This window comes from Amblyraja radiata, chromosome 15, assembly GCF_010909765.2.
Source record: "Amblyraja radiata isolate CabotCenter1 chromosome 15, sAmbRad1.1.pri, whole genome shotgun sequence".
NCBI classification, from domain to species: Eukaryota; Metazoa; Chordata; class Chondrichthyes; order Rajiformes; family Rajidae; genus Amblyraja; species Amblyraja radiata.
Window position 1 is genome coordinate 45273365 of NC_045970.1, and position 576716 is coordinate 45850080.

General features: G+C 44.9%; 4 protein-coding genes across 5 annotated transcripts; 2 read left to right on the plus strand and 2 right to left on the minus strand.

Moving 5' to 3' along the window:
- Positions 1 to 81124: 81124 nt before the first annotated feature.
- Positions 81125 to 323162, minus strand: bicc1 (BicC family RNA binding protein 1). The gene is made up of 20 exons (XM_033034345.1): positions 322943 to 323162; positions 255600 to 255646; positions 201420 to 201489; positions 152217 to 152296; positions 149026 to 149184; positions 147853 to 147906; positions 144485 to 144679; positions 142075 to 142326; positions 128111 to 128242; positions 124441 to 124627; positions 117077 to 117276; positions 113330 to 113468; positions 109208 to 109364; positions 107570 to 107732; positions 101803 to 101842; positions 98660 to 98814; positions 96876 to 97011; positions 91309 to 91469; positions 88754 to 88853; positions 81125 to 81999 (listed from the first exon to the last, which is right to left on the minus strand). Exons 1-20 carry the CDS (start codon positions 323160 to 323162, stop codon positions 81869 to 81871), a joined length of 2778 nt encoding a protein of 925 aa, XP_032890236.1. The 3' UTR covers positions 81125 to 81868.
- Positions 323163 to 360906: 37744 nt separating this feature from the next.
- tfam (transcription factor A, mitochondrial) lies at positions 360907 to 375448 on the minus strand. Its single transcript, XM_033034346.1, has 7 exons — positions 375341 to 375448; positions 372226 to 372359; positions 371401 to 371471; positions 371050 to 371199; positions 370251 to 370346; positions 365890 to 365946; positions 360907 to 361636 (listed from the first exon to the last, which is right to left on the minus strand). Exons 1-7 carry the CDS (start codon positions 375409 to 375411, stop codon positions 361376 to 361378), a joined length of 840 nt encoding a protein of 279 aa, XP_032890237.1. The 5' UTR covers positions 375412 to 375448; the 3' UTR covers positions 360907 to 361375.
- A 7094-nt stretch (positions 375449 to 382542) lies between these two features.
- Positions 382543 to 390682, plus strand: cisd1 (CDGSH iron sulfur domain 1). The gene is made up of 3 exons (XM_033034348.1): positions 382543 to 382683; positions 386106 to 386308; positions 390265 to 390682. The coding sequence occupies exons 1-3, from the start codon at positions 382659 to 382661 to the stop codon at positions 390352 to 390354; spliced, it is 318 nt and encodes a 105-aa protein (XP_032890239.1). The 5' UTR covers positions 382543 to 382658; the 3' UTR covers positions 390355 to 390682.
- Positions 390683 to 438940: 48258 nt separating this feature from the next.
- On the plus strand, positions 438941 to 534233 carry ipmk (inositol polyphosphate multikinase). 2 transcript variants are annotated; one of them, XM_033034349.1, is made up of 6 exons: positions 438941 to 439247; positions 452935 to 453020; positions 480178 to 480274; positions 482386 to 482558; positions 502977 to 503058; positions 528672 to 534233. In XM_033034349.1, exons 1-6 carry the CDS (start codon positions 439115 to 439117, stop codon positions 529301 to 529303), a joined length of 1203 nt encoding a protein of 400 aa, XP_032890240.1. In that variant the 5' UTR covers positions 438941 to 439114; the 3' UTR covers positions 529304 to 534233. The 2 variants fall into 2 exon arrangements, with proteins under 2 accessions (XP_032890240.1, XP_032890241.1); XM_033034350.1 differs by lacking the exon at positions 438941 to 439247 and adding an exon at positions 446913 to 447031 and having other exon boundaries at positions 528672 to 529303.
- Positions 534234 to 576716: the final 42483 nt, after the last annotated feature.

The window sequence follows — 576716 nt, forward strand, 5'->3', positions numbered from 1 at the left end:
AAGGTACACAAAAATGCTGGAGAAACTCAGCGGGTGCAGCAGCATCTATGGAGCGAAGGAAATAGGTGACGTTTCGGGCCTTTGGTATGAAGAAGGGTCTCGACCCGAAACGTCACTCATCCCTTCTCTCTGGAGACGCTGCCAGTCCCCGCTGAGTTACTCCAGCATTTTGTGTAGCATCTGCAGTTCCTTCTTGCACACCAGTGGTATGGATATTGGGTGGTGGGTGTATGGAACAAGCTGCCACAGGAGGTAGTTGAGGCAGGGACTATCCCAACGTTTAAGAAGCAGTTAGACAGGTACATGGATTGGACAGGTTTGGAGGGATATGGACCAGATGCAGGCAGGTGGGACTAGTGTAGCTGGGATATGTTGGCCAGTGTGGGCAAGTTAGGCCTGTTTCCACACTGACTCTAACTCAGCAGTTCAGCCAAGGTGATGTTTTGGGTCAGATCTCTTGATGGAAGAGAGCTAGTGCAGGGGTTACTTGAACATCTTCTCTCGCTGCTCCCCCTCTGATTCCTCCTGCTGCTCACCGATTCTACCACCACGTTTTAACCCCGACTGGCTCACCTGACAACCCAGTTGTATGAATATTGATTTCTCTAACTTCAAGTAAGCCCTGCACTCCCCTCTCTCTCCACCCCTCGCCCACCCAAGTCGCACCAGCTTCTCGTTTTCACCCAGCAAACAGCTAACAATGGCCTGTTTCCTTTATCATCATAACTTTTTTTGCATATCTTTAATTCATTTGTTCTATATCTCTACATCACCATTTATATCTCCCGTTTCCCTTTCCTGTGACTTTCAGTCAGAAGGTCTTGACGTGCAACGTCACCCATTCCTTCTCTCCAGAGATGTTTCCTGTCCCGCTGAGTTACTCCAGCATTTTGTGTCTATCTTCGGTTTACTTTACTTTGCTTAGATCGGATTTCATAAAGGTACGGCTACAGGTTAAAGTTGATCAATCTCACACTGTTGATGAAGACACTAGGAAATGTTATCAACGGCACTTCGTGATGAGATAAACGGCAACCCACAGAAACTGCTGCTGTCTCGAAATCCTGCATCCTCCTTGCTTCATTTAAGAGGATAAGAAATATAAGCCTATTTTGTCCACTCAGCCCATCGTGCCTATTCTGTAATAGGCATCACTTCTGTATCTACCTTGTGTCTGAATATCCAAAAATATTTCAGCCATTAATTAATTCCTGACTGAGTCTTAAATTGAGAGAATTTGGGCCAAATCACCCATCTTTGGAATCAACTTGGGGAACCTTAGTTGGACTCCCTCCATTATAAATATACCCTGCCTTATGTAGGGTGAGCAGATCAGTACAGAATACCATAGATGTGGTTCCTGCACAGTTTTAATATTATATCCTTGCTCCTGCATTCAATTCTTCTAGAAATAACGGGTACCAAAACATTTAAAAAGACACAACTTGTTGGAGGAACCCAATGCTCCAGGCAGCAGGTTAGGAAAGAACTGCAGATGCTGGTTTAAATCGAAGGTAGACAAAATATGCTGGAGCAACTCAGCGGGACAGGCAGCATCTCTGGAGAATACGGATAGGTGACGTTTTGGGTGAGGACTGCCTCAGAGTGAAGAAGGGTACTGACTTGAAATGTCATCTGTCAATTTCCTCTACAGATGCCCAACCTGTTGAGTTCCACCAGCAATTTGTTAGGTGAAGATTCCAACATCTGCAGTTCCTTGTGGCTCCAGTAACTGTTCGGTTTTATAAAGGGGCAGCAGTGTTGCAGCCATGTGGTGAGCCTCACTGTGTCAGAGACCCTGGTTCAATCCTGACCGCCGGTGCTGTCTGTCATCGCAAGGACTTCCTTTGGGTGTTCAAGTTTTTAGTGTGTGTTAAAAGTCTGTAGAGGTTCTCCGGTTTGTTTTATGTGGAGGGAGGGGAAAACTTTTTTTTCAGTTTCTTACTTTGCCGGAGATACGATTAATTTTCGGATATAATTCTCCGGTTGTCTGCAGCCTACCATCGATGGAGCTGGAGGCCACTTCGGACTGACCTTGGGCCCCTTCGCGAGGCGTGGACTTACATTGGAGTCGATCCCTTGCTTGGGATCACTCCAACCGCGGCCTGCGGACTTTACATCAGGAGCTCGTAGTCTCGGGAGAGGCCGTGGATGTCTGGAGCTCCAACGTCGCGGAAGATTCGGTCAGCCCCGACGCAGGGTTCGATTGTCCGGCGCGGGGGAGCTGACATCCCCCCGATGCAGGAGCTGATCACCTCGACATGAGAGTCAAGATCATCCTGTCAACGGAGGGCTCGAGGCCTTCTATCACAGTGAGGAATGTGGAGGAGTCACTGTGATGGATATTTATGTTAAAATGTTTTGTGTGTTCCGTTGCTTATTATTTGTATGACTGACTTGGCAAATGAAATTCCTCGTATGTTGCAAAACATACTTGGCTAATAAAGTATTATTGTGATTGTGATTGATTCACTTAGTCTGTCCATATCCCCTGCAGCCACTTTGCAACCTCACAACACCCATTATTGCATTTCCTCTACTTTTCTAAGTTACTGAGAAAGATTGTGATTGCACCAGAACCGATCTCTGTAGCACTCCATTAGTCACAACCTTCCGAACAGAAAGTGATTTGTTTATTTTTACTCTATGTTCTCTATTTGTTAACCAAGCTGCAATCCACACCAGTATAGTCTATCCTATGCGCTCCAATATTATTTCTTTATCCCTTGTGTGGCATTATATCAAAGGCATTCTATTGGATCTCAGACCCATTTGGTTTTCAAATTTTTACAAGAGAAATATCTTACGCCTTCTTATTTTGAATGATTGTTCTCAAATAATTCCAGGAGATTTTGGTGTCTTTTTACACGAGGACTGATACAAAGTATTTGTCTAATATTTCTGTCATTTTAATTTCCCTGGTCCTCATTTTTTCTGTCTCTGTTCTTTTTATAAATAGTTTTCTTATGTCAGATCACTCTTATTATATTCTACTTTCACTTTTCTCAGGATTTTTTTTGTACTCATTTGCTGGATTCCAACATTTTTCCCAATCCTTGGGCTTAGTGCTCATTATGGCAACATAAGCATTTCCTTTGATCTAATAATAACAATAATTTTAACTGCGCATGTCACCTAGGTTGCAAGGTTTTTGTAGTGTACGGTACTGGTAAACTATATCACTGTTCATTTAATGTTACTTGTTGTCTGTTTACTTGCAAACTATGTATTTGCCCTTTAAATGTTACCAATGATCTGTTTACTGTCATCTCTTTCAAATGTAGTTTTCTGTTATCTATTTGCAACTCAAGTCTCATACGCCTGTAATATTTTATTTAATCTTAAATAGTTAATTAACATTGAACTAAATCACTTTCAATCTTTATATAAAATTCTACCTTATTGTAATTACTCCTCCCTGCAGTCCTTTAATTACAAGACTATTAATTAATTCACTCATTGCACATTACTGGATCTAAAATAACCTTGAGTTAGCTATTTCCCAACAGTGTAGACTATACAAGAAAATCATGTATTCATTCACCACACTTTTATCATGCATTGATTTCCTAATTGGTTTGCCCACTCTACCTTCAGAAAATGTAAACCATAGGCTTGCAACAAAGCACCAGGCTTCATGAATAATACACACCAATAAGTTTTTCTACCTCTTTAAATCTCTTAATGAAAAATTTAAAAATGAGTGATTCAAGGGGGCAGTCAGAACAAGAGTACACAGGTGAGTTGGGGTGGAGGATGAAATCTGAAATTAACAAATTCAATGCAGATGAAGAACAAAGGAAATTGAGAAATCAATAGAAAAATTAAAACAAGAATGCAGGGTAGGTGGGCAGGATTCAGGACAAATAGAAATAGGCATTTCATTGATATATTGGAATGAGCAGTGGAAAATCAAAATAAAATCTCCCGATCCTTGAAATCTGAACCAAACCAGGAAATACTGAGTATTGCAAGAAATGACCAAAGGGCACGATTTAAAAGTATGGATGTGATCATTTGCATGCCAGAGGAGAATTAACCAAATGGGGATATTGAAGCATTTATTGGTAATATTCTCTCAATGTCCAGAGGATGAGGAAAATGTATATGTAAACAGTAGCAAATGATGAAGAAAATATAATTCTTCCACAGAGAGCTAGATAGTGGTCTTAAAGATAGCGAAGTCAGGGGATACGGGGTACTGATTGGGGATGATCATACCAAGATCACATTGAATGGCGGTGCTGGTTCGAAGGGCCGAATGGCCTACTCCTGCACCTATTGTCTATTACCAAATGTTGAATGAAACTAGCCTGGTACATTTCCCAGAATCAGTGGCTATATCTTTGTAGAATTACATAGAATTGATAATGCAGAATCAGATAATTCAGTACAATTGATATTTATGCATCACATGTCTCCTCCCACATGTAAATTGCGTCACAAAACCCAAGACACAACAATGGGTTCTCTTACTCCTAATCCAACCACCTAAATTGCTATTAAATGTCTACAGCAACACAGGATGTAAGAATAATAGCACATGTAGAGACATTCAGCCCTTTGTGATTACGTTGAATCTTTGAGAGGATTCTTCAAATGGCTAATTCTTAAACTGTGGCCCCTGGTTCTGGACTTCACCAACATCGGGAACATGTTTCCTGCCTCTAGCGTGTCCAATCCCTTAATAATCTTATATGTTTCAATAAGATATCCTCTCATCCTTCTAAATTCCAACGTATACAAGCCCAGCCGCTCCATTCTATCAACACTGTTTCGCCATTCTGGGAATTAGCCTTGTGAACCTATGCTGCACTCCCTCAATAGCAAGAATGTCCTTCCTCAAATTTGGAGACCAATACTGCACACAATACTCCAGGTGTGGTCTCACTAGGGCCCTGTACAACTGCAGAAGGACCTCTTTACTCCTATGTCAACTCTTATGAAGGCCAACATGCCATTAGCTTTGTTCACTGCCTGCTGTACCTGCATGCTTACTTTCAGTGACTGATGAACAAGGACCCTCAGATATCTTTGTAATTTCCCTTTTCCCAACTTGACACAATTCAGATAATAATCTGTCTTCCTGTTTTTGCCACCAAAGTGAATAACCTCACATTTATCCACATTAAACTGCAACCGTCATGCATCTGCCCACTCACTCAACCTGTCCAAGTCACCCTGCATCCTCATAGCATTCTCCTCACGGTTCACAGTCACCCACCTTTGTGTCATCTGCAAATTTGCTAATGTTACTTTGAATCCTTTCATCAAAATCATTGATGTATATTGTAAATAGCTGCGGTCCCAGCACCGAGCCTTGCGGTACCCCACTAGTCACTGCCTGCCATTCTGAAAGGGACCCATTAATCCCTACTCTTTGTTTCCTGTCTGCCAACCAATTTCCTATCCATGTCAGTACCCTACTCCCAATACCATGTGCTCTAATTTTGCCCACTAATCTCCTATGTGGGACCTTATCAAATGCTTTCTGAAAGTCCAGGTACACTACATTCACTGGCTCTCCCTTGTCCATTTTCCTAGTTACATCCTCAAAAAATTCCAGAAGATTAGTCAAGCATGATTTCCCCTTCGTAAATCCAAGCTGACTCGAATGTTCAAGTAACTCCTGCACTCCCTCTCTCCATCAAAAGATCTGACCCAAAACATCACCTTGCCTGAACTGCAGAGTTATATCGTCATAACGTGATGCGGTGTGAAAATAGGCCCAACTTGATCACACTGGCCAACATATCCCAGTTACACTAGTCCCACATGCCTGCTTGGTCTACAGGCATTTCGCTGCAAATCTGTCCTATCCATGTACCAGTCTAACTGCTTATTAAATGTTGGGATCGTCCCTGTCTCAACTACCTCTTCTGGCGGCTTGTTCCATATATCCACTACCTTTTGCATGAAAAAGTTACACTTCAGATTCCTATTAAATATTTTTCCCTTCTCCATAAACGTATGTCCTCTGGTCCTCGATTCACCTACTCTGGGCAAGAGACTACCCAATCTATTCCTCTCATCATCTTATACACCTCTAAGATTGCCCCTCATCCTCCTGCGCTCCAAAGATTAGAGTCCCACCCTATTCAACCTCTGCCTATTGCGCAGACCCTCTAGTCCTGGCAACATCCTCTTAAATCTTTGTACCCTTTCCAATATCCTTCCTATATCACGGTGCCCGGAACTGAACTAATACTCTAAATGTGGCTTCACCAACATCTTATACAACTGTAACATGACCTCATGCAACATTACTCCACTTAGTGTCGACTTTTGTACTGCACCATCTGTTTCTGTTCTTCCCAATTTCCTTTCCCATTCCAGTTTTTATTGAATATGCCTCCAATGCCTTCCAGGAAATATATGTCCGATCACAACTGGCCACATTAAAAAAAAAGTTCAATGTCATATATAAATATATTAAATGAGTGTACAATGTGGTTTAATACATTGCTCTATCAGCTACAGATGTTGGCTGAATGTTGATCACCTTTAATAAAGGATGTTAGTTCAAAAGCTCACCTTGCTGGACATTTAGACAGGCACGTGTACATAAAAAGCTTAGAGGTATATGGGACAAATGCAAGCAAATGGGACTAGCAAATGGGGCATCTTGTTCGGCATTGATAAATTGGGCAGAAGGGCCTCTTTCAGTGCTGTACGACAATGACTAAGTGGAGATATAGAAGAACACTACACATCTCTGCTCTGTGCCTTTTAATAATTACATTAAATTCAAGATTTCTAGTTACCAATCCAACTGATACTGGAAACTGTTTCTCTACTTCAACAAAATCCTCCATGATTTTAACACAAGACCTCTTTTCCTCTTGACCTTCACTGCATAAAGGGAACAACTCTAGCGTTACCCCACCAAGTGGTATTCTGTTAGTGGCATCTGAGAGTGTCTTGGAGCCAAGTGCTCTGACAATATTTATGAAGTACCCTAATAAACATCAGGAAAGCTACAGATCATGTGCTGGTAAATAGGATAGGTATCGGTGGTGCTTGATGGTGTGATACTACTGAAGGCTTGGTATAATTATAAATTGTCCTTAGTTTGTGTAGGATAGTGCTAATGTACGGGGATCTTTGTTTGTCACGGACTCGATGTGCTGAAGGGCCTGTTTCTAATTTTTAACTAATTTTTCACTAATTTTTAAAAACGAAAAATACTTGACAATAAAACACTTTTGACGAATTCTGTTTAGCCCAGAATTCTGTTTAGTATAGTTGCAGGATTTTGGCTTCACTATGAAGGTATGACAACTTCTGCATTTTCATGGACATTTGTGACAGAGATTGGCGAGGACGAGACTTTTTCTCAGGGTCAACCAGGATTTTTATTTTGAGGAGGATACAGTTGCACTCATTATTGTGTTATTGGCTAACAACAAAGGATTACTGTGATAAAATTAATAAAACTATGATCTTCATTCAACCCAACTAAAAGATAGATACACCTGCCTACAGCTGAAATAATGCATCTCAGATGACTGGCTTCAGGTTTCAAATGTGCTGCCAACCTATTTTGATTATTTGCCATGTATTGACTTGAATCCTGCTTTTTGCGTCATCACATCAGTGGTGCAGAAGCAAAAAATAATCATGTTCTATTTTTATTTAAGCTTGCAGATTAAACATCTAAAACAAGTCGAGGAGATTAATTTTTTTTCTTTTTCATACCTGTGGATGCCATATTAATTTTTGAGATGATGGAATTAAGCCTGTCGCTACTTTTTAATCTTATGCACTTAATTTATTTTGAGTCAGGGAAGATGATGAACTGTCTGACTACTGAATGTGGAAGTGAATTCACACTGCATTGCCAGAGATCAATGCTGACCCATTGGGAAGTGATTTTATGTGATCTCATTACATTCTCAAGATAAATTGAATGATTTCCAATTGAATTATCTAACATTGGAATAATAGTCAATTTACTTTGTATTACACATACAGATATATCTACATGGATACAAATCTTGCATCTTAAGGATATCAAGCTCTAGGCTCATCAGTATTGCATCGGTCAAATATCCAGAACTACAAAATATCACGAATTCATATGACAAAGGATTCTGCTTGAATGCAATAACGATTCATCTGCTTAGTAACCAAAGGAATAAAGCTTTCCTTCATCTTTCATTGCAAACTGACGCAGCCTGATTTTTACAGAAATGAGGAGCACAAAGTTTAGGTGATAACTCCCCACTAAATATCTGATTGTGGGATGAAACAAAATACCAGAAAGAAACAAATAGCAAAGAAGAATAGCAGAAAAATGATACATTTAAAGGCCTCTGTTTCTCCTGAACAAGGCTGCCAAACTTGAATCAGTATGTAACTCTAAGAATTATTCCAATTTTTTTTTCTCCCTAGTATTGATGAAGCAATTATCTACATACAATTCACAACACAGTAGGCCATTTGACCCATTTGGTCTGTACTGATCTTGATGTGCCACACACATTTGCTCCTAACAGTTCTCCCCATGACCTGTGTGGGATTTCTCCGGGAGCTCCGGTTTCCTCCCACACTCCAAAGACGTACAGGTTTGTAGGTTAATTGGCTTGGTAAAATTGTAATTTGTCCCTAGTATGTGTAATGGGCCTGTCCCACTTAGGCGATTTTTTTTGGTGAACACCAATGTAGTAAACAGCTAACAGTTGAAGCTAAGATGTGTCTGTCAAAGTAACATCCCCCTTGGAAACGTTGACCTTACAGTCTTTGAGAGAAAAGGCAGGGGCAGGATAACAGCATGAGAATGCATTTGTGAGCAAAGATAGATCAAATAATAGGTAAGCTTTGCATTTTCCATATGTTAGACTGTAAATATAACACAAACATAGTTTCATGCAACCAAAAGTTTGCACCTGAATTGATGTCCCAGAATCATTATTAAATTATTATTAAATAATCATTAAATAATGTCACACTGAGTTACATTTGGATCTCCCTAGTTCTATGAATAAAGATGTTTCCTATTTTTTTATGTTCTTGAACGACGCAAGCCTAGAAATTCTATAATGTAGCATCCATTTTAATCCTCAATTATTACAGCCTGAACAGTAGTTTAAAAATGATCACCCAGTATTTAATTGTGCTTAACAAGACTTTTAGACACATTTTTGTGGTCACACATAAAGCAAGAAAATCTTTGGGGTGACTTATATGTTTGTGCAATGCACAATTAAAACCTACCATGTGAAATGCTTTATTATCTATAAAATTAGAATGTAAATCGTGCACAAGTAATCAAATCAGAACAGCATTCAAAAGGATTATCACATGATTTAAATGGTTATCAATTACTTTAAGGTGTATTTGGCAGTTCATTGGGTTAGAACACTTTGGGCTCAGCCATAGTGACTTCTAGCGAAACCATGTCTCTGGACATTAAGTCTTTTTTCACCTTATGACAAAGGGTATTTAGTTCTGGTCAGACTGCCTGTAGTGTGTTCAGCATTAGGAGCAGATGAGTGAAAGGCAAACGTAGAAACCAAAGGAGAAAATAAACAGGGATCTTGTGAGAAAGACATATGCTAAAAGCTATGCTCCTCGCTTGACATTTCCAAGATTTTCTTAGTCTGTGGAAATAGACATCTGTTATCGACCTCCAATCTCAAACTGTGCCTGGGCTGCTCTGCCTGCTGAAGTGAGGTTCACTGCTAGCCTGCACATTTCCAGGAGACAGCAACTGATGAATGCCACGTTTGCCAATTTGCAGCATAATGTTGCATTTATACAGTATGGTTGCAAAGTCATTAAGGTAGCAAGTACTGAAAAGGGCAGTTAGGAAATTTAAATTGATGAATGAAATCCTTTTTTGAAAAATAGAAAGCTAGGTTTAATAATGGGAAGCACAAAACTATGGCAATGCTGTAAAAAAACACTTGGTACATGAATGTCTTAAAATCTGATGTCCTTACCTGTCAGTAATTAATTGAAACGGCAGATGTTTTCTATTTCTTTGTTTGCTCCACGTCATTTATCAGCTGCACCAGAAGGAGTGGTGGTTCTTGGAATGTTGCCCAGATATGTTCTATTCACAAAAGGTAGTCAGTCTAATTATCACCCAATCAGTTTACTCTCAATCAACAATGTGGTCTGGCTCACCAATAATTTGCTCAATGATGCACAGATCGGATTTTAACTGGAACTACCCTCCTGCCATCAACAATCATGATTGATCAGTATTTCAGCTGGACTATCACATGGATATTGTGGCTACAAGCGATCAATTCCTCATCTATCAAAGCTCTTTCCACCATCTACAACGCAACGGTTGGGAACCACAGATACCCCACTATGGAAATATTTCCACTCATCTGTAGCTCCAACAACACTCAGAATGCATGTAGTTCAGGACAAAACAGCCAGGGTGATTGGCACGTATATACATTAAACATTAATTCCCTCCACTATAGGAATGCCACCGAAAAGTGCATTGCAGTTATTCATTGCATGTTTCTACCAGGTGGCATTGTACAGTGGCTGCCTCGCCAACAGTCTGTCTCGTCCCCTTCTCTTTTTGGTGTTTTTTAGTCTGTAGTTAAATGTTTTAGTGTATCTTTAGTTTTGTATTATGTGGGGGGTGGAGGGGGTTGGTGGAAACTTTTTTTATCTTTTTCCTCGACAGAGATGCAACTTTTTCCTTATCGTATCTCCGTCCGCACTGCGGCCTAACATCGTGGAGCTGGCGACCTCTTGCTGGGGATCAACCTTGGGAGCTCCAACCTCAGGAGCCTGCGGACTTTAACATAGTGCAACCCTGGTTAGGGACCGTCTTCTGGAGCTCCAATCCGTAGGAGGTTCGACCGCGCCGATCGCGGGTGCTTCAATCACCCTGACTGCGGATGGTTCGACTCCCTCGACCACGGGAGTAAATGGATTAAAGAAGATGAGACTTTATTGCCTTCCATCACAGTGAGGAATGTGGGGGGACTGCTGTGGTGGGTGTTTATGTTAACTTTTATGTAGTTGTGTGTTTCTTATTTGGTATGACTATGGCAAATCAAATTCCTCGTATGATTTACATACTTATTTTGTTTTCATACTTGGCTAATAAAATCAATTACAATTACAATTACTTAACTAGTCCAAAAGTACCTCACAAACTCTTCTTCTCCATTATCAAGAATGACAAAGACGTAGGCACATGAACACTGCCACATACAGGCTCCCGTCTAGGTCATGCACCATCATGATTCGGAAATATATTACCACTCCTCCATCATGACTGGATCTAAATCCTGGAGTTTGCTAACCAATGCCATTGTGTGAGTATCTCTAGAAAGACAACATCCGTTCAATATATTGTCTCACTAATACCTTTAGAAGGGCAGATAAGAATGGACAATAATGCTGGCCATGCCCACGTAATAAAAAATGAATGAATTTTAAAAAAAGCAGAATAAGGAAGTGCTATCACTGTGGTCAAACAGTGAGGGAACGTGACGATTCCTGCAATGTAAATTTATTTACAGTGAATATAGAGCAATCAAAAAGTATCTCCCAGACCTGTTCATGTATAAAATTATTGCATATAAACCCAGATAGCTACCACACATACTTAGAGGAAGGTGTAGGAAGGAACTGCAGATGCTGGTTTACACCAAAGATAGACACAAAATGCTGAAGTAACTCAACGGGACAGGCAGCATCTCTGGAGAGAAGGAATGGGTGACGTTTCGGGTCGCGACCCTTCTTCAGACCTGATGGCAAGAAGTACAATATCAAATCACAAATTGCAGGAGAAACTCTGCAGATCAGGCAACATCAGTGGAGGGAATGGACAGGTGGTTGTTTGGGTCAGGACTCTTCATCAGCTAGGTGACCCAAAGCGTCCCCTGAAGAAGGGTCCTGATCTGAAACGTTGCTTGTTCATCCCCTCCAAGATGCTGCCTGACCTGTTCCTCCAGCACTTTGTGTTTTACTCAAAGTTCCAGCATTTATACTTTCTTGTGTCTCCAAGAAGTACAGGAAGACGAGATCAGACTTTGCTGCATGGACACCCACACAGGCATGAACGATGAATGGAGACATGAATCAACGTCCATACAGCCTCCCCCCCATGCGCACACAGGTGGGCTCAAGAACGTATATCCTCTCTTCTGACTTATTTTATCCATCCATTCGAGAACATCCTCATCTGGCTCTTGAAGGGTACTTATCCATCCTGATTGTACTATGCAATGTGAAACATAATCAGTTAGGATATTCTTGGAATTACTGATACTGAAAACTCTTGAGAATAATTTGGCTCAGCTGCCAAAGCATGATTGATGAATGATAAATGATACAAACTGTAATGCATCAGGCTGCAATTTATAGAAAAAAGTATTTGCAAAGTCAAGGTTGTACTGTCACTGCACCATGTCATCCTACATCTGACTGTGGTTAATATTGTTTCAAACTAAGGTATGAAACTTTTGGCATAATGACCTTATATATTATTTAAACGTGTTGCACATCTGTTCTGTTGATAATATAACAGTAGCATCAAAGTACTCATGCTTGGTCTATAATTTAGCCTTATAAAACTTTGATCTCTACAAATTTGCATGCTGAGCGAAAAAAGTATAAATAATAGAAGACAACAAGAGTTCTTCAGAGTTACAGAGTAGAATTAGAAGAGTAGATGTGGGGCAGCACAGTGGCGCAGCAGTAGAGTTGACGCCTTGCAGCGCCAGATACTCGGTTCAAACTGAACTACGGGTTCTGTCTGTACCAAGCATGTACATTCTCCCCGTGACCGCGTGGGTTTTCTCCAAGATCTTCGGTTTCCTCCCACACTCCAGACGTACAGGTTTGTAGGTTAATTGGCTTGGTCTGAGTGTAAAATGTCCCTAGTGTGTGTAGGATAGTGTTACTGTGCGGCGATCGCTGGTTTGTGCGAACTCGGTGGGCCGAAGGGCCTGTTTCCGCGCTGAATCTCTAAACTAAACTGAACTAAACAGAATCTTTCATATGCATATCAATCAATTAGTTATATTTGCCATATACACATATGTGCAGTGAAATGAATTTGCCAGCAGGTACAATCAAAAAGGAACACGCACGACATAAAAAGATTTAACACAAACATCCACCACAGCATTCTTCACTGTGGTGGAAGGCACAAAGTACAGTTAGTCCTCCATTGTTCACCTGTGGTCGGGGCCATAAATTACTTAAATCTAGTGTCTTAAATTACATAATCTAGTGTCCTATCTTGCTGAAAATTGATGTTTGTTCAATCTAAACACATCATAATAGGTCCCATCAGGGACAAAAAATTGTCAACAAAAGAGACAAATGTTTTCAATGAAATTTCTCATAATTCATAAAGGTGATTCAAACCTTTAAACGACCAATGGCTTTTAAGACCAAAAAATTACACCATCATTTCCTTTTAACATTAAAATATTTACTAGAGGTCAGTTTAATATATAAGGTCATATGCCAAATGTTTCATACCTTTGAAATAATATTAACCACAGTCAGATAAAGAATGAAATGGTGCAGTGACAGTACAACCTTGACTTTGTAAAGTTTTTGTTTCTGTCAGCCATGAGCATCACTGAAGCCACAGTGAGTTAACCTTATCTAAATTTCAGCAGCTTGCCTCATTGGCAACACAGAAAAGGGCTCGGATTACAAACTGATTGAGGCCACAGAACAAATCCTCTTAAAACTGCTCTATCCAACCTTCCTATCCTTGCTATGACTGGAGTACTATATTATTGGCAGCTATTATTGGGGCCATTTAGAAGGATGACCCGTTAAATAAAGCTTCAAACTTGCATGATTTATCTTTTGTTTATCTTCGCACAAAATGGAATGTAGTTGGGCTCAGCTGCTATGCACTAGGAGGGTGGCGATGTTATTATGCTATGCTAGTTAGCTACAGGCTCAGGCGAATAATCCAGGGAATGAAATCCCTTCATGGCAGTATGACAATTTGAATTCAGTTTAAAAAATCTGGAAATGAAGTACCAGCATCGGTAAAAGTGATCACAAAAAAAAACCTGTCAGCATTCTATGAATGAAAAAACAAGGTGTTTTTCAAACTTGTAACAGTCACTGGTACTTTTTTCGTCCTATAGTGCAAAATAATGTTAGAGGAGGCTGTCCTCATTTTAGTTCTACTTAGACTATATTATAGAAACATAGAAAATAGGTGCAGGAGGAGGCCATTTGGCCCTTCGAGACAGCACCGCCATTCATTGTGATCATGGCTGATCGTCCTCAATCAATAACTCGTGCCTGCCTTCTCCCCATATCCCTTGATTCCACTAGCCCCTAGAGCTCTATCTAACTCTCTCTTAAAGCCATCCAGTGATTTGGCCTCCATTGCCCTCTGTGGCAGGGAATTCCACAAATTCACAGCTCTCTGGGTGAAAAGGTTTTTTCTCACGTCAGTCTTAACTGGCCTCCCCTTTATTCTAAGACCGTGGCCCCTGGTGCTGGACTCGCCCAACATTGGGAACATTTTTCCTGCATTTAGCTTGTCCAGTCCTTTTATAATTTTATATGTTTCTATAATATCCTATTCTATAAGATTCTATTATGATATGCCCTTAACATCCACATGAGATTATTAGGAGTTAAGTGGATAAGGACCGTGGATGAAGGATAAGTCTGCATATAATTGTCATATAATTTGCAGCTCCCATTGTTTCTAAGGATAGTTCAGATGCAATACCTCCCGTCTTTTTGTTGTGCATCCTGAATTGGGGAAGGTAGAGGATAGTTGGTGGCAGGCACTCTCCATGTGAGGGTGGCTGGTGGCAACCACTCTACCTTTGAATAGCTAACTGAAAGCAAGCAAGAGACTAATGTTGGGTGCCTTGGAAGGCCTGTATAGTGTACATGTGATATTTTAGTTATTTCTTTTTAATTACTTTGCAAAAATTTATAAACACCTATTTTTGCTTCTTCATTCTGGCGTATTGTGTGTCAATTAATGATAAAATAAATGAATTCAACTGATTTTAAAATAAGGATGTCGAGTAACAAAATGTGGAAAAAGTGAAGGGGTCTGAATACTTTCTGAATGCACTGTACATAGTTCTGTACACAGGTTGAGTGTTTGGAGGTTGTAGTGAAATCAGTGCATGCATGTATGATCCTTGCAACACATGTGGTAAGCTCCTTGCTGTTAGAGTTGTAATATCCATGATTAAATGAAGTTCCCATGTCATTCCGAAAGCCACAGCAACTAGGTTCTGAAGAAAGATAAAATCAAGGCAGACAGTGTAAGTCTGCAAGTAAAATAAAAATGAGAACATAACGAGGCACGAAAACTTTGGCGCCATTTAGTGGAAAACGAAAATGTTGCTTTAAGCACAAGTAGACTTCATAGGCAACAATTGGGGTTTATAACAAAGCATATGAATTATTCACATCCTTCCTTTCGTAGCCAATAATATTCATGAATTGGAAAAAATGCAAAAAAGATGCAGGCAATGAAGGCTGAACTGAGAAAACATTAGAAAGCAAAGGTACTCAAAAATGATTTATTTAAATCAGCTCCAAATAGCACAGTTAATTTGGACATAATTCAAAGGTCGAAGAATACTTCTACCCGCACCTGTTTGAGAAAGGGAAGAGCTATAAATTCGGTATTTGCAATCAAAACATGTCATGAGGGTCCATTTGCCTTGAGGCAGCTCAAAACAGCTTAACTGCCTCGGAGGTCCAGAGATAAAAGTTCCATTCTCATCTAGCATTAGTATGTTTTCTGTGTGCCAATGTGGGCTTCTCATGGCTTTCCTGGTTCCCGCCAACATGCTGGTTCATGGGTTAATTGGCTACCATTTCACCTCTACGCTGTTTAGGTCACAAGAGAATCGGTGTGGAGGGCGGAGTTGGGCGAGAAGAGAGGATAAAGTTGAGGGGTTGTGAGAGATCACTGGAAAATCTGGGAGAATGAGATTGAATAAATTCCTCTGAGAGCCACACTGGACTCTTTGGCATCATATGACAAAGTTAAAGTACATCATTGCATTTAAAATCCTAACAAGGTACTGTATTGTGACTTTAGATTGTTTTTGGACAATGCACCTATAGATGGGTTCATGCTTCAGTCAAACCTGTTGGGCACAAAAAACCTTATGTTTGATTTGACATGTAAGATTACGATCTCCAAGAATTGTTTCTGCAAAACAGTCATCAGAGAAGCTGATCGACAACTGTGGACAGTTCCATTTTAGGGAAGGATACCTAAGACAAGCAGTTCAGTCATTCACCCTAAAGGAAGGAACAAGATCAGTCTCAAGACTTGTACAGGAAAATATTTGAAACATCTTGGCATCATTCATGGAACAGAATGATAGCCAGTATTTCGAGTTATCCTTGGTTGCAGTGAACTAGACTGGGTGACTAGAGGTACACAAAAATGCTGGAGAAACTCAGCGGGTGCAGCAGCATCTATGGAGCGAAGGAAATAGGCAACGATTCGGGCCGAAACCCTTCTTCAGAAACTGGGTGACTAGTGGTAATAGGCAGAGATTGGTTTAACATGACTGCAATAATTCGCTGCTCAAAGTGATGTTCTGATCAGATTAATACATGTATTAATAGTGAAAGTTAGATTTTCATACTGCAACTTACTGGTTTTACAGTAAAAGTCAGTGAGATTTGGCCAAGTAAGTCAGCACAATGTGGTGTTTTAGTAGCCATTGCACGGAGTTTTGAGTAGCCAGGCATTGACAAAGAAGCAGAGGAAGTTGTGTCCTTGTCAACTCAAAGTGAGATTAGTTTGAATAGTTCTTTATCCACCTGTACATGCACAAAGTTCGGGGTAATAACATCTCTGTGATCTTAGATGGTTCACCAGAGTAATATCATCTAAGAGACTGTCACAACCATGGAAATGGTGAAGTCAACCATTTAAGTGAGTCCATGTCTCAATCTTTATCATAGGGAAAATTATTATTTCTTTGTAGTCATCTGTACGCCCTCAAAATTGATTGAAATTAAACCTAACGATATTTGTATGATAGCAGAAAGCCGCATTGGAGAGTTGAAATGTATTTTTCCTATATATGGATTAGCATATGACAGATAATGAAGCACATTTCACATCGAACAACTGACAGTTTTATGAAATGACATAAAGTTTCTCTTGTTCCCTCTGCATTATTGTGCTTCTAAAAGACAGAAGAGAGATCTTTATTTAAAAAAGCCTTGAAAAGGCAAATGTTCCAAGGTTACAGTAATGTCACAATGAATTGCTTGAATGCAGCATGCAGAATGCAGTATTATACTACTGATATTACTCTGGCAGAACTATTAAAGAATGTTGGCTTTGTACATGGTGGAGCTTGGTACAGCCAATGAATAGAAAAGCAGCAATTGAAGCAGAACACAGTGCAGTTTAAACAAAAAACAATTTTGACACAGTAACTGTCATCAGACCAGTGAGCAAATACAAAAGCTGGAGTGAATCAGCCCAAACAGTGGTCCTATAAAGTGCATAGTTTGTACTGGAAATCAAGTTGAATGTCTATGTACATTTGATGATCACAGCAAGAGACATTCTTGGAAAGAGTGAAGTAATTTACAATAATGAACCCAACTCTGGCATTGACACAGAGACCACTATTGTCCAAAAATCACAAGTGAACATTTAGTGAAGAGTTTACAAGTTCCTCCGTTCCAGGAATGAACATGTCAGAGACAAATGCACAATTGGAGACCAATTAAGGAAATCACAATAGATTGAAAATGCAAAGGTTGTGTTTAACTATAAAGGTGTTTACACATATTTTCATCAGAAATGGTAAGCAGGGTCATTGCCTAGACATCCTGAATTCTCTTTCCTCATTTTGAGCAATTATGAATCAGGCTTTCTTTGAAATGTTGGTTATGTCTTAGAGAACTCCTTCACTGGGAGTATGCAGAAACTAAACAAAAGCAGTTGAAACGATGCAGACTTACTCCCCTTCCGCTCAACCTGTCAAGCACCACAAGATGGACACAAAAACTGGAGTAACTCAACGGGTCAGGCAGCATCTCTGGAGAGAAGGAATGACTGACCCTTTCTTCACATCAGTGGCAGTCCATAGATCTCTCAATGGCTTATCAGCTACTTCAGCACCCGGAGAACTGAAACAAAGGCATTTTCAACCCTTTAGAATGTCCACAACGAAAATAATGCAAGTAGTTAGGTCATCATATACATATATCAGTCTGAAGAAGGGTCTTGACCCAAAACATCACCCATTCCTTCTCTCCAGAGGGATGTTGCCTGTCCCGCGGAGTTACTCCAGCATTTTGTGTCTATCTTCGATTTAAACCAGCATCTGCAGTTCTTTCCTACACGTATACATTTATAAATTCAATTGCCGTGAATTCCTTGATGTTAAAGTTTGAATAAACACTGTTGTTGGAAGCTTCCATCCTTTTACGGTTATTGAATGTAGAATGTAACTGAACTAGAGCAGCATTCAAGGTCCACTTTTAAATTACACTAGACCAAGTGCAGACCCGTTGGGTCTGTTTCCCCAACGGCGTTTTGCAGGGGGGGGGGGGGGGGGGGGGGGGCTGCGGCATCAAACTCATATTAACCAACCCCCAAACACACAGGTGGGTGGAGGGAGGGGGGATGTGAAGAGGGGAGGGAGGGGAGAGGAGGTGGAGGAAATGGGACAGATTTGGGAGGGAAAGGAGAGCGGGGTAGGGGGTGAGAGAGGGGGATGGGGAGATAGATGTGGTGGAGGGGGAGGATGGGGAGGTAGGGAAGGAGGGAGGGAGGGGGAGAGGGGTGGGGGAGAGAGGGGAAAGAGTGGAGAGGGAGGTGGAGAGGGGTAGGGGGAGTGATGGAAGAGGGACAGAGGGGTAGGAGGAAGGGGGTGGCGTAGAGAGGGAAGGGGGGTGGGGGAGAGAGGGATGGGTGGGAGAGGGGTTTCGGAGAGGGAAACATAGAACCATTGAAATTAAGTGCAGGAGTAGGCCATTCGGCCCTTCGAGCCTGCACCACCATTCAATATGATCGTGGCTGATCATCCAACTCAGTATCCTGTACCTGCCTTCTCTCCATACCCCCTGATCCCTTTAGCCACAAGGACCACATCTAACTCCCTCTTAAATACAGCCAATGAACAGGCCTCAACTACCTTCTGTGCCAGTGAATTCCAGAGATTCACCACTCTCTGTGTTAAAAATGTTTTTCTCATCTCGGTCCTAAAAGATTTACCCCTTATCCTTAAACTGTGACCCCTTGTTCTGGACTTCCCCAACATCTGGAACAATCTTCCTGCATCTAGCCTGTCCAACCCCTTAAGAATTTTGTAAGTTTCTATAAGATACCCCCTCAATCTTTTAAATTCTAGCATGTACAAGCCGAGTCTATCCAGTCTTTCGTCATATGAAAGTCCTGACATCCCAGGAATCAGTCTGGTGAACCTTCTCTGTACTCCCTCTATGGCAACGATGTATTTGAACATTGGGCATTGTGACATCACACGATGGAACGTTCACCAGGGGCTGGGGCTGGTGCTGCTTCTATGGGTGAGAAGCCAGTTTAGTTGTGAAATATTGGGGGGGGGGGGGTGGGTTAGGATTTGATTAAAAACGTGCACTTAAACACGACGACCAATGGCAAACCCGTTGGGTCTGATCCCCCAACGCAGCCGTTCCCTACCCGTAGCCCCCACTGGGGGGGGGGGGTGGGGGGCGGGCGCCTCACACACACTAACCACCCCCACACACAGAGTTGGAAAAGTGCATAAAGACCGTTCCCTACCTGTAGCCCCCAGGGGAGATTTGGTCGTCGAAGTCGGGTCCCTGCCGTCTTAAAATATCGTATCTTGAAGTCGTCGAAGTCGGGTCCGTCTCGGCAACGCGTGGGGGGGGTGGTGGGGGGGTTAGCGGTGCGGCATCACACACACGAAGCTTCGACACACACAGAGCCTTAAAAGTGTAAATGCCCGACCTCTTTTCCGTTTTTCTCTAATTTAATTAAGATGTGCAGGTGGTGTTCTTATCGAGGTTCAGGGGTGAATGACGTAAATATTTTCACACAATATGGGAACATCTCATGTTGTCTTGAAGGCTCCTCGGCCCACATCTGACTCTCTGTACTGTCACTATGGCAACGATGTCTATGAGCACTGGGCATTGTGACATCACACGATGGAACGTTCACCATTGGCTGGGGCTCCTGCATAGGCATATGTAAATGAATCCATTCCGATTGGACATATGTGAAGATTGGGCATTGTGACATCACACGATGGAACGTTCAGCAGGGGCTGGGGCTGGTGAAGGTTCTGTGGGTGTGAAGCCAGTTTAGGTTTGAAATATTGGGGGGGGGGGGGGGTTAGGATTTGATTAAAAACGTACACTTAAACACGGCGAAATGTAATGAGGAACGGATAATTAAAAAGAAAAGAGAAATCTCTACCGAAATGGAAAAGATGTCGGCGATTCAGCGTTCCCCCTTATCCTTAAACTTTGACCCCTTGTTCTGGTCTTCCCCAACATCCGGAACAATCTTCCTGCATCTAGCCTGTCCAACCCCTTAAGAATTTTAAACGTCTCTATAAGATACCCCCTCAATCTTCTAAAATCTAGCGATTACAAGGCGAGTCTATCCAGTCTTTCTTCATATGAAAGTTCTGACATAACAGGAATCAGTCTGGTGAACCTTCTCTGTACTCGCTCTCTATGGCAACGATGTCTTTGAACATTGGGCATTGTGACATCACACGATGGAACGTTCACCATTGGCTGGGGCTCCTGCATAGGCATATGTAAATGAATCCATTCCGATTGGACATATGTGAAGATTGGGCATTGTGACATCACACGATGGAACGTTCAGCAGGGGCTGGGGCTGGTGAAGGTTCTGTGGGTGTGAAGCCAGTTTAGTTTTGAAATATTGGGGGGGGGGGGGGGAAGGATTTGATTAAAAACGTGTACTTAAACACGACGGAATGTAATGAGGAGCGGATACTTAGAAAGAAAAGTGAAATCTCTACCGAAATGGAAAAGATGTCGGCGATTCTGCGTCCAGTTTCGGAGTTGCAGGGAATCAATGGAAGAAATGTGACAGCCGGACGGAGTTCCGTTTCGGAATTTTGGGCGAGAGTTTTATATATTAACTAGACCAAGTGCAGACCCGTTGGGTCTGTTTCCCCAACGGCGTTTTGCAGGGGGGGGGGGGGGAGGGGGGGGCTGCGGCATCAAACTCATATTAACCAACCCCCAAACACACAGGTGGGGGGAGGGAGGGGGGATGTGAAGAGGGGAGGGAGGGGAGAGGAGGTGGAGGAAATGGGACAGATTTGGGAGGGAAAGGAGAGCGGGGAAGGGGGTGAGAGAGGGGGATGGGGAGATAGATGTGGTGGAGGGGGAGGATGGGGAGGTAGGGAAGGAGGGAGGGAGGGGGAGAGGGGTGGGGGAGAGAGGGGAAAGAGTGGGGAGGGAGGTGGAGAGGGGTAGGGGGAGTGATGGAAGAGGGACAGAGGGGTAGGAGGAAGGGGGTGGCGTAGAGAGGGAAGGGGGGGTGGGGGAGAGAGGGATGGGTGGGAGAGGGGTGCGGAGAGGGAAACATAGAACCATTGAAATTAAGTGCAGGAGTAGGCCATTCGGCCCTTCGAGCCTGCACCACCATTCAATATGATCGTGGCTGATCATCCAACTCAGTATCCTGTACCTGCCTTCTCTCCATACCCCCTGATCCCTTTAGCCACAAGGACCACATCTAACTCCCTCTTAAATACAGCCAATGAACAGGCCTCAACTACCTTCTGTGCCAGTGAATTCCAGAGATTCACCACTCTCTGTGTTAAAAATGTTTTTCTCATCTCGGTCCTAAAAGATTTACCCCTTATCCTTAAACTGTGACCCCTTGTTCTGGACTTCCCCAACATCTGGAACAATCTTCCTGCATCTAGCCTGTCCAACCCCTTAAGAATTTTGTAAGTTTCTATAAGATACCCCCTCAATCTTTTAAATTCTAGCATGTACAAGCCGAGTCTATCCAGTCTTTCGTCATATGAAAGTCCTGACATCCCAGGAATCAGTCTGGTGAACCTTCTCTGTACTCCCTCTATGGCAACGATGTATTTGAACATTGGGCATTGTGACATCACACGATGGAACGTTCACCAGGGGCTGGGGCTGGTGCTGCTTCTATGGGTGAGAAGCCAGTTTAGTTGTGAAATATTGGGGGGGGGGGGGGGGTGGGGTAGGATTTGATTAAAAACGTGCACTTAAACACGACGACCAATGGCAAACCCGTTGGGTCTGATCCCCCAACGCAGCCGTTCCCTACCCGTAGCCCCCACTGGGGGGGGGGGGGTGGGGGGCGGGCGCCTCACACACACTAACCACCCCCACACACAGAGTTGGAAAAGTGCATAAAGACCGTTCCCTACCTGTAGCCCCCAGGGGAGATTTGGTCGTCGAAGTCGGGTCCCTGCCGTCTTAAAATATCGTATCTTGAAGTCGTCGAAGTCGGGTCCGTCTCGGCAACGCGTGGGGGGGGTGGTGGGGGTGTTAGCGGTGCGGCATCACACACACGAAGCTTCGACACACACAGAGCCTTAAAAGTGTAAATGCCCGACCTCTTTTCCGTTTTTCTCTAATTTAATTAAGATGTGCAGGTGGTGTTCTTATCGAGGTTCAGGGGTGAATGACGTAAATATTTTCACACAATATGGGAACATCTCATGTTGTCTTGAAGGCTCCTCGGCCCACATCTGACTCTCTGTACTGTCACTATGGCAACGATGTCTATGAGCATTGGGCATTGTGACATCACACGATGGAACGTTCACCATTGGCTGGGGCTCCTGCATAGGCATATGTAAATGAATCCATTCCGATTGGACATATGTGAAGATTGGGCATTGTGACATCACACGATGGAACGTTCAGCAGGGGCTGGGGCTGGTGAAGGTTCTGTGGGTGTGAAGCCAGTTTAGTTTTGAAATATTGGGGGGGGGGGGGGTTAGGATTTGATTAAAAACGTACACTTAAACACGTCGAAATGTAATGAGGAACGGATACTTAGAAAGAAAAGAGAAATCTCTACCAAAATGGAAAAGATGTCGGCGATTCAGCGTTCCCCCTTATCCTTAAACTTTGACCCCTTGTTCTGGTCTTCCCCAACATCCGGAACAATCTTCCTGCATCTAGCCTGTCCAATCCCTTAAGAATTTTAAACGTCTCTATAAGATACCCCCTCAATCTTCTAAAATCTAGCGATTACAAGGTGAGTCTATCCAGTCTTTCTTCATATGAAAGTTCTGACATAACAGGAATCAGCCTGGTGAACCTTCTCTGTACTCCCTCTCTATGGCAACGATGTCTTTGAGCATTGGGCATTGTGACATCACACGATGGAACGTTCACCATTGGCTTGGGCTCCTGCATAGGCATATGTAAATGGATCCATTCCGATTGGACATATGTGAAGATTGGGCATTGTGACATCACACGATGGAACGTTCAGCAGGGGCTGGGGCTGGTGAAGGTTCTGTGGGTGCGAAGCCAGTTTAGTTTTGAAATATTGGGGGGGGGGGGGGGAAGGATTTGATTAAAAACGTGTACTTAAACACGACGGAATGTAATGAGGAGCGGATACTTAGAAAGAAAAGTGAAATCTCTACCGAAATGGAAAAGATGTCGGCGATTCTGCGTCCAGTTTCGGAGTTGCAGGGAATCAATGGAAGAAATGTGACAGCCGGACGGAGTTCCGTTTCGGAATTTTGGGCGAGAGTTTTATATATTAACTAGACCAAGTGCAGACCCGTTGGGTCTGTTTCCCCAACGGCGTTTTGCAGGGGGGGGGAGGGGGGGCTGCGGCATCAAACTCATATTAACCAACCCCCAAACACACAGGTGGGGGGAGGGGGGGGGATGTGAAGAGGGGAGGGAGGGGAGAGGAGGTGGAGGAAATGGGACAGATTTGGGAGGGAAAGGAGAGCAGGGTAGGGGGTGAGAGAGGGGGATGGGAAGAGAGATGTGGGGGAGGGGGAGGATGGGGAGGTAGGGGAGGAGGGAGGGAGGGGGAGAGGGGTGGTGAGAGAGGGGAAAGAGTGGGGAGGGAGAGTGGAGGGGGAAGGGGGAGAGGTGGAAGAGTGGGGAGGGAGGTGGAGAGGGGTAGGGGGAGTGATGGAAGAGGGACAGAGGGGTAGGAGGAAGGTGGTGGCGTAGAGAGGGAAGGGGGGTGGGGGAGAGAGGGATGGGTGGGAGAGGGGTGCGTAGAGGGAAACATAGAACCATTGAAATTAAGTGCAGGAGTAGGCCATTCGGCCCTTCGAGCCTGCACCACCATTCAATATGATCGTGGCTGATCATCCAACTCAGTATCCTGTACCTGCCTTCTCTCCATACCCCCTGATCCCTTTAGCCACAAGGACCACATCTAACTCCCTCTTAAATACAGCCAATGAACAGGCCTCAACTACCTTCTGTGCCAGTGAATTCCAGAGATTCGCCACTCTCTGTGTGAAAAATGTTTTTCTCATCTCGGACCTAAAAGATTTACCTCTTATCCTTAAACTGTGACCCCTTGTTGTGGACTTCCCCAACATCTGGAACAATCTTCCTGCATCTAGCCTGTCCAACCCCTTAAGAATTTTGTAAGTTTCTATAAGATACCCCCTCAATCTTCTAAATTCTAGCATGTACAAGCCGAGTCTATCCAGTCTTTCGTCATATGAAAGTCCTGACATCCCTGGAATCAGTCTGGTGAACCTTCTCTGTACTCCCTCTATGGCAACAATGTATTTGAACATTGGGCATTGTGACATCACACAATGGAACGTTCACCAAGTGCTTGTGCTCCTGCAAAGGCATATGTAAATGGATCCATTCCGATTGGACATCTGTGAGCATCGGGCATTGTGACATCACACGATGGAACGTTCACCAGGGGCTGGGGCTGGTGATGCTTCTATGGGTGAGAAGTCAGTTTATTTTTGAAATATTGGGGGGGGGGGTGTTGAAGGATTTGATTAAAAATGTGTACTTAAACACGACGACCAATGGCAAACCCGTTGGGTCTGATCCCCCAACGCAGCCGTACCCTACCCGTAGCCCCCACTGGGGGGGGGGGCGGCATCACACACACTAACCACCCCCACACACAGAGTTGGAAAAGTGTATAAAGACCGTTCCCTACCTGTAGCCCCCAGGGGAGACGTGGTCGTCGAAGTCGGGTTCCGGCCGTCTTAAAATAGCGTATCTTGAAGTCGTCGAAGTCGGGTCCGTCTCGGCAACGCGGGGGGGGGGGGTGGCGGGGCGGTATCACACACAGAGCCTTAAAAGTGTAATGCCCCAATGCAGCCGTTGCCTACCCGCAGCCCCCACGGGAGACGTGGTCCTCGAAGTAGAGCCGTTCCCGAAAGGCCGTTTTTAAATGAGTGAGGGGGGGGGGGGGGGGGTGGAGGAGAAGGATTTAATGAAAAAAATGGACATAAACATAACGAAATGTAATGAGGAGTGGACAGCTGGAAGGGAAAGTGAAATGTCTACCGAAATGGCTGCTTGTATGGGTGAGAAGCCAGTTTTTATTTGAAAAACTGTGGGGGGGGGGGGGGGGGGGGGAGGAGGCATTACACTTTTGCGTTGGGGCATTACACTTTTAAGTGGTGAAAGTTCTGACATAACAGGAATCAGCCTGGTGAACCTTCTCTGTACTCCCTCTCTATGGCAACGATGTCTTTGAGCATTGGGCATTGTGACATCACACGATGGAACCTTCACCATTGGCTTGGGCTCCTGCATAGGCATATGTAAATGGATCCATTCCGATTGGACATATGTGAAGATTGGGCATTGTGACATCACACGATGGAACGTTCAGCAGGGGCTGGGGCTGGTGAAGGTTCTGTGGGTGTGAAGCCAGTTTAGTTTTGAAATATTGGGGGGGGGGGGGGGAAGGATTTGATTAAAAACGTGTACTTAAACACGACGGAATGTAATGAGGAACGGATACTTAGAAAGAAAAGTGAAATCTCTACCGAAATGGAAAAGATGTCGGCGATTCTGCGTCCAGTTTCGGAGTTGCAGGGAATCAATGGAAGAAATGTGACAGCCGGACGGAGTTCCGTTTCGGAATTTTGGGCGAGAGTTTTATATATTAATAGATAGATAGATAACAGATGGAGTGCGAGGTCATAGTTCATTTGTGGAAAAAAAGGCATATGTTCCCAACTTAAGTTAAACTTAATCAAAAGCACGAGCTTCCCATCAATGTGTCTTCTCCTGTGATCTTGGTGTTTCGATTGCTTTAGAATGTGGGAATCATGACAGCTAACTGGAAAGTGGCATCTACATGCATGGCCCAGTTTCGAGGGTTAGAAGAACTGTTCATTATTGAAGTATAGATTTTTCTGTTTACACATTCCGTGAAATTATTTCCTGAAGTCCTCAGGTCACTTGTCCTAATATCCACACTGTGGACACTGGAGAAGCATTTAGTCTGAAAGACAAGTTGTCCCTCTTCTTATTCCCCTCTGGCTATCTATGAGGAATATTATGAGATAATCTAATCCGATGAAGTAGACATCAGTCACTTGTTTAAGAAGGACCTGCAGATGCTGGAGAAACTCAGCGGGTGAGGCAGCATCTATGGAGCGAAGGCAATAGGCAACGTTTCCGGTCGAAACCCTTCTTCAGTCACTTGTTTGATTAGTGTAAACCTAAGAGAAGGTTGCAGACATAGAAAGAAGCAAGAACGCAGAGAGATGTTATATCTAGCACAGTCCAGCTTCAGCCCACAATGTAAATATCTATGGCCCTATATCTATCGGGTATAGTCTCAGGACAGGAGGTCAGCCATCTAGGATTGAGGAGATAAGACATTTTGTTAGACAAGGGGCTGTGAATCTTTGTAATTCCCTACATCAAAAGTTTGTTGATGCTCATTTATTGAATTTTAAGTTTGAAGCAGAAAGATTCTTGAGCACAAAAATAATTCATATACAGGGATGTGGTGAAAAAGTGGATAAGGTGCAGGATTTGGCATTATCAAATGGAATGACAGAATGGACTCAAGGGTCCACATAGCATGCTTCTACTTTTCATGATCTAACGAACTTGACGTACAATATATACCGTGTGCATTAGTTTAATTTATCTAGGTCAAAACAAGTACCAGCACTCTGACCTAACATTCATCTTCACACTGCTACAAGCCTTTCATTTTTCATTTCATGACTTGCACATGCAGTTAGTTATTCAACCATGTTACGGTGATTACATGAATAATACATTGATTCACTGAAGCATTTCCTTCTGACTTGCAGCCAAGATGCCATCCTTTAATACATGCTAGACCATTCCCAGTCGAACCTGGCAGTTTTGAAGCAGTCTAGAAAGTGCTAAATACTTGCACAATTGTGGCATCTGTCATATAAATCAAACAGCAAATAAATTAAATGATTTCGATGATTTTTTTAATTATTTTTTTAAATAGGGGGCTTCTTGCTGCTGGACAGATGTTCAGCTGTGAGCTTTAAGAGATGCCCATCTGAGCTTCAAAATGGCAGCTCAGATTGATGTTACGTCTGACTCGTTTACATCCACTCTGTTTGTATTACGCATGCACTCACTCATGCCCTGAGCAAAATGGCATCTGCTACAACTTGCAACACAAATGTGCAAGATAATTTTGGAACTGATTTGACCTTTAAAAACCAATAATTACAAAATAATTAGGAAAGCTAATATACTGTTATCATATACTGCTGGGGGAAATGAACGCTAAAGTAGCAAGCTTATGCTCCAGTTATTCAGGACTTTGATGAGACCACTTCTAGGGTACTGTGAAGTGTATTCAAGTTCAAGTCTACATTTATTGTCACTGCACCAATTGGTACAGCGAGATTTGGGTTGCCATACAAATAAAAAGAACAAACACACGATAGAATTTAACATGAACATCCCCACACAGCGGAACCAGCATTTCCCCCTGTGAGGGAAGGCAACAAAAGTTCAGTCATCTTCCTCTATGTTCACCCGTGGTCGGGGCCTATTGAGGCCTCCACAGTCGCCGCAACGACGGCCGATGTTCAGGCCCTCTCGCCGGATGATGGAACTCCGGCGTTGGAAGAACACTCTCCGCGACTTGGAGTTCCGAAACGGCTGTTTCCTACCGGAGACCTGAGCTAGGCTGAGCTAGGCGGAGCTCCACATGGCAATCCTCGGCGATAGATCCCAGGGCCCCGTGTTGTTAAAGTCAACGCCGCCCGCGGCTGGAAGCTCCGCAGACCACAGCTCCACGGTATTGAAGTCGGCAGTCTCAGCACTCCGGAGCTCCAACATGGCGACCCCGGTAAGGCATCGCCCGCTCCGCGATGGTACTTCAGTGCTGCGCCGCTGCTGAAGCTGAAGCTCTGGCCGGTCTCGTGAGAACCTGGATTTTTTTAAAGAAATCAAAACCCCTTTTGTATTGAACCTGTAGCGGCGTGCAGGAAGTACTTTGAACAGGGGTTCATGTTAGGCAGTCACGACTGTTACACAGTCTCGGGTTTTCCATTTGATGGTATTTGTCACTTTCACTTGTACAACCCTGGAAAAGAAAGATTCACGGGTGTCATTCTCTTGAAAATGTGAGGGGACACGACCTTTAAATTTAATATTGGTGTGAAGAGAATTTAAGAAGGGCATGTGAAAGGAATGCAAGGTGAATGGTGAATGTTTACACAAGAGCCTGATTTAAAAAATAACTTACGAGCAAGGTAGAACTGTATGTGTTTGTACTTCAGTGGAAAGTCATTATTAAATGTAGCATGACTTTTAGGCATTTAGACTTTGAACCTTCTGCAGTTTATGGGTTGTTGTTATGTGAAATTATGATAAGTTCCCTTATCCTTTTCCTGGTTGGAGAAGGAGTGTCAGCCCAGCCGAATTGTGTGTTTTACACAAGGCAGCCACCTGGAGGATGTGAAGAATATTGGGCAATGTATACACCAAGTACTTCAAGGTTTCACATTGGTTGAGGATGGACCGGGTGCGACGGGCCACAATGCACAAGTCAACTGACAAGAGGGGTAAAAGCATGCCCAACGTCGCCCTCATCCTGATGGTCACCTTTCTGTGTGGCTGCATCAGTTGGAGCGGAGAGCCAAGGCACGTGGGCACCAGCTGAGGTTCTACCTGTCCCCGGTGTTGCGAAGGATGGGTCTGGCGCAAATGCCACGCAATGTACCAGTCAGCTGGACATTGCCGCGCCATCTGTCGTTCGTGGAAAGGTTCTTCCGTACCAACACCTTTGACCACATGCCCATCGGGCAGTGGTCAGCACGGAACGCCCTGCAGACACTGCAGGGAAAGGACTCCATGGATCCGGTGGCGTGGTTCCCAGAGCAGACTGCCCAGCTTGTCTGGCAAAATGCCTCATCACCAGAACTCACCAACAAGCACCAAGAACTGGCTTGGCTGGCGGTCAGGGGATCCCTCCCAGTCAGATCCTTCCTGCACCGTCGGAACCTCACTACCAGCACACGCTGCCCTCGGGATGGCTGCTATGAAGAGGAGACGGTTACCCACTTCTTTGCAGAGTGCGGATTTGCAAAGAGAGTCTGGAGAGGTTTGCAAGGGTCCCTGTCACGGTTTATTCCAAACAGCTCCGTCACAGAGGACTCTGTGATTTACGGATTGTTCCCAGGGACGCATTCAGAGACTGACATCGAGTGCTGCTGGAAGGTCATCAACCCGGTGAGAGACGCTCTTTGGTCTGCCCGAGCTTTGTTGACCACCCAGCGGAGCGAGATGTCAGTCAGGGAATGTTGCCGACTGGCCCACTGCAGACTGCAGGAGTACGTGCTGAGGGACGCACTGAAGCTTGGTACAGCCAACGCCAAGGCTCGGTGTGGGAGGACCACAGTCTAGGGTCCTTCCGCTGCTTGACATGGGGGGCAGGGAGTGGTGGAGACGCCCCTCAAAATAACAGAAAGGATTCCACACCAGTGGGTCACATGAGTGGCAAGGGTGGGGAATAAATGTGTGAAATTTAAGAAATGTGTGTAAACTGTATTGAATGGTCGTATAGCCTCCGAAAATGTTGGATGAAATTTTTTAAAGTATTGTAAATATTTATTACCTGAATAAAGTCTATTTTGAAATTAAAAAAAAAAAACTTTATCTTTTCGATGGCTTTTCATTGAATTTACTGTAGTCTCCATTATTGTCCGTTCTTAACTTGGACTCCACCGGGTGGTGCCAGCAATGGTTGCCTCGCCAACAGTCTGTCTGTCCTTTCCTTCTTTGTGTTTTAATTGTATGTATTAAATGTATGTTTTAAGCTTTAGCTTGTTTTATGTGGGGGGCTGCGGGGGTGGGGGTTGGGCAAAACTTTATCTAATCTTTTACCTCGACGGAGATGCGATTTTCTTCTGTATAGTATCTCTGTCCGCACTCCGGCTTACATCGAGGAGTTGGTGGCCTTTGCTGGAGATCGATTTGGAGAGCTCCACTGTGGAGCTCGTGATCCCTTTGCCAGGGATCGACCTCGGAGCTCCAACCGTGGGTGCTTGCGGACAACATCACAGAGCCCGCAGTCTCTGGTCAGAGACCGACTTCGGGAACTCCATGCCGTGGGAGTTTTAACCGCCCCAACGCGGGAGTTTCGATCGCTCCAACGGGGGAACTTTGATCGCCCCAATACGGGGGCTTCGACCTCCGGCTGTGGGAGCTTCGATTGCCCCGCCGGATGGTTCGACTGCCCCGACTGCGGGAGAATAAAGAGTAAGAAGATTTGACTTTTTTGTCCTCCATCACAGTGAGGAATGTGGGGAATCCACTGTGGTGGATGTTTATGTTAACTGTTATGTAGTTGTGTGTCTTGGTGCTTTTTTTAGTATGGCTGTATGGTAAATCGAGTTTCACTGTACCTTAATTGGCACACGTGACAATAAAAGACCTTTGAACCTTTGAAGACTTATCGGGTATGCAGAGACAAAAATTGAATATGATACCTCATTTTTGTCTGTAAATATATTGTTTATGGTGGATATATTTGAATGAGCTGCCAGAGGAAGTAGTGGAGGCAGGTACAATAACAACATTTTAAAAATATTCAGACAGGTACATGGAGGGTGAAGGATTAGAGGGTTATGGGGCAAACGCCGGTAAATGTGACAACATCAGGCATCTTAGTCAGTATGAATGAGTTGGGCGGAAGAGTTTATTTCCACGTTACATAACCCAATGTCTTCTCCAGATCCATCCTGTACAGGAATATAAAGGCTTTTGTACAAGCAGAGAGGTGAGTGGAAATAATCTCACTGGTATTGCTCTTTTAAAAACCTCTCTAATTTTAAACATACAGATTAGATTAGATAAACTGCATGTATCCTCTGGATGGCATTTGATAGGAGACTCAATCTATTCCAGTTGATAACCTGCATTCATTAACCTTTTCTAAGATTATTCCACCACCTCATAAGATAATTTTCTTTCCTTGCAATGTCTGAGTGTACACTTAAGCAGTAACCGATTGATGCAAGCCTTTTGATGCCTGTAGTTTAAGATTACTTGCTGTGTGAAAAAATAATTAGTTTGCCTCAGGGTGTCAAGATGATGTAACTGAACAGATTTTTTGCTGGAAGGTTTAGGAATAACTGTGTTTTGTATGCGCATCGTAATTGTTGACGTGACCTTCAAGTTTAATCTAAATTAATTTTCGGTTCATTTAAAGTTTACACATGATTTAAAACATGAACATACGTCAATGTAATACAAAAATGCACCTCATATTTTGCTTGGGTAGTTTGCACCCCAGTAGTATGAACATTGACTTCTCTAATTTCAGGTAGTCCTTACTTTCTCCTCCCCATCTCAGCTCTCCCTCAGCCCTCTGGCTCCACCTCTTCCTTTCTTCCTCCCCCACCCTCACATAAGTCTGAAGAAGGGGTTCGACCCGAAACGTTACCTATTTCCTTCGCTCCATAGATGCTGCCTCACCCGCTGAGTTCCTCCAGCATTTTTGTCTACCTTCGATTTTCCAGCACCTGCAGTTCCTTCTTAAGCATCAATGTAATAAATGTACATCTCAAAGTAGGGTGAGTGATTAGATACAGTGGTGGAAAGTGTTGGAGTAGTGAAAGTGTTACAGTAACCCCCCCTGTAGGTATGGAACTCTTGGATTTTGAATGTATTATGCATTTTTGTTTAATTTATGGACCATATCGACCTGGGATAATGGTTACTTGCCCAAGTAATGGTTCAATATTACCACATTCTTCCCAATTTAAAATAATTTCTGATTGATGGGATGTGACGTACGTCTTGAAATTCAAGACACTAACGATCACTTTGGTTGTTGAACAGAGCACTCACACCCTGCTGCAGACTTCTGCTGCCTCAAACGCAAGAAGAAGAAGAAGACTGACCAGTCTTCACCACGAAAAAAACTAGTTCCACCTCTAATGTGTAGGAAGGAACTGCAGATGCTGGTTTACACTGAAGATAACACAAAAATGCTGGAGTAACTCAGCAGGACAGGCAGCATCTCTGGATAGAAGGAATGGGTGAAGGGTCTAGATCCGAAAGATCACCCATTCCTTCTATCCAGAGATGTTGCCTGTCCTGCTGAGTTACTCCCGCATTTTGTGTCCAGTTCCACGCTAAGGTTATTAATATATAGCATTAATATATCTACATCAATAAATAGTAGTGGTCATAATATTCTAATATCAGACATCACCACTGAAGGTTTTTGTCTAGTCTGAAATCTACTGTTTGTCATTACTCTCTGCAGTCTGTCTCTTAGCTAATTCAATACTGCCATATTACACTGTTCTATCTAATCCTGTTGCATCATTTATTTTAATAATGACAGGTGTGCTTGTGCAGCTGAGTACACTGCTCCTGCTATTTTCTTATCTTATTATATGGTAATTCTATCAAATATCTCTCGAAGGTCCATGAAATCAACCATTAGCCTGTTTGTTTTTGTCTTTAAAGGAGTCAAAGATTAATATAAGCATTTTCCCTTAAATGCAGACAAATGGGACAAGCATAGATAGAGGATCTTGGTCGGTAGGGATGTGTTGGGCCAAAGGGTCTTTTTCCATGCTGTATGACCCAATGTATTCTCTATATCCATCCTGTACTGGAATATAAAGGCTTATCAGTTATTTTATTACCGTATATCATTTATTTAATCTTTTATTTGTTCATAACAAGGTTATCTTTATCACCTTTCTCGCTCTCAGTTGTCAATAGCCACAGTCATTTCAGATGTTCATTTCTGCATGGATTCAGTGACTTACCTTCATGGATATTCAGAATGCAGGCTGCTTACTGCAAAATTCAGTGGAAAGAAATATTTCAAGGAAGAAGCTGTGAGTAAAAATAAACAGAACCAGAAAATAAGAGGTAGAGTTGCTGCCTTACAGCGTCAGAGACTCAAGTTTGATCCTGGCTACGGGTGCTTGACTGTACGGAGTTTGTACGTTCATTTGTAGGTAAATCCTGATTAAGAGGAGCTAGAGAGACCACACCACGTCAGAGCGAAAATAAAGGAATTAGTGGTTATTAGAGCATTATGACCTAAATCTCAGAAAATATTGGCTTATATATAATGTTGGTGTAAAACAAATTATTTGTGTCATTTATAGACATTGAATATAAGTAACTTTCCACTGCATGTAACAGATGGCAATTGGAATTATTTTCAAATACTACAATAATTAGATTAGATTAGATTAGATTCCTTTATTGTCATTCAGACCTTTCGGTCTGAACAACATTTCGTTGCCTGCAGTCATACATATAATAATAAATAACAAAACACACAATAAACACAAATTAACATCCACCACAGTAAGTTCACCAGGCACCTCCTCACTGTGATGGAGGCAAAAGCCTTAAAGTCTCTGTCTCTTCCCTCCTTGTTCTCCCTCTGCGCTGAGGCGATCCAGGCTTCCGTTGTTGTGACCCTGCCGGATGATGGTGAGGACTCGGTAGGGATGTGTTGGGCCAAAGGGTCTTTTTCCATGCTGTATGACCCAATGTATTCTCTATATCCATCCTGTACTGGAATATAAAGGCTTATCAGTTATTTTATTACCGTATATCATTTATTTAATCTTTTATTTGTTCACAACAAGATTATCTTTGATTTATCATCTTTCTCGTTCTCACTGTAAATATATTTAGGTCAACTTTAACATCTAACCTTTATCGTTTAATTATGCAGTGTACCAGGGGTTTAATCTGGACTCAGTGAGTGTAGATGATGAATTCAGATTAATCCAGCTGTCCCATTTACATTGGAAGCGCTCCATAACAAGGCTTCCATATTAAACAAATGCAGCTAATTTTCCTCTAAATATAGTTTAATCCGAGGAAATGTGAAGTGTAGCACTTTGGGAGGTCGAGTGTAAGTGGAATATATACAACCAATGGCGTGATCCTTAACAGCATTGATATACAGAAGAATCTTGGGGTCCAAGTCCATAACTCCCTGTGAATGGTAACACAAGAGAAAAGAGTGGCAAAGACTCCTAGTAGGCTCGCCTTCATCAACAGACAATAGACAATAGGTGCAGGAGTAGGCCATTCGGCCCTTCGAGCCGGTACCACCATTCACTGTGATCATGGCTGATCATCAGTGGGGGCATTAAGTATAGGAGTCAGGAAGTCATGATGCATAAAACTTTGGTTAGGCCGCCTTAGGAGTATTGCACGCCATTCTGGTCGCCCGATTACAGATTAGATGTGGAGGCTTTGGAAAGGATGCAGATGAGGTTTACCAGAACGATGTCTGGATTAAGGAGTATTAGCTGCGGGGTTGTGCAGACTTGGGTTATTTTCCCTCAACTGCCCGAGGGAGACCTGATAGAAGTATGTAAAGCAATGAAAGGCATAGGTAGGGTAAACAGAACCTAATTCCCAAGATGGAAATGTCTAATACTTGAGAGCAAAATTTAAAGGTGCGTGCTTGGAACGCGCTGATGGAGTATTTGGAGTATTTAAGAGCCTTTTGGATAGGTACGTAGGTATGCAGGGAATGAAGGGATATGGATAAAGCGCAGGCAGATGAGAGTTTGCCTTGACATTATGTTTGACTCAGACATTACCTCCAGACAGGAAGTGACACAGCTAGCGTCCTGGTGCTTTCGTAACAACCTGGAGCTCTTAAGACAGTGGAATTGATAGTAGACTTTAGGAGAGCTCCCCCTTCCCTCCCCCCACTCACCATCAACAACACCACAGTCACATCTGTGGAGTCTTTTAAGTTCCTGGGAACCATCATCTCCAAGGACCTTAAATGGGAGGCCACCATTGACTCCACAGTCAAAAAAGGCCCAACAGAGGATGTACTTCCAGCGGCAGCTGAGGAAGCACAATCTGCCACATGCAATGGTTGTCCAATTCTATACGGCCATCGTAGAGTTTGTCCTCACCTTTTCCATCATGGTCTGGTTTGGTTCAGCCACCAAGCACGACATCCGGAGGCTGCAGCGAATCGTCCAATCAGCTGAGAAGGTTGTTGGCTGCAACCTTCCCCCATTGATGAACTGTACACTGCAAGGGTCAGGAAGCGAGCGGGTAAGATCATCTCTGACCCCTCTCACCCTGGCCACAAACTCTTTGAAGCACTTCCCTCTGGAAGGCGACTCCGGACTGTCAAAGCCGCCACAGCCAGACATAAAAACAGCTTTTTTCCACTGTTTACCCTCCTCAAAAAACGAAAATCTGCAGCCTCATTTTGCTCTGGTATTTTATTTCATTCACATGTTCAAACTGTATGTTTTATTATTAATGTTTAATGTTTTATGTGTCATTCTTAATTGTCACTGTATGTCGTGTTGTTACTTGCGAGCGGAGCACCAAGGCAAATTCCTTGTATGTGTACATACTTGGCCAATAAACTTAATTATTCATTCATTCATTCATTATGGGCCGAAGGGTTTGTTCCTGTGTCTGTATTCTATGTTCTGTAGTTTGAACCCACGTTGGAACTCCACAATTAAAAATGCATTTCTGTAAACTTCAGATAGAAAAATCATTATGCTGTAATCGGAATACATAAGATGCAGAAGTTAGAATGGCTGAAGTTACTTGCTGCGGCAAGCATGATCCCTCAAAATACTTAATATTTTATGGACTGGTGAAACTGCAACTAATTATAGGGTCGTTAAAATACCAATAGCAAGAACAATTTACATTTATCGATAGTATCTTGTAGAGTCATAGATTTGAAACAAAATATAATATCCCGGCATGTAATTAGACAAAAATACAGCTGACACCAAGTCACAAAAGCAGAAATATTAGGACATGCGATCAAAATCCTATTCAACATACAAGACTTTTGGGATAATTGGAAAGTGAGGACATTTTAGAAGGAAATTCCAAAGCTTTAGATCTAGACAACTGAATGTTTAGCTCTCAGTGATGGTTGCGGGAATGCGCAAGTGACCGTGAGCTCTCAGATAATTGGAAAGCCAAAGGTGAAAATCCAGTGTCCTTACTGTGATGACACGGTTATATGCAGCAGTCTCTTATTCAGGATTTTCGTTTTCTGTAGTAATTCATTTGATACTCGGGCACATTCATTTCATGTCATATTTTTATCAGTTAGATGAATGCAGTTTATTTGAGTGTATGAACAGCGAAAGCTGAATTATTAACTGTTAACTAAAGAAGTGTTTGATCTTGAGCAAAGTACAAAGAGCTGGAGGAACTCAGCGAGTCAGGAAGCATCTGGGGAGGGAATGGACAGACGACGTTTCAGGTCTTCAGAGTCTTCTTCCGAGTCTGAAGTCAGAAGAACAGCCCCAAGCCGAAATGTTGTCTATCCATTCCCTCCACAGATGCTGCCTGACTTGCTGGGTTCCTCCAGCAATTTGTGTATGCTCAAGATTTCAACATCTGCATTCTCTTTTGATTAGTGTAGTGTAGGGGGCGCTGCACTGGCAGCAGCCTGTCGGCAGCGTGTCCGGTTTTTTTTCAACTTTTTAATTTTTTTAGTATGTTTAAAAGTCTGTTTTTAATGTTTCTTTGTGTGTTATGTGTGGGGGGTGGTGTGGGGGGGTGAGGGGGAAACCGTTTCGGCCGCCTCTTCCATGGAGAGGCGATTTTTTCAGGTCGCCTCCCCCGTGGCCTAACAGCAAGGATCGGCGCGGACTTTCCCGGAGATGCGCCCGGAGCTTCAGTGGCGGGCGCAGCGTGGACTCTCGGCGCGGAGCGGGTGAGACCTCGCTGGAGGGGAGCGCTCCGTTACGCTGGCCCGCGGCAGCCGGCAGCCTGAAGCCGCAGTCTGCAGAACTCCAGCTGGTGCGGCGTCTACAGCCCGGGATCCCTCGTGGAGGACCCGGGGGGAAGAAGAAGCTTCCACCGCCGGCCCGCGGCCGTCTTCTACCGCGGGTGCGGCATGGACTTACCATCTCCCCTGGAGGGGAGCTTCGACCGCCGGCCCTGCAGACTGCGGTGCTTCCGGCTGCGGCACGGCAGGTACTTTAAAACTTTGACCGCCGGCCTGCGGCTTACACCAGCCTGAAGCCGCGGTCTCTGGTTGGGAAGAGCCGATCCTGGACTCACCTTGACTTTGTCCCTTACCATCTGGACGCCCGCAGCAACGGCTGTGGAGGGTGGTGGTCCCGACCACGGGGGAAAATGGAGGAGGACTGGCCAAGCTCTGTGCCTTCCACCACAGTGATGAATGCTGTGGTGGATGTTTGTGTAAATTTTTTATTGTGGTTGTGTTCTTTATTACTGTACCGCTGCTGGCAACCCAAATTCCACCGACCTTGGTTGTGTGGCAATTAAATTATATCAATATCAAATTAGAAGAGGTAACAAGCAAAAGTGATGCAGGCCATTCACTATTAGGTAAATTTCAATGAGGTGTCCTATCATCCTTCCAAACTCCAGCAAGTACAGGCCCAGTGCTGTTAAACGCTCATCATTTCTCATCGTTAACCCAATCATTTCTGGAATAATTCTTGTAGACCTTCTATGGACCGTCTCCATCACCAGCACATCCTTCCTCTGATATGGGGGCCAAAACTGCTCACAACACTCCAAAATACGGTCTGACCAGCGCCTTATAAAAGCGTCAGCATTACATCCCTGTTTTATATTCTAGTCCTCTCAAAATAAACGCTAGTATCTTAATCTTAATATTCTAACTAATCATATTAGCCACTGAACAGAATTATTTGAAGGTAGACACAAAATGCTGGAGTAACTCAGTGGGTGAGGCAGCATCTCTGGAGAGAAGGAATGAGCAACGTTTCGGGTCGAGACCCTTCTTCAGACTGATGTCAGGGGATGGGGTGGGACAAAGATAGAATGTAGGCATAGACACTAAGACTAGTGGGATAACTGGGATGGGGAAGGGGATGGAGAGAGAAAGCAAGGGCTATCTGAAGTCAGAGAAGTTCATACCACTGGAGTGTAAACAAGCCAAGCGAAATACGAGATGCTGTTCCTCCAATTTGCGCTGGGCCTCACTCTGACAATGGAGGAGGCCCAGGACAGAAAGGTCAGATTGGGAATGGGAGGGGTAGTTGAAGTGCTGGGCTCAGGTAGGTTATGACGGACTGAGCGGAGGTGTTCAGCGAAACGATTGCCGAGCCTGCACTTGGCCTCGCCGATATGGAGAAATTGACACCTGGAACAGCGGATACAGTAGATGAGGTTGGAGGAGATGCAAGTGAACCTCTGCCTCACCTGGAAAGACTGTTTGGGTCCTTGGATGGAGTCGAGGGGGGAGGTAAAGGGACAGGTGTTGCATCTTCTGTGGTTGCGGGGGAATGTACCTGGGGATGGGGTGGTTTGGGTGGGAACAGGCGAGTTGACCAGGGAGTTTCAGAGGGAACAGTCACTGCGGAAAGCAGAAAGGGCTGAAGATGGGAAGATGTGGCCAGTAGTAGGATCCCGTTGGAGGTGGCGAAAATGTTGGAGTTTTATATGCTGTATGCGACGGCTGATGGGGCGGAAGGTGAGGACAAGGGGGACTCTGTCCTTGTTACGAATGGGGGGAGGGGGAGTAAGAGTGGAGCTGCGGGATATCGAGGAGGCCCTAGTGAGAGCCTCATCAATAATGGAAGAGGGGAACGCCCGTTCCCAAAAGAATGAGGACATCTCCGATGCCCTGGTACGGAACACCTCATCCTGGGTGCAGATGCGGTGTGGACGGAGGAATTGGGAGTAGGGGATAGAGTCTTTACAGGAAGCAGGTTGGGAAGAAGTGTAATCATGATAGCTATGAGAGTCAGTAGGTTTGTAGTAGATGTCGGTAAATAGTCTGTTTCCTGTGATGGAGACGGTGAGATCCAGAAACGGTGGGGAGATGTCGGAGATGGTCCAAGTGAATTTGAGTGCAGGATGGAAATTAGTGGTGAAATTGATGAAGTCAGTGAGTTCTGCATGGGTGCAGGAAGTAGCACCAATGCAGTTGTCAATGTAGCAGAGGTAGAGTTCGGGGATAGGGCCAGTGTACGCCTGGAACAGTGAATGTTCGACGTACCCCACAAAGAGGCAGGCCTAGCTAGGACCGATGCGAGTAGCCCGAAGGAGAAGTTGTTGAGGGGATTGTTAAGAATTATTTGGAATATCTATTTGACATTGGTGAACACAAGGTGGCATTGTTTCATTTCCATGATTCACAAGGATTCAATCCTCAAATTCCATTTTTCAGTGTTTACTAAAACCCTTGCATCTCTCAAACCCTTTTTTCTTTGGGTAGGGTGTAGAAATGTTATTTTTCATCACTGGGCATTAACAGTTTAAAACAACATCAACCCAGATGGATATATTAATAGACGACTGTCGAATTTCATTACAAGTCTCTAACAAACTATTTCACTATTTTAGTGTTTTAGAAGGAACTGCATGATGCTGGAAAATCGAAGGTACACAAATATGCTGGAGAAACTCAGCGGGTGCAGCAGCATCTATGGAGCGAAGGAAATAGGCAACGTTTCAGCCCGAAACGTTGCCTATTTCCTTCGCTCCATAGATGCTGCTGCACCCGCTGAGTTTCTCCAGCATTTTTGTGTACCTTCACTATTTTAGTGAATGTATCTCAAAGCAAAATGCAAAAAGATCTGGGTTTTTTTTGGTAAGTCAATTTCCACTTTTATAACTTCAATATCCATGGCATTTCTAAACTTGCCATTTAAAGATTTCAACTCGTAATTGACATCATGTTACTGTAACAAAGCAACTCAAATAAGATTTGAAATTTGATTCTATGATAACCAAAAACAACAAAAATAAACATGTGCAACAAAGCAATGAAACAATTTACTTTTTTAATGTTATCTTTCATCTAAACCTCCCTTTCCTTCATCTTATTCTTTTTGATTTTTAAATGATTAAAGGGCCTGTCCCACTGCGGCGACCTAATTCGCGAGTTTAGAAGAGTTTGCCCTCGGCTCATACTAGCAGCATGGTCGACACGAGGTCCTAGGAGGTCTTTGTAACTCTCCTTCATGCTCGAGAGTGCTCCCCGCGTCCTCGAGGCCTCAGCTAGGTCGCGGCGTGTTTTTCAACACTGAAAAATGCCCGGGATTAAAAAAAGGTCGCCATGGAAAAAATCGATATTTTTTTACTCGTAGGTTTAGTCGAGGTAGGTCGTAGTTGGTCGGCATGTTATTCGTAGGTAATCAAAGGCAATCAAAGGTAATCGAGGGTAGTCAAAGGTAAAGCTCGTTGAGGAAAAAAAGGTAAGTACCGACCGGTAATGCCCGCTAAACTTTATTAAAAGTTGTCTAGCTTCTTAAAAGTGTCTCCATTCCTTCTCCCCCCTTCTCTCCCCTTCTCTCTCACTCTCTCCCCCTCTCCCCCCTGTGCCAGCCGTCTTTTACCTTACTGTTCATCGCGGGTGTGAATTTCAGAGAGTGCTCCCCCGCTTTCCCTGGCCCCCGCCTTTGCGATGTGTGTGTGTGTGTGTGTGTGTGTGTGTGTGTGTGTGTGCGTGCGTGCGTGCGTGCGTGCGTGCGTGTGTGTGTGCAGACAGTTCGCCATTTCATCGCTGACGGTCGATCCAGCTCGAGGTTTTTCAGGCGAGTGCCCTCGAGCTTGAAGGTCGAAAGTCGCGTTAGTGGGCCAACTCTTCATTCATCCAGCCACGGCCGAGTCGGTCAACGAATTGCCGTTGGGAATTTGTCCCTTATTTTGACCTTTTGACCCTTATTTGGGAGTGAGAAAGTTGGCAACCCAATGTGTACAAGTGGTGGGCATAGGGATTAAGTGGTCAGCGGAGGTGGTGGAAGCAGGCACAATCACAGCATTTAAAAGATATTTAGACAGGCACATGGATAGTAAAGGAATAGAGAGTCATAGTCTAATGCAGGAAATGGGATTAGAATAGTGATAGGCATCTTGGGCGGTATGGACGAGTCAGGCCGAATGGCCTGTTTTTGGTGCTGTACCACTCCATGATTTAACATGAAACAATATTATCATCACTACGACATCAAGCATTAGTGTCTTGTGTGTCAGTGTTGACCAAAAAATTAACTGGAGCAATCAGATCAATATTGCGGCTAAAAGATTAAGTTAAAGGCTGGATAATCCATGTGAATGATTTGTATACATAATAACCAGACCCTTTCCTCCATCTATACAACTTGCAAAGGAACGTGACAAAATATGTTTCATCTGTGTATGAGAATCCAACTCCTTCAATGCTCAATATTAGGACTAAACATTGGACTTAATTGACAACCAATCTAATGCATGAACTATAATTTCTTCTTGGTTCTTGGTTCTTGGGTCCTCCAAAATATTCCAACTGGAATTTAAACTGGAGGTGGTGAAGGGAGGGATTAAGCCAGAAAGGGTATAAAGAACACACACTGTAGAATTTGACATAAAACATCCCCACACAGCAGAATCAAAGTTTCCCACTGTGAGGGAAGGCACCAAAGTCAGTCTCTTCCTCCACTGTTCCTTGTGGTCAGGGCCTCCCCAAGCCTTCCGCAGTTGCAGCTACGGGCGGCCCGATGTCCAGGACCGCTCGCCGGGGTGATACAAGTCCGACGTCGGGGCTGCGGGACGTCCTCAGCGGCGTGGACACCAGAGTTGGCCCCCTCCTACCGGAGTCGGCGGCTTCCAAAGTCCGCAGGCCGCGCCGGGTGGAGACTGCTGCTGGCGGCCCTCTGCAAGGCGCCCCAGGACTCCACGATGTTGTTCAGCGCCGCCCGCGTTGGAAGCTCTCCGCACCAGAGCTCCACGATGTTGGAGCAGCGGCCCAACGCTCCGGAGCTCCAAACGGCGACCCAGGTAGGCATCGCCCGCTCCGCGGAGACTCCAGTGCTGCGCCGCCGCTGTAGCAGCCCTGGTCCGGTCCCCGGCAGGAAAGGCCGCTCCGATCCAGCTGGTAGGCCGCGAGGTGGGGGGCGAGGACGCGACTCGGATAAATAGTCGCGTCCCCGCCAGGAAGAGACTGGGAAACGGTTTCCCCCTTACCCTGCCCCCCTCCCCCACATAGAAAAGTTAAAGTTTCCCCAACACAAAACGGCTTCCAACAGCTATAACATGTATCATGTGCAAAATACATTGGAGTAAAATTGCCACATCTCCTTCCATACTATCTCCCAAAATCATGACTTCTACGACCTAAGAGAAGGTCAGCTGTTACTCACCATCCTAACTCAAAAAATAAATCACTGCTCCTTCATATTATTGAGTCTAAATACTGGAACTGTCTACTCAACATAGAAACATAGAAAATAGGTGCAGGAGTAGGCCATTCGGCCCTTCGAGCCTGCACCGCCATTCAATATGATCATGGCTGATCATCCAACTCAGTATCCTGTACCTGCTTTCTCTCCATACCCCCTGATCCCTTTAGCCACAAGGGCCACATCTAACTCCCTCTTAAATATAGCCAATGAACTGGCCTCAACTACCTTCTGTGGCAGAGAATTCCAGAGATTCATCACTCTCTGTATGAAAAATGTTTTCCTCATCTCGGTCCTAAAAGATTTCCCCCTTATCCTCAACTTGGATGAGAAATGTCTGTGGCCATAATGTCATAAATAATAGGAGCAGAATTAGGCCATTCGTCCCATTAAGTCTACTCCACCATTCCAACATGGCTGATCTATCTCTCCCTCCTAACCCCATTCTCCTGCCTTGCCCCTATAACTCCTGACACCCATACTAATCAAGAATCTATGTATCTCTGCCTTAAAAATGTCCATTGACTTGGCCTCCACAGCCTCTGTGGCAAAGAATTCCACAGATTCACCACCCTCTGACTGAAGAAATTCCTCCTCATCTCCTTCCTAAAGACTGTCCTTTAATTCTGAGGCTATGACCTCTGGTCCTTGACTCTCCCACTAGTGGAGACATCCTCTCCACATCCACTCTATCCCAGTCTTTCACAATTCGACTGGTCCAACGGGTACGTTTTCTGATGACCTGAAGCAGTAACATCATTCGAGTTGAAGCATTTCTCTTTCCGCCGATTTTGTCAGATCAGCCAAGTGTTCCCAGCATTTTTGCTTTCGTTTCACTTTTTTTGATTTTCAACACTTCATCAGAAGGACTACTTTTCTGTCGACTTCACAGGAACCACAAGAACGTGTGCCTCGTTCATGATCATGCTGATAAAGCCTGGTGGAGGCCAACTCTACTGGGCCTAGCTGTCTAGTTCGAAGTTTCTCCTTGTTTTTTTTAAAAAGCCATTGACTGGTTGGAAACCACACCAAAGGTTATGTGTTTCAGCCAGATTTGCATTCCCAGTTGGTTCCAACAACAATGAGAAGAGGTAGGAAAATCTCAACCAGCCACGAACAAAGGCAGATCACTTACTTCCACCAGCAACCAGGTTTATTATCGTATGCAATCTTACATAGAATTCATGGAAAATTCTTGTCAGTCCAGTTGTAAAACGCTGGAAAAATAAGTGCTTTCCATGTTGACACAGTTGTGTTCATTTATTTCAGTTTCAACACTTCCATTTTCTCTCAAAATTACCCATTACATTTTGCTCAGTTACGCCTGGAAGAGAGTTGTTCCAACATTTAAAACTAGTTGCATTACAAGAAAAGTGCTCCATTGCTCTGCCTTTATTTTGTAAGATTGCATAAGTAAGACTGAAATCATAAAGAGCTTTAAGAGGCTATGAGAAGAGTGAAAAGCTGCAGGCCCTCAACAAATTCCTATCTAACCTTAAGAAGGGTCTCGACCCGAAACATCGCCTATTCCTTCGCTCCATAGATGCTGTCTAATCCGCTGAGTTTCTCCAGCTTTTTAATCTACCTTTAACTTTATTCCTTGTAACTTCCACTTATACCACCTACTTTATACATATAATGCTGGAGAAACTCAGCGGGACCGGCGGTATCTTGGAGAGAGGAATGGGTGATGTTTCGGGTCGAGACTCTTCTTCAGACTGGGCCGTCGTGAACTGAAACATCACACATGCCTTCTCTACAGAGATGCTGCCTGTCCCGCTGACTTATAGACAATAGAAAATAGACAATAGACAGTAGGTGCAGGAGTAGGCCATTCAGCCCTTTGAGCCAGCACCCCCATTTAATGTGATCGTGGCTGATCATCCCTAATCAGTACCCCGTTCCTGCCTTTTCCCCATATCCCCTGACTCCGCTATCAGTAAGAGCCCTATCTAGCTCTCTCTTGAAAGTATCCAGAGAACCGGCCTCCACCGCCCTCTGAGGCAGAGAATTCCACAAACTCACGACTCTGTGAGAAAAAGTGTTTCCTCATCACCGTTCTAAATGGCTTACCCCTTACTCCAGCATTTCGTGTCTATCTTTGGTTTAAACCAGCATCTGCAGTTCCTTCATACCCATTCCTTTTATTCAGAGATGCTGCCTGTCCCGCTGAGTTACTCCAGCATTTTGTGTCCATCTTCAGTGTAAACCAACATCTGCAGTTCCTTCCTACACATACTTTATACATATTATTTGATCAGTGCTGGGAACTACAGGGAAGTTGCATTATCACAGAGATTTAATTGGGATAGTGGATAATGCTCGTTTCAAAGAATTTCCCATCATGGTAAATTATGAATTATCACATTTTGGCAAAGAAAACAAATAATCCACAATATCTAAAATACACAGTAACATGATATAATCTCAAAAATGGCCTTCTTCCAAGCCCCACAGATAAAGCTTGGCTCTAGTTCAGTATACAGTGCCAATTTATACTGAAATGCAATAAGTCTCCAAAGGCTTAGCTCAGCTGCACTCTGATAAACTAGGTTGTCCCAATTTTTAAAATGAACTTTTGGCCCCATATAGACATAAATGATGGTGGTGAGCCAACAGGTGTTCTTTTTGCCACTGGGCAGAATACATACATTAGAAGCTTATGATGCAGCACAAGTGCCAATAGTTTGGACTTATACACGCTAGTGTACCAATATTGTGAATGAAAACAATGATGCCTTTATCCTCGGGTATACAGTGAAGCAGTGGGCGCATTGTAATAAAACTCTTCTGAGCAGGTGACTTCAGCAATGTTGCAGGTCAAGTTCTTGACAATGTTTAATTAACAACAAGCTTTGGTTAAGTCATTTTCTTCTTAACCTCTACTGAAGGGTAGAAATTCAAGCGGAATTTCAAAATAAAAGCAGCAGCTAAAAACATTTCCAAAAAGATTTTGTCAAAATGCTTCCATAAAGTCAACAGAAGAAAGTACAATAATACAATCAATTTAATCAGTTTTAGTCGTCACTTGCACATAAAGTGCAAGTGAAATGAATTTGCCTGTAAGCTACGTAGCTCTTGTAACCCAATGCCAGTGTTTGTTCCTTCTCCATATCCTTAAAAACTGGTGCCACCCCAGTGAATTTAAGAACCACTTTTTTTCCAACTGTGTGGCGTGTACAGTAGGCTACCTGGTAAGAAGTCAAGAGTATTTAATTATCAGATGCATTGACAACAACAGAACAATGAGATTCCTACTTGGGGTGCCGTAACAAGCTCATAAACATAATACACACAGATAATATGTAATAAACAGTAATTCAATAAATTAGTAACCACAATACCAGTGCAAACCAAACCTCAAATGCCTTAGTGAAACCAGAGACAGCCCATAGAGGTTCAGGGTGGTGAATCTGTAGAATTCTTTGCCATCGAAGGCTGTGGAGGCCAAGTCAGTGGATATTTTTAAGGCAGAGATAGATAGGTTCTTGATTAGTAAGTGTGTCTGGGATTAAGGGGAGAAGGCAGGAGAATGGAGTTTGAAAGGGAAAGAGAGCTCAGTCAAATGACTGAATAGCAGAGTATACTTGATGGGCCAAATGGCTTCATTCTGCATCTATAAGTTTTGAACTTATGATCTGATAGTTAGTGTTGTTCAGTGTTTGCAAATCTGATGCTTGTTGAAAATATGCTATTCTTTTAAATTTTTTATAATTTTATTTATTAGAAGTAAGTACAATACAGTGGTACCTTTTTACAGGTACCCAAAATTATGTTAACATATTACATTCTCTCTACAACTTCCTTTTTTTTTTTTTTTAAAGAGAAAAGTAAGAAGAGAATAAAGGAAAAAGAGGTTGTAGAGAGTGAAGGATAGACTAGTGAGCGTGAGTGAAAGGCAGATAAAGAAAATAGTGAAGAAAAGAAATAAGTGAGGAGGGAAAGCAGGAGGGAGTTTATTCAATCGCCACAAGGAGATGATTTTTTATGTTCTAGATCGTATTTCACCCACACCTGAAACTTTTAATTTTCACGATACTGTAGCACCACTTGAATCCAAGAAATCAATAAATGGGGACCAACTCATTAAGAATTGGTCTTGTTTGTCTATTAGGAGGAGTCTCATTTCTTCCAAATGTGCTGTGTCCAGCATATTACTGATCCACATTTTAAATGTTGGTATATTAGCATTTTTCATTTACATTTATACCAAGCCAATTAACCTACAAACATGTACGTCTTCGGAGTGTGGAAGGAAACCAGAGATTTCGAAGAAAACCCATGCAGGTCACGGGGAGAACATACAAACCGTACATAGAGTGCCCGTATTCAGGATCGAACCCGGGTCTCTGGCGCTGAAATGTAGCAACCCTAGCGCTGCGCCACCGTGTCTTGAACCTTGAAGGATAGAAATTCAAGTGGGATTTCAACATAAATGCTGCGGCAAGAAAGATTTCCAATAAGATTTTGTCGATGCTTCTGTGCAGCCTGCAGAAGAATGTTAGAGCTTGCAAACTAAATGCCAGTGCTTTTCATCCCAGCCTTCTTTCCCACCAGCATATCCATAAAACTGGTGGCATCCCTGTGAATTTTCCAATTGAGTGCCACGCAGGCTAACTGGTCATAACATGAGAGCGTAAAGGATAGGAGCAGAAGCGGGCCAAATGGTCCCTCAAACCTGGCCTCCCATTCAATATGTTCACAGCTAATCTCCTCCATGCCTCATCTCTTCTTCAATTGCATATCCCTCAATTCCCTGACATTTCAAAAAATGTATTTACTTATTTTTCAAATGCTGCATTGATCTAGCCACCACAACCCTCCAGGGTGGAGAACTCCAGACATTCACTGCACTTTGCAAGAAGAAATTCCCACGCAGCTCAGTTCTAAATGTTCCTACTCTTGTAAATATTGAATGAATTGAATTGAATTGAATACCTTTATTGTCATTCAGACCTTATGGTCTGAACGAAATTTCGTGCCTTCCATTATGCGCCGTCCATCGTGATTCTTGCGCTAATGGAAACATCTCAGCGCCAACCTAGCGGTGTTCTCAAGGAATATTTAATGGCTTATGTGTAGAAGAGCTCCGACTGCCGGCCTGTGGCCTACAACAACTTGAAGCCGCGGTCTCCGGTAAGGAGGTGGACGATTTGGGTGCTCCGGGCTGCGGGGTGTGCTTGACCTGTCCCGACGTCGGCGTTTGGACCATCCCGACCATCGTGCCGTCCGTAGCGGCGACTGTGGAGGGTCAGGGCCCTGATCACGGGTGAACAAGGGAGGAGGAGGAGGACTGTCTGAACTGTATTGCCTTCCACCACAGTGAGGAATGCTGTGGTCGATGTCTGTGTTGAATTATGTTGTGTATTATGTCCCTTTTAAATTGTAACGCTGCATGGTAAATTAATTAACTTAATTTTACTTATGGTGCATGTGACAAATATATTTGAACCTTGAACCTTGAAATGTTTCAATAAGATCACCTCTAATTCTTGTCAACCCCAAAGAATATAAATCTTATTTCTTTAGCCACTTGTGAGACAACCCTCTCATCCCAGGAATTATATGTCTTTTGGACACCTCCAATGCCAGTCCGAAGAAGGGTCCTGACCTGAAATGTCGTCTGTTTATTTCCCTCTCCACATGTGGATTTCCTCCAGAGGTTTGAAATTTGTTCCAATGCCAATGTATCCTTTCTTAAATAAAGGGTCTAGAACTGTGTGCATTGCTCCAAGTGTGACCTCGCCAGCTTCCCATGCAATTGTAACAAGACATACCAATTTCTAAACTCCAACCTTTTTGAAATCAAGGATGCCGTTTGCCTTCCTAACCACTGGCTGCATCTGCTGCTGTGCCCAAGAATACCTAGGTCCCTCTGTACTCATCTGTAACCATTCTCCATTTAGATCATAGCCTGTCTCTACTGAATTGTATTATATTAAATACCATTTGCCCAGTTTTCAGGCCTACTCCTGCACCTATTGTCTATTGTCTATAACACTTACAGAGTTATCTACCTAAATAATCCCATTGTAGGCCAACAGAACAAATGGCAAGGATAGACACCAAATGCTGGGGTAACTCAGCAGGACGGGCAGCATCTCTGGAGAGAAGGAATGGGCGACATTTCAGGTCTTGACCCAAACCGTCACCCATTCATTGTCTCCAGAGATGCTGCCTGTCCTGCCGAGTTACTCCAGCATTGTGTATCTATCTTCAGTTTAAACCAACATCTGCAGTTCCTTCCGAGAACAAATGGCAAACTTGAACTGCGCAGTTCAAGATCTCCTGTCCATTAAAATAAAGGAGCAGAGAATTCCAGATTGCACGTCTGTATAAATACACCTCCCACCATTGGGTGTCAGATGTTTTGGGCAGAAGGCAGGAGGATGTGGTTAGGAGAGAAAGATCAGCCATGATTGAATAGAATTGATGGGCCGAATGGCCTAATTCTGCTCCTATCACTTATGACCTCATGCTCTATCATCACTGTTTCCTTCAACTCTTTATTCTCTAAATTCTATCATTTTTGGCTTCCATAATCTGTTTCTCTCTTCCATCTGGTCTTGAATCTACATTGTCAGTTCTCTTTTCGCTGTGGACAAAAATGAATGATGAGAAAAACTGAGCAGCACGGCTTTTTGTGACGGCTTTTTGTGGCCTCAACCCAGAATGCGTCCAGGCTTCCAGAAGCAATGGAAAAGGATAGCTATGATTCAAAATGAAAGGCCAAACATAATGAGCCAAATGCTCCTAAAAGAACTGGTGTAGATTTTGGAGAGGGGTGGGGGGAGAATTCCTATAATTTTAAAGCTTTTGTTACTTAGATCTTAACCATTGGTGAAGGGAGGTGAATCTGTGGAATTCTTTGCCACAGAAGGCTGTGGAGGCCATGTCAATGGATATTTTTTAAGACAGAGATAGATGGTTGATTAGAACGGGGGTCAAGGGTTATGGGGTGAAGGCAGGAGAATGGGGTGAGGAGGGAGAGGTAGATCAGCCATGATTGAATGGCAGAGTAGACCTGATGGGCCGAATGGCTAAATTCTGCTCCTATCATTTATGAACATGACCATTCCCTTTCCCCTAGCATTTTCACACGTGCCTTATTTTAACTCTTCCAAATCACTCCTGTTACAGTTTTATTATGCCAAAGAGTTTCTTGTAATCAATACTTTTCAACCTTTAAAACAGCCACACCTGTATCCTTATTCTCATTAGAAAAACCAGCAATTTTCATTATGCCTGTGAAATCCATTCTTGCAAAGTAAGGAAAATGTGGTAACCTCATTTCACATACTATCCCTATATTCACCTCATCGATACATAACATAGCATACAGAAGTAATTACTTTATTAGTTATAAAGTAACTAGCCCTCAGCAGCTTTACATAATTTTGAATTATGATGACTCTCAATCTTTTCAACAACATTTGAAAATATACAATAATTTGAGGCTTTTTCCACAATTATGAGTTCTCATTCCACTTTCAACTTCATGACCTTAATGTCCTTTCAAGGTTAAATTGTCTTTGAATTGCATACACTGGCCAGATAGACTGGTGTAGCGTATAGTACTAGAGAGTATACCTGTGGTGAATCCAGGCAATATGATCTCTGTTCTACGTATATTCAGTTGTGCAATTTGTTTGTGTGTTTGCCTTTGATTGCTGTACTGCTGATTTACCAGCAGGGGGAGTTAGGAGGAGGGGGGATGGCTGCACTCAAATGATCTGGTACAGTCTAGTTTGCGTTTTTTAGTTTAGAGATACAGCGCGGAAACAGACTCTTCGGCCCACCGAGTCCGCACCGACCTGTGATCCCTGCACTCTAACACTATCCTAACACTCTAACACTATCCTACACACACTAGGGACAATTGTACATTTATACCAAGCCAATTAACCTACAAACCTGGACGTCTTTGGACGTCTTAATTCTGCTCGTTTCACTTAAGGCCTTATGACACACCCTCACACACCCCTCATTCCCTGCTCTGGTCCACATCTTCCCTCGGTCTACACTCCCAATCATAGAAACATAGAAAATAGGTGCTGGAGTTGGCCATTCTGCCTTTCGAACCAGCACCACCATTCAATATGATTATGGCTGATCATCCAAAATCAGTATCCCGTTCCGGCCTTTTCCCCACATCCCTTGATTCCCTTATCCCTAAGAGCTAAATGTAACTCTCTCTTGAAAACATCCAGAGAATTGGCCTCCACTGCCTTCTGTGGCAGAGAATTCCACAGATTCACAACTGTCTGGGTGAAAAGGTTTTTCATCATATCATGCTTAAATGACCTACCCCTTATTCTTAAACTTTGACCCCTGGTTCTGGACTCGCCCAACATCGGGAACATTCTTCCTGCATCTACCCTGTCCAATCCTCTAAGAATTTTATATATTTCCTTAAGATCCCCTCATCCTTCTAAATTCCAGCAAATACAAGCCCAGTTGACCCATTCTTTCATATGTCAATCCCGCCACCCAGGGAATTAACCTGGTGAACCTACGCTGCACTCCCTCAGTGCCAATAATGTCCTTCCTTAAATTAGGAGATGAAAATTGCACACAAAGCTCCAGATGCAGTCTCATTAGGGCCCTGTACAACTGCAGTAGGACCTCACCTGCTCCTAAACTCAAATCCTCTCACAATGAAGGCCAACATGCCATTAGGATTCTTCACTGCCTGCTGTACCTGAATGCTTACTTTAAGTGACTGATGGACAAGCATACCCAGGTCGCATTGCACCTCCTCTTCTCCTAATTTAACGCCATTCAAAAAATAATCTGCCTTCCTGTTCTTGCCACCAAAGTGGATAACCTCACATTTATCCACATTATGCTGCATCTGCCATGCTTCTGCCCACTCACCCAACCTATCCAAGTCGCCCTGCAGCCTCATTACATCATCCTCTCAGCTCACACTGCCACCCAGCTTTGTGTCAACTGCAAACTTAGAGATGTTACATTTAATTCCCTCGTCTAAATCGTTAATATATGTTGTATACAACTGGCTTCCCAGCACCGACTTTGCGGCATCCCACTAGTTACTGCCTGCCATTCTGAAAATGACCCATTAATTCCTACTCTTTGCTTCCTGTCTGCCAACCAGTTCTCTATCCATGTCAATACCCTACACCCAATACCATGTGCTCTAATTTTGCACACTAATCTCTTGTGTGGGACCTTGTCAAAGGCTTTTTGAGAGTCCAGATGCACCACATCCACTGTCTCCCTTATCCATGCATCTGCTGCCCTTTATGACTGCAGATGCATCACTGGCTGCCTGAACCCAACGGATGTGGACAGCTTGTATGCCTTGGCCGGTATTGCTCCACCAGGAATCTACAGATCAGTTGCCGGTAGAACTGAACGAAGTGGGCAAGTTGGGGACACCCGTCATTCCTGTCACTCCCATCACCCAGCCCCAAAACGGCTGAAGTCGAGGAATAGCTTCCTCCACACAGTCCAGCCACTGTCACCGTCTCCTCAAGCGACCAGACTACCCTTGTGGGAAAAGAAACGCAGTGAAAACCACCACCACGTAAAGATGCCAATCCCAACCAAGGAACAGCTAGCACCTGGTCACAGGTGTGACTGGATGACCTGGAAGTCCCTCAATCGGCTTCGTACAGGGATGGGCCGATGCAAGACCAATATGAGCAAACGGGGCTACGCAGATGCGGCAGACGCAGAATGTGAATGTGGAACATCTGTACAATCCATGCCTCACCTACTAGGATGCCCACATCTTGGTAAACAATGGTGTCTGGAAGACTAAGCGGTGGCAAACGAGAAGGCTGTCCACTGTGCAAGAGCCTGGCCCAACATCTGAAACATAAATGATGGACACGAAAGAAGAAGAAAGTCCACACTCCCTGCCCTGGATCACACTCTACCTCATTCCACCCCTACCTGCTGTAGCCCACCGCCTCCCACACCCCACACACCCTAGTCTGGTCCACACCCTCCCACACCCCACACTACATGCCCCGGACAACATCCTCCCACACACCCTACTCTGGTCCACACCATCCCACACTCCACACACCCTACTCTGGTCTGCATCTTCCCACAGTCCACACTACCTGCTCCAGTCCACAGCCTCCTACACTCCACACACCCTTCTCAAGCCTCCCACAGTCCACACCCAGCGTCCTGGCTGCACACTCCATGTAGCCTACATCCCCAGCTCACATTCCAGACTAATGAGTGAGCCAGATGCTGAATAATCAGGATTTCGCAACAACGGGATTTCAGATTTGTCACAGTATTGCTACAGTATATTTCAGGTCAATGACCTTCCATCAAAATCTATCTTGTTGAAAGTTCATTGACTTGAAAGCTTAGCTGATTGCCTCTCTGCAGATGCTGCTGCTTTGGCATCTGTAATATACCTTTAAGATCTGCTTTATACCACATGATATGACTTAATACATTGTTATGCTCAGTCAGTTTAGTTGGCGGAATGTCTTCAATAAAAAATATTCCATTGTGTAGGAAGGGACTGCAGATGCTGGTTTAAACCGAAGATAGACACAAAAAGCTGTAGTAACTCAGCGGAACAGGCAGCATGTCTCAACCCGAAACGTCACCCATTCCTTCTCTCCAGAGATGCTTTGTGTCCCGCTGAGTTACTCCAGCTTTTGGTGTCTAATGAATATTCCATTCATAGCTCTACTCTATTTGTTTATGTGAAGGAGCAATGCAAGAAACAGCTGTCTTTATCTCTTTCAGTGTTTATTTCAGATGTCCAGCATCTACATTGTTTGCATTAGAAACATGCAGTTGATGTAAATTAGTGGATATGTGGACTCGTATGTTATTTCATTGTGACCAAAAGAATATAATGCAACTATCGTGCCGGTAACTTTTGCATTTCAATGCATTTTCCAACTCTCATTTTCCAACACACACAGCATCTCTGACAATAATAATAATAATAATGGATGGGATTTATATAGCGCCTTTCTAATACTCAAGGCGCTTTACATCACATTATTCATTCACTCCTCAGTCACACTCGGTGGTGGTAAGCTACTTCTGTAGCCACAGCTGCCCTGGGGCAGATTGACAGAAGCGTGGCTGCCAATCTGCGCCTACGGCCCCTCCGACCACCACCAATCACTCACACACAGGCAAAGGTGGGTGAAGTGTCTTGCCCAAGGACACAACGACAGTATGCACTCCAAGCGGGATTCGAACCGGCTACCTTCCGGTTGCCAGCCGAACACTTAGCCCATTGTGCCATCTGTGCAGGACATTCCGCAATAGGTGCAGGACATTCGGCCCTTCGAGCCAGCACCGCCATTCAATGTGATCATGGCTGATCATCCCAATCAGTATCCCATTCCGGCCGTCTCCCGATATCCCCTGACTGCTATCTTTAAGAGCCCTATCTTGCTCTCTCTAGAAAGTATCCAGAGAACCGTCCTCCACCGCCCTCTGAGGCAGAGAATTCCACAGACTCACAACTCTCAGTGTGAAAAAGTGTTTCCTCATCTCCGTCCTAAATGGCTTACCCCTTCCTTATTCTTAAAAGGAATGGGTGACGTTTCGGGTCGGGACCCATCTTCATGACCCGAAAAGTCACCCATTCCTTCTCTCCAGGGATGCTGCCTGTCCCGCTGAGTTACTCCAGTATTTTGCGTCTATCTTCAGTTTAAACCAGCATGTGCCATTCCTTTCTACACAGAGATAACTTTCACAACAGCTTTATTTACTACAGATGAGTAATATCATGGTTAATTCAACTATCTTCATGATCGCTGGCTTTTATTTTTAATAGATCTATCAACGGCATTCCACAAAACAGCTTTAACCATTTTAATGTGCGTTAGTTCGAGCACTTGGGGATGGTTAAGAATGTTGGCATGTTTTTGAATCAAAGCTGTACCAGCTTAATCTATAGATCACTGAAAGATTAGCCAGGCCCTGAACATAAAGAGGCCACAGCTCTTCAGAACAAAACCCATATTGCGGAAACCAAAATGAGCCAGCACTTCCAACTTCCACCCACCCTCTGGCAAAGCTGTCTCCCCGAAAGGCAAAGGGGAGCCAATTCAGCAAATGAAAAATTCCTCTACAGTTCCATAAGGTAATCAAACCAGGATGCATGAGTCGTCACAGGCCTAGCAAGTGAGTGGCTTAACCCTGTCACTGGAAATGCCCTCATCGCCCAGGAACTCGCAAAGTTCACTTTTATAAAGATTATGGCAACTCCAGACTCATCACATGTTTCAACAATTTGTTCAGGAAACTGGCGACTCTTCCAGACGTGACCTTTCCTCCCACCCTCCCTATTCATTTCCAGTGAGCTTTCAACGAGATCATCTCCAATGACTTCATCATTTTAAAAACAATCATATCCTCTCCATGTTTTAGAAACATAGAAACATAGAAAATAGGTGAAGGAGTAGGCCATTCGGCCCGAGCCTGCACCGCCATTCAATATGATCATGGTTGATCATCCAACTCAGTATCCTGTACCTGCCTTCTCTTCATACCCCCTGATCCCTTTTGCCACAAGGGCCACATCTAACTCCCTCTTAAATATAGCCAATGAACTGGCCTCAACTACCTTCTGTGGCAGAGAATTCCAGAGATTCACCACTCTCTGTGTGAAAAATGTTTTCCTCATCTCGGTCCTAAAAGATTTCCCCCTTATCCTTAAACTGTGACCCCTTGTTCTGGACTTCCCCAACATCGGGAACAATCTTCCTGCATCTAGCCTGTCCAACCCCTTAAGAATTTTGTAAGTTTCTATAAGATCCCCCCTCAATCTTCTAAATTCTAGCGAGTACAAGCCGAGTCTATCCAGTCTTTCTTCATATGAAAGTCCTGACATCCCAGGAATCAGTCTGGTGAACCTTCTCTGTACTCCCTCTATGGCAAGAATGTCTTTCCTCAGATTAGGAGACCAAATTTTGCTTGGGCAGCTTACATACCAATGAGTTTTAACTCATGTCGTAGCTCAAATTCTTGGAGGCAGAACTGAGGGTCTTAAGATCTGTCCATAGAGAGCCCTGTAACTTATGCACAGTCCTTTTGTAATCCGTGACTTTAGCAAAATAGCCTGAATCCTTATGTTGTATGTTCTTGATCTCTACAATAAAAACAGGTCATGCTGGAAATATCTTGCAGCCAGGTAGCATCTATGGAGAGAACAATTGAGTTTATGAATGATGGTTTATTTTATTGCTATCCCCACAGCTGCTGACTGTGGAGATGCAACACCTGTCCCTATACATCCTCCCTCGACCCTGTCCAGGGACTCCGACAGTCCTTTCAGGTGAGGCAGAGGTTCACGTGCACCTCCTCCAACCGCATCTATTGTATCCACCACTCTATGCATGGACTCCTATATATTGATGAGACCAAGTGTAGACTGGGCAGTTGTTTTGTTGAACACCTTCGCTCAGTCTGCCTTGGCCGACATGATCTCCCGGTTGCCAAACACTTTAACTCCCCTTCCCTTTCCCATATTGACCTTTCTATCCTGGGCCACCTCTACTGTCAGAGTGAGGCCACACGCAAATTGGAGGAACAGCACCTCATATTTTGCTTGGGCGGCTTTACACCCCAATGCAATATTTGGTCCAACAGCAACTGGTAGAGATCCAAAAATCAACCCCACGTTAGTTAACCAAGTAGAAGATGAAAGGAACTTCATTTAATGAGTTGATGGAACCACTTTAATCCAACACCCTGGGAGATCATAGAAGGGCACAAAGTGAGAATGGTAGTGGAAGCGATTCCCAACACGATAGAGCTTATCCACCACTAATAGAATGCTTTAGAACTGTAAAATATTTTAACAGTAAACAGGGTGGCATGGTGGCGTAGCGGTAGAGTTGCTGTATTGTCCCTAGTGGTTGTAGGATAGTGTTAATATGCAGGGATCGCTGGTCGGTGTGGACCCGGTCGGCCAAAGGGCCTGTTTCTGCGCTGTGTCCCCAAACTAAAACTAAAACTGTGGCCTTTAAGGTTAGACTTCGACAGGCAAGTTAGAAAAATGTACGTTACTTTCTCAATGCAAGGAACACATTCATTACAGAGAGCAACAAAGTAGAGAACTATATGGCACATAACTCGTTAAGCATCCCGAAGAATGAAGGTTAAACAGAACATATGCTACTCGTGGCCATACTGGAAAAAACAAATCAAATTAAATTGAAAATTAATGACCAGAATATAAATGTGAACATTGACAACCTACCGATTATTCCATTGTGAGCATAATTATGTATGTCAGATGGTTCACCAAAGAGCCATTAGGCAAGGCAAGGCAAGGCAAGGCAATTTTATTTATATAGCACATTTCATACACGAGGCAGACTCAAAGTGCTTCACATAAAAACATGTCATACAATAAATGAAATAATAAAATGAAATAAAATAGAAGAACTAAAAGAAAAGAAAAGCAAAATTAAAAATGCATTATAAAAAGTGCAAAAGTTAATAGTGCAATGTAGTTAAGAATTAGCTGAAAGCTAAAGTAAACATAAACGTTTTCAGTCTTCTTTTAAAAGTGGTCAAAGTTGAGGCAAGTCTTAAATCTTCAGGAAGTTTATTCCAGCTATTTGTTGCATAGTAACTAAATCCTGCTTTCCCTTGTTTTGTATTTACTCTGGGAATCACTAGCAGATTGGTTTCAGAGGATCTTAGCGGTCTAGAATGCTTATATAGTGGAAGCATGTCAGTGATATACTTTGGCCCTAAACCATGTAGTGATATATAGGTGAGCAGCAGGATTTTAAAATCAATTCTCTGACATACAGGGAGCCAATGTAAGGATTTAAGAATTGGTGTAATGTGTTCACATTTTTTGGTCTTTGTTAGAACTCTAGCAACAGCGTTCTGAACAAGCTGTAGCTGCCTGACAGTTTTTTTTGGAAGACCTGCAAGGAAACCGTTACAATAATCTAGCCTACTATTAATAAAGGCATGTACAAGTTTTTCTAAGTCTTGAGCTGATATGAGTCCTCTTAATCTTGCTATGTTTTTGAGGTGATAGGAGAAAAACACACTGGATCACATGATAAACATTGGTGGAAGATCACATGATAAACATTGGTAGGTCAGATATCATGGTTAAGAAGTGAAGTTACCAATTATAGGAGGCACATGCATAATTAGGCCAAATCTATCAGGGAAAGAGTACTTCATACAATCAGTGGATTGAAAGAATATATTTAGCATGAGACCTCATAACCATGTTCAGCCTGATAAGCAGATCTATTGAAAGATTGGAGTTAACAGCGTTATTGGACATAGAGAGTACATATATATCAAGCTGAATACTTCCACAATATGGCTCAGACCTGGACTGGTATCATACTCTCTGGGAGCTGATGTTAAATAAAAATTGAACAGACTGAAAAAGTGTGCTGGTCAAAACTGCAGATACCTGTTGTACCAAAGGAGACAAAACTCTTCAGCTTTGCGGATATTTTAGCGTAACCCTCAATCAATCCATGGATGATGAACAATCAATACCCTTTGCCCATGTCACAAGGACCAGAGTCTGCACCGACTTGAAGTTGTTCCATGCATTGGCACAATTATCCATGAGTAACAAAGGACAATAAACACTCATCAATGGCTTTGCTCATCTGCCAATACACCATGAAGTCATCATTCAATGTATTTCAGATGATATTGACAGAATGTACGTGTAGATTAAAATGCTTCTTATTACAAATCAAATCATTTGATGGAAATTACTTAATCCATTAAAAATTAACTGTGCAGATGGTGTTATGGTCTGCACTGGGAGCTATTGAATAAGAGGGTGCTTCAAACCACGCAATTAACTAAACACAGTCATGTAGGATAAACTGTTCTAAGTAACATGTAGTGTGATAAAACACCATTGAATGTACCATATGAGAGCTCAGAGCGATTTTTACGGCATGAAGACTTCCTGCAAAAATTGTACTGAATAATGTCCACAATTTGGTCTTTTTAGCATGAATAATTTGTGAAAAGAATGGGGATCAAACATCACTTTCTATTTTCCATTTCCTTTATGCCCTTAGGTTCATATTTTAGTTTAGTTTAGTTTAGAGATACAGCACGGAAATAGACCCAGCAGCCCACCGAGTCCGCACTGACCAACGCCCCCTCCGCACATTAACACTATCCTACACACACTAGGGACAGTTTTAACATTTGCACCAAGCCAATTAACCTACAAACCTGTACGTCTTTGGAGTGTGGGAGGAAACCGAAGATCTTGAAGAAAACCCACGCGGTCACAGGGTGAATGTACAAACTCCATACAGGCAGCATCCGTAGCCGGGATTGAACTCGAGACTCTGGTGCTGTAAGCGCTGTAAGGCGGCAACTCTACTGCTGTGCCACTATGCCACCCATGCCGTAAATGGAATAACTTTATGGAGAATGTAAGCTGTACGAAAGAATCAAGTCCTATGAGATAGATTAAGTATAACTGTGAAGTATTCACTTGCAGTTTTTTATCTAAACTATATCAATGGATGTCGCGTTTCACGTGCTTTGTGCAATTGCAAGACGACTTAGAATGCATCTACAGCTGGTTCAGTACCATGGAAAGATCAAAATGGATCAAAGGTTGTTGAATCAAAATCAAAACTGCAAGACGTGCTATAAAGTTATAGATTATATATTAGAAGGTTTGTGTGCTGAAAACTCAAGGAAGGTTGCAGATAAGAAAATGAGAGATTAGAGATACCTTGAGATCCCAAGAATTGCATTGCAAAAGCTGCTGAGAGATTTAGAACGACAACTTGATATTGAACTAAGATATCCAAAGGAAAAGCGAGGAAAATGTTGATGATGAATAAACAGTGAAAGTCTTGCATCTGTTGTAAAAGAACAGGTCAGACCATGAGAGGAGAGGTTCGAGCACTGACACGTATAAGTTCAGAGAAGGATGCTGGAGGAAGGACATTAGTTGCGTCCTCATTATCAGCCCAGGCAACACCTGTACAGCTACAAAGAATCACTCAGTTAAACTTACAAATCTGTAAAGAATGTTAAATTAGCTTTATTCTTTTAGAACAGAATACTGTAGTGCTTCCTGACTACAGGTGCTTTCTGTACGGAGTTTGTACGTTCTCACAGTGACCACGTGGTTTTTCTCCGGGAGCTCCGGTTTTCACCCACTCTCCAAAGAAGTACAGGTTTGTAGGTTAATTGAACGGTAACATTTGTAAATTGTCCCTAGTGTGTGTAGGACAGTGTTGTTGTGCAGGGATCGCTGGTCGGTGCAGACTTGGTGGACTGAAGGGCCTGTTTCTGGGCAGCATCTCTAAACTAAACTAAACTATAACATGGTCTGATTAAGATTTGTGAATGAGTTGACTGAGTCAGGATCATGAGGAATAATAAATAGCAAAATAATGTCGTGACTGGAAGAAGAAAGCTGACTTCCGGCCTCAATTTGAAAGCATCCAAACAATTTCAAATCCTAACACTGGCACTAAAACACTAACACTCGCGTGCCACAAATATTTCTGTGCTCGAGAAATGCTTACATTCAAATATTAAGACTGAAAGTGAAAATCCCATTTAGCATGTCAAGCTGTCTGTTTCCAAATCCTATATTGAGCTATCATCTACTCCCAAAAGTTAGCTGCAGGAAAGACTTACAAACTAATCAGCAATATGGTCAGAACTGTTGTCTGTCAGCAGCATCTCTGTTCTCTGAAGCCAGCCAAGAAAACCCCTCAAATGCTAATCCTTTGTTTACTTAACCATATAACCATATAACAATTACAGCACGGAAACAGGCCATCTCGGCCCTACAAGTCCGTGCCGAACAATTTTTTTTCCCTTAGTCCCACCTGCCTGCACTCATACCATAACCCTCCATTCCCTTCTCATCCATATGCCTATCCAATTTATTCTTAAATGATACCAACGAACCTGCCGCCACCACTTCCACTGGAAGCTCATTCCACACCGCTACCACTCTCTTAGTAAAGAAGTTCCCCCTCATGTTACCCCTAAACTTCTGTCCCTTAATTCTGAAGTCATGTCCTCTTGTTTGAATCTTCCCTATTCTCAAAGGGAAAAGCTTGATCACATCAACTCTGTCTATCCCTCTCATCATTTTAAAGACCTCTATCAAGTCCCCCCTTAACCTTCTGCGCTCCAGAGAATAAAGACCTAACTTATTCAACCTATCTCTGTAACTTAGTTGTTGAAACCCAGGCAACATTCACTTAAGTAATGAAGCACTGACATCTGCAGACCAGTTGGTTATCAGGACGGAGGTATTTCTCAAGAGAAAGAACATAATTTTAACAGCAAATATTGGTCATCATTTCAGTTTTTATCAATCTGATTAGTATTCGAGAAATAGCTGTATGGCAGTTTTTTTTTCCTCTGGTAGTTTTGAGGGGAATGGATAGGGTGAATGCACAGTATTTTACCTAGGGCAGAGGAATCAAGAACCATAGGACATAGGTTTAAGGTGAGGAGGTTTTGTCAGTCTCCCTACCTGCTTCCACTACCTGCAACCTCCGGCAACCACCTGCAACCTCCGGGAACCGCACGGAAACCTTGGGTGGGGCGCAAAGTCTCCAGAGATTTCCGTTCAGGTTTCCTAAGTGGGACAGGGGCATTACAGCGACAGAGAACTGGATTCAAGAGTCAAGTCAAGAGAGTCAGGAGTATTTTATTGTCATATGTCCCGGATGGGACAATGAAATTCTTACTTGCTGCAGCACAACAGAATATGTGAATGTGTAAACATAGACTTAACGGGGGAAGAGAAAAAAAGTTCAATAAATAACAAATATCGTGCAATAATAATATAGTCTTTTGCAGTCAGAGGTCAGAGCTTATTTGTTATTGTGTTTAATAGCCTGAGGGCTGGAGGGAAGAAGCTGTTCCTGAACTGGACTCCTGACGGGTGCTGTATGTACAGAATTTGTACGTTCTCCCTGAGACCGCCTGGGTTTTCTCCAGGTGCTCTGGTTTCCTTCTACACTCCAAAAACGTATAGGTTTTGAGGTTAATTGATTTGGTAAAATTGTACATTATGCCTAGTGCTTAGGGTAGCATTAGTGTACGGGGTGATTGCTGTACGGTGCGGACTTGGTGGGCCGAAGGGCCTGTTTCCATGCTGTATGTCTAAAGTCTAAAGTTTAAAAAGTTAGTGGGGCAACTTTAAAAAGGAACCTGAGGACAACTTTTACAGTTAGAGGTTGGTGGGTATATGGAACGAGCTGCCAGAGGAGATCATAAACAATAGGAGTAGAATAAGGCCATTTGGTCCATCAAGTCTACTCCACCATTCAATCATGGTTGATCTATCTCTCCCTCCTAACCCCATTCTCCTGCCTTCTGACCCGATGACCTCTGACACCCGTACTAATCAAGAATCTATCTATCTCTGCCTTAAATATATTCACTGACTTTGCCTCCACAGCCTTCTGTGGCAAAGAATTATGTGAAAACGGGACAAAGGGAATGAAGGTCATGGAAAATGTAGAATCAGTTTCCCCGATGCAGGTTAAATGACGTTCGAGATCACAGTCCACCAGTTGCCCAAGTGGTAATGCACTCATTAGTGCTAAAATCCACCTGCAGTGGAAAATCCACTCTAATAATAATAATAATAAATTTTATTTATGGGCGCCTTTCAAGAGTCTCAAGGACACCTTACAAAATTTAGCAGGTAGAGGAAAAACATGTAAGGGGAATGAAATGAATAGTAGAGACATGACTAGTACACAAATTAAAGACAGAGACTAACTTTTGTAAGAGGCATTAAAATCTGAGACTAACTTTTGTAGGAGGCATTATTCCTAGGTTTCTTCTCTGCACATTCTCTGAAGCCTGAATTCCAGTATACAAACTAGTGTATTGTACATCATCTGTGATCTAACCAGTGACTGTAAAGTGACTCAAATAGCATCCTTGCTTTCATATTACGCAGAGAGGGATATTCAATTGCAGAGGTCAATTCTGATGCAATGCATCTTGACTGTGTTAATTCCATGGATAATGGAGACAAGATCTAAACCTCGACTTGTTTCTTCATCTGCTAATGAAAAAACAATGTATAATTTGCAATAAAAGTGCGGCACGGTGGTGCAGCGGTAAAGTTGTTGCCTTACCTGCCAGAGATCCGGGTTCGATCAACACTACTATGCTGTCTATATGGAGTCTGTACCTGTGTGGGTTTTCCCCGAGATCTTCGGTTTCCTCCCAAACTCCAAAGACTTGCAGGTTTGTAAGTTAATTGGCTTGGTATAAATGTAAATTGCCCCTAGTGTGTGTAGGATAGTGCTAGTGTGCGGGGATCACTGGTCGGTGCGGACGCGGTAGGGCCGAAGGGCCTGGTCTGCGCTGTATCTCTAAACTAAACCTAAATTTAAAAGGTTAATTGTCATTAACAACTGAATCTAATCCATAATCTAAAAGACACACACTTCAATTATATTGTTGTTGCAGAGTTGCCGAGCGCAAGAATTTACAATTAGTCATCTTTCCACAATACAATTACTGGGGTAAACAGTCTCAATCTGTGGTATTTTGCTTACATTGAAATTATGGATGTCAAAACAAGATTAGAGTTTCCGGGCAAAAACAATTTATTTACTTTTAATAGTGGATTACTTTTTGTTAAAGTCCATCATTCAAAATATATTTATGCACCAGACGTAAATGACCTTTTTGGATATAAAAAAAACTGTAGAGGACATTGAGAGTCATAGAGAATGGAAACAGCTGCTTGGGTCCAGTGTTCCACACTGCCCATTAAACACTCATTAACGTTAATTTCATTTTGCTTCTCGCAATCCCATTCAACTCTCCCTCGATTCACCTGCCGCCCAATGAAACGGGTCAATTTACACCGACCTATTAATCTATCAACCAATAACAATGCAATTTAACATGAGGGAGGAAAGCAGAGCACCTGAGGAAAATCTACACGGCCACAGGATCAGGTCATCATTCAACATAGGTTTAATTTAGTTTAGAGATACAACGCAGAAACTTCGGCCCACCAAGTCTGCGCTGACTAGCGATCCGCGCGCACTAACACTATCCTACACACTCTGGGGTCAATGTACATTTGTGTTTGTATACTCAGTATAAGTGTAAGTTGTTCCTAGTGTGTGTAGGGTAGTGTTAATGTGCGAGGATCGCTGGTCGGTGCGGACTCGGTGGGCTGAAGGGCCCGTTTCCACGCTGTATCTCTAAACTAAATTAAACTAGACTAAAAACGACAGCAGGATCTTGATCAGCTGGGCAAATGGGCTGAGAAATGGCTGATGGAGTTTAATGCAGTTAAGTGCGAGGTGTTGCATTTTGAGATGTCAAACTAGGGCAGGTCCTTCACAATGAATGATAGGGCCCTGGGGAGTGTTGTGGAACAAAGGGAAATTTTGGAGTAAAAGTGCTTACTTCCCTGAAAGTGGTGCCTCTGGTAGATAGGATGGTAAAGAAGACATTTGATACATTGGCCTTCAGCAACACATTGGTGAGGCCACAATTGAAGTACTGTGTTCAGTTTTGGTCACCTTGCTGTACGAAGGATGTTATTAAGCTGGAAAGAGTGCAGAGAAGATTTACGAGGATGTTACAAGAACTCGAGGGCCTGAGCTATAGGGAAAGGCTGGGTAGGCAACGATTTTATTCCTTGGGGAGCAGGAGGCTGAGATGTGATACAGTGTATAAAACCTTGAACGGAATAGATAGAGTGAATGCACAGACTCTTTTACCCATGGTAGGGAAATCAAGCACCTGAGGACATAGATTTAACATGAGACAGGCAATATTTAATAGGAACATGAGGGGCAACGTGTTCACTCTGGGAGTGGTAGGTATATGGAATGAGCTGCCAGAGGAGGTAGTTAAGGTAGGTGTTATAACAGTATTTAAATAACGTACAATGTTTTGAGGGATATGGGCCAAATGTGGGCAAATGGCACTAGCTTAGGTGAGGCATCTTGGTCAGCATGAATGAGTTGGGCCAAAGGGCATGTTTCCATGATGTATGACTCAATGACCGTATGACCAGGACTGCACACAGTACTTCACGCGCAGCCTATCCAACGTTTTACACCACTGTAACATGACACCCAACCCTCACACTCAATTCCTCAGCTGGTCAAGTCAAGCATACCATGGGACCCTCCTCACCACCCTGTCCACCTGTGTTTCCACCTTCAGGAAATGATGCAGTTGTACCCAAAGATCTTTCTGTTTAATGGCACTTCCCAGGGCCCTGCCATTCACTATAGTACGTGTATATGTAAATAGCTCGTTCTAAACTCCCCCCAGTCTAGTTTCAGTCAATAAAATACTGAATCAAGCACTTGAGCAACTAAACTTTATTTTGGATAACACAACACAAATTCGCCTATACAATACCTAACCACCGCGGGTTCGATCCTTGTATCTGCCTGGCCAAGCCCTTCTAGCCTCGTGCAAGCAGAGACACTACAAAATGTCACACAGTCCCAAGCGTTCTTCCAGAAGATCGACATCTGACCTCGTGGGAGCTACCTTTTATAGGTCCCCGAACCTTGAGGGGCTGAACCACATGGGGGTGGTCTTTTTATAAACCAATTAAACATATTAATAATAACAGTACATAATTGACAGTTCCAAAACCCAATAATACAATCTTGAATACATTGTATTTGAAAGAAGCTTCTAGAAAGAAGCAAACAAGAATAAAAATTGCAACATGTGCCCTGGGATTCAAACAGTTTCTCCAAGGCTCAACAGTTTGACCAATCATCAATTAACAGGATGACCATCTCGCAACATTATTTATACTATTTACAATGCCCTTGCAGCAATCCAATCGAATTGAGGTTTGTTTGCAAAACTGCTATACATTTTATCAATTTAGGAGAAACAAGGAGAACACCTGAATCCCTCACCATCCCGAATACCAGTCTGAGCCTAGACTGGCTGGTGCCATCCAAAGCCTGTAAATTTCAGCTGACAAGAGTAATAGCCCTGTCCCATGGTGCGAGCTCATTCCAAGAGCTCTCCCGAGTTTAAATAAAATCAAACTCGTAGTAAGCACGAAGAATGAACGTAGCGGTTACGTCGGAGCTCGAGGACGTCTCTTAGCGTTAACGGCAGGTACTCGGGAAGACTCGCTAACAGCAGGTAAGCACGGGATGACTCGTGAAGATTTTTCAACATGATGAAAAATGTCCACGAGAGCCCCGAACACCGACGAGTGGCCATTACCGTAAATTTCTGAGTTCGAATCAGGGCAAACTCGGGAGAACTCTTGGAATGAACTCGTAACGTGAGACACGGCTTTTAAGCAATTCTGACAGGTGCAGGGATTTTCCATTTTATGGTGTCTTTAATTTAGCCCGTATTTACATATACTGCCCCTGCATTTAACTTCTCAAATGCATCACTATAGCCACTTGCCTGAGATAAATATGGAAAAGAAAAGAAATGCTTCATCTGCCAGATCCCTCTATTTGAAAGACGTAGTTGAAAATAACACTCTCATCCAGCTACTATTCTGTTCCAAGCAAATTTCCGGACAAGCCTACAAGTATTACATTGAAATACTGCAACTGGAGCTGTTACAAACACATTAAATGTTTGTGCTAAGTTTATGGTGAATGGAGTTTACAAAACTCAGTCAGCATGAAATTCCATTCGTGCCCAACATATTAATCCCCAATTACAGATTTCTGGACAGATTGAGGAAGGTATTCATAATAAACGGATGCCAATTACAGGAACATCTGCAATATACATTAACACCACGACCAACAAATAACTCTTGAGCTCTGAATAAAGTCAACAACAAGGGGCGGCACAGTTGCTGCCTTACTTAGTGAGCCGCAGGGCCTGTTTCTGCGCTGTTACCCGTTAAACTGAAAAGCATTTCTCAGATTGGTAATAAGTTAAATGTGATGACAATATAGTAGGCTATGCAGTTTTTGGAGTTTGCCTGTTAAGGCAATGTTATATGTTATAACATATTAGATGACCCGTGGACCCGTTGGGTCCCCGTTGGGTCCCCGTTGTGATGCCAGAGATCCCCATTGTGACGATCTGAAAATGACAATCTGAAAATGGCGGCGGACCCGGCATACCTCCCCCAACTGCGCAGGCGCGGCTGACGTGCCTGGCAAGTAGGTATAAAGTAAATTAAAGTTTATAAAGGGAAATACTTAGTAAAATCGAACAAAACTTGCTACTGCACATCCCAGGCGAATGGTGAGTAAATTGGGCCTAAAATTTTCGCGCTATCGTGTCACATTTTGGCTGTATTTTGGGAACATACCTACATACATACATACATACATACATACATACATACATACATACATACATACATACATACATACATACATACATACATACAAACAAATATATATACATGCAAGATGAGAGTTTTAGTTATGTATAGATATCTTGTGTGGCGAGTCCAAGAAGAAATATATATATACTATGTGATACGACTTTTGATACATTGTTAATTTGACATATTGAACAATCATTTCTCCAGTAATTTGTGTCTTTGTTTTGTAAATCAGCTTCTACAGTTGCTTGTGTCTTCATTTAACTACTTCTGTTAGCTGGGTACTTTTGATTGATTGATTGATAGACTTTATTAATCCCCTTATTCAGGGGAAATTCTGATGTCCTTGCAGCACACTAATAAAAATACAACACAGTATTCATGAAGAAATTCAACACCAAAACATAAAAACATCCCCCCACAGTGATTCCCACTGTGGGGGAAGGCACAAAGTCCAGTCCCCATCCTCTTGTCCACCCAAAGTCGGGCCTATTGAGGCCTCCACAGTCGCCGCCACGGCGCCCGATGTTCTCGCCGGCTGATGGTACTCCGGCGTCGGGAGAACCCCCAGCGGCTTGGGGTGCCAGGAACGGCCGCCTTCCCACCGGAGCCTGCGGCTTCCAAGCCAACAGACCACGCCAGACGGAGCTCTGCACACTGGTGATCTCGGCGAGATGTAAGTTCAACGTCGCAGCTGGCCGCTCCGCAGAACCGCGGATAAATGATGTTTTTTATGAACCCATCTTCGTTATTTACATCACGTAATAGCAATGATGAATACATTTCAAAAGTATATTTAGAATCAATCACTATGTTGAGCTTTGGCCATGTTTACATCGATCATTATCCTGCCGTAAGGGACGACTTTTTAAAATTAATTTACATTCATTTTCGGGATATGGGCAATTCTAGTCAAGTTTATTGTTATCTGCACAGGTTTGATGAGGTACAGGTACAGGGAAACTCTTGCTTTGAGCAGCTTGATAGACACATAGACAACACACAAAACACAAATGATACAAGACTGGGGGAAAAAAAAGACTGCGCAAAACCAAGGCACGTCACAGTGGTGGAGTGGTAGACTTATATCGCCAGAGACCCTGGGTTCAATCCTGACCTCGGGTGCTGTCTGTACGGAGTTTGTACGTTCTCCCTGCGTTTTCCCCAAGTGCCCCGGTTTCCTCCCACACTCTGAAGAAGTGCGTGTTTGTAGGTTAATTGGCTTTGGCTTTGGTAAAAATGGTAAATTGTCCCTCGTGTGTAGGATAGAGCTAGTATACGGTGTGATCACTGGTCGGCACGGACTCGGTGAGCCGAAGGGCCTGTTTCTGCGCTGTATCTCGAAAGTCTAAAAACACGAGTGCAAAAACATAATTAGAAAACAAGTACCCGGCAGTTGTTGTGGAGGAACGGTGAGAGTTATGCCGATCGATTCAAGGACTTGATGGTTATAGGAAGCCATCTTTGCTGGTAATGTCAGCATTTATCGCCTATCTCTGATTGCCCTTGGGATGGTAGTGGTCAGCTGACCACTACAGACCTCTGTAAAGGTCCCTCAACAGGGCCGTTAGAGAGGGAGTTCCACAACATAATCCTAATAACAATGAAGGGCCAGCGATAGACTTCAGTGTGATCTTGCTGTGCCCAAATTCAGTAGCTAGGTCAAACAGCTGCCTTTTTGGCCTGTCATTATTGTTTCTATTCTGTACATATTAGTAGTAGTGCAACTAAATGGATTGCTTGGTCATTCAAAGGCTATTTAAGAGTCAACCGCATTGGTGGGTCTATAGCCCTATCAAGGCCAACGTAGAACATGGAACAGCATGGCACAGGAACAGATCCTTTGGCCCACAATATCTCTGCCAAACATGATGCCAAGACAAACTAAACTCATCTAGCCAACGCATGAACCAAATTCCTTTATTCCCTACATATCCATGCACCTATCATAAAACCTCTTAAATTCAACAGAGAGCTTTCAAGAGAGAGCTAGATAGGGCCCTTAAAAATAGCGAAGTCAGGGGATATGGAGAGAAGGCAGGAACAGGGTACTGATTGGGGATGATCAGCCATGATCACATTGAATGGCGGTGCTGGCTCGAAGGGCCAAATGGCCTACTCCTGCACCTATTGTCTATTGTAAATTCACGATTTAATCTGTCCACCACCACCCCTGGCACTGTGTTCCAGGCACTCATGCAAAAAACACATCGCCCTTAAATATTACCCCTCTCACCTTAAAGCAATGGCCGCTCCTTTTTAGTTTAGTTTAGAGATACAGTGTGGAAACAGTGTGCATCGACAGGCGATCCCCCCCACACATTAACTCCATCCTATACACACTAGGGGCAATTTACACACATATGCCAGCCAATTAATCTACAAAGTAGGTCTTTGGAGAGTGGGAGGAAAGCGAAGATCTCGGAGAAAACCCATGCGGTCACGGGGAGAACGTGCAAACTCCGTACAGACAGCACCTGTGGTGCTGGCACCACCGTGCCCTTTCTTTAACATTTGCACCCTGGGAAAACGGTTCCGACAGCCTTTCCTATCTATGCTTCTCGTAACTTTGTATATTTCAATCTGGTCCCTCCTCCAACTCTGACATTCCAGAGAAAAACAATCCATGTTTGTCCCTGTAGCTAAGTGCCCTCAAATCCAGGCAGAACTCTGGCAAACCTCTTCTGCACCTTCTCCAAAGCGTCTACATCCTTCCTGTTAATGGGGCAACCAGGCGAGGGGAAGACAGCTTTTTACTGAATAACATCAATGAATTGGATTTGGGTGATGGGGGGTTGGCTTACTCCTGCTCCTAATTCTTCGGTTCTTAGTGGAAATAAAATTTAGCCTGCTCAGACATTTGGATGTCACAAACCTTTTTCCATTGATTTAAAAGAAGTCAGGAAATTGGAGTAGTGGCCACGTTCGTAAGCGATCTGGGATGCAAGAAGAAAACTCTGCAGTGGCAAAGATCCACCAGAACAAAGAAAATGTTCTGAAATAGTGACACATCCAGACACATCCTTACATAATGACTGAACAGTTCTGGTCAGAACCCGGGGAGAACATTGTTAAGGTGAGGCTATTGTCAATTAGGAGTTCTATAGAAGGAGAGAGATACAAAAAGCTGGAGTAACTCAGCAGGACAGGCAGCATCTCTGGAGGGAAGGAATGGGTGACATTTCGGGTAGAGACCTTTCTTCAGACTATAGAAGGAGAGGTCTCTTCTATACACATTACCAGAAATCTTCCCAGAATGAGGGTTTGCATAATCCTGTAACCAAGTCTCCACAGTATTCCATTGAGGCAAGTATTGATTAGAACTGTAGTTCATTGTTTCTTAGTAATTGAATACATTTTGGGCGGCACGGTGGCGTGGAGGTAGAGCTACTACCTTGCTACCCACCTGCTACCTTACTGTGCCACCCTCAGATGTTGAAGTACTCAGCAGGTCAAGCAGCAACAGTGGAGACAGAAACAGAGTTAACTTTTCATGGCCAATAACTTTAATCAGAATTGGGAACATTCGGGGCAGCACGGTGGCACAGCGGCAGAGTTGCTGCCTTATGCCCCTGTCCCACTTAGGAAACCTGAACGGAAACCTCTGGAGACTTTGCGCCCCACCCAAGGTTTCCGTGCAGTTCCCGGAGGTTGCAGGTGGTTGCCGGAGGTTGCAGGTAGTGGAAGCAAGTAGGGAGACTGACAAAAACCTCCGGGAACCGCATGAAAACCTTGGGCGGGGTGCAAAGTCTCCAGAGGTTTCCGTTCAGGTTTCCTAAGTGGGACAGGGGCATTACAGCGCTTGCAGCGCCGGAGACCCGGGTTCGATCCTGACTACAAGTGCTGCCCGTACGGAGTTTGTACGTTCTCCCCGTGACCTGAGATATTCGGTTTCCTCCCACACTCCATAGACGTACAGGTTTGTAGGTCTTGGTGTAAATGTAAATTGTCCCGAGTGTGTGTAGGACAGTATTAATGTGTGGGGATCGCTGGTCGGTGCGGACTCGGTGGAAAATGTATGGTTGTTGGTTTTACGCTTTCTCCTTTGACTAAGAACATCGACTGAATGATGAAGAAGTAAATCTTTTTTTAGGCACTGGGATGATGGTGGTTAATTAACAGAAATATTTTCTGACCCGGGAAGAAAATACAGTGTTATATGTCAGGTTTTCCAAGAAACGATATCATCTTCTAACCTTGTGTGTGGTCTTTCGTTCATTGCCAACCCCATAAAGAGTTTTGCTGAGGGGCAACTCTACATCAAATATCAAGCATTGAACTTCACTTGTGTACCTTGCCAGGACCAACAGCATTTCAGTCTCAAGAGTCTGAAGAAGGGTCTTGATCCGAAACATTGCCCATTCCTTCTCTCCAGAGATGCTGCCTGTCCCACTGAGTTACTCCAGCATTTTGTGTCTATCTTCGGTTTAAACCAGCATCTGCAGTTCTTAAGTATTCATGATATTCAAATAGTATTTCAGTATGTTCCCATGTCAACGTATTAGTTCCTGACCAGCCAAACTTATGCACAGAGAAGCTCTGGGGTCCATGCATACCCCATTGACGTCTGCACATGGCATCTACCACAACTCTCTGAGGGTTGTCCCAGTGCTACTGCTGCCAACCTGTGTTCTTGTGAAGATGTTGCCGATACTAGGTACTTTTCTGCAGCAGCCTGACCACACTGGCATTTATTTAGAAGGTAGACACAAAACGCTGGAGTAACTCAGCGGGACAGGCAGCATCTCTGGAGAGAAGCAATGGTCGACGTTTCGGGTCAAGACACTTCTTCAGACATTGCCAGTTCTTCACAGGCATTTACTGTACGCAGATGCCGAGAAGTGTGTTCAGCTCTGGCTGAACAACTTCTAATCTTGTGTGTGGGTGTCGATAAGAAGAAGACTGGCATTTATTTAGTTTAGTTCAGTTTAGAGATACAGCGCGGAAACAGGTCCTTCGGCTCACCGAGTCCGCGCCGACCAGCGATCACCTCACCTCGTGCACTAGCACCGTCCTACACAAACCAGGGACAATTTATAATTTTTTGCCGAAGCCAATTAACCTACAAACCTGCACGCCTTTGGAGTGTGGGAGGAAACCGGAGAACCTGGAGACAACCTGCATGGTCACGGCGAGAACATACAAACTCCGTACAGATAGCACCCATGGTCAGGGTCAAACCCAGGTCTCTGGTGCTATAAGGCAGCAACCCTCCTGCTGCACCTCCGTACGGCACAATGGGGATATTGCCTATCCCTACTTGCTCAGAAACAAAGTGGTGGTGAACCTTTTTTGAATGGCAGCTGCCCTGGTAATAATGCTCTCATAGTGGGGTAGAAGATTCCAACTATACAGTGATGTAGGAACAATATATTTCCAAGAGAGAAGGAATGGGTAATAATTTGGGTTGAGTCCCTTCTTCCTTGACCCGAAACGTCACCCATTCCATCTCTCGAGGGATGCTGCCTGACCCGCTGAATTACTCCCGCACTTTGAGTCCATCTTCAGTGTAAATCAGCATCTGCAGTTCCTTCTTACACACTATATTTCCAAGTCACAATGGCATGGACTTGGAGCGAAATCTGCAAGGTGCTGGTGTTCCCATGTACCTGCTGCCATAGTCTTTCTTGGTGACAGAGGTTGTGGATAGAAACATAGAAAGGAGGTGCAGGAATTGGCCATTTGGCCCCTTTGAGCCAGCACCGCCATTCAATATGATCATGGCTGATCATCCAGAATCAGTACCCTATTCCTGCTTTTTCCCCATAATCCCTTTTTTCCGTTGGCCCGAAGAGCTCGATCTAACTCTCTCTTGAAACCATCCAGTGAATTGGCCTCCACTGCCTTCTGTGGCAGAGAATTCCACAGATTCACAACTCTCTGGGTGGAAAGGGTTTTCCTCATATCACGCCTAAAAGACCTACCCCTCATTCTTAAACTGTGATCCCAGGTTCTGGACTCCCCCAACATCGGGATCGTTTTTCCTGGATCTCGGAGTTAGAATTGGAAAAACCTAAGTGAGTAACTGCAGTGTGTTTTTAAGAATGGTTTGCTGAAGTTAAAGGGAAACAACGACTAGATGCATGTTGTTCCATTGCACTCCAAGCACACACCATTTTAGACCGGGGATATTCTTGTCAATGGTGAGCATCTACCATCCAACAAGCAGGTAAAGAAAAGTAATCGACCCAAAATATTGTAATTTTGCAGAGTTTTCTGTTCTGCATGTTTGGACCATCTTTTGGAAATGATCCACTCCAGTGGTGCAAATATGACTTGCTACTCAAGCATAACGCAAAGTACCGGAGGAACCTGGTGGGTCAGGCAGCATCTGGGGAGGGAATGAATGGATAATATTTTGGGTCAGGACCCATTATCAGCCCGAATGTCACCTGTCCATTCGCTCCATAGATGCTACCTGACCTGCTGGGTTAACATAGAAAATAGGTGCAGGAGCAGGCCATTCGAGCCATCACCGCCATTCAATATGATCAATTCAATTCAATTCAACTTTATTGTCATTGCACAAATACAAGTATAGGTACAACGAATTGCAGTTAAGCGTCTGGTCATAGTCATAGTGCAAGATAGTAGAAATAAAAATACAAATACAAAGTTGGCATACAATAAAAGTAAAAAAAAATACTGGTTAACAATGTGTGGATTGTGGATGAATTGAAACTGATACATAGGCAGATAACTGTATGCAAGTGGGAGAGTCTAAGGATGGCTAGCGTCGGGACTCCGAGTTCAGCAGTGTAATGGTGTTGTTGAAAAAGCTGTCCCTCAGCCTGCTTGTGCGAGACCTGAGGCTCCTGTACCGCCTCCCTGATGGGAGGAGGGCAAACAGTCCATGGTTAGGGTGAGAGGGGTCCTTGATGATTTTCCCGGCCCGTCTCAGACACTGTTTTCGGTGGAGGGCATCCATGGCACTGATGATTTGCTGAGCGGTTTTCACCACCCATTGCAGTGCCTTCCTGTCAGCTGTGGTGCAGCTGCTGTACCATACCGTGAAGCAGGTGGTCAGGATGCTTTTGATGGTACAGCGGTAAAAGTTGGACAGGATCTGGGGGGACAGGTGAGCTTTCTTGAGCCTCCTCAGAAAGTAAAGGCGCTGCTGCGCCTTTTTGATCAATTTGGTGGTATTGAGGGACCAGGACAGATCCTCTGAGATGTGTACCCCGAGGAATTTGTAGTTGGAGACGCGCTCCACCTCAGTCCCGTTTATGTGGATGGGGGTATGTCTGCCCCCTCTGTTCTTCCTGAAGTCAACAATTATTTATTTCGTCTTCTTAGAGTTGAGGACGAGGTTATTATTGGCACACCAGGCTGCCAGGTTCTGGACCTCCTCCCTATAGGCTGATTCGTTGTTGTCACTGATCAGTCCTACCACCGTGGTGTCATCGGCAAATTTTATGATGGTTGAGTCATGGCTGATCATCCAAAATCAGTACCCCCCCCCCCGGTTCCTGCTTTCACCCCATATACCTTGATTCCGTTAGCCATGAGCTAGATCTAACTCTCTCTTGAATACATCCAGTGAATTGGCCTCCACTGCCTCTGTGGCAGAGAATTCCACAGATTAACAACTCTCTGTGTGAAAGTGCTGGTTCCTACAGCACTTTGTGGTTTGCTCAAGATTGCAGCATCTGCAGTCTCCCGTGTCTCACTTTTTATTGCTACTTAACAGCGTGTGCCTGTTTGTTGCACTTAATTGTGGTCCTGGGGCTAGGCCTCTAAAACCCTCAACCATCTTTGAGGGAAATTTGACTCCACACAGTGGAATGTTTCCCTTGGAGTCCATCGTTCACAGTTTGCCAAGGTGTCTTAATGCCACGTTCAACTAAAGGCTGCATCGATGTCAATGGCTGTCCCCCTTAACTCAAGTCATGTGTACTTAGTGAAACCTAAACTGGAGAGTAGCACTGTTTCAAGAAGGGTCTCAACCCAGAATGACACCGATTACTAGGATGCTGCCTGTAAGGAGTTTGTACCTTCACCCTGTGACCTGTGTGGGTTTCCTCCTACACACCAAAGCCGCACAGGTTTGTAGGCTAATTGGCTTGGGTAAAACTGTAAATTGTCCCTAGTGTGTCGGATAGTGTTAGTGTGCGGGGCGATCGCTGGTCATTATAAGTGATAGGACTAGAATTGAACATGAGCATAAGATGCAAAAGGTGGCAATGATGTTCCTTCAATTTGTCCCCATGGAAGAATGTCATAAGTGATAGGAGCAGAATTAGGCCATTTGGCCCATCAAGTCTACTCCGGCATTCAATCATGGCTGATCTATCTCTCCGTCCTAACCCCATTCTCCTGCCTTCTCCCCAAAACCCCTGATGCCTGTACTAATCAAGAATCTATCTATCTCTGCCTTAAAATTCTCCACGGACTTGGCCTCCACAGATTCACCCCCCACTGACTAAAGAAATTCCTCCACATCTCTTTCCTGAAGGAAAGTCCTTTCATTCTGAGGCTATGACCTTTAGTCCTAGACTCTCCCACTAGTGGAATCATCCTCTGCACATCCACTCTATCCAAGCCTTTCACTATTCTGTATGTTTCAATGAGGTCCCCCCCTCATTCTTCTAAACTCCAGCGAGTACAGACCCAGTGCCGACAAACGCTCATCATAGGTTAACCTAATTCCTGGGATCATTGGAATGTTTCCCTTGGAGCCCATAGTTCACAGTTTGCCAAGATGCCTGCCTGCCACATTCAACTAAAGGCTGCATTGACGTCAATGGCAGTCACTCTCAACTCAGGTCATCTGTACTTAGTAAAACCTAAACCGGAGAATAGCTGAGAAGACCATGTAACATCAGATCCCCAGCCCATCCCAAAGCCCACACCTGGAGTATTGCGTACAGTTTTGGTCTCCTAATCTGAGGAAAGACATTCTTGCCATAGAGGGAGTACAGAGAAGGTTCACCAGACTGATTCCTGGGATGGCAGGACTTTCATATGAAGAAAGACCGGATAGACTCGGCTTGTACACGGTAGAATTTAGAAGATTGAGGGGGGATCTTATAGAAACTTACAAAATTCTTAAGGGGTTGGACAGGCTAGATGCAGGAAGATTATTCCAGATGTTGGGGAAGTCCAGAACTAGGGGGTCACAGTTTAAGGATAAGGGGGAAGTCTTTTAGGACCGAGATGAGAAAATCATTTTTTACACAGAGAGTGGTGAATCTGTGGAATTCTCTGCCACAGAAGGTAGTTGAGGCCAGTTCATTGGCTATATTTAAGGGGAAGTTAGATGTGGCCCTTGTGGTTAAAGGGATCAGGGGGTAAGGGATGGGATACTGAGTTGGATGATCAGCCATGATCATATCGAATGGCGGTGTAGGCTCGAATGCACCTATTTTCTATGTTTCTATGTTTCTATGAGTGTATAGAAAAAACCGATGAAAGCCAGAGACATGGACTCCCAACTGCAGGCACCTCAAAGCATTGGAAACATATCACTGGTGCTGTCTCGCAAAATCCTCCACTTGCAAGATTACAAAAACCAAAAGCAGCATCCGCTCTGAACTCAACATCCCCAGTTGCCTCCAATGGGCAGTGCGTGTGGCTAGCCACCGAGCAGCAGGCTTTCTCCGAGATCTCCGGTTTCCTTCCACACTCCAAAGACGTACTGGTTTGTAGGTGAATTGGCTGGGTGTAAATGGAAAATTGTCCCTAGTTGTAAGATAGCGTTAATGTGCCGGGATTGCTGGTCGGTGCGGACTCGGTTTGCTCAAAGGGCCTCTTTCCACACTGGATCGCTAAACTAAACTATAAATTAAACCCAGTGTTTAAGAAGGAACTGCAGATGCTGGAAAATCGAAGGTACACAAAAATGCTGGAGAAACTCAGCGGGTGCAGCAGCATCTATGGAGCGAAGGAAATAGGCAACGTTTCGGGACTTCGCTCCATAGATGCTGCTGCACCCGCTGAGTTTCTCCAGCATTTTTGTGTACCTATAAATTAAACCCATCCTGGCTCCGACATAGTTAGTAATTTTTTCATTATTCTCCTGTCCTATCCCTACATACTTTGCGATTTGTTTCCCCCTTCAAGTGTCCGTGCTTGGCTACGCGCAGATCCAAAATATATTTACACAAAGACTCTGGAGAGAGATTTATAAAATTATCTTTTAATGCAACATAAAACTGTATTGAAAATTCCCTTTGTCAAAGCTTATCTCACAAACAATATTATTTTGAGTGTAAAAAAAAATCAAAAGTCATAGAAAGGTTGCTAAATCCTTCCCCACCCCTCCCGAACCTGAAAATAAACATCTGTGCTATATTTACAGATAAATCATCACTCAAGGCACTGAGTTATTGTTAAGCTTCAGCTTCCGCTGATAATCCAACCACTTTGTCCATTTGAAAGCCATTGTGCCTCAGTGTTAAGTCTACGCAAGGTTAGCGTGGCACCTCCTCGCCGCAGCGAGACAAGCACGTATCCATCCAGTGTTTCGCCCAGAAAATTATTCCAGTCCATCTTCCACGGACTGAAAAGCCTTCACTTCTGGCGCGCACAGATACCACTGACTTTTCGAAAACTTTGAAGAGGGATTCACAACGTTGGATTTCCTCTTTGCTGCTAATAATTGAGAGAGGAAAAAACCTCCCAAAAATCACAAAACTAAATTCTATACGAAAGTGACGAAACAAGGCCTCTTCCCTTTGAGTGTGCAAATTCGTTTTCATTCAATCCAACAATTAAAACTCTATACAGACCATATGCATAATTGCCAGTTAAAATCGAAAACAATATTAAACTATTCACATATTTTTAATCACTAATTCCACTCATGCAGCAAGATGGTGTTCACCTAAAGCTGGAGACACAGGAAGCTTCACTTAGCAGTCTAAGTCCTACAAAGTGTGTATATTTATTTTCATAAATGCAATTCAGCCATCGTGGCTGCACCTCTCCCGGTTTTCAAAGCTCAGGCGAAACAAAATGATCAGGAAATGAATATCAATATAAAAGGGCAGCGGAGAAGGTCGGCACTTGGAAACTTCCTTCATTTCGGCTAAAAAGTGTCTTCACAAATCCTTCACGAATACATCAAACTTTGTGCATAGGACAGATGACAGTGCAAACAAGAAGGGACATGAACGTCGTCACAGAAAACGAGAAGGCAAATGCTGAAGCCATGGCGTGGAGACCTTGCTGGCTATAGGCTGCTTGTGAAGGCCTGGCGATGGCCTTGCTAAGGGGGAAACAAACAATCTTTTGAACTGCGAAGAAAACTGAGAACTGATCGGCTTCTCACCGGTGGTAGGAGTTATATATTTTGAAGTGAAACCATTCTACCATCGATGCTGGTTTACACCGAAGATAGACATAAAATGCTGGAGTAACGCAGCGGGACAGGCAGCATTTCTGGAGAGAAGGAATGGGTGACGTTTCGGGTCGAGACACTTCTACGGACTGAGAGGCAGGGGAGAAGGGGAGTAAGGTGTGAATACGAGAGACATCAAAGGGGATGTAGTTCAAGGAAAGTGTAGAATAGAACATTGTTAGCTCGGAGAAGGTTGCAACGACAATGCATACAGTGATAAAATGTAATCAGGGGACAGTCAGACTGGTTGGAGAACTAGGAAGGGGAGGATTGGATAGGGGGATGCTGTTCAATATATATATGTATATATATATATATGGGCTTATATTCATTGGAATTTAGAAGGATGAGAGGGTATCTTATAGAAATATATACAAATTTTAATTGTATCTTCGGCCTTCGGCCCACTGTGTCTGCGCCGACCAGCGATCCCCGCACGCCAACATTATCTTACACACACTAGGGACAATTTACAATTTTCTTGAATCCAATTCACCTACAAACCTGTATGTCTTTGGGGTGCGGGATGAAACCGGAGGTCCCGGGGCAATCCCATACAGGTCACGGGGAGAACGTACAAAGCCCGTGTGGTCAAGCACCCGTGGTCAGGATCGAACCCGGGTCTCTGGTGCTGTAAGGTGCAACTCAACCGCTGCGCCACTGTGCCGCCCGGTCCAGAGTAATGTCCAAGACTAGCCATCTCTGCCTGCAATTAAAACTGGACTGTATGTCGTGCCACACAAGGCTTTGCAATCGTGATGGCCATTTATTCCTGTCCGTTCATGTTCCTATGAGTCAACAAGAAGAATGCTCTCACACAACAAAACACTTCCATGTGGTAATAGGTGTGACATTCAAAACGGAACCACAAAAGCTCAGAGAAAAATATGCAGGCTTTTAGGATCCATCTGGTTCTGCTTCTGACATCCTCCCCAGCCAAGTACACCCACAAACCTACATACTAACTTGCTGGGTTTAAAAAAAAATGATTTCAGGAAACTGAGGGCACACGTTTGCCAATATCAACCATCTCGCTCACAAGCACAATTTACATGGGAAAGTAGCTGCAGAATTTAGTTTAGTTTAGAGATACAGTGTTGAAACAAGCCCTTCGGCCCACCGAGTCCATGCCGACCACCGGATCGCACGAGTTCTATGTTATCCCACATTTGCGTCCACTCCCTAACACACTACAGAGTAGAATTTACAATCTAGGTCAATTAACCGATAAGCCCGCACGTCTTTGGGATGTGGGAGGAAACCGGAGCACACGGAGGAAACCCACACAGTCACAGGCTGAATGTGCAAACTCCACACGGTCAGCACCCGAGGTCAGGATCGAACACAGGTCTCTGTTGCTATGAGGCAGCAGCTCGAGCAGCGATGCCACTGTGTAAGCAGTTACTTTCTCTTTCTTGTCATAGTACCTAGAGAGAACTGCTCCAGCGTGCAAACTAATGCAGTCTAGCACATGCACACCCATCTGATACTCCAACGGGCACTGTTTTTATGAGTAGATTTAGTGCACAAATTGAACTGGTGCAGGAACACACACACAACCGTGTGATATTGGCAGCATTTGTATCTAAAATTTGTTGTTACATGATGTCACGAAAATTGTCCCAGTTTAGAGACACAAGAGAGGTGGTGCAGTGGTAGAGTTGCGACCCTTACAGCACCAGAGACCCGGGTTCAATCCTGACTATGCGTGCTGTCTGTATGGACTTTGTACGTTCTCCCCGTGACCTGCGTGGGTTTTCTCTGGATGCTCCGGTTTCCTCCAAAGACACACAGGTTTGTAGGGGCTAATTTGGCTTTGGTCCTTGTAAATTGTCCCTAGTGTGTGTAGGATAGTGCCAGTGTAGGGGGATTGCTGGTCGGCTCGGACTCAGTGGGCCGAAGGGCCTGTCTCCGCGCTGTTCCTCCAAACTAAACTAAACTAAACTTCAGGCGCTGGAATCAGGAGAAGAAACAAAAATACTGGAGGAACTCGGGACGAGCAGCATCTGTGGGAGGAAAGGAATTATTGATGTTTTGGTTGAAGATAGACACAAAATGCTGGAGTAACTCAGCAGGACAGGCAGCATCTCTGGAGAGAAGGAATGGGTGACGTTTCGGATTGAGCCCCTTCTTCTGATGAAGGGTCTCATCCTGAAACGTTACCCATTTCTTCTCTCCAGAGATGCTATCTGCCCCACTGAGTTACTCCAGCATTTTGTGTCTATCTTAGATGCAAACCAGCATCTGTAGTTGTTGTTCCATTGCACTCCAAGCACACACCATTTTAGACCAGGGATATTCTTGTCAATGAAGAACATCTACCATCCAACAAGCTGGTAAGTAAAAGTAATCGACCGAAAATATTGTATGTTTTTGCAGAATTTTCTGTTCCGCATGCCTGGACCCTCTTTTGGAAATGTTTTGGGTCTTGACCCACTGAGTTGCTTCTGTTGTTTGATTCTTGTCCCAATTTAGATCTGGTTACTGAGCTGACCATAGAGACTGTAAGGATCGTGAATAAATAATAAACCAAATAAATCCCATCAGGAATTCAGCAGAGGCTTCAAAACGCCAAATCGTCAAGGATGTGGGATGTGGTTGACCAAGGAGCAGCTGAGGTGAATGGTGTAGATCCATTTGTAAGGACACAGGGCAGATGCAAGAAATGTTTGGAACGAGTGTGCTGCCAGAGGGGAGTGGAAGCCAGACCACAAAGACCATTTCCAGTTGAGGCAAATCCACACTGGAAATACAATGCACTTCAGTGACAGAACTGGCTGCAATAAAAATGTTTCGAAATGTAATGATTTCTTTACGGGTTATAGTTTGAAAAAGCAGCAACCTGAAGTGTAACATGCACGCTTAAGATGGCAGTAAAATGCAATCGGATTTAATTACTGATTGGAAGCAATGTATCCATATTTGAATTTGAGTGGACATAGTTTTCTGTCAACCAGCTATCCAAGATGCATTGGACAATATTTGGCATCACGACGACTCCAGGACGGTGCCAGTTTCACTAAGCCCCTGCCCATGCCCGCTCCATTTTAAGTAATAAAATGGATCTTTCGGAGTTTGAGGACTAGAGGAAAATAAACCCTTTTCCATGGGTCCAGAAAGTCAGGACATGTGAAGTGCAGAGGCAAGTCTCTCTCCTCAGAACTGCTTCCATTTCACACCCTGCTCACAAACTATACACACAATGCACTTAGGTTAGTGGTTCGAGTCTAATTCCGTGGTAGAACCTAACATTTCAGTGCATAATTTAAATTTTTGTTCTCTAATAAATAATATTGAGCACGAAAGCTTATGTTCATGATCATTCTCTAATCTGCGTATAGGTTGGTACCATATTTGGTGAAACAGGAAAGGCAACCAAGGAATATGCATTGATAAACCATTTCTTCCCCCCCCCCCCCCCCCCCCCTCCCCCCCCCCCCTCCCCCCCATTTGGCACGACGTTTTGCACAAAATCAAGCAGGCTTTGGTCTTTGTAATCCAACTCCTCAAATGTGGAGGGCTCTGTGCAGTGAATGATCTCCACAGGGCTATGGCCACGCACAGTTTGTGCCAGCCCTCTCGGTGGCGGTCACGGGCGACTGAGTTCCAGTTTTGGTGCTACCACCGGCCACTGATGCTGGCAACCTCGGAGTGATACTGTTGCGGCAATCGGCCACTCGCCCCGCCTTCTAGAAACGTCGAGCGGATACTTGGAGGCTCAAAGGGTTTCTGACAACTTTTGCTCAACTCTGCAAGGGAAGCACAGGAAGCACGAAGGTCAGGCTCCATTTTAACCACTTGTGTTGTACATGTGATTTACATAGCAGTTGTTATAATGCCACGTTGTTGCTCCCCTCAGCTCTACATACAGTCATGCTCATGGGCAATGCAGGCCAATGCCGACCAAGATTACCCCTTCTACACTACCCGCATCTGCTCGCGTTTGGCCCATACCCCTATAAGCTTTTCCTATCCACGTATCTGCCCGAATGCCTTTTAAATGTTGTTATAGTACCTGGGCTGAGTGGCCAATTTTTCTCTGCAGTTATGGACTTTTATGTTTCGCCAGTTCTTGAGTCTAAATTCTGAATGGGGAGATAAGCAATTCTGACAAAGTGTTTCTGTGCCACATGGAGGAGCTGGTGGATAGGTAGAAAGATGTCCACTGGACACTAAGCTCCCCAAAGGACAACTTCATAGAATTGAATTGAATTGAATTGAATAAAAGTTATTAGCCAAATATGTAGACATACAAGGAATTTGCCTTGGTGCTTCTCTCGCAAGTAACAACACGATACACAGTAGACAATTAAAAACAAAACATTATAATTTAAACATGTGAAGAATGAAATAAAATACCAGAGTGAAAAGAGGCTACAGACTTTTGGCTGTTGAGTAGAGTTACTGCTTGTGGAAAAAAGCTGTGGCGGCTTTGACAGTCCGGAGTCGCCTTCTAGAGGGAAGTGCTTCAAAGCGTTTGTAGCCAGGGTGAGACGGGTCAGAGATGATCTGACCCACTCGCTTCCTGGCCCTTGCAGTGTACAGCTCATCAATGGGGTGGAAGGTTGCAGCCAATAACCTTCTCAGCTGATCGAACGGCGCGCTGCAGCCTCCGGATGTCGTGCTTGGTGGCTGAGACAAATCAGCCCATGATGGAGAAGGTGAGGACAGACTCTATGATGGCCGTATAAAACTGGACCATCATTGCCTGTGCCAGATTATGTTTTCTCAGCTCAGCTCAAGTACATCCTCTGTTGGACCTTTTTGACTGTGGAGTCGATGGTGGCCTCTCATTTAAGATCCTTGGAGATGATGGTTCCAAGGAACTTTAAAGACTCCACAGATGTGACTGTGGTGTTGTTGATGGTGAGTGGGGGTGAGGGTGGGGGAGGGGTAGCTCTCCTAAAGTCTACAATCAATTCCACTGTCTTAAGAGCATTGAGCTCCAGGTTGTTGCGATGGCACTAGGACGCCAGCTGTGTCACTTCCTGTCTGCAGGCAAATTCCTCCCCATCCTGGGTCAGTCCAATCAGGGTTGTGTCGTCCGCAAACTTGGGATGCTTGACAGAGGAGTCTGTGGAGGTGCAGTCATTGGTGTAGAGAGAGTAGAGGAGAGGGGAGAGAACGCAGCTTTGCGGTGCTCCTATGCTGAGGGTCTGCGGGTCCGAGATGTGCTTTCCCAGCTTCACATGCTGTCTGTCAGGAAGCTGATGAGCCACTGACAGAAAGGTCCAGGCACAGTCAACTCGGAAAGTTTGGAGGGTAGTAGCTCTGGCACAATGGTGTTGAATTCTTGCTATTGAGGGAGTGCAGTGTAGGTTTACAAGGTTAATTCCCGGGATGGCGGGACTGTCATAGACTGAGGGAATGGAGCAGCTGGGCTTGTACACTCTGGAGTTTAGAAGGATGAGAGGGAATCTCATTGAAACATATAAGATTGTTAAGGGCTTGGACACATTAGAGGCAGGAAACATGTTCCCGATGTTGGGGGAGTCCAGAACCTGGGGCCACAGTTTAAGAATAAGGAGTAAGCCATTTAGAACGGAGATGAGGAAACACTTTTTCTCACAGAGAGTGGTGAGTCTGTGGAATTCTCTGCTTCAGAGGGCGGTGGAGGCAGGTTCTCTGGATGCTTTCAAGAGAGAGCTAGATAGGGCTCTTAAAAATAGTGGAGTGAGGGAATATGGGGATAAGGCAGGAACGGGGTACTGATTGGGGATGATCAGCCATGATAACACCGGAGGGCCAAAGGCCTACTCCTGCATCTATTCTCTAATGTCTATTGCAGAGCTAAAATCCACAAACAAAATCCTTGCATAGGTCCCCTGGTGGTCCAGGTGCTGGAGGATGAAATGCAGGTCTAGGTTGACTGTGCCATCCACTGATCTATTTGCCCGGTATGCAAACTGCAGGGGGTCCAGCAGGGGGTTTGTGATATTTTTCAGGTGGGCCAGCACAAGTCTTTCAAGGATCTTCATGACTACAGAGGCCAGTGTGACATGCCTGAAGTCATTAAGACCAGTAATCCTTGTCTTTTTGGGTACGGGAACAATAGTGGAGACTTTGAAGCAGGCAGGGACAGTACAGGTTTGCAGGGACCGATTGAAAATGTCTGTGTAGACTGGTGCCAGTTGTTCGGCACAGTGCTCGAGGATAGAGGGGGAAACATTGTCCGGTCCTGGAGATTTCTGGCTTTTCTGTCTCCTGAATAACTTTTCCACCTCCTCAATTGCTATTGTTAATGATGGAGAAGTGGCCAGATTGATGTTGGGCAGCAAGGAGGGGGTGGGTAGTGGACGAGGGCCCAGACTTTGCAGACTGGAGTCAGGCTGTAAGTGGGTGTGAAGTGGTGATTGGGTGAGGAGTGGGGAGGGAGGGAGGATGTTATGTTTCTGTCTATTGAACCTGTAGCAGAACTCAATCAGGTCGTTGGTCAGCTGATGATGGGCCAAGGAGCAGGGGGTTTTCCTCTTGGAGCTGGTGATTTCTTGCAAGCCCTTCCACACTGAAGAAGAGTCATTAGCTGAGAACTTGCTCCTCAACTTCTCAGAGTACCTTTCCCTTTCCTTGGCAGCTCTGATTCCTCTTCTTAGCTTGTACTTGGCCTGCCTGTAGAGGTCTGCATCCCCACTACGATAGGCCTCATCTTCAGATATCGGAGCTGTCTGAGTTCTGCTGTAAACCAGGGCTTGTCGTTGTTGAACCTGACCCGGGTCCAAGTGTGAATGCAACTGTCCTCACAATAGCTGACTTATGATGATACAGTGTCTGTGTATTCATCGAGGCTTGTGGTTGCTTCCATGAACACATTCCAATCAGTGGAGTCAAAGCAGGACTGTAACCATATAACCATATAACAATTACAGCACCGAAACAGGCCATCTCGGCCCTACAAGTCCGTGCCGAACAACTTTTTTCCCTTAGTGCCACCTGCCTGCACTCATACCATAACCCTCCATTCCCTTCTCATCCATATGCCTATCCAATTTATTTTTAAATGATACCAACGAACCTGCCTCCACCACAAATGCATTTCGTTGTCTCTGTACTGTACACTGACAATGACAATTAAAATTGAATCTGAATCTGAATCGGACTTCCACTGGAAGCTCATTCCACACCGCTACCACTCTCTGAGTAAAGAAGTTCCCCCTCATGTTACCCCTAAACTTCTGTCCCTTAATTCTGAAGTCATGTCCTCTTGTTTGAATCTTCCCTATTCTCAAAGGGAAAAGCTTGATCACGTCAACTCTGTCTATCCCTCTCATCATTTTAAAGACCTCTATCAAGTCCCCCCTTAACCTTCTGCGCTCCAGAGAATAAAGACCTAACTTATTCAACCTATCTCTGTAACTTAGTTGTTGAAACCCAGGCAACATTCTAGTAAATCTCCTCTGTACTCTCTCTATTTTGTTGACATCCTTCCTATAATTGGGCGACCAAAATTGTACACCATACTCCAGATTTGGTCTCACCAATGCCTTGTACAATTTTAACATTACATCCCAGCTTCTATACTCAATGCTCTGTTTTATAAAGGCTAGCATACCAAAAGCTTTCTTTACCACCCTATCTACATGAGATTCCACCTTCAAGGAACTATGCACGGTTATTCCCAGATCCCTCTGTTCAACTGTATTCTTCAATTCCCTACCATTTACCATGTACGTCCTATTTTGATTTGTCCTGCCAAGGTGTAGCACCTCACATTTATCAGCATTAAACTCCATCTGCCATCATTTCTTCCAAATGGCCTAAATCACTCTGTAGACTTTGGAAATCCTCTTCATTATCCACAACCCCACCTATCTTGCTATCATCTGCATACTTACTAATCCAATCTACCACACCTTCATCCAGATCATTGTTGTACATGACAAACAACAAAGGACCCAACACTGTACTGTAGGTACTGTAGGTACAAAACTGTAGGTTTTCAATGCCCTCGCTTGTCCACTTTTTCATTGTTCTGACCACATGCTTAGAAGATTTTAGTTTCTGCCTGTAGGTCGGAATAAGGCGAACTAGACAATGATCAGAGAGACCCAGAGCAACCTGGGGAACAGAGCGATATATGTTCCTAATTGTAGTATAACAATGATCGAGTGTTCTCTCCCCTCTGGTGGGGCAGGTAACAGGAAGTCTGTATTTTGGAAGGTCTCGGCTGAGGTTAGCTTTGTTAACGTCCTCCAAAACAATGACCGTGGCGTCCGGGAAGTCACTCGCTACCGTAATTACCTGGTCAGCGAGTTGCGTTTGCGCCTCACGTACGCAAGCTTGGGTGGGGGGGGATGTAAACTCCAGCGAGAATAAAAGAGGTAAATTCCCTCAGAGAATAAAAGAGTTTGCAATTTATAAAAATGATTCCAGAGTGGGATAGAAGTTAGATAGTACCGTGACGTCGCTCCACCAGTCCTGGTTGGTATAGAAGCATATTCCACCGCCTCTTGATTTTCCCGCTGCCTCCGCTTCGCGGTCCGCTCTGATGTCGTTGAAAGCCAGCCAGTTGTAGCACATTGTCCGGGGTAGACTCACACAGCCGGGTCACGGTGAAGCACAGGGCAGCGGCTCGAGAGAAGTCCTTGTTTGTTTGGCGCAGGAGTTGCAGTTCGTCCACTTTGTCGTTGAGAGAACGTAGATTTGCAAGGAATATACTCGGGAGCGGTGTGCGGAACCCTCGTCGGGCCAGTGCTCCAGAGCGCTTCCCCCCCGAGTCCTCCTCCGTCTCAAGACCTTGAACACAGCCACAGCCCTGCCGACGAGTATGTCCAAATAATCCGGCGAGTGAGAGAAATCCGGAACGATGTTTGGAGGTACCGGGTGTCTGATGTTAATGAGTACCTCGCTCATGAACGTGATCTTTGTGGGATTTTCAGACGACACAAACGAACAAACACAGACAAAACAGCAAGGAGCAGTACGCTGAGGCAGCCATTGTCGGCGCCACTGCAAACCAGTGCTCTGCCAGATGTCACTGTTACTGTGTTACCGAGCTATCATGATGGAAGTCTTTAGACTTTTACTTTCGACTTTAGAGATATAGCGCGGAAACAGGCCCTTCGGCCCACCGAGTCCGCGCCGACCAGCGATTACCCCGTACACTAGCACCATCCTACACAACCCAATTAAACCTACAAACCTGTACATCTTTGGAGTGTGGGAGGAAAGGGGTGTCAGGGGTTATGGGGAGAATGGGGTTAAGAGGGGAAGATAGATCAGCCATGATTGAATGGCAGAGAGACTTGATGGGCCGAATGGCCTAATTCTGCTCCTATCACTTATGAAACCTGAGCACCCGGAAGAAACCCACGAGGTCAGATGGAGAATGTACAAACTCTGTACATACTAGTCACGATCAAACCCAGGTCTCTGGTGCAGTAAGGCAGCAACTCTACTGCTGCACCACTGTGTAGTCCAAGACATACAAACAACATGCTGCAGATTATTATTCTCTCGAGTTTTTACTGAGCCAATGGATAATTTATCTTAAGCAGGTAGGCTTGATGGGCCAAATGGCCTAATTCTACTCCAATTCCTTATGACCTGGGCATACTGAATAATCTGGCACCAGATTATTGAGTATCTCCTCTCTACTCCATCCGTCTGAAGAAAGATTCTGATGCAGAACATTATCAACGACCAGGTTCAGGAATAGCTGCTTCCCCACAGCCATCAGGCTATTAAACTTGGCTCGGACAAAACTCTGAACATTAATAGCCCATTATCTGTTTATTTGCACTTTATCAGTTTATTTATTCATGTGTGTATATATTTATATCATGGTTATATGGACACACTGATCTGTTCTGTAGTCATGCCTACTATGTTCTGTTGTGCTGAAGCAAAGCAAGAATGTCATTGTCCTATCAGGGACACATGACAATAAACTCTCTTGAATCTTGAATCTATCCATTTCTCTCCATGGATGCGGGCTGACCGCCTGAGTTCCTCCAGAAGTCTGTTTATTCCTCAAGATTCCAGTATCTGCAATATCTTATTTCAATGGCGGGAGGTTGGCACAGCGGTAGAGTTGCGGCCTTACAGCGCCAAAGAGCCGGGTTCAGTCCTGACTACGGGTGCTGTCTGTACAGAGTTTGTACGTTCTCCCCGTGACCTGCGTGGGTTTTATCCGGGATATCCGGTCTCCTCCAACACGTATAGGTTTGTAGGTTAATTTGCTTGGTATAATTGTAAATTAGGTGTGTAGGATAGTGTTCAAGTGCGGGGATCGCTGGCCAGCCTGGACCCGGTGGGCCGAAGGGCCTGTTTCCGTGGTGTATCTTTAAACTAAACTAAACTTCCTGCAGTGCAAAGTTAGCTTTACAGGCCCATCTCTCAAGTTGAAGGAATTCAGCAAATTGGCATACATCTCTAAACTGAGCTAAAAATATCTTATTGCAATATCTCTCATTTCCGGCATCATCTGTTTTTTTTGCATCAAAATTACTGCAGATTTTGGAAGTCTGTATGAAACACACATTACACAAAAGCACAGACACTGACCTGAAATGGCAAGCAGCATTTTCCTTCTGGCACCGAATGTGGTTATCCCGAGTTCCTTCAAGTCCTGGTCAGTCAGAGTGAGGAATGTTTGGATGTCAATCTGTGGAGATATGAGAGGGACAGAGGTGAATGCCATTGAACTGGAGATAGACACAAAAATCTGGAGTAACTCAGCGGGCCAGGCAGCATCTCGGGAGTGAAGGACTAGGTGATGTTTCGTGTCGAGACCCTTCTTCAGACTTCCCATCTTTCATGCACATCTCGTCTGCACCACTGCTCCCTTCCTAAGCCATTTCACTGGATTTCCACAGAAGACGGGGAATGTTGCCGACTGGCCCGCTGCAGACTGCAGGAGTACGTGCTGAGGGACGCACTGAAGCTCTGTGCAGCCAACGCCAAGGCTCGGTGGAGGAGGACCACAGTCTAGGGTCCTTCCGCTTCTGGACATGGGGGGCAGGGTGTGGTGGAGACACCCCTCAAAATAAGGGAAGGGATTCCACGGCAGTGGGCCACATGTGTGGCAAGGGTGGGGGACAAATTTGTGAAATTTGAGCAATGTCTGTAGACTGTATTGAACAATTTGTATAGCCTCCGAAAATGTCAGATGAATTTTTTGCACGGTTCATGTATTGTATATATTTATTACCTGAATAAAGTCTATTTTGAAAAAAAAGAATTCCTTCTCTCCAGAGATACTGCCTGTCCCGCTGAGTTACTCCAGCAATGTGTGTCTATCTTTGTCCATGCCAACCAGGTTTTGCAGCTGAGCTGGTCTAATCTGCCTATGTGTGGTCCATATCCCTCGAAACAAAGTCCAAATGTCTTTTAAACGTAAATATTATACCCGCCTCCAGAAGGTCCTCTGGCAGCTCGATCCATATTCGCAACACCCCCTGCATAAATAAATTGCCCTGAAATCACTCAACCGTAAACATTCTTTCCCTCTCTATGCCCACTAGTTTTGGAATGCTGTGGGGAGCAACTGCAGATGCTGGTTTAAACCGAAGATATGCAGAATATGCTGGAGTGACTCAGCGGGACAGGCAGCATCTCTGCATAGGTTGGCGACCCGAAACGTCATCCATTCTTTCTATTCAGAGATGCCGCTTGTCCCGCTGAGTTACTCCAGCATTTTCTGACCCTCATAACTCATGCCCTTAACAATAGACAGTAGACGATAGGTGCAGGAGCAGGCCATTCGGCCCTTCGAGCCATCACATTCAATGTGATCATGGCTGATCATCCCCAATCAGTACCCTGTTCCTGCCTTTTCCCCATATCCCCTGACTCCGCTATCTTTAAGAACCCTTGAGTCCAGGTAACATCCTGGTGAATCTTTTCTGCATCCTTTCCAGCGGAATGACATTCATCCTAAAACAGGATGACCACAATACTTTGGATGTGGTCTCACCACATTTTCTTTTGGAATAGATAGGGTGAATGCTGTTTTAACCAGATTAGGGAAATTAAGAACCAGAGGACATACGTTTAAGGTGAGAGGGGAAAGATTTAATGTGAAACTGAGGGGCAAAATTTTCACAGAGGGTAGTGGGTATGTGGAACGAGCTACCAGAGGAGGTAGTTGAGGCTGGTACTATAACAACAATTAAAAGGCATGTGGACAGGTTCATGGATAGGAGAGGTTTAGAGCGATATGCGGCAAATGTTGGCAGATGGGACTGGCCTAGATGGGACGGTACGGGCAATTTGAGTTGAAAGACCCGTTTCCATGCTGTATGACGTTCTGACCAAGTTCTTGCACAACTGTAGTAGAATGTCCCAACTCCTGAGCTCAGCACACTCCCCACTGATGGCAAGTATGCCAAATAGCTTTTTCAGCACACTCTGGAGAATATGGATAGGTGACGTTTCGGGTTGTGACCTTTCTTCAGACACACCCTCCACCAAATCACATTCCTGCTATCCCACATACATTTCCTTCAATTCCTTGGCTAAAACATGAAGAAAACTATTTAATTATCATTGGGGGAAGTGTGCATATTTCACCACGGAACCGGTAACCCGCACAAAGGTTCGTCGGGCGGCATAACCGGGAGGGAGCAGGAGACGTCGTGCGCTATATGTGGGCCGGTACGCGGGTGAACCGGGTTAATGCCTCCAAATGGTGGCGCCTGCCTATGTAATATACGCAAAAAGAATTTCACTGTGCAGTTGGGGCAGCACGATGGCGCAGCGAGAGTTGCTGCCTTACAGCGCTTTCAGCGCCGGAGACCTGGGTTCGATCCCGACTATGGGTACTGTCTGTACAGAGTTTGCACCTTCTCCCCGTGGCCACGTGGCTTTTCATCGAGATCTTAATTTTTCTCTCATACTCCAAAGACGTACAGGTTTGTAGGTTAATTGGTTTGGTGTAAGTGTAAAATTGTCCTTAATGTGTGTAGAATAGTGTTAATGTGCAGGGATCGCTGGTCGGTGCGGACTCGGTGGGCCGAAGGGCCTGTTTCCGTGCAGTATCTCTAAACTAAGCTAAAAAGTGACACATAGAGCACTATTATACTATTGAACAATATTCAGTGAGGAGTGGTTGGACTAACCTCTTGTTGCTGGAAGATATCCGTATATTTGCCTAAACCGAGCTTGCTGAAGAGTTCGGGCAATTCTGAGCCTTTGAAGGAGTTATTCAGGCTGCAGCCATTACTGCCCATCATTGAAGAAATGCAGTCCATGTAGTTAGTGCTGGTCAAATAGTGCTCGGCTGAGGAGACAAAAATTAAAAGTAAGTAAGTGAGTAAGTAAGTAAGTGAGTTTATTGGCCAAGTATTCACATACAAGGAATTTGCCTTGGTGCTCCGCCCACAAGTAACAACATGACATACAGTGACAGTTATGAATGACTCAGAAAACACTAAACATTAATAATAATAAAACATTAATGATAAAACACCATTGATCAAGCATGCAAACCAACAAAATACCAGATCAAAGGGAGGCTACAGATTTTTGGCTGTTGAGTAGAGCAACTACTCGTGGATAAAAACTGTTTTTATGTCTGGCTGTGGCAGCTTTGACAATCCGGAGTCGCCTTCCAGAGGGAAGTGATTCAAATAGTTTGTGGCCAGGGTGAGAGGGGTCAGAGATGATCTTACCCGCTCGCTTCCTGGCCCTTGCAGTGTACAGTTCATCAATGGAGGGAAGGTAGCAGCCAACAACCTTCTCTGCTGATCGGACGATTCGCTGCAGCCTCCAGGTGTCGTGCTTGGTGGCTGAGCCAAACCAGACCATGATGGAGAAGGTGAGGACAGACTCTACGATGGCCGTCTAGAATTGGAACATCATTGCCTGTGGCAGATTGTACTTCCTCAGCTGCCACAGGAAGTACATGCTCTGTGCCAAATATTGCACCGGAATGAAGATCATAAACTCACCAGAAGTGAAACTGGTCTCGCTCATGGTGAATTTGGTCAACGTTTTTTTACCTCCAATCAAATGTTACATTTTCAAGCATATTTCTGTTATCTCGCAAAAATATCCAGAGCAAAAACTAAAATAGTCTAAATCCACAGGAAAAATATTTAACTTGATGCAGAATAAGACAATGTTAAATTAATGGCTTTCAGCTTGAGAACAACTGGTGCAGATAGATGTGTAGGAAGGAACTGTAGATGCTGGTTTACACCGAAAATAGACACAAATTAAGTAACTCAGTGCGACAGACAGCATCTCTGGAGAAAAAGGAATAGGTGATATTTCGGGTCGAGACCCTTCTTCAGACTGTGTCAGGGGAGTGGGAAACTGGAGATATGGACGGGTAGAAAGAGCATGTAAGGTGTGGAAAGGACAGATCAAAGCAGACAATGACCAAGGAAACGTACAATGGTCCGTTGTCGGTTGAGGGGAAGTTGACAACGAGGTAAACAAACAGTAAAATGAAACAGGAGGATAGTGAAACTAGGGTGGGGCAGGGACAGAGAGGGAGGGAGATCTTATACTGTGGCAGCTCACCACCGGTATCCTAAGAGATATGTTTACCTGAAGTCAGTGAATGGACTGCTAACCTTGTCAGTGAATAAAGTCAAGACTGCTTCTCCACATGCACTGTGTTTCTACCAGACTAGGTTTTACTTCTTGCTTAACCATATGACAATGGGCGACATTTCAGAAAAATAATAATGGAAATCCTTTGCTACTTCCACCGGTTACTGCACACCAGGGCAGCAGACAGGGCTACAGTGAATGCTTATTAATACAACATAAACAGTGGGACAATCAATTATTTTTTATCAAATAATTGCGTCCAGTATTCAAATACCATCATTGTAGTTAGCATGGATTCAGACATTGACAATGTCAGCTGGAGAATTTTGTTTAGCTTAAATTAGAGATACGGCACGTAAACAGGCCCTTCGGCCCACTGAGTTCGCACTGACCAGCGATCCCCGAACACTAGCACTATCCTACACACTAGCGACAAATTACAATCTTTACCGAAGCCAATTAAACTACAACCCTGTACGTTTTTGGAGTGTCGGAGGAAACCAGTGTACCCGGGTGAAACCCAGGTGGTCACAGGGAGAACGTACAAACTCCATACAGACAGCACCCAGAGTCAGGATCGAACCCGGGTCTCTGGCGCTGTATGGCAGCAACTTCACTGCTTCACCACCGTGCCGCCGGTGGATGTTCACTATGTTACAACTGCGGTTCTCAAGTGGAAAGGTTGAGACCCGGTAATCTGTACAAATAGTCTAGCCACTTCAAGCTGTTGAAAGGACAGACCACAGCAAGAAAAACCTGGTAAAAATGCACTTAACGGGTTCAATGTTGCCAGGAATACGTGGACCTGAGCAAATCCTGCACTGAGATACTGTTCATCAGTGAGTGGCACTCTTTCACAAGGACATAAGGAAAGATTTACCCTGCCTCAAATCAAAATATGTCTGACCGCAAGGCGGCAATAGGTGTGAAAATATTTTGTTTCTCAGCTTGGTCGACAGCAGGCCGGGCCAGATATATTGAATTTTTGCATACTTGGGGCTGGGAGTACTGAGACTCAGAAGTACTCTGTATAAAGTTAATGGCGCCAACGGAAATAAATTAAGGTGTTCTAATGAACTACCTTTCAATTTTCCAACATTACTACACGGAAATCCAACGTTTCAATTTGGCAGAGATTTGGTTTAGTTTAGAGATACAGCATGGAAACAGGTCCTTCGGCTCACCGAGTCCGTGCCGACCAGCGATCCCCGCACACTTACAGTATCCTAAACACACTAGGGACAATTTACCGTTTTTTAAAATCAAAGGCAATTACTCTACAAACCTGTACGTCTTTGGATTGTGGGAGGAAACCAGAGTACCCGGGTGAAACCCAAGAGGGAGAACGTACAAACTCCGCACAGACAGCACCCAGAGTCACGATCGAACCCGGGTCTCTGGCGCCGTAAGGCAGCAACTCTACCACTGCGCCACCAAGCCGCCCAAATCAGGAAATTAAATCAAGATATTAGAATGCTATTACATTTTCGATACACGCAATGAAGCTAATGTTTCTACCAGTTTTGGAGTTGGCATTTTACCTTTTAGACTGTTTGAAGGCACAGGTTCAGGCAGACAACATGGTGAATCATTCTTTAACACTGTTTGACGGTTTAGATTACAATGCTGGACACAAAATGCTAGAGCAATTCAGCCGATCAGGCAGCATCTCTGGAGAAAAATAACGGGTGACGTTTCAGGTCCGAACCCTTCTTCAGACTTCAGGGTCTGAAGAAGAATTCCGAACTGAAACGTCACCCATCCTTTTTCTCCAGAAAAGCTGCCTGACCCGCTGAGTTGCTCCAGCACTTTGTATCTAACTTCGGTATAAACCGGTTGCCAATTCCTTTCTACACATAGAGTACAATACTGTTGTGCTGCACAGGTAGTTCTGCTATAACACACGTCCATAACACAAATGATGAAGCGGGGAACACTACTTGCATTGTGTGGGCTGAATTGGATATAATGCAGTTTCAATCAGAAAGAGAGCTACTTATGTTACTTCGGAAAAACGACAAGCAGAAAAAAGCTGTCTTGGATTTAAACAGTATGGGGAAAAAAACTGTTTCCATTTAATCTCCCTACAGTATTCAGACACTGTCCCTTAAGAACGTAATTTGTTGGTTTCAACACATTGAAATTGACAAACAATGACCTGTTGACACATGTGCAATAGACACCTTCAGCCTAGATTTGACAGAATGGTGGAACAGTCTCAAGAATTAGAGTGGACCGCTTTTCCTCAACCATTCCTGTGTTCTGCTGATTGTGGAGCTAGGGTACAGGACATCTTGTATAGAAGATAAAGTGTTGGAGCAACTCACCAAGGCATAGATAGGTGACATTTCGGGTCGGAACCCGTCTTCAGACTGATTGTAGTAGGTTGGAGAAAGCAAAAAAAGAGGGGGGGGGGGGGGAGGAGGACAAAGCCTGGCAAGTGATAGGTGGATACAGAGAAGGGGGATTTGTTTTGCAGTTGAGTGGACAAAGGTACGAGATGAAAAAGGGACAAAAGGGAGAGAAAAAGATGTCCAGCATCTTCTTGTTGCCCAACTGCAGGTATGGTCAGGGGAAGAACATTAAACTGGGAGAAGAAAAACATGAAAACTAAAGGAAAATGGGTTGTGTAATGGGGAGAAGACAGGAGAATGGGATTGAGTGGGAAAGATAGATCAGCCAAGACTCAGTGGGCCAAATGGCCTCATTCTGCAGCTCTGACATGACAATTTGCAGTAGTTCTAACATCATAATTCGGCCATGATCAGATCCTGCTTTAAACGTTTCCATCCTTAGTTTAGTTTGGTTTAGTTTAGAGATACAACGCAGAAACAGGCCCTTCGGCCCACCAAGTCTGCACCGACCAGCGATCCCCGCACACTAACACTTTCCTAAACACACTAGGGACAATTTTACATTTATACCAAGCCAATTAACCTACAAACCTGTACGTCTTTGGAGTGTCAGATTCAGATTCAGATTCAATTTTAATTGTCATTGTCAGTGTACAGTGCAGAGACAACGAAATGCATTTAGCATCTCCCTGGAAGAGCGACATAGCAAATGATTTGAATAAATAATAATAAGTGTCCGGGGGGGGGTGATTGGCAGTCACCGAGGTACGTTGTTGAGTAGAGTGACAGCCGCCGGGAAGAAGCTGTTCCTGGACCTGCTGGTTCGGCAACGGAGAGACCTGTAGCGCCTCCCGGATGGTAAACAGTCCATGGTTGGGGTGAGAGCAGTCCTTGGCGATGCTGAGCGCCCTCCGCAGACAACGCTTGCTTTGGACAGACTCAATGGAGGGGAGCGAGGAACCGGTGATGCGTTGGGCAATTTTCACCACCCTCTGCAATGCCTTCCGGTCGGAGACAGAGCAGTTGCCATACCATACTGTGATACAGTTGGTAAGGATGCTCTCGATGGTGCAGCGGTAGAAGTTCACCAGGATCTGAGGAGACAGATGGACCTTCTTCAGTCTCCTCAGGAAGAAGAGACGCTGGTGAGCCTTCTTGATCAGAGTTGAGGTATTGTGGGTCCAAGAGAGGTCATCGGAGAAGTTGACTCCCAGGAACCTGAAGCTAGAAACACGTTCCACCTCCGTCCCGTTAATGTGGATGGGGGTGTGTGTGCCGCCCCTGGACTTCCTGAAGTCTACAATGAGCTCCTTGGTCTTCTTGGAGTTAAGGGCCAGGTTGTTGTCAGCGCACCATGCTGCTAAGTGCTGGACCTCCTCCCTGTAGGCCGACTCATCGTTGTTGCTGATAAGTTTGGAGTGTGGGAGGAAACCGAAGATCTCAGAGAAAACCCACGGGGAGAACGTCCAAACTCCGTACAGACAGCACCCGCAGTCGGGATCGAACCTGAGTCTCAGGCGCTGTAAGTCAGCAACTCTACCGCTGCGCCACTGTGCAAGCTTTGTTAATTAATCCTCATCTTCTGACTGCATCAGCCTGAACAACACATTTTAATAGCAGATGCGAAACCGTCTACACATTGGCAAGGCAATGAAATGGAACAAAACCATGAATCTAAAGAAGCTGTGAGAAGTACACGTATCGATATCTCCTCGATATTGTAGCACATTCTAAAGAGGTGAGCCCTCCGTCACAATACCTGAAATGCTTACATGGGTTATGTTTTTGCTTGGGGCTGTTGAGCGATGATGGAAATTCACCATTCCGATCCCTCCAGTTATCAGACTCGCTGCCACCTCCGATGCACTCTCGGCTGTTTGACCGCGATAGTGACGCTGGGGACGATGACTGCGAAGAGAGATTACAGTTAAATGCCGCTGACACTTCTCTTAGTTGCGCTCGAAAACCTGGGTGAATTTCTCGAAATCGCGACAGAATTCTGCCGAAACCACACCAGGCTTGGGAAAGATATCAGTTCAGTATGTTGTCACATGCACCGAGGCACAATGAAAACTTTTGTCGCGACGTCAACCAGTCGGCGGAAAGACAATACGTAATTACAATCGAGCCATTTGGACTGGGTAAGAAGACTAGAGATCGAAGCAAGATAGAACGTAGAGAACATAGAGAAATAGGTGGAGCAGGCCATTCAGCCCTTCGAGCCAGCATCGCCATTGAAAATGCTCATCCAAAATCAGGAACACCCCCCTTCATGCTTTCACCCCATATCCCTTGATTCCGTTAGCCCTAAGAGCTAAATCAAACTCTAACTCTCTCTTGACAGATGTTGGAATTGTGTGTGGCAAAAGAGGTAGAAAACTGGGAAAGCAGATATTGGAAAGGAAAAGAGAGGGATAGAGATAGAGAGGGGGAAGCTTAGAGAGAGGGAGAGTGAGAGTGAGAGTGAGAGAGAGGGGGAGAGGGGGAGAGGGAGAGGGAGAATGGAAATACAAATAAGCAACAGCTAGCAGCGGCATGAAATAAATCAGGTCGAGACAGATTTACTGTCCTGCGAAGCATGAGAATGGTTCGGGATGGCAGAACAATGGCGAAGCAACATTTTTTGTGACTGCATGATCAGCATTTGAGACAGAAACCAGTGTCGAGGGTTATAATGGAGGATGAGAAGCTGCACAGGCTGCAGCTCTGTATCCCTTCACCAAATTACACTTTAATCACTGTGTGATCAAATACATCGAGCTGCTGAGAGTAAGTGCAGAATGTAACCATCCACATTGTAGTGCCAAGAACAAGATTGATGTAAACGTCCAGGTCTAAAGTGGTATGATTTTGGCCAAATTACATTCCAGGTAATGGACATTTTTTGTGCATTTCAAGAAAATGAAAAAAAAAATTCTCTCCAGTTATTTTCTCAGGCACCGTCTCATGCGTGCGGTCCAGAGTTCAGTCTTGGGGTGAGCAAATTGTGGCTGAATCAGCTTTCCACCAAACACCATTAGTGCGTAGTGTTTCAAAGTCTAATGTGTTGCATTTGCTGGAAGACGATCACGATTCCAGACCAGAAACTTAAAAAAAGGAATCTGCTAACGGCAATAGATTGAGAGTAATTAATGCCACATGGTTCAGCTTCTCCCTGAAACAGAGTAGTCATCATTCTTTCTTTCTTGGATATTGCCATTGTTTACACAGCTCGGAGCTTACTGCATGGGTTTAAAAGCAAAGAGCTTCAGCGCTTCCACATTGAGCCAAACCTTACAGCCAAATCAAATATGAAATCTGATATAGATAACCAATCCTTTCAAAGTAAAAATATCATTATTTTTGGACTGTGGTCAGGTATGTTATTACCTGACATTGGTTAAAACTGAGCTGAAGGAATTCCATGTACAAGGCAGCGCCACAACTTGCTGCCACTTTTTCTGGCTGCAAAAGTATCTCCCAAGCATAACCATCACTTAGCGGTGGCTGAAGAGATTCCGCTTAGAGCACGTACTATTTAAACAAAAAATGCAGCGCAGTCGCAAGTTTTCACTACCTCGTACGTAGTTGCCATGGATGGTTTGTAGGGCACGTGATTGGCGTGTCTTAGTTCCTTGATTGTTTCTGCAGGCATTGATTTGGAGAACCCGAGGCCGCTCCACGTATTCGTCGGGGTCCTTACTTCAGTTACAACAGGCTTCTTCAGCATAGCTGTCAAAAAAAGATGGCATCGTCAGCAAGGAGACGTTCCAATTCATGGAGTCTTACAGCGAGGAAACCGGCCTCTTTGGCCCAACTTGCCCAAACCGACCGGCCAACATGTCCCATCTGCATTAGTCCCACCTGCCTGCGTTTGGCCCATATCCCTCTAAACCCATCCTATCCATGTACCTGTCTAAATGTTCCTTAAGCATTGCGATCATACCTGCCTCAACTACCTCCTCTGACAGCTCATTCCGTACACCCACATCCTTTGTGTGAAAAGGTTACCCCTCAGGTTCCTATTAAATCTTTCCCCCCCCACCCCCCCTCACGTTAAACCTATGTCCTCTGGTTCTTGATTCCCCTACTCTGGGCAAGAGACTCTGTGCGTTTACCCGATCTATCCCTCTCCTGATTTTGCACGCCTCTATAAGATCACTCCTCATCCTCCTGCACTCCAAGAAATAGAGTCCATGCCTGCTCAACATCTCCCTGTAGATCAGGTCCTCGGGTCCAGGCAACATCCTCATAAATAATTCACCCAAGATCATTTCATTTTGGCAATTTAATATCGACAATGCAAATGCAGCTCATCTACTTTGAGAGCCAAAGCTAAGTGGTTTTTAAGCAGCTTTTCTGCACAAGGGATGGTCAGAGTCCTACATCCCATAACACTCGCACCACAAGGCCTCCAATAGCTTAGCGGGAATTGCTTGTCTCACCACCACCATTGCAAGATAGGAAATACACAGTGTACAGTGGCACAGCGGTAGAGTTGCTGCTTTACAGCGCCAGAGGCCCAGGTTCGATCCTGACTACTGGGGCTGACTGTACAGAGTTTGTATGTTCTCCCCGTGACCTGCGTGGGTTTTCTCCGAGGTCTTCGGTTTCCTCCCACACTCCAAAGACGTACAGGTTTGTAGGTTAAATGGCTTGGTATAAATGTAAAAATTGTCTCTAGTGTAGGATAGTGTTAACCTGCGGGGATGGCTGGTCGGTGCGGACTCGGTGGGCCAAAGGTCCTGTTTGCATGCTGTATCTCTAAACTATGAACTATAAACTGTGAATCTGTGGAATTCTCTGCCACAGAAGTGAGTGGAGACCAATTCACCGGATGTTTTCAAAAGAAAGTTAGATTTAGCTCTTAGGGATAATGGAATCAAGGGATATGGGGAGAAAGCAGGAACGGGGTACTGATTTAAGATGATCAGCCATGATCATATTCTCTGCCTCAGAGGGCGGTGGAGGCAGGTTCTCTGGATGCTTTCAAGAGAGAGCTAGATAGGGCTCTTAAAAATAGCGGAGTCAGGGGATATGGGGAGAAGGCAGGAACGGGGTACTGATTGGGGATGATCAGCCATGATCACATTGAATGGCGGTGCTGGCTCGAAGGGCCGAATGGCCTGCTCCTGCACCTATTGTCTATTGTCTATTGAATGGCGGTGCTGGCTCGACGTGCCGAATGGCTCACTCCTGCACGGATTTTGTGTGTTTCTATGTAACTATACTAAGCTTAAATGGGCTGCACTGGTAAAGAATACATTTTTTTTTAATGACAAAGCTAATCATACCTCGACAACAAGCATTCCTTTTGTCAGCCCACTTTCAAATGGAGTCACTCAAAAAGATTAAATTAAAACAAGCTTGTGACTCATTAACCAGATGCAGATGAAAGAGATCAAGTTTCTGAGCTTGTTAATATGATTCACTTGCACTGGTGTCTATGTCCCAGGACTGTAGGAGAAAGCATCCCAAAATACTGTTGCAACCCTTGACCAAGAATCAAATCAAAGTTGCAGTTTTGATTTTGCCTTTCAGCAACATTTGCTTGTACAGGCACTGGGCCTGTACCGCTTGAGTTTAGAAGAATGAGGGGGGACCTCAGTGAAACATACCAAATAATGAAAGGCTTGAATAGAACGGATGTGGCGAGGATGTGTCCACTAATGGGACAGTCTAGGACTAAGGGTCATAGCCACAGAATTAAAGGACGTTCCTTTAGAAAGGAGATGAGGAGGAATTTCTTTAGACTTTCTGGCGAATCTGTGGATTTCTGTGCCACGGGAGGCTGTGGAAGAAGTAGATAGATTCTTGATTTGTACGGGTATCAGGGGTTATGGGGTGAAGGTAGGAGAATGGGGGCAGGAGGGGAGGATAAATCAGCCGTGATTGAATGGCGTAGTACACTTGATGGGCCGAAAGGCCTAATTCTGCTCCTATCACATGACCTTCTTCTTCCATGAGGAGAAATTGTAGGAACACCATTGCCACCTTTTGCATCTCATGTTCATGTTCATAAATGATAGGAGCAGAATTAGGCCATTCGGCCCTCGTCTACTCTGCCATTAAATCATGGCTGATCAATCTTTCCCTCTCAACCCCATTCTCCTGCCTTCACCCCATAACCCCTGACATCCGTCCTGTCCAAGACTACGTCAATCTCCGCTCTAAAAATATCCATCGACTTGGCCTCCACAGCCGTCTGTGGCAATAAATTCCACAGATTCACCGCCCACCATTTACAGGGCTTTCTACCACTAAACAAGTGATGGGACTTTAATTGAAATGCCACTGACGGTTTTATACGCAAACACCGTGCAAGATTCACTGCTCTCAGTTCACTTGGCATATGACTCGTGAACTCAGGAATGTGCACGGCCATTTACTGTCAAACCGTTGGTCAAAGCTGTAGATCAGTGTGGAAAAAAAAGCAATTATTTGAGGCACAAATTAGAATTCGCTTCACACCAGTCAACGGAAAAAACGGGTGCTTTAAATGTGCCATTGCAACAAAACCTTTTTTGGAAAAACAAAGACTATTCAGCATGAATGGTCAGAAAAACAAAGGCAACAGACTCAGCATGAATGGTCAGCGCTTGAGAGGCAGGCCCGCGATCCTTTGCACGAGCTGGCAGCAACCCCCCGACAAGGGTTTGGACGAGGAATCACTGTTGACAAACAGCGAGAGGTTAGAGGCGAGCGTCGCTCCACACATACCTTTGGTTGCCAACAACTTCTTCTTTTCGTAGTCAAAAGCCTGCAAATGAAAAGAAGAAACAATGAATGACTGAGCAGCTCGCTGAAACATTGCTGCAATGCACCATTTTCTCCACCATAAAACAAGAGACACAAAGTGGCGGAGTAACTCAGCGGGTCAGACAGCGTTGCTGGGGAACACGGATCAGCAACAGCATCTGCAATTCCCGTGCTTTATTTTTTCCGGGGTGTTTGGTGGTTCCAGGGAAGGGGGAATGAAGTCAGCCCTAGATAACGTTCCAATCCAAGAAGGGTCTCGACCCGAAACGTTGCTCCATAGATGCTGCCTCACGAACTGAGTTTCTCCAGCAATTTTGTCCACCTTCAGTATTCTACAGTTGGGCTACTGAAAGTTACTGTTGGGCTATTGAGAATTCTCCATCTTTTTTTAAAGTTTAATGCTCTTGTTCAATAAACTGATCAGGGAACAATGACAGATAATCTAGATGAACAATACATCATCACAAATCTCTTGTGAACTGGATCATTTAAATGCAAACAGGCCACAATGACTGAAACCAAGAAACTGGCTGCCCTTTTGATTTCCGACAGAATAAACAAATACAATTTATTCTGAGCAATGCAGACACAAGGAGTCGCAGATGGGGGAATCTTGAACAAAACACAAAGTGCTGGAGGAACTCAGCGGGTCAGGCATTTGAAGAAAGGTCCCGACCCTAAACGTTGCCTATCCATATCCTCCAGAGACGCTGCCTGGCCCGCTGAGTTACTCCAGAGCCTTGTGTTCTGCACACGATTCCAGCATCTACAGTTCCAAGTGTTTAATATTTTATTAAGCTTAACTCATTTAATTGAGGCAAGTATAACGTCTCTGTCAAGAATTCTGTGGGTAACAGCCATCCCTGGAATTAGCTGAGTAAGACCCAGACATTGGTCAAGACCTCAGCAATTGTCCTTACAGTAGAGTAGGTTACGGGAGATTTAATAAAGCTGATTTACAAGGCTGTGAACAGTTTTGACAAGGTAAGGAAAACTGTTTCCATTGGGTAGGAGGATTAGTTACAAAAAGTTGCAGATTTAAAACAGAGAAAGTAGTCGTGACAAAGATGTTGTTCACAAAAAGGAATTGTTATTCTCAGGATAGTGCTGCCTGAAGAGTGATTGAAACTGTTTGGAATCCAGATTTTAGAGATGCAGCGCGTCCCACCGAGTCCATGCCGACCAGCGATCCCGGTACGCTAGCACTATCCTACACACTGGGGACAATTTACCATTTTACTGAATCAATACTTCTGTGGGAGGAAACGGAGCACTCGGAGAAAACCCGCACGGTCACAGGGAGAACGTACAAACTCCGTACAGACAGCACCCGTAGTCAGGATTGAACCTGGGTCTCAGGCGCTGGAAGGCAGCAACTCTACTGCTGCACCACTGTACCACCCCGGTAAGTTTCATTGATAACTTTCATAATGAAAGTGAGTTATTACTTTACGCAAATAATTGAAGGACTATATATAGGATTTATAAAGTGCAACTAATTGAACTGTACTTCCAAGGGATATCACAGATGCAATGGGCTGAATGGTCTATTTCCATGCTGTACGATTCTCTGACCAGCTGGTGGTGTGAGGATTGATCGACCATGCTCTATAGGAATGAAAACAGAACCACCTTGATGTTCTGTAATCTTCCCACAACACCAACTTGCATTTGTTTAATACCTGTGACATGGTTAAAAAGTCCTAGAATGGTGCACTGGAATATTATTAACCAAAATGTGTCACAGGAGATATTAGATCAGATGGCCAATTTAAAGGGCTAAGCTTTTGAAGTATTTTAAAGAGGGGAGAAGCTAGTTGGAAAAGATGAGAGAGAGAATGGCAGTAGAAGACAACTAAATAGTGGAGACAATTTGGGATAAGAAGGGGGTCCAAATTAAAAGGAACTCACCTATCCCAGCACAGTCATAAGGCCATAAGTGATAGGAGTAGAATTAGGCCATTCGGCCCATCATTTCTGCTGCCCTTTCAATCATGGCTGATTTATCTGTCCCTCCCAACCCCATTCCTTCTCCCCATAACCACTAACACCCATACTAATCAAGAATCTATCCATCTCTGCCTTAAAAATATCCACTGACTTGGCCTCCACAGCCTTCTACGCAAAGAATTCCACAAATTCACCACCCCCTGATTAAATAAATTTCTCCTTGTCTCCTTCCTTAAACTTCACAGCGATACAGACAGGAAGATGGATGCAAAGAAGAATATCAGCAAATATCAAAGCTGAAGGTTTGCCCTGAGCCAATGTAAGTTAGTAATCAGGGGTAGACACACAATGCTGGAGTAACTCAGCGGGACAGGCAGCATCTCTGGAGAGAAGGAATAGGTGACGTTTCGGGTCGCGACCCTTCTTCAGACTGAGAGTCAGGGGAAAGGGAACCGAGAGATAGTTCAAGTTCAAGTTCAAGTGAGTTCAAGTGAGTTTATTGTCATGTGTCCCTGTATAGGACAATGAAATTCTTGCTTTGCTTAAGCACACAGAAAATAGTAGGCATTTACTACAAAACAGATAAATGTGTCCATATACCATGATATAAATATATACACACATGAATAAATAAACTGATAGTGCAAATAACAGAAAGTGGTTGGTAATAATCAGAGTTTTGTCCGAGCCAGGTTTAATAGCCTGATGGCTGAGGGGAAGTAACTATTCCTGAACCTGGTTGTTGCAGTCTTCAGGCTCCTGTACCTTCTACCTGAAGGTAGCAGGGAGATGAGTGTGTGGCCAGGATGGTGTGGGTCTTTGATGATACTGCCAGCCTTTTTGAGGCAGCGACTGCGATAAATCCCCTCGATGGAAGGAAGGTCAGAGCCGATGATGGACTGGGCAGTGTTTACTACTTTTTGTAGTCCTTTTCTTTCCAGGGCGCTCAAATTGCCGAACCAAGCCACGATGCAACCGGTCAGCATGCTCTCGACTGTGCACCTGTAGAAGTTAGAGAGAGTCTTCCTTGACAATCCGACTCTCCGTAATCTTCTCAGGAAGTAGAGGCGCTGATGTGCTTTTTTGATGATTGCATTAGTGTTCTCGGACCAGGAAAGATCTTCAGAGATGTGCACGCCCAGGAATTTGAAGCTCTTGACCCTTTCAACCATCGACCCGTTGATATAAATGGGGCTGTGGGTCCCCCTCCTACTCCTTCCAAAGTCCACAATCAGTTCCTTGGTTTTGCTGGTGTTGAGGGCCAGGTTATTGCGCTGGCACCATATGGACAGTTGCTCGATCTCTCTTCTGTACTCTGACTCATCCCCATCAGTGATACGCCCCACAATAGTGGTGTCGTCAGCGAACTTGATGATGGAGTTCGCACTGTGGTTCGCTACGCAGTCATGGGTATAGAGTGAGTACAGCAGGGGGCTGAGCACGCAGCCTTGAGGTGCTCCCGTGCTGATTGTTATTGAGGCTGACACATTTCCACCAATACGAACAGACTGTGGTCTGTGGACGAGGAAGTCAAGGATCCAGTTGCAGAGGGATGCGCAGAGACCCAGTTCTGCGAGTTTGGTAACCAGTTTGGAGGGGATGATTGTGTTAAATGCCGAGCTGTAATCAACGAATAACAGCCTGACATATGAGTTTTTGTTGTCCAAGTGGTCCAGTGCGGAGTGGAGGGCCAGCGAGATCGCATCCACCGTTGATCTGTTGTGGCGGTACGCGAACTGCAGTGGGTCCAGGTTTTTGTCGATGTAGGAGTTGATTTGCTCCATGATCAACCTCTCAAAGCACTTCATCACCACCGGCGTTAGTGCCACTGGTCGATAGTCATTGAGGCACGTCACCTTACTCTTCTTGGGCACCGGTATAATTGATGCCCTTTTAAAGCAGGTGGGGACCTCAGACCTCAGAAGTGAGAGGTTGAAAATGTCCGTAAAAACTCCCGCCAGTTGGTCCGCACAGGTTTTTAGAACACGACCGGGTATACCATCAGGACCAGGTGCTTTTCGGGGGTTCATCCCTCTGAAGGATTTCCTGACATCGGCCTCTGTGACTGAGACTGAAATGCCATCGCAGCGAATGGGGGATCGGGAAGGCACATCAGTATTCTCCCTGTCAAAGCGTGCGTAAAACGCATTGAGCTCGTCAGGGAGTGATGTTACACCGGCATTCGAGCTGCCTCCTGGTTTTACAGACGGTGATATGGAGAGATATAGAACAAATAAATGAAAGATGTGCAAAAAAGTAACGATGATAAAAGAAACAGGCCATCGCTAGCTGTGGGCTAGGTGAGAACAATTCAGGGTTATTCAGGGGTGATGGACAATGGCTACCCCTGGAATTAGATCAGACGAGGGCTTCAATCATATGACAATACGAGTGGGCAATAGAGCATCAAATGAGCACAAGATAACTAAAGGTTTACAGTAGGCGGCAGATGGAAGAAAACATGGGAACAGATTAATAATGCCCCTGTCCCACTTAGGAAACCTGAACGGAAACCTCTGGGGACTTTGCGCCCCACCCAAGGTTTCCGTGCGGTTCCCGGAGGTTTTTGTCAGTCTCCCTACCTGCTTCCACTACCTGCAACCTCCGGCAACCACCTGCAACCTCCGGGAACCGCACGGAAACCTTGGGTGGGGCGCAAAGTCTCCAGAGGTTTCCGTTCAGGTTTCCTAAGTGGGACAGGGGCATTATTATGACACGAGGAACTGCAGATGTTGGAATGCTGAGTAAAACACAAAGTGCATCAGTTGGTCAGGCAGCATCTGTGGAAGGAATGGATAGGCGATGCTTTGGGTCGGAAACCTTCGTCTCACTCGGTTCGACGTTGGGCTGGAACCCTCTGCATGCTCCAGGCCACCAGTGAGTTGTGTTGCTGTGTTCAGAATTTAAAGTAGCCTGATGGTGATGTCTTGCAACAGGTTGGAGTCTTGGACCGGCAAAACCATGAGTGACGATCTTCCATAGAGGTAGGATTGCACAAGGCACTCCACCAATCAAATGTAAAGTGATGACTAACGATATTATTGTCCTCACTGATGTATAATATGTTCATAAGTTGAAGGAGTCCACTCCGCCATTCAGTCATGGCTGATCCATTTCTCTCTCCTAACCCCATTCTCCTGCCCAGGGCCGGATTTAGATGAAGCTGTTCCACTTGTGAGGCCCACTCCGCGTTGGTTTTCAGCGCTAGCGGCGAGGCAGCGACTGGACAGCCATGGCGGCCAAATCTCCCACAATTCAAAGCGAGGGAGAAAGTGCCCAGCGCCGACCAGTTGCCGTGGCAGTGCGCATGCGCAGGGGGGGCCGATGATGTGCTGGCCGTGGTTGTGCGCATGTGCAAGGGGGAGGACGTGCAGGCCGCAGCAATGCGCATGTGCAAGGGGGAGGACGTGCAGGCCGCAGCAATGCGCATGTGCAAGGCGGCCTGCCGTGCCGGCAGATGAGGAGCGAGCGGAGCCCGGCAGCCCGGACACGGATAGCGGGGGGAGATGGAGAGAGAGAGATAGAGAGGGGGGCCCACCCAGAGTTGAACGGTAGGTGTCCTGCCTTGGCCGGAGGCCCCCCTAGACCTCGAGGCCCTAAGATTAAGCTTGTCTAGCTTATAAGTAAATTCAGCCCTGCTCCTGCCTTCTCCCTGTAACCCCTGATACCCGTACTAATCAAGAATCGGTCAATCAGATCGGTCTATCCCCCACTGGTTGCAGCTTTGTAACATTTATTTAATCTCACACCCCGAGCTCGAAGGCGCACACGATCGTACCTGGACGTTGGCGTAGGCTGACTGAGGGGCAAGTCTCAGTCGCTCCGAGTTCTGTTGGGCAGCAGCTCTTTCCGCTGCCCGCTCACTCCCAGGGGCCCGCTTGTCTGTGGTAGTGCCCTCCGTGGCACTGGAATCGGAGTCGGAAAGCATTCTGTCCGAAGTGCTGCAACACAAAACCGACAGTCAGGTTTGGTGAGGTAGAGTCATAGAGAGTTACAGCATGGAAACAGGCCCTTCGGCCCAACTTGCCCACAATAGGCAGCATGTCAAATTTACACCAGTCCCACCTGCCCGCATTTGGCCGATATCCCTCTAAACCTGTCCTATCCATGTACCTGTCCAAATGTTTCTTAAACATTGCGATAGCATTTGCCTCAACTGCCTCCTCTGGCAGCTCGTTCCATACACCCAGCACCCTTTGTGTGAAAAGGTTACCCCTCAGATTCCTATTAAATCTTTCCACCCTCACCTTAAACCTATGTCCTCTGGTTCCCAATCCCCCCTACTCTGGGCATGAAGCTTCAGTATATGTATCTACCTGATATATTCCTCTCATGATTTTATACACCTCTATAAGACCTATACACCTCTATACACCCCAGTCCAGTTTTGCTTGTTGTCGCGTGTACCAAGAAACAGTGAAAAGCTTCTTGTTGCTATCCACACAATTCAAGGTCTTTTTAATTTTGAATAATGTGTTTTAAATATCACATCTATTATCTAAGTATCTAAAAGTTCTGAAGAAAGATCTTGACCGGAAATGTCACCTATCCATGTTCTCCCGAGATGCTGCCTGACCTGCTGAGTTACTCCAACACTTTGTGTTCTTTTATGTATTAGCCAGCATCTGCAGTTCTTCGTTTCCATATTTGAAATAACATTTATGTCCAACAGTGCAGTTTGTTCCCCTCCACGGTGTCTGTAGTGTTAGCTCTCACATGTTCACAAGTTATAGGAGTAGAATTAGGCCATTCGGCCCATCAAGTCCACTCCGCCATTCAATTATGGCTGATCTCTGCCTCCTAATCCCATTTTCCTGCCTTCTCTCCATAACCCTTGACACCCGTTCCAATCAAGAATTTGTCTATCTCTGTCTTAAAAATATCCACTAATTTACCCTACACAGCTCTCCATGGCAATGAGTTCCACAGATTAACTGCCCACTGGCTAAAGAAGCTCCTCCTCACCTCCTTTCTAAAAGAGCGCCCTTTAATTCTGAGCTTCTCTAGACTCTCCCACCAGTGGAAACATCCTTTCCACATCCACTCTATCTATGCCTTTCATTATTCTGTAAGTTTCAACGAGGTCCCCCCTCAACCTTCTAAACTCCAGCGAGTAGAGGCCCAGTGCTGTTAAACGCTCGTCATATGCTAACCCACTCATTCCTGGGATCATTCTTGTAAACCCTCTCCAGAGCCAGCACATCCTTCCTCAGATATGGGGCCCAAATTTGCTCACAGTACTCCAAATGCGGCCTGACCAGCGCCTTATAGTCTCGGCATAACATCTCTGTTTTGTGTATTCCAGTCCTCTTGATATAAATGCTCGCAGATGGCACACTGCTCTGCACATCATGATCCTTCAGTTGCCTTTCTACATCCACTATCTATACCTCTCCGAGCCCTTCCGTTTACTCACTGTCGATGGCTGTTCTTGGTGCCCTGCAACAGCTCCAGAGCCTGTCGTTTTGCCACGCAGTTGGAGGGGCCGTTCAGCATCTGCTTGAGTTCGTTGCTGTTGGCAGAGTGCGAGGGGCTTCTCGGCATGCCCACTTCCACAAAGGCATCGTTGGAACCTGTAAAACCAACCGGCAAGGTGAAAAGCTAAAGTTTAATTTAACTTTGTTTAGTTTAGTTTCGAGATATGGCACGGAAACAGGCCCCTCCACCCCACTGATTCCCGTGCATTTGCACTATCCTGTTGACAATTTTACAATTTTACCAAGCTAATACACCTACAAACCTGTGCGTCTTTGGCTCCAGCGCCAGAGTCCCGGGTTCAATCCTGACTAAGGATGCTTGTCTGTACAGAGTTTGTACGTTCTCCCCGTGACCAGCTTGGGTTTTCTCCAGGTGCTCCAGTTCCCCCCCACACTCCAACGACGTACACATTTGTATGTTAATTGGCTTGGTATAAATGTAAATTGCCCCAAGTGTGTAGGATAGTGATAGTGTGCGGGGATCGCTTGTGGGCCTGGACTCGGTGGGCCGAAGGGCCTGTTTCCGCGCTGAATCTCTAAACTAAACAAAACTGTTTCCAAATGTTCAACAGAGATATGTTTGGAAGCAGTGGACAGGTCCTTGGGCAGCAGAAGGGCATCAGGAGTGTGCATTTGGCCGGACATTGTTTTTACCCCCCCCCCCCCGTTGCTGCATTTGGGATGGTCGCAGCAGCAACGTCAGGAACTGTGCGGGTGCAGAAGATATATGCGACTGCGAGAGGCAAGACCTGCTTAATCCATCCTATTGTCCCACATGAGGAGGACATCGGAGATTTAGTTCGGGCCATCGTTAAAGGTCAACCGATTAGTTAAGGGCCTGTCCCACGAGCATGCGACTGCATGCGGCAAGCGCGACCAAACCGGAAGCGAGGGCCGCACGGAGGTCGAGTGATCCCCGTAAAGGGCCTGTCCCACGAGCATGCGGCTGCATGCGGCGAGCGTGACCAAACCGGAAGCGGGGACCGCGCGGAGGTCGAGTGAAGTTCGAGCGAAGGCGTACGCCGTCAAGAAGCTGCATACGGCATCAAGACGGTGCATATGCCCATCGGGGCGGCGCGTATGGCCTCAATGCGGCTGCGGGCCGGCAAGCCGTTGCCGCGCGGAATCTTTGCACAATGTCAGTTTTTCGGAGCCCCGCGCAATGTCGGGACCAGCCCCGCACAACTCCATACGGCTCCGGCGATCGAAGTGGGACCGGCCCCGCGAGGCCGTACGGCTCAAGCAACCACGTTAGGTCGCGCTTGCCGCATGCAGTCGCTTGCTCGTGGGACAGACCCTTTACACAAGCAGAAGTGTGGCGACTGTCAAAGGGTCTGGAAGGGGATGTTAAAGTCCAAACTTGGTATCGGAAAAACCACATCATCATCCTCTAATCCGTTTATGTTTGTGTTAGAATCCAAGTACCACACAATCGCAACTGGGAATTTAAAACTTATGTTAACAGATTGCTTTCGGTTGATTTTGGCAGCATCCTGACAGAGCTCCAACCGATGGACATCTCCCAGCCTGCTCACATCCTGGTTTACAGCTTCCAGCCTCAGTTGCATCTACTCTGTGGTATGTCTGTATCTGAGACTGCTCACTGGGTGAACACGGCTTGTATCTGGCTGGGACTGGTGACATTCCTGGAGAAGCCCCACCGAAATTCTTAGGTAGACAAAAAAGGCAAATAATTCCACAGATTCACCACCCTCTGACTAAATAAATTTCTCCTCATCTCCTTCCTGAAAGTATGTCCTTTAATTCTGAGGCTATGTCCTCTAGTCCTAGACTCTCCCACTAATGGAAAAATAATCCTCTCCACATCCACTCTATCCAAGCCTTTCACTGTTATGTAAGTTTCAATGAGGTCCCCCCCCTTATTCTTCTGAACTCCAGCGAATACAGGTCCAGTGCCGACAAATGTTCATCATAGGTTAACCCACTCATTCCTGGGATCATTCTTGTAAACCTCCTCTGGACCTTCTCCAGCCAGCACATCCTTCCTCAGATATGGTGCCCAAAATTGCTCACAATATTCCAAATGCGGCCTTACCAGCGCCTGATAGAGCCTCAGCATTACATCCCTGTTTTTGTGTACAAGCACTTTTGAAATAATTGTTTGCATTGAGTTTGATTTCTTTGCTACCGATTTGACTTGCAGATGAACGTTTTGGGAATCCTGCACCAGGACTCCAAAGTCCCTTTGCAGCGATTTATGGATTCTCTCCCCATTTAGAAATGAGTCTATGCATTTATTCCTACTACCAAAATATGGTAACTCCAAACTTGTAGCATTAATTGAACACAAATTTACAATTAACCTATACAAGAAGAGATATATAAATCCTGAAAAACATCAAATAACATAAAATGTGTCTTGCCAAGCTTGGGTTACGTAAAACCCTCGATGCCCTGCAACAAGAAAGCTCACACCTGTTTCAACTGACTCAGTCCAACGTGCCCCTTCCTTCACAGCTTTAGAGTTTAGTTTAGAGCTTAAAGATACAGCACAGATACAGGCCCTTCATCCCACCAGGTCTGTGCCGACCAGCGATCCCTGCACACTCACACTTATCCTACACACACACCAGGGACAATTTACAATTATACCAAGTCAATTAGCCTGCAAACCCGTGTGTCTTTGGAGTGTGGGTGGAAACAATAGATCTCGGTGAAAACTCAAGCAGGCAACTGAGAGAATATGCAAACTTCGTACAGACAGCACCCATGATGTAGGTATGTTGCAAAGCCTACCTGAAGCGTCGTTGAAAATCTGTCGCTGCGGGTGTGCGCGATTTTGGCGCCGTTTAGAGGGGGGCGGGTTTAAAACGCGATTTTCTCTAGGCTGTTCAAATCGAAGATGTTCAGCCTAGTTAATTATTAACGAAAAATCGCTGGAAGACCCCGTCGCAAAAGCTATTATTAGTTTTAAAGGCCTCGTATAATAGTTATAGTAGTTTAAAAATCAATCTCTAAACCCGCGACCGCCAGCAACCGCAGGGTCTCATAAAGCAGACAGCTGAAGGTAAGCTGTATATTTTTACATTAAAAAGGGCTTCTAAAGATCCCTTTATACAAAGTTTAATATTGCGAGTAGCTCATTTTGGGCCCATTATATCCCGCAGTATTTTTCTGGGCATTTGGGGCACAAATCTACTGCAATGTGAACGTTCTAAACCAGCGCGTTCCACAGGGACCCACCGGAAAGCAGATTTAAATGGGCATTTATTTACAGCAATTGAACACTAAATTCCTTCCATTTGGCCTATAAATGAATGTAAATGAGATTTAAAAATCATGTTTTATTGTGAATTATTTGTGAATATTATTTGGACATTTAGGCTATTTAAAAATGTTAATCATTTATTAAGAAATGGATACATGTTTAGATCTAGTAATTGAAGTCTGAAATTAGCTACAATTAGGTAACTAACTAATTATATGCTTTAATTTCAGGTCATCCAAGTAAGATTATTTTATATTTGTTTCAGAATGCTTCAATCTATGATAACTGAAAATTTCATTCAGTTCTCTTAATTTTTAAGAAAGTTATGGGCTTTTGACTGTTCACGATCACAGCTTTTTTGTTATGTCCATAGAAAATCAATAGGGAACAAGATGCTCATTTCCGAGTATGAAAATGGCCATAACTTTTTAAATACTTGAGATATGAAAGTGAATTAGGTGTCAAATTAAACTTATTCTTATGCTTTATCTGATGGGATAAATTACAGACTTGATTTTTAAAATCTCAAAATTTTGTAACATTGCTACATGATGTGGATCGAATTGGGTTCTCTGGCGCTGTAAGGCAGCAACTCTACCGCTGCGCCATCATGCCGCCCTATACATTGCCTCTCCTGTATATTGGGCTACAAACATCGCCCCAATTAGTGGCAAACCTTGCACAATCCCCACAGAAAGAAAATGGAAATGGTGGGAATGTTTACATCTTGTCGAAGAAGCACCGGACCGATTTGAACGAGCACCAGGACATCATGGCCCCACTGGACACACTCTAGTTCTCAGTAAACCCACTATCTCTACAAGTAGCTTACCTTCCGTAGAGTTGGACTTGCTGGACATCTGCTCTTGGGCATTAATCGAACTCTCTCGAGGTACATCAGAGTGGTTATTACTCAACACTTTGTCAGCTAGACACGGCGTTGAAATTCTAGTGTAAATAGCACTGGATTGCTGTGAAAACAAAATGTGTTAAATCCTCGATCAGTTTTTCACACCAGGTGGCAAAAATACTGCAGAAATCTTCCCATACATGGTGGGTGGAGCCTGATTTATATCAGGGCTAATTCAGTGCGGACAACCAGTAGTGTTCCACATTTACAACTGTTCCTGCGTTAAAAATATTTTGCCTCTAAGTCACTTCATAAGATCATAAGATGATAAGTGATCGGAGCAGAATTAGGCCATTCGGCCCAGCTCGACTGCAGTCCGTTTGTCTTTACTTTTTTGTGTTGTTTTTTTTCGTTTTGTCTAGTTAAGTTTTTGGTTTTTAGGTTGTGTTTATGTGGGGGGGGGGGGGGTTGAAACGGGGCTTGCTGTCTCTCCCTTCGGGGGAATGCGACTTTTTTGTTGTATCCCCCTTCTCTGCCTCCGTCTGCGCTGAGGCCTAATGGCGGAGCTGGCGACCTCGAGACTCTGGAGGCAGCCAGTCAGGACTCACCCTGGGCTCGCTCCCGCGAGGGCGGCCCAGCTCGGGGCTGGAACGGCGCTCCCGTGAGGGCGGCCTGGCGAGGGGCTGAGACTCTCCCGTGAGGGGCTGTGGCGCTCCCGTCGGAGCGGCCCAGCTCGAGGGAGGAACAGCACTCCCGTCGGAGCGGCCCAGCTCGAGGGAGGAACGGCACTCACGTGAGGGCGATCCGGCTCGGGGCTGGAACGGTGCTCCGGTGGCTGGGACGGCGTTCTGGCGGCTATGACCTGAGTCGCTGGGCTGGAGGGCGGCAGCTTCGACCACCCCGGGCCGCGGTGTTTGAGCCGGCCCGTTTGCGGGGTTCGGTGAGCCGCGGGACTGTTTGTGCCATCGCCCGGTGGGGAATTGCCTCAGCGCAGATGGAGAAGAGGAGGGAAGAGACTGCAGCCCTAAGATTTTTGCCTCCACCACAGTGAGGAGGTGCTTGGAGGATACACTGTGGTGGATGTTAATTTGTGTTTAGTGTTGTTTATTATTGTATGATTGTATGTATGACTGCAGGCACGAAATTTCGTTCAGACCGTAAGGTCTGAATGACAATAAAGGAATTCAATTCAATTCAATTCAATCTAACTCTGCCTTAAAAATATCCACAGACTTGGTCTCTACAGCCTTCTGTGGCAAAGAATTCCACAGATTCACCACCCTCTGAGCTCTGACTAAATAAATCTCTCCTCATTTCCTTCCTAAAAGAACGTCCTTTAATTCTGAGGCTATGACCTCTGGTCCCAGACTCTCCCACTAGTGGGAATATCCTCTCCGCAGTCTTTCACTATTCTGTACGTATCAATGAGGTCCCCCCTCATTCTTCTAAATTTCAGCGAGTACAGGCCCAGTGCCATCAACCGCTCATCATATGAACAAAGCTATGGAGATGGAAGGCAACATAGTGGAACAGCTAATGAAGCTGAAGAAACACAGCTCCAGTAAACTGGGTACAGTTCTGACCTCTGGTGCTGGTCGGTGCGAAGATCGCCTATTCTCTGGGTGCTCTTGGGATGGTTTAATCAGGACACATGTGTAATAAAACGCACAACAGTGGATGTACTTCCTGCGGCAGCTGAGAAAGCACAATCTGCCACAGCCAATGATGGTCCAATTCTACACGACCATCGTAGAGTCTGTCCTCACCTTCTCCATCATGGTCTGGTTTGGCTCAGCAACCAAGCACGACATCCGGTGGCTGCGTCCGATCAGCTGAGAAGGTTATTGGCTGCAACCTTACTTCCATTGACGAACTGTACACAGCAAGGGCCAGGAAGCGAGCGGGCAAGATCATCTCTGACCCCTCTCACCCTGGCCACAAACCCTTTGAATTACTTCCCTCTGGAAGGCGACTCCGGACTGTCAAAGCTGCCACAGCCAGACATAAAAACAGCTATTTTCCACGAGTAGTAGGAAAAAAACAAAAATATGTAGCCTCCTTTTGCTCTGGTATTTTATTTAATTCACATGTTTAATCGATAATGTTTTGTTATTAATGTTTAATGTTTTATCTGTCATTCCTAACTGTCATTGTATGTCATGTTGTCACTTGCGGGCAGAGCACCAAGGCAAATTCCTTGTATGTGAATACTTAGCCAATAAACTTATTCATAAACTCATTTATAAACTTATAAACTTATGGTTTGGGAACAGCTCCACAAAAAATTGCAGAGAATTGTGGACACAGTCCAGACAATCACATAACTAATCTCCCTTCCATTGACTCTTTTTAGACTTCAGACTGCCTCAGCAAGGCCACCAACATAATCAAGGACCAGTCTCACCCCGGTCACTCCCGCTTCTCCCCTCTCCCAGCAGGCAAGAGGTACAAAAGTGCGAAAACGCACTCCTCCAAATTCAAGGGGCAGTTTCTTCCCAGCTGTTATCAGGCAATGGACCATCCTATCAACAACTGCAGAGTTCCGTCTAACTCACTGGAGATCCTCAATCTTTAATTGGACTTTATTGGACTTGGAGGGATATGGACCAAACGTGGGCAGGTGGGACTAGTGTAGCTGGGAGGTTTTGGTCAGTGTGGGCAAGTTGGACCCAAGGTCCTGTTTCCACACTGGATCACTCTATGACTCCAAGACTCTATTGCACTTGTACTCCACGTTATTCCCTCTATCTGTGGCTCAACTGTGATCGTAGTCCTTCCGCTGACTGGTTAGCACGCATCAAAAGCTTCTCACTGTACCTCGGTACATGTGGCAATAAACTAAACAATAAGCTAAACTAAAATCTTGCTGGTCCAACACGGAGTCAGACTTCAGAGGGCCGCACGCTGCTGAAGGTCCCAGAGGGCTGCGGCCTCTGATTTTGGATGATCGGCCATGATCATATTGAATGGCAGTGCTGGCTCGGAAGGTCAAATGGCCTACTCCTGCACCTATTTTCTATATTTTCTTTGTTTTCTATGTTCCTTCCGCTCACCATTCTCTCTGCCACCTTTCGCTCCTTCTGCTACATCAGTTCAAAGAAAGCTCACGACGTGTAAAGTGATCAACGTCTCTCCGCACGATAACCCTGCGGTAGAGCTGCTGCCTTACGGCGCCAGAGACCCGGGTTCGATCCCGACCACAGGTGCTGTCTGCATGGAGTTTGTACGTTCTCTCCATGACCTGCATGGGGTTTTTCCAGGTGCTCCGGTTTCCTCCCACACTCCAAAGACGTACAGGTTTGTGGGCTAATTGGCTTGGTAAAAATTGTAAATTATCCTTAATGTGTGTAGGATAGTCCAAGTGTACAGGGATCACTGGTCGGCTCGGAGGGCCGAATGGCCTGTGTCTCTAAAGTAAACTAAACTAAACAAAAGATGACCTGTTAAGTTCTTTGTTTCTCTTTGTTCCAGCATCTGCCGTCTCTAGTGTCTCTCATGTAAAGCTTTTAAGCCTCGAGCTGCAATTGCCTGAAGTGGGAATGTGCTGTGTTATATATTTATGAATATTTTTACTAGTGCAAATTTTATGAATAACGTATCTGTATGGGGGGGGGGGGGGGGGAGATCCCTTTTGATATCCTCTCTGCAGCCACACAATCACAAGTTGCATGTTTATTAACAATCCAAGCCAAAAAGTGAACAGTAAGTTTCACGGGTGCGTTCCCTTACCTTGACGTGGCCATTGATGCAGGAGGTTGATGGCTTGTCGTTCTCTTGTGACAAGGCACTGATCTGAATATCCATGGGTGCCAGACCAGGGGGAGGTGATGGCGGGGTCTGGCCATACCCATGCAAGCCCGAGAGCAAAATGCTGGTCAAGGTGGCCTGCGTTGTTGGAGGGATCATGAGGGGAGACACCGTAGAGAAACCTGCAAAAGTGCAATGAATAACAGCAAACCTCAGCAACAATGCAATAGATGTCCCTTTTACTTGCTCACAAGGTTACAACTCAAAGGCGGTGCTGGATAGGATAGTTCATGCGCCTCTCCTTCACGAGTCATAGTCTGAAGAAGATTCTCGACCCGAAACGTCACCCATTCCTTCACTTCAGAGATGCCGCCTGTCCCGCTGAGCTACTCCAGCTTTTTGTGTCCATCTGCAACTGATGGAACTGGACGGTCCCTGCCGATGGTTTACCATCCAAAGGGTAGCATTGAAGGCCGGCACGGTGGCCCAGCGGTAGAGTTGCTGCCTTACAACGCCAGAGACCCGGGTTCGATCCTCACTACGGCTGCCGTCTGTGGGGAGTTTGCACGTTCTCCCCGTGATCAACGTGAGGTTTCTTTGGGAGCTCCGGTTTCCTCCCACACTCCAAAGACATACAGGTTTGTAGGCTAATTTGCTTGGGTAATTGTAAATTGTCCCTAGTGTGTGTAGGATAGCGTTTGTGTGCGGGGTGATCACTGGTCAGCACGGACTCTGTGGGCCGAAGGGCCTGTTTCCGTGCTGTATTTCTACATTAAGCTAAATTAAATTGAAAACTATGGCATAAAAATGGCAATAGTCAGTGCTGGACCAGAAGACTGGGAACTTTTTAAGATCTAGCAGTAAAAGAATGAAAACCTCATAAGACACATATGTTGTATATATGTTTAAGATACTGTATAGTATATGAGGGTTTTTTCTTTTCTTTTTTATTTTTTTCTCTTTCCTGTATGGCTTTGTAAATATTTGATTAGTGTATAAATGTAAATAAGTTGTTGTACATATAGCTGCTGGCGTACATATGGTGTACATATAGCTGCTAAATTTGTATAAGATAATTACAAGCAGTTGAATAAGGGGTGGGAATTAATAAGGCAGGGAAACTACAAACTCGTTAGTTTAATGGCTATGTGTAAGAAGGAACTGCAGATGCTGGTTTAAACCAAAGATAGGCACAAAAAGCTGAAGTACCTCAACAGGACAGGCAGTATCTCTGGAGAGGAGGAATGGGTGATGTTTCAGGTCGAAACCCTTCTACAGACAGTCTGAAGTGCCAGAGAGCCGGGTTCGATCCAGGTTTGACTACGGGTGCTGTCTTTACGGAGCTGTCTATGTTCTCCCCGTGACCTGCATGGGTTTTCTTTGAGGTCTTCAGTCTCCTCCCACACTCCAAAGACATACAGGTAGTGTTAATGTGCAGGGATCGATCGCTGGTCGGTGGGCCAAAGGGCCTGTTTTCTCGTTGTATCTCTAAACTAAACTAAACCTCCCAGACCTCTACACTCCCCCAGCACATAACCTCTCCGTCTTTGAAATGAGAATGCAAGAACATAAAAAGGAGCAATGCAAGAATGCAAGCTGGAGTAAAGGGCCTGTCCCACTGTACGAGGTAATTCAAGAGTTCTCCTGAGTTTTCCCCTGAATTGAACTTGGAGAATGTCCGTAGCGGGTCCGTAGGAGTTCGCGGCTGTCTCGTAGCGGCTCGTACGAATAAAAAGTAACAATTTTTTTCAACACAAGTTTTTTTATACTCGTGGACATTTTTCACAGTGTTGAAAAAACGTCACGGGTTTACCGGATTTCCCGAGTACCTACCGTTACTCGTACGAGCCGCTACGAGACATCCATGAACTCCTACGGGCCCGCTACAGACATTCTCCGAGTTCAAATCAGGGGAAAACTCGGGAGAACTCTTGAATTACCTCGTACAGTGGGACAGGCCCTTTAGACTTCAGGCCTCCTCCACTATTATTATGATCATAAAGACTCAAGGAACTGTAGATGCTGGTTTATAAAAAGAAAGACAAAAGTGCTGGAGTAACTCAGTGGGCCAAGCAACATCTCCAAAGTTTAGTTTGGTTCAGGTTAGAGATACAGTGCGAAAACAGGCCCTTCAACCCACCGAGTCTGGGCCGACCGGCGATCCCTGCATCCTAACACTATCCGACACACACTAGGGACAATATTTTTATAATTTTACCAAGCCAGTTAACCTACAAACCTGTACTTCTTTGGAATGTGGAAGGAAACTGAAGATCCCTGAGAAAAGCCACGGGGAAAACGTACAAACACCGTACAGACAGCGGCGGTGGTCAGGATCGAACGCGGGATCATTGGCACTGTTCGGCAGCAACTCTGTCGCTGCGCCACCGTGCAGCCCTGATGGATATGGATTGGTGATATACTTCAGAGTAAATCACAGCTGGTTCTACCTCTCTCCTGCCAGCCCCCGCCTCACCCCTCGCACTCAGCTCTCCCCTTACACTCTCAGTCATGATGCGCAGAGTCTCAGCCCAAAATCTCCACCATCCCTCTCCCTCCACAGACATTGCTTGATCCACTGAATTCCTCCAGCAGCTTATTTTTTGCTCCTTAAGATCGCGCATATTTGAATCAGGTCACCTCCTAATCTTCCAAACCCCAAGGAATATAAAACTATTCAGTCTCTCTTGATAGAACAACCTTTCATCCCAGGAATGAGCTTGGTGAATCTCCTTTGTATTACCGCCATTGTTGCTAATGTCTTTCCTTTGATAAGAGGATCAAAACTCTACACAATATTTCAGGCGTGGCCTCACCAGCACCCTGTACAATTGCAATACAACCTCCAGAGATGCTGCCTGGCCTGGGAGAGTTACTCCAGCACTTTGTGTCTTTTTTTGTCAACCAGCATCTGCGGTTCCTTGTTTCTACACGATACAACCACCCTATTTAGTTTAGTTTAGTTTAGAGATACAGCGTGGAAACAGGCCCTTCGGCCCACCGAGTCTGCGCCGACCTGCAATCCCCGCCCATTAACGCTATCCCACACACCCTTGGGACAATTTGCAGCGAGCCAATTAACCTGCAAACCCGTACGTCTTTGGAATGTGTGAGGAAGCCGAAGATCTCGTAGAAAACCCACACAGGTCACGGGGAGAATGTACAAACTCGGTATAGACAGCACCTGTTGTTAGGATCGAACTCGGGTCTCCAGCGCTGTAAGGCAGTAGCTCTACGCTGCCGTGCTGCCCTACGCTGTCACAGTGTTGCCTTGCCCAAATGCCCCTGTCCCACTTAGGAAACCTGAACGGAAACGTCTGGAGACTTTGCGCCCCACCCAAGGTTTCTGCACGGTTCCCGGAGGTTTTTGTCAGTCTCCCTACCTGCTTCCACTACCTGCAACCTCCGGCAACCACCTGCAACCTCCTGCAACCTCCGGGAACCTCACGGAAACCTTGGGTGGGGCGCAAAGTCTCCAGAGGTTTCCGTTCAGGTTTCCTAAGTGGGACAGGGGCATAACTCTGTCACAGGCCATAGCTCCTGAACCGGGACATCATCTGGGCCTTGAGATGAAACAAATACACATTTAGAGTCATATTTTTGGACAACTTACACAGACAAAACACTGCCTTTTGCCTCAACCTCACAGTTTATATTTTCAAGTTAAACTCTGGGCACAGTCCACAATCCTTTGCAGCCATATGGAGGCATTTAAGCTTTTATTACCACAGGCCTTGCTGTGAAATGGTAGTCCTTTTGACACCCGAGAGAAATGGATGGGTACAGCTCAGCAAGTGGAAATGGAACTGTTTTCCAAGCTTCATGGTTTATTTTCCAGAAATCCCACTGCACAGTTGTTGAACTTACACCTCAACTACAGCAGCACATTTTGGCAGTATGTGGTTTTTCTTCTGCTGATTCAAAAACCAGCACCGGATCACTACCTCTGAAACTGGAGTAACTCTTTATCAAAGTGTCTTTACCATAGACTGTCGAGTTTAGAGGTACAGCGCAGAAACAGGCCCTTCAGCCCACCCAGTCCGTGCCGACCAACAATCACCCTGTATACTAGCACTATCCTACACACTCGGGACAATTTACAAATTTGCGGATGCCAATTAATCTACAAACCTGCACGTCTTTGGAGTGTGGGAGGAAACTGCAGCACCCGGAGAAAACCCACGCGGTCACAGGGAGAACGTACCACTCGGATACTCTCCCAATTCCTGAGCAGTCGAGATGAAGCTTCCCCAGTGTTGGGGAGATAGGGCCCAGCAGTAGAGTTGCTGCCTCACAGCGCCAGAGACCTGTGTTCGATCCTGACCTCGGGTGCTGTCTGTGCGTAGTTTATACATTCTCCCTGTGACTGCGTAGGTTTCTGCTAGTTGCTCCCGGTTTCCTCCCACATTCCAAAGATGTGCGGGTTAGTAGGCTAATCGGCCTCTTTAAATTTCCCCTTGTGTAAAGGATGCGAAAGTGGGATAACATAGAACTAGTGTGAACGGGTGATCGATGGTCAGCGTGGACTTGGTGGGCAGCAGGGCCGGTTTCCTTGCTGTCCCACAAAACTCAACTCAACTCCACTAAACTTCCAGGAAGTGGGCTTACAGGAGACGCGGCTTGGAATGGCTGCGGGACTCTGCGAGCGCACGCCGGGGGCTCTAACACCAAGACCCGGTGTGCGACCTTGCATCACCCGGCGTGGCTTTAATGGCCGCGGGACAATCGCCATCGCCCGCCGGGGGCTTTGACTTTGACTTTAACTCTGACATCGGGGGGGAGAGTGCAGGGGAGAGATAAGTTTTTTTGGCCTTCCATCACAGCAATGTGATGGATGTTTATGTAAATTATGTTGTGTCTTGGGTCTATTTGTTTTGTAATGTATGGCTGCAGAAACGACATTTCGTTTGGACCTCAAGGGGTCCAAATGACAATAAATTGAATTGTATTGTATTGTATTGTATTGTATAGGAAGTATGATCAAGATACCTGTGGGAGTCTGTGGGTATGTGGTGGTTGTTTGTGGGCTCGCCTGAGATGGAGATGAGGAGAAGACGAAGGGTCAGAGATGGACCAGGTGAAGGTGACAGCAGGGTGGAAAATGGCAGCAAAAGTGAAAGTGAAGAAAGTGGCAGCAAAAATGAAGAGAGCTTTGAGTGGTGCACGACTGCAGGAAGCAGCACCAATGCAGCACCAATGAACGTGCTGGAAAAGAGTTGTGGATGTAGGTCGGCGTGGGACCGATGCAAAGACTGTTCCTGGAATCCTTCACAAAGACAGGTGTAGCTGAGCCCCGTGCATGTCACCATAGCCACATATTTGATCACTAGAATGGACACAAAGTGCAGGAGTAAAAGACCTGTCCCACCAAACATGCGATTGCATGCGTCTAGCGCGACCAAACGTGGTCACTTGAGGCGTACGGCCTCGCGGGGCCGGTCCCACTTCGATCGGCGGAGTCGTATGGAGTTGTGCGGGGCTGGTCCCGACATCGCGCGGGGCTCCAAAAATCTTGCACTGTCCGAAAATCCCGCGCGCCAACGGCCTGTCGGCCCGCAGGCGCATTGAGGGCGTACGCAGCGTCTCGACGGGCGTAAGCAGCGTCTTGACATCGTACGCAGCGTCTTGACGGCGTACGCCTAGCGCGTGCCGTTGCGTGATGACATCACCGCCCGACGCCATGCGCCGTCCAAATTAAGTCGGCCCACCTCCTGCCCAGCTGATTGGTGAGTATGATGTCGGGACCAGCCCCGCACAACTCCATACGCCTCCGCGGTTCAAATTGGGACCGGCCCCGTGAGGCCATACGCCTCAAGAGACCACGTTTGGTCGCGCTAGATGCATGCAATCGCATGTTGGTGGGACAGGCCCTTAACTCAACAGGTCAGGCAGCATCTCTGGAGAACGTGCACAGGCAAAGATTGGTTTCGGGACCTGAAACGTCGACTCCACGTTCCCGGTTGCCAAACTTTTTTACTCCCCTGTGTTGGAAGGAACTGCAGATGCTGGTTTAAACCTAACATAGACACTAAATACTGGAGTAGCTCAGCGGGATAGGCAGCATCTCTGGAGAGAAGGAATGGGTGACATTTCGGGTCGAGACTCGAAACTTCACGGGTCTAAAGTCTGAAACGAAACGTTTCGTTTCTGAAGAAGGGTCTCGACCCGAAACGTCACGCATTTCTTCTCTCCAGAGATGCTGCCCGAGTTACTCCAGCTTTTTGTGTCTATTTTAACTCGAGGAAGAAAGATTCCAAGGGGAGTAAGGGGCGACCGTGGCTGACAAGGGACATCAGGGACAGCATAAAAATAAAAGAGAAGTACAACGTAGCAAAGATGAGGGGGAAACAAGAGGATTGGGTAATGTTTAAAGAGCAACAGAAGGTAACTAAAAAGACAATATGGGGAGAAAAGTTGAGGTACGAAGGTAAGCTAGCCAAGAATATAAAGGAGGATAGTAAAAGTTTCTTTAGGTATGTGAAGAGGAAAAATTAGTTAAGACCAAAGTTGAACCCTTGAAGACTGAAAAAGGTGAATTTATTATGGGGAACAAGGAAATGGCAGATGAGTTGAACAGGTACTTTGGATCTGTCTTCACTAAGGAGGACACAAACAATCTTCCCGATATACTAGTGGCCAGAGGATCTGGGGTGACGGAGGAACTGAAGGAAATCCACATTAGGCAGGAAATGGTGTTGGGTAGACTGATGGGACTGAAGCTGATAAATCCCCAGGGCCTGATGGTCTGCATCCCGGGGTAAGTAAGTGGCTCTAGAAATCGTGGATGCATTGGTGATAATTTTCAAATTTTTTCTCTATTCAGGATCAGTTCCTGTGGATTGGAGGGTAGCTAATGTTATCCCACTTTTTAAGAAAGGGTGCTGCCTGTCCCGCTGAGTCACTCCAGAACTTTGCTGAGTTTCTCTAACATTGTACGTCCTTCCTTGGGAAACCAGCATCTGCAGTTCCTTGTTTCTACCTGATCACTAGAATACTTTCCCAATCCCAGGGCAGGCACTGAAATGCTTTCTCAAACCTCACGGAGTTCTGACCTACGAGCTTCATATGCACAAATATGGAGTAACGCAAACCGCTTGTGTTCTGCAGTTCCTTGGCTTGCCCCAGACCACTGGCAGCTTCCGTGTTGGTCTGGACACGTGTGGCAATGTCAGAGAGCCCGTGTGTGAGGAAGCCGTCGCCAGCATGCAAGAGAATGCTTGTGCTAGAGTACCGATGGTGCGTGCAGACATGCGGTCACGGGACAAACGTGCAAACTCCAAACAGGTGTCACTTTAACCTTTTTTGACATTTTTAAGTTGACAACATTTGCAAAAACACCATCCTACCTAAACCAGCCAGGCCCAGTCCAGCAGAGGCCAGGATATCGAGCCCATGGCAGGAGAGTCCGATGGGACAGGTGATTGCCGGCAGTGTCGTTGTCAAGGCAACACCGCTATTTTGCAAACCCAGCAGACATTTTCTTGCTTCGTACATATTTACAGCATTTCTTTCCACGCTTTTCACAATCACTGACTAACAAGAGGAAAGAAGAGATCATTTTAGTTCTCACACCTTCCTTACATCGCCATCCTAGACTTATAACGTCTCGTGAATACGCGCAAAGTAACCACTACCTGTAAACCATTTGATGATACAAAGTGGTCGGCATGAATTTTAGTTCGTAGCCGGACCAAATGAGAACGTGAAATGCATTTTGGGAAGAGGGGCAGAGGATTCGATACGGATATCTGCTTCATAGAAACATAGAAAATAGGTGCAGGAGTAGGCCATTCGGCCCTTTGAGCCAGCACCGCCATTCAATATGATCATGGCTGATCATCCAAAATCAGTACCATGTTCCTGCTTTCTCCCCATATCCCTTCATTCCGTTGGCCCTAAGAGCTATATCTAACTCTCTTGAATATATCCAATGAATTGGCCTCCACTGCCTTCTGTGGCTGAGAATTCTACAGATTCACAATTCTCTGGGTGAAAACGTATTTCCTCATCTCAGTCCTAAATGGCCTACCCCTTATTCTTAAACTGTGGCCCCTGGTTCTGGACTCCCCAACATCGGGAACATTTTTCCTTGCATCTAGCCTGATCCTCGCTCATCTTTCTAAATTCCAGTGAATATAGGCCCAGACGATCCATTCCTTACAGTATACTGACCATCTGAAGAGCAAAGACTTTGGACTTGAGGATCATGGCAGGCACCACCATGTTGGGAGGCTTGGTTTAGTTTAGAGATACGGCACAGAAACGGGCCCTTCAGCCCCACTCCGACCACCCGTTCACACAAGTTCTGTTATCCCACTTTCTCATCCACTCCTGACACATTAGGGGGAAAGTTACAGAGACGAATTAACCTACAGATCCGCACGTCTTTGGGGTGTGGGAGGAAACCGGAGCACCTGGAGGAAACCCAGGTGGTCACGGGGGAGAACGTGCAGACTTCCCGCGGACAGCACCCGAGGTCAGCATTGAACCCGGATCTGCGGCGCTGTGAGGCAGCACCTCTACCAGCTGTGCCACTGTGCTGCCCCTAAACTCTAGAATGCAGGGCCTTTTTGACTATTTCTGCGGATTAAATTTAGAAGTGGAATGGGAACAATGTGCTTGTAAGAACAATTCCTAATTGTTACCCTAGTAGGGACAGCACCGGCTAGCCTACATTTTGAGGTCAAGACCGATCGGAGGCAACGATCTGAGCGCCGTACAAGTATTTGTCAGAAACGCGTCACAACACTTGGAAAATTAATTTCCTCATCAGATTACGTTCCACCGAGCGACCAGATGTGGCCTGTGGTGATGCAGGAAGAGCTTATCGGCCAAGCTCACCATCACTTTTCTTACAAGGCAGTTTGAGAAGGAGCATACCACGTTGAGAGCTGCCTGAAGTCACAGCTATCCAGCATTTCCTGCTCTGCAATCCTTTGGGAAGAGGTGTCAAGAAAAGAAGCACAGCTCAAGCAGGATGATAAATGTATCCGGTTTTCAGAGCCAGGCATTCCTAATGTTACGGGGCATCGAAACCTCACATATGGGATTTTTTATGTTAGTACGCGTCCTTGCCAATCCTGCACGCTCCTGAACACGTCCCCCATTGTGAAATTAGTTCGGGCTCTAACCAAGTTTTGAATGGTTTTTGTGATTTAAAGTCTGTTTTAATCTGCATGCTGTTAGGAATTGGGAACAAAGTATAAAAGAAGCCAGCAAGTGTGACTTGTGTCTGGAAACCTCTCTGAAAATGGCAAGTGGATGTCAACCCTGCCGTGGGGATTAGATGATGCACAAACCACCGTGCTTTTGAGGGAATAAAATATTTAGGTTAGTTTAGTTTCGTTTTAGAGGACTACCAGGCCCTTCGGCCCACCGAGTCCGCACCGACCAACGGCCCCCGTACATTAACACACACTAGGGACAATTATACACTTATACCAAGCCAATTAACCTACAAACCTGTACGCCTTTGGAGTGTGGGAAGAAACCAAAGATCTCAGAGAAAACCCATGCAGGTCACAGGGAGAAAGTACAAACTCCGTACCGACAGCACCCGTAGTCGGGATCGAACCCGGGTCTCTGGCGCTGCAAGTCCTAAGATGACGGTGATAAATATTGAAAGCTGAGGAAGCTGTGGAGTATGGCACGGACAAGACAGGGTAGGTTTGGGTGATGTGGCAAACATGATGGGCTGAACGACCTCATTCTGTGCTGTTAATGCTATGGGCAGCATGTGTGGAAATCAATACTGATTTGGCTGGTATTACATCAGAGCTACTTGGATATAAACACTGGATTGAATTTCCTGTGTGATTTAAACAACAAACACTGGAAATATTTGTCCCTAATGCAAAATCTTTCTCTCAAATTCTTGGTTTAATTCACTGATGTAGATTAAACCGTCCTCAACTCAAGATGAAATCACGGAATTTGCTCAATTGTTATTAGCAGTCGTTAAAGTTAAAATCATTTTCACATTAAAGAAATCCAATACTACAGATTTTTCAGCTATCACATGGTTTGGGATTTGTGGTCTACATGGTTTGTGGTCAAGATCATCTGGGTAAAAGGCTAAAGTAACCTTTCAGTAATTCATTTCACCCCAAAACTGAAGATGACAGATGCACTGAGGTCAGGCAGCAGCTGTGGGGGTAGAAATGAGTCGGTTTCAGGTCAAGTGCCCTCCATCAGAACAGAGTCTAAATGCCATTTGGTTTGGGATTTCCAGCAGTTGCATTTCTTATCAATTTAGTTCCACCTACTAGACTAAATCCAGCAACATCCTGCATTGTGAGTAACTTAACTGGTTTTCTGTATAGTATAGTATAATATAGTAGAGTATAGCACTTTAAATGGAACATGTACCGAGGTACAGTTAAATTCATTTTTATGTACAGTTCAGTACAAGTATCACTATACATAATCACCTGGATACATATTAGATCAGCATCTCAGATACCTATATTTCTTGTTAAAGCTATAAACATGGATCCATCTCAGTTAGACCAATATGTTTTCCTCACTTCAAAGCCTATGCACCGTTAGCTAATGTGTCTTTGGAAAAGCAAGAGGGATGGGGTTTATGAAAGTCCTTATGTAAATATAGTATGAGTTTACTGAATTGTACGATTAGTATGGGTGTCAGTGATTATGGGGAGAAGGCAGGAGAATGGGATTAGGAGGGAGAGATGGATCAGCCATGATTGAATGGTGGAATAGACTTGATGGGCCGAATGGCCTACTTCTGCTCTTATTACTTATAACCTTATGAACTGAGAATAGTACTGAATCCAGATACACAATAAAATGCCATTGAATTGAACCATTGGGTTTCCAGAGCAATGGGATATGGGTCATTACCAGGTGAGGTCATTCAGAGCCAATGGCAAGAAACATGCATTTGAACATTTGTTCTTGGTCTCCCATCTTTCTGCTCGCTTGTTTAAATGTTAGATGAGAAGAGAAAAAGATATACACAAAACTCAGTAAGAAGAACTCATCCATATTGCATACCTTGCTTGGCTGTTTGGGCTTTGGCTTGATGCTAATGAAGACGTCCAACTGCTCCATTAACTGAGTGATCCTCTGTGGCTCCACTTCAATGTCTTCCTTCATGTCAAACATCAACACAAGGGGGAGACAACCCTGGTGCACAGCATTATCAAATGGTTAAGTACATAGATATCGTATCAAGAATTCATCTCCATTTTGCACTGTTCCAATATCACGGAACAGACCAAACCTAATTAAAGTTAGTTTTATGGGGTTAGATCCACGATTCCAACACGGCACACGTCAAGCGTCCAATATCCTGAAACATTTCCGGGAACTGTTTTCATTTTCACGTATTTTCTCTCAGTTGACACAGCTGGAGGTCATTTGGCCCACCCAATCTCTACCGGCAGTCAGACCATTTAGTTTAGTTTAGTTTAACGATACAGCGCGGAAGCAGGCCCTTCGGTCCACGGAGTCCGCACCGACCAGCGATCCCCTCACATTAACACCATCCTCCACACACTAGGGATAATTTAATCACACACACAAAGCCAATTAACTTGCAAACCTGTACGTCTTTGGAGTGTGGGAGGAAACCAATGATCTCGGAGAAAACCCACGCAGGTCACGGGGAGAAAGTACAAACTCCGTACAGACATCACCCGTAGTCAGGTTCGAACCTAGGTCTCTGGCGCTGCAAGCGCTGTAAGGCAACGACTCTACCGCTGCACCATCGTGTTGTCCATCAGTCCTAATCCCTGTAACCTAGTTTCTTTCTTAGACTCGTCAGACTGCCCAGATCCTTCTGCCAGCCACTTATGGGAGCGAGAATTCACTGAGGCCACTTCACCCACCAACATATCTCTGGGACACTTGAGGAAACCAGAGGAAAGGCACATGCAGGCAATGCCCGAGACCAGAATTGAACACAGATCCCTGGAGCTGTGAAGCAGCAGGACTCACAGCTGTACCGTCCATTTCATCAGCAAATAATCATGTATGTTACTTTCTAGAAGTCGGCCATGCAAAAGCCACACTTGGAATTGGTAGATCAACCTGCCATAGTCATAGAGTCTCACAGCATGGAAACAGGCCCAACTTACTTACACCAACCACCATATATAAATAGTCACAAAAAGCTGGAGTAACTCAGCGGGTCAGACAGCATCTCTGGGGAAAATGAATAGGTGACGTTTCGCGTCGAGACAAGAAGGGTCTCTTCGGTTTAAACCAGCATCTGCAGTTCCTTCCTACACATCTCCCAAATATACTTGTCCCACCTGCCAGCGTTTGGCCCATAACCCTCAAAACCTGTAGGAAAGAACTGCAGATGCTGGTTTAAATCGAAGGTAGACACAAAATGCTGGAGTAACTTGGCAGCACCTCTGGAGTGAAGGAATGGGTGGCGTTTAGGGTCGAGGCACTTCTTCAGACTTATACCTTTCCATGTACCACCGCTCTTTGAACGGCTAATTTTGCATCGGATTTCAACGTCGCACAACGTTAGACCTGACTAGTCTATGCTAGATCTCCAAGAAAAGATTCCTAATCTTTTCAATACTCAACTAGCGATATTGAGACTGCTAGTTAATAGTAACTAGAAAGCTGAAACCATACACTCTCCAAATCGCTGGTCAAAAAAGGGGGGGGGGGTGAGTTGGCTTGCAGATGGAGTTAAAAAGTGAATAAAAGTTTTAGATAGATGTACAACATATCAACAATGATACTCACTTAAGAGTTCTCTAGATGCTAAACTTTTAATGGGATAAATGAGAAACATACTCTGGTGAACTGGTGCCATTCATGGTATCAAGAATTCTTAAAGTACTTCACAGTTAATTAAATATTTTTGACGTGTAGTCATTGCATTAAGATAGGGACCATGGCAGCTAATGTGCACACAACCAGCTCCCACCAAGAGCAGTGTGATAATGGCTGGATAATCTGTTTTCGTAGCGATGACGTCTGGGGATAAATATTGGCCAGGACCACTGGGATAACTCCCCTGCTCTGCTCCAAATGGTACCGTGCTATCTATGTGCAGGGAGGAACTGCAGACGCTAGTTTAAACTGAAGATAGATACAAAAGGTTTGGAGTCAGACAGCAACTCTGGAGAAAAGGAATAGATCACTAGGTCATAAGTGATAGGAGCAGAATTAGGCCATTCGGCCCATCAAGTCTACTCTGCCATTCAATCGTGGCTGATCTATCTCTCCCTCCTAACCCTATTCTCCTGCCTTGTCCCCGTATCCCCTGACAGCCATACTAATCAAGAATCTATCTATCTGTACTGTAAAAATATCCATTACGGCCTCCACAGCTTTCTGCGGCAAAGAATTCCACAGATTTACCACCCTCTGACTAAAGAAATTCCTCCTAATTTCCTTCCTTAATGAATGTCCTTTAATTCTATGACCTCTAGTCCTAGACTCTCCCACTAGTGGAAACATCCTCTCCACATCCTCTCTATCCAAACCCTTTACTATTCTGTTCATTTCAATGAGGTCCACCCTCATTCTTCTAAACTCCAGCAAGTATAGGCCGCTGTGCTCACTGTACAGGGCATCAGGTCGATGCCCTTCTTCAGCCTGAGAGTCAGGGGAAAGGGAAACGAGGGATATAACCATATAACAATTACAGCACGGAAACAGGCCATCTCGGCCCTTCTAGTCCGTGCCGAACACTTACTCTCCCCTAGTCCCATCTACCTGCACTCAGACCATAATCCTCCATTCCTTTCCCGTCCATATACCTATCCAATTTATTTTTAAATGATAAAATCGAACCTGCCTCCACCACTTCCACTGGAAGCTCATTCCACACAGCTACCACTCTCTGAGTAAAGAAGTTCCCCCTTATGTTACCCCTAAACTTCTGTCCCTTAATTCTCAAGTCATGTCCTCTTGTTTGAATCTTCCCTACTCTCAGTGGGAAAAGCTTATCAACGTCAACTCAGATATAGACGGTGATATAGAGAGATAAAGAACAAATGAATGAAAGATATGCACAAAGGACAAAGGACATTTATTGTCACATACACCAATTGGTGCAGTGAAATTTGAGTTACCATGCAGCACACAAATAAGATAAACACAACACTCTAGAATTTATCATCAAGCATAAAAACATCCCCCCACAGCGGTATCAACGTTTTCCACTGTGAGGGAAGGCAACAAAGTTCAGTCATCTTCCTCTTGTTCACCTGTGGTCGGCGGCCCGATGTTTCAGGCCCTTCAGGAACGGGGAACACTCTCAGCGGCCTGGAGTTCCGAATCTTCATACTGGAGACCGCGGCTTCCGAAGTCCACAGGCCGAGCTGGGAGGAGTTCCAACACTGGCGATCCTCGGCTAAAGATCCCAGGCCTTCGCGATGTTAAAGTCAGCGCCGCCCGCAGCTGGAAGCCCCGCCGACCACAGCTCCATGGTGTTGAAGTCGGCAGGCCCATCACTCCGGAGCTCCAACACGGCGATCCCGGTAAGGCATCGCCCGCTCCGCGATGGCCATTCAGTGCTGTGCCGCTGCTGAAGCTGAAGCTCCGGCAGGAAAGGCCACGCCAATCCAGATGGTAGGCCACGAGGAGGGAGGGGGAAGATGCGACTCGGAGAATAGACGCATCCTCGACCAGGTAGTGACTGAGAAGACGGTTTCCCTCTCCCCCCCCCCCCACCCCCCACATAAAAAAGACTAAAAGACCTCCAAAAATTAACTTTTAGACAGACTAAAAATAACAAAATGTATGAAAGGACGGACAGCTGCTGGTGAGGCTGCCACACTCGATGGCGCCTCCACTCAACTTGAAAAGGTAACTCGACTTGATAAAGGTAACAGGCCATTGATAGCTGTAATCTAGGTGAAAATGAGTCACCATGAGATTCAACAAGATCAGTGGATATTTTTAAGGCAGAGATAGACAAATTCTTGATTAGAACAGGTTTCAAGGGTTATGGGGAGAAGGCAGTAAAATGGGATTAGGAGGCAGAGATCGGCCGTGATTGAATGCCGGAGTGGATTTGATGGGCCGAATGGCCTAATTCTACTCCTATAACTTGTGAAGATGACTTTGAAGCTAGTACGACTTGGGTTGGGGAGGGATGTAGAGAGCGTGGGGGGGGGGGGGGGGGGGGGGGGGGGTGTGCAAGGGTTACTTGAGGTTAGTGTAATCAATATTCATACCTCTGGGTTGTAAGATGTCCTAGACCGTCTATTATATCTATGCAAGGGAGTAGTCAAACATATGCGGGTCCCCTCGGTGTTATTACACTCAACTTATGGACATTCCACACATGTGAATGTAATGGTGAGACACTCACCATGGGGCCATGGGGCCACAGGCATCTTCTGCCGTGTGAGAACTCAGTTCAGAGCAATGTGTGGGAAGGAACTGCAGATGCGGGTTTATACCAAAGATAGACACATAGTGCTGGAGTAACGCATCTCTGGAGAAAATGGATGGGTGACTTTTCGGGTCGGAACCCTCCTTCAGACCCAGTCTGAGGATACACACTTTTGTGTATCTTCCAGATGATCTGACTGTAATCCTAAGTCTGCATTCTCATCTATGCGCAGTGTCTATTTTCTGTTCAGGGCGACATCCATGCATCTTGCCGAGGAAGCTGGGTGGTTGAATTAAACACCCTGACTTAATTACGCATTGCCCTTGATTGGCTTGTATTTATTTAAACGTGTTACTGAGTGATTGCGTTCCTGACTTGCGAACCGTTCGGGTTATGAGCAATAGGAATGGATCCTTGTCATAACCTGGGGAGTCCCTGTGTAGACAAGAGAGCACGTTAGGAGGGGGACTGGGTGCTTGAATCCTTACCCTGCAATTTAATAAGATCACGGATGTCGCCCCTGGATTTTAAACATTCCAAATTCCTGGGGCGGCAGGGAGACACCGAGCGTCACCCGCGTGTCACCACATGCGTCACGACCCGACCACGACGCAACAACCTCTTTTCAGGCTGTCGCCTAAAATGTCGCCCAAGTGGGACAGACCCTTAAGTCTGCATTCTCATCTATCCACAGTAACCATCCACCCCTTTCCCAATCAGTAACTTATATACCTTTGTCTTTAAAATATTCCAAATATTCACAACTCTGAAGGAAACGGTTTTGCCTTATAAGTCTTAAATGGGTAACCTTTTTTCTACACAGTTACCTTTAGTTACAGTGTTCAAGAAGGAACTGCAGATGCTGGAAAATCGAGGGTACACAAAAATGCTGGAGAAACTCAGCGGGTGCAGCAGCATCTATGGAGCGGAGGAAATAGGTAACGTTTCGGGCCGAAACCCTTCTTCAGACCCTTCTTCTGAAGAAGGGTTTCGGCCCGAAACGTTACCATATAACCATATAACAATTACAGCATGGAAACAGGCCATCTCGGCCCTACAAGTCCGTGCCGAACAACTTTTTTCCCTTAGTCCCACCTGCCTGCACTCATACCATAACCCTCCATTCCCTTCTCATCCATATGCCTATCCAATTTATTTTTAAATGATACCAACGAACCTGCCGCCACCACTTCCACTGGAAGCTCATTCCACACCGCTACCACTCTCTGAGTAAAGAAGTTCGCCCTCCTGTTGCCCCTAAACTTCTGTCCCTTAATTCTGAAGTCATGTCCTCTTTTTTGAATCTTCCCTATTCTCAAAGGGAAAAGCTTGTCCACATCAACTCTATCTATCCCTCTCATCATTTTAAAGACCTCTATCAAGTCCCCCCTTAACCTTCTGCGCTCCAGAGAATAAAGACCTAACTTATTCAACCTATCTCTGTAACTTAGTTGTTGAAACCCAGGCAACATTCCAGTAAATCTCCTCTGTACTCTCTCTATTTTGTTGACATCCTTCCTATAATTGGGCGACCAAAATTGTACACCATACTCCAGATTTGATCTCACCAATGCCTTGTACAATTTTAACATTACATCCCAGCTTCTATACTCAATGCTCTGATTTATAAAGGCTAGCATACCAAAAGCTTTCTTTACCACCCTATCTATATGAGATTCCACCTTCAAGGAACTATGCACGGTTATTCCCAGATCCCTCTGTTCAACTCTATTATTCAATTCCCTACCATTTACCATGTACGTCCTATTTTGATTTGTCCTGCCAAGGTGTAGCACCTCACATTTATCAGCATTAAACTCCATCTGCCATCTTTCAGCCCATTTTTCCAAATGGCCTAAATCACTCTGTAGACTTTGGAAATCCTCTTCATTATCCACAACACCCCCTATCTTGGTATCATCTGCATACTTACTAATCCAATTTACCACCCCTTCATCCAGATCATTGATGTACATGACAAACAACAAAGGACCCAACACAGATCCCTGAGGCACCCCACTAGTCACCTGCCTCCAACCCGACAAACAGCCATCCACCATTACCCTCTGGCTTCTCCCATTCAGCCACTGTTGAATCCATCTTGCTATTCCTGCATTTATACCCAACAGTTGAACCTTCTTAACCAACCTTCCATGAGGAACCTTGTCAAAGGCCTTACTAAAGTCCATATAGACAACATCCACTGCTTTACCCTCGTCAATTTCCCTAGTAACCTCTTCAAGAAATTCAAGAAGATTAGTCAAACATGACCTTCCAGGCACAAATCCATGTTGACTGTTCCTAATCAGACCCTGTTTATCCAGATGCTTATATATATTATTTCTAAGTATCTTTTCCATTAATTTGCCCACCACTGAAGTCAAACTAACCGGTCTATAATTGCTAGGTTTACTCTTAGAACCCTTTTTAAACAATGGAACAACATGCGCAGTACGCCAATCCTCGGGGACTATTCCCGTTTCTAATGACATTTGAAATATTTCTGTCATAGCCCCGGCTATTTCTACACTAACTTCCCTCAATGTCCTAGGGAATATCCTGTCAGGACCTGGAGACTTATCCACTTTTATATTTTTCAAAAGTGTCAGTACTTCTTTTACTTTGAAACTCATAGTATCCATAGCTACTCTACTAGTTTCCCTTACCTCACATAATTCAATATCCTTCTCCTTGGTGAATACCGAAGAAAATAAATTGTTCAATATCTCCCCCATCTCTTTTGGCTCTGCAGATAGCTGTCCACTCTGTCTCTCCATTGGACCAATTTTATCCCTCGTTATCCTTTTGCTATTAATATAGCTGTAGAAACCCTTTGGATTTACTTTCACCTTACTTGCCAAAGCAACCTCATATCTTCTTTAGCTTTTCTAATTTCTTTCTTAAGATTCTTTTTACATTCCTCAAGCACCTCATTTACTTCATGCTGCCTATAATTATTGTAGATCTCCCTCTTTTTCCGAACAAGATATCCAATTTCCCTTGAAAACCAGGGCTCTTTCCAATTTTTACTGTTTCCTTTCAACCGAACAGGAACATAAAGATTCTGTACTCTTAAAATTTCCCCTTTAAATGTCCTCCATTTCTCTTCTACATCTTTCCCATAAAACAAAATGTCCTAGTTCACTCCTTTTAAATCATCTCGCATCTCATCAAAGTTAGCCTTTCTCCAATCAAAAATCTCAACCCTAGGTCCAGTTCTGACCTTCTCCATAATTATATTGAAACTAATGGTATTGTGATCACTGGACCCGAAGTGCTCCCCAACGCATACCTCCGCCACCTGTCCCGTCTCATTTCCTAACAGGAGGTCCAGCACTGCCCCTCCTCTAGTAGGTACCTCTATGTATTGTTGCAAAAAACTATCCTGCACACATTTTACAAACTCCAAACCATCCAGCCCATTTACAGAATGTGTTTCCCAGTCTATGTGTGGAAAGTTGAAATCTCCCACAATCACTACCTTGTGCTTACTACTAATATCTGCTATCTCCTTACATATTTGCTCTTCCAATTCTCGTTCCCCATTTGGCGGTCTATAATACACCCCTATAAGTGTTGCTACACCTTTCCCACTTCTCAGTTCCACCCAAATAGCCTCCCTAGATGAGCCCTCCAATCTATCCTGCCAAAGCACTGCTGTAATATCTTCCCTGACTAGCAATGCAACACCTCCACCTCTTGCCCCTCCAATTCTATCACACCTGAAGCAACGAAATCCTGGAATATTTAGTTTCCAATCACAGCCCTCCTGCAACCATGTTTCACTGATCGCCACAACATCATACTTCCAGGTGTCTATCCAGACTCTAAGCTCGTCCACCTTTCTTACAATGCTCCTAGCATTAAAATATGCACATTTAAGAAACCCCCCGGCTCTTATTCTCTGTTACCTATTTCCTTCGCTCCATAGATGCTGCTGCACCCGCTGAGTTTCACCAGCATTTCCCTACCTTTAGTTACAGGTTCACTTGCAAAAGAAAACGTATAAGGGGGGGGGGGGTCAATGATCTAAGGGAGGGAGGGAATGAAGATAAAGAATATTAGTCAAGAAACCGCGCTCGTCAAATTACTGGGACTAAAGACTGTAAATCTCCAGAGCCTGACAATTTACATTCTAAAAGAAGTGGCCCTGGTAATAGTGGATGTTTTGCAAAATTCTTTAGATTGTAGTGTGGTCGCGACAGATTGGAGTGGGGCAAATGAGACCCCACAGACATCAGTCACGGACAAGAACTCTAACAACTGAACCACATTCAGTGAGGAGATAGTTTCCTTCATAGGCTATATGGTACCACTGCATTTAATGTTAAGAACGCTGGAAACATTAAGAAGAAGTAACTGAAGTATTAGTACGTGAATTTACATTCCCATTGGCCATGAACAAAGAAGGATCCGGCGTGTGGGGGGGGGGGGGCGCCGTGGACCGCCGATATCGAGAACAAAGGATGACCTGGCATGGGGGGAGGGGGCGAAAATTAAGGGGCTCCACAAGTGGAATATGTTAAAACTGATTTGTGTTAAAATGGAAATACTTGGTACCTTTTTCGGTGCCCTTTAAGTGGCGCCACTTTGCATACCATGGATATGCAAAACAAAGAATATCACTGCAACTTGTCCCATTTGATAAGAAAATATCATTCATTCACTCAAAAAATGGCTTGTTGTGTTGAAGAACTTGGTTCAATGCAGAGGGAGCTATTATATATTTGGACATGTCTGGTGTCGTTAAAATTCAATCGGGGCCAACCTCATCTTCATCACTTGGCGTGCAAGTTGGCAAGTGGATCAAACGCCTCACTGTACAACCTGCCCAACTCATAATCCGCCTGGTTTCATTGGAAAGAATATTGAGAGGGCTAGGAACATAAAATTATGACTTTGGTTCCTTTACTGTAAGCCTGTTTGGTAATTCAGTCTCGATCTTGGCTGATGTCAACTTTATTCATGGGGTTTTGGTTGTTTTATTTACAATCCACATAACTTTGCCTCTCATAAACTAATCAAGCACAATTCTGAAATGTTTTTGGGCCAGAGATTTCTAGATTTCCACCTCTGGTTCCAATTCTAAGGCCGTGCCTCTCGTTTTCTTCAATCCCATGCGTTCCAGGATACCATTTCTCAATCTACCCTATAAATCCCTTGTATGACAAGTACTGTCATTCCTTCAAGCTCTTTTCTTCTATACTCAAGTGAATACATCGCTTGGCTCAGAACACATGCTCATAATTTAACCCATTCAATTTTGGAATGCTTCTGTCGACTATCCGGCACTGAACTTAATTCCTCTGAAAACAGATGAACTTAGTGCTTCATAAGACAGCAGACCAACAGCACAAGATCCATTCAAGAGAGAGTTATGGGCTTGTCCCACTTGGCAATTTTTTAGGCAGCTTCCAGCGACTGTCATAGTCGTAGCAGGTCGCCGAAAAACCGGCGACAACCTACGTCATCCTGGCGACAACCTACGACAGCACCTACGTCAGGTGCTTGGTGTCAAACCCACTGTTGCCGAATATTTTTCAACATGTTGAAAATTTAGCGGCGACCAGAAAGACGCTACGACTTTTTGCGCGACTGAGGAGACGACTCCCGGCGACCACCGGCGAACATGTGGCGACAAACTAGTCGCCTGTAGTTGCCTAAAAAATCACCTAAGTGGGACGGGCCCATTAGATAGCTCTTAGGGCTAATCAGGGAATCAAGGGATATGGGGAAAAAGCAGGAACTGGGTACTGATTCTGGATGATCATATTGAGTGGCGGTGCTGGCTCGAAGGGGCGAATGGCCTATTCCTGCACAGACTTTCTATGCATTTATCTAAATTCTCATCTCAAGCTGGAATGAGTACAGAGAAGATTTACCAGGATGTTGCTCGGACTTGAGGGCCTGAGCTGTCGGGTGAGGTTGGACAGGCGAGGACTTTATTCCTTGAAGTGCAGGAAGATGAAGGGTGATCTTACAGAGGTTTATAATATAATGAGGGGAATAGATAGCATAGGTGCACAGAGTATTTTACCTACATTCGAGAACCAGAGGACATAGTTGAAGGTGAGAGGGGAATGATTTATAATAGGAACCTGAAGGGCAACCTTCTCACACAGAGGATGGTGGGTATATGAAATGAGCTGCCGGAGGAGGTAGCTGATCCAGGTATTATAACAACATTTAAGAGACGATTGACTGGTACATGGGTAGGAAAGGCTTAGAGGATTCTGGTCCAAACATGGGATTAGTAGAGATGGGGCATCTTGGCAGAATGGGCAAGTTGGACCGAAGGGTGTGTTTCCATGCTGGATAACTCTATAACTAAATAGTTTTATACGCATGACCACACGCATTCAGTGATAATGCAAAGGGAAATTCCTCCAGCATTGAACATAGAACAGAACAGCACAGGGAACAGGCCCTTCGGCCCCAATGTCTGTATCGAACATGACGCCAAGTTAAACTAACCTCTGCCTGCAGGTGATCAATGTCCCTTCATACCATATATATCTATAAGCCTATCTTCAATGCCACCAACATATCTGCCTCCACCACCACCATTCCTGGCAGCGCATTCGAGGCATCCATCACTCACGGTTTAAAAAAACTTGCCCCGCTCATCTCCTTTAAACTTTGTCCCTCTCAAAGCTATACCCTCCAGTCTTTGACATTTTCACCCTGGGTTCTGACTGTCTGCCCCGTCTATGAGGCTCATAGTTTTACATTGTTATACCATGTCTCCAACTTGGTGGGTGGAATGGCCAGGCTCTGTGTTGTATACCTTTCAAGAGCTTTAACCATGTGGGTACCACTTGGGCATTCATTCCTGTCCAAGTCACACACCATAGTGACTTGGATACACGTTGAATTTCTTTATCATTGCATTGCTTGGTGCAGACAATGGCAAGCTGGCTCAGAAGAGAAATATGCTCCCTCTGCCATTACTGACTGATCAATTTGGAATTTTCAAGTTTGTACGTTCTCCCCCGTGACCTGCGTGGGTTTGCCCTGAGATTTTCGGTTTCCTCCCACACTCCAAAGACGTACATGTTTGTTTGGTACAAATGCATACATTTAAAATTGGCTTGGTACAAATGTATACATTTAAAATTGTCCCTAGTGTGTGTGTGTAGGGTAGTGTTAATGTGCGGGAATCGCTGGGTTGGGTTTTTTGAAAATATATGCAAATCCAAAACAAAAACTACTTTAAAATACCACAAACTCAAAGCAAAGTCTTACACCTTTCAGAAATCTACTGTATTTTTTTAAATCAATATGTCCATTTAAGAAGCGTCAAGAGCAGTGGTAGAGTTGCTGCCTTACAACGCCAGAGACCCGGGTTGAATCCTGACTACAGGTGCTTGTCTGTACGGAGTTGTCTGTACGTTCTCCCTTGTGACCGCCCCTTAATGAAGCAGTCTGCTGAAATGCATAATTTACTTCAAGCCCGCACAGTCGGGGGGAAATTCAAGTCTCACATCCATTCAACTGCATTGTTAGGATGCAGCTATTCTCCAGTGAGGGAGAGCATTCACCATTTGATTGCAATGGCGGGTTCTGCCAGCTCACTTAGTTTAGTTTAGTTTAGTTTAGCTTAGTTTAGAGATACAGCCCTGAAACAGAACCTTCGACCCACCGAGTCAGAGCCGACCAGCTATCCCTGCACATTAACACTACCCTACACACACTAGGGACAGTTTTACATTTACACCAAGCCAATTAACCTACAAACCTGTACGTCTTTGGCGTGTGGGAGGAAACTGGAGCACCAGGAAAAAACCCACGCTGGTCACGGGGAGAACGTACAGACAAGCACCCGTAGTCAGGATTGAACCCGGGTCTCTGGCGTTGTAAGGCAGCAACTCTACCGCTGCGCCACCGTGCCGCTACTATGTGCCGATTACAAAATGTTATATTTTGAAAATCCGGCACTCTACTGAAAACAAAGAGCAGGTGGCACTAAAGGAGCTGCATTTATGGCTTGCTTCAGGTTGCTAGGGCCACTATGTACATGGCTGGGATATTGTTGTGGCCAATATAAACTCACCATGAAGTCAGATACCAGCCAGACTAGGCAGGGAAGCCAGGTTTCCATCCCCTGAAGCACATTAGTCACTAACTGCAGTCCAGCAGGTTTATGGCAATGTTTTCTGGTGCCACCCTGAGCGACCAGATTTAATTAATTCCGTTTGAAATTTGTCATGCTGGCAATTGAACTCATGACATCTGGGAAGCGAGTCTTGAACCATAAAAGTGTAATAATATCTGGAAAGATGAATGGAACCAGCTCAACACACGAGCCCACGACTGGATGGAGAGAGGAATCACTCCGACTGAATGCCTCGCCAGCGGGCACGACCTCCCATGGCCAACCTGGAAGACCCTCAACAGATTACGAGTGGAGCAGCGGAGGTGCAAAGCACTTATGAAAGCATGGAACTACCAGGCAGAAGACACATGCAGCTGTGGAGCAGTACAGACAATGTCCCACCTACTGGAGTGTGACGACACCCCCCAGCGCAGCCCCCAGGACCTGGCTGAACCGACCCGACCAGCTGTGACCTGCGCCAGATACTGGCAGAACGACATCTGAGATTGCAACGGACTCGAAGAAGAAGAAGAATATCTGCAATGCAATTCTAGTAACTTCACCACCAATCCATCATACACAAGCCAACAATATAAAAATATCTAAGATATAGACACAAAATGCTGGAGTAACTCAGCATCTCTGGAGAAAAGGAATAGGTGACGTTTCTGGTCGAGACCCTTCTTCAGACTGAGAGTCAGGGGAAAGGAAAATGAGAGATATAGACGGTGATGTAGAGAGATATCGAACATATGAATGAAAGATGTGTAAAAAAGTAACAATGATAAAGGAGACAGGCCATTGTTAGCTGTGGTCTAGGTCAGTGATTCCCAACCTGGGGCCATGGCAAATTTCAGGGGGGCCACAGAAAAAAATTGGGATTTATGGGGCCACAGGTTCAATGAAGGGGGCCACAGGTTCAATGAAGGGGGCCACAGAGCTACCACCCTGTTGCCTCCTAAATTTCAGTTCTAATACATTTTAATCTATGTAGTTGAAATGTTTTTGATGTTTGTGGAATAGAATAAAAGAGAATATATGTGCAATTAATAGACACTGATATTTTTATGGAAGGTATTTTAATATTGAAGTACTTTTTTTCCGCTAATAATGTCAGGGGGGGGGGGGGGGGGTGGGCACAGAAAAATTAAAAGATCCCAAGGGGGCCATGAGCTAAAAAAGGTTGGGAACCACTGGTCTAGGTGAAAAAGAGATTTCAGGCAATGAGACTCAACAAGACGACTTTGGAGCTAGTACGACGGGTGGGGGAGGGACATAGAGAGAGGCTTGCAAGGGTTCCTTGAAGTTAGAGAAATCAATATTCATACCTGGGTTGTCAGCTGACTCAGCATAAAAATATTTGTGTTTTAATGTTTGAGAGACCCACTCAAAAAGAGCTTTGACGTTTCTCGCCGTGACCGCGTAACTAAGCCATAAAGAAATTATTGCTTTGTCAAATTAACAAGTAATTTTCAACCATAATAAAACTTCCCAGTAAAAGCAATGGCCAATGATTCTTCCAATGGCCCATGTATCAAAGTTAATGCATACCATGAGATATTGTCTAGCTAGACAGACGGACTCAATGGTGCCCTGGAGGTAGACTGTGGACTTCTTCTGGGGATTGCTCGGATCTGGAAAGTGGATCTGGGCTCCAGCTCTCTGCATTATGTGCTTAATGTTATTCCCATTGCGACCCATCATGAAGAGATGGTGTTGAGGTGCAATGTCCAGTTGTGTGCTGACGGGTATGGCGCTCCCCAGACTTCCAGCTAGGTGCTCCAGCAACATGGCCGTCCCTTCCTGAAACAAAACCAGACACGTTACATTAGGCGCACTGCATTCTCTGACAAAAGCCTGCAAGCTGGTCAGATGTCTCCAGTGATGTCTCCAGTTGAAGAACCCACTGCCTACGTCCAGTCTACTAACAGGTGGCGCAGCTGTAGAGTTGCCGCCTTCCAGCACCAGAAACCCGTGTTCAATCCTGACTATGGCCGCTTGCCTGTGCGTAGTTTGTACGTTCTCCCCGTGCCCTGCTTGGGTTTTCTCTGAGATCTCCAGTTTCCTCCCTCAGTCCAAATACATACAGGTTTGCAGGATCGTTGCCTTGGTATAAATGTAAATTGGACAGTGTTAATGTGCGGGAGTCGCTGGTCAATGTGGACTCAGTGGGCCTTAGGGTCTGTATCTATAAAACGAAAACTAATAAAACTAAAACTTGACATTAAAGTCAGTGCACAGAGTGGGGCCCTAGTGGCTCTCAGTACGTTTTTGATAACATTTCATTAATCTCAGTTCCAGTTTTAGTTCAGGATTTTTTAGGAGCTTCTGAAGCCACTGAAGGAGGTTGAGGAAAGGTTGAATGGAAGCTGAGATAGTCCTACAAAGGGCACAGAGGTCAAGAGGAAATTTAATGCTGGTGCTCAACAAAATAAATGGGGATAAACTGTTTTTAAAAGCAGGGGATGAGGGCAAATGGAACAAAGAATTAAAATAATATACAGAAGAACATGAGGAGAAGATATTCTTTTCATGTTTTTATACAGCGACTTCTTAGGGTCCAAAATCAACTGCTTGAAACGGTGATGGAAGCAGTTTCAGTAGTAATTTTCATGAGAATTCAATAAATACTAGAAAAAGAAACATATGCAGGGCTGACAGAGTAACCGGATAGCTCTTTCAAAGTCCTTGCTCAAATACCATCTTACTTATTAAAATATTCTACGTCTATGGAACTGGTGTGTTAGAATGCTGGGAACTGCATTCTGCTGCACTCTGAATGTTCCCCTTTGCTATTTAGTTTAGTTTGGAGATACAGCACGGAAACAGGCCCTTCGGCCCACCGAGTCCGCGCCGACCAGCGATCCCTGCATATTAACTCCATGCACTACCCAAACACACTATGAATTTTACATTCACGCCAAGCCAATTAACCCTACGTATTTGGAGTGTGGGAGGAAAATGAAGATCTCGGAGAAAACCCACACGGTCACGGGGAGAACATACAAACTCCGTACAGCCGGTCGGGATCGAACCCGGGTCTCTGGCACTGTAAGCGCTGTAAGGCAGCAACTCTACCGCTGTTGCACCCTGCCTCCCATGTGCTCTACCTATTGTACTTTTGTTTGACTTTAATGTATTTATGCATGGTATGTCTTATCTGTACAGCATGCAAAACAAAGCTTTGCACTCCACCTTGTTTAGTTTAGTTTATTGTCACGTGTATAGAGGCACAGTGAAAAGCGTTGTGTGCTAATCAGTAGGCGGAAAGACAATACATGATTACAATCGAGGCATCCACAGTGTACGGAAAAATGATAAATGGAATAACATGAATAATGTTTAGTGCATGGTAGAATCCAGCAAAGTCCAATTACAGATTGTCCGATGGTCTCCAATGAGGTAGATAGCAGCTCAGGACCGCTCTCTAGTTGTTGGTAGGATGGTTCAGTTGCCTGATAACAGCTGGGAAGAAACTGTCCCTGAATCTGGAGGTGTGTGTTTTCACACTTCTATACCTCTTGCCTGATGGGAGAGGGGAGAAGAGGGAGTGGCCGGGGTGCGACTCATCCTTGATTATGCCGCTGGGTTTGCCGAGGTCTAAATGGAGTCAATGGATGGGAGGTTGGTTTGTGTGACGGTTTGTGTGACGTTCACAATTCGCTAGTGATGGTGTGAAGTTCGCAATTCTCTGCAATCTCTTGTGGTCTTGGATGGAGTTGGTTCCAAAACCATGCTGTGATGCATCCCCACAAAATGCATTCTATGGCACATCTGACGATACATCTGTCGACAATAAATCTAAAAGAACCTAAACAGCAACTGCAGTTCCTTGTTTCCAAAACGATTCTATCAATTTTAAACTAGTCGAGAGAGACATGCTAGACATTTTTGCAACTGTTTACTATGTACTGTACTATAGGCAAATGAAGCATCTTCAGAGCACTGGGAGCATTCTCACCTTGACTGCTGCAGCATTGTTCTGAGACCCTCGAACAATGACTGTAGCACCGTACATGCGAGATCGTTGTTTGAACGATATGGAAATGTTGTACGTCTGGGATAGATGCTGGATCGTGGGTGAGTTGGGGTCAGGAATTGGCTGCAAAATGCCAGCAATCGGCAAATCAAACATCATCACCAGGGGAAGTAGCTCCTAGGTGGCAAAGCAGTCCAAAATCGCTGTTACTACTAAAATACTGCAAGTGCATATGCTGTTATAACGAACAAGAATAAACATTTTTGCAAGAAAAATAAAGTCTATTCACTGTACAATTGAGATATTATGCATGCATACACAATGTGTGATTTATTTTGAAGAAAGGACGTTTAAACAATTAAATAACTTGCTGCAGGCTCCAAGACATTTTTATTCAACTTTAATTCTGAATTCATTTCTGCACATAATTTAATCCAGTACTTTCATATCGTGCACCTTCAGGAAATATTTTCTTTTGTATTCTGCCTTGCATTGTGTGAAATGGGGTAGTGTTCTATCATCTTTTGCAAGTAGCATGTAATAACTTTTATATTGTTTCTTGAATCCACAATCATCAAATAAGCCCCATTCAGCCAAATGTGCCCTGCCAGCTCTTTGTGTGATCTATTGAGTAAAAGGCCTGTCCCACCAGCATGCGATTGCGTGCGTCTAGCGCGACCAAATGGAAGCGGAGCTCACGCTAAGTATGCGGTAAATACGCGCAAAGTTCGCGCGTGACGTAATTTACGGGCGGGCCGACTGAATTTGGACGTCGTACGGCGTCGGGCGGTGACGTCATCACGCGACGGCACGCCGGGCGGTGACATCATCGCGCAACGCCACGCGCTAGGCGTACGCCATCAAGACGATGCGTACGCCCTCAATCCGCCTGCGAGCCGACAGGCCGTTGGCTCGCGGAATTTTCGGACAGTGCGGTATTTTCGGAGCCACGCGCGATGTCGGGACCAGCCCCGCACAACTCCATAAGCCTCCGCGGTTCGAAGTGAGACCGGCCCCGCGCGGCCGTATGCCTCAAGCGACCACGTTTGGTCGCACTAGACGCATGCAATCGCATGCTGGTGGGACAGGCCCTTAAGTCCACCTACCCCATTCAATTCCCCTCTGAAAATGGTGGGTGTTTGGGGTTTTGGCCAACTTTCTCAATCCCAAATAAGAGACAAACGGTCAAAATAAGGGACAAATTCCTGACGGCAATTCGTTGACCGACTCGGCCGTGGCTGGGTGAATGATGAGTTGGCCCGGGTGCTGGACTGCACACAAAGCCCAGCCGGCGGGCCAGCTGATGAGTTTTGGCCTGGGTCGCACCGGCACCCCATCCAACTCATGAACCGATGATCGGCCATGAGAAAGGAGCGTGGTGGTGTTGGCGGTAAGCGAAGGACCGAAGGTCGGACAGCTGGCCGGTCTACCGACCGACGAGGCCACAGGCGAGGAGGTGCTGCTACTGTACTCCATGGGCTGCACTACGTCAGGATAGGTGAGGTGGGGCCGGACGCGGCGCTCCGATCCGACAGTCCCCTCGACCCGAGTAGCAACAGTCAAATACGGGACAAGGGCGGACCCATATGGGACAAACCAATTTAGCCCAATATACAGGAGGCCGTTACATAACATATGCTGCCTCAAACGCAAGAAGAAGAGCCCTAGCCTCCTCAACCTCTCCCTGTAGCTCAGGCCCTCGAGTCCTGGCAACATCCTGGTAATGGGGCTGTCCCACTGTACGAGCTAATTCAAGAATTCTCCCGAGTTTCCCCTGATTCGAACGCGGAGCATTGCGGTAATGGCCGCTCGTAGGTACTCAGGGCTCTCGTGGACATTTTTCACCATGTTGAAAAATCTTCACGAGTCTTCCCGAGCTTACCGCGTTTCCCGAGTACCTGCCGTTAGCGTTACGAGCCGCTAAGAGACGTCCCGAGTTCCGACGTACCCGCTACGTACATTCTACGTGCTTACCACGAGTTAGATTTATTTTTTTAACTCGAGTGAGCTCTTGGATTAGCTTGTACAGTGGGACAGCTCCATCAATCTTCTCTGAACCCTTGCTGTGAAACTGACCTAATGCCAGCTCTGCTTTCCAGCTCTAGATCCCGAAGCTCTTAAAAAAAAAGCCAAAAGATTCGAGTGGCTTTAAAGTCTGAAATGACAACAATCCCATCCATGGTCGCAAGCATCCAATTCATAGAAACATAGAAAATAGGTGCACGAGTAGGCCATTCGGCCCTTCGAGCAAGCACCGCCATTCAATATGATCATGGCTGATCATCCCCAATCAGTATAGGGCTAGATAGGCTCTTAAAGAAAGCGGAGTCAGGAGATATGGGGAGAAGGCAGGAATGGGATACTGATTGGGGATGATCAGCCATGATCACATTAAATGGCGGTGCTGGCTTGAAGAGCCGAATGGCCTACTCCTACACCTATTGTTTATTGTACCCCATTCCTGCTTTCCCCCCCATATCCCTTGATTCCTTTAGCCCCAAGAGTTAAATCTAACTCCCTCTTAAAAACATCCAGTGAATTGGCCTCCACTGCCATCTGTTGCAGTGAATTCCACAGATTCACAACTCTCTGGGTGAAAAAGGTTTTCCTCATCTCAGTCCTAACTGGCCAACCCCTTATTCTTAAACTGTGACCCCTGGTTTTGGACTCCCCCAACATCGGGAACATTTTTCCTATATCTAGCCTGTGCAATCCTTTAAGAATGTTATATGTTTCTATAAGATATCCTCTCATCCTTCTAAAAACCAGTGAGTACAAGCCCAGTCGACCTATTCTTTCATCATATGTCAGTCCTGCCATCCCGGGAATTAACCTCATTTAATTCACAGCAAAAAACAATTCTGAGGATCCTTGTGAAATTGCATTCAGACCATGGCCACAACTATTCTGAGGCTTCCAACTACAATTCAGAAACTTATTTTAATCCATAGGATTCTCTCTCAGATGCCCTCAAGATAAAGACTTGCAAATTTAGTAGGGAACAGCCTGATCCTCCCCACAGACTAGCATGTCCTCCAAACTCTATTCAAGCTAAATGAGCAAAAAAGTTCAGTTTACACAAAATTTGGATGTTCATCAATGAACACTCAAATTTCAAGACGTTTCTGTTTGGTTTGGTCTGATCGTGTGAACGAACATTCACATCTGTGGCTTGGAACTGCGATTAGAGATATGCGAGGTTTTGCCAACAACAGCACAGTATCTGGTCCATACATGTCTCATTGTGTCAGCACTGATGGGGGGGAGGGGGGGGGTTATCCTTCAGTAGCACTGAGTTTTCACATCGCCTCAACCACCCAACCACAGTCAGAATTGGCTCCAAGACTTACCCTTATCCGACTTCTTGCTGCTTCCACACCCGACGGCTGTCCTGCAATGGAGACCTGTAATCAAAGGAGAACCATTGCATTCAATTTGGAAATGTGGCCTGAAGAGTCAAAGAGTCTTTGAGTCATCGAGTGATACAGTGCGGAAACAGCACCTTTGGCCCAACCTGCCCACACCGGCCAACATGTCCCAGCTACGTACGCTAGCCCCACCTGCCACGGTTTGGTCATCTTGGTGTGTATGGGCAGGTTGGAGCGAAGGGTCTGTTTCCATACTGTCCAACTCTATAACGAAATAGTTTTACAAGCATGACCACAAGCATTCAGTGATAATGCAAAGAGAAATTCCTCCAGCATTGAACATAGAACAGTGCAGCCCTTCGACCACAATGTCTGTGTCGAACATGATGCCAAGTTAAACTAAATCTCTGTCTGCAGGTCCCTCCATATCCTGCATATCTATAAGCCTGTGTAAATGCCTCTAAAATACCACCATCATATCAGCCTCCACCACCACCCCTGGCAGCACATCCTTGGGCAACCATCACTCCCGGTTTAAGAAAACCTTCCCTGCACATCCCCTATAAACTTTGTCCCTCTCAAATCAATCCCTCGAGTCTTTGACATTTTCACCCTGGGAAAAAGGTTATGACTGTCCACCCCATTTATGATGCTCAAAGGCTGGGAGTTACCCAGACACTTTAATTCTCCTTCCCATTCCTACACAGACCTTTCTGTCCTAGGTCTCCTCCATTGTCAGAGTGAGGCTAAACGCAAATTGGAGGAACAGCATCTCATATTTTGCTTGGGCAGCTTACAGCCCAGTGGTATGAATATTGATTTCTCTCACTTCAGGTAACCCCGGCATTCCCTCTCTCTCCATCCCTCCCCCACCCAAGTCGCACCAGCTGCTCATTCCCACCACTACAAACAGCTAACAATGGCCTGTTTACTTTATCAACGTTACTTTTTTGCATATCTTTCATTCATTGTTCTTTATCTCTCCACATCACCATCTATATCTCTCATTTCCCTTATCCCTAACCAGTCTGAAGCAAAGATCTTCTAGGTCTGAAGAAGGGTCCCGACCTGAAACGTCACCCATTCCTCCTCTCCAGAGATAATGCCTGTCCCGCTGAGTTACTCCAGCTTTTTGTGTCTATCTCCGGGAGTTACCTGATTGCTTTTCTCTGTCTGGTTGTTCCTGTTGGAGTCTGGGAAATGGATGTGACATCCCGTCTCCTCCATCACCTTTTTGATGTTGTTGCCTCCCTTGCCGATCACGTGGGAGTGTTCCGTATGCGACACATCCATCTTCAGGGTTACCCGATTACTCTGATCCACAGAACAGGAGGGAAACAATTGTAACTTAATGATCACTCTGCATCATTCCTGCCTAGTTCATCAACTCCTTTAGTTCTTTTTTTGTTTCATTACTGAATGGACTCGAATTATGAGCAGCATTTCTCTTCAACAATGCTTGATTGTTCATCTGGGAAAACGAGACATTGGATTGTATTGCAGCAGACTGGTATTACTAGTTGTCAACACAGTGCCTGCATTAATGAACTGAACTGGAGCTGTGGTAACCCATAATCCGGCACCAAACTGGGTTCGTGCTTGGACTGCATTCCCTTCGCTGGGGACCCAGGGGTGGAATGGGCAAAGGGCTGGAAGACTCTGCGCCAGAGGTCAGCTAAAGAGATGGATGAGGGATTTTAGTTCTTGGAAAAGACCTAATTAAACTGTAAATGGAAAAGGGACTGAATACATCGAACTGATGTCCCCATGTCCTTATGGCAGGGAGTTGGGAAAAGAGGAGAGAGAAGGAACAAGAGAGGCAGGGAGATAGAGAGAGAGAGGGAGAGAGAGGGAGAGAGAGAGGCAGAGAGAGAGACACACACACAGAGAGAGAGACACACAGAGAGCGAGGCAGGGAGATAGAGAGAGAGGGGGAGAGAGAGAGAGAGAGAGAGAGAGAGAGGCTAGAGTCGGATGCCTGCCCCTCTTTCGGGCCTACGTCCATGCACGTGTGTCCATGGAGAGGGAACACGCGGTGTCCACGGGGACTGGAGGCCTTCCGTGGGCGCTGGTCACAGCGTGGGTTGAGAGTATTGTGAACAATGAATACAATGTTGTATTATAATGATACTTGATATAGTGTAATTTTTTTGTTTATGATTTGATGTGTTGTATCTTTTGCTGTGTCGAATAAAGTCTTTGAAAGAAAAAAAAAGAGAGAGAGAGAGAGATGTCAAAGGATTAGGGAGCGGGAATGAGCAAGTGGGGAGGAGGAAAGAATCATCTTGGTGATATATAGGGACGACAGATGGCACAATGGGCTAAGTGTTCGGCTGGCGACCGGAAGGTAGCCGGTTCGAATCCCGCTTGGAGTGCATACTGTCGTTGTGTCCTTGGGCAAGATACTTCACCCACCTTTGTCTGTGTGTGAATGTGTGTGAATGTGTGTGAGTGATTGGTGGTGGTCGGAGGGGCCGTAGGCGCAGATTGGCAGCCACGCTTCCGTCAGTCTGCCCCAGGGCAGCTGTGGTTACAGAAGTAGCTTACCACCACCGAGTGTGACTGAGGAGTGAATGAATAATGCGATGTAAAGCGCCTTGAGTATTAGAAAGGCGCTATATAAATCCCATCCATTATTATTATTATTATATCTCTCTCTTCTAACTCCATTCTCCTGCCTTCTCCCCATAACCATTGACACCCGTACTGATGAGTGTCACAAGACTATTGATGAGTGGGTGGGAAGGCGTAAGGACAATGGGGGGGAGGGGGGAGCGGAGCAGGGACTGAGCAAAGAAGAAGGTGTAGAGAGAAGGAGGATGCATGACGTTTGGGGGGACGGATGGGAAAAAGGGGACGTGGAGTGTAGGAGAAAGTGCAAGGGGGCAAAGGAGAGGCAAGGCGTGCAAGAGGGAGGGAATGGGCATGGGGCACTGATAGGGATATGGAATGGGGCAGGACAGGCAGGAGGGGGTGAAGGAAAGGGGGGTGAATGGCAGGAGGGCGGGAAATGGCGGAGGGGTGGGGGGGGTGGGAATAGTAGATTAGGAAAGTGTCAGGAAGGGATGGAGAAGAGGGCATGGGTGGAGGAGGGGACAGGGAAGAGGATTGTAGGCATGGGGGAAGGAAGAGGCAGATATCAGAGAGGGAAGGTTGCATTGTTTAATGAATTGGGGGAAAGGATAAGGAGAAGGAAGGGAGGCGGGACAGGAAAAGAGGGGTTGAGCAATGTGAGTGACAATAGAATTTGGATGGTGGGCCATTCTACATTTTTCACCCATGGACGCTGGGCAAAGGGCCGTTTTCAAGATGGCGGCGGATGGAGAAGAAGATCGATATCGCCAAAAGAATCATCAAGGAAGGACAAGGAAAAGCATTTATTTTAGAGAACTAGAATATAAAAACAGGGATGTAATGCTGAGGCTCTATAAGGCGCTGGTCAGGCCGCATTTGGAGTATTGTGAACAATCTTGGTCACCATATCCGGTGAAGGATGTGCTGGCTCAGGAGAGGGTCCAGAGTAGGTTTACAACAATGATCCCAGGAACGGGTGGGTTAACTTATGAAGCTCATTTGACGGCACTGGGCCTGTACTCGCTGGAGTGTAAAGAATGAGGGGGGGGGGGGGGGAACCTCATTGAAAAGTACAGAATAGTGAAAGGCTTGGATAGAGTAGATGTGGAGAGGATGTTTCCACTAGTGGGAGAGTCTAGGACTAGAGGTCTTAGCTTCAGAATTAAAAGACGTTCCTTTGGGAAGGAGATGAGTAGTCGGTGGATGGTGAATCTGTGGAATTCTTTGCCACAGAAGGCTGTGGAGGTCATCAGTGGATAGTTTTAAAGCTGACATAGATATATTCTTGATCAGTATAGGTGTCTTTGTGCCTTCCCCCATAATGGGAACCATTGTGGGGACATGTTTTTATGTTAAAGCTATTTATTATTGTTATGTTTGTATTCTTTCTTATGTGCTGCATTGGCAAAAGGAATTTCACTACATGTAGGTGTATGTGACAATAAATCAACCTTTGAAACTTTGGACCTTTGGACCTTTGGTGTCAGGGGTTATGAGGAGAATGGGGTTAGGAGGGAGAGATAGATCAGCCATGATTGAATGGCAGAGTCAACTTGATGGGCTGAATGGCCTAATTCTGCTCCTATTACTTATGACCTTATGATCATCATCATCAGAAGGAGAGAGGCAGATATTTGTAGTCTGGGCACTAGATGGAGTGCAGTCCTAGCCATTGAATACCATTGATTAGACTGCACTGAGCTACCACACACACTCCACACAGAGAGTAGACCGCTGCTGGTGGACAATGTGTGAGAAACCGTCCTCCTCACCTTTGTATCCAGGACGGACATGATCCTTTCTTTCGCCTCCTTCACGTTTTCTTTCTTCCCGCCAACTTTAATGTGGGGATCTGCGCAAACATAAGCAAAAACCACACATGAGATGCCAGGCAAGCTGTCCTCATGCAATGGTCCAGAGTTGCAAACTTAACATGAATCCCAACCCAGGAGCCGTGAGCTCGGGTTCGTAGAAACTGGAAGGGCTGTGAGCCCAACAGTGGAGTGCCGCGTGCCGTGTGCCGTTAGGGTTGGCACGGTGGCGCAACGGTAGAGTTGCTGCCTTACAGCGCCAGAGACCTGGGTTCGATCTGAGTTGGATGATCAGCCATGCTCATATTGAATGGCGGTGCAGACTCGACGGGCCGAATGGCCTACTCCTGCACCCATTTTCTATGTTTCTATGATCCTGACGACGGGCGCTGTCTGTATGGAATTTGCAAGTTCCCCCTGTGACCCGCGTGGGTTGAATCCGGGTGCTCCGGTTTCCTCCCACACTCCAAAGACGTACAGGTTTGTAGGTTAATTGGTGACAGTAACATTGTAAATTCTCCCAAGTGTGTCGGATGGAGCTAATGCGGGGGTCGGCACGGACTCGGTGGGCCGAAGGGCCTGTTTCCGCGCTGTATCTCTGAAGTCTAAAGTGTTCCGTGAGGAGCTGCGAGTCTTGCTGTGGGGTGTAATGTGCCCTGTGGTATGTGGGCAGCTAAGGGACTGTGCTATGGAGAGCAGTGTGGCATCTGCGAACATTTATATCAAGAGGACTCCACACTGACAGCACAATAACAAAAACAGAGATGTATTGCTGAGGCAAATTTGGGCCCCATATCTGAGGAAGGATGTGCTGGCTCTGAAGAGGATCCAGAGGAGGTTTACATGAATGATTCCAGGAATGAGTGGGTTGGCATATGATGAGCGTTTTTGACTGCACTGAGCCTCGACTCGCTGGAGGGGACACCTCATTGAAACTTACAGAATAATGAAAGGCGTAGACAGAGTGGATGTGGAAAGGATGTTTCCACTGGTGGGAGAGTCTAGGACCAGAGGTCACAGCCTCAGAATTAAAGGGCGCTCTTTTAGAAAGGAGGTGAGGAAGAACTTCTTTAGTCAGAGAGTGGAACTCATTGCCACAGAGGTCAGTGGATAATTTTTAAGGCAGAGATAGACATATTCTTGATTGGAACTGGTGTCAAGGGTTATGGGGAAAAGGCAGGAAAATGGGATTGGGAGGCAGAGATCAGCCATTGTTGAATGGCGGAGTGGACTCGATGGGCTGAGTGGCCTAATTCTACTGCTATAACTTGTGTGTTGTGTGTGGAGCTCTGGCCGTAGTGTGGAGTGCAATGCTCCCTGTGTTATGTGGGCATCTGTGGGGAGTTGCCATGGAGATCAGTGCGCCGTGTGTCTGGGAGTGAGCTGGGGGCAGCGCTGTGGAGAACTGCTCTTCCTGTACTCTCTGGAGGGAGCTGTGGGCCGCGGGGTGCCGTGCGAGGCTACATGTGTAAGTGTAGCGGACTCTACCGCTGCGCCTCCGCAGTGCCGCCGAATCGTGGCAGCCGATTGGGGAAGGGACGAGGGCGCCACGTGAGAGATGAGCCTCTGCAGCAACGCAGGCTGTCGGGATGCAGTTCGGGACCGAGCTGGAGCCAAGTAACGCGGCATACTTTCAATGACACTATTTACAATCAAGCTGCAGGAATGGTTGTCAGATTTCCAAGTCTGAGCCAGAGACAGGAACTCGAGGCTTTCAAGCCTTCACCCCCACATACCTTCACTTTTGAATGTCTCACTAAGTTCAGGCTCAGACAAAAGCCCCAGATCAAAGTTTATTTTCTTTTAAAAGAGATACAGCATGGAAACAGGCCCTACGGCCCACTGAGACCATGCCTACCCATTGATCACCCCTTCATACTAGTTCCATATTATCCCACTTTTTCATCCACTTCTTACTAGGAGTTCCTTACTTAAATTTCTCGAGGAAATTTTACAGAGGCCAATTAACCCACAAACCCACACTAGTTTTTAGGGTTGTGAGAGGAAACCCACGCAGCCACAGGGAGAACGTGCAAACTCCACACCGACAGCACCCGAGGTCACGATCGAACCTGGGTCACCGGCGCTGCGAGGTAACAGCTCTACCAGCTATGCCTCTGTGCCATTCCTCCCAGTTACATATAGTTCAGGGTCTTAAGTGGCTATCCTTTCCCCGATCAGATCGCAAACATAAATCTAGACTCTTGGTACAGGTGTTTCCAGCAATCTGCCTGTGCCTGCTTGCTCATGAGTTAAAAACGAGCTGTCGTGCAGTCTAACAGGATAAACGCACTTTGTGGGAACAACAGCAGTTCTGATGGAGTCAAAGAACAGTTATATAGGAGCCCACGTGTAGGAAGGAACTGCAGATGCTGGTTTAGACCGAAGATAGACACAAAATGCTGGAGTAACATAGTGGGACAGACAGCATCTCTGGTGGGAAAGAATGGGTGACATTTCGGGTCAAGACCCTTGCAATCTGAAGAAAGGTCTTGGCCCGAAATGTCACCCATTCCTTCTGTCCAGAGATGCTGCCTGCCCGGCTGAGTTACTCCAGAATTTGGTGTCTATATAGGAGACCATTTAACCCATCGACTATATACTTCTCCAGGCAAGCATGATCCAACTAGCCCTGGTCCCCTCCCCTCTCCCATTCCCTGCAAGTTCTTTATTTTCAGATGCTTAGCTGGTTTCCTTCCAAGCAATTGATTCAGTACCACGGCGACATGCATTGGTTACCAGTGAAAATTCTTCTACAGAGTGAATGGTCAGGCTCTGCATACCCTAACCACTCATTGTGCAAAATAATTTTCCTCCTGGCATTTGATTTTCATCAATCACCTTCCTTCTGGGGTCAAGGAAAGAGAGTTCACGTCGCGGTCCTGTTTCCACCAATCTTTCCACCACCACTCACAAGAAGCGACAAGAAGCGACAAGACAGACACCATTATATGCAGATGCCGAGACGTGTAGTCAGCTCTGGCTGAACAACTTCTAATCTTGTGTGTGAACTCGATAAGAAGAAGATCTTCCTTCTACGGCCCATAGTTCTCGACCCTCACGCCAATGGGAAGAGTTTCATTCTATCTACTGTCTGAGAAGGGCTTCTTAAGGGATTGAACAGGCTAGATGCTGGGAAAATGTTCCCGGTGTTGGGGGAGTCCAGAACCAGGGGTCACAGTTTAAGAATAAAGGGGTAGGCCATTTAGGACTGAGATGAGGAAAACCTTTTTCACCCAGAGAGTTGTGAATCTGTGGAATTCTCTGCCACAGAAGGCAGTGGAGGCCAATTCACTGGATGTTTTCAAGAGAGAGTTCGATATAGCTCTTCGGGCTAACGGAATCAAGGGAAATGGGGAGAAAGCAGGAACGGGATACTGATTTTGGATGATCAGCCATGATCGTATTGAATGGCAGTGCTGGCTCAAAGGGCCAAATGGCCTACTCCTGCATGTTTCTATTTTTAACATCCCTATCAGATCCCCTAGCAACCTCTTCTGTTCCTGAGGAGAACGCTCCGAGCTTTACCAGTCTGTCCTCATAGTAGAAGACTCCCATTCTGGGAACAATTTAGTAAATTTCTTCAGCATTGCCCCTAAAGTGTGGCTGTCAGAGGTGCCACAATATCACGGGTTCGATCCCAACTACGGGTGCTGTCTGTACGGGGTTTGTACTGCATGACCGCATGGGGTTTTTCCCCGTAACCGCATGGGGTTTTTCCAAGATCTTTGGTTTCCTCCCACACTCCAAAAGCCTTCAGGTGTGTAGGTAAATTGGCTTGGTATATCCCTAATGTGTGTAGGATAGTATTAATGTGCAGGGATCGCTGGTTAGTGTGGACTGGGTGGGCCGATGGGCCTGTATCCACATGCTGTATCTCTGAACTAAACAAAATACCTTACAGAAGATGGGTTGATGCTGGTTCTGGAGGAAAAATGTGGAATGCTGGATCGGAAAGGGTATGTATTCTCATAGAAACTTACAAAATTCTTAAGGGGTTGGACAGGCTAGATGCAGGAAGATTGTTCCCGATGTTGGGGAAGTCCAGGACAAGGGGTCGCAGTTTAAGGATAAGGGGGAAATCTTTTAGGACCGAGATGAGAAAAACATTTTTCACAGAGAGTGGTGAATCTCTGGAATTCTCTGCCACAGAAGGTAGTTGAGGCCAGTTCATTGGCTATATTTAAGAGGGAGTTAGATGTGGCCCTTGTGGCTAAAGGGATCAGGGGGTATCGAGAGAAGGCAGGTACAGGATACTGAGTTGGATGATCAGCCATGATCATATTGAATGGTGGTGCAGGCTCGAAGGGCCGAATGGCCTACTCCTGCACCTATTTTCTATGTTTCTATGTATTAAGGAGTTTAGCGTCTCTGAAAAGGAATAAGTTCAGGCGGCACAAATGAACAGGTGCTAAAAGAAGGGAGGAAATTGCAGAGGCTATGACTGCAACTTCCCAATCCTTCCTGTCTACAGGAATGGTCCCAATGGACTGGAGTTCTGTGTAACATAGGCCAGTTAGTTTATTGGAATCAATGTAAGAAAGAGTAGGAACCTTACTTTAGGGGGTATTTGTTTATGGTCACGTATACTGAGGTCCAGGGAAAAGCTTTTGTTTGCAAGCTATCTAATTAACTCAGATTGTTCTATGCAATGTTACAATTAAGTTATGCACAGGTACAACAGATAAAAATATCAGAGTGTAGAATATAGTTTTCAGCATCACAGTTCGCCAGAAAAAGTCCAATCTACACACTGAGGTAGATTGGAAGATCGGGACTACACCCTAGCTTATGGGGAGAACCGTTCAGAAGTCTGATAACAGAGGGGAGGAAGCTGTTCCTGAGCCTGGTGGTACATGCTTTCAAGCTTTTTTGCAATTACTGCCCGATGGGAGGGGAGAGGAGAGAAGAGGGCATGACTGGGGTATTAAAGGTCTTTGATGATGTTTATTATACAAGGGAAGTCACCATGGATTTTAAAGAGAAGGTCATGTTGTACCAGATTAACTTTTATGAGGTTGTAACAATAAGTGTCATTGCTGATAGTGTGTCTGATGTAGTCTACATGTATTTCAGCATGGCATTTGACAAGGTCCAGTGTGGAAAGTCAATCAATAAATGGAAGAGTCCATTGGATCCAAGCGAGATTCGCAAATTGGGATCTAAAAGCACCTCAGTAGCAATAATGAAAGAGTAACTTGAGTAGGTTAACCTATGATGAGCGTTTGTTGGCACTTGGCCTGTACTCGCTGGAGTTTAGAAGAATGAGGGGGGGACTTCATTGAAACATACAGAATAGTGAAAGGCTTGGATAGAGTGGATGTGGAGAGGATGTTTCCACTGGTGGGAGAGTCTAGGACTAGAGGTCATAGCCTCAAAATTAAAGGACCTTCCCTTAGGAAGTTGAGGAAGAATTTAGGGTAGGGTAGAAGCCCAAAGGGTAGGATGGGGCTGAAGCCCAAAATTTAATGCCTCAAATGGTTTTTCACAAATGGTTATTGGTTTTACAGGATCTAGTTAATTAAATTACTTTTTTGTTTCATTGCGCAGTCACTAAAACAAGTGGTATTGTAACTAAGGTACACAAAAAAGCTGGAGAAACTCAGCGGGTGCAGCAGCATCTATGGAGCGAAGGAAATAGGCAACGTTTCGGGCCAAAACCCTTCTTCAGACTGATGGGGAGTGGGGGGGCGGGGAGAAGAAAGGAAAAAGGAGGAGCCCGAAGGCTGGGGGATGGGAGGAGACAGCAGGAGGGCTGAGGAAGGGGAGGAGACAGCAAGGACTAACAAAATTGGGAGAATTCAATGTTCAATGTAACTATGTACTTTTCAGAGGTGATCTACAATTTTGTTTGTTACTTGTAGGCTTACATGTATGCAATTTCACATTAAAATGTAGCTTAGATCTGTTTGGTCCATTGACTCGCAGGCACTTTTTAAGCGCACATTTTGATTACTTTCCATTCTACCATAGAGATATAAAGTCTATAATAGACTTTATTTATATTTCTATGATTCTACAGACCTTGGCTGGGAACCTGGGGCTCACCAAAATTGTTCCCAATTGGGCCCCGCAACTCCTAAGGCCAGCCCTGCTCCCAAGTAATTGGCTTGGTATAAAAGTAAAATTGTCCCTAGGATAATGTTAATGTGCGGGTCGGCACAGTCTCGGTGGGCCGAAGGGCCTGTTTCCGCGCTGTATCTCTAAACTGAACCACCATATGAGAAAAGTGCAATAAATTAAACTTGGAATACCAATGATAAACACAAAAAGATGGAGTAACTCAGCGGGACAGGCAGCATCTCTGGAGAGAAGGAATGGGTGACGTTTCGGGTCGAGACCCTTCTTCACACCAATTCCCTGTGAAACATCAGTGCAACCGGTCAGACAGTATCAAGCTAATCTGATGTCAGGTTTATCATCGTTTTGCTGCTATTAAATAGTTACCATTGTACAGCTCGCCTTCAGAATTGCTTCTGACATATTGCTTCCTGCTGCATTACCTGCTAACAATGTAAGATTAATTTGTCAGCTATGGCCTGACAGAGCAGACTCATTCAACTTCTCCTCAATCAATTCCTAATTATGCAGTCTCCTCTTTGCAACATTTTGTTCAGTGTTTTTTCTGTCGCTCGGTGGGCGCGCACCATTGACAGGAACCCGAAAGGAGGTTTTACAAGCTTGACCTTTCCCTCACAAAATAATAATGCCCAATTATCATTTATAATTGGTAAATCCTAATCTGTGTGTGGGTGTGTGGAGGCCAGAGCATTTATCCATTGAACTAAAAATAAACGCAAACGCTGAAATAAGTGGGTGTTAGACAAAGGTAATGGAAAATAATACAATGGGGCATCGACCTTTTGCTGCTAATTTTGGGTAAAGGGATACTTTTCAGTCTCCTCCTTCACCGAGATGAAAGTGAGTGAATGAATGCTTCTGTCCTTGATCTGATAATCTAGGAGTGCTACATTAATTTCTATAATTTTCCTAATTTGATCCCAATTTGCCATTGAAGGAGTTGACTCAATGGCAACAAACAAGCTGCCCTGTCCTCTGATGCATTAACGCAAATGCAACTAAACTGAGTCATAGAGTCATACAGCGTGGAAACAAGCCATTCATCCCAACTTGTTCACACCGACCAACATCACATCGACACTCGTCCCACCTGCTTGCATTTGCCCATATCCCTATAAATCAGTCCTATCTTACCCCCGTGACCCTTACCCTTCCATTTCTCTAGTTTCCCTCTCACCAGACACTCGGTCTGAAGAAGGGTCTCGACCCGAAACGTCACCCATTCCTTCTCTCCAGAGATGCTGCCTGTCCCGCTGCCTGACCAGCTTTTTGTGTCTATCTTCGGTGTAAACCAGCATCTGCAGTTCCTTCCTACACCATCTGTGCACCTGTTTAATTGTTTCTTAGACGTTGCGGTAGTCCCTGCCTCAACTACCTCCTCCGGCAGCTCGTTCCATACACCCACCACCCTTTGTGCGAAAGAGTTACCCCTCAGATTCCTATTAAATCTTTTCATTTCACCTTAAACCTATGTGCCCTGGTTCTCGACTCCCCTACTCTGGGCAAGGGACTCTGTGTCTTCACACAATCTATTCCACTCATGATTTGATGCTTTAATTGTTGAACCACCCAAGATGGCCTTTGTTGAGCATGTGGCATTCAAAGCTAGATCGGTGCACACCACAAGTCTTTGAGAAGCACAACAATTCTGAATGAAACCTGCGTACAAAATGTGCAAGATGCCTAAATCCTGACCTACCCCACAGAGCAGTCAAAGGGAGGACCAGGCGGCGGGCGGCCAAGGACGTGCCCGCGGTGGGTAGTATTGGTCGGTCGAGGACGTGCCGTCGAGAACAAATTAACATATAACATATAACATATAACAATTACAGCACGGAAACAGGCCATCTCGACCCCTCTAGTCCATGCCGAACACATAATCTCCCCTAGTCCCATATACCTGCGCTCAGACCATAACCCTCCATTCCTTTCCCATCCATATAACTATCCAATTTATTTTTAAATGATAAAAACGAACCTGCCTCCACCACCTTCACTGGAAGCTCATTCCACACAGCTACCACTCTGAGTAAAGAAGTTCCCCCTCATGTTACCCCTAAACTTCAGTCCCTTAATTCTCAAGTCATGTCCCCTTGTTTGAATCTTCCCTACTCTCAGTGGGAAAAGCTTTTCCACGTCAACTCTGTCTATCCCTCTCATCATTTTAAAAACCTCTATCAAGTCCCCCCTTAACCTTCTGCGCTCCAAAGAATAAAGCCCTAACTTGTTCAACCTTTCTCTGTAACTTAGTTGCTGACACCCAGGCAACATTCTAATAAATCTCCTCTGTACTCTCTCTATTTTGTTGACATCCTTCCTATAATTAGGCGACCAAAATTGTACACCATACTCCAGAATTGGCCTCACCAATGCCTTGTACAATTTTAACATTACATCCCAACTTCTATACTCAATGCTCTGATTTATAAAGGCCAGCACACCAAAAGCTTTCTTTACCACCCTATCTACATGAGATTCCACTTTCATGGAACTGTGCACAGTTATTCCCAGATCCCTCTGTTCACCTACATTCTTCAATTCCCTACCATTTACCATGTACGTCCTATTTTGATTTGTCCTGCCAAGATGTAGCACATTGGGACCCAACATAGGGTGATGCCAAGGCCACTGATACTTTAGTTTAGTTTACAGATACAGCCCAGAAACAGGCCCTTCGGCCCACCGAATCCTCACTGACCAGTGATCCCCGCACACTAACACTATCCTGCACACATCGGGGACATTTTTACATTTATACCAAGCCAATTAACCTTTAAACCTGTACATGTTTGCAGTATGGGTGGAAATTGAAGATCTCGGAGAAAACCCACGCAGGTCACGGGGAGAACGTACAAACTCCGTGCAGACAGCACCCGAGTCAATGTCAAACCCGGGTCTCTGTTGCTGTAAGGCAGTGGCTCTCCTGCTAGGCTACAATGTCGCTCAGTGGTACTGTTTATTGATATATATATATATATTTTTGTTTATTATATGTTATCAATGTTTATTGCATTTACACGCCCGTTATGTTGCTGCAAGTAACAATTTCATTGTTCTGTTGTCAGTACCTGTAACAAATAAACATTCTTGACTCAGAAAGCCAGGCAGCGACTGCTGAGTGTGATGTGTCGGAAGGAACTGCAGATGTTGGTTTAAACCGCAGATAGACACAAAAAGCTGGAGTAACTCTGCGGGACAGGCAGCATCTCTGGAGGGAAGGAATGGGGGAGGTTTCTGAAGAAGGGTCTCGACCCGAAACGTCACCCATTCCTTCTCTCCAGAGATGCTGCCTGTCCCGCTGAGTTACTCCAGTATTTTGTGTCTAACTGCTGAGAGTGAAAGAGTTAAGGAGTCGGGTTGACCTCAAGAATCAAAATGAGTTCATTCCTACTTTGTGGTTCACTCCAAACTGGGTGGAATAACTCATTTTCTTTGTGCGAGAAACAAATTTGGACCTATCAGGAGAAGATGGTGGTGAAAATGAACAGCTAATGCATAGCTAATGAAAAAGACCCTTCCTATATAACTCCTGGAGGGACTGATTTGAGGTGACATTATATCAAATGATGGAGAGCATGGCTTTGCAACAAATTATATATTGCATTGTAAACCTCTAATCATCTTGACCATGCAAAATCTCAAAGTACCTTTCGGCATCTGGTTATTATTAATGGCAAGCAGGGCCTTTGAAAACGGCTTTGTTTATGCCTTGTTGCCATGGCAACAGAATGTACACTGCAGGCTGAGTTCCTGTGCTGCTGTTGAAATCTCGGCTGGGGTCTGCCCACGGAAGAAGTCTCACCGCCGTGGTGACGTGGTGATTAGCCTCGAAGGAACTGGAGATGCTGGTTTACACCGAAGATGGACACAAAATGAAGGAGTAACTCAGCGGGACATGCAGCGTCTCTGGATGGAAGGAATGGGCGACGTTTCGGGTCGAGATGCTTCTTCAGACTAATTGGCTTCGCTGAAAATTGTAAATTGTCCCAAACGTGCGTAGGATCGGGTTTGTGTAGGAGGGGCTTGTCCCACGGAGTCCGAGCCAACTGCACATAACATTATCCTAACACTAAGAAAGTAACCTCAATGCTCGTATTTATTTCAAGAGGGCTTGTGTACAAAAACAGGGATGTAGTGTTGTGGCTCTATAAGGCGCTGGTAAGGCCGCATTTGGAATATTGTGAGCAATTTTGGGCATCATATCTGAGGAAGGATGTGCTGGCTCTGGAGAGGGTCCGGAGGAGGTTTACAAGAACGATCCCAGGAATGAGTGGGTTAACCTATGATGAGCATTTGACCGCACCGGGCCTGTACTCGCTGGAGTTTAGAAGAATGAGGAGGGGGGTGGGACCCTCATTGAAACATACAGAATAGTGAAAGGTTTGGATAGATTGAATGTGGACAGGATGTTTCCGCTAGTGGGAGAGTCTAGGACTAGAGGTCATAGCCTCAGAATTAAAGGACGTTCTTTTAGGGCGGAGGCGAGGAGAAATTTCTTCAGTCAGAGGTTGGTGAATCTTTGGAATTCTTTGCCACAGAGGACTGTGGAGATCAAGTCAGTAGATATTTTTAAGGCAGATATCTATATTACTAAAGGTCTGATCTTGACCACTTCCTGTTGTTCTGTATATTGATTTTAGAAAAAACGCTGCCACTTGCAGCTGCGATTTTTTTCCATCTTACTCAGAGTGCCCCTCCGCTACGCAGGACAAGAGGATTTTTCCCATCGATTAAAAATAAAAGAGTTATTAGTGTTTAAAAAATGTTGAGATTCTCTCTCCTGAAGGCCACGCCCCTTCTGGAGGGACTATAAAACCCGGAAGAATTGAGTGCCTCAGTCAGTCTCTGCAAGATGGGGGAGCGAGAGGGCCACGTCTCTCAGTCTGAGCTGTGAATAACACATAACACATGTCTGCTAAACTGTGAGTGTGGTTTTACTGACCGTGAGTGCCCTTAATGTGGTTTGAAAGTGAAAATGTGTTTGGTTTGAAATAAAGCACAGCAATGGGTGGTGGTTGGTTTGAAATGAAAGCACAGCAAATGGTTGGTGGTGGTTGGTTTGAAATATAGCACAGCAAATGGTTGGTGGTGGTTAATTTGAAATGGCAAATGATTAAAAGTCTAAACTTGACAACTTCCTGTTTGCACTGTATATTGATTTTTGATAAAACGTTACCACTTACGGCTGTGTTTTTTGGCCATCTTACTCAGTCCCCCTCCGCTCATCAGGTGCAGAGGATTCCTCCCATCAATGAAAGATAAAAGTGCTATTAGTGTTTAAAAAATGTTGCGAATCTCTCTCCTGTCAATCACGCCATGAATGCCACGCCCCTTCCGGTGAGAGGGGGAGGGATTATAAAACCCGGAAGTGTGGGTGTGGCACAGTCTCTGCAAGATGGGGGAGGGAAAGGTCACGACATTCAACTGAACACACTGAATGTCTACTGAACTGTGAGCGTGGTGTTTACACTGGCCCACTGGCCACCAATATTGGAATTGTTGGAGAGGTGGAATATTACGTTGGGGGACCAGCCCTCCCGTGTGAACATGGGACCCAACGGGTCCCACTTAGTCTAGTAGGTAGAGAGATTTTAATTAATACAGGAGTCAGAGGTTATGGGGAGAAGGCAGGAGAATGTGGTTAGGAGGGAGAGATAGTACAGCCACAATTGAATGATGGAGTAGACTTGATGGGCAAAATGGCCTAATTCTGCTCCTATCACTTATGATCACTTATGACATGGTCTTCTCTCCAGAGATGCTGCCTGTCCCACTGAGTTACTCCAGCATTTTGTGTCTAGGTTCGGTATAAACCAGCAACTGTAGTTCCTTCCAACACATTTCATTGCTAAGATGGTCGCTTGGGGAAGCGATCAGGCTACTCCAAGCTTGCTCAGACGCTCACTGTTGAAAGGGGTGAATTATGAGTTTAAGTTGCCCATAAATCGCTCGCGGTTGACCTTGCGAAGAGGCTGGGGTTATCAAGATCAGCAGAGAATGCCTGGCTTACCCTGCAGCCTTGCATATAGCCCAGATACTTAAAAAAAAACACTTCAAAGCCCCCAGAGCCTCTTGAAGTGCGATCTCTGTTGTAAAATAGAAAGCTCCAAAATCAATTTAGGCACAGCAAGCCCCCATGGACGGCAATGCATGCTTGTGAATACTGAGCGGGAAATTGCTGGGGATACTCAGCAGGTCAGACAGGAGAGAGAGAGAGGGGGGCAGAGAGAGAGAGAGTGAAAAAGAAAGAGAGAGGAGAGAGAGAAAGGCGAAAGGAGAAAGAGAGAAAGGAAGAGGGAGAAAGGGAGGGGGAGAGAGGGATGGAGAGAGAGAGGGAGAGGGAGAGAGAGAGAGGGGCAGAGAGAGAGAGCTGACTGTGGCAGCGGTGAGCTTGTCGTTCTTTATTCCTGGTGCATGCATTGTCAGGTCCCACCCTGTGTGGGGGAGCAGAGCTCAGACACATTGATCTTCGGTTCATGCTTATGCGGTGGCCAAACTGGATTAAAATTGTAACCACAAGTAAGTGCTTCACTTGTTTTTCATTTTTCTGATTTTAAACACTTTTTGTTCACAGAACCAAGGAAATAGCCCTTTCACCCTCTGTTTAGACAATAGACGATAGGCGCAGGAGTAGGCCATTCGGCCCTTCGAGCCAACACCGCCATTCAATGTGATCATGGCTGATCATCCCCAATCAGTACCCCATTCCTGCCTTCTCCCCATATCCCCTGACTCCTCTATCATTAAGAGCCTTATCTAGCTCTCTCTTGAAAGTATCCAGAGAACCGGCCTCCACTGCCGTCTGAGGCAGAGAATTCCACAGACTCACAACTCTCTGTGAGAAAAAGTGTTTCCTCGTCTCCGTTCTAAATGGCTTACCCGTTATTCTTAAACTTTGGCCCCTGGTTCTGGACTCCCCCAACATCGGGAACATTTGACCCTGTGTCTGTGCCAGCTGTACAGTACCTACTGCATCTACACTAATGAAGATAATGGAATGAATGTGGTGGAACAGGGGTAACACAGAACATGGAACATAATAGGCACAAAAAGCTGGAGTAACTCAGCGGGTCAAGCAGCGCCTCTGGAGAAGTCTCGACCCGAAACGTCACCTATTCCTTCTCTCCAGAGCTGAGTTACTCCAGCATGTTGTGCCTTTCTTCAGTGTAAACCAACGTCTGCAGTTCCTTCCTACACATGGAACATAGAACAGTATAGCAACCTTGCATTCTACATGTGTTTGATTTATGCGTGTTTGGAAGAGCGTGCTTGTTCATTTAATACCAATGCCTGATTTATGCACTGGTATTTTTGGAATACCGTATTCAAATTTACACCGGGCAATGTGGTCCCGAATAGCCACGACACGTTTTTGAATTACGCACTGCTTTTCAAGGAAGTAAACCCCAGCGTAAAACACGAGGTGTCTGTACGGATTGTGAGCCTGGATTACTTCCTGAATTGTGGCAACATCACTTGTGCTTTTTCCTTTTGTAAACAAAGCATACAATTAACTCTGCAACAGAGTTTCCTGTGCCTGTAAAATTAGAGTCATAGAGAGATACAGTGTGGAAACAGGCCCTTCGGCCCAACTTGCCCACACCGGCCAACACGTCCCAGCTACACCAGTCAACAGTACACTAGTTTAGTTTAGTTTAGTTTTGCGATACAGCGCGGAAACAGGTCCTTCGGCCCACCGAGGCTGCAGCGACCTGCGACCCCCGCACATTAACGCTATCCTGCACACACAAGGGACAATTTACACAAACAACAAGCCAATTAACCTGTACATCTTTGGAGCGTGGGAGGAAACCGAAGATCTCGGAGAAAACCCACGCGGTCACGGGGAAAACGTATAAACTCCGTACAGGGAGGTGAGGGAATGGTACCTTGTCATAGAAACATAGAAAATAGGTGCAGGAGGAGCCATTCGGCCCTTCAAGCCAGCACCGCCATTCATTGTGATCATGGCTGATCGTCCCCAATCAATAACCTGTACCTGCCTTCTCCCCATATCCCTTGATTCCACTAGCCCCTTGAGCTCTATCTAATCCTTCCAGTAATTTGGCCTCCACTGCCCTCTGTGGCAGGTCGAGGCCCTTGCACTGTTTTTATCCAAAATTTTCTTTATAGCTGCAACATTATCTTCTCCATTCCATTTATTTTTCCATCTTGCACTACCTTAGAGCCTTACAGCGCCAGGGCCCCGGGTCCGATCCTGACTACGGGCGCTGTCGGTATGGAGTTTGTATGTTCTACCTGTGACCTGCGTGGGATTTTCTCCGAGATCTTTTGTTTCCTCCCACACTCCAAAGACGTACAGGTTTTTAGGTTAATTGGCTCGGTATAAATGTCAAATTGTCCTTGGTGCGTTTAGGGTAGTGTTAATGTGTGGGGATCGCTGGTTGGCGCAGACTCGGTGGGCAGGAGGGCCTGTTTCCACGCTGTATCTCTGCACTAAACTAATCTAAATACCTCGATACACATGTATGGTGTGATTTCCCTTGATGGCACACAAGCAAAGTCTTTCGCTGTATCTCAGTACATGTGACAATATCAATACTGATACCAAGACAAAGCAAGTCTGATAATGAACACACTGGGCACCGTGGAACCATAAATGAATTTTACATACAATGTCCCGATGCAGAGAGCTGTATCTCTCATATCTACAAGGTATCAACTGTGTGCATTCGTACCAGGTACTAAGCTAGTGCAATGCATCTGCCAAGCAGTTGCCGTACAAAAGCTCATGCATCGTGCAAAGTCAATAATATGTGCAAAACGTTCGAATATCGCCAGAAGATAAAATAATTTCCATCTCATAATCACCAGATTTTTGCAAACACACTGACTATCACCTGGAGTGGGCAAAAGTTAAGTGAATTCCACTTGGAAACATTATTAATCACTAAAATAACAAACAGTTCCAATCAAAGAAAAATGATGGATAATCAGGGTGAGATCCAAGCAAAATAAACCTTTTGAAGATCTAACCCTCTTGTGACAATGTCACTGCACTCACTTCTTATTTGTTACTTGCCTACATTCAAAATGTTAAAGGTTAGTGGTCAATTATGGTCATCAAAAATGTAATCATTTATAATTGTACTTGTGCGCCAATGACACTGTGGTCTTTATGTTTCAAACAGATTAAAATTAGATTTTGGAGATACTCCAGGAGAACATTGAAACATAGAAAATAGGTGCAGGAGTAGGCCATTCAGCCCTTCGAGTCAGCACCGCCATTCAATATGATCACTGCTGATCATCCAAAATCAGTACCCCGTTCCTGCTTTCCCCCCCATATCCCTTGATTCCATTAGCCCTGAGAGCTAACTCTAACTCCCTCTTGAGTCAACAGGTGACACACAACAAAAGTAGTCATGCAGAAAGTACTGTATACACAAAATGCTGGAGTAACTCAGCGGGACAGGCAGGATCTCAAAGGTTCAAAGGTTATTTATTGGTCACATACACCTAGATGTAGTGAAATGCTTCTTGCCAATGCAGCACATAAAGAAAGAATACAGACATAACATTAATAAGAGATTTAAACACAAAGAACATCCCCCCACAATGGCTCCCACCATGAGGGAAGGCACAAAGTCCAGTCCCCAACCCCAGTTCACCCATAGTCGAGCCAATTGAGGCCTCCACAGTTGCCTCTACGGAGGCCCGATGTTCCTGGCCGTTCTCGCCGGGTGATGTTGCTCCGGCGTCGGGAGAATCCTCACAGCGGCTTGGGACACCTGGAACGGCCGCTTCCGTACTGGAGGCCGCGGCTTCCAAAGCCAACAAGGCCGCGCCGGTTGGAGCTCCACTACTGGCGATCTCGTCGCGAGATCCCAGGCTCCCGGTGTAAAGTTCGGCGCCGCCGCCCGCAGCTGGCCGCTCCTCAGTCCCGCAGCTCCGCGATGTTGTTCCCGGCGGTCTCAGCTCACCGGATCTTCAGCGCGGCGACCCAGGCAAGGCATCGCCCGCTCCACGATAGCGCTCCAGCGCTGTGCTGCTGCCGAAGCCGTGGTTCTGGGCGGTCCCCGTCAGGAAACACCGCTCCAGGCCCGCTGGTAGGCCGCGAGGACGGGTCCAAACTGCAGCCCGGAGAAAAGCTGCCTCTCCGACCAGGTAGGGACCCTGAAAGGTAGTTTCCCCCTTCCCCCCCCTCCACAAAAAAGTCTAGACCTCCAGAAACAAAAACACTTTAACTAACTAAAAATAAAAAAAAGATGAAAAGACGGACAGCTGCTGGCTGGGCAGCCGCGCACAGGTCAGCGCCCCCTGCTTGGATCTCACCCTCTCAAAGCCCCGCTGAGTTACTCCTTTGTGCCTGCAGTTCTTTCCTACATAGTCCTATAGAAAAGTGACTTTTCACCCGTGTTCATTCATTGAAACACTGGGATGCAAGTCAGTGTCTTCCTGATACTCTCTGTGGCAGCCAGAGAACAGGAACATCCAAGGCAGCCGAAGATAGACACAAAGTGTTGGAGTAACTCAGCGGGTCAGGCAGCATGGAGAAAAAGGATGGGCGACGATTCGGTTTGTGACCCTTCCTCAGACTCGGTCTATCTTCGGTATAAACCAGCAGCTTCTTCAGGTCTTTTCTCCTCACATAAAGGCTGCCATTGGAGGTGATGGAAAACGAGGGAGGCAGGGGCACACAGGGGCTCTGTGGACATCCCTGGTCTGGTCTGAGGTGCCATCCTGCTGCTAGTGGCCAAGCCGTTGGAAGATGCAGGCTTCCCACAGACCCAGTGATCACAGCATCTTATCCCAGGCTGCATGATACAGAGATGTTGTGGTCTTTGCCAGAGATGCCTGCGGACAGATGTGCAACACATAGAGGCCAAGTATTGGCTGACTGACTGATGAATGAATGAATGAATGAATGAATGAATGAATGAATGAATGAATGAATGAATGAATGAATGACTGAATGAATGAAACTTTACTATCGCATGTTATAAGTAGTCATAAGTGATAGGAGTAAAATTAGGCCATTCGGCCTATCAATCTACTCCGCCATTCAAACATGGCTGATCTATCTGTACCTCCTAACCCCATTCTCCTGTATTCTCCCCATGACCTCTGTCACCCGTACTAATCAAGAATCGGGGACATGTCACAGTGAAATTTGTTGTTTTGCAAACCATGCACAAAGTATACAAAGAGTCGCCATGTATAGAGTGCTGACAAAGTTACAAAGTGTTCAATATAGTCCCCAGTGGTCGCTCTTTGTTCTCGTTGGCCACCCCCTCACGCCGGGGGTCCCTCTCTGTATCGAGATCCTCCTTCAGAAGTGTCTCGATCCGAAACGTCACCCATTCCTTCTCTCCAGAGATGCTGCCTGTCCCGATGAGTTACTCCAGCTTTTTGTGTCTATCTTGGGACTTCAGTATTTTGGCCACAGTTAGAGCCGGATGGTGGGCTGGATGAGGATGTCCCGATGAGTTACTCCAGCTTTTTGTGTCGATCTTCGGTTTAAACCAGCATCTGCAGTTCCTTCCTACACATACTGAAGTCCCAGATGTTTCCTCAGCCTTCCACCACACTTACGCAATTGTCCTGCAGCTGCCGGCTGGTTGTGGGGTCCACTACTTAGTTCCCACTGAAGGTCACAGGTTGTACCTTATTGCTCCGGTTTCTCTGGATGAGAATCACACACGGTGATTACATTATTACATTCACAAATGATGCTGAAACACCACAAGCAGGTTGGGGTAAGTCTGGCCTGGTCCAATTTTCTCAGAGGGAGGACATCCACTCGAAACTGAAGCTACTGCATTAAAAATAAGTGACAAATGACTTTCTAATGTAATTTACGTAAAAAATAAAACCATGTGCAAATTGGTGCAATTGCTGGGTTAAGTTCACTTGTAAATTTGTTTAATTACAATAGTGAGGTTGTCCGCTAGTTGAGTACTTAACAAATAATATGCCTTTAATAGAGAGTCATAGTGTCATACCATGTGGAGAGAGACCCTTTGGCCCAACCTGTCCACACTGACCAACATGCCCCACCTACACTAGTCCCACCTGCCTGCGTTTGGCCCACATCTCTCTAAACCTGTCCTATTCATGTACCTGCCTAAATGTTTGTTGAACGTTGCGATAGTCCCTGCCTCAACTACATCCTCCGGCAGCTTGTTTCATACACCCACCGCCCTTTGTGTGGAAAAAGTTACCCCTCCAGTTCCCATTAAATCTTTCCCCCCTCATTTTAAACCTACAGCCTCTGGTTCTCAATTCTCTTACTCTGGGCAAGAGAGACTGTGCATTTACCCGATCTATTCCTCTCATGATTTTGTTCGCCTCTATAAGATCATTCCTCATTCTATTGCCCTCCAGGGAATAGAGGCCTTGCCTGATTAACTTCTTCCTAAAATTATGTCCCTGAAATTTGGAGAAATATCCTTGGCTGATTCTGACACCCTTGCTTCTTTGCTCCTGGTCTGACCCCTGTGTTTAAATAACGACTCCATGATGGCCTTTAGTTTCATACATCACTTGTGGTTATATTTCAATTGATGGAATGTGTTTGGTTACTGGCCAATCATAAAATGCAGTCACAAAACGCAATGCCAATTAAAAAGTTCATTCAATAATTCTAAAATAAAAGACAAATGGTTCAGGGAGCAGGCAGAGAGACCCTTGTGGGATGCAGCTGGGTGAAAGGGCAAATGTCTAGGGAGGAACTGCAGATGCTGGTTACACTGAAGATAGACCCACAACTTGCTGGAGTACCACAGGGGGTCAGGCAGCATCTCCGAAGAAAAGGAATTGGTGATGTTTCACGTCTAGACCCTTACCAGAAACATAGAAAACATAGACAATAGGTGCAGGAGTAGTGCATGGCCCTGTAGATCCAAGTAAAGACCTTCATCATTGTTTAAGAAAGAACTGCAGATGCTGGAAAAATTTAAGGTAATCAAAAATGCTGGAGAAACTCAGCGGGTGAGGCAGCATCTATGGAGCGAAGGAATAGGTGATGTTTCAGGTCGAGACCCTTCTTCAAACCTTCATCATTGTTTAGTTTAATTTAGTTTAGTTGAAAGATACAGCGCAGAAACAGGCCCTTCGGCCCACCGGGTCCAGCTATCCCCATACACTAGCACAATCCTACAAACTAGGGACAATTTACAATTCTTACCGGTCAATTAACCGACCAGGCGTCGCTGCCTCACCCATAGTCAGGATTGAACCCGGGACTGAGGCGCTGAAAGGCAGCAACTCTACCGCGGCACCGCCGTGCCACTGTCAGTCTTTCTGCTAACTTTCAAAGGGTCCCGTTGGTTATCTCAAGAATAGAGTAATGATATTATAGATGTTATGCGCAGTGATGGTTTACAGCATCGGAAGCGCAACATTGTCAAGAGCAATTGGACAAGAATAGAATTTAAAACTCCCAATGCACAGCGATCCAAATCCTCTCGGATCCAATGGACGGAAATCTGGCAAATCCTCTGGAATTTCCTGGAGAATCACAGTTTGAAAGATTCTGCTTTAGCAGCCTGTCATGTCATAAGTAAGATGATCCCTCTAATGAGTAACAAATGCAGTCCATCTGGTCAGTGGCTCAAAATTCCATACGAATATTTACTATTAGATTTGCAAAGGCTACTGGGGAGACTTTAAACTAGTATGGTTGGGGGGAGGGACTCAAATTGGGAAAGCTAGCAGTCAGTGTGTGAAGCAGGGGGCAGAGAATGGTAGCACTCTGACCCAAAATGTAGGGGAGAGAGAAGAAAAAGAAAATAATCAGAGAATAAGAGAGGGTGGGTTTCTTAAATGTGTATATTTTAATGCTAGGAGCATTGTAAGAAAAGTGGATGAACTTAGAGCCTGGATTGACACCTGGAAGTATGATGTTGTGGCGATCAGTGAAACATGGTTGCAGGAGGGCTGTGATTGGAAACTAAATATTCCAGGATTTCATTGCTTCAGGTGTGATAGAATTGGAGGGGCAAGAGGTGGAGGTGTTGCATTGCTTATCAGGGAAGATATTACAGCAGTGCTTTGGCAGGATAGATTAGAGGGCTCGTCTAGGGAGGCTATTTGGGTGGAACTGAGAAATGGGAAAGGGGTAGCAACACTTATAGGGGTGTATTATAGACCGCCAAATGGGGAGCGAGAATTGGAAGAGCAAATATGTAAGGAGATTGCAGATATTAGTAGTAAGCACAAGGTAGTGATTGTGGGAGATTTCAATTTTCCACACATAGACTGGGAAACACATTCTGTAAATGGGCTGGATGGGTTGGAGTTTGTAAAATGTGTGCAGGATAGTTTTTTGCAACAATACATAGAAGTACCTACTAGAGAAGGGGCGGTACTGGACCTCCTGTTAGGAAATGAGATGGGTCAGGTGGCAGAGGTATGCGTTGGGGAACAGTTCGGGTCCAGTGATCACAATACCATTAGTTTCAATATAATTATGGAGAGGGACAAAACTGGACCTAGGGTTGAGATTTTTGATTGGAGAAAGGCTAACTTTGAGGAGATGCGAAAGGATTTAAAAGGAGTAAATTGGGACAGTTTGTTTTATGGGAAAGATGTGGAAGAGAAATGGAGTACATTTAAAGGTGAAATTTTAAGAGTACAGAATCTTTATGTCCCTGTTCTGTTGAAAGGAAATCGTAAAAATTGTAAAGAGCCATGGTTTTCAAGGGAAATTGGACACTTGGTTCGGAAAAAGAGGGAGATCTACAATAGTTATAGGCAGCATGGAGTAAATGAGGTGCTTGAGGAGTATAAAGAATGTAAAAAGAATTTTAAGAAAGAAATTAGAAAAGCTAAAAGAAGATATGAGGTTGCTTTGGCAAGTAAGGTAAAAGTAAATCCGAAGGGTTTCTACCGCTATATTAATAGCAAAAGGATAACGAGGGATAAAATTGGTCCATTAGAGAGTCAGAATGGCCAACTATCTGCAGAGCCAAAAGAGATGGGGGAGATATTGAACAGTTTCTTTTCTTCGGTATTCACCAAGGAGAAGGATATTGAATTATGTGAGGTAAGGGAAACAAGTAGAGTAGCTATGGAAACTATGAGGATCAAAGAAGAGGAAGTACTGACACTTTTGAGAAATATAAACGTGGATAAGTCTCCAGGTCCGGACAGGATATTCCCTAGGACATTGAGGGAAGTTAGTGTAGAAATAGCAGGGGCTATGGCAGAAATATTTCAAATGTCATTAGAAACGGGAATAGTGCCGGAGGATTGGCGTACTGCGCATGTTTTCCATTGTTTAAAAAGGGGTCTAAGAGTAAACCTAGCAATTATAGACCTGTTAGTTTGACGTCAGTGGTGGGCAAATTAATGGAAAGAATACTTAGAGATAATATATATAAGCATCTGGATAAACAGGGTCTGATTAGGAACAGTCAACATGGATTTGTGCCTGGAAGGTCATGTTTAACTAATCTTCTTGAATTTTTTGAAGATGTTACTCGGGAAATTGATGAGGGTAAAGCAGTAGATGTTGTGTATATGGACTTCAGTAAGGCCTTTGACAAGGTTCCTCATGGAAGGTTGGTTTAGAAGGTTCAATGGTTGGGTATTAATGGTGGAGTAGCAAGATGGATTCAACAGTGGCTGAATGGGAGATGCCAGAGAGTAATGGTGGATGGTTGTTTGTCAGGTTGGAGGCCAGTGACGAGTGGGGTGCCACAGGGATCTGTGTTGGGTCCACTGTTGTTTGTCATGTACATCAATGATCTGGACGATGGCGTGGTAAATTGGATTAGTAAGTATGCAGATGATACTAAGATAGGTGGGGTTGCGGGTAATGAAGTAGAGTTTCAAAGTCTACAGAGAGATTTATGCCAGTTGGAAGAGTGGGCTGAAAGATGGCAGATGGAGTTTAATGCTGATAAGTGTGAAGTGCTACATCTTGGCAGGACAAATCAAAATAGGACGTACATGGTAAATGGTAGGGAATTGAAGAATGTAGGTGAACAGAGGGATCTGGGAATAACTGTGCACAGTTCCCTGAAAGTGGAATCTCATGTAGATAGGGTGGTAAAGAAAGCTTTTGGTGTGCTGGCCTTTATAAATCAGAGCATTGAGTATAGAAGTTGGGATGTAATGTTAAAATTGTACAAGGCATTGGTGAGGCCAATTCTGGAGTATGGTGTACAATTTTGGTCGCCTAATTATAGGAAGGATGTCAACAAAATAGAGAGAGTACAGAGGAGATTTACTAGAATGTTGCCTGGGTTTCAGCAACTAAGTTACAGAGAAAGGTTGAACAAGTTAGGGCTTTATTCTTTGGAGCGCAGAAGGTTAAGGGGGGACTTGATAGAGGTTTTTAAAATGATGAGAGGGATAGACAGAGTTGACGTGGAAAAGCTTTTCCCACTGAGAGTAGGGAAGATTCAAACAAGGGGACATGACTTGAGAATTAAGGGACTGAAGTTTAGGGGTAACATGAGGGGGAACTTCTTTACTCAGAGAGTGGTAGCTGTGTGGAATGAGCTTCCAGTGAAGGTGGTGGAGGCAGGTTCGTTTTTATCATTTAAAAATAAATTGGATAGTTATATGGATGGGAAAGGAATGGAGGGTTATGGTCTGAGCGCAGGTATATGGGACTAGGGGAGATTATGTGTTCGGCACGGACTAGAAGGGTCGAGATGGCCTGTTTCCGTGCTGTAATTGTTATTATATGGTTATTAAACACAATTTTATTTAAAATAGACACAAAGTGCTGGAGTAACTTTGTAACTCGGGCAGTAACTGAAGAAAATGGATAGGTGACACATTTCAGGTCAGGTCCCTTCTTCAGACTAAACTCCCCCCTCCCCCCCCCCCCTCCCCTTCGCTATCACCCGCCTTGCTCCCCCTACCCCTTCCTCTTCAGCCATGTTTGCTTTCCCCAACGGTATGAACTTCTAACTTCAAGTACTCCTTGCTTTCCCTCTCTCTCTAACCGCTCCCCCTTCCCAGTTCTCCGACCAGTCATACTGTCTCCAACTACATTACATCAGTCTGAAGAAGGGTTTCGGCCCGAAACGTCACCTATTTCCTTCGCTCCATTGATGCTGCTGCACCCGCTGAGTTTCTCCAGCATTTTGTGTCTATCGTGCTTGTCTTACCAGCGGTTTCTGGAAGCTGGTCAATGAGGTATCCGTGGGGCACATTAATATTTGCAGAAGCATCACAATAATTGAAAGAAATCTCTGAAACCCCCCCCCCCACCTCCAGAACTATATGGGTGCCTGAAAGACATAGTTGGGAGCCTGTTATTTTTATGGTGAGACTTCCCCGGGGAACTTATTAGCAAAGGGAATCTTAGAGTGCGAATGGAAATAATCGTACAGAAAAATGCCTGATTTCGGAAGAGATTGCAGCACTAACATAAAATCATTCTATGTGTGGTTCAGCAAGTCTGAAGAATGCCTGGAATGCTCCCCACAATGGTAAAACGCGAAGGGAGGTGGAATAATTCTGGCCTGGGTGGGCTTGAACTTTTACCCAGATATTTTACAGAAAATTCCTACACTTATTGATGTGCATGACTGCGTGCAGATGGGCCCGAGAGCATGGAAAACACAAGGTTCAAGGGCCAGCCATCATCTGGTCTTGTACACACTTCCCATCCCAAATGACAGATTCTCACCATATCTAGACTGTATTCCCCCCTTCAACTAAATCCATTTTACTTAAGTTTAATTTAGTTTAGTTTAGTTTAGTTTAGAGATACAGCGGACAAACAGGCCCTTCGACCAGCGCTCCCCGCACACTTACACTATCCTACACACACTAAGGGACAATTTAACATTTATACCAAGTCTATTAACCTACAAACCTTTACTCCTTTGGAGTGTGGGAGAAAACCAGGAGATCCCGGGGAAAACCCACGCAAGTCACGAGGAGAACCGACAAACTCCGTACAGGCGGCACCCGCGGTCAGGATCGAACCTGGGTCTCTAGCGCTATAAGGCAGCGACTCTACCGCTGCGCCATCCTGCCGCCCGCTCCTGTTCTGAGAATCAGCTACACCTTCCACTTGCCGTTTAATTCTTCTCCACTCGTACATTAAGAACAAGGTCAAACGTCGATGGGACGACAGATGGCACAATGGGCTAAGTGTTCGGCAGGCAACCGGAAGGTAGCCGGTTCGAATCCCGCTTGGAGTGCATACTGTCGTTGTGTTCTTGGGCAAGACACTTCACCCACCTTTGCCTGTGTGTGAATGTGTGTGAATGTGTGTGAGTGATTGGTGGTGGTCGGAGGGGCCGTAGGCGCAGATTGGCAGCCACGCTTCCGTCAGTCTGCCCCAGGGCAGCTGTGGCTACAGAAGTAGCTTACCACCACCGAGTGTGACTGAGGAGTGAATGAATAATGCGATGTAAAGCGCCTTGAGTATTAGAAAGGCGCTATATAAATCCCATCCATTATTATTATTATTAAAATGTTGTAAGTGAAAGATGTACAGGTTTGTAGGTTAATTGGCTCGGTATAATTGTAAATTGTCCCTAGTGTGTGTAGAGTAGTGTTAGTGTGCGGGAAGAGCTGGTCTGCACGGACTCGGTGGGCAGAAGGGCCTGTTTCCATGCTGTATCTCCAACACAAGACTAAACTGAAGAAATTTGCATGAGAGCGAATCAGCAATGGGTTGCACCTCTGCACCATTTAACAATTGACAAAACACAAGGCTGACAGAGTACACTTGCATTCTTTTTCTGTGATAAACTGAGTTCTATTGACTTCATACAGTGAAGCCAAAAGGGTACATACATTTGTGCACCAAAAAAACATTTTGAGCAATTCCTCCCAATATATTTGCTGCTGATAGCAATATCAAGCTGTTGGTGACCACACGTGGCCTCAGAAACCACATCACAGGAAGATCTCATTGCTTGTGAACTGATAATCTTTCAAGTGCAACTGCCTACCCCTAATCCTATTTCTTTCTGGGTGACTTTGTTACATTCCTCCTTTTCAAATACCGATCCAGTTGGCTTTTAAATGACATTTACAGCCTTAAGTTTCATAGTCATTTTCAATTAAAACACCGCGTTCCCAGAAACCATCCAGACAAAGACTTTCTTCTGATCTCCCTCTTTGTGCGTTGGGTCCCAGTTTCGAGTCGACACCCGTCATTACCTGCTCACCACCCATACGGAAACAATATCTCACTATTCGCACACAGATTTTTCAGCTTCTCGGGTAAATTCAATCTCACAAATTAGTTGTTTATTAAGTTTTATATTCTCTTGAACGAAAACAACAGCAAGTCGATCCTGGTCGATAAAAAAAAACCAGAGTCGAACTTGTAATCATATTCCACTGCAGCCTCTGGTTTATGGAAACACGATTCACGAAGATCCGACTTGCCGTAAATTCACCGACTGCAACTGAACTATCCTACCACAACTAGAGAGCAGTCCTGAACTACCATCTACCTCATCGGTGACCCTCGGACTATCTTTGAACGGACTTTACTTGCACTAAACGTTATTCCTTATCATGTATCTATACACTGTAAATGGCTCGATTGTAATCAAGTATTGTCTTTCCGCTGACTGGATAGCACGCAACAAAGGCTTTTCATTGCACCTCCCTCCGTACACGTGACAATAAACTAAGCTGAACTGACAATCTCGCTGGAGGATGAGGGGGTGGTTTTATAGAGGTGAGAAAAATCATGAGATAAATAGATTGGGTTTACGCACACTCTCTTGCCCAGAGTAAGGGAATCGAGAACCACAGGACATAGGTTAACGGTGAGAGGGGGTTTAATAGGAACCTGAGGGGGTAACATTTACACAAAATGGGTGGTGGGTGTATGGAACGATCCGCCAGAAGTTAGTTGCGGCAGGTACTATCGCAACATTTAAGAAACATTTAGACAGGTACATGGATAAGACAGGTTTAGAGGGATACGGGCCAAACACAGGTAGGTGGGACTAGTGTAGATGGGACATGTTGTTCGGTGTGGGCAAGTTGGGCCAAAGGGCCTGTTTCCATTCTGTATGACTCAATGACTCCACTTTCACAAATAGTTCTCAAATCTCGTTACCCGGAGATCACCCAAAGAAAAAAGGTAAATGCCTTCTCCAAACTCTCCTTCAGGTAAGATTCACCGTTACAAACCCTGAGCCACTTCTCATTAGCACACGCTTTATTTTAATTACAATACCCACTGATTAGCAGATCTGACCCACGTCAGATAAACATTAGTCGCCAATCAGAAGAAGTGGCCCGACCCAGAGACATCACTTCATGAGGTCAAAAGGCCATAAGGAGGATTAGGCCATTCGGCCCATCGCGTCTACTCCGCCATTCAATCATGGCTGATCTGTCTCTCCTTTCTAACCTCATTCTCCTGCCATCTCCCCATAACCTCGACACCCGTACTAATCAAGAATCTATCTCCACCTTAAAAATATCCACTGACCTGGCCTCCACAGCCCTCCGTGGCAAAGAATTCCACAGATTCACCACCCTCTGATTAAGGACATTTCTCCTCATCTCCTTCCTAAAAGAACGTCCTTTAATTCCCATCCATGTTCGCCAGAGATGTTGCCTTTATGCTATGCTTTTATATTTATGAAATAACCCAAGTTCTTTCATGGTGACATCTGTGGATAGTTAGCATGGAGTTAGAAACATAGAAAAATAGGTGCAGGAGTGGGCCATTTGACCCTTCGAGCCGGCACCACCATTCAATATGCTCATGGCTGATCATCTAAAATCAGTACCCCGTTCCTGCTTTTTCCCTATATCCCTTGATTCCTTTAGCCCTAAGAGCTAAATCTAACTTGGATGCATCAGGCCGAGTAATCCAAAATCCTGGTCAAGTAGGTACGATTTAAGAAAAGCCTCAAAATACGAGAGGGCGATAGATGAATTGGATTTGGGGCTTATCAGAATAAAGGCAGAGAGAACTTCAGATGATCCCAGGTTCACAGAGTTTGTACATCTCATTTACCATCTAAGATATTGGCATCTGTGGGGCAACTTTTTCACAGTGGGTGTATGGAGCGAGCTGCCAGAGGAGGTCATTGAGGCAGGGACTATCCCAACGTTCAAGAAATAGCTAGGCAGGTACATGGATAGGATGGGTTTGGAGCGATATGGGCCAAACGCAGGCAGGTGCGACAAGTGTAGCTCCCATAGACAAATGTTGGCCGAGGGGCCTGTTTCCGCACCCTGTGAATCTATGACTCTATCTGTAAATTGCCAGCCAATTTACCTCATGAAACGTCAAGGTAATTGATAATATGCAGGGCATTACGGGGCATCTTCTAAATGTCAGCGAAATCAATCTTGAGAACCAAAAACAAAGATTCACAATTCAACATCAGAAATCTCATTGCAACAATCAAACCAAGCAGGAAATACCATGTTTGATGGAAATGTTTTTGCAAGATTGGTTCAGATTTAGATAAGACGATGACTTTCAATGAGCAGTCACCTTCACTGGTCATGTTCGGGAGTCACAGCTTAAAAAGATTCAGGTCATTTCACTCCTCAATGTTTTAATGGACGTATTAACCTCTATGACTTGAAAACAAAATTGCTGGACACACTCTAAAGGTCAGGCACATTTGTGGAAAGAGAAACAAAGCTAAAAGTAACTTGCTCCACTGTGACATCTCCTCTTGCAAGATCAACATTGAAGTTCTCCTCCTTCTCTCATAGAGTCATAGAGTCATAGAGTGATACAGCGTGGAAACAGGCCCTTCAACCTAACTTGCCCACACCGGCCAACATGTCCCAGCTACACTAATCGTTTGGTTCCATATCCTTCCAAGCCTGCACTATCCATGTACCTGTCTAATTGACAGGAACTCTATGAGACCCTCCCTCATTGCTCCCCCTTTGTGAATCCTGCAGACTGAAGAAGGGTCCCAACCCGAAATGCTACCTATCCATGTTCTCCTAGGGAGGCTACCTGACCTGCTGAGTTACTCCAGCACTTTATGCTTTTCAAAATTAACTTCATCCTGAAATATTGAATTTGTTTTTTCTCTCCACACTGACCTGCTGAGTGTTTCTGGTATTTTCTGATTTTATTTCTGATTTCAAGCATTTGCAGCACTTTTTTTAATTTCAATTCCCCCCCCTGGCTTTGGAGCAATACCATGTATAGGCATGAAATATTTGCCCAATATTCGGCCAATTTGCCTATCATTTAACCAATTATTACATCGATCAAAATCATACGTAATGTCCACTACCGATTTTCCAGCACCACCCTCGGTTCCAGAGGCTTTCTGGGTTGTCCATTTTGCCAGACAAACAGAGGTCACGTTCTCCGAGAGGAGACCAATGGTTCTGGTCCTAGGCCACTGGGGAGCCGAGATAACGGCCGCAAAGTCGGCCTCGGGGAACGGATCTGCCGGCGCCGGCCTGGCCGGAGATCCAGAGCCCCGGCCGTAGGGGGCAAATTCGACCCACCGATCAGCCACGGAAGTTCCACAGAGTTCCATGGAGATTCAGGAAATGCAGATGCTGCATGCTCGGGCAAAACTCAGATTTGAGCCGGAGGAGCTCAGCGGGTCAGACACCAGAGTCTTTTATTGTCATATGCCCCGAAACGGAACAATGAAATGCATAATTGCAGCAACACAATAGAGTATGAAAACATAGTATTCTGCAGTACAATGTAGGCAGCATCTGAGGGGGGGAATGGATATGCGCCATTTTGGGTCGGGACTCTTTTTCCGAAATGGACTGGCTGTTTATGGCACTTGGATCATCTCACAATTTAATGGACAACCAACCTATTCCACAAAGAGCCCTGTTCTCGTGTCGGTGCAATGGGTGACCCACCACCCCAACAGCAATGCCTGAACACGGCAACACAAACAGAGTAGGAATGGACTGCAGATGCTGGTATAAACTGGTGTGAGGTAGGGTCTCGAGCCAAAACGTCACCTATTCATTTTCTCCAGAGTGGCTGGGTCTGCAGAAGGGTCATGAAGGGTCATGACCTAAAACTTCATCAAGTCAAGAGTCAAGAGTGTTTTATTTTCATAAACTCCAGTGTATTGGTGAGACCAAGTGCAAGCTCGGTGATCGTTTCGCTGGACACCTCCGCTCAGTCCGCCTAAACCTACGTGATCTTCTGGTTGCTCAACACTTTAACTCCCCCTCCCATTCCCACACTGACCTTTCTGTCCGGGGCCTCCTCCATTGTCAGAGTGAGGCCCAGTGCAAATTGGAGGAACAGCACCTCATATTCACTTGGGCAGCTTACACCCAAACGGTATGAACATTTACTTCTCTAACTTCAAGCAGCCCTTGCTTTCCCTCTCTCTCCATCCCCTCCCCCTTCCCAGTTCTCTGACCAGTCTAATAGCCCTGACCCACGGTGCGAGTTCATTCAAGAGCTCTCCCGAGTTTGCCCTGATTCGAACTCCGTCTCCGACTATTCTATCTTTGTCCTGTCCACTCCCCTGCCAGCAGTCTGAAGAAGGGTCTCAACCCGAAACGTCACATATTCCTTCTCTCCAGAGATGCTGCCTGTCGCACTGAGTCACTCCAGCGTTTTATGCCTCTCTTCGATTTTAACCAGCATATGCAGTTCTTTTTTTTAGAGATACAGCACGGAAACAGGCCATTTGGCCCACTGACTCCACGCCGACCAGCGATCCCTGCACATTAACACTATCCTACACCCACTAGGGACAGTTTTTACATTTACCAAGCCAATTAACCTACAAACCTGTACGTCTTTGGAGCGTGGGAGGAAACCGAAGATCTCGGAGAAAATCCACGCAGATCACGGGGAGAACGTACAAACTCCGTACAGACAGCACCCGTAGTCAGGATCGAACTCGGGTTTCCGGCCCTGCATTCGCTGTAAGGCAGCAACTCTACCGCTGTGCCTACCGTGACCCTCCTACACATTGTGTTATATTGTCATCTGTCCCAGATAGAACAATGAAATTCTTACTTGCAACATATCTACATAGTATACACTGTAAACAATATATTAAACGAGGGAGAAGAAAATAAATTTAAAAAAAAATAAATCAGTGTGTGTAGATATACACGTACTCACAAATACACATATATATAGATCATACATATATAGATCATATATATATATATATATATGCAGTATATATATACACATACACTCAAAAAAATAATAATAGTGCAATAATAACAATAATAGTCTGTAGTTCAGACCTTATTTGATGTTGTAGTGTTTAATAGCTAAATTAACTATTCCTTTTCTCCAGAGACGCTGTCTGACCCATTGAGTTACTCCAGCTTTTTGTGTCTCGCAACACAAATAGAGACTGTACTTCACTTGGAAAAATGCATCTATAAGGAAAAGCTGCCAGCAATTCACTCTCCCCCTCTCTGGTCATGGTACTAATTTGATTAAATGAAGTCACAGATTATGAATTAAGCTACAGATTAACAAACTCCAAGACCTGTACACAAGATAGCACTGCATTCTGCTCTGTTAAACGTTAACTCTCAGCAAACTACATTCGGAGAAGGGCAAGGAACAGTGCACTCACTGTCGCCAGGGAGGGATACAGTCGAACCCGAGAGTCGCGGTCATGGAGACGGCAAAAGAGGGAGAAAGGAAGGGTTTCGGTGGGAGGAGCTCATGTGCAGCAATAAAGATCAGATGGGATGAAACATCTGATCTTGTGCTGTAGCATGTAGATAATCCTGTGTAGAAGGTGCTCCATCGGAGTAGAGTCCACTATAAACCTGGCAAATGATGCACAGCACTGCCCGCCCTGTGTGCATGTGTAGGCACGGGTGCTTGAGGTAGGATGCAGTGGGTGTAGGTTGGACGAGGGAGAGGCTGTCCCGTCGGTGTGGACTACTATATATTGGCGAGACCATTCCCTGCCACAGAGGGCAGCAGAGGTCAAATCACTGGATGGATTTAAGAGCGAGTTAGATAGAGCCCTAGGGGCTAGTGGAATAAAGGGATATGGGGAGAAGGCAGGCACGTGTTATTGATTGATCAGCCATGATCACAATGAATGGCGGTGCTGGCTCGAAGGGCCGACTGGCCTCCTCCTGCACCTATTTTCTATGTCTCTATGTTTCTATGCGCACACTGGGCAATTGTTACACTGAACACCTATGGTCAGCACGCATTGGCCTACACCATCTCCCGGTTTCATCCCCATACATTGTACATGTCCTGAGGGCAGCATGTCGTGGTGCTGTGAATCCATCTGATGGGGAGCGCCCTATCACCACCAACCAAGCCAGCTCTTGGGGGTAGAAACAAGAAACTGCAGATGCTGGTTTACACAAAAGAACACAAAGTGCTGGAATAACTCAGTGGGTTATGATAGAGACATGGATAGGTGACGTTTTGGGTTGGGACCTTTCTTCATACAAAGGTACAATTCAGTGCAGGAAAAAGCCACTTTAACTCCCCATCCCATACCCACACTGACCTTTCTGTCCTGGGCCTCCTCCATTGTCGGAGTGAGGCCAAACGCAAATTGGAGGAACTGCACCTCATATTATTTTATATTTTGCTTGGGCAGCTTACAACCCGGTGGTATGAAGATTGATTTCTCTAATTTCAAGTAACCCTTGCATTATCTTTCTCTTCCTCCCTCCCCCACCCTAGTCGTCTTGTTAGTTTCACTGTATGTATCACCTCTTCCACAGCCAACAATGGAGCATTGTGGGCTCCACCTTTCTTGAGTCATCGATTCCGCCATTAAATTGTTCTGTACCTTTTCATATCTCTAGTTTCCCTGTGTCTGTGTGCGTGTGGTATGTGTGTGCATGGTTTGTTTTCATGTGTGTGCGGTGTGTGTTTGCGTATGTGCATGCGGGATGTGTGTGTGTAGTGTGTGCGTGTGGTATGTATGTGCGTGGTGTGTGTTTGCATGTTGATGTGGTGTGCGTTTGTGTGTGTGTGTCTGTGGTGTGTGTTTGTGTGGTATGTGTGTGCATGGTGTGTTTGCATGTGTGTGTGGTATATGTTTGCTTCTGTGTGTGTGTGTGTGTGTGTGTGTGTGTGTGTGTGTGTGTGTGTGTGTGTGTGTGTGTGTGTGTGTGTCTGTGTGTGTGTGTGTCTGTGTGTGTGTGTGTGTGTGTGTGTGCGCATGCGGGGTGTGTGTAGCGTGTGCCTGTGGTATGCGTCTGCGTGGTTCGTGTTTGCATGTGTGTGTGTGTGTGTGTGTGTGTGTGTGTGTGTGTGTGTGTGTGTGTGTGTGTGTGTGTGTGTGTAGTGTGTGCCTGTGGTATGCGTCTGCGTGGTTTGTGTTTGCATGTGTGTGTGGTGTGTGTTTGTGTGTGTGTTGTGCGCATGTGTGTGTAGTGTGTGTGGTGTGTGTGTGCGTATATGTGAAGTGCGTGCGTGTGTAGTGTGTGTGTGGTGTGTATTTGTGTGTGGTGTGCATGTGTGTTACGTGTGTGTGTTTGGTGTGTGTGTAAGTGTTTTGCGTGTGTGTGTAGTGTGTGTATGGGTGTGTGTAGTGTGTATGGAGTGTGTGTGTAGTATGTGTGTGGGTGTGCGTGCTTGTGTCTGCCCATCTATCTACTTGCGACCTTGTATTCCTGAATCAATCCAATGGCCAGGTGAAGAACAGGAGGGTCTATTCCACTGCGCAGAGCGGAGGGAAAACCACATTTTTAACGGTCTCTTTTTTAACCTTTGACTAAAAATTAAAGTGATGGAATGGTGACACTGATCTCACAATCTGCCACAGCACATTATCAGTTTCTTTCGAGAACACGGTGCACAGTGTGCCAACATCATCTGGAAAGCATTAAAAGCGAATTACATCAACATGCTCATCAAAGTACTGCGTGACTGGAATGGGAACTTTTCCACAACTGCGAGCATAAGCACGCCCCTGTACTACGGACATGTTCTGCTGCACCATGTTTTGCTTAATAACGAAACGAAACATCAAAATAATTGTAAGGTACATAATGTTTCACTAGTCCTTACTTTCCAAATTGGAAACTGATTAAAGGCTGACTCTGGCCAGAGTTATCGCCCCTACGTACCTTCTGCTTTGAAATAACAATAGGTCATGCTTTTGGATGACTCAATGTTACTTTGAACTGGGGTCACTGTTTGAAAATAAGGGGTCGCCCACTTGAGACACACATCAGACTGTTTTGTTTTCTGTGCAACAAGAGTCTTTGCAACTTCCTTCATGAAAGAGCAGTGAAAGCAGTCTTTGAATATCTGAAAGGCAGAGTCTGATAGGTTCTTGATATGCTATTTGTTGAAGGTTTCTGTGGGTCTAAGGTTTCAATTGGATCAGTCACGATCTTATTAAAGGTAGGTGGAAGGGGATTGAAGGACATGTGACTTATTCCTGCTCCGAATTATACATTTGTATGAAAGAGGATCCCAGCCCGAAATGTCACCTGCCCATGCTCTCCAGAGATGCTGCCTGACCCACTGAGTTACTCCAGCACTTGTGTTCTTTTGAGTAAACCAGCATCCGCAGCTTCTTTGGTTCTCCCCCAAGAGCTGGCTTGGTTAGTGGTGAAAAGGGCGCTCCAAACAGCACCACGACATGCTGCCCTCAGGACATGTACAATGGGGATGAAACTGTCAATTGTATCCCTTCCTTATCTCTCCCACACCCAACAATGGACCATTGTGGGCTCCATCCTTTCTTGAGTCGTCAGTGCTGCCTCTAGTTTGTTCTGTACTTTTTCATATCTTTAGTTCCCCTCTCCCCTGACTCTCAGTCTGAAGAAGGGTTTTGATCCAAGATGTTACCATTCCATTTCTCCAGAGATGCTGCCCGATCCACTGAGTTACTCCAGCATTTTGTGTCTGTCTTCGGTGTAAACCAGCGTCTGCAGTTCCTTCCTACACCATTGGGGGCAGACTCAGTAACAGTTCTGAAATGGGAATTCTACGCCAGTGTTTCTACATTATCGATAAGAATGTTAATATTTTAATTTGATAATTTTGTTTAAGTGTTAAGAGGGAACACGTGGTGTCCATGGGGACTTTGGTGGCTTTCCCTGAATACTGGTCGCCGTTGAAGGTCGAGTGTTTTGTTGATAAACGGAATACTCGACCTTCAACGGCCATTTCGTGGATCCAGTTGACGTTGACGTTATTAATTTGACGATCATTTGTTTGTAAACTGTCAGCATAGGCAGTCTTTGATTGTGTTAATACTCTATGTTTATTTTTATTTTTTGAATAAAAGTAGTTTCATAATAAAAAAAACAAAAAAAAAGTGTTTCTCACATTTATCTTTTGTATGTTAACTACACATTCAGCCAGAATGTTATCATTTCACTGATATCAAGTGATCAAAAGCCTCAAGGTTTATAGGTTAAGCAAATATCCCTCAAACCTGTACGTCTTTGGAGTGTGGGAGGAATATAAAGCACTTGGAGAAAACCCAGCGCGATCACAGGGAGAACATACAAACTCTGTACAGACAGCACCCTTGGTCAGGATCGAACCGGGATCTCTGGCGCTGTAAAGCAGCAACTCTACCCCTGCACCACCATGCCACACTAAAGTGGGATTTCATTCAAATGGGTCTTATATTACCTGGTGATTGTGGCGTATAAATGAGAATCCCCACTCAAGTTTGGAGTTTGCATTAAGATGGGTTTCAAATTCCTGACGCTGGTAATGAATTGTGTAGGTAGGAACTGCAGTTGCTGGAATAAATGGTTCACCAGACTGGGAAAAGGTTCACCAGACTGATTCCTGGGATGTCAGGACTGTCTTATGAAGAAAGACTGGATAGACTTGGTTTATACTCTCTAGAATTTAGGAGATTGAGAGGGGATCTTATAGAAACTTACAAAATTCTTAAGGGGTTGGACAGGCTAGATGCAGGAAGATTTTTCCCGATGTTGGGGAAGTCCAGGACAAGGAGTCACAGCTTAAGGATAAGGGGGAAATCCTTTAAAACCGAGATGAGAAAGACTTTTTTCACAGAGAGTAGTGAATCTCTGGAACTCTCTGCCACAGAGGGTAGTTGAGGCCAGTTCATTGGCTATATTTAAGAGGGAGTTAGATGTGGCCCTTGTTGCTAAGGGGATCAGAGGGTATGGAGAGCAAGGCAGGTACGGGATACTGAGTTGGATGATCAGCCATGATCATATTGAATGGCGGTGCAGGCTCGAAGGGCCGAATGGTCTACTCCTGCACCTAATTTCTATGTTTCTATGTTTCTAAATCAAAGCTAGACACAAAATGCTGGAGTAACTCAACGGGAGTCTCTACCTCTGGAGAGAAGGACGTTTTGGGTCGAGACCCTTCTTCAGACTGATGGTGATGAATGATTTAGTTACTTGAATTTTCACCTCTCAACTGCAGTGTTGACATTTGAACTTCAGCTCTTCAGAATTTGCCCAGGAATCAATTACCATGGTATCTATCCATCGCGGCATTCTCAGGGCAAGATCCGCTTATCTGAGTTCTGAAACAAAACTTAAAGGGGTGGTATGGTGGCGCAGCGGTAGAGTTTCTGCCTTACAGCGTCAGAGACCCGGGTTCGATCCTGACTATGGGTGCTGCCTGTACAGAGTTTATATGTTCTCCCTGCGACTGCGTGGGTTTTCTCCGGGTGTTACAGCTTCCTCCCACACTCCAAGGACATATAGGTTTGAAGGTTAATTAACTTCAGTAAAAATATTATACATTGTCCCTGGTGTGTAAGATAGTGTTAGTGTATGGGGATCACTGGGGTTGGTGTGGAAGTGGGCCGCATGAATGGTAACATATTACATATTTGCAAATTTTATGAATGAAGTATATTTACGGAAAAAAATAGTACAGACACTAAACCCTAACCATGGTTGCAATGCTTTCCATTTTGAAAATAAAGTTGTTAGAATTGAAAGATTTAGGCATGTTTATTATGAAGGTTAAATTGTCAGTACACTTCCATTGTACGATAGGTTTATCATAATTAAGTCTAAAGAAAAGGGCCTGTTGCAATGGGGCAACTCAGATGGAAAGATGGTATCACTGAATACTGAACAGCACAGGAACAAGCCCTTCAGCCCACAATATCTGTGCCAAGCATGATGCGAAAATAAATGAGTCTCATATGCCTGCACATGATCCAGGTCCCTCCATTCCCTGCACCTATTCAAAAGGGCCGCAGGGTGGCGTGGCGGTAGAGCTGCTGCCTTACAGCGCCAGGGACCTGTGTTCGATCGTGGCTACGGGTGCTGTCTGTACGGAATTTGTAAGTTCTCCCCATGACCACGTGGGTTTTCTCCGCGATCTTCGGTTTCCTCCCCCTCTTCAAAGACGTACAGGTTTGTAGGTTAATTGGCTTGGAATAAATGTAAATTGTCCCTAGGATAGTGTTAATGTGTGGGGGCTTGCTGGTCGGTGCAGACTCGGTGAGCCGAAGGGAGTCTGTTTCCGCGCTGTATCTCTAAACTTATAAAACTAAACTAAAGGCCACTATCATATCTGCCTCCACCACAACCCTTGGCAGTGCATTTAAGGCATTCACTACCCTCAGCGTAAAAAAAAACTTTCCCCACACACCTCCTTTAAAGAGTGCCCCTCGCACCATTAAAGCTATGTCCTCTCGTCTTTGACATTTCCACCCTGGGAAAAAAGATTCTGGCTGTCTATCCTGTTTATGCCTCTCATCATTTTAGATACTTCTATCAGTTCTCCCCTCAGCCTCCGACACTCCAGGGAAAGCAATCCCAAGTTTGTCCAACCTCTACTTGTAGCAAACACCCTCTAATCCAGGCAGCGTTCTGGTAAACCTCTTCATTCTCAAATGGCCTCACCATTCACTGTGGATTGATCTGCTGCCTTGGTGTAAAGCAGTTATTTGGAAATACTTCATCAGTTATAAAGGCAAACACAGAGAGAGGCAACAGCTGCAAGAGTAGAGTGAGGTCTATTGCAGCGTTGCCTTACCTTGTTTTATTTTACTGCGTGTTTCATGAACATGCTCTGGTTCCTATGACAGCCTGCTAGGAAGTTGCTGCATCGGGCCTGGTATGTAATGCACAAGTTGGTAGCTTTCAAACCCCTTATAGTTTATAGGGACGGCTGTCGTGTTATCACCACCATCTCACAAAGAGTGTTAGACTTTGGTTCCCAAGGACAATAAAGAGCATGTCAACTCTGGTGCAGCGGCAGTGGGAAGCTTTTATAAACCTGACACTTACATTTTCTAACCAGCCATCTCCATGGCAATGAAACCTTGTCTAGGATAACTCCGACAATGCATCTTGCACATATTCCTTAACACTCCTCTTAGGATTTTACAATGGGAGCAGGAATTCATTCCAATTCAAGACGCCTCATAATTCATTCAGGCGGTCAGTCCCAAACACTTTCAATTACTGGAGTTAAGGCTTTAAAGATCAGTCGGAAGAAGGGTTTCAACCATTCCTTCTCTCCAGAGATGCTGCCTGTCCCGCTGAGTTACTCCAGCATTTTGTGTCGATCTTCGATTTAAACCAGCATCTGCAGTTCCTTCCACATATTTAAACTACCAACATTGAACTTCCAGATGTAAAAATAAACATTCGATACAACGTGCTGCACTGCTCTATGAGGCACACCATAATTCAAATATGAAACCAGGATGCTTCCTGTAGTACAAGTAGATAAAATAAACATCAGGCATTATTGAAGGAATCTGGAATTGGTTCAATGGTTTGGTTAATATTACTCCCTCAACCACCTTCATCGGGAGGTATGGGAGGGACTCAGCACCCGAGAGTCCTACAATGCAGGTCTTTCCATTGCCCCTCAAGAGTGAACTGAGCAGGTGACAAATAGTGATCCAAGGGCAGAGGGTTAGATCTGAACACCCAGGATACAGTCAATAATTCATAAGGTCATAAGTGATAGGAGTAGAATTAGGCCATTCGGCCCATCAAGTCAACTCCGCAATTCAATCATGGCTGATCCATCGCTCCCTCCTAACCTCATTCACCTGCCTTCTCCCCATAGCCTCTGACACCCGTACTAATGAAGAATTCCTACACCTTCAATCGGCCTCACCATTTGCCTGGAGTCCCTCGAAGATGGAAACAAAAAAGAGGTGTTCGTTCAGGTCTCGGTGGCGCAGCGGTAGAGTTGCTGCCTAACAGCGCTTGCAGCGCCGGAGACCCGGGTTCAATCCTGACTACGGGTGCAGTCTGGACGTAGTTTGTACATTCTCCCCGTGACCGCGCGGGTTTTCTCCGAGGTCTTCTGCTTTTGCCCACACTCCAAGGACGTTAATTGGCTTGGTATAAATGTAAGTTGCCCCTAGTGTGTGCAGGTCGGTGGTCGGTGAGGACTCGGTGGGCCGAAGGGCCACTTTCCGCGCTGTATCGCTAAACTAAACTTAACTAAGGTGTCCCAAGGACGTGCGGGTTTGGAGGTTAATCAGCCTCTGTAAATTGGCCTGTGGGTGCAGAGAGCGGATGCAAAACTGGGATAAGCTAGTGCTGGTGTGAATGGGTGATCAATGGTCAGTGTGGAAATCGGCGGGCTGAAGCACACATTTCCATGTTGTACCTTTCAATGAATTAATCAATCAATCATACGATCAATAATATGATATCTACCTTTTATCGATTCTATAAAGTTGAGATGCGGTTAAAGCTGAACTCTTTCAGAACTGCAGAACCCAAAATAAACAAAGAACTCTCAAAGGTTCTCGTGGGATTTTTTAAAAATTAATTGCTTTCAATAAACTGTGTTAAAAAGCTTAATTGCCTGTTAAGTACTTCATATCAATATTTGAATTTGCACTGTGCCTTTTTGGTTCACGATTCATTTAACATCACGCTCCCCCCCCCCCCAAATGTGCTTGAGAGCTGGCTGAACAAGTCACCTGGAGAGAACATCTTGCTCACATCGAGTACTTTGCTCGTTGAGTTTGGAAACAAAAATCTTTAGTCAGAGGGCACGTATGGATGCAGTGGTGGATTATTTTATCACAGTCACAGGTAAAGAATGGATCGACTGGGTTTATATTCACTGGAATAATGGAATCACTGGAAGGATGAGAGCGGATCTTATAGAGACATCAACATTCTTAAGGGATTGGACAGGCTAGATGCAGGCAGCATGTTCCCCATGTTGGGGGAGTCCAGGACCAGGGGCCACAGTATAAGAATAAGGGGTAGGCCATTTAGGACTGAGATGAGGAAAAACGTTTTCACCCAAAGAGTTGTGAATCTGTGGAATTCTCTGCCACAGAAGGCAGTGGAGGCCAATTCACTGGATGTTTTCAAGAGAGAGTTAGATATAACTCCTAGGGCTAACGGAATCTAGGGATATTGGGAGAAAGCAGTGGTACTGATTATGGATGATCAGCCATGATCATATTGAATGGTCCTGCTGGCTCGAAGGGCCGAATGGCCTACTCCTGCACCTATTTTCTATGCTTTTCTGTTTCTAAACGGGTTGGCTGGATGGCAGAAGGCAAAGAGTTGAAATTGAAGGCGCTTTTTCAGGTTGGCTGCCAGTGGCGAGTGGAGTTCCGCAAGGGTCGGTGCTGGGGCTGTTTCTCTTCTCGTTGTACATTCATGATTTGGTCGAGGGGATTGTAGGCTTTGTGGCCAAGTTTGCAGATGATGCTAAGATAGGTGGAGGGGCAGGCAGTGTAGAGGAAGCAAGGACTCAGCTGAAGGACTAGGGCAGGTTAGGAGAGTGGGCAGAGAAGTGACAGATGAAATTCAGTGCAACGAGGTGCAGTCATGCATTCTGGTAATAATAAGAATAAAGGTGTAGATTATTTTCTGAATGGAGAATCCAGAAATCGGAGGTGCAAAGGGACTTGGTGCAGGCCTCCCAAAAAGTTAATTTGCAAGCCGAATCGGAAGGCAAACTCAATGCTAGCATTTATATCAAGGGGACTGGAATGACCCTGAATTAGTTCATCTGTTTATTTCCCACAAACTGGGCTGATGCAGGTTCTGGATTTGAAAAGTTGACCATTGCTCTGTCTCCACAAAGTTCCTCCACATGTTTGAATTTTCTACGCAAGAGTTCAGCATCCGTAGTGTCTCCAAGAGAGTACTACCGGCTGGCCTGGTGCTGTATAATTTATTCATCATTATTTTACATTATGGTAACAGCTTACATTTAAAATCTGCATCTTGTGCCTATTCTGTCACGCAATTGGACCCATGATCTTCACCACCACCTAATATTATTCATCTACGTAATTCGGACCTGTTAATTACTCTCCACATCCACTGCCTATTAGTGTAAAGATACATCATGGGAAACATCAGAAAGAGTGTCATTAAAGAGACGACTGGCATGTGAGGCATTTTTCATTTAGGTTCAAGTGATCTCAGGTGCAGAATGTTTTACTAAGTGTGCGTTCATCCAGCTATTTTGAACAGCGGTACAAATTCTGGGGCTGAAGCAAGCAACATGCTACTGATCAGTGCAACACATGGAGTTATTTATGAAAGAAGACACCAGAGACTGCAGATACTGGAACCTTGGGCAAGAACACAAAGTGCTGGGGGAAATCAGCGGGTCGGGCAGCATCAGGCAACAGCGAAGGCTATTCACTATACCTTGGGCCACGTGGCAGTAAACTAAACTCAAACTCAACTGGGGGGGGGGAATGGACCGGCGATGTTTTGAGTTGGGACCCTTCTTCACATTCAAGTCCTCACACTTCAGTCTGAAGAATGTTCCAGACCTGAAACATTGCCTGTCCATTCATTCCCCAGATGCTGCCTGACCCGCTGAGTTTCTCCAACACTTTGTGTTTTGCTTAAGAAGGACAGATATTTGTCAGAGTTTTAGAGTCATTATGAGAGAGAAGCAGAGAAACAGGAATTTAGGCCCACCGAGTCCTCACCTGCCATCAACCACCAACCAACTCCTCCTAGATTCTACCTCTACACATTAGGGGTGCTCTATCGTGCCCAATTAACCTACCAACACACACACACATATCATTAGGATATGGGAAAATGAAAGAAAATCGGTGGGGTGGGAGATTGCAACCTTTTAAATTAAATTAAATTAAATTTCTTTATTTATATAGCACATTTTTAGTCAACTTGCATTGACCCCAAAGTGCTTCACATAATTACATCCACACACACAGGCAAAGGTGGGTGAAGTGTCTTGCCCAAGGACACACACAGGCAAAGGTGGGTGAAGTGTCTTGCCCAAGGACACAACGACAGTATGCACTCCAAGCGGGATTCGAACCAGCTACCTTCCGGTTGCCAGCCGAACACTTAGCCCATTGTGCCATCTGTCGTCACGTGGTCCACCCTGTTTCGACGAGTGCAATCAACCTGGTGTGCACAATCATATAAGATCAAATAGAACAAGTTATCCTACAACTTTAGGCTGTGCACGCCATACGCAAGAAGAAGAAAGAAAATCAGCTAGCATGGCATGAGGAGTAATATATTGGGCCGGATGCAGGATTAGTTAATGGACAGACAATTGAGTGCTGGGATGATTTGCAGGTTGAGAGGCTGTATCCAGCAGTGTGTTGCAGGAACTGGTGCTGAGACCCAAGCCAGTTCACAACTCTATATCAATCAACTTGATGAGGAGATCGTGCAAAGATATCCGGACATGTTGATGATCAAACAAAGTGTCTACAAGAAGGATGCAGGGAAGCTTTGGAGATTTACAGAATTCTCTGTGAATAGGGGAAGACAAGGCTATGGAATATAATGTGGAAAAATATAACAAAGACATATGATAGCCCCCACTGTTCAGAGTTTCAAGTCAATTATTCAGAATTATAGCAGTTCCGTCAACTGCTCACCTTATAGCTGGGCCCTCCAGTGTTGGACATTTCTATCCTGTGGAAAAGGTCCTGACCATCTATCCCTCTCATAATTTTGTATACTTCTATCAAATCTGCCCTCAACCTCCGAAGTTTCAGTGAAAACAATCCAAGCCTATCCAACCTCTCCCTGTAGCTGAAACCCTCCAATCCAGGCAGCATTCTGGTAAACCTTCTCTGCACCCCATCCAAAGCCTCCACATCTTTCCTTTAGTTTAGTTCAGAGATACAGCCCTGTGGCCCACCGAGTCTGCGCCGATTAACTAGTTCTATCCTACACACTGGGGACAGTTCACAGAAGCCAATTAACCTGCAAACCTGCACGTCTTTGGAATGTGGGACGAAACCAGAGCACCCGGAGAAAACCCACATGGTCACAAGTGAGAACACACAAACTCTGTACAGATGGTCAGGATGAAACCTGTGTCTCTGGCACTGTACGGCAGCAACTCTACCATTGCGCCATCGTACCACTCTGTCCCGTAATTGGGGGCGACCAGAACTGCGCGCAATACTCCAAATGCAGCCTAACCAATATCCTATAGAGCTGCATCAAGACTTCCTGACTCTTACACTTCATGCCCCTGGCAGTGAAGGCAAGCATACCATACGCCTTCTTTCCCACCCTCAGGATGGTTGGACTGCCCCGAGGAACCCCTGCAGAACTGTACTGGGACTGAAATAGTGGACTCCCAAGGACACCACCACCTTCTTTTGTGCAAGGTGTAACTGCAAGCACTGAATTATTTTCCTGTTTCCAATGGACTTCAGTGTTACTGGGGCTCCTTGTTGCCGCACTCCAACCAGGACAGACGCTCATCAGATCTTTTGCCCAGGTTTGAACGAAGGCTGCATGATATTTGGGACCATGGGGGTCAGGCCAAACATAAACTGCGCAGTAACAACCGTTGCATTTGGAAACGATGCCGTTTGTGCTCTGCATGCCGTCTACTATCATTGCGCCCACATTCAAATGCAACTGAGCTCGTTGCATTGTCCAGAAGCTGCGAAAGAAGCTATACACATGAAAGTGTCTTTATAAAGGCCTGTCCCACTTGGCAATTTTTTTGGCGACTGTCGGTGTTATATCAGTGTTGCCAAAAGATTTTGAACATTTCAAAAATCCGGCCGCGACAAAAAAAATGTTGAGACACTTGAAAAAACTCAGCGCGTCATACGTCATCACGCCGCAGATTTTTCGGTGACCTGATACGTCAGTCAACGATGCCGGCAGTCGCCGAAATAAATCGCCAAGTGGGACAGGCCCTTTAGACGCTAGAATGAGAATGGTTCCTTCTTAGGTTCTTTTTACTCTGCATATGTGAAACCAAGTTGATTGAATACAGCATCAGCAGTCGTGAATCACATCGTGGGAACAAGATTGCTGTAAAAACACAGTAATTAAGGGCCATTCTTACCTGTAGTTGAATATTATTATGTTTCCTTCATTGCAATTTATTACAGTACAATGATGAAATTGCTGAAATATTTGCAAAATGGGGGACAAAGTGTGGCTGTAACCTTGGGTGTTGTGTAGGCATCTTGGCTTTGCGTGATGCCTGGGTGTGTTTCATGGGCCCACAGGGGCCTCTTGTGAAGTGCCAATTAATTTTCATCCCTCTCAAATTGCCACGTTAACAGATCTTGGTGTTCTCATTATTCACCGATGAAGCAACGGTGCAAAAAAAAAAAAAATCCAGCCTTTCCCAAACTTTCAAACCCATAAAATCCAAGCAGGACCAGCCAACAAATACAAACACCAGTACAAGCAGAAAGGAACTTTGCAAGCAGAAATCAACTGCCTGAACTTCAGAGGGGGGAGAGGGAGACTATGAGCAGCCAAGCATTAGAAACGGAGCCGGTCCCACACAAGTTGAGCCGCCTTTCCTCGACACCCTTCATCTCCCTCCGAGACGCAGGGAGGCGTGTCCTGTACGGGCTCCTCCTCCACACCCTGCACTTCCTCGCCCTGGTCCACCGTCCGGACACCAAGTGGCGGTCAGTGTTGCCTTCCGGTCGCGAGAGGGGACCCGGTGGGGATCCCTCTACGCAGGGATTCTCCCCCTCTACATTGGGGACCTGGGGTGGAGGGTATTGCACCGAGGTGTTCCCTGCAACCTGTTTCTCTCGCGGTTCACATCTCGCCAGCCACCTGCCACTTTTGTGGGCTGGAAGAGTCTGTGTACCACGCGTACATGGAGTGCGTGAGGCTGCAGCCACTAATTGAATACCTAAACGGGCTGCTCCTTGCCTTCTGGCTGCATTTGTCACCCACTATCCTCATCTTTAGACACCCTGTGTGTAGGTATGTTGCAAAGCCTACCTGAAGCTTCGCTGAAAATCTGTCGCTGCGGGTGTGCGCGATTTTGGCGCCGTTTAGAGGGGGGCGGGTTTAAAACGCGATTTTCTCTAGGCTGTTCAAATCGAAGATGTTCAGCCTAGTTAATTATTAACGAAAAATCGCTGGAAGACCCCGTCGCAAAAGCTATTATTAGTTTTAAAGGCCTCGTATAATAGTTATAGTAGTTTAAAAATCAATCTCTAAACCCGCGACCACCGGCAGCTGTCAGGGTCGCATAGAGCAAATAATAGAAGGTATGCTGCTTATTTTTACATTAAAAAGGGCTTCTTAAGATCCCTTTATACAAAGTTTAATATTGCGAGTAGCTCATTTTGGGCCCATTATATCCCGCAGTATTTTTCTGGGCATTTGAGGGCACAAATCTAGCGCAATGTGAACGTTCTAAACCAGCGCGTTCACAGGAACCCACTAGAAAGCTGATTTAAAATGGACTTTAATTTATAGCAATTAAACACTAAATTCCTTCCATTTGGCCTATAAATTAATGTAAATGAGATTTAAAAATCATGTTTTATTGTGAATTATTTATGAATATTATTTGGACACTTAGGCTATTTAAAAATGTTAATCATTTATTAAGAAATGGATAGATGTTTAGATCTAGTAATTGAAGTTTGAAATTAGCTACACTTGGGTAACTAACTAATTATATGCTTTAATTTCAGGTCATCCAAGTAAGATTATTTTATATATGTTTCAGAATGGTTCAATCTACGATAACTGAAAATTTCATTCAGTTCTCTTAATTTTTAAGAAGGTTATGGGCTTTTGACTGTTCACGATCACAGCTTTTTTGTTATGTCCATAGAAAATCAATAGGGAACAAGATGCTAATTTCCGAGTATGAAAATGGCCATAATTTTTTTAATACTTGAGATATGAAAGTGAATTAGGTGTCAAATTAAACTTCTTTTTATGCTTTATCTGATGGGATAAATTACAGACTTGATTTTTTAAATCTCAAAATTTTGTAACATTGCTACTGTGTGTAGGGGAGAGGGTAGGGGTGAAGATGTCCGGGTTGGGTTGCTCCTGGGCCTGGCCAATCTGGCCATCCGCGAGTCTCGGCGCCAGGCGGAAGAGGGCTCTGCCAGAGCCGGCTGCCTGCCCCTTTTCCGGGGTTACGTCTATGCCCGGCTGAGGTTAGAAAGGGAATACGCCCTGTCCACAGGCACCCTGAGGGAGTTCCGGGACCCCTGGGCTCCGCAGGGCTTTGGCTTGTTTTATTGTAGTGTAAATATTATTTTTTAATAATTTAATAAAATTTTTGATTAAAAAAAGCATTAGAAATGGTCTGGTAATGCTGCATAGTTATACCTGGAGCTCAACACAAATAATAACCGCAACATCATGGACTGTGTAAAACACGTGGCATTTAGTCACCCTGCTTGGGGAAAGATGCCATTAAGCTGGAAAGCATGCAGAGAAGATGTTGTGAGGACAGGTTCATGGATAGGAAAGATTTGCATGAGCCAAACGTGGACAAATGGGACTAGCTTCGATGGGGCATCTTAGTCGGCATGGATGAGTTGGGCCGAAGGACATGTTTCCGTGCTCTATGACACCACACACGATTACTCTATGAGGGCCTGAGCTACAGGGCATGATTGGGCAGGCTAGGGCTTTATTCCTTGGAGAGCTTTATTCCTTGGCTGAGGGTTGACCTTATCGATGTGTATCAAGTCATGAGGGGAATAAAGAGGGTGAATGCACAGAGATTTTTTCTCAGGGTAGGGGAATCAAGAACTGGAGGACGTGGGATTAACGGAAGAAGGGAAAGATTTAATTGGAACCTAAGGGGCAACCTTTCCACAGGGAGGATGGTGGGGACATGGAACAAGATGCCAGAGGAAGTGGTTGAAGAGGGTACAATAACAGTATTTAAAAGTTAGTTGGACAGGTGGGGTCAAGGAAAGAGCATTCACGTCGCAGCCCTTTTTCCACCAATCTTTCCACTACCACGCACAAGAAGCGCAAGACGCAACTATATGCAGATGCCGAGAAGTGTGTTAAGGAAAAGTGGGCTTGGGAGCAGATGTGGGTATAGTTCAGATTTAGGTTTAGGTATATTAGTTTAGTTTAGTTTGGAGATACAGACCCTAATTTTGTTTTTGGAAACAGACCCTATGGCCCACCAAGTCCACCGACCATTTGTTCACCCAAGTTCAACCTTATCCCACTTCTGCATCCACTCCCTACACTCTAGGGCCAATTTACCTGCAAACCCAACGTCATTGGAATGCGGGAGGAAACCGGAGAACCTGGAGGAAACCCATGTGGTCAGAGGGAGAACGTGCAAACTCCTCACAGACAGCACCTGAGGTCAGGATCGAACCTGGGTGCCTGGCGCTGTGGGACAGCAGTTTTTCCAGCTGTGCCATTGTGCCGGCTTGTTATCGTCTTATGTGCCAAAGCGCAGTGAAAAGCTTGCTTTTGGTGCTATTCAAGTAGTTCAGATATACTGTACTTAAATACAATCCATCAAACACGAGTACAGTAGAAATAAATAAAAGGAGTGTAGAATATAGTTCCCAGCATTGTAGCGCATAAGTACAACGTACCCAACAGGAAGGCTGGCTCCGTCCTGGGGGCGGAGTTAAGGGCCTGTCCCACCAGCATGCGATTGCAAGAGTCTAGCGCGACCAAACGGAAGCAGAGTTTGCGCTAAGTATGCGTTAAGTACGTGCAAAGTTCACGCAAAGTTCGTGCGTGACGTAATTTACGTCGTACTCACCAATCAGCTGGGCAGGAGGCGGGCCGACTGAATTTGGACGTGGCATGGCGTCGGGCGGTGGCGTCATCACGCAACGGCACGCCGGGCGGTGATGTCATCGCGCAACACCACACGCTAGGCGTACGACGTCAAGACGCTGCGTACGCCCTCAATGCGCCTGCGGGCCGACAGGCCGTTGGCGCGCGGAATTTTCGGACAGTGCGGGATATTCGGAGCCCCGCGCGATGTCGGGACAAGTCCTGCACAACTCCATACGCCTCCGCGGTTCGAAGTGGGACCGGCCCCGCGCGGCCGTATGCCTCAAGCGACCACGTTTGGTCACGCTAGACGCATGCAATCGCACGATGGTGGGACAGGCCCTTGAGATACATGGGAGGTGGTCTTGGAGGGGAGGATGCTCCTCAAACTGCGGAGCATCCTGGACAATACAGCCCACCCCGTCCATGACACACTGGTCAACCTGAGGAGCACCTTCAGCAACAGACTGGTTCCACCAAGATGCAGCACAGAACGCCACAGGAGATCCTTCTTCCCTGTGGCTATCAAACTGTACAACTCCTCCCCCTTCTGTCATGGGGCAGACTGAGACTGACTCCCATCCCCCCTCTCCCCTTCCCCCCCCTCTGCCCCAATCTTTGCACATCCCCCAAGCCTTCCCACTCGTCACTTTAATTCCAAGTTTCATGTATTTTGTGTTTTATGATTGTTGGTAGATCAATTTCCCTCCTGGGATAAATAAAGTTCTATCGTATTGTATCTGTCCATAGACAAAGTCTAGCGATCACAATCAGATGTGTCTGAACTGAATGTGTTACACGTTTAAGGGTTCGAGATCCTACCCCTGTTCCTCCAAGACTGGTTTGTCTTTTGAAATATATCTGGGCAATGATAGGGAATAAGAACTTATAAAAGCTGCAAGAACCAAAGGTAGCAGGGGTCTACCGAATGCACGATCCATGTATTTACTGGGATTTTCCAACAAGAATTTCCATCCAGTGAAAGCAACAGTCACAACTTAGTCTTTCTGACGAGCGAGATTTAATTGTCACCGCCATTTCTATACAAGATGAAAACGAATTGTCAACTGATGGTTGCTAACTTAATATTTACACAATGTGAGGTGTGGAAAGGGTACTTGTGGTCTCGAAAGCCACAAATACCTGCAGGTTAATTAAACAGATGGATGGCACTTAAAACTACATTAGAGGAAGATTGATGTTCAAAATGTGATTTTGTTCTGGGAAATGAATCATTGGTTCAATGAATGGGCTTTACAAGCTGAGAACAAAGCATTTGTCATTAGGCGGGTTTATATTGACAAATGAATACTTTGCAAATAGCGCGATAGACATTAAGAAAGCGGGACTGAGGAGCTGTTTTTATTGCAGAAGTAACTACCATATACATAGATGCTTTGGCAAGACTACTACCTGAACCTCCAGTGCAATTTGTTTTAGTAAATCAAACTAGCAGAACAAGTATAGATACAATGAGTGCGGATGCTGTTTTTTTTTTTTAAAAGACACAAAGCGTTGGAGGAACGCAGCGGGCCAGACAGCACTATGGAGAACATGGACAGGAGACGTTTCGGGTTGGGACCTTTCTTCAGACTCATTGTGGTGGTGGTGGGGAGGGGGGGGGGGGGTGGTGGAGAACGCAGCAAGCAGCAAGAAAGCAGCAAGAGGAACTAGACAAACACAAATGAGTGATAGGTGGATACAGGTTCGTGGAGTATTTGATAGGCTGGTGGTTGGACAAAGGTTAGAGGAAAATACACAAGCATTGAGATGAGGATAGAGGAGGTGCATATTGTGACGCCAGAGAAAGGAATATAGAGGTGGAAGGAGAGGGGGAAGTGAGAAATGGGAGAGAGGGAGAGGGAGAGGGAGAGAGAGAGAGAGAGAGCGAGAGAGAGAGAGAGAGAGAGGGAGAGAGATAGAGAGAGAGAGAGAGAGAGAGAGAGAGAGAGGGAGAGAGAGAGAGAGAGAGAGACAGAGACAGATTGAGACTGAGACAGAGGGAGACAGAGAGAGAGAGGGAAAGAAGGAAGGAAGGAAGCCCATTGACAGCTGTGGGTGCAGAAGGATGGAGGGGGGTGGGGGGGGGGGGGGTGAAGGGTAGAGCTTGCTGGAATCGGTGGTCATTCTCAATATGTAGCAGATGGAAATCTAAAGTGTGAAGCAGGAGAGAAAAGCGGATACAAGTGCACGTGCCAGAGGCCAAAGTACTAAAAACCCAAAACAGTTACAACTTAGAGAGTAGAATATATTCAAGCCACTCACCTTTCTTGGACTTTGCTCCAATCTTCAACTTGGACGGCCATGCAATTTGTGTGCCTGTTTCTTCCATAATCTGTTGAAAGATTAGAAAGCTGGTGAAAAGACCATCCAAACCGCTCGAATTAACCACAATCAACGAATGAAGATAATAAGCAAGGCACATGCTGTCAGGATCGTGGACAAGCTTACTAAAGGTGCAATACTTAAGAAAAACACACAAACGCTGACTTAGAATGTCGGGAAAAAAACATTTCAATACAACAACTCATCTGATGGCTACTAGACTTTAAGACCCCATTTAGAGGGGCTGGAGGTTTTAGTTTAGTTTAGATTAGTTTAGAGATACAGCGCTGAAACAGGTCCTTCGGCCCACCAAGTCCGAGCAAACCAGTGATCACCTCGTACACTAACACTATCTTACACACACTAATGCCCCTGTCCCACTTAGGAAACCTGAACGGAAACCTCTGGAGACTTTGCGCCCCACCCAAAGTTTCCGTGCGGTTCCTGGAGGTTGCAGGTGGTTGCCGGAGGTTGCAGGTTGTGGAAGCAGGTAGGGAGACTGACAAAACCCCTCAGGGACCTCCGGGAACCGCACGGAAACCTTGGGTGGGGCGCAAAGTCTCCAGAGGTTTCCGTTCAGGTTTCCTAAGTGGGACAGGGGCATAAGGATAATTTACAATTTTACCAAGCCAATTAGCCAACAAACCTGTATGTCTTTGGAGTATGGGAGGAAATCGGAGATCCCGGAGAGAAAACCCACGCAGGTCACGGGGAGAACATACAAACTCCCTACAGGATCGAACCCGAGTCTCTAGGGTAGGATAATGTAGGAGAGTGTTAGTGAGCGGGGATCGCTGGTCGGTGTGGACTCGGTGGGCCGAACGGCCTGTTTCTGCGCTGTATATTTAAACTACACTAAAAAATTAAAAGCCCTGAGAACACTGGGTGAATCCTCCACCTATGGTGGACATTATTGCACTGTTCCATGAGACCATCTGAACGGTTGCATGCCATGGTGCATAAACACAGCACATTTACCACAGTATTGCTGAACGTTGGAGTAAAAAAGGACTAAGAAGCCAAACTCTACTGATAACCAAAGATCCTATAGCGGATCTTTGCTGATAACCATTTGCCGTGCTGCATGTCAGGCACAGGCATTTTGACTGGTGATGAGTCAGGAAGCTTTAACATACAGTCCCGATTTTCCAACCTCCCTCACTGCGGACATTGAGAGTCAAGAGTGTTTTATTGTCACATGTCCCAAACGGAACAATGAAATTCTTAGAAATGCTGGACACAAAATGCTGGAGTAACTCAGCGGGTCCAGCAGCACAACAGAATATGTAAACATAGTACTCTGCAAACAATATAATCAACAACAAAAAAGTTATATATATACTGTATATACATGTGTATATAAGTGTGTGTGGATGTGTGTATATATATATGATATATATATACATAACACACACATGCATACATGCATACATACATACACAATAATAGTGCAAAAAGACAAATCCAATTCCCCCAAGTCTATGTAGTTCAGAGCTTATTTGGAGGTTGTAGTGTTTTTATAATAATAATAATAATAAATACTTTATTGATCCCCTCAGGGAAATTCAGATGTCCAGAAGCCCCCAACCAACAAACCCACAGATTCAAAACGAACGCAGACAGAAAATACATAGAATACAATGTGGACACTACCTGAGAGCAATAAATACTTAAAAAGACCAATAATTAACAATTAAAAATTAAAAATTGCAAAATGCATCCCCCTACAGCCTAGCGGTCCGAATTATAAAATCTAATGGCTGCAGGGGTGAAGGATCTCCTGAACCGCTCCGTTCTACAGGGCAGGGAGAGGAGCCGGTTGTTGTTCCGAGTGCTCTTTTGACTCTCCAGAATTATATGGAGGGGATGCCCGGGGTTTTTCAGGATGGCCTGCACCTTGAGCCTCATACGCCTCTCAAGCACATCCATCCCAGAGTCTACTCTCCCCTCCAGCACTGAGCTAGCTCGTTTAACCAGTTTGACCAGCTTCTTGTTGTTTTTTGCACTAATGCTGTTGCCCCAGCAGACAACAGCGTAGAAAATAACACTTGCAACCACAGTGTTGTAAAACATGTGCAGCATATCATTACACACATTGAAGGATTTGAGCCTTCTGAGGAAAAAGAGTCTGCTCTGGCCTTTTTTTGTAGAGGGAGTCAGAGTTGACAGACCAGTCCAGTTTGTTATCAAGGTGCACTCCAAGGTATTTATATGTCTGCACCACCTCAATGTCTTTTTCTCTGTTATGCTACAATGCCGAGAGATATATTCCACACTCTGGTGTTTGTCTCTGCTCTATCTGTTGCACTTGTGTTTGTCTAGATTGCATGCACATGTGGTATTATTTGTTTGAGTGGATAGCACACAAACAAAGTTTTTCACTGTACCTCGGTACAGGTGACAATAACAAACCTAAACCTAACATCTCGAGATAGTTGAAGCATTCATTGGAGGTGAAGAGTGGCCCCCTTCATCCCAACGATTCACACTTGTTCTATGTTATTCTACTTTTGCATCCACTCCTTACATACAAAGGAGCAGTTTAGAGAGAACAATTAGCCGCTTAATCCAGATGTCGAGGAAACCCATGCGGTCATGGGGTGAACGTGCAAACTCCACACAGACAAGGTCAGGATCGAACCTGGGTCTCTGGAACTGTGAAGCAGTAGCTCCACCAGCTGTGCCACTGTGCTACCCATTTTAAATTAAGATGCTATATTATCTTAACTGTTCACAAAAGGTACCAACTACAAAAATGTGCAATAGTTGGTGAACAATCTCGCTCCAGATGCTTGGAGCGCAGGAGGATGAGGGATAATCTTATTGAGGTGCATAAAATCCTGAGAGGAATAGATCGGGTAGAAGCACAGAGTCTCTTGCCCAGTGTAGATGAATCGAGGACCACAGGACACAGGTTTAAGGTGATGGGAGACAGATTTAAAAGGAATCTGAGACGTAACTTTTCCCACACAAAGGGTGGCAGGTGTATGGGACAAGCTGCCAGAGGAGGTAGTTGAGGCAGAGACTATCCCAACATTTAGGAAACAGTTAGACAGATACATGGATAGGAAAGGTTGGGAATGATATGGACCAAACACGGGCAGGTGGGACTAGTGTAGCTGGGACATGTCGGCCGGTGTGGGCAAGTTGGGCCAAAGGGCCTGTTTCCACACTGTATCACGCTATGACTCTATGAGATCTTTACTGGCAATACACGGAGCCAGAAACGCAGTCTGCATATCCACATAAATACCTGGCACTGCACACAGCTGCCTACACACTGCCTGGAACAGGCTATTATCCAAATCCAGGCCTTGGTGCATTAAAGTGGAACATTTATTTACTTCTAATGTCTGGGAGAAGGGAAAATAAATACAACTGAAACAAAAGATTAAAACAAAGAGGTAGCTTTGGTTAGCTCCGACCAAACATGAACTAATGCTTTGTTTATATGCTGGGAAATTCAAACATTTCCACAACAATCTTCTCACTTAATCATCTTGCTGATGGGAATTGAAACCATTACACACAGTAATCATTAAAAAAGACTAAGCTATCCCCACCAAAGGTTTGGACGCAAAGTGCTGGAGTGAAGGGCCTGCCCCACTTTGCGATTTTTTCGGAGACTGCCGGCGTCATATCGTTGTCGCCAAAAGATTTTGAGCATTTCAAAATCCAGCGGGGTCAAAAAAAAATATTGCGACACTTGAAAAAACACCGCGCGTCATACGTCATCACGCCGCTAATTTTTCGGTGACCTGATACATCGGTCAATGATGCCGGCAGTCGCTGAAAAAATCACCACGTGGGACAGGCCCTTTACTCAGCGGGTCAGGCAGCATCACCAGAGAATATGGGTGGACCATCTATCCACCTCTACTGTCTACCTCTTTGGTGACCCTCGGACTATCCTAGATCGGAGTTTGCTGGCTTTACCTTGCACTAAACGTTATTTCTTTACCATGTATCTATACACTCTAAATGGATCGATTGTGATCGTGTGTGGTCTTTCTGCTGGCTGATTAGCATGCAACAAACGTTTTTCACTGTACCTCAGTAGATGTGGCAATAAACAAAATGAACTAACTAATAGACAACGTTTCAGGTCGGGACCCTTCTTTCAGTCTGAAGACGAGTCTGGACCCGAAACGTCGCCTATCCGTTCTCCGGTGATGCTGCCTGACCCGCTGAGTTACTCCAGCACGTTGTGTCTCACTGTAAGGGGAGGTGAAGGCTAAGGACTCAGGTATACCTGAGTGAAGTTTTCTGATGATTAATGTCTCTGCTCAGACAACTGCTTAGACATGGCTTAGTAAAAATCTGATTGATTATCCACCTGTACAGAGCCGAAAGATGTGAACACTATTTAGCTACAACCTGCTCATAACCAGGACTTCCGAAGCCAAGTGCCTGAACAAATCAAAAACAATATAAATCTTCCGACACACTAGGGTACAATATTTGTCACTTGAGTACATAAGCGGAATCCAAGACATGCACGATACAGTGATTTTTTTCCAACATCTATCTCGTCAGCCTATTCTTTACCTGAGGGCTGCATCCCAAGGCAATCAGTGGAAAGCTAAATGACACTAACCTAAACAGTCACACTCTGGCCCAGCTTAGATGATGGATTGAATATCCTTCTTCTGAGAGTAATATTCAATTTCGAAAAGCACAGAAAATTGCCTGAGAAGTGGCTGCTTTCTGAAACCACATGGCTGCAAGGATACTGTACTAAAATAAAGCATCAAATTTGGAAATAACAGAAATTGCCAAATTAATGCAATGGATTTAAATAACAGGACTGATACACTGCAACCTGACACATCTGCAAATGTTTCTTCATGCAGAAGTGAACAAAAAATGATGCTTTATTATTTCATTTGATATGTAGTCTTTAGGAAGCAAACAATAAATAATTGCCATTAATGTTTCCTTCTCCAAAGTCACCAGCTTGTTTTTTTTTAATAAATGTTGGCATCATGACTAGAGTAATAACTGAACAGTGTAGAAAGGAACTGCAGATGCTGGTGGAGTAATTCACAGGGTCAGACAGCATCTCTGGAGAAAAGGAATCGGTGACGTTTTGGGTCGAGAGCCTTCTTCAGTCTGAGAAGAGTCTGAGAAGAATCAGTCTCAACCCGAAACGTCACCTATCACCTATTGCTATTCCTTTTCTCCAGAGATGCTGTCTGACCCGCTAAGTTACTCCAGCATTTTTGTGTCTATCTTTGGTTATTATAGCTGATCAGGTGATTGTAGTAATCTGAACTGTTGGTTTGGCTGTTTGTTGCAACTGGTTGATATTCACAGTGTTTAATACAAATGGTAAATGCAGAGACTAAATTGGAAACAAGGAAGTGCAGATGCTGGTGTATCAACGAATGCACGCTATGACTTGGTCGGTGGCTCAAAATCCCATACAAAGTTTTATTATTTTATGTAAAATGGACACAATGTGCTGTAGTAACTCGGCATTCTTGGAGACCATGGATAGGTGCCGCTTCTGTGGTTAGTTGGTATGCAAAAGGGTCACGACCCGAAACGTCACCTGTCCACGATCTCCAGGGATGCTGCCTGACCTGCTGAGTTACTTCAGCACTTTTGTGAGCACTTTCCAGAGACTACTTTAGAAATGTATCAACAGCATGAGAATCTGATAGTAATTCTCTCATATTTGTGACCTCACCCAGGACTGCAAATTCAGCAAAAACAACTTACATTTATACTGTGCTTTAATGGGATAACATAGCCTTAAGCTCTGTGCAGGTGGATTATCAATCAGGTATTTACTAAGCCAATTTGAGATATTAAGATAGATATCCTAATGCTCAGTCAAAGAGTTGATATTTCCAGATGGTATCAAATGAGCTGTACTCCTTAAAACATCACACACATTTTCCATTGGGCTTGCGACATATGTTATTAACTTTGTATAGGATTCAAACAAAGAAAATCATCTGTAAAATTTAAAAAATGGCACTATTTTAAAATGAGCTGGTGACTCATCTTTGAAGGTTACACAAGGAACCAGATGCTGGAATCTTGAACGAGGCACAAGATTCATAAGTTCACAAGTTATAGGAGCATAATTAGGCCATTCGGCCCATCGACTCTATTCCTCCATTCAATCATGGCCGACCTATCTTTCCCTCTCAATCTCACTCTCCTGCCTTCTCCCCATAAGGTGCTGGAGTAACTCAGTGGGTCCGGCAGCATCTTCAGTGGGAATGAAGAAGGGTCCCGATTCAAAGCGCCATCTATCCATTCACTCCCAGAAATGCTGCCTGAGTTACTCCAGCACTTTGTATTTTACTGATATTTCAAGATCGTCATGCTGTCTTAAACAAGGAAATTGATGACTGGAGCTTGTATTCACTTTTAGGATTGCCCATCCCTTGAGAAGGTGGTGCTGATCTTCCTTCTTGAACTGCAATGGTTCTTCTGACGTTGCCACTTCTGTGGTGCTTCTGAAGAGAGATTCAGGAGTTTTAGACCAACAAACATGAAGGGGTGGGAGGCAGTTCTTAGTTCGGCCGGTTCACGGTTTGGAAGGGAACCTGCAAGGCAGGGCTGGGCAACCTACGGCCTGTTGCGGTCCGTAACCCAAAATCATCCGGCCCGCAGACTTCCATCATCACCGGTACCTTCCAGGCCCGAGACTGAGGTACAGTGAACAGCTTTTGTTGCCTGCTAACCAGCCAGAAAGACAATACTGTGACAAACAAGCCACAGATACACGATAAAGGGAATGACGTTTAGTGCAAGGTAAAGCCAGTAAAGTCTGATCAATGATAGTCCGAGGGAGATAGTAGTTCAGGATTGCTCTCTGGTTGCAGTAGGCTGGTTCAGTTCAGTTGCTTGATAACAGGATTTCACCACGTGAGCAGGAATGACATGTTTAATGGAAACACAAGGAACTGCAGATGCTGGAACCTTGCCTTCGCTCCATAGATGCTGCTGCACCCGCTGAGTTTCTCCAGCATTTTTGTGTACCTTCGATTTTCCAGCATCTGCAGTTCCTTCTTAAAAACATAGAACACAAAGTGCTGGCATAACTCAGAATGCATTTGTTTTGTTTAGTTTAGTTTAATTTAGTTGAGAGATACCGCGAGGAAACATGCCCTTCGGCCCACCGCATCTACACTGACCGGCGATCCCCGCACATTAACACCAAGCCAATTACACCAAGCCAATTAACCTACAAACTTGTACGCCTTTGTAGTGTGGGAGGAAGCTGGCGCAGCCGTAAGCTTACAGCACACATGGGTCACGGGGAGGACGTACAAACGCCGTACGAACAGCACCCGTAGTCAGGATCGAACCTGAGTCTCTGGTGCTGTAAGGCAGCAACTCTACCGCTGCACCACCCTGCTGGACTAACTCAAAGTGCCGGAGTAACTCAGCAGATCAGGCAGCGTCTCTGAAGGACATGGATAGGGAATAGACTCCGAAGATGGGCCCCGATTCGCAACATCGCCTATCCATGCCCTGATCTGCTGAGTTACTCCAGCACTTTGTGTTCTGGGGAATGTTTAATAATGGGGAACTGGCAGCCAGGCCGGTTAGTTACATGAACCTGGGTGATGCACAACATTCATCCAGGCAACTGCAGAGCACTGCATCAGATCCTGATTTGTACCCTACAGACAGTGGAACAAAGTCTGAAGAAGGGTCTCGACCCGAAACGTCACCCATTCCTTCTCTCCAGAGATGCCGCCCGTCCCGCTGAGTTACTCCAGAATTTTGTGTCTATCTTCGGTGGAACAAAATTAATTTAATCAGCACCTGGCAATTCAGCCCCAGCTCTGACATGGTTACTAGGGAGGGAGCCTTGCCTAAAGTACCAGCTCTCAATGAACAACTGATGGCACCATGTGCACCATGCAACCCGATATGTGAATAAGCACAATGAGAAACACTAAGCATATTTACTCTTCCAAAGTAGAAGCCACCACTTTAAGAGAAAGGATTGGGTGATGATTTGGGTAGGGACCCTTCTTCTTGACCCAAAAGGACACCCATCTTTTTTCGCTGTCTGACCAACTGAGTTACTCCAACACTTTGTGTCTATCATCTTGAGCCAGCATCTGCAGTTCCTTTCTACACACTTCTAACCACTATTTTTTAATGAATTCTTGAGCTGTAAAATAGTAAGATTAAACGAGAACTTACCAGTTTGAAGTTTGATCTGTATTTTATGAGGAGTTACGATGAGGGATTACGTGAAGAGCCCGCTCAGCACGCATGCGCGGCATACTTCAAAGCAGCGGTGTGGAATCACAGATGACACAGTTATTGAAATAAACATAGTAAAGAAAAGTAGACATCAGTTATCAGTTTGACCCATATTATTGAGGGTGGGAGCGGAGGGCACGTAATCCCTCATCGTAACTCCTCATAAAATACAGATCAAACTTCAAACTGGTAATTTCTCATTTAATCTTACTATTTTACTTCGGAGTCACGTGAGTGACTACGTGAAGATTTTAAAGCTCTGTGATTTCAAACCGTGTAACAGTTATTACTTCACTCACTGCCGAAGTCCTTGAGGGAGGAAGTGTGTTATCGTAATCAACCAATGAATCTGTTTGTAGAAAAACACAATGGTATTTTTTAACAATAACAACAAAGAAATTAAATTGCTCCCCTGGGCTTAAATTAAATATTTGCAGTCTGTAAAAAAATTTCTGCAAATAAAGCAGGTTTTGCCAACGGCTTATTATTAAAAAATTCTGAACGGTCTTTCCCCCGACCATCCTGCTGTAGCCAGGATGTGGTCTATAAGCACGTCCATTCTTTTGGCCGTCGACGTGGATGCTGCCCTGGTGGAGTGAGATTTGTACATGTTAGTGTTTATCCCAGCAGCTTTTAGTACCTGCTTGAGCCATCTCGAAATGGTTTGGCTCGTCACCTGACCATAAGGTTTTTTATGACTGACCCACAAGGCTTTTCCACTCCCTTGAATATTTTTGGTTGTGTCTATGTAGGACAGTAGGTGGGTCATGGCACATAACCGTGGTTCTGGCGGGTAAGCCCGGAATTCCACGACTGGATTAGGTGTTCCTGGTCTGCTCTGTTTGATCAGTCCCTGGATAATGACAGAGATCTGGTCTGGAGCTGTGAGCATGCTGTCCAGTCGCAATAGGTGTAGTAACTGGACTCTCTGTGCAGATACAAGTGCCATCAACATGAGTGTTTTGAGCATAGATTGTTCCAGGTTGAGGGATCTGGCTGGTGGCCATCCCCTGAGGTATGTCAGGACCACACTGACATCCCATATATGGGTGTACCTTGATCTAGGGGGTTAGAGTTGTAAATACCCTCCATTAGTTTGACCACCAGCGGGTGGGACCCCATGGCCTGTTGTCCTGGAGCTTGTTTTAAATAGACAGACAGGGCACTTCTAGCTGTGTTGATGGCTCTGTAGCTGAGTCCTTCATCGTGGTGAAGGTTCGCCAGGAATTCCAGTACGTTGGTAACTGTAGCGGTTGAGTAGGTGGTCCCTGTATCCAAGCAGTACTTCTCCCATTTTTTTGATGCTGGACAAGTACTGTTTTTTAGTGGATGTTCGGAGGGATGCTGACATGGTGTCGACGGTTTGTTCTGATAATCCCAGTCCCAGAAGTGGTTTGTGCAGAATCTGCAACCCAGGAGTTTGATTTTTTCATGGCACAGGTGGCTTATGCCCGACACTGGGTGTTAATAACTCTGGGTCACTGGGGAATACCATCGGAGTTTCAACAACCATGTCATGGAGTATTGGGAACCATGGCTGCGTAGGCCAGTCGGGTACTATCAAAATACCTGAAGCAGTCCATTTGTATTTTGCGTAGTACCCGACTGATGAGGCAGAAGGGAGGAAATGCATAGAAGAAGAATTTCCCCAATCCAGCGCGAACGCATCTACCGCTGCTGCCTCAGGGTCTGGTTCCCAAGCGACATACATAGGTACCTGGTGACTTAGCCTTGATGCAAATAAATCGATATCTGGCGTGCCATATTGCTTGATAACTTTTGCAAATTTTTTGGGGTTTAACATCCATTCGATGTTGTCATTAAATTTACGTGACCTGGTGTCTGCCACTGTATTTAGCTTACCTGGCAGGTAAGTTGCTGATAGCCAAATATGTATTTTGACACACCATTGCCAAATTGTGTTGACCAACTTGTCGCATGATAACGATTTTATGCCGCCCATAAGGTTAATGTAGGCCACCACCGTAGTATTATCTATTTGTAACCGTACATGCAAGTGATGCATATTTGATGCATATGCTTTTAAACCATAAAAGGCACCCAACATCTCTAGATAATTAATGCCCAGTGTAAGTAGTAATGATGACTCTGGGTTAGTCCATCTACCACCTGTGCTGGATATGGAGTTAGTTGCTCCCCAGCCTTGAGCACTGGCATCTGTTTGGATAACTAACGTAGGGTTAGTGATGATAATGGGGCTGAAACTATGCCAAACGTTTTTTGCCCACCACTGTAGTTCTGATATTGCTTCAGTGGGTAACTTCATGACATGATCATAATGACCTGCATGTCGTTTTGGTGCCTGTACCTTTGCTCTTTGTAAGTTTTGATAGTGCAAAGGTCCGAATAGTGTAGCCGGAAATGCTGCTACCATTTTCCCAATTACTCTGCTACTTGTCGAATAGTTGGTCGTTCGTTGACCATTAAATTGTTGCATGATTGTGCCAATTCAACTATTTTGTCTCTTGGCAATGTTACAGTCACGTAGACTGAATTAATTGTGAAGCCCAAGTAGTCCATGATTGTGGATGGCTTCAACTTAGATTTATCTGGATGTAAGACAATCCCAGGGTTTCGAACAACTGTTTGGTTGCTGATACAGCTGACATAGTCAATTCCATGGTCTTGCCTACTATTAAGATATCATCAAGATATGCCATGACAATATGTTTTTGTCTTCTTAATATTGCCAGAGCTGGTTTTAGTATCTTGGTGAATAATCTTAGGGCTGATGTTAATCCATTGGGTAACGCTTTAAACTGCCAAAGCTGCCCCATCCAGGTAAATTTCAGGTATCTGCAATGATCCTTGTGAATGGTACTGAATAGTAAGCATCTTTAAGATCAATGCTTGCCATGACGTATCCTTTGGAAATTAGTTGTTTGGCAGTAACAAACGTTTCCATTTTGAAATGTATATACTTAACAAACATATTTAGTGAAGTTAAGTCAATTATGATGCGACATCCACCATCTTTTTTGGGTTTAGTGAATATATTTGATACGAATTCCAAGGGTTCGAGATTCAAGATTCAAGAAGTTTATTGCCATGTCAACAAGTTGATAGGAATGTGTCTTGGTTCGCTCTCAGACAGATACAAGTCAGTACAATACATCCACCACATACACCACAATAAATAATACAGACAATATCGTACGAAGGACAATATATACAGGAAGGACAGTACCCAGCAGCGTCATGTTAAACGTAGGTGCAAGTGCAAAAGAAAGTGCAAAGTGATTAGTGCAAATTCAAATATCTGATGGCTTGGAGGTAGGTCCATGTTTTCCCATGATACCCTTTGTAATTAGTCTCACCAGTTCAGCTTGTCCCTCTCGTTTTTCTTTAACTGAGAGGGGAAAATACCCTCTGGGGTGAATGTTGAACTGGTGGCAATTTTTCTAGTATGAATTGTATTTTGTATCCACTAATGCCATTGAGTATATACTGATCACTCGTGATAGACTCCTGTGCTTCTTTAAACAGGTGTAATCTCCCCCCGTTAGTATTAAGCCCCTACTTTCTATACGCTGGTAGGAACCAGACCTACCTACCTCCATGGTTATGGGTATTTCTTCTGTTTTCTCCCGGTCCAACGAGTCTTGCACGTTGTCTGATGTGGCGGTGATGTTGGGGGGTGGCGCGTTTTCCATGGGTCCGCTCTGGGCCCTGGTCTAAATTAGACTTCCGGTGATAGAATGCGGACCCCGAGCTTTCACCAGTCCCATATGGTAGACGTCGACTGGTGGACGCGATGGGGTGCTGCCGCTTGGGAATGATTGTTTTTGGTTTGCTCGTCCCGGGGCCTGCCCTCATGAGACCGAAAGTTTTTGAGGCCTCTTCCATATCCTTCATTTGCTTTGTGAGGTTTTTGCCAAAGAGCAGTGGGTCTGGCTCAGTGGCTGGGGTTTTGCACAACCCCGCAAATTTAGGATTTATGGCAGGTCTTTGTTTACGAAGGTTGTGGTGATCTCCATATTGTCCACGGAACGAGCAAACGATGTGATGGCTGACGTCAGGAGCCTGAGGATCCGCTGCAGTTTTAGCTCCTGGTTCCGAATATTTGCCCCAACGTGCCCCCACTTTTGGCTGTTTACAGCCGGCACTTTAAGGGACTCACAGTTCTCTGGAGCTGTATACGTTTCTAAGGCCTCATTGACCACCTGCTCCTGTAGGGGCCTGTTGGAGAGGTGGTTAATGCTGGCCGCTAGTTTGGCCTTTAACGGCCTTCCTGCACGTGGGGCTGCCACGTAGCGGTCCACCACACCCAGCAGCTCTTCCTGTTCCTGCACCCCTTGCATACTCCCGACATCTTCAGTCAGCCCAGTCCTGGTCACCAAAGCTACCCTCGGGTAAGGAGGAAGCAATGGACAGTGCACAAGACACTGTGGAGGGAGTGCCTGAACTCCCCCCGCGAGAGCGCCCCTCACGCAGCGCGTCTCACTGGAGCACCTGCTCCAGGAGCCGCTCCGTGCGGTGGAGAGATGTCCCCGTCCGACAAGTCGGAAGCCACCGGCCGGACGCTTCTTCGGTAGCTTTACATCCAGCCCGCTGCTCAGGCGGGCTGGATGTAGCGGGACTGGGCTCGGCACGGTGTCGGGGATGGCGGAGCGCCCGGTAAACGGTCCTACCGTCTTGTTGCTGCCCCCCCCCCAGATGGAACACTCCTCCGTTGGAGTCGAGCGGGGGACAGATTTGTCCAAGAGCCTTTGTTCTCTGCCTGAAATAATGCAGAAGGCTCTCCTGTGAAAGAAAACCCGACCTCAGGGTACTTACCTGACGGTCCGTTCTTTCACCCTGTAGCGGGAGCGCCTGACTCCCGATGCGGCCGCTGTTGCACTGCTGAACGCAATGCCGCGCATGCGTGCTGAGCGGGCTCTTCACGTAGTCACTCACGTGACTCCGAAGTAAAACATCAGGTCAAACACAAAACAACACAAATAACAGCTTGACACCCTTCTGTCTAAGCCCTTGAGCTGAATTCATAATTCATCATATTTCATATGTGCTTGAGCATAAATCCAGATGGCATCACCACTGCACTTTAACTACATACTGCAGCACGATAATAATTTTTCCCAATTACATCTTGCAATTAGCTCGAGGACTGTTGCTTTATTTAGTTTAGCTTCGGTTAGAGATACAGCGCAGAAACAGGCCCTTCGGCTCACCGAGTTTGCGCCGACCAGCAATCCCCGCACACTCACACGACCTTACACACACTAGGAACAATTTACAATTACACCAAGCCAATTAGCAGACAAACCTGTACGTCTTTCGAGTGTGGGAGGAAACCGGAGCTCCCGGAGAAAACCCACGTGGGTCACAGGGAGAATGTACAAACTCTGTACGGACAGCACCCATAGTCAGGATTGAACCTGGGTCTCTGGCGCTGTTAGGCACCAACTCTACTGTTGTGCAACCGTGCCACCCGCGATATATGAACAAAAGAATACACAGCTAAATAAGTTATCCATCAAACAAGCTTGATCCGTTTATAATTATCACTGTTTATGGTTTTTTTCAGCTGGATTCATTGAAGAAAATACACAAACTCAACAGCAACAGATTTTTCTATCCTGCAAATAATTTTATATCAAAATCTGTTGTACTCATTTGTACGTACATTAATATTCAGTTTAACAAATAAGGTTGTCATACAGAATAGAGTCATAGAGTCATACAGCATGGAAGAAGGCCCTTTGGCTCAACTTGACCATGCCAACCAAGATGCCCCATCTACACTAGTCCCACCTGCCCACATGTGGCCCGTATCCCTGTAATCCCTCTCTATCTACATACCTGCCCTAATGTATTTCGAATGTTGCTCTAGTATCTGCTTCAACTACCTCTTCTGGCAGCTTGTTCCAATATATCCACCACCCCCTGTGTGAAAAAGATGTCCTTCAAGTTCCTATTAGATCTTTCTCCTCCCACCTCAAACCCATGTCTTCTGGTTCTTGATTGCCCTACTCTGGGTAAAGGATTCTGTGCATCTACTCTATCTATTGCCCAAATGACCTTATACACATCTACAAGATCACCCCTCATCCTGCTGCACTCCAAGAAATAAAGTTCGACCCTGCTCAACCTCTCCCTGGAGCTCAGGCCCTCAAGTCCTGGCAACATCCTTGTAAATCTCACATGCTCCCTTTCCAGCTTAATGACATCCTCCCTCTCGCAAGGCGACCAAGACTGAACATAATACTCCAAATGCGGCCTCGCCAACGTCTTGTACAACATAACATCCCAACTTTTATACTCAACACCCTGAATGATGAAGACCAATGTACCGAGAGCCTTCTTGACCACCCTATCTACCTGTGGCATTGCGGAGGCAGAAACATCAGTGGCATTCAAGGGGCTTTTAGACAGGCACATGGATACGCAGTGAATGGAGGGAAATAGATCTCTTGCCGGTAGAGTAGTTTAGTTTTTCATGGCATTTTGTTCGACACGGACATTGCGGGCCATAGGGCCTGGTCCTGTGCTGTATTGCTTGAAAATAAAAATAAAGATATTTTTAAAATGTTTTAAAGCAGTTCACTATCGGGCAATACCTGCGCAATAGGGTGGCATAGCGATAGCACCCACGGTCTTACAGCACCAGAGACCAGAGTTCGATCCTGACTACAGGTGCTGTCTGTATGGAGTTTGTACATTCTCCCTGTGACTTGCGTGGGTTTTCTCCGAGATCTTCGGTTTCCTCCCACACTCCAAAGACGTACAGGGTTGTAGGTTAATTGACCTGGTATAAATGTTAGATTGCCCCTATCGTGTGTAAGGTAGTGTTAATGTGTGGGGATCGTTAGTCGGTGCAGACTCGGTGGGCCGATGGGCCTGTTTCCGCGCTGTATCTCTAAACTAAACTGAACAGCCATTATGATCAGCCATGATCATATTGACTGGCAGTGCAGGCTCGAATGGGCCGAATGGCCTACCCCTGCACCTATTTTCTATGTTTCTACGTTAACACTATTCGGGTTATGATCTTAAACATGAAGGCTGTTTCTCTTTCCTCTAATGCTGCCTGCCCTACATGAAACATTTCCAGCTTGCAGTTTTGTTTTCCAGCATCTGCAGTTTTTGCTGCTTTGGCTGTGGTTCTCAGCTTTGGCATAAGGGCCGCAAGCTTTAAGCGATCTGGAATTCGTACATCTTCCACACGCAAAATTCCCACTTGGAACGTCAATGAATGCGGAAATCCAACAGCTCAACCCAGAGGAGCTGACAGAGCCAAGAGGGTGTGAAGTAACTGATCCATTCTGGGCCGATCACCATTCTGTTGTTTTAAAGTACAGTGGTTTCTTCGTAACTTGTTTGTGTTCTTTTGTTTCTGTGAATTAGAAGTTCTGCAAAGAAAATATAAGAGCACCTATACCTGTCAATGCTAGTTTTCACCAGGAAAGGTGAAGGCAAAATGCACTTGCATCCAATGCATAAGGGGAAGGTATTTAGTACAATTAAGGGTTCATTGATAAATCTGGATACATTAAACTCCCACCCTCAGTCTGTCTGATCAGAGGGTTTGAACTAAGTTGGAAGACAAATGTTATCAGGGAAACATTATTTAGTTTTTCGAGACACAGGGCAGAAACAGGCCCTTCAGCCCACCGAGTCCGTGCCGACCATCGATCCCCGCACAGTAACACTATCCTACACTAGGGACAATTTTTGCATTTATACTAAGCCAATTAACCTACAAACCTGTACGTCTTTGTAGTGTGGGGGGAAACTAAAGTCCTCGGAGAAAACCCACGCAGGTCGCGGGGAGAACGTATAAGCTCCGTACAGGCAAGCACCCGTAGTCAGGATCGAACCCGGGTCTCTGGCGCTCTTAGCGCTGTTATGCCCCTGTCCCACTTAGGAAACCTGAACGGAAACCTGAACGGAAACCTCTGGAGACTTTGCGCCCCACCCAAGGTTTCCGTGCGGTTCCCGGAGGTTGCAGGTGGTTGCTGGAGGTTGCAGGTAGTGGAAGCAGGTAGGGAGACTGACAAAAACCTCCGGGAACCGCACGGAAACCTTGGGTGAGGCGCAAAGTCTCTAGAGCTTTCCGTTCAGGTTTTCTAAGTGGGACAGGGGCATTAGACAGCAAGTCTACTGCTGCGCCACAGTGCAGTCTATTCCCTTATGCAGGGAATGGATTATGTGCAGTCATATAAGAGTTGGACTTGGCATCATGTTCGGCACAGACATTACGGCATGATCCTGTACGGTACGATTCCATGTTCTATGAAACAATAACCTGAGACAGTGAAACCAAACTAAAAAAAAATGCCAAAATCAAAAAAAAACTAGATGAGGGAAATCCGAAATCAAAACAGGAAATAAAGGTTGTCAGGGTGAGTGTTACCAGCGTCTTCTACATTGGGATCTACTGAGTGGAAGGGGGAGATTTAAAGTCTATTAGAGTACAACACAACCAAAAATGCAGTGTTGATTTATCACTTCAGTATGTCACAGCCCAGCGGGGAGCTAGTTCATGCAAATGCTGAAATCACAAACAGTTCAACAAGAAAGTGTAGTTATTAAATATCTCGTCTCATGCCAAACTCAGCGCTGAGACATTAAAACAGGAAATTTCAAAGCCTGCCAAGACTTACCTTTTAGATTAAAAGACTGCAAAACAGGATTAACTAAAGTTATTTATTAATTGCCTCCTGAGGGGAAGAGTGGAAACTCAACAACACAAGGCTAGACGAGTCACGAGACTCTCAAAACTACCCGTCAGCCCTGTCGCTCGTTTGTACAAGAATGCACTTACTCTAAAGATGAACATGTGGCAATTGCAGCTAACCTTTAGGCAAATGCAATATGCCGCCCTTCCATTAACAATTATTAAAGCTACTTTTGTTTCACAATAGCCTGAACTGGCATAGCCAACTCCTGAAGCATGGAAGATAGACACAAAATGCTGGAGTAACTCAGCAGGACAGGTAGCATCTCTGGAGAGAAGGAGTGTGTGACGTTTTGGGTCGAGACCTTTCTTCAGAAGCACGGATCTCATCTTAGCTTCAGTTTAATTTATTGTCACATGTACCGAGGTTCAGTGAAAAGCTTTCAAGCCTCTCTGGCAGCACAGTGACGCAGCTGGTAGAGCTGCTGCCTCACAGCGTCAGAGACCCGGACATGCTCCTGACCGCAGTTGCTGTCTGTGTGGAGTTTGCACGTTCTCCCTGTGACTGTGTGGGTTTCCCCCGCGTTCTCCGGTTTTTGCCCACATCCCAAAGATGAGTGAATTGAGTACCGCAAATTACCCCGAGTGTGCAGGGAGTGTATATACGTTAATGAGATAACATAGAACTAGTGTGAATGGGCGATCGATGGTCAGATGGACACAAAGAGCTGGAGTAACTCGGCGGGTCAGGCAGCATCTCTGGAGAAAAGGAGCAGGTGACGTTTCGTTCGAGACCCTTCTTCAATCTGAGAGTCAAGAGAAAGGGAAACAAGAGATATCGACGGTGATATAGAGAGATATAGAACAAATGAATGAAAGATATGCAAAATAGTTACAGTGATGAGGGAAAGATGCCATTGTTAGCTGTGGGCCAGGTAAAAACGAGGATCAGGCAATGAGACTCAATGAGATATTGAAACTAGTACCAATGATGAGGGATGGAGAGAGAGGGGATGCAAGGGTTACTTGGAGTTAGGGAAATCAATATTTATACCGCTGGGTTGTAAGCTGCCCGAACGAAATAATGGACTCGGTGGGCCAAAAGGCCTGTTCCCGTGCAGTATTTTTCAAACAGCTGCAGCAAAAAGGTAAATGAGCAGCAGGGCACAGTAGATGGCAAGAAGAAACTATATTTAACTAGGGTAGGATTTAGTACAGTAACAGGCTCTTTGGCCCACCGAGTCCTTGCTGACCAGCGATCACCCCATACACTAACACTAGGGACAATTTACAATTTTTCCGAAGCCAATTAACCTACAAACTGCACGTCTTTGGAGTGTGGGAGGAAGCCGGAGCACCCGCGAAAACCCATGTGGTCACAGGGAGAACGTACAAACTCCGTACAGACAGCACCCGTAGGCAGGATCGAACCTGGGTCTCTGGCGTTGTGAGGCAGCAACTCTACCGCTGCGCCACCCTTAAATACAGGACATCTTTTGTAACTACTGTAAATTTAACATAATCCCCCTCTAAAATTTACAGAAACAGTAACTAACAGAAGTCATAGTTTAAAAAAAAATGCAGATACTAGAACTGGAAATAAAAGGCCGAGAATGCTTGAAACAAGGCAGCATAAATCACCCATTAACCACCCCATTAACCCATTTGACCTGACAGACACCTACTCTGCAATGGACCATTATCTTTTTTTATCTCACTTTCTCGGTTCTGGCAAATCAGAATTATCGGAATTTAGATGCACAGAGTCTCTTGCCCACAGTAGATGAATCAAGGACCAGAGGACATAGGTTCAAGGTGAAGGGGAGAAGATTTAATAGGAATCTGAGGGGTAACTCTTTCACACAAAGGGTGGCGGGTGTATGGAACAAGCTGCCAGAAGAGATAGTTGAGGCTGGGACTACCCCAACATTTAACATAGAAACATAGAAAACATAGAAAATAGCTGCAGGAGTAGGCCATTCGGCCCTTCGAGCATGCACCGCCATTCAATATGATCATGGCTGATCATAACTGTTTAAAAAACAGTTGGACAGGTACATGGATAGGACAGGTTTGGAGAGATATGGACCAAATGCGGGCAGGTGGGACCAGTGTAACTGGGACATGTTGGTCTTGTGGGCAAGTTGTGTCGAAGGGCCTGTTTCAATTAGAGTCATCACTCGATGACTCTAATTGATATGTCAACTCTGTTTCTTTCCACAGATATTGCCTGACCTGCTGAGTGTTTTGCAGAATGTTCTATTTTTATTGATGAAGTCATGGACTAAAGAGCCTCCACCCCTCTGCAACTCAATCGCCAAGTACCACAATACAAAATTAATTTCAGCTGATGCTCTAGAACTCCTGTTGTTTGCTTCAAACTAAAATAAAATACAATAAAGCTGTCAAAGAAAACATGGGTTGAACACGGTCTGAAGCGCCAGTTATGATCTTGGCGCCCCCGCACTGAATTAGAGAGTTTAGAAGGATGATGGGGGGCCTCATTGAAACTTACCGATTAGTGAAAGGCTTGGATAGAGTGGATGTGGAGAGGATGTATCCACTAGTCTAGGACTAGAGGACAAAAACCTCAAAATTAAAGTGGGTTCCTTTAAGAAGGAGATTAGGAATGTCCTTAGTCAGAGGGTGGTGAATCTGTGGAATTCTTTGCCACAGAAGGCTGTGGAGGCTATCCAGCCTCAATGGATCTCTTTGAGGCAGAGATAGATAGATGCTTGATTAGTACGGGTGTCAGGGCTTATGGGGAGAAGGCAGGAGAATGGATTTAGGAGGGAGAGATAGAGCAGCCATAATTGAATGGTGGAGTGGACTTGAATAGCCTAATTCTGCTCCTATCACTTATGACCTCATGAGAATGAAGCAGAGAGGAGATGCAATGTATTCAATATGATCATGGCTGATTTTGGATGATCATATTGAATGGCAGTTCTGGCTCGAAGGGACGAATGGCCTACTCCTTCACCTAGTTTTTCTATGTTTCTATGTATTAACCTCACTTCCCTTCCCCTGAAATTTCTACTGGGAAGTTCAAATCCAAATCCAAAACCAAGTCAAGTCAAGTTTATCGTCACATGGACAGGCACGGTGAGATGCAGGTAGAATGACAATCTAGCTTACCGCTGCATTACAGGCACATAGACTCAGACAACACGCAAACACAACTTACACATCAATTACACCAAATTTTAAAAAGGGACTGCAAATTTTTTTTTTAAACAAGCCTGAGGTAGTGCAAGAGTTGGAGTGCAGTAACGTGGAGACAGATGGAACTGCAGGCGCTGAAATGGTCAGCAAAAAACAAGATGAAAAAAAAAGATTCAGCAAAGCAGGAGCAAGTCACCTACCCTCCCCCCCCACCACCACTCCCTCCATCACAGCGGCAATCTGGGGTCTGAAGAAGTGTCTCAATCCAAAATGTCACCTATTCCCTTTCTCCAGAGATGCTGTCTAACCCGCTCAATTGCTCCAGCTTTTTGTGCCTACCTCCGATTTTAATGAATCAGGTTCAGGCTGGATGAGAAATCTGGAGCTGGGCGGCAAACCTCGATATTTGAGATGCACTGGCTCCCCAGAGCACTTGAAAGAACAGCTCGATACTTTCGCGTCCCACAAATAAACCTAGGGTCTCCGCTGATTCTACCAGCTGCATCCTCCTGCACGTTGCCTTGCGTCCCCTTTTACATTTCCACCTTCTTTCCATGTGGCAACGAAGCAAGCACTGGGTTAAATTGGCCAATTTACAGAACAGATAAATTATCAGGTGATTATCAGCTGAGTTACTCCAGCATTGTCTCTATTGTTTAGATCAGTGGTTCCCAACCTTTTTTAGCTCATGGCCCCCTTGGGATCTTTTAATTTTTCTGTGGCCCCCCCCTGACATTATTAGCGGAAAAAAAGTACTTCAATATTATAATACCTTCCATAAAAATATCAGTCTATTAATTGCACAAATATTCTCTTTTATTCTATTCCACAAACATCAAAAATATTTTGTGGGTTCAATAAAACAACCATTTATAATCATACATTAAAAATATATTTCAACTACATAGATTTAAATTTATTAGAACTGAAATTTAGGAGGCAACAGGGTGGTAGCTCTGTGGCCCCCTTCATTGAACCTGTGGCCCCCTAAATCCCCCAAAATTTCTGTGGCCCCCCTGAAATTTGCCATGGCCCCTATGGCCCCAGGTTGGGAATCACTGGTTTAGATTAGTTCAGAGATATCGGGCGGAAACAGGCCCTTCGTCCCACCGACTCCACACGGACCAGCGATCCCCGCACATTAACACTATCCTACACACTGGGGACAGGTTACATTTATACCAAGCCAATTAGCCAACAAACCTGTACGTATTTGGAGTGTGGGAGGAAACCGGAGATGTCGGAGAAAAACCCACACAGGTCACGGGGTGAAAATACAATCTCTGTACAGACAGCACCCGTAGTCAGGATCGCGCTGTAAGGCAGCAACTCTCCTGCTGCGCCACCGTGCTACGGTATAAACCAGCATCTACAGTTACACCCTACACAAATAATCACGTGCGATGGATGTACTTATCACAATCCCACCCCGCCCCCCCAAACCCCTAACACCTCCATATCATCCACTCACACACATCCCACACCACCCTTATCCCGCCGCCATGCTTTCCACCTACCCTCTCCTCATCGCAGCCTGGGATATCACCCTGCCCTGCCCTGTACCACCCCACCCCACACCCAGTACTCCCCTCCCCCACCGCCTGCTTCCCACGTGCTTCAACTCCAAGGGTTAACAATGAGTTCAGTTCAGTTTATGGTCACATGTACCGAGGTGCAGTGAAAAGCTATCGTTGCGTGCTTAGCAGTCAGCGCAAAGGCAATACATGACCATGGCTTCGGTCTTGAAGCAGTGATCAGTCAGTCGTGGAAACGTGGAAGGGGAAAGGGTGGCCAGTTTAAAACACCGTGCACTTCACTTAGGCCAGCTCATGCTACATACCAGCTTCAACAACAAAAAAAGACTTTTGTGACCCGATTCCTGCCTTTATTTATTTATTTATCAAACGCAGCAGTTTGTAAGTTTTGAAAAAGGAATTACAGCAGTTGTAAAAGTCTGAGTCTACATTATCTCTTCCTCACAGTTTGATGGACGTTAGTGTGGGGTTATTGCCCCGGTACACCAGTCAGACTGGTGTGACGAAACAGTACGTAACTAACTACATGTTGCTTTTCTTCCAGCCGATGTTCCCCTGTGAGTAAGCTGGGGCAGGTCGTAACCAACAACACTGCTCTTCAAATTCCACACAACACAGCTCGCTCAGAGCAAAGTCTGGAATGAGCATTAAATCAGGGGCGGCACGGTGGCGCAGCAGTTGAGTTGCTGCCTTGCAGCACCAGAGAACCAGGTTCAGGTCCTAACTCTGTGGGGCTGTCTGCGTGGAGTTTGCACGTTCTCCCCGTGACCTGCCTGGGTTTTCTCCCGATGCTCCGGTTTCCTCTCACATTCCAAAGACGTGCAGGTTTGTAGTGTAAGGTTAATTGGCTTAGGTAAAAATTGTAAATTGGCCCTAGTGTGCAGGATAGGGCTAGTCTTTGGGGCAATCGCTGGTCGGTGCAGACTCAGTGGGCCGAAGTGCCTGTTCAACGCTGTATCTCTAAAGCCTAAACTAAAGCCCAACTTGCACAACCGACCAACATATGCCATCTACACTAGTCCCACCTGCCTGCGTTTGGTCCATATCCCTCTAAACCGTTGTTCAAGATGTGGACTCCTCTTCATCGGCGAGACCAAACGCAGACTGGGCGATCATTTCGCGGAACACCTTCGCTCCGCCTGCCTGAACCTACCTGATCTCCCTGTTGCTGGACACTTTAATTCTCCTTCCCATTCTTATACAGACCTTTCTATCCTAGGTCTCCTCCATTGTCAGAGTGAGGCTAAATGCGAATTGGAGGAACAGCATCTCATATTTCGCTTGGGCAGCTTATAGCCCAGTGGTATGAATATTAATTTTTCTCACTTCAGGTAGCCCTGCATTCCCTCCCTCTCCATCCCTCCCCCACCCACATCACACTAGCTTCTTATTTTCACCCTACAAACAGCTAACAATGGCCTGTTTCCTTTATCATTGTTACTTTTTTTGCATATCTTTCATTCATTGTTCTTTATCTCTCCACATCACCGTCTACATCTCTCGTTTCCTTATCCCTAACCAATCTGAAGAAGGGTCTCAAACTCAAATGTCACCCATTCCTTCTCCCCAGAGATGCTGCCTGTCCCGCTGAGTTATTCCAGCTTTTTGTCCATATGAAAGAATGATTGGTTGATTGAACGATACAGAATAGAAACAGGACCTTAGGTCCACTGAGTCCACGCTGACCAATAGTCACCCGTTCACACAAGTTCTACATTATCCCACTTTCTCATCCACTCCCTACATGTTAGGGACAATTTCCAGCTTTAAACAATACAGCATCCAACTCTTCAATAGAACCAAAGCCTTATAGACTCCTTCAGCAATTCATGAAAAATCACCAGGATTCCTGAAACTTTGGGGTGAACAAATAACTTGATGACCATGACAGTAGAGAGTATGCTGACCGATTGCATTGTGGCTTGGTTCGGCAACTTGAACGTCCAGGAGCGGAAAAGGCTGCAAAAAGTTGTAAACACTGCCCAGTCCACCATCGGCTCTGACCTCCCTACCATCGAGGGGATCTATCGCAGTCGCTGCCTCAAAAAGGCTGCCGGCATCATCAAGGACCCACACCATCCTGGCCACACACTCATCTCTCCGTTGCCATCAGGAAGAAGATACAGGAGCCTGAAATCTGCAACATCCAGGCTCAGGAACAACTTCTTCCCCACAGTCATCAGACTATTAAATACAACTTCAAACAAACTCTGAACTATAACAGCCTATTGCACTTTATCTGTTTATCTGTGTATTTATGTGTGTATATATATATTCTATGGTATATGGACACTCTGATCTGCTCTGTATTTATGCGTACAATATTCTGTTGTGCTGCAGCAAGCAAGAATTTCATTGTCCTATCTGGGACACATGACAATAAACTCTCTTGACTTGACTTGACTTGAACTTCTACTGGTTTGCATTCATTAAATAAAACTTGTTTTTTCAGGAGGCCAGGTGGTGGTCTTTTTGTTTATAACCCTGACACGTGGAAGTGCTTCATAAAGGTGGCCGTGTTTTGCCGAAATTCAGTCAAATATGATATCAATTTTCAGCAGTGTGTGGGGTAATAGGTTAACTGCTAAATGCATGACAGGCAAAGTGAGTAATCTTCAACCTCACACAGCTTTATTTGTTTAGCAAACTGTATGCCATTCCACACAAAGCCTTGGAAACTAAAAGCACCGATAAATCTGCTCAGCCATCGCTGCAGCTGAGGAAAGAGCAAATAACTGTTCTGATGAGTGAAAATCAATGTGCTGGAAGAACTCAGCAGGTCAGGCAACATCTACGGAGCGAATGGCAATGCTTCAGGCAGGGCCCTTCTTCATTCTGTCCATTTCCCTCCACAGAACTCTGCCTGACCTGCTGAGTTCCTTCAGCACTTTACTTTCTGCTCAAGTTTCCAGCATTTGCAGTCTCGTATGTCCCCAACGTTTCTGCTAGGCAAAGTTAAGGCCTGAAAACTTCGCCTGGCCGAAGGAATATTCATTTTAAAATGGCATGACCGTGATATCCCAGCTGTCATCAGGCAACTGAACCATCCTATCAACAACTAGAAGGTGGACAAAAATGCTGGAGAAACTCAGCGGGTGAGGCAGCATCTATGGAGCGAAGGAATAGGCAACGTTTCGGGTTGAGACCCTTCTTCAGACTAGAGAGTGGTCCTGAGTTACCATCTACCTCATTGGAGACTCTCATACTATCTTTAATCGAACTTTACTGGACATTACCTTGCACTACACGTTATTCCCTTTGTCCTGTATCTGCACACTGTGTGTGGCTTGATGTTAATCATGTATAGTATTTCCGCTGACTGGATAGCACGCAACACAAAGCCTTTCACTGTACCTCGGTACGCCTGACATAATAAACAATAAACTAAACTACATTAACTAAACTAAATATTTGTTTTGACCAGAGTTGAAATACAGTAATTTAAAAAAATCCTGGATCATGAGGCGACAAGACTGTCAGAGGAATTTATTCAGTATTTCCATGATAATGGACATGAAGATTTTGGAAGACATAACATCAGGAAAGTGGGGCGGGGGTGAGAGAAAGATCAGGGGGAGGGATGATGGGGGTGAATGAGAGAGCCAGTGGCTAGGTAAATTGGAGATGGGGAGAATAACCGATAGTGGGGTAAAAAGAGAGGCAGCGGATGTGTGGGTAGAGGGGAAAGAGTCAAGTTTGAACTGGGGAGAAGATGAAGAGGAATTGAGAATGGGAATCAGGGGGATGAGAGCAACACTACGGAGAGGGGGATGTGGAGAGAAGCGTTGAGAACTGACGAGGAGGAAATTGAAATAGACAGCTGGGACAAGGGGGAAGAGAAATAAACATTTGGGGGGTAGAATAGGAGAAATTACGACAATACAGAATTAAATGCTAGAAGTATAACTGGTACTTAAAGCAGAACGCAGAGAGTAGTTGGTGCCTGGAACCAGCTGTCAGCAGTGGTGGTAAGTTACACAGCATGGAAACAGGCCCTTTGGCCCAACTCATCCATATCGACCACAACGCCTCATCTAATCTAGTCCAATTTGCCCGCATTTGGTCCATATCCTTCTAGACCTTTCCTATTCCTACCTGTCCAAGTGTCTTTTAAATCTTCTCATTGTAGCTGCCACAACTACCTCTTCTGGCAGCTCATTCTGCTTTGACAGTAGAAGCAGATTCAATACTGGCACTTAAGAGGCTTTTAGATTGGCACATGGATCTTCAGGGAATGAAAGGATGTGGATCATGTGCAAGCAGAGGAGATTTGTTACTGCCGCAACATTTAAGAAACATTTGGACAGGTACATGGATAGGACAGGTTTGGAGCGATATGGGCCAAACGTAGGCAGGGGCGGGGCATAGGGTTGCCAACTGTCCCGTATTAGCCGGGACCTACCGTATATTGGTTTGTCCCATACCCATGTCCCGTATTTGACTGCTACTATTCGGGTCGAGGGGACTGGCGGGTCGGAGCACCGCATCCGGCCTCTCCTCACCCGTCCCGATGTAGTGAAGCCCATGGAGTACAGCCACAGCGCCTCGACCTTGGCCCCGTTGGTCGGCAGCCTGGCCAGCTGTCCGACCTTCGCTTACCGCCGACACCACCACCTCCTCCTTCTCATGGCCGATCATCGGTTCACGAGTTGGTTGGGGTGCCGGACTTTGCGTGCAGCAGAACACAAAGCCCAGCCAGCGGGCCAGCTGAGGAGTTTTGGCCCGGGCCGCGTGATGTCGCGCTCAAAGTCCGGCGCCCGGGCCAAAACTCCTCAGCAGGCCCGCCGGCTGGGCTTTGTGTGCAGTTCAGCACCCGGTCCAACTCATCATTCACTCAGCTACGGCCGAGTTGGTCAATGAATTGCCGTTGGGAATTTGTCCCTTATTTTGACCTTTTATCCCTTATTTGGGAGTGAGAAAGTTGGCAACCCTAATGGGGCATGTTGGACTCTATGTTGGACATTGTTAGACTCTATGCCTCTAAAAGTGCCATGGGTGAATTGAGGGCATTGTGGGTGGAAGGGCCTGTGCTCGTGCTGTACTGTTCTATGTTCTCAACAGATTTCAAAAACACCAGCCTTCACGTAGATGTCTTGCGAAACCTATGGTTTGGCAGATTAATTTTGTGGAATTTCCATGGAATAAAGAACCACAGCCAGCCAACTCCAAACCTTGTCTACCGTAGCGGAGACAGGAAAGGCATATTCTAAAGATGCAAGGCAAAAAATACTGCTGCTGATGCATAAACCCTTCCGCAGAACATTGACTCACACAAAACAAATGGGTTTGTACCACAGAATGGTCTTAAACAGTGTTAGCATTCCCACATTAGAATTCCATAGCTTTACCTCAGCTCCAGAGCAACCACTTCGTCCGAGTGCGTTATTTGTGGATCATGCCTAAATATCAAGGGGTCAGCTAAAACCGGTGAAAACTGGAAAGACAAATGTTCGGGTCAATATTTATTGCCCAACGAACATCACAAACATGGATGATCTTGACATTATCAAAACAACTCTTTGTGGCCTCTTGCTGCGCACACATTGGTTGCTATGTGTTCCACACCACTACAGAGACCACACGAACAATGTGTCATCAAATGCAAAGTTCTTTCAGATCTCCATGAGGCGTTTAGTTTACTGAATTTAGTGTGCTGAGAAATACAGCACAGAAACAGGCCCTTCGGCCCACGGGGTTCACGCCATCCAGCGATCACCCCATACACTAACATTATCCTACACACTAAGGACAATTTATAATGTTACCGAAGGCAATTGATCTGCAAACTTGTACAGCTCGTGGGAATGTGGGAGGAAATGGGAGCACCCAGAGAAAACCAACTCTGGTTATGGGGAGAGCGTACAAACTCCGCACAGACAGCACCCATGGTCGGGATCAAACCCAGGTCTCTGGCTCTGCGCCCCATGATGCTATCCAGTAACTCTCCAGTTACAATTCAATTGCACTGTGGCAGATTATCAGTGTAGTTCTCACATCATACTGAACAGCAGAAGCCCATTCAGTCCATGATCGAGACGAATCCCCGAGATGGAGTGGATGTGGAGAGAATGTATTGCATACAGTTTTGGTCTCCTAATCTGAAGAAAGATATTCTTGCCATAGAGGGAGTACAGAGAAGGTTCACCAGACTGAATCCTGGGATATCAGGACTTTCATATGAAGAAAGACTGGATAGACTAGGCTTGTACTCGCTAGAAATTAGAAGATTGAGGTGGGATCTTATAGAAACTTACAAAATTCTTAAGGGGTTGGACAGGCTAGAAGCAGGAAGATTGTTCCCGATGTTGGGGAAGTCCAGAACAAGGGGTCACAGTTTAAGGATAAGGGGGAAGTCTTTTAGGACCGAGATGAGAAAAACATTTTTCACACAGAGAGTGGTGAATCTCTGGAATTCTCTGTCACAAAAGGTAGTTGAGGCCAGTTCATTGGCTATATTTAAGAGGGAGTTAGATGTGGCCCTTGTGGCTAAGGGGATCAGGGGGCATGGAGAGAAGGCTGATACAGGATACTGAGTTGGATGATCAGCCATGATCATATTGAATGGCGGTGCAGGCTCGAAGGGCCGAATGGCCTACTCCTGCACCTATTTTCTATGTTTCTATGTACCTAGTAGTGGGAGAATCTGGGACCAGAAGGCAGGGCCTGACAATTAAAGGGTGTACCTTTAGAATGGAGGAGGAATCTCTTTAGTCTGAGTGCGGTGAATCTCATAATTATGTTCTGCTATCTTAGGGCATTTCCAAATCTGCACTCCTGTTTCTCTACACTTCCCCTTACCCTACCATCATATATTCCCTTGTTTAGTTTTTAAAATAACGTCACCTCATCTGTCCAGACTGCATTCTATTTTCCATCTTTGTGTTCACATTAAATTGGCACTTCCCAGCAACTCAGAACTTACTTCCTCACTGATAAACCTCTATAATATTTGGCTGCAGAGTTTAAATTCAACTTCTTGGTGCACAACATGAAAAACAAGACTCCTAGTACCAACCCCCAGGGAATCCTCTGCATTTGATTTTCCGCTCGCTAGAACTCCTAATCATTCCCCCTCACTTTTGGCCGCTGAGCCCGTTTTAAATCCGACTCCATTTCTCCTTGGATCCCATGGTATTTCCTTGATCAGTCCACCATGTGGTGCTTGGTCAAATGTCTTGCAGAGATTCACAGAGGCTACTATGTCAAATCCCTACGCTTATTACTTCCTCAATAAAATCAATCAGTTTAGTCAGACACGACTTCCCCTTGACGAAAAAAAATCAAGGATTTGAATGAGGAAAGAAGAGGTTTATGCAAAAAAAAAATCCAAGCAAAACACAGCACCAATGTGAACAAAGGAAAAACAGTATCTGACCACGTCTAGTCCCATCAGGCCCCTACAATGGTTTTAGTTTCACCATTTGCAGAATTTCACTTTGCTTTTGCATGGCTGTTGCCGTTACTAAATAGAAACGATAATTTATAGGAAGGCTTACACAAGCTTTGCCAAGGCATTCCAGGCTTGTGGTTTCTCTGTGAAGTTTTGCAGAATTATATTGCCGTCTGACAGAGACAGCTCAAAATGCTTTCTAACTGCGCGATGGCAAAGGATCCGTTGTTGGAGATTAAGAACCTCCTGCGTTTTAAAACCCTGGTAACCACGTCGCCTCTTTGGCCAAAGGCCACTGAGAAATATTTGACACAGAGCAACTTTGACACTCAACGCTGAGTCTATTCCAACAGCTTGATGAGAAAGGCTGATTGCTGAGCAAATCATTAAACATCAGTAGGGCGGTACTGTGACGCATACAGCAATAGCGTTGCTGGCTTACGGCGCCAGAGACCCGGGTTCGATCCTGACTCCGGGTGCTTGCCTGTACGGAGTTTGTCCCCAGTGTGTGTGTAGGTGCGGGAATCGCTGGTCGAGACAGAGACAGCAACCTCCAAGTCGTACAGTCTCGACAACTCATATGTACACCAGCAGGAGGGTCACAGTGACATACCTGCCTGAAGGTCATAAGCAATAGGAGTGGAATAAGGCCATTCTGCCCATCAAGTCTACTCCGCCATGGCTGATCTATCTCTCCCTCCTAACCCCATTCTCCTGCCTTCTCCCCATAATCTCTGACACCCGTACTGATCGAGGGTCCTTTCAAACTGCACAGCGTCCTGACTTGCAAATACATCGCTGCACCTTCATCATTATAAGACACTGGACTACCAAGACAACAGCACTGAGAGAGAACAACTGAGAGCAACAGGATTCAAGGTGGATCACCACCAGCTTCTCAGGGGCAATTATGGATTGACAACAAATGCCAGAGATACTGGACTTCTCGGCCTTGTCCTCCTCAAGTGAGGACACAAGGTGAATTGTGAACGCAGCCCAGACCATCACACTAACCAACCTCCCATCCATTGACACCATTTATACCTCATGCTACCTTGGCAAGGCCAGCAGCATGATCTCAGACAAGTTACACTCTGGCTACTCCCTCTTCTCCCCTCTCCCATATCTTTTTTTATGGAAAGATAATCATAGTCATAGAGTGATACAGTGTGGAAACAGGCCCTTCGGCCCAACTTGCCCACACCGGCCAACATGACCCAGCTACACTAGTCCCACCTGCCTGCGCTTGGTCCATATCCCTCCAAACCTGTCCTATCCACGTCTAACCATTTCTTAAACGTTGGGATAGTCCCAGCCTCAACTGCCTCCTCTGGCAGCTTGTTCCATACACCCACCACCCTTTGTGTGATAAAGTTACCCCTCAGATTCCTATTAAATCTTTTCCCCTTCACCTTGAAACTACGGCCTCTGGTCCTCGATTCCCCTACTCTGGGCAAGAGATTCTGTGCATCCACCCGATCTATTCCTCTCATGATTTTATACATGATATAGCAGTGTGAAAACGTACACCTCCAGATTCAGTGTTTAAAAAAGAAAGATCTGCAGATGCTGGAAAAATCGAAGGTAGAAAAAAAATGCTGGAGGAACTCAGCGGGTGAGGCAGCATCCTGAACCCAGATTCAGGGTCAGTTTCTTCACAGCTGTCATCAGGCAACTGAACCATCTTACTACAACCAGAGAGCGGTCCTGAACTACTATCTACCTCATCCGGGACTCTCGCACTATCTTTGATTGGGCATTATGGCTTTACCTTACAATAAACATTATTCCCTTATCATGTATCTGTACAGTGCGAATGCCTCCATTGTAATCTTGTATTTTCTTTTCGCTGGCAGGTTGGCACACAACAAAAGCTTTTCGCTGTACCTCGGTACACGTGATAATAAACCAAACTAATCAATTTTCCTTTCTTTTGAATGCATTGATTGAAAAAACGTACAGGTTATTTTTACCTTCAACTCCGGAACAACTAAAGTATAGCTGACTATGGTAGAGCACTGAGTTTCGAGATTAAGACCAACAATTGAAGTGGTTTTTGGATATGAATATGCAGGGAAAGGAGCGATTGGATCATGTGTGGGCGGGGAAGAATAATTTAACTTGGCTTCATGCCCGGTGTGAATATTGTGGGTCAAATGGCCAGTTCCTGTGCCGTGTTGCTCTCTGTTCTATTGTCCATGTGCCTTGTTAATGGTCACAAGTTGAACAGGGAACTAAAGTTGTTTGAATTACAGAGGCAGATAAGGTGAGGTAAACATAGAATGCTGGAGTAACTCAGCGGGTTCAGGCAGCGTCTCCGGGTAGAAGGGATGGGTGACGCTTCGGGTCGCGACCCTTCCCCAGACTGAGGGTCAGGGGAGAGGGAAACGAGAGACGCAAGGGTAAGGTGTGAAAACGAGAGAACAAAGGGGACGAACAACAAGGAAAATGTGGGATCACAGAGGGGGTGTGAGCAGCGAGAGAGGGTGTTGCAGAACTCTCATCGGAGAGAGCAGGAGAACTTCCTCAAAGTAGGCACCCCTTGAGAAGAGTTTGCAGTGGAGCAGATGGAATGTGTAGGAAGGAACTGCAGTTGCTGGTTTATACCGAAGATAGACACAAAAGGCTGGAGTAACTCAGCGGGACAGGCAGCATCTCTGGAGAGAAGGAACGGGCGAGGTTTCGGGTCGAGACCCTTCTTCAGACTTGATCCGAAACATCACCCATTCCTTCTATCCAGAAATTCTGCCTGTCTGCTGATTTACTCCAGCATTATGTTGCTTGTGTACCAGTGGGGTGGGATCGTGGAGAATATCGTTCAGCTGTAAAGAACAACAGGCAGAGGCAGAACTTAATCACCAAACCTTGACGTTCCATGGCATTACAATCACTGGGTCCCCCTACCACCACATTCTAGCAGTCACCATTGACCAGGGCTTCAACTGGAGCTGCCACTTATTTGATAGGACAGGTTTGGTGGGATATGGGCCAAATGTAGGCAGGTGGGACCAGTGTAGCTGGGTCATGTTGGCCGGCATGGGCAAGTTGGGCCTGTTTCCACACTGTATCACTCTATGACTCTCCATGACTCTATAAATACAGCGACCACAACAGCAGGTCAACGACTGGAAATTCTGCAGCATGTGGATCCCATGACATCCTTTGGGTGGCAAGGTGGCTTAACGGCAGAGCTACTTCCTTACAGCGGCGGGCACCCCGGGGTTCGATCCTGTGGGTGACGTTTCGGGTCATGTAATTGATATCCGGGGTAGGAAGACATTTTTCCCGGCAGCATTACCTGTCATTACTGCCACCATAATTACATGCAGTGGTTATGTTTGCAATGATAACATGGTGCTGGCACAGATTACTGGTGGAGTCAAATTCCTGGGCTGCACGTTTGAGGCTCCTTTTAGTTCAATGTAATGCCACTGCGCACCATGTGGTGACAGTGAGTGTACAAATTCAACAGGGAAATGTGTAGCATAGAAACATAGGAAAAGAGGTGCAGTAGTAGGCCATTCGGCCCTTCGAGCCAGCACCGCCATTCAATATGATCGTGGCTGATCATCCTAAATCAGTAGCCTGTTCCTGATTTTTCCACACATCGCTTGATTCCTTTAGCCCTAAGAGCTATATCTAGCTCTCTCTTGAAAACATCCAGTGAATTGGCCTCCATTGCCTTCTGTGGCAGAGAATTCCACAGATTCACAACTCTCTGAGTGGAAAAGGTTTTTCCTCATCTCAGTCCTAAATGGCTTACTCCTTATTCTTAAACTGTGACCCCTGGTTCTGGACTCTCCCAACGTCGGGAACATTTTTCGTGCATCTACCCTGTCCAATCCTTTAAGAATTTTATATGTCTCTATAAGATGCCCTCTCATCCTCCTAAATCCCAGTGAATGTACCTGTGCATCCTGATCAATGTCTATCACACTGTCAATAGAAGACACAAAGAGCTGGAGGAACTCAGCGGGTCAGGCGGCATCTCTGGAGAATGTGGATAGGTCACGTTTCATCCTTCTTCAGACTGATTGTGGTGTGGGGGAGATTGATTAGAGCCGGTGTCGAGGGTTCTGGGACGAAGGCAGAAAAATGGGATTAGGAGGCAGAGATCAGCCATGATTTAAATGACGGAGTGGACTCGATGGGCCTAATGGCATCATTCTACTCCTATAACTTGTGAACTTGTGGAGGGAGAGGGCGGGAGAAAGCTTGACCCGCTGAGTTACTTTTGCGTCTTTATTTTGTAACCAACGTCTCAAGTTCATTGTTTCTACACAGTGTCGACAGATGTATATTGTGCAGGTTGTCTGGGAAGCTTCGACCAAAGTTTTTTATTCGAGCCGCTTGCATCATCATTTGGCGTTAAATTGCTCTGTTAACCACCATTGTGTGGAGTGACATTTGGGAAAACAGCTTGCATCAGATCATGAAATTATGTAATAATTTGGCCCAAGTTTTTCACCAAAATCATTCCTGTTGTGTCTTTAGACTTTAAAGCTCCAGCGCAGAAACAGGCCCTTCAGCAACCAGCGATCGCTCCGTACACTAACACTCACACTAACACTCACACCTACACACTAGGGACTATTTATACAATTTTACCGAAGCCAATTAACCTACAATTAACGTACAGATAGCACCCATAATCAGGATCGACCCTGGGTCTCTGGCGCTGTAAGTGAATTGGCCTCCACTGCCTTCTGTGACAGAGAATTCCACAGATTCACAACTCTCTGAGTGAAAAAGTTTTTCCTCATCTCAAGCCTAAATGGCCCACCCCTTATTCTTGAACTGTGACCCTTGATGCTGGACTCCCCCAACATCGGGAACATTTTCCTGCATCTAGCTTGTCCAATCCCTTAAGAATTTTATAGATTTCTATACGATACCCTCTCATCCTTCTGACATTGACAGATGGCACAATGGGCTAAGTGTTCGGCTGGCAACCGGAAGGTAGCCGGTACGAATCCCGCTTGGAGTGCATACTGTCGTTGTGTCCTTGGGCAAGACACTTCACCCACCTTTGCCTGTGTGTGAATGTGTGTGAATGTGTGTGAGTGATTGGTGGTGGTTGGAGGGGCCGTAGGCGCAGATTGGCAGCCACGCTTCCGTCAGTCTGCCCCAGGGCAGCTGTGGCTACAGAAGTAGCTTACCACCACCGAGTGTGACTGAGGAGTGAATGAATAATGCGATGTAAAGCGCCTTGAGTATTAGAAAGGCGCTATATAAATCCCATCCATTATCCTTCTAAATTCCAGTGTTAGAACAATTCTTGTTAGACTAATGCTTTGTTGGATGCCTCGTGAGCCACTGCAAGTTCATTCCAGGCAATACGTTTACAACCTTTTATGATTTTTTTTCCTTTGCAGTTCCCCAACCAATGTCACATGCTGTAATCTCCACATTTGTCAACGTTAAATGGAGTTTAGAAGCCAATGGAGGAGCTTTTTCCCTCCTGTCAAAAATGCTGAGGCAATGCTACAGCCAGGGCAATCATGTTTTGTCTTCAAACTTCAGCCAAAAGTAGATTAATATGAATTGTTTCTCCTGTTCCAACACATGCATCCAAAGTGTTGGAACACGTTGTTCATCATCATGAACAGCCTCTTGTAACAGTACCAAAGGCATTCCTTTATCTCGCTAAACTTGGTTCTTCCTCTCGATACACTTGCCTAACTGGTTTAATTCCGAGCTGAGTTCCTGCAGAAATCCACTCCACACATTCTCAGCTTCTCTATGTGGTTCGGGTAGACCAAAAACATTTGGGTCAGGGTCACACATTTTTTTCGAGCCTCAGATACAGATCTAATCAAAATCTAAGGTAGACAGAAATGCTGGAGAAACTCAGCGGGTGAGGCAGCATCTATGGAGCGAAGGAATAGGTGACGTTTCGAGTCGAGACCCTTCTTCAGACTGATGTGGGGTTGGGGGGGGGGGGGGGGGTCGGTGCGGGAAGAAGAAAGGACGAGGCGGTGACAGTGGGCTGTGGGAGAGCTGGGAAGGGGAGTGGAATGAAGGAGAAAGCAAGGACTACCTGAAATTTAAACAAAATCTGATCATTTTCAAAAGGGGACAATTAAAATTGAGTTCCTTTGAGTTATGGAAGGCCTCCAATGAGATTGTTTTTGTTTAGTTTCAGTTTAGTTTAGTTTATGATTGTCACGTGTACTGAGGTACAGTTAAAAGCTTTTGTTGCTTGCTATCCTGTCAGTAGAAGGACAACATTTTGTGTACTGCACAATCTTACACTGAACTTCGGGGCAAAATTTCAGATTTTTAGCATGTTTAGTAATTGAGCTTTGTGCAAGATACAGGGCCATTCTACTTTGCTTCTATTGATATATCTTTAAAAACACATTTTGGACCAGCACGTGGATAGGATAGGTTTAGAAGGATATGGGCCAAATGCAGGCAGGTGGGATTAGTGTAGTAGGGGCCTGTTGGTCGGCATGGGCAAGTTGGGCCGAAGGGCCTGTTTGCACACTGTACGACTCTATCCACTGTAAATGGATCAATTATAGTCATGTATTGTCTTTCTGCTGACTGGTTAGCACGCAACAAAAGCTTTTCACTGTCCCTGGTACACGTGACAATAAACTAAACTACAACTAAATACTTTTCGTCAACTAAATACTAAGTGTGTGCGCGTGTGTGTGTACATTAGATTATCCATGGTTTAAATCCGACATAGTCTTGCCTCGCCCAGTTCTGTCATCTTTTCCAGCCCTATATCTTGCAGCGATCCCTGTGGCCCTTATGCAAATCCCGATTTGCAGTCTGAAGAAGGGTCTCGTCCCAAAACATCATCCATTCCTTCTCTCCAGAGATGCTGCCTGTCCCGCTGAGTTACACCAGCATTTTGTGTCTATCTTCGGTATAAACCAGCATCTGCAGTTCCTTCTCTTCTCCGTGGATTGTCACCTTGTCGTGGTGGAGAAGCTCGTGTGGTCCTGAGATCCTGAGAGCGATGCCGTCTGGAGCTATGCCCCTGGTAGGGCCACCCATGGCGGTACGGTCGAGGGGGTGGCCTCTGACAAAGAGCAATCCAACCAAAACCTCAACGGTGGAACAGGCGGAGGACGATGGGTGACTTTAGTGGAGCGTCACAACGGCTGGGAAGGCGGATGAAGGCTGCAGCAGAAAAGGGTCTCCAGTCATCTTGTACTCCATGCCACTAGATCCTGACCCAGATCTGTCAAGAACCATGTGGTGGCTGTCTGTGCACCAGTCTCCCCACGTTAAACAAAGTCACGCATAGGCGTCCTCCCAAAAGAGGACAGTCATATTCGTTTCGAGTGACCGCCGATGATGATGCAGTTCCTTCCTACACATTCTGTCTGATTTTCTCTGATGGATTTCAAGGTGCCCTTAGCTGCCTGTGCCTTAATCTCTGAAATTCCCCTCAAAGCCACCCTGTCACTTTTCCTCTCTCCTCCCTTGGAGATGATCTATAAATATACTGTTGCCCCATCGTTTATTGGCTTGAATACCCCCAGTGGGACTCCGGGTATCAAATTCTATCTGAATACATTGCGATGTGAGGCTGTAAGATGTTTTAGTAGATTAAAGATGCCCGAGAAGCATACGGTGCCACTGGTGAACAACTGACGATTCTCTCATTGCAACTCGAGATGATTTCCAAATGTAATCGGTACGTTAACACGAAGGAAGATAATTAGATGGCAGCTATGAATGCCTGTGAATCAATATCAAAATAAGAATGCGCCACTGACATAATTCACAACAAGGGCCATTGTTGCAAAGTAACCAGAGAACACAAGGAACTGCAGATGCTGGAATCTTGGGCAAAACACGGTGGCGCAGCGGTGGAGTTGCTGCCTTACAGCGCCAGAGATCTGGGTTCGATCCTGACCACGGGTGCTGCCTGTATGGAGATTGTATGCTCCCCCCGTGAGCGTGCGGTTTGTAAGCTAATTGGTATGCAAATCCCTTTTCAAATTTTGAGAATTCCCCGTGCTCCACAAGCTTTTCATGAACAGACTCACGAGCATGTACTATCGCAACGCTTAAGAAACAATTGCTGTCTGTACGGAGGTTGCACGTTCTTCCCGTGACCTGCGTGGGTTTTCTCCGAGATCTTCAGTTTCCTCCCACACTCCAAAGACGTACAGGTCTGCAGGTGCATTGGCTTGGTATATGTAAAAATTGTCCCTTGTGTGTGTAGGATAGTGTTAGTGGGCGGGGATCGCTGGTCGGCGCGGACTCGGTGGGCTGAAGGGCCTGTTTCCACGCTCCATCTCTAAACTAAAACTAACCTAGTTCTGTAATCCCCACTTTATCAATCTCTCTCCACACACATAGGGGGCAATTCACTACAAACCTGCGTGTCTCTGGGACCTGGGTGGAAACCCGAGCACCCGGAGGAAACCCACGCAGTCAGGAGGAGAAAGTGCAAGATGCCACACAGATAGCATCTGAGTTTGGGATTGAACCCAGTTCTCTGGCGCTGTGATATACTGCAGCTGTAAGGTGGGAGGAGGAAAGTTTAATGGAGATGTGCAGGGCAAACTTTTGTCACGGTGCGCAGCCAAGTCCCGTCACAATTACAGTACGATGGTGATTGTTGAAACGCAGCGGTAGAGTTGCTGCCTTATAACACTTACAGCGCCAGAGATCTGGGTTCGATCCTGACTATGGGTGACGTGTGTACGGAGTTTGTACGTTCTCCCCGTGACCTGCGTGGGTTTAAATTTTTTTTTTTTTTTAATTTTCTGAATTTACAATTTTTTGCAGCCGGAAGACAGGGTCAAATGGAGGTCTAGAAGCAGAGCCATTAAATCATCTCATAAGGGGAGTTTTCCTTTACCCAAGGAGCAGCTACAGTGTGCCGCTCGGTGGCAGAACATGGGGAGAGCCTTGCAGTGATCTGTAGGCGGGTCAAAATTCAATTAATATGCAGAAATCAACATTTATTATTAGCAAAATAGAAATGCATGCCAGACAACGTGACGCAATATATTTACTAGAGTAGTTGAAATCAAGTGGCTGTTTATGTAACTGCATTTTTTAAATAAAGATGCATCGAGATCGGAAATTGGATGCAGAATATGCTGTGAATATTTGTTTTGAATCTCGAGTAAAACACATAGTACTGGAGTAACTCAGCGGGTCAGGCAGCATCTCTGGAGGGAATGGACAGATGACGTTTCAGGTCGGGACCTCTCTTCAGAAAGGTCGGCTGTCCATTCCCTCCAGAATGCTGCCTGACCCACTGAGTTCCTCCCGTGCCCTGTGGTGTACTCAAGGTTCCAGCATCTGCAGTTCCTCTAAAATAATTGTAATAGATTCAATGACTCTGGCTCAAATCTTGACATTTTGAAGGCAGTGATAGATATAGTTTTGATTAGTACGGGTGTCAGGGGTTATGGGGAGAAGGCAGGCGAATGGGGTTAGGAGGGAGAAATAGATCGGCCAAAGTGTCCAACTCACGTCAATGACATCCCACTAGATACGGTTCATGACAATTCTCTTGTCAGGTGTCGAAGTGAAGAACAGAAAACACTGAAGATTTGGGGGAAACAATCCACACTTGGCACTTGTATTGACATCATGTCTATTACAATTCATAGAACAAAGACCATACAGGCAACACTGCAACAGGCCCTTCGGCCCACAATGTCTATGCCGAACATGATGCCAAAACCAACTCTTATAGGCCTGCACATAATCCATGGCCTTCCCCCTCTACTCCATGTCTGTCAACCGATTCTCAATCCAACATGTTACCCTGAAGAAGGGTCTCGACCAGAAACGTCACCCATTCCTTCCTTCCACAGATGCTGCCTGTGCCGTATCTTCCAGCTCTCCGTTATCAATTCAAACTTAATTTCCTGTTCAGAAACCTACATTGAATAAGAGATGTCTTTGCAGAGACCCCAAGGCTGGTTGTGACAGTCCCCAACCAATTTGGTTCATGTGACCCACTCATCTTTATTCTTATTGAACCTCATCGTCGTACTTCACTACAATTCAGTGACTTGCTCGGCAATGCCAGAGAAGATATTGGTCTGTGTCTGGAGTCATGTGAAAAAATAGAGCACATTGGGCGGCACGGTGGCGCAGCAGTAGAGCTGCAGCCATACAGCCCCAGATAACCGGATTCCATCCTGAATAAGGATGCTGCCTGTTGTTTGTACGTTCTCCACATGGCTGCATGGGTTTACCCCGGGTGCTCCAGTTTCCTCCCACACTGCAAAGACATACAGGTTTGTAGATCAATTGGCTTTAGTAAAAATTGTGAACTGAACCTAGTGTGTAGGATAGGGCTCTGTCCTATCCGGGATGATCGCTGGTCGGTGTGGACTCGGTGGGCCGAAGGGCCTGTTTCCGCACTGTATCTCTTAGAATAAGGTGAGCAAATGTTCTTCCCTGAAAGGACATTAATACACCCATAGAGCACGTAAACATACAGAATCAGGCAAAAAGAAGATGAAGGTGAGGGAAGTTTAGTAGATGTGGTCAAAGAACCTCCTGAACAAGGTGAGGGAATTAGGCAAGTTTGAGAGAATTCCAGAGCTTCGAAACCATCTTAGGAACTAAGATTCCATGTCTGACACGTTCTGCACATATTTACCAAGAATTGGGGAGGCATTTCCTACTATCTAGATAAGTAGCCACTCAGCCAGCCATTCTTCCCATGTCTCAATGTAAATGTCTTCCTTTATATCATGAGGAAAACATTCTATTAATGATTCATCTGCCGGTGCCAAATAAACAATCAAATTGTGCAGGCCGTTCCAGAGAAGGGGCCTCTCTCCCCATTCCCAAAAAGATCTTGGCTTCTTTTCAGGCCACATCTATCGTCTCCAGTGTTTTAACTGCTGACCTGAAAGATTGAAACCGATCTTAAAAAAAAAAGTACGAAGGCCTTTGGTGCTCCGCTCCTGTTGCCTCTTCTGGGGACCATCTGCTGAGGTCACAGCACTGGCACGTTCGTGCTGAATACCAGTCCTGCCCTCAATACTATTCCCCAAAGATAGCCACAGAGTCAGCGGGCCAGGCAGACTGAAGGCAGTCTGAAGAAGGGCCTTGACCCGAAACGTCACCCATTCCTTCTCTCCGGAGATGCTGCCTGTCCCGCTGAGTTACTCCAGCATTTTGTGTCTATCTCTTGGTGTGCAACCAGCATCTGCAGTTCCTTCCGACAAAATGTGATTCCCCAATCCTTGCCCAAACCCACGTCAACAAAGCCTCTCCCCGTCCCGAGGACTCCCGCACTCGAACACTGATCCATCCCCCAGCATGTCTCTTCCCTACAGTGTTAAAATAAAGTAAGTCAAAGATGAGAATACGATTACATTTTGAGAGCTCTCGGCTGCTTCACCGTGAAACCCTTAAGGGCCTGTCCCACCAGCATGCGATTGCATGCGTCTAGCGCGACCAAACGTGGTCGCTTGAGGCGTACGGCCTCGCGGGGCTGGTCCCACTTCGATCGGCGGAGGCGTTTGGAGTTGTGCGGGGCTGGTCCCGACAACGCGCGGGGCTCCGAAAACCCTGCACTATTCAAAACTGCCGCGCGACAATGGCCTGTCGGCCCACAGCCGCATTGAGGCCGTACGCAGCCGCATCCAGGCCGTACGCAGCGTCTTGACGGCGTAAGCCTAGTGCATGGCGTTGCGCGATGACGTCACCACCCGGCGTGCTGTTGCGCGATGATGTAACCGCACGACGTCCAAATTCAGTCGGCCCGCTGGATCTGCTGTTGCCTGTATGGTTGTGAGTCGTCTCCTCAGTCGCCTAAAGAGTCGTAGCGTCTTCCTGGACGCCGCTGAATTTTCAACACGTTGAAATGTTTTTGCCGACAGTGCGTTTGACACCAATGAGCATAGCTTGATATCTCCTGACGTAGGTGCTGTCATTGGTTGTCGCCAGGTTAACGTAGGTTGTCACCGGTGCTGAGTTTGGGGTGTATTTGGTGTTAAAGTGATGATTCTTATATAGACAATTTCAAATTTTATGCCGTGGGGGGTCCAGTCGCCATTTTTTCGCCGACCTGCTACGACTATGACAGTCGCCGGCAGTCTAAAAAATCGCCTAAGTGGGACAGGCCCATTAAGGCAAAAGCAGTTGTTGGTGAAGCAAGAAAAAGTGTTTCTTTCAATAAACGTTCGACTTTAGACTTCAGAGATACAGCACAGAAACAGTCCCTTCAGCCCACGAGTCCGCGCCGATCAGCAATCACCCCATACACTCGTCATACACTCGGGACAATTGACTTTTTTATTAATCTAAGCCAATTAACCTACAAAACTGAACGTCTTTGGAGTGTGGGGGGAAATCGGAGCACCCTGAGAAAACCCACATGGTCACAGGGTGAGCGTGGTACGTATTCCTTACAGACTGCAGCTGTGGCCATGATCGAACCCCGGTCGCGGGCTCTGTAAGGCAGCAACTCTACTGCTGCGCCGCTGTGCTGCCCCTGAAACATTCATGAATAATGTTTAAAAGCCCGTCCTCTTTTTTCACAAACTTGAAAGCAAATGAGACCTAGGTCATAGGTCATTAGTGAAACACAAAGCGCTGGAGTAACTCAGCGGGTCCCGGCAGCAACTCTGGGGGGAATTAATGCTGCCTGACACGCTGAGTTACTCCAGTGCTTCGTGCTTCACACTCAGTATTCCAGCATCTGCAGCTCCTTGTGTCAGAGGCCATTAGTTAGTCTTGTGTGTGTAATGCTAAAGGACTGTGAACATCCAAGTAAATCACAGCCTGGAAACAGTGTTCCTCTTGTAACACAAGAACTAAACTTCCTCAGTTGCATTTAGCCCAAAGGTCCCAGTGCCTGGAGGAGTGTTGATAAGCATTCTGTTGCTGGGATTCACACAGGATGAAGAGGGATGGTCAAAACTGGCTCAAAACTGGAAGGGGTCTTGACCCAAAAAGAGCTATATCTGACTCTCTCATGAAAACATCCAGTGAATTGGCCTCCACTGCCTTCTGTGGCAGAGAATTCCACAGATTCACAACTCTCTGGGTGAAAAAGTTTTTCCTTGTCTCAGTCCTAAATGGCCTAACCCTTATTCTTAAACTGTGAGCCCTGGTTCTGGACTCCCCTAACATCGGGAACATTTTTTCTTGCATCTAGCCTGTCCAATTCCGTAAGAATGTTATATGTTTCTTTAAGATCCTCTCTCATCCTTTTAAATTCCAGTGAATACAAGCCCAGTCGATCGATTCTTTCGTGGTCAGAGTTCAGACAGAAGTGAATGTTTTCAGACTCGATTCCCTAGAGCAGATGGCATCCCAGACTGAAGAAGGGTCTCGACCCGAAATGTCGTCTATTCCTTCTCTCCAGAGATGCTGCTTGACCCTGACCCGCTGAGTGACTCCAGCTTTTTGTGTCTGTCTTCCGTATCCCAGACTCACCGTCCTTATAGGCCGAAGCCGTCAGGCCACTTAGAAAACACTTGAACCACAAGTGTTTGATATGCTGTGACCTACAAAGATTCAGCTTCTTCACTCTTTCTTGGCCAGCCTGAATACAATGGACCAAATGGCCTTCATTGCTGTAAACATCTATGATTCTATTCCTGAAAATGTTGCCCATGAAATATTAAACCTTCCTCTGGAGACTACAAAAAAGATCCCATGACATGATGCTCCTTAACACCTGCTTCCGAGACCTAGTTTTGATGACACCCTCTTTCAATATCGGGCTTGTTGCTTGGTTACTCTTCCTGTGAAGAATCGTGTAATATTTTATCTCAATTAAGGCTCTTCGGTGATTGGCAACAATCCTTGCACAACTTCAAATTAAAATTTTTAAATGTTGCTGTCCGTGTTAGTCCGTCACCAAAAAACAGTCATGTTTCATCTCAAAGAACTTTGTGAAGATAATTCCCAAGTACTTTGAAGTATTTCCTTCACGGTAATATGTGAGGATGCTCATCAAGAAAATGTGGACAAAAGGTTTGACCTGAAACGTTAATTCCTCCCTTTCTAACAGATGCTGCCCAACCTGCTGAATGTTTCCACCATTTGTTGCCTTTATTTCAGATTTCCAGCACCTGCAGGTTTAGATTTCCATTTACTTGACCTCATAGACATGGGTTAAGCAATAGTTCCCTGTGGTTTCATAGAATGTTCCATTCTCCTTGCCTTCGACAAGTTTGCCTGTATACTGAACCTTGCCTGTAGTCAGGCAGGAGGGTCTTGACCCAAAACATCGCCTATTCCTTTTCTCCAAAGATACTGTCTTACCCGTTGAGTTACTCTTGATTTTTGTGTCTATCTTTGGTTTGAGCCAAGTCAAGTCAAGTCAACTTTATTTGTCACATACACATACAAAATGTGCAGTGAAATGAAAGTGGCAATGCCTGCAGATTTTGCAAAACAACAGAACAACAGAACCAGCATATGTTGTTCCTTCACCTGTATACTGAAATAAAATATATCTTTACAAGATATGTTCCACCGATTTGCTATAACAATGACCCTGCTTCTCTTTCCATAGGTGCTGCCTGACCCGCTGAGTACTTCCAGCATTTTGTTTTATTCAAAAATTAGAAAATAAATTGGATTTATAACTATCTGCTTCTTAATCCACCAATTTCTGTTATTTCTCAGAAATATTAACCTGTGACAGAGTGCAGGTCAGAAACAAATATTTTCAACTTACTCACCAAGGATGAAACTTAATGCATTTGAGTACTGACAATGGTAATACTTGTACTGTATGTGATGCATAATCACTGCTCAGACTGGGAAAGAGACCAAGAGATCTGTGACATTTCAGCACTCGACTGATCAGCGTTTTCCAAGACTATTTGCTGATGAAAACTGACACAGTAAGTAACGGGAAGGTTCGTTGGCTCCAAAACATTCCAAGAAGTCCAATTCTTCCCAAGCCATTCAGAATTGGATTACTGAGTTCATATATAAAATAAATATTCAGACTCAAAAATGAAAATTGTATTTGATGTCAACACTGACTTTCTGAATTAACTGAAGGTACACAAAAGGCTGGAGAAACTCAGCGGGTACAGCAGCGTCTATGGAGCGAAGGAAATAGGCAACGTTTCGGGCCGAAACCCTTCTTCATGAATTAACTGTTGGACTAACGCCAGTCTTAACTATCCAGCCTGGAACAACATGGGAATAGATGGCTGGTGAAAAATGTGGGAGCAGGGAAGAGTATGTGGAGAACATGGCTGCCAAGAGTTACCTGAATAGGTTAGGACCTCCTCAAAGTCAAACTCCAACCTCAATCTTTATAAACTAACCTGATAACCTTCTGAAAACACAGATCTAGATCAATGTCCCAATTTAAAACCAAAGGATGGTCAATGGCGTCTTTATTGTCACGTGGACCAACTATAGTGAAACACATTTTTTTTTGCACACAGATCTGCAAGACATACTAGTAATCCTGAGATCTGGACGGATAATTCATGGAATGAGAGTTCAAATCCAATCATGGTTGTTTACGAATCTGAAGTAAGTTTGAAACGTTTTATTTCTGGAAATAAAAAGCTGGTTCCAGATTGCGAAACTATGGTTGTCAACTCAGTTAACCAAAGCCCTCGAGGAAAACAATATTCCACCATCCTTACATTCCTTGACATCGGTTCAACGTCCCTGTGGTTTACATTTAACTCCTCCAGTGAATCATCTAGTGAGCCAAGCAAGAAGTATGGAGTATAGAAGTTGGGAGGTCATGTTGCAGTTGTATAAGAGTTGTAAGGCCACGTTTAGAGTATTGTGTTCAGTTCTGGGCACCATGTTATAGGGAATAAGTTGTCAAGCTGGAAAGGGTGTAGAGAAGATTTACAAGGATGTTGACAGGGCTAGAGGGTCTGAGCTCTGGAGCAGGGGTCCTAACCTTTTTCGTCCCGTTTACCCCTGACAACTTTAAAAGCATACAACAATGTAATTTAACATATTTATGAACAACTAATGATGAACATACCAGAACCAAACACAGCCAGTCAATGAGAAAAAATGTACAAATCCAGAATCAACAAATGTACCCCCTGGGTAGGCAAAATGTACCTCCTGGGGATAAATCTACCCCAGGTTGGGAACCCTTGCTCTAGAGCAGTGGTTCTCAACCTTTTTTCAGTGATGTACCCCCTGTGAAATATTTTTTCAGCCAAGTACCCCCAGGGGTACGCGTACCCCCATTTGAGAACCACTGCTCTAGAGGGTCTGAGCTATAGGGAGATGTTGAGTAGGCTTAGACTCTATTCCTTGGAGTGCAGGAGGATGAGGGGTGACTTTATTGAGGTGTATAAAATCATGAGAGGAATAGATTGTGTGGACGCACAGAGTCTCATGCCCAGAGTAGGTGAATCAAGGACCAGAGGACACAGGTTTAAGGTGAAGGGGAAAAGATTTTATAGGAATCTGAGAGGTAACTTCTTCACTCAAAGGGTGGTGGGTGTATGGAACAAGAAGTCGTTGAGGCAGGAACTATCCCAAGATTTAAGAAACAGTTAAACATGTACATGGATAGGACAGGTTTATAGGGATATGGACCAAATGCAGGCTGGTGGGACTAGAGTAGCTGGAACATGTTGGCCGGTGTGAGCAAGTTGGGCTGAAGGGCCTGTTTCCACACTGTATCACTCTATGACTCTAAGCTGCAAAATGGAGAGGCAAGATCAACACATGGACTGTATCAGTCCAATGCTCTTCACGATGATAATCATTTGGCAATGACTGCTCCCTAATACAGCGATTATCTGTCATTCATGCATTCCTCTAGATCCCTTTTAAATCATTGCCACTCACTGACAGTATTTTAAAATCACTCCATCTAGGATTTCCTTACCAAAAACCTAGATCTAAATTGTGGAATTTCATGGAATGTTATGGAAAGTTTGACAAAAGAAAAACAAATTATAGGAAGTGCCACGCGCACACACCCACGCAAGCACACACAAACATAAGTCCTGTTTTCGTGAAGAGTACAATTTAAATGTTGCACTAATAGCTCCATTTATTCATTGTGGCTGTTTTAGGAAAAGCTCCTTTCAGCTTTCTCCAGTACTCTGACATATTGCCTGAAGTTTGCTGTCCAAGCCTGAACATCATGCAATGATTTTTAACCTTTCGTACAACTTTACCCCCTCTCTTCATAATGCAAAGTCTGTAATGTGCAAATGAAAGCTTGCTCAGGTATGGAGTCAAGCAGTAATGTTTGCATTACAATATCAGATTTCTGGCCATTGATCTGGAGAGGAGTTTTAACCCCATTTTGGCCCATAATCCCAGGGACAGGGACAAGAATGGCATGCTTGCCATCCACTGCCCCACATGTGTGCTTAAAGTTCCATCTTTTGTCACAGCCCAGCGACACTCTCTTCCAGTCATCTGATGTACTGGGACAGTCCATCACATCATCTCCATTCACCCATTGAGACCTCTTCTTGTGCTTCCTCTTCACCCTTGCTCTTCCCCTTCTGCCTTTCTTAAAAGGCTGCTGAAGCAAAAGAGCTACTGCAAACAGCAATAAAACGTACATGGTCGAAACCAGTCTTCAACATAGTCGAAGGAGGTCTTCTTCATAGTTGTGGGAGGTCTTCAACATAGTCGAGAAAGGTCGTAGGAGGTCTTAGGTTACCGCGACATTGATTTTTTTTTAGGTCGATTAAGGTCGTCAGAAGTCGCGAATTAGGTCGTGAAAGTGGGACAGCCAACCTGAAAAAGCGCCTTTTATTGCAACTCTTTGCCTTCTACCATTCGGCCAGCCCGCTTTACACCCAATGAAGCCCTTGTAAAGTGCAGGCACTGCCGTAATGCAGAATCCAGAAGAAAATCTTAAAGCAATAAGGGGACTACGATCAGATAGACTTTTTCCTAGGAATCTTGTGTGAGTGATAAATACCAGCCTGAATTCACAACATAATTCAGCTGCTCTTTGTCAAAGTAACTTAATGGAATCTTTTACATTTTATTAACTAATCAGACGGGCCCCAGTTTAACCTCCAGGCAACAGAAAGCGCACAGAACAGTACAGCACAGCAACAGGCCCTTCGGCCCATTACGTCCAACCTATGCCCAACATGATGCCAGGTTAAACTAATCTCCTCTGCCAACATGTGATCCATACACCTCCATTTCCTGCATATCCATGTGCCTAAGTAAACGCCTCTTGAATGCCACTTTCGCATCTTTCCACCATCACCCCCGACAGCACATTCCACTCACTCGCTACCCACTGTGTAAAGAAATTGCCCCGCACATCTCCTTTAAACTTTCCTCCTTTCATCCTAAAGCCTTGCTCGCCAGTCCTTGACATTTCCACCCCGGGAAAAGGTTCTGACTGTCCACCCTACCTTTAGTTTAGTTTAGTTCAGAAATACAGCCTGGAAACAGGCACTTCGGCCCAACTAGTCCACGCTGACCAGCTATCCCTATACGCCAGTTCTATCCTACGCACACTAGGGACCATTTACAGAGGCCAATCAAATCTACAAACCTGCACTCTTTGGAACGTGGAGGAAACCGGAGCTCGCGGAGAAAACCCACGCAGTCACGGGGAGAATGTACAAACTCTGCACAGGCAGCACCCGTGGTCAGGATCGAACCTGGGTCTCTGGCGCTGTGAGGTGGCAGCTCTGCCGCCGTGCCAGTGCGTTGAATACCCTCTTGATAATATGTAGCGTTAATAGATTCAACATACCCATGACAAGAATGTCAAATCCAACTATTAACTTATCTACGCCTCTCATAATTTTATACACACATCCAATCTGGCAGCACCCAATTCTGTATTCCATTGATCAGAGATTTCTGTTCCCAAGTCTCTGGAATGGAAGGAGACTCCAACGAGGAATAAGCACCAGCACAGGCCAGCTGGGCTGAATGGCCCGTTTCTCTTCTGCGTGTTTGATATAGATCCAGGCCAAATGCATTTCTTCACACTTCATTACAGTAAACGACAATGTATAATCTGTCATTGACCTCCAGCTGAATACTGCTGGACGCCTTCACTACGTTCTTGCTGTTTGCACAACGTGTACGCTGAGAATGTCAGGTCACGGCACGCATTCTTGTCGTCGACACGCCGTAAACATTAGTGGTGTCAAAATCCCAACTGGGATAAGATATGCGTGCATCTGGAAACACAGGGGCTGATTCGGGATAGTCAGCATGGATTTATTCCTGGGAGTTCGTGTCGCACAAAGTTTTTGGAGACGCAATCAAGAAAGTCGATGAAGGCAGAGCTGCAGGTCTAGTCTATGTGGACTTCAGCAAAACCTTTGATAAGGTTGTGGTGCCTTCACGCCCACGTTGGTTTTGCGTACTGCCCGTCACCACTGGCCACTCGACAGCAGACACACGAGAAGGTCCAGCCACAAGAACTCAATTACAACTCCAAGGTCAGATGCAATAATTGGCTTTATCTGACACGGGTTATGATTAGTGATAATGTAGGTAAAAGGGGCTTCAGGAATGAACAAGGTGAGACAATGTGTCTGGCTCAGCTAAGTGTCGTTTGTTCTTTGCTTTCTGTCGTGGGAATCAGTAGATCCGACAAGGTTCTACATGGTAGGCTGTTCTGGAAGGTTAGTTCTCATGTTGAGAGCAAGGTTGTTGTTCTGGTACCATTCAGTCAGTTGATACAATGTGCCCACTCCCAATACGCTGACTCAACATTATCCATAAAGTCAAGTCAAGTTTATTCGTCACATACACATACGAGATGTGCAATGAAATGAAAAGTGGCAATGCTCGCGGACTTTGTGCAAAAAGACAAACAAACAAACAACAAAACAAACTACAAACAGTATGGAACAGAATCGCATATTCTTTTACATATTAAATATTGTGGGCGGAAGGAAAAAGGGAAAAAAACAGCAATTTAAAAAAAAGCAGTAGAGTGGTTCAGTAAAGTTAGTCCCTGGTGAGATAGGAGTTTACAGTCCTAATGGCCTCTGGGAAGAAACTCCTTCTCAACCTCTCCGTTCTCACAGCATGGCAACGGAGGCGTTTGCCTGACCAATCGTTCAACTATATGATGTCGTCGGTGAATTTAAAGGCTGAGTTGGAACTGCATTCTCCTGGTTTCTCCCCCATATCTAATCAAGAACCTATCAATCTCCGCTTTAAAAATACCCAATGACTTGGCTTCCACTGTTGGCTGTGGCAATAAATTCTACAGATTCAACACCATCTGGCTAAAAAAAAAACTCCTGTTCACCTCCTTTCTAAAGGTACGTCCTTTTATTCTGAGGCTGCGGCCTCTGGTCCGAGACTCTCCCATTACTGGAATCATACTCTCCACATCCATTCTATCTAGCCCCATCTAGATCATTTAATGATCTTGACACAAAATTAAAGTCAGGCATCTGTCTGGCTAGACTGAGAGAATTTCTGTGGGCCGATCAGAAGCACAGAACCTCGGCACTTTAAGTGCAGGATGTAAAATAAAGAGTAATCCAAAACGTACAAACCCTTTTACAGGCGAAAAGCTGATCATTCCCTGCATTTGTCAAACAAAGTGAGTGAATTGTGCCTCTGCCAATTTATTCACTGTGAGCTGATCACCATGGTGGCGCAGCGGTAGAGTTGCTGCCTTACAGCGCCAGAAACCCGGGTTCGATCCTGACCATGGGTGCTGTCTGTGCAGAGTTTGTACGTTCTCCCCGTGACCCGCGTGGGTTTTCTCCGGGTGCTCCGGTTTCCTCCCACACTCCAAAGACGTACAGGTTTGTAGGCTAATTGGCTTCGGTAGAATTGAAAATTGTCCCTAGTGTGTGTAAGACAGTGCTAGTGTACGGGGATCCGAAGGGTCTGTTTCCGCGCAGTATCTCTAAAGTAAACCGGCTCTTTCCCCGTGGACCAACAAATTTCTTCATCTTTAATTATATATCCTATTCCCTTTCGAACGTTATTATTGGAGTGGTTTCCGCTACCCTCTCAGGGCACTGCATTCCAGATCATTACATGCGCAAAAACACCTTGTTGGGCTCCTGTAAGCATCTGTTGCGTTTGCCAGTTGCTTTAAATCGTGAATTCTCTGGTTACTGACCCTCTTGCCAGTGGAAACAACTTATTTTCAGTTGTTCTATTAAAACACTTCAAGACTTTCGAAATTATCCTTCCAATCTCCCTGTAACTGCTCTGAGGAGATCAAACTCTCCTTGAGTCACAGTCCCTCAATGCTGGAACCATATCGTACATGGCGCGCCATCACAGAGTCACACAGCATGGAAACAGGCCTTTCGGCCCAACTTTCCCACACCGACCAGCATGTCCCATCTACATTAGTCCCATCTGCCTGCATTTGGCCCACATCCCTCTTAACCTGCCCCATTCATGTAGTAACCCTTGTTTTCCCTCTCTCCCCCACCCTAGTTCACCGACTAGTTGCATTCCTCCCAAGTAGCTTTACTGATATTTTATTGATTGCATCCCTGGTTGTCACCTTCCCCTCAGCTAACAATGTACCATTGTACATTTCCCTGGTCATCGTCTGCTTCACACCTTACCCTTCCATATTTCTAGTCTCTCCCTCCCGTCTCTCAGTCTGAAGAAGTGTCTCGATCCTAAACGTCACCCATTCCTTCTCTCCACTGTTGCTGCCTGTCCCACTGAGTTACTCCAGCATTTTATGTCTGTCCATGCACCTGTCTAATTGTTTATTAAATGTCGCGATGGTCCCTGCCTCAACGACCTCCTCTGGCAGCTTGTTTCACGCACCCACCACCCTTTGTGTGAAAGATTTACCCCTCAGATTCCTATAAAATCTTTCCCCCTTCACGTTAAAGTGGAGCCAGTCAGATAGTTGGAGTCGAGGCCTTGTCACATCCGGGCAAATTCACGACAAAGTGTGAATTGATTGTGGCACGGTGGCGCAGCGGTAGAGTTGCTGCCTTACAGCGCTTGCAGCGCCGGAGAGCCGGGTTCGATCCCGACTACTGGTGCCGTCTGTACGGAGTTTGTACGTTCTCCCCGTGACTGCGTGGGTTTTCACCGAGCACTTCGGTTTCCTCCCACATTCCAAGGACGCACAAGTATGTAGGTTAATTGGCTCGGTGCATGTGTAAATTGTCCCTAGCGTGTGTAGGACAGTGTTAATGTGTGGGGATTGTTGTGATCGCTGGTCGGCGCGGACTCCGTGGGCTGAAGGGCCTGTTTTCGCGCTGCATCACTAAACCAAACTAAATTAAATCAAGAATTACTGCTTTGAAAATCTTCCATGCCCAAATGACATCAATTTGCTCATCCTTTGTACGTTTTATTGAAACGGTAATAAATACCAGAAATAAACTACAGCTACAAACACGCACACTGCATCTTTATACCATCTGTGCCCGAAATCTCCCAGACAGCTGAATTTACACAGGAAGCAAAGAGACTCCATTTCCCACCCACCACGGCACTTGGAGCAAAGGGTAAGGACACTAAAAATGAACATTTCCTTCTGCAACAAGACATTGCACCATTAGCTTCTTAAGGTAGAGTTCAAGGGACTATTGCTAGTGCAGGGGGAAGCTGACAAAAGTGTGAAAAAAAAGTGGAATCAGCGTTACTTCCTGCAACAGGAGGATTGCGAGCAAGTGTCAAGACAAAACACAATAGAAAGGATGCATATTCACGCCAGTTATCTTGGAATAATTCAATTTGCTTGGGCAGCATGCAGCCCAGCGGTATGAATATTGATTTCTCTAACTTCAAGTAACCCTTGCATTCCCTCCCTCTCTGTCCCTCCCCCCCACCCCCCCCCTAGTCCTAAAACAGACACAAAAATCTGGAGTAACTTAGCAGGACAGGCAGCATCTCTGGAGTGAAGGAATGTTGACCACCCAGCGGAGCGAGATATCCGTCGGGGAATGTTGCCGACTGGCCCGCTGCAGACTGCAGGAGTACGTGCTGAGGGACGCACTGAAGCTCGGTGCAGCCAACGCCAAGGCTTGGTGGGGGAGGGCCACAGTCTCGGGTCCTTCCGCTGCTGGACATGGGGGGCAGGGTGTGGTGGAGACACCCCTCAAAATAAGGGAAGGGATTCCACGCCAGTGGGTCACATGAGTGGCAAGGGCTGGGGATAAATTTGTGAAATTTGAGCAATGTATGTAAACAATATTGAATGTTTGTATAGCCTCCAAAAATGCCGGATTAATTTTTCTGCACGGTTCATGCATTCAAGTAAAAATAAAAACATCACCCTAACCTACTTGTTTAATTGACGTCCTGCTTGGTTTCACTGTTTGTGCCCACTCATTATCACCTCCCCCACAGCCAACAATGGACCATTGTGGGCTCCACATTTCCTTGATCATTGGTGCCGACTTTGACTTGTTCTTTTCATAGCTTTCATTCATTTGTTCTTGGGACTTTTTCATACATATAGTTTCCCTCTCCCCTGGCTGCCAGTCTGAAGAAGGGTCTCGACCCGAAATATCACCTATTCATTTTTCTCCAGAGATGCTGCCTAACCCTCTGAATTACTCCAGCATTTTGTGACTATATTCATTTGGCTATCCTGTTACAGAAGATCACATAAGTCTACATGGTTGATGTAATGCAATGGTGTTTACAACATATATTTCCAATGGCGGCATTATTGTGCCAGAGTAAGGAACCTACGGTGTATACACAGACATGAGTACCTTTACACTTTCCTCTCCCAACATTAATAGATTTCATCAATCTATATACAGTGGTGCAGCGGCAGAATTACAGCCTTAAGGGCCTGTCCCACTTATGTGTCCTTGGCACGTAAATTACGCGACCTCGTGGTTGTGTTGAGCCGCGATGGTCGGGCGCGATTTCATGCATACGCACAGCCGTCTGGAGCGCGTGACGTCATGTGAAGATGGACACAAAGCTGGAGTAACTCAGCGGGACCGGCAGCATCTCTGGAGAGAAGCAATGGGTGACGTTTCGTGTCGAGACTCTTCGTCAGTCTGAAAAGAAGGGTCTTGACCCGTAACGCCACCCATTGCTTCTCTCCAGAGATGCTGCCGGTCCCGCTGAGTTAGTCCTGCATTTTGTGTCTATCTTCAATTTTCTTGGCCCCGCTCTGGGAGTAAAAGTGGGGACGGATCCGGACCGCAACGGCCGTGAGCCCCAGGCCGAGTTCGGCGATCGTTTCCCTGCTTCTGCTGCTGTTGAAGGTGAGGCGTTGCGTCATGCCAGGGTCTTGGGCCTGTCCCACTTTGGCCGTGAGTTCCACGACGGGCCGTTGGCGCGCAAAGATTTCGTTCACTACAAAAATTTCGGAGCCCCGCGCAATGTTTCGCACAACTCCACACCTCTCCGCGCTTATTTGTGGAACCGGCCCCGCGCGGCCATAAGATGCCCGTGCGCTTCAACGCGACCGTGAGGTCGAGTAATTTGCGTGCCAAGGACACGTAAGTGGGACAGGCCCTTTACAGCGCCAGATACCCGGTTTCGATCTTGACTACGGGTGTTGTCTGTACAGAGTTTCTTCATTCTCCCCGTGACCTGCGTGGGTTTTGCTCTGCGATCTCCGGTTTCCTTCCACACACCAAAGGTGTATAGGTTTGTAAGCTAATTGGCTTGGTATAATTGTAAATTGTCCTCAGCGTTAGTGAGCGGGGGTCGCTGGTCGGTGCGGACTCGGTGGGCCAAAGGGCCTGTTTCCATGCTGTCATTATCGGCGGTCACTCAAAACGAGTATGACTGTCCTCTCAAGGAGGACACCTGTGCGTGACTTTGTTTAATGCGGGGGGACTGGTGCACAGACATCCACCCCACAGTCCTTGACAGATCTGGGTCAGGATCCAGTGGCATGGAGTCCAAGACGACCGGAGACCCTTTTCTGCTGCAGCCTTCTTCCGCCTTCCCAGCCGTTGTGACGCTCCACTAAGGTCAGCCATCGTCCTCCGCCTGTTCCACCGTTGAGGTCTTGGTTGGATTGCTCTTTGTCAGAGACCTCCGCCTCGACCTTACTGCCATGGGTGACCCTACCAGGAGCATAGCTCCAGACGGCATCGCTCTCAGGATCTCAGGACCACACGAGCTTCTCCACCACGACAAGGAGACAATCCACGGAGAATTTCCATGCTGTGTCTCTAAAGTAAACTATATAGTTCAAAGCTTATGGTTCAATGGTCTGTCCCAAGTGGGTTGGCATATAAATCACAGATAAACTACTCATAGTCCACACTAAACGTTGACCACTGAGGGACGCAGCCACAGTACCATACCTTCTGGAAGAAGTCTTCTCCACTTTTCCCTTTTCCTTCAGCGGCAGCTGTAAAATAAAAGTTTATGGTCAAACACGTTATAATACATTTCAGTCAAACAAATAGCTAGGAAAGCTGCAAAGATTTAACTCTTCAGTTGAGATTTTTACGCATAGTTTACATCTGTAAATTGAACAGATGTTCTTCCCATCAACATTGCAATGTAAAACATTTGACATAAAAACACTCACTATGGATTCAGACTCTGGTGAGTGCACGATATGACCTTCTACCAGCCTAGGTAAGTCCATTTGAGGTGCAAGGAATTGCAGATGCTGGTTTACAAAAAAAGACACAAAGTGCTGGAGTAACTTAGCGGGTCAGGCTGCCTGTCTGGTGAAGAGTCTGAAGAAGGGTCTCGACCTGAAATGTCACCTATTCCTTTTCTCCAGAGATGCTGCCTGACCCACTGAGTTACATAGGTTGACGTTTCGGGTCGAGACCCTTCTTCAGACCCAGTCTAGACACGAGATACAACGTGGAAACAGGCCCTTCGGCCCAAAGAGTCGGCACTGACCAGCGATCACCCCCCGTACACTCGCTTGGGACAATTTACAATTTTCCTTACTGAAGCCAATTGATGTGTTGCAGTTTGGGAGGTCACATGTGAGAGAAACGTATGCTGGCTCTTGCCCTGAGTATGCAATCTCTTGCCCAGAGTGGGGGAATCGAGGACCGGAGGAGGACATAGGTTCAAGGTGAAGGGGAAAAGTTTAATGGGAATCTGAGGGACAGTGTGGAGGGGGAGGGAGAGGGGGGCAGTCAGCGAGAGGAGGGGTGGGGGGGGGGGGGGTAGAGATGGGGCAGTTAGTGAGGGGGAGCGGCAAAGTGTGGGGGGAGAGAGAGGGGGCTGTTGATATGTTGGGGAGAGAGTGGGGGGGAGAGAGAGGAGGGTTCATTGTTCAGAGGGAGGGGGAGGGAGGAAGGGGAGGAAGGAGGGAAGGAAAGAGGGAAGGGAGAGAGGGAGAGAGTGTGGGGGTAGAGAAGGGGAACAGAAGTCAGTGCAGAGGGAGAGGGGGAGAGAGAGCGAGGGAGGGAGGCAGTCAATGGAAAGCAACCATGTGCTGAGGTGGAAATGTAGTCTTTTACTAGTATTAAGATTCTGATCTTGGCAGGACTCTGCTTAGCTCAGGAATGTTATGATATGGGAATGGGTAGGAAGTGATCTGCTACAATGGAATTCTACACTTGGATCAAATATCTATTTATCTGAGCTCAAATGAACATTTTGTTTAATATGCAACATGCTCCCCAAGGTAAACACAAGACCAGATGGTTTGACAATATCTGCAATGTCGAATGTTCGCATGGCTTTGCTTAAATGGTACTTTATTGTTACATCTACCTACACACAATGAAATTATATGTGTTGCATAAAATTCAAAAAATCCTAGTATAGTTATATGTAAGCATCATAAAACCTAAGGAATGTCACTGTTGCTGAACCTGGTGGTGTGGGACTTTGGGCCACTGCATCTCCTGCCCAATGGTAGCAGGGAGAAGATGGCATGGTCAGGGTAGTTGCGATCCTCAATGATAAGTGCCACCTTCTTGAGTCTGTGTCTCACGTAGATGCAATAAAGAATGGTCTCGACCCAAAACATCACCCCTTCCTTCTATCCAGAGATGCTGCCTGTCCCGGCTGAGTTACTCCAGCATTTTGTGTCTATCTCTTGTAGATGATGTCGATGATGAGGAGAACTATGCCCCTGATGACTGAGCCTAGTCCATCACTCTCTGCAGAAAGATGAGCTGGCCAGTTTGCATTTCTGAGGTGATTGGCAAATTCAGGCGAATCCATGTAATTTCTGAGGCAGGAGTTGATTTGTGTCATAATCAACCTCTCAATGAATCTCATTGGAGAAATATAAGAGCTGTTGAACAGTAATCATCGAGGCAAGTCACCATATCACGCATCCCAAAGGATTCATCTCATCCCGCACATCACTTGTTTGGCCTTCTGCCCTCATCAAAGCGTTACAGGTCCATCAAATCACACACCACAAGATTAACAAACAGTTTCTACCCCAAGGCCATCGCCACTCTGAACTGAACACACAGCCCCCATAGCCAATATTTCACTATATAACACTACACTGTGAAATATTGCACATTCTGACGATGTTTTTCTTGCTGTTCTTGCTGCTCGCATTGTCATTATTTATCTATTTATCTGACACGTTGGAGCTCCGCTTGGGCAGTGCACCTGACATTTAGTTGTATGTATTTACAATGACAATAAAGTGTATTATTATTATTATTCATTTGACTTGAGTAGAGTAGACTTGATGGGCCGAATGGCCTAATTCCGCTCCTATCATTTATGATAATTTAGACAGCACGCGCAGATCTTGCTAGTCAAGATTACATCACGAGAACAAAACATTAAAGAGCAAAATGGAATGACAAAACAACTTTGCATCAAGTGTAATAAATAGCACAGCAAAGTAATCCCGTATAATCCTATGTACATGGAAACATGGTGAAAGAAATGAATGGGCTAACATTCTGAAAAAAAATACCAGATCGACAAAAAAAATCTTGAGCACAGATAAACGGGGTTGCAATTTGAGAACAAGGGCTGTCAAAGCAGACAAAGGTCAATTTAAGAGTAGTTTATGAAAAGCAAAGGAACGGAGGAATTGTGGTGATAACAATCAACAGGATATTTTGGTTTTTGTGACAGCTCCATGTGCTTTCATATCTGAAAATCTGAAAGAAACATATGGTTTCATAAAGTTGACTTCCACATTGGCAAAATGTCGCTTCTAAGACTCCATTATCTATCAAAACTGAATATAATACACAATTAGCCCACCCCCAGACCGTTGAGGGTGGGCTAGGATGGAGTTGTGTATTATTTTCAGACCACCTTGCAATGAAATCTGCTTCAACTTTAGAAATATTAACTTACAGAGTCAGAGGAGCCTGTAAAGCAAATGCAAACAGGCAAAATGCAATATTCATAGAGCGACAGTGTGGAAACAGGCCCTGCAGCCCAACTTGCCCACACCGGCCAGCATGTCCCAGCTACACTAGTCCCACCTGCCTGCGTTTGGTCCATATCCCTCCTAACTTGTCCTATCGTGTACCTGTCTAACTGTTTCTTAAATGTTGGGATAGTCCCAGCCTCAACTACCTCCTCCGGCAGCTTGTTCCATACACCCACCACCCTGTGTGTGGAAAAAGTTACCCCTCAGATTCCTATTAAATCTTTTCCCCTTCACCTTGAACTTATATCCTCTGGTCCTCGATTCCCCTACTCTGCGCATGAGATTCTGTGCATCCACCCGATTTATTCCTCAAGTCACAATCCAATAGACAGAGCAAGCAATATACTCATCCGAATCAGATGGTGTGTGTGCTATTTTGGTGCTGGAACACAGACCCAGATCCCACATTGAAGTAAAGAGATAACTCCCTGGAGGAGCTTCTTCCAAACCAGATGCCTGTGCATACCACAAGTTTAACATTATTCTGAAGCAGATTTGGGTAGGAATGTTAAAATTGAAAAGAGACTGCAGATATTGTCATCTGGAGCAAACCACCGTAGCATTAGCTTTGTTACATTTTAATTGTCATGCTGGTATTGGGAATGTGGACAATGTGACATTGTTATCCACTCGAGTTTGGTTTAGATTTGTTTAGAAACTGACTGGAGTTTAGAAGGATGAGAGGGTATCTCATTGGAACTTACCAAATAGTGAAAACTATTTACATAGTTACATTCAATGTGATCATGGCTGATCATCCAAAATCAGTACCCCGTTCCTGCTTTTTCCCCATACCCCTTGATTCCGCTAGCTCTAAGAGCTATTATGTCATTCTCTGCCACAGAAGGTAGTTGAGACCAGTTCATCGGCTATATTTAAGAGGGAGTTAGATGTGGCCCTCGTGGCTAAAGGGATCAGGGGGTATGGAGAGAAAGCAGGTACAGGATACTGAGTTGGATGATCAGCCATGATCATATTGAATGGCGGTGCAGGCTCGAAGGGCCGAATGGCCTACTCCTGCACCTATTTTCTATGTTGCTATGTCATCTGCAAATTTACTAATGTTACTTGTAATCCCTTCATCTAAATCATTTATATATTGTAAATAGCTGCGGTTCCAGCACCGAGCCTTGCAGTACCCCACTAGTCACTGCCTGCCATTCTGATAGGGACCCGTTAATCCCTACTCTTTGTTTCCTGTCTGCCAACCAATTTTCTATCCATGTCAGCCCTCTACCCCCAAAACCATGTGCCCTAATTATGCCCACTAATCTCCTATGTGGTACCTTATCAAATGCTTTCTGAAAGTCCAGATACACTACATCCACTGGCTCTCCCTTGTCCATTTGAATTGTTGCATCCTCAAAAAATTCTCGAAGATTAGTCAAGCATGATTTCCCCTTCGTAAATCCATGCTGACTCGGACCGATCTGCTATCCAAATGCGCCGCTATTGCATCTTTAATAATTGACTCCAGCATCTTCCCCACCACCAATGTCAGGCTAGCTGGTCTATAATTCCCTGCTTTCTCTCTCCCACCTTTCTTAAAAAATGGGATAACATTAGCTACCCTCCAATCCACAGGAAACGATCCAGAATCTATGAAACATTGGGAAATGATCCCAAATGCGCCCATGATTTCTGGAGCCACCTCCTTGAATGAGGACCATCAGGCCCTGGGAATTTTGTCAGCCTTCAGTCCCATCATTCTAGCCAACACCATATCCTGACTAATGTGAATTTCCTTCAGTTCCTCCATCACCCTAGGTCCTCTGTCCCCTCGTACATCTGGGAGATTGTTTGTGTCTTCCTTAGTGAAGACAGAACCAAAGTACCTGTTCATCTCGTCTGCCATTTAGTTGTTCCCCATAATACATTCACCTGTTTCTGTCTTCAAGGGACCCACATTTGTCTTAACTAATTTTTTCCTTATTACATACCTAGAGAAGGTTTTACTATCCTCCTTTATATTCTTGGCTAGCTTACCCTCGTACTTCATCTTTTCTCCCCTGTATTGCCTTTTTAGTTACCTTCTGTTGTTCTTTAAAAGTTTCCAAATCCTCTGGCTTCCCACTCATCTTTGCTATGTTATACATCTTCTCTTTTACTTTTATACAATCCTTGACTTCCCTTGTCAGCCACTGTCGCCTCTTACACCCCTTAGAATCTTTCTTCCTCTTTGGAATGAAATGCATCTTCTGGATTATTCCCAGAAATACCTGCCATTACTGTTCCACCGCCATCCCTGCTCGGGTCCCTTTCCAGTCAACTTTGGCCAGCTCCTCCCTCATGCCTACATAGTCCTTTTTGTTCAACTGCAATACTGACACTTCCGATTTTACCTTCTCCCTCTCAAACCTTATCATATTATGGTCTACCTCCAAATGGTTCCTTTACCATGAGTTCCCTTATCAAATCCGGTTCATTACACAACACTAAACCCTGAATTGCCTTCTCCCTGGTAGGCTCCAGTATAAGCTGCTCTAGGAATCCATCACGGAGGCACTCCACAAACTCCCTTTCTTGGGCTCCAGTACCAACCTGATTTTCCCAGTCTACCTGCATGTTGAAATCTCCCATAACCACCGTAGCATTAGCTTTGTTACATTTTAATTTTAACTCCCGATGCAACTTGAACCCTGTATCCAGGCTACGGTTTGGGGGCCTGTAGACTCCAGTAGGGTCTTTTTACCCTTACAATTTCTCAAGTTCTATCCACAATGACTCTACATCTTCTGATTCTATGCCACCCCTCGCAAGTTGATGTGGAGAGAATCATTTCAGTAACGGAAGAGTCTCGAACCAGAGGGCACAACCTCAGAATAAAAGGACATACCTTAACAATGGAGATGAGGAGGGATTTCTTTAGTGAATCTGTGGAATTCATTACCACAGATGGCAGTGGAGACTGGGGATTTTTAAAGTGGAGATTAATGTGCTTGATTAGTAGGGGTGTCAAAAGTTACGGGAAGAAGGCAGGAGAATGGGGTCGAAAGGGAAAAAAATAGATCAGCCATGATTGAATGGTGGAGTAGACTCGATGGGCCAAATGGCCAAATACTGCTCTCATGTCTTATGGTCTTGCTGTGGAAATGACAAAGATTGTAAAGTATTGCACTCATCCTTCAGATTACCTCCACTCAGTGAGAAGTACACAGGAGGTGAGGTACAGTGTGGCAGAGAGGAAAATAAAGTCATAAGGTCATACGTGACAGGAGAAGAATTAGGCCATTCAGCCCATCAAGTCTACTCCACCATTCAATCATGGCTGATTTATCTCTCCCTCCTAACCCCATGCTCCTGCCTTCTCCCCATAACCCCTGACACCCATAGATGGAGAACAGGGCTGGAGTGATGAGGCAACTTTGCTTCACCCCAACCTGGACCAGTAATGGGCTCCTGACGCAGTATTATAGATTGCACGTCATGAATGGTCTAATTCTGCTCCTATCACTTATGATCTTATAGTGTAGGAGAAGTAGAAGAACACGGAATACCATTTTCATCACAGGAGGCCACTTAAGGGAGTTGCTTTGGAAACTGACAAGTATTCACCTACTTACAGATTTTTACCAGATGGTACAATTAATCTGCGTGAATTAGCACCACTTTGGCCAGGATTTTGCTCTACAATTTCCTAAGCAAAATAGGGAAACTGCAGCCCCTATGCTTTCTCCACAAAGCAATGAAAAGCTAATAGAAACAGTCAAAACATTTTTACTCTGTTTTATTCCACTGAAGCAATTAGCATGCATCCGCCCGCCAATCTTGTGCAGGAGCTTGAAAGGCAAAGGCAAGACTAGCAGAGGGTTGTTCCATTATAGATGTCCCACAATTAAACGACACCGACTGACCCTGGATGTCCGGGATGCAAACAGCACTGTCCCCAACACCACAAGTAGCTCCTGAACCAGAGAATGGTGTGTGGGAAGTAACTGCAGATTGCGGGCAGTTAGTAAAGATGAAGGAGTAGGGGATCAGGAAAACGGGTCATTGCAAGTAAAGATGAGGGAGTGGAGGCCTGGAAAACGGAAGTCATTGAAAGTTGCTCCAGCATTTCGTGAATATCTTCAAGGAACTGCAGATGCTGGTTTACACCGAAGATAGATACAAAATGCTTGACTAACTGAGCGGGACAGGCAGCATCTATGGAGAGAAGGAATGGATGATGTTTCGGGTCGAGACCCTAATTCAGACAGAGTCAGGGGAGAGGAAAACTAGAGATATGGAAGGGTAAGGTGTGAAAACGACAGATCAAAGCAGACAATGGTCAAGTACTTCATTGTTGGCTGAGGAGAAGGTGACAACAAGGCATGCAGACAGTATTTACAGGAAAATTACAGAAAGGGTTGACAGGAGTCGCTGCCTCAAAAAGGCAGCCAGCATCATCAGAGAACCACACCATCTTGGCCACACACTCATTTGACTCCTGCCATTGAGAAGAAGGTACAGGAACTTGAAAACTGTAATGTCCAGGTTCAAAAAACAGCTTCTTCCCTACAGCTATCAGGCTATTAAACACTACAGTCTTCAAATAAGCTCTGAACTTGGGGGCATTGGTTTTGTCTGTGTGTGCGCGTGCGTGTATGTATTAGTGTGTTTGTGTGTTAGTGTGTTAGTCTGTGTTGGTGAGTGTTCGTGTGTGTTTGTGTGTGTTAGTGTTCATCTGTGTTAGTGAGTGTTCATGAGAGTTCGTGAGTGTAGTCACACAAACACTGAACTTTTTTCCCCTCATTTATTATATTTGTTTACAGCACCCGCTAGCGTTGCTTGTAGAACGAACACACGTGCCCCACCATGAATGTTACGCGATATAAATGTCCCACCAGGAGTATCCCCATGTAAGAAACAATTCCAAACATCCAGTCACTTCAACGCCACTGCCCAACCCCGGCTGCCTTGCAAGTCCTCTGTCTAGCTGGTTCTTCGCTGTTTAATTTTTAAACCCTTGTTCACAAACAGGGCGACAATTTGGGCATCGTAAAAATTCTATGACATCATGGAAAGCTTCAAGTGGAAGAATCCAAACCCGTTGTTTAAAGCTGCATCCAGTGTTCAGAAATAATTCTATGTTCGCAAGAACATTGACAAAACTGCAACTTGATCTTGCTCATATCCTGGCACGCGTTACAGGCCCTGAACACATTAAAACTGTTCCTCGGGCTTTTTCCACTTGATACCAGAAAAATAACAGAGGGAAAAACAGGAATGTTTGTTGTACAGGAAGGAACTGCAGATGCTAGTTTAAACCGAAGACAGGCACAAAATGCTGGAGTAACTCAGCGGGACCGGCAGCATCTCTGGAGAGAAGGAATGGGTGATGTTTCGGGTCGAGACCCTTCTTCAGACTGCGTGTCAGGTGAGAGGGAAACTAGGGATATGGAAAGGTAAGTTGTGAAAGCGACAGGCGTTTTCTGGACTCTGGAGAGAAGGAATATTTATTACCAGTTTTATATGCTTTTCTGCAGGACTAGGGAGCTCAGGTCTCAAATTGGGGCCACTCCGCTACCAAACTACCAATCAGCCCATGATATTCCAAGTCTCCTGCTTCCGATTCTCCCTCCACTCTTCCCAATCTAACCCTAAAAAAAAGACCACTGTTTTTTTGAATAATGCCTCTCTGGAGGCACCTTGCTCGACGCCAAGTGCAGGTCATTGGTTCCTGCAAGAAGATTATCCCTTAAATGTGCCTTTCCGTCCTCCGCAGGGCACTGAAGCCGGAACGGAGCAAAGATGGAGTCCCTGGCCGTTGATCCGAGGTGGATGTGGGCGGATTCAGTGGCGCGGGGGAGAAACGAAGAAGGGACCCTTATGAAGTCTGAAAAAGGGTCCCGACTTGAAACATTGGCCGGGCCGGCGGTGGGTGCCGGAGATCGGTCGAGGATTCACCACCGAGAACAAAGAGAGACAATGTGGATCCTAGACCGGGTGAGGCTGTCGATCTCAACCTCGTCGGGATGTCCACGCCGATTGGCGGGTTAAATTTGCCCCCTACGTCCGGGGCTCAGGAACTCAGACCTGGCCCGAACCGGCAGACCCGCTCCCATGGCCGAGGCTGATTTTGAGGCCCCCTCTGTCGGTCCGGCAAAACGGATAATACGGCAGGGTTCTGGAACTAAAGGTGCCGTAAAATTAGCGATGGACCTGTAGTCACTTAAATGATTGGAAGCCTGTGACTAGATAGAGCATCACTATTTGCCATCCACATCAACAATTTGGATATGAATGTAGGAGGTATGAGGAGTACATTGCATGAAACACGATGACGCTGTTGGTCAGGAGGAAGCATATCAGGTTTCAGGACCATAATGATCAGCTGGTAAATTGGGCAGAGCAAGGGCTGATGGAATTTAATCCTGATGAGCGTGAGGTGATGCATTTTGCAAGAGCTAATGGGAATGGGACATATACCATGAACGGCTGGGCTGAGGGGATTGAGGAATAGAGGGACCTTAGATCTTTGAAGGTGGCAGCGCAGGTAGATATGGTGGTGAAGGGGCATATTAAATGCTAACCTCCTTCAAGTCAGACACAGAGTATAAATGCACGGAGATGTTCAAGTTCAAGTTCAAGTGAGTTTATTGTCATGTGTCCCTGTATAGGACAATGAAATTCTTGCTTTGCTTAAGCACACAGAAAATAGTAGGCATTTACTACAAAACAGATAAATGTGTCCATATACCATGATATAAATATATACACACATGAATAAATAAACTGATAGTGCAAATAACAGAAAGTGGTTGGTAATAGTCAGAGTTTTATAGTCTTAGAGTTTAATAGTCAGATGTCGCGCAACTTCATAAAACGTTGGTTAGGCCACAGCTGGAAAACGGTGTGCAGTTTAGTTTAGAGATACAGCACAGAAACAGGCCTGCCGACCCACTGAATCTGCACCGACCTGCGATCCCCACACTAACAATATCCTACACACTCTTGGGACAATTTACCAATTCACCAAGCCAATCAGCCTACAAAACCCATACGTCCTTGGAGTGTGGGGGGGGGGGGGGGGAACCAGACCACGCAGATCATGGGGATAAAAGTGCAAACTCCCTACAGTCGGGATTGAACCCGGGTCTGCAACCTGCGCTGTAAGTCTTGTGCCACACACGATTACACCAAGGGACTGTAGAGGGTGCAGAGAGGATTTACCTGGGTGTTGCCTGGTGTTGTCTGGGAGGAGATATTTCAGTTATGAGGAGCAAATGGATAAGCTAGGTTAATTCACTTTGTACTAAGTCATAAGGTCATAAGTGATAGGAGTAGAATTAGGCCATTCGGCCCATCAAGTCTGCCATTCAATCATGGTTGTTTGATCTCTCCCTTCTAACCCCATTCTCCTGCCTTCTCCCCATAACCTCTGACACCCGTACTAATCAAGAATCCATCTATCTCTGCCTTAAAAATATCCACTGACTTAGCCTCTACAGCCTTCTGTGGCCAAGAGTTCCACAGATTCTCCACCCTCTGACAAAATAAATTTCTCCTCATCTCCTTCCTAAAAGAATGTCCTTTAATTCTGAGGCTATGACCTCTAATCCTAGACTCTCGCACTAGTGGAAACATCCTCTCTACATCCACTCTGTTCAAGCCTTTCACTGTTCTGCACGTTTCAATGAGGTCCCCTCTCATTCTTCAGAACTCCAGTGCCGTCAAACGCTTTGGAGGAGGTTGAAGAAGGATCGGGCAGAGGTATGCACAATTATGAGGGACAGGGAGGAACTTTGAAAACGGCGTTGCAGCTTTTACTCTGGCCTGGGTGGGGTTTTTTTTCCGGCAGAGAAGCCAAGTCTCTTCACAGGCGAGTTCAAACACTGTGTATGTTATTGGTCAGGTTGTGTCTACAATTCCGAGGGAGGGCAGATTACGCAAGGCTGAGTAACTATTACAGTCTCCGAGATATCACGCCTCAAATCCAACGAGATTTCTGCCTGCTAAACAAATGGGAAATTCTTCAGCCTATGCTACCTCCACTCAACAACCTAGGTTGATCTGACCTCAACCAACGAGCTACGGTACATGGACAATGGTCACAACTGCTCGTTCCGGGACTGAATGCTGAATGATCAGCAAGTGATCACTTATTTACGAACAACTAATGATGAACAGATACCAGTATACCAGAACCAAGCACAGTCAGTCAATGAGAAAAAATATGTACAAATCCAGAATCAACAAATTGACTCCCTGGGTAGGTGGAATTTACTCGCTGGGAGTACAATTACCCCAGGTTGGGAACTCCTGCCTTATCATGTATCCTGTACACTGTGAATGGCTCGATTATAATCACTGACTGATGAGCACTGAACTGAACTCTGTAAATTGCCCTTTGTGTGTAGGCGAGTGGTAGAATCTGGGGGAAATAGAAATTGATAATAATATGGAAAGTATAAAGTTGGATTAGATTAGTGTTGGATTAGTGTAAATGGGTGGTTGTCGTGGACTCAGTGAGGCAAAGGAAAAGTGTCAAAATGGACTCTAAGTGCTGGAGTAACTCAGCAGGTCAGGTCAGCATCCTTGGAGAACATGGATAGGTGATGTTTCGGGTCTCGACCCAAAACATTACTCATCCATGTTCTCCAGGGATGCTGCCTGACCTGCTGAGTCACTCCAGTACTTTGTGCAATTTTCGTGTATTAACCGGCATTTGCTATTCTTTGTTTCTACATTCTAGGATTAATGGAAATGGGTGGTTAATAGGCAGTGTGGACTCGGTGAGATGAAGTGTCAATGCTGTTTCTCTATCTATATATCAATAAGAAAATATCAAGTTCCTCTGCTCTTCGTCACACTGTGAAGACATGTTTCAATCTGTTAAAAAGAGAACATGGAGAGCTCAATGGTTTTTCCATACTGAATTATGTTAGTCGTTTCACTTGGTGTCTGTGAACAAAAACAAAATCTGTGCAGATATGGTTGTTGTGAAATGCTGTTCTTTTAAGGAGCGCGGCTCATTTTAATTTTCTCGGAAAACATCTGTAATTATTCCCCAACTCTGTCCACACCAAACTTGTTGGCGAGATGTTGTGTTTAGGTTAGTTTAGAGATACAGCACGGAAACAGGCTCTTCAGCCCACTGAGTCCACACCAACCAGTGATCACCCCCAACACTAGTTCTTACCTATGCACTAGGGACAATTTACAGAAGCCAATTCACCTACAAACCTGCACGTCTTTGGAATGTGGGAGGAAACCAGAGCACATGGAGAAAATCCTCATGGTCAGGGAGAGAGCAAGGCAAGGCAAGGCAAGGCAAGGCAAGGCAACTTTATTTATATAGCACATTTCATACACGAGGCAGACTCAAAGTGCTTCACATAAAGACATGTCATACAATAAATGAAATAATAAAAATGAAATAAAATAGAAGAACTAAAAGAAAAGAAAAGCAAAATTAAAAATGCATTATAAAAAGTGCAAAAGTTAAAAGTGCAATGTAGTTAAGATTTAGCTGAAAGCTAAAGTAAACATAAAAGTTTTCAGTCTTGTTTTAAAAGTGGTCAAAGTTGAGGCAAGTCTTAAATCTTCAGGAAGTTTATTCCAGCTATTTGTTGCATAGTAACTAAATCCTGCTTTCCCATGTTTTGTATTTACTCTGGGAATCACTAGCAGTTTGGTTTCAGAAGATCTTAGCGGTCTAGAAGGCTTATATAGTGGAAGCATGTCAGTGATATACTTTGGCCCTAAACCATGTAGTGATTTATAGGTGAGCAGCAGGATTTTCAAAAATCAATTCTCTGACATACAGGGAGCCAATGTAAGGATTTAAGAATTGGTGTAATGTGTTCAAATTTTAGAGCATACAAACTCTGTGCAGATGGCAACCGGAGTCGGGATCGAACACGGGACTCTGGCGCTGCAAGGCAGCAACTCTACCACTGCGCCACCCCATGTGCATAGGGAATGTTGGCGACTCGTCCATTCCAAATTGCAACAGCGTGTGCTGAGGAACGCATTGAAGCTTGGTGCAGCCAACACTAAAGGGCCTGTCCCACTGTACGAGGTAATTCAAGAGCTCTCCCGAGTTTAAAAAAAAATCAAACTCGTGGTAAGCACGTAGAATGTACGTAGCGGGTACGTCGGAGCTCGGGACGTCTCTTAGTGGCTCGTAACGCTAACGGCAGGTACTCGGGAAACGCGGCAAGCTCGTGAAGACTCGTGAAGTTTTTCAACATGAAAAATGTCCACGAGAGCCCCGAGTACCCACGAGCGGCTATTACCGTCATTCTCCGAGTTCGAATCAGGGGAAACTCGGGAGAACTCTTGAATTAGCTCATACAGTGGGACAGCCCCTTAAGGCTCCGTGGGGGAGGTCCACAGTCCAGGGGTCCCTCAGCTGCTGCACAACAAGGGGCAAAGACCGCTGGGGGCACCCCTCACACAAGCTACGGTACAGTCCAATTCTGCTCTACCTCACTGCAGACATTGAACTTTATCTCAGGACCTGCTGCATCATAATTCTGTGAACTATATTCTGCACTCTATATCTTGCCCTTCACTCTACCTATTGAGTTTCGAGTTAGGAGATACAGCGCGGAAACAGGCCCTTTGGCCCACCGAGTCCCCGACAACCAGTGATGTCCGCACACGAGCACTGCCCTGCACTGTAGGCACAATTTACAATATTTACCCACAAACCTGTACCTCTTTGGAATGTGGGAGGAAACTGACGCGGTCACGGGGAGAACGTACAAACTCCGTACAGACAGCAACCGTAGTCAGGATCGAACCCGGGTCTCTGGCTGTGCAAGGCAGCAACTTTACCACTGTGCCACCCTGTACTTGAGTTTTGCTTCATTGCATTAGTTGATTTAGTTGGATAGCAGGCAAAACTTTTCACTGTGTCCTTCTAGACGCGCCAATAATAAATTAAACCTACACAAGGGAATGGACATCACTCCAGGGGCCAGCGAGCGGTAAGAGAGTTTTGAGTAAGGTACTGGGCACTACAACACTGTAGACTACACTACTACGGAGTAGGACTCTATTGATAGTGCAGCCACAAAGAATGCATGAAGAGGATTTTGCAAAATATATTTCTGATCTGCATATATTTTTTATTACAAATATCTTTTTTTTAAATCTCTCTGTACAAAACATCCCAATACAAGAGAAAGGGCAATGAATTGTGAACGGAGACTTCCCTGAACGTTCTCTAGTTGAACAATGAAACAAACCTTGGCCAAATCAAACATCTAGCAAGTGTGCAAGGGTCAGAAATAGCACCAAACATCTTTTATACGTGCCTATTATTGACTGGGTCCTGACGCAATTCCCCAAGGCAGGGGTCGGGAACCTACGGCCCCCGGGCCGAATGCAGCCCATAACCCAAAATCATCCGGCCCGCAGGCAGATTTTTCCCCCCGTAATCATCCGGCCCGCCGAGCGCCCGCGCTGGCACTGCCGCGCACCTTCTGTGAACACGTTTACGAAAGAACTGCAGATGCTGGAAAAATCGAAGGTAGACAAAAATACCGGAGAAACTCAGCGGGTGAGACATGCAAAGATTACATGAGGCTGCCTCACCCGCCGAGTTTCCTCAGCATTTTTGTCAACCTTCTGTGAACACGTGATTTGATGCCTGCCATCCAGGGGCGGGATGGGGGCGGGTCCCATGTATACACGTGATAGATGTGGCCCGCCATCCTCTCACACACATACGTCCCGGCCCCTATGCAGAACAAGGTTGCCGACCCCTGCCCTAAGGGCACAGATGCCATCAATGTACACTAATTGCTGCCAGTGATCTCTTGCAACACTAACTGCACTTCAAACCGCACGCACTCATTAGCCATTAAATCCCTTGGAAAGCCTCCAGCTGCCCGTAGACTTTCTAACCTTGTGTACTGTCTTTTAGTTCACCAACCATACAAAAACAAAAACACTGTGCGACATCACCGCCCGAGAACAATAAGATGTATAAAATGGGATGTTTGCACAGCACGTCAGCCTGGGGTGGGGCAGGGCTGCCCCTGTAGACAGTGAGGCCAGGTGTGGGATGTTTGCTTCCAGCCCACCAGCCTGGGGAATTTCTAGGCAGCTTCCTCTGGCAGAAAGCTAAGAGGAACCAGAGAAGAACGGTTGAGTTGCTGCCCTACAGCGCCAGATCCTGGTTCGATCCTGACTACGGGTGCTGTCTGTACAGAGTTTGTACTTTTGCCCCTTAACCGCGAGGGTTTTCTCCGGGTGCTCCGGTTTCCTTCCACACTCCCAAGACGGACCGGTGCTTGTAGGTTAATTGACTTCGGTACAATTGTAAATTGTCCCTGGTGTGTTGGATAATGCTAGTGGGCTGGAAGAAAACGTCCCACACCTGGTGGGCCGAAGGGCCCGTTTCCACGCTGTATCTCTAAAGTACTAAAGGAACGGAGAAAAAGTAGGTAAGGGCCAAATGGCTCCTCATGCCTGTTCCACCATTAGACAAGATCACGGCTTCACTTGCACGCACTAACCATATAAATCTCCATTTGCTTCAAATCTAACTTTTTGTCTCAAATATAACTCACAATTCAGCTTCCATGGAATAGTGAAATGCAAGGGTGTCAACGAGTGTCACGACTCGTTGTGTACTGACCCCAGAAGATCTACTATCAATAAATACGATCTATTATAGTAGATCTTCTGGGGTCAGTACACAACGAGTCGTGACACTCGTTGACACTTATTATTTAAATCTCTCTTCTAAGCAACTATATCTCCTCAGTCTACCTGTTGCACTTGTGTTTGCCTCGATCGTATTCATGTACAGTCAAGCCAAACACAAGTATAACAGGTGTAGGAAGGAACTGCAGATGCTGGATTACACTGAAGATAGACACAAAATGCTGGTGTAGCTCAGCGGGATTAGCAGCATCTCTGGAGAGACGGAGTGGATGAGAGAAGAACTGAGAGAAGGAATCTCCCAGTTGCTAACCATTGTAACTCTTCATCCCATTCCCAAACTGACCTTTCTGTCCAGGGCCTCTTCCATTACCAGAGGGAACCCACATGCAACCTAGAGGAACGGCACCTCATACTCCACTTGGGTAGCTCACAACCCAACGTGTGAACATTGAATTCTTCAATGTTACGTAACTACTAATAGATTAGATTAGATTAGATTAGATTATACCTTTAATAATCCTTTACAGGAAATTACAGTGCCACGACAGCTTCAAGACAGACATAACACCACACATTTCCTCAAATGGCTTCCATACTTAACAAGTTAAAATACAAGTTAAAATACAAGTTAAAATACAATTAATTTAAAAAAAAAGTGCAGTTATTTATGCGCATTATATAACCTTATAGCAGCTGGTAAACAGGACTTCCTATGTCTCTCAGTTTTGCACATTGGTGCAATCAGCCTCTGACTGAAGATGCTGCTCTTGATCACCTTCAGGGCATGGAGTGGGTGAGTGGGGTTGGTCATTATTGAACCCAGTTTGTTCAGAGTTCTGGCCTCTGCCACCTGCTGGACCGTTCGTTGCTCAGCCCCGACCACTGAGGCGGCCTTCCTGATTAGCTTGTCCAGTCTGTTTTTGTCCGCTATACGGGCGCCATCTCCCCAACAGGCCACAGCAATAAGCCCCCCTGTCTGCCCCCACCACACTCCAGAGGTAGCGGGATCGATGCCCGCATTCTCCAGGTGATCCTTTGGTGCAGTTCAGTGGCGCAGCAGTAGAGTTGTTGCCTTACAGCGCCTGCGGCGCCGGAGACCCGGGTTCGATCCTGACTACAGGTGCTGTCGGTACGGAGTTTGTACGTTCTCCCCGTGACCACGCGAGATTTCTCCGGTTGACACCCGCCCTCCAAAGACGCACAGGTTCGTCGGTTGATTGGCTTTGGTAAAATTGTACCCAATGTGTAGGATTGTGTTGGGCCTGTTTCCGTGCTGGGGTGGACGAGGGCTGGAGATGTGGTGAATTGGCCGTATACTTCAGCGGAAAACAAACCAAGCCAGATAGCCAAAGTTTTAGGTCGGCCACACACAGTGAGAGGCGCACACACACGCACACACACACACACACACGCACACTACCATCCTGCCAGAATACCAGTCGGTCCCTCTGGTTCAAAAATCAGATGTACGCACTTTACACCGCAGGGCAATCTTGATGAAATAAAATTCCAAACTTTTGCTGAGAAAACAAAAGGTGTTTAAAATTGTGCATGCACGGAGTTGGATTGCTACAAGGCATGTTATCCTTGGAGCTCATCAGAACTCTGCGGACCCCTTCATCTCAATTACCCCCTGATTGCAATATGACAGAACATCGGGTAGAACATGATAGCAGGGTGTTGGGAGACAGAGGAAAGCTCAAGAAGCAAAATGAAAGAGGAATTAAAAATCTAAGTTAAAAATTTCTGTACAACAATAGATTGTTTAAAAAAAATTGGATTAGATGAAGGAATAATGCTGACTTAATACTGAGAAATGCTTTATTTTCCCTCCTCCATTCAACTCTTTCCCCGCAGAGAGTTCCAGCTGCCAGTGTTTGCAGCTGTTTACACTTACTGCCAGAAAAGTTTGTTTCCATTGAGGGAAGTGTATCGGAGTTTCAGGGGAGACCTGAGCTTGCATCTACACGACGATGAGGGATGAAAGGATGACATGCTCTGCACACTGCGGCCAGAGATGGCAGGCGCAGGTCTAACCTCCCCTCAGGACCAAAGATGATAGAGCAAAGCACTTTATCATCTTTGCTCACGACCCACCTCCCTCTCCCCACCCCCCGGACAGCGTCACCTCTGGTTGTTCTCTGCGCCCGCCACAATTTGAGAGAGTTTCTCCCCATGAGGTCATCGGCAGTCGCCGTCTGCTTTGCGAGACGGCACTCACCTCCCCCATAGCGTGCGTGTGTGTGTGCCTCCAAAAGTCAGACTTGGAGGTCAAGATCGGAAAAAGAAAAACACAAAAGGGTGTGGGCGTCGATGAGGGAAATGCTTGTCTGCACACACTTCCAGCTGAAAACAGTGTGGAAAGAACACTGCATACAGCGAGGAACGCTGTAATCTCCATTGGCATCCCACAACACACATGTTGGGCCTCGTAAAGTGACCACAGGATTCCTTGCCTCCCCTGGGACAAGACCTGCACCTGCCTTTCTTTGGTGTTTGGGAGAGGGGTGGATTTGCTTCAGAACCTGGCAATCAATACAATTGGAAGCTCCTGCCCTTTCAGTTCATCTGTATACCTTTAACAGAGGAACATCAGAATAAGGCTTGTTTTGTCTGACAAATCAGATCAATTTTCCAAAATATGGTCTCCTTTCATTGAATTTCTTCAACAACATAATGGGTGAACACAAACTCAAAACCGACGCTAGGGTCGGGTGAGCGGGCGTAGGGAAGGGTAGTGGGATACATCTCCGCTTTTTTTTTCCCCACTTCTTCGTTAGTTCTTTTTTCTTTTTCGTATCTTTTTCGTAATTCTTTCTTTTCTTTTTCCTTTCTTCTTCCTTTCCCTCTTTCCTTTTTTTCCTTTTTTCAGGTTTACTCATTAGTTATAAAATGTTAAAACTGAAGCTGTACGAAAATTGTATAATTATTGTGTCGATTACTTTCTCCTTGTACAATTGCTTCTAATAAAATTAATATTTTTTAAAAGATTTTTAAAAACCCTCATGTTCTGAACTTCTCTGCGGAGCCAGGCCTGTTAGTTACCCTTCCATCATCAGTATCTGAAGAAAGGTCTCGACCTGAAAAGTCACCCATTCCTTCTCTCCAGAGATGCTGCCTGCCCTGCCAAGTTACTCCAGCATTTTGTGTCTATCTTCGATTTAAACCAGCATCTGCAGTTCCTTCCTACAGCATCTGTTATTAATTAATCGATAATCTGTCAATAGGTTAATTGGCTTCGGTAGGCCGTGGCTGGTGGAAATGAATGGTGTCAGTGAGATGGCTGTAGGCTCACCCTCCGCACTCTTGGAGGCGCTCTAGGGTTCAGAGATCGGCTATGGGAGGTGCCTTGGGGCACCGAGACCGAGCTGTGGGCTTGCGAGGTGAGGGATGGCATGTTCGCAGGTCAACGAGTTCTGGATAAGGTTTCGGCAGAGCAGCCACTGGAGGCCCTGCAGCAGCCTGGGGCTCAATTACATGGAGTCCAATAAATGATTCAGGGTCAACATATAATACCAGTGCTGGGATTGGTCTGGTACACTCACACACCATTGCCAAGAAGAGGGATTGAGTCAGTTACTAGTGAGCGGTTCTGGCAGGGACTAAATACAATGACTTCAGCTTTCTCGATGTTCAGTCGGGAAAATATTCCTGTTACTCTGATCAGCACCAAAGTAATTTAGAGACAGCAGTCAGTTGTGGGATAATATCGCTTGCCATTTGCAAATACGTGACAACTGGCGCCAATAGTAGATGTTGTTGCAGCTGCTGAGGAACAGTGCGTGGATATGAAACAAGAGATAAAAGGTTTGTTTTTTTTAGTAGGTAGACAAAAGTGCTGGAGAAACTCAGCGGGTGCGGCTGCATCTATGGAGCGAAGGAAATAGGCAACGTTTCGGGCCGAAACCCTTCTTCAGACTGATGTAGGGTTGGTGTGGGGTGGGAATAAGAAAGGAAGAGGAGGAGCCAGAGGGCTGAGGGAGAGCTGAGAAGGGGAGGAGACAGTGAAGGCTACCTGAAATTGGAGAATTAGTTTTTTTTAGTTATAGGTTTAGAGATACAGCGCAGAAACAGGCCCTTCGGCCCACCGAGTCCGCACCGACCAGTGATACCCCGCATACTAACACTATACAAGGGTCAATTTGCACTTATGCCAAGCCAACAAACCTACAAACCTGTATGTCTTTGGTGTGGGAGGAAACCGAAGATCTCGGAGAAAACCCACGCAGGTCACGGGGAGAATGTACAAACGCTGTACATACAGCACTTGTAGTTGGGATTGAACCTGGGTTTCCAGTGCCGCAAGCGCTGTAAGTCAGCAATGCTACCGCTGCACCAATCTCTGGCATTGCCACAGATGGTAGAGCAAGAGGAGGGGGAGGAATAAAAGCCATTGCTTTCAACTTGGGCAGCACGATGGCGCAGGGGTAGAGATACTGCCTTACAGCGTGAGAGACCCGGGTTCGATCCTGACTACAGGTGCTATTTGTATGGAGTTCGTACGTTCTCCCCGCAACTGCGCGGTTCTTCGTGATCAACGTGATCTTCGGTTTCCTCCCACACTCCAAAGACGTACAGGTTTGTAGGTTAATTGGCTTGTTATAATTGTAAATTGTCCCTAGTGTGTATAGGATAGTGTTGGTGAGCGGGGATCGCTGGTCAGTGCGGGCTGGGAGGGCCGAAGGGCCTGTTTCCGCGCTGTATCGCTGAACTAAAGTAAAATCATAATCATAATATTTTATTAGCCAAGAATGTTTTGTCATACAGTCATACCAATAAAAAGCAGAACACACAAAATACATCATAACATAAACATCCACCACAGTGACTCCTCCACATTCCTCACTGTGATGGAAGGCAAAAAAAACTAAACTAAACTAAACTCACAACCCACAACTAATAGATAACAATGATGTCAAGTGAGTCCAATCAACCTGGCAGGGTGACATTGGAGAGCCACTTGAAGTGCTCACAGCTGTGTTACAGGTCATTGATGGGATCAGAAGGAGGAGATGGATACATTCCTTTGGATACAGTGACACAGGATGCCATTCACAAATTTAAGAAGCATTTGGAACTATTGCACAGAAAAAAATTTCACAGGAAGAATTCCTACAAGGAGTTTCCGGGAAAGATGGACAAGGATTTGGGAGCATCCAGAACATTTGGAAGGAAGACTGGCTCCTTTGAGGAGGGATATTGACATTGGATTTGTAGAGAAGGCCAGAGAAACTGTGGAGACTGAATCTCAGCCAACAATAGCAGCTAACACAGGGTTTTTTTCGGTTCAGCGAGAAGGGGAAGCTGTGTGGTCAGCCGTTGAAATATAAATGGGTTGACCGAACTCCAGATATTGTGGTAAAATCTTTTATGTTACTTTGCTGAGCAGTGGGAATTGTTGGGGGGGTTATAACAAAGCTGGCTCTTTAAAAGACAAATGGATCAGAGAAGAAGGGAGGAAGACCGATGTATGAACTGTTGAAATAGCTCGAGGCTGAATGATCTGCACAATGATGAGATCGCGGTTGACCTTTCACCTCACCCCTATCCCGACATGCGCTCGTTCCTTTAAAGGGTACAGAGAAGATTTACCAGGATGCTGACTCGAGGGTCTGAGCAGTAGGGAGAGGTTGAGTAGGCTGGGTCTCTATTCCTTGGAGCGCAGGATGATGAGGGGTGATTTTATAGAGCTGTATAAAATCACGAGGGGAATAGATCGGGTAGATGCACAGAGTTTCTTGCCCAGAGTAGGTGAATCGAGGACAAAGGCTTAAGGTGAAGGGGAAAATATTTAATAGGAATCTGAGGGGTAACTTTTTCACACAAAGGATGATGGGGGTATGGAACGGGCTGCCAGAGGAGGTAGTTGAGGCAGGGACTATGCCAACGTTTAAGAAACAGTTAGACAGGTACATGGATAGGACAAGTTTGGAGGGATATTGGCCAAATCTGGGCAGGTAGGACTAGTGTAACTGGGACATGTTGGCCGGTATGGGCAAGTTGGGCCAAAGGGGCTGTTTCCACACTGTATCACTCTATGAAGAATATTGTTTTATAGCACTGTGACCTTACGATTCCAGAGGAAAAGTCCAATATGCGCAATGCGGTAGGTTGGAGGATTGGAACTATTTCTTATTGGAGGACAGATCAGACTTCTGATAATAGAAACATAGCAAATAGGTGCAGGAGTAGACCATTCAGCCCTTCGAACCAGTGCCGCCGTTCAATATGATCATGGCTGATCATCCAGAATCAGTACCCCATTCCTGCTTTCTTCCCATATCCCTTGATTCCGTTAGCCTTAAAAGCTAAATCCAACTCTCTCTTGAATACCTTCAGTGAATTGGCAGAGAATTCCACAGATTCACAACTCTCTGGGTGAAAAATATTTTCCTCATCTCAGTCCTAAATGGCCTGCCCCTTATTCTTAAACTGTGACCCCTGGTTCTGGACTCTCCCAACATGGGGAACATTTTTCCTGCATCTAGCTTGTCCAATCCTTTAAGAATTTATATGTTTCTATAAGATGCCTCTCATCCTTTTAAATTCCAGTGAATACAAGCCCAGTCGACCCATTACAGTGAATAGAAGCCCAGTCAATCCATTACTAATAGAGGGGACTAAGCTGTTCCTGAATATGGTGGTATGTGCTTTTAAACTTTGGTATCTTCTTCCCAACGGGAGTGGGGTGAAGGAGGAATAACCGGAGTGGGAAAGGTCCTTAATTACATTGTCTGTCTCTGCGAGGCATCTGAAGTGTAGATGGAGTCCATGGTGAGGAGTCTAGTCTGGGTGAAGGTCTGGGCTACATCCACGGCTCTACAATTCATTGCAGTCTTAGGCCAAGCTTTTCCCAAACCAAGTTGTGATATTTGTAGAAAATATATAGTCGGGCATTCTACCCTGATTTTGTGTTGCGGGCGGCACGGTGGTGCAGCGGTAGAGTTGCTGCCTTGCAGTGCCAGAGACCCGGGTTCGATCCTGACTGCTTTCTACAGCACATCAGTAGATGTTTGTAAGAGGTGTCAGAGAACAGAGGTTAATATTCCTCTGAGAATTGCCCCCGGAATGGAGGGAGTGGATGAGGAAGTGGAATAACAGAACTAGTGAGAACAAACGAACAAAGTGGACTCGGTGGGCCGAAGGGCCCGTTCCCATGTTGCAGCACTAAACTCAAAGGGACAGAAGGTAAGTCGAGGAATACTGAAGGGGGCAGGTGTAGCTATGAAGGTACAGGCTAAAGAGAAAAATTAAAATTAACAAGGGAGGGAAATTTGAAAATGGATGAGACGGGCTCGAGTCTGAAGCAGCTGCCAAATTTTAATGTGAATGGACACAGGGATTCTCAACCTACATTATCGTGACTGCATATTAATTTTGATGCAAACAGAGGAGCCCTGCAGATTAATATCACATCTAGCAGACGCTGCCAGCTAGCACAGTGCAAAATGCAGGAGTGCATGCCGCAAGGAAGCTCAGTGTAACCTCTGCAAAGGTGCGGTGGGGCCACCAGTGAAATACATGAGGCAGAGCCCTACGTAGCAGCCTCACAACAGAAGATTGGCTATGTCTTCAAATACTCTCTTGAACTTCTGCAGGTGCACAGTAGAGCATATTGTTTGAAGAAGGATCTTGACCCGAAACGTCATCCATTCCTTCTCTCCAGAGATGCTGTCTGTCCCGCTGAGTTACTCCAGGTGTTTGCGTCTATCTAGAGCATATTGACTGGTTGCATCACGGCCTGGTTCTGCAACTCGAACAAAGAAGATGGCCCACCATGTCTGGGCCGATCAACGATCACCCCCTACAATAACCTACACACTATGGACAATTTTACAACATACCAAAGCCAATTAACCTACAAACCCGCGCGTCTTTGGAGTGTAGGAGGAAACCGGAGCACCCGGAGAAAACCCGCGCATTCACATGGAGAACGTACAAGCTCCGTTCAGACAGCACCCGCAGTCAGGATCGAACCCGGGTCTCTGGCACTGCAAGGCAGCAACTCTACCGCTGCACCACCGTGCCGCCCGCAACACAAAATCAGGGTAGAATGCCCGACTATATACTTTCTACAAATTTTCTATTAAAATCTACAATTGCGAATAAATAGACAAACTAAAAAACATAGTTCTTTATTTAAATCTCTCTCGCTTCAATTAACTAGCGGGAGGTGAACATGTTGGAGGAAGAAGCTCTTCATGTTCCACTAATCCATGGGAATATAAAATGAATACTAATTCATCTGTGCTACATGTTTAAGGTTGCGTCATGTCCCAAGGCATTTTATCGGATGTAATCCAAAAAAAGTTGACATCAAGCCAAAGCAAGCCAAGCCAAACTTTAAAATCTTTCCCCTGCACGGGAGACCCGACCTTTTCTTGTCGGGTCTCCATTGTCGTTGGGGCTGCAACGTGGAGCGGCCTCCAACAGGAACGACCTGGGGTTCCAGTTGCGGAGCTGCCGACTACTCACCGTCACGGGGCTGGCCGAGTCCGGAGCGGGTGGAGCTGTGGTTGAGCACTGCTGCCACCCGACCCCCGGAGATTCGGAGGCTGCAACTGCGGGTTTGGTGGACGGCAACGCCGGGAGCCCGCGGGTCCCTGCTGGGAGACCGCTTTTCGGGGCTTCCGCAACGGCGACTTCTCCCGCCCGAGTTGCGGGGTTGAAGATTACCTGAGCGGGGCCTTACACCATCGCCCCGCGCGGCTTGGAATGGCTGCGGGACTTTGCGAGCGCACGCCGTGGGCTCTAACACCAAGACCCGGTGCGCGACCTTGCATCACCCGACGTGGCTTTAATGGCCGCGGGACAATCGCCATCGCCAGCCGGGGGCTTTGACTTTGACTTTGACTCTGACTCTGACATGGGGGGGAGAGTGCAGTGGAGAGATAAGTTTTTTTTGCCTTCCATCACAACGATGTGATGGATGTTTGTGTAAACTGTGTTGTGTCTCGGGTCTTTTTGTTTTGTAATGTATGGCTGCAGAAACGACATTTCGTTTGGACCTCAAGGGGTCCAAATGACAATAAATTGAATTGTATTGTATTGTATTGTCCACATGATGCAAGTCAAGCCTCAGAAGAGAATTAAGGGGAACTAAATGGATGCCTCCTGTGTTACAAAGGTTTCATTGGGGTAATACCTTGGATTACTTTTGTTTAGAGGTACAGCGTGGGAACAGGCCCAGGGCCCCCCAAGTCCACTACGACCACCTGTACACTAGTTCCATCCTGCACACTAGGGCCAATTTACAGAAGCCGATTAACCTAAACGTATCTGGGATGTTGGAGGAAACCGAAGCACCTGGAGAAAACCCACGCGGGTCACTCGGAGAACATACGAACCCTGTACAGACAGCACCCGCAGCCAGGATCGAACCCGGGTCTCCAGCAGCAACTCTACCGCTGCGCCACCGTGCCGTCCACGTGATGAAAGTCAAGTTACAGAGGAAAGGTTCTCCTCTACTATACTGCAATCTGCTGACCTTAAAATGAATGACAGTCAACTGCAGGAACTCCACTGCACAAGCAATGTCACATCGAGGAAATAGGTTTTCACCCAGAGAGTTGTGAATCTGTAGAATTCTCTGCCACAGAAGGCAGTGGAGGACAATTCACTGGATGTTTTCAAGAGAGTTAGATTTAGCTCTTCGGGCTAACGGAATCAAGGGATATGGGGAGAAAGCAGGAACAGGGTACTGATTTTGGATGATCAGCCGTGATCATATTGAATGGCGGTGCTTGCTCGAAGGGCCGATTGGCCTACTCCTGCACCCATATTCTCCGTTTCTATGTAATGAGTCTCCTGTAAGCACCACATTTTAATCTCCCCACAAAGTCCGAATGTCACTGTTCTAGTTACAGTAAACCTGCCAATAATAATCAGATGCTGCAGACTCCTGGGCACTCTGCAAGTGCACTGCTCAAACCCCATCTTACTTACAATGCACCACTGCGCTGAAAATTGTGGAGCAATTTATCTTCTGTGGTTGCTGAAATCACTGACTCGTTAAATTAAAGCATTTTTCTAGCTTCCAGACAGGTGGCTGCAGGTATATATGCACGGTACATATATTTTTTGTTTAGTTTAGAGATACAGAGCTAAAATAGGGCCTTCAACCCACTGAGACCACGCTGACCAGCGATTGCTGTACACTAGCCCTATCCCACACGCTAGGGACAATTTACTTGTTTTTTAGACCAAACCCAACAACCATGCACGTCTTCGGAGTGCGGTAGGAAACTGGAGCACCTTGGGAAAACCCACTCAGTTACCGGGAGAACGTACAAAGTCCGTACAGACAGCACCCGTAGTCAGAATCGAATCCGGGTGTTAGCTGCTGCTGAGGCAGCAACTCTACCGCTGCGCCACCGTGCCACCCATATCTTCAGTTGGAAAAATAATAATTCTGCATGATATGAAGTTCTGATGAGATGGGAGTGGGTGGGTTGGGAAAGTGCGCAGGTCAAACTGGAGAAGTCACCTTAACTTGTCACTGTAACCTTATGCACATGTAATTGATTCAAGCAATTTCATATCAAGGCAGAGCATACGTGTCGACAGCCTAAAGTAATTTTCCCCATTAGCTTCTTGTGGCATCTTAACATGGGTAAAGGAATCTCTTTACTGAACTGTGGCAGATTGTGTTTGTTTGAGGGAGCAGCCTCATGTTAGCAAGAGTGGGTTAACCCTGGAACCACAACCCGGTTGAAGAATTACATGGAGAGAAACTAGCCAGTGGCATTACTGCACAGCAGCTCTTTCGAAAGACCAACCACCAGCCAAAAGACCAACCAAGAAAGGGACTAAATTGATGCCTCCTGTGTTGCAGAGAATTCGTCGAGGTAATATCTGAAGAAGGGTTTCGGCCCGAAACGTCGCCTATTTCCTTCGCTCCATAGATGCTGCTGCACCCGCTGAGTTTCCCCAGCAATTTTGTGTACCTGAGGTAATATCTTAGATTAGTTTAATTTAGAGATACTGCGTGGAAACAGCCCCTCCGGCCCACCAAGTCCGCGCCGACCAGCGATCACCCGTACACTAGTTCCATCCTATGCACTAGGGACAATTTGCGGAAGCCAATTAACCTACAAACCTGCACTTCTCTGGGATGTGGGAGGAAACCTGAGCACCCGGAGAAAACCCACTCGGCCACACGTGCAGACTCCATACAGACAACACCTGGAGTGGGGATTGAACCTGGGTCTCCGGCGCTGTAAGGCAGTAACTCTACCACTGCACCACGGTGCTGCCCTCTAAGATTGTTGTAAAGCAGAGGATTTTGTTCCCATGTTCAATTGGGATCTCTGACAAAACACTTCATGAGTCTGGATATAATTTAGGACCGCAACAAAATTTGGGGGCCGCATAACAGCGCAGAAGGTGGAGCTTTGCCAGAGACCCGGGTTTGATCCTGACCTCGGGTGCTGTCCGTGTGGAGTTTGCACGTTCTTTCTGTGGCAGCTGTGTTTCCTCCAGCTGTTCTACTTTCCCCCCCACATCTCAAAGACGTGCAGGTTTGTAGATTAATTGGCCTCTGTAAATCGCCCTTAGTGCGTAGGGAGTGGATGAGATAGTGGGATTACACAGAGGTAGCGTGAACCAGCGATCCATGGTTGGCGATTGCTGAAGGGATCGTTTCCATGCGATATCCTTCAATGAATTGATTCTGCGTGGTGTTGGTTTAGGCTGCAGATGTGTAAATGGAGAGCTTGGGAGAAGGCTGGACAGTTACCAGTACATCGTGCTCCACAGAACAATTCCTAAACTGGAAGATAAAACTGTTTGCTGAACTTCATGTAACTTTGTCGACACCAGTGACGTGGCGACTCTTGTGTACTGCCAAGGTGAGGTCTGCCGTATGATTTTACCAGGTTGTTTGCAAAAACAAAGCATTTGACTGGATCTAGGTACAGTCATCGAGTCATAGAGTGATACAGTGTGGAAACAAGCCCTTCGGCCCAACTTACCCACACTGACCAACATGTCCCAGCTACACTAGTCCCACCTGCCTGCGCTTGGTCCATATCCCTCCAAACCTGTCCTATCCATGTACCTGTCTAACTGCTTCTTAAACGTTGGGATACCTCCTCTGGCAGTTTGTTCCACCCTTTGTGTAAAAAAATTACATGACAATAAAGTATTGAATAACCTAACCATTGGCATTTGGTTGAATTGAAACTGTCCTCCAAGCTCCCTCATGCATTTGCAAACAAGTGTAGGAAGGGCACTCCAAAGGTTCTTGTCCTGCTGACCACTTCATGAATGGAAACTGTGGTTCTAAATGGAATCTATGCATGTATTAAAGTGAACAAGGGCTGGGTGAAGATTTATTCTGATTTTCACACAGGTATTCTCCTGAAGAGAAGGCTCAATATCACATCACTCGAGTCGACCCTTTTCCCTCTAGTGGTAGGTGGATGGATTGCTTTTGTTACACATGTACTGATGATTTGAGAATTAGAAATGCCCCATGGAAAACAGAATCTCTCTCCCCTACCCACCGGCTGATGGACTTTAACGTGGAAGCATCAAGATACTTATTTTTCCCCCAAAACCTTAACCGAATATGAGGATTTATCATCAACAAAAACTATCTGGGGCGGCACGGTGGCGCAGCGGTAGAGTTGCTGCCTTAAAGCGCCAGAGACCAGAGTTCAATCCTGACTACAGGTGCTGTCTGTGCGGAGTTTGCGCGTTCTCCCTGGGTTTTGTCCGGGTGCTCTGGTTTTCTCCCCCACTCCAAAGAGTTAATTGGGTTTGTTAAAAATTGTAAATTGTCCTTTTCCTATGTAGGATGGTGCTGGTGTTCAAGGATCGCTGGACGGTGCGGACTCGGTGGGCCAAAGGGCTTGTTTCTGAGCTGTATCTGTAAACTACACTAAGATAGAAAATCTGTACTCTGAATCAGATGTCAGAGTTCACTGTTTCAAAACACTTAGTACAAAAAGTTTTTTTAAAAGTATGAATTTAAATGAAAAAGGCTTAAATCGGTTTTCATCGGCACACGAGGAAGAGGAATGAGTCTGGAAGAGTACTTTGGGGACTTGCAGAAGTGTGATGGGGGAAGGTGTTCTGGATAGGATTACATTATAGGATTGTATATTAGCTGCAACAGATACAAAATGTGCTCGGATCCAAGCCAGTCCTGTGGAACTTAATTAAACACAGTGTACAAATTAAGGAGTCGTCCACTTCATAAACATGTTTTTAAATGTAGAAAATTTAAATCACAGCAGAGCAGAGGCAAGTAGCAAACATTACTTCTGAATTTGACAAGGTACATCGTCTGTCCACTGAATTGTAGAACAATTAACAATGGCAGTTGCAGGTATGGCAACATAAAAATAGTCTTAATTGAAAAACATCTGCAAGGGGAAATTTTGATAAGACCTGGCAAAGATTTCAAATTGAAAGGTCATGTCCAAGTAAATTGATTAAATTCTTTGACTTTCAGTAATATAGAGAGCAGCAAGGGTAATGTGCTAAGCGGGTTTGCAAAATGCATTTGACCTCCCATCACATGGTATTTACAACATTGGGTAACCGCACAGCACAGGAACAGGCCCTTCAGCCCACAACGTCCATGATGCCAAGTCTAACTAATCTCCTCTGCTTGCACATGGTACCTTGGGGGGCTTGTCAGGTGTCAGGGGTTATCGGGAGAAGGCAGGGGAATGGGATTAAGATAGGGAAAGATAGATCAGCCATGATTGAATGGCAGGGTAGACTTGATGGGCCAAATGGCCCAATTCTGCTGCTATCACCTGAACATGATCCATATTCATACCCACTTTTGACAAACATCTAAACGTGGAGTCAGGAAGGAGGTGGACAGCAAACTCAGTACAAAGCAGGAAACAGAGAATTGGGGCTGAAGGTGTTTATTCAGACTTCCAGAAGATCGGAAGGGCAGTTCCATGGACATTAATATGAAAGCAATTTAAATAAACTGTTGATTGCCCTGGAAAGAATAAATCTGTTATCATTTATAGAAATGACTGGGATTCAAGAAATCCACGGTAACAATTTTGCATTTGGCACAGCGAATAAATGAATGAGCATGTCAAATGAATTTTAAAATTAGAGTCAAAATGTAAAACAGCCGCTCACACGCCCAATAGAGAAACATTGAACAACCTCAGATGGAGAATGAGGCGAGGATGGATGCCGGCACCGGGAGGAGCAGCTGAGGTGAGAAGCGGAGATGCGTTTAACCAGTGGCCTGTGATGCAAGTGAGAGAGAGAAGAGAAGCAAAGTGCTCAAAACAATAGGAAGAGATGGTGTGTGGGCGAGGAACCTCATGCGGTGCTCACAACGTTCAGTTTGAAGCTGCATCACCCATGGTCAGTCATGACCGAGGGAGGGCCTACTAAAAATATTTATCTATCTATGTATCTATATCTTAGAGATATGTATCTATAGGGGTTAGACAGGCTAGATGCAGGAAGATTGTTCCCGATGTTGGGGAAGTCCAGAACAAGGGGGTCACAGTTTAAGGATAAGGGGGAAATCTTTTAGGACCGAGATGAGGAAATCATTTTTCACACACAGAGTGGTGAATCTGGAATTCTCTGCCACAGAAGATAGTTGAGGCCAGTTCATTGGCTATATTTAAGAGGGAGTTAGATGTGGCCCTTGTGGCTAAAGGGATCAGGGGGTATGGAGAGAAGGCAGGTACAGGATACTGAGTTGGATGATCAGCCGTGATCATATTGAATGGCGGTGCAGGCTCGAAGGGCCGAATGGCCTACTCCTGCACCTATGTTTCTATGTTTCTATATCTATAGGGCGGCACGGTGGCGCAGCGGTAGAGTTGCTGCCCAACAGCGCCAGAACCCTGGGTCCCGGGTTCGATCCTGACCAATGGTGCTGTCTATACGGAGTTTGTACATTCTGCCTGTGATTTTGTACATGGCTTTTATCCGGGTGCTCCAGTTTCCTCCCACGCTACAAAGACGTGCAGGTTTGTAGGTTAATTGGCTTGGGCAATAATTGTAAATTGTCCCTAGTGTGTGTCGGATAGTGCTAATGTGCGGGGATCGCTGGTCGATGCCGAAGGTCCCGTGTCCTCGCTGTATCTCTAAACTAAACTAAATCTACTGTACTGAATATTTTTGTTGTTTATTATGGTGTTTACAGAACACTATGTTTACATGTCTGTTGTGCTGCTGCAAGTAACAATTTCATTACTCAGTTTTGGGACATGTGACAATAAAACAGTCTTGGCTCCTGAACACAGGAACCAATGGTTCCAAAATAAATCTGTCTACCTCGCTCATGCTCTCCAACCCTGGTTGTCGCACAATGCAACAGAATTGTTGATTAGAGCAATTCATTGTCATTAACTGGGGGCGGCACAGTGGAGCAGCAGTAGAGTTGCTGCCTCACAGCGCCAGAGACAAGGATTTGATCCCAACTACGGGTGCTGTTCGTACGGGATTTGTACGTTCTCCCTCTGATTGAGTGGGCTTTCTCTGGGTGCTCCGGTTTCCTCCCACATTCCAAGGACGTACAGGTTTGTATGTTAACTGGCTTTGGTAAAAATTGCAAATTGCCCCTAGTGCATAGGATAGTGTTGGTGTACGGGATGCTCACTGGTCAGCAGGGACTCTGTGGGCCGAAGGGCCTGTTTCCGTGCTGTATCTCTAAACATAACTTGTCCACAACAGTCCCTGGCAGGACATTACTGACAGTATCCCAAATTCTACTGTGCTTATACAAACCCACACACCTACTGTTCATTCACTTGAATGACATTCTTGCAAGTTAGTTCTGAATTCAATCCTCAGACCCGTTTCGAAACAGATGAGCATTTTATCCAGCCTGTGAATCCCATAGATGCAACAAAAAAAAAAAGTGATATGTACAAAGTCCTTGACAAAACAAGTTCTTTCCGAGTACATCAAAACATTTTGAAAACTGTTCATGTACCAAGCGTGATGGTGCTGGGTCTACTGAACAGGCCGACCCCTCCACCCCACAAAGATACAACTGTGGTACTTAAAATTACTTCTAGCCTTCCCATTTTTCACCCCGTTTAATTTCCCATCCCTCCCCCACCCAAGTCTTTGTACAAGGTTCGAAATCGTCTTGAATCATGTTGTTTGTAACTCGTTCTCACCTAGACCACAGCTAACAATGGCCTGTCTCCTTTATCATCCTTACTTTATTTGCATATCTTTCATTCATTTATTCTATATCTCTTTTTATCACCATCTATACCTCTCGTCTCCTTTTCCCTTGACTCTCGGTCTGAAGAAGGGTCTCGACCCAAAAGGTCACCTATTCCTTTTCTCCAGAGATGCTGTCTGGCCCGCTTCTTGTGTCAGCTTTTTTTGTATCTATCTAATGTTAGTTTAGTTTAGTTTATTGTCACGTGTACCGAGGTACAGTGAAAAACTTTTGTTGCTTGCTAATCAGTCAGCAGAAAAGACGATACATGATTACAATTGGGCCATCCACAGTGTACAGATACATGATCAGAAGCCGAGTCTGTGTTGTATTCTGGAAGTACAACTTAGGACTACATCAGGCAAGACGTTCAGACGTTCAGTCACTCCACACCTCCATCCTCCACCAGGAAGGCCTTAAAGCCCTCAGTTTCTCCCTCGACAGCAGAACCAGCCAATTCCCCTCCACGAGCACTCCCCTCCCACTAGCAGAGCTGGTCCCGATGTTGGGGAAGTCCAGGACAAGGGGTCACAGCTTAAGGATAGAGGGGAAATCCTTTAGGACCGAGATGAGAAAAACATTCTTCACACAGAGAGTGGTGAATCTCTGGACCTCTCTGCCACAGAAGGTAGTTGAGGCCAGTTCATTGGATATAGTTAAGAGGAAGTTAGATGTGGCCCTTGTGACTAACGGGATCAGGGGGTATGGAGAGAAGGCAGGTACAGGATGCCGAGTTGGATGATCAGCCATGATCATATTGAATGGCGGTGCAGGCTCGAAGGGCCGAATGGCCTACTCCTGCACCTATTTTCTATGTTTCTATGTTTCTCTGTCCTCAATCCTCCCCCTCCCCCCCCCCCCCCCCCCCCCCCCCCCCCCCCCCCCCCCCCAACCCCACACAGGAAAGTTCAGAGATTGGACATCAAAGTTAAAACATTTTAGAGGCATCCTGACTCACGGAAACCAAGATCTTTGGAACCATAAGCAGACCCTCCACCTGCAAATAGAAATTTCCACCGCATCTGTGCGTTGGCGTAAGCTGAATCACGCATCATCTTCACTCAACAGCGACCTCCAGTTCCCTTGTTCCACATGCAGTGCAAGAGGAAGCTGCATCCTCCATCTCTTACTCACCCACTGGGGAAGATCTGTTAGCTGCTGCTGGGCTACCATAACAAAACATGCGGATGTGTCACCATTTTCTGGGACCCAAAGTAGAACGCATGCTGTTCACTGATCGAATGAGCATCCCGCGATGGTATGTGTAAAATACCAAAGCCTCTTTAATCATTTCTTTGGTTTTCTTACGATGAATGTTTGACGAAAATCTCAGCAAGCAGCTTTTGGCAATAGGTTTACTTGGCAGAACATTCCAATAACGTTCGTTTCCTCTGTAGGCCCAGCAAAAAACGGTTAATCTAGAGAGGCTCTGGAATTTATAGGCCTGTCCCACTTAGGCAATTTTTTGGACGACCGCCGCAAAATGTTCAACGTGTTGAAAAATTTTCGGCGACAGTGGCGACAATTGTTGCTGTCGGATGTTGTCGTAGGTTGTTGCCAGGTGTCATAGGTGAATTCCATTAAAACTAGTCCCCGGCAGTTGCCTAAAGAGTTGCCTAAGTGGGACACGCCCTTAAGGGTGCTGGAAAATCTACAGTGGACCGGTACCAGACACTATCTCCTCCTGCTTGTGGAAGATAATGGCAAGAAAATCAAGACAGAAAACATCCAATGGAAAATCAAGACTGTCCATCCAATGGAAAATTGAAGGATCTCATGACACATTCTTGATCTAATTAGTATAACAACTAAGAACGATTGAAGTCACAAATATACACTGAGATAGTGCTGACAGAGTGACATGAAAGAAATGGATGGCCAAACACGGCAGATTTCATTGGATAACAAACCTCATTTAAACAAAACTAAAAGGTAAAATGTCTCAACGTGCTTGGCTGGAGAATCAACAAACGTTTGCATACTCCCAAATAATAAATGCTCCACAGTCCCATGCACAGGAATGGATGGAATACTTTATTGTCACATGTGAGACAAGGCACAGTGAAATTCTTGGCCCGCACACCCTAGGTATACAAATAGCGGTCACCAACATCAGAAAATGCTGCAAGTGCTTGATAAGGCCAACTTGAATGAAGAGAGGAACAGAATTAGTGCTAAAGGCTACTACCACTGCAACGTCCCCCACAGACACAGCCTGACCTGTTGAAAGGATTACCAGCTACTTCAAGATTGCCACCATCTAGCACATCTCCCTCCTGGAGGCCGACCCCGCCTGCACAATAACAAGGAGAGGTGTGAAACTATGAAGAGTTGGCCGCGTTTGCACCCGGTTCCTGGAAGCCTCAGTCCACAGCTCGGTTGAGTAAAGAACCCTTCATCCACTTCCAGTAAACAAAAAGCAAAGAGTCTCGAGACCAATAAGCAGGGCCCCTCTTTTCAACTTCACAGCAAGTGGGCCTTGGAGGACTGAGCAACCCGACACAGCTCAGAGCAAACATCTGGGATCAATAGAAAATCGCATCCACCACGGTTAGTGTGCCATCACCGATTCAACAATAGCAGTTAGGAATTTCCGCTGCACATATTTGGCTCTGACCGTGCATAACTCCCCCAGACTTAATTGGAGAAAAAAAAAAAAAAAAAGAAAAGAGTCACCTAATTTGCACTGATACCATTCATATTTGGGATTTTGGAGCCGTGCTGGTCTAATCAAAGTGCATTCCATCTGGTCTGGTTGCTTCCAGCCATACTCTGACCAATTTAAAGCGACCACAATTCTGGCAAGTTTTAAGATCCCCATCCAGAATGACCATTAAATAAAAACAATGCAATAGAACAGTCCCCGACCTCTCCTCACATTTTCAATTTGAGCAGACTGAACCTACACAGTCCCTCAGCCCCCACACCCACTGCACATACAGTGGCGCAGCGGTAGAGTTGCTGCCTTACAGCGCCAGAGACCTGGGTTCGATGCTGACTATGGGTGCTGTCTGTACGGAGTTTGTACGTTCACCTCATGATCACGTGGGTTTTCTCTGAGATCTTCGGTTTCCTCCCACGCTCCTGAAACGTCACCTATTCCTTTTCTCCGGAGATGCTGCCTGACCCGCTGAGTTGCTCCAGCATTTTGTGTCTTCACAAATTCTCTATTTGTATGAAGGAACTGCAGATGCTGGTTTAAACCTAAGATAGACACAAAAAGCTGGAGTAACTCAGCGGGACAGGCAGCATCTCTGGAGAGAAGGAATGGGTGACGTTTCGGGTCGAGACCCTGCTTCACACTTCGTCTCCAGAGATGCTGCCTGTCCCGCTAAGTTACTCCAGCATCTTTGTGTCTATCTTCACACATTCTCTTACCATTTCACCGACAAATGGAGGCAAGCAATTCCACGTGAACACAAATTATTTTTGTTTACCGTTCAGAAATGTTATTGGCTACATCTGGATTTCAATTAGCCCCCTGTGGCTGGTGTTTCATGCACAGAAATGACATTCTGTGGACTTTTGTTTTAAGCCTTCACACTTCACACAAAATCTTCTAAAATTTCAATGGCATTTCATATGACTTCCAACTCTGGTCGATAGTGAGTGAAAAGAAGCAGGCAAAAAATTGCAGATAGGAGGCAGATATGATAGTGGGATTTACAAAGCTTTTGGAGAGGCACATGGATTTGCAGGGAATGGTGGGATACAGATCATGTGGAGATTAGGTTCGTGTTTGGCGTGGACATTGTGGGACGAAGGGCCAGTTCACGTGCCGTGCAGTTCTATGTTCTAATTGTCACATCCTCACAAGTCTTGGTGACGGATTCCTGACTATTCACATCTGCAGTACTCACAGGAAGATGTACTTACTGCGGAGATCAGAGCTCTTAACGCTAGGTGCCAATTAGTTGGGAATACAGAGACATTGCAGCAAGCCACTTTAGGAAGTGGAAATCAAAAAGAAAACAGCAGACGCTGGAAATCTGAAGCAAAAATAGAAATTGCTGCAAAGTCTCAACGGGTCAGGGCCACGTCAGTGGGTAAAGGAACAGATCTACTGTTTCAAATTCACGACCCTTTGTCAGAATGCCAGTTCTTATCTAGGGTCTTCAAGCTGAAACATTAGCACTGTTTCACTTCCCACAGATGCGGGCTGACCTGCTGAGTATTTGCAGCATTTTTTCCCCCGTTTCATCTTGACTTGGGAATAAGATAGCTTTAAGGTTAAAAAAAACAAAAAACGCAGAGAGTGGTGGGTGCCTGGAACGTGCTGCCAGGAGAGACAGACACGATAGTGGCGTTTAAAAGGCTTTTGTACAGGCAGAGAATGGAGGGATATGGATCATGCACAGGCAGAGGGGAATAGTTGAACTTGGCATCATATCAGCATGGACATTGTGGGCCGTGGGGCCTGTTCCCGTGCTGCTTTGTTGTAGGTTACTGTTCTATGTCGCACTGAATCTAAGGAATTTCTTGTCTGCAATTCTGCTAACATCCTCAAGAACAACCTCTTTGGCATTTGATAGCCAAGGAACACTCGTGTGTTCTCCAACACAAAAATAACCAGATGGAGAATATCTCAAGATTAAACCGTGGTCTGTACTGAATTAGAGTGAAGTGCAGAATAATTGGGCTCGGCAAAAGCTTCCTGGAAAGAGTCCACACACGTAATGTTGACTGGTATTTTCTGAACAGAGATGACCCCCGGGATCTTTGGTGCTTTTGTATTGTTTCTCCGCGGTTACTGGGCTGGGTGAGGACACTTTCCAGATACGTTTGTTGGTTCCAAGGGCTGTGCAAACCCCATCTTGAGACAATGATCAACTAGGTCAGAGGTCGGCAACCTAGTCCTGCATAGGGGCCATAGGGACGCATGTCTGTGAGTGGATGGCGGGTCACATCTATCACCTGTACACATGGATCCCACCCCTACCCGGCCCCGGATGGCAGGCATCAAATCACGTGTTCACATAGACCCCGCCACTTCGAGGACGCCACCCGGAGCACTGGCCCCTAGTTCCGGGCGCACACGAACACGGCGTACCTACGGAACATTGCCTTGGCTCTGTCCTGAAGGCAGTGGCTCAAATACTCACACTCACTCGTCCCCGGCCTATTGACAACCCCGATCCCGACAGTGAAGCCCAGACACAGAAGGTGCACGGCCGTGCCGGCAGCTTTGCGCAGGATGCGGTACAGTCAGAGCTCGGCGCTCAGCTGTGCTCAGCGGCTCCGCCATTGCGGCCACCAGCGCAGGCCTCCTTGCGTCACCGCGCCTGGGCGCTGCAGCCTCGGACCCGGGAGGTACCGGAGATGACGGAAGTCTGCGAGCCGGATAATTACGGGATAAAAAATACGCCTGCAGGCCGGAGGATTTTGGGTAACGGACCACATTCGGCCTGGGGGCCGTAGGTTGCCGACCCCTGAACTAGGTCCTCCTAGTCAGTCTATAGCGTCATAGAGTGATACAGTGTTTGATAGAGTGATACACTCTATGATAGAGTGATAGAGTTTTGGCCCAACCTTTGCACACCGACCAACATGCCCAGCTACACTAGCCCCACCTGCGCGTGTTTGGTCCATTTCCCTCCAAACCTGTCCTATCCATGTACCTGTGTTCAAGAAGGAACTGCAGATGCTGGAAGATCGAAGGTACACAAAAATGCTGGAGAAACTCAGAGGGTGCAGCAGCATCTATGGAGCGAAGGAAATAGGTGACGTTTTGGGCCGAAACCCGAGGGTTTCGGCCCGAAACGTCACCTATTTCCTTCGCTCCATAGATGCTGCTGCACCGGCTGAGTTTCTCCAGCATTTTTGTGTACTATCCATGTACCTGTCTGTTTATTAAATGTTGGGATAGGCCCAGCCTCAACCTCCTCTGGCAGCTTGTTCCAAACACCCACCACCCTTTGTGTGAAAAAGTTACCCCTTAGATTCCTATATAATATTTTCCCCTTCACCTTGAACCTGTGTCCTCTGGTCCTCGATTCACCTACATTGGGCAAGCGACCCCGTGCATCCAGCCGATCTATTCCTCTCATGCTCTTATACACCTCTATAAGATCACCCCTCATCCTCCTACGCTCCTAGGAATAGAGTCCCAGCCTACTCAACCTCTCCCAATAGCTCAGACTTTCTAGTCCTGGCAACATCCTCGTAAATCTTTTCTATACCCTTGACAACATCTTTCCTATAACATGGTGCTCGGAACTGAACACAATACTCTAAATGCAGCCTCACCAATGTCTTATGCAGCTGCAACATGACCTCCCAACTTCTATACTCAACTTTTTTACGCTCAGAAAAGACAGAAACTGAATTGCTCCTGGATAAACAGCGTTTTGGACGTGAAACACCGATGGTGTTAGGGTGGCACATTTGCCCAGCGGTGGAGTTGCTGCCTTGCAGCACAAGAGACCCAGGTTCGATCCCGTCTATGGGTGCTTGTCTGTACATAGTTTGTGCGTTCTCCCCGTGACCTGAACGGGTTTTTTCCAAGATCTTCGTTTTCCCCCCACACTCCAAAGACGTACAGGTTTGTAGGTTAATTGGCTTGGTATAAATGTAAAATTGTCCTTGGTGTAAGGTAATATTAATGTGCAGGGATCGCTGGTCGGTGTGGAATCGGTGGGCCTGTTTCCGTGTTGTATGTTTAAACTAAAACTAATCTAAACACTCCAACAACATTATGTGGGTCGCCTTCTATAGAGTAAAATGAGAGTGAAAGGAAGTGCGAAAAAAAATGTTGTTTCGAGATAAGGAGCGGAAACAGGCCTTTCGACCCACTGAGTTTGCGCCAACCAGCAATCCCCGCACAGTAACTTTATCCTACACACACTGGGGGCGATTTATAATTTTACGAAGCCAATTAACCTACAAACCCTGTAAGTCTTTGGAGTGTGAGAGGAAAGCGGAGCACCTGGAGAAAACCCACGCAGGTCACGGGGAGAACATACAAACTCCACAAAGCCAGCACCCGTAGTCAGAATCGAATCCGGGTCTTTGGCGCTGTAAGGCGGCAACTCTACCGCTGCCCCAATTAATCTACAGAAACAAACAATTATTACCCCTTGTGTTTAACTCTGCTCGTGATTCACGTATGCATCGAAGGGCACAGGATGGCATCTAAACGTGGTGACTTTTGTGTCGTGCCTCAGTGTGCTCTGCGTATGGCTGCCTGGTGACCACACATTTCACTGTACCAATTGGTACATGTGACAAATAAATGTATCTTGTATCATCTTGTAGCTTACATTCTTACACTTAGGACAATTGTGCCTAATGAATAGTAGGATTGTCACCTAACTGTATGCAATTTTTTATTTTTTTTTACTGAACTCACTTTACACGTGACAGTAAAGGTCTATTGCGCCATCGAGGAATTGTGTGGAAATGAGTCCGATGAGATATCCATTAACTGTTTAGTTTATTGTCACATGTACAGAGGTACAGTGCAGTCAGCGGAAAGACAGTATACGATTACAATCGAGCCATTTACAGTGTATAGATAGATACATGATAAGGGAATGATGTTTAAGCCAGCAAAGCCTGATTAAGGATAGTCAGAGTGTGTGGGCAGGAACTGCACATGCTGGTTTAAACCGTAGACACAAAAAACTGGAGTAACTTAGCAGGACAGGCAGCATCTCTGGAGGAGTTACTCCAGTTTGTGTCCATCTAAGGATAGTCCAGACCGAAATATCGGCCTAGGTTACTCCAGCATTTTGTGTACATCTATGCCAATCTTGACCCTATCTAGCTCTCAAGAGAGAGCTAGATAGAGCTTTTAAAGATAGCGGAATCAAGGGATATGGGGAGAAGGCAGGAACTGATTGGGGATGATCAGCCATGATCTCATTGAATGGCGGTGCTGGCTCGAAGGGCCAAATGGCCTACTCCTGCTCCTACTGTCTATAACACTAGGAAAGTTAACGAGAAGGACAGTTTCTTTGTGAACCTGACTTTACACATTCTTTTATTATTTAATCAATGGAGCCATTCTTTTCATTCATTTTTTTGCACTTCAGTCACAAAAGAGAAGCGCGTATCAATGTGACATATCATAAAGTAAGGAAAGTAGCGTTCAAACCGCAAGGAACTCTCTCAGCAGATTTTGGAGAAAGAAAGTAAAATGTATCTTTGTGCAAAGGAGCCTGATTGCGTTATGTGGAACACCAACGTCAGTGAACCAAACCAATCATGAACGAAGGAGATTACAGAGAGTGGTGGACACTGTCCACTCCATCACAGATACTAACCTCCGCACTATTGAAGGAATCTATGGACAGAAACATCACCGAACCATGTCTTCCAGAGATGCTGCCTGATCCGCTGAGTTACTCCAACATTCGTATTTATTTTTGCCACATATCTCTAATCCAACAATGACATCCTCCAAAGCACATTTATGCGAACAAATTTATTCAGCTTCAGAGAAAGATACTAAATGCTGGAGTAACTCAATGGGTCAGGCAGCATCTCTGGAGAAAAGGAATAGGTAACGTTTCTGGTCATAACCTTTCATCAGACCCGAAACGTCACCTTTTCCTTCTTCTCCCGAGATGCTGCCTGACCCATTGAGTTACTCCAGCATTTTCTATCTAACGTTGGGCATAAACTAGCATCCGCAGTTCCTTGATAGATACAAAAAACTGGAGTAACTCAGCAGGTCAGATAAGGTGAAAAGGATAAGGTGACGTTTTGGGTTCAGACCCTTCAGTTCCTTCCTACATATACTCAAGATTGGCAAATTAGATGTTGAAATGAGATGGATTAGAATGTCTGTGCCAAGCATAATTAGGACAGCAGTAAAATGGAGACACAAGTGACTGCAGATGCTGAGATCTTGAAGAAAGGTCAAGAGGGACAGGGAAAGGTCAAGAGGGACAGGGACAGGGGGACAGGGGGACAGGGGGAGAGGGGGAGAGGGGGAGAGGGGGAGAGGGAGAGGGAGAAGAATTAAATATTTGAATGTATCCGCGATTAATTGCACTTAGGGTGCAATTAAACAATGTTTCCCCTTTAATCCACTTCAAATGTTTATTTTTCAGTGAGGAATGTCAGATAAACAAACCTTTACTTCCCCAGGATTGAGATTTAGATTCTTTACTTGCCAGGAGGAACATGGATACGTTCTTTCCTGTGGAATAGCCTCGCTTGAAACAAGCTGCGAAAAGTTCTGCTTCAATCCTGGTTTCTAAAGAGGTTCTTGCATACCTCCCATTCCACCTGCACCTTCTCCCTCATACATATGCACGTGGCATTCTACTTCCCCACGCTTTCCTGTTGATTCTCCTGTTCACAATCACTTCAAGGTCACACTTTGCCAAACTGAAGCATGTGGGTTATTTGCGGAGGTCCAAAGTGTGAAACCGTACTGACCCGACCATTCAAACTCATTAACAAGCAAAAGAAAAAAGTTCTCACAACAGGTGACGTTTCAGGCCCCCTGACTCTCAGCCCGAACAAGGGACTCGACCCAAAACGTCACATATTCCTTTTCTTCAGAGATGCTGCCTGGCCAACTGAGTTACTCCAGCTTTTTGTGTCCATCTTTGGTTTAAACCAGCATCTAAAGTTCCTCCTTGCACAAGTTCTCACACTAGAGTGGCGGGTGACACAGAGGTAGAGTTGCTGCCTCACAGCGCCAGAGTCCCGTGTTCGATCCGGATGCTTTTCTGTACGGAGTTCATACGTTCTCCTCGCGACTGCGTGGGTTTTCTCCGAGACCTACGGTTTCCTCCCACACTCTGAAGACGTACAGGTTTGTAGGTTAATTGGCTTGCTATAAATGTATATTGTGTGTGTGTGTGTGTGTGTGTGTGTGTGTGTGTGTGTGTGTGTAGGACAGTGTTAATGTGCGGGGATCATTGGTCTGTACGCACTCGGTAGGCCGAAGGGCCCGTTTCCGCGCTGTATCTCTAAAGTAAAACAACTGAATCGTTTTGCAGGTCCCTACACTTCCAATAACTTCGTAATTCTGCATGCAATGTGACCTTTCCTCAGAAAAACACCAGTTTTGAAATAATGAACAAAAACACACAAGGGTAAAGCATTTTTTAAATATTCTGAAATGATCCATGGTACTTCACATGAAAATTGGTTAAGTTGAAACAAATAAATGTAAAAGTTAAAAATTGGTCAGTGGGGGCGCTGCGAGTCGGCTGCCCTGCCAGCAGCGTGTTCGTTATTTCAACTTTTTTTGGTGTGCCCAAATTTTAGTTTAGGTGTCACTCGATGCGTCTTGTGTGGGGGGGGGGCTGTACCACATCCTGCACAAAAAGCCGCCGGCATGGCCGCGCACCTTCTGTGAACACGTTTAAGAAAGAACTACAGATGCTGGAAAAATTGAAGGTCGATAAAAATGCTGGAGGAACTCAACGGGTGAGACATGCAAGGATTGCATGAGGGTGCCTCACCCGCTGAGTTTCTCCCGCATTTTCGTCTGCCTTCTGTGAACACGTGATTTAATGCCTGCGGGATTGGGGCGGGGTCCATGTGTACACGTGATAGATGTGGCCCGCCATCCTCTCACACACATGCGCCCCTATTCAGAGCAAGGTTGCTGACTGCTGCTCTAGAACTTAAGAGTCTTGTCAAATAGCGACACAGTTATCGATCTCAACTCTAAACATCGCCTATCCGTGTCGTCCAGAGATGCTGCCGGACCTGCTGAGTTACTCCCGCACTTTGTGTTCTATGCAAGCTTCCAGCATCTGCAGGTCCTTGTGTTTATCAATGATGGTTGACATGTGGGCTAGAAAAACTCTAAAATCTGTTTTTAAGGCTTTTTTCCAAGGGTTTTTTTTAAATCTGCTTTTTTATGACTGGAGATGAACAACAAGAGAGAGGAGCGTGAAGGAATGCAGAAACAAAGACGAATATTGTACATTTCAGTTCAAATTTTTAGCCTTGGGGGAAAAAATTGCATGCAGTTCTATATTTATACAGCATAACCACACATTCTAGGATATTAAAAAAATGTGGCATTCTTAGTGCAGAAAAATGTCTAATTGCACTTCCCAAAATCAAAAAGAAAACAAAGGCATTATTAAGAGGAGAGATGCAAAGCTCTCTTCAAAGAGATATATTTTTTGGAAGGTCTCGAAGAGGACAAGGGAAGTGAATAGACTGAGGCAGACACAAACGGCAGGCAGAGGTGCAATGTACAGAAATATGCAGTGGGAATGTGTAGTGCATTCCTCCTCTCATCGTTAATTCCCAGAGAGTTGATTCTCCACCAGTCAGGGAGCCAGACTGTAGATTTATTTTATTTTAAACTGCAAGCAAACAATCACCATAGCAACACCAGACACAAGGGAATTACACATAGACACAAAAAGTCCATTTGGAGTCACTCAGCGGGTCAATCAGCATCTCTGGAGAAAAGGAATAGGTGATGTTTCAGGTCGAGACCCTTCTTCAGAGGTCAAAGGCTTAGCAAGTAATTAAACCAGCATCATCAGCCGGTCTGAAGTTGAAGGGTCTCAACCCGAAAGGTCGCCTATTACTTTTCATCAGAGATGCTGCCCGACCCGCTGAGTTACTCCACATATTTGTGTCTATCTTCGGTTTAAACCAGCACCTGCAATTCCTTCCTACACAAGGCGATTGCAGATGCTAGTTTGCAAACAAAAAGTGCTGGAGTAATTCAGCGGGTCGGGCAGCATCTTGTCCTCCAGAGATACTGCCTGACCCATTGACTTACTCAAGCATTTTGTTTGGGTTTTTTCTACCTGTAGAACTGTCCCTAGAAGCTACTATTTCTTTTGTTCCCCTCAACTATTTTGTCTTATATTTTACTTTCTGCCCACCCTTGGGATGGCGATGGAAGGATAATATAAAAATATTTGGACAAGTAAAAATCACTTGAATTTCTACCAAGCCAAGCGAATAAAGATGGCAATCAAACCACTGAGTACACAACATCCTCTAGTGGAGCAACAGATCAAGGAATATATAACTTCTCCTGGATAAACCGAACAGCTGCATGGCACATCGTGTGTTGATCTTACCCCACACCCACTAAAATTCTATTTATTTCTGAACCACATAACTAAAAAAGATAAAAGAAGAATCCTAAAAATGTGGTCGCCTCACCAATTGAGACCAAAGACAGAAAATCAATTTTTAAGGTACGACCCATCAATCTTCTCTGGCTACTGATTTGTAAAGGTTTCTTCTCAAACCGGTCTCCAGGGCCAGAAATTACCGAGTTTTCTGCTCATTGTACTATATCTATCGACCATGTATCTATGTGATTACGTATAGAGATACTTGTCCTGAACTGCAGTCAAAAATGAATTTCACTGTACCACGATACACGAGACTAATAAAGTACCATGCCATACAATGGGGGGTCACGGCATTCCAGGCCCCAAGCTGTATATTGAGGAGTGGAAGCTGGCTCGGTTTAGTGCAGATGCACACAAAATGCTGGAGTAACTCAGCGGGTCGGGCAGCAATAGGAGTGGGTTTCGGGTCGAGACTCTTCTTCAGACAGAGTCATGGGGCAAGGGAAACTAGAGGTGTGAAAAGGTACAGAACACTAGAGGAACAGATCACAGCAGGCACCAAGGACTCAAGAAAGGTCGAGGCCACGATGAGGCCAACAACAGTGGTGTCAACTCTCTGGTTCAGGCCAGCCCTTTGCAACAGCAATCTAGAAACAATCTCAACAGCCTGCTGTCTTCTTACAATCTCCTGAACGAATCCGCTCCGAATGCATACCATTTATAAATTCAATGGAACTGCCTCAACGAGGGAGATGAGGAGAAATGTATTTAGTCACAGGGTGGTGAATCTGTGGAATTCTTTGCCACTGAAGGCTGTGGAGGCCAAGTCAGTGGATATTTTTAAGGCAGAGATAGATAGATAGATAGGTGATAAAGATAGAGATAGATCAGCCATGATTGAGTAAACTTGATGGGACGAATGGCCCAATTATACTCTCATCCCTTATAACATTGTGAACTATACTCTGTGGTGAAACATTCCATGCTGGACCAGGATGTGTAAATAACTATTAAATGCCCCCATAACCCTTTCCAATTATGTTGCTGCTGACATTAAATTGATGACCATACACAGAAAAATGTCTATAAAATTTTTTATTTTTTTTAAAAAATCGATTAATCCTGTGCTTGGCCTTTCTTGGCCCAAAGGAAGCATGAAGGAAGGAACTATCGATGCTGGTTTAAACCGTAGACACAAAAAGCTGGAGTAACTCAGCGGCTCAGTAACTCAGCAACTCTGGAGAAATAGGTAACGTTTTGGGTCGAGACCCTTCATGAGAGTCCGGGGAGAGGGAAACGAGAGTGAGAGAGGATGTTATAGAACTCTCGTTGGAGAGAGGAGGAGAACCTCTTCGAAGTAGGCATATCTTGAGGAGATTCAGAACTCTCCCCTGACTCTCAGTCTGAAGAAGGGTCTCAACCCAAAACGTCACCCATTCTTTCTCCCCACAGATGCCGCCTGACCCGATGAGTTACTCCAGCTGTGTGTGTGTGTCTATCTTTGCTCCACACGCTGGATTAACTTTAATTACTTTCACCGAAACACAACTTGAAAGATCACTCAATATTCCTGTTTACAACTTGGCAACGCAATTCCTCAAACGTGCACCAAATATCACATATCTTCATAATCATATGCGTCATGGCTCACACAGATCAAGTTTCTCAGAACTGAACAACCCTTATTTCTTTATGGAGCCTGCTAATCACAATAATAGCAGAAGCAATTACTGTATATGGATTCATTGAACACGCCAAAATAGGAAGAGTACACTGGAAAACAAAGACACTCTTGAATCTTTGGCTTATAAAAAGTTTTTGCTTGAATGGGAAATTAAGTTAGGCTCAATATTTGCATTGTGCATAAACAGGATGTGAACTTTAAAGCTGAGCCTTTGATGAAGCAGGGACCATTGTAAGTTAGCCTATGATGAGCATTTGACGGCACTGGGCCTGTACTCGCTGGAGTTTAGAAGAATGAAGGGGCATCTCATTGAAACATACAGATTAGTGAAAGACTTGGATAGAGTGGATGTGGAGAGGATGTTTCCACTAGTGAGAGAGTCTAGAATCAGAGGTCATAGCCTCAGAATTAAAGGACATTCTTTTAGGAAGAAGATGAGGAGAAATTTATTTAGTCAGAGGGTGGTGAATCTGTGCAATACTTTGCCACAGAAGGCTGTGGAGACCAAGTTAGTGGATATTTTTTAGGTAGAGATGGATAGATTTTTGATCAGTACAGGTGTCAGAGGATATGGGGAGAAGGCAGGAGAATGGGGTTAGGAGAGAGAAATAGATCAGCCACGATTGAATGTCAGAGTAGACTTGGTGGGCCAAATTGCCTAATTCCACTCCTATCACACGACCTTATGATCGGCCTTCCATTTCCCACTGCACTAGAAAGCACAAACATGTCGACATCAGTATCATTCACCAACTGATTCACCATCAGTATCATTCACCAGCTCCAGCACTTTATGTCTACCTTTGGTATAAACCAACATCTGCAGTTCTTTGTTTCTCCATATCACAAATCAGTAAATTCTGCTAATTCTGTGAACCATATAACCATATAACAATTACAGCACGGAAACAGGCCATCTCTGCCCTACAAGTCCGTGCCGAACAACTTTTTTCCCTTAGTCCCACCTGCCTGCACTCATACCATAACCCTCCATTCCCTTCTCATCCATATGCCTATCCAATTTATTTTTAAATGATACCAACGAACCTGCCGCCACCACTTCCACTGGAAGCTCATTCCACACCGCTACCACTCTCTGAGTAAAGAAGTTCCCCCTCATGTTACCCCTAAACTTCTGTCCCTTAATTCCTGAGAACACATGTGCAGATTTTAATCTTCATTGGGTTTGGGAAAAACGGTGAAGAATAAAAAGCTAAATGATACACAGCATTAAATTTACTTGTTATTATTTATTCAGAACGGACTATTCGAAAGACAAAATTATACTCTTTGCCCAAAAAATGGCTTTATCTTCTGGTTAATATGTGCAATGCCGAAATAATTCAAACCAAATGAGTGTGGATTTAGGTCTAATGAATATCATGCGGTGGAAAAACAAAAATAACATTATACAAGTCTGAGTAATGCTGTCTAAATTGCATGCACATTTTTCAACAGAGACAACAAAACCACTCCTCCTCCTCCTCCTCCTCCTCCTCACAATCATTGCACCTCCAATGCCCAATATCTATAGGGTGTAGTGGAAACCTTGTCACCCGTGTCGTTGTAAAGGAAAGGAATGGAATGATTTTTTACTAGCGCAGAAACATCTGGGCAAATCATCTCTGAGAACCAAATGAGGTCCGTTGCAACAGCCAGTAGTGCAGCTCGATGGACTCGATGGATCCTGTGGCGTGGTTCCCTGAGCAGACTGCCCAGTTTGTCTGGCGAAATGCTTCATCGCCCCACAAGCAACCAACAAGCACCATTGCCACAGTTGCCTGTCCATTCTCAGTGACCCAGGTACAATTCTGACCTCCGGTACTGTTTAATTTAGAGGTGCAGCGTGGAAACTGGCCATTTTGGGCCCGCACCGACCAGCGATCCCCGCACACACTAACACTAGTCCTACACACACACACCAGGGACAATTTACATTTACACCAGTCCAATTAACCTACTAACCTGTACGTCTTTGGAGTGTGGGAGGAAACCGGAGATCTCTGTGAAAACCCACACAGGTCACGGGAAGAACGTACAAACAAGCACCCGTATAGACAAGCAACCCAGGTCTCTGGCGCTGCAAGGTAGTTGCTCTACCCTGCGGCCCATTGTCATGGTTACTGTGTGGGTAACTTTTGCATATGTGGCCTGCAACCGTATGGATTTCTACCAGACTTTGTTTCCTCCAGACCTTTGGATTCCTCCCACTTTCCAAAAGATACCTGGGTTGGTAGATATGTGGACATTTCCCCCTGTTTGGAGACGAGTGGGAAAGATGATGGGCATATGGGAGACTGAAATAGCATTATATTAGGACGGGCGCAGATGATGGGCTGAAGGGCCTATACTATTTGTGCTGTATGGGACAGCAAGATCTCCAAGACGGCTGGCAGGTGCAATGTTGAACAGATGAGGCCGAGGGAGTCCAGACTTGGGAGAAAGAGTGTGTAGATAGTGATGGGGTTGGAGTACAGGGCAGGAACAAGTTGAGACATTCTTGCTCAGGAGGGAACAAGTAGACAGACTATGACGCAACTGATGAAGGGGAAAGTATTTTGGAATTGACATCCAGCAGGTCAGGGAAACAAATCAGGCAGAGTAGGCATGGGTTTAGGATTATTATTGTCACATGTATCGAGGCGCAGTGAACAGTTTAATTTTGCATGCAATCCAATCAAACACAAATACAATTAAGCCAAACAAGTTTAAAAAGGTAGAGTGTAGAGAAGGATACAAAGTACAGAATATTGTTCTCAGGATTGTAGTGTAATAATTCCAGAGACAAGATCCAAAGTCTGCAATGAGGTAAGGTGGAGAATCGGTAATATACCTCCTTGCTTACGTGTAAGAGGGGAATGAATGGGAGGGAGTATGGCAACATTGGGAAGAACCAGATAACATTTAAATTTGTACCACATTTAAATTCGTACCAACTACACTGAGCAACACTGCACCTAAATAACAAGTCCCATTTTTCAAGCAAACCTGATTCTAAGCTTCCACAGACCAAACTATAAGGGGGGGGGGGAAAAAGCATAATTGTCATTCAGAGCAGGAGGGTGGGCGAAAGGTTACAGGAAAGAGAGCGAGAAGAGAGCGAGAAGAGAGAGAGAAAGAAAGAGAGGACAAATGCAATCCCCTCCCCAAAACCAAGGGCTTTCTCAGAACAAAGTCACAAACCTTCTCTTCCCGAAGGTGTAAATCTTCTTGACTACAGTTCAAAGGCAGATCAAAGCCCTTTAGCATTGGTCTTCCAAGATCTCTGAAGCTCACTGTCTGCCACAGAAGGGAATGGACTCCCTCTCAGGTGCCAAGGCAACACTGCAATCCCACACAACAAGGATCAACTCAGCAGAACCAAGCCTGCAGAAACAGTGGAATCAAAATGAAGAGAACCACGAGAACGACTCCTTTACTAAAGCAGTTTGCACAGAAACACATCCCTACTAACTTAAAAAATGTTTTCAAGAGTTAGATTTAGTTCTTAGGGCTAACGGAATCAAGGGATGTGAGGAAAAAGCAGGAACAGGGTACTGATTTTGGATAATCAGCCATGATCATTCTGAATGGCTCGATGGGCCGAATGGCCTACTCCTACACCTATTTTCTAGGTTTCTGTTTCTATGCCTCTTCCAGCAACGAAGCACTTTTGGTAGTGGCTCGTCTGTTCACAGTCAATTTGTCAGACCATTAGACACAACATGTGTAGGAAGGAACTGCAGATGCTGGTTTCAGTTTGAAGAAGGGTCTCGACCCAAAACGTCACCCATTCCTTCTCTCCAGAGACGCTGCCTGCCCCGCTGAGTTACTCCAGCTTTTTGTGTCTATCTTCAGCACAACGTGGTACTAACTTAGGACAGCACAGTGTCGCAGGCTGATAGAACTGCTGCCTCGCAGGTCGAGACTCCGACCTCAGGTGCAGTCTGTGTGGAGTTTTCACGTTCACCCTGTGACCACGTGGGTTTCCTCCGGGTGTCCTGGCTTCCTCCCACATCTCAAAGACGTGTGGCTCTGTAGGTGAATTAGCCTCTGCAAATCACCACTAATGTGTAGGGTGTGGATCAGAAAGTGAGACAACATAAAACTAGTGTGAGCAGGTGATCGATGGCCGGCATGGACTAGATGGGCCGAAGGGCCTGTCTCAATGCTGTTTCTCTAAACTAAACAAGATGAAGAACCTCAGTTTTTTTTTTTCACCTTCATTCTCCTGCATTCATGTTTATTGTCCACACCGAGGCTCCCCGTCTCACTGCAGTTCTCTTCACCTAATGTCTGAGCTGCTGTGAAGGTTACTGCGTACTTTGCTTGCCCATGTAGCTTCCTCCAATTTGCATTTTCCTGATCTCTTCCCATTTGGGGCTGCAGGCAAAACCCAAAATATCTGCTAAAAATGAACCCAAGTACACAAGACCCAAGCATGCTGACAGCAACAGATTGGTAATTGTTATTGCTTGCATCGTCGTTTAGTTTAGACATACAGCGCAGAAACAGGCCCTTCGGCCCACCGAGTCAGCGCCGACCAGCAATCCCCACACACTAACACTATCCTACACGCACTAGGGACCATTTGCAATTAACCTACAAACCTGGACATCTTTGGAGTGTGGGAGGAAATCGGAGATCCAGGAGAAAACCCACACAGGTCACGGGGAGAACGTGCAAACTCCGTGCAGACAGCACCCGCAGTCAGGGTCAAACCCGGGTCTTTGAGGCTGTAGGGCAGCAACTCTAATGCTGCGCCACCTACAGATAGGAAGTTAGACACTTTTTTCTGTTCACTTTAATAGGATTAATTTCCTATGTTATCACAAGAAGGTCTGTTGATAGGTCCAAGTCTGTTGACATGCATTTTCTAAATTTATAGATTAAAATGCTTTCAAAATCAGCTGGCAACACATTAACCTCTTTCGAACACTTCAGATAAAGGTTATCTATCGATGGTCTCCAGGTATACCGCCTGACATACCTAGTTACTCCAGCATTTTGTAAACCAGCATCTGCAGTTCCTAGTTTCTATAGATAAGCTGTCATTGGTTCTCACAAGGGTAGCAATAAGCATTCCAACACCATGATCCCCTGAACTGTACCAACTGGCACGTTGTCAATGTGCAAATAATCAAATGACTCATTCTTTAGTTGAATCTGGTTAAAACCGGAGGTCATAACAGGGTAAACAGAGATGTCGCCTGCTATGTAGAAAGTGAGAATTCAATTATGCAGTAGTTCTAGATAATGGACGTTTCAACCTTGGACCAAAAGAAGGAAAGATGCCAATAGTTTAACACACGAGTAACACACAAACAAAATAGAGATTCAGAATGGTTTATTTTCATGTACACGAGAAAGTAATGAAAAATTCCTTAATTGCCTTCCAGGCAAAGTTCTAAACCATTCCAACCTCATTTTCTCTGCACCGTCATCTCATTTCTCTTTGAAAGACGAGACACTGTATTTCACAAAAGCCTGCAAACCTGGACCCGTTTTCAAACCCCATCATTCACATCTTATTTCATATGTTCGATCCTTCTATACTTTTATCTGCTCTGCTGGGACCAACAGTTCCCTCATTCAATCAAATTCCCACAATGAGGACCCAAGTGGATGAACGCAATCCTCCAAGAAATTGCCCGTCAGCATAAGATCCCTATAGGGCGGCACGGTGGCAGAATTGCTGCCAGAGACCCAGGTTCGATCCCATCTACGGGCGCTGTCTGTACGGAGTTTGTACGTTCTCCCCGTGACCTGCGTTGGTTTTTCTCTACGAGATCTTCGGTTTCCTTCCACACTCCAAAGCCGCACAGGTTTGTAGGCAAATTGGTTTGGTATTGTCCCTAGGATGTGTAGAATAAAGTTTGTGTGCGGATCGCTGGTCGGTGCGGACTCAGCGGGCAGGAGGGCCCTTTTCTGCGCTGTATCTCTGAACTAAACTAAACATAGAAGGAAGAAACCGAGTTGATGCAGGAGCATGACAAGGCCAAGGACTGTGAACCCAAGTGTCGCCATCAAGGAAGATGTCCTCCCTGAAGTAACAGACTGTGTTAGGACAGATAGGCATACTAGGGCACACTTTCGTCATTGAAGGTCTCCACCCTTTAGGACATCACATAACCTTTAGCAAGAACCCTGCCCATCAGCAAGCCAGGGTTGAATCCCTCCACTGCTTGGGACGTTTTCACCACTCTCAATGTATTTGCTGGTTACCTATTTTAATTTGATACTAACGTTTGCTACAAATATATTTGATATCAAATGAGTGGTAGTTTTCACTTCTGCACAAACACAACCTATCTCCCCAATGATCTGCAGAAAGGTTCAGTATTTCGTGCTTGTCTATATCCCTGCTGCAATACAGAACCGCTAATCATTGTTTGTATTAAAGAGAGTTAGGTATAGGGCTAACAGAATCAAGAGAGAAAGCAGGAACGGGGTACTGATTCTGGATGATCAGCCATGATCATATTGAGTGGCGGTGCTGGCTCGAAGGGCCGAATGGCCCACTCCTTCACCTATTTTCTATGCTTATCTAAACACAAAGATAAAGAGGGGAATGATGAATAAAACTGATCGCAGGTGATGGGGTCATTCTGACACGAGGTGTGGATGAAAAGATCTCATTTTCTGGAGCGCAGCCATGCTCAGAGTAGGTTATTGGCTGAGGGAGTAGATTGGTGTCAGGGTGCTCTCTACAGATGAAGCCTGGTAATGCCACCTCCTTCTCGTCTTGTGTACGCCGGTTTAAACCGAATATAGATGCAAAAAAAGCTGGAGTAACTTGGCAGGTCAGGCAGCAGCATCACTGGAGAAAAGGAATATGTGAAGTTTCAGGTCGAGATTGAAGTCTGAAGAAAGGGGCTCGACCAGAAACGTCACCAACTCATCTTTCTCTTCCTCAAATGCAAAGCACGCTTTGAATAAGCTTCCCTCCCTTGCCCTGTAAACAAAAAAAATCTTACTAGGACTATAATTTCCAAAAAGCTCCACTAATCCCCCTCTTAGTCAATCCCGCTGATCTATGCACTTTCTGCGTTTGACATTTACATCCAATTAGCATCACTGTAACAAAAAGGGACATGCAGCAAAGCAAAAAATAAAAAAGATGTGGAAAACAAAGCAAAAATGATAATGGGATAATGACAAAGTGGTGGAGATGGACACACATAAATACAAGGAATTACTAAATGATTGGATTGGATACGAATGGATTGAGCTGGGTAGATTTGGATAAAGTATCTCAAGAATATCTCAGTAGCCTCCATGAACAGTGAGACAGGCAGAAACTGATAGACACAGTGGTTAAGATTGTTTAATGTGTAGGAAGGAACTGCAGATGCTGGTTTATACTGAAGAGTCACGGTGGCGGTGCAGTAGAGTTGCTGCCTTACGACGGATCCAGCGCCGGTTCGATCCCGATTACAGGTGCTGTCTGCACGGAGTCTGCACGTTCTCCCCGTGACTTCACTGTGGGGTCTGTGATGACCTCTCCCTTGTTGGTGCTGGCATCTTTCCAGGCTCTGCGCCACTCAGCTTGTGGGAGATTGCAACCTTCACGTGGTCCATCTTCACGTGGTCCATTTCGACTAATGCAATCAACCCAACGTGCACAAACAAATAGATGTAGTGTTTTGGTGTCACTTTTGACCAGGCCACTAGTGACGTGACCAAAACGGCCATTTCCAGGGCCAAAACTCTCGTAGCATTGGAAAATCTCTGCGCACCTAACAGCTATATGTAGAAGCAATGTCAAGAGCTTCTCACTGAATCTCATTCCATTAATTGCCAGACATATCCTTCAGTTGTGCTTTAGAAATTTCTTCTTATAGCAAAGCCTGGGATCACTGGTCACACATAGAATCACTTCCACCACAAGCATTATTGCAGTTTACGCATTAAGTTTTACATTTTTAAATATTGTTAGGAAACACTGAATGTTCCTGTGGGACACCAAGCTTGCGTTCACCATGACGTGTTGCACCGTAATAAAACCCTGCTCACTCTCTTGTTGGTACAAGTGACAAAAACCTGCATTTCATGTGTAGCAAAGAGTTGCAGATGCTGGTTTATACCGAAGATAGACACAAAGTGCTGGAGTAATTTAGCGGGTCAGGCAGCAACTCTGGAGGAAAAGGATGGGTGACGTTTCAGATCAGGACCTTCTTCAGTCTAACTGCGAAATTGTCCCAATCCAAAACGTCACCCATCCTTTTTACACCAGAGATGCTGACTGAACCTGAATTTAGCACTGGTTGCTATCTGTTCAAAGGTCCAAGGACTAGATTTTTTACATGTAAACATAACACTTGAGAAAGCTGGAACAAACCATCTTCATTTACACAGTCGTATTTTTATAGCCTTTATTATAATAAACACACACTGTGCAAAGGTTAATAAATAATCTGCAATATTCATTCTCGCATTAACATGAAAGTCTGCAGAAGTGAAAACTACTGCTCATTTGCTATCAAGTGTATTTGTAACAAACCTAAGTAGCAAATGAAATTAGGTAACAAGCAAATTTAACTTAGTTTATAGTCACGTGCACCGATTTACAGTGAAAAGCTTTTATTGTGCTAACCAGTCAGCAGAATGACAATGCATGATTACAATCGATCAATTTACAGTGTTTTGATACATGATAAGGGAATAACGTTCAGTGCAAGATAAACCCAGCAAAATCCAATCAAGGATTGCCCGAGGGTCATCAAAGAGGTAGATAGTAGTTCAGCTCTGCTCTCTGGTTGTGGTAGGATGATTCAGTTGCCTGATAACAGCTGGGAAGAAACGGTCCTGAATCTGGAGGTGCGCATTTTCACATTTCTATCCCTTTTGCCTGATGGGAGAGGGGAGAAGAGGGAGTTGCCAGGGTGCGACTAGTCCTTGATTGTGCTGGTGGCCTTGCCAAGGCCGCGCGAGGCGTCAATGGAAGGGAGGTTGGTTTGTGTGATGGCCTGGGCAGCATCCACAATTCACTGCAAACACATTGAGGATGGTGAGGAATCCTCAAGCAGTGGGGGGTGGTGGGGGGATTCACATAATGGGTGGTTGAGGTACTTCAGATAGATATTATCACTGGCCGTAATCCATGAACTTTCTCCAGCCTCTGCCAACAACGAGAAAGGAACTCAACCTTTCCTTAGCTGCTTGGAAGTTTTGATTGTATCAGACAGCACATTCCTCACCAGTGTGCCCTTCAACGTTTAGGTGAAGGGACCGGCTTTTGGATATAATATTGTCAACATCATCATCTTCGGCGGTCTCTAATGTTTTAATAGTTCCAGTTGGGAAGTGTCTGGAACAGGAGGGGAGACTCTGGGCAAGCTTTAGAGATACAGCGCAGAAACAGGCCCTTCAGCTTACTGAGTCCACGCCGACCATCGATCACCCAGTACACTAACACTCTCCTACACACACTAGGGACAATTTACAATTTATCCGAAGCCAATTAACCTACAAACCTGTACGCCTTTGGAGTGTGGGAGGAAAGCGGAGCGCCTAGGGAAAACCCACGCAGTCGTAAAGACTCCGTATGGACAGCACCCATAGTCAGGATCGAACCCGGGACTCTGGCACTGCAAGGCAACAACTCTACCGCTGCGCCACCGTGCTGCCCCTATCTGAAGGCTCTCTGAAGTTCTGCACCAAGTAGAATGGATTCCGGCTGAGAAGCGAAGCACACTGAAGGGTTACTGAACAACAGATACTTCTAGTGGATCTGTTTCTCTGAGGATTACACTCAGTTTGGTCAACTTGCTTACAGTGCTTACTGAATCACACTGCCATTTGGTGGGTAGTGGAGGCAAATGTGACCGTGACATCAAGAGGCTTTCAGATAGGCACATGGATCCACAAGGAAGAAAGAGATTGTGGACTTTGGAAGGAGTAGGAGGGGGACCCACAGCCCCATTTATATCAACGGGTCGATGGTTGAAAGGGTCAAGAGCTTCAAATTCCTGGGCGTGCACATCTCTGAAGATCTTTCCTGGTCCGAGAACACTAATGCAATCATCAAAAAAGCACATCAGCGCCTCTACTTCCTGAGAAGATTACGAAGAGTCGGTTTGTCAAGGAGGACTCTCTCTAACTTCTACAGGTGCACAGTCGAGAGCATGCTGACCGGTTGCATCGTGGCTTGGTTCGGCAATTTGAGCGCCCTGGAGAGGAATAGACTACAAAAAGTAGTAAACACTGCCCAGTCCATCATCGGCTCTGACCTTCCTTCCATCGAGGGGATTTATCACAGTCGCTGCCTCAAAAAGGCTGGCAGTATCATCAAAGACCCACACCATCCTGGCCACACACTCATCTCCCTGCTACCTTCAGGTAGAAGGTACAGGAGCCTGAAGACTGCAACAACCAGGTCCAGGAATAGCTACTTCCCCTCAGCCATCAGGCTATTAAACCTGGCTCGGACAAAACTCTGATTATTAACAACCACTTTCTGTTATTTGCACTTTATTTATTCATGTGTGTATATATTTATATCATGGTATATGGACACATTTATCTGTACTGTAGTAAATGCCTTACTATTTTTCTGTGTGCTTAAGCAAAGCAAGAATTTAATTGTCCTATACAGGGACACATGACAATAAACTCACTTGAACTTGAACTTGAATATGGGTCATGTGCAGGTAGGGATTAACTTTGCATGTTCGGCACAAATCTTTCCTGGACCCATCACACTGATGCAACTATAAAGGTAGATCATCAATGTCTACTTCCTGGGAAGATTGCGGTGATATGGTACGTCAGTGAGGATTCTCTTGAACTTCTAGAGGTGTGCAGTCGAGAGCATATTGACTGGTTGCATCCACAGCCTGGTTCAGCAACTTGAACGCCCAGGAGTGAAGAAGACTGCAAAAAGTGGTGGACACTGCCCAGTCCATCACGGGTTCTGATCTCCCTACCAGTGAAGGGATTTAGCATCATCAGAGACCCAAACCACCCTGGACACACATTCATTTCACTCCTGCCATTGGGAAGAAGATGTAGGAACCTGAAAACTGTAACATCCAGGTTCAGGAACAGCTTCTTCCCTGCAGCCATCAGCCTATTAAACACTACAACCTCCAACTAACCTCTGAGCTATATGGCCTTGGGGGCATTGGTTTTGCCTTTTTGCATATTATTGTTAGCATAGATATATACTGAATGTTTTCCCCCTATATTTATATTATTTACAGACTACTATGTTTACATATTCTGTTGTGCTGCTACAAGAGCTTCATTGTTCTGTCTGGGACATATGACAATAAAACACTCTTGATTCTTGAGATACTGTGGGTCGAAGTGCCCGTTCCTGTGCTATACTGTCCCATGTCTGTTAAACACATTCTTTCAAGTCACGTGTCCATTATTTGTTAAAAAAATCATTGGTCTTTTCATTTGGGACACATGAAGAACCAAAGTGTGAAGAGACCATTTGGCCCTTTGAGCCTGTTCAACCATTCATTGAGATCACAGCCAATCTCCTGCACAATGGCCACATGCCTTGATTTGCTTATTACCCAATGCTTTGATGGCACTTTATTCTCCCATTTACCAAAGTAGAGAGAAATTATTATTTTTTGCAGACAATTCAGTGACAATCCTACTATAAATTAGGCACAATCTTGCTAAATATCAGGCTGTAAGACAGTAGACCATACCCAGTCAGTATACAGGAGCCTCCACCTTGTACCAAGTAATGCACAAATTCTTTTTGGTGTCTCCTCTTTCAACTGCATCAATGGGCCCCTCACAATCCTACAGAATCTAGTCTGCAGGTACAGCAGGCAGTGAAGAAAGCAAATGGCATGTTGGCGTTCATAGCGAGAGGATTTAAGTAAAGGAGCAAGGAGGTCCTATAGGAGCAAGGAGTTATACAGGGCCCTGGTGAGACCACACCTGGAGTATTGTGTGCAGTTTTGGTTTCCTAATTTGTGGAAGGACATCCTTGCTATTGAGGGAGTGCAGCGTAGGTTCACGAGGTTAATTCCCAGGATGGCAGGACTGACACATGATGAAAGAATGGATCGACTGGGCTTATATTTACTGGAATTTAGAAGGATGAGAGGGTGTCTTATAGAAACATAAAAAAATCTTAGGGGATTGGACAGGCTAGATGCAGGAAAAAAGTTCCCGATGTTCGGGGAGTCCAGAACCAGGGTTCACAGTCTTAGAATAAGGGGGTAGGCCAATTAGGACTGAGATGAGGAAAAACGTTTTCACCCAGAGTTGTGAACTTGTGGAATTCTCTGCCACAGAAGGCAGTGGAGGCCAATTCACTGGATGTTCAGGAGAGAGTTTCAGATGTAACTCTTTGGGCTAAAGGAATCAAGGGATATGGGGAGAAAGCAGGAACGGGGTTCTGATTTTGGATGATCAGCCATGATCATATCGAGTGGCGGTGCAGGCTCAAAGGGCCGAATGGCCTACTCCTGCACCTATTTTCTATGTTTCTGATCAATTTTGGCCTACTTATTAAGTGGGACCCTAATGAAAGGCCAGACTTATGGCTTTTCACTACATGAAAGATCAGGTGGATCAGTGGGACGTGGTTGCAGGGGCCATCGCAGCCAGGTGAAGTGCCGATGTCCTCCATCGCTGATCTGTGCCGCTACAGGCCACGATTGATCAGGAATCTATGTGTGTTTTCACTGAGTCTTCACCGTTCTCCAAAGTAAAGCGTTCTAAAGACTCAATATACTCCCTTGATGAAGACAATTCATCTCGCCTGTCTTAAATGCGCCAGCACTCATTCTGAGGCTGCCGCTCCTGGTTCTAGACTCCTGAGACAGTGGAAACATCCTCTCTATATTCAGTCTGTCGAGCCCCGCAAGACCCCGGCATAGCGTAGTCTATCACAACAATCGAGAGAAAATCCTCTGACTGCGATTATGGGAAAGTATTTCCTTGTATTAAACTTCAAAGCGCCCCCTGAATGTAGATCAATATTTTAAATGATTAGCTGCATGCAGCTTGTGGAAAGGCTTTAAAACATATGTGGTGTTCACCATCAATCATTAACCTGCCACCCCCCCCCCCAAGGAGAGTAAACTCAAAGCAAATTCCAGACAGTAGTGGCCAGTGAATCATAATACCGGAAATTTTTACATGAAGCCCTCCCTCTGCCCTTCGTCAACCCGAACTCTGCATTAACTGAGTGGAGTGACCAGGTCATCGTCCTAGCCTTATCCGCCCACTTAGGCTAAGTATTTCCCCAAATCCCAATAGATGCTAGTTGGTGCTGACAGCTCCAGCTGTGGCTCGGTTGGTTGTAATCTCATGCAAGTCATAAAGCTCGATGGTCAGTCCCAACTGCAGACGATGTGAGGACAAAAGACCAGGGCAATGGCAGAGTGTTGCGTGCTGCAAGAGGGCCCACTTGATCCAAGACGACCACTTGCAGGTGAGACGTGAAGTGAAGTTAAATTTAAGTCATCGAGCACGGAAACAGGCCCTTTATCCCAACTTGACCATGCCGACCAACATTCCCCATTTGCACTAGTCCCATCTGGTGTTTGGACTTGCTGGTTTGCATTCTGAACTGGCTTATTGATAGAAGACTGAGGGGTTGTGATGGAAGGCTTGTAATGGCTGTGTTTGGCCCATATCCCTCTAAACCTATCTTATCCACGTACCTGTCTAAATGTTCCTTATACATTGCGATAGGACCTGCCTCAACTACCTCCTCCAGCAGCTTGTTCCATGCAGCCACCACCCTTGGTGTGAAGAATTTACCCCTCAGTTTCCCATTAAACCTAGGTCCTCAGGGCATCACAATCGACCAACGGGATTCGTAGATCTTTCCCAACAGACAAGACAAGGCGGCCAAATGGTTTCTCCATGGTTAGCACCCGATCAGTCAAGGTGACAATGAAATCAGGCCAAGCCTCTATCTCCAAAGTAGCTAAGATTTATTTTAAGGTTAGGTCTCCAGCTTCTGTGGCTGGGTACATTCCATACCAGCTTAAGATCAACAATTAAGCCGAAGTCCATAAGACTTTTAACTCAGTTCAGTGTCTTATGAACTTGAATGAGCGTTTTTGAGAAGGGGACAAAGCTGTTTGATGAGGGCAAGGCAGTGGATGTTATCTATATGGATTTTAGCAAAGCAGTTGTTAAAGTCTCTCATGGTCGGCCGATCCAGAAGATTAAGGTGCCTGGTATCCACAGTGACTTGCTTGTTTGGATTCTGAACTGGCTTATTGATAGAAGACTGAGGGGTTGTGATGGGAGACTTGTAATGGCTTGTAATCTCAGGAGCCACACTCTCACTTCTAGACAGGGGGGGGGCTTTGAATTTAAAATGGGAGCATTCCAATATAAAAAACTATCAAAGGGAATTTTCCGAACTTTCACGTTCTTGCCAAATAACTCATTGCGCGTCAGTGAAGAGAGTGAAGCACACACCAAGAATGTCCCAGCTCTGATCCCCAATCTATAAGCTGAGCCAAGTCAACCACCAGGGGAGAACAATTGGAGAAGGGTCGCGACCCGAAACATCGCCTGTCCGTTCCCTCCACCCGCTGAGCTCATCCTGCACTTTGTTTTACTGGGGAAGTAGAGTTTGGTCGCTCCCGGCAGTGAAACAACATAGTATGGTTGTCGAGAGCAAGCATGATCAGGAGTGTGTTTTAGCCATGATGCTCTGACAATGGAATGGAAGGGTGGAATGCTTTATTGTCATGTGTGACAAGGCACAGTGAAATCCTTTGCCTGCATACATAAGGAGTGCAAATAGTCACCACATACGGCGTTGACAATGCCAACTGCTCCTTTGTTATCCCCCTCCCCACCCGGCAGTGCCCCCTCGCCCGGTCCCTCCATTGTTATCTCCCTCCCCCACAAAGGTTGATGATGGACGGTTCTTGTGTCTTGAATGGAATAGAAAACGGGCTGCACAATTTAAAATATGTTTAAAATAAAAACACCACACTCTTTACATTGAAATTTATCGTGAAAGCTAAAAACAAAATTGAAGGATGCTCATTTCAGTAGCAGCTAAAATTGCTCCGAAACTAGTTACGTTTAGTTTGGAGATACAGTGCGGAAACAGGCCCTTTGGCCCACCAATTCCATGCCAACCAGCGATCCTCATACCACTATCCTACACACTAGGGACAATTTACCAAAGCCAATTAGCCGACAAACCTGTATGTTTTTGGAGTGCAGGAGGAAACCGGAGCACCCGGAAAAAACCCATGCAGGTCAAAGGGAGAACATCGAAACGCCGTACAGTCAGCACCTGTAGTCGGGATCGAATTCGGTTCTATGTGCCACTGTGGTGCCCTATTGTTTGTATGTCTGGAGACAGTCCTCACTGAAGGCAGGCAATGATGATGAGATGCATTGCTGCCCCTGTGCCTCGTAGACTACGGTAAACTGAGGAATGGGATGTTCCAAGACCAAGCCTGCAAAACCAGCTCATGGTCTACTATCATAGACTTCTCATAGACTACCGTCAATCTAAAAGAATTATGAATGCAGGACACATGCAATCAAAGGGTCTGTGACAATAAAATAATAGCCAGCAGCCACCTGCCGGTTCATCCAACGAGACTGCTAATGCATTGGCCTACTCCTACTCCTGCTTATTTATTACTGATAGCATATTTAGACAGCAAAATCACCTTTGTATGCCAGTATATCAAACCACTCCCCTTACTTAAAAATCCAATCCGCCTGTTATTTGTGCAGGAAGAAACTGCAGATGCTGGTTTACATCGAAGATAGACACAAAATGCTGGAGTAACTCAGCAGGACAGGCAGCATCTCTGGAGAGAAGGAATGGGTGACGTTTCGGGTCAAGACCCTTCTTCAATGTCTATGAATCATCTTACCACAATCAGAGAGCAGTGCTGAATTACTATCTATCTCTTTGATGACCCTCAGATGATCCTTGAGCCTCACATCCACCATGTCATTAAAACCTCCTTCTTTCATCTCCGCAACATCGCCAAACTCAGACCCTCTCTCACACCGCCTGCTGCTGAAAGACTCATCCATGCCTTCATCTCCTCCCGACTGGACTATTGCAACTCACTTCTCCTTGGCATCAGCTCCACCTACATCAACCGACTCCAACTGGTCCAGAACGCAGCCGCCCGACTCATCACCCACACCAAATCCTGGCATCACATCACTCCAGTCCTCAAAAAACTTCACTGGCTTCCCATCTCCCACCGGATCACCTACAAAATCCTGGTCCTCACCTACAAAGCCCTCCACCATCTGGCCCCCCCATATCTCACTGACCTCCTCTCCCCCTACCAACCCTCACGGTCCCTCAGATCCACATCAGCCGGTCTCCTCTCCATCCACAAGTCCAACCTCCGCAGTTTTGGGGACAGAGCCTTCTCCAGGGCAGCTCCCAGGCTCTGGAACTCCCTCCCCCAACTGATCCGCAATTCCGTGTCCCTCACCATCTTCCAGTCCCGCCTCAAGACCCATCTCTTCACCTCTGCCTATCCTTAGCCCCACATCCCCATCCCTTTTCATCTGTGCATTAATTGCCTCATATTGTGTTTTGTATTGAATTCTGTCTTTACTTTGTGTACTAGTCATGTCTCTACTATTTATTTCATTCCCCTTACATGTTTTTCCTCTACATGCTCAATTTTTGTAAGGTGTCCTTGAGACTCTTGAAAGGCGCCCATAAATAAAATTTATTATTATTATTATTATTATTATCCTTGATCAGACTGTTGGCTTTATCTCGCCCGAGTCATTGTTCCCGTATCATGTATCTATACACTGTAAATGCATTGATTGTAATCAAGTATTGTCTTTATGCCGGCTGGTTAGCACGTAACTAAAGCTTTTCCCTACACCTCGGTACACGTGGCAATAAACTAAACTGATAAACTATCACTTGCCAGGCTTTGTTATGCCCCCACCTTTCGTTTTCAGATTTCTCCTCCCTACCACAATCAGTCTGAACAAGGGCCCCGATCTAAAACATCGTCTACCCATTCCCTCCACAGATGCTGCCTGGCCTGCTGAGTTCCTCCAGCACTGTGTGTTTTGCTTAACATTCCAACATCCGCAATTCCTTCCCACTTTCCCGAGTGATTCACGAATTCTCCCGAGTTTTCAAACACACAGAATATTTGTAACAAGTCCGTAGGAGGTCGTAGGAGTCCGTGGATATATCGTAGCGGCTCGTTATGCCAGCCGTAGATCCTCAGGGCATCAGGTAAGTCGGGAAGTTTCTTCAGCATGATGAAAAATGTCCACGAGTAAAAAAATAGCCCCAAGTACCTACGGTTGCCATAACGAGCCGCTATGATATGTCCACGGACTCCTACAGACTCGTTACGAACATTCTGCGAGATTGAAAATTCGGGAGAATTTGTGAATAACTCGGGGGAATTCGTGAATAAGTTGGGAAAGTGGGACAGGCCCTTTAGTGTGTTACTGTGGGTTAGTTCGGGTCACCATTGCATAATTAGAATCGTCAGTGCTACTGCACACGTTTGCAGATTGGCAAAGAAAGGTTTTACGTCAGTCAGAATTTCTCAAAGCATGACACAACAAATTAAATATTTGTGTCGGACAAGCCACTCTCGTAGGGTGGTTCAGCCTCAGAAAAAGAAGTCTCTCTTCAAAATGAGTTTATAATTTGAGCCGTCAGCAACAGGACAGTCACTGATCAGGGGAGGCATGGGATCACGTACAGAAGGATGATAGTCATAGCACCCTGTGCTGCTGTAACATGCTGTGCAGTTTAACGTAAACTCCCACGGGAAAACGAGATAGCAGCCGACAGTGACCCCCAATGAACAACCATTAAAGCAGAGAGAAATAATGGGCCAGTGGAAACTAAAGATTGATGTCATGCAAGCTCTTTTAACATTCAGAGTGATCGTTTCTGAAGACCGTTGTAAATATACTTTAAACATGGTTTCGTTTTGTTTGGTGGCGTTTACCGAGACAGCGCAGAAACAGGCCATTCAGCCCTCCGTGTGCGCGCCGACCAGCTATCACCCCCGTACACTAGCACTAACCTTCTCACTTGGGACAATTTACAATTTTACCAAAGTCAATTAACCTACTGGCTTTTTACCAAAGTCCATTAACGGCTGCACGACTTGGGAGTGTGGGAGGAAACCGGAGCACCCGGAGAAAACCCACGTGGTCACGCGGAGAACGTACAAACTCTGTACACCCGTAGTCAGGATGGAACCTGGGTCTCTGGCGCTGTGAGGCAGCAACTCTACCGCTGCGCCACCGTGTCGCCCAAAGTATCCACCCTGTTGATGCCGACTACAATTTTAGCTCATAGATAGTTCCATTAAAACGTGCAGATTGCATCCCTATCAAACCCACTTCACGTATCATCATTATTAACCAGGCAAAATTTCTAAGCCAAGAAAATGTTAGAGGACAATTATCAGACTGACCGTATACATTGGCTCAAGTCAAGACAATGACATGTACTGAACCCTTTGATGTACTTTTATTGTTGCAACTAAGGCTTCAGAATAGCACTCAGTTTTGCAGATTCATCATAAATATTCAAGTATATACCCCTTGCACAAGTTCCAGTTCTAACCATACTTTGATATGCATTAAAATATAACCCAGAATATAAAAGACACATTGCCGTAATATACAAATTCAAATTATTGGACAGTCCAATCTTTCCAAAGTGCCATTTTCTCGTGTCATTTGCATTCAGATTTCCTGTATTTTAATTGAGCATTTTAGTGTGTTATTTAACTCAATTATTGTACTGTAGAAATTAACTTCATAACAGCATTGCCGTATGCCCCCTATCATCCCGCAGCCGTGTGGCGTCACGATATTCACAAGTATCTCCGTTTTGATGTAAAACTAAACTCTCAGTAAACTGTGCAACTTAACAAAAGTAATCCAACTCAAGTAATTTATTTTCAAGTATTTTTCCTCAAAGCACAAGAAGTACGAGGCAGCTCAAACTAAAAAAAAGCAACCCAATGCTTCAGTCGCTACAAACAAAATCTATCACAGAATTGACTGGCAAGATCATCAGCTGATTTGAAGGCATATTTATCAAGTCAGCCACATACTTGGATGTTAGGACATTTCATGGGAGGTCAGTAAAAAACCCCAATGGACAATTCGAGAAATATCAATCAGGACAATGGTTAGAATGCAGATTTAGCTATTTAGATTGAGATTAATTGTAGAGGTGTATTTAAGGGGAGATTAGATAAATAAAGGAATGAAAATGTAGAAAGACGTGTTGAGTAGGAAGGAACTGCAGAAGCTGGTTTACAGCGAAGATAGACGCAAAATTATGGAGTGTCGACTGAAGAAGCGTCTCGACCCAAAACATCACCTATTCCTTTTCTCCAGAGTTGCTGCCTGACCCGCTGAGTTACTCCAGCATTTTTGTGTCTACCTTCCAGAAGGATGTGATGATAGTGAGATGGCTTAGAGGGGAGCTTGTGCCAGGGTAGGTTGGATTTAACCTTCACTGTAATTCGGTACCTCTCCTTCAGAGCATCTAATTATCATTCTAGTCCAGATTGTTCTTCAAGATATAGAATTATGGACGGCTAATAATTCTAAAATCAAATTAGAACTGCAATGTACATTCTAAATGTAACAAGGTGCAACAGGTAAACTACTTATTGTGTTTCTCGGGGTCAAAGAGCATCCGCGGAGGAAAAGGGGTGGTCGACGTTTCGGATCGAGATCCTGCATCAGGTCTGAGAGTGAAGAGATCAAGGGGTGGGTTGAGACAGGGAGGCGATCGGTAGATTCAAGTGAGGTGGGGAATGATGGGCTGATGCATCGAGGCAAGGGATGGGGAGGCAGGGTTTAGAGAGGGACAGTTGGTTGATAGGTGGAAAGAGATAAAAGGGAAAAAAATGGGTAGATGAAACCAGGTGAAGGAGGGGGAAGAGGTGAGAAGGTGCAAGTTCCAGTCATCACTCAAACCAGCGACACAGGTTGTGAGCATCAGACTAAATGCTTCATAATGTTGATCAACTCTCAGTGGGGTTTTTTTTTTTAAACCATACTTCAAAAATACATTTGCACACAAAACCTGGGATAGCTGCAAAACTGATATCTACATGCAATCGGCAGGCACCCGTAGATGGGATTTAACGTTCAGCTGAAATGTTCACGTTCACAACTAATAGGAGTAGAATTAGGCCATTCGGCCCATCATGTCCACTCTACCATTCAATCATGACTGATCTCTGCTTCTTAATCCCATTTTCCTGCCTTCTCCCCATTACCCTTGACACCCGTTCTAATCAAGAATTTGTCTATCTCTGCCTTAAAAATATCCACTGACTTGCCCTCCACAGCCCTCTGTGGCAAAGAGCTCCACAGATTAACTACCCTCTGACTAAAGAAGTCCCTCCTCACCTCCTTTCTAAAAGAGCGCCTTTTTAATTCTAACGCTATGACCTCTGGTCCTAGACTTTCCCACCAGTGGAAACATCCTTTCCACATACAGAATAATGAAAGACATAGACAGAGTGTAAGTTTCAATGAGGGTCCCCCCTCAACCTTCTAAACTCCAGCGCGTCGAGGCATAGTGCTGTTAAACTGTCAAATTGCTCGGATTTCTCTCAGTTGTAAACAGTATAATGAACCACTTGACTCAAGAACCCAAGACACGCTGAGCTCCTCGAGCACTTTGCCTTTTGTCCCAGAGTGAGACTAAGAGCTGGTATGGTGCCCTTCAATAGTACATGGGGATTGGACTGTAACTTGTCAATGGGTCTGAGTAACAAGATCAACATCCCTCAAGCCATGAACCTTCTGAACAGGAACCTGGGCAACGGTCTATCACTTGTGTGCAGGGAGGAACTGCAGATGCTGGTTTACATGAAGATGCTGGAGTAACTCAGCGGGTCAGGCAGCATCTTTGCAGAAAAGGAATAGGTGACGTTTCGGGTGGAGACACTTCTTCAGACTGGGAGTAGGGGGAGAGGGAAAACTAGATGTGTGAAAAGGTACAGAACACATACCCGAGCTGGCACCAACGGCCAAGGAAAGGTGGAGCCCACAATGGTCCATTGTTGGCTGTGGAGGTGATAACAAAGAGACGCGAACAGTTAAACTAGCAGGACGACGTGGGTGGGGAGAGGGATGGAGAGAGAGGGAATGCAAGGGTTACTTGAAATTAGAGAAATTAACCTTCATAACGCTGGGTTGTAAGCTGCCGATGCAACAACAAAAAAATGTTTGCCAGATTGTCCTGCCCCCACCTCTCATCCAGCTCCCCCCCCCCCCCCCTTAAACAATCAATGTGAAGAAGGGTCCCGACACGAATCGTCGCCCATCCATGTTCTCCAGAGATGCTGCCTGACCCGCTCAGTATTCCAGCACTTTGTGTCTTTTTGTAGGGGGTAAATCAGCATCTGCAGTTCCTTGTGTCTACTGTAGAGATGCTGCAGGCTTGCTTCAAGAGAGTGGACGCGAAGGCGCCTCAGTTGGTGTCCCGGGGCACACATTTAACTGTCCCGACTCAGTTCATACTGTTAACTCCGGGGTTGACGCGGGACGCAAATGGCAAGCGGAGACAGACTCCCGAAGGAGTTGCGTTGAAATAGCGGCTGCGCGTTTATTTCAGCTGTCAACTGGCTTTCCTGGTGAAATAACAGTCTGGGACATAACTTTGCAACAGCCCTAGTCTGTGAGCTCCAGGCTTCAGCGACCCGTTCCGTCACAACAACCCCACACTCCCCCCCTTTCAGATTGTCCCCCGCCCCTCACTGACCGGGATATGTGGAGAAAGTTGGTTCAAAACTTCCTGACTTGTCTTCCACTGTCCCTGCCTCCCAGTAACATCACCCGGGGAGGTTCTCTCTCACTCCTCTCTCTGTGTCTCTCACCTTGTAACATCGCCTCCAGTTTCTTACGGTCCACCCGGAACCTCTCTTCCAGCCAGTCTGGGTCAGTGCAGTGCGGCAGTGTGTGAGCATCGTCCTCGGAGGCTGCGAGCGGGGAGTCGGTGCTCCTCTCGCTGTTGGAGCCGGGGTCGCCTGCCCCGGGCTCTGGCAGCGGCTGCGAGGGCACCAGGTAGCCGCTCAGACAGTCGCCCTGAGCCGCCATCGCTTGCAGTAGTAGCCGCAACAGCAGCAGCAGCAGCGCCGCGCTTGGTCAATTTCACTTCCAACAAGGGGGGACTGACCCGGCCGGGGCACTGGGACTCGGCAAACACATCCAGTCTGCATCCAACTCTGACACACTCTCTCTTCTCTCTCTCCCCTCACTCACACACAACACTGCAGAGCAAACCCCACTTAGCAAATCCATCCGCACAATTCCACCCAAAGTAGTCCCATTGCAACTTAATCTGTAACCTATTACAATAGTCATTCCTCAGTGAACGACCGAATGAGCCAACGCTGAGAGAACCGGCATCGTCTACTCAGCATTAACCCCTTGCAATGCAATTCTATCTGACTTATTAAACACCCACATTTCTGGAACAGTGTGTGTGTGTTTTAAATCTGCATTTTCTTCCATCTGTATTTTCTTTTTAAAAAAATTCCAGCGGATTCTTGTCCACAACACAGACTGAAGAAGTGAATGGAATTCCAACCCACCCCCCCCCCTCTCCCCCGAGTCAAACACTGAAGCTGCGCAGGAAGGAACAGCAGATGCTGGTTCAGAGCGAAGATATACACAAAAAGTTGGAGTAACTCAGCGGGGTCAGGCAGCATCTCTTGCGAAATAAAAATAGGCGACGTTTCGGTTTCGTCAGTCTGGGGAAAGGGAAACATAGAAAATAGGTGCAGGAGTAGGCCAATCGGCCCTTCGAGCCTGTACCGCCATTCAATCCGATCATGGCTAACCCTAATGCACATCCAACTCAGTATCCCGTACCTGCCTTCTCTCCATACCCCCTGATCCCTTTAGCCACATGGGCCACATTTAACTCCCTCTTAAATATAGCCAATGAACTGGCCTCAACTACCTTCTGTGGCAGAGAATTCCAGAGATTCACCACTCTGTGTGAAAAATGTTTTTCTCATCTCGATCCTAAAAGATTTCCCCCTTATCCTTAAACTGTGACCCCTTGTTCTGGACTTCCCCAACATCGGGAACAACGAGAAATATGGACGGTGATATGGAGAGATATAGAACATGTGAATGAAATATAAGCAGAAAGTTGTTACTTAGTTAGTTTATTGTCACGTGTACCGAGGTACCGTGAAAAAAAATTGTTGCGTGCTAATCAGTCAGCAGAAAGATAGTACATGATTACAGTCATAGAGTGGAAACAGACCCTTCGGCTCACCTTGCCCACACTGGCCAACATGTCCCAGCTACACTAGTCCTACCTGCCTGCAATTGTTCCATATCCCTCCAAACTTGCCCTATCCATGTACCGGTTTAACTGTTTCTTAAACGTTGGGATTGTCCCAGCCTCAACTGAAAACTGAAACTTTGGCCTGAAACATGAACTCTGTTTTTTCTCCCCTTCCATACACCTACCACCCTGTGTGTGAAACAGTTAACCCTCAAATTCCTATTAAATCTTTTCCCCTTCACCTTGAACCAATGTCCTCTGGTCCTCGATTCCCCTCCTCTGGGCAAGAGGCTATGTGCATCTACCCGATTTATTCCTCTCATGATATTATACACCTCTCTCTATATGATCATCCCTCATCCTCCTGCTCTCCAAGGAATAGAGACCCAGCCTACTCAACTTCTCCCTATAGCTCAGACTGATCCATTCACAGTATATAGATAGTAGTAGTAGTAGAGGTAGTAGGCCCCTCTTGGTCATGACTGACCATGACCATGGTCGGATGCAAGCCTGGGCGATGTCATATGGAGGGCAGGCTGTTGCCCATGCAGCACGCCCCCCCCTCTCCACATCGCTGATCGATCCAAAGGAACAGCAGGGCCGTTACAGTTTGGCACCAGCGCCGTCGCAGGAGCTGCCAGAGCGAGGTTGTAGACAACGATGAACTGCCTTAGGGGCTCTGACTCCGGATTTTCTTGAGGTTTACTCCTGGAGCCTTTTCCATGACTGGATATGGCCACAAGGCAGTGGAAGTTTTAAATCAGAGTGTTTTCCCTCTCGTAGATGGACTGCCTTCCCAGGCTGACGATACATTTCCCAAGGTAATTGAACCCCCAGATTCAGAGTATCCACATCTGGTAAACGTTTTGAATGAATGAATTAATTAATTACGTTTATTGGCCAAGTATTCACATACAAGGAATTTGCCTTGGTGCTCAGCCCGCAAGTGACAACATGATATCCAGTGACAGTTAGGAATGACACAAAAAACATTAAACATTAATAATGAAACATTATTGATTAAACGTGTGAATTAAATAAAATACCAGAGCAAATGGAAGCTACAGATTTTTGGTTATTGAGTAGAGCTACTACTCATGGAAAAAAGCTGTTTTTATGTCTGGCTGTGGCAGCTTTGACAGTCCAAAATCACCTTCCAGATGGAAATGATTCAAAGAGTTTGTGGCCAGGGTGAGAGGGGTCAGAGATGATCTTACCCCTCATTTCCTGTCCCTTGTAGTGTACAGTTCGTCAATGGAGGGAAGGTTGCAGCCAATAACCTTCTCAGCTGATCAGATAATTCGCTGCAGCCTCCAGGTGTCGTGTTTGGTGGCTGAGCCAAACCAGACCATGATGGAGGAGGTGAGGACAGACTCTACGATGGCCGTGTAGTATTGGACCATCATTACCTGTGGCAGATTGTGCTTCCTCAGTTGCCGCAGGAAGTACATCCTCTGTTGTGCCTTTTTGACTGTGCAGTCGATGGTGGCCCTTCATTTAAGGTCCTTGGAGATGATGGTTCCCAGGAACTTAAAAGGCTCCACAGATGTGACTGTGGTGTTGTTGATGGTGCGTGGGGTGAGGGGAGGGGAAGCTCTCCTAAAGTTTACAATTAATTCCACTGTCTTAAGAGCATTGAGCTCTAGGTTGTTGCGATGGCACCAGGATGCCAGCTGTGTCACTTCCTGTCTGTAAGCAGATTTCTACCCATCCTGGATCAGTCCAATCAGGGTTGTGTCGTCGGCGAACTTGAGAAGCTTGACAGAGGAGTCAGTGGAGATGCAGTCATTGGTGTAGAGAGAGTAGAGGAGAGAGGAGAGTACGCAGCCTTGCCCGCTTTCCTGATCTTAGCCCAAGCATCTTCCCAAAACAGAAAATGCTGGGTACACTCATGATATTTGTAATATGTACCTGCACACTATGAATGGCTGGATTGTGGTCATGTATGGTCTTTCCACTGTCTGGTTAGCACGCAACAAAAGTTTTTCACTGTATCTCAGAATGTGTGACAATTAACTAAACTGAAACTTTGGCCTGAAACAGTAACTTTAAAGGTTTTTTCTTCCCTTCCGCAGATGCTGCCTGACCTGCTGACCATTTCCTGTTTTTATTTCAGATTTGCAACATCTGCAGTTTGTTTTCTCATTTGGTTTCCTCACAAAATGTCAATTAAGAATACTAATTCAAATAATGACAAATGTCAGCCTGAAGAATGGTCCCAACCCGAAACAGCACCCGTCCTTTTTCTCCAGAGATGCTGCCTGACCTGCTGAGTTACTCCGGCACTTAATTTCCATACTAATTCTTGATCATCCTCAATCTGGGGGTACACAGTCAGAACCTTTTTCTCAAGGTGAGAATGTCAAAGAGTAGAGGGTATAGCTTTAAGGTGAGAGGGCCAAAGTTTAAAGGGAAAAAGCCACAAACTGTTGGAATGACTCAGCGGGCCAGGCAGTTTCTCTGGAGGACATAGATTGGTGACGATTTGGGTCTGAACAAGGGTTGTAACCCACAATGTCGTTCATCCACGTCCTCCAGAGATACCACCTGACCTGTTGAGTTACTCCAGCACTTTGAATGTCTTTTTTTTTGTTGCAAATCAGTACCTTCCATCATGGACATGGGGTACAAGCGCTGTCTGATTAGAGCTAAGGGCATTACCAGAGCCCCCACACACCCACAATTTGGACTGTTTATACTGCTTAACTCTGGGAGGAGGTACCGCAGCATGAAGAGCGGGACAACCAGGTTCTGCAACAGCTTCATCCCCCAGGCCATAAGATTACTGAACAATCATCAAAACCGAGGCTAGAACTTTTTAAATATCGACACTTTTTAAAAACTTTTTATATATATTTATTTTACAGAACCATGCACATGAGGCATTTTTATGGACGCACCTAGCACTTTTACTTTTACTATTTACCTGATTTGGAGAGTCAAATGCAACGAAATTTCTTTCAAGGTGCACTGTGTCTAGGTGTATATCTGAATGACAATAAAGTTTTCATTCATTCATTCATTCATTCATTCATTCATTCATTCATTCATTCATTCATTCATTCATTCATACCTCCAGTTCCTTGCATCTAAAGTTTAAAGAAACATAGAAAAATAGGTAGGAGTAGGCCAGTCAGCCCTTCGAGCCAGCACCGCCATTCAATATGATCATGTCTGATCATCTAAAATCAGTACCCCGTTCCTGCTTTTTCCCAAAACCCTTGATCCCTTTAACCCTAAGAGCTAAACCTAACTCTCTCTTGAAAACATCCGGTGAATCGGCCTCCAGTGCCTTCTGTGGCAGAGAATTCCACAGATTCACAACTATCTGAGTGAAATAAATAAAAGTTCCTGGGTGAAAAAAGATGTGCAGGGCAAGTTTTACTACACATAGAGTGGTGGGCGCCTGAAACGCGCTTCCTTGGGTGATAGCAGGTGAAGTTAGTGGTATTTAAGGCTTTTGGAAAGGGACATGGCTATGCAGGGAATGGAAGGATTTGGATCATGTGTAAGCAGAGCAGATTAGTTTAACTCTCCGTCATGTTCGGCAAGGACATTGTGGGCCGAAGGGCCTATTCCTGTACCGTATTGTTCAACGTTCTATGATTTGAATCTAATATTGTACATGGGGGATGACTTATGCCAACTAATCTACAATATGTAATCTTTAAACGAACATTATCATATTTTTAATTAAAACAAACATTAACTTTTTATGTTTGATGTTTACATTCATTTTTATCATTGCAACTTGTAACTCGCACCCTATGGATGCACATCAGTGCCTCCACTGGTAAAGGGCTATAATTGCAACGTGAATTCTCATTAGGAAGTCTCATTAGATAAGATTAGTTTATTTTCATCTACATCAGGGTGCAATGAAATTCCTTGTACACATGAAGCTCATAGAGTAAACAGTATTCATGTTAATGTTAGATGCAACATTAAATTCAACGATAAACGAAAACAGCAAAATGTGTGAGAAGGAACTGCAGATGCTGGAAATTCGAAAGTAGACAAACATGCTGTAGAAACTCAGCGGGTGCAGCAGCATCTATGGAGCGAAGGAAATAGGCAACGTTTCGGGCTAAAACCCTTCTTCAGTCTGAAGAAGGGTTTTAGCCCGAAACGTTGCCTATTTCCTTCGCTCCATAGATGCTGCTGCACTCGCTGAGTTTCTCCAGCACTTTTGTCTAACAGCAGAAAGTTGCAAGATTGTAATGCAAAATCTGAGTTTACTTTAGAAATACAGCACAGAAACAGGTCCTTCGGCCCACCCAATCCGCGCCGTCCACCGATCACCCCGTACTCTAGCACTATCCTACATACTTAGGACAATGTACATATTTTACCAAAGCCAATTAGCCCACAAACCAAAGACAGACACAAAATGCTGGAGTAACTCAGACGGCTCAGGCAGCATCTCTGGAGAAAAGGAAAAGGTGACATTTCGGGTCGACACCCTTCTTCAAACTGTCCCGAAATGTCACCCATTCTGAGTTTACTTTAGAGATACAGCACGGAAACAGGTCCTTCGGCCCACCCAATCCACACTGTCCAGCGATCACCCCATACAGTAGCATTATCCTACACACTTGGGACAATTTACAAATGTTACCGAAGCCAATTAACCCACAAACCACAAAATGCTGGAGTAACTCAGATGGGTCAGGCAGCATCTCTGGAGAAAAGGAACAGGTGACATTTCGGGTCAACGCCCTTCTTCAGACCGAAGAAAGGCCTGAAGAAGGGCCTCAACCCAAAATGTCATCTATACCTTTTCTCCAGAGATGCTGCCTGACCCACTGATACGCCAGCTTTTTGTGTCTATCGTCGGTTTAACCCAGCATCTGCAGTTCCTCCCTCCACATTTAACCTACGGACCAAGTTGTACAAAGGAATATTAAAGTTCAATAACCAAAAGAGGTAAAGTTAAGAATGTGTGTCCATGGTAGCAACTCCAGGAACATTGTGTGAAAAAGATGAATGGAAAGTTCAAGAGTCAGACAGCAATGGGGAAGATGCACATGGAGGCATTGTGGCTATGTTTAGTGATGAGCTTGTTCGGTGTTATGACATGAAGCTGGGGGGCAATGTTAGCTGTGAGGAAGATGCTTGGAGGCTGCAAGGTGACTTGGATAGGCTGGGTGAGTGGGCAAATGCATGGCAGATGCAGTATAATGTGGATAAATGTGAAGTTATCCACTTTGGTGGCAAAAACAGGAAAGTAGACTATTATCTGAATGGTGGCCGATTAGGAAAAGGGGAGATGCAACGAGACCTGGGTGTCATGGTACACCAGTCATTGAAAGTAGGAATGCAGGTGCAGCAGGCAGTGAAGAAAGCAAATGGTATGTTAGCATTCATAGCAAAAGGATTTGAGTATAAGAGCAGGGAGGTTCTACTGCAGTTGTACAGGGTCTTGGTGAGACCACACCTGGAGTATTGCATACAGTTTTGGTCTCCCAATCTGAGGAAAGACATTCTTGCCATAGAGGGAGTACAGAGAAGGTTCACCAGACTGATTCCGGGGATGTCAGGACTTTCATATGAAGAAAGACTGGATAGACTCGGCTTGTACACGCTAGAATTCAGAAGATTGAGGGGGGATCTTATAGAAACTTACAAAATTCTTAAGGGGTTGGACAGGGTAGATGCAGGAAGATTATTCCAGATGTTGGGGAAGTCCAGAATTAGGGGTCACAGTTTAAGGATAAGAGGGAAGTCTTTTAGGACCGAGATGAGAAAATCATTTTTTACACAGAGAGTGGTGAATCTGTGGAATTCTCTGCCACAGAAGGTAGTTGAGGCCAGTTCATTGGCTATATTTAAGAGGGAGTTAGATGTGGCCCTTGTGGCTAAAGGGATCAGGGGGTGTGGAGAGAAGGCAGGGATGGGATACTGAGTTGGATGATCAGCCATGATCATATCGAATGGCGGTGCAGGCTCGAAGGGCCGAATGGCCTACTCCTGCACCTATTTTCTATGTTTCTATGTCTATGCTGAAGGCTGAGCCGAAGTCAATGAATAACATCCTGACATTGGTGTTCCTGATGACAAGGTGATCCAGGGCAGATTATAGTGCAACAGAAGGAGGGCGGCATGGTGGTACAGCAGTAGAGTTGCTGCCTTACAGCGCCAGAGACCTATGTTCGATCCTGACTGAGGGGGCTGTCTGGTCATCTCCCGATGATCACGTAGATTTTCTCCGGGTGCTCCAATCTCCTCCCACACTCGAAAGACGTACAGGTTTTGTAGGATAATTGGGCTTTGATAAAAATTGTAAATTATCACTAGTGTGTAGGATAGTGTTAGTGTATAGGGGGTCGCTGGTCGGCGCGGACTCGGTGGGCTGAAGGGCCAATTTCCACGCTGCATCTCTAAACTAAACTAAACTAAACTAATAAATGGCATTATCCATAGATATATCTTTCCTGTATGTGAGTTATCGGACACGTCGATTTTCTGGAAGACTGGCACAAGTATAGGCCATTACCAGTCTTTCAAAGCACTTTAGTTTAGTTTAGTTTAGTTTAGTTTAAAGGTACAGCGCGGAAACAGGTCCTTCGGCCCACCGAGTCCACGCCGACCAGCGATCCACGCGCACTAACACTATATTACACACCCTTACCTAGCCAATTAACCTACTAACCAGTACCTCTTTGGAGTTTGGAAGGAAACCGGAGCTACCGGAGATAATCCACGCAGGGAGAATGTACACACTACGTACAGGCATCACCTGTAGTATGGATCGAACCCGGGTCTCTGGCATTGCAAGGCAACAACACGACCACTGCACCACCACTTCATTATGTAAGACCCACCTGGCGGTAGTCATTGAAACTGTATTTTTCTTAGGGAGTGAAACGATGGAGGTTTCCTTGAAGCAGATGGGGAAAGTTGAAGATGTTGGTGAAACTATGCCCAGTTTATAGGCACACACTTCCAGGGACTCCTTCTGGGCCGACCGCTTTCTGAGAGTTTATTCATGTGAAAGCAGATCTAACTTCTGCCTCCGAAATAGAGTCATAGAGTGATACAGCATGGAAAAAGGGCCTTCGACACAATTTGCCCACATCGGCCAACATGTCCCAGCAACACTCGTCCCACCTGCCCACGTATCCCTCCAAATCTGTCCTATCCATGTACCTGTCTAACTGTTTCTTAAATGTTGGGATAGTCCCAGCCTCAACTATCTCCCCTGGCAGCTTGTTCTACACCCCGACCACCCTTTGTGTGAAAATGGATGAGACAGAGCCAAGACATTAACAATGAGCAAATAATCTACCTCTATGATATTGATTGATGAAGAAATATTACTCGAGAACAGCGTTCATGGGATCATAAGTTATAGGAGCAGAATTGGGCCAATTGGTCCATCAGGTTTACTCTACCATTCAATCATAACTGATCTACCTTTCCCTCAACCCCACTCTCCTGCCTTCTCCCCGTAACCTCTGACACCTGTACGAATCAAGAATCTATCAATCTCCACCTTAAAAATATCCATTGACCTGACTACCACAGCCTACTGCGGCAATGCATTTGACAGATTCATCACCCTCTGACTAAAGAAATTCTGCCTCATCTCCTTTGTAAAGGTACGTCCTTTTATTCTGAGGCTATGGCCTCTGGTCCTAGACTCTCCCAGGCCTTTCACTATTCGGTAAGTTTCAATGAGGTCCCTCCACATCCAATTGAAGAATAAAGTGCCTAGGTTAAGTGGGACTTCTGCAATATGATACCCAACTGACCAGCATTCCCACAGTGCTACATCACAGAATGGCCATGATTGGGTTGAAGCTTTTGGAGTGAGTCTTGAGCCGATGACTTCTGACTCAGATACAAGTATCACCATCGGCCAGAGTTTGGAACTGAAAGCTAAAAAAATGGTCAACCACAAGATAGAGACTAAAATAAACCTGCATGTCCTTATTCAATACTAGGTTCTAGCTCTGTTTCATCTGGATAGTTTAATTTATTTTTAGTTTAGAGATACAGCGCGGAAACAGGCCCTTCGGCCTAACAAGTCCCCGCCAACCAGCGATCCCCGCACATTAACACTATCCCACACACACTGGGGGGAATTTACATTTATACCAAGCCAGTTAGCCTACAAATCTGTACATCTTTGGAGCGTGGGAGGAAGCAGAAGATCTCGGAGAAAACCCACTGGGTCACGGGGAGAATGTACAAACTCTCTGCAGACAGCACCCGCAGTCATGATCAAATCCGATTCACTGGCTGTAAGGTAGCAACTCTACTGATAGGAGAGTAATTTGGTGAAAAACTGCAAACATTTACTGATATTGAAATCACTTTGAATCCCCATTATCCATCAAGAATGTTGGAAACTTCCAACACTTCAGTCAAGCTTTAATACTCGGTGAGTCGAGTTATTCAGTCTGTCCTGCTCATTCCATGACGCCAGGGGCTCTATGAAATCCATCCGTGTTATATTTTAATATTTAAGTGACATATTACAGATGGCCCTTTCAACATTACACATCCTCATAGTTTTCACTCAACAAATGTACACGCTGGAAAAAGGGCAGCCCTATAGAAAACCCACAGTGCTGTTCCATTTTCTTTGCAATCATAGTGTTTTTTAACGTAAAAAACTACATATATCTAAATGAACTGTGCATGTCTAAGTTTTGGTGGTTGCCAGGTAATATTTCTTTAGTTAATTTCCGTATCAATGTTGATAAAGATGTTTGGACATTTAAGCGATTGTCATTTATCGGAAAGTAGCTATTAAATTGGGTTTAGGGACTTGAATTTTCCATTTCATTTGGCTTGCGTTTGCGAAGTGCCTTGGGGTGCATTTCTGCTTCTCTTTTCCTCAGTGCTATAATTCTCTTTCTCCTTCTCAACCACGTCCAGTTGTACCAGCCCACCTCATTGTCCCGAGGGTGGAGAAAAATAATTGGTCAGCTTTCCTGCTTCTAATTGTTTCCTAATATTCTCAGCTGGAACTCAAAACATGTCCAGGCTTGGCTCGGATAATCTGTAGTTTGGTTTGGTTTGGTTTGGTTTGGTTTGGTCATAAGGTCATAAGTGATACGAGTAGTATTAGGTCATTTGGCCTATCAAGTCTACTCCGCCACTCAATCTATCTCTCCGTCCTAATCCCATTCTATCTGCCCTTTGATACCGTGGGCTCTCATCTTCCTTAGCAGCCTCACGTGTGGCACCTTGTCAAAGGCCATCTGAAAAACTAACATCTTCTGACTCTCCTTTGTCTGTCCTGGTATTTACTTCTTCAAAGAATTCGAGCAAATTTATCAAGCAAGACCTCCCCTTCACAAAGCCAAGCTAACTTCGACCTATTTTATCGTGAACTTCTAAGTACTCTGTAACCTCCTCCTTTATAATGGACTCTAAAAACGTACCAACCACCGAAGTCAGACTAACCTGCTGATAGTTCCCACTATTCTGCTTTGCTCCCTTCTTGTGCAGTGAGGTAATATTGGCAATTTCCCAATCATCTGGGACCTTTCCTATCTCCAGTGTTTCTTGAAATATCACTGTCAATGCTTCCACAATCTCTAAACCCACCCACCTCTTTCAGAACCCTAGGGTGCAGTCCATCTGGTCCAGGTGACATCCACCTTCAGCCCTTTCAGCTTCCCAAGCACCTTCTCCCTAGTAATAGCCACTCCACTAACTTCCAACCCGTAACTCTCTTGAATTTCAGGCACGTTGCTCGTGTTTTCCACTGTGAAGACTGATGCAAAAAAGTTATTCAACTCCTCTGCCATTTCTTTATTCCCCCATTATCAGATTAGTTTAGTTTAGTTTATTGTCATGTGTACCGAGGTACAGTGAAAAGCTTTTGGTGCGTGTCACCAGTCTGCGGAAAGACAATACATGATTACAACGAGCCATCCACAGTGTACAGATACAGGATAAATGAAATAACGTTTAGTGTAAGGTAAAGTCCAGTCCCAGAAACATTTTAGCTTTTGCTCATGTAAAGTAAAATAACACTGGAGAAGGATTCTACCACCTGCTAATGTTTAGTGAAATGTTAACATATGTATATATATACTGGCTTCCCAGCATGCTAGCTCCTTCATTAACCCCAGCCAGTGAATCAATTATATCCCCAACCAACAGGGACCAGAAAACTAGAACATGGAGCAGTACAGCACAGGAAGAGGCCCTTTGGCCCACAATGTCTGTGCCAAACAGGCTGCCAAGATAAACTAATCACCTCTGCCTGCACATGATCCATATCCCTCCATTTCCTGCATTTCCATGTGAAAAGTCAAACACAAGAGAGTCAACGAAGGAGAAAGCACAGAACAAGCCAGCCACCTCATTAGGTGCAGAGTTCCAAGCCTTCTCTGATACTCTCCTCAAACATGTCTCTCCGACCCAGGCACCACCAGCATAGCGTTCTGCACTGGAGCAACTGAGCATCTCGGTCCCGATCCACCCTTGAAATCTCCGCTATTGATGCCAAGCGGCTACATTTCTTTCCAGCAAACAAAATGAAGTTAAGGAAAATAACTTGCGCTTTTCACAATTCCAAGAGGTTGTTACAGGCAAATGAGTCTCTTTGGCGTGCGAAATGTCGTGATGCAGCTGCCAAGTTTGCACCCAGAGAGTTGTGAGTCTGTGGAATTCTCTGCCACAGTAGGTAGTGGAGTCCAATTCACTGGATGGTTTCTAGAGAGAGTTAGATATAGCTCTTAGGGCTAACGGAATCAAGGGATATGGGGAGAAAGCAGGAATGCGGTACTGATTTATGATGATCAGCCATGATCACATTGAATGGCGGTGCTGGCTCGAAGCTATTCCTACGCCTGCACCTATTTTCTATGTTTCTAAGTTGTTTGTAAGAAAGTCCCACAAACACACTTAACTCCCATTGTGGTGGCAATAGTCAGCATCTGGTTAGAATACTGGGCTTGTCTCTGTACCCGGGGTTCGTGAACAGAGGATGCTGGACGATTCTACATCGCATGTTTCATTATTCGGGGTGTATAGTTTCAAGAGTTTTTGAAAAGGTGGTGATTCTAAATCAGGGTGTACACATCTACACGGTTCCTTTGTGTAGAAACAAAGAACTGCAGATGCTGGTTTATACGGAAGGTAAACACAAAGTGCTGGAGTAACTCAGCACCTCTGGAGAAAAAGTGGATGGGCGATGTTTCGGTTCGGGTTGTTGGTAGGGTGGCCAACTTTCTCACTCTCAAATAAGGGACAAAAGGTCAAAATAAGGGACAAATACCTGACGGCAATTCATTGACCGACTCGGCCGTGGCTGGGTGAATGATGAGTTGGCCCGGGTGTTGGACTGCACACAAAGCCAGCTGAGGAGCTTTGGCCCGGGTGACGTCGCGCGCAAAGTCCAGTAGCCCCATCCAACTCATGAACCGATGATCGGCCATGAGAAGGAGGGGTGGTGGTGTCGGCGGTAAGCGAAGGTCCGAAGGTCGAACAGCTGGCCGGGCTGCCGACTGATGGGGCCATGGGCGAGGTGTTGCTGCTGCTGCACTCCATGGGCTGCACAACGTCGGGACGGGTGTGGCCGAGCCGGACGCGACACTCCGACCCGACAGTCCCCCCGACCCTAGTAGTAGTAGTCAAATACGGGCAAGGGAGGTCCCGTATGGGACAAACCAATTCAGTTAGCCCAATATATGGGATGTCCCGGCTAATATGGGACAGTTGTCAACCCTAGTTGGTGGGGACATGCCAAACCTCCTGAGCCTTCTAAGGAAGTAGAGGCATTGGTGTGCTTTCTTGGCCATAGCTTCGATGTGGCTCGTCCAGGAAAAATTGCTGATGATATTTATTTCTTGGAACATTAAGCTTTCGACCATCTCTACATCGGCACCATCAATGTAGAGTGGGATGTTGTACTGCTTCACTTCCTGAAGTCAATTACAATCTTTGTCTTGCTGACAGTTCGGGAGAGGTTGTTGTCTTGGCACCCAGTTACAAAGTTCTCACTATCCTTTCTGTACTTCACCTTGTCATTATTCAATATCCGGCCCACTACAGTGGTGTCATCTGTGGACGTGTAGCTTGAGTTGGATTAGTATTTGACTGCACAGCAATGAGTGTATAAGGATCATAGCAGGGGGTTGAGAACGCATCCTTGTGGGGCACCAGTATTGGTAAATATTGTAGAGGATGATTTGTCACCTACCCCCACTGATTGTGGTCTATTGGTCAGGAAGTCAAGGATCCACTAATTATTATTGCCACATGTACTGAGGTACAGTGAAAAGTTTTGTTTTGCTTGCTATCCAAACAGATCAGATATACCACACATAGATACAATCACAGCAAACTCAACAGATAGAGCAAAGGAAAATATACTTAGTGCAAAATATAGTTCTCAGCATTGTAGCAAATTAGTTTAGTTTAATTTAATGATACAGTATGGAAACGGGTCCTTCGGCCCACCGAGTCCATGCCAACCAACAATCAATTGTATATTTGTTATATCCTGTACTCTAGGGACAATTTACAGAAGCCGATGAACCTGCACATCTTTGGAAAGTGGGAGGAAACCAGAGCACCTGGATAAAACCTACGCGGTGACAGGGAGTTCCTTAGAGGTCTTTTTCAATGTGAAAGCCTTGCCTCATTTTCCCACGCAAATACAACCTAGCGCAGGTTTTATCATAGAATGAACAAGTCTTTGCGGGAGAAATATATTCCAAGTAATTTCAGCCATCATTTAATTAATGCTATGGACAAATACTGTCATCAGAAAAGTGCAAATTATGCTAAAAATGTGAAATTTACACATTGGACAACACTCCCAGCCTTACATACATATCTTGTTGGCAATCTGTCAGAAGATGAATTATTGACTCTCCTCCTTCGAAAACTTCAATTTGTTTTCCATTAGTGTTGTATTGATTAGTGATGTTTTAACAAATTGCTCAATCACCATTTGCTCTGTGAGATTCAGGTTAACTTAGCAGGAAGAAACATTATAAGGCTGGGGAAATGTCTCTGCACATGTGTCCGGGCATGTGGGGAACCACCTCCTGGACAGCGTGACATGAAGCGCTGCTCAGCTGGAAACAAAGTTCCAGCAATGAAGTTCACACAGGGGGAGTGCCTGTGCCTGTGCCTGTGTAGGGAAAAACTGCAGATGCTGGTTTAAATCGAAGGTAGACACAAAATGCTGGAGTAATTCAGCAGGACAGGCAGCAACTCTGGAGGGAAGGAATGGGTGGCGAGGAAGGGTCTCGACCCGCAGCGGTCAGAGTGCAGATCTTTGGTGGAGAAAATAAACATGTGGACACCAGCAACTGCAAAAAGTTGTAAACACTGCCCAGTCCATCATTGGCTCTGACCTCCCTACCATCGAGGGGATCTATCGCAGGCGCTGCCTCAAAAAGGCTGCCAGCATCATCAAGGACCCACATCATCCTGGCCACACACGCATCTCTCCACTGCCATCAGGTAGAAGGTACATGAGCCTGAAATCTGCAACATCCAGGTTCAGGTTCAGCTTCTTCCCCACAGTCATCAGACTATTAAACACAACTTCAAACAAACTATGAACTATAACAGCCTATTGCACTTTATCTGTGTATTTATGTGTATATATATATATATATATATATATATATATATATATTCTATGGTATATGGTCACACTGATCTGATCTGATCTGTATTTATGCTTAAAATATTCTGTCGTGCTGCAGCAAGCAAGAATTTCATTGTCCTATCTGGGACACATTGTGTGTCTATCTTCTGTGTGGATCTGCAGCAAGACCTGCTTATTGAGCTCCATCTGGTGGTCATTTTGAGAGTGGCAGCAGTCAGAGGGCAGATCTTTGGTGGAGAAAATAGACCTGTCAAGTCAAGTCAAGTCAAGTCAAGTGAGTTTATTGTCATGTGTCCCTGTATAGGACAATGAAATTCTTGCTTTGCTGCAGCACACAGAACATAGAAGGCATTTACTACAAAGCAGATAGGTGTGTCCATATACCATAATATAAATATATACACACACAAATAAATAAACTGATAAAGTAAACAGATAATGGGTTATTGATAATCAGAGTTTTGTCCGAGCCAGGTTTAATAGCCTGATGGCTGTGGGGAAGTAGCTATTCCTGAACCTGGTTGTTGCAGTCTTCAGGCTCCTGTACCTTCTACCTGAAGGTAGCAGGGAGATGAGTGTGTGGCCAGGATGGTGTGGGTCTTTGATGATACTGCCAGCCTTTTTGAAGCAGCGACTGTGATAAATCCCCTCGATGGAAGGAAGGTCAGAGCCGATGATGGAGTGGGCAGTGTTTACTACTTTTTGTAGTCTTTTCCTCTCCAGGGCGCTCAAGTTGCCGAACCAAGCCACGATGCAACCGATCAGCATGCTCTCTACTGTGCACCTGTAGATGTTAGAGAGAGTCCTCCTTGACAAACCGACTCTCCGTAATCTTCTCAGCAAGTAGAGGTGCTGATGAGCTTTCTTGATAATTGCATTAGTGTTCTCGGACCAGGAAAGATCTTCAGAGATGTGCACGCTCAGGAATTTGAAGCTCTTGACCCTTTCAACCATCGACCCGTTGATATAAACGGGGCTGTGGATCCTCCTCCTACTCCTTCCAAAGTCCACAATCAGTTCCTTGGTTTTGCTGGTGTTGAGGGCCAGGTTATTGCGCTGGCACCATATGGACAGTTGCTCGATCTTTCTTCTATACTCTGACTCATGTGGACACCTGTGGGCACCAGCAACAAAATAAATTGTGGTAAATTTAACTGAGGACTTTCCAGATTTAAAATTGCATGGATTGAAGATCATATGCAAGCAGAAAAGTGAATAAATTGATGAGCCATCAGAGTAAGGAAACAAAATAAATAAAACAAGTTGGTATTGAAGAAGAATGGACACAAAGTGCTGGAGTAACTCAGCAGGTCAGGCAGCATCTCTGGAGAAAAAGGATGGGTGACGTTTTGAGTCAGGCCCTTTCTTCAGACCTCCTTCATTCGCAAGGGTCCCGACCTGAAATGTCACTCATCCTTTTTCTCCAGAGATGCTGCCTGACCCGCTGAGTATTTCCAGCACTTTGTGTCTATCTTTGGTATAAGCCAGCGTCTATAGTTTGTTGTTTCTATATTTTGCCTGGTATTGAAGAAGGGTTTGAAGAAGGGCCACAATCTGAAACATCACTTATCCATGCTCTCCAGAGATGCTGCGTGACCTGCTGTGTTACTCCAGCACTTTGTGCCTTTTTTTGGTATTGAAATAATTCAGCGTTCCCTCAGGATATCTCTAAATGCTTCACAGCAAAATTAAGTACCTCCAAATATGGTCTCTGATATTACTGGTATTAAATGGGAAACTTGCAGCCAATTCCTATTCAGCAAGATCCCAAAAGCAAGAATAAGGCACTGTTCCGATAATCAGATTTGAGTATAGAAGTTGGGATGTAATGTTAAAATTGTACAAGGCATTGGTGAGGCCAATTCTGGAGAATGGTGTACAATTTTGGTCGCCTAATTATAGGAAGGATGTCAACAAAATAGAGAGAGTACAGAGGAGATTTACTAGAATATTGCCTGGGTTTCTGCAACTTAGTTACAGAGAAAGGTTGAACAAGTTAGGTCTTTATTCTTTGGAGCGCAGAAGGTTAAGGGGGGACTTGATAGAGGTCTTTAAAATGATGAGAGGGATAGACAGAGTTGACATGGATAAGCTTTTCCCACTGAGAGTAGGGAAGATTCAAACAAGAGGACATGACTTGAGAATTAAGGGACAGAAGTTTAGGGGTAACATGAGAGGGAACTTCTTTACTCAGAGAGTGGTAGCTGTGTGGAATGAGCTTCCAGTGAAGGTGGTGGAAGCGGGTTCGATTTTATCATTTAAAAATAAATTGGATAGTTATATGGACGGGAAAGGAATGGAGAGTTATGGTCTGAGTGCAGGTAGATGGGACTAGGGGAGAATACGTGTTCGGCACGGACTAGAAGGGCCGAGATGGCCTGTTTCCGTGCTGTAATTGTTATATGGTTATATAGTACATTATATGTGTGTACACACACACACATATATATACACACACATGTATACATATAGTCATAAAATGATACAGTGTGGAAGCAGGCCCTTCAGCACAACTATGTCCCAGTTACACGAGTCCCACCTGCCTGTGTCTGGTCCATATCCTTCCAAACCTGTCCTATCCATGTACCTGTCTAACTGCTTCTTAAACATAGTCCCAACTACCTCCTCTGGCAGCTTGTTCCATACACCCACAACCCTTTGTGTGAAAAGGTTACCTCTCAGATTCCTATTAAATCTTTTCCCCTTCACCATAAACCTATATCCTCTTGTCTGCAATTCACCTACTCTGGGCACCTACTGTGGGCAAGAGACTCTGTACATCTAGCTGATCTATTCCTCTCATGATTTTGTACGCCTCTATAAAATCACCCCCTCATCCTCCTGTGCTCCAGGGAATAGAGTCCCAGCCTTTCCCTATAGCTCAGACCCTCTAATCCTGGCAACATCCTCATAAATCTTCTCTGTACCCTGTCCAGCTTGACAACATCTTTCCTGTAACACGGTGCCCAGAACTGAACACAATAGTCTAAATGCAGTCTCACCAATGTCTTATGCAACTGCAACATGACCGCCCAACTTCTATACTCAATACTCTGGCTGATGAAGGCCACTTTCTTTAGGCATCATTCACTTGTGAGAAGGGCCAATTCACCAACGCCCTTTCTCACACTGGGCACCTTCTTGATTCTGAGCATCAAACTAAGATTGGGTGCTGAGCAGAGGTTATTGTCAGAGGAACAAACAAATGAGAACTGTACTGACAGGAAGCAATGGCCAAAACTAAAGAGCATGAAACAAAGGACATGGTTTCGATAATTGGAAAGCAGTTTCGCAGCATTGTCTTAACAACAATGCCATGCAATTATCTGGTGCCCTTAATGTAGTAAAATGGGCCAAAGAATTTCACAGGAGTCTAATCAGGTGAAACTGACAGCGAGCCAAAAAGATATTTGACAAAAACTCGGCCAAAGGTATGGGGCTTAAATTGCATCTTAAAAGAAGAGAAAAGGGTGGGGAGGCTGAAGGGGAAAAGGAGGGAATTCCAGAGCTTGGGATTCAGAATGTCAAAGGCATGCTGGCCAAAGATGGTCACAAAAGGCTGGAGTAACTCAGCAGGTCAGGAAGTATCTCAGGAGAAAAGGAAGAGGTGATGTTTCGGGTCAGAACCCTTCTTAAGCCTCAAGTCAGATTTGGCATGGTGCGCTGGTGGAAATCAGGGATGAACAAGAGGAACAGGGGAAGTGTATGTATCTCAGTCTTGCAGGTGTGGAGGGGATTACAGAGAGAGAGTGAAGGGAGATCACGGAAAGATTTAAAAACAAGGGTGAGAATTTTAAAATCAAGTCCTCGTTTAGTTTGGTTTTTGTTTAGTTTAGAGATACGGCGCGGAAACAGGCCATTCGGCCCACCCAGTCCGCGCCGACCGGCGATCCCTGTACACTAGCACTATCCTATACTCTAGGGACAAATTACAATTTTTACCAAAGCCAATTAACTTACAAACCTGTACGTCCTTCGAATACTTCCTGAGAAGATTACGGAGAGTCGGATTGTCAAGGAAGACTCTCTCTAACTTCTACAGGTGCACAGTCGAGAGCATGCTGACCGGTTGCATCGTGGCTTGGTTCGGCAATTTGAGCGCCCTGGAGAGGAAAAGACTACAAAAAGTAGTAATCACTGCCCAGTCCATCATCGGCTCTGACCTTCCTTCCATCGAGGGGATTTATCGCAGTCGCTGCCTCAAAAATGCTGGCAGTATCATCAAAGACCCACACCATCCTGGCCACACACTCATCTCCCTGCTACCTTCAGGTAGAAGGTACAGGAGCCTGAAGACTGCAACAACCAGGTTCAGGAATAGCTACTTCCCCTCAGCCATCAGGCTATTAAACCTGGCTCGGACAAAACTCTGATTATTAGCAACCACTTTCTGTTATTTGCACTACCAGTTTATTTATTCATGTGTGTATATATTTATATCATGGTATATGGACACATTTATCTGTTTTGTAGTAAATGCCTACTATTTTCTGTGTGCTTAAGCAAAGCAAGAATTTCATTGTCCTATACAGGGACGCATGACAATAAACTCACTTGAACTTGAACTTGAACTATGGGAGGAAACCGGAGCACCCGGGGAAAACCCACACAGTCTCGGGGAGAAAATACAAACTCCGCACAGACAGCACCCGTATTCAGGATCGAACCCGGGTCTCTGGCGCTGTAAGGCTGCAACTCTACTGCTGCGCCACCGTGCCGCATTTTGGTTTTAAAAGACTCGCTAGATAATGTATAATCACTAGGTTAGAAGTAAAGATAGAACAGTGGTCAACTGCGCCTGGTTTGAAGCACATGATGCATTAGAGAACATAGACAGTGGAGACAAAATTGCAAAGAAGTCCTCAGCTATCTAAGGAGACGGTGAAAGTTTATTTCTTAAAGTCCCTAGTCACCACCTAATCAGCGTGATATGTTGTACAATGCTGGATAGCTGACAATTGTATTATTTCCCACAAGCTGCGCTGGTTTCGACACCTGTTGCAGGCCACAGAAGGGGCTTTGTTCAGCCAACAGCAATATAAAATAAGTACTGCTGCTAATTCCCCTACACCTCAGTGTCACAGTCAGTCATCGCACACTGTAACACTACCTGGCTCGCACAAGGGATTTAGCTTGGATCAGCCCCGTGCAAGTTACAGCTCACTGCCACACCGGCCTCCTGCCTCAGAATCAGAAGGTGCGGAATTCAAGGTTTAAGGAAGTGATGTGTTGCAGGAGACACAAGGAACTGCAGATGCTGGAATCTTGAGCAAAATGGAGAGTGCTGGAGGAACTTTATAGGCAGCATGGTGGCACAGCGGTAGTGTTGCTGCCTTACAGCGCCATAGACCAGGGTTCGATCCTGACTATACGTAGTGCTGCCTGTACGTAGTTTGTATGTTCTCACCTTGACCGAGTGAGTTTTATCCAGGATCTCATGTTTCCTCCCACACTCCAAAGATGTCCAAGTTGGCAGGCCAATTGGCATGGTATAACTGTAAATTGCTCCTAGTGTGTGTGGGATCATGTCAGTGTGCAAGGATCGCTGGTCGGCACGGACACGGTGGGCCGAAGGGCCCGTTTTCTGCACTCTGTCTCGAAACTAAACTAAACTCAGCGGGTCAGGCAGCATCTGTGGAGGGAATGGAAAGGCGACGTTTCGGGTCAGGATCCTTCTTCAGACTGATCGACAGAAGACGTTTCGGGTTGGGACCCGTCCTCAAACAAATCAGTCTGAAGGAGGGTCCCGAACCAATACATCGTCTGTCCGTTCCCACCACAGATGCTGCCTGACCAGCTGAGTTCCTCCATCACTTTGTGACTTTCCACATGAACAACTTGTGATCGTACAGCATCACAACATATTGGAACAAGATATAACGTTGGCAGTGATCCACCCAAGGACCAAGGTGCGGCATGGCAACACAGCAGGTAGTATCACGGCACTCCTGACCTCAGCTGCTGTCAACGTGGACTGTGCACATTCTCCCTGTGAACCTGTGTGGCCCACTGGGTGCTCTGGTTTAGTCCTGGTGCCTAAAAAACATGTTAGCGTATTAACTGGCTATTGTAAATTCATAATAAGTTCATACGTTATAGGCACAAATTGAACTGCAATGGAGGAGTGCTGCATGATAAGAACTACCTCCAGGGGCGTGGGTTTTTGATGGATTTTAAAATGATATTCAAGATTTATTCTTACAACCAGACTAGAAACAACACATGGTGGGTGATTGATGCTGAATCTGCTGGGTCAGTCCCAAGTGACTGAGAAATGTAGGTTCAGATTCCCTGGAGAAAGCAGTTCATAAGTGATAGGAGCAGAATTAGGCCATTCGGCCCATCATGTCTACTCTGCCATTCAATCATGGCTGATCTATCTTTCTTTCACAACCCCATTCTCCTGCCCCCCCCCCCCCCCCATAACATGTGACCGTTTACTATTCAAGAATCTGTTAACCCTTGCCTTAAAAACTTGGTCTCCACGACTGTCTCTGTGCCTCCGATGTCACAAGTGAATGTGAGGGTCAGTAGAATCTGTCCAGATTGAGCTACTTATCCCCTTCAGTCTGAAGAGGTTCCCCACCCGAAACGTCATCCGTCTATTCCTTCCACAAATGCTGCCTGAACCGCTGAGTTCCTCCAGTATTTTGTGTTCTGCTTCTTATATCCGAGCCTGGTAGAAAAATAGAATTGGCTTCTTTAGGTTGTGGTAGAGATGAGCAGTACAGATGCATTTAGGAGGAAGCTGAATAATGAAACAATAAGGGAACAGTGGATTATACTGAAGTAAGATGGAGGAGGTTGAAGGATCATATGTGCCAGTGTTGGTTGGTTGTGCCTTTTGGTCAGTTTCTGTAATACATATCTTATGTAACATTGTACATTAACCTGTGATGGACCAGGCAGCATCCACCACCCTCTGTAAATCTCCTTGGTTCCTGGGCGGTCAAGATGCCAAACCAGGGTGTGATGCAACCGGTCAACACACTCTCTACTGCACACCTGCAGAAGTTCAAGAGAGTATTCAAGGAATTAGAGACATCGATGGGATTTCCTTATATTGCTTCAATATAATAATAATAATAATAATAATAATAATAATATATTTTATTGTCATTGCACGTCAGTGCAACGAGATTTAGTGTGCAGCTCCACTGATGTACAAGAAAGGTAAATAAATACAATACATAAATAAGCAAGCTGAATTGATTGACGTGACCATCTGAGGGAGACTGTCCAAAGGGGGTGGGTGGGGGGGCACTCATTAGGGCCGGTTCAGAGCCGCTATAGCTCTTGGGATAAAACTGTTCCTGAGTCTGGAGGTTCGGGCGTAGAAGGCCTTGTAACGTCTGACGGAGGGAAGTAGTTGAAACAGACCGTGGCAGGGGTGTGATGAGTCCTTATGGATGCTGAGGGCCTTCCTGAGGCACCGCGTGTGGTAGATGCCCTCCAAGGCTGGTAGCTCTGTCCCGATGATCCGCTGCGCTCTGTTGACGACGCGCTGAAGAGCTCTCCTCTCCGCCTCCGTGCAGCTGAGATACCACACAGAGATGCCATACGTTAGTATGCTCTCTGTGGTGCAGCGGTAGAACGTTGTCAGCAGCTGTTGGGGCAGACCAGTCTTTTTTAATGTCCTCAGGAAGAACAGTCGTTGCTGTGCCAGGACAGATTGGCCCCAGGACAGATCTGCTGAGATTTGCACGGCCAGGAATTTGAAGCAGTTTATGCTCTTCGTCACCAACATCATGGATGCTCTGCTTCCCCTTCAGCAAGTCAACAATCAGCTCCTTGTTCTTGCTGACAAGATTGTTGGTCTGGCACCATTTAATGATACTTTCAACCTCCCTCTTACGCTCTGACTCGTAGCGATAAACTCCGACCTGCTCAGGTTGATGTTAAAGATTCCAGAACATTACTTGAAGATGAGTGGCAAGTTCTCCCTGTGTCCTCTGGAACCAAGAAATGGAGATGAAGTGATCATTCATCTCATTAGTTGTTCCACACAACTCTGCTATGAGAAAACTGGCAGAACATTTTCTGAGAGGATACTTGAACTCCTGCAAGGGCAAAAATGAAATGCAATTTAATGTTCGCAATGCCGTTTCCTTACTTGAAATCGGCTTCTCTGAAGTGTTCTCTGCTGGAGAATAACGGATGCATGCCCTTCTGCGGCTTCTATTCCAATTGCAGGAGATATCAGTAATCTTGCCGGTTTTCAGTTCATTCAATATTAAGAAGTAAAGTCTAAAATAAATTAATTTCCAATGGATCAACTTTAGTGCAGCTTCCACACAAAATGAGGATGCACAGTTTTGTAAGATTATATCCCTTGATTTTTGACTGCTGACTCCTGAATTTTACTTCTGGTAAAATATTTAATGTTTGGACGAAAAGTAGCAGCATATCCCCTTTCAGTACATTGATTCTTTGCTGATAAGAATGCCTGATTATTAAACAACTAACAGAGATGGTATTTAAGAAATTTGACAGAGACTTGAAGCTTTCATATCACATTGTTCCAGAATCTCAATTTTTTTAGTATGCGTTGCTTTACTGGTTTAGAATCTGTGTTTTGTAAGTTAGTACAGACGATGAGTCAAGGTGGTGAAGGATATTAAATGTATCACAATATTATCTGAAGAATCTCCTCATAAAATCAGTGCCATGGTGATTCGTGAATGGGACTTTGTTACGAACAAGTTTCTTATCTTTATAGCTATTTTACTCATCAAATTATATATTTTTTCTTCTTGAAAGTCATCCTCCTTAATAATAAAAAAAACTGGCTCTTCACCAATTTTAAAGCCGTAACTATTTGACATGACAATGACATTCACACATTACAAACTATATTAAAAGAAAAATTGTGCACATCTCACTCACTAATTCTTTCTGCTTGTCTTCTGTCTTGCCCTTCATATAAAGTCATAGAGTCATGATGTCATAAGGAATTGGAGTAGAATTAAGCCATTCGGCCCATCAAGTCTACTCCACCATTCAATCGTGGCAGATCTATCTCTCCCTCCAAACCCAATTCTCCTGCCTGAAGTAGGCTTCCGACCCGAAACGTCACCTACTCCATTTCTCTGGGATGGGCGCATATGTTGTGTGTTGTGGGGGAGTGACGAGAGGTTAGGGGAATGTTATTGCAAAGAGAGAGGATCTTATAACATGAAGATAGACACAAAAAGCTGGAGTAACTCAGCGGGACAGGCAGCACTGAAGAAGGGTTTCGACACGAAATGTCACCCATTCCTTCCCTTCAGAGATGCTGCCTGTCCCGCTGAGTTACTCCAGCTTTTTGTGTCTAACTTCGGTTTAAACCAGCATCTGCAGTTCCTTCTTACACATGTTAGAACATGAGTTGGCTGCCATGTAAGGAACATGGAACCACAATGAGAAAACAGCGGAGACAGAGGTACAATTAGCACAAAGAGGCGGCATTTCAACCGAGAAAAGTGGCGAGGAAGCGTAAATTATATACAAACGACAGATGGCACAATGGGCTAAGTGTTCGGCTGGCAACCGGAAGGTAGCTGGTTCGAATCCCGCTTGGAGTGCATACTGTCGTTGTGTCCTTGGGCAAGACACTTCACCCACCTTTGCCTGTGTGTGTGGATGTAATTATGTGAAGCACTTTGGGGTCAATGCAAGTTGACTAAAAATGTGCTATATAAATAAAGAAATTTAATTTAATTTAATTTACATGTAAATTATATGAAAGAAAATATCAAAAGAGCGCACTACGAGGAGAGTAGAGAATCGTTGCAATACAGTAGCTTCAGTATTTGCACACACAGCTGGATTCAATTTCATAGTTAATGAAAGAGAACAAAGACAGTTTGCTGATGATCACATCTATAAATATCATTGCATTACGTGTTCCACATTGGCTTCCACCACACTTTCTTAAGTTAATTAATTTAATTTAATTACCATTCGACATAAGCCAGCCAAAGCACTCCTGCAAAGATGGTCAAATTGAAAAATTTTAGTCAAGGGTGCAAATCTTAGCAACAATATTTTATTGTAAGATATTACATATTGATTGTGTTGAAAAAAAAAAAGGACAAAGCACTAATAGCCCTGCAGTGTTGCAACAAGGTTCCCAGGTTTTGTGTAGGAAGGAACTGCAGATACTGGTTTACACCAAAGATAGACACAAAATGCTAGGGTAACTCAGCGGGACAGGCAGCATCTCTGGATATAATCCAAGTAAGATAGACAATAGACAATAGGTGCATGAGTGGGCCATTCGGCCCTTCGAGCCAGCACCACCATTCACTGTGATCATGGCTGATCATCCACAATCAGTACCCTGTCCCTGCCTTCTCCCCATATCCCTTGACCCCACTATCTTTGAGCTCTAGCTAACTCTCTCTTGAAAGCATCCAGAGAATTAGCCTCCACTACCTTAATTGCAGATTCACAACTCTCTGGGTGAAAAAGTTTCTCCTCATCTCCATTCTAAATGGCCTACCCCTTATTCTTAAACTGTGGCTTCTGATTCTGGACTCCCCCAACATCGGGTACATATTTCCTGCCTCCAGCATGTCCAATCCCTTAATAATCTTACATGTTTCAATAAGATCTCCTCTCATCCTTCTAAATTCCAGTGTATACAAGCCCAGTGGCTCCATTCTTTCAATATATGACAGTCCCGCTATCCCGGGAATTAACCTCGTGAACCTATGCTGCACTCCCTTAATAGCAAGACTGTCCTTCCCCAAATTTGGAGACCAAAACTGCACACAATACTCCAGGTGTGGTTTCACCAGGGCCCTGTACAACTGCAGGACCTCTTTGCTCCTATACTCAACTCCTCTTGTTATGAAGCCCAAAATGCCATTAGCTTTCTTCACTGCCTGCTGTACCTGCATGCTTACTTTCAGTGACTGATGTATCAGGACACCCAGATCACGTTGTACTTCCTTTTCCTAACTTGACACCATTCAGATAATAATCCAACTTCCTGTTCTTGCCACCAAAAAGGATACCCTCACCTTTATCCACATTAAACTGCATCTACCATGCATCTGCCCACTCCCCCAACCTGTCCAAGTCACCCTGCATCCACATAGCATCCTCCTCACAGTTCACACTGCCACCCAGCTTTGTGTCATCTGCAAATTTGCTAATATACTTTTAATCCCTTCATCGAAATCATTAATGAATATTGTAAATAGCTGCGGTCCCAGCACCGAGCCTTGCGGTACCCCACTAGTCATTGCCAGCCATTCTGAAAGGGACCCGTTTATCCCTACTCTTAATTTCCTGTCTGCCAACCAATTTTCTATCCATGTCAGTACCCTACCCCCAATACCATGTGTTCTAATGTTGTCCATTAATCTCCTGTGTGGGACCTTATGAGTGGTAAAGAAGGCAAATGGTATTCATTGCCTTCATCTGATGAGCCACTGTAATTAAAAATTCAGAAGTCATGTCACAGCTTTATAAATTGTTGGTTAGGCCACATTTGGAGTTGTGTGTGCAATTCTGGTCCTCATAATACAGGAAGGAAGCGGAGGCTTCAGCGAGGGTGCAGAGGAGTTCACCAGGAGGTTGCCTGGATCGGAGAGAATTTGCTGTAAGGAGTGACGTTAGAGAGATACTTCATAGACACTAGGCCCATTGTCCCGTCAAGTTAGCACCAACCAGCGATCACCCCATACACTTGCACTGTCTGACACACTCGGGACAATTTACAATGTACAGAAGCCAAGTAGCTTACAAACCTGCATGTCTTTGGAGTAATTTTTGCCACTAATTGGCCATTGATATTATGGATAAATACTATTGCCATTTTAGTCGAAATGGTGCTTTAAAAATGTGATTTTTACACATTGACTAACACCAATGGAACTTCCAGCTCTACATACATATATTTTTTGGCAATCTATCAGAAGATTAATTATTTACTTTTCCCCTTCACAAATTTCAATCTACCTTTTGTTATCAACGTATTGATTAGTCAAGTTATAACAAATTGCCCATCATTTGCTTAGTTTAGTTTAGATACAGTGCGGAAACAGGCCCTTTGGCCCACCAAGTCCGTGACGACCAGCGACCCCCACTCACTAACACCATCCCACACACACTAGGGACAATTTACAATTTTACCAAGCCAATTATCCTGCAAACATAGAAACATAGAAAATAGGTGCAGGAGTAGGCCATTCGGCCCTTCGAGCCTGCACCACCAATCATTATGATCATGGCTGATCATCCAACTCAGTATCCTGTACCTGACTTCTCTCCATACCCCCTGATCCCTTTAGCCACAAGGGCCACATCTAACTCCCTCTTAAATATAGCCAATGAACTGGCCTCAACTACCTTCTGTGGCAGAGAATTCCAGAGATTCACCACTCTCTGTGTGAAAAATGTTTTTCTCATCTCGGTCCTAAAAGATTTCCCCCTTATCCTTAAACTGTGACCCCTTGTTCTGGACTTCCCTAACATCGTGAACAATCTTCCTGCATCTAGCCTGTCCAACCCCTTAAGAATCTTGTAAGTTTCTATAAGATCCCCCCCTCAATCTTCTAAACCTGTCCGTCTTTGGAATGTGGGAGGAAACCGGAGCTCCCGGATAAAACCCACACAGGTCACGGGGAGAACATACAAACTTCGTACAGACAGCACTCTTAGTCAGGATTGAACCCGAGTCTCTGGCGCTATAAGGCAGCAACTCTATTGCAGCGCCACTGTGCCGCCGCTGCTCTGAGGAATCGTGGTATCTTTGAAGGATGAAACATTGTAGTTTGGCAAATGGCACATTTGATCTTATCACGAACGGGGCATTTTGGACTGAGGATTGATGGTGGAAGACTCTTGAATATATTTACAGTATTAGAAATAGGTAATCTAACCCTAGTCATCAATGTTTACATTTCCCATTAGCCATTTTTATAACCTTGCTGATAAACCTGAAAAAAAAGTGCAATTACATTACTGGTTGAGGTCAGGAATGCGTAAAATTTAGTGTTAGATTTTAGTTTTAGAGATACTGGAATTTGTGAAAAGGGTTGAGAATGTAGACTTGATTCAAAGCCCTGCCAATAATTCTGCTTATAACATGAGACTCATTGAAGTGGAAAAACCCACGTCGGATCCAATTCCCAAACTGACACTCAAGACAGTTTCCAAGTAGGTGTTTTCTGCAAGAATATCTCGGGATTATTGCGATTTTTGTGTGTCGTGGTTCACGCTTGTTTGATCATCAGATTTTCCTGTAAATTTATGGAGTGGAGTTACATGGTTGGATAGTTGCTTAGAGACCTGTCACGTCACGCTCGACACAACTAACGTGATTGATGGAGCAAACAGATTATAATTACATATATTTTCAATCCGACTGCTGCTAATACAAATATGAACAGATCAAAAACAAATGTTAAGCAAAGAAAGAGCTGCCATGTAAGGTACACTGAAAAGTGCCGTGGATGAATTGATTACAGAACCGCTGAACACAAATAGTTTCTTGCTTCCTTTGGGCGTAAAGGGGGAAATGAACAGCGTGGAATGCAATAATATGTGATTCAGTGTATCACTTAGGAATCATTCTCTGCACCACTACCTTTAACTTAAAAAAAAAAGTTTTATCAATTTCCCATTATAAAGTTTCCTTTCTTTTCCTTTAACTTTCATTGAAGTTTGCTGTAAAAATAGCCAATGCTGTTGATTACTAATGGCATGTTCAGTAAACAAATCAAACACATTAAAGAGCTGGAAACAATTCCTATGCATCACTGGGCTATTAGGTAATGCCATAACAGTTCTGCCCTGTCATACTTGTATGCCAAATACACAGGTTACTTGAGTTATACATTATGGACCTGGCTATTCATTGTTCAAGTAAACTTTGTTGATCAAATGTCAAAGGCAAGACTGTATTTCAAAGTTAATATGGGTGCGGGTTTGGATACGTTTGATATACAAGCTTGAGAAGGCTTTGACCTGCTCCAATGAAGTAAAGGTGTAAACTGACCACATAGGTTAAGATTGCCCAAACAATACTAAAAAAAGACTGTGACTGGCAAGGATCTGGGAGCGATTCTCATTGAAGTGGGTGGACAAGTATTTCATACAAAAAGAAAACCAAGAAATTTAATTTTTGAGCTTTCCTGTTTAATCGATTAATCTATTTCAATCTATTTTAATCTATTTCACAGCTGCGTTAGGTTTTTGTCTTCATTATTTCATGATTACTATGTTAAATAATTAAACTCATCAACAGGCTCCAAGACCTGGGCCTCCATACCTCTCCTTGCAAATGGATCCTTGACTTCCACATTGACAGACGTCAATCAGTATAATCAAGAAGACGTCTCGACCCGAATAGTCACCTATTCCTATTTTCCGGAGATGCTGCTGACCTGCTGAGTTACTCCAGCATTTTGTGTCTATCTTCGGGGCAAACCAGCATCAATATCAACATCTCCTCCTCCCTGGCCGTCACCTCAGGTGTGCCTCAATGGTATGTGCTTAGCCGCCTGCTCTATTTTTAGCTTAGTTTAGAGATGCAGCGCGGAAACAGGCCCTTCGGCCCACTGAATCCGCACCGACCAGTAACACGATCTACACACACTAGGGACAATTTACATTTCTTCCAAGCCAATTAACCTACAAACCTGGATGTCTTTGGAGTGTGGGAAGAAACCGAAGATCTCGGAGAAAACCCACGCAGGTCACTGGGAGAACGTACAAACTCCGTATAGACAGCACCCGTAGTCAGGACCGAACCCGGGACTCTGTCACTGTAAAGCAGCAACTCTTCCGCTGCGCCACCATGTCACCTTGCCTCTTTAAACTCTTTACAGAGTTACACTTAAGACTGTGTCGCCAAGCACAGCTCCAATACCATCTACAAATTCACTGACAACACCATTCTAGTTGTCCAAATAACAGGTGTTGTCACAGGAGAGAGGGAGAAGACCTGGATGAGTGGTGCCACCACAACAACCTCTCTCTTAACATCAGCAAGAGCAAAGATTTAATTGTTGACTTCAGAAAGGGGAAGTCAGTAAACCACAGGGCAGTTTTCATAGGTGGGTTGGTGGTCGAGAGGCATAGCAGTTTCAATTTCTGGGTGTTAACATCACAGGTTATCTATTCTGGGTCCAGCACATAGATGTTATCAGGGGAAAAGCTTGCCCACACCTCTACTCTGGTAGAAGTTTAAAGAGATTTTGCATGTCTCAGAATGGAGTTAGAGCCGACTTAAGAAATAAATGTCAATAGGTTGGTTAGTTAGTAAGTTTGCAGATTATACCATAAATTGATGTGAGTTGCAAACAGTGAGAAAAGCTTTCAAAGGATAAAGAAGTGTATAAATCAGTTTCAGATGTAGGTGGAGAAATGGCAGATGGAGTTCAATCTGAACAAGGGGGCGGAGATGAATTTTTGGAGGTTTAATGAGAGGGAAAATATAGGTAAAGCAAGACCCTAATAACAGCATTTATGTGCAGAAAGATCTTGGGGTCCACGCACATGGCTCCCTGAAATTGGCAACACAAGTATAGAGTGGTAAAGGTAGCATGTGGTACACTTGCCTTCACCCGGCAGGGCATGTAAGAGTCAGGAAGTTATGCTACAGCTTCACAAAACTTCGGTTAGACTGCATTTGGAGTATTGCAAGCAATTCTGGTTGCCCATTACAGGAAAGACCTGGAGGCTTTGGAGAGGGTGCAAGAGGTTTACCAGAATTCTGTCTGGATTAGAGGGTTTCAGCTATTAGCAGAGGTTGGACATATGGGTTTTGTTTGCCTGAAGAAGGATCACGACCCGATACGTCACCTATCCATTTTCTCCAGTGACGCTGCCTGATCTGCTGAGCTACTCCAGCGTTTTGTGTCTTTCTTTGGTGTAGTTTTCTCTGGAGCATCAGAGGGTGAGGGGAGACCTGATAGAAGCATATACAATTATAAGAGATAGTTAGGACATTGTTCCCCAGGGTGAAAATGTCAAAGACTGCAGGGTATAACCTTAAGTTCAGAGGAGAAAGGTTTAAAGGAGATGGGCTGGGAAAGTTTATTTATTTACCCAGAGATTGGGATGCCTGGAACATGCTGCCAGGGGTAGTGGTAGATATGATTGTGGCATTTTAGAGGCTCTCAGAGAGGCACAAGTATCTGCAGGGTATGGAGGTATTATGGATCACAGGCATACAGACATCAACTTGGCATCATGGTTGGCACAGACATGAACTAGGCTGAAGTCAGCATGACTTTGTGAAGGGGAGGTCTTGTCTGACAAATTTGCTTGAATTCTTTGAGTAAGTAAATAGCAGGACAGAAAAAGGAGTCAGTAGATGTTGTATACTTAGAATTTCAGAAAGCCTTTGATAAGGTGCTACACATGAGGCTGCTGAAGAATATGAGAGTCGAGAATATCAAAGGGCAGATACTAGCATGGATAGCAGGTTGGCTGGATGGCAGAAGACAAAGAGTGGCAATAAAGGGGGCTTTTTTCTGGTTGGCTGCCAGTGGAAAGTGGAATTTAGTTTAGTTTAGAGATACAGCGCAGAAACATGCCCTTCCACCCACCGGGTCCGCGCCGACCAGCGATCCTCGCACATTAACACCATCCTACACCCACTAAGGACAATTTTTACATTTACCAGGCCAATTAACCTACAAATCTATACGTCTCTGGAGTGTGGGAGAAAACCAAAGATCTCAGAGAAAACTCTTGCAGGTCATGGGGAGAACGTACAAACTCCGTATAGACAGCACCCGTAGTCAGGATCGAACCCGGGTCTCCGGCGCTGTATTCGCTGTAAGGCAGCAACTCTACCGCTGCGCCACCGTGACCGCCCAGGGCTCGGTGCTAGGGCCGCTACTCTTCACTTTGTATATTAATGATTTGGACAAGGAGATTGAAAGCTTTGTGGCCAAGTTTGCTTGTGACATGAAAATAGATGGAAAGGCAGGTAGTGTAGAGAAAGCAGGGACTCTGCAGAAGAACTTGGACAGATTTGGAAGAGTGGGCAGAGAAGTGGCAGATGGAATATAGCGTAGCAAAGTGTGGAGTCACGCATTTTGGTAGTAGGAATAGAGGTGTAGACTATTTTCTAAATGGGGAGATAATCCAGAAATCTGAGATGCAAAGGGACTTGGGAGTGCTAGTGCAGGATTCCCAAAAAGTTAATCTGCAAGTCGAACTCAATGCTAGCATTTATTTCAAGAGGGCTTGTACACAAAAACAGGAATGTAATGCTGAGGCTCTAAGACACTGGTGAGGCTGCATTTGGAATATTGTGAGCAATTTTGGGCCACATATCTGAGGAAGGATGTGATGGCTCTAGAGAGGGTCCACAGAGCTACCAGCCTTGGAGGGCATCTACCACACGCGGTGCCTCAGGAAGGCCAAGGAGGTTTACAAGAATGATCCCAAGAATTAGTAAGTTAACCTATGATGAGCGTTTGTCAGCACTGGACCTGTACTCACTGGTGTTTAGAAAAATGAGGGGGGGGGACTTGATTGCAACATACAGAATAGTGAAAGGCTGGGATAGAGTGGATGTGGAGAGGATGTTGCCACTAGTGGAAGGGTCTATGACTAGAGGTCATAGCCTCTTCTTCTTGCGTATGGCGTGCACAGCCTTAAGTTGTAGGACAACCTGTTCTATTTGATCTTATTTGATTGTGCACGCCGGGTTGATTGCACTCGTTGAAACGGGGAGGACCACATGAAGGTTGCAATCTCCCACCCCAAGGTCTAGCCTCAGAATAAGGAAGGAGAAGAGGAGAAATGTAATTAGTCAGTGGTTAGTAATCTGTGGAATTCTTTGCCACAGAAGGCTGCAGAGGCCAAGTCAATGGATAGTTTTAAGGCAGAGATAGATATAGATTTTTGATTTGTACAAGTGTTAAAGGTTATGGGAAGAAGGCAGGAGAATGGGGTTAGGAGTGAGATAGATCAGCTAGGACTGAATGGCGGAGTAGACTTGATGGGCTGAATGGACTAATTCTACTCCTTTCATTTATGACCTTATGCCATGATGGGCTGAAGGGTTTTCCCCCTATGCTGCACTGGTCTATGTTCTATACATGTTAAGTTCCAGGTTCCCCACTCCCTTGCATTGGTCTCATACATGACACCACGAAGGATGTGGTTGTTGGAAGTCAACTATCCCAGCCCCAGTACATTGCTGCAGGAGTTCCTCAGGGCAGTGACTATGAGCAACCATCTTGTTCATCAAATGACCATCTTTCCATCATCAGATCAGATGTTGGGTTAGTTACTGATGTTTGCAATGCTCAACTCATTTTTATTCTTCGGCAAACGAGGCAGACAGTACATGCACCCAGAAAGGCATTGGCACATTCAGCAGCAATATTCCACCACGCAATGCCCAAGCAATGATCAACTTCATCAAGAGAGCAGCCAACCACCTAACCCTGACATTCAACAGCGATGCCATTGGCAAGACCCCACATGATCTAACACTAATGACCAGAAAAATCAACTCCAAGGCACATGAGTGGAGCAGCAATAAAAGCAGGTCAGAGGCGATATATATCGTGCAGTAAGCAATTCACCTCCTCACACTCCAAGGCTTTTCCATCACCTATATGCCACAAGTCAGAAATATAATAGAATATTCTCCACTTGCCAAGATAATTCAGACCCCTTAAACAACATCCCATCAACTATTCTAAACATCCATTCTCGCCACGACGGGTGCAGTGGTTGCAGACCACTATTTACAAAATACATGAAGATATTTGACTAGGTTACTCCAACAGCATTTCCCAAACCCGCCACCTCTACTACCAAGAACAAGAGCAGCAAGTGCAGGCAACACCACCACCTGCAGGCTTCCCTATGAGTCAAACATCAGCTCTATTTGTAAATATATATCTGGTCCAAATCCTTGAATTCCCTACCCAAAGTACGGGTTTGTAAGCTAATTGGCTTGGTAAAATTGGAAATTGCCCCTTGTGTGTGTGCGCAGGATAGTGTAAGAGTACCATCCCAGAGGTAATGTGGGGGTTCGAGACTGGCTCACCAAGAGCAATTAGATTTGGTTCATGCATTCTGACCTTATCATCCACACCTAGATCTTGGGGGGAAAAAAATATACGTCCAACCTAGGGAACTGGTTTTTAATTTTGCATTTATTTAAAATCAATAAATTTAAATTTCACCAGGATTAAAGATCAACCGTCTGGATCATCAACTCAGGATTACAGATTATTCGTACACTGTGGTGATGGAATTATGTTATTGTAATTGATTACAGTTCTACATGATAACACCTACTACGGTTTACTAACTGTGAAGCACTTTTGTATACCGCAAGATCCTGCAGCCTCCATTCACCAGATTACAAAATCCATGTCAATGTGTGGCAATACAAGATCTTGAAAGTTTACTTATCTTACATAATCAAATGCTGAATACATTTCAATTATTTTACAGCTCGACACTGTAGCACAGCAGGTGGCACAGCAGTAGAGTTACTTCCTTGCAGCACCAGAGACCTGGGTTTGAGTATGACTACGGGTGCTTGTCAGTATGGAGTTTGTACGTTCTCCCCGTGACCTACGTGGGTTTACTCCGGTTTCCTCCCACACTCCAAAGACATACAGGTTTGTAGGCTACTTGGCTTGGAATAATTGGAAATTGTCCCTAGTGTGTGTTGGATAGTGCAAGCGTGCAGGGGATCACTGGTCGGCGCAGACTTGGTGGGCTAAAGGGCCTGTTTTTGTGCTGAATCCCTAAACTAAACTAAAAAGGTGGTTGGTCTATGTTTTGTGAACACGTTATAATAGTGGTTTTTACTGTTGTCTCCAGAAGCTCATGTTCTATATGTATGTTGACACCTGAAGGCAATAAAGTTTATTAAAAGGCATTGGGTTTCAGGACATTTTGTCATTATGTGTGTCAGTGTTGTTAGCTCACATTTCCATTGGCACCACAAATTCCATTGTACAGGTTGGGTTAGGTTAGACTTAAGTGGGAGCAAGCAAAGAGAACAATAACCCCCATGATATTCACCGTGCAAGTGGGGTGATCAAATTCCAAAGGAATGCAGAACATCCAGTATCGACAGCCAGGACCACACACCCACCAGCCAATCGGTAAATTGAAGAATACACTTCCCTTGGGCTGTTAAGCTATCACCGCAACAATATTTGTGGTTACGATGAGAAAGGAGCAAAATTGAATGGCTTCACTGTCTCCAATAATCCTCAACTGCTAGTCTGACCAGATCATTTTAAATTACAAGCCTGTCCACAGCCATTCTTATTTGCACTGGGTGATGTATTTGGACACTTGATTGGTGCAGATACAGCGGAAAAAAGAAACCATCAAATGTTATATGAAAATCGGCAATGGTTTAAAAACATATGCATAGGAAACACCAAAACAATGTGACTTCAGGGGGAAATGTTTCAACTATACCATTCTATGGTTGGATGGAATGAACTATCTGTAAACACAAATCTAAAATTTAATCAGTTTCATTACCTATTGTTCATTCATGATTCCAGATTTTGTAACATCCAAATACTGCTGACTGCTCTGTTTACTTCTACTGACCCCAAAACTTCCTTTACAAACACATCCAATCCAATTCCCATTCTGATTGATCACCAACACTGCCTCAGTTAAAATTGCCAAAGACATCCATTTACTTGTGCATTTTCCATCTTGGTTTAGTTTTTAATTTAGCAATACAGCATGGAAACAGTCTCCTCGGCCCATCGAGTCCATGTCGACCAGCAATCACCCATACACTAGTTCTATCCTGCACACTAGGGACAATTTGTAGAAGCCAATTAACCTACAAACCTGCATGTCTTTGGAATGTGGAAAGAAACCGGAACACCCGTAGAAAACCCACACGGTCGCAGGGAGAACATACAAATTCCGTACAGAGCACCCGTAGTCAGGATCGAACCCGGCTATTTGGTACTGCATGGAAGCAACTCTGTGGCTACTGCGTCGCTTTTGGCTGCTCTCCTTACCTCACAACCAACTGTTCCATCATCCTTCAGATATGCTCAGAGGTAGACATATCTGGAATTGCTCTTTGCTGTTCCAAGGAAACTATTTCACCAGCAATAGTTTCTCCAGACACTCGTGCAAAGTTTCCCAAGTTACATTTTTCCACCTCAGTGCGTGCTTTTCTGTGCGCCTAATTTCTCATAAGGTTGCGAACATTGGGCCCTTTGGGAATAATACCAAATACAGCTTTATAGGACTTTGGTGAGGCAGTTTTTGGGAGTATTGTATGCAGTTCCCGTCATGCTAGTACAGAAAGGATAAGGAGGCTTTGGAGAGGATGCAGAAGAGGTTCACCACAATGCTGCCTGGACTAAAATAGTTTTAGCTACAAGTAGAGGATGGACAAACTTGGATTTATTTCTCTGGAAAGTCAGAGGTTGAGGAGAGGCCCGATAGAAATGTATAACATTTTGAAAGGCAAAGATAACATAGATAGATGCTCAGGACCATTTCCCCCATGGGTAGAAATGTCAAAGACTAGAGGGCAGAGCTTTAAGGTGCGGGGGAAAGTTTAAAGGAGTGTGGAACAAGTTTTTTTTTTAAAACAGAGTGGCGGTTGCCTGGAACACACGGCCATGTGTGGTGGTGGAGGCAGATATATTGACATTTAAAAGGCTTTTAGATAAGCATGTGGATATGCAAGGAATGGAGGGATGTGGATCGTGTGCAGGCAGAAGAGTTTAGTTTAACGGCATCATGTTTGATACAAACATTGTGGGCTGAAGGGCCCATTTCCTGCACTGTACTGTTCTAGGTTCGGCAAGCTTTTTTTTAACACATAGTGGTGGTTGCTTGGAACGCGCTGCCAGGTGTGATGGTGGAGGCAGAAACGACATTAAGAACGGAGATGAGGAAACACTTTTTCACACAGAGTTGTGAGTCTGTGGAATTCTCTGCCTCAGGCCTGTTCTCTGGATACTTTCAAGAGAGCTAGATAAGGCTCTTAAAGATAGCAGTCAGGGGATATGGGGAGAAGGCAGGACCGGGGTACTGATTGACAATGATCAGCCGTGGTCACATTGAATGATGGTGCTGGCTCGAAGGGCAGAATGGTCTACTCCTGCACCTATTGTCTATTGACATTTAGGAGGCTTTTAGATAGGCACAAGGATATGCAACTAATGGAGGGATGTGGATCACCTGCAAGCAGAGATTAGTTCAACTTGGCATTGTGGGTCGAGTGACCTATTCCTGTGCTGTGTTATTCCATGTTCAAATCCTCATTGTCCACTATCCCAGCCCATGATTATATGATCAGCAGGAAAAGTCAGTTAACAGACATTAAACCATGGGCGAACCGGAATAGTCTTTAAATTAACACTACCAAAATCAAAGTCTCTTTTAGTTTCAAACAGGTACTCTGTTTTTAATTGCTATTCTATTGTCGTCTTTGGTGTGTTTTGGTGTCCTGCTGACTCAGAACTAGTATTTAAATTCCCAATACGATCAATCATATCACCATTTCTCCTCTCTAGATTATTTTGAGTACCATTTAAGACCCAGCCACCAAGCATTCCTGACACACTTCCAATGGATCCACTACTCTGTGACAATGTCCTACAATGGAAAGTCTTAGAACAAATCTCAAAAATGACCCATTCCATGTTTCCTATCATACTTTGTCAAATCTTTCACTCTTTTTGTCATTACCCTCACAGATACTTCCAGTTCTGCAGTCTCTAAGCTCCACCAACTCAAAGACCTAACAATTTCTATGTAAAAGCAGAATATTTTACTCACTTGGTTCTGCATTCTAGAAATCTATCCCAACTTCATTTAAACTGCGTTGCTCTCATGGTTTTGGCCAACTTAGCCCCATTAGAAGTCTATTTCCATGCAGTTTCTTGAAATGGCCTGTACATTTCTCTCCCAGATTAAACACCATGAGATGCTGCACCATATTCATTATACAAAATGTTGTGCAAATGTTCTATGCAAATTTGAATCTTTATTTACATGGCATAATTGAAGATTCTTCAGCTGATAATTTGTCGCATTCATTATTTCGGCTTACAAAAAAAAAAGTTGTAAAATGTACACTACAGATCCTGTCCCTAGTGGAGTTCTTCGTCTCCAAAATATGCAGATCACAAAACTGAATTTAGTTCACATAATTAGACAAGCCGTGCGTATTTACAATATGTAAATTACGCCTTTTCTACTGAACCCAAGAGGTTCCTCATTGTATGCCCAATATAGATGGCATACACTAACTTTCTATGAAGTAGCTAGAACACAGTGCCCAGTATATCTGCTGTCACAACCATATTGCTGCAGAGAAATTCAAATCCTTCACAATTATAATCCATGTAGATTCTTGAAATGGCAGGAATAGTAGTCCGTTTTGAATATCAGTTATGAGCATGATCAATAAAAATAGGTCTTTCAGGAATGACCTTATTCTTCAGGTTTTTTGATGCTCTTAACTTCTTTCCCTGTTTTTGAAGTAGATGTCGGTTTTGAGGCTTTGGCATCAGTGGAAGCTGTTTGTGACACAGTTTGTTTTGATTTTGCTTTCTTCCGTGGCAACCTTCGAAGTCTTTTCTTTTTCTTTGCACGAATGACATCTTCGTGTCCTGTCTCGATCATCTGCTCTTCCCAGGACTTGATTTCATTCCGGTATCGGATTTTATCATCCTCAGCCAGCTGCTTGTACATCTAGAAAAGTAACAGCGAGTGCAAGAGATTTATAGAACTTCAGATGGCATAAAAGATTTCAGTGAGGAACAAACATGGTTAAGGCCAAATGGTTACACCAAATGGCCCATTTCTATCTGAAAAAAATATGTACATCAAAGATCATTGAAATGCAGAAACAGTGTCCTTTGTTTGATCTTTCTTAGATTTTCTTCAGCAAGGGTGTATTAAAGGTATGAGTTTTGAAACACAGTTTTCCAAACAGACTTGCACGACCTCACCCAGCACCTCAAACGGCATAATGGGAGGGGGTGGAGTGATGTAGGAGGATGATGAAGTGGAAGAAATGGGAACAGAGGGAAGAAGTGGTTGCTGGACACAGAAGCCATCTTTATCTAGACTCACTGCTGGAAAATTAACTACAGTCCATGTTTTTCCACTAGGCCTTACAAATGTCCGACAATTACAATTTAACAATACTAACTTGCTCACCCTAGTGCCAGGTTTTGAACTCAATCTAGAACAGTTTAGCTCAGAGCCGAGGACAAGGAGCAGCTGCCTTTTGGAATGGAGTTTAAACCAGAATCACATTTGCCGTCTCTGTGATTAATTTAGCTGGACATTAAAGATGCCATGGCATTAAAAGAAGAGTCCAGAACTCGGAGACTCCACCATTAGACTCCTTCTGTGGTGGAGTGCTTCATTGCAGAACAGCTGCTCTGTTTGTCTACAAAAAGGTGCTCTTATTATAAATGTTTGAGATGTTTTGGTGTGAACAGATTTTATATAAGTACTTAAATCACTTATCGACTTTGAACTATGTATACAGATTTATAATATTAAGAGAAGGAACTGCAGATGCTGGTTTAAACCGAAGATAGACACAAAAAGCTGGAGTAACTCAGCGTGTCAGGCAGCATCTCTGGAGAGAAGGAATGGGTGACATTTCAGGTAGAGACCCTTTTTCAGACATTTTATATTAATATTAAGATGGTTAGTGTCAATGAACATATGCACCCAATATTTATTCGTTATGTTGAAAAGTTTAAATTGGTGATAACCTTTGAATAGAACAAGAAAACTAAAAAACGAAAGAAATGTTCATAGAAGTAAAACTTATTTTCACTCAAAGAAATTCTAACAATGAAGTTATTTCCATTCCAGAACATGCACTTTTTAAGGATTTATCCCAAGACCTTCTTGCTCAATAAATGCAATGCACAATCTGCCAATCACCTCACTGCAATGCAAATCTTTCACAACCTATTCCAGAAAAGAACAATTTTCTCTTGGGTGCGCGTTCCAATTGAAATGTGTCGATATAAACCATGCTTTGGAAGGAACTGCAGATGCTGGTTTAAACCAACTACAGACACAAAAAAAGCTGGTGTAACTCAGTGGGTCTGGCAACGTTTTGGGTTGAGGCCCTTCTTCAGTCTGAAGCATGCCGTCGACTCGAAATGTCACCTATTCCTTTACTCCAGAGATGCTGCCTGACCCGCTAAGTTACTCCAGCTTTTTGTATCTCTCTTTGGTTTGTGGGTTCATTTGCGTCGGCAAAATTGGTAAATTGTCCCAAGTGTGTAGGATAGTGCTACTGTATGGGGTGATCATTGGACAGCGCGGAGTGGGTGGGCCGAAGAGCCTGTTTCCGTGCTGTATCTCTATAGTAAGCTAAAGTAAACTCATGACATTTCTGGACAGTTTAAAGAAGGGTTTTGACCCAAAACGTCACCCATTCCTTCTCTCCAGAGATGCTGCCTGTCCGACTGAGTTACTCCAGCATTTTGTGTCTATCTTCGATATAAACAATGCATTCCTTTTTCTGCAACCAAGGTAAGCATGTAGCAAGCCTATTATATATGCAGCCTGCATACAGTAGTTGCCAGTAGCTCAAGGTGAACTTTCTCAACTAGAACACTCAAAAATGGTGAAGAAAATCTCCAACGAACAGGCAATAACAGTTGGCTGCGTTAGAAAGATGAATTAATCATTATTATCAGACTGGCTGGCCATGATGAACTGTTTCAGCTGCAGCTTCCCACTTTTTCTCCATATTCTGAAGCATCTTTGGCTCACTTTGTACACTTTTTAGAATTACAGTCTTTTCAAGCAGTTCATGCACATTTCTTTCTAGAGTGGGCTGGATCTAAAATGTTGGGCTCTTGCCTTGAATTTGTCTTCTGTTGGATTAATAATTTGTCAACACCTTCTATCATTTTTAAACACCTCAGTTAATGGTTTCTTACTTTGAGTCCAAAAGTTCACATAATCCAATTAAGTTTTTTTTTTTTTAAAGTCATCCCTTCATTCCAATTATCCAGTTGTTTCCCAGCCTTCAACCACATCCCATGGAATAGAGAATGTTAGCTACATTCTGTAGTATTTAATATGCCTTATTTTTAGCAAATCATGAAAGATTGACTTCAAATAGCTCTTCAACACCCAGGATAATTAATGTATGAGAAACTTGTAGTTGCTTCATTATTAACAACTCAAATTTTATATACTACAAACTTGTATCTACTATATAAGTTTATATCTGCGCTAATCACAAATGTGGGGCAAATTTCAGCCTCTGACATGTGCACCTATCTGCAAGTTTCCATACCTTAAGATTCCAAAGCCAAACATATAATGCCATACAAGTAAAGATTTGTATTTAAAGTAGAGGAAATAGATATCACGTGACTCAGAATTATCCCTTACGCCAGGACAATGTGTGAGATGTTCTATGGGTGGTCTTTACAAGGATCGCAGAATGAGACATGTCATCCAATTACACAAATCAGAATTCATACATTATATTAAATAAATCTGCCCAGAAATTAACTACAACAGATAAAGAGTAACAATGTCGACCTTGCGATATTTTAAAAATCAGGAGTATAAAACTTTGAACTTAGTGTTTGTTAAAATTGTGTTGTATACATTTGTCCAAGTGGAATTATTCCACTGCAGCTTAAACAGTTCCACCAAACAAGAATCATAGATCTGCTGTCAAACATACTGCCTTCCTAGAGTAAACTATAAACTGCTAGAGGAGCTCAGCAGGTCAGCCAGCATCTAAACTAAGGAAGAACAGTCCTCGTTTACCCAGTCTGTAAAATGGCACACCTACTGCTCTTGCAGCCAGTGAATCTTCACCATACTCCATCTATAACAAATAGATCATTTCCTAGATAAGAGCACCATCAGTTCAGTGGTATTTGAAATTATCAGGGATGAAGGATTTCAGAAATTAGTGAGTTGAAAATCTGCAAGCCCTCTCAGAGCAGAACAGATCAAAAGATTTGATCAAACTGTTCAAAATAATGATCAGTTTTGAGCAAATGAAAGCATTTGCAATGACAGTAGCCCGCATACATTTAAAATGACTGGGCAATGGACCAGCAGCAAACATGTGCTATTAAAGCAGTGCACATGTAGCAAAGCAAATTCTGTTACACAAAATAAATTACAAACACTAGAAAGTTTATCAGGAAAAAATGTGAAATGGAATAATTTAGATAGCTCTACCAAAAAATCTGCACTGTTGTGAAGGGTCAATCTGCCTTCTGAACTGTGTCACCCGGTAAAGAAACAAGAAAGAATGCATTCCTTAAAAAGGGAGATGAAATATTTACAATTATTTCCGTCCGAACCCCCACTCATCTGAAGATTGCAGTTTTGACTGTGTGGAACATTGCAGAAAATGCCTATCATTTCAATCACCTGAATGCCAATTCCACTGTCTAAAAATAATTATATTTTAAGCCTAAATATATTTTAAGCAAAACCTACTGACTGGAATGATGTAAAGAGGACTATTTCCCCTTTTAATCTTGAAATAGAGGTAACACGAGGCAAAGTGTCAAGGAATTGCCAGACATTATAAATGACCATCTTTCCTACCACATGTCAGATTAATAGCTGTGACCCTCGATGCCTTTTCTATCAATCTATCTTAATGCCCAAGATAAATTAGGAGCAGTTTTATTCTATAGGCTTTGACTACCAAGACATGAACTGTAAATGACCACACGGATTCTACATATTAGCTTGTGACTGATGGATAGAGCTCCAGTCACAAATGGTTCTTGATGCGAGAATATTAATGCCCAAGTTACGGTTCCTAGGCACTACGTTAAAGAGAAAATTGTGCAATAGAAAATATATCATATAGCAAATGGTAACGAGATCTATGCTCGGGCAGAAATTCCAAATCAAATGACAATATAAAGACAAGGGAACCACGAAGCATTTAATCTATTATAAGCAAAGACCACTTTTACCTGTTTCTGTGTATCGGATAACTGATGCCACTCATCCTGGAGGTACTTTAGCTTTGCCTACAAAGACAAAATGTTGGCATTTTGTTTAATGGAGGGATTAAGGACAATCACCATACACTACTAAATAGCAGCAGCGGTCAAATTATACAGAATGTTTAAAAAGAACATCATGGACATCCCAATGCAGTCCAAATATATTCAACATTAATAGTCACATGGAACCATTTCTTGACTATATTGATTCCAGCAACTCATGTCTGGATCTGCGAACCCCTAAGTGAAAATGGCATCAACTAAACATTTGAGGAGTTATTTGTTAGACTGCCTGAGGGAATCATGAACCAATGCATGGAAACCACAATTTCCAAAAATGTCATTTCCAGAAACGTGACATTGGCCTTTCGGCAAGTCTCATGGGCTTCCTGGAACAACTGGTACACAAACCTGATACATTTTTATTGCTCACTTTGTGTTGCGGTACTACCGGTTCTACAGAAAGTGGTATCTGGAGCCACACAATATACGACGCTTAGCACCAGGGAAATTTATGTCACAATAAATATCTTTGTGTTTTCATCAGTTTATCTTCCACTTCTGTTTTAGAGGTTATCAGACAAGAATCTCTCTGGTTAATTGCCCCATAGATGCCAGCAACATTACTGTGCCATGCCGAAATGGCTGTGCATAGTTTGAAATGCCCGACAGTCAATCTTTCCCACTTCATTTCAGCCTTAACAGAATCCACACTGAAACCCAGAACTTTACAGCTATGTGCACTTTCCACTAGATCTCTAGAGAATAATCTGTAAGAACATCCAGGTTGACCCTGGTTGAAACCATTGATGCTCAGTAAAGAATGATATTCCAAAACAATATCCTAGTAATCACGATTAACCACCCCTTCTTAACAGTTCTCCGCACACGGCTTCTGCGAGAGAATACAAAGAAACACTCTTTTCTCTATATTTTGGTTCCACTCTTTCTCTGGTGCTGCACCATAAGGGGAAAAGGTTTTCAATGAAGACGCTGATTGCCTTGAATTTAAAACACTGATTCAGACATTTGAATAAGGTTTGAGCAGGAGTGGTTCAATACTTGCAAAATTTGAAACCCATTAACCTAAAAAGATAGCTTTGCCAGTAGAACAGTCACTCAGTTACTGCTTATTGATTCCCATTGATAAGAATGCTGGCGTGTGAAAAAGTGTTGACATTAGTTTGCTTTTCTTGCCAGAGGACTTGGAGGGGCTTTTGTGGACATAATTGATGATATCTCTCCAGTGCCTTGAAGTGCCAAGTGCCTTTTCCTTGGTAGCTCACACGGAAAGCAAGCAAGGCAGCACTGACTACTGTCATCCACAATGCTACAAGCTCAGTAATTTTATTTGAGGTCCTGATCTTCAAATACATTTTTTCGAGACAGCTAAAGGTTACGTTGACACAATGAAGTCTGCAGTAATTTTTCCTCTTCAATCTCTGCCTTCAGTTCTAAAGATATGCTTCCCGAGATGTAGAAAGTGATGTTTTCCAGGGTTTTGGTTGTAGATTGCTATCATCATGTGCAGTGGAAGTAGATTAATTGAGAACTTATGCTTTTGTGAATAAGGTAATAATGTCCTTGGATTCAAGCATCCATGCCAAGGATTTAACTGGTTTCTGGAGTTTCAAAACTGAAGTTGGAAGTTTAACTGAAGTTTTAGAGTGCAGATGATGTGGGTTGAAATAGTTGTTATTTATCATGCAATTACAATGATACACATTCCAGGACTGCACTGAGTTTGGGTCTGTTGAGAATTCATTACATAGAATCACAGAGTGCATGTCAACATGTAACACATGTAAAATCGAAATAAATTTCTAAAGGCAGCCAAATTTGATGATGTTCCAATCCCTCACACATGATAAGTGTCAATGTCTCCCGTTAGGCTGACAAAGAAAGCATACACTGGTTGATGTTACTCCATTTATCTTGGTGCTGTTGCATGTTAAACATTAAAACATTGTACTTGTTGACGCACAAAACTCAAACTCCAAATGGGGTGCTATTCTTTGTTCAATACGAGTTTAGTAAATTCGGCTGGGGAAAATGTCCGGTTTCTTCCAGGTAGGCGATATACCCTCCCGGGCAATATACCCTCCACTTCTCTTTTATGAAGGGGATTTAGTTCCCCTTTCTTCCAGGACCGACCGGAGGTTCCGCTGTCACCACTGCGGGCCACCCTCGGTGAACGCTCACTCAACTTTGTCTTGGGATTCCTACTCTCCCGCGCAATGTATCCTCACCTTCTCTTTTATGAATGGGGATTTAGTTCCCCTTTCTTCGAGGACCGACCGGAGGTTCCGCTGTCACCTCTGCGAGCTGCCCTCGGTGAACGTCCTGTCTCCCTGTCCCTGGGATAGCAGGGGGCGATCAAACAGCACAATACCCCCCTCCCCCTCCAACTCCAGAGGAATCCGCTCCCCGATGGGCCGCTACGGCGACAAGTGGCTGTTCGCCCACAGCCCGAGCTGCGCGACCCCAAGAACAAGACGTACCTTGCACACCATCAGCTTCTGCCCATACGGGGAGCGTGTTCCTCTGGAGTTGGAACGGGGCTGGGCTGGAGTTGCTGATCTGGGATCTCCGTGCTTGCAATGGGCCTGGGGGTCGGTGTCCCGATGAGGGGGCTGTGGGCGAACTGCCACTTGTCGCCGTAGCGGCCCATCGGGGAGCGGCTTCTGGTGGTCCTGATGTCTCCGGCCAGTTTGCAGTTTTCCTCTGGAGTTGGAACGGGGCTGGGCTGCTGCTGGCTGTGGGTCTCTGGGATCTCCGTGCTTGCAGTGGGCCTGGGGGTCGGTGTCCCGTTGGTCCTGACGTCTCCGGTGACTGGCACTTACCTGCTAGCGTCGCCGACATGAAGACAGTGCAAAGCCCCCGCGCCGGTGCAATGGGCGGGGAGCTGGAGAGGGGAGGGAAGGGGTCACACACATGGCCGGGAAGCAGAGGGGTGTAGGTGGGGTGAAACTGAAGGCAGCGACAATCTGCTGCTGCCTGCCCGCTGAGTTTAAAAGTTCCCACGCAAGACTCACGATACACTGTATCGTGCTACCGTGGGAACTTTTTAACTCAGCGGGCAGGCAGCAGCATATTGTCAATTATTAACCCTGAAGGCTTAATATACCCTCACCTTCTCTTTTATGAATGGGGATTTAGTTCCCCTTTCTTCGAGGACCGACCGGAGGTTTCGCTGTCACCTCTGCGGGCCGCCCTCGGTGAACGTTTTCAAGGACCTTTCTTCAAGGACCGAAAAAATGTCCGCTATTCGGAGGTTTTCGTTATTTGGATCTTCGGATAAAAGGTTGTGCACCTGTATTGGGCTACGTTTGAACATCATAAAATAAATAGTGAGCAGAAATTTTGGGCGACACGGTGACGCAGCGGTAGAATTGCTGCCTTATAGCAACAGAGACCCAGGTTCAATCATGACTACGGGTGCTATCTGTACAGAGTTTGTACGTTCACCCCTTGACCTGCATAGGTTTTCTCCGGGTACTCCAGTTTCCTCCCACATTCCAAAGACGCGCAGGTTTGTAGGTTAATTGGCTTCAGTAAAAATTGTAAATTGTCTCTGGTACGTAGGATAGCTTTGTAGTGCATGGGGATTGCTGGACGGCGCAGACTCGGTGGGCCGAAGGACCTGTTTCTGCAATGATTCTCTGAATTAAACTAATATTCAAGACGGGAGAAATGGGGCAAATGCCATGCAATGCAAAAGACAATTGAAGAGATGTTAGGTGGTGCAGCAGTGAGATCCAGTGATGCACAAACAGATCCTTGAAGCTGGTAGGTTAATTTGAGATGACTTAAAAATAGCACATGGGATATTTAACGTTCTTAGGAAGCCTGGGCGACACAAAGTAAGTTACACAAAATCTTCATGAATCACATTAGACAGCAATTTGACTATGATGACCAGCCATGCTTCAGAAATCATGTCAAGGCCTTAATGCAGGTGCAGAGAAGACATAATGCTACGTCATGAAGGACTTCAGTTATATAGTTATATTCAGTTGCATGCTATATTGTCCCATCACTCATCAAAATAAAAGTTGTGTTAAATTATTATAAAAACATATAAAAACATAATTAAAAATCAGAAATAATAAAAAGTTCTAGTAACATTGCAGCTTTAATTATTGCAACTTTAAAAATAAATGTAACATTAAAGTAGCAGTGCTAATATAAATGGAAGGACAGCACTGAAACTAGCAGTTACATTTTGTCATTTTGATATTATATAGTGGAAGCAGGTTTTAACTCAAATAGAAATGTTTTAAACAATTTATTTCCTGATAATAAAATGATTGTTTTGTTATTCTTACCGTGGAAGTTGGGCCTTTGGCATCATCAAAGTTTTCTGCCATGAAGATATTGAAAGCTGTCCGTGGTCGTTTAGGCTTCCCCAACATTGTAAGCTTCTGCATTCAACAAAAATAGTTACCGATACCATTACATAACACTTCATTAGCACCAAAATCCAACATGATTTGTAACTGGATTTTAATTGTAATGCCTCCCGCTCCCTCCTCCTCAAAAACATTCTGCACTTTGTGACACTTTTGAACTTGATAACACACCATCCTGGAATTCAGTAACCACAGGAACACTTTGTCTCCCTTGTTCAACGACTGAACCTCCCATTGTAAAAGATTTCCCAACCTTCTTTCACTCTGAACAGCTAAGCCACTCACAACACCAGAAAATTGACATGGTGCTTCTGGGAGGTGAAGCTGATCAGCTTTTACCAACCTTCTGAATTAATTGACTCCAATTGTAGACCACCTGAGCTACAAAGAGAAGAAAGACTACCAAGAACAGTAAAGTGCAGGCAGACACAAAGTGCTGGAGTAACTCGGCGAGTCAAGCAGCATCTCTGGAGAATGTGGATAGGGGATGTTTCGGGTCAAGACCGTTCTTCAGACTGATAACTGTCTAAAGAGTCTCAGCATGAAATGTCACCTATCCACGTTCTCCAGAGATGCTGCCTGACCTGCTGAGTTGCTCCAGCTCTTTTATGTCCTAACCAACGTCTACGGTTCTGTTTCCACAGTAAAGTACAGACATAGTCTTCTCCAGAATGACTTACCATTTTACAAGACACAACGCTAACTTAGTACTTACTCGTTTCTGTCTCATTGATTTCCGTTTGGCCAGTTTGTGTCTCTTATTTTCTTTCAAAACGTCTAACTCAGCTGGAGTGAGTTGCGCCTTGAAGGTTGCCAATTCCAATTTATATTTCTCTTTACCATCATTTGCTGCAATTTCATATGGCTGAGAGCAGAAGACAGAGTATTAGTTATCTGAAAAGACAGGTAAGCCAGCCATATCTTCTTTTTTTCTGTAACAGGATTACTTCTGTGATGGGAACAGCAGCCCAAATATATAGTTTACAGCCATTTTATAAATGATTTTGATATGATATGCCAATAATTATTGCCAATAATTATTGTCTAGGAAATTTAATCCACTTACTTGTTTCTGATCTGCTGTTAACTGTCTCCAAGCCTGAGCAATCCATTTAGTCCTTTCTACCACACGGATATCTGTAAATAGACAATTTTATATTGATCAAAACAAAGTAGCTTCATGGCACTGGCTTGTGGCTATCTAGCCAAGTGAAAGTTTAAAGACTTGGAGCTTCAACCATGGATGAAACACAAAATATGGACCAATAATTGCACCGATTTTGCTGTTGCCGAATATCTCTCAAATTTTATTTAGGTAGACTTAAAATGGCCAGAAATCAGCACAATTAACCTGTCAAAGAAAACGATCCAACCCAGTTTAATTGCAAATTGTTGTTCGTTAGAGATGAATATTGGCCCTGATATGTCACATAAAATAAAACTGGAGACATAATTGGAATGAAAAATCAAAAAAAATTGCACATAATTACTGGAGGAACTCAGTGGGTCAGGTAGCACCTGTCAGGAAATGGACAGATGACATTGTGTCAGGAACCTTCCCCCCCCTATAGATGCTACCTGATTAATCTAGCAAGTTAGATTTCACTCAAGATTATAGCATCTGCAGTTTCATGCGTCGCAAAGAACTGCAGTGGCTGGAAATCTGAACAAAAAAAACAGGACATACAGGAAGCAGTGAGCAGGTCAGGCAGCATATCTGGTTGACCTGAAACATTAAATGCTTATATTTCCACTGATGCCATTGAATATTTTAGAGACAGAGCTGCGGCCTTATGATTTCCACAGCAACTTGTAAGACGATTTACAAAATAATGTTCAACCGATATATAATCCCATTAACAAAATTGATTTCATTTAGAAGTATTTTTACCTGGTTTTTGCTTAAATAATATCTGTTGCTGTTCCACCACATAACGTAGGTAAGCATTGAGTGGCCGTTTTGGTGGGCTGAGGGGGGACTTATCCAATGACAACCTTCGTATTCCTGAACAAATGCTGCTGCAGCTGTTTCACAAAGAAAATTCACAAATTTTACTATCCAACATTCATTGACAATCAAACTGAAAAAATAGAGACTTAAGAAAACCATTCCATATATCCATAATACAATAGCTTTGTAAAGAATGCTATCAAAAGTATGAGACTGATAAAAAACTACTAAAAGTGGAGAGAGCGAGGAAACTCTGTTGTTTGTTGTAATGTACATAGGTAGGTGGACTCACACCCATTTCTCCTTGTCCTGCCCTTCATCTCTCTTACAGCTTTTTCTGCCATGATCTTTCCTGCCAATAAGTCAAAATTTCAAACAGTGACCATATGAACCAATGTGGATCTTTTAGCCTCGTGTCAGTTTAGAAATTTGCAATGCTGTGAACCCTTATTCAGACTGATGTGAGGGTGGGGGGTCAGGAAGAAGAAAGGAAGAGGTGGAGACAGTGGGCCGAGGTAGAGCTGAGAAGTGGAGGAGAATGTAGGGACTACCTGAAATTAGAGAAGTCAATGTTCATACCACCAGGCGAAATATGAGGTGCTGCCCCTCCAATTTACAGTGGTCCTCACTCTGGCCATAGAGGAGGCCCAGGACAGGTCGAATTCGGAATGGGAGGGGGAGTTGAAGTGCTGAGCCACCGGGAGATCAGGTTGGTTAGTGCAAAACGAGCGGAGGTGTTGGGCGAAGCGATCGCCAAGCCTACGCTTGGTCTCACCGATGTAGATCAACTGACATCTAGAGCAGCGGATGCAATAGATGAGGTTGGAGGAAGTGCAGGTGAACCTCTGCCACACCTGGAAAGACTGCTTGGGTCCTTGAATGGAATCAAGGGGGGAGGTAAAGCGACAAGTATAGCATTTCCTGCAGTTGCAAGGGATTATTTGTTGTATGTGGCGGCTGGTAGGGTGGAAGGTGAGGACAAGGGGTACTCTGCCCATGTTACAAGTGGGGGGGAAGGGGAGTGAGAGCAGAGTCACGGGGTATAGTAGAGACCCTGGTGAGAGCCTCATCTATAGTAGAAGAGGGGAAACCCCATTCCCTGAAGAATGAGGACATCTCCGATGCCCTGGCGTGGAACCTCATCCTGGGTGCAGATGCGGCATAGACGGGGGAAATTGGGAGTAGGGGATGGAGTCCTTACAGGAAGCAGGGTAGGAAGAAGTGTAGTCCAGATAGCCATGGGAGTCCGTAAGTTTATAGTGGATGTCGGTCAGTAGTCTATCACCTGTGATGGAGATAGTGAGGTCAAGAAATGGTAGGGAAATGTCGGAAATGGTCCAGGTGTATTTGAGTGCTGGATGGAAGTTAGTGGTGAAATGGATAAAGTCAGTGAGTTGTGGGTGGATGCAGGAGGTAGCACCAATGCAGTCGTCGATGTAGCAGAGGTAGAGCTCACGGTACACCTCAAACAAGGATTGTTCGAAGTACCCTACAAAGAGGCAAGCATTGCTAGGGCCCATGTGCTACGCCTTGTATTTGGAGGAAATGGGAGGAATCAAACGAAAAGTTATTAAGGGTAAGGACCAGCTCGCGGTAAGCATGGAGAATGAATGTAGCGAGTACGTTGGCGCTCGGGGACGTCTCTTAGCGGCTCGTAACGTTAATGGCAGGTACCCGGGAAGACTCGCTAATGGCAGGTAAGCACGGGAAGACTCGTGAAGATTTTTCAACATGTTGAAAAATGTCCACGAGAGCCCCGAGTACCGATGAGTGGCCATTACCGTAAATCTCCGAGTTCAAATCAGGTAAAACTCGGGAGAACTCTTGGAATGAACTCGTATTGTGGGACAGGACTTTAAGGAAGGTCGTGTTAATTGCGGTAGTATGCTTTGACCGGGGTAAAAATAAAAAGGAAAAGGGGGCAATGTAAGGAAGCAGTGGTATTTTGGAGAGCAAAGGAAAATAAAAGTAGTGTTACATTGAATGAAACCCATTCCTCCCTCACCTGTATCAAGTTATTATCTGCCCTATAAACACAAAGCACTGGAGTAACTCAGTAGGTCAGGCAGCATCGCTGGAGAAAAAGGATGGTGACATTTCGGGTCATGAACATTCTTCTGCAGTCTGATGAAGGGTCCCGACCCAAACATCATCCGTCTTTTTTCTCCAGAGGTGCTGCCTGACCTGCTGAATTACTCTAGAATTTTGTGCCTATTTTCAGCATTTACCAGTATCTGCATCTGCACATATTACCTGCCAGACTTTGTCCTGCCCCTCCTCTCTTCCAGCTTTCTTCCCCATATGCCCAATAATCAATCGGAAGCAGGGTCTCAGTCTGAAACATTACCTATCCATGTTCTCCAGAGTTGTTGCCTAGCCCGCTGAGTTACTGTAGCACTGTGTATTTTCTTATTGTAATTTTTGGGAGTCGATGTAGGTATGTTACACTGCACAGAGGGAGGGGAGGGCGACGATTTTGTGCAGGAAATGAAGAGGAGGGAAGACACTTTATAGTACACCAAAAATAAAAGAATTTGCCTAGGGGTGAAAGAGCCAGAGGCCGTTTAGTATGCAGAACACAGGACACAGACCCTACCACCCTTCTCGCTTCAAAGCAGGCATGAGAAACACGTTTAAGTTTAAACACGAGTAGTAAGACTGCAAGCGGGAATGGACATCTCTGTCTATGGGGAGGGGGTTGGGACTGTGGGCAGACCACGCTTAACAATGAGCGGGAAATAATGAAGCTAGGAGAGGAGGGGGTTGATGGATTCAGAGCGAGGGGGTACAGATCATGACCCATCCCCTCTTCGTTGTCTCTCGTTCACTCCTCCAACACGCTGGCTGCAGGAGCGACTGCGGCAACGGTGTCTGCAGAAGCCGTGGGCCGAAACCGCCAGGACTTCTTGTCCTCCAAGTACAAGCGCGTCTCTGGAGGGAAGGAATGGGTGGCGTTTCGGGTGAAGATCTCTCTTCAGGCGGCCTGAAGAAGGGTCCCGACACGAGAAGCCTGCCTGCCTTTGCCTGCCCCCAGCCGAGTTACTCCAGCACTCACCTGGCGGCCCGCGGGCAGCCGAGCAGCCCTCTGCCGAGCAGGCCCACTCCGAGAGACAGCAACGCCGCCATTGTGCGCGCTCCCGCCACAACCCGCCCGCCGCTATGAGGGGTCGCGCGCGGGCGGTGATTGCGCGCTCCCGCCAGCCCAACCGCCAGAAGCCCGGAGCGCGCGCCCACCCGCCTCTGTGGGATGTGCGGACCCACTAGAAACAATCGCTATGCGGACCCGCTAGAAACAGAGTTTGACCTGTTTTTACAAAATATTATATGGTCAGCTCGACATAGACTACAAGACCTAATAATAATAATAATAATACATTTTATTTAATGGGCGCCTTTCAGACATCTCAAGGACACCTTACATAGTAATCGGAATAACATATAATCGGAATATAACAAGTAATAAAGACATCACAGAGACACAAATTAAAAACAGAATTCAATCCAAAAACAGAAAATCAAAAACACAGTCGAGGGCATTCGATCCAATTTGTGATCCCAGCTACAAAGACAGATGTATACAGCAGGTACACAAAATTGCTGGGGAAACTCAGCGGGTGCAGCAGCATCTATGGAGCGAAGGAAATAGGCGATGTTTCGGGCCGAAACCCTTCTTCAGACTGATGGGGGGTGGGGGGGGGGGGGAAGAAAGAAGGAAAAGGGGAGGAGGAGGAGGAGCCCGAGGGCGGGCGGATGGGAGGGTGGGAGGAGACAGCTAGAGGGTTAAGGAAGGGGAGGAGACAGCAAGGGCTAGCCAAATTGGGAGAATTCAATGTTAATGCCATAAGGACGCAAGGTCCCCAGACGGAATATGAGGTGCTGTTCCTCCAATTTCCGCTGTTGCTCACTCTGGCAATGGAGGAGACCCAGGACAGAGAGGTCGGATTGGGAATGGGGGGGGGAGTTGAAGTGCTGGGCCACCGGGAGTTCAGGTAGGTTATTGCGGACTGAGCGGAGGTGTTCGGCGAAACGATCGCCCAACCTACGCTTGGTCTCACCGATGTAAATCAGTGTATACAGCAATTCGTTCTTCCCCCACACAATTAAAGCATGGAATAATCTCCACCCAACTATAGTTACCTAACCAGATGCAACTAAATTTAAAGGAGCTCTTTCTTCCCAATAACCCTTTCTGGCTTAAGCCCTCCCTTCACCACCTCCAGTTTAAATTCCATTTGGAATATTTTGGAGGACCAAGAACAGCCGTTATGGGGGTGCGGAACCGCTAGAAACAGCCGCTATGGGAGCCGCGCTGCGTATGGACGAACTGCGCATCTTGGTTAAAACCGAAGATAAGACACAAAATGCTGGAGTAACTCAGCGGGACAGGCAGCATCTCTGGAGAGAAGGAATGGGCGACGTTTCGGGTCAAGACCCTTCTTCAGACTGAAAGTCTGGGGAGGAAAGGGAACGAGAGAAAAAGACGGTGATGTAGCGAGAGAGAGAAATATAGAAACAAATGGATGAAAAAGATATGCAAAAAAAAAGTAACGATGATGAAGGAAACAGACCGTTGTTGTGCTAATTGTTTGCTGGGAGAGAACGAGAAGCCGGTGTGACTTGGGTGGAGGAGGGATGGAGAGGTAGAGGGAAATGCAGGGGTTACTTGACGTTAGATAAATCCATATTCACATCCTACCAGAGAGCTGTGTGATTGTCGGTGTCCGGAGCGCCGGCCCACCCACCCGCTGCAAGCAGCCAGTGCACGTCGCACAACACCCAGCCAGCGGCAGATTTAAAAACAACACCCTTTGTTTTTCTTTCCGAAGATGAGACACAAAATGCTGTAGTAACTCGGGCAGCATCTCTGGAGAAAAATAAATAGGTGAGGATGCAGGTCGAGACCTTTCTTTAGACTGAGGGCTTGGACTGGGCAACAGAAACTCTGTCTAGATGGGTAGCTGTCTGCTTGAGTTTGATTTGCAGCACAGGAACACATAGGCTTACTGTTCCTCAATTTAAAAAAAAATCAAAATAGACTTTATTCAATTAAATAAACATATACAATTGGCTGAAGAAGGATCTCGGCTCGAAACGTCACCCATTCTTTCTCTCCAGAGATGCTGTTGGTCCCGCTGAGTTCCTCCAGCATTTTGTGTCTACCTATACAATAAAGGAACTGTGCAGAAAATTCTTCTGTCGTTTTCAGAGGCTGTACATTCATCGTTACACAGTGTTCACTACAAATGACCCAATTTTACCACACACCCTTGCCACTCGTGTGATCCCTGGCGTGAAATCCATTCCCTTATTTTGAGGGGCCTATCCACCACACCCAACCCCCAAGTCCAGCATCGAGTGGAAGGACCGTGGACTGTTGCTCTCCCCCACAGAGCCTTGGCGTTGGCTGACCCAGGCTTTATTAGTGCGTCCCTCAGCATGTACCCCTGCAGCGGGCCAGTCGGCAACATTCCCCGACGGCAGTCTCGCTCTGCTGGGAGGTCAACAAAGCTCGGGCAGACCAAAGAGCGTCTTTCACCGAGTTTATGACCTTCCAGCAGCAGTCAATGTCCGTCTCTGAATGTGTCCCTGGGAACAGTCTGTAAATCACAGAGTAATATTTACAATAATGCTTCAGCAGATCCTTTGTAATTTAATGACTTGGTTCTGTGTTTCATTGTCACCCACATCCTCAACTGCCAGAGGGAGAGGGTGAGATTCACAGTGCAGGATTGTGTAAGGATCAAAGCTTTTTGTGTCAATCTTCCATGTAAACCATCATCTGCAGTTCCTTCCTACATATTTTCCTAATTCCTGGCGACATGAATGAATGAATAAGTTTATGAATACGTTTATTGGCCAAATATGTATAAATACCGAGAATTTGCCTTGGTGTTCCGCTCGCAAATAACAACACGACATACAGTAACAATTAAGAATGACACATAAAACATTAAACATTAATAATAAAACATTATAGTTTAAACATGTAAATGAAATAAAATACCAGAGCAATACCAGAGCTAAAGGAGGCTACAGACTTTTGGTTATTGAGTAGAGCTACTACTCGTGGAAAAAAACTGTTTTATATCTTGCTGAGGCAGCTTTGACAGCCAAACCATGCTGTGATGCATCCCGATAGGCTGATCCTCAATATTTTCAGTAGTGTTTCAGCAGATCATTTGCAATTTAATATATTGGTCATGATTTTCATTGTCACCCTCATCCACAACCACCAGACGGAGAGGTAGAGTACCACAGTGCAGGAGTGTGTAAGGATCAGTTTTTTGTATCTACCTTTGGTTTAAACCAGCATCTGCAGTTCCTTCCTGCACCCTTTTCTTTCCTCCCGGCGACACAAAGAACGGCAGATACTGCACAAGGAATTGCAAAATGTTGGGTAAATAATGAGGAGGTGCAAAATCTTTAAGCAAGACACAAAGAGCTGGAGTAACTCAGCAGGTCAGGCAGCATCAGTGCAGGGGAGTGGACAGGCGATGTTTCAGTCAGGACCATTTCTCCTGGCAACCAATCTACTCTGAAGAAGAGCCCCGACCCAAAACATCACCTCTCCATGTTCTCTGAAGATGTTGCTTGACCCGCTGAGTTACTCCAGCACTTTGTGTGGTTTTGTTTGTAAACCAGCATCTGCAGTTCTTTGTGTCTACATGAAGGAACCTTGTATATGTATAAACTCTGATTTAGAATCACCACATTTTCCTTCGGGTGAGAGTTAAAACCTCTTGAAACAAAGCATCCCAGATATGAAACCATTTTGGCGAGTCGAGACAGTAGGGTGTGCAAAATTCTTTATTTTAGAACGAAAATAAAGTAGTCACCCGAGACAAGATAGACAGCGAAATATAAATGATGCTTATTCTATTCGCGTGGCGCTAGAATGAACAGTGATCAGAAAACCCCGCGAAAACGCTCCCGCGCCAGCCAATCACGAGGGTTCGATATTAACAGGGCCACCACTAGGTGCCACTACACCATGCGATGCAGAATCTTCCAGCATCCTCTCTTCTATACTCCAATGCCCAAACCTGATTACAGTGCAATGGACATTCCATGCCATTTTCTGAAATTAATAACCGGGTTAATGCAAAACCAATTTTTTTTGATGTGGGGGGAAATGAAAACAGCGAACATAAAACTGTGATTGCCAGCAACCTATGTATTTCCTTTAGACAAAAGGTTCAGACATTCAGAACTATGTCTTATGATGATATATTGTAAGTCAAGTCAAGTCACATGTGTATGTGACTTTATTTGTCACATACACATACAAGATGTACAGTGAAATGAAAGTGGCAATGCTTGCGGGTTGTGCAAAACAACAGAACAGAACAGAACCAGTATTTACATTAAAAAAAGAAGACACAAAACAAGACACAAGCAGGCACACTCAAGGAATTTGTTTTCGGGGGGAAATAAAAGCAAACACACAAAGTACTGGAGTAACTCCGCGGGTCAGGTGACATCCCTGGAAAATGTGGATAGGCGGTTTCGGTTCTGGACCCTTCTTCAGCCTTTTCTAAAAGCAGAGGCAATTGATTCGCCAAACCCGCTTAGACTGGGCATCAGGAACTGGGACGAGATGGGTAGCTGTCCGCTTGAGTTTGATGTACAGCTCTGGAATACACCTAGCCCACAGCTAACAAGGGCCTGTTTCCTTTATTATCGTAACTATTTTGCATTTCTTTCATTCATTTGTTCTATATCTCTCTATATCCCCATTTATATCTCTCGTTTCCCTTTTCCCTGAATCTCAATCTGACTCTCAACCTGAAACGTCACCTATTCCTTGTCTCCAGAGATGCTGTCTGACCTGCTGAGTTACTCCAGCTTTTTATGTCTATCTACAGAATTCGGTTTACTGTTCCTCCATATTTACAGGAGTGATTCAGCAGATCATTTGCAATTGAATGAATTGGTTGCGACTTTCATTGTCACTCTCATCCACAACCACTAGAGGGAGAGTGTGAGTGCCACAGTGCATGAGTGGGTTAGGACCACATACCGAGCCATATATATATATTTCAAAATATACTTTATTCGAGGAATAAATATATACAATACATGATCCTTACAAAACTCCATCCGACATTCTCTCAGGCTATACAAACATTCAATACTGCTTACACAAATTTATCCCCACACCCTTGCCACTCATATGGCCCACTGGGTGGAATCCCTTCCCTTATTTTGAGGGGTGTCTCCACTGCACCCTGCCCCACATGTCAAGCTGCAGAAGGACCCTAGACTGTGGTCCTCCCCCACCAGCCTTTGCGTTGGCTGCTCCAAGCTTCAGTGCGTCCCTCAGCACGTACTCCTGCAGTCTGCAGCGGGCCAGTCGGCAACATTCCCCGACGGACATCTCCCTCCGCTGGGTGGTCAACAACGCTCGGGCAGACCAAAGAGCGTCTTTCACCGAGTTGATGACCTGCCAGCAGCACTCGATGTCAGTCTCTGAATGTGTCCCTGGGAACAGTCCGTAAATCACAGAGTCCTCGGTGACAGAGCTGTTTGGAATAAACCGTGACAGAGACCGTTGCAAACCTCTCCAGACTCTCTTTGCAAATCCACACTCTGCAAAGAGGTGGGCATACCGAGCCATATATAGCCATACCTAGAGTACCTCCACCAATATCAAACCTGTAGTCTACATGAAAATCTCTGACAATTTTGTATTCCCTAGGGATATCACTGTGTGGGACAGTGGGGGGTATACTCGCCTGCTCAGTTTGGACCAGGAAAGAATGAATGAATGAATGAAACTTTGAACGAATGAATGAAATTTTGATGAATTAAATTTTGAATGAATGAAACTTTAATGTCACATGTACCTAGGGTACTTAGGCACAGTGAAATGCTTTGTCTTGCATACAACTTAGGCAGTACATAAGTGTCACCACATGTTGGCGCTGACACAGTTACAATCAAAGATCTTATGGTTACAATCAAAGATTATAGAGCTCTATAATCTTTGTTTACAATAGGACTGAACAGTCCTATCGACCGCCAGCGCAGAACGGAGCTCCCGTCCGCCGGTGCGGAGCTAACCATTTCCTTTTTGTATCTGTACCTCATCTAACTCGTGAATACGATGTTAAACTTGACTTCTTGAGGACTGTTAGAAAAGAAACATAAAATTATTCAAAGAACAATTATTCCCAGATTTATTTTGTTTACATTTAATTTTACTTGTAAAGATACAGCATGAAAGCAGGTTCTTTGTTCCACTGAGTCCATGCCAACCATTGATCACCTATTCACACTAGTTCTATGTTATCTCACTTTTGCAACTGCTCCTGACACACTAAGGGCAATTTTATAGGGGCAAATTAACCTACAAACCTGCACGTCTTTGCAATGTTGGAGGAAACTAGAGCACCAGAATGTGCAAACTCCTTACAGACAGCACAAAGTCAGGTTCAAACCCTAGTTTCCTGTAATGTGAGGCACCAGCCACAACGCCATGCTGCCCTAGCCTGGTTTGAAGAAAGTTCCCAGCCCAAAACGTCACCTATCCATGTTCTCCAGGGATGCTGCCGCATCTGCTGAGCTACTCCAGCACTTAGTCATGAAAACAGGTCCTTCGGCCCAACTTGCACACACCGGCCAACATGTCCCACCTACACTAGTCCCACCTCCCGCGTTTGGCCCGTATCTCTCCAAATCTGTCCTGTCCATGTACTAAAGGCACTAAATGTAGCCGCCAAGGAACGCAGGGGCGATACATAATAAGAGACTGTGAAATTGACAGAAGGATGTAGGGCTGGGTGTTTATGCGTGCTATTTTCATGATATTTATTTTAGTTGTTTATCTTTTTTTAAATATTTTACCTTGTATGTATCGTTAGCTTTTAGAAATGTTTGAATGGTGCACTGACTGGCTGACATTTTACAATTTCGTTGTACATGGTTCATGTTACAATGACAATAAAGAAACTATTCTATTCTATTCTACCTGTCTAACTGTTTCTTAAATCTTACATTTATTTGATGGTCATTTTTTTGTAAACCCAGCCTGTGCAAGTTCCTTATTTCTACAATATATGTATTTTTGATTATTTATTACTTTGCTGCAGGTAGGGAACTGGCTGCATGTTGTGCAATGTCCTTCAATGGCGTGGAACCAGAGATATGATCTTTGCTTGGAACTGCCAGAGCAAAGATCTTTGGCCAGAGGACGTGGGCGGAGGAGGAGCGCGCTGCGGCTGACGTCAGAGGGCGCCCGGCGACTGACGCCGGGAGATAACCGAGTCCCCGTGACGTCAGGCGCCGGGTCAGCCTTCCATTTGGGACACGTGACGAGCGGCAGGTTGTTACTTTGTTGCCGAGCCCGGGCGAAGGTTGGAATTGGCCGCGTGATGGGGAGCAGTACAGCGCTGAAAGGTGGGGAGTGGGCGAGGGGGGTGGGGGAGGGAGATGCGGAGGAGGAAAGCAAAGGCAAGGCCATGCATGCCCTCTTTTACCATTGCATGCAAGGTAACGGCCGCTTGGACGGGGGTTATTTTCTGCAGAGCGGCTTTTCTGTTTGAGGCGGGATGCAACCCTCCCCGGGCAATGGGGAACTCTCTCTTTCTCTCTGCGCCCATGCACCAGACGACGGGGTCCCATTGCATTGCCACCGCCTCTGCCAAGACCACTGAAGGAGGCGTGCGACCCTTCCCTTGCGAGGCCGGCCCCGATTCCCCGCTGTGATCCGTCGCGGCGCTGCACGCACATAGACCATGCACTAATGTCACCTGGAAGGTCAACCTCACCTCAGAGCTGAAGTCCCCTGACTCAGTCTGAAGAAGGATCTCGACCCGAAACGCCTCCTATTCCGTTTTCTCCAGAGATGCTACCTGGCCCGCTGAGTTAATCCTGCATTTTGTGTCCCTTCGGTTTAAAGCAGCATATGCAACTCCTCCCTAAACATCACTGAAGAACGCCATATCTCTTGGCCTGGAAAAATAAACTGCCAGATAGACACAAAAAAAAGCTGGAGAAACCCAGCGGGACAAGCAGCATCTCTGGAGAAAAGGAATAGATGACGTTTCGGGTCGAGACCCTTATTCAGACTATCTTCGGTTTAAAGCAGTATCTGCCGTTCCTTCCTAAACACAAACCCCCACTGGCGGCAGGTAGCAGACCCTCGGGAGTATCAATAACGGCCCAGAATCTTCCTCCGACATTTATTCTGCAGTTTAATACATGCCAGTCGGCTCCTGAAATCGCGACACAATACCTATCTCCAGATCAAAGACCACATGTGGCTGTAGGAATGACAGCCCACGTTTTCCACCATCGTTCACGTGTCTCTCTCTCTCTTTCTCTGGAAGACCATCTTCCTTGTGCACGTTACACAGTGCAATAACACTTCGAACTAGAATGGTGTAAAGTTCCTTCTCAGCAGAGATGCTGCCAGTCCCGCTGAGTTACTCCAGCTTTTTGTGTCTATCTTCGGTTTAAATCAGCATCTGCAGTTCCTTCCCACACATGGTTAAAAGTCTGAAGAAGGGTTTCGGCCCGAAACGTCGCCTATTTCCTTCGCTCCATAGATGCTGCTGCACCCGCTGAGTTTCTCCAGCTTTTTTGTGTACCTTCGATTTTCCAGCACCTGCAGTTCCTTCTCAAACACATAGTTAAAAGTCTGTCGGTTTTGTTGGTGGGATGCATTCACTTTGAAGGTGCATTGGTTATTATATACGTTAACGTGCTTGGTGGCTGATACAGCCTGAATACAGACCAGGTCACGCAGTGTGTATGAAGGAATTAAAGATGCTGGTTTAAAGCGAAGACCAACACAAAAATATGGAGTAACTCGAGATAGACTCAAAATGAAAGGCCTGGATAGAGTGAATGTAGAGAGCATGTTTCTACTAGTGGGTGAGTCTTGGTCCAGAGGCCATAGCCTCAGAATAAAAGTACATACCTTTAGAAAGGCATTGAGGAATACTTTCTTTAATCAGAAGGTGGTGAATATGTGGAATTCTTTGCCACAGACGGACATGGAGGCCAAGTCAATTGATATTTATTAAGGTGGAGATTGACAGATTCTTGATTAGTACAGGGGTCAAGGGTTATGGGGAGAAGGCAGGAGAATGGGGTTGAGAGAGAAAGATAGATCAGCCATGATTAAATGGCCGAATGTCCTAATTCTTCTAGAACATGTGAAAATGCTGGAGTAACTTAGTGGGTCAGGCCGTCAGGATGCTCCAGAATTTTGTGTCTATCTTCAGAACACACAGTGTTGGAGTAACTCAACGGGCCAGGCAGCGTCTGTGGAGTGAATGGATAGGTAACATTTAGGGTTTAAAGTCTGTTGTAGCCACATAGCTGCCCACACCATCATCGATTCATGCTGGTTCCATCCTAGGCTCTCGCCAGCTTCCTGTTTGCCTTGGCTTCCAAAGTTCAAATGTTCAAATAGTAAATAACCTTGGCTTAAATTGAGGGGGGGAGTGGGAGGTGGGGGGGATCAAATACGTTATGTTGTGTTAAACGAATCATATACTTTAGTATTAACTGTAGTCGTACATTAATTCATGCTGTCAATAATTCATGTACTGTAACTGCATTAACGACTGTCCTCTTGACTGAACAGATTTTTAAAAAAAAGATCTGCAGCATATTTTAAAAATCGAAGGCATTCTCTGTGTCCTTGGTGTTATTGAGAAATAATCAAAGAGGGTGAAAGGCTCAATGAGATAGTCGCCTTTCACCTCTGCAAAACCTTTATCAGGCCCTGATATAATATTGTATTTGGCTTTGGGCACTTATGTTTTGGGAAGAGTTTGTTGGGCCTTCAGGTGACAACAGCACAGATTCTGTATTTTGCTTCATTTTGACAATTGCTAAAAAAAATTGGATTGTATTTAACTTTCCCAATTTGTTAAATAGATCTTTAGAATGCAAGTCCATAGATGTATTAATATGACAGGACAGTGTTTTTGTACAAATCTTTCCACTACAAGTTATGAAACCAATTTTATGAAGTCCAACTGCTGAATTGCAAGCTAATGGCACAAGTTATGTGCTTGTATTCACCAATGTTTCATTAACAAGTAACTTGGTGAAATTGTTTCAAGCTGATGGCTCCTTCGGTTGGCTGTGAATAGATCAGAAATCTGCATTGATTGATGCAGGTTTTTAGCTCTTTTTATTTTATTTTGCTGTTTCTGTGTTCTTCGTTGGAATATGGGCAGAAACCAGAGCACTCGGAGGAAACCCAGGCGGCCACAGGGAAAACATACAAACTCCATACAGACAGCACCCGTAGATCGAACCCGGATCTCTGGCGCACTAAGGCAACAAGTGTACCGCTGCGCCATTGTGCTGCTCATGTTGTTGTTATATGAACAGTTTGCAATGTTTGAGTTGCACCATAGTCTATGGTGCTAACTTCCCAAAAGTTTTTTGGTGTTGCATACCATACACAAAGTATGCAAAGAGTCGCCACGTATAGAGTGGTGACAAAGTTACAAGGTGTTCAGGTAATCGATAATGATTTATTATTAATGTTTTATGTGTCATTCCTAACTGTCACTGTATGTCATGTTGTCATTTGCAGGCAGAGCACCAAAGCAAATTCTTTGTATGTGAATACTTGGCAAAAAAACGTATTCATTCATTCATGTAGCCCCCCAATGGCCCCTCTTTGTTCTCGCCCCCCCCCCCCCCCCCAGTCCCTCTTTGTTCTCGGCCCCCTCCCCCCCCCCCACGCCGGGTTTCGCTTTGTTCATAACAATATTCACTTTGTCAAATAATGTAACAAGCTTCATCATTTCATTTTAATCCACCATTTTCTCTGTTTTTTTCCCCTCACACAGAGTGGGCTGCAGCAATTTCACTGACAATCGGTGCTGCAGCTGTTGGTTACGTGGCATACAGAGCTTTGTATTCAAGAGACAAGGGCTGTAAGTCTCTGGTTAACCTAGACATCCAGAAGGATACACCTAAAGTAGTTCATGCATTTGATATTGAAGACATGGGAGACAAGGCTGTGTATTGTAGATGCTGGAGATCTAAAGACGTAAGTATTTTCAGTTCAGTTGCCTCATTCCATGTTGTGGGGACGTGGGAAAGAGTTAGATATAGCGCTTGGGGCGAATGGAATTAAGGGATATGGGGAAACAGCAGGATCAGGGTACTGATTCTGGATGATCAGCCATGATCATATTGAATGGCGGTGCTTGCTCGAAGGGCCGAATGGCCTCCTCCTGCACCTACTTTCTATGTTTCTACGGTCACACGATTAAACCGGTAGATTTATCCGAGAGAAAGGGAATGTCAGGGATGGTCTTCCAAGGGAGATAGTAACAGTAAATTGGATTATATTGATTGCATTTATGATAAAATTCTTACAAGCAAAAGTAATATCAGGACCGGTCACATGGACTAGGCTCATCTTTGTCAATTGTGTACATTCCTATGAAGTTTAGTTTATCTTCACATGTACCAAGGTAAGGTGAAAAGCTTTTGTTGCATGTTAATCAGTCAGTGGAAAGACTGACATGATTATAATCGAGCCATCCACAGTGTACCGGTACAATATAAAGGGTGCATAACATTTAGTACAAGATAAAGCCAGTAAACTCTGATCAAATGGATCTCAACCTGAAACACCATCTGTCCATTTTTCTCTGCGGATGCTACCTGGACTGCTGAGTTCCTCCAGCACATTTTTTTGTTACTATTTGATTGCGTGTATGCCATGCTTTCACAGAGTCATACAGAATGGAAACTGGCTCTTCAGCCCAACCTGTTCATGCCGACCTAGATGCCCCATGTATACTGATCCCACCTGCCTGTGTTGACCCATCCGCCTAAACCATTCCTATCCATGAACCTGACCAAATGTCTTCTATATGTTCCCAGCCTCAACGACCTCCTCTGGCAGCTCATTCCATACACCCACCACCCTCCGTGTGGAAAAAGTTGTAACTCACATCTTTCCCCAGTGTATAGATACATGATAAGGGAATAATGTTTAGTCCTGAATCTGGATGTGTGTGTTTTGTGCCTATCTTTGGTATAAACGAGATCTGCAGTTCCTTCCTACACAAGACGACTCTTCCTCTCTTCCTCAGGGGAAGAGAATTCCAAAGATTCACTACTGTCTGAGAGAAGAAATCTGTACACACCACAAATATAAATTAGAAAGCCTCTTATAATTAGCTTTGTCCCCTTATTTGTGACTCTCATATTGGTAGAAATCTCTCAACATTTACCCTGTCAACGTCCTTTGGATTCTGTGCTTGAATAAAATCACCCCTCATTCTTCTAACTCCATGGATTACAAACCCAAACTTCGAAACCTTCTCCGAAAGAACAACCTTCTCATTCAAATAATTAGCCTGATGAATCTCCTTTGGACTGTCCCAAAACTATAATATCCTTCATAGACAGGAGGAACTGCAGATGCTGGAATCTTAAGTAAAACACAAAGTGCTGAAGTAACTGCAGGTCAGGCAGCATCTATGGAGGAAATGGATAAGCGGTGTTCTGGGGTTATACCCTTCTTCCGAAAAGTTACTTGTTCAGTCTCTCCATAGATGCTGTCTGACTTGCTTTGTTGCTCCAGCACTTGTGTTTCACTGCTGTATCCTTTTTTGGGTTTGGGGACGAAAAGTGTGCACAGTATTTCAGGTGAGGCCTTAGCGCCACCTTTACAATAAAGAAAAATCTTCCATTTACTGGTACTTAATTTCCAACCCCTTTGCAATAAAGGCCAACATGCCTATAGTCGTAACTACTCGTTAAACTTGCCTTCTAGCTGTTTGTGAGTCATGCACGAGAAGCACTCGTTCCCTTGAGTTGGAGATGTTCCTACTTGTCTGAATAGTATGTATATAATTAAGAAAGCAAGAAAATAAATCATTGTCACTAAAATAATACTTGTTTGTATAAAGGTGTCAAGAACAATGAAAATCAAGTTGAATAGAAATTATAGTTTGACTGGCGATACGTATTCCTTTTCTCCCGAATGCTGCCTGACCTGCTGAGTTACTCCAACATTTTGTGTCTATCTCTACTAATATATTTTGATTTTTTTTTAATCTCACGAGCCCAAAGTGAATTGACTTCCCCCATTTTAATAAGGTATGAACATTCAGTCAGTCCCATTGAGGTTCTGAACCCAAGATGTGGATGTCAATTAAAATGATTTCATAGACCCGATTGCACAGAGGAAAGACTGTTTTATATCTGGGGTGCCCCCTTCAAAATTTCTAAATCTTCAAAATGTATTAGATGCATAGTGTCTCTTGCCCAGAGTAGGTGAATCGAGGACCAGAAGACATAGGTTTAAGGTGAAGGGGAAACGATTTAATAGGAATCTGAGGGGTAACTTTTTCACACAAAGGGTGGTTGGTGTATGGAACAAGCTGCATGAGGAGGTAGTTGAGGCTGGGACTATCCCAACGTGTAAGAAACAGTTAGACAGATACTGTGTAGGGAAGAACTGCAGATGCTAGTTTAAATCAAAGGTAGACACAAAATGCTGGAGTAACTCAGTAACTGCTCGAGTAACTGGAGCAGCATCTCTGGAGAGAAGGAATGGGTGATGTTTCAGGTTGAGACCCTTCTTCAGATACATGGACAGGGCAGGTTTGGAGGGATATGGACCAAGTGCAGGCAGGTGGGACTATGACCTCACCATCTCTAGACCGACTATTTAAACCCTGATTCTGTGTCACTACAATAGCAAAGCCTTCCCACTGCAACCCTTGTTTCTGTACTGCCCGTTCATTGGTCTGATAGTTTAGTTTAGAGGTACAGCACGGAAACAGGCCCTTCGGCCCACCGAGCCTGCACCGACCAGCAATCTCCACATATTAACACTATCTCCACACACACAACAATTTTCATTTATACCAAGCCCATTAAACTACAAACCAGTACGCCTTTGGAGTGTGGGAGGAAGCCGGAGCTCCTGAAGAAAACCCATGCACTCGTGGGAAAAACAAACAGACTCTGTACAGACAAGCACCCATAGTCAGGATCGAACACAGGTCTCTGCCACACTCCAAAAACGTACAGGTTTGTGGATTAATTGGCTTTGGTAAATATTGCAAATTGCCCCTAGTGTGTAAGATAGTGTGTAAGATAGTGCTAATCTACGCAGGTCGCTGGTCGGCGCGGACTCGGTGTGCTGAATTGCCTGCTTCCTCTCTATCAGCAGCAGAACAAGCCTGTAAATACAATATGTATTGATAATATATAATGAACAAAAATTAAATAAATAACCACAGTACAAGTGCAAAAAAACTTGCCTTGCCTTGCCTCTTAGTGCAACTGAAGACGGCCCATAAAAGTTAATAGTTGAGCTTAGTGTTGTGTACTGTTCAGCAGCCTGATGGTTTTTGGGAAGAAGCTATTCTTAAAGCTGGTGGCCACAGTTTTTAAATTCTTATACTCTATGTCCCTATAGTCTGCTGCTATCCTCTTAAATATTTATTATATTTTGATGTTATGCTATTTGTAAACCAAGTGCAGCTCTCAAATGGCAGAAAAGGACTGTGGTCCAAACACCAGTCTCCGTGAGGTACCAATGTATATGTTCGTAAGTGAGAGGAACAGAATTAGGCCAATTCGGCCCATCAGTCATGGCTGATCTATCTCTCCCTCCCAACCTCATTCTCCTGCCTTCTCCCCATAACCCCTAACACCCATATTAATCAAGAATCTATCTTGATACGTGTTTCCAGACTAGAAAAACTAGCATTCACCATTATTATCTATTTGTACGTGAAACAATTATTGTAGAGGCTATCACTGCCTCTTAGTATTAGAGACCAGTTTTGCTTGTAAGTTGACTATATTTCAATCATCTGAAATTTCTTTTGGCAATCCTAAGCTGCATTAATTTCCGACAACTAGTTCAATGAATAATAACTGTATTGTATTTTCTTAAGGTAAGCCCAGAGTTGGAATTATGGAACTAAAGCAGAAAGCTAACCACTTGTCTCTTTTTTTTTAACATTTCAGTTCCCATTTTGTGATGGGGCTCATACTAAACACAATGAAGAAACTGGAGACAATGTAGGGCCATTGATAATAAAGAAAAGGGAAGCCTAATTCAAGGATGATTTTTAAATCTGTAAAATGTGTTTTAATGCTCAAGTGATTGCTGCACACCACCTTTGCTGGTCTAAAATGAAATAGATGTATAAATGTGTGGTACAGACTTTAAAATTTCAGCACTGTTTGACAATGGAAACACTAATTTTGGGTAAGACCATTAAGATGTTCTTTTTAATGTCTGTTTTGTAATTTATTTGTGTTTGTAAAGTGAAATAATATACAGTGATACCATGTCAAATGATTTTCTTCAGAATGTAGTTTACAAAAAGAACATTATTTTGATCACTTTACCAGGGTCAAATGAATAAACGATTGAAACTTGTTTGACGTCTGACTTTTCAACCTTCAGTTGAATAATATTTGCTTTGAAGATAGACACAAAATGCTGGAGGAACTCAGCGGGACAGACAGCATCTGTAGAGAAGAAGGAATGGGTGACGTTTTGGGTCGAGACCCTTCTTCAGACTAGAGTCGGGAAAGGGAAACGAGAGATATAGACTAACTCTAATCCAGGGGTTCCCAATTTTTTTCATCCCGTTTACCCTGGCAACTTTAATAGCACATAACAATGTTATTTCACTTATTTATGAACAACTAATGATGAACAGAAACCGGTTTATCAGAACCAAACACAGTCAGTCAATGAGATAAAATATATACAAATCCAAAATCAACAAATTTACTCCCTGGGTAGGCGAAATTTACCCCCTGAGGGTAAATTTACCCCAGGTTGGGAACCCTTGCTCTAGTCTGAGGAGGGGTCTCGACCTGAAACGTCACCCATTCATTCTGTCTATAGATGTTGCCTGTCCCACTGAGTTACTCCAGCATTTTGTGTCTATCTTCAGTTTGAACCAGCATCTGCAGTTCCTTCCTACACAATATAAATCCTTATTCTTCAAGGGCCCGAGTTTATAGGAAATTACGGGGCTGGACCTGGTCTATTTCCAAAAATAAAGTTTTCATTTATATAGCAATCATCATATCACTGTTAAGACATCCAAATTGTCTGTGCTGTGTGAATAATTGTTGAAGAGCTCTAATGTGGGTAATGAGGCTGACAATTTGCACAGTGTCAACGTCTGCTATTGTGGCTTTGAAACAAATATGGGCCCAGTCCGTGAGGAGATTCTACTATCTTGCCTTTCAGAGTTGTATATCAAGGCCTTCCATGTTAAAGCTAGGAAGCAGACATGATGTTGGATGTGAAATCTAAAGACAACACAGCCAACAATGCAACACTCCCCTAGTACTGAATTGGAATATCAGCATTGTATTTGTTTGCTGAAGTCTCTGTGACTTGTATCAGTAATCTTCTGCCTCGGGTGCGAATATTTACAGCTGCGGCTAAATTGACACCGTTGATGCAACTTAATAATAAAAGTGCCACTGTCTTGAACAACCTAAGTCTGAATTGACATTCTTCATATTATGATCAATTTATTCTGTTACCTTTGCCACCATTCTCTAAACTAATTAAGATAGACACAAAATGCTGGAGCACTCCAGCACTTTGTGACTATCTTCGGTTTAAACCAGCATTTGCAGTTCCTTCCTACACAATATTCACTTTGAGCTGGATATATAAATATAAATCCTTATTCTTCAAGGTCCCGAGTTTATAGGAAAGTTCGGGGCTGGAAAGGACATTGGTCTGCACCTGGTCTGTACCGCCAAAAAAAAGTTTTCATTTATATAGGAACCATCATTTTGCTCCAGCATTTTGTGTCTACAGTGTAAACTAGCATCTGCAGTTCCTTCCTACACATTTCATCTAAACTAATTAAGTTGGTCTGTTACCTCTTTGTGAGATTAAATGATGCCCAAGTGGTGGTAACATTGAAGTTATCTTTAAGGCCCTTGATGTTTCAACAATATTCTCCTGCATGTGGAGGAAGGAACTGCAGATGCTGGTTTATACCAAATATATATTTTATATAGAACATATAGACACAAAGTGCGAGAGTAACTCGGCTGGCCAGGCAGCATCTGTGGAGACAAAAGTCTGAAGCTGGGTCCCGATCCGATACGTCACCCATCCTTTTTCTCCAGAGATGCTGCCTGACCCGCTGAGTTACTCCAGCACTTTGTGAATATTTTCCTGCATGTCTGTTCATAATTATCATGCTTCCCATCCATTCCTTAGTTGCTCCAAACCAGATGTTAATTTGTTTAATTTTCTTTAAAAACCTGTACATTTAAATAACAACTAGACCAAGTGCAGGCCCGTTGGGTCTGTTTCCCCAACGGCGTTTGTGTGGGGGGGGGGGGAGGAAACGGGATAGATTTGGGAGGGAAAGGAGAGCGGGGTAGGGGGAGAGAGATGTGGGGGAGGGGGGATGGGGAGGAGGGAGGGAGGGAGGGGGAGAGGGGTGGGGGAGAGAGGTGGGGGAGAGAGGGGAAAGAGTGGGGAGGGAGAGTGGAGGGGAAGGGGGAGAGTGGGGAGGGAGGAGGAGAGGGGTAGGGGGAGTGATGGAAGAGGGATAGGGGGAAGGGGGTGGAGAGGGGAGAGGGAAGGGGGTGGGGTAGAGAGGGAAGGGGGTGGGGGAGAGGGATGGGAGAAGGAGAGGGGTGAGGAGAGGGGGAGGAGAGAAGGGGGAGAGAAGTGGAAGAGTGGGGAGGGAGGGAGGGGTAGAGGGGTAGCAGGAGTGGCGGAAGAGAGACGGGGGAGTGGTGGAAGAGGGAGAGGGGAAGGGGGGGGGGAGAGAGGGGAAGGGAGAGGGGTGGGGTAAGGGGATAGAAGTGGAAGAGTGGGGAGGGAGGGGTAGGGGGAGTGGTGAAAGAGGGACAGAGGGGTAGGGGCAAGGGGTGGTGGTAGAGAGGGAAGGGGGGTGGGGGAGAGAGGGATGGGTGGGAGAGGGAGAGGGGTGATGAGAGGGAAACATAGAAGCATAGAAATTAAGTGCAGGAGTAGGCCATTCGGCCCTTCGAGCCTGCACCACCATTCTATATGATCATGGCTGATCATCCAACTCAGTATCCTGTACCTGCCTTCTCTCCATACCCCCTGATCCCTTTAGTCACAAGGGCCACATCTAACTCCCTCTTAAATATAGCCAATGAACTGGCCTCAACTACCTTCTGTGGCAGAGAATTCCAGAGACTCACCACTATCTGTGTGAAAAATGTTTTCCTCATCTCAGTACTAAAGGATTTCCCCTGTATCCTTAAACTGTGACCCGCTTGTCCTGGACTTCCCCAACATCGGGAACAATCTTCCTGCATCAGACAAATGCAATTCAGGACTTTTCTCTTCACAAGCAAAGTCAGAATGACGGTTAGTGAAGAATTTGAATAATCGCTGAGCGTTCAGATGCTGCGCGCGCCTCCTGCACCAAAGGGGGGGGGGGGGGGGGAGCGTGTGTCGTCACACACAAAGATCTTGTAGCGGAGAGCTCCGCTATAAGATCTTTGGTCACATACTAAGCACGCGCCTCCACAAACAGATGAGCGTCTTCTTGAATGGAGAGCGCGTGGCCGCCTCCACAAACAGTCACACACACTGTGGACCCGCCCCCACAAAAAATATTGTGTGAGGAAGGGGAGGAGGAGTGTGGAGAGGGGGAGGGGGAGAAGAAGAGGGGGAGGAGAGGATGGGGGAGAGAGGTGAAGGGGGGGGGGGAGGGGTTGGAGTCGGCGTGCATGAGTCGAGAGAAGGGCAGAGAGAGAGAGACTGGTACAACAACAAAAAAGCTGGATAAACTTAGCGGGTGCAGCAGCATCTATGGACCGAAGGAAAAGGGCAACGTTTTTGGCCGAAACCCTTCTTCTGGGTTTAGGCCAAAAACGTTGACCATTCAATTCGCTCCATAGATGCTGCCGCACCCGCTGAGTTTATCCAGCTTTTTTTATGTCTACCTTCGATTTTCCAGCATCTGTAGTTCCTTCTTAAAGACAGAGACTGTGCACGGTAAGGGAATGAGGAGGGAGAGGGGGAAGAGTGTGGAGGGAGGGGGAGAGTGGGATGGGAGGGGGAGAGGGGTGGGGGGAGAGAGAGGGAAGAGTGTGGGGGGGGGGAGGGGGAGGAGAGAAGTGGAAGAGTGGGGAGGGAGGGTGGGAGGGGAGAGGGGTAGCAGGAGTGGTGGAAGAGGGACGGGGAGTGGTGGAAGAGGGACAGAGGGGTAGAGGAAGGGGTGGGGGAGAGGGGAAGGGAGGGGGAGACGGGTGGGAGAGGGTTGGGGTGGGGTGAGACAATTGGGAGAGGGAGGGATAGGGGGAGTGGTGGAAGAGGGACAGAGGGGGCGGGGGAGGGAGGGAAGGGGGTGGGGGATAGAGGGAAGGGGTGGGGGAGAGAGGAATGGGAGGGGTGAGGAGAGGGAGAGGGGGAGGAGAGAAGGGGGAGAGAAGTGGAAGAGTGGGGAGGGAGGGAGGGGAAGCGGGAGTGGTGGAAGAGGGACAGAGAGGTAGGGGAAGGGGTGGGACAGGGAGGGGAAGAGAGGGGTGAGGGAGGGAGGGAGAGGGGTGGGGTAAGGAGAAAAGTGGTAGAGTGGGGAGGGAGGGGTAGAGGGACTGGTGGAAGAGGAACAGAGGGGTAGGGGAAGGGGGCGGGGGGAGAGAGGGAAGGGGGTGGGGTAGAGAAGGAAGAGGGGTGGGGGAGAGAGAGATGGGTAGGAGAGGGAGAGGGGTGATGAGAGGGAAACATAGAAATTAAGTGCAGTAGGCTATTTGTCCCTTTGAGCCTGCACCACCATTCAATATGATCATGGCTGATCATCCAACTCAGTATCATGTACCTGCCTTCTCTCCATACCCCCTGATCCCTTTAGCCACAGGGGCCACATCTAACTCCCTCTTAAATACAGCCAATGAACAGGCCTCAACTACCTTCTGTGCCAGTGAATTCCAGAGACTCACCACTCTCTGTGTGAAAAATGTTTTTCTCATCTCGGTCGTAAAAGATTTACCCCTTATCCTTAAACTGTGACCCCTTGTTCTGGACTTCCCCAACATCTGGAACAATCTTCCTGCATCTAGCCTGTCCAACCCTTTAAGAATTTTGTAAGTTTCTATAAGATACCCCCTCAATCTTCTAAAATCTAGCGAGTACAAACCGAGTCTGGGGCTGATTCTACGGGTGAGATGCCAGTTTTTTTTAAAATATTTGGTTGGGGTGGGGGGAAGGATTTGATTAAAAATGTGTACATAAACACGACGAAATGTAATCAGGAGTTTCTATAAGATCCCCCCCCAATCTTCTAAAATCTAGCGAGTACAAGCCGAGTCTATCCAGTCTTTCTTCATATGAAAGTCCTGACATTCCAGGAATCAGTCTGGTGAACCTTCTCTGTACTCCCTCTATGGCAACAATGTATTTGAACATTGGGCATTGTGACATCACACGATGGAACGTTCACCATTGGCTGGGGCTCCTGCAAAGGCATATGTAAATGGATCCATTCCGATTGGACATCTGTGAGCATCGGGCATTGTGACATCACACGATGGAACGTTCACCAGGGGCTGGGGCTGGGGCTGCTTCTATGGGTGAGAAGCCAGTTTATTTTTGAAATATTGGGGGGGGGGGGGGGGGGGGGAGAAGGATTTGATTAAAAACGTGTACTTAAACACGACGAAATGTAATGAGGGCGGATACTTAGAAAGAAAAGTGAGATCTCTACCAAAATAGAAAAGATGTCGGCGATTCTGCATCTGGTTTCGGAGTTGCAGTGAATCAAAGGAAGAAAGGCGGCCAGCAGCCGTCCATGTAAATGGATCCATTCCGATTGGACATCTGCGAGAATTGGGCATTGTGACAGCACACGATGGAAACGAATCAAAAGGCAGAAAGGCAGCCGGATGGCAGCCGGACGATGGCACGAGAGTTTTATATATTAACTAGACCAAGTGCAGACCCGTTGGGTCTGTTTCCCCAACGGCGTTTGCGGGGGGGGGGGGGGGGGGGGGGCTGAGGCATCACACTCACATTAACCACCCCCCAAACACACAGGTGGGGGGAGGGGGGGTGAGAAGAGGGGAGGGAGGGGAGAGGAGGAGGAGGAAACGGGACAGATTTGGGAGGGAAAGGAGAGAGGGGGATGGGGAGAGAGATGTGGGTGAGGGGGGGGGGATGGGGAGGGGGGGGAGGAGGGAAGGGGAGAGGGGTGGGTGGAGAGAGGGGAAAGAGTGGGGAGGGAGAGTGGGGGGGGAGAGAAGTGAAGTGGAAGAGGGAGGAGAGAGGGATGGGGAGGGGAGAGAGATGTGGGGGGGAGGGATGGGGACGGAGAGGAGGAGGGAGGGGTAAGAGTGTGGAGGGAGGGGGAAGAGTGTGGATGGAGGGGGAGAGAGGTGGGGGGAGAGGGGGGAAAGAGTGGGGAGGGATAGTGGGAGGGGGGAGAGATGGAAGAGTGGGGAGAGTCAGAGGGGTAGGGGGAAGGGGGCGGGGGCAGAGAGGGAAGGGGATAGGGTAGAGAGTGAAGGGGGGTGGGGAGAGGGATGGGTGGGAGAGGGAGAGGGGCGAGAAGAGGGAAACTTAGAAACATAGAAATCAGGTGCAGGAGTAGGCCATTCGGCCCTTCGAGCCTGCACCTCCAGTCAATATGATCATAGCTGATCATCCAACTCAGTATCCTGTACCTGCCTTCTCTCCACACCCCCTGATCCCTTTAGCCACAAGGGCCACATCTAACTCTCTCTTAAATATAGCCAATGAACAGGCCTCAACTACCTTCTGTGGCAGAGAATTCCAGAGATTCACCACTCTCTGTGTGTAAAATGTTTTTCTCATCTCGGTCCTAAAAGATTTCCCCCTTATCCTTAAACTGTGACCCCTTGTTCTGGACTTCCCCAACATCGGTTTCTATAAGATCCCCCCTCAATCTTCTAAAATCTAGCGAGTACATGCCGAGTCTATCCAGTCTTTCTTCATATGAAAGTCCTGACATCTCAGGAATCAGTCTGGTGAACCTTCTCTGTACTCCCTCTATGGCAAGAATGTCTTTGAGCATTGGGCATTGTGACATCACACAATGGAACGTTCACCATGGGCTGGGGCTCGAAGGGGAGGGAGGGGAGAGGAGGAGGTGGAAACGGGACAGATTTGGGAGGGAAAGGAGAGGGAGGTAGGGGGTGAGAGAGGGGGATGGGGAGAGAGATGTGGGTGAGGGGGGGGGATGGGGAGGGAGGTGAGGAGGGAGGGAAGGGGAGAGGGGTGGATGGAGATAGGGGAAAGAGTGGGGAGGGAGAGTGGAGGGGGAAGGGGGGAGAGAAGTGAATTGGAAGAGAGGGAGGAGAGAGGGATGGGGATGGGAGAGAGATGTGGGGGGGGAGGGATGGGGACGGAGAGGAGGAGGGAGGGGTAAGAGTGTGGAGGGAGGGGGAAGAGTGTGGAGGGAGGGGGAGAGAGGTGGGGGGAGAGGGTGGAAAGAGTGGGGAGGGATAGTGGGAGGGGGAGAGGTGGAAGAGTGGGGAGGGTCAGAGGGGTAGGGGGTAGGGGTGGGGGGAGAGGGGAGGGAGAGGGGAGGGAGAGGGAAGGGAGGGGGAGAGAGAGGGGTAGGGGAGGGAAAGGGGTGGTGTGAGGGAGAGAAGTGGAAGAGTGGGGAGGGAGGGGTAGGGGAGTGGTGGAAGAGGGACAGAGGGGTAGGGGGAAGGGGGCGGGGGGAGAGAGGGAAGGGGATAGGGTAGAGAGTGAAGGGGGGTGGGGGAGAAAGGGATGGGTGGGAGAGGGAGAGGGGTGATAAGAGGGAAACTTAGAAACATAGAAATCAGGTGCAGGAGTAGGCCATTCGGCCCTTCGAGCCTGCACCTCCAGTCAATATGATCATGGCTGATCATCCAACTCAGTATCACACAATGGACCGTTGGGTCTGTTTCCCCAACGGCGTTTGCGGGGGAGGGGGAGGGGGCTGCGGCATCACACTCACATTAACCACTCCCCAAACACACAGGTGGGGGGAGGGGGGGTGAGAAGAGGGGAGGGAGGGGAGAGGAGGAGGAGGAAACGGGACAGATTTGGGAGAGAAAGGAGAGCGGGGTAGGGGGTGAGAGGTGGAAGAGTGGGGAGGGAGGAGGAGAAGGGTAGGGGGAGTGATGGAAGAGGGACAGAGGGGTAGGAGGAATGGGGCGGGTGGAGAGAGGGAAGGGGGTGGGGTAGAGAGGGAAGGGGGTGTGGGAGAGAGGGATGGGTGGGAGAGGGAGAGGGGTGAAGAGAGGGAAACAGAAACATAGAAATTAAGCGCAGGAGTAGGCCATTCGGCCCTTCGAGCCTGCACCACCATTCAATATGACCATGGCTGATCATCCAACTCAGTATCCTGTACCTGCCTTCTCTCCATACCCCCTGATCCCTTTAGCCACAAGGGCCACATCTAACTCCCTCTTAAGTTCCGATTGGACATATGTGAACATTGGGCATTGTGACATCACACAATGGAACGTTCACCATTGGCTGGGGCTCCTGCAAAGGCATATGTAAATGGATCCATTCCGATTGGACATCTGTGAGCATCGGGCATTGTGACATCACACGATGGAACGTTCACCAGGGGCTGGGGCTGGGGCTGCTTCTATGGGTGAGAAGCCAGTTTATTTTTGAAATATTGGGGGGGAAGGATTTGATTAAAAACGTGTACTTAAACACGACGAAATGTAATGAGGAGCGGATACTTAGAAAGAAAAGTGAAATCTCTACCGAAATGGAAAAGATGTCGGCGATTCTGCGTCTTGTTTCGGAGTTGCAGTGAATCAAAGGAAGAAATGCAGCCGACAGCCGTCCATGTAAATGGATCCATTCCGATTGGACATCTGCGAGCATTGGGCATTGTGATTGGACATCTGCGAGCATTGGGCATTGTGACATCACACGATGGAAACGAATCAAAAGGAAGAAAGGCAGCCGGACGGACGGCAGGCGACAGGCACACAGTTTTATATGATAGATAGATAGATAGATAGATAGATAGATAGATAGATAGATAGATAGATAGATAGATAGATAGATAGATAGATAGATAGATAGATAGATAGATAGATAGATAGATAGATAGATAGATAGATAGATAGATAGATAGATAGATAGATAGATAGATAGATAGATAGATAGATAGATAATGAAGCATTCAGTAAACATTACAAGAACACATTAAAAAAAAATATTGTAAATATGTAGGAACATTTTAACAAATACAAAGGAGTAATCCTTTTTAAAGATTTTATGAAATGCATTATAGCCAGACAAATCCTTTTGGCAGCAGTGGATATAGCTTGATATTTTGAAATATTTATATATTGTCAAAAAGGTATATCCTGTGTATTTTGTAATTGGTCAATATAATGCAACATGAATGATAGTGATAGTCAAATCCTTAATAGGGGCCACTGGATGGAAAAGTAGATTTACTCTGCTGCTGAGGAAAATAGCATGAAGGTCTTCAAAACAAATATAATTTAAACTACATAGAACAGCACAGTAATGGCTTTGGTCCACAATGTCTGTGCTGAATATGATGCTAAGATAAGCTCAATGCTGATGATGCTTCATTTGTCAGTTGTGTAACTGCACAGTGAAAATTTGCATATTTACATATGCAAGCAGGTTTTGGCGCCATTCCCATAGTCCAAAGTCTGGTCCGCCTGGGCTCTCGTTCTATTGGAGCGGTTTCCCGATCATGGTAAGCTCCAGGTTCCTACAGGTCCTTCCTCCATCGCCTTCTGCCGGATCGGCCCTCGAACCGACGTTCCTCTCGTCTCCCGGCCATCTTTGTTTCTCGGGAGCACCTCCTGCGGCCGACCTTGAAGGCGCTGGAGGCATTACCCTGCTTCACCCTTTCTAACACCCCTTGCTCCTCGTGTCTGACGTCTCCAGCAGCTCCCTGCCGATACCGTGTTCCGCCGAGCCTTCGGGTCTTCCGAGCAGGCAATGCAGCCACTGCACCTTTTGATCTAATTGCAAGTGATCCCTATCTCTCCATTCCCTGCATATCCATTTTCTTATCTAAAACTCTTTTGAATGCCACTGTTGTGTCTGCCTTCAGCACCACCACCCTTAGAAGTTCGGTCCAAGTAGCCATCATCCTCTGCGTAATAAATAAAAACTTGTCCTGCACATCTTCTTTAAACTTTGCTTCTCCTCACCTAAAATCTATGCCTTCCAGCCTTTGGCATTTCCACCCTGGTGAAAGAAGTTCTGACGGTCAACTCAATCTGTGCCTTTCGCAACATGGAAAATTGCTATCAGATCTTCCATCAACTTCCGGCTTTCCAGAGAAAATAATCCAAGTCTGTCCAACCTCTCCTTGGAGCTGATAATGCCCTCTAATCCAGGCGGCATTCAGGTAAACCACTTTTGCACCCTCTCTGAAGTTTCCACATGCTCCCTGTTATGGGTCAGTGGAACTGCATGCAATACATCAAATGCGACCTAATAAAATTTGTAAAGCTGAGAATATTATCATCTTTTGTGTTCTGAGATTAAATGACATTGGAATAGAATATTTTGTTTTGGGCATTTGCACAAAATGGCCAGTATTGCGCCCGCTGTCTGGTATTTGGTCAGGTGACACTCTGTTTTTGGTTTCAATGCAATCGCTCTTGGATAGATGATCGATTTGGTGTTGCCCTAGATCAGTATTAACTGGTCCATCAGGTTTCCACCCCATTGCGTCCAAAATATCTATTCCAGAAATAGAAGTGCTGCGGGCTTGGGAGTGCACCCATGATTTTTGCCGTTCAAGGAATGAAGAAATATAAGATTAAAGAAGAGGTGATGTCTTAAAGAAGGGTGCTACTAAAAATATAGAAATGTTTGCCATTAATGCTTGCTGTTGTGTTTTAAAAAAAAACATTTTGGCCAACCTGTGAAGCCTTCTTTCATCAGCCCTACAATTCCTTACATATTATTTCCATATTTATTAAAAATGCATAGTGAATAATTTGTCAGTCTATAAATACTCTGTTTCTACAGTGGGTGGCACGGTGACACAGCCATCGAGAGACCAGGGTTTGATCCTGACTATGGGTACTTGGCTGTAAAGAGTTTGTACATTCGCCCGTGACCTGCGTGGGTTTTTTCCGGGATCTCCAGTTTCCTCCCACACTCCAAAGGCATACAGGTTTGTCGGCTAATTGGCTTGGTATCATTGTAAATTGTCCGTAGTGCGTGTAGGATAGTGTTAGTGTGCCGGCATGGTGAGTCGAAGGGCCTGTTCCCACGCTGTATCTCTAAATGGTGGCCGACTAGGAAAAGGGGAGATGCAGCGAGACCTGGGTGTCATGGTACACCAATCATTGAAAGTGGGCATGCAGGTGCAGCAGGCAGTGAAGAAAGCGAATGGTATGTTAGCTTTCATAGCAAAAGGATTTGAGTATAGGAGCAGGGAGGTTCTACTGCAGTTGTACAGGGTCTTGGTGAGACCACACCTGGAGTATTGCGTACAGTTTTGGTCTCCAAATCTGAGGAAGGACATTATTGCCATAGAGGGAGTGCAGAGAAGGTTCACCAGACTGATTCCTGGGATGTCAGGACTGTCTTATGAAGAAAGACTGGATAGACTTGGTTTATACTCTCTAGAATTTAGGAGATTGAGAGGGGATCTTATAGAAACTTACAAAATTCTTAAGGGGTTGGACAGGCTAGATGCAGGAAGATTGCTCCCGATGTTGGGGAAGTCCAGGACAAGGGGTCACAGCTCAAGGATAAGGGGGAAATCCTTTAAAACCGAGATGAGAAGAACTTTTTTCACACAGAGAGTGGTGAATCTCTGGAACTCCCTGCCACAGAGGGTAGTCGAGGCCAGTTCATTGGCTATATTTAAGAGGGAGTTAGATGTGGCCCTTGTGGCTAAGGGGATCAGAGGGTATGGAGAGAAGGCAGGTACGGGATACTGAGTTGGATTTTTTTTTTTTTTTCAATTCAACTTTAATGTCATTGCACAAATACTGAGTATGGGTACAACGAAATGCAGTTTTGCGTCAGTCCGTAGTAGTGCATATAGAAATTTAAAAAAAAAGAGGATACAGAATAATAAAAAATACAGAATAATTAAACAATGGGGACGGAGGGACCGGAGGAATTTATCGGCGGGACTCCGAGTTCAGCAATGCGACGGTATGATTGTAGAAGCTGTTCCTCATCCTACTGGTACGAGACCTGAGGCTCCTGTACTGCCTCCCTGATGGGAGGAGGGCAAACAGTCCATGGTTGGGGTGGGAGGGGTCTTTAATGATCTTCCCAGCTCATTTCAGACACCATTTTCGGTGGAGGGCATCCATGGCAGGGAGCGGGGCACCGATGATGTGCTGCGCGGTTTTCACCACCCGTTGTAGTGCCTTCCTGTCCGCAACAGTGCAGCTGCTGTACCATACCGTGAAGCAGGCGGTCAGGATGCTCTCGATGGTACACCGGTAGAAGTTGGTCAGGATCTGGGGGGACAGGTGGGCTTTCTTGAGCCTCCTCAGGAAGTAAAGGCGCTGCTGTGCCTTTTTGATCAGCTTGGAGGTGTTGAGGGACCAGGACAAATCCTCCGAGATGTGTACCCCGAGGAATTTGTAGCTGGAGACGCGCTCCACCTCAGTCCCGTTTATGTGGATGGGGGTATGTCTGCCCCCTCTGACCTTCCTGAAGTCGACAATAAGTTCCTTCGTCTTCTTGGAGTTGAGGACGAGGTTATTATTGGCACACCAGGTTGTCAGGTGCTGGACCTCCTCTCTGTAGGCTGACTCATCGTTGTCACTGATCAGTCCTACCACCGTGGTGTCATCAGCAAACTTAATGATGGCGTTGGATCCGTACTTAGGGATGCAGTCGTGGGTGAAGAGGGAGTAGAGGAGAGGGCTGAGCACACAGCCCTGTGGCACGCCGGTGTTCAGTGTTATAGTGGTGGAGGTGAGGTTGTTGACCCTAACAGACTGTGGTCTGTTGGTGAGGAAATCCAGTGTCCAGTTGCAGAGGGAGGTGGAGATGCCAAGCCCGCTGAGTTTGGTGATCAAGCTGGCGGGGATGACAGTGTTGAAAGCGGAGCTGAAATCAATGAACAGCAACCTGATGTAGGAGTTGTTGTTGTCCAGGTGGGTCAGGGCAGAGTGTAGGGCCGCCGATATGGCGTCCTCTGTAGACCTGTTGGCCCGGTAGGCAAACTGATGGGGGTCCAGTGTGGGGGGGAGGCTGGCTTTGAGGTGAGCCAAGATCAGCCGCTCAAAGCACTTAGCAATGACAGGGGTGAGTGCCACTGGGCGGAAATCGTTGAGGCTCCCTGTGGCTGACTGTTTGGGCACTGGCACGATGGTTGATGTCTTGAGGCAAGTGGGGACAACACCCTGGGCCAGTGAGTGATTGAAAATGTCGGTAAAGACTTGGGATAGTTGTCCAGCACATGCCCTAAGCACCTGGCCAGGGATGCCATCGGGGCCGGCAGCTTTGCGCTCATTCACCTTGCTCAGTGCATCTTGTACAGCAGAGGTGGAGAGACTGAGGGGTTGTTCATTAGGGGGTGGAGCAACTTTGATGGCTGGGGTTTTGTTATCTCGGTCAAAGCGAGCATAGAAATGGTTTAGCTCGTCAGGAAGGGTGGCGTTGTCTGGGGGAGGGGTGTTAACTGGTAATAGGCAAGGGATTTGATTCCTTGCCACATGCGCCTGGGGTCAGAGTTGTTTTGGAAGTGCTCCTCAATCCGCCGTTTGTGATTGAGTTTGGCATTCCTAATTCCCATTTTCAGATTGGCCCTGGATGAGCTGTATCCCTCAGCGTCGCCAGATCTGAAAGCGGCATCGCGAGCCTTCAGTAGGAGTCTGACCTCCCTGCTCATCCACGGCTTCTGGTTAGGGAAGGTCTTTATTTCTTTGTGGGTAGTGACATTATCGGTGCAGAATTTTATATAGTCCATAACTGTTGAGGTGTATGAGTTGATGTCCACTTGTGAATTGAAGGTGGACTGGGTAGCAAACAGACTCCAGTCTGTCTGCTGAAACTGCTGCTGTAAAACAGAGACAGCCCCCTCAGGCCAGACCTTCACTGTCCTCGTGGTAGGTTTCACACGTCTGATCAGAGGTGTGTATTTGGGGAGCAGGAACAGAGAGAGGTGGTCAGACTGACCAAGGTGGGGGAGGGGGGGGCTTTGTAGGCTTCAGTAATATTGGTGTAAACTAAGTCCAGAATATTGTTTCCTCTGGTTGGGCAGGAAACATGCTGATGGAACCTGGGGAGTACAGTTTTAAGGTCGGAGTGGTTGAAATCACCCGCAACAATAAATGCCCCCTCTGGGTGAGCAGATAGATGTTTGCTGATAGCAGCTTGCAGCTCTTCCATTGCTAGCCTGGCATTAGCGTCCGGGGGTACATAGACTGCGGTGATAACAGTCGATGTGAATTCTCTGGGCAAATAGAAGGGCCTGCACTTTAACATCAGGTATTCCAGGTCAGCAGAGCAGTGACTACCAATCCTAACGACGTCCGTACACCATGAGTTGTTCACATAGATGCACAGTCCGCCGCCCTTGGTCTTACCGGAGTCCTCCGCTGTTCTGTCGGCCCTGAAGACAGTGCGCCCCTCCAGCTCGATGGTGTTGTCCGGGATGTTGCCGTTGAGCCATGTTTCAGTAAAGACCATGGCGTTGCAGTCAGCGATCCGTCTGTGTGTGGTGATCCGCAGCCTTAGTTCATCGATTTTACTCACCAGGGACCGGACATTCGCGAGGAAAATGCTGGGCAGAGCTGGCTGGTGAGGATTTAATTTCAGCCTAGCTCGATGTCCTCCCCGCTTTCCACGTCTTTGTTTGCGGTCCCTGCGCCGCCTCCGGGCACTTCCTGTCGGGGAAGCTGACCCGCTAGACCACGGTGTCTTGGCGATCTCCGGCGGCAGTTGAAAGTCGCTTCTGGGGCTCGTTACGCAGAGACGGCCGAGCTCTAATAGCTCCTGACGGCCGTATAGAGTCTTCGCTCGGGTGCTCAGGGCGAAAACTGAGGTAATGATTAACAGAAAAATAACTAAATTACAAAAACTACGGAGACGCAGAGCCATGATCAGCCATGATCAGATTGAATGGCGGTGCAGGCTCGAAGGGCCGAATGGCCTACTCCTGCACCTAATTTCTATGTTTCTATGTAAACTAAAATTAGATAGATCTATTAATGAGGGTGTTGATGTTGTGTGTGTGCTGGAGAACAGGTTCTATGCTTTTATAGAAAATATACTCTTGTACTTGATGAACTCATGTTATTTGGAATGAGTATTGAACTCACATGGTACTGTCAGCTACAACCAGTTCTTTCTCAACATTACTGACTCACCTGCTCGACCCACGGTAAGCTCAACTGAAAGGAAGTACAGCTCAGGGTTCAAACATGTTTAGCTTCTGCATCGATTCTTCAAGTTACTCTTTTTTCTGTTCCACTTTTTTATTTGTTCATTTTCAGGGACCAGGCTGTCACTGTCAAGGCCAGCAATTATTGCTTGTTCTTAATTGCCCATCCTTGATAGCCCTTGAGTAGCAGTGGCAAGCTGCTGCTTTGTCCCACTGGAGTCTAATCTAGTGGGTCGATTATCCTACAAACATAGTATGTCTTTGGAATGTGGGAGGAAACTGAAGATCTTGGAAAAAACCCACATGGTCACGGGGAGAATGTACAAACTCCGTACACACAAGCACCCATAGTCGGGATTGAACCCGGCACTGTAAGCATTGTAAGGCAGCAGCTCTACCGCTGCACCACCTTGCCACCTTGCCACCCTGAGACATTTTAATGGGAGAGATGGAATAAATGGTTAGCGACTATTTTCGGCAGTGACCGAAGGCGCTGGCTTCTGACTTTCTAAAATTACACCAAAGAAAATTCTTCCTCATCCAATACTGATGCTGGAAAGTTATCCAAACATTTAAAGAGTTTAAAAAGTCAAGAGAAGGAAATTATGTATCCTTGGATGATGTTAGGGATGACCCCATGTAGATGATAAATAGATTACTGCCATTTTGGAGATAGTCGGGTAGTTTCTGGTATTCCAAATGGGAGCAGAGCACAAGGTGTGTGTAGGAAGAAACTGCAGATGTGTGTTTGGTACCGGCTTTACAGTGAAACCATAAGCGCAGGGCAGGCCTGAGATACACCATGACATAAGAAAATAATGTCATGAAGATTTCAATGCTTTGAGTTTGGTCTGTGATCAGGGTTGGGTGGGCATGTGTGAAATCAAATTCAGTTTAACACAGAGCTAAGGTTGATGCCAAACTTGTAAATAGGGCATGAAGGAAATGTGGTAATGGTAGATAGACACAAAGTGCTGGAGTAACTCGGGGTCAGGCAGAATCCCTGGAGAAAAATATTATTCTCTGGATAGTCATAAAATTATATTCATTGGAATTTAAAAGGATGAGAGGGAATCTTATAGAAACATATACAATTCTTAAAGGATTGGACAGGCTAGATGCAGAAAAAATGTTCTCATGTAGGGAAGGCCAGAACCAGGGTTCACAGTTTAAGAATAAGGGGTAGGCCACTTAGGAATGAGATGAGGAAAAGGTTTTTCAGCCAGAGAGTTGTGAATCTGTGGAATTCTCTGCCATAGAAGGCAGTGGAGGCCAAATCACTGGATGTATTCAAGAGGGCCTGTCCCACTGTACGAGCTAATTCAAGAGTTCTCCAGAGTTTCCCCTGATTCGAACTCGGAGAATTACGGTAATAGCAGCTTGTAGGTACTCGGGGCTCTCGTCGACATTTTTCAACATGTTGAAAAATACGATACAATAGGATACAACATGTTGAAAAATCTTCACGAGCTTACCGCGTTTCCCGAGTACCTGCCGTTAGCGTAACGAGCCACTAAGAGACGTACCCGCTATGTACATTCTACGTGCTTACCACAAGTTTGATTTTTTATTGAACTAGGGACAGCTCTTGAATTATTAGCTCATGCAGTGGGACAGCCCCTTTAGGTACAGCTCTTAGGGCTAATGGAATCAAGGGACATGGAGAAAAAGCAGGAAATGGGTACAGATTATGTATGATCAGCCATAGCTATAAGCATATTGAACGAATGAATAGGTTTTTTGGCCAAGTATTCACATACAAGGAATTTGTCTTGGTGCTCCACCCGCATGTGACAACATGACATTTGACAGTTAGGAATGACACATAAAACATTAAACATTAATAATAAAACATTATCGATTAAACATGTGAATTAAATAAAATACCAGAGCAAAAGGAGGTTACAGATTTTTGGTTATTGAGTAGAGCTACTACTCGTGGGAAAAAAAGCTCTTTTTATGTCTGGCTGTGGCAGCTTTGACAGTCTGGAGTCGCCTTCCAGAGGGAAGTGATTCAAAGAGTTTATGGCCAGGGTGAGAGGGGTCAGAGATGATCTTGCCCACTCGCTTCCTGCAGTGTATAATGGCGGTGCTGGTTTGAAGGGCCGAATGGCCTACACATGCACCTACTTTCTATGTTTCTATCTTTCTAAAAAGAATGGGTGAGGTTTCAGGTCGGGACCCTTCTTCAGGCAACTTCTTCTCCTGAGATGCTGCCTGACCCGCTGAGTTACAGGCAGCATCTCTGGAGAAAAGGAGTTACTTCAGCACTTTGTGTCTCTCTTTGGTAAAAACCAGCATCTGCAGTTCTTTGTTTCTGCAATGTGGTAATGGAGTCTGATAGACATACAACACATTGCTATCAAACGAGAGAAGAGTTACTCTGATTCGATACAATATACGATAGAAATGTATTTATCCCAGGAGGGAAATTGGTCTGCCAACAGTCATCATAAAACACAAAGATACATGGAACATGAGATTAAAGTGATGAGTGGAAAGGATTGGGGATGTGCAAAGATTGGGGAGGGGGGGGGATGGGAGTCAGTCTACAGAAGGGGGAGGAGTTGTATAGTTAGGTAGCCACAGGGAAGAAAGGATCTCCTCTGGCGTTCTGTACTGCATCTTGGTGGAACTAATTTGTAGCTGAAGGTACTCCTCAGGTTGACCAGTGTGTCATGGAGGGGGTGAGCTGTCTTGTCCAAGATGCTCCACAATTTGAGGAGCATCCTCCCCCTTCACTCTGCCCCCTGGATGGAGCCAGACTTCCTGATGAGTTTGTTCTGTCAGAACACTGTCATGATTTTACTGTTAACCTAAGCAAACCTTCCTGCATTTCTATGAAGGACTCGTATTTGTATAGCAGTATCTTCCAGGATCGAAACCTTTGTTGTAGAAATGTCTGCAGATGCATCCCGACTCAAAATGTCGCGTATCCATGTTCTCCAGGGATGATGCCTGAACCGCTGAGTTATTCCAGCACTTTGTGTCTTTTCTCAAGTGCTTAGTTGGTTGCTTTTAAATGGTTCAGTTTTCCTGTGAGATGTTGCTGAAGGAAACCTTCTTACCCGATCCCAACTGTGCTGTCGGAGAAGAAAATGGTATTTGACTGCCCCCTAGTGTCCAGCATAAATGTAGGGAACAAATATTACCCAAAGTAGACAAAAAAGTGTCTACCTTCCATTTTCCAGCATCTGCAGTTCCTTATTAAACACAAATATTACCAAACCCAGAGTGAATTTAAGTTATGAAGGAGGTAGACTGACACCTACTGGAAGTATTATTGTCTAAAGAATAGTATCGGTGGATCGTTCTGTTCCAATGAGATTCGATGTGGGACCGGACCTATGTATGTGTTCACAATAAACAGTTTATTAAATGGCTAACTACAGTCATTTCTTCAGAAATAAAAGATGAATAATCACTCAAAAGAATGACAGCAACTCTTTCCAGTCAAATAGTTTCCCCCAGAAATGCAAGATGCAGATGAAGGTTATATATTTTGGGACGACAGATGGCACAATGGGCTAAGTGTTCGGCTGGCAACCGGAAGGTAGCCGGTTCGAATCCCGCTTGGAGTGCATACTGTCGTGGGCAAGACACTTCACCTACCTTTGCCTGTGTGTGAATGTGTGTGAATGTGTGTGAGTGATTGGTGGTGGTCGGAGGGGCCGTAGGCGCAGATTGGCAGACACGCTTCCGTCAGTCTGCCCCAGGGCAGCTGTGGCTACAGAAGTAGCTTACCACCACCGAGTGTGACTGAGGAGTGAATGAATAATGCGATGTAAAGCGCCTTGAGTATTAGAAAGGCGCTATATAAATCCCATCCATTATTATTATTATTATATATATGAATTGCGTGCTTGTAGGCGGGTGATCGAAACCCGCGGTTGGGTGCCTCGTCTCAACCCGCGGTCGGGTGCCTCATCTCAATCCGCCAAACGCCTCAATTTTATTTCAGTCGTATACAGTCATCATCAGTGGCGGACTGGGTCTAAAAATATTGGTTGCCAGGAGACAAAGGGGGCCCACTTCATCAGGGACCCACTTGATATAGGGGGCCCACTTCATCAGGGGCCCACTTGCCATCGGGCAAGCTGACACCCTGGCCAGTCCGCCACTGGTCATCACACTTGAAAGATGGCGAGATTATCTATTTATGGCAACTCCATCTTGGAATACAGATTGCATTGAAGATGATGTAAGTGAAAGATACTGGCATTTACATGGTGTCCTTTCATGGGTAAAGCATTTCCCAAAATCTTTGGTTTATCCGAATATTACTGTTGAGATTATTACTGACGTAATGACATTTACAGCCAAATTGAACATCGCCTAATTCATCGTCTTTACTCTGGTTATTGTTTTTTTCCCCTAAAATTCGCAGTTTGTACCATCACAGTTGGCAGTAGAGAAATAACAAACAAATAAAAACATTGATCTCTCTCCATGAAAAAACCTTGTATTTTTCAGACTTCCGGGCATCCCAAAGCCAATAACAACCTTTTAGGGTCAACAGGATTTCCATGCAGGCAGCTGGGGTGGCACAGTGGCGCAGCAGTAGAGTTGCTGCCTACAGTGCCAGAGACCTGGATCTGATTCTGACTATGGGTGTTGTCAGCATGGAGCTTGTACGCTCTTCCTGTGACCGTGTACGTTTTCTCCGGGTGCTCCGGTTTCCTCCCACATTTCAAAGACGTGCAGGTTTGTAGGTTAGTTGCTTTCTGTAAATTGGCCCTAGTGTAGGATAGAACTAGTATATGGGTGATTGGTGGTTGGCACCGGCTCGGTGGGCTAGTTTACATCCTGGAAAATAAAACAACAGCAATACATATGACACCAGATAGGCCTCCTCGAGTGCAATAGGGTATTTCACTTGCACCTGAAAAAGCAAAAGTTGCTTTTAATCTCATTTGATCAATCAATCTCGACCAGTTCTATCTCCTCCAAAAGTGGCCCAAGAGTCAAGAGTCATTGTCCTATCTGGGGCACATGACAATAAAACTCTCTTGAGTTTTATTGTCAAGTTCCCCAGATAGGACAATTAAATTTTTACTTGCGGCAGCACAACAGAATATGTAAACTTTGAGTCTTTGCCCCATAATGGGGTATCTCCACTCCTTGATGGCCAGATAGCGGAACATCCAGGAGACATACAAACAGTGAAATTAATCAGGAGGATAGTGAAACTGGTCGGAGAACTAGGGTGGGGGAGGGATGGAGAGGGAGGGAAAGCAAGGGGCACTTGAAGTTGGAGAAATCAATATTCATACCGCTGGGGTGTAAGCAAAATATGAGGTGCTGTTCCTCCAATTTTGGTCTCACTCTGACAGTGGAGGAGGCCCAGGACAGAAAGGTCAGTGTGGGAATGGGAGGGGGACATACTGTATTTTACTTCGGAGTCACGTGAGTGACTACGTGAAGAACCCCGCCAGGACGCATGCGTGTCATATCGCTACACGCATTGCAACGAGTCACAGCAGGGGGAACGACGTTCTCTTAGCGGCAGAATTTGAAAGCCGGGAACAGCAGGTAAGGAGACTCTGCGTTCCTTCCACTTACCTTACAGGTGGAGACATGGACCAGATCCACGAAGGCTGCGGAAAAGCTGGCGGGGGAGAACTGCGGAGTTGCGGGCAGCCGGCAGCAGCAGCCAACGGCACGCCATTCTCCCGAATTGGGAACAGCTGTGCCCGACTTCGCTCCCGCACGGGCCACCGCCTGGCGGTAGAGCGAAGCAAAAAACTAACAGAGTCGTTGACTCTGATGAGTCCGACTCTGAATAGCCGCGAGCGGCCACTGCCCGTGAGCATTGGGGCCGGTTGGAGCGGCTTCAGGAGCAGCTGCGAGCGGCCAGTGCCCGTGCGCATTGGAGCCGGTTGGAGCGGCTGGGAGCGGGGAACAAGAGCAGCCGCGACGGCCAGTGCCCGTGAGCATTGGAGCCGGTTGGAGCGGCTGCAGGATCAGGAACAGCCGCGAGCGGCCCGTGCCCGTGAGCATTGGGGCCGGTTGGAGCGGCTGGGGGAACAGGAGCAGCCGCGAGCGGCCAGTGCCCGTGAGCATTGGAGCCAATTGGAGCAGCTGCTGGAGGAAATACTCCAAAGTGGCAGGCTCCGGGAGATGGAGGCTAGCCACAGTGGGCAGTTAGTAAGCCCCACAGCAGTACCTCTTGTGGGGCTGCACAGTGTTTCTCCCTCATCAGAGGAGAGCACGGAGGGTCAATTCTGGGCTGACCCTGAAGAGGGGAGTGATCAACATACCCCTAGTATGCCTGGGGTGAAAGAAAACATGTTGGATATGGTGTCCCAGTTTATCCAACCCGACCAAACTGGCCTAAACCTGGAGCCGAAAATAGCGGCAAGCATTGACTACATGTCTTTTAACCAACTACAGGGACAGGCATTATTGGACACCACAGCACGACACTTACCACCAGGGAACTGCAAGTCGCTAAATGTTCCCAGTGTCAACCAGTGCATCTGGAAACATGTCGGGACATCAATTAGACCCAGGGACTTAAAAATACAGAAAGTCCTAAAAGTCCTAACAGCAGGAATTACGGCTTTTGCCCGCACATTGAATGAGCAAAACATGACCCAAGACCACCAAGATGCACTGGCTTTACTCTGCAACTCACAATACGAGTTAAACAATATTAGGAAAAGTGCTATCCAACCGGCTTTAGAACCCAAATTTGCACTACTATGGCCAAAAACATCACCCCTACGCATCCCACCAGTCGGCCAAGACAAACTGGAGAAAGCAGCAAAAACCAGGAACACCCAACATCAGTCTTTTTTAGGCCATGGCCCAGACCGACCTTCCTGGAAAATGCGCAAGCCCTCAACACCAACCCAACTACAGACCCAGACAACGGCGCCTCAACGTCCACGGAGGATGCTGAAGAAGTAACACACCTACCACTGGTAACCATGGAGGTAGGTGGGTCTGGTTCCTTAAGAATTAAAGGGAGCATGGAAGTTGGTGGGAGATTACGATATTATTTGGATGCATGGAATAAGTTAACTACCGACACTTATATTCTAAGCAGTATCCAGGGTTATACCATATAAGTTATACAAAAACATAACCCTCCAGTTCAGCATGCACCAAACCGAATGTTCGTGCTCACAGGCATAGAAAAATCTAAAGCACATGCTGAATTACAGCGGCTATATAAAAAAGGAGTAATTGAGAAAACCCAACACGAATCACAGGAATTCGTGTCCAATATCTTTATAAAAAACAAGAAAGATGGTGGTTGCCGCATTATCACCGATTTGACTACTTTGAATACCTTTGTACAATATATTCATTTCAAGATGGAAACCTTTGTTACTGCTAAGCAATTGATTTCCGAAGGCTACTACATGGCAAGCATCGATTTAAAAGATGCTTACTATACAGTACCCACAAGAGGTGACCACAGATGTTATTTAAAATTCAACTGGATGGGTTAGCGCTGGCAATACAGGGCACTACCTAATGGCCTAACATCAGCCCCCAGGCTGTTCACAAACATTTTTAAACCAGCCCTAGCGTTACTGCGGAAACAAAAACACATGGTAATGGCATATATAGATGACATACTTATTGTTGGCAAAACTTTGGAATTGGCTAAACAAGCGGTAACAGCCACAAAACAATTGTTTGAAAAACTGGGGTTTATCATCCATCCAGTTAAGTCTAAATTAACGCCTTCAACAAAAATGGATTATGTGGGGTTCACCATGAACTCAGTTCTCATGTCAGTGACTTTGCCGAAAGAAAAGGTTACAGCCTTAATAGAGGCTTGTAGCAAAATAATTGACATCACCAAACCATCCATTAGACTGGTAGCTAGAATAATTGGGAAGATAGTGGCTGCATTTCCAGCCACACAATTCGGACCTTTACACTATCGAAATTTACAGAGAGCAAAAATAAGAGCACTCAAAATTAATGGTGGCCATTTTGACAGGCCAATGAAGCTACCAACAGAGGCCATAATGGAACTAAAATGGTGGGAACATAACATCAGGTATTGTTCCAATCCAATAATTATCAGCAACCCGTCTATAGTACTACAAACTGATGCCAGTGCACTTGGTTGGAGTGCTACCAATTCCATCTCCAGCTGTGGAGGGAGATGGAATGCACAGGAGGCATCATTATTACAAACACTGGGCATAAACTACCTGGAAATGTTAAGTGCATTCCATGGCCTTAAGTCATATTGTTCTGGGTTAAATCACCAGCATGTTAGACTACAAATTGACAACACCACCGTGGTAGCATATATCAACCATATGGGTGGAAACAAATCGACATCATGTGACAATCTGGCCAACACAATTTGGCAATGGTGTATCCAGAGAGATATTTGGATATCAGCTACCTACTTACCAGGTAAACTAAATTTATTGGCAGACACCAGGTCACGCAAATTCAATGAAAACACTGAATGGATGTTGGATAAAAATGTATTTGCTGAAATAACAGCATGGTATGGAACACCAGATATCGATCTTTTCGCATCCAGGCTCAATCACCAGTTATCAAATTATGTTTCATGGGAACCAGACCCGGGGCAGCAGCAACAGATGCATTTTCGCTGCATTGGGGGAAATTGTTTATTTATGCATTCCCTCCTTTCTGCCTCATCAGTCGCGTATTAAGGAAAATACAGCAAGACTCTGCGTCTGGTATTTTGATAGTACCCGATTGGCCTACTCAACCATGGTTCCCGGTGATACTAGACATGGTATTAGAACCATGCATCACCATCCATCATAGAACTAATTTACTGGTCCATCCGGTAACAAAGGAAAGATCACCCACAGATCTATGAACATCCCGTCTGTTCTGGAATTCCTGGCAAGCCTCCATTACGATGAGAGGCTCAGTCATAGTGCCATCAACTGCGCCAGAAGTGCTCTGTCAATATACCTGTGGCAAGGAACAGAGCGGCATTCTGTTTGGACACACCCTGGTAACCAAACTCATGAGGGGCATTTTAATGTTAATCCCCCAAGAACCAGGTACTCCCAAATATGGGATGTGAGCATTGTACTGACATGTTAAGAAACTGGTCTCCAGCTACAGCTCTGTCCCTACAGAAACTGACTATGAAACAGTCATGCTGATGGCCTTGGTCACGGCACAAAGCGTCCAGTCACTACAGAACCTAAGGCTGGACAACATGACTATTTCATCTGGAAATTTCACTTTTCACATCAATAAATTAGTCAAACAGAACAGACAGGGGTCAGCAGGCCTAAAAACAGAATTCGGGGCATACCCGACAGATGATCGTCTCTGTATTGTAACACACTTGCTATTATATATGGAGTATACTAAGATCATCAGAGGGCAAGAAATATCACTTTTAATCAGCTACAAACAGCCACTCAAAACAGTGACAGTCCAGACCATCTCTAGATGGCTAAAACAGGTCCTAATAAGGCTGGAGTAGACACTAGCATTTTAAATCTCACTCCACCAGGGCTGCCGCTACATCGGCAGCTATGAAGTGGAATGTTCCTATGGACCAAATCCTCAAGACAGCAGGATGGTCAACGGAGAAAACTTTCCAATGATTTTATAACAAACCAGTCGTTAAACCTGGAACATTTGCAGAAACTATTTTAAGTTCTGTAATATAATTTACCCCATAAATAGGGGCTATAATTTGGTGTTAATATATTTATCGTTGGGTTTTCAATATCGTATTGATGTCTAATGATGTTAACACTATTCTCCCCATAATCAAGGCAGATATGATGCATGGACTCGTTTCCACGGCATGAAATCACAGAGCTTTAAAATCTTCACGTAGTCACTCACGTGACTCCGAAGTAAAATAGTAAGATTAAACGAGAACTTACCAGTTTGAAGTTTGATCGTTATTTTATGAGGAGTAACGTTGAGGGATTACGTGCCCTCCGCTCCCACCCTTGATCATATACTTAACTGGTATCTCTTCTCTAATCTTACTATGTTTAGTCATTACCGTTATCTGTGATTTCACACCGCTGCTTTGAAGAATGACACGCATGCGTCCTGGCGGGGTTCTTCACGTAATCCCTCATCGTAACTCCTCATAAAATAACGATCAAACTTCAAACTGGTAAGTTCTCGTTTAATCTTACTATTCTATGTGGTGTTCCTGCAGCGAAAACCTCCATTCTGAGAGGAAATCACACTGCTTGAGTTGCTTCGGTTAACTATTTCGCCTTCAGCTTTGCAAGAAGAGGATATTTTGTTCTGACAGTGAAAACATGCTGCTATTTTAAAGTGAATGTCTGATAAATGGCCTGTATTACATCTGTAGTGGCTACACGCACCATTTCCACTCACATGCTTCAGTCTGTGCCTTGGATCGCCAGTCTGTGCTGTAAAAACTTAACTGGAGAGGACACGGTGTTTTTTTGGGGGGGGGGGGGGGGGTGGGGGGGGGGGGGGGGGGCGTGTGTGGCAGAGGTTGGGGTAAATGCTGTAAAACGTATATGGAATTGTATGGGGTTGGAAAATGGTCGCGAGGAATGTTTCATGCACCGCAGGGAATGGGAAAACTAAAGGATGTAATATAATTTGACCTGGAGAAAGATGTAAGAGTTTATGACAAAAACATGATAGCAAAGGGCTAAAGCATGTGACCAAAGTAAAGGTGATTTATCCAATCGCAGGGAACAGCGAACAAACTGAATGATATAGAGACGTAAGTTCACCTCAGCAAGGCACGCTGCAAGATATCCGCACTGCGAACAAAATATATCAGATTATGGAGGCCAGAGAAGAGACTGTGAGAATGTTTTAATACAAGGAATCACTTTGGTGATCATGAATGAGATGACATCAACAAGCCAGTGATGATTTTGTAGGTAGAGTTATGAAATAGCAAAAGATGAAAGACACTGATAGTTGTCATGGTAGCAGCTCTGAAGAAATGAGGAAAAGGCATAATGGCTTCAATGGGGGTATGATTTATCTCTCATACAGTTGGGCATAAGCTGACCAGCTGCTGCCTGGAAGTTAGTACATTTCTACAGTGGGCACAAAGTCTTCTGCAGCAAAAATGCCAAGAGTGTTTAATTGTCATACGCACCAACAACGGAAAAGAATGAAGTGCTTACTTGCATTGTATTGCATTGTATTGTATTGTATTCAAATTTATTGTCATTGTCTCAGTTAGAGACAACAAAATGAATTTCCCTTACAGGCAGTATCATAAAAATAAAAATAAATAAATAATAATAAATAATAAAACATATTAAAAATAAAATAGAATTTAAAAAAAAGCACAAACACTGAAAGTCCACGACACAACATAACACAGTGGCACCAAGGCGAGGAAGGCACCATAGTCCAGCCAGCCTCCCCTCCGTTCTTCCCAGATGTTCACTCGTGGTCGAGGCCTTCCTAGCACCCGCAGACGCCGAACCCCGACGGTGAACATCCTCCTCCTCAGCGACCCGGACCCCCAGATCAGCCGCCTCCCACAGCCGGAGTCCGCAGCTCCCGAGTCCGCAGGCCGAGCCGGGCAGAGTCACAGGACCCCGCGCTGTCCATCAGCGCCGCCCGCGTTGGGAGCCCGCAAACCCTCAAACCGCAGCTCCATGATGTCGGTGCCGCAGGTCCAGCACTCCGGGCTCCAGACGGCGATCCCCGGTAAGGCATCGCCAGCCCCGCGATGTATCAGCGCTGTCCCGCCGCTGCTGGAGCTCTGGTCGCAGGAAAGGCCACGCCAATCCAGTAGGTAGGCCACTGGTGGGGGGGGGGGGGGGGCGAGGACGCGACTCGAATAATAGTCGCGTCTTCACCAGGAAGCGGCTGAAGGACGGTATCCCCCGGACCGTACCCTCTTCCCCCACATAAAAACAAAAAAAACACACTTTTACATAACTAAATAAACAAAAAAACAAAAAGATACCGGGCTGTAGGTGGAGGCTGCTGGCACCAGCGCCACCGGAAGTACAATGCAGCAGTTTAACTGGCCAATAAATGCAATATACACAGATATCTATCTTCTATATTACTAAAAGTCTGATCTTGACCGCTTTTGGCCCACTGTGGTGCGATTTCCGAGAGAACGCTGCCACCTATGGCCGTCATATTTGGACACCTCACTCAGAGACCCCCTCCGCCTTCCTGGACCAGAGCATTTTTCCCATCGATGAAAAATCAGAGAGATATTAATGTTTTAAAAAAAATCCTCATTCTCTCTGCTGCCCCTGCTGGCGGCAGGGGGAGGGACTATAAAACCCAGAAGTGTCGTGCCTCAGTCAGTCTCTGCCAGACCCAGGAAGCGAGAGGGTCACGGCTCTCTGAGCTGCGAATAACACTGAACGCACGTCTACTCCACGGTGAGTCCCCTCGATGCGGCTGTAAAGTGGCTGCAGCAAAATTGTTTGCCTCGCCTTTTAAAAAAAGTTTGTGTTCACAAAATGAATTTTGGTTGTCAGGTGTGGCTGCAGCCCAATTGTTTGTCTCGCCTTTTTAAAAAAGTTTGTGTTCACAAAATGAATTTTGGTTGTCAGGTGTGGCTGCAGCCCAATTGTTTGCCTCGCCTTGGCTTTTAAAATCGTTGCAATTTATTCGGCCCACAATAGCTATACTAGCCCTCTGTAAACCAGTACCTTCGGCCTGCAACGCCCTTACTAACAGACAGCCCTCCCCCCCCCCACTGGCGAGCAATATTGGAATTGGTGGAGAGGTGGAATATTGCGTTGGTGACCAGCCCTCCCATGTGATGCTGGGACCCAACGGGTCCCACTTAGTCTAGTATCTATATTACTAAAAGTCTGTTCTTGACCGGTTTTGGCCATCTGTGCTGCGATTTCCGAGAGAACGCCGCCACCTACGGCCATCATTTTTGGCCACCTCGCTCAGAGCCCCCCTCCGCCATATGTGTGCAGAGGATTTTTCCCATCGATAAAAAATGACATATATATTAATGTTTTTACAAAATTCCCCATTCTCTCTGCTGCTCCTGCTGGTGGGAGGGGGAGGGACTATAAAACCAGGAAGTGGTGTGCCTCAATTAATCTCTGCAAGCTGGAGCTCTGTCAATTAGTCTCTGTCACTCTGAGCTCTGAATGACACTGAACAAATGTCTACAGCACAGTGAGTACCCTTAATTTGGTTTGAAAATGAAAATATAGATAATTTGAAGTAAAATAGCACTGCCTGCAAATGGTTGTTTGGGTTTGGGTTGAGTAAAAAAGGCACACTCTCTCTCTCCACCTGTCTCTCCCTATCCCTCTCTCTTTCCCCCTCTCCCCCCCCCCCTCCCTCTCCCCCCTCCCTCTCCCCCCCTCCCTCTCCCCCCTCCCTCTCCCCCCCTCCCTCACCCCCCTCTCCTCTCCCCCCTCCTCTCCCCCCCCTCTCCTCTCCACCCCCTCTCCTCTCTCCCCCCTTCTCCTCTCTCCCCCATCCCCTCCCCCACCGTCCCTCCCCTAACCCCCCTCCCCGCCACACACCCCTCCCCCCTTCCCTCCACCCTCCCTCCCCCTCCCTGCTCCCCACCTCTCCCCCTCCGCTCATCTCACCCCCCTCTCAGCACACCCTCTCTCTCCCCCTCTCCCCCTCTCTCCCTCCTTGATTTCCAAAAATCCTTGTATATATATATATGAGTTTATGAGATTAGTTTATTGTTAGGTACTGTGAAAAGATTTTGTTGCGTGCTAACCAGTCAGCGGAAAGACATTACATGATTACAATCCAGCCATCCACAATGTACAAATACATGATAAACGGAATTACATTTAATGTAAGATAAAGCCAGTAAAGTCCGATCAAAAATAGTCCGAGGATTACCAATGAGGTAGATAGTAGAGTCATAGAGTGATAGTGTGGAAACAGGCCCTTCGGCCCAACAAGTCCCAGCTACACTACTCTCACTTGCCTGCATTTGGTCTATATCCCTCCAAACCCGTCCTATCCATGTACCTGTCGAATTGTTTCTTATAAGTTGGGATAGTCCCAGCCTCAACTACCATCTCTGGCTGCTTGTTCCATATACCCACCACCCTTTGTGTGAAAAAGTTACCCCTCAGATTTCTATTAAATATTTTCCCCTTCACCTTAAACCTATGTCTTCTGGTCCTCGATTCACCTACTCTGCTCAAGAGACTCTGTGTATGTATCTGATATATTCCTCTCGTGACTTTATGTACCTCTATAAGATCACCCCTCATCCTCCTGCGCTCCAGGGAATAGAGTCACAGCATAAGCTACCTACCCGCTTTAGCTCAGACCATCTAGTCCGGGCCACATCCTCGTGAGTCTTCAATGTCCCCTTTCCAGCTTGACAACATCTTTCCTATAACAAACTAGTTCAGGAATGCTCTCTAGTAGACTGCTCAGGACTGCTCTATATGGTCAGGCACGAAAGATTAATCCACTTTTATGTGCCACAAGACCTCCAACACCACCCATATTGATATGTTTCAGGACATTGTTGCTCTCTTCCCTGGATTGACTAGCTTCTTTCACCTTCTCCATGGAAAGTACAGATGAGATGTATTTATTTAAGATCTTGCCCTTCACTTCTGGCTCCACACATTTATCCACCATATTGATCTTTGAGGGGACCTACTCCATCCCTACCTACCTGTTTGCTTTTAATATACTCAATATTTTTAGATTCTTCTTTTCCTTATCTGCCAAGAGTATCTCGTATTCCCTTTTTGCCTTTCTGATTTTTCCCACATCCCATACACTCCTCAAGGGATTTGCCTGATATAGGCCTCCCATTTTTCTTGACTGGAGCGTCAATAATCCTCGTCAGCCAGGGTTTCCTAACCTGCCAACCTTACCCTTTACTTTAACAAGGACATGTTGGCCCTGAACTCTCCCTGTCTCACTTTAAAAAAAGCATCCCACTTATTTCACTGTTTAAAACGGTGAAGGGTTTGGACAGATTGGAGGCTCGGACAAAACTCTGATTATTAGCAACCACTTTCTGTTATTTGCACTACCAGTTTATTTATTCATGTGTGTATATATTTATATCATAGTATATGGACACATTTATCTGTTTTGTAGTAAATGCCTACTATTTTCTGTGTGCTTAAGCAAAGCAAGAATTTCATTGTCCTATACAGGGACACATGACAATAAACTCACTTGAACTTGAGATAGAGAAACACAGTTTGCAGCGGTGGAAAGGTTCAGAACGGAGACTCACAGTGAAAGTGATTAGCAAAAGATCTGTGGGAAACTTTAACAGCCAGGGGCTTGCTGGAGACAGATTTGATTGTAGTATTCAAAAGGAAAAGTGTAGTTTAGTTTAGAGATACAACGCGGAAACAGGCCATTCAGCCCACCGAGTCTACGCCAGCCAGTGATCCCTGCACACTGACACTATCTTACACAGACTAGGGACAATTTACAATTTTACCAAGCCAATTAGCCTACAAACCTATACGTCTTTGAAGTGTGTGAGGAAACCGGAGCACCCGTGGAAAACCCATGCAGGTCATGGGGAAAACGTACAAACTCTGTACAGACAGCATCTGTAATCAAGATCGAACCCCGGTCTCTGGCGCTGTAAATCACCTGTACTCTAACGCTGTGCCACCGTGTCGCCCCTAGCCATCTGAAAGGAAGGATTTGAAGACCTAATGTGGGGAAGTAAGACTGGACTGATAGTGGCCTCATTATGTGCTCTGACCATTCTATGATTTATCAGCCCTGATATAATTGAATGACAAAAACAGAGTATATAACCTGAAAGGCTTATTCCTATTCATATCTTCCCTGTCTGTGGTAGAATTGCTTTCAGAAGGATTGAAACTGGCTGATCATAGCTGACTAGGCAGATCAGATAAGTGAATTAGCAATTCCACAGAGACACTTGCCAGACTTTCATTACTGTGTCAAAGCCAAGTCTGACAGGGATTCATATATTCTGCCAGGCAATATCTTAACATACCTTCATTTACATCTCTTCAAACACAGGCTCATTACTAAGTACCTGCAGTGGCAATTAGTGATGGACAATAAATTAACACTGGAAACGTCAGAACCTGGGCCTTAAAATGCCCTGTATCTATTATAAAATTATTATTCATGTTTGTTATTCATCCAGTGGGATGTGTGTTAATTATCAATAACCCCAGGGATACACATTTTGTAAGTGGAAAGGGCAGCACAGTGGCGCAGAGGTAGAGTTGCTGCCTCACAGCGCCAGAGACCCGGGTTCAATCCTGTCTGTACGGAGTTTGCAGGTTTTCCCTGCGACCATGTGGGTTTTCTCCGGGTTTCCTCCCTGTAGATCAGTGACTCATGTTATGAGACACTTTGCCCACTAGTTTAACAGAAAGCCTCCTTGCCTTTTTCTCTCACTTTTAGAGTAACGTGCTAAGATGAAGTTACCTATGCTGTAACGTTAATAAAGTCTTTGGATCTTAATCACGGAATGTGACTTTGGTTATTCCACCACCAGAAGCTCAACATGGTGTCAGAGATAACGGACTCACTCCTTGCTTAATTATATTGCATTTATTTTAGTTTGTTGTTTTCTCCGGTGATATTGCAATGGCTTCTGCTCCCAGAAAAACAGAGATCCTGGTGTTTGATGAGGCCCTTGCAGAAAGGTGGCGGGTATTTGAAGAGGATTTCTCAATTTACATTGAAGCTGCTCACCCTACTGCTGTTCCTGATGTTCGAGCGTCAATTCTTCTTAATCTGGCAGGCACAGAAGCTGCTCGATGTGCCAGAAGGTTTCATTATGAACCGGCTAGATTTGACCTGGCTGGTGTCCAGATCGCTCCTGTTGAATCTATCCGAGACCCTGACTGCCTACTACGCAAGTGCCTAATACAGTTATGTGAGTTACGTACTAACTTGGTCATGGAGAGGCATTTGTTCTTTTCCCGAAGCCAGAGACTGGGAGAACCTGTGGAGATGTATGTCAGTGCGTTGAAGCACATTGCCAATCGATGTGATTTCAGGGATATATGTGATAGCCTTGTCCGTGACCGTCTGGTTTATGGAGTCTGCAATGATAAATTATGCAACGAGTTACTGGAGGATACTGAGCTTACTCTAGAGACTGCTGAACACCGTTGTCACATTTCTGAAATGGCTGACACTCATGCAAAAGTTTTAGGAAACTCGGCTGGTTGTGAAATTAATGTTGCCGGTATGTCTTATCAAATCTCTCGCGGTTCTCCTCAAGTGCCCGATACTTATATCGTGAGATTAATAGACAATAGCTTTATCTGTGGGGGTTCACATGCTGCTGTTCGTGACCGTTGCCCTGCGTATGGAAAATTATGTCGATTTGGCAACAAAAGAAATCATTTTTTCAAATGCTGTCGTTCGCGTAGCAACAGAGTTCAAACAAGACAATCTGTTAATTCACTTGGCCGTGAAAACTTGCTCTCAGAATGCTCTCAACCAGCTCCCACTGATTTTCAGGCCGCTGGTGAAGGTTTTGACTTCGATGTACATTCACAGTCTCTGATTTAATGTATAAACAAGTAGACCCCAAGGATTATCTGCTCGTTAATGGCAAGAACATTTATCTGAAAGTTGACACAGGCGCCAGATGCAATTCTATCTGTTTAGTGAGACTGTCACTCCAACGGCTGTCTCCCTTATCCCATTTGCAGGAGGTCCAGTGCACCCTATCGGTCAAATTGAGTTACATTGCTGTCTTAACTCACGTGTCCACTACCTGAGTTTCTATGTGGTTCGTGAGAATGTGCCATCTCTACTGGGTGCCAACGCCTGTCAAGACATGGGTCTTGTCTCTTTCAGCCCTTCTGTTTGTCATCTGATTACAGCCTGTGACTTTAGCCAACAAATCTTGACACAATACAAGATTTTGTTTGACAATAAGCTGGGTAGGTTGCCTGTTAGATACACAATTACCATTGACCCTGAGGTGAATCAAGCTGTTCATCCAGCTCATAAGATACCCCATGCTATGTGGGACCGCGTTCAAAGTGAACTTAACAGAATGATGTCTCTAGGTGTGATTGCTCCCGTCGTTGACCCCCCCGGATTGGGTTTCCACCATGGTCGTGGCAACGAAGAAGAATAAAGATGAAATACGGATTTCTGAGCTGAGGCGAGGCCTAATGGCGGAGCTGGCGTCCTCCAACCTGCGACTGACCTTGAGGATCCGGAGGTAGAGCCAGCCAGGACTTACCAACGCGAGGTTGGCCGTCTTCGAGCTGTGGCGGCGTTCGGGCAGCGGCACGACTCGGCGCTCCGGTGAGGGTGGACGGCGCGGGGCTGAGACACTCCTGTGAGGGCGGACCGGCTCCCGGCTGGAAGGCGCTCCCGTGTGGGCGGCCTGGTGCGGGGCTGGAAGGCGCTCCCGTGTGGGCGGCCCGGCTCCCGGCTGGAAGGTGCTCCCGTGTGGGCGGCCCGGCTCCCGGCTGGAAGGCGCTCCCGTGGGGGCGGCCCGGTGCGGGGCTGAGACGCTCCCGTGAGGGCGGCCCGGTGCAGGGCGGAGACGGTGCTCCGGTGGCTGAGGCAGCGGCGACCTGAATCTGGGGCTCGGCCACGGGCCAGTGGATGACATCGTCGGGAGCTCGCGGGTCACAGGTTGATGCCTGTTTTCCGGAGCTCCCGTGGCAACAACTGCGTCCGCTGGACTGGAGGGCGGCAGCATCGACCACCCCCGGGCCGCGGAGCTTGAACCGCGGGACTGACTTACCATCGCCCGTTGGGGTATCGCCTCAGCGCAGAGGGAGAAGAGGAGGGAAGAGACAGCAACCCTAAGACTTTTGCCTCCATCACAGTGAGGAGGTGTTTGGTGAACTCACTGTGGTGGATGTTAATTTGTGTCCCCGGGGAGGGGACAGCCACTCCAGGCTTTTCCAAGCCGCTGAGGAATGTTTCACCCGACGCCGATGTTTCATCTTTACGGCAAGAGGGCCCTGAAAATCATCGGACTGGCTGCACGGCCACAGATGGGCCCTGACCTCGGGATGTTTCACAGAGGAAGAGGACTTAACTTTCTGGTGCCTTTCCCCCGCAGTGGAAATGTTTTGATTCTGCTGTGGGGGGATGTTTGTGTTGAACTCTGTAATATGTTGTGTCCATTTTTATTCATTTTTTTTTTTTAAAACCTTTTTCTATGGTTTGCAATGGAACTTATTATTATTTAAATTATGTAAAGCGCTTTGGGGCCAATGCAAATTGGCTTAAAATGCGCTATATAAATAAAGTTTACTTACTTACTTACTTTATTGTGTGTTGTTTATTTTTACATGTATGGCTGCAGGCAATGACATTTCGTTCAGACCGAAAGGTCTGAATGACAAATAAAGGATTCAATTCAATTCAATAAAGGATTCAATTCAATTTGTATTAACCCTAAGGACTTAAACACAGCCATTAAATAACCTCACTATTGCATGTGCACTGTGGATGAGATTGCAGATGGCTGAGGCAACTGTATTCACAGTACTAGATGCCAAGAGTTCATTCTGGCAGATTTTGCTGGAACACAACTCCTCCAAGTTAACCACTTTCAGCACTCTGTTCGGGCGTTACAAATTTCTTCGCATTCCTTTTGGCATAAGCTCTGCTAGTGAAGTATTTCAACAAACTATGGAGCAGTTGTTTGCAGGCTACCTATGCTCCATTGTAGTGGATGACATTCTCGTTATGGGACGAATTGTCGAAGAACACGATGCTAATCTGACGAAGGTCCTGGATCGCACCAAGGCCATCAATCTCAAGCTGAACCCTCAAAATTGCAAATTCAGGGTAAGTGAGGTGAAATACATAGGCCATGTGGTTACTAAAGACAGCCTAAAAATGGATCCGGCACAAACCATTGCTATCAACAAGCTCCCAGCACCCACAGACGTGCTGTTTGCAGAGATTCCTTGGCATGGTTAACTACTTGAGCAAATTTATTCTGGACTTCAGCGAAATATCAGCCCCATTGCACTAGCTTAGATACAAAGACACTGCTTGGACATGGCACGAGCAACATCAGAGGGCGTTCGACACTCTTAAGCAACAGATGTCTTGTGCTCCTACTTTCGCTTACTTTGATCCTAAACGACCGGTCACACTGACGTGACGCTTCACAACACAGACTAGGCGCAGCATGTCTTCAAGATGATGGTAGCGGTAATAAGCCAGTTTCCGCGCTGTATCTCTAAAGCCTAAAGTATAAAGTGACAACATGTGACAACACCTGGGGTTGTTTATAGAATTAATCCACATCAGAGCACAGAAAACAATAATAATAATAATAATAATAATGGATGGGATTTATATAGCGCCTTTCTAATACTCAAGGCGCTTTACATCGCATTATTCATTCACTCCTCAGTCACACTCGGTGGTGGTAAGCTACTTCTGTAGCCACAGCTGCCCTGGGGCAGACTGACGGAAGCGTGGCTGCCAATCTGCGCCTACGGCCCCTCCGACCACCACCAATCACTCACACACATTCACACACAGGCAAAGGTGGGTGAAGTGTCTTGCCCAAGGACACAACGACAGTATGCACTCCAAGCGGGATTCGAACCGGCTACCTTCCGGTTGCCAGCCGAACACTTAGCCCATTGTGCCATCTGTCGTCCCAATTGTTGCATATATTAGTTTAGTTTAGAGATACAACACGGAAACCGGCCCTTTGACCCACTGAGTCCACACCGACCAGTGATCCCTGCACACTAACACTATCGTACACTATTTTACAAGTCAATTAGCCTACAAACCCGTACAAGTTTGGTGTGTGGGAGGAAGCCGGGGATCCCAGAGAAAACCCACACAGGTCACGGGATGAATGTACAAACTCCGTACAGACAGCATCCCTGGTCAGGGTCCAACCTGGGTCTCTGGCGCTGTAAGGCAGCAACTTTACTGCTGCACCCGCATGTGGCTCTGTTTGGTCCAAGTATTATTTTCCTTATTATTTCATTACAGGATAATGTTAATGTGTCCTGTAAGTTTGTGTTATAAGGAGAATGCAGTGGATTTAAAAGCAGCTGTTAGTGAGTGCCGGAATAGTTTCACTATCGAGTGAGCAGCTGAGAGGAGGAGCAGCACAGTAGATACAAAAAGTAGCCATAAGCATCCTGGAGTGGCTACACCCGAGTGATGTATAAAAGGAAGGTAGGGACTGGTGGAATGGACTATTGTGAGAGTCATGTTGTGAGTGGCCATGTTGTGAGTGGCCATGTTGTGAGTGGCCATGTTGTGAGTGGCCATGTTGTGAGTGGCCATGTTGTGAGTGGCCATGTTGTGAGTGGCCATGTTGTGAGTGGCCATGTTGTGAGTGGCCATGTTGTGAGTGGCCATGTTGTGAGTGGCCATGTTGTGAGAGGTCATGTTGTGAGAGGCCATGTTGTGTTGTTAACCTTGGCTAAAACAGAGCAGCCATCGCACCAAAATTTAGTAAGGACTCATGTACTGTTAGGCCATTTTGGTCAAGTCTGAAGTGCTCTGCAGAAACAAGACAAGCTTCTGATTTGTGCCAGTAAGTCTAGAGCCCAGATCAGTGTTGCATATTCAATTGACAGAATGAATGTGATTTCTGCAGAGGACCTCCAAGGAAGTGTAAAATGCACGGTTAATTGGATCAATGCAAACTAAGTGTACATATTGTAAATAATGTTGCTAGACAGTTACCCTGCTGTTTGTTGATTGGTTAAAGTGTTGAGCCCCTGGCAGGTTTGTTTGGATTCCAGGGTAAATGTTGCATTATTCAAGTTAAGTTAGCTTCTTCTGGAAGCTTCTCCTGAAACAATGTAAGGGAGATTCTGTTATTGGTCTGTGTAACTGTCAATAATGTATTATTGTAATTAATATGTTTGATTGGATTGTAAATAGACCACCCCTCTGTAGTTCGGCCCCTCAAGGTTCGGGGACCTATAAAAGGTAGCCCCAACGAGGTCCTTTGTCGATCTTCTGGAAGAGTGCTTGGGACTGCATGACCTTTTGGAGTGTTTCTGCTTGCACGAGGCTGAAGGGCTTGGCCAGGCAGATACAAGGATCAAACCCGCGGTGGTTTAGTTATCGTACAGGAGAATTTGTTGTTCTATCCAAAAATAAAGATTAGTTGTTCCAGTGCTTGAATCAGTGTTTTATTGACTGAACTAGACTGGGGGGAAGCTTAGAAGAGCTTATGTACATTGGGGGCTCATCCGGGATCTCAATGGATCCCCAAACACAAGTTTGCGATTAAGGGTGTTGAGCTGTTCCCGATCGCGAGTGCAGAAATCTGGGGTGATAGTGGGTTAAAGTGAACATGTAAGAATTTGGTTCAGTAGGGATTGTATTAGTATTGAAGTCCGATCTGACGTTGTTCGATCGGTTCAAGTTCAAGTGAGTTTATTGTCATGTGTCCCTGTATAGGACAATGAAATTCTTGCTTTGCTTAAGCACACAGAAAATAGTAGGCATTTACTACAAAACAGATAAATGTGTCCATATACCATGATATAAATATATACACACATGAATAAATAAACTGATAAAGTGCAAATAGCAGAAAGTGGTTATTAATAATCAGAGTTTTGTCCGAGCCAGGTTTAATAGCCTGATGGCTGTGGGGAAGTAGCTATTCCTGAACCTGGTTGTTGCAGTCTTCAGGCTCCTGTACCTTCTACCTGGATGGTGTGGGTCTTTGATGATACTGCCAGCCTTTTTGAGGCAGCGACTGCGATAAATCCCCTCGATGGAAGGAAGGTCAGCGCCGATGATGGAGTGGGCAGTGTTTACTACTTTTTGTAGTCTTTTCCTCTCCAGGGCGCTCAAATTGCCGAACCAAGCCACGATGCAACCGGTCAGCATGCTCTCTACTGTGCACCTGTAGAAGTTAGAGAGAGTCTTCCTTGACAAACCGACTCTCCGTAATCTTCTCGGGAAGTAGAGGCGCTGGTGAGCTTTTTCGATAATTACGTTAGTGTTCTCGGACCAGGAAAGATCTTCAGAGATGTGCACGCCCAGGAGTGTGTTTTTGTTTGCTTGTAATAGGTTTCTGGCTTGGGTATAGATTTGCTTGTGTGGTTTGGATCGGGGGTTCGTATCCTTCTGATCGATTGCTTCGGGGGAGGGATTGTTCCGTTGACCGAACACACCACGAGGAGGAATTAAAATAGTGTGTGATTTAATTGTGATAAGAAGTGAATGCTTGTAGTTTATATTGGAGTGTGTTTTTCTTTGCATGTAATAGGTTTCTGGCTTGGGTATAGATTTGCTTGTGTGGTTTGGATTGGTTTGTCTCTGTTAAATTGAAGTATTTTGAGTGGGAGTGGCTGCTGCTATTTAAATATTAAGCACCTTAATCTGGGAGACTGAGAATTCTTCCAGAATTGGTTACAAGCTGGAAGTTGAATGGGTGATTGTGAATGAGACATGATTGAATAGAACAACTGAACAGAGCGATTGAATAGTGATTGAACAGAGTGTTTGAATAGTGATTGAATAGTAGATTGGGAGGATTGACTGTGATTGTTTGAGAAAGGTGTGAACCTGTTAGTGCTTTGGGAGATGTTACCTATTGTTTGAAAGTGATCTGGGTAGCCTTGGAGACTGAAAGGGTGGAGCGAATTATTGAAGAGGTATGAGGTGTTGGTGAGTCAGAAATGTATCTCAGATTCAGATTCAGATTCAGATTCAACTTTAATTGTCATTGTCAGTGTACAGTACAGTACAAAGACAATGAAATGCAGTTAGCATCTCCCTGGAAGAGCGATATAGAATATGATGTATCTGTAGCTGTATTATTTTTATTGTACAAAAACCATGGGAAATAATCCGGAGAGTCTGAAGAAGGGTTTCGGCCCGAAATGTTGCCTATTTCCTTCACTCCATAGATGCTGCTGCACCCGCTGAGTTTCTCCAGCATTTTTGTGTACCTTCGATTTTCCAGCATCTGCAGTTCCTTCTTAAACATAATGTGTGATGAATATCCTCTGATAAAGGAGAAGTTACGGAAATTTTCAGGAAAATTAAATAAAGAGCTAGGAAGTGAATTATGGCGGATGGGTGGTCTGAAGTCAGTAACAACGTGGGATAACGTATATGGAGAAAATTGTCAGGCAGGATGGGAATAGTGAGCGAGGAAACAAGCTTGTTCAAAAGGGAACTGCAGATGCTGGAATATCGAAGGTACACAAAATTGCTGGGGCAGGATGGGAATAGTGAGTTTGAGTTTCCCCAGTTTCCCCAGCAATTTTGTGTACCGAGGAAACAAGCTTATAAGGTTATGGAAAAATGTATTTTACGAAGAGGAAAGTGGCTAAAGAAATTGTTAGGTTAACAAAGTGGAGGACGGCAGCTTCAAGGCTAGGAATAGAGCTCTGGATATTTCTGAAAGGAAAGAGTAAGATATCAAAGATCGAGAGCAGGAACAGAGAAGAGCAGAAACTCTTAAAGGGGAAGTGGCCCAGACAAAAATTAAATTAATTAAATTTAGCAAGAGCACAGCGGTTAGTGTGGACCTTGAAGGGAAGGAAGCCCAGTATTTAAAAGGATGGGCTGACCTTTTTGGTGCAGAATCGCAGCATTCCTCTCCCGTTCCTAATCCTAAAGCACTGTGTGTAGCTTGTGAACAGGGCACTCAAGTGGAGTCAACGGCATCTTTGACTCCACCCACTAAATTTAAACCTGAGACCATTGGGAAAGAATGGGTCTCCATTGGGAAAGGATTCTCTGGCACCGATTGCTTCATTGGTAAAGGAGAGCGTATTGAGTCAGAGAGCAAGGAGGAAGGTTCCTTATAAGCCGGTGCCAGAACAATTTAAACGAACAGCAGGAGAAGTAAAGGAATCATTCCTAAAATATAGTTTCCTCTAGCAGAGGAAGCTGTATTTCTGAGGGTGAGATAATAGCGGGCTATGAGATAGCTGATCCTGATATCGCTAATATCATGGAAGCAGAACGAGTTCCTGATATCATGGAAGTAGAACTAATTCCCTGTAGGCAATTCCCTACTAGGAAGGTGCCTACTCCCACTTAGATTTGGATATTGCAGTAGGTGCAGACTATCCCCGGGCGACAGTGAAATCCTATTCAACGACTATGACTGAAGACCCAGATGGAAAGGATTTATCTACCTCATTTGGGGAATATCTGAAACTTAATTTGTATGGACAGTACCCTGACTTTCAAAGCCTATGGGAGGCAGTGCAGCGATTGATTACACCAAAAGAATATATTACATTTTTGACGATTCTGGGATACCCTACTCCTGATGCCTTAGTGGATGGGGTAACAAGACAAAGTGACAGAGAAGAGACTATCATTGCCGCTCTTATTAAATCCTTCCAGGGACCAGTGAAATGAATACGGAAACTGGAAATTAGATCAAAAGAAGAGGTAGAGTTTGAGGCTTGGATCCCTCCAGACTACATTAGGGACATGCCTATTCGAGAGCCTGACTTTCCTCAGTTCTATAGGAAAGGGTACAAAACTGTTGGGCCAGACCAGTGTTATGTCTGCGGAGAGACGGGGCATTGGAGCAGAGCTTGCCCCATAAGAGATCAGAGAGGAGGAAGGGATCGAAGGAAAGGGTCACGAGGTCCAAGAAGTCGGTGGATCCCCAGGGGATATAGGGATACTTGGGATCCTGAAGATCAAAGGAGAGGATGCTGGCCAGAGGATCAGGGGACGGGAAGTCAATCACCTTTCTCACAGCCGAAACCATATTTATAATCCTGATCTGCCAGCCAGTCCAGAGTGTGGACGGAGCAACCTGACCACTGCCTCAGAAAACAGAAATGAAATCTGAGAAGATAGAATATCCTCCTCATAACACTGAGATGGTGCAAGGGAAATAGTAACAACCACTATTCAGAATTAGAGCGAGAGAAACCCCTTGCAAGTACCTGGAAGGAAGTCGTAAAGAGAAGGTAGAAATTCTAAGAAACTGCCTTAAGGGCCTGTCCCACTTTCCCGAGTTACTCACGAATTCTCCCGAGTTTTCCCCTTGATTCAAACTTGGAGAATGTCCATAGCGAGTCTGTAGGAGTCCGTAGCGAGCCCGTAGATATATCGTAGCGGCTCGTTATACCAGCCGTAGGTACTCAGGGCATCAGGTAAGTTGGGACGTTTTTTCCAGCATGACAAAAAAAGTCCACGAGTAAAAAGATAGTCGGGAGGAGGAGTTCGTAGATCACAAAAATCCAGATTTTTTTTTTAAGGTCCTTTCAACTGGGCAGAGGACTCGGTAAAGTGGGACAGGTCCTTTAATTGTGTCAAATCGGGACCGAGAAAAGCCCATTGATAGAAAGGAGCAAAAAATTAATAAGGAATCCAAGAAAGAGACAAAGTAGCTGGTGTCAGAAGACAAAGAACAAATTCAAAGGAACTTAGATTGGCACTAAGGAAAGAAAGAAAATAATCTATTGCGCAGGAGGTGTAGGAGTGAGGAATAGGAGCAATTGTGAACTCGTTTAATAACTTTTTGTTGAGTTGTTGTGCCTTCAGGACAGTACAATCTACGAAACACCATTATCTGGGGAGTGAGGTGGACCCTCAGGAATGGGCAGAGGACACAGCTCAGGTAGGATGTGTAATCATCACTTCCATCCAGGTAGCTCCCCAGAAACAGAACCAAACAGAAAGGAAGAAGTGATACTGTCCTGTCCCTTTAACGTCTACCATCTGGGAAAGGCCAACAGACAAAGAAGGCTGCTCCTTAGTATTCCTATTCCTACAAATTTAAAAGAAGATCTCACACATACCCTAGTGCCCAACCGTACCACATGACATGACATAATAATTGACACCAGTGAAAAGGAAGAACGTTTCAAGAATTTAAAGGAATATAGACAGCCTCTCGAGACCATTGAGGCAAGCTCCAATTAAAAGAATGAAATAATACAGGGGGGCTGAATACTTTTGCACGCCACACTTTTCAGTTTTTTATTTGTAAAAAAATTTGAAAACCACGTATCATTTTCCTTGCACTTCACAATTATGCACCACTTTGTGTTGGTCTATCACATAAAATCCCAATAAAATACATTTACGTTTGTGGTTGTAACGTGACAAAATATGGAAAAGTTCAAGGGGTATGAATACTTTTGCAAGCCACTGTATGTTAATCCTGGCTAAAACAGAGCAGCCATAGCACCAACATTTAGTAAGGATTCATGTATTGTTAGGCCATTTTGGTCAAATCCGGTGTGCTCTGCAGAAATAAGACAAGCTTCTGAATGGTGCCAGTAAGTCTCGGGCCCAGATTAGTGTTGCATATTCAATTGACAGAATGAATTTGTTTTCTGCAGAGGACCTCCAAGGAAGTGTAAAATGCATTGTTAATGCAAACTAAGTGTACATATTGTAAATAATGTTGCTAGACAGATACCCTGCAGTTTGTTGATTGGTTAAAGTGTTGAGCCCCTGGCAGGTTTGTCTGGATTCCAGGGTAAATGGTGCATTATTCAAGTTAAGTTAGCTTCTTCTGGAAGCTACTCCTGCAACAATGTAAGGGAGATTCTGTTATTGGGCTTCTGAATCTTTGTCGATCTTCTGAAAGAGTGCTTGGGACCACGTAACCTCTAGTTAATCCTTGGATGTTGCTCTCAGGGTCCTGAGGCGGAGAGCCGCCACCTGGATGTACACCAGTAACTGACCGCCCTTTGCAATTGACAGATACAGGACAGTAGCAGAGATCCAATGTGTCCCATCGACTGAGAAAATGCGAGGCCAGATTGGAGTATAGTGTTCAGTTTTGGGTAAAATGCCATTAAGCTGGAGAGAGTGCAGAGATTTACAGGGATGTTGCCTGGACTTGAGCTCTAAGGAGAGGACTTTATTCCTTGGAGCGCAGGAAGTTGAGGAATGTTATTCTGGAGGTGTAAAAAATCATGAGGGGAATAGATAGGGCGAATGCTCAGTCTTTGTCCCAGGGCTGGGCAATCAAGAAATGGAGAGTATAGATTTAGGATGTGAGCGGAAAGATGTAATAATAACCTGAGAGGCATGTTTTTCATGCAGAAGGTGGTGACTGCATAGAATGAGCTGTTCGAGGAGGTAGTTGACACAGGTATTATAACAGCATTTGAGTGATATATGGGCAGGTACATGGATAGGAAAGGTTTAGAGAGACAAAGGCCAAACATAGTCAAGCAGGACTGATGTAGGGGGTACATCTTGGTCGGTGTGGATGACTTTGGCTAAAGGGCCTGTTTCCATGCCGTCTGATTCTATATGTAGGATGCTGGACAGGCTGTAACTTTTCCCCTGGAGTGTGGGAGGTTATAGGACTACATAAGATAATGAGGGGCAGAGGTAAGGTGAATAGATACAGTCAGGGTAGGGGGGTCTCCATCAACTGTATTGTCTTCGTTCTTGTTACAACTTGGCAAACCCTACAAGCTTTCCCTGCTTATCAAGGTTGAAAGTTTTAAATGCTGCTGTTTAGTCCTGTCTAAACATTGGTGCCGAGATTATTTCATGACCGAATTTTAACAAAATGAGTCAAATTACACTCATTGGCATTTTTTTCTTGGAGTTAAGATACAGCAGGCACAATTTGGCAAAGCTTTGTTGACCTTCAGAAACACCCATAGGAGCTTGATGGTTCATCTCACTGGCCACACTGCCACTATGCTCGTCCCATTGGCCCGTACAAGAGGTCTTGCGGTAATGATGGTGAAATTCTCATGACTCTTGCCCGTCCACATCTGCGTTGAAACTTGCAATGATCTTGTCATTGGCCTTTGCACGTGGACATTGGTCATCACCCAAAACCAAGTGAAGCAAGTTAAAGGAGACGTAAGGGACCAAAGGTGCTGGTTAATAAAAAAAAAAGACACAAAGTGCTGGAGTAACTCAGCAGGTCAGGCAGCATCTTTGGAATACATGGATAGGTTGGATAGAGTGGAAGTGGAAAGGATGTTTCGACTAGTGGGAGAGTCTAGGACTAGAGGTCATAGCCTCAGAATTAAAGGACGTTCTTTTAGGAAGATGAGAAATTTATTTAGTCAGAGGGTGGTGAATCTGAGGAATTCTGAGCAACAGAAGGCTGTGGAGCAAGTCAGTAGGTATTTTTAAGGCAGAAATAGATAGATTCTTGATCAGTACAGGTGTCATAGATTATGGGGAAAAGGCAAAAGAATGTGGTTAGGAGGGAGAGATAGATCAGCCATGAATGAATGGCGGAGTAGACTTTATGGGCAGAATGGCCTAATTCTACTCCTATTCCTTATGACCTTATGTGACATGTTGAATCTGGACCCTTCTTCAGAATGGGAAACCAGGCTGAAGAATTTCTCTAGAATTTAGGAGATTGAGAGGGGATCTTATAGAAACTTACAAAATTCTTAAGAGGTTGGACAGGCTAGATGCAGGAAGATTGCTCCCGATGTTGGGGAAGTCCAGGACAAGGGGTCACAGCTTAAGGATAAGGGGGAAATCCTTTAAAACCGAGATGAGAAGAACTTATTTCACACAGAGAGTGGTGAATCTCTGGAACTCTCTGCCACAGAGGGTAGTCGAGGCCAGTTCATTGGCTATATTTAAGAGGGAGTTAGATGTGGCCCTTGTGGCTAAGGGGATCAGAGGGTATGGAGAGAAGGCAGGTACAGGATACTGAGTTGGATGATCAGCCATGATCATATTGAATGGCGGTGCAGGCTCGAAGGGCCGAATGGCCTACTCCTGCACCTAATTTCTATGTTTCTATGTAAGAAGGGTCCCAACCCGAAATATCGTCTATCCATGAAGAAAGTTGTAGCATTGGTGCTTTTGAAAATTCATGAATTAATTCAATAGTAAAAGCTGGAGCTTGAAGAATTGCTGATTTAATTGTTGGCTTTTATTCCAGAGAAAAAGAACTGGTGTGAACAATCTTTGCACTTGTTGCTGCTGCGATCCCTCATTTGCTGAATTTTTTCCAGCGAGATCTGGATTTGCTTCTGGCTGGAACTGAGATCGCCTTTGCAAGAAGTAAATAATACCTGGCACCACCCAAGGCCGGAGTATCCTGCTGGATTAGTTTCCATCATCAAAGTGTGGAGGCTGGGGATGTAAGAAAGGAAATTCCCCTCATTTTATTTCACATGGGTCTGAGTGTTTCACTTGTCTTCTCATCACTCCCAGATTACATAGACACAGAATGTCTATATGATGCTATAAAACTTTATTTATCCCAGGAGGGAAATTGGTCTGCAAACAGTCATGAGACACAACAAGATACATGAAACATGAAATTAAAGTGACGAGTGGAAAGTCCAGGATTGGAGAGGGGGTGGAGGAGTCAGTCTATCCCACGACTGAAGGGGGAGTTGTACAGTTTGATAGCCACGGGGAAGAAGGATCTCCTGTGACGTTCTGTGCTGCCTCTTGGTGTTACCAGTCTGTTGCTGAAGGTGCTCCTCGGGTTGACCAGTGTGTCATGGAGAGGGTAGGCTGTATTGTTCAAGATTCTCCGCAGTTTAAGGAGCATCCTCCCCTCCAAGACCATCTCCTATAGTGAGAGGCATAATGAGAACCAATGCATGGATCACCTCTTTCTCCCTTCACGTTACCTTGATGTTTCCTGAACCTATTTAACCAACCTCATGGTATGGAAGGGCAGAATGAGATGACATTTACCTCTAGAGGTTGGAGATCTTTCAGCATCCATCATCACCACCAGGAAAGGGATACCTAGAGCTGGTCCAAATAACTGCTCAGTGGATGCTCAGTAACCGAATATCCTATAGAATTATATCACCATTTTGTTTTAGGACCCAAGGGATATGGGAATTAAATGGATAAGTGGACTTGAGCCAAAGAATCAGCTACAACCTGAATGAATGACAAGAGCAGCCTCGAAGGACTGTATTGCCAACCCGTTCCTAATCGTTATGTTATCTTTATGTCCAGTCCCAGGACTTTATCAGGTTTGCACGGTTCAATCTCCAACCCAACTCTTACATGGGGTGCAACACCTCAATCCCACCCTCCTGTGCAGTCATTGCCTTTTGCCAGTTCCAACAAGATTTCACCGCCAGGTACAAATTCCCCGTCCCTTTCAGCATTCCATGGGATTGCTCACTTTACGACTCCCTGGCCTGTTCTTCCCTCTGCCCCTGCCCGATGGGAATTTCCATGCAATCGCAATAGGTTCAATGCCTGGACTTACATTTCTTCACTTTCATCGAACCAAGGAAACAAACAGTCCTTCCGAGTGAAGCAGCAATTCTTTAGATTTTAGAGAAACAGCGCACCGAGTCCGCGCCGACCAGCGACCACCCCGTACACCAGCACCATCCTGCACACTAGGGATAATTTACAAAAGTAAATCAACCTACAAACCTGTACGTATTTGGAATGTGGGAGGAAACCGGAGCACCCAGAGAAAACCCGCGCTGTCACGGGGAGAATGAATAAACTCTGTCCCCCCAACGCAACCCGTTCCCCCAAAGCTATATTTCACCACTCACACCTATCCCCCTCCCATCAAATCCACCCCTCCTTGTCCCGCTCCCTCTACCTCTATCCTACCTTGCCTATAATAATAATAATACATTTTATTTATGGGCGCCTTTCAAGAGTCTCAAGGACACCTTACAAAAATTGAGCATGTATAGGAAAAACATGTAAGGGGAATGAAATAAATAGTAGAGACATGACTAGTACACAAAGTAAAGACAGAATTCAATACAAAACACAGCATGAGGCAATTAATGCACAGATGAAAAGGGACGGGGACGTGGGGCTAAGGATAGGCAGAGGTGCCTATCACCCCAGACCCCTTCTACCCCCCCTTCCCTATCCCCCTGCACTCCACCACCCCTCTACCCCACTCCCTCCCTCTCTCCCCCCTCCCTCTCCCCTCCCCCTCCCCCCATGCTGTGGGCTGGGCTATGGCACTCCCTCTCTCTGTGTAACGGTGCGGTGCGTTATGCCCCCCCCCCCCCCCATCTCCCTCATCCTCCTCCCCTCACTCCCATTCCCTGCCCCAGCATCTACCCAGGTCGTAGAGCAGCGCCAAGGCTTGGAACTCGGCCTGGTTCTCATACTCGGCCCGGCACTGGCTGTAGGCGGCCGAAGCACTCACGGACCCCAGCCTCGACAGAGCCAGGGGCGGGGTGAGGATGGCGGGCGGCCGAGCCAGAGCTGCCCGCTGAGCGGGAAGCAGAGGCTGTGTTGCAGGATGGTGGAGGTCCCCGAGGCGCTGGCACACCTTGACCCAGGCTCTGGGCTTGGGCACGACCCTAGCCCTCAGCTCGGCCGCCGCCTGGGCTCACTACAGTGCAGGTCCCGACTTCATCTCCGGGCTTGTCCCTGACCCCAGACCCAGGCTCGTCCTTGGTTCCAGCCCAGGCCCATGCCCAGTCCCTGAGCGCGGCCCGCAGCAGCACCCTCCCCATCAGGTACAGCACGGCCGCCACTCCTTCACCATGGCAACCTCCAGCCGATTGATAGCGGACACGGCCAATCAGTGCGGCGATGGTGCTAGGAAGGGGTGTTGCCGTCCCGGCGACGCCCCTTCCTGACTGACAGGACACCAATCTGCGGTGACTGACAGCAATCTGCGCGTGCGCGGTTTTTTATGATTTTTAAACCTTAATAACTTTTACAATATACCAAGGATCTGAACGAAACGTGTTGCACTCGCATCACAGAGGAACGGTGAGTAAGCTGGCGAAAAACCGTAGCACTATCGTGTACCATTTTTGCACAAATGGAAAAAACCACACAATCCGGATGAGCACAAGATCAAAGTTTTAGTTATGTAATATAGAATAGAATATATAGAAGCTAGATAGATGTTGGAAATGCTTCTATATTCACTTGCACTTCAGCCCCAGCACCTTGCACGGGTTGCATTTGTTTATATCCCCACTTGCACCCGAGCTGGAATGATTCAGTTTAGACTTTGCACAGGTTGCATTTATTTATCCCCACTTGTACTTCAGCAGCACCTTTGCACGGGCTCCATTTCTTTCCATCCCCATTTGCACCGCAGCCCCGCTGATACCCGCTCGGCCCCAGCACCTTGCACATGCTTCATTTCTTTCCATTCCTACTTTCACCCGAGCCCCGGTGATTCAGTCTAGCCTCTGCACGAGATTGCATTTGTTTCCAACCCCGCTTGCAGAAGGACGCATATCTTTCCATCCCCACTTGCACTTCAGCCCCAGCACTTTGTACCGGCTGCATTTCATTCCATTCCATCTCCACTTGCACCGGAGCCCCGATGGTTCAGTGTAGCCTTTGCACAAGCTTTGCATTTCCTTTCACTTCCACTCCCCCCCACACATGCACACTTCAGCCCCAGCACCTTTGCACGGGCTGCATTTATTCCGCCCCTACTTGCACCGGAGCCCCGATGGTCACGTTTTGCCTTTGCACGGGGCTGTCCCGGGCCTGTCAGCCTGCCTGTGCGCGCGCTGGCGTCAGTTCCGGGGCGGGCGGGAGCGCGCGGGCAGGCGGCGGCTCCGGGGGCGGAGGAGCGTCCATGGGTGTGAGACGGCGGCGGTGGCGGCGGCCGAGGCCGAGCCACGGCCTGTCCCGACCAGTCGGAGTCGCGACGCTCGGCCGGTAGGGTCGGCTCGCTCACTCGCTCGCTCGGACGGTCGGTCGGTCAGTCAGTCGGTTCTGTCGGTCGGTCGGCGATGGAGAGCGGGGTGAGCGCGGGCGGACAGGCTCCGGCCCCGAGCCTGGGGCTGGGGCTCCACCGATTCCCCAACGGCTGCACCCCCCTCAGCCACCAGGTCGCCGGGCACAAGTACGGGAAATCGGAGCTGGGTGAGTGGGAGGCGCCCGCCCCCTCGTAGCCGGGGCGACGGTGGTGGTGGTGGTGGTGGTGGTGACAGGACTGACCGGGGCCCGGCCGCCGCTGCAGGCAACGCTACACTACACTACACCCTCACCCCGCCCCGGCACACAACTTCCTCGTCTCCCAGACACGCACCTGGAGCCCCCACAGTAAACCCACCCGCTCACCTCACCGCTCCCCGCCCCCACTACTGTACCCCATAGTCATGACCGCATCCCCACACATTATGGTATCACCCCCCCCCCCCCCACTACTGTACCCTCACACGTTATCGTATCACCCCACCCCACTGCTGTCCCCACTACTGTACCCCCATTCATTATGGTATCACCACACACCCCCACTGCTATCCCCCCCCACTACTGTATCCCCACACATTATGCTATCACCACTCCCCCCACTGCTGTACCCCCACACGTTATGGTATCACCCCCCCCCACTACTGTACCCCCACACATTATAGTATCAACCCCCCCCACCCCTCCCTGCTCATTATGGTATCACCTCCCTCCCCTCCTCCTGCTCATTATGGTATCACACCCCCCCTCCCCACTGCTGTACCCCCACTCATTATGGTATCACATCTCCCCCCCCACACACACTGCTGTACCCCCACTCATTATGGTATCACATCCCCCCCCCTGCTCATTATGGTATCACCCCCCCCCCCCCTCCACTGCTGTACCCCCACTCATTATGGTATCACATCCCCCCCCCCACACTGCTGTACCCCCACTCATTATGGTATCACCTCCCCCCCCCCCTGCTCATTATGGTATCACCCCCCCCCCCCCCCCCACTGCTGTACCCCCGCTCATTATGGTATCACAACCCCCACTGCTGTACCCCCACACATTATAGCATCACACTCCCCTTTACTGTACCCCAGTCCCTTTGCTGTACCCCACTTATTATGCTATTACTCCCCCACTATAGCTCCCCCCCCACCCATTATGGTATCACGTTCCCAATACTGTACCCCCACTAATTACTGAACCAGAGTCCCATTACCGCACACTCACTCTTTATGGTATCATACCCCCATTGCTATACCCCTCTTATTCACATTAGGCAGAAAATGGTGTTGGGTAGACTGATGGGACTGAAGGCTGATAAATCCCCAGGGCTTGATGGTCTGCATCCCAGAGTACTTAAAGAAGTGGCTCTATAAATCCTGGATGCATTGGTGATCATTTTCCAAAGTTCTATAGATTCAGTTCCTGTGGATTGGTGGGTAGCTAATGTGATCCCACTTTTTAAGAAAGGCAGGAGAGAGAAAACGGAATTATAGACCAGTTAGCCTGACATCGGTGGTGGGGAAGATGCTGGAGTCAATTATTAAAGATGAAATTGCGCACATTTGGATAGCAGTAACAGGATTGGTCCGAGTCAGCATGGATTTACTAAGGGGAAATCATGCTTGACTAATCTTCTGGAATTTTTTGAGGATGTAACAAGGAAAATGGACAAGGGAGAGCCAGTGGATGCAGTGTATCTGGACTTTCTGAAAGCATTTGATAAGGTCCCACATAGGAGATTAGTGGGCAAAATTAGGGCACATGGTATTGGGGGTAGAGTGCTGACATGGATAGAAAATTGGTTGGCAGACAGGAAAGAAAGAGTAGGGATTAACGGGTCCCTTTCAGAATGGCAGGCAGTGACTAGTGGGATGCCGCAAGGCTCGGTGCTGGGACCGCAGCTATTTACAATATACATTAGAAATTTAGATGAAGGGATTAAAAGTAACATTAGCAAATTTGCAGATGACACAAAGCTGGGTGGCAGTGTGAACTGTAAGGAGGTTGCCATGAAGATGTAGGGTGACTTGGACAGGTTGGGTGAGTGGGCAGATGCATGGGAGATGCAGTTTAATGCGGATACATATGAGGTTATTCACTTTGGTGGCAAGAATAGGAAGTCAGATTATTATCTGAATGGTGTCAAGTTAGGGAAAGGGGAATTACAACGGGATCTGGGGGTCCTTATTCATCAGTCACTGAAAGTAAGCATGCAGGTACAGCGGGCAGTGAAGAAAGCTAATGGCATGTTGGCCGTCATAACAAGATGAGTTGAGTTTTGGAGCAAAGAGGTCCTTCTGCATTTGTACAGGGCCCTAGTGAGACCACACCTGGAGTATTGTGTGCAGTTATGGTCTCCAAATTTGAGGAAGGACGTTCTTGCTATTGAGGGAGTGTAGCGTAGGTTCACAAGGTTAATTCCCGGGATGGCGGGACTGTCGTATGTTGATAGAATGAAGCGACTGGGCTTGTACACACTGGAATTTAGAAGGATGATAGGGGATCTTATTGAAACATAAGATTATTAAGGGATTGGACATGCTAGAGCAGGGGACGGCAACCTACAGACCCCGGGCCGAATGCGGCCCGTAACCCGAAATCATCCGGCCCACAGGTGAATTTTTTTCCCCGTAATAATCCGGCCTGCCGAGTGCGATCGATCGCCGAGCTCTGGCTGCACCGCATCCTGCGCAAAGCCGCCGGCACGGTCGCGCACCTTCTGTGAACACGTGATTTGATGCCTGCCATTGGGGCCGGGATCCATGTGTACACGTGATAGATGTGGCCTGCTATCCGCTCACAGACATGCGTCCCAGCCCCAATGCAGAACAAGGTTGCCGACCCCTGCCGCTAGCGGCAGGAAACATGTTCCCGATGTTGGGGTAGTCCAGAACCAGGGGCCACAGTTTAAGAATAAGGGGTATGCCATTTAGAATGGAGATGAGGAAAAACCTTTTCACCCAGAGAGTTGTGAATCTGTGGAATTATTTGCCTCAGGAGGCTAATTCTCTGGATGCTTTCATGCTGGAAGAGTTAGATAGAGCTCTTAAAGATAGCGGTCAAGGGGTATGGGGAGAAGGCAGGAATGGGGGTACTGATTGTGGATGATTAGCCATGATCACAGAGAATGCCAGTTCTGGCTCGAAGGGCTGAAAGGCACCTCCTGCACCTATTGTCTATTGTCTATTATTATTGTAACCTGCCCCCATTGTTGTACCGAAGTCCCATTACCACACCCTCAATCATCATGGTATCACACCCCATTGTTGCACCCTAGTCCCATTGCCCCACCCTCACTCATCATGGTATCATACCCCCAATGCTGTACCCCAGTCCCATTACTGGACCCCGCTCATCACATCACACTTACTGCTGTAACCTACTCATTATGGTATCACATCCCCATTACTGTACCCTGTCCCAGTTGCTGTATCCCGTACCCATTATCACACACTCACTCATTATTGTATCACATCCCCATTACTATACCTTACATTATTTACCCAATTCCTATTACTCTACCCCATCCCCATTAACACCCCCCACATGGTATCACATTCCACTCATGATATCACACTCCCATTACTCTACCCCATTCATTATTGTACCCCACTCATTACTCTGCCCCACCCCATTACCCTCCTGTTTTTAATGTACCACAGGCTTCATTACCGTACCCATCCCACACATCCCATTACTCTACTATCCACACCCCATGATCATATCCACATTAGTGTACCCCGTTCAGACCACCATCACCCAAGAGCCCTAATAACAAACCCCTCTGCCCAGTCCCTCGCTGTTCACCATCCCTTTACTGTGCCCCACAGATTATTGTATCACATTCCTATTACTGTACTCCACTCGTGACTCTACTACGTACCCTACTATTATAATTCCTATCATCTCCCAAATAATTTCCAATAATGCTTCCAATTATGTGAAATTTAAGATGTATGGGTTACATTGAAGAAGTTACATTGAAGGAGTCTGCCTCATTGGAGCAAATGAAGTTACAAAGAGCTTTGCAATCATTAACTTTCATGCATGCAGTTTCTAGTATTGGATAAGCATAAGCTGTGTGCAAGAAAGTTCAATAAATGGTCACTAAATTGTAAGATATGCTTTTGTATTGCTGATATAAAACAAAACTGAAAATACTCAGCAGGAGAGGCTGAACAGATAACATTTTGGATAATTGTCCTTTGATCGGAATGAACATACCACAGACTTGATTACTCGACACACCGCATTACTGTACTACCCACACATCATGACTGAACCCCACCACATTACCGTACCTCACCCTCCATTATTGTATCCTTGTCTGACCACCTTCACCCCAGAGCCCCAAAATGAAACCCCTCTGACTGCCCCTTTACTGTTCCACACCCCATAACTTTACCATGGTACCATGGTCAGACCTTGCACTCAAATCCCCCCCCCCCCCCACCACTAATCCCATACAATGACCTTGTCAACTCGAAACCAGCCTTTAGTCGTCATCATCCCATCTCCTCCTCTCCCTCCCCAAAAGTCTCATCAACTCTTGCTTCGGTTTTCTGATTTCTCCTCCAGCCCCACTACCCAATTTTCACCATACCACCACAACTTCCTTCTGCTCTCATACCTCCTAGTATACTGCAGTACCTTTCTCTAATCCACCTAATAGTTCTCATCAACTTTTTCCACCACTGCAAGTCCCCATCATCGCTACATCCCACTCCTGGGCACCTATCGTCATTCCTCTGCTTCTGGATTGCATGTTGCCACTGGTATTCTTCCCTCTCCACCATTTTAAGTGCTTGGCAGCAGTCTGGCTTTCCTTTCCTCACACATTTTTCCACCCTCCCAAGTTCTCTGCCCATTGTGACCCTTCTCCATCCAGATGTTGTTCTTGTCTTTGACTTCATCTACTCCTCCCCCTGCCCTGTGGCCCTGTCTAACCATTGGCTCCATTCCCTGAGTCGCACTCCCTGCCTTTCTCCATCCTTGGCATCCATGATGACCTCTGCTCAACGCACAAGAGATCTACTATTTGCAGACACCCATTGCCCCTCTGTTCTCCCTTGTCCAAGCAACCCCTGCATTACTATTCCTTCCCCCCTCCCATATCATTTCCTATAATGCTTCCAATGATGTGAAATGTAAGACGTATGGGTTACCTTGGAGAAGTTGGAGTCTGCCTTATTGGAGCAAAGGTGGTTACAAAGAGCTTTGCAATCATTAACTTTCATGGATGCAGTTTCTAGCATTAGATAAGCTGTTCAATAAATTGGATAAGCAAGAAAGTTCAATAAATGGTCACTAAATTATCAGAAATGTTTTTCTATTGCTGATATAAAACAAAACTGAAAATACTAAGCAAGAGAGGCTGAACAGAGATAACATTTTGGATAATTGTCCTTGGATCTGAATTTTCATCAGTTCTATCAAATACCAGAAGGCATTGGTTTAACGTGTGAGGGGGAAGGTTTTAAGGAGAATTATGAGGCAAGTTATTTTACCAAGAGAGTTGTAGTCACCTAGAATACGGTGTCAGGGGAAGTGGTTGAAGCAGGTGTGATAGCATTGTTAAGGAAGCATTTAGACGGACACGTAAACAGGTAGGGAATAGAGAGTTATGGACCCTGTGCAGGCAGTTCGGATTAGTTTAGATTGGTATTGGTATCGTTGTCGGAGCTGACATCGTGGGCTTTCGGACGTGTTCCTGTGCTGTATTGCTCTATGTTCTATCTCTTCAAGATATTTTCTATATTTTCCTGATTTGCTGAAATATTTCTTGTATTTTTTGTTTTTATTTCCACCATCTGCAGATTTTGGTGTTTGCAATATTTTGGGCAGTGTTGCTTAAGGAGGAATATTGGTGAAAGTACCATAAGTTATTGTACTTCACATGAGCGAGCAAGCCTAGCTTTGATTTAATCAATCTTGTGCAGTACCACATTTCTAGCTATTCAGCATTCAAACTGCTGGACTAGTCTTGATATGCACTGTCCAGGGGTCGACCCCACAAAACTTTGAAACTGATAAGTTGATTAACAAAAAGCCACGCTTTCCAGCCCAGCTAATTGCGACACGAATGATAAGATTGAGGAGGCCCTTTGACCTATTATGTCCATGCCAGCATCTTTTAAAGCAGTGATTCTTAACCTGGGGGTCGTGACCCCCATCGTTTGGTGTTTTTCTGGGGGTCATGAAGGGGTCATAAATAACATCAATTTGTTGAGCCCATTTTAAGGAACCTAACAAAGGTACACACAGTATTTTGTTCGCGTATGTGCGTACGTATACGCACACGAACTGTGTGTGTTGTGAATCATGTCTGCCAAGAAGCGCATGTATAGTGAAGCATTTTTCAAGTTCGGCTTCTCAAGTATTGTTCAAAAATCCGTGGTCAAGCCTTAATGTGTTATCTGTGTCAAGGTTTTGAGCCACGAGAGCATGAAGCCCAGCAAACTGAAGATCCATTTGGAGTCTTTTCACAGCGATCTGGCGGGGAACGGCGTGGACTATTTCAAATGAAAAGAAGCCGCACTCAAGGGTTCCCGCATCGATTCGATGGGGCACTGCGCTCGTCAAAATGAAGCTGGAGGCTTCATACCGGATTGCTTATCGAATCGCACAGACTAAGAAACCTCACACCAACGGTGAAGAGCTTATCAAGCCATACCTTCTCAAAGCAGCGAAGTTGGTGCTGGGTGAACAGCAGTCAAACAAGTTCAGGCAGATTTCCCTTTCGAATGACACAGTCAAAAGTCGAATCTCGGATCTGAGTAATGATATTCTGCTGCAAGTAGTGAGCACTGTGAAGAGCAGACCAGTGTATTCACTGCAACTGGACGAGTCAACAGATGTTGCCTCGTTCCCAACTGCTAGTCTGCGTTCGTTACCTCGACGGAGAAGCCGTGAAGGAGGAGTACCTGTTCTCAGAGCCATTGGCCACTACCACTCGGGGAGAAGATGTGTTCAGAATGCTGGAAGCTTTCCTCATCAAACATGAGCTTGGCTGGGAACGACTTGTCGGAGTGTGTACAGATGGGTCGGATGCAGAGCCGGCTTCAAAGCCTTCGTGAAGGATGTCATGTCTCCTTCACCCACTACATGATACATCGCCATGCTTTCGCGATGAAGACTCCCTCCTGGTCTTCGAGAAGTGCTTTCAGATGTGGTGAAAATTGTCAACCACATCCGAGGGAGCGCAACAAACTCAAGAATCTTCAAAGCGATGTGTGAAGAAATGGGAGCCGATTTCACTGTTTTGATATTCCACACAGAGGTGCGCTGGCTTTCGCGTGGTAAAGTTCTCAATCATGTGATTCAACTTCGAGAGGAAATAGTGCTTTTCTTGGAGAGAGGGTGTACCGAGAAGGAGAATCAGCTTCATGAAAAGATGCAGGATGAACTGTTCGTGATGAAGGTTGCTTACTTGGCTCCTTTCTTCGCCGAGGTGAATTCCTTAAACCTCCCAATGCTACACACTGCTCGTGACAAAGTGGCAGCGTTCAGGAGGAAGATTCACCTTTACCAGAGAAAAGTACAGGACGGTGACATGACTATCTTCCCTGAGATGACAACTCTCCTGGATGCTATGCCAGCTGCTGAATGCCACTTCTGCGAGGAGATCTCAACCCACCTTCTGGCAATTAGTGAAGCCATTGAACGTTACTTCCCCAGACTGGACGACCACTCTCGTGATGAGTGGATCGTCCGACCCTTTTCCGTTGAAGACGGTGCCATCAGCGATACTGACGTGGCTGCGAAGGTTGAATTTTACCAAATTCGTGAAGATGCGCAGTTCAAGAGTGACTTTGTGGAATGAGCTCGCCATGTTTTGGCTGAAAGTGAAGGCCTGTCCTGTTCTTGCGAAGAGGGCCCTGACCCGATTGGTCCAGTCCCCCTCAACCTATCGATGTGAGGCTGCATTCTCAACCATGGTAACTCTGAAAACGAAGGTACGCAATAAGCTTGTGATCAACGCTGACATGAGGTGCTGCTTGTCGAGCATTCGTCCTCGTTTTGATCGCCTGATGGCTGCGAAGCAATTTCAGCCATCCCATTTACTTTTTTTTTCAATTTTTGTTTCGAGGGTCACGGTACTGACCAAGAATGTCTGATGGGGCCAAAAAGATTAAGAACCACTGTTTTAAAGTCATCTATTCAGTCAGATTTCTCTGCTGCTTCCTCTCAAGTGCCTGCTGAATTCCCATTCGAAAGCCCTGTTTGACTTGTTCTACTGTGACAAAAGAAGGTGTAGAGGAAATTTGATAGTGTTGCACAAAGTCATTAAAGGAATAGATTGGTTTTAAACAACTTTAAAGGCATTGAATTACAGATTATTATTCATTAAAAAAAAGTATTTCCTTGCAATCCTCTCCCATATCTTTTTTTTTAACTGTTCAGTTCATATCTCCAATTTATTAATGGGAGCAATTTTCTTTGTTTAACTTATTTCAACTTATGATTTTAATATCTTTATTAAATCTCATTGTAATGTTTAGGGTCATAGTTAAACAGCATAGAAACAGGCCCTTTGTAACACCATGTCTATTACAACCATCCTGCTATCTAAACTAATTCATTTGTCTGCATTAATTCCATATCCCTGTATACCTTGCCCATCCTGCATTTTTGTGTACCATCCAAATATCTTTCCAGATTCCTTTTAAATGTTGCTATTCCTGTCTACTACTTCCTCTGGCAGCTCATTACCAAATACTCAAATACCAATTACACTTTGTGTAAAAAAAAAAAAAGAGCCTCTCACTCTCAGTTTACAACTAAACCCTTTCAGACATTCACCCTCCCCTTACCGTGGAAAACAGACCATGAGTTATCTACCTTAACTATGCCTTACATAATATATAACTTTAACATGTCACCTGTCAGCTTCCTCGGATCTGGCCTATCCAATCTCTCCTTGTAACACAGGCTCTCCAATCCAGGCAACACCTTTGTGAATCCTTGTGAATCTGTTCTGCACCCTCTTTAGCCTAATTGCATCCTTCCTGTAATGTGATGCCAGAACTATGTAAGGCCGAACAAATGTTTTATACAGTCATAACATGTTGGACTGGCACAGTGACGCAGTGGTAGAGTTTCTGCCTTAGAGAGCCAGAGACCCGGGTTCGATCTTGACTATGGGTGCTGTCTATGGAATTTGTATGTTCTCCCTATGACCACGTAGGTTTTCTCTGGGTCCTCCAGTTTCCTCCTACATTCCAAAGGCATGCAGGTTTCTTTCTATGTTAATTGGCTTCTGTAAATAGTCCTAGTGTGTAGGATAGAACTACGGTATGGGTGATTGTTCGCCAGTGTAGACTGAGTGTGCCAAAGAGCCTGTTTCCATGCTGGAACTTTGTTCCATGCTCCAACAAAAAGACACAAAGTATGGAGTATATCACTGGGTCAGGTAGCATGCTGCCTGACCCGCTACTCAATACCTTGGTCAATGAAGGCAAGCTTCACCTGGTGTGTCTATGTCACCACTTTCAGGGAACTATGTACTTATGTCCCTAGGTCTGGCTGTTCCCCAACAATTGTCAGGATCCTGTCATTCACTATGTACGTCTTGCCCTGGTTTCCTTTTGCAGTTGCCCGAGTTAAATTCCATCTGCCATTTCCTTGCCCATTTTTCCAGTTAATCTATACCCAGTTGTAACCTTGTGCAACCTTCTTTACTGTCCGCAATACCACCAATTTTGGTGTCATCTTCAAACTTATTAATAGCCACTTGAATTCTCATCCAAATCATTAATGTGTATAGCAAACATCAAATGGCAAACATCAAAGGACCCGGCATTGATCTCTATGGCAAACGTCTAGTCACAGGCCTTCAATCTGGAAAACAATCCTCCACCACTATCCTTTGCCTCCTACCACCAAGCCAATGTTGTATCCAATTTGCATGCTTATCCTGTATCCTCCACCTATATGTGATCTCCCTACATATTTGATCCTTTAATCCCCCCCTGACTATTGGAACATTTATAGTACAAATCCTATCAATATTATCACATCTTTCTTATTTTTATTCATATGGCCTTGCTGGATATTCCTCCATGGGATATCCTCTCTAAATATGACATGATTTTGTTCATCAATAGTGCAACTCCCCCTCCTGTGTCATGCTGGAAACATCAATACCCTCGAACACTGAGCTGCTAATCCTGACCATTGCTCAAATTTATTTTTTGTGCGTGTGCATGCCAATCTGCTTAATTCCTATCTTCTTCCAAACGCTAGCCTTCCCATTTTCACACATCCTACTCACATTTCCCCCCTGGTGGCGATAAACATCTTCCCGTTGCATTTCCACCTATATTTCCGAAGTTATTAATTGTTGAAATTTTAAAAACAGCCAAAACCGCCTTCTCACAGACAGCTTCCAGCCTTCGCACAGTGTTGATGTCACAATGTCTCACACAGTGCACCAATCACAATGGTCTCTCAAGCTGGCTGCCAACTGCCACAATGACAGCTACCAATGGTAAAGAGGTTGCTGCCCCTCTACCAATATTTGAAGGGGCTGCTCATCCAGCTCTGGTTGCATTTTGGTCCCACGATCCTGGTGTTCGGGTACAAGTCAGGGAGTGGGGAGGGCCGATCGGGGGGGGGAACTCTCATCGGCCCACCTACCCTCCCCGCCCCCCGCACCCATCCCCTGCCCCCTCCCCACCCGGGGTGAACACTGACGCCGCACACTTGGTCTAGTAACTATTACATTTCAATCCATGCTCTGTCCATCTGCCTTGCCCATGAGGCTCTGTGCATGAAAGTAAATGCAGTTTAGCTTAATAGACCTTCATGTCCTACCCGTGCCCAGCCTCCCAACAAGATTTGTTTGCTTTAACCTCGATAATTATTTCAACTTTCTCACCTGTTACACTACTACTTTGTGTTCCTCTCCCCTGCTAGACTAGTTTAATCCCTTCAGAGTACAAGTAGCAAATCTCCCTGAAGGAATTCGATTTTTGCTTCTGGTTCGAATGCAACGCTTTGTCCTGCTCACCTAGTGTTCCAGAAGAGATCCTAAGCATTTGTTTTCCCTATCCTTATCCTCCTCTCATCTTTGCTTGCACTTTATTGTAGTAAGGAGAACAACAGCAGCATTTTCATGCTAACCTGACAATTGAAATTCCCCATCCCTGAAACCATGAAAGTAAATTTTCAAGATGACTCGATTTGGATGCTTAATAATTGTGGACCTATGTTCTATAAAGGTTTAATATAACTTTTGTAGTTGATTTCACCCTTGATTTAATTCAGGATCTTGTTTGCTCAACTAAACTGGCATCAGTGTACTCTGCATAAATTTAAATGAGGCCATTCAGGAATGTGGTTGAAATTAAGGCCCTGTGATGATTTCAGCAGTTTGGTTTAGTTTAGAGTACAGTGCGGAAACAAGCCCTGCGGCCTATGGAGTCAGTGTTGATCAACAATAACCCTGTACACTATTTCTATCCTATATTCTATGGACAATCTACAGAGCCAATTAACCTCCAAACCTCCACGTCTTTGGAATGTGGGAAGAAACCAGAACATCCGGAAAAAAATCAGAGATTGTACAAACTCTGCACAGATAACACCAGTAGTCAGGATTGAAGCCAGGTTTCTGGCGTGGTAAGAGAGCAGTAACTCATATCGCCACTGTGCCGCTCAGGTGATGTGATGAGGAGGGGCAGAGTTGGGCAATTTTACTGATATGGCGATAGGTAGCCTTATTGTGGCAGCTGTAAACTAAACCTTGAGTCAGATTTGGCACCAAAAGTTGTAAACATTCTTACGCAAAGAGAGATTAATGAGTTGTGACTCGGTTATGGAATTTGCACCAGGAGTATTTTCACTCTGAAAATATTTCCTCTGAAATCTCTGCTTATTCTATACTACATATCAAACAAAATAATTTAACAATTTAGAGATGGTAAAAAAAAATGCTGGTGAGGTGAAGGTAAGTGGAATCAGCACAGGCATTTATTATTGGATGATGTCACTGAGGTGAAGTATGTCGTTGAGAAATGGGAAGTGGCCAAGTGTGTATCTTTGAGAGACTCTTAAATGCAGCAAAGCAAGAGTGGGAAGACAACACAATTGTTGACTTGCTAAGTATAACTGTATTGATAAGAATGGAATCAGGTGAATGCATTCGTATGCATCTGGATGATAGTGGACACGCAATAGATGGATGCTCTTTGACTGGTGAAAGCTGCAGAACGGTTTGCATTAAAGAAGCTTACATTACTTTTCCCCTTTATACACCCCCTTTACATTCTTAGTCCTGTTGCAGGGTCTTAACCCGAGACATCGACTATCCCTTTGCATCCACCTTGCTTGCCCCGCTGAGTTCCTCCAGCAGTTTATTTTAGCTTTGTTACTTCTACACAGTCGTATAGGACGATAGAAAAGTTTTGATACTGTGGTAGGGTAGAATCCTTACTGGAGAGGCATGAGCAAGAAGTTCTGTTCAACAGGATTGTTGTTTTCAAATGCTACAATGCATTCAAGAGAATGGGTTGTTTTTTTGAGGAGAGCAGTGATGATAGCAAACTTCTTAACAAAACCTTTTCACTCTACCTGTGACAATAATAAACTAGACTAAATTTGAAAGAGGGCAGTCCCTGAAGGGGATATCAACATGAAGGCTAGGAAATGTTAAATAAAACTAAAATGCACCACAAGGATCTGGTAAGGCAATCAAGGCAATACTTTATGTAAGAGCATCAAATACACGGCCATTGGGAACAGTCAAACTAGACTGTTCATTGAACAAAGATTCATGTGATCTTTTATAGAGATTTTCCCTTTATTGTTTATTTACACTATTAACTACAAGAGATTTCACACAGGTACTCTGGCATTTGTCTTCCTCAGAATGCTCTAACAACAGCTGTAAATCTTGCACCCCTGACAGACACAGAGCAACAGACATGACTCAAACTTTTATCAAAATCGATCGTACGGGAGCTAAATATGTCACGTTTCATTTTGAGCTCATTCTCCCCATCTCCTTGTCTTCTTTTACAATTTTATTATTTTACAGAAGGAAAGATAGGTGCTTGTTAGTTTAATGGGAATAAGGTCATATGAATAGGAGGTGGGCCAGTTGTACAGAGTGAACTTGCAGAAGGTATGAACAGAATTCGGGAACAAAATTGGAAGGAAAAAAAATGGAAGTTTGGCTTTAAGACTGGGAATAACATTACAATTTAGGCTTGTGGGTCAGGGAAGTAAGGGAAGTGGTACAACAGATGGGATGATTTTACCTTAATGATAAATTTGTCCAGAGCTATTGCACTTCGGGAGTTTAGTTTAGAGATATAGGGCGGAAACAGGCCTACCGAGTCGGCGCCGGCCAGCAATCCCCGCACACTAACACTATCCTACACACACCGGGGACAATTTACAATTTTACTGACGTTAAGTAACCTACAAACCTGTACATCTTTGGAGTGTGGGAGGAAACTGGAGCAACCGGAGAAAACCCAAGCAGGTCATGGGGAGAATGTACAAACTTTGTACGGACAGCACCGTGTTCAGGATCAAACCCGGTCTCTGGCAGCAACACTATTGCTGCGCCACGTGCCGCCCCACTGCGGGTGTGAGGTGAAGAAAACAGGAGTGGGGCTTAAGAAAACACGGGAGTACAGAAGCTAGGGATTGCTACTGCAGGCCTTGGAATAGTGACTAGCTTGAGTATGTGGGAGCGTCATCTGATGATTTTATACTTGAACCTTTCAAAGTTGACAGTAAATGGCGAAAACCATGCACTTTAACAAACAATGTTCAAACATGTTGGTTGCATAGCTTTAAAGGTTATATATGGAAAGCATATTTTCACAACAATTTGTCTTGTTTCTAGGTATGTTACAACATCCAGATGGCACGGTATTAAAACAGTTGCAGCCACCTCCTCGTGGACCCAGAGAGATGAATTTCTACAACATGGTAAATGCTTTTTCTGTAGATCATTACATGAGGTATAATTGGCCTTGAAAATACCGCTAAACTAACTAAAGTAGGGCCGGCAATTTGCATATACAAATGCTGCCACTTTGCACTTGGGACTGATACACCCTGGAGGTACAGTGGATGTTGAAGAGCGATCCTAGTTTCTGCCATTTATCTCTATTATTAACCCTAAATAACTTCTTGTGTTCCTAGCATTGAAATATCAACACATTTCATAGGAGTATTCCAGTTGTTAGTTCCCTTGAACTTCAAGAACCTGATGAAAATAGCTATTTTCCCTAGCACTTCCATATCTTAAGTATGTTAGTGTTTAGTCCTTGATTAAACAAGAGTAAAGGTGTACACAATATATGCTGGCTTCTGATTACTAGCTCAGTCTTTGATATATTGTGGGAACATATATATTTTAAAATGATTTTAATGGAGATAACCAATTTGCAAACTTCTGGCACTCTAAGCCTGCATTACATTTCTATAGCAACATGGTTTTGTATCTGTGCTGCGCTCATGTATAAATGGCCACAGAACGAAGGCTTCGACACTTGTCCGACCACAACACATGCTGTTGAGGTTATGAAACCCCTATTGGTTCAAGAATACAGGTCCTCTCTGAGTTAGGTGTCCATAAATTATGCCCAATTTATGGACACCAAAGGGGTGCTTTGAAGATCGGCAGAATGGAAGAGAATGGATTTACTCGCTGCTGTGGGACTGCAGGCATGTTCTGCTGGGTGGAAACGAGACATTTCTGAGTGCCTTCTTACCTCGCCCTCCTCTCCTAGCCCCGACAAACTGCAACAATCGTTTTTGTTCATTTCTGACTTGCGAACAGTTCGAATTATGTACAGCTCTCAGGAACAGAACCCCATCATAACTTGAAGATTTCCTGTATGGGAGAGTTGGCACGTGGTGTCCACTGGGCAGTGTGTGTGTTTGTGCTGCCTCTGTTCTCTGCATGATAGGTATTCTTACAATTGTAACAAAGCCACAGTTTTGGTCTTTAGTCTTACATTAACAAGGATAAATTAAATGTGATTTATTCTCTTTGAATAGAGAGACTCGGTAAACTTCTGAATGCAGTTGTACTCAGCAGACTGAGAGAAGTTAATCGACGTCATGCTCCGGCGTTGGAGTAGCATGTTTGGTTTCTGGCTATTGTCAGCTCATAAGTAGCTCGTAATGTAAACCTTGCCCTGCACACATTAAGATAGTAGCAGATGAGATATTCCAGAGAGGATGCCATTATTTTACTGCCAACATCTACCAATTTACCCATCTCTGGAATAAACGGGTTTTGTACAAGACAGGCAGTTAGCATGAGGTCCTTCAGCAATCACCATACCATTCTAAAAATGTACAACTGCAGATAACTGTTTAAAGCATCAAATAATTTAAACACAGCCAGAAAAAAAAGTAGCCAGCATCTAAACTGTGAGTAGTTGATGCTTTCAAATAGGGTTAAGTATTTCATACTGCTAAACATGATTTTAGCTGTGCAAGGTTTGACGAGTAATTAGTTTCAAAAATATATTGTTAAATTTGTGCTGCATGCTGATTACAACCAAGAAGCTCACATTTACAGTGCCCTCCTTAATGTTTGGGACAAAGATCCATCATTTATTTATTTGCCTCTGTACTCCACAATTTGAGATTTGGTTAAAGTAAACATTGTCATTTTTAATAAAGGCCATTTTTATACATTTTGGTTTCACCATGTAGAAATCAGCATTGTTTATACATAGTCCTCCCATTTCAGGGCACCATAATGTTTGGGACACAACAATGTCATGTAAATGAAAGTAGTCAAGTTTAGTATTTTGTTGCATATCCTTTGCATGCAATGACTCCGGGACATCACCTGGACATCACGATTCCTGAACGTCTTCTCTGGTGATGCTTTGCCAGGCCTGTATTGCAGCCATCTTGTTTTGGGAGTTAGTCCCCTTCAGTTTTCTCTTCAGAATATAAAAGGCATGCTCAATTGGGTTCTGATTGGGTGATTGACTTGGCCACTCAAGAATTGACCATTTTTAAGCTTTGAAAAACTCCTTTGTTGCTTTAGCAGTATATTTGGGATCATTGTCTTTCTGTAGAATGAACTGCTGGCTGATGAGTTTTGAAGCATTTGATTGAACTTGAGCAGATAGGATGTGTTTATGCATTTCAGAATTCATTATGCTACTACCATCAGCAGTTGTATCATCAATGAAGATAAGTGAGCCAGTACCTCAGGGGTGTCTCCACCACACCCTGACCCCCATGTCAAGCAGTGGAAGGACAAAATACTATGGTCCTCCCCCACAGAATCTTGGCGTTGGCTGCACCAAGCTTCAGTGCGTCTCTCAGCACATACTCCTGCCGTCTGCAGCTGGCCAGTCGGCAACATTCCCCGACGGAATCCCGTTCCGCTGGGAGGTCAACAAAGCTCGGGCAGACCAAAGAGCGTCTTTCACTGAGTTGAGGACCTTCCAGCAGCACTCGATGTCAGTCTCTGAATGCGTCCCTGGGAAAAGATCGTGACGGAGCAGTTTGTAATAAATCGTGACAGGGACCCTTGCAAACCTCTCCAGATTTTCTTTGCAAATCCACACGCTGCAAAGACGTGGGCAACCGTCTCCTCGCCATAGCAGCCGTCCCGAAGGCAGCGTGCGCTGGTAGTGAGGTTCCGACAGTGCAGGAAACTGGTTGGAGAGCACAGGAGTTGTAGTGAAGAGGCTTTTAACCTGGATCAAAATGAATTGTCACTTAAAAGAACGCAAGTTAACGGGACAATCAGCTTAATTTGTTGGAGGCAAATTGTGTTTGATCTGGTTTTTTTTAATGCACAGCTGCTGATGTGTAAATAGCCTTTCAGCAAGGTTTTTGTTAAAATACCATTTGAACAAGAAGTCATCAAGCAAGGTATTGAAGCAGTCATAGCAGCTTTAATATTGGTCAAAGGTTGGAAAATAGATATGGTTCTTTTTCAGACTGGAGTAACATATAACAAAATAATATGCAGGTAACTCAGTAGGTCAGGCAGCATCCACGGAAAGGAAACATTTGAAGAGTGAAAAGTATTCATCAGAAATTCTGATGAAAGTTCTTTACTCGAAAGGTTAAGACAGCTCAAGGGTTAAGAAAGGGGAGGAGACAGCAAGGGCTAGCAAAACTGGGAGAATTCAACGTTCATGCCAACCGGACGCAAGCAACCCAGGCGGAATATGAGGTGCTGTTCCTCCAATTTCCGGTGTTGCTCACTCTGGCAATGCAGGAGACCCAGGACAGAGAGGTCGGATTGGGAATGGGAGGGGGAGTTGAAGTGCTGAGCCACCGGAAGTTCAGGTAGGTTATTGCGGACTGAGCGGAGGTTTCTCTGTTTCTCTGTTGATAGATGCACTCTGACCTGTTAAATGCTTTTATTGCTTTCATTTCAAATTTCTATAATTTTCAGTTTTTCTTATTTTCATTCATTGAGTAAATTATTCAATAGTTCTTCAAAGGTCCATTTTGGACCTTTGCCATTTTTGATAACTATAATGATTTGGGTTTACGTTGCATAATTTCAAAGTTCGGAGATGATATACATTTCAGAGAAGTAGTAAACAGTGAGCAGACTCGGAACTTGTAGAACGGTGAAGTGATACTCGTCACTGTAATGTGGCTGTTCTTTCAAAGAGGCTGACCACTGACAACTTTGACACACTCATTTGTAGGGAGAATGAGGCAAGGCTATATCTAATAAAAAGCACAGTGCAGCTGAAGTTAAATCCAATACAGAGCAGCATCATTTTAGAAGAATGTCAAGGCAGATGAGAATTAGTATATGTACCTTCAGTTATACAGCTAGGAAAGCTGAGGAGGTTCCTGCAACATAAAAGGCCAAGGTGAGATTGAATTAATATATTTGGAAGTGTGAAGGGTTTGTGAGAATAAATTAGAAAATGCATTTAGTTGTTAGATAACAAAAATGGGGCTATTTACCTCTGTGTCACTTTTCAGCATTCAATCTGCAGCTGTGTTCTGTAGCTGTTCAAGTACATATCCAGCTAAATATACCTGTATGTTTTTATTCCCTTGAAGTTGAGGATGATTTGCTTCCATTCTGGTTCTGTGGGTGCTGAGATGATTAACAAGGCTAGGGAGGGTCCTGCAGATTCTGACGCTGGTGGGGAAGGAGGTGTTTGATAAAGTGGGTGGGTTGAATGAGAGAGGTCTGCCTACATGTTTGCTCTTCTGTTTCCATCTGATTTGTTAAGGCGACCTGAGTATTACTTCTAACAATATGATTGACCCTTTTTTCTCCTCTGGTCTATTTGTAAGGCTTAATTTGTTGATCATTCTGGCACATCGTCCCTTCTCACAGCTGTCATTGATTTCCCAGCCAATATAGACGGTATAAAGTTATTGGTTGGCTTGCTTAGCTTGCTAGTGGATTTAGAGGATTTCTTGTTCCATCTTTATCTCATCTGAACACTGCAAATTAAATATGCTATTTGACCTGCCATTTCTACTCTTTTTTAAGCTTTCCCTAAATTCCCCAAATTATGACCTCCGCTCAGTTCGCTTTAACTAACCTGATCTCCCGGTGGCTCAGCACTTCAATTCCCCCTCCCATTCTGAATCCGACCTTTCTGTCCTGGGCCTCCTCCATGGCCGGAGTGAGTCCCACCGTAAATTGGAGGAACAGCACCTCATATTTCGCTTGGGTAGTTTACACCCCAGCGGTATGAACATTGACTTCTCCAATTTCAGGTAGTCCTTGCTTTCTCCCTCCTTCCCCTCTCCTTCCCAGCTCTCCCACAGCCTACTGTCTCCGCCTCTTCCTTTCTTCTTCCCGCCCCCCCCCCCCACATCAGTCTGAAGAAGGGTCTCGACCCGAAACGTCACCTGTTCCTTCACTCCATAAATGCTGCCTCACCCGCTGAGTTTCTCCAGCATTTTTGTCTACCTCCCAAATTATAGCTTGTAATTTGCATCATACGGGCAGTCCTTTTTGATTGAGAATGACTTGCATCCACTGAGGAGTGGAAGCTGCCTTTGTTTGATTTCTTTTAACACGGAATAACTGCTGTTGACTAACCACCCTGGGGTTTTGACAGCAAGTAGTTAGTCTAATATCTAGTCACTGATTCACACACGCACACTTAAGAACACACACGTGTACTCTGATCAGCCACTCACCATAAACACAGATATAAAACCTTGCACTCATTTTTTGATCCCTTGCACAGACTTCCCTTTTAATTCTTTCAGAGGATATGAATAATGTGCAATACTTTAGACTTAGAAATAGCATCTCTTGTTTGCACTCTTTCAGATTCTGCCATCTTTTGGGGTTTACTGCTGCAAGCCTCAGTATTTTATCTGGTAGAACTTTATGACCAAAATCAAGAAAACAATTACTTCCGTTTACAGACTTTGGAAGCAAAGGCCAGGTGTGATATTGTTGAGTCAGTGATACCATTTGATATAAGATTTATAGGTTTAGAGAGGGACCATAATCAACCAAGCGCTGGAGTAACTCAGCACTTCAGGCAGCATCTCTGGATAACTGCTGAGTTACTCCAGCACTTGAGTCTTTTGTAAATTAGCATCTGCAGTTCCTTGTTTCTACAATGATCACTAAGTATTTAGAGTAATATGTGCAGTTTTATGGAGTCAGCACGACAAATTGCAACCATACAAACAGTGCAGCTCAGCTCTGGGCTGCTTCTATTATTGTTGCATGGGATCCTTGACTGCAAAACTTATCAACACCTTCAGATAGTTGGAAACACCATGTGTACGGTTAGATAAGTGTAATGTGGAAATTTATGAAGCCAGCTTGTGAATTGAAGTTCTTGAGAATTGTAAACATTGCCATAATGTTACAGGTTAACATAGCAGTAAAACCTGGAGTAACGTATGATATGACATGTATTGCTGGAATCATTGTCAATATCTTTTTTGCTTTCTGGAAATATTAAGTAAGTAAGTTTATTGGCCAAGTATTCACATACAAGGAATTTGCCTTGTGCTCCTCCCACAAGTAACAACATGACATACAGTGACAGTTACGAATGACTCAGAAAACACTAAACATTAATAATAATAAAACATTAATGATAAAACCATTGATCAAGCATGTGAACCAACAAAATACCAGATTAATACCGGATCAAAGGGAGGAAACAGATTTTTGGCTGTTGAGTAGAGCAACTACTCGTGGACAAAAACTGTTTTTATGTCTGGCTGTGGCAGCTTTGACAATCCGGAGTCGCCTTCCAGAGGGAAGTGATTCAAATAATTTGTGGCCAGGGTGAGAGGGGTCAGAGATGATCTTGCCCGCTCGCTTCTTGGCCCTTGCAGTGTACAGTTCATCAATGGAGGGAAGGTTGCAGCCAATAACCTTCTCTGCTGATCGGATATTGAAAGACCTTTGGCGATTATCATGGGTCGGGAGGACGCTATATTATTCCTCTCATGACTTTTAAATTTGTAAAATTCTGTTTGTTACAAGTAACATGGAATACAGTGCCCTCCATAATGTTTGGGACAAAGACCCGTCATTTATTTATTTGCATCTGTACTCCACAGTTTAAGATTTATAATTTAAAAAAAAATCACATGTGGTTAAAGTGCACATTGTCAGATTTTATTTAAGGTTATTTTTATACATTTTGGTTTCACCATGTAGAAATTACAGCTGTGTTTATACATAGTCCCCCCATTTAAGGGCACCATAATGTTTGGGACACATGGCTTCACAGGCGTTTGTAATTGCTCAGGTGTGTTTAATTTCCTCCTTAATGCAGGTGCTCTCAGCAACTAGTCTTTCCTCCAGTCTTTCCATCACCTTTGGAAACTTTTATTGTTGTTTATCAACATGAGGACCAAAATTGTGCCAATGAAAGTCAAAGAAGCCATTATGAGACTGAGAAACAAGAATAAAACTGTTCGAGACATCAGCCAAACCTTAGATTTACCAAAATCAACTGTTTGGAACATCATTAAGAAGAAAGAGAGCACTGGTGAGCTTACTAATCGCAAAGGGACTGGCAGGCCAAGGATGACCTCCACAGATGATGACCGAAGAATTCTCTCTGTAATAAAGAAAACCCCGCCAAACACCTGTCCGACAGATCAGAAACACTCTTCAGGAATCAGGTGTGGATTTGTCAATGACCCCTGTCCGCAGAAGACTTCATGAACAGAAATACAGAGGCTACATGCAAGATGCAAACCACTGGTTAGTCGCAAAAATAGGTTGGCCGGGTTACAGTTTGCCAAGAAGTACTTAAAAGGGCAACCACTGCTCTGGAAAAAGGTCTTGGGGATAGATGAGATGAAGATTAACATATCAATGTGATGGCAAGAGCAAAGTATGGAGGAGAGAAGGAACTGCCCAAGATCCAAAGCATACCACCTCATCTGTGAAACACGATGGTGGGGTTGTTATGGCATGAGCATGTATGGCTGCTGAAGTTACTGGCTCACTTATCTTCATTGTTGATACAACTGCTGATGGTAGTAGCATAATGAATTCTGAAGTGCATAGACACATCCTATCTGTTCAAGTTCAAACAAATGCTTCAAGACTCATTGGCTGGTGGTTCATTCTCCAGAAAGACAATGATCCCAAACATATTGCTAAAGCAACAAAGGAATTTTTTAAAGCTAAAAAATGGTAAATTCTTGAGTGGCCATCAATCACCCGTTCTGAACCCAATTGAGCATGCCTTTTATATGCTGAAGAGAAAACTGAAGGGGACTAGCCCCCAAAACAAGCATAAGCTAAAGATGGCTGCAATACAGGCACCCAGCAACTGGTGATGTCCATGAATCGCAGACTTCAAGAAGTCATTGCATGCAAAGATGCAACAAAATACAAATCATGACTACTTTCATTTACATGACATTGCTGTGTCCCAAACATTATGGTGCCCTGAAATGGCAGGACTATGTATAAACACTGCTGTAATGTCTACATGGTGAAACCAAAATGTATAAAAATGGCCTTTAATAAAATCTGACAATGTGCGCTTTACCTACATGTGATTTTTTTTCTATTTTGGCGTACGGAGGCAAATAAATAAATGATGGGTCGTTGTCCCAAATATTATGGAGGCCACTGTAACTTTGGAAGTCCTCTTGCCCATCTTTCTGGTCCCTCCTTGTTTGTTAAGGTTTGTTGCGAGATAATATTGCCAATGGCTTTAGATCAGTCAAATTCTCAGTTAATCCCACTGTTTGCTTAGTAAGTGTACAAAACCTAAATCAATCATCTGAGCAATAAATCAAACAAAATTTCTAATTTCCAGTTCTGAGCCACACACTAATCTGGGCCTAAAGGGGCAGATCGATGACCTGCGTGGAAGTCTTTAACAGAACGACTATTGTTCAACAAAACACGTCACATAATACAATGTGGTTTTGTTAACTGCTTCATTTAATTTTATTCGTTTTATTTCAGTGTTTGGCTGCTTTATTTTGCAGCAGGTGCAATAAAAATCTAGATTGCAGTAGTTGTTCAAGTTCAAATTTACTTGTCACATGCACCATAAGGTGCAGTAAAATGTAATTGAACCCCAACAATGCTCAACACCATTTTAGCAATCCTTCCAGTTTTACAACTCACAGAAATTATTTGTTTGAGTATTTGTCCTCCTCTTTTATTAAAAAGGAATGACTGAAAACTTCCTGGCTGGGAATAATAGTTTAATTATCTTGCCTTTTATCTGAACACACAATTTTTGAATATTTAATTGTTTCCAAGAAAGGCACCAAATTTCCACCATTCAGTCTGTGTAATAAAATATTAAACCATTTTGATTAACCTAACCGAAAGCTATATTGAAGTAATGTAACAATAGATTGTTGGAAGATGTTGGTCAAAATAATGTAATCTTGCACCAAATAGATAATGATTTAAAGTTGCTTTGTGATTGTGGCCACATTTTGTTGCCTTGAATGTGCTCTAATCCCTTCCCCCATTCCACCCTCCACCCATCCCCTCCCCCCCCCCCAAAAAAAGAATTGGCTTCTATCTGTCGTAAAATAGACAGTAGTCAAGGTTCTAACAAGGGTCTTCAACCTGAAATATAAGCAAATTCAGTATTACCACTGCCCATGCCCAGGTCATGGGTCATTCGGGATAAACATTCTCGCCAGCTGAGCCACTGTGTGTGTATGGACCTGCATTTCATCCATAATTTCCAGTTTTGTTTCTTCGAGGTAAGAAAATACTGCTTTCAAAACTATTAACTCGGTGTATTAATGTTCATCAGTACAAAACTACGATGATTTTGGTGGTTGTATTGCTTAATGCTTCGGTGAGTGAGCGAGATCATGAGGATGAATAACAACTAATTTTTATTGTTTTCGTTTTGGGGGGGGGGAGGGGGGGTGAAATGAAATAGCTACAGGCCTTGTATTTAAGAAAGAACTGCAGATGCTGGGACAATCGAATGGAGACAAAATGCTGGAGAAACTCAGTGGGTGAGGCAGCATCTATGGAGAGAAGAGATAGGCGACGTTTCGGGTCAAGAACCTGCTTCTGAGAGAATTTCTCCAGCATTTTTGTTTACCTTAGCCATAGGCCTTGCCTTCTTTGTAGTTGCTAGGTAGGCGAGACTTTAGTGAAGTAGCTGGCTGGTTAGCCTCATCATAACTGGCAAGGTGATTTGACAGCTCGACGATGGATGTGGGAGGCCTGCAGTTTAGTGCTTCCAATTCTCCAAGCCACCCATCTTTCAGTTCGCTCATGGGATCGGGAAGAATTTTTTCTCCACATTTCAGGGGTGTCTTGTATTAATCAGCACGACAACGTTTTTCTCCACCGGCAGTCGACAGCACGGGCTTCTTCATGTACGATGCAGCGTAAGCAAGAGCAGCGAGTTTGTCTTTTCGTCCCGTCTTTTTCAACGCCCTCTTCAAAGCTTCGACCTTCCATCGCAAAAAATCATCCCGTGTCATATCGTCGTAATTTTGGTCAGACATAACCAATATAAGATTCAAAGAAGATGATAACTCAGACCGAAAATGTACTCGCAGTTTATACAGCGCTGCGTTCGCTTTTAAAAAAATCCCGAATGAACTTTGACAAATCCCATGATTCTTTGCGTTTATCTAGAAACCAAACTCGCTTATTAACTCGCTGAGTCTGAAGAAGGGTTTCGGCCCGAAACGTCGCCTATTTCCTTCGCTCCATAGATGCTGCTGCACCCGCTGAGTTTCCCCAGCAATTTTGTGTACCTTCGCTTATTAACTCGGTTTCTTTTCCCAAACATAGCCTGACCTGCTGAATGTTTCCAGTATTTTTTACTTTCATTTTCCAACAGGTTTTGAATTGAGTGTGTAGTCTACTAGACTATGATTTTCAGAAGGCCTTTATTAAGGTGCTGCATGGGAGGCTGCTAAACAAGATAAGAGTCCTCTATATTAGAGGCAAGGTACTAACATAGATAGAAGATTGGCTGATTAGCAGCAGACAAAGAGTAGAAATATAGAGAACCTTTTCTGGTTGGCGGCTAGTGTTCTAATGGTGTTCTGCAGGGGTCAGTGTGGAGTCCGCTACTTTTCATGTTGCATGTCAATGATCTGGATGATGGAATTGATGACTTTATGGCCAGGTTTACGAATGATGTGAAGATAGGTGGAGTTGCAGGTAGTTTTGAGGAAGCAGGAAGCTTGCATGAGGACTTCAACAGGTAGGGAAAGTGGACAAAGAAGTGACAAATAGAATACAGTGTAGCAAAGTGTACGACCATGCACTTTAGTGTAAGGAATAAAGGTGTAGACTTTTTAAATGGAGAGAGGATTCAGAAATCAAAAGTGCAAAGGGACTTGGGAGTGCTCGTGCAGGATACCTAAAATGTTAATTTGCAGATTAAGTATGTAGTAAAGAATACTACATTGTTAGCATTCATGTGGAGAGGACTAGAATATGAAAGCAAGGATGGATGTGAAGGCTTTGTAAGGCGCTGGTCAGGCCACATTTGGAATATTGTGAGCAGTTTTGGGTCCAATATCTAAGGAAGGATGTGCTGATTTTGGAGAGAACCCAGAGGAGGTTTACGAGACTGCTCCCGGGAATGATTGGGTTAACATATGAGGAGCATTTGGGTAGGTACTTGCTGGAGTTGTGAAGGATGAGCGGAGATCTCATTGAAACCGACCAGAGAGTGGATGTATAGAGGATGTTTCCAGTAGTGGAAGAATCTAGGAGCAGAGGGCTCGGCCTCAGAATAAAAGGACACACTTTTAAAATGGAGATGAGAAATAATTTCTTTAGCTAGAGGGTGGTAAATCTGTGGAATTCATCGCCATAACGGCAGTGGAGACCAAGACATTGGGTAATTTTAAAGCAGAGATTGATAGGTACTTGATTAATAAGAGTGTCAAAGGTTACAGGAAGGAGAATGGGGTTGAGAGAGAAAAATAGATCAGCCATGGTTGAATGACGGAGTGGACTCGATGGGCCAAATGTCTTAATTCTGGTCATACGTCTAATGAACTTAAGAATTTATGAATTTGGTGTATGTTATTTTCTTTTTTCTCAGCTGCTGGGCAGTACTTGAATGTGGTTCAGTTCTTTGTTTTTGCTATAGAATAACGACAAAGTCTGTCAGAGAAATTTATGACCAAATCATGTCATTGTGCTTCAGGGACATAATTTAAAATAACATGCTGCAATGCCAGATTAGTCTGCATATAAGTACAAGAAGAAATATTGCTTGTTTTAGATGATTGTCTCAAGCAGAGGGACCAAGTGTTGTGCTCTTACTCATAACCGGGTGATTGATAAGTTAACTTGGCAGTGTTGCTCTTTCTTGTCTAGAATGCATTCTAAGAAAGAAAAACCTTCTGAGAAAACCTAAGGTTTAAATAAAAAGCTGGCATTCAGTTAAAATTGTTCTCAAGCATTCTGGTTACAATAAATATAGCCGCATAATGTTTAATAATGTTCAAAAAACAATTGCAAAGCAATACTGCGATATGGTAACAGGTTATGTGTGAATGAAAACTTTCAATATTAAAATTATTAATCTAACTCCTATTTATTCCACCATAATTTATGGTTAGTAAGGAAGATCAGCAGGGATTATTAAGAGAATCTGTTGACAGGAAGAGTTTTGGGAACTTAAAATACGTGTTGGACTGCCTGTGCTAAAAGCAGGAAGAGGTGTTAACCATTCAGCCAGGCAAAAAAATTCATAATCTGAAAATAAATTGCTGGAGGAACTCGGTGGATCAGGCAGCATCCGTGGAGGGAATGGATAAGTAACATTGTGGGTCGGGACCCTTCTTCAGACTAATTACAACAAGAGTTCCACATCTGGCACACTTATGTGGAAACCATAGCCAGTGGCAAGTCTGAGTGGTGGCCAACATCCAGTTTGATTCTTCTGAACAGTGTACTTTCAAAGTGTTGACTCGGTTAGAAGAATTGTGCAGTTAAGAGAAGTTATGGACATTGTGCGAGTATACTTGTTAGTTCTTGTGGTCTGACCTGGCATGTTACTGCTGTAGATCAAAACCACACTGATGTGAGAAGATGCGGGAAATCGTAGTATACTATATGTTGAACAATGACAAGATGGAGTACAGGAAAGGCAGAGAGCTTAGTTACATGGTGTCAGGACAACAACCTCATGCCTCAATGAGCAAGGTGACGGAGCTAGTCATTAACTTCTGGAAATAGGTTAGTATACATGCCCCAGTTATCATCAAAGGTGCTGAAGTGGAGGGTTAAAAGCATCAACTTCCTGGGCATAAATATCATTAATAATTTGTCCTGGTCCAACCACATTGTTGCTCTGGAAAAGCAAGCACAATAATGTCATTACTTCTTCAGAAGACTAAGGAAATTTGGCATGTTTCTCATGATGCCATTTTTGCCAATTTCCACAATGCACATTCTATCAGGATTTATCACAACTTGCAAATGTTGTTTGCAAATGGCTCTGCCCATGACCATGAAGTTGTAGATAGTTGTGGATGCTTCTCCAATCCAGCACGCAAACTTTCCAACTCCATCATCGATTCCATCTACATTTCAGGCTGCCTCAGGAGACCCGCTTACACCCTGGTTATTCCCTCTTCTGTCACATAGAAGATACAAAAGCTTGAAAGCGTGCACCACCTGATTCTTGAACAGCTTCTCTCCCACTGTCACTTTTCATAACCACATGTGTCGCCCTGATCTCGCAACGCATCTCATTGGTTATGGCCCTTGCACAGTTTTTTAATCTCTAGTTTCTCTGTAGCTGTAAAACTATATTATTTGCTCGGGTTATTTTTCTCTTCGCATTACCTGTTGTACTTGTGTATGACTTGATAGTACTTATACGGTAGGTGTACGGTATGATTTGATTGGATAGCATGGGGAAGGGCAGCATTTTGGCACAGTTGCTCCCTTATAGTGCCAGTGACCTGGATTTGATTCTGACCTCAGATGCTGTCTGTATGGAGTTTATACGTTCTCCCTGTGACCGTGTGGGTTTTCTTTGGGAGCTCCGGTTTCCAACCACACCTGGGCGTTACGGTTTGTAGATCAATTGGCTCTGGTAAAAATTGTAATTTGTCCCTTTAGTGTAGGATAATACTAAGTACAGCGTGATAGCTGGTCGGCGCTGATTCAGTGTGCCGAAGGGCCTGTTTCCGCGCTGTATGTCTAAAGTGTCTAAAAGTAAAGTAAAGCATGCAAAATAATAATTGTCACTGTATCATGTGACAATAAGAAGCCAAAACCAAATGGAGTTAATAGCAGTCTTTGTCATCCTCATCAAAAACTCATCTGAGCAAAGCCTGTGGATGCGACTTTGTTGACTGTCGAAGCTTTCATCTCAGTCATTTCTTGAGGAAAGACCGTTTTAAAACTCGATCCACTGGCAGCAGTTGCATGTTTGTGTGCAGGGCATCACCATTTCAGCCTGTCAATTTATTGGATGCAGTACTGATTGGTATCCAGCTAACAAATACCTCAAGTATGTTAAGCAAGCATTCACGACATGTATAGGAGGCCAGTGCTTCTTACTCTGACATGTAAAGATTTTTTTATTCAGACTTGATGTGAATGTGCAAAGCACAGACTTTTCATTTTGTAAAGAGTGGTCAGTCTCAAAGATTGTTATTGTGATCAGAGGTCCTCCCCAGCTTGCGAATGCCTGACTTATGTCTAGCCTGTACATATGAACGAGCATTTGGAAGACTGGCGGCAGAGATTCACCAGCTATTAAGCTGCTGCAGGCATCCTCTGCCATGTGGGAACTGTGTCCGTGGCCACAATTCCGATTTGCATAATGTTTGGTTTACGAACAATCCACAGGAACGGAACCATGACGTAACCTGGGCTTGACCTGCATTACAATCCACTGACGACATTATGAATTCCAATCTTGGTGAAGAAAGTATGGTTACTGCTTTTCTCAGTGATGAGACATTTCCGTTTGCCGTGTAGGAAATGATGGAGCCACACTGGCTGGGAGAAAGAAAACGCTGAGCTAAATGTAAAAGAATGGTCAAATAACCATTAAAACATTTAAGAATTGTGCAACTGTGTGTTTTATGCAAAAACAATGTGAAGAAACAGATGATAAGGAGTAGAGGAAGTGAGCTGGAGAAAAATCATAGACAAGAAATTGTAATCAGCAGATACTACACAGCTAAAATACTTTGAGGTAAAACATTAAGGCGGTAATGAGTTTGGAAACTTATCTTGCATTCCATGCATAATTGTTGCTGATTCACTAATTGTTGAAATTACTGATTGTTGTGTTTCCTTCAGCTCATGCTGTATTTGACCCCCGAATGTTATGTTGACACATAAAAGATGCTGCAATAAGTGAGTTCGGTATTCCGAAAAAGCACGGAATCATGGGATTTGTCAAAGGTCACTCGCGGTAAACACTCTCGGCAACTGTGCCGCTGCATGCACACAGACCTGCGCCTCATCCGCAGCCAGGGTCGAACCCAGGTCCCCGGCGCCGCAAGTGCTGCCAAAACCGCCACTGGACTGTCCCTGTCCCCTCCCGAGTGCCCCACCCCCGTCTGGGGGAGTCCGGAGAGGTCCGGGGCGACTCCAGAGCGGCGGCCCAGGCCCACAGCCAGCACAGAGAAGAAGCACCAACACCAGCTCAACGCTGCCTGTCCCGACGGGCCAACCGACAGCCCTGGACCAACGGGACACTGGCCCGTCGCAGCGGCGGCCCAGGCCCACAGCCAGCGCGGAGAAGAAGCGCCAACTCTACTGCTCCGGACCAGTGTCCCGTCAGTCCACGGCCGTCGGTCAACCCGGCGGGTCAGCAGAGTTAAGCTGGAGCCAGCGCCTCCCCTCTGCGCCGGTTGCAAGCCTGTGCCGCCACTGCAATGGGCCGGATCCCCGCCAGTCCACGGCCGTCGGTCAACCCGGCGGGACAGCAGAGTTAAGCTGGAGCCAGCGCCTCCCCTCAGCGCCGGTTGCAAGCCTGTGCCGCCACTGCAATGGGCCGGATCCCGGCCAGTCCAGGACCGCCGGTCAAATTGGCTGGGACAGGCAGAGCCAAGCTAGAGCCAGCGCCCCACTCCGCACTAGCGGACTGGTACGGGACACTCGGGAGGGGACGGGACGACCCAGCAGCAACTCAACAACGCCTGCAGCGCCGGAGACCCTGACCACGGACGAAACACAGGCCTGCACCCATCCAGGAGCACAGCTGCCGAGAGTGTTTATCGTGAGCGACTCATGACCTGGGCATACGCATTCGGAATACCGAACTCGCTTATTGTGTGATGGTTGACATTTACCATTAGGATCGGAGCTCAAGGTGGCACATGAGCATAGCTGGTAAAGCTGCTGCCTCACAGCACCAGTGATCCAGGTTCGATCCTGACCGTGGGTGCTGTCCATGCAGAGTTTGCATCTTCTCCCTGTGACTGCGTGGGTTTCCTCCAGATTTTCTGGTTTCCTCCCACATCCTAAAGGCGAGTTTGTAGGTTAATTGGCATCTGTTAATTTCCCCCATGTGCAGGGAGTGGATGAGAACATAAGATAACATAAAACTAGGTGGACACAAAATGCTGGAGTAAAGCAGCATTTCTGGAGAGAAATTTTGGTTTTGGGTCGAGACCCTTCTTCAGACAAATCTGGGTCAAAACATGGTCGTAGAGCTGGAGGGGAGCAGTGGGAGAGGGTGTTGCAGAAGAAGGGTCGACCTGAAATGTCGCCCATTCCTTCTCACCAGATATGCTGCCTGTCCCGCTGAGTTACTTGAGCATTTTGTATCTATCTTCAGTGTAAACCAGCATCTGCAGTTCCCTCCATAACATAAAAATAGTGTGAATGGTATGGGCCTGGTGGTTCACATGGCCTGTTTCCATGCTGTATCTTTCAATCAATTCAATCAATCTAACTTCAAAGAACAGACCGTTAACTATCAATTCTATGTTTGTGTTAAGTTGATCCTAGCTGCTGTAATTTTGGAATATGAGTTTTATTAATCTTCATATTTAAATTCTAAAACCAGGAAGAATTAGAAAGTTTACAAGATATTTGATCCAAAAAGAGCCCCCACCCTCAGGCCACACCCTCTACTTTGCTTCTGACCCCACCCACCATGTCCCGGCTTCCCCCCCATCTCACTTTCGTCCAGGCATCTGTCATACTTTCATCCCTCCTCCCCAAACTGAACCGTTTTGCTGTCACAAAAACCCTTCCGGCCTCTCTTGCCTTCCGATGGCACCAACCCCCTCCCTGTTTTCCCTGGAATTGCCTGTCCCTCCTATCCCCCCCCTCAGTCATTGTACTCTACCCTTCTTTCATTTGCACCCAGCTTGGTTCAACTTACATTACAAAAAGAATATTCGTGGTCTGTAAGCTTAACAGTTATCCAAGCTGTTTGATATTGAGATGTAAAGTATTTTAGGGTTGTAAATGGATGTCAACACGCATAAATATTGTTATTGGTTGTTTGCGTGACGTCTGTTTGTTAGGACAATTAAAAAAATGGAAAATCCTATTGTTTAACACTGCAATTAATACCATGATTAACATAATACATTTTTTAATTGCTCAGCAGTGCTTGTAAAAGTTAAATATGCAGGCAACGTAGTAAATGATCAGGTACAGCTGATGCATGCTACAAAAGTTGGGAAATACATCTCTGCTCTTAATTTAGAGTCTTGAATTTAAAGCCGATTACCAAACATCTGAAGAGTGAATTAGCTATGCATGGAAATTATGAAAAGTTGAACCAGTAGATAGACACTTACCAAAACATTTGTTGGGAATTATGAAGTAATTACTTTGAGTTATATTTGATGGACTAGGATGGCGCAGTGGTAGAGTTGCTCCAGAGACCTGTGTTTGATCCTGACCATGGGTGCTGTGTGTACGGAATTTGTACATTTTCCCTGCGACCTGAGAGGGTTTTCTCCGGGTACTACGGTTTTCTCCCACACTTCAAAGCTGTACATGTTTGTAGGTTAATTGAAACATAGAAATTAGGTGCAGGAGTAGGCCACTCGGCCCTTCGGGCCTGCACCGCCATTCAATATGATCATGGCTGATCATCCAACTCAGTATCCCGTACCTGCCTTCTCTCCATACCCTCTGATCCCCTTAGCCACAAGGGCCACATCTAACTCCCTCTTAAATATAGCCAATGAACTGGCCTCGACTACCCTCTGTGGCAGAGAGTTCCAGAGATTCACCACTCTCTGTGTGAAAAAAGTTCTTCTCATCTCGGTTTTAAAGGATTTCCCCCTTATCCTTAAGCTGTGACCCCTTGTCCTGGAATTCCCCAACATCGGGAGCAATCTTCCTGCATCTAGCCTGTCCAACGCCTTAAGAATTTTGTAAGTTTCTATAAGATCCCCTCTCAATCTCCTAAATTCTAGAGAGTATAAACCAAGTCTATCCAGTCTTTCTTCATAAGACAGTCCTGACATCCCAGGAATCAGTCTGGTGAACCTTCTCTGCACTCCCTCTATGGCAATAATGTCCTTCCTCAGATTTGGAGACCAAAACTGTACGCAATACTCCAGGTGTGGTCTCACCAAGACCCTGTACAACTGCAGTAGAACCTCCCTGCTCCTATACTCAAATCCTTTTGCTATGAAAGCTAACATACCATTCGCTTTCTTCACTGCCTGCTGCACCTGCATGCCCACTTTCAATGACTGGTGTACCATGACACCCAGGTCTCGCTGCATCTCCCCTTTTCCTAGTCGGCCACCATTTAGATAATAGTCTGCTTTTCTGTTTTTGCCACCAAAATGGATAACCTCACATTTATCCACATTATACTGCATCTGCCAAACATTTGCCCACTCACCCAGCCTATCCAAGTCACCTTGCAGTCTCCTAGCATCCTCCTCACAGCTAACACTGCCCCCCAGCTTAGTGTCATCCGCAAACTTGGAGATATTGCCTTCAATTCCCTCATCCAGATCATTAATATATATTGTAAATAGCTGGGGTCCCAGCACTGAGCCTTGCGGTACCCCACTAGTCACTGCCTGCCATTGTGAAAAGGACCAGTTTACTCCTACTCTTTGCTTCCTGTTTGCCAGCCAGTTCTCTATCCACATCAATACTGAACCCCCAATGCCGTGTGCTTTAAGTTTGTATACTAATCTCTTATGTGGGACCTTGTCGAAAGCCTTCTGGAAGTCCAGATACACCACATCCACTGGTTCTCCCCTATCCACGCTACTAGTTACATCCTCGAAAAATTCTATAAGATTCGTCAGACATGATTTACCTTTTGTAAATCCATGCTGACTTTGTTCAATGATTTCACCACTTTCCACATGTGCTGCTATCTCATCTTTAATAACTGACTCTAGCAGTTTCCCCACTACCGATGTTAGACTAACTGGTCAGTAATTCCCCGTTTTCTCTCTCCCTCCCTTCTTAAAAAGTGGGGTTACGTTTGCTACCCGCCAATCCTCAGGAACTACTCCAGAATCTAAAGAGTTTTGAAAGATTATTACTAATGCATCCACTATTTCTGGAGCTACTTCCTTAAATACTCTGGGATGCAGCCTATCTGGCCCTGGGGATTTATCGGCCTTTAATCCATTCAATTTACCCAACACCACTTCCCGGCTAACCTGGATTTCACTCAATTCCTCCAACTCCTTTGACCCGCGGTCCCCTGCTATTTCCGGCAGATTATTTATGTCTTCCTTAGTGAAGACGGAGCCAAAGTAGTTATTCAATTGGTCCGCCATATCCTTGTTCCCCATGATCAACTCACCTGTTTCTGACTGCAAGGGACCTACATTTGTTTTAACTAATCTCTTTCTTTTCACATATCTATAAAAACGTTTGCAGTCAGTTTTTATGTTCCCTGCCAGTTTTCTTTCATAATCTATTTTTCCTTTCCTAATTAAGCCCTTTGTCCTCCTCTGCTGGTCTCTGAATTTCTCCCAGTCCTCCGGTATGTTGCTTTTTCTGGCTAATTTGTACGCATCATCCTTCGCTTTGATACTATCCCTGATTTCCCTTGTTATCCACGGATGCACTACCTTCCCTGATTTATTCTTTTGCCAAACTGGGATGAACAATTTTTGTAGTTCATCCATGCAGTCTTTAAATGTCTTCCATTGCATATCCACCGTCAACCCTTTTAGAATTAATTGCCAGTCAATCTTGGCCAATTCACGTCTCATACCCTCAAAGTTACCTTTCTTTAAGTTCAGAACCATTGTTTCTGAATTAACAATGTCACTCTCCATCCTAATGAAGAACTCGACCATATTATGGTCACTCTTGCCCAAGGGGGCACGTACAACAAGACTGCTAACTAACCCTTCCTCATTACTCAATACCCAGTCTAAAATAGCCTGCTCTCTCGTTGGTTCCTCTACATGTTGATTTAGATAACTATCCCGCAAACATTCCAAGAAATCCTCTTCCTCAGCACCCCTGCCAATTTGATTCACCCAATCTATATGTAGATTGAAGTCACCCATTATAACGGTTTTGCCTTTGTCGCACGCATTTCTAATTTCCTGTTTGATACCATCTCCAACTTCACTACTACTGTTAGGTGGCCTGTACACAACACCCACCAGCGTTTTCTGCCCCTTAGTGTTTCGCAGCTCTACCCATACCGATTCCACATCCTCCAAACTAATGTCCTTCCTTTCCATTGCGTTAATCTCCTCTCTAATCAGCAACGCTACCCCACCTCCTTTTCCTTTCTCTCTATCCCTGGATGTTCAGCTCCCAGCCTTGGTCACCCTGGAGCCATGTCTCCGTGATCCCAACTATATCATAGTCATTAATAGCTATCTGCACATTCAACTCATCCACCTTATTACGAATGCTCCTTGCATTGAGACACAAAGCCTTCAGGCTTGTTTTTACAACACTCTTACCCCTTATACAATTATGTTGAAAAGTGGCCCTTTTTGATTTTTGCCCTGGTTTTGTCTGCCTGCCACTTTTACTTTTCACCTTGCTACCTATTGCTTCTACCCTCATTTTACACCCCTCTGTCTCTACGCTCACACATTTAAGAAACCCTTTCCCTTTAACTCCATCCTCCACTATCCCATTCGACACCCCACCTTTGGTAAAATTGTAAGTTGTCCATAGTGTCAGGGCTCTCACTTAACTTTTTTTCCCTATTGCCAGCTTTTGGCCCTTGGCAGCTTTTTAGTTTGCCAAATGACAGTTTAGGTGGTCATTTAAGATGGCTTGCATGATGCGTGCGATAATGTGCTCGGACGAAGCGCGTAGTTACCAGTCGGAATTATACTCAATGAAGCATTCAAATATTATTTCTGCTTCAAATAAAGTCACAAACTAAACATTCACCATTCAAGACATGATATATCCCACAATGACATGCAGCAAAATTATAAGACAGTATCTCAACTCTTTTTACACATTGCAATTAATGCAATTTCTATTAGTTCTTTCCACTTCCAAACAAAAATGTGGTTGGATTATTCAGCATATGATCAAACAGTGTCAATAAATCCTGGACCATGGTAACATATATGCCTACGTATAGTTGTGAATGTTGCTCATTAAATGACTACAGTACTGATACTCCATATTAAGAGCATTGATTTGCCGTTAAAATGAATTCTGTAATAACGTGTCAACGGTAGCAGTGACAATCGAACACTGCGGTTTTAATGTTTCACGTGTTCACAATTTAATTAATCCATCTTTATGGATTAAAACAAATAATAACATTGGGAATTAAAACACATTTGATTGCATTCCGTTATCAAACATAGTCAATATTCAGGACAATAGGGTCAGGGAAGGGGGTGTGTGTGAATCAGTGCGGGGTGGATAGATAGCGGGGGGGGGTGTTTAGAAGGCAGTCGGTGCGGAATGGATGGATTGAGGCAGGTGAAGTAGTACGTGTTGGTTGTAGGTAAAATTGTGAGGAGAGAGCACGGGGGATGTCTGGTGTTGAATGGGGGGGTTCAGTACGGGATGGATGGGGGTAGACAAAAGTGCTGGAGGAACTCAGCGGGTGAGGCAGCATCTATGGAGCGAAGGAAATAGGCAACGTTTCGGGTCGAGACCCTTTTTCAGACTGTTCCCCCCATTCTTCTTGAATGGGAGGATCAGTACAGGATGGATGGGGGAGGAGGAGATCAGCGCAGGATGTATGGGGGGGGGGGGAGGGTCAGTGCAGTGTGGATCGGAGGGTCTGTGCAGGATGAATGGGGAATCACTACAGGATGGATGGGGAATCACTACAGGATGAATGGGGGAAGGTGCAGGGTAAATGGAGGGTGCGTCAGTATGGGATGAATGCGTGGATTAGTACAGGATGGATGGGGAATCAGTACAGGATGGATGAAGGAGGTGCAGGATGGATGGGTAAGGGGTAGAAGGGGGGGGCGAGGTGGGGAGGAAGGAATGTCAGCGCTCCTCGGACAACATCGCCCCGCTGCCTTGGCCATTGGGAACTCCTCGTCATCGCCTCCCTCCTCCAACAGCAAGGTGCGGGGCCGAGCGGTGTAACTTAAAGATCCTTTTGCTATAGTATCTATGGTGCAGCTGCTTCAGAAGTGTCGGAGCGAATGACACTAACGGCGCTTTAAAAAAAAAAAACCTTCCCGCATGCCGAGGCCTCCCCCTCCCTTCCTCCTCCCAGCCTCGTTGTGCGGGAAGGTTTTTTTTTTAAAGCGCCGTTAGCGGATTTGTAAGCAGCGGCCGCTATCAGGGCGGGCGGGGTGCAGGAGGAGGAGGAGATGGAGCCGCTATTGCGGCTGCTGTTGCTGCTGTGCGGGACCCGTCATTCGCTCCGACACTTCGTCACCCCGCACCTAGTATCTTTCCCAACAATACAGCCATCACCGCCGACACAAAACGTCACGTTCCTTTTCTCCAGAGATGCTGCCTGACCCGCGGAGTTACTCCAGTTTTTTGTGTCTATCTTCGGTACAAACCAGTATCTGGTTGCCAAGCCGGGCAAAATGACTCGGTGTTTAGTTGCCCGGCGGCACTTTGAGTGGTCAATGGCACCCGGGCAACCGTTAATTTCGAGCCCTGAGTGTGTGTAGGTGTGCGGGGATCGCTGGTCAGCGCGGACTTGGTGGGGCCGAAGGGCCTGCTTCCGTGCCGTATCTCTAAACTAAAGTAGATAAGGAAATAATTAGATTTTTTAAATCTTAATATTACAAAGATTATTAGTAAACTCAAACTCTGGAAGCACTTAGGAAATGACCACAATTCTTTTCATAATGCTTCTGGTTTTACAACATCTCCATTGAGTTTCTGCAAATCAGACAATATTATATCCACCTTTTTCAGTAAAGATCACACTATAGCCTGGCTAACTGATTTGAGTCCCAACAGGTCAGATCTGGTATCAAAAAACATTACAAATATTTGGATTTGGCTCGATTTGGATTTGATCAGGTAATTTCTTTATAAATAAATCCACTAAGGCTCATACAGAGAGCCTCACTGCCTGTGTAAGAAGGAGCTGCAGATACTGGTTTAAACCGCAGTTAGACACAAAAAGCTGGAGTAAATCCACAGGCAGCTTTTTCAGTCTGAAGAAGGGTCTCGACCCGAAATGTCACCCATTCCTTCTCTCCAGAGATGCTGCCTGTTCTGCAGAGTTACTCCAGCTTTTTGTGTCTACCCAATTACATGTACCAATGTCAGTGTTGAATTGGGAATCAGTCGATCAGTTGGTTACTTGAATTGGACTCGGCTTGGGTTTAAATTTTCTGCCCACTCAAATCACTCACCTGCGACAGCTGCTGAATCTACTTTAATGTTTTCCCCTGCGAAACTTGTACATTAATCCCTAAGTTCCTTGGTTTAATTGTGCTGTGTATGGTTCAGCGAATTTAGTTGTTTCTCCAAGATGCCAGTCTTTACAAGAGACTCTGTGTCCTATAATTGATTGACATTGCACCCAACACTGATAATTGGTATCTAGATGTGTATTTTTTCAATTAGAGTGGCTGGATATTAATGATTGAAAGTATTGTTTTTTCTTTTGTTCACCCCTCTCAGTCAATGATTTTTAGATCAAATGCAAGTACTTCCATCTGAGCGAATATCGATTAGATTAGATTAGATTAGATAGCCTTTATTGTCATTCAGACCGAAGTCTGAACGAAATTGCAGCAGTCATACATACAATACAATACAATAAAAAACAACAATAAACACATATTAACATCCACCACAGTGAGTCCACCCAGCATCTCCTCACTGTGATGGAGGCAAAAGTCTTTAGGTCTGCAGTCTCTTCCCTCCTCTTCTCCCTCTGCGCTGAGGCGATCCCCCACCGGGCGATGTTAAATACTGTCCCGCGGCTCAATCACCGCGCCCCGGGGTGGTCGAAGCTGCCGCCCACCAGTCCTGCTGATGCTGCCGCTGGCCCGCGGCCGAACCCCGGACTCAGGCCACCACCGCCAGAACACCGTCCCAGCCACCCTCACGTGAGTATCGTGCCGTCTTCAGCCTCGGGCTGGGCCGCCCCCGACATTGGCGCCGTACCTCCCTCGGGCTGGGCCGCCCCGACATGGGCGCCGTACCTCCCTCGGGCTGGGCCGCCCCGACATGGGCGCCGTACCTCCCTCGGGCTGGGCCGCCCCGACATGGGCGCCGTACCTCCCTCGGGCTGGGCCGCCCCGACTTGGGCGTCGCTTCTTCCCCGGGCCGGGCCGCCCCGACATGGGCGCCGCTCCTCCCTCGGGCCGGGCCGCCCCGACATGGGCGCCGCTCCTACCTCGGGCTGGGAACGCCATACCTCCCCGAGCACGGCCACTCCGACGGGAGCACCGTTCCTTCCTCGGGCCAGGCCGCCCTCCCGGGAGCGTCACAGCCCCTCACGGAAGCACTGTTCCAGCCCCGAGCCTGGCCGCCCTCACGGGAGCGAGCTCAGGGCGAGTCCTGGCGGGCTCTGCCTCCTGAGCCTCGAGGTCGCCAGCTCCGCCATTAGGCCTCAGCGCAGACGGAGGCAGAGAAGGGGAATACGACAAAAAGTCGCATTCCCCCGCAGGGAGAGACAGCAAGCCCCGTTTCAACCCCCCCCCCCCCCCAAACACAAACTAAAAACCAAAACTAGACTAACCAAAAACAAAATAAACAACACAAAAAACACAAAACAAAACAAACAGGACTGCCGGTGAGCCGCTGCAGCCAGAGCCGCGCCGCCACTCCGAATCCATTCTACATAAGTGGTTAGAGACACACTCGTTGCCTTGTTTTGATTGGCATGGTAATAAAAATTGAATGGATTCCTTTTGTGGTTCAGTAATTGCACCAACTTATTTGGGAAAAAATGCCACTCATATTTTCTAAAAATTGTTCTTTAATTTGTGCAGAGGTATCAGCACACAGTCATGTTTGTTTCCTTTCTTACTTACTGGCAGGCAGATTTGAATGATATAATTTGAATAAAATTGGTATATCGAAGTCATTTCTGCTTAAACCGTTTAATCCAGGTACTTTTCAAGTACTGTAGTAACTTAAGATGGGATTCAATTTCAGATGATCTCAGGAGCTGTAGCCTCAAATTAAACTCTGAATAAAGATGTACAGGTCCGGAAAGGGATTCCAAAATTTAACCAAGAGGATTACTCTGCCTGTAATTACATGTTTCTGTATATGACAGTCAGATGTTTACCAGTATTATTTCCATTGAAGTTTACATTGAAATATTTTACGTGCATTTTTAATACTTGTGTTGCCTGAAAGAGATGCTGAAGCTGTATTGTATGAGATGAGGGCGAATAGGATAAATTAAACCAGTTTAATTTCTATGGATTTTGATGGTAGAAAAGAGGAAGAGTGGATTAGGAATGCTCAATCTGCATAGATAATAATCTGGTCACTGTGCAAGGTTATTTTAGATTATAAGAAATTTGCAAGAAGTACATCCTTTGCGGTAAATTACCTCAAATTAATATGATACCCAGCACAATCCATTTTTGATGACGTGTTGCTCTATTGTGTTCTTTGCCTGGCCTGGATTTGAGTGGCTAACCTGTCTTTTTGTCTCATGCTAACCAGTCAGCAAAAAGACTATACATGATAACAGTCGAGCCATCCACGGTGTACAGATACATGTTGAAGTGAATCTGCTGTTGGAGTAGTCGTTTAAGAGTGGAGCGATTCTAATCTGATTGCTGATCCACTTTTGGTGCTAGCACACAGAATCGCCTGGCTTGGGCGCCATCTTTTGTAGTCTGCTGCTTACCCTGTTTTCAAACTCTACAGGTCACTGTAGCCTCAATGATGTAAATTAGATTTAGTCGATCTTGATGAATAAATTGTGCAAATGATACTGTTAATTTGTTTTTCTTGAATTGAAACTGAAGAAGCATTATTTTCAAGGGGACGAAGATTAGAAACACAAATACCATTGTGCTGCTCTATTTGTTTAAACTTTCACAGTGCTGATTGCCATGTGGCTTAGTGCCCATATTTTATCTCTCCTACCTTGCCCATCGAAAAGTGGCTTTGCTATTCTTCATGCAAACATATTCTTCTTTCATTGGGATGTTTACCCACCTTGAAATATTAATATAGATGTGAATGCTTTAGAAGCAGCAGAACAATTTTTGAATGTGACTTTGCAATATCATACAATGTCAGTAATTACTAATATTGATTCCATATTGAAAAAACACATTTGTAACAATCAGAACACATCTATATATTTGGTGCAGTCTGTTCCTTACATTAGATTGTTTTTAGATAAAGATCTTAAATGGTCTTGCCCCATTGTTTGTAGTAATGATTTACAGTTAACATTGTTAATTTCATTCTTCCTTCTGAAGTTACTGCTGTACAGTCTTTCTAATCTGAATTGCTGCCATACACTGAAGGTTTAGTATATAGGAATAAACAGTTAAGTTTAGGAGTCTGTTAATATTCAAAGCTATTCTGAACTGTCATAGGTTGTGCAATAAAGGTTTTGAAATATAAAATGTATGTACAGTAAACCCTCTGTTTTAACAGACCACTTTAAAACTCATTTTGGTTTATAATGGACAGACGTGCCGACACAAAGGAGGACCTGGCGTGGGGGGATCGCCGTGAGGAGGGGAAAGAATAAAGGGGACCTGGAGTGGGAGTACTTTGTAACTTTGTAAGCGCCCTTTATGGGTGACTATTTGCATACCTTGGGTGTGCAAGCAATGATTTTCACTGTGACTTGTCACATGTGACAATAAAGTATTCAATTCAATTTAAAGCTTGCATGGCCTCCCCAGCCCCGGCTTCCGACGCAAACCGCTGCTCACAAGGTGCACCAGTGAGCCCATCACGTGATCCAGTCAGCATGGCTGTTCTTACGGGTCACACTGCCGCCCCTGGGGACAGCGCTTTCTGCAGGCCACTGCCACCGGTGGGACACACTCGGTCACCGTGGGTTCCATCCACTCCCACCGGCTGCTGCTTCTTTCTGTTGGCCCGTGGCTTTGTCCGCTCCCCTGCTCTTTCTCCTCTCATCGCTCTGTTCACTCGGCCTCACCTTCCTCCCCTCCACCGCCGCCTCCTCCTCCCTCTCATTCTCCTTCTGCCCCGGAGAAGCTGACGTGCTCCACCTATAAAGGGTAATAAGTTTCCAGAATGAGATAATAATTTCTGGAGACTGCTAAATACCTCCAGGGCATAAACTAACTTTCCTTGAATTTCTAATGTTTAAATATTCCAGTTTCCAACTTTTTTTTCTTTCTCCAGGTGTTTGGTTCTTCGTGTCATGATCACGTATTCTTAGAACTACGTAAATTCCTGCCGAAGTTCCTTGGTACCTGGGCACCAACGACTGCACCAAATGGTATCCTTTGCACAGAACAGTGGAATTGAGTACAGCTGTAAACCTATTTTCATGACTCTGACAATGTATCTAAATTGGAGGTTTTGTTCTACCATGGCTGATCATCATAAACTTGTTGTTTTCTCTGTACTCAGTCTCTGCATTTTCTTATTTTGCATGGAATTTCTATTTATTACAATATAGTGAACAAGCAGCATCATGGTACACTATTCATTTTTTAATGTCTTTCACCGTCCCCCTACTTCTCCCTGCTACCCCCACCCAAACTGTTTTAGATGATTCATGGGTTTGAAAGTAATTCATGTACATAGAACATAGAAAAGTAAGCACTGGAGCAGGTCTTTCGTTCTTTTTTTTGTGACAAACATGATGCCGGGTTAAAATGAGCTGATCCATATCCCTTCATTTCCTGCATATCCATGTGCCTATCCAAAGGCCTCTTAAATGCCACTATTGTATCCACCTCTTCTCCTACACCTGCTAATGCGTTCCAGGCACCAACCATACTCTGCCCAAAAAGAAATTTGCCCTGCACATCTCATTTAAACTTTGCCCGTTTCACCCTAAACCTATGTCCTCTTGCCTTTGAAATTTCCACCTAGGGGGAAGAAGGTTCTGAATACCCTACCTATGTCTCTTATAATTTTATATACTTAGGTTGTCCCTCAAATTCCGGCATTCCAAAGAAAATAATTCAACACTTTGCCCAACCTCTCCTTCCAGGCCATTTTTTGTAAACTAGGAAGCATTCTGATAAATCTCTGTATCCTCTTCAAAGCCTGCACATCCTTCCTGTAAGGGGTAACCAGAACTGCATGCAAACTCCAAATGTGACCTCATCTATATCTTACAAAGTTGCATTTTGACAAATTCAATGTGCGCGACAAATGAAGGCAAGCCAACCTTTTTTACCACACTATCTACTTCTGTTGCCACTTTCAGGGAGATATGGTTTTGGACCCCATGATTCCTCTGTATGTTAATATTGTAAAAGGTCTTGCCGTTAACTGTATATTTTCCCTTTACATTCGACCCCCCCTAAAGTGCAACCAGATCAATGACTGGATGTTGTAAAGAAGCATGGTCCATTTTTTGAAATGAGAAAATGTATGTGCCTCTGAAATGAGAATGACCATTTGCATTGAGTGCAACTGAGTGCACGATGTGCCACACAAGTTATATAAGTGACAATTCTGACACTAGGGCAGGCTAATTTATCACCGTTCTGTAATGTAATAACCATGTAATAGTATAGAATTAATTAGCCTTTGAGGACATTCCAAAAACTGCGTTATCGTTATGGCTGCATATGCCATTTGTAGAGATAATGCCCACTGCCAGTTGTTTACCTCTGCTCCCTACTTTAGTTTAGTTTAGAGATGCAGCGTGGAAATAGGCCTTTCGGCCCATCGAGACAATGCCAACCATCGATCATCTGGTACACTAGTTCTATCCTGCACACTTGGAGCAATTTACAAAGCCAATTAACCTACAAACCTGCACATCTTTGGAATGTGGGAGGAAATCGGAGTACCAGGAGAAAACCCACGTGGTCACAGGGAGAACATACAAACTCTGTACAGACAGCATCCGTAGTCAGGATCGAATCCGGATCTCTGGCGCTGTAAGGCAGCAGCTCTACTGCTGCGTCACTGTGCCATATTGCTTAGGTTTGATTAGATTTAATGTTCAGGCCTGCATGTGTATTTAAAAAAAAAAAACGCTTTAATGTTCATGTATTTATCTTCCTTTGAAAACTATCTGTCCTTGTGTTTATTTCGGTTTTGTTTCACTACTCATTTATTTATCATGCTACTTTTTGTATTTTTCATGACTGATTAACTAATTTTTGTATTAAAGAAAATTCCATTTAAAATCTACTCATTAATTTTTCATGATGATTAATTGATATGTGCATTGTATCAGATTTTTTCCCTTAGTTCTAAATTATAAATGAGCAAATAATCGCATGAAATTATGATGTGGCTCGTAAAGGAAGTAAATGGCCATGCTTGTGTCTTGAAAATAATAATGAAGTAAACAAACTAAGCCCTTTGATGATATTTCATGTGACCTACCAAGGCGTTTTTCTCTTTAACCTTGGAGTTCAGAGTTGTATCTTAAACTGGAAGATGTGACACGCAGGTTCAGCAAACCATGTATCATGGATGTTAAAATTGGGAAAAAAAGTTATGACCCTGATGCTTCAGCTGAGAAAATACAACAACAGATCAGCAAATATCCATTGATGGAAGAAATTGGTTTCTTGGTACTTGGCATGAGGGTAAGAGAAAATTGATATAAAACCTAGACTTGTAAGTCTGAAATGTGTTTATTTATGCCTTAAAGATTAATTAAAATGGAATTATTAAGTTTCAAAGGATGATGTTCTGAATGAAGAATTGTTGCCTTGACAACTGTAACATGTAAACTTGCAGCTGTGCAGAGCAGCTGTAGTTGTAATGACCAACATGTGGATCGAGTGATATAATAAAATATAGAATATGCTGAATATTCCATTGCTGATTTATTTGCGGTAACAATACTTAAACTGAAAACCACGTGTAAATTGTCAAATCTCCTCTTCAATCCATGTTGTTTAAAGAAACAATAATGAGACCACAAATGGTGTTGCGAGGAAACAGAATTTAAGAAAAAAATTATAATTCTATGACCAGAAATTTTAATTTTGAGTACTCTCATTTAAATTTTTTTTTTTTTCCCCCCAATGAATTTCCAGATTTTTATCCTGGATCATCTCGGTTGTCAGCAAAAAATGCATGTTGTTAGCCTTGTGTTAATTTAGAATCTAAGTGTTGTGAAATATTCCCTTTGCTGAAGAAAAGGAAAGATGTTTTTATGCATTGAGAGACACAAAAATGCTGGAGAAACTCAGCGGGACAGGCAGCATCTCCGGAGAGAAGGAATGGGTGACATTTCGTGTCGATCCAAAACGTCATCCATGCCTTCTCTCCAGAGATGCTGCCCGTCTCGAGGTGGTACTCCACCATTTTGTATCTATCTTCGGTGTAAACTGGCATCTGCAGTTCCTTCCTATACATGTTTTTATCCATGATTGGTAATATATTATTAGTAGATAACTGTTATTAATATTGGTACTGCACAACACTTACCGTTAAAATAGGCATAAAAGTTGTACTTTTAACATTTACTATTCACTCTTCGTGGTGCATAAATAGCTCCCTGTTACATTTTGTGATAGACACTCCTGCACTAAATGTTATGAACCCAACATGGTTCCTCACATGAAATCTCACAATGCTGCCATTATCTTCAAGCAATGACCTTTTTTTGACCTTGGATAGGATCTTCGACTTGTCAATGTGCCAGTAATGTAATATCCTGGTTCGCTACCCAGTGAAAGTTAGGTTTCTGCACCTATCACAATACAAACTTGCTCTGATTGAAGTCACCAATGAAATCCAGCAAGATTAAAAATTCTGAATCAGCTTTTCTTTGCTGTCCTGTGGCTCTGTATAGTTTGTGACCGATTCACCCTGCCATTTTCCATTTGTGTGTTGCTTACTGGGGCTGTTCTGGCTGTATTCAAATTATCCAGATAAAACCAGAGTATCATCAACAATAGTGCTTCCTCATATGCCTGCTCTACTGTCAGTGGTAACTGCATTAGGATATATCCTTGGCTCTCCTTTTTCTCATCTGTGTGGTGCCCTTGGTAACGTTATCTGAAAACAAAGCCATGGTTCCCACACGTCTGCTGATAATGCTCAGCTTTACCTCATTGCTGTCTTTTTTGACCCTTTTTGAATGTCTGCCTAACATCCAGTAATGGAGGAGTAGAAATGTCCTCCATTAAAAGGTTGGGAAGTGTGATGATATATCCATCGGTCCCCACCCTAAACTTTGTTGCGTAGACAATGAATCCACTCCACTCTTTGGTAACTGAATAAAATTGTAGCAGGCAGTTCATAAACTTGGTGTGTAATTAGGTTTTCAGTTGTGCTTCAGTTCATGAATCAGTGATATCTGTAAGACCCTATTGCACGCCTATCTCAGACTAACCTTACTCGCTGCCGAAACCCACATTCCTGGAGTTATTAGGTCAAAGCTTGACTATTCTATTACACTCTTTGTACTACTCTTTATAAACTTGAAGCTATTCAAAGTGTTGCTGCTGTTGTCCTAATTTTACCAAATCAGTTCCCCGTCTACCCCCAACCCCGCATCCCCAATCACCTTTGAGCTTCCCGGCAACCGAGGCTCCTGGTTCATTTAAACCCTTAAAATTGTCATCCTTGCTACAGAAGAAATAATGGCAATAGTTGGGTACTTTGTACATTGAGCTTGCTCCCTCCTTCATCAAGATTGTGGCTACTTACGTCTGTCATTTTCCTATGGTTCCCTTAACATTCAGAAATCTATTGATCTCTGTTCCGAATGCAATCAATGCCTTGCCCTCTGCAGCATTTTGTGTAAAGAATTTATCCTCATCTCAGTTCTAAACAGCCTACCCCTTATTCAGAGACTGTGATTCAGAGATTTACTCCTCCTTCGCATGGAAATTTCCTCCCTGCATCCATCCTGTGGAGCGCTGTAAATATGTTATACCTTTTAATGACACCTCTTGTTCTTCTGAACTTTGGAAAATATGTGACAAGTCCACTTCTCATAGTACAACTTTCCATTCCTGAAACCCGTTAGTACATCTTCACTGCATTCCTTCTATGGCAGAGGAGACCAGAACAGTACAAAATATTCCAGATGCAGTCTCACCAAAGTCCTATATAATTGTAGTACAGACTGTCCCTGCGTTACCAGTAGGTTTTGTTTGTAGTCGAGTTTTGTTCATGAACCGGAAAAGAAACAAAATCACTTGATACGGTAACCATATTTCCACAATATAGCAATGAATAGCGTTGATGATGGCTAATTAACATGTACATATATTTATGTCTTCCTGTGCCAAGTTACTATGGTACAGAATCAGGATGTCTCACACTAAGTAGCTAGTTTCCATCAGCTTGAAGTATCAGTCGCTGTTACATTGGTTAATAGATTATCGTGGTATAGATATAAATAGAAAGGATTGTTTATGAATTTCCAAAACAACTCTCTTAAGTGGCTCCCTATGGTGAAACTGGTAGTTTGTGTTCTTAAGAGGCAATGGTCCAGATTACTGAGGAGCAGTTAAGTGTAAACATTTTAATTCTAAGACTGGTTCTCCTTTGAATGTAAAATTTATGGGGGCCGATGCATACGAACGGGTATCCATAGGTTGGCTATTTGTATGTAATTGTTCTAATTTAACCACGTCCTGCCTCTTCCTATCTCTGATATCTCTTCCCATCTTATAATCTATGCTCCCCAATTCTGGCCTCTTATTGATTCCCAAATTCCATCACTCCACCGTTGCCAGTTGGCCATAAGCAAGGCTGAACACTGTGATTGGCTCACTAAACCCATCTTCGCCTATTTCTTCCTACGAGGGACTCCTTGAAACATATTATTTTGCATTTGTTTTTGCTAATTTTCCCAGTACTTTTGTGGTTGGGTGTAAGCTTCTGTTTGCCAATGATACAATAAAGTGCTTTGGGGATTTTTGCTACATTGAAGATGCTCAATAAGTGGAAATTGTTGATCTGGGAGCTTGACCGAACTATTCAGCCCCTGTCGGCCATAGTGTTAAATCATGACTGATTGTATCTAGACTGTGGCTCTGTCACTTCATAAAGGTAGTTTGTTGTGTCTAAAGTCCTCTGGCACAGTAGAAGGTGCCATATAAATCTCATTCTTTTTCTACAATAACTAATGGAAGTCTATTGAAAATGTAGTTCAACATCCTTAATCTTTTGGGAAAGGATCAAATCTCTTGGAGACACAAGGGACTGTAGATGCTGTAATCTGGAATAACAAGCAAAATTGCTGGAGGTACTCAGCCACTCACGCAGGATCTGTGGATGGAAAGAAATTGCCGGAGAAACCCTGCATTGGGATGAAACCCTGCATCAGGATTAAATCTCTTATCATTGCGGATACCTTAATTAGAGTCCTCTCTCCTGATGGTCTGTATTCAAGGGATTTTTAGTCTTTCCTTGCAAAGTAATCTTTGGTATCATTCAGAAGCATCGTAGGTGCATTTGCACAAAAACCTTTCCCCTGGATTTTGTCCTTAATATTGAATGCTGTATTCTGAAATGTATAGCAAACTAGATGTGAAGCAGATAGGAAAGCATGGGAGTCAAGGGTAATGATGCAGGGTAAAAAAAAATCAACCTTTAGATGGAAAAAGTTTCTCAACCCTAAACATCGTCTGTCCATTTCCTGCCATAGAGGCTGCTTGACACTCTATTCCTCCAAAAGTTGTTTTTTGCTCAAAATTCCAGCATCTGCATTCCCCTCTGTGTCTTTTCACAGTGACAATGATGAGGATCAGTTCTTGAGCCACAATTAGAAGTCAGCAATGCAGGATTGATGCTCAGAAATGAAATGGGGATTTCATAAGCAGTGATGAGAATGTGGAACTTGCTGCCATAGGGGTGGTTGAAGTGAATAACATTATAAACAAGAAATGGACACAATTGCTGGAATAACTCAGCGGGTCAGGCAGAAGAGTCCCAACCTGAAATGTCACCCATCCTTTTTCTCCAGAGGTGCTGCCTGACCCGCTGAGTTACTGAAAACATTATAATCATGCAGGTATTGAAGGATATGAGGGATTATTGAAAAGTAATGGGCCTGTCCCACTTGGGCCACTTTTTAGGAAGTCTGCAGGAGACTATGCAGTTGGCACATGTTCGCGGGGAGTTGCCTTCATGGTTGTGAGGAGTTCCTGCATTCTGGGAACTATTCGCGGCCTCATTATGGTCACCGTGAATTTTTCAACATGTTGAAAATTAAGTGGCGACTAGAATGAAGCTGCCATGGAGATTAACGAGAATTCTCGAGCTGTAGGTGGATCGGCCGGAACTGGTGGATTGCCAGGAGGTCGAAGGTTCTCGTAGGTTGGAGCCGGTGCTGACCGGTGAATTTCATTGGCTCTTTGGGGAAAAAAAGGTACGCAGTAGTTTGCAGAGTTAAGCCCCTGTCTCACGGTCTCGAATTACCACAAGTTTGATTTGTTTAAAACTCGGGATCACTTGTGGGTGGACTCGCACCGTGAGACAGGGCCATAAAGGATAACCTACCAGTAATGTTAAATGTCCGCAGAGCTTCACAGCCGTGTATCTCTAACTTCTTAAAAATTGTCTGCACTCCTTCTCCCCCTTCTCCCCCCCTCTTTTAAAGGACTTACCGTACACTGTGCTTTAGCTGTCTTTTTACAGTGCCAACCTTCCTGCTCATCGCGGTGTGTGTCTGTATCACCTTGGCTTTGTATCATGTGAATTCTTTGGACAGGACAAGCGGGGAGGAGCGCTGTCTAAAAAAATCACATGGGCTGGTGAAGGAAGCAGTGTGTGTGTGTGTTTCTCTTTTTCTTTTTTGCCGGTCATTCAGGCGACTGCCGGCAACATGACAGTTGCCTAAGTGGGACACACCCATAAGATGGTAGGACTCTCAATGTATTGAAATAATTGTTTATTAACCATATAACCATATAACAATTACAGCACGGAAACAGGCCATCTCGGCCCTACAAGTCCGTGCCGAACAACTTTTTTCCCTTAGTCCCACCTGCCTGCACTCATACCATAACCCTCCATTCCCTTCTCATCCATATGCCTATCCAATTTATTTTTAAATGATACCAACGAACCTGCCGCCACCACTTCCACTGGAAGCTCATTCCACACCGCTACCACTCTCTGAGTAAAGAAGTTCCCCCTCATGTTACCCCTAAACTTCTGTCCCTTAATTCTGAAGTCATGTCCTCTTGTTTGAATCTTCCCTATTCTCAAAGGGAAAAGCTTGATCACATCAACTCTGTCTATCCCTCTCATCATTTTAAAGACCTCTATCAAGTCCCCCCTTAACCTTCTGCGCTCCAGAGAATAAAGACCTAACTTATTCAACCTATCTCTGTAACTTAGTTGTTGAAACCCAGGCAACATTCTAGTAAATCTCCTCTGTACTCTCTATTTTGTTGACATCCTTCCTATAATTGGGCGACCAAAATTGTACACCATACTCCAGATTTGGTCTCACCAATGCCTTGTACAATTTTAACATTACATCCCAGCTTCTATACTCAATGCTCTGATTTATTGGATGCCAAGGATTGGTATAAGAACATAAGAAATAGATTCAAGAGTAATCTTTTGTCTTTGTGCACCAACTTTGGCATTCAGTGTGATCAGTCCTGATCCTGACCCTACTATCCACTTTCCTTCCACATAAATTGTATTTAAATATAAAGGTCAAGCTAGAAAACATCAAACATGTATAATTCTGTGTGTAAGGAAATTTCTCCTCATCTCAGTACGAAATATTTGATCCTTGTCAGAGGAAACAGCAAGGCGATACCTACACTGTTCACCCCCCCCCCCCCCCTCTGTTGTCAAGATTGTGCTTAGTGGATAGTTTGAAATATTAACTGGTTGTTCAGCTGCCTTGATTGCTTTTCATCTATTAAATCTTCACTCTTATTTCCCATGCAAGAGAAGCTGTTGATAGAGCTACTTAAAGGTATTAGACTACTTTTCATAGATCTGAAATTGCATCCAAAGGGCAGTCACTGTGATAATATGCTGCAGCAATCTCAATTGTAATAAAAGTAAGTTTAGCAATGCAACAAAACTGGAAGTGACAAACAAGTTAATCGTAATCGACATCAACCATTATTCATTATTTAGAGCACGCACTGGCAAATGACTGATTTGTTTTACTATATGTCATCACATTTTTTGCTGTCTGTTGCATTAATTTGTTGCAGGTGAACTGAAGTTTTATTCAAATTTCTTTCAGAAGTTAACAGGATGTAGGATTAGCGGTACAGAGAGAAGCAGAAAGAACGGCACTTGCCAAAGCAGCAGTTGCCCCATTACATGCCCTAACCTGAGGAATGACTCGGGCTGCAGCTGTCATGTTTTCACTAAGTTGAAAAGATAATACTGAAGTGGGGAGCTTTTCCAAATGACATGAAATGTCATTGCTGTTGAAGAAAGCAAGTGATTGCAAAACACTTTGTTCAGATAATAGTTTGCTGACACCTTTTTTTTAAACTTTAAGAGACAAAGCAAAAGTTATAATATTAGAGGATAACTTTTAAGAAATATTTTCAAATATCCAAAGATTGACAAACAGGGAGGTGCCTATTTGTTACAGTAGTTTTCTTGAGTATCAACAGGCTCTTATAATTTAAGCTATCAGCCCATTACAAATTAGATTTTTGTTGGCAACATTTTTGTTTCTGCACGTTCAAATTGGGAAAGTTGTTTGGCAGTACATAATTTTGATATTTTTCCCATTGATTCTCTTGTACTTTTTTCTTTTCAAATGAAAGGAGAAATGACTTATAATTTAAGATTTATATGAATATATTACCAATTACATGTTTGATGAGGTTGAGTATAGAGTTGCAAATGATGGCATTAAAAGGTGACACTGACTCGTGTCAAAACTCATAATGGGGAATGGAATGAAAGAAGGACTTTCATTTGTATGCGTTGTGGATTATAGTTGGAATACATTTCTAAACCATGGTATATTTCATTTTAAATAATGCATGTGTGTAATATGTGTTACACCTGACCAACAGTTATGCCATTTGCTCTTGATGAGAGTTATACAATATTTATTTTTGGTAACTGGGTTTCGCTCTTGAACCTGCTGAACTCTCAGAAGTTAGTCATTGGCAACAGGGCAATTCATAGCACATTCTTCAGAGGAAGCAACATAATTTGTCTGAAATGTGACATTTTGCATGGTTAAATGTGTACATCTGCAGCTCGAAATGTTTCGAAACTATTGTTGATTAGTAGTCAAGGGTCGACGTTCTATGTAGCCTGTTAACTTTATTCAACAGTTTTTATTGCATAAACATCTGGTTCTGGTCTGTCTTTGATCAGCATTTTTTTCCCTGAGAAATAGAGGAACAAATATCTGGAAGTCCTGGGGCCTCATTACATCCAGAATTATGTGGCAGCATTTTCAAATACATGTGCCGAGTGTTTCCAGCATTTTCTGGATTTTTCTCATGCATTTTCTTGTTCAGGATGTAGTAATAATTTAAAATATTTTAAGCTCATAAGATCCAGGAGCAAAATTAGGCCATTTGGCCCATCAAGTCTGATTCGCCATTCAATCATGGCTGATCAATCTTTCCCTCCCAACCCCATTCCCCTGCCTTCTCTCCATAACCCCTGACACCCGTACTGTTCAAGAATAACTTGCTAAGGATGTATTTTCTCTCACAGTTTCCCATTTCTTATTGCAAGATTTAATGTAATATGAAAGATCCTTGGAGTTGCAGAAGGAGGCCAAATTCCACATTTTGTCTGTTGATTGATAAAGAACCATCTAGTCTTATCTCATTTGCCAGAACTGGGTTCATCACCCCATAGATTATGGTTCTTTAAGTATGTGCCCATGTACCCTTTAAAAATGTAATGAGAGTTTCTACTTCAATGCTATCATTTCAAGCAGTGAAATTACACAATTTCATCTGGGTGCCTTTTTTTTGTACCTCTTAATATTACCAATCACTTTAGATCAATGCCCTTTGTTTTTGACCCACCTCAAAACAGAACAACGTAGATCCATTTATTTATTCCGTCCAGGAGCCTCATAATTTTATACATCTCCTTTCCCTTAATTTTACCTTCGCTGCCTCTGTTCCAAAAAAGCACAATAACTTTCCCCATTGTTAAAATTTTTGGCAACATCTGTGTAAATTTCTCTGCCCTTCTCCAGTTCAATCAGATCTATCCTGCATTGGGGTGACCAGAAACGTATGCAATATTCAAGCTATTGAAATTTCATCATTTTTTGTCAGACTTGAATGTGATTTATTTCATCACATGTAAAAGGTAGCAGGTTCTTCTATCCTTAACCTATTGATACCCTGAAGATAGAAAAAAAAAAGCTGGAGTAACTCTGTTGGGTCAGGCAATATCTCTGGAGAAAAGGAATAGGTGATATTTCGGGTTGAGGCCCTTCTAATTCAGCAAAGGCTGGTGACTAAAGTTGAGTCCAGCTCTCTGAGTCTTTGGGGGAAATTTGAAGGGCAGGCTCTTAGGTTCAAAAGTGAGTGCTATAACTATGACCACATAGTTTGTGTATCATTTTATAAATTTAGTATTTACTTTACAGCTAAATAGTGTCTCTACAAATCACCACACTTTAGAAATACAAGGGTACAAAATGATGTTGATTGATACTAATTTGCAAAGTAGTAAAAAAATAATTCAGCAACCTAAAATCAATTCACTAGAATTAATTAATAGTTTTGTAGTAGGTTCTCAACGCAAGCTTTTCAATTATTCAATTGAGATGGATGTTGCTGAGAAAACCAGTGTTTATTATTATTCCATAATTATATCTCAGAGGACAATTAAGAGCCAACTACATTAGTAGGTCTAGAAGACTAAGGATGACAGATGACAGATTTCTTTCATGAAGGACATTAGTGAACCAAAAAGGTTTTTATGTCAATTGGTAGTTTCATGGTTATCTGTATGAATAGTAGCTCTCTCTTCCAGATTAATTTAATTACTTGAATTTAAATTCCTCGGCTTATTCTACAGGGTTCAACAGTGTACTGTTCTGGGTGCTTTGCTGATTCCTTAACCACTATGTTAACATACCCTATAATTTAATGAAGGCACAAGAAACTGCAGGGTCTGATGAAAGGTCCCGACCCAAAATGTCGTCCGTCCATTCCCGTCACAGATGCTGCCCGACCAACTGAGTTCCTCTAGCTAGCACTTTGTGCTTATCTCCATAATTTAAATTGGCATTTGTTTTTTAAATATCCGTTTATATTTCACAGCATTTGCCTAAAAAAAATGCTTTCATATGGTTTGCTGCATATGATAAAACTTGTACTCACTAATTATTAACCCTGAAATTAGTTAGTTCCTTGAGAGTTGTATTATTTGACAGGTAATCTTTTGATGGCTGTGTTGAGCAAGGATACCAGAGTGGGCATTTATAGCATCCTGACCTGCTGTCAGTTTTGAGTAGCAACTCAAAATTGCAACAACAAAAAAACAGATTTTGCTCCTTTCTTCTTGTGGAACTGCACTATGAATCAACTATGACCATCTAGAAATGTGCATATTTGAATTACTCCAGCATTTATGTCTATGCACAATTGAATTAATGTCTTTGAATATTGTTGTTTAAATTTAGTAATTTGAAAGATGGATTGAAAATCTAGATTTGGAGTGGTGAACATAAATCCATTCTTGCAATTAGAATATTGTTTTTTGGTAATGATTATGGTGATGTTGTAGCCTATTGGCAGGTTTTGAAAATGTAATGTAATTACATTAATGAAAACTTCAGCAGATCTAACTGATTGGATTCTAAAACACTGCTTTATTTTTGAAGATTTTTTCGAACAATATTGAGTTTTATTAGCTAAGAGTGATTTTAATATCCACTTAAATTAAAAATAAAGTGGAAGTCCGTGCCATTGAATTCAACAAGCCATAAATCAAAATATTTTACGGTGTTTATTATAATAATTATTTGTAGGTACGCATATTTTCCAGGTATTTTTACCTCTAAATTAACTCTCCTGGAACTCTGTGGTTTCTGGTTTCATGCATTCTTTTAAATTTCTTTTATGGGATCCCCACTGGAAAAGTCAGAATTTATTGTCCATTCGTAATTACCTTTGAAATCATGGCTGTAGGCTGCATTTTGAATCTCTGTAGCCCTTCCGGTGAATATACTGCTACAGTGTTATTTATTAAGGTGATGTATGATTTTGACCAGACAATGAAGCGGTCAATGCATTTTACGACTGGATGTTGTGTGATTTGACATAAAATGCTGGAGTAAAGGGCCTGTCCCATTTTCACGACCTAATTCATGACCTTTTTTACTCGTGGACATTTTTCCTCAGGCTAGAAAAACGCCCTGACCTGCTTGATGCCATGATTACCTACGACTAGCATCACGACCTACCTACAATCTCGTGACGACCCTGCTGCGAGTATGAGTCAAGGGCAAACTCGGCAGAGGTCGTGAATGTGGGACAGGCCCTTAACTCAGGGGGTCAGACAGCATCTCTGGAGAAAAATAATAAGTGATGTTTCAGGTTGGAACCTTTCTTCAGATTGAGTCTGAAGTTTAGTTCCAAACTGAAACGTCACCTATTTTCTATCAGAGATGCGGCGTGAGACTCTGAGTTATTCCAGCATTTTGTGTCTCTACTGGTATAAACCAGCATCTGCAGTTCCTTCCAACACATGTTGTGTCATTTGGATTGGGATCTGTACTGATTGTGTTCCTTGCTCTATTTTCCATGTCCACTTTGGTGGTAGAATCAGGATTTTGGGAGGTGCTGCCAGAATAGTCTTGGCTGAGGCAGAGGGAATGAATTTTCAGGGGAGATGGATGGCGTGCCACATTGCATTGTTCTGAATAGTAGCAGGCATAGGAACATATAATGTAAGACCAGAAATTTGCATGTGTCCTTGTCAATTATCCATCATTTAGTAAACTTAGGCTGATTCCAATCTAATCCCAGTAATTAAATTTGCTATAATAAGGTCATAAGTGATCGGAGTAGAATTAGGCCACTCGCCCCCTTCAAGTCTACTCCGCCATTCAATCATAGCTGATCGATCTCTCCCTCCTAACCCCATTCTCCTGCCTTCTCCCCATAACCCATGGCATACTAATGGCATACTAATCAAGAACCTATCTATCTCTGCCATAAAAATATCCATTGACTTGGCCTCTACAGCCATCTGTGGCAAAGAATTCCACAGATTTACCACTGACTAAATAAATTCCTTCTCAACTCCTTCCTAAAGGAACATCCTTTAATTCTGAGGCTATGACCTCTAGTCCTAGACTCTCCCACTAGTGAAAACATTCTCTCCATATCCACTCGATCGAAGCCATTCACTACATAAGAATCTCAGTTCAAGGGAAACATCATCTCAGCATTCACTTTGTCGGCCCCCTCAAAATCGTAAGTTTTGATACAAATATCTCCCATTCTTCTAAATCATTCCTTGACAACCCATTCATCCAAGAAATGGATCCAATGGAAGTGTATCTCCCTTTAAATAAGGAGTACAAACTATCCACACAGTACTGTGGGTGTGGCCTCATTAAAGTGGACCTTTTACACTCCATCTCTTCTAATAAATGTCGACATTCCATTTGTTATCCTAATTACATTGAACTTTGTGTTCCACTATCCAGATTCATTTGTACAGCAGCATTCTGGAGTCTCTCTTCATTTTTAGTCTCGGTCTGCATATCTATTTATCTTCTCTTTTCACCAAACTGTACTCCAAAGGCTACATTTGCCCACTGATTTATATATTCCTTTCAAATTCTGTAAATAAATCCCAACTGCACTCTTCATTCATTTAATATTGTAAATAGTTGCACACCACTTTTTATGAGTAGCCAACCCAAAAAAGCCCCATCTATCCCTGATGCGATTTTGGGTAGTCAGCCATTACTATTCTTAAATATCATCTTCATTGCCAAGATCTCATATCTTGTGAAAACCCTTTTATGTACTACGTTGCCAAAAGTCTTTTAGAAATACAAATACACAACAGCTGCTGATTCTCCGTTGTTCAATGTGCACAACGAACATCTTCAAAGAACTAATACATTTGTCAATCATGGTTGACAAATGTATTAGTGATGGTTGACCCATATGGAATTTCTATATGTTTTGCAACTAATTCATTATTATAATCTTAGAAACATAGAAAAATAAGAGGTAAATAAAGGCCCTTCAAGCCTTCTCCATCATTCACTATGATGATGGCTGATCATCCAAAATTACCCTGTTTCTGATCCTGCTTACTCCCATATCCATTGATTTCTGTAGCCATAAGAATGCCACATAGCACCTTTTTGAATATATTTAATGATCTAGACTCAACCAGCTTCTGTGGTAGATCATTTCACACTTTACCTCTCTTTGAGTGAAGAATTTCCTTCTCATCAGTTCTAAATCTCATCGTGCGTTCTCTGAAGCAAGTACATTGTTCCCTGAAAGTGGTGTCACAGGATGGTGAAGAAGATTTTTGGCATGCTGGCCTTCAGTCAGGGCATAGAAGCTGGGATGTTATGTAGTAGATGTACAACATATTGGATAGGCTGCACTTGAAGTAATGTGTACAGTTTTGGTCACCCTGCATTAGGAAAAATGTCGTTAAGATGGAAAAAGTGCAGAAGTTATCTAATAGGAACCTGATGGGCAACTTTTTTACACAGAGGGTGGTATGTATATGAAACAAGCTGCCCGAGGATGTTGTTGAGGTAGGTACTATAACAACATTTAAAATACATTTGGCAGGTACATGGATAGGAAAGGTTTAGAGGGATAGAGGGATATGGGTCAAACATGAGCAAATGGGATTACTTTAGTTGGGCACCTTGGTCTGCATGTACGAGTTAGACCAAAGGTCTGTTGCTGTGCTGTATGACTGACACTAGATGACCTACCTCATCCTTTGAGTGTGGACTTCTCCACGATCAAGAACATCTTTCCTGCATCTTGTCTGCCAGCTCCGTCAAAATTTAAATGAAGTCCCCTTTCCTTCTTCTAAGTTCTAGTAAATATACATCCAATCATCCTAATTGCGCTTCATGCATTAGTCCTGTCATCTCCCAACAGTTGTCCAGTAATGGATGTTGGACTAACTTGTTGGCAGTCTGAAGAAGGGTCCCGCCTCGAAACATCACCTATCCATGTTCTCCAGAGATGCTGCCTGACCCGCTGAGTTACTCCAGCACTTTGTATCTTTTTTTTAGTCAACAGTAACCTTGTTTTTCTCTAATCTTCCTTTGATTTTATTAACGGTGTTCCAGTCTGCTGGGATTATTTCAGAATGTAGAGAATTCTGGGAGATCATGATTAATGCATCCACCAGTTGTACAACCACTTTTTAAGACTCCAGTAGCTTCTTGAATATTGTTGGAACTGCATTTGGAACGACACAACGGTGATCGGGCTGATCACCAACGGTGATGAAACAAACTACGGAGCGGAGATGCAGAACCTGGTGGACTGGTGCTCACGTAACAACTTGTCCCTAAACACCTCCAAGACCAAGGAGCTGATTATCGACTTCAGGAGGACACATAATGGGGAATACGCCCCAATCTCCATCTACGGGGACAGTGTGGAGAGAGTGTGCAGCTTTAAGTTTCTGGGCACTCACATCTTAGAGGACCTCACATGGTCCACCAACACCGCTGCGCTGGTCAAGAAGGCACAGCAACTACTGTTCTTCCTGAGAACATTGAAAAAGTCTGGTCTGCCCCAACAGCTGCTGACGACCTTCTACCGCTGCACGACAGAGAGCATACTAACGTATGGCATCTCTGTGTGGTATCTCAGCTGCACGGAGGCGGAGAGGAGAGCTCTTCAGCGCGTCGTCCACAGAGAGCAGAAGATTATTGGGACACAGCTACCAGCCTTGGAGGGCATCTACCACATACGGTGCCTCAGGAAGGCCATCAGCATCCATAAACACTCCTCACACCCTTGTAATAGACTGTTCGAACTCCTACCTTCCGGCAGACATTACAAGACCTTCTATGCCCGCACCTCCAGACCCATGAACAGCTTAATTCCCAGAGCTATAGCTGCTCTGAACTGGTCCTGCTGAGTGCCCCTCAGCCTCATGAACTGTCTCCCTCGGATGGTCACGTCGCACAGACACATTTGCACTTTTGACTGTTTTACTGTTCTTTTTATAAACCATGTTCTCGGGGTATCTAAATCTAAATTTTATTAGTTGTTTAAGTTATGACATCGGATGGAAGCTGCATACTAAATCTCGTTGCACATATGTGCAATGACAATAAAAGATATTATTTATTATTATTATTATTATTATTAGTTTGGGTAAATGAACTAGACCGCATCAAACTTCTGATTTGTGCCTTGTGGATGAAAAGCCTTTGCCAACATAGCTGCATGATGGGAGAACAAGGAAGAATTCTTGAGGGTTTTTAAAAAAAACACACCTTACCTACTTATAATTAAGAGCAATTCTAACAGCCACATGTGATGTGTAAATCTATGTGGACTTTGAATCCAATATTTGCCTATTTGTTCTGTGTGGCTCAGTCGTTTCATGATAGGTTATAGTTATGATTAAAAAAATAAGTTAAAAGAAGCCAACTTCATTTTCTTCTGCTTTTGTAACTGGTTGGTATACAAGAGCTATTAAATTCAGATCAGATGACTTTCACCATGGGTTCTGAATTTTACAATTGTTTGTGAAACCTGTCTTTCAACAGAAACTCAATTGGAAACTAGACCAGTTTACAACAAATTATCTGGGTACGGTCTCAAAAGATGTAGGTAATATTTGACAGTTAGTCTGCTTCATCCTTCTCTAGGTCACATCTTCCTATGGAAAAAGGCAGTAAAGAAAACTATTGTATATATGGGTAATTTCAATTCTGACCAGTAATTGACAGGTATGTTAAGATTACTACATATCCACTTACAAGTATTGCTAATCCAAAATGCCACAGTACACACAAACCCTGAAGATGCATCACTTGGCATGAGTAGTTCCTGTTTATCAATGAATGTTAAGATGTAGTCTGTGTTAACATAAGGCTTCAACGGTGTCTTTCATATATGTCCGTCTCACAGCTATACCACCCTTTCTCTAATGTCGTTCACACAGTAAGAAATCACAACTCTGCTCTGGCTATATTTTTAGTCTATTAAAGAATCTTCTTGCAGCTGTCATAGATTGTGCTATTTTATTTGCATCTGAGTAATGGTTGTATTATAGATTCACACTGTTGCACTGAATTATAATTTATATGTTTCGTTACAGAGACGGTCAATTGCAATTTATGGTGTGGAATTATCCAATATTTATTACTTTTATAATGTTGTAACTAATTTGAAATTTTAATTTCTAGGCATTTGTTTGCAAATATTGTAAACAAGTTGTACTGTGTCAAATAGCAGCAGTATTACAATTTTAGAGAACCTACTAACAATTGTCTGGTCACTTGGTAAAAATACTATTCTGATCATCTTTGACTGTCTCAAACCAATAACTGGATTATAAAATATCATCTGTATCCATTTAAATCTATAAACTTTTTGTGATTTATATAACAACTTGATTGTGCCAGTAATTAACTTTTATTTAAAAAAACATTGTAAACAAAGGTTCCAACTTCATAAAAAAATATATTTACAGCAGACCTTCCTTTTATAAGTGTACAGTTAATTTGCAATACAGATATTTTCATATGAGAAATTCAGAGATTTACTGATGGCCTAAATTAATTTTGATATACGATCCATTCCCATTGAACCTATAAATCATATCAGGCAAAAACCTTTTTTAATGATTAGACCTGGTGCGGTATAATGTGTAGAAAGGAACTGCAGATTCTGGTTGTCTTGACAAAGGCCATACTGAAGTCCATGTAAACCATATCAACTGCAATGGACTCAGCAATATATTTAGTTCACTCTTCAAAAAATCTCACATATATTAGATGCGATCTCTCACAACAAATCTGTGCTAATTATCCTGATCAATCAGGAAAAGTCTTTTCCAATAACTTTCCGACCATGGACGTTAAACTGCGTGACATAATTATGTGACATTCCTGCTGCACCTCTTGAATAGACGTATCACATTTGCTATCTTCCAGTCATCTGGTTTCTCCTCTGTGGCTAGCCATTGATTTTAATCTAATTTAATTGATTTTAATCTTTCGAATAATGACTTTCGACCAGTGGCTCTAACATCCATAATAATGAAGTGTTTTGAGCGACTGGTTATGCAGCATATCAAAAATAGTCTACCTGCCGACCTAGACCCACTGCAGTTCGCCTACAGAGCCAACCGATCCACAGAGGACGCAGTCTCAACAACACTGAACCTCGTACTGTCACACCTGGATCGGAAAAATACTTATGCCAGGATCCTCTTCATAGACTTCAGCTCTGCTTTTAACACAATCATTCCGCAGCAGCTGGTGGAGAAGTTGGAGCTATTGGGGGTTGATGCTGGCACATGTAACTGGGTCCTGAACTTTCTATCGCAACGGCAGCAGACAGTCAGGGTGGGCAGTAGGACATCAAAAACCATAGCCGTGAGCACTGGCTCGCCCCAAGGCTGTGTCCAAAGCCCCCTGCTGTTTAGTCTGCTTACACACGACTGTACTGCTAGACTCAACAACAACTTCATCAACAAGTTCGCTGATGACACAACAGTGGTGGGTCTCATCAGTGACAATGATGAGTCGGCGTACAGGATGGAGGTGGAGCTGTTCACAGGATGGTGCAAATCCCACAACCTCATTCTCAACGTGGGAAAAACTAAGGAGATGGTGGTTGACTTCAGGAGGGCGGGAAAACAACACCATACACCTCTGCACATCAATGGAGCTGATGTGGAAAGGGTCAGCAGCGTGAAGTTCCTAGGACTCCACCTGTCAGATGACCTGACGTCCACGACCAACACCACAGCACTGGTCAAGAGAGCCCAGCAGCGACTACACCCTCTCCGAAGACTACGGAAAGCAGGTCTCCCCACTACACACCTACGAACTTTTTATAGGGGGACAATCGAGAGCACGTTAACCTACGGCATCACTTCCTGGTTCGGGAGCTGCAAGGCGTACGAACGGCACCAACTAGACAGGATTGTGAAGACCGCCAGCAGGATTAATGGTGCTCCACTCCCTTTCCTGCTGGACATATACAGGAAGAGATGTATCAGCAGAGCCATCTCCATCATCAAAGACGCCTACCACCCATCGCATCACATATTCTCCATCCTGCCATCTGGGAAGAGGTACAGGAGCATTAGCTGCAAAACCAGCAGGATGCTCCTCAGCTTCTTCCTGCGGGCTATAAGACTGATAAACGGACTTTGCCCCCTGCCAAAGTATCGCGCACCAACCACCAACCTGGACACACTGCAGCAGAGCCACTGTCGTGCCGCTGCCGATCGGAACGCCGGTTGATGTTTAGTAGAGAGTAGAGTGTTTAATTTGTTCATGATATATGTATTTTTATTTTTAACTGCACACTGAATGGACACTGGTTGAGCAACGTTTTTTTGTTTCCTCTGGGTATGTGAGTACTCAGGAAAATGACAATAAAGATATACTATACTATACTATACTATAATATATCTGCCAGGGCCCTATCTCAGCCCCCATATCAGCGACTGGAAATAGGTCTCATCAAGCCCTGGGGATTTATTCAGCTTTTGAGACATATTAGCCTGTTAAGGCATATTATAACCTTTTAAATAATAATAGGCATTTTCATATTACCATGTTCCTCTCTGAAATAACCAGCTACAGCGTCTTTCTCCTTAGTGATTATGGAACAGGAATATTCATTTAAGACCGTATCCACTTATGGTCCCAATTATTTCCCTGGTTATCTCATCGCTGATAACATAATTATAAAATGAGTTGCTATTTCTCCTAATCTTATCTGTCGGTAATGTTTCATGGGCTCTTTTTTCCCTCCCAATTTTTTTACATTTTGAGCCGTCCTCACCGTCCACTTTTTATTCCTGAGGATCTACCCCAACTTTCAGTGCTGTAAACTTAACACGTGCTTCCATTTCTTCCAAACCCTCTATATCTCTTGACATCCAGGGTTGCTTGGACTTGCTGTCTTTATTCGACATGTGAGAACATGTTGGCATTGAACTCTCTCATTTTCACTTTTGAAAGATTCTTACTGAATATAGATTTACTTGCTAGTAACTGCCCCAAGTCTACATTTGCTATGTCCTCCTCACAATATTAAAATAGTCTTTCCTACACTTTCCTATGACATTTAATTTCTGAACTGTCCTTATCTTTTTACATAACTATGGGGGTTACAAGTATGGGGTCGCCCTCCCCAAGTACTCGCCTGCTGACACTTCATCCACTTGCCTGGCTTCATTCCTTCAGATTAGATTTAGCACTAACCCATTCCTAGCAGGAGTGTTTACAGACTGGTTAAAACATCTCCCATGGATGCGCTTTAAAAATAATAATTTCCCTGTTAACTTTGTGAAAGTTGACATTCCTTGCTACTACAGCACACTTTGTGATTTGTCTAATGATCTGTTCCTCTCATTTTGGGTGGTCTGTTGTATAATCAAATCAAAATTGACTCCATGATAGAATTGGGATGTTGAATGATATTTATAATGCAGAAAAAATATGGACAGTTCACGCTTTGACTGAGAAAGTAATGAAAAGCATGCATATTAATATCGTCAAGTCAGTCTTTTGTGGGCTCGGATGCCGTCAAGTCAGTCTTTTGTAGGCAATAACGTTTTGAAATAACCTGGCCATTTTCTGTAGAAGCAGTGCATAGGGCCGCATCCTCGTATTCTTCTATTATCCTTTGGGGATGGATGAATCCAGTTGCAGTTATTTGCCAAGAGTATGCATCAACAATCATTGGCATGAATTGACATGCAGGGCTTCATAGGGCATTTGATATAGATTTGGTTGAAGGGACCAAGTTAGTACAAGCACATTTACTGATGATAGAAAATTGGGTACTAGAGTGGGATATAAAGAACTTTAAGGACGTACAACCCAGGTAAGTAAATGAGTTGAACATGGCAGATAGAAATTAGGTAAACATTAAGTCACCCACTTGGGGATCGATGGATCTGAAGTTAGTGCAGGAAAGTAACACCAGCGCAACCATGAACTGTGAAGCAAGCATGAGGGGCCTAAAATGACCTAGCTCTGCTTCCATGTCATGTTTGTTATATTCATTTAATGAACTTCAATGACAAATTAGTTAAAATGCAAAAAAATAGTGAGGATTTTGAGGAGTTATGGTGGGGGGAATGTGGGTTGTAAACCACAGGTAAGGATTTGATCGGTTGAATGGCCGCCATTTCTCCTAACTAAAGCAGAGTGGCTCAAATTAATTTGTTTACCAAATCTTTTTCATGATTCCTCGTCCCATTGAATAGTCTTTTGTAGCACAATGTATTTTCTCATCATAAACCCATGTTAGTGATGCTCTTATGTGAAATCTTTCAATCCTATTTTAATCCTTTTTTAGCATTGTGTCCCCAAATTCTTAGTTGTTGTTAAGTTCCTCCTTGAGTCTCCTCTCTTTGAAACTTGCATTTCAATATCCCATAACGTTTTGCATGATCGTTTGCAATCTTCTAGAACTGTGACTTTTGAGAAATAAAGCAGAAGAGTTATTTTCCTATATTAGTGTCTTAAAGTGTTTGTACCACTGGTTTAAATGCTATTCGCTGTGTGTTACATGAGCTTCTAGTGATATGCCAAAGCATTGAATGTTCCCATTATGTGGTGAGTCAGTGGATCTAATTCAAAATAAAGTTCACTTGAACTGATGCCGTAACCAAGTTTACCCATTTGAAATTGAAGGATTCATGTATATTATTTTTCTCTTGTCACAATTCTTGCTTATGAATTTTTTCCTGTGCATTTGAGGATTTCAATGTTTTCTGCAGATACACTGTGCACATTTTATTTTAAATTTATTTAAATGATCAACGCATGTTCAGCATCCTACAGATCTGTTAAATTAAGTGAACGACAGCATTTTATCCTATTTGTAATTTTCCTCCAGGTTTACCAGTTTTCATCTGACAGCTATGTGGCATTTGATCAACGTTATGGAAGAGGCTTAACAAAGGAAACTTTGAAAGAAGGTGAGATTCCAATCTTAAATTCTGAAAAGATTATGCATCTCGCTGAGATTCCTTCATGTAATTTGAGTTGATAACGGAACTTGATGATAAATATATCTCGCTTTTGGATTGCTCCACCCAAGCTACAGTATTCATCACTGAAAATTATTACTAAATTTATTACTACGAAAAAGTAATGAGTGCTGGGCAAAGGAGCTTAAAAACTTGTGTTGGATTAAAAATGTATGTGAAAAATAGGGCCATTGGGTGGCATTTTCCCGCAATGCTTAACACAAGTGGCAGTCAGAGTTGTAATTTATGCTTATAGTTGACCCTCGACACAAGCACCATTAGTTATAGATCATAGTCATATAGCATGGAAACAGACCCTTTAGCCCAACTTGCCCACACCGACCAACATGTCCCATCTACACTAGTCCCACCTGTCTGCATTTGGCCCATATCCCTGTATTATTTCAAAAGTTAAAACAGTTATTTCCAACAAAGGGCCACACAAAAAAAATCGAAGCCCTATTCCATGGCACTCATTCTCACAACATGACAATAGAAACATGTTTGCTCTCTTCGGCCTCTCCTTAATACCAAAATGGTTCATGCTCATACAATTGATCCAGGGGATCTGTAATCCTGCAGAATTTTGCATAATCATTTTTTTTCATCTACGTTGATATTTTAAGAGCCGTTACTTAAATAATGATATCTGAGAGTCGTACATGTCCATATGCTATGTTGGTAGCGTCTCACGGGGGTGCAGTAAGTATCAGGCGTTGTACTGATTCATATAAGCCACATCTTCTCCATGCCAGTGGATAATTATTACGTGAGGAATTTGGAGAAACAATAAATTAATGGTGGCATGTGGCGCAGAGGTAGAGTTGCTGCCTTACGGCGCCAGAGACCCAGGTTTGCGCCCTGCTACTGTCTGTACGGAGTATGTATGTTCTCCCCGTGACCACGTGAGTTTTCCCCAGGTACTCCAGTTTCCCCCCACACCCCAAAGACATACAGGTTTATAGGTTAATTAGCTTCAGTAAAGATTGTAAATTGTCCCTAGTGTGTTGGATAGTGCTATTGTATGAGGATCGCTGGTCGGTGTGGTCTCAGTGGGCCAAAGGGCCTGTTTCCACACTGTATCTCCAAACTAAACTAAACTAAAGTAGTGCAAGGCAGACCAGTCATTGAAAATATTATGTGCAAATTTCTCCTTGTAGTCTCCCTTGGTCGTAATGATTTGTTTCATTTGATTTTATTTTACAAAGTTCCTTGAAAGAATAGTCTAATATGACCGTACAATGCGCTCAATTGATTTTATTTGTTTGTATTTCCATTGTAACTTTGTTCTGAAGACTGCCTGTTAGGGTAATGTACATGGCAGTCATTCGAGGCCACATTTATTGGCAGGACAACTGCAGTTTGATGGGATGTTCTTTATCAACAAGAGATCCATCACAGCTTGATCAGCAAAATAATCAGACAGTAGTTAGAAATTTATGAATATTTTCAGAATTATCTTGACTTGAAAGCACGGTTAAAATTAAATAAATAAAAAATGTGATCCACAGTTAATAATTGATGAGAAAACATGTAACTTGGATTGTTATTTTTGAGTGCCGTATGGAAATGAAGCTGAGACCTTGGTTTGAAGTTTTCTTTTAAACCCTACTGACTGTTACGAATAAATTATGTTCCAGTTCGAGAATGACAGTGTAGAACTTACCACTCTAATGTAATCAAAATATTTCATGGTTAGCAAAGTAAAATATACAACATGTTACAGTGCATGCATTTTGAAACATACAATGCACAGTATACATGCAAGTTGAGGTTAAAATCTGCAATTAATTTTTTATTTTTTAGTATGTTTTAAAGTGTGTATTTAATGTTCCTTCGTGTGTTTTGTGTGGGGGGGTAAGGGGGAAACCGCTTCGGTCGCCTCCTCCATGGAGAGGCGACTTTTTCCAGGTCGCCTCCCCCGTGGCCTAACATCAAGGATCGACGCGGCCTTTCCCGGAGACGCGCCCGGGGCTTCAGTGGCGGGCGCAGCGTGGACTCTCGGCGTGGAGCGGGTGAGCCCTCGCTGGAGGGGAGCGCTCCGTTTCGCTGGCCCGGGGCAGCCGGCAGCCTGAAGTCGCAGCCTGAAGCCGCGGTCTGCAGAGCTCCAGCTGGTGCGGCGTCTACAGCACGGGATCTCACGTTGGGGACCCGGGGGAAGAAGAAGCCATCACTGCCGGCCCGCGGCCGACTTCTACTGCGGGGCCGGCATGGACTTACCATCACCCCTGGAGGGGAGCTTCTACCGCCGGCCCTGCAGTCTACGGTGCTTCTGGCTGCGGCGGGGACTTTAAATCTCGACCGCTGGCCTGCGGCCTACACCATCTTAAAGCCGCGGTCTCTGGTGAGGAAGAGCCGATCCTGGGCTGACTCTGGACTCTGGTCCTGTACACGGGGGGGAAATGGAGGAGGACTGGCCAAATTTTTGTGCCTTCCACCACAGTGATGAATGCTGTGGTGGATGTTTGTGTTACAGTTTTATTGTGTGTTCTTTATTATTGTACTGCTGCTGACAACCCAAATTTCCACCGACCCTGGTTGTGTGGCAATAAATTATATCTATCTATCTATCTATCTAATTTGACTTCTCAGATGATTAGGAACTAGTTTGTACCACATTTTGTTGGGGGTTTTTGGGGGATTACTTTCTCCGATCTTTCCTTAATTTTCCTAATAAAGAAGAGTTGGCTCTACCAGTTCCCTTTGTTATTTCATGTACGCCTGCTGCTCCCTGGTAAGAAAAATATTTATTCACTGTTTTGTAATCATGTTGGCCTATTCTCAAACAGCACTGCCTTGAACTAGAGTGGACCTCTTTGCTTTTGTGATGAAATTTAGCTTCCTTATTAGGCCTTGTTATAACAGGAAGCTTGTTACAATAGGAAGCTCACTTCTGGTCACTTGTATTACACCACTAAATCTTTTCCCTTTTTAACTAACTTTTGTTTCCATCTGTCATTTTTGTCATTCAAAATTGACTACCAAATACAGTTAATGCGCTGGTGTAATAAAGACAGAAAATGCAGGAAATTCTCGGCAGGTCAGCAATCAATCAATCAATCAGTTTTATTCGTCACATTGCACGTAAAGTGCAAGTGAAATGAATTTGTCAGCAGCGGTACAATGATAAAGAACACACAAACACAATAAAAATTTAACACAAACATCCACCACAGCATTGCCTACACTCCGCGACTCGACCGCTCGCAGACTCCGGGCCCCAACCCTGGCCCGCATCGCCTGCCCGAGTCCCGCGACGCCATCTTGGCCACTAGGAGCGACTTCCACACTGACCGGGACGCCGCCTTCACCGACCTCTACATCGATGCCGCCGCCGCCGCCGACCCTCACCTGCCGACCGATGACGCCCAGCCTCGCAGCTTCAACGGTAACTTGGACTCGCTCCCCCTCGCTGATTCCTCCGACATCGCCACCCGACCCCAACTACCCGACAACGCCACCGGACCGGGGCTATCTCAACATGGCCGCCGCTACGCACCCGATTCATCTCGCCGCCGACCCGCCGACCATCCGCCCACCGGGACCACCCACGCATCGCCCGCGGACCCCGACTCAACTACCACTGGACTCCGACCATCGGGTCCGGTGACCCGCGCCGCTGGACTCCGACCATCGGGTCCGTTGACCCGCGCCACTCCACCCCCCTCCAGCAACCCACAGCCGTCGCCTTACCTGGAGCCTGGACTCTGCACTGGGCCTGCAGCCCTCACGCTGCTTACTCCCACTCTCCTCGATTTAATTCCACCGGGTCCTAGCGCCCGTCTGCCCAGCCGTGCTAACCTCAGTGGCTGCTCCACTGACCCTCCCCCATCCCCCCCCAACCATGTCACACCCGCTCTTCCCCACCCACCTTACAGCCCTCTCTCCCCCCCACCCCCTGACCACCCACCACCCCTCCAACACCCACAACCCCCCCCCCACACATCGCCCCGTCCCCAGTCTACCCACCTGCCTCCCTCTGGCCCCAACTCCCACCCTTGCCGGGTGTTCACCATCCCCCCCGACCTCCCCCTCTCCCCCACCCAACGGTCTGTCCTCAGCAGAGGCCTCACCTTTGTCCCCCTCCGTCCCCATCTCAATGAGTTCCGCGCCCACCATGACTTGGAGAGCTTCTACCGTCGTCTCCGCCTCACAGCACACTTCCATGGGAAGGAGTCCTCGCCCCCTAATGATGACCCCTTTTCCCGTCTCCAACGCACCCCCTCCTCGTGGAACCCCCCTCAGAAAGTCCCGGCTCTGGAACTCTTCATTCAGAACTGCCGCCGCGACGTCAACCGCCTCAACTTCTCCACTCCCCTTTCTCACTCCAATCTTTCCCCCTCTGAACGCACTGCCATCGAATCACTCCGCACAAACCCAGACTGGGTCATCAAACCAGCCGACAAGGGAGGTGCCGTGGTAGTCTGGCGCGTCGATCTCTACAAAGCTGAGGCCACGCGCCAACTCTCGGACACCTCCTCCTACTTACCCTTGGACCATGACCCCACTGACGAGCACCAGGCCACCATTTCTAGCACCATCACCGACTTCATCAATTCCCACGCCCTACCTGACCAAGCCTCCAAACTCATCATTCCCCAGCCCCGCACGGCCCGTTTTTACCTTCTCCCCAAAATCCACAAACCCGGCTCTCCCGGCAGACCCATTGTCTCTGCGTGTTCGTGCCCCACCGAACTCATCTCCACATACCTTGACTCCATCCTATCCCCCTTGGTCAAATCCCTCCCCACCTATGTTCTAGACACCTCAGACACTCTCCGCCGCCTCCACGCATTCCACTCTCTGGGCCCTCACCCCCTCATCTTCACCATGGATGTCCGGTCACTCTACACCTCCATCCCCCACCAGGATGGCCTCAGAGCCCTCCGGTTCTTCCTCGACCAGAGGAGCAACCTATACCCAGCCACTGACACTCTCCTCCGCTTAGCGGAGTTGGTCCTCACCCTCAATAACTTTACATTTGACTCCTCCCATTTCCTCCAAACCCAAGGCGTAGCTATGGGCACACGCATGGGCCCCAGCTACGCCTGCCTCTTTGTCGGGTACGTTGAACAATCCTTGTTCAATACGTACCAGGGCCCCATCCCCGACCTCTACCTCCGCTACATTGACGACTGCTTTGGTGCCACCTCCTGCACCCACACACAACTGACTGACTTCATCCACTTCACCACCAACTTCCATCCGGCACTCCAATACACCTGGACGATTTCAGACACTTCCCTACCATTCCTTGACCTCACCATCTCCATCGCAGGGGACAGACTCCTGACCGACATACATTATAAACCCACTGACTCACATGGCTATCTGGACTACACGTCTTCCCACCCTGCCCCCTGTAAAGACTCCATCCCCTACTCCCAATTCCTCCGCCTACGCCGCATCTGTTCCCAGGATGAGACATTTCATACTAGGGCATCGGAAATGTCCTCGTTCTTCAGGGAACGGGGATTCCCCTCCGCCACCATAGATGAGGCTCACACCAGGGTCTCATCCATACCCCGTAACACTGCTCTCTCTCCCCATCCCCGCACACGCAACAAGGGCAGAGTCCCTCTGGTCCTCACCTTTCACCCCACCAGCCGGCAAATACAACACATAATCCTCCGCCATTTCCGCCACCTCCAACGTGACCCCACCACTCGCCACATCTTCCCATCTCCCCCCATGTCTGCCTTCCGCAAAGACCGCTCCCTCCGCAACTCCCTCGTCAACTCTTCACTTCCCTCCTGCACCACCCCCTCCCCGGGCACTTTCCGTTGCAACCGCAAGAAATGCAACACCTGTCCCTTCACCTCCCCCCTCGACTCCATTCAAGGTCCCAAGCAGTCGTTCCAGGTGCGACAAAGGTTCACCTGTATCTCCTCCAACCTCATCTACTGCATCCGCTGCTCTAGATGTCAGCTGATTTACATCGGTGAGACCAAGCGTAGGTTGGGCGACCGTTTCGCCGAACACCTCCGCTCAGTCCGCAATAACCTACCTGACCTCCCGGTGGCTCAGCACTTCAACTCCCCCTCCCATTCCCAATCCGACCTCTCTGTCCTGGGTCTCCTCCATTGCCAGAGTGAGCAACAGCGGAAATTGGAGGAACAGCACCTCATATTCCGTCTGGGGTCCTTGCGTCCCCTTGGCATCAACATTGAATTCTCCCAATTTGGCTAGCCCGTGCTGTCCCCTCCCCCCCTCCCCTTCCTTCACCCTCTAGCTGTCTCCTCCCATCCGCCCGCCCTCGGGCTCCTCCTCCTCCTCCCTTTGTCCTTCTTTCTTTCCCCACCCCCTATCAGTCTGAAGAAGGGTTTCGGCCCGAAACGTCGCCTATTTCCTTCGCTCCATAGATGCTGCTGCACCCGCTGAGTTCCTCCAGCAATTTTGTGTACCTTCCACCACAGCATTCATCACTGTGGTGGAAGGCACAGAACTTGGCCAGTCCTCCTCCATTTCCCCCCGTGGTCGGGACCTCCACCCTCCGCAGCCGTAGCTGCGGGCGTCCAGATGATAAAGGACAAGTAAAAGTCAAGGTAAGTCCAGGATCGGCTCTTCCCCACCGGAGACCGCGGCTTCAGGCTGGTGTAGGCTGCAGGCCGGCGGTCGAAGATTTAAAATTCGCGCCGCAGCCAGAAGCACCGCAGACTGCAGGGCCGGCGGTCGAAGCTCCCTTCCAGGGGTGATGGTAAGTTCACGCCGGGCACGCGGTAGCAGTTGGCCGCGGGCCGGCATTCGGAGCTTCTTCTTCCTCCCGGGTCCCCCACGAGGGATCCCGGGCTGCAGACGCCGCGCCAGCTGGAGCTGTGCAGACCGCGGCTTCAGGCTGCCGGCTGCCGCGGGCCAGTGAAACGGAGCGCTCCCCTCCAGCGAGCCCCAGCGAGGGCTCGCCCGCTCCACGCCGAGAGTCCACGCTGCGCCCGCCGCTGAAGCCCCGGGCGGTCTCCGGGAAAGGCCGCGCCGATCCTTGCTGTTAGGCCACGGGGGAGGCGACCTGGAAAAAGTCGCCTCTCCGTGGAGGAGGCGACCAAAGCGATTTCCACCTTACCCCCCCCACACCACCCCCCACACAAAACACACCGAGAAACATCAAAAACGTACTGTAAAACATACTAAAAAAACAAAAACAGTAGAAAAAAACGGACACGCTGCTGACAGGGCGCCGGCTGTAGTTAGCGTTAACGTTTCAAGTGAATGACATTTCATTAGAATTGGGGGAAAAAATAGAAATTAAGTAAGTTTTTGGTTGCAGAGAGTCAGAAGAGGCAGGAAGAACAAAAGGGAAGCCCTTTAATTGGTTGGAGAAATGGAGAGACAGGATTTGATTAATCACTTTGTAGAACACCGCCATTCAGACCACAAAGGTGGCCCTGAACTTCCAGTCCCCATGGCAGTTTAATTCTGCGCTCGCTTTCTGATCTCTGATCTCTTTGTCTTTGGCCTCGTACACTGTTCTAGCAAAGGTTGATGAAAAACTCATGGAACAGCAACTCATCACCCGATAGCCTCTTTTTAGATCTCTAGATTTTGTATTAAATTCAACTATTTTAGTTCATGAGGCGTAACAGTCTCAAGTCTTGCTGTCCAGCATTCACATTTCTATCTCCCTCCTGATATTTATTTATTTTCTATTTGCATACTTTTATCAACTTCTTCAGTCAGCATCACTACCAATTGTGCTACCAATCTCTCCCGGTCATTTTGTGTCTTCCTGACTCTCAGTTTGAAGAAGGGTCTTGATCCAAAGCGTCACCTTTTCCTTTTATCCAGAGATGCTGGCTGATCCACTGTTGCTCCAGCATTTTGTGTCTTTGCTCCTACACATCTTCCCATTTGGTCTTCCTGCACCTCCTCCTTTGTATACAATTTAAAATGGTTTCATTCATTGGCCTGAAAAGTTAACTTATCTTTGGCTGATTCCTTCCACCAAACCTCAGAAGGGAGGAGGCTCACTGCTGATCACATAATGTTCAACTCTATTTGCAACTCCACAACAAATGAAGCAGTCCTTGCATGCCTGTGGCAAGACCACCTTATTATTTAGGCATTGGCTGACTAGTGCCAAGTGACATTTGTGTCATATGTCCTAGACAGCGACCATGTCCTAGAGTGAGAATATAACTTTCTACTCCACACTGATGCATGACAATCAGAGTCTCCCATCATCACCATCCCAAAGTTGCCATTAAACTGAAAACCCCAGGCACATACGACAGCTTTATGAGCATATTTTAGACTGGGTGTCCTGTAGAGGTGACTCACAGAGATAGTTCGAGAGGACACCCAGTAGGCAGAGCATTTTAACCATCCAAAATACCCAAATAGTTTGAGACTATCCAGGACAAATCAGACTAAACATAAGCAACAGAAAGAGAAGTATGCCCTGCGACCCCTTGTGTTGCACTGTCATTCAACATAATCAACCTTTGGGCCACTTTTGTGCAATAATTGCACATTCCTTGATACTCTCAATGTCTAAAAATCCATCAATTTAGGATAGTCAGTGACTGAACCTTGGGTAGAGAATTTAAAAGATCCACTACCCTTTGGGTGAACAAATTTCTTCAAATCTCTTTCCTGAATGGCTTATTCCTCATTTCCCTATCTGTGCTCTCTGATTCTACACTGATCTGCCAGACCCAACCTCAAATCTACACACACCATGTCAAGCTCCTTAAGAATGTTGGATTTCTGCATCACCTCTCCTCCTTCCAAACTCAAGGCCTGGCCCAGTCTCCTCATAATGAACCTATCATTCCAGGATTCACTCGGCTGAACCTTTGGTGTACCCCCTCTATCAGAAATATCACCTTCCTTAGGCAGGGTGATCAGACCTGTATTCAGATTCAGATACATCTCACCACAGTGCTTTACAATTGAAATTGATCAAGCTGTTTCTATTCTTGTACTCGATTTATCTTGCAACCAAGACAACATTTTTTTTGCTTTCTTCAAAATCTTGCTCTGTTGGCTTGTTAAGTTTCAAAGAGACTCGGGTCCCTTTGAACACCCACTCCTCAACTTTTTTCAATCTCTCACCATTTAACAATAATTCTATCTTTCTATTTTCCACCCAAAGTTGATAACTTCACATTTTTCCACATTATATTCCACCCACTATGCCCTTGCCTATTCACTTATCTTGCTTATACCCCTATGAATATCTGCATCCTCTTCACAACCAGAATGCCATCACATTTTCTCTCATGCACAAATTTATATGTGTCATACTTGATTTACCCCATCCAAATCATTGATTTAGATTATGAATAACTGGAGACCCGGTGTTGAGAAATGAACAAAGAGGAAAAGTATGACTAGCACTCCATTTTAAGAAAGCATGCCCGCCTCCATGTATATCATCCTTGATGTGCATCTCAGAAGCACTTTGAGGCATTTTTCCAGGATGAAAATATTTTGTTGGTGATTGTTACTTTAGCCCCAATATTTTGGATCATTGGTTGGGTCCTGGTATTTTATCCATTGTCATCCGTTTTTCCGGCTCTATGAATTGGCGGTTGAGAAAGCTAATAACGTTCCATTTAGAATCTTTGTCAATTTAAGGCAACATTTTTTTTTAAGTGACCAGGAGATTGCATTTTATATATGTATTGAGTGAATGCTCCATAGGGAGCCATTGCAGTAGAAGTAACTCCCATGCTTATATAGACTTACTGTAAATCTATCTTACTGAGTTACATGTCATTCCACCTGTTACTGTGTTCCTTCATTGGATTCTATTATATCCAATAGTACAACACAGTATTATGATTCTCCAGTATCACACAGAGGAATTGCTTCGTATCCTATGCTAAATCAGACTAGGGGTATGATTAGAAATGCCATTATTTCAATGGAGATTTTTGGTCGATAGATTAGGAGGCAATGTTATTTTTTAATATTTAAATTAATAATTAATTAATTATTTTAAGCATTTTTGTAATTGTTATATTTTTATTGAAATGTTTAAGTGATATATCATTTCATTGTTTATATTACTTTTAAATGTTTTTAAATAGCTTCAAGCATCAGAATAAAGAACAGGATTTGGCTGAAACTAAAGCTCTGTCCCGGGCCTTACCTTGAGTCATAGATTATCTGGGTGTTCTAGGGGTGGACTGTGATCATTGATGATGAGTGTGTGTGTGTGTGTTCCTTGCATCTAACTTTCCTATGAGTGCACAAAGTTTTGCTCTTGAGTTCATGCTGATCCAAAAATGAGTCATCTGTGTTGTTTTTTCCTTGCCACTTCTGATCCATGGTCCTGTTGTGGCTCTTCTCGTGCTCATCTCCGTGTGTTTTGTGTGTGAGGAACATTTAGATTTTCTTTGCCTTTAAGACAGACCTCCAGAGTGGCACTGCTCTAGTCATACAGCGTGGAAACAGGCCCTTCGGCCCAACTTGTCCACACTGACTAACATTCCGGAAGTGGCGGCGCTGTTAACAGCTGCGGCTCGCCTGCAGTCCGTCTGTCTACTTTTTTCTGTTGTTTTTTTGTCTTGTTTTGGTTGTTTTAGTTTGTTGGGTTGTGTTAGAGGGGGGAAACATGTTCTCTGTCTCTTCCTTCGGGGGAATGCGACTTTTTTGTGTCGTATCCCCCTTCTCTGCCTCCGTCTGCGCTGAGGCCTAATGGCGGAGCTGGCGGCCTCCAACCTGCGACCGACCCCAAGGCTCCGGAGGCAGAGCCAGCCAGGACTTACCAACGAGAGGCTGGCCGTCTTTGGGGCTGAGGCAGAGGTGGCCCGACTTGCTGGTGCGGCTTTCTGGCTTTTGGCGGTGGCCTGGAGCTGATGCAGCGGGGCTCGGAGCTGAGACTGTGGGACCCGGAGCTGGGGCAGCGGCCTGGAGCGGAGACTGGGACCCGGAGCTGGGGCAGCGGCCTGGAGCGGAGACTGGGACCCGGAGCGGGGGCAGCGGCCTGGAGCAGAGACTGCGGGACCCGGAGCTGGGGCAGCGGCCTGGAGCGGAGACTGCGGGACCCGGAGCTGGGGCAGCGGCCTGGAGCGGAAACTGCGGGACCCGGAGCTGGGGCAGCGGCCTGGAGCGGAGACTGCGGGACCTGGAGCTGGGGCGGCTGCCCGGAGCTGATGCTGTGGCGGGCCGTCTCGGAGCGGAGACGGCGTTCCGGCTTTAGGCGGCGGCGACATCGCCACGGAGGTCCGCTGGACTGGAGGGCGGCATCTCCGTCCTGGATCGATCGCCTCAGCGTGGAGGGAGAACAAGGAGGGAAGAGACGGAGACTAAGACTTTGCCTCCGTCACAGTGAGGATGTGCTTGGTGAACTCACTGTGGTGGATGTTTAATTTGTGTTTATTGTATGTTTTGTTTTTATTGGTTCTGTGTATGACTGCAGGCAACATAATTTCGTTCAGACCGAAAGGTCTGAATGACAATAAAGGAATCTAATCTAATCTAATCTAATCAAATCATGTCCCATCTACACTAATCCTACCTGACTCCATTTGGCCATTATCCCTCTCAACTGGTCTCATTCATGTACCTATCCAAATGTTTCTTAAATGTTGCAATACGACCTGCCTCAACTACCTCCTCTGGCAGCTTGTTTCATACACCCATAATGTGAAAATGTTACCCCTCAGATTCCTATTAAATCTTTCCCCCCCTCACCTTAAACTTGCCCCAGGGTTCTCGATTCCCCTACTCTGGGCAAGAGACTCTGTGCATCTCCTCGATCTATTTCTCTCATGATTTTGTACACCTTTATAAGATCACCATGTCGAGAAATTGTCCTTTCAACCATTCTCCCAATAACTTTTAATCTCTGTCCCGTGGTTAGATTATTGACCCCTCTGCCAAGAGGACTAGGGTCATCTTGTCAAATCACCATCAGAATTGTATTCATCTCCTTTAACTTCCCCATAGTATTTCTGCAAAGAAAATAACCCCAGCCAATTTCTCCTTGTAACTATAATTCCTGCAGTCATGGCAATATCCTTGCAAATCTCTGTACCCTCTCGAGCCCAATCGCATCAAGAGTATTTGCTTATCCTATGCACCGGACAAGAACCAGAGCAATGAAACTCTTACATTCTGCAGCTTTCCCTTCTATTCTGACACCCTTTTGTCTTCCTTTCACCTCCTGCCTTTATCACTTTCTCCCAACCAAACTACCCTCAAGCTTTCTGAAGAAGGGCCCCGACCCGAAATTTTGCCTGATTTTTTGCCTCCACAGATGCTGCCTGACCTGCTGAACTCCTCCAGCAATGTGTGCTTCGGTCAAGATTTTTGGATGCTAGGGCAGGCATGGAGGCTTGAATGCCCAACTTGTGTTTCAAATGGCCCACAGGTGGTGCTGTAGTCCAGCTTTATAAATAAGCAATTAGTAAAGCTTTTCCACGGGGTTGAGAGCTTAATATTTAATGTTAAGTGCATTCTGCACTGAACAATGTGGAAAATAAAATCAGTTGACCGATGAGAATATATTTTATTTAAAATCAGCAGAGTTAATTATAAATAGGAAACCAGAATGGTGTGAATTTGATGAATTAACCAATCATTTTCTTGTTAGTTTGATCCCTCTTCCAATGAATGCATAAACCCATAATAAAATTAAGAAAAAATAGACCATAGTGGCATTTAATAAAAAAATAATTCAAATGTACAGAAGAAGGAGGGATCACTTTAATACCTCAGAAAATATATTTTGTCATAGTCATGCAGCGTAGAAACAGGCCCTTCAGCTCAACATGCCCACACTGACCAACATGTCCCAGCTACACTAATCCTACTTGCTTGCATTGGCCCATATCCCTCCAAACCTGTCCTATCCATCATACTGTCCAACTGCTTCTTAAAGGTTGCCATAGTCCTTACTTCAACTACTTTGGGACGACAGATGGCACAATGGGCTAAGTGTTCGGCTGGCGACCGGAAGGTAGCCGGTTCGAGTCCCGCTTGGAGTGCATACTGTCGTTGTGTCCTTGGGCAAGACACTTCACCCACCTTTGCCTGTGTGTGAATGTGTGTGAGTGATTGGTGGTGGTCGGAGGGGCCGTAGGCGCAGATTGGCAGCCACGCTTCCGTCAGTCTGCCCCAGGGCAGCTGTGGCTACAGAAGTAGCTTACCACCACCGAGTATGACTGAATGAATAATGCGATGTAAAGTGCCTTGAGTATTAGAAAGGCGCTATATAAATCCCATCCTTTATTACCTCCTCTGGCAGCTCATTCCATACACCCACCACCCTTTGTGTTTGTCTTTTCAAAATCTACTCAGAATGTTGGAATTCTGAAGCAAGCAGAAAATACTGGTAATACTCTGCAGGTTACAGCAAGGTCTGTGCAAAGCAAAACACAGTTAATGCTTTCGGCTGATGGCCTTTTATCAGAACTGATGAAAAGGCAATGAATTGAAATGTTAGCTGTCGCTTCTACACTGACGCTGGTTGACTGGTTTAGTGTTGCGTTTTCATTTTCTGTTCTGTGTAATCTACTTTAAATCAGGATAACTATGATTGGCAAAAATAAGCTTTGTGGCTTCAGCCTATTCCTTTTTCGGTCATTGATTATGTGAACGTTGTGTGAAATGGATACAGTGTTGGTTCATATTCACACAGATTGTAAAGTTTTGTTCTTTTTAATGTATGACCGAAATAAAACCATTCATTCATTCAACTACGAACTGCTTGAAAAAAACATTGCATTTCAAAAAAAAAAAATCAGCATTGGACAAAGTTACCCTTGTCTACTCAGGCTGCCTATTCGGACTTATGTATGCACAGACTATAGTTTTTCATTGGTCTCTGGTCTGTAGTTAAATTATGAAGAGGAAAGATGTATTGAGAGATCCGCAGTTATAAATTAAGGGGAAAAAAAGAGTAAACAATCTTTTTGGAACTGGACTAGCTTGAAAATGAAAAAATTGGCAAATGGTAGTTTAGAACATATTTGATCTAACGTGCTTGGTTTGATAAAGCTTTACCTGAAGCAGTGGGTCTACAATATTACAAGGAACTTTTGACAATTGACTGTCCAATCTGCTGATCAGTGATATTTGGGTTCTTCCCACTCCTTATTGAGCTGCAAGCTAACGCCTCAATTGTTAAGATCTTTAGTTAGGAAAAAAAAGGAAAATCATCAGTACATTCCTTGACGAGCTGCTTTATCGCTACCAGGTCTTGTGGACAATAGGACGTTCGTACGGATTATGCACAATCCTTCTCAATTTGAACTGGCCCGATATATGCACCTAGTGAATAGTACACGTACGGACTTTTAGATCTCCAAACCATAGAGCTTATGCCCTTCCTGGTTTGTTCTAATTTTTCCATTCCCACACAGAACTATTTTTGTCCAGTCTTTGGACAGTCTCCTTCCTATTTCATCGTGGTGCCTGTTTGTAAAGTGGCATTGGCCATTTTCAGTCTTGTTCCATACCTTGATTCTCTCAATAAGAGACGTCAGATTGGAGAATTTCAATTCAATTCAATACGGTTTTATTCGTCACATTGCACATAAAGTGCAAGTGAAATGAATTTACCAGCAGTGGTACAATGATAAAGAACACACAATACACAATAAAAAATTTAACACAAACATCCACCACAGCATTCATCACTGTGGTGGAAGGCACAAAAATTGGCCAGTCCACCTCCATTTCCCCCCGTGGTCTGGACCACGGGGGAAAATTTGAATTTGAATTGCCAATGGTGATGAGACTGAATGAACAAGAGGCAATAGCGCTTGATTTCAGCAGAGAGCTCAAGGGAATGCCACGAATGAAGAATTCAATCTGATAACAATTCAGAAACCTTACTTTGACATTTATTGTAATGAGGCAATCCAGTGAACAATATTTCCCCTTGTAATTTATTGAACGTAGCAAAGTTTGCTGTTCCACATTGCTGAATGGATGTTGAAGCTCGTCTAATTTGGGCAATTACAACTCACAGTAGGGAAATAGATCTGCAACAAAGAATATTTTTGAGAAGATTTCAAAGACAATGCTTTTGCTATAATTCAAGTAGTCAGGCAGTATTTGTGTTACTGCAAATAGTGCTCTTTTAAGTAGAAACCCCAAAGATGTAGAATTCTTATTTTTTTATATTACCATATTACTTGCACACTGCTCCCTTTGACAAGGTTTCTGTGAAGCTTATAGTGTTTTATTATATGGAGAAAATCATATACAGATCATCCCTTGGTTATGAATGGCCGACTTCAGCAGCGCGCTAGTCTTTTCAATTTTTAGTATGTTTTAAAGTTTGTTTTAATGTTCCTTTGTGTGTTTTGTGTGGGGGGTGGTGTGGGGGGGTAAGGGGGAAACCGCTTTGGTCGCCTCCTCCACGGAGAGGCGACTTTTTCCAGGTCGCCTCCCCCGTGGCCTAACAACAAAGATCGGCGCGGCCTTTCCACGGAGACGCGCCCGGGACTTCAGCGGCGGGCGCAGCGTGGACTCCCGGCGCGGAGCGGGTGAGCCCTCGCCGGATGGGAGCGCTCCGTTTCGCTGGCCCGCGGCAGCCGGCATCCTGAAGCCGCGGTCTGCAGAGTTTCAGCTGGCGCGGCGTCTACAGCCCGGGATCCCTCGTGGGGGACCCGGGGGAAGAAGAAGCCATCATTGCCGGCCCGCGGCCAACTTCTACCGCGGGTCCGGCATGGACTTACCATCACCCCTGGAGGGGAGCTTCGACCATCGGCCCTGCAGTCTGCGGTGCTTCTGGCTGCGGCGCGGCGGGAACCTTAAATCTTCGACGGCCGGCCTGCGGCCTACACCAGCCTGAAGCCGCGGTCTCCGGTGGGGAAGAGCCGATCCTGGACTTACCTTGACTTTGACTTTGTCCCTTACCATCTGGACGCCCGCAGCAACGGCTGCGGAGGGTGGAGGTCCCGACCACGGGGGAAAATGGAGGAGGACTGGCCAAGTTCTGTGCCTTCCACCACAGTGATGAATGCTGTGGTGGATGCTTGTGTTACATTTTTATTGTGGTTGTGTGTTCTTTATTATTGTACCGCTGCTGACAACCCAAATACCACCGACCCTGGTTGTGTGGCAAATAAATTCTATCTATCTATCTATCTTAAGGGCACCATATATCTGAACAATCGAGGGACTGGCACGAACTGAGCAAAAGTGAGAGCGCCAAATACGAGCACTCCCTCACTTACTCAAGGGCCTCTCCCACTGTACGAGGTAATTCAAGAGTTCTCCCGAGTTTTCCCCTGATTCGAACTCGGAGAATGTCCGTAGCGGGTCCGTAGGAGTTCGTGGATGTCTCGTAGCGGCTCGTACGAGTAAAAAGTAACAATTATTTTCAACACAAGTATTTTTTTACTCGTGGACATTTTTCACAGTGTTGAAAAAATGGCACGAGTTTACCGGATTTCCCGAGTACCTACCGTTACTCGTATGAGCCGCTATGGGACATTCACGAACTCCTACGGACACGCTACGGTCATTCTCCGAGTTCGAATCGGGAAAACTCGGGAGAACTCTTGATTTACCTCGTACAGTGGGAGAGGGGCTTTAGTCAGTGAGGCTGACTGGCGGCTGCTCTTCCTGCGCCTGCTCGCTCTTTTGCCACAGCTGTGTCTGTGATCCTCTTCCACACACTTTTTGTTCATTTTGGATTTACACAAAATTTGGGTTACGAACAATTCTCAGGGACTGAACTCTTTCTTAACAGTGAGACTGCCTGTAAACACATATTTTATTGCTGAGGCATTTCTCAGCTTGTGGCATTGCTGAAACGAGCAGCAGCATTCATTGCCCCTTTCCAATTGCCACTGAGAAGCTTGTGGTAAAATGATCTAGATAAATAACTGCAGTAGATTTTGTCTTTTGTACATACCACGGCCACAGTGTGTCAGTGGTGACCAATCAATTGAGTATATCATTAGTCTCTTGAAGTGCTTTGTGCGTGGTAGAAAGGCATAAATAAGATAAACATGAGTCAGCCAGCATAATCTGTTGCAATTGCCAACTGGGGAAATCCACATGGACCATTGTCAAGTTGAGGGTGAAATGGGCATGAGAGGAACTTGAACTGGCAGGCGATTTTTAAAATGTAACTTTTTTCATGTTATGTTAAAGTACAAGCCCTGATGTTTTGAAATATATATAGATTTTTTCAATCCTCCCAGAAATAGAATTTGCAACACCATATCGTCCCTACTTGTAGCAGTTCATTGTTGATGTGTGGCATCCAAATTAATTGAAGGCACCAAGACCGTCACATTAAGTTGTGCTGTGCAATTGCTCATTAATCTGATTATTTTTGAAAAGTTTCCATATACTATACAAAAATTAAAAAAGTGTTTAAATCACTCCCATCCATAAAGCAGATTGGGCCAGAATTATTGGCTCTCGCTAACCAGGTGGCTGTTTTTTTTTACAGTATTAAAGGGAGTTTGGTCCCTTGAGGCTGTAATACATGTGATGATTGGGGTAGCAATAGTAACACAGATTAGCATTTCTCAATGCTGGTATGTCTGTCAGAGATCTGAAAAATATCAAGACATTGCCCCCTCAGGATCCAGCTCAAAAATTCGTGGAGCCTTCAGACTTTTCACAGAAAGGGAAAACAATGGTGTTTTATAATTTTAACAAGTGACAGCTTCAGACAGAATTGTATTTTCACTTGCAGACTAACAGAACAAAAAAAAACAACTGGCATTGCATTTACATTATATAGCACCATGTCATGATCTTAGGATATCACAAAGTTCTTTGTAACAAAGAACACATTTTTACTCATTGCGTTTAGCAGTGTCACTGGGCCAAAAACAATTAAAGTTTCAGGTCGATGATTTATTTTGTTGCAATTGAAAAGATAGAGATTTCAAAATAATTAAGCTAGTACAGACACACGGATGATATTGAAGAACACTGTGTGGGATGGGAGGGAAGATAACAAACAAGCAGAAGAATAAGTTGGGACAAGATTTTATTCAGGAAAGATTGTGTCTGACATTGTTAACAGATTTTGAGGAAACGACTGGTGGGGTAGATAAGGGGAAAGCAATGAATGTATCTGGAATTTCTGAAGGCAGCTGATAAAAGACTATAAAGGTTTTTACATAAACTTAGTGCTTATTGGTTTAGACATAATATATGTATAGGTAAAGGATTAGTGTAAAAAGGACAGTAGAATTAATTTTCTTTTGGAATATCGGAGGCAGAATGGAGACCAGTTATAAATATATAAAATATTTAGGAGGCATCATTCTGCTAGACAGTCAGAACTTTTCCCCAGGGTGGAAATGTCAAGGACTAGAGGGCATAGCTTTAAGGTGAGAGTGGCAAATTTAAAGGCGATGCGCAGGGCAAGTATTTAACAGAGAGATTGGTGGATGACGGGAAGGTGCTGCCAGGGGTGGTGGCGGAGGAAGATGTGCTAGTGGCATTTAAGAGGCTTTTAGATAGGCGCAGATAATGGAGAGAGATTGATTACGTGCAGGCAGGTGAGATTAGTGTAACAAATGGTTTATCTTCACGTTGGATGATGTAGGAAACTTCGCAGAAATAGTGGACAACTACAATTTAAGTGTGAATGAGGAGATCATAGAAAATGGGTTTGGTTAAAAAAAAAGTATTGGGAAAATTAATGGGACTAAGAAGCTAAAATATTCCCAAGTGCTAATGACTGGGATCCTTATTTTTAAAGATGGTGGATATAGTGGTTATTATCTTTGAAAATTAATTGATTAAGGTTCCCACAGATTAGGAGGCAGCAATTGCATCCCTGCTATTAAGGGAAAGCCTGAGATAGAGAAAATAGGGAATTATAGATCAATTAGACAAATACCTATAGTAGGAACGCTGCTGAATCTGTTATCAATGAATTGATACAGATTGATGTCAAAATGAAATCGATTTAATTCAATATGAAACCAGGATCTTAAATCAGAGTGGCTATGGTAGATGGTTAAACTCTATTTTTGACTAGCAGAACAGTTGAACCATTGATTGTGGTAGAAATTGAGTTTCATAAAATCCTCCATCTTGTGACACGAAAATTAAATTAAATTGGAGTAGAATGGTGTGAAAATTATTTAATGGACAGTAACCCGAGTATGAATACAGGTCATTTTTAGACTCCGATGCTGGGAATGGTTGCCACAGATTAAGGTTGGATTCCCAGTTGTTTACAAAGCGTAGCAATGATTTGGATGAGGTTATCAATTTAAAATATCTTAGTTTGCTGATGATACAAGACTGGGTGATGTTCTGACCTCAAAAATGATAAAGGGAGACTTCTGGCATTTGTCGGCAGGTTAAATGAACAGGAAAGGACATGGCATTTGAAATTCAAAAAAATAAAATAAAAATGTGAGGTCTTCTATTTTATAGAAATATTTTTTTAGTGGTGGGAAAATAAAATATGTGTTATAGTGTTTAAAGGGACTGGTGTGATCCTTGTACACAAAATCATGTAAGCCAAATTACAATTAAACCATGTTAATCTGCAGTTACAGCAAGAAGTTGAGAAAGCAATCTTATGTTACCATTGATAAAGACCCTGGTTAGACTGCATCTGGAATATTGTAAGCAGATATGATTTCACTATCTAACGTGATTAAGGAAGTGCAATAATACTTCACCAAACTGATTTGTGGGATTTCTCCTGTAAAAAAAAATTACAATGACCTGATTCTCCCGACTTTAAAAGAGTGAAAGGTGATCTCATGGAAACTCATTGAAACTTAAAGATTCTTCTGGAACTTGATGGTTTAGTTTAGTTCAGAGATACAACACAGAAACAGGCCCTTTGGCCCACCGAGTCCACGCCGATCAGCGATCCCTGCACATTAGCACTATCCTACACACACTAGGAACAATTTAATTTATACCAATCCAATTAACCTACAAACCTGTACTCCTTTGGAGTGTGTGAGGAAACTGAAGATCTCGGAGAAAACCCACGCGGTCACGGGAAGAACGTACAAAGTCCGTACAGACAGCACCTGTTGGCGGGATAGAATCCGGAACTCCGGCGCTGTAAGGCAGTAACTCTACCGCTGTGCTACCGTTCCTTAATTTACGCCATCATTTCCGATGGTGTAAATTAAGGAATTATATTTCTCCTGGCCGTTCAGCTCCTCATATTTACTCCCAAATACATCAAACAAAGATCTCTCCTGCTTTCTTTAAACCTCATTTCTATTTCTGGGAAATTTACTGCATAAAATATAGAAATGTACAGTGCAGGAACAGGCCATTTAACCCACAATGTCTGTTCTGAACATGATGCCAAGATAAACTAATGTCATGTGTCTGCACATGATCCATATCACTCCATTCTCTGCATATCCTTGTGCCTGCCTATAAGCTTCTTCTTTCATGGTTAATCTTTTACCTCATCACCATTTTCCTGCGCAAACCCCATTTCCATTGATCTCCTTGATATCTGAAAATCTATCAATCTCTTTCTTGAATATACTTGGTGACAGACTTTCCACTGCTTTTAATATTCTCTAGATGTTGAAATGTCCTATCATATGAATCACAAAAGGCAAACACCTTTCTATGCACTGGAGGTCTTGCACTGCAGAACAATGTAATATTGTTCACACACTTATCTGTATTTGCCACTTTTAGCAGTGATTTGGTAACTCAAATGCCCAAGAATGAAGGAGGCTGCAGGAAGGGGGAGGGTGGAACTGGTCGGATAGTTCCCGGTTGGCTTCATAGACGCGAGTAAAAACAAAATTCCAGCCGCACTCTGCAAGTGAAGTAGCAAAGGACAACAATTGAGTTAATGCCCCTTCATCATAACTCCTGTTTCTCACTCCCTGGATGGTGCTGACCAGCTGTCGGCATATTTTGCTTTGCATTTCAGATTTCCAGCATCTGCAAGTTTTTGATCCAACTAGTAGACAAGAGGCTGTTCAACCTGCCGTTTTTGTAAAGTTGACTGACCTCCAGGCTATGAAACTAAATGGCACGCAATGAGCTACGAAACTGATTTGCCTGAAGTTAATGACCATAAAAAGATGGGGAAAAAATGAAAGCATAACATTGCCATTTCCATTTTGAACTGCAGTAGAGTCATGCTTTTATTGATAGTGAGTTGGTTTAATGAGATGTGTTCATTTTGGATTTGTAAAAAAATTGGCTTATGAACAATTCTCAGGAACTGATGACTCTTTTGTAACTGGGATACTGCCTATAAATTATATTGCTGAGGCATTTTTCAAATTAATTTCTCAGCCTGTGTAAAGAGCAGCATTTATTGTCCATCCCCAATTGCCACTGGGTTTAATGAGGCGTGCACTCCATAAACTGAAGCTACATTTAACCCCAGCATCATACCAACTTTTGCTGTTAAATCATTCAGTGATTTGAAACTTCCTACTGCATTTAATAGTTTCCGTTTTTATAATTACAGAAATTTAACACCTTTTATTCTGGAAATCAAGTTTTGAATATAAATCCTGTAAACCATGTAAATAAATGAGAGTTAAATGGCATGAACAAATTTGAACACATGCAGATGTTGAATTTAATATCCTTCCAGTAGTATATTTTTGCATGCAACTTTAATTGGCAAATGCTCGTTACAACATGAACCAAGGAAGACTTAAAATGAGGATAGTAATAAAGCCTGACTTTATAAATTGTGAAACATCTGGCAGTATACTGTGAGCAAGTTTTGCTCATTTATTGTATATGAAGTGACAGCTTGGAGGCATTTTCTTGTTGGTATGATGGGAAGAATATTTCATTACATTTTCCCTAATCTGATTCTCTGTGCGTGAGCAGTTGCAGAAATGTTAGCTTTAATAATTTGCATTCATTTGTCCAATTGCTTTGAATATACACCAAGGTTGTCATTTGGATTACTGATTCTACAAAGATCTTTCGTTGAGAAGGGAAAGGAACAGTCTTTAGCAGGATTTTACAGGTAGATCTTGCCACCAACTTCAAAGTAAATTGAAAACTTATCTCAGAGTGATCCTCCCAGAAGAAATTTCTGGAAGGTGTTGCTAGGAATCATTCAAGGTAAGGCACAAACCTTGACAGCAGGCCACACCAGTAATATATTTGACAGTCAGTTAAGCCAAGTTTCCTACCTAGTCATTTGCTATTTGATTCTTGCTACAGGATTGAACACAATACTAAACTGAATAGGACACTTCTTAGAGTCATATTCATAGTCATACAGCACGGAAACAGGCTCTTTAGGCCAACTGGTCCATGTCGACCAAGAAGACACATCTAAACTAGTTCCATTTCATAATCACAATCACAATAATACTTTATTAGCCATGTTTTGCAACATACAAGGAATTTCATTTGCCAAGTCAGTCATACAAATTAAAAACAACGGAACACACAAAATACATTTTAACATAAACATCCACCATAGTAACTCCTCCACATTCCTCACTGTGATGGAAGGCGGAAAAAAGAATTTGCATGCGTTTGGCCCTTATCTCTATCCATTTGTCGGTCCATGTATCTTTTAAATGCTGTTATAATACCTACCTCAACTATCTCCTCTGGCAGCTCATTCCATGTGTAGAACAGTTTTACTGTAAAAATAAATCCTAGCCTACCCAATTTTTTTCCCTCTAGCTTAGGCCCTTAAATTCTTGCAACATCTGCTTCTTTTTCTTGTGTTTGAGGCAGCAGAAGTCTGCAGCAGAGTGATGCCAAGTGGCACCAAGCTGTGGCGACTGAGGTTGCATTTCTGCTGCTGCCTCTGTTTGTTGTCGTTCGCCTGACTGAGGTAATTGACAGGGCTAACCATGGGGACGTCGACAACATGAGCCTCACAACATCTGCTCATTATGTAAAATGGAAAACTAGCTTACTCACTATTGTATTGGTCAGGGTGTACTTTTGCCCCATATAATTTCAGCAATCCAGGCACCTAACCTAATAGATCAAGCCATGAGCCAGTTTTGGCAGGCACAGTGGACCAGATTTGGAGTCTGCAGTAATCATTAACTGGGCCTGTACTCGCTGGAGTTTAGAAGAATGAGGGGGGGATCTCATTGAAATGTACAGAATAGTGAAAGGCTTGGATAGAGTAGATATGGAGAGGATGTTTCCACTAGTGGGAGAATTTAGGACTAGAGGTCAGAATTAAAGGATGTTCTGTTAGGAAGGAGATGAGGAGAAATTTCCTTAGTCAGAGGGTGGTGAATCTGTGGAATTCTTTGCAACAGAAGGCTATGGACGCCAAATCAGTGGATATTTTTACGGCAGAGATAGATTCTTGATCTCAAAGGTTATGGGGAGAAGGCAGGAGAATGGGGTTAGGAGGAAGAGATAGATCAGCCATGATTGAATGGCGGAGTAGACTTGATGGGCCGAATGATCTAATTCTACTCCTATTCCTTATGACCTTATGATCAGTAGTAGGCCCCCCTCGGTCATGACTGACCATGGGTGATGCATCCTGGTTGGATGCAAGCCTGGGCGATGTCATATGGAGGGCAGGTTGTTGCCATGGAGCACGTCCCCCCTCTCCACATCGCTGATCGATCCAAAGGAACAGCAGGGCCATTACAGTTTGGCACCAGCGCCGTCGCAGGAGCTGCCAGAGCGAGGTTGTAGACAACGACGAACTGCCTGAGGGGCTCTGACTCCGGATTTTCTTGAGGTTTGCTCCTGGAGCCGTTTCCATGACTGGATATGGCCACAAGGCAGTGGAGGTTTTAAATCAGAGTTTTCCCTCTCCTAGATGGACTGCCTTCCCAGGCTGATGAGCTCCATCTGCCCAAGACTCGTGGGGGCGGGAGCGTCTACCTTCCCGCGCAGGTCTATAGACTGAACTGACGGAAATAAATATAAGCTTATCTCCAAGCAGTCCTTTCAGTAGGAACTGCAAAGCAATTCGTTCCAGTGATGACAAATGTAGAGCCCACATTTACCCCTTTATCTTTGAAATACAGTGTTGGCAGAGCAAATTGTAAAGATAGTTTCCACAGCCCTTTTGGAAGGGCAGTTGAGTTTTCTGGTGTTCTCGTGAACCTCAACTAACATCATCAGCTCAGAGTCTTGGTTGACAACAGATATTATGGGTCTGGTCAAGAAAAAGACAAGAGACACATGTCAGCTGTGGGGAGCTCGGATTGGGCGAATCCTTTGACAAGTATAAGGACTTGAAAAACATGGTTGGGCACTGTTTTGGGTCGGGACTCCTCTTCCGATTGATTATAGTAGGAGGGAGCAGGCGGGAAAGAGGTGGTGGCGGGACAAAGCCTGGCAAGTGATAGGTGGATACAGGTGGGGAGGGGGTGGGTTGTTCAACGGCCAAAGATGAAAAGACAAATAGTGTGAGATAAGGAGAAAGGGAGAGAATAGATTTTCTTAAGTATCAATTTGGTAATCTATGTGTGGAGCCACAAGAAATGGGTGTGAGGGTGGTTTATGAGGTGATGTGCTCCCTCTGCAGCTCATGCAGGGCTTCTGTATGGCCTCAGTATTTGGTGTTGAGGTTCTCAGCACCATCTCGAATATTCCTTCTCTACTTTGAGTCACAGTGGGTGGAGATCCGCAAGAGTCACTGTGAACGTTCCACTTTTTTTAAGCAGACTTTGAGAACATCCTTAATTTGTTTCCTCTCTTTTCCTGGTAAATTGCTTCCATAACCAAGCGTGAACTGGAGTGCCTGTTTTGAGGGTCTGGTGTGGAGCCACAAATGATGTAGCCAACTTAGAGTACCAAGGATGTCGGTCCTGGCAACGTTGGTCTGGGAAGAGGATGGCTTATTTTTCCTTCCAGTGCATTTGGTGGATTTTCTAGAGAAAGTGTTGGTTGTAATATTTCCAATACTTTGGGATGTCTACTATAGGTAGTCCAGGTTTCAGAAACATGTAGGAAGGCAATGGTCACGGCTGTCTAGTGGACCATGAGTTTTATTTTGTTAGATTAGAGATCTTGATCTTCAGATACCTGGTCCTTGATTGACAAAATACACTGTTGGCAAATTGAAGGTAATGGGGAAATTCATGGTCATATTTACCTACACTGAGAAATCTTAAGTTATCTGCTGGCGAAGGTAGACATAAATGAGAGAATTCACTAATGTCGCTTGCATTATTATCACAATTTCAACGTCCATTCGGTAAAAAATATAGATTTCCTTTTTCTTCTGTTTTCTTCAGACTAAAGTCTGAGTGCAGCATGGAAACAGGCCCTTCGGCCCACCGAGCCTCGCCGACCAGCGATCACTTTGTACGCTAGTTCTATCCTACACACTAGGGACAATTTACAATTTAAAGAAAGCAATTAACCTACTTGAGAACATCCTTAATTTGTTTCCTCTCTTTGCCTGGTAAATTGCTTCCATGACCAAGCTTGGACTGGAGTGCCATCCTCTTCCCAGACCAACGTTGCCAGGACCGACTTTGGAGTGTGGGAGGAAACCTGTAGAAAACCCACGCGGCCACAGGGAGAATGCATAAACTCAGTCCGGATAGCACCCATTGTCAGCATCAAACCCGGGTCTCTGGCGCTGTAAGGCAGCAGCTCTGCCACTGTGCCGCCCCTTTAATTTTCAATTCAAGTATTATTTGAGGTAGATTTTGATGTGGATATTCAGTGTTTTACTCAAGGATTATGTTTTGCCTGTCTTTTTCTAGGTCTGTCTAAATTCTTCCACAACGGAAGCTACTTGAGGAAGGATGCTGTGGCTGCAAGTATTCAAGAGATTGAAAATATATTGCATTGGTTTGAGCGGCAAAGCAACCTCTGTTTCTATGCAAGCTCCTTACTGTTTGTTTACGAAGGATCATCTGAGCTGACAGCGACAGGTGACAGTCATGGTTCCCTCAAACCAGCAGCACCAAAGGGCATGAGGCGGACTGGAGAATTAATGGAATACAACAACAACATCCACATGATGGGCTCGACTGAGAATGGAATGGTGGAAGCCACAGTTGGTCAGAGCCTCTCCAACATGTATGCACTTCACAGGAAGGGCTGCTTCCGGGCACATCAAAGTGTGATCCCACTGCAGCTGAAGAATGCAGAACAAGACCATGGCATTTGCAAATGCTTAACCCTCATTTCAGCTGGTCAGCCAAATGGCAATGAAATAAAACAATTGGAGAAAGATTTCATTCATACATCCAGCATGCTTCCGGAGCCTCCAGAGGTCGTTGTAAGAATGATAGACTTTGCACATGTGTTTCCTAGCAACACAAAAGACGAGGAGTATATATATGGGCTGAAACACTTAATCAGTGTGTTACAAAATATGCTGGATGATTAATTTTTTAATTTTTAGTGGGTGGATTGTAGGCAAGGAAATAAATGTGGGGGAATTATATTGATTTCTGCACAGGTTCTGATCCATCATTTTGTGTTTATAATGTGATTCCAGGTGTACTGTATGCTCTTTTCACTGTGCAGTACTTCTTGTGATTGATTTGATGTTTATAATAGCTCAGGAAAATTTACCAACTCATCATTGACAGCCGCTGAAACAGGTCCAGAAACCTGCAGAGGGCAGCTCAAAGCCTAGTAACTACTGACAAGGAAATGTATGAGTTCCCGCTGTTTGTAACAAACCCACAGACTTCAGTGATGGTAATTGGTTTTTCAGATGTGTAACCAACTGCCTGCCAATCCTAGACACGGAACTTTTTGTGCCTATGGAATAATTCTATCTTCAGTGAAGATCAGGTTAGTCAGACTTACGATTGTTTTGGGGATGTTGCTGCCACTTTTCTGGAGATGTGTATTTTACTAGTCTTTTTTTACAGTTAAATTCTTGCAATTCGTATAAAATGTTTAATAGAAAATTGTCAATTGACTGATGCATTTAGCTGAAATCCATGGAGTATTGCAATGGCTTGTTAATTTATGAATGTAATGAAAGCGAATGCAAAATATCACCAGTGAGTCACCTGGATACCCGTTGGCTACGATTTTCTGCTGGATCGAGCAACACATGCATGTTAAGCAGATATATTTTAAACTGCTTTCCTTTTCTTTTAAGTCTATCTATAGTCCAGAAGCTAAGATGGGGGAGTTGGAGACAGAATACTTTGAGGTGCATCCATCATTCTGCAGGCCGTCTATTGAAGTTCAACATGTAACTTAAAAAAATCTCCACCAAAATTTTAATCAGTTTTAGGAATCCTTTGTCCCAATGCTTGCTACCCTTCAAAATGAGCATACTTTGACATCTTCACGTCCCATTTGCAATGTATTAAAAGTGCTATAACCAGTGAATTATTTCCAAAGTTATCTTTTGAACACTCAGTTTACCAAGTTTCCTCTCGTTAGCCTCTGGGCTAAAGTGCGTCGGGGTTTACCTTTATTAAACTGGCACATTTGTGTGTTGTTGTTGTTGTTGTGTTGGGCCAACCTTGCGTCTAAGAACTCTCATTCCATAAACACTAACTGCGGGGTCAATAACTAATAGTCACTTTGACATGTCTTTCGGTGAACAAACAACTGCACTTGCATAAACTATTTACGTGCCCTTAACTGACTTGTGATTCCAGTGAGAGAGCCTTTGTCCATACTAGTTATATGGCCTGCTTCATTTCAATCTCTACAAATGGGTGGTGGGAACTATTGGTTTAGTCTTTATCAATCAAAAAATAGCCAAATTCTTGGCACTAGTCAAGAAATGTATTTCAGAATAACACACGGGCACTAAAATGCAACCTTTTTTTGCAATTTAAAAAAAAATGCACTAGATATTGAAACATTGGGTTCCTTTCATTTACTGTTTACATTTGCACAGACCCATATACTATCAATGTATTTTTAAAGCTTTTTAATCATTTTAATTGTTATCGCTTTGCCAGGGTTCATGGGGTGAATGTTGTGACATTACATGTGGCAGTGGAGTGAAATGTGATACAGGTGAAAAATGCATGTGGAGATTATGTTAGTCATTTAAATGTATTTACCAAATAATGCTTTTTCTAAAAACAAAGTTATTTCTGAAATATTTTTTATTGTAAACTATGCTTTTTTGTATGTTTGGTAAAGAGGTTTACATAATTCAGCTGTACATTTCTTATGCAGCATACTACATCCTTTTTGAACTTTTGACGATTTATCCAGGCTTCAAAAATAACGAATACTTAGCTTTTTTTAGTCTTAAAAATCAAATAATTCGCATTATTCAGTTATTTTCTAACCTGAGGTAGAACAAGACACTCTTGGAGTTGTACACTCCTCTCAACAACAAATGGACGTCCAAATTGAGTGGTGGGTGGTATGTGAGAAAATTGATACGGCAGGAGTTTCGAGGTTAAAAAAATAACATAATTTCAAATAGTTCTTTCTCCAAACAATTAAGTACAAGGAATGCTGCTACTTAATACTATATTGGGCATATCATCGAGTTTTACGTTACTTTTCTCGCTTAATTACTCTTCTCTTGCTTCTCTACTGATTTTAGTGAGGTTTTTAATTAATTTTATTTCCTCCCTACCCCCACACCCCCCAACTTCCTACTATTCCCCAGCCAATTCATTCACCAGTTGTGGCCTGGATTTGGACCTTTAGCAAGCTGTAAGCTTGATCACGGGCTGGTGAATTATGAAGATCTCACCTTTGGATTGATCCTTTAGGGAAACCTGATGAATAAGCTTGGGCATTTTTTTTTTTTAAATAACAAAAGCTGTTTTAATTATCCTTTCAATTCTGTTTAAAGGTCAATTCCCTGATTTAGTTGACTCTGTTTTTAAAAATTGATTATTTGCTGACCTCAGATCAATGCATAATATAAAATGCTTAAATTCAGTGTATAATGATTCAGGATTATGAGTCTCAATAAATCTACAGTTGATTAAATTAACGTTATCAAGGAAATAGGTGGCTGAAGAAAGGCTTTATTGAGCCAACACTAGTGTTGACTGGTGGAGTCGGTCTTTTTGTTACACTCCTTTACTTTAGGAACATATTCCATTCATTAAAAGATTTAAAATAATGTTTTTTATCATCTCATATTGGTTTATTATGCAAGTAGTATCACTGTAATTCTTTGTGTTTTGCTCTTCAGGGTCAAGTTCAACGCAAGTTTAGGAAGCATAGGAAATGTGTAATCAAGTGCTAGTAAACATTCTCACACTATCTTGGATTAAGTTGTTTATTTTAAGCCCTTGTGCTTTGGGCTATAAAATTTATTGGAACCAAGCACGGAATGCGACTTCTAAATTATGTAAATTTATTTACAAAAATTCCACCAACTACTGAAATTTTACTTCTCTGCTGGGCATGATATATTTTAAATGAATGGGGATTTGGTAACCCATATTACTTTTACATAGACGATTATTAAATAAAAAAGGAATTTGCGGCATCTTATCAGATTTTCAATCTACATTTGCTAGCACGCAGCTCTGAAAAAAAAAAGAGAAGATTTTCTTCCATTTGGCATCGTTGAGCTCATTTTTATAAATCCCCAGATCAAAAGTTTGTGTAAAAACAGTTGAACACACTCCATGGAAATTATCTTGCAGTGAGCAAAACAGTTAAGGCTAGTTTGCCTTTTGCCACTGTTGCAGAAGACATTAAACATATCTGAATAGTGTGGTCACAACATTCCCATAAATGGTTTTCACTGTGCCAGACATTCTGCAAGTGACATTCTTGTATTCGTAGCTATGATTGACAAAATAGCTGGAGAGCTATACCGGGCATAGACCTCGCAGCTCATAGAATCAGCACTCTCACAATGTCCTGTGAGGCATTCCTTCAGTGTCACCGATATTGCAGAGAACAAAATGGAGTTATTCAGTTTTCTTTCAAGATAGAGTTGCTAAGAAATTACAATAATGAAATGTTTGTTCAAATTTATTTTTTTTAAAGGATATTGTATGTATATTTGACCTATTAAAATTGCTGTGTTTAGAAAGATGAAAAGTACTTAATGCAAATATATGTAAAATGTAGGTTTTGTGGCATATTTGGACTAGCTACATCACAGAATATTTGGAATTTCATATTTAAAATATCTTCAAATTTCTTGTCTTTTGGTGAAATAAACTGAAAATTATGATGTCAAATTCTCACAGGCAACCTTGATTAAATTAGTCCCTGTTAAAATTACTGATTGCTTATTGTACTGTTTCATTTAAACCAATATTGAATACAAATGTGACTTTTCCCACAGTGGCAGACTTTACACTGAAACGGCCTTCACTTTTCATAATATAGCAAGAGAACGGAGGTGAAGATGGGTTACTATTTCCTTCATTCATGCACACTTGTTGTATGTACTGAAACCTGGCAACAAATAGAGAACAGTACACACAGACTCGAGTTTTATTTCCACTCACCTTTTTGTAAATGATAACCTTGTGCAGTGCATCGTGAAACAAGGTTGTTAACTTAAATTGCTTTTAATTCAAACACTGGGTTTGGTGTACAGCCTTGATGGGATCTGTGGGTTTAAAAACAAAGTTGTACGTGGCACCCTCTCTCCACTCCAGTCCCAGTGAAATGAGGAATCTATTGTCTTATGAAATGTACATAACATTTCTTCTTGATGTTGACCTATCGAGACTGGACATTAAATTTGAACACAGGATAATGTGCATACAATTCATTGTTAGTAAGATCAGTTACTGCACACATTTTAAACCATTCAAACAAATGTAATACTATTTTTTTTGCAAAAGTCATCAGTCATAATTTCTCATGCATTTGGTTAAAATAAAATCCCTTGCCTCAATGTTTAGATAAATGTGACTTTTAACAGGAGTATGAAGATGTTCCCTCAATCTCAGATAAAGTATAATTTAACCTGCAGCTGATTTGGGCCAACAAGTGGTAATAATGTCCCCCTTTTGTTAGTAACTGTGCACTCAGACACTTTAGTAATATGGGGAAATGATGCTGGAATGATTATGAAAGTATCAGAAAAGCAGCAAATGCACATTTATTTACTGTGGTTATTTATAATCAATCATACATAATGTCTCAGTCTGACTAATCTATCTTCTGATATAATACCTTTGTTTTGATTGTGAGTTATATTCATAACTTGTTTTGCTACATATGGAATGCAGGGGTAATTGCTGATATGTAATGGGTGCTATTTTACAGAGGAATCAAAAGTACTAACTGAAAGATTGCTTAATTTTGTAATTTAATATGATGAAAAGATATTTAGATAAATTACATAGCTGTATATTTGGCAGAAATGGAATTACTAATAAACTTTCTGTAAACAACACGTCTTCAATTTGTCATCTCTCGCATTTAATGTTATTGATGTAAATAAATAAAAGTCACATGAAAATAATTCTGAAATAGCTGTGTACAGGCTTGATCTTGATTGCTTATTCTGCAATTAAGATCAAGCATTATTTACATCAGACAGTGTCTTTATTTTAATTTGAAGTGGTAAGGACACCAATGGGTAAGTGGTAATGATTAATCATTTAATTGTACTACATAAAACATAGAACAGTACAGCACAGGAACAGGCCTTCTACCCGCCTACACTTCATGCTGCCTCAGAAAAGATGTCAACATAATCAAAGACATGTCTCACCCTGGTCATTCCTACTCACTCCGCCTGTCCGGCAGAAGGTTCAGAAGCTTGAACGCGTGCACCTCCAGGCTCAGCAACAGCTTCTTCCCCTCTTATCAGGTTTCTGAACGTTTCTTCCATAAGCTAGGGTACTGTCCGATTCCCCTCTACCCCATTAAAGGCATTGGACTTTGCCAATGGAACTAATGCACTACAATGCTGAGAACTATATTCTGCACAATGTATCATCCCCTTTGCTCTATTGTACTTGAGTCTGACCTGATTGTTGTAATTGTAATTAATTTATTGTAATTGTAATTAATTTATTTGCCAAGTATGTAAAAATGTACAAGGAATTTAATATGCCATACAGTCATACCAAAAAAGCAATAAGACACACAACTACATAAAAATTAACATAAACATTCACCGCAGTGCACTGTGATGGAAAGCAATAACGTATTATCTTCCCTCCTTTTCTCCTGCGGTCGGGGCAGTCGAACTATCTGCAGTCGGGGTGATCCATGCTCCCGCAGCCGGTGATCGAAGCTCCTGCATCGGGGCGATCGAAACTCCCGCAATCGGGGCGGTCGAAGTCGATCCCTGACAAAGGGATCGCAAGCTCCACGATGTTAAGTCCGTAGGCACCCACGGTTGGAGTTCCCGAAGTCGATCCCCAGCAAAGGGATTGCCAGCTCCACGATGTTAGGCCGCAGTGCGGTCGGAGAAACGGTACGGAAAAAGTCGCATATCCGTCGAGGAAAGAGATTAAAAAAAGTTTCCCCAACGTAATACAAAACTAATAATACACTAAAACATACATTTAACCACAGACTAAAAACAACAAAAGAAGAAAAGGATGAGACAGACTGTTGGCGAGGCTGCCATCGTACAGGTGGAAATATATCACCATAATTTGATCTGTTTGGATAGCATGCAAACAAAGCTTTTCGGTAACCTATCCATATTCCTCTATTCCCTGCATTGTAGAAAACTCTCTTTATTTTTATTTATTTATTTATTTATTTAAAATTTTTATTTATTTATTTTTAATTAGAAGTACAGTAAATTACAATAATACACATCACATATATCTTAATATTTGTTGTACCACTTCGTTTTTCGAGCTTTAAAAAAGATAGAAATAAAAGAAGTAAGGAAAGTGAGCAAACAAGTAGAAAACGTGATGGGATGATTTCCATTCATTGTGTTTCTGCTTGTAAATACGGCTTTAGTTACCACATTTCTTTAGTGTGGAATATTTCCTGAAGCAAAGGCAAAAGCTCATGACTGTACCATACGGTTAGGAAAATAGTGTTCCTAACAGCTTTCTTAAATTCCTCTGCTGCCTGATCAGCCTTGGCCCAGTTTGCTTCTGCAATAACTCATCAAACAGGTGGGACAAGACGTTCAACTTTGATCAAACCACAAAGTCCCAGAGTAACTCAAGGGGTCAGGAAGCATCTATGGAGGGAATGGACGGGATATCAATCCCTCCATTTCCTCCACAGATGCTGCCCGACTTGCTGAGTTCCTGTCTGCACCTGCAGTTATTTGTTTCTACATTAAACAGTCTGCTTTAGCTTTGTATTGACCAAAGACAGATGAGTTGGGGATCAGGATATGTGGAATATGTGCAGGGAATGAAGCCGATTGCTAACAATGGAGCACTCATCCACCAGTAAAAAGAAAATAATTAGATGGGACCTTGAACTTCTCAATATTCAAAGATTAATTATATTTCAAGATCTTTGACTATTGCGCACTCTAAAACACACACGCAAATAGACAGACACACACAGTTTTACATGAAACCTGTTCTAAATGGCTTAATAAATACCTAAATTTTATTCCAAAATGGTGCAACGGTAGAGTTGCTGCCTTATCAGGGTTCGATCCTGGCTGCTGTCTATATGGACTTCGTACATTCACCCTGCAACTGCACGGTTTTTCTCCGGGTGCTCCGGTTTCCTACGACATTCTAAAGACTTACAGGTTTGTAGGTTAATTGGCTTCTGTAAATTGTAATTGGTTCCTAGTGTGTAAGATAGTGCTAGTGATCGTTGGACTAAGTAAAGATAGAAAACAGCACTGTTCTAACAAAACAAGTCCATTGTTCTAAGCTACTTTTTCTCCCTTTTGTGTCAAATAAAAAAAAAATTGTGATACACAAACAGAAATTGAAAATGGATGTTTAAATTTTAAGCAACATTCTTATGTTCACACACAATCAAATTGATTGAGTAAATCCAGGCCAAGTGAAAGTGTTGCACTTTGAGAGGTCAAATGTAAGTGGAAAATATGCAGTTAACGGCAAAACTAAGGTGCAGTAGAATCTGGGGATCCAAGTCTATAACTCCCTTAAAATAAATATAAAATAGATTAAAGAAATATAAAAAAGAAGGCATGTAATGTGCTTGTCTTTATCGTCGAGAAGAGTCAGGAAATCAGCTTGATAAAACTTTGGTTAGGCTGCATTTGCCATACGGTGTATAATTCTGGTCGCCCCATGACAAGGAGGGTGTGGGGACTTTGGAGTGGATGCAGATGTTTACCAGGATGCTCTCCGGATTCGAGGGTATTAGTTACAAGGAGAGGTTGGACAAACATGGACTCTTCTTTGGAGGGAGACCTGATAGAAGTTTATACAATTATGGCATGGTACTAAAGGGGTAGACAATCCTTCTCCCAGTGTGGAAATGTAAAATGCTAAATGGTTTAGTTTTTTAGGTGAGAGGTTAGAAAGTTTAAAAGAGATGAAGTGCAAGGCAAGTTTATTTTACACTGAGTGGTGGGTGCCTGGAATGCACTGGCAGGGATGGTGGTGGGAGCAGACACAATTGTGGCATTTACTTTATAGTGTTTAAATGGGGAATTGAATCTGCAGGGAATGGATGGACATGGATCATGTGTGGACAGAAGAAATTAATTTAATTTAGCATCATGTTTGTTACAGACAAGATGGACTGAAGGGCCTGTCATGGCGCCATACTATTCTATGTAATCTCAAATGCAAATATTAAATACTGGGCACACAAGAAACTACAGATGCTGGAATCTTGAGCTACACACAAAGTGCTGGAGGAACACAACGGGTAAAGCAACATGCTCTCTGACCCATTGAAATTTAGTTTAGTTTAGAGATACAGAGCGGAAACAGGCCCTTTGGCCCACCGAGTCCCCTTTGGCCCACCGAGTCCCCCTTTGGATCACCAAGTCCCCCTTTGGCCCACCAAGTCCACACCGACCAGCAATCCCCGTGCACCAACGCCATCCTACATACACTAGGGACAATTTACAATTTTCCCAAGCCAATTAACCTACAAACCTGCAAGTCTTTGGAGTGTGGGAGGAAACCGAAGATCTCGGAGAATGTACAAACTCAGTACAGACAGCACCCATAGTCAGGATCGAACCTGGGACTCTGGCGCTGTAAGGCAGCAACTCTACTGCTGCGCCGCCATGCCAGACTAAATACTGCTCCATACTAAATACTGCTTTATTTCCTAACTCAAATTTAGAAATGTATTTGAAAGTTGTATTTATTATAAAATGTGGAGAAAATTCTTGTGAATAAACCGCCTTCTCAGAATGCAATGACGAAATTATAATCTTATTTCTCACCCAGGTGTGTAAAAACATTCAAGACAAAGCTGTTACACAAAGTCGTTCTTGCTCGGCATATTGTCCACGTGATTTGCTCGTTATGTAATGCACACAAGTGACTGATTAATAGATACTAACTTTGCTATGATGAAGGTTTATATTGCGGGCCAACAATATACATGCAGTCAGTGGTAAAGCGACAGTGCCTAATGCTCGCCACCCACAAATATTGAACTATCTCTTCCCACATTTTCTCATGCAAAGAGCTATCATTTGTGAGCTCAATCGTTTTTGTAGCTGCGATGTACTCAGACTGGCTGAGCAGCATACCAGGTTAAAGAAATCTCCCTGACCAGAATTAGAGAAGTACCTTTTTTAATTACACGTTCATACATTGAAAATGGAGGTAGTATTGGGCCACGCCAACCCTGCGCCACATTCAATAAACCTACGCTGATCCCGAGTTTCAAATTCTGCTTCGCTGTCTGATTACCATGATCCCTGCTTCCCTTCATGTTAAAAAAAATCTATTGAACTCAACTTGACATCAATGTGCTCAACATCTGAACATCCTTGGCCTTCTGAGGTGATGAATTTCAAAGGTTTACAGCCTGACGCATAAACAAGTTTCTCATCTCCGTCCTGAATGTCTTATCCAGAATATGCGCTATATTCCACTGAGAGGTAACAGCCTCTCATCATCTATTCTGTCAGCCCTTTTCCAAGTATGTTTATCTCAGAATAGCATTCTCCTAAAAAAAAATGTGTACAACCCAAGCTTCAATCACTTTTTGTAGGTCAGTTCCTCGTACCGTGAATCAATCCTGTAAATTTGCAAGGTACTCTTAATGTAGGAAAATATACAGTATTCCCCCTTTAGGGCCAGAATACCTATCCTTCTACAGTTATGGGACTCTTAAAGCAGGTTTATGCAAGAGCACACGGCATTGGGGGTTCAGTATTGATGTGGATAGAGAACTGGCTGGCAAACAGGAAGCAAAGAGTAGGAGTAAACGGGTCCTTTTCACAATGGCGGGCAGTGACTAGTGGGGTACCGCAAGGCTCAGTGCTGGGACCCCAGCTATTTACAATATATATTAATGATCTGGATGAGGGAATTGAAGGCAATATCTCCAAGTTTGCGGATGACACTAAGCTGGGGGGCAGTGCTAGCTGTGAGGAGGATGCTAGGAGACTGCAAGGTGACTTGGATAGGCTGGGTGAGTGGGCAAATGTTTGGCAGATGCAGTATAATGTGGATAAATGTGAGGTTATCCATTTTGGTGGCAAAAACAGGAAAGCAGACTATTATCTAAATGGTGGCCGATTAGGAAAAGGGGAGATGCAGCGAGACTTGGGTGTCATGGTACACCAGTCATTGAAAGTAGGCATGCAGGTGCAGCAGGCAGTGAAGAAAGCGAATGGTATGTTAGCTTTCATAGCAAAAGGATTTGAGTATAGGAGCAGGGAGGTTCTACTGCAGTTGTACAGGGTCTTGGTGAGACCACACCTGGAGTATTGCGTTCAGTTTTGGTCTCCAAATCTGAGGAAGGACATTATTGCCATAGAGGGAGTGCAGAAAAGGTTCACCAGACTGATTCCTGGGATGTCAGGACTGTCTTATGAAGAAAGACTGGATAGACTTGGTTTATACTCTCTAGAATTTAGGAGATTGAGAGGGGATCTTATAGAAACTTTCAAAATTTTTAAGAGGTTGGACAGGCTAGATGCAGGAAGATTGTTCCCGATGTTGGGGAAGTCCAGGACAAGGGGTCACAGCTTAAGGATAAGGGGGAAATCCTTTAAAACCGAGATGAGAAAAACTTTTTTCACACAGAGAGTGGTGAATCTCTGGAACTCTCTGCCACAGAGGGTAGTTGAGGCCAGTTCATTGGCTATATTTAAGAGGGAGTTAGATGTGCCCCTTGTGGCTAAGGGGATCAGAGGGTATGGAGAGAAGGCAGGTACGGGATACTGAGTTGGATGATCAGCCATGATCATATTGAATGGCAGTGCAGGCTCGAAGGGCCAAATGGCCTACTCCTGCGCCTAATTTCTATGTTTCTATGTTTCTAAGAGGGATAAATAAGGATGGTTGGTATATCCTCGGCTTAATTTCCACATGAGGTACGAATTTAGCAACTAAACTAAACTGAATCATAATTAGCATACAAGTAGCTTTATAAGGGAAAGTTACATTAAAGTATACTGCACAATGAATAGTACAGCAAAAAAATATGCCAGTGAGCTTATTATGCTGGTGAGCTCCTGGTGAGCTGGCTAGTTAGTGCTCCTCCCTATTCTAGTCATAGATTTATACAACTTGGTAACAGGCCCTTTGGCTCAACTTGTCTATGCCCATTTACTCCCATCTTGACAGGACACACCACCAGACTCAGGAATAAATTCTTCCCGTCAGTTTAGCTTAGAGATACAGCGCGGAAACAGGACCTTCGGCCCGCTAAGTCCGTGCCGACCAGCGATCCCCACACATTAACACTACCCTACACACACACACTAGGGACAATTTACACATACAGCAAGCCAATTATCCTACAAGCCTATTTCCTTCGCTCCATAGATGCTGCTGCACCCGCTGAGTTTCCCCAGCAATTTTGTGTACCTATCCTACAAGCCTGTACGTATTTGGAGTGTGGGAGGATACCGAAGATCTCGGACAAAATCCATGTAGTCACGGGGAGAACGTACAGACAGCACACGTAGTCGGGATCGAACCCGGGTCCTCAGCGCTACAAGCGCCGTAAGACAGCAACTCTACCGCTGCGCCACTGTGGCTTCAGGCTTCTGAACGGTCCTTCCATAAGCTAGGGTGCTGTCCTACCCAATTGTGGACATTGGAGTTTGTCTATGGAACTGATGCACTACAATGCTGAGAACAACATTCTGCAATCTGGATATTCCACTTTGCACTATCCATTGTACTTGGTTTTGACTTGATTGCATTTATGTACGGTATATCTAATCTATTTGGATAGCACGCAAAGCTAAGCTCTTCACAGTACCGAGTTACATGTGATAATAATAAACATCAACTTAAACCTTAACCAAGATGCCCCATCTAAGCTAGCTCCATTTGTTCATGTTTGGCCTGTATTCCTCTAAACCTTTCATAACCATCTACCTGTTAAATGTCTTTTAAATCTTGTTAGAATACCTGCCTCAGCCACCTCCTCTGGCAGCTAGTTCCATACACCCACCACCCTCTGAGCGAGTGAAAAACTTACCCTAAAAGTTGTTCTCTGCACCTACCTTCAAGCGAATATTAAATTAACTGTTAAATTAATGATAATTTGCTTCCATCACTTTGTAATGTGGTCTTACTGTAAATCATAAAAATATTCCTGAAATACATTTTCATCTCCCTCGTGACTGCTTATTGTATTATTTGCTTCCACTAACTCGCCTTACGTCTTGATGGCTTTCAACTGTACGCTCAAAATCCTCAGCACAAACGAAGAACATTGCTTTGAATAATCTTCATGTTTAATCAATGAAGCACTCAGGAATTCCCAGTGCGTGACAGAACCATGAGTTATAATTAGACTGATCAAGGTAGCTTTTGGTCAATTTCTCTTCAGTCACTTCCACTTAACATTATTGACAGGATAAATCAAACTTAGCAGGCCAACTTCGAGCTCACAAATTGACATGGGCAATCATTGATTTGTCTTCACCGAAAGACTGAATAGGTATATTGTACTTATTTTAAAATATAGAGATCAAGCTATCTGCATGGCACTTTGATGTGAAAATTGCCAATATCCTTTCAGACGATTAACCCTTGCTTGGACTGTCACCTTCCTCGAGCTAACAAGGATCTATTCTACATTTTCCTTGAGCTTCGTCCTCTTTAATCTTTTGTTTTCAGACCGTACCTTTCCATATCTTGCTTGCCCTCTCTCTTCATCCCCCTTCCCAGTTCTCTGGCCAGTCTGACTATCCCACTGACAAAATGTAATCCCTGTATGCTTCCTTGTCACCTTCTCCTAGCTAATAATGATCCAATCGACAATTTTCTTTATCCTCGTCCCCTTTGATCCCTCGTTTTCACACCTTGCCCTTCCATATCTCTCGTTTCCTTCTCCCCTGACTCTCAGTCTGAAGAAGGGTCTCGACCTGAAATGTCGCCCATTCCTGTTATACCAGAGATTCTGCCTGTCCCGTTGAGTTACACCAGCATTTTGTGTCTATCTTCGGTGTAAACCAGTATCTGCAGTTCCTTCCTACTAATCAAACCAGCGTGTCCTAATAAAAGTCTATCAGCAGTCTTAAATTGGTGATCTTTCAGCAGTCCTACTTGATATTCTTCGTCACTCATTCTCAAGCAGGGGCATGACTTCGAGTCTTTGATGTAATGACGTTTACTGAGAGTGCTGATCAGAGCAATCTGGGCTCAAAGATCCTTCCACACATGTATTAGAGGGGCAGGGATGCAGTAGCATCGTAACAACACTTGCTTAACGACAATGTCACTGTTTAGAGATACAGCGCAGAAACAGGCCCGCCCAGCCCGCACTGACCAGCAATTCCCGCACATTAACACTACCCTACAGACACTAGGGACAATTTAACATTCATACCGAGCCAATTTTTCAACAAACCTGTACGTCTTTGGAGTGTGGGATGTAACCGAAGATCCCAGAGAAAACCCATGCAAGTCACAGGGAGAACGTACAAGCTTCGTACAGACAGCACCCAAGGCCAGGATTGAACCCGGGTCTCTGGCGCTGCAAGGCAGTAGCTCTACCACTGTGTCACTTGCTTTGAACTTGCCCCAATCTTTCACAGTCTTTATGTTCCTTCGATTATGGCGAAAGCAATAATGCTCTAAACCTTTAGGGTGGGACAGCGGTGCAGCAGTAGAGCTGCTGCCTTACAGCGCCAGGCAACCCGGGTTTGATTATAACCACGGGTGCTGTCTGTGCGGAGTTTGTACGTTCTCCCTGTGACTGTGTGGGATTTGTTCCGGTGCTCCAGTTTCTCCTCCCACACTCAAAGACGTACAGGTTTGTGGGTTAATTGGCGATAGTAAATTGTCTCTAGTGTGTAGGATAGTGCTAGTGTACGGACGATCGCTGGTCAGATCGAAGGGCTGAATGGCCTATTTCTGCTCCTATGTCTTACGACCTGATCTAGAGTAGCCTAACATGGCAACCAGTATGCCATTTATGAATGAATAATCACTACCTTCTGATGCCCTCTGCTTTCAATAGTTTGTTTCATGGGAACTCAATTTCTCATTTTCACAGTGTATGTCCAACCCCTCCAGCTGCCTCCAGGTCCGTCTGGGGGCTTTGAATGAAGATCCAAGTAATCCTTATCCACCATCACCCCCCTCCAAAGATAGACCCAAAAGGCTCGGGTAGCTCAGCGGGTCATAGTAACGCTATTGATGTTGTCGGGATCTATATAAGTGATAACTATTCAGATGTGTAAATGCGGGAGCTTCAGATGCTGGCTTAAACTGGCGATAGATACAAACATTTGGAGTAACTTAGCAGGTCAGACAGCATCTTCTTCTTATCGAGTCCACACACAAGATTAGAAGTTCACACACTTCTCGGCATCTGCATACAATGGTGTCTGTCTTGCACTTCTTGTGCTTCTTGTACGTGGTGGTGGAAAGATTGGTGGAAACAGGACCGCGAGGTGAACGGCCTTTCCTCGACCCCACTGATTGTGGATGATCTACCATAATCACAATGAACGGCGGTGCTGGCTCGAAGGGTCAAATGGCCTCCTCCGGCACCTATTGTCTATGAGATCCGGGTTCGATCCTGACTACTGGTGCTGTCTGTGCGGAGTTTGTACGTTCTCCCCGTGACCGTGAGTGTTTTCTCCAGGTGCTCCGGTTTCCTCTCACATTCCAAAGACGTACAGGTTGATAGGTTAATTGACTTCTGTAAAATTGTCCCTAGTGTGCAGGATAGAGCCAGTGTACAGGTGAGTGCTGGTCGGTGCAGACCCGGTGGGCCAAAGGGCCCTGTTTCCACACTGTATATCAAAACAAATCTACACAATGGGCTTTAAGCAATGTTGAATGGGAATACTGTTCACTTTTGACATTAGATAAACTTCTTCCACTTCTGTTGAGCAGTGTCATGGGGCATGCAGTTGTCTTATGTTCACTTGTCTTTACAGGATTAGTTGTTAACAAGGGTTGGTCATTGAAGAACAGACATCCATGCAATGAGGAAAGTAAGTAAAAGCCACAGGGTGGATTCACAGCATCAAAAGTCAGAGAGTTGAGAGAAGGTATTGAGAGATGAGAGAAGCAGCTTGGAGGGAAACAGGAAAAGTAGTCCAGGAAAATTACTTTGAAGTAAGTTACGTGCATCAACAAAGTGAATATAGATTCATAAAGAGGCAGATAGACACAAAATGCTGGAGCAACTCAGCGGGACAGGCAACATCTCTGGAGAGAGGACAGGGTGATGTTTCGGGTCGAGACCCTTCTTCAGACTAATGCAAAATGTTTTCTTAATGCAATGATCAATAATTGAAGAATCAAGTTCATAATATTCCAGTAAAACAAAAGCTTAATTGTCCAAATAGGAACCATAAATGGATTTTGAAATGTGATCATTCTGGATAGGTATCTTGCTCATTTCATCTGCAATTGAAGAAAGGAAAATATTTCACATCCAGTGGTGGATCTACCTATTTTCGTTAGACTTATTCTGATGCTGGTAAGGCAATATTTCTGCACATTAACTATTTCCGCTGTGGGAGAGTATTGTTTAATTTCTTACAACGTAATTTTTTGCTGCTCTTTCCGCTGAGATTTGCTATGCCTGATAAATGTAGAAAACAGTTTAATTTACACAGTCTTCTATTGTAAAATGTTGAAGTTTGTGCACAATATGAAAGGGTGTCTGATTTGAACTCATGAGGCAGCTGCTGGTAGAGCCTCGCAGCTCCAGAGCCGCGGGTTCGATCCTGACCTCCGGTGCAGTCGGCGTGGAGTTTGCACTTTCTCCCTGTCACCACATCTCCTCCCACATCCCAGAGACATGTGGGTTACTAGGTTAATTGGCCTCAATAAATTGCCCCTAGTATGTAGGGAGTGGATGAGAAAATGAGATAACATAGATAACTAGTGTGAACAGGTGATCGATGGTTGGCATGGACTTGGTGGGCTGAAGGGTCTGCTTCCATGATGTATATCTAAACATTAAACTCTAAATGTGTTCACTTGTAACAGATTAACTAAATAGAGGCATCTAACACATGTTAACAACCTACTAGGATGCATCAATGTTCCATTTAATATTGCATCAATGCATCCATTTTATTTCCCAGTGTGAAACTTATAAATATCCTTACGGATGTTTTTGTTTTATGTCTCATTTAATATTCAAACTATTGTGGGCTCCACCTTTCCTGGATCACCGTTACGTTTTTGCATATCCTTCATTCATTTGTTCTTAGTTTAGTTTAGTTTAGAGATACCGCGCGGAAACAGACCCACACTCCAAAGACGTAGAGGTTTCTCGGCTAATTGGCTTGGTATAACTGTAAATTTTCCCTATCAAAGTATCAAAGTATCAAAGGTATTTTATTAGTCACATTCACATACACCGAGGTGTAGTGAAGTGAAATGCTTTTTGCCATTTTGCAGCACACAAAAAAAGAATACAGACATAACACCAATGAGAGTCTTAAACACAAAGAACATCCCCCCACAATGGCTCCCACCATGAGGGAAGGCACTTCCGGGGATACGTCCGTGCCCGGGTGCGGATGGAAAGGGAATACGCCCTGTCTACGGGCACCCTGAGGGAGTTCCGCGACCGCTGGGCACCGAGGGGGGTTGAATGTATCCTTGACAAGGATTGTAATATAGTTGTTTAGCAGTTGATTAGCATATTTGTTGATCTTGTATTATGGTGGTGTTTTGTTTTATTGTATTGTAAATACAATTTTAATATTTGAATAAATATTTTTGTTTTAAAAAAAAAAAAAAAAAAAAAAAAAAAATGAGGGAAGGCACAGAGTCCAGTCCCCAACCCGAGTTCACCCATAGTCGGGCCTATTGAGGCCTCCACAGTTGCCTCTACGGAGGCCCGATGTTCCTGGCCGTACTCGCCGGGTGGTGGTGCTCCGGCGTCAGGAGAATCCTAGTGTGTAAGAAAGTGTTAATGTGCGGGAATCGCTGGTTGGTGTGGACTCGGTGGGCTGAAGGGTCCGTTTCCACCCTGTATCGCTAAACTAAGCTAAGTATGAAATGAAAGGTGAAACGTTTTATGAGGAATATAAACACTGATATAGTGTGGCTCGGCTGTAAATTTTATGCATCTTCCCTTTCACCATCCTGACCATTAAAACCACAATACCTCATGTCTTCACCAAAAGGTCATATTCAATTTCTTTAATGTGTGAATTATCATGAACAAAAAGAGCTTCCTGTACTTCCTTTCCCCCCTTTCTGCTCCTTTCTAACCATCCTAATGTCTGTTTATTGTTTGTTCCCTTCATCTGCACTGAGCCACGTCTAGGTAATCTCAACAGCATTACTACCTACTGCGACATAATTCTCTAACTCAAGCATCTTATGCCAATGCTTTCAGCTATCTTCCATTACACCTTTACTATATCCTCAACTACCTGGATTTATTCAATGCTCTCGTTTCTTTCTTCGTTCTTGACTTCTCCAAACTCTGCTTATCTATAATTAGAAATCTTATCTCCTTAGTTCAAATGAATTTCAGATCCTCCTTTATGTTAATAGCTGGCCCGATTTATTCTGCCCTATTTAAAATGGAGCCCATATTTCCTTGAACAACTCATTTTGACTCTGCAACAGCAGTTGATTGTTATTGTTTATAAAACTAATTGGATATGACCAATACTACCCCTCTCCAATTTAATTAGCCGTATATTTCTTCCCAGGACGCACATTTCCCTCCAGTTCCTGCCTCTTCACCTTTGCAAGCTTACAGCGGTTTCTTAATTTAAAAATATTTTCTTGCTTGCGAAACTAATTTCAAGCATTTTGCAGGTACCTTAAAGGGCCTGTCCCACGAGCATGCGACCTGCAAGCGCGACCAAACCGGAAGCGGGGGCCGCGCGGAGGTCGAGTGATCCCCGTACAGGGCCGGTCCCACCAGCATGCGCCTGCATGCGGCGAGCGCGACCAAACCAGAAGCGGGGGCAGCGCTGAGGTCGAGTGAGTGACGTAAAGTTCGAGCGAAGTCCGCGGGAAGTTCGCGCGTGACGTACGGAGTCAAGACGTACGTACGGCGTCGAGACGCTGTGTATGCCCGTTGAGGCGGCTGCGGGCCGGCAAGCCGTTGCCGCGCGGAATTTTTGAACATGGTCAGTTTTTCGGAGCCCCACGTAATGTCGGGACCAGCTCCGCTCAACTCCATACAGCTCCGGCGATCTAAGTGGGACTGGCCCCGCGAGGCCGTGCGGCTCAAGCGACCACGTTAGGTCGCTCTTGCTGCATGGAGTCGCATGCTCGTGGGACAGGCCCTTTAGGGTAGTTCTTGAGCCTTTTCTTAAGAAATGAATAGATGTTTAGATCTAGTAATTGAATTTAGATGAATTTAATTGATTAGATGAATTTAATTGATTTGATGAAACTGATAAATATGATTTTTTTGTTGGGTATTTACTATTTGTTTTAGTGTTTGGGCCGAAGGGCCTGTTTCCACACTGCATGACTCTATTTAACTGATCACATTCAAAACACGCCAAGCTGTGCCCTTTGTGTTTGTGCGCCTTGTTTTGTATTTTGAAAGGACTAATTAAAAGTGATTTAAGTCTGAGATTGCCTTGGGTAAAGCTTCAGTTTGTTGCTGCGATCTCCTTCTTTCACTTCAACTGGGTCCGAAGAATACGCATTGCTGAGAATTTCTCATACAGTTAACGACTGCATTTTGTATCATTAAAGCAGCAATAATTTTCTCCAGTAACTAATAATGTACACTATGCTGTGCTAAGTGGTCCCCTAGAGGAACCTGCATGATCTGTCATTAACTGGTTGTACCACTGACATGAAATGCAGCAAATCAAATTTCCTCTCAAGACATGAGGGCCTGAGGTGGAGGAAAGAATTGTGTTCTATTGAAGATAATTATTTTCTGATGCTAAACCTGACTATGATGATGACATGGATACATCTGTCTGCACCAGCTACTTAGTGCTGATGTTCGATCCCCTGTACATGAGAGCTGATAGACACAAAGTGCTGGAGTAACTCAGCGGGTCAGGCAGCATCTCTGGAGAAAAGTAAAAGGCGATGTTTCGGGTCAGAACCCTTCTACAGATTGAAAGATAGAGGTGGAGGGGTGGGGAGAGAAGAGGGGGTGGGGGGGAACTGGAGGTGAGAAAAGGCTAGAACAAAAAGGAAGGTAGCCAAAAATGCTGAAGAAACTCAGCGACTGAGGCAGCATCTATGGAGCGAAGGAATAGGCGACGTTTTGGGTCGAGACCCTTCTTCAGACTGATGTGGGGGGGGGGGTGGGAAAAATAAAGGAAGAGGCGGAGACAGTAGGCTGTGGGAGAGTTGGGAAGGAGAGGGGAAGGAGGGAGAAAGCAGGGACTACCTGAAATTGGAGAAGTCAATGTTCATACCGCTGGGGTGTAAACTGCCCAAGCGAAATATGGGACAAACAACACCAATTCTTAATGAGTTGGTCCCCATTTATTGACCTCTTGGATTCATGTGGTGCTACAGTATCGTGAAAATTAAAAGTTCCAGGTATGGGTGAAAGACGATCTAGAACATAAAAAATCATCTCCTTGTGGCGATTGAATAAACTCCCTCCTGCTTTCCCTCTTCACATTTCTTTTCTTCACTATCTTCTTTATCTGTCTTTCACTCATGCTCACTAGTCTATCCCTCACTCTCTACAACCTCTTTTTCCTTTTTCTCTTCTTACTGTTCTCTTTAAAAAAAAAAGGAAGTCGTACAGAGAATGTAATATGTTAACATAATTTTTGTACCACTAATAATAATAATAATACATTTTATTTAATGGGCGCCTTTCAGACATCTCAAGGACACCTTACATAGTATTCGGAATAACATATAATCGGAATATAACAAGTAATAAAGACATCACAGAGACACAAATTAAAAACAGAATTCAATCCAAAAACAGAAAATCAAAAACACAGTGTGAAAATACCACTGTATTGTACCTACTTCTAATAAATAAAATTATTTAAAAAAAAAAAAAAAAAAAAAATACAGCTGGGGTGTAAACTGCCCAAGCGAAATATGAGGTGTTGCTCCACCCATTTGCGGTGGGACTCACTCTGGCCATGGAGGAGGCCCAGGACACAAAGGAACTTTATTCTAGTTTAATTTAGTTTAGTTTAGAGACACAGTGCGGAAACAGGCCTATCGGCCCACCGAGCCCATGCTGACAGGAGATTCCCACACATTAACACGATCCTACACACACGAGGGACAATTTACAATTACGCCAAGCCAATTAACCCTCATACCTGTACGTCTTTGGAGTGCGGGAGGAAACCGAAGATCTCGGAGAAAACCCACGCGGTCATGGGGAGAACGTACCAACCCCGTACAGACTGCACCCGTAGTCAGAATCGAACCCGGGTCTCCAGCGCTGTAAGTGCTGTAATGCCCCTGTCCCACTTAGGAAACCTGAACGGAAACCTCTGGAGACTTTCCGTGCGGTTCCCGGAGGTTGCAGGTGGTTGCCGGAGGTTGCCGGTAGTGGAAGCAGGTAATGAAACAGACAAAAAATCTCCGAGAACCTCCGGGAACCGCACTGAAACCATAGGTGGGGCGCAAAGTCTCCAGAGGTTTCCGTTCAGGTTTCCTAAGTGAGACAGGTTACTCTACTGCTGCGCTACTATGACACCCCTCCACGGTGGATCTCGCCTCCAGTCGCCTATTCCTTTTCTCCAGAGATGCTGCCTGACCCGCTACTTCCTAGCTACACATCCTCTGGCTGCCACTTATTTCAGAAGTCCCAGGTTGTGGAAGGGAATAATGGCAAAGCTTCATTGACCTCGAATCCCAGTTTCTACCAGAGATGAATGACCAGCGATAAAGGAATGATAATACGTTTTCCTTGAATCACTATCAAAAATCACTTTTCTTCCTTGGAGAGGAAGAAAACGATTTAATCGCGAACATCGTCCATGAAAAATCTGCTGCTTCACAGGCAGTGTGCTGGAACAAAACTTAGTCGAGTCATAGAGTGATACAGTGTGGAAACAGGCCCTTCTGCCCAACTTGCCCACGCCGACCAACATGTCCCGTCTACACTACTCCCACCTGCCCTTGTTTGGCCCATATCCCGCTAAACCTATCCTATCCATGTACCTGTCTAAATGTTTCTTAAATGTTGTGACAACACCTGCTCCAACTGCCTCCTCCGGCATCTCGTTCCATGCACCCACCACCCTTTGTGTTAAAAAGTCACCCCTCACGTTCCTATTAAATCTTCCTCCCCTCACCTTAGACTTATGTTCTCTGGTACTTGGTTTCCCTACACTGGGTAAAATACTCTGCATTTACCCAATCTATTGTTTGACTGATGTTTTACACCTCTATAAGATCTCCTGTGCTCCAAGGAATAAGGTCCTAGCCTGCTCAACCTCTCCCAATAGCTCAGGCCTTTCGAGTCCTGGCAAAGTCCATGTAAATCTTCTCTGCACCGTTATCAGTTTGACAACAATAGTTGGTGTTTTCAAGTGTAGAACCCATACTCACCATATTCAGCCGAGTTTACGTTTAGCAATACTTTGCCTCAGAACAAAGAGCGGAAAATTAATTTACCTTGTAATGCTGCATGAAAACAGATGTTATAATAGGCAGATGTTAATTTGTAGCCTAAAACTAAACATTACAAGTAAATTATAAAGAGCAGCAGCACGATGGCACAGCGGTAGAGTTGCTGCCTTACAGCACACGCAGCGCCAGAGACCCAGGTTCGTTACCGACCACGGGTGCTTGTCTGTACGGAGTTTGCACGTTCTCCCCGTGACCGCGTGAATTTTCTCCCAATCTTCGGATTCCTCCCACACTCCAAAGACGTACAGATTTGTACGTTAATTGGTTTGGTATGTGCAAAAAATGTCCCAAATGTGTGCGTTGGATAATGTTAATGTGCGGAGATCGCTGGTCGGTGCGGACTCGGTGGGCCGAAGGGCCTTTTTTTCTGCGCTGTATCTCTAAAAAAAAGAAAAAAATCAGCAAAAGCAGGTGAGAAATAATATGAGATGCATTTATGAGGTTTTTAAGGCGAAAATGAAGGGGAGGACCTAAACCTTGTGGGTTGCATTCATCTACAGTATAATCTAATTTAATTGTTTAGCAGGCAAACTAAAACTTTTCACTGGACTTTGGTTCATGAACCAATATCAGGGACAAAGAAACTGCAGAGAGAATGTGCAGACTCCACACAGACACAGAACCGGAGGGCAGGATCGAACCCGCATCTTGGGCGCCGGGTGGCAGCAGCTCTACCAGCTGCGCCACCGTGCTGCCAATTGACCTACCTGCGGCCCACTTTCCCCATCTGACTGGCACCAACCCGCTGTTGTACGGGCATGAAGCTGCTGCCGCTCAAGCGCAACGTTTTCATGCTGATTCATCTCGAGGTTTAGCGATCGATCATTTGGTTTGCTCTTAAATGCTGCACTCATAATATTTTTATGGCAACTGTGCTACATGCTTTACAACCTCAAGGCGTAAAAACTCGTGTCGGCTGAAAGAAAAAGATAACAGCTTCTGTGAATGTCAGACAAAGAAAGTCTCAATTCTTTTACAAGGGCGATGCAATTAGGTCACCAGCCAGGACTGACACAGTCGTTGTATATAACACCAACTCTACATCCAGGTATCACACACCTATCTCATAACATAACTAGAGAGCAGTCCTCAACTACTATCCACCTCATTGGTAACTTTACAAGTCAAACTTTACAACTCCTCCCCCTTCTGTTGTGGGGTAGACTGAGACTGACTCCCCTCTCCAATCATTGTACATACAATGGACAATAGACAATAGGTGCAGGAGTAGGCCATTCGGCCCTTTGAGCCAGCACCGCCATTTAATGTGATCATGGCTGATCATGCCCAATCAGTACCCCGTTCCTGCCTTCTCCCCATAGCCCCTGACTCCGCTATTTTTAAGAGCCCCATCTAACTCTCTCTTGAAAGCATCCAGAGAACCTGCCTCCACCGCCCTGAGGCAGAGAATTCCACAGACTCACCACTCTCTGTGAGAAAAAGTATTTCCTCGTCTCCGTTCTAAATGGCTTACTCCTTATTCTTAAACTGTGGCCCCTGGTTCTGGACTCCCCCAACATCGGGAATATGTTTCCTTCCTCTAGCGTGTCCAAGCCCTTTACAATCTTATATGTTTCAATGAGATACCCTCTCATCCTTCTAAACTCCAGAGTGTACAAGCCCAGCTGCTCCATTCTCTCAGCATATGACAGTCCCGCCATCCCGGGATTTAACCTTGTAAACCTACGCTGCACTCCCTCAATACCACAATCCTTTCCACAAGTGATTTTAATTTAGTGTTTCATACATTATGTATTTTGTGTTTTTTATGACTGTCGGCAGATCAATTTCACTCCTGGGATAAATAAAGTTCTATCGTATTGGATTGTAACCCTTTGTTCGGACTTTGCCTGCTTTACCTAAACATTATTCCCTTATCATGTGTCTGTACACTGTAAACGGTTCGATTATAATCATGTATCGTCTTTCCTCTGAATGGTTAGCAAGCAACAAATGTTTTTCACTGTACCTCGTTGCACGTGACAATGAGCGAAACTGAAACTGAACTGACGGGGTTTCATTATTTAGTGAAACCCTATGTCGTTTACTTGGCCTGGAGGTAAAAAGTAATCGCAATCATCATCGGCGATTGTTCAAAGCCACGATTGTCCTCTTGGTGGGTCCTTTCTGTGGGTCTTCAGATGGCCGTGGAGGCCGATCCTGCAGCCACAGACTTTACTGTGCAATGACCCGCTAGTCGGACACCTGTGCATGACATCTTTTAACGTTTAGTTTAATTTTTTTGTCACGTGTTGTCAGGGGCAGAACGGTAGCGTAGCGATAGAGTTGCTGCCTTATGGGCCTGTCCCACTTAGGTGATTTTTTTGGGCGACTACAGGTGACTGCCGCAACATGTTCAACATGTTGAAAAACTTTCGGCGACAGTGGCGACAATTTTTGCTGTCGTAGGTTGTCGTAGGTTGACATAGGTGTTGTCGTAGGTTGTTGTAGGTGAATTCCATTAAAACTAGTCCCTGGCAGTCGCCTAAAGAGTCGCCTAATAGGGAGAGGCCCATTACAGCACTTTCAGTGCCGATTACGGGTGCTGTCTGTACGGAGTTTGTACATTCATCCTGTGACCACGTGGGTTCCCTCCAAGATCTTCGGTTTCCTCCCACACTCCAAAGACTTGCAGGTTTTTTAGGTTAATTGGCTTTCTATAAATATAAATTGTCCCTTGTGTGTGCAGGAGATCGCTGGTCGGCGCAGACTCGGTGGGCCAAAGGGCCTATTTCCACGCTGTATCTATTAAAGAAAAGGGTCGAGACCCTTCTTCAGACTGATGTCAGGGGAGGTGCATAGACAAGGAAGTGTATAGATAGGAAGTGTAAGGTTTGAAAACAGGACAAAGGGAATGGATGATCAAGGAAATGTAGAATGGATCATTGTTAGTTGGGATAATGTAACGACAAAGCAAACAGAAATAAAATGTAGTCTGAAACAGATGTGGGAAATATAGAACATAAAACAAAGAATATAAAACAGTGCAGAACAGGAACAGTTCCATTGGCCACACAATGTTAGTGTTGAACCTGATGCCCAGTTAAACTGATTTTATCTGCCTGTACATAATCCATGTCCCACTCTAGCTTCCACTATCATGTGCCGAGCAAAAAGCTTCTCAAATGCCACCATCGTATCTGGCTCCACCACCATCCCTGGCCCCCACCACCCTCTGTGTAGGGAAACTTGCCCCGCACATCTCCGTTAAACTTCCCCCCTCTCACCTTATAGCTCAGGCCACTAGTGTTGGTCATTTCCACTCTGAGCTATGGCTGGTTCGAACACAGATGACACAAATTGGTGATGTTGTTGATAGCGAGGAGGGTTATCTTTGGCTAAAGAACATCATTGACGGGTTCGCAAGCCGGCTGGACAATGGCAGATAGAATTTAATGCTGATGATTTAGGTTTTGGTTAATTTCACCCACTCATTTCACTCCTTATAGGCAGGGCTGGAATTAACCAGTTGCCCCCATGGTTATGAAAAAAATGTGCCCTGAGCTCAGGGAGTTTGAAGCAGATGTTAAATCCCAAACCTAACTCTGCCCACAAGGCCGCTGTCCCTAATGGATCACGTGGAGCCCTTCAGATGGTGATCAGTTGTAAGGTGTCCCCGGCCTATAGGTCAGTGGTTTAAAGCAAGTGGTTGAGAGTATCGAGAGTGCCCCCTACCCTTCCTCTTATCTCTGTGCCTGAGGACTGAGATGAGGACTAACTTTTTCACCCAGAGAGTTGTGAATCTGTGGAATTCTCTGCCACAGAGGGCAGTGGAGGCCAAATCACTGTGTGTATTCAGGAGAGAGTTAGATTTAGCTCTTAGGGCTAACAGAATCAAGGGATATGGGGAGAAAGAAGGAACAGGGGACTGATTTTGGATGATCAGCCATGATCATATTGAATGGCGGTGCTGGCTCGAATGGCCAAATAGTCTACCCCTGCTCCTAGTTTCTATGTTTCTATGTGCTTTTGTTGGGCATGGACCTGTTCCAAAATAACACCCTAGATACCATGTTTAAGAAGGAACTGCAGATGCGGGAAAATTCCACCACTTGCCACATCTTCCCATCTCCTCCCCTGTCTGCTTTCTGCAGAGACCGCTCCCTCCGTAACTCCCTGGTCAATTTGTCCCTTCCCACCCGAACCACCCCCTCTCCGGGCACTTTCCCTTGCAACCGCATGAAATACTACGCTTGTCGCTTTACCTCTTCCCTTGACTCCATTCAAGGACCCAAGCAGTCTTTCCAGTTGTGGCAGAGGTTCAACTGCACCTCCTCCAACCTCATCTATTGCATCGGCTGCTCTAGATGTCAGCTGCTCTACATCGGTGAGACCAAGCGATTGCTTCGCCGAACACCCCCGCTCGGTTCGCCACCTGATCTCCCGGTGGCTCAGCACTTCAACTCCCCCTCCCATTCTGAATCCGACCTTTCTGTCCTGGGCCTCCTCCATGGCCAGAGTGAGGACCACCGTAAATTGGAGGAGCAGCACCTCATATTTCGCTTGGGCAGTTTACACCCCAGCGGTATGAACATTGACTTCTCCAATTTCAGGTAGTCCCTACTTTCTCCTCCCCTTCTCAGCTCTCTCTCAGCCCACTGTCTCAGCCTCTTCCCTTCTTCTTCCCGCTCCCCCCCACCCTCACATCAGTCTGAAGAAGAGTTTCGACCCGAAACGTTGCCTATTTCCTTCTCTCCATAGATGCTGCCTCACCCGCTGAATTTCTCCAGAGTTTTTGTCCACCCTAGAAACCATGTGTAGGTAGAAAATGCAGATGCTGGTTTACACTGAAGATAGACACAAAATGCTGGACTAACACAGCGGGACAGGCGGCATCTCTGGGATGAAGGAATGGGTGACGTTTCGGGTCAAGACCTGAAGAAGGGTCTCGACCCGAAACGTCACCCATTCCTTCTCTCCAGAGATGCTGCCTGTCCCGCTGTGTTACTCCAGTTTTTTGTGTCCATCTTCGGTGAAAACAGTTTACAGATTCTGGTGTTTTGTGCTGTGGGAACTAGCTGTGTGCGTTCCGAGGAGACTTGAGTTATTCCAGTATTTTGTGTCTACCCTAGAAACCATCGTCCTTGATTTGGATTCCTCTTATCCCTGTCAAATCAAATGGGTTGTTTGTATTTCTTATGGTTTTATTTTAAGCATCGCAGCCTAAGGGAAAGTTATTGCAAAGAATTATGCCGGTGTGCAACTCTGAGGCTTGTTGTGACCACTTGTACAGAACATACAGAGGGCATTAGTTGTAAAGAGATAGATCCACTTACATAGTACAGCACAGGAATAGGCCCTTCGGCCCACGATGTCTGTGCCGAACAAGATGCCAAGTTTGTAATCTCCTCTGTCTGCACAGGTGTCAGAGGTTATGAGGTGAAGGCAGGAGAATGGGGTTAGGAGAGAGAGATAGATCAGCCATGATTGAACGGCGTAGTAGACTTGATGGGCCGAATGGCCTAAATCTACTCCTATTCCTTATGACTTTGACATGATCCATGTCCTTCCATTCCCTGTATTTCCATGTGCCTGTCTAAAAACCTCTTGAATCCCACTATCGTATTTGCCTCCGCCATCACCCCTGGCAGTGCGTTCTAGGCACCCACCACTATCAGTGTAAAGAAAACTTGCCAACACATGCCACACGCACTGTGGCACGGTGGCACAGCGGTAGAGTTGCTGCTTTACAGCACCAGGGACCCGGGTTCGATCCTGACTACGGGTGCTTGTCTGTAAGGAGTTTGTACGTTCTCCCCGTGACTTGAGTGGGATTTCTCCAAGATCTTCGGTTTCCTCCTACACTCCAAAGACGTACAGGTTTGTAGGTTAATTAGCTTGGTATAAATGTCAATTCTCCCTTGTGTGTGTAGGATAGTGTTGATGTGCGGGGATCGCTGGTCGGTGCGGACTTGGTGGGCCAAAGGGCCATTGTTCCGCGCTGTACCTCTAAACTATCTCAAATCTATCCCCTCTCACCTTAAAGCTATGCCCTCTTGTTTTTGACATTCCCACACTGGGGAAGAGGTTCTGACTGTCTTCCCTATCTATGCCTCTCTCAATTTTATAAGGAGCAGAATTAGGTCATTCGGCCCATCAAGTCTACCCCGCCATTCAATCACGGCTGATCTATCTCTCCCTCCTAATCCCATTCTTCTGCCTTCTCCTCATAACCCTTGACACCCTTAATAATCAAGTATCTATCTATCTCTATCTTAAAAATATCCATTGACATGGCCTCCACAGCCTTCTGTGGCAAAGAATTCCACAGATTCACCACCCACTGAGAGTTTCTGAGTGATAGGGAGAGGTTGAGTAGGCTGGGACTCTATTCCTTGGAGAGCAGGAGGATGAGGGGTGATCTTATTGAGGTGTATAAAATCAAGAGAGGAATAGATCGGGTTGATGCACAGAGCCCCTTGCCCAGAGTAGGTGAATCGAGGACCAGAGGACATCAGCTTTAAGGTGAAGGGGAAAAGATTTAATAGGAATTTGAGGGGTAACCTTTTCAAACAAAGAGGGGTGGGTGCATGGAACAAGCTGCCAGAAGAGGTAGTCGAGGCAGGGACTATCCCAACGTTTAAGAAACAGTTAGACGGATAGGCCAGGTTTGGAGGGATATGGACCAAACGCGGGTCAGGTGGGGCTAGTGTAGCTGGGACATGTTGGCCGGTGTGGGCAAGTTGGGTCATAGGGCCTGCTTCCATGCTGTTTGACTCTATGACTCTATGACTAAGTGCGTTTTCACGTCACGTTGAACGATAGTCAGGGCTCATAGCTCAGTAACGCTGCATTAGTGACTGTACGCAGTTCTGTGCCACATAGGCTGCATGCTTTGCTGATGGATAGTTGGCACCATCTTCCCCATCCAGTGAAAAGCAGCTGATTGCAGAGTCAGCCCATTACAATCAGAAGAAGCTGAGTGACATAAACACACATTAGATGTTATTTAAGAGCATGTAACATACAGCTGTAACAATTAGCAAAAAAAAAAGCCATCTGTTGGGCAGGCTGCCAGTCAGGTCATTGAATAGTAATTGTGCCGACACCAGGTGCACTCCGAGAATCGATGAGAAACAGATACAGAACGGCTTACATTTACACAAGAAACTGCATGACCTCAGCATGTAGCAAAATGTTCGAAAAGCATGTAAAATATTAATGGTGGAACAAGGGACTGCAGATGCTGGTTTACAATGAAGGATACCGCGGCATGGTGGTGCAGGGGTAGAGCTACTGCCTTACAGTGCCAGAGACCCAGGTTCAATCCTGACCACGTGTGCTTGTCTCTGCGGAGTTTGTACGTTCTCCCCCGTGACCTGCGTGGGTTTTCTCCGAGATCTTCGGTTTCCTCCCGCACTCCAAAGACGCATGGGTTTGTAGGTTAATTGGCTTGGTATAGATGTAAAATTGTCTCTAATGTGCGCGGGGATCGCTGGATGGGGCGGATTCGGTGGGCCGAAGGTCTGTTTCCACGCTGTATCCCTAAACTAAGCTAAACTAAGTGCTGGACTAACCCAGCAGGTCAGGCAGCATCTCCCTAGTTCTCCTACAAGTTTCGCATTCCTCCTGATTAATTTTACTGTTTGCAAACCTCGTTGTCAGCTTCCCCTCAGCCAACAATAAACTATTGTATATTTCCTTGATCATCGCCTGCTTTGATCTGTCCTTTTCACATCTTACATGCTCTGTTACCCTTCCCTATTGCTAGTTTCCCTCTCCACTGACTCTCAGTCTGAAGAATATTCTCAGGCTTTCAGTCTCAACTCAAAACGTCACCCATTCTTGGTTCTTGGTTCTTGGTTTCTTGGTCCTCCAAAATATTCCAAATGGAATTTAAACTGGAGGTGGTGAACGGAGGGCTTAAGCCAGAAAGGGTTATTGGGAAGAAAGAGCTACTTTAAATTTTGTTGCATCTGGTTGGGTAACTATAGTAGGGTGGAGATTATTCCATGCTTTAATTGTGCGGGGGAAGAACGAATTTCTGTACACATCTGTCTTTGTAGCTGGGATCACAAATTGGGTCGAATGCCCTCGTCTGCTCCTAATTGGTTTGGGTTTGGTGTAGGTCTTGTAGTCTATGTCGAGCTGACCATTTAACATTTTGTAAAAACAGGTCAAGCGGTGAGCTTCACGTCTGTCTTGGAGAGGGTTCCACCCCAGAGAATTCAGAAGTTTGGTGACACTCGCTTCTCTATCATAGGTGTTAGTAACAAATCGAGCTGCCTGTCTTTGGACACGTTCGATGGAAGAAATGTTTTTATTTGTGTGTGGGTCCCATGCTGCAACTGCGTAGTCCAAATGAGGTCTAACGAGGGTGAAGTATAGCTTCTCCTTGACAGAAGTTGGACAATGATGAAAGTTGCGCCTCAGAAAGTTTAGGACACCTGCTGCTTTCACCGTTGCATGATGAGTCTGACCATTCCAACGCAGCTCATTCTGCAATTTGATGCCAAGATACTTGGTTTGTTTGGATTCTTCAAGGGTGGTACCAAGTATATTGTAAGATGTTTCGCCTGGATTCCTCTTTCTGGTGACACGCATGGTTTCACATTTGGAAGGGTTGAACTGCATGCCCCATTGTTGTGACCACTCAACCATAGTATCGAGATCCTTTTGGAGAGCATCTTCATCATCAGCTGACTTAATTGGACGGTACAGCAAACAATCATCAGCGAAAAGTCTGGTCGTACTTGCGATTTTTTCATGGACATCTCTCCAGAGATGCTGCCTGGCCCGCTGAGTTACTCCAGCATTTTGTGTCCGTTTTCGGTGTTAACAAGAATCTGCTGTTCCTTCCTACGCATCTCTGGAGCACGTGGATAGGTGACGTTTCGTGTCGGGACCCTTCTTCAGAATGTCTTCAAAACATAAGTGGAGTCACTGTGCTCAAAAAGACAACACAAGGGGAAATTTGTGCAGGATGATTATTAATCAACTTTGTGCAAAACACAAAGTTCTGGAATAACTCAACTGGTCAGGTAGCATCTGTGGAGGGAATGGATAGGCGATGATTCGGGTTGGGACCATTCTTCAGCTGCTTTGGAGATGTTAATTGAGGATAAATATTGGATGGAGCAAATTTTTTGCTGTTTATATTTCAGATGACCGAAATGGGATCTTTAATGTGCCATTTTAACGTACCTCTGTGACTTAACAACTCACCTCAAAGCTAGAAGCTCCAAAAATGTAGTGTTGAAGCAGCAACCGAGATGTTGGTATCTGGATCAGTTATTTTGTGATCCTGGAGCAGGAATACCATCACTGAGTCAATATCACAAGGATGATCCTTGAACCAGTGATATGGCCTCTATGTTCACTCTCCCCATTTTCTACAGCAAAAGTGTTGAGGAAGCAGAAGAGGGACATAAAAAGCTGGAGTAACTCAGCGGGACAGGCAGCGTCTCTGGAGAAAAGGAATAGGTGACGTTTCGGGTCGAGGCCCATCTTCACAAAGCATTTTGTTTCATTTTGTTAAAATGGCTTAGTGACAACAGCACGACAGCACAACCTCCAATATTTGCTCTTTAGTCATAGATAGAGTCACACCGCATGGAAACAGGCCTATCGGCCCAACTTGCCCACACCGACCAACATGTCCCATTTACACTTGAACCACCTGCCTGCATTTGGCCCATATCATAAATCATAGGAACAGAATTAGGCCATTCAGTCCATCGAGTCTACTCCGCCATTCAATCATGGCTGATCTATCTTTCCCTCTCAAAATCTGTCCTATCCATGTACCTGTTTAAATGTTTCTTAAACACTGCGATAGTACCTGCCTCAACTACGCCCCTGCAGCAGCTCGTTCCATACACCCACTACCCTTTGTGTAAAAACGCTATCCCGCAGGTTCCTATTAAATTTTTCCCACCTCACCTTAAGCCTATCCTCTGGTTCTCGATTCCCCTATTTTCAAAGTATTACCTGCCAAATTTCCTAATTATTGCCTGCCATGCGTTGTCCATCATCTACCCTTCTCCAGCTACCTTCTCCTCCCCTTTAATCAACCTGAAGAAGGGTCTCGACCCGAAACGTCACCTACCCATGTTCTCCAGAGATGCTGCCTGACCCACTGAGTTACTCCAGCTCTTTGTGTCCTTTTGGCTTAACCATATAACCATATAACAATTACAGCACGGAAACAGGCCATCTCGACCCCTCTAGTCCGTGCCGAACACATAATCTCCCCTAGTCCCATATACCTGCGCTCAGACCATAACCCTCCATTCCTTTCCCATCCATATAACTATCCAATTTATTTTTAAATGATAAAAACGAACCTGCCTCCACCACCTTCACTGGAAGCCCATTCCACACAGCTACCACTCTCTGAGTAAAGAAGTTCCCCCTCATGTTACCCCTAAACTTCAGTCCCTTAATTCTCAAGTCATGTCCCCTTGTTTGAATCTTCCCTACTCTCAGTGGGAAAAGCTTTTCCACGTCAACTCTGTCTATCCCTCTCATCATTTTAAAAACCTCTATCAAGTCCCCCCTTAACCTTCTGCGCTCCAAAGAATAAAGCCCTAACTTGTTCAACCTTTCTCTGTAACTTAGTTGCTGAAACCCAGGCAACATTCTAGTAAATCTCCTCTGTACTCTCTCTATTTTGTTGACATCCTTCCTATAATTAGGCGACCAAAATTGTACACCATACTCCAGAATTGGCCTCACCAATGCCTTGTACAATTTTAACATTACATCCCAACTTCTATACTCAATGCTCTGATTTATAAAGGCCAGCACACCAAAAGCTTTCTTTACCACCCTATCTACATGAGATTCCACTTTCATGGAACTGTGCACAGTTATTCCCAGATCCCTCTGTTCACCTACATTCTTCAATTCCCTACCATTTACCATGTACGTCCTATTTTGATTTGTCCTGCCAAGATGTAGCACCTCACACTTATAGCGATGAAATAAGTCAAGACTTTTGTTCCAAGAACGTAAAAGCAATCATGAAGTTATTATTTATTAGAATCTGCTTAAGGATAAATCACAGTTTACCGTTCTGGTGAAATCTCTGCAGGTCTTTTTTTGAGAACGAAGTGAATAGGAATGTGTAGTCATGGAACTGGAGATGCTGGTATAAACTGAAGATAGACACCAAAATCTGAAGTAACTCAGTGGGTCAGACAGCATCTCTGGAGAAAAGGAATAGGTGACGTTTCCAGTCTACAGGAGGGTCCCGAGCCGAAACGCCACCCATTCCTTTTCTCCAGAGTGCTGTCTGACCTGCTGATTTACTCCAGCTTTTAGCGTCTTTCTTCAAAGTGAACAGGGAGCTTGGTTGACACAGGCGTGTGTTTTATACACCAGGGGGCATAACTTCTCCAGGAAATGCTATCTGGGGAAATCAGATTGATTTATATTCAAGAATGCCGCTGAGGGTTTTCAGCAAACGCAGCCTCTCTCTTTTTCTGTGTGTAAATGTTTGAAGGCTTGTCTTTCAGCTGGTCAGTGGTGCTGTCTTTTATACCTTTCATCAGCTGTCTGGGAAGTCAAGCCAGCCAGCTTAAATGTAAAGGAAAAAAATCAACATGAATGATACAGTCACGCTTGTTGACCCTGCAGCCCACACAGTTTGGGAAGCTCTTAATACACAAAAGATTGACCTATTTGTGTAGGAAGGAACTGCAGATGCTGGTTTACAATGCAGATAGACACAAAAATGTTGGAGTAACTCAGCGGGTCAGGCAGCATCTCTGGAGAAAAAAGGAATAGGTGACGTTTCGGAAGACAGACATGAAATGCTGGAGTAACTCAGCGGGACAGGCAGCATCTCTGGAGGGAAGGAATGGGTGACGTTTTGGGTCGAGGCCCTTCGTCATACTGAGAGTCAGGGGAGAGAGAGACACAGAGATAAGGAAGGATAAGTTGTGAAAATGAGGCATCAAAGGGGACCGAAGATCAAGGAATCTGAAAAAGGATCTCGACCCAAAACGTCACCTATTTCTTTTCTCCACAGATGCTGCCTGACCTGCTGAATTACTTCTGCACTTTTGTCAACCACCTGTATTTTCAAATTATGCCCCATAATTTGTTCACTCCTTAATAATATAATAGAAACACTGGGTGATTCAATGGATCATGGTTTTTGATATTCATTGCAATTAAATAATATATATTTAAAAATAATGCTGGGTACTTTCTCATTTTAACACGGTCATATCTTAAGCTGGGAGCATATGGTACAAGCCTTGGGCAATGTTATATATGGTTACTTATCAATCATTTCAAAGGAATATTTACCTGAATACTCTTAATTTCTGATTCTCCACAGAACGGCCTGATAAACTACCAAATAACAAGGCGGGGGGGGGAAAGATTTAATAGGAACCCGAGGGGTAAATTTTTTACACAAGGGGTAAATGGAACAAGCTGCCAGAGGAGGTAGTTCAGAAGTTCATAAATCATAGGAGCAGAATTAAGCTATTTGGCCCATCAAGTCTACTTTGCCATTCAATCATGGTTGATCAATAAGGCAGACTTTACTCAGAACTGCTGTAGTTTTGGGAGCAACAGCAGCAGGAGTTTAGCAAGAGATACGACTGATTGGCTCTAGCCCAAGTGGGAGGAGAGAAGTGAGTCAGAGGGGTGAAAACAGTTAAAGTAGAGGCCAAGGACAGGCAGACTTTACTCAGAACTGCTGTAGTTTTGGGAGCAACAGCAGCAGGAGTTTAAGCAAGAGATACGACTGATTGGCTCTAGCCCAAGTGGGAAGAGAGACGTGAGTCAGAGGGGTGAAAACAGTTGAAAAGTAGAGGCCAAGGACAGGCAGACTTTACTCAGAACTGCTGTAGATTTGGGAGCAACAGCAGCAGGAGTTAAGCAAGAGATACGACTGATTGGCTCTAGCCCAAGTGGGAGGAGAGAAGTGAGTCAGAGGGGTGAAAACAGTTGAAAAGTAGAGGCCAAGGACAGGCAGACTTTACTCAGAACTGCTGTAGTATTTGGGAGCAACAGCAGCAGGAGATTAGCAAGAGATACGACTGATTGGCTCTAGCCCAAGTGGGAGGAGAGAAGTGAGTCAGTGCTGGGAAAACAGTTGAAAACTGAGGAATTTGGTTTGTAAATTGGTAAATCAGGCAATTTATCAGTCAATTTAAGCAAGACTGCTCTTAGCGAGCGGCAGTGAGTGAGCGGCCTTGCGAGGGAAGTGCCCTGTGAGACAAGTGTGAGTCTTTGGCGAGGAGGCTGAGGAGAGGAGGCTGAGGAGAGGAGACCACACAATACGCTTGAGAGGTAGAGACGAAAGAAGGAGATGTCAGGCAAGCTGATTCAGTGCGATGCTTGCAGTATGTGGGAGGTCAAGGACACCGCTGGTGCCTCTGGCTGCTACAAATGCGAGAAGTGCATCCAGGTAGAGCTCCTGAAGGGCCGTGTTGGGGAACTGGAGAAGCAAGTGGATGACCTCCGGTTCGTCCGAGAAATGGAGTGGTTCCTCGACAAGTCCTACAGTACGATTGTTACAACTAAGGTACTGGAAGAGAGAAGGTGGGAGACAGTGAGAAAGGGAGGGAAGCATGGAATGCCAACGTCCCCGGGTGTTGTACCTCTTGTGAACAGGTTCACCCACTTAGAAGCTGTCGGGACAGAAGACGTGTTTGCACTGAGCGGCGGACTGGCTTGCGATGCAAATAGGGCTGTTGAGCCTAAGGCAGGCAACGCCATTGTAGTGGGAGACTCCATTGTGAGAGGTACGGACAGGGGTTTCTGCGGCAACAGACGGGATGCGAGGATGGTGTGCTGCCTTCCCGGTGCCAGGATCCAGGATGTCAAGGACAGAGTGCAGAAAATCCTCAAGGGCGAAGGTGAACATCCGGAAGTGGTAGTGCATGTCGGCACAAACGATGTCGGAAATTCTGCAGCGTGACTTTAGAGAGCTCGGAAAAATGCTGAAAAGCAGGACCTCCAGGGTTGTTATCTCCTGTTTGCTTCCAGTTCCTCGTGCTGGCGAGAGCAGGAACAGGGAGATACGGGACCTGAACGTGTGGCTGAGGAACTGGTGCACGGGGCAGGGATTTAGATTCTTAGATCACTGGGATCTGTTTTGGGGTAAGGGGGAACTGTACAAAAGGGACGGATTGCATCTTAACAGGTGTGGGACCAGCATTCTGGCAGGCAGGTTTGCCACTGCTACACGGGTGGTTTTAAACTGAATAAGGGGGGTGGGGTGTCGAATGGGATAGTGGAGGATGGAGTTAAAGGGAAAGGGTTTCTTAAATGTGTGAGCGTAGAGACAGAGGGGTGTAAAATGAGGGTAGAAGCAATAGGTAGCAAGGTGAAAAGTAAAAGTGGCAGGCCGGAAAATCCAGGGCAAAAATCAAAAAGGGCCACTTTTCAACATAATTGTATAAGAGCGTTGTAAAAACAAGCCTGAAGGCTTTGTGTCTCAATGCAAGGAGCATTCGTAATAAGGTGGATGAGTTGAACGTGCAAATAGCCATTAATGATTATGATATAGTTGGGATCACGGAGACATGGCTCCAGGCTGACCAAGGCTGGGAGCTGAACATCCAGGGATATTCAATATTCAGGAGGGATAGAGAGAAAGGAAAAGGAGGTGGGGTAGCGTTGCTGGTTAGAGAGGAGATTAACGCAATGGAAAGGAAGGACATTAGTTTGGAGGATGTGGAATCGGTATGGGTAGAGCTGCGAAACACTAAGGGGCAGAAAACGCTGGTGGGTGTTGTGTACAGACCACCTAACAGTAGTAGTGAAGTTGGAGATGGTATCAAACAGGAAATTAGAAATGCGTGCGACAAAGGCAAAACACTTATAATGGGTGACTTCAATCTACATATAGATTGGGTGAATCAAATTGGCAGGGGTGCTGAGGAAGAGGATTTCTTGGAATGTATGTGGGATAGTTATCTAAATCAACATGTAGAGGAACCAACAAGAGAGCAGGCTATTTTAGACTGGGTATTGAGTAATGAGGAAGGGTTAGTTAGCAGTCTTGTTGTACGTGCCCCCTTGGGCAAGAGTGACCATAATATGGTTGAGTTCTTCATTAGGATGGAGAGTGACATTGTTAATTCAGAAACAATGGTTCTGAACTTAAAGAAAGGTAACTTTGAGGGTATGAGACGTGAATTGGCCAAGATTGACTGGCAATTAATTCTAAAAGGGTTGACGGTGGATATGCAATGGAAGACATTTAAAGACTGCATGGATGAACTACAAAATTTGTTCATCCCAGTGTGGCAAAAGAATAAATCAGGGAAGGTAGTACATCCGTGGATAACAACGGAAATCAGGGATAGTATCAAAGCGAAGGATGATGCGTACAAATTAGCCAGATAAAGCAGCATACCGGAGGACTGGGAGAAATTCAGAGACCAGCAGAGGAGGACAAAGGGCTTAATTAGGAAAGGAAAAATAGATTATGAAAGAAAACTGGCAGGGAACATAAAAACTGACTGCAAAAGTTTTTATAGATATGTAAAAAGAAAGAGATTAGTTAAAACAAATGTAGGTCCCTTGCAGTCAGAAACAGGTGAGTTGATCATGGGGAACAAGGATATGGCGGACCAATTGAATAACTACTTTGGTTCCGTCTTCACTAAGGAAGACATAAATAATCTGCCGGAAATAGCAGGGGACCGCGGGTCAAAGGAGTTGGAGGAATTGAGTGAAATCCAGGTTAGCCGGGAAGTGATGTTAAATTAAATTAAATTAAATTTCTTTATTTATATAGCACATTTTTAGTCAACTTGCATTGACCCCAAAGTGCTTCACATAATTACATTCACACACACAGGCAAAGGTGGGTGAAGTGTCTTGCCCAAGGACACACACAGGCAAAGGTGGGTGAAGTGTCTTGCCCAAGGACACAACGACAGTAATTAATATATATTGTAAATTGGGTAATTTGAATGGATTAAAGGCCAATAAATCCCCAGGGCCAGATAGGCTGCATCCCAGAGTACTTAAGGAAGTAGCTCCAGAAATAGTGGATGCATTAGTAATAATCTTTCAAAACACTTTAGATTCTGGAGTAGCCCCGCTTTTTAAGAAGGGAGGGAGAGAGAAAATGGGGAATTACAGACCAGTTAGTCTAACATCGGTAGTGGGGAAACTGCTAGAGTCAGATATTAAAGATGGGATAGCAGCACATTTGGAAAGTGGTGAAATCATTGGACAAAGTCAGCATGGATTTACAAAAGGTAAATCATGTCTGACGAATCTTATAGAATTTTTTGAGGATGTAACTAGTAGCGTGGATAGGGGAGAACCAGTGGATGTGGTGTATCTGGACTTCCAGAAGGCTTTCGACAAGGTCCCACATAAGAGATTAGTATACAAACTTAAAGCACACGGCATTGGGGGTTCAGTATTGATGTGGATAGAGAACTGGATGGCAAACAGGAAGCAAAGAGTAGGAGTAAACGGGTCCTTTTCACAATGGCAGGCAGTGACTAGTGGGGTACCGCAAGGCTCAGTGCTGGGACCCCAGCTATTTACAATATATATTAATGATCTGGATGAGGGAATTGAAGGCAATATCTCCAAGTTTGCGGATGACACCAAGCTGGGGGGCAGTGTTAGCTGTAAGGAGGATGCTAGGAGACTGCAAGGTGACTTGGATAGGCTGGGTGAGTGGGCAAATGTTTGGCAGATGCAGTATAATGTGGATAAATGTGAGGTTATCCATTTTGGTGGCAAAAACAGGAAAGCAGACTATTATCTAAATGGTGGCCGACTAGGAAAAGGGGAGATGCAGCGAGACCTGGGTGTCATGGTACACCAGTCATTGAAAGTAGGCATGCAGGTGCAGCAGGCAGTGAAGAAAGCGAATGGTATGTTAGCTTTTATAGCAAAAGGATTTGAGTATAGGAGCAGGGAGGTTCTACTGCAGTTGTACAGGGTCTTGGTGAGACCACACCTGGAGTATTGCGTACAGTTTTGGTCTCCAAATCTGAGGAAGGACATTATTGCCATAGAGGGAGTGCAGAGAAGGTTCACCAGACTGATTCCTGGGATGTCAGGACTGTCTTATGAAGAAAGACTGGATAGACTTGGTTTATACTCTCTAGAATTTAGGAGATTGAGAGGGGATCTTATAGAAACTTATAAAATTCTTAAGGGGTTGGACAGGCTAGATGCAGGAAGATTGCTCCCGATGTTGGGGAAGTCCAGGACAAGGGGTCACAGCTTAAGGATAAGGGGGAAATCCTTTAAAACCGAGATGAGAAGAACTTTTTTCACACAGAGAGTGGTGAATCTCTGGAACTCTCTGCCACAGAGGTAAGTCGAGGCCAGTTCATTGGCTATATTTAAGAGGGAGTTAGATGTGGCCCTTGTGGCTAAGGGGATCAGAGGGTATGGAGAGAAGGCAGGTACGGGATACTGAGTTGGATGATCAGCCATGATCATATTGAATGGCAGTGCAGGCTCGAAGGGCCGAATGGCCTACTCCTGCACCTAATTTCTATGTTTCTATCTATCTTTCCCTCTCAAACACATTCTCCTGCCTTCTTCCCATAAGCCCTGACACCCATACTAATCAAGAACCTATCAATCTCCACCTTAAAAATATCCTTTGACTTGGCCTCCACGGCCGTCTGTAGCAACGAATTCCACTGATTCACCACCCTCTGACTAATAAAATTCCTCCTTTCTAAAGGTCCGTCCTTTTATTCTGAGACTATGGCCTCTCATTCTAGACTCTCCCACTAGTGGAACCATCTTCTCAACATCGACTATCCAGGTAGTTGAGGTAGATACTACCATAATGTTTAAGATACATTTAGACAGGTACATGGATAGGACAGGCTTAGCGAGCTCTGGGCCAAGTGTGGGCATGTGGAACTAGTGTAGATGGGGCATGTAGGCCGGTGTGGGCAAGTTGGGCCGAAGGGCCTGTTTCCATGCTGTATCACTCTATGACTAGGACTCTATAATAATTCCATGCTTCTTGATGTTTGCTTAAATCTCAGCAGAAGAAAAGTTATAATAAAATTGCACAACCACAATAATTAATTTGTTCATTGTTCTTAACTTGAAACCTTCTAATTACACGTTGATAAAATATAAATTTTGCAATTTACAATTATATTTTGTTTCATTTAATATTCCACTTGGTAATGTCAGTAATCAGATTTAAAAAATGCACATGGACAAAGCAATTAATTTTTTGAAAAATTGCTGATTGCCTCCCATCTATATCACGATCATAACTTGAAATCAGGACTGGGTGAAAGTGAGCTGATTCAATTTTGTCAAATAAAATGCAAAGACGGAGTTTGATGCTGCTGAAACTGTGTATTGAATATGCTCTCTAATTAAAATGTGTCGGAAGAAACTTGCAGATGCTGGTTTACACTGAATATGGGCCTCGCAATGACCATTACTTTCTAAGAGGTAGGCCAAATGAGTCGAGGGAAGCCCAGTGGCAGGTGAACCACCACAGTCCACAGGGTATCAGCACCCCAGGTGAAGCTCAACCAAGAACTGCCCCACCAACGGACACGAGTCCAGAGCCCAACCAGCCACAGTCAGCGGTAGAGAGGAAGATGGAAGGGAAAAAGTCGAATGGAGCAGTCACTGGCTGTGGCTGAAGATAAAAGATGCTGTCTGGGCTGCCACGTGACCATCTAGAGACTAACCATAAGACACACCCAGGGCTGATCACCCTGCGGTGGGCCTGCCTCGACTGAGGGTGTCTTGTGATAAAAGGCCGAAGCACCCAGTGACGTTGAGGTACACAACTGAAGATGTGTCTGATTGGTAGCAAAATCACCTAGTGGTCATCCCCAAAAATACCAAATGTCAATTGTAGTGAAAAGCCTTAGGGATTGTAACGTCCAGTCCTACTAATCAATATCAATAGACACAAAATGCTGGAGTAACTCAGTGGGTCAGGCAGCATCTCAGGAGAAAAGGAATAGGCTCCTTTTCTCCAGAGATGCTGACTGACCTGCTGGGTTACAAGCCTGTCCAACCTATCCACATTAGACAACCCACCCATTTCAGTTATTAGTTTAATTATTGATATTGAAACCTTCTCTGAACAGCCTCTGATCTATTTCTTGTACAGGTCTTACCAATTATGCTCCACGTAACGGAAGCACAACCTTCCCACTTTTATATTCAATTCCCCTAGCAGTTTGTTAGTTTTTGTCATTGCTACATGCATAGGCAAGTTTTAGAAGCATACGGGAAAATGCAGGCAGGTGGGACTAGTGTAGATGGGGCATTTGGGTTGGCGTGGGCAAGCTAGGCCGAAGGGCTTATTCCTGTGCGATATGACTCTGTGATTACCTGTTTGTGTAAACCAGCCTTTGTGACTCTGCACTCGTACACATGGGTCCCTTTGCACCTCTGGGCTCTGCAATCACTAACTGTTGATGTAATATGCTTGTCTTTTAATCAATGCAGCCAAAATGGCTGAATTCACTGTTTGGTTGCGAGATACAGCATGGAAACAGGCTCAGCCCATTGAGTTTGCGCTGATTGCCGACCACTAGTTCACATTAATTCTGTCAACCCACTTTCTCATCATTTCTCTGCACACTAGAGACAGAGGCCAATAACTCTACGAATCCGCTCTTTCTATGGGATGTTTGAGGGAACCGGAGCACCCGGAGGAAAATAATGCGGTCACCGGGAGAACGTGCAAATAGGCGATACTACTGGGCTGCTAACTTGCAAAAAAAATCCTGTACTGGATGAATGATGATTGCGACCACCTACCGACCTGGGTACACATGGAAAAGGCGAGTTCACATCTCCCGTTGCGGTCTGTCCTATGCTCTCAACTCCCCCTTTCTATAACATCTGCGGGTGCAGGCCCAATTGCGTCCCTCTCGCTCAAGATATGGAGTCAATTTAGGAAAAACTTCGGTTTACAAGGCCCTTCCATCTTGACCCCACTGCTTAAAAATCACATCTTTAAACCTTCAAGTACAGACTCCGCATTCAAAACCTGGCATAGTAATGGCATCAGTAGTATCAAAAACCTATACAAGGATGGCATTTTTTCGTCTTTTGCGGAGCTTTCGTACAACTATAGCCTCCCAAACTGCCACCTTTTTCGTTTTTTCCAGATTAGGAATTTTGTGAAGAAGATATTCCCCCATTTCCCAAATCGTCCCCCTGAAACCCTGACCGATTCCATCCTAGCTCTAGATCCCAACCGGAAGAAATGCATCTCTTTTTTGTACAACTTGTTAGGGTCGGTTATATTGAAACCTTATACCTCATTAAAAGCTGCATGGGAGGGCGAGCTGAATACGAAACTAACAGACCAGCAATGGGACTCTGTCTTGGATTTGATCCATTCTTCCTCCATATGTGCCCATCATGGCCTAATCCAATGCAAAGCCCTTCACAAAGTCCACTACACAAACGCAAGATTATCTAGAATATACCCCGCTGTTACAGACACCTGCAACAGATGCAATCAACCCCCTGCCAACCATAGTCATATGTTTTGGTCTTGCCCTAAGCTAGCAACCTTTTGGAGGAGTGCTTTTGACGTGCTAAGCAGAGCCTATGGCCAGACTATTCCTCCAAACCCACTGTCAGCTATTTTTGGTATTCCCCCCAACACCAACCTCTCTGTTGCGTTGAAGCGGGTCCTGGCTTTTACAACCCTGTTAGCCCGGAGACTGATTTTGCTTAACTGGAGACTTACCTGTCCCCCGACACACGCCCGATGGATCAAGGAGGTGCTCTACAACTTAAAGCTTGAAAAACTTAGGTTCTCTCTCAAAGGCTCTACCAAGACATTCCTAGATACATGGAACCCTTTCCTGGAACTTGTTAACTCTCTTAACTTGTTTCCGGACTCGGAAGAGGACTGAGTGCCCTCTATCACAGCTCTGTCTTATTGCAGCTGCTATCCCCTCAACCCCTCCCTCCCCACAATTTTTTAAATTATTTTTAAATTTATTTTTTCTTTTTCTTTTTTTCTTTTTTTCTCTTATTTCTATTTATTTATTTATTTAAAAAAATTTTTTTTTTTTTAAATCGTATTTGTGTGGATGTGTACGTATGTGAGTGTTGTTTGTCCCCGGGTGGCGAGGGTGGGTAAGGGTAAGGGTTTTGAGGGTCGTTTACATACTGTTGTACAATTATGTCCTGATTATCACTGTCTGTTATCATTGTATGTATGCAAATTGCTGTTAAATTCAAAATTCAAATAAAAAGATTTAAACTAGAACGTGCAAACTCTACACAGACAGCACCTGAGATCAGGATCAAACCTGGGTCTGTGGCACTGTGAGGTAGCAGTAAATTGTGACTTTACTGTACCACTCTAATGTTTTTTTTAAAATTGCTGTTTTTTCCCCCCTTTTTTTCCCCTTTTTCCTTCCGCCACAATATTTAATATGTAAAAGAATATGTGATTCTATTCCATTCTGTTTGTAGTTTGTTTCTTTGCACAAAGTCCGCGAGCATTGCCACTTTTCATTTCACTGCACATCTCGTATGTGTATATGACGAATAAACTTGACTTGACTTGACTAGTGTGCTCAGGATAGTGCTAGTGTGTGTGTGGATCGCTGGTCGGCGCGGACTTGGTGGGCCGAAGGGCCTGTTTCCGCGCTGTATCCTATTGAACTAAACTAAACCAAACTAAAGGTCTACCAGCTGTGCTACCCAACTGTGTCACTGAGTGTTGTGTTAAATGAATAAATCAAAGGAAAGGGAGAGAGAACAAAGACAATGAAGAGAACAACAGAAAGAAAAAATATATATTTTAAATAATCCTAAAACAATCCACAATCGGAATGAATGAGATGTTATTTATTTATTTAAAAAAAAATAATATTTTTATTAGAAGTAGACATATTATAAAGTATAGTTACATATTATAGTAAAAAGACTTTTCATATACATCAGTCATACATTATTAAAATTTTCAATTATCAATTACTTCTGCTTCTAGTGTTTTTATTTTTTATAGAAAGAGAGAGAAAGAGAGGGTAGAAAGTTACAAATTAAAATAAAGCAGAAAAACAGAGGAGGTGGAATGGGTTGCCTGTAATACGTCAATGGAGATAGGTTCGTAGATTATAAAGTATAGCTTTTCATCTGATCCTGAGTTCAAGTTTCAGTTGCGTCCTCGTGCTGTGCCAATCTATCCCTTCAGATAGTTAATGAATGGAGCCCAGATTTTATCGAAAATATCTTGTTTGTCCATTAAGACAAGCCTAATTCTTTCTAAGTATAGGGTCTCCGACATTTCCGTAATCCACATATTAATTGTGGGGGTTGTAGGGCCTTTCCAAAATTTTAATATTAATTTTTTCCCGATTATTATACTGTAGTCGAGGAAATTTCTTTGGTTTGTTGTGAGTGTTAAACTTTGTTCTGATATTCCAAGTATTATTAATTTTGTGTTTGGGTCCAATGAGATGTTATTTGACAACCATGAACACTTGTCATATCATCGGAAAGGAATTGACTTTACCAATAAACACATATCATATATTGGCAAGAGCCTCACTGTAAAATTGCCCCTAGTGTGCAGGGTGTGGATGGGAAAGTGGGATGACATAGAATTAATGGGAACTAGTGGTCGATGGTCAGTATAGACTCGGGTGGGCTGAAGGGCCTTTTCTTAACTAACAGTGAATTCAATCTTTTCAGTTCATCCTTTATTTAGAAGTCTTTTCCGCAATTAAATGGCAAACATATTGGTAAAGGGGAGAGCTTATCGATTGACTTGCTCCCTCACCGTTTCCCTTCCCGACCCCGCTTCTGATAGACAGAGACATCTTGACCACCAGCTTCTAGTCGTCAGTCGTTGGATCCAGGTTGAGCTGCAGGTTCGTCAGCGTCACTTGTACCAAAGCTCAGTGAAAAGTGCTTGCCATAAGGTCATAAGTGATAGGAGTAGAATTAGGCCCTTCGGCCCATCAAGTCTACTCCGCCATTCAATCATGGCTGACCTATCTCTCCCTCCCAACCCCATTCTTCTGCCTTCTCCCCATAACTTCTGACACCTGCACTAATCAAATCAAAAATCTATCTATCTAGTTTGTGTGCTGTCTAATCAAAGCAGATTATTTAGTTGTGGAAATCACAACTTCCCATCGTTCAAAACATTTCTCTACAATGAGGCAGAGGAGCAAGATGTCAATTTTATGAAACTAGCAAATCGCAGCAGTAAAATGTAGAAAGCAACATTTATATATTCAGAAGTAAACATTAAACTGCCACTTGACGAAAGGTGACACGCATTTAAGTTGCTTACGCTTAAATTGTGATGTTCAACATTAGATTCACAGTTAATTTGACAGCAAAATCTGGCCAATTTGCTATTTTACTCGACAAGATGTATCTTGTGCAGTTCTGGCTGACGCACTTTAGAAAGGATATAATTGCACTGTAGAGAGAGGAAGGAGATAGACACAAAGAGCTGGAGTAACTCAGCGGGACAGGCAGCATCTCTGGAGAGAAGGAATGGGTGACGTTTTTCGCGTCGAGACCCTTCATCAGACTGGTTAGGGATAAGGAAAATGAGAGATATAGACGATGATGTAGAGAGATAAAGAGCGATGAATGAGCAAGATGTCAAATATGCAAAAAAGTAGCGATGATAAAGGAAACAGTTTAAGAAGGAACTGCAGATGCTGGAAAATCGAAGGTAGACAAAAATGCTGGAGAAACTCAGCGGGTGCGGCAGCATCTATGGAGCGATGGAAATAGGCAACGTTTCAGGTCGGGACCCTTCTTCTGGTGGGGGGGCGGGGGGGAGCGGGAAGAAGAAAGGAAGAGGCGGAGACAGTGGGCTGCGGGAGAGCTGGGAAGGGGAGGGGAAAGATGGAGAAAGCAGGGACTACCTGAAATTAGAGAAGTCAATGTTCATACCGCTGGGGTGTAAACTACCCAAGCGCAATATGAGGTGCTGCTCCTCCAATTTCCGGTGGTGCTCACTCTGGCCATGGAAGAGGCCCAGTACAGAAAGATCAGATTCGGAATGGGAGGGGGAGTTGAAGTGCTGAGCCACCAGGAGATCAGATTGGTTATTGCGAACCGAGCAGTGCTGTTGGGCGAAGCGATCGCCAAGCCTGCGCTTGGTCTCACCGATGTAGAGCAGCTGACACCTAGAGCAGCGGATGCAATCGATGAGGTTGGACGAGGTGCAGGTGAACCTCAGCTGCACCCGGAAAGACTGCTTAGGTCCTTGGATGGAGTCAAGGGGGGAGGTAAAGTGACAAGTGTAGCATTTCCTGCCGTTGCAAGGGAAAGCACCAGGAGAGGGGGTGGTTTGGGTGGTAAGTGACGAATTAACCAGGGAGTTACGGAGGGAGCGGTCTCTGCAGAAATTACAGAGAGAGCGGTCTCTGCGGAAACAGGGCATTGTTTGTTTGGTGAAAACGAGAAGCTGGTGCGACTTGGGTGGGGGAGGGACAGTGAGAGAGGAAATGCTGGGGCTACCTGAAGTTAGAGAAATCAATATTTCATACCACTGGGCTGTAAGATGCCCAAGCCAAATTGAAATCTGTCCTGGGCCTCCTCTAAAATAATAAAGTCATGTGATAGGAGCAGAATTAAGCCATTTGGCCCACCTAGTCTATTCTGCCATTCATTCATAGGACGACAGATGGCACAATGGGCTAAGTGTTCGGCTGGCAACCGGAAGGTAGCCGGTTCGAATCCCGCTTGGAGTGCATACTGTCGTTGTGTCCTTGGGCAAGACACTTCACCCACCTTTGCCTGTGTGTGAATGTGTGTGAATGTGTGTGAGTGATTGGTGGTGGTCGGAGGGGCCGTAGGCGCAGAATGGCAGCCACGCTTCCGTCAGTCTGCCCCAGGGCAGCTGTGGCTACAGATGTAGCTAACCACCACCGAGTGTGACTGAGGAGTGAATGAATAATGGGATGTAAAGCGCCTTGAGTATTAGAAAGGCGCTATATAAATCCCATCCATTATTCATTGCTGACTTATCTCTCCCTCCTAACCCCATTCTCCTGCCTTCTCCCCATTACCTCTGTCACCTGGTGTACTGCTTGAATCTACTGCTACTGTGAGGCCAAACACAAATTGGAGGAACAGCACCTCATATTTCGCTGGGGTAGTTTACACCCCAGCGGTATGAATGTTGAATACTCTAATTTTGAATAGCCGACTTACACTTTCTTTCTCTCCCCCCTCTCCCCTTGCCTCCTTCCCCCACCCTTGTCATTTACCCAGGATAATTCTTGCTATTGAGGGATGCAGAGTAGGTTCACCAGGTTAATTCCCAGGATGGCGGGACTGACATGTGATGAAAGAATGGGTCGACTGGCCTTGTATTCACTGAAATTTAGAAGGGTGAGAGGAGATTTTACAGACACATATAAAATTCTTAAAGGCTTGGACAGTCGAGATGCAGGAAAATTGTTCCAGATGTTGGGGGAGTTCAGAACCAGGGATCACAGTTTAAGAATAAGGGGAGGGCCAATTAGGACTGAGAGGAGGAAAAACTTCTTCACCCAGAGAGCTGTGAATTTATGGAATTCTCTGTCACAGAAGGCAGTGGAGGCCAATTCACTGGATGTTTTCAAGACAGAGTTAGATTTATCTCTTCGGGCTAAAGGAATCAAGGGATATGGGGGAAAAAGGAGGAATGGGGTCCTGATTTTAGATGATCAGTCATAATCATATTGAATGGTGGTGCTGGCTCGAAGGGCCGAATGGTCTACTCCTGCACCTATTTTTCTATGTTTCATTGTGTCCCTCTTGACATCACACCTTCCCTAGCCTGAGATCATTTGTGGCCGAGCCAGGTTGATCCTGGTCGTTTCTCGCCTCCAGAACTTCACC

Bases quoted from the DNA above. Each gene is read 5' to 3' on its own strand.
- cisd1 (XM_033034348.1), top strand. From the start codon at position 382,659: ATGGGGAGCAGTACAGCGCTGAAAG. The intron at 382,684-386,105 runs GTGGGGAGTGGG...CCCCTCACACAG, and splicing joins GAGCAGTACAGCGCTGAAAG to AGTGGGCTGCAGCAATTTCA. The intron at 386,309-390,264 runs GTAAGTATTTTC...TTAACATTTCAG, and splicing joins GATGCTGGAGATCTAAAGAC to TTCCCATTTTGTGATGGGGC.
- bicc1 (XM_033034345.1), bottom strand. From the start codon at position 323,162: ATGGCGGCTCAGGGCGACTGTCTGAGCGGCTACCTGGTGCCCTCGCAG. The intron at 128,243-142,074 runs GTATGCATTAAC...GCTGTGCACCAG, and splicing joins TAGCTAGACAATATCTCATG to GGTTGTCTCCCCCTTGTGTT. The intron at 98,815-101,802 runs GTATGTGTGGAG...TTTTTTTGACAG, and splicing joins GAAGTTGTTGGCAACCAAAG to CTATGCTGAAGAAGCCTGTT.
- ipmk (XM_033034349.1), top strand. From the start codon at position 439,115: ATGGAGAGCGGGGTGAGCGCGGGCGGACAGGCTCCGGCCCCGAGCCTG. The intron at 439,248-452,934 runs GTGAGTGGGAGG...TCTTGTTTCTAG, and splicing joins GTACGGGAAATCGGAGCTGG to GTATGTTACAACATCCAGAT. The intron at 503,059-528,671 runs GTGAGATTCCAA...GTCTTTTTCTAG, and splicing joins AAAGGAAACTTTGAAAGAAG to GTCTGTCTAAATTCTTCCAC.
- tfam (XM_033034346.1), bottom strand. From the start codon at position 375,411: ATGGCGGCGTTGCTGTCTCTCGGAGTGGGCCTGCTCGGCAGAGGGCTG. The intron at 372,360-375,340 runs GTGAGTGCTGGA...TTTGTGAAACAG, and splicing joins GGCTGCCCGCGGGCCGCCAG to CTGCAGCAGCATTTGTTCAG. The intron at 370,347-371,049 runs GTAAGTACTAAG...TGTTGAATGCAG, and splicing joins AATCAATGAGACAGAAACGA to AAGCTTACAATGTTGGGGAA.